General features: G+C 39.3%; 2 protein-coding genes, 1 long non-coding RNA gene and 1 pseudogene across 3 annotated transcripts; 2 read left to right on the forward strand and 2 right to left on the reverse strand.

Moving 5' to 3' along the window:
* Nucleotides 1–5834: 5834 nt before the first annotated feature.
* Nucleotides 5835–402875, reverse strand: ARL15 (ADP ribosylation factor like GTPase 15). Its single transcript, XM_041748766.1, has 5 exons — nt 402717–402875; nt 264202–264346; nt 248155–248214; nt 206227–206435; nt 5835–8629 (listed from the first exon to the last, which is right to left on the reverse strand). Exons 1-5 carry the CDS (start codon nt 402762–402764, stop codon nt 8477–8479), a joined length of 615 nt encoding a protein of 204 aa, XP_041604700.1. The 5' UTR covers nt 402765–402875; the 3' UTR covers nt 5835–8476.
* Nucleotides 402876–423882: 21007 nt separating this feature from the next.
* On the reverse strand, nt 423883–424352 carry LOC121486973 (annotated as a pseudogene).
* Nucleotides 424353–437342: 12990 nt separating this feature from the next.
* On the forward strand, nt 437343–444323 carry LOC121487251. Its single transcript, XR_005986810.1, has 3 exons — nt 437343–437432; nt 441019–441173; nt 444265–444323. It is a non-coding gene; the product is annotated as an uncharacterized LOC121487251 (long non-coding RNA).
* Nucleotides 444324–507090: 62767 nt separating this feature from the next.
* On the forward strand, nt 507091–507971 carry HSPB3 (heat shock protein family B (small) member 3). Its single transcript, XM_041747098.1, has one exon. It carries the CDS (start codon nt 507387–507389, stop codon nt 507837–507839), a length of 453 nt encoding a protein of 150 aa, XP_041603032.1. The 5' UTR covers nt 507091–507386; the 3' UTR covers nt 507840–507971.
* The last annotated feature ends 30240 nt before the right edge of the window (nt 507972–538211 follow it).

Here is a 538211-nt window from a genome sequence, read left to right on the forward strand (position 1 = left end):
CTTGGAATTAGGACACACACTTTGGTGATGAAAATGCCAAACTGATACTTCTTTTCTCTTATTTCTTCTTCTTAGCATTGTCTTTATTTTAGCTTTTCTGGTGAGTGTGTAGTGCTATCTGATGGTAGCACCTCACCAGTTCTCTGCACCTATTAATAAAGTTTCTGACCATTTGGATATAATCTTCCTTAGTGAGATGTCTGTTTAAGCCTCTTGCTAATTTTTCCATGAATTTGGTTGCTTTTCTCTTTTTACCGACTTGAGCAGCTCTGAATATATTCTGGCGAGAGACTTGGTTTTGCCTTGCAGACATCTATTGTGGCTTTTTTTGCCCCCCCTTTTCATGTTTTCTTTTCCTTTTTCTTGGGGAAAATGTCAGTTATACATTCAGAAGCAGACAAGTTATTGTGAACCTCCACGTCACCATCACCAGCTTCGACAGTTGTTGAAATACCTTTGTGTCACCAATAGATAAGGGCTCCTTTAAAAAGCACACAACCACAATTCCATTATCACACCTAGGGTAAAGTATTCTACTAATCAATGATTACTTAATTCATAAAATGTTCAGCAAGTGCTTAGATTTCTCCAGTTATCTCAAATTTTATTCTTTTCATTGGTAGTTTAAATCAGAATCCAAATAAGGTCTATACTCTGTGGTTGTTTGATAGAGCTTTTAAGATTTTTTTTTCAAGTAGGATCTAAAAATAAATAAATAAATAAATAAATAAATAAATAAATAAATTAGGATCTATGCCCATAGTGGGGCTTGTATTCACAACCCTGAGCTCAAGAGTCATATGCTCCACAGACTGAGCCAGCCAGATGCTCTGTAGAGCTCTTTAGGCTTTCTTTTTTACTCTATAGGATTCTATAGAATCCTTATAGGCTTTATTTCTTCTTTCCTTCCTGCCACTTAAGAAATCAGTTCTGGGGCTCTTGGGTAGCTCAGTCAGTTAAGCATCTGCCTCTTGGTTTCGGTTCACATCATGATCTCAGGGTTGAGATCAAGCCCTGGATGGGGCTCCGTGCTTGACATGGAGCCAGCTTGAGATTCTCCCTCCCTCTCTTTCTGTCCCTCCCACTCATGTTCTCTCTAATATAAGTAAACCTTAAAAAAGAGAGAGAGAGAGAAACCAATTCATTTGTCCAGTTGAGTTTCCAATAATTTGAATTTTAATTCCTGCATCACCACATTTCATTTATATACACCTCTATTCCTGTATTTTCTGCAAATCAGTACTTAGATCTAGAGGCTGGATCAGGTGCAGGTTCAATTTTTTTTGAAGGTGGTATTGTACACTTTTGTCAGGAAGCATATAATGCCTGGTTGTTTCTCTCTTTAGGACGTTAGTAGATGCCAATGATCATTGCCCAGATCCCTTATTTCATTAGGGGCAGAATTTGAAGTATAAACCACACAGTTAATCTCTGGTATTATGTGACTTTTCATTGGATCCCACTTTTTTACCTAAGAATTTGGGATGACTTGAAATTAAGCTGAATGGAAGTAGTGAGGTTTGTTTCAGTTTATTTTGTGATCTTACCTGGAACCCAGGCCAGTACACTGTAGGGGGCTATGTTGTAGCTCTCTGAGGGCAAATCTATCATGGGGCTTGGGGCTGGTGAAGAGGGAACATTATAGATTTGAGGTGTTCAGGAAATGAGAATGGTATTGGTATGAATTTTGTAGAAGTGTCTTAAAATCTAAAATGCATTAACTCCTGCTAAAAGAATAACTATGTGCAAGTACTATCCCGGAATATATAAGGGGCTTAAAGGGGTCTCTCCAAGTTTCTAACCTTCAATGAAGGGAAAATAAAGCAGCCTCTTGAAACCCAGTTGAAACTTACAGCTCTGACTAGGTAAAAAAACCAAACAAAACAAAACAAAACAAAAAAATCCAAGGGGTTATATGGCTTACAGCCTCTGTCTGCGCATGTGAATTGTGGCATGCTTTCTACACAGCAGCCTTCACTGTTGTTTTGGTGGAATAAAACACAAGAGACTCCTACAGAATCAGAATTTTGCTCTTAGGGATTCAAAATTCAACATCTCAAATACAGATCATTTGTCAGATCAACAGACAGCAAGATGAGACCAAGCTACTTCCAGAGAAGGAGGTAAAGCCCTTTGAATACAGAGAAGATGAAAAGAACAGTAGGTGATTGACAGAGTTTGGTTTTGCACTTTGGAAGCACTTTTGTGTGCTAGACACATGCTTCGTTTTGCTGCAGTAGAAAGAAAAAACCCCAAAAAAACCAAAAACAAAAAGACAACGGAATAAAAGGTGCTAGCTCTACAGAGTCCCATTTAGAAAGATGCTAAAGACGCATAAGCATTTTCTGCTGTGGTTGTTTAGATTTCTAATTTTATTAATGGCTCCAAAGAAACTAAATCACATTCAAAGACAATTTTAAATTAGGAGAGTTGAAAACGAAGAATTAGGACCAAGAAAAAATATTTTAAAATCTAGAGATTCACAATGCAAATTCACGTTCAGAATAACCAAATCCGCCCCCCACCGCCAGTCCTGCACCTTGCCCTGATACAAAAATTCTCGAGGGTCATAGAAATAACCCAACATAACCAATGTTCCAGGAAGTAAAGTCTTTCTACAAAGGCAGGGGCTGAGTCTGTCCTATTTACTGCTGTATCCCAAGCATCTAACAGAATGCCTGGTACAGAGTAGGTGTTCCACAAAAATATGCTGAATTCATGAATAGATGAAACCCCTTAAAATCATTGAAACCAAAAGTCCCAAATGTGACATAAAACCTATAAAAAGGACAATGATCAGGTGACTCTTGACAGCTGTCATCTGAAAATCCTGTCGAAGCCGCTTAATAAAAGTGTTGGGTTGATACACCCCATGTCTAGAAAGTTGTAAAACAACTGGAGAAGGTCCAGAGCCGAGGCTGACTTGCTCCAGATTATAGAGAATGACAGCCAGACTTACTGTTTGCATTCCTGTCTCTGCCTTGTGCTGAGCAGTTTCCGTTCCAACCAAATCTTCTCATTTTTAATTTACTCTGATATTTATATGTCTACTGATTTAACATCACATCGTACCAGTCTGGGCTTCAGGGTGCCTTTGACATGCATTTTTCTAATTGACCTTTACATATATTATGCACAGACCAGCCAGAAATCATTCTTCTCCACGTGAGCCTCTCAGGTGAGAGTTGTGGTTTCACTTCTGTCTCCAGAAACAGCTTTCTTCACAGACTCCATTTAGAAATGGCTCCCCTGCCCCCTCCCCACCACCTATGTCTTCTGTAAGCTTGTCCAGACATGGAGTACATCATCAGGCCAGGCCTTCCAGTCATTCCATTGCTTGCAAAGCAATCATTTATAGGCATTTGGTGTTCTGTCTGACATCTGTTTGATGCTGGAGCTCCAGCCTTTGTCTCAATGAATCACTTGTCAGAGAAGGTTGTGGCATTTTAGCTGCATTTCACACCTACAAGGAAGGGTTGTCTGGGATGTAAGTGATCTGAGGCTTTTTTGAAACAGCCATCTTGCTCACCTCCCACGAGGAATATTCCATGAGGAAATAGGGAAATAAGGGAGGCTGGGGACTGTGATGCTTCTTAAAGGCTTATTTTCGTTGTCAGTGTGTGCCTTGTCCCCATGCATTTGAGCCGGTCTTTCCTTTCTGGGAATGACACTGCCAGCTGACCCCCACGGTTGGAATATCACTACTAGAAAGAACTGGGCTGAAATGTCTATGTGGAATATTTTGAGAGCATCAGAATAAGAGGGAGAGATTTTTTGAACAAGAAAAGGCGAAAAAAGTATTAATCATTCTTCGTAGTTTGCAGAAGATCCTCTATGTGCAATTTGATGGCTGTTCTCACGTTGGTCCATGGATGTAGAAATGTATGCCTTGGTAGCGAGGGTGTCAGGAGTCACACAGGGTCCTAGGCCAGGCTGAACCTTAGCAAGGCACAAAATTGAGGAGTCCCTTTATTCTCCAGGCAGGTTATCAGTGACCTCACAAGGTATGGTAAGTGAGGTTGCTTTAAACCATCAAGGCTGAACTATTTCCTTGTAAAAAGTCATTATTCATATAGAGTGTCTCATGGAAACTCCCATTTCATCTGAGGACCAGAGGGGGACATGAAAGGGTGGGGGAAGAAGAGCCTGAGAACACAATAGGTGGCCTTTCTAAACCAGCATCCAGTGAAGAGAGTGTATGGATAGAGCAGAGATGGAAGGCAAGGTGGGAATACAGAGAAAATCTGATGGAAGAATCATGCACTTTTTACTTCATTTTTTCTGTAAGGAAAGAAAGATGCTAGACAAGGCATATGTTGGAGAGATGCTTCTTGCTGCCTTTTAAATTCTTCGGTTTCACAGAAAGCCACCTTAGGAGGAGTTTGTCACAAACAGATGAATCCCCAGGATGAGAGGTCAGAATTCCCAGCTTGCATGAAACAGTAGGTGGAAAGCCAGTTTCTCGGTTAGATTTTAACTTAAAGAGAATGGGGAAGGGGAGGGGAAAGTGATACCCCATCGGAGGCTTCTGGGTCTTACACAGGATCCTTTTCAAGTTCCTAAATCAGTTGCAAGGGGGGTGGGGTAGGGTGCCAAAACGCGGGCTCATCAGTCACTCTGTGCATCTGAGCTGGAAAACATTTAACCCTGAGATGCAAATCATTTAATCATGCTGAGTCAGTGGTGACCAAAAGTTGTGAACCCTTGGAAGCCAGGAATTCCCAACATGATGTGATAATGCATTTCACAGCATGGACTTCAGATCTCCAGAACCCAGACTAGGGGAAAAGCAAGGCAGGGAATCTATATTCTCCTAAAGTTTCTGCATAACAAAGACAGATCCTCCCTCCCAAACTCCATGAAAATGGGGGTTCCCAAAGGGCAACTCCCACTTCCCAGTCCCCCTCTACATACTTTTGCCTTTCTGTTTGCACCATTAGGTCATAAGGTTAATGAAAACGCATTCTAAAATTATAAAGAAGATGAAGCCAGGCATGAATAAGAGATTTCCACTCGAGTCTGAATATTCCATCTGGAAGTTAAGAAAACCCATTTGCTTCAAAAATCATACAGTTCTTACCACATTTGCCTAGATAGGCCTGAGATGCTGAGGAACTTAATAACTACTAATTGCCTAGCTGGGAAACAAAGCTAGGAATGCAGGTTGGATCCCAGCTTAGAAGTGGTGTTGTGAGCTCTCTGTGTAGTCAAATGATGTGTCAGGATAATGTTGCGTTTGGGACCAGATAAAGAGCTGGGATTTAAATTTTTCATCTTCTACCATGAACTTTTTTTCTTTTTCTTTCTCTTCTTCCATCATGCTATCTTTTTAGTGTTCTTTCTCACTCTTTTTCTCTCTTACACATTACTCTGGTTCTTAAGGATGGACCTGTAGATACACAGCATTTCCTCACGTTACTTAAAAATATCTATTTCCTTAGGGCTTTGATCGCCACTGAAGGAAATAGTGCATTGCTCCGGTCACTCCTAGAACATTGCTTTTGTAGCAAATATTATAAGATGAGGTTTTGACTGAAAGGTGACACTTTATATTAACATCTTGACTCTGCTCACTCATTCTGGAGGAACGGCTCCAATGAAAGCAAATCGCTGCTGAAGACAAACCAACTGGAAAAGACACTTGCTTTTGCCTTTTTTTTTTTTTTTTGTCTTTTAAGGTTTTCACAATAGCTTCAAAGGAAATGTGAATTAATCATTTGTTTTGACCCAAGAGCAGCAGAACTTATTTTGAAGACTTAAACAGGCAACACAAATGTAAACAGGAATCTGGGACTCCCAAATGCTAAAGCTTGAAAGGAGTCAGTCTGAAAACATCAATTCTACTCAGCGTTTATTTTCATTTGAAGATAGTGGAAATCATATATAAATCACGGACAATACAAGTTCTTCTCGTCTGGCAATTGTCCACATGAATCCGTTACCCTCTAAGTATAGATACAGATTTTTTTTTCTTTTTTAATAGAAAGACAGGGCAATATGGCAGTTAATTAGCAACTGATACTATAAACTACAGTAGATACAAAGTTTTGTCATATAAATTAATTGCCATTACAAAAAGGCAACTGCTTTAGCTAAGAAGGTACAAAAACGGGTAACTTCCATAAATATAACAAGAAGCTAAGTGAAGAAATACATAACAGACTGTTTTTCCTATATAATATTTGAATATGCAAACTAAGACACCTGTGGCACTTTACATGAAGGTAGGAATAGACACACACACACACACACACACACACACACCACCCACCCGCCACCCACCCACACTCGCCCGGCCAAGCCCCCCCACCCCCACCCCCCAAGTGGATTTCCCAAGCACGGCCAATTCTAGGGTTACAAGGACAGGATGCCGCGGAGGAAGCAGCAAGACGGCAAGCTCCGAACTGCCAGACAAAGAAGGAGCCTTATTGACAGTTGTAAAGCATTAGGCGTCAGACAGAAACTTGTCAAAAACAGCTGTTGTTGGGTACTGATTGATAATGTTTTCATTCTGACGGCTGAGACTCTGCAGACAGTCGTGGGTCTGAGGAGAAGCCCATCACTGGCGCACACATGAACACACATACAGACAACGGGAAGTCATTTAACAGATGGCTTAGGAGCACTCAGCCACAGTATCTTAAAAAGACAACAGTCTACATTTAATGAACTTGCAGAGAGAGCAATGCCTAATAATCATTTATTTTTCACAGAAGATGAGCACAACAGAACCAAAATGAAAGTGGGAATTGTGTCACTGGTCATCGGAATGAAAGTTTTGTGCTGCTCACGGATTACACAGTGTAAAAATATTCAGGGATGCTGGAGACAAGATTGAATATGAATCCTCTTGGATCCATTCCATGGGAAAAAAAAAAAAAAAGCTTAAAGAAGTGGTCGATGTTTAAAGGTAATGATTTCGTTAAAATCCACCTACAAGATTAAACCACAAAAGCTGTATTTGAGTGATGTGTATCTTCTGGAGAATTACAAGGTATTACATCACCATGTAATACAGTGTGAGCCTGTGGTATTTGAGAACCAGTCTATGCTACCTAAAAATTACAAACATGTTTTTATTGCTCAGGTGAAAGGAGCAGTTTTCTATCATTTGGCCATTTTGTGTTTGAAGTGGCCAGAAGTCTACAAAATGTGCCAAAGAGTATTACATCCATAAACTTCAATATTTGTAGGTTATTCTTGTTTTAGAAAAGGTCAAAGGTGCCAAACCTTGGTAAAACTGCATATTTATCTCTACATAATTTTATCATTTAAATTAAATGGAAACAAACAAAAACAAAAAAAGAGTTCCAAAGACTGAATCTAAGCCCTAAAATGATTTGCTGCAGCCCCAGCACATTTTTTAAGGGCATATTGAAACCCCTGAAAATAGAGGTTTATAATAGGAATACTGATAGACTTTTAATTACTCGTTGGAGACAATCAGCGACTCTGTTAAACTGCATTAGCACTTAATGAATGAATATACAGATGATTCTGCCTTTGTTTTCTTTGTCAAATCCATGCCAGCTTAAACCCTAGCCAGTATAAACTATATACTTCATTTGGCTGTTTTTAAAATTTTAATCTATTATTTTAAAAATTATTTTCTCTCTTTCAATCACTTTACGATTTTTAGAAAAAGATATGTCGCAGCTTGACTTTATGCAGGGAAATCTTTCCATGAAAAAAATACTTGAGGACTTGATGAAATAGTCATCAGTGATGCATGCATTGTGCCTACATTCCCTCTTTTCAAAAACTGAAGTTTTTGCCCTTAAGAGAGGGGAGTGAGACTTCGGATGTAATCAAGGAAATTACACATCTTGTCTTTAAGTCCTTCCACATTAATTTTATCCTGGCAGGATAGTCCTCTCTGATAAGGTGATTCATTGAAATTTTTGGTGCTCATTTTTCTCTTATAATCTATAAGGCCCGTATATATATATATAAAAACAAAAACAATAACAAACAAACAAACAAAAACCCTCAAAAATAAAATATGATAAAAAAAAATAAAAATCCCAAGAGATCTTGGAAACAATAGACATAAAATGAGGAGCTCCAGTCACATAGTGCTCCCCCACCTCCACAAACCCAGGGAAAATGAGTCAAGGTTCTGAGTCTCCCTGAGTCCTTCACAAGGGATTTGATTTCTGTGAGCCACGAATTCCATCCATTTTAGCACAGAGTATAGAAGAGCTGCTTAGAACAACAGAAGGAAGAGACATGCGGTGAAGATAATTAGTGGTAAACAGAGAATAAATTCTCTCTCAGTAGTGTGTACTTGACGTTAATGCCGATGATAATTCACCTGATTTACAGAATATTCACTTTAATAGAGAGATGAGAGTCTGAGATAACTAGGAGAAAAGAGACACTAAAGCCATTAAAGTCTTGATACCAAAATAAAATTAAAATGAGAAACTAACATGATAGGTTCAAGGTCTTTGGGAACCCGTGTTTTTGCCAGATTTCACATTCTTACAGCTTCATGGTCTTTTTCTTCTAACAAATTTATCAGCTGAGAGAAGCTCTCCTTCAGTGCATCCATGTCATCCAGCGAGCAGGGCTGCAGAATCCAGCGTTTTCCACGTGCAAGTGGTTCAAGTTCAAAATATTTTTTGACCTTAAGGGGGGATAAGATAAATATGTTATTAGTTATATCAGAATCTTCCTAATTCCAAAATTTTGAGTGTGACGAAGTAGGGGAATTTCAAGGAGAACTTTTGTGAACTGTGATGCCTAGGACTTTCTAGAACTCCGTCCACAGCTGTTGTTATAATGTGGGTTATATGTTGTGACCCAGGACTGTTTTCTTTAGGGGTGACTGACCTGCTTGCAAGCCATTTCACCCACACACTTATCAGCATGGGAGGTCTGATGAAGTCTAAGAAAGAACTACATGTACAACCACCACACAGGGCAAAGTACACTGCAGACACCAAAAAGATTCGATTCCATCAAAACAACTAGCAGAGCAGCTTTTGCTACATCTCCTTGCTAATTTCTTAAATTGGTGACATCCTAGAGTATGTACTATATCAATTACTCAAAACTGCTTTGACTACCAAACATATACACCACAAAAACTTATCATTTAAATAGTCTTTTCTCTCTCTCTCTCTCTCCCTTAAATTTCTAGTATCTAATTTTGAGATTTGAGAAAGCATTTTTTTATGAAAGAGGATAGAAACTGAGTATGTGTGTGTGTATGCATATTTAAACTTGTATGCACATACATACATACATACATACATGAAGTCTCCCGCTTTTTATTTTTCTCCTAGTCCTGAATTTTCAGGGAGGTAAAAATCACCACCTTATAACTGGCATGTGAGTAGAGAATTTAGTATCCTAAAAACCTGTTTGATTAATATCCAGTCACAAGTCATTCTTAGCATAGTGCCTTGGATACTAATAGCATCCAGGATTACCAGCTTGTGATTGTGAAGAAATATCAAATTGTTATGTCTTCCCCAGAAGTGAGGAATCTCAAAGGGTATGATAAAACACAAAGTTCATAAAGCTATCCTCCTGCCCACACTACATCCCACAAGAACAGAACACTGTACTGATAGTCTAGTGAGGTTTACATAACATAAAATATAGTGAATAGCAACATCAGAAGAACCGTTGTTGGAAGGCATTCTTGGTCAACGAATTTCAGTAAATTCCATGTGCCATAGCAAATTCCAAGGTCTTACCTTAGTCAACACCTGACCTAAAAAAAAAAAGTGTCTCAACCATATGCCATTCTCAAATCGGGTTTTATTTTGCCTCTATCACTGCAAGTACCAGACTATGGCAGAGGTACATCATCCAAAAGTGGCATTAAAATATGTGTACATTTTTTTTCATGAGAGCAAGATATATGTAAGAAATACTAAGGTTTTATGCTAATTTAGGAACCACAATTATGCTAACATTTTATAATTCAAATGTGTCTCCGAAGTCCTTCTGTAAATGTCTGCAAAGTAGTAATAAATACTATTACTTTAAAAAGCCTGTGAAAATGGAAGAACTCTTATTAATTTTGATTCTGAGAAGTAACGAAAACCTCATTTCAGATCAGAAAATGGGTATACAACTTCAGAACAGTGTTCGCCCGAGGTATTTTACAAATCATGTTATTAAGAGGATTCTCCCTTATGGAAAATGTAAACTCCATTCTTTTAGTTTCTTCTCTCTAGAGCACTGAAAACAATTCCAAGAGAAGCTGTAATTGCTTGTGCAGTAACTAGTACTATACTGGCCCTGCCCCACCAACGGAGGGCTTGCTAGTCAGCAGACCAAGGGAGGCCATCAGCCAGCAGGGGGAGAGAAGAGTTGGCGGGGGTGGGGGGGGGTGGGGGGGTGGGGGACAGGTGGGGAATGTGTCTGAGTCTACAGCTTGATGGAGGAGCTGGCTATCTCTGAAGAGTTTAAAATCAGAGATGTTAGGCTCTTTGCTTCTCCCACAAAGTGGAGCTTCAGACTGCACTACTGAGTGCTTACAATGCAAGGGGGTATCTGGTCAAATCAGTAATGCCTCCCACCAAGAGGGGAGGGCCCGTAACATCAAAAATCTGCTCCATGAGGAAAGTTGTACCCTTGCCACATTTCATAACTTCAAATCATTTAATTTTTTATTTTTTTAAAGATTTTATCCATTTATTTGACACACACACAGAACACAAGCAGGGGAAGCAGAAGAGGGAGAGGGAGAAGCAGACTCCCCAATGAGCAGGGAGCCCAACATGGGGCTGGATCCCAGGACCCCCAGATCATGACCTGAACCAGAGGCAGATACTCGACTGAGCACCCAGGTGTCCCCAAATCATTTTAAGTATTGCTAGTAACTGAGAAGAGGGCTGGTGGCAAGAAATTGAATAATATTAAAATAAAAATAAGGACTAGCACAGTAAGGGCATGTTACTAACAATACTTCCTTTAAACGGTTCACTTAAAAATTCACAGAATTGATCCTGGTGGCATATTAACATCAAATTTGAAAGGAATGTTAGACTGAAATAATCACAGAATAGAATTTGTGGTATTTTGTAATACGGACCAGACAAAAAAAACCAGTAAGGTTTTAGGTACCCATTTGATTGGTTTCTAGGCAACTGAAAATATAGACTATCGCGTAGGCACACTTGGAAGATAATAAAGATGTCTGAAGGTAGTTTCAGAAGTTGTTCCTGCTGAATATGAAACATGAGGAGGAAATGGAAGGTTCCATTACAGGGTGGTCATCAGATAAAGGAGCCTAATGGTGTTAAGCTGACAAATATGGCTACGTAACCTGAGATTTTTGGATCTGTAACCTAAGTGGGGTATCTCACTCACCCTTCCATACTCCCCCGACTGGTATCCAAATGATTCCACACCACCACAATTTATAATATCAATTGTAAAACTAGTCTGGCATTTCAGTGTGTTTCAACCACAGTGAGTGACGGTTTGCTGCCAGAACATAGCTTCTCATTACCCAGAGTTTCGTGTTTCTAAAAACAAAGCAGATAATACAAGAGAGGAGAAGATGGAGACCTCATGCTCTGACTTGAACTTTTCCAGTTAGGTTGGGATTTTCACTTAGCATATATTTGAGAGAGACAGAATGGGCACGTGCATGCAAGCACACAAAAGTGTGGGGGGAGGGGGGCGACAGAGACTCTCAAGCAGACTTTGTGACCACTGCGGAGCCCCACTCGGGGCTTGATCCGACGATCCCAAGACAAGACCTGAGCCAAAACCAAGAATCAGATGCCTAACCGGCTGTGCCACCCAGGTGTGCACCTTCATTTAGTTTTGTTATATTAACTTGAACTTCAAATTTCACCTCCTCTGTATTACGAAGATATAAATTACAGTCACATTTGACTTGTCCACCATGGCTTTTCCTGTCCTTTCATGATGCTGATGTATAATTTTAAAGAATAAGGTGTTTAAGTTTGACCAACATAAATCATGTTTCAAATACTTAATCAGAGGCTTAAATATTATGCTTCACTGGAAACGGCAGGAATGAGGAGGAGGTGACTGCTTCACATTGGCTCCTGGAGATAGCACTTGGGGCAATGACATCAGAATACAGCTGCTTGGCAACCTGTAGTCAGTTGGCTATTTTCGGTTAGCCACAGAGAGTGGGCATTTGTTAGTGGCCATGTGTCCACCCTAGAGATAGGAAAACAAAGCCACCATAAGTAGCCAACCTATTTTAGATATGTCACCAGAGCCCTCCTTCACTCATGCCACTGTGGGGTGACGTGCATCACTGCATCCCGTGATTCCCACAGCACATTTACTGTAAAGTCCTAATAGCACAGAGACATCTTGGCACCATCGCTTTGCTGCTCATGTTTGTAGCAGGTGTGAAACCTGTGAGATTTTTCATGGCACAGGAGACCCCCTAATCGGGTAGTAGATGTCCTTTATGTTTCTTTGAGTAGAAAGAATAATCCTTTCCTACTTAGGACCTCTAACAGGGTTATGTAATGACAGTGATTTCCCTATCTTGCCTTCACTTCACAAGCAAAAATTTTATTTTAATTCTTGCAAACCTGTTGTGACTAAATTTCTGGAAGTCATGTAAATAGCTTTTGAACTGCAATAATAGGTCTTCCCTTTTAAAAGCCTGCAAATCTCATTTTATTTATAAAAATAAACTGCTTGTTTTTCTTATTTTTGTTATTAAAGCATGTAAGTAGTATGTGCCCAGAGTTGGCCTCATTCTCCTTTAAACACTCTGGGGAGCGGGGGAGAGAACAGTCCAGAAGGGATGACTTAGTGTTTTTATGTGACATAGAGTTACGTTCTAAGCTCAAATACTTATAAACAGTGCTTTGACCCACATGAATGTGTTGTAAGACATTAAAAAGAGGTTAGGGTGTGTGACAATTCTTTACTGCATGGGACTGTGCTGAGCACCCTAGAATATGTCACCTCTAGTTCTAGGGACTTCAATGCCATTAGCCCCAACCAGTCATTGCTGTAACCAAAAATGCCTCACCCCCTCCCATGTCCAGAAGGCCACCTGGGGTGATACTGATGCAGGTATCTCTGGCCCTGTCTGGGGAGATTTAGTTTCTTTTCCCACACATTCACCACCAGAGATAGAAGCTGGATATCTTTTCTGCCTGCACTTCTCTAGATCCCAACCTACACTGGACACACATATTTCCCTCTGGGAAAAAACTAGCAGGTTATAACAGACCCTTCCTAACTTGGGGGTGGCTGTGGTGCACTGCGGTAGGATGAAGTTAAGTATAAGGAGCTTTGAAAATGTGGGTCCTGAAAGTTGGCTTCCCCGAACTTCATTTATTCAACCACCACTTCCTGAACAAAACTGGTGAGTGTGGGAAGGTGGCGTGTGTGTGCCTTAAGGAGCCACTTGTGCCAGTGCTCCTCTTGCCAATGTACGGGGTTCCACTGATGAGAGCAGAATACCGTAAAACAAAACCCAGAAACAACAGCCCGAAGAGGGAACTGTCCTCATCATTTACATTATAAGATTACAAGCCCTTTGGCCCTTGGCTTTTTAGTGACCATAAAAGTTTAATACTGTACAGTTTACTAAAGGCTTTTTCACTCCTTTATAGCACCCTGATTATACTTCAACTGGAAGAAAAGGAACTGATTCAAATAAAGAGAGAGAGAGGAGTATTAAGACAATATAAGTCAATCTGAAAAAGAAATATCTCGGTAGAAGACTGTTCAAAGAACCCTTAGAAATAAAGGCACATTCTTTCTTCATCTCTGGACAAGGAATCAGTCTCATGAAGGAGACAGGCTGACAACTTCAGCTCCTTCAATTCGAAGGCGATCAATCAGCAGGTAAGACAAGACAATAGGGACACTGGATGAAGAATGCAGGAAAAACACAGAGAGCCAGCAGAAAGAGCTGCTGCAGTTGGGGGTCTGGTAGGCAAGCAAGAGCATGATGCAAGAGAACGTGACTCAGTAACTATCTTCATTCAGAGGAGCCATTATGGCTTTCTTGTCATTTTAAATACACAACATGTCCATGGCACACCTGTATTTTTCAAATAGTTGTATGAGTCGTGTTTTTTGAGACAGGTTCATATTGGTTTTGAACTCTCTGGTAAAAGTAGGGTCTAGATGATAAATGTACTCCAGGGCTCCAATTAATAGGATGCTAGGAGAGTCTGAATAAATTGTGAAATTTTGTAGGATACTGTCCATGGCTGTCAAAAAGGAACAGAACTTGCCTCATCTTCACCTGGGCTCCTTAAACTTTAATCACTAGAGTGGATGCACCTGTTGTGGTACCATGTCACACTGGGGGAAACATGAAACATTTGTATTGAAATGCTGATCAGGTGCCTTCTCTTTCCACCTCCAGGCACAAGGACATCAAAATGCACGAGTCATGAAATTGGCCGGGGTCTGAACTATTTACACCATGGAAATCTGCAAGTGCAACAAACCAAGACTTTCTTCTTTCTAGAGAGTCGGTTGTCAAGCACTTACCAGCATACACAAGTATGTACATCTCACATGTGAGTTTGCTGAGGGGCCTTCCCGTTTTGTGGTCTTAATTGCAGAAGCTCATGGGGTAGGCTTAACTTGGTAACCTTCACCAAAGTCAGAGAGAACTTTGCCCACACCATGGCTCCAGGATGGGGTCTGGAGATAAAGTGGCATGGCATCATTAAGATTCTTCAGAGTGCATTCTTGGCAGCTTGTTCAAAGAAAGGTTAGTCTAGAGAGAGCAGCACCAGCTGTTCCCCTTTTCATTGTTCTGCTTGTAGGATTTTGAAATCCTTAGAAAAGTACTAAATATGTCATTAAAGGCAGAAATAAATAATACAAGTAAAACCAATTTGCCATAGTCCTGAAGATCTTACAACACAGAACAGATATTGTTTACTTTTTAATGAGTACTAAAAGGGACCAGAAAACACATTAAAATTAACCAACACCACAATATTACTTTGGGAGTGCAGATCTATAACAGATGATTGATTTCAAGAATGTTAGGTGTAATATGAAAGTGTAGTTATGGTTAAGATCACTTCTTTCTTAAGCAAAGTGCAGCCTGCCTGACCTTGGAATAATTAAAAACCAGACAAATGCCTGCAGGTTATGACCTGTGATCGAGCCTCGCCCTTATGAGAAGTCTTCTTGCCCAATCAGTAATCTCTGATGTGTGGAGAATGTTATATGCTGTGATAATAGTTACATAAAAACTGAGGCTTCCACTGCACGGGAGAGGTTATTGTGTTCCAGAAGAGCTGAATAAAATGATCCCAGTGCTGTGGCAGTGGGAGCTAGAATCTGAAAAGCATTCCTGTTTTTTGGCTTAATCTGGTACCCTAGAATTACAGAACAAATTACATCTATCTTCTCTTTTCGATATGCCTAGAAGGTTTGTCTCAGTCTCCTATTCAAAAAGCTTGCTTATTGGACAACCACTGTGAGAGGCAGGAATTAGGTATGGATGCTTTCCGTCTTCACAGGCCAATGGAAGATACCCAGCATTCCTGTAGAGCATCTCCTTTATCGCAGGGATTCTATTTGGCCCTCCCGAGCCTGAGGCAACTCCTGTATGCAGGCAATTGCTCCAACTTCTACTTCCAATGGAAGGTGCTTCCATCCACAAGTGGAAAGAATTGGCTTCTAATTACTCATAGTTTTAATCCAGCTGATGTCCTCCTATCACCTCAAGGAGAAGCCTTAACGTAGAAGAAACTAAAGTAGACGGGACCTTCGTCACAGTAGCCACTATTGGTTACCTCCCAGCACCCAGGCAAATAAAGTTTTATTGGAACATAGCCATGTTTACTCACTTGTCTATGGTTGCTTTCACCCTACAACAGCAAAGTTGAGTAACTGCCACAGAGACAGTATGTTCCACAAAGCCTAGAATATTTACTGTTTGGCCCTTTACAAAAAAATAAATAAAAAAAAAAATTGCCAATCCCTGGCTAAAGCTGTTTGTAGCTTCCCACTTTGTCCAGCAGGGGTACAAGGAGCCTGGGTGGCTGGACTCACTTGCTAGACCAGCTCTCCCCCACTTTGACTCAGACTCTGGGGGGGAGAGGGGGGCATAGAAGTTGGCTTTTCCCATCTGGCCAGGCTCCATGTATAATTTCAGATGCTTTAGATTGTAGTCATAAAGCCATATTTTTACCCCTCTGTGTTCAGCCTGGGTTTCTTTTATGTGGAGACTTCCTTGCAGCAGCAAGAACTAGCCAGGGCATAGGGTCCACGGCCTGTGTCCTTCAAGTATGGCTCTTAGTGCAGAGCAATCTAGTTATTGTGACTTTGCAGTTTTAAAAAGGAACATACAATTTACTAAATATGCAATGTCTAAAACCCAGGTTTTCCTGAAGCTATTATATGCAGTTTAAAAATCTCACCATTCTGTCTATATACCTGTTAAGTTTTAACAATACATTCAGGATATAGTTTAGGTCCTTTTATAAACTTAGTTTAATTAACCATTTTTAAACATTTCAAGACTCTATTTATACATTTAATATATTCAGTCTTCTTTTCAGCATTTAGACTATAATAATCAAAATATCCTCAAGTAGCTAAGTCTTTTCTCTTGCTCAGCAAGAATTCTTAAGCATTTCTTCATTTAAATTTATAAATTCAATGACTCTCAAGCTCTGGTATTTTCTTCTTTTGGAGGGGTAAGATTTATTTATTTGAGAGAGAGAGAGAAATAGAGAAATAGCACAAATGCACGAGTGGGAGGGGCAGGAGGAGAGGGAGAAAGAATCCCAAGCAGACTCTGTGCGACATGGGCTTGATCTCACAACTCTGAGACCATGACTTGAGCTGAAACTGAGTCCAACGCACAACTGACTGTGCCACCCAGGGGCCCCTCAAGCTCTGGTTTGTTTGTTTGTTTGCTTGCTTGCTTGCTTCCTTCCTTTTTTTAAAAAATATTTTATTTATTCATGAGAGACACAGAGAAAGAGGCAGAAACATAGGCAAAGGGAGAAGCAGACTCCCTACAGGGAGCCCGATAAGGGACTCGATCCCAGGACCCCAGGATCACAACCTGAGCCAAAGGCAGATGCTTAACCACCGAGCCCCCCAAGGTGTCCCAAGCTCTGGTACTTTCTAATACTATTTACAAGCTCAACTAAATTCTCATATATTTTTTAAAGATTTATTTTGGAAAGAGAAAGTGTGTGAGTGGGGGGAGGGGCAAAGAGAGAGAATCTTCAAGCAGACTTCGTGGTGGGCATGGAGCCCCACTCAGGGCTCGATCTTATGACCCATGAGATTAGGACCTGAGCTGAAACCAAGAGTCGGGTACTTAACTGACAACCACCTTGGAGCCCCTCATATCTTTCTACATAGGAGGCCAATTCTGAAATAATTTACACATTTTAAACAATAATTATAAAGTGAATGTACCAGGCGGACCTAAATGTAATATATACTTGAAATAAAAGTATTACTATTGTAGATTTGGTTATTTTTATACTCTTAATGTTAAATTCTCCAGGGTTAAAAATACTTTCCCTGGAAAGTACTTTCCATCCTAAGGAAACAACTTTCCATCCTAAATGAAATGGGTTATCATTCAACGTGTGGTTCCCACCTCATTGAACTTGAGTTGCTTTTCAAACAGAGTTTTTAGGCTGACATGTGACTGGAGTGGCAGATGTCCAGGGCAAAACTTTTGGGGTCACTTGTTGCCAAGTTAGGCTCTTTACAAAAATAGTTGCCACAACAAAAAGAACCTCCAGGATGTAAGTTATCATTGCCTATATCATGGGTCTCCTCTCAGGAGCAGACATGCCCTCCTAAGATTCTAAAGAATTTCCTTTACCTTGCTTGGATTTTGCATTTCTCTAGCATATACTTTAACATCTTTTCGTTCAGCTCTATAGACATTTAATATTCCTTTATTGAGCTATAATTTGCAGACTGTAAAATTCACTCTTTGAAAAATAATACAAGTTAGTGATTTCCAGTATATTAATGGACACCTGCAGCATCACAGCTATCAAACTTCAGGACATTTTCACCACTTGAAAAAGAAACTCCCCACCCATTAGCAGTCACTCCCCATTTGCCCTCTCTCTCAGCCCTCGGCACTCACTAATTTCCTTTCTGTCTCTAGGATTTGCCTGTTCTGCACATTTCATATAAATGGAATTATATAGTACATGGCCTTTAGTGTCTGGTTTCTCTCATTTAGCATAAAGTTTTCAAAGTTCATCCATGGCATCTGTGAGTACTTCCTCTTATGGCCAAAAGATATTCCATTGTATGGACATACCACATTTTGTTTTTCCATATTCATCTGTCGATGGACATTTGGGCTGTTTCCACTTTTTGGCTATTATGAATTCCATTATATGAGCCACTACTTTCTCCCTCAAACAGGCTTTATAAATAATCATCACATAAATTAATGAGTTAGGATATCAAGATTCAATGGGCAGGAAGCATCTTCACAAGTCTGGGCTGAACTCTTCTCACTCAGATCTATGAGGATAGCCTCATTTCACTTAGGAAATTCAGAGATTTGGCTAATTATTCTTAATTTTTTCATATCTAAGAGACCTCAGTTCTCTGAAGGCACAGACAATGAAAAAAATTTTGTATTTTCTGAGATACCCAAAAGAATGCCAGACACAGAGAGGATACTCATTATCTTTAAACAAATGTAAAGAGCTCAAACTATAACGATAAGGGCAACAAAGTACGTACTGTATTTCAGCTCAGATTTAAATGTTAGTAAAGGAAGGAAACTGAAGAAGTTGCCACTCCTTTTAATTAAGCAGGCCAAGATTTCATGCAGGAGGTGGGATTTCATGAATAGTTTCAAAACCGGAGGTCTAATTGGTTTAAACTCTATCATACATATGCCTACAGGCAGCTGCAATGAATTGTTTTGCAAACAGAAAAGTAAGTAACCCCTCATGGAAAATAGACCCACTCCAGAAATCTCAAGACCCAAAGGACACATATGTTTTGAGCTATTCCTTTAATCTGTGTCCAAACAAAGCATCTAATTCTTATCTTAGAGAATGGAAAGCACTGACATATGCAAAAAGAGAAGCATCAGTACACTTGTCTTCGCATGCAGGTGCAGGCATCAGACTTTTCAATAACATCTATAACACGGTCATTAATTACAGAGGCAGTCAGGTTTCGACAGCATATCATTTTCCTTTGCCCTCCTCTCTTTCCCTTCTGTAATCAATTCTATTCCACTCCTTCAAAAGAGCATTCATTTCTGGTACCAACACTTTTAGGGTGTTAGACTTGATTCTAAGTACCTTCCATGTTTGTGACAGTACTTGGTTATGATTTTACCTTTATTACAAAACAGCAAACATTGTAAATAGGCAGAAATTTATCTATGAAAATTTTTTCCCTGGCAATAGAATATGGCTGCTTAAACAATTCTATCTATACATATGAGAGCTAGTCAAGTATGTACTAGACAGGAAGGAGAGTTAATGAGTGAAAGCCCCAAACACATCAGAGACAACCAATTAGCTTGTCTGAAACACAGGCTTGTAAAGCTATCAGTAACTTATAAAATGGTCTGCTACACACGAGTAAAATGTTGTTTAAATGGCTTGCTTAACTAGATGCATTCACCATGAAATTGATTCTTTTAAGGTTATCTTTTTAAACTTAATCCTCATTAACTGTGCATATTGAAATGGCTGGCTGGGTGGGAGGGTGGGTAGATATCTTGGTATTGTAAAGTGCAGTTTGAAAATATGAATTCCATACTTTTTGAGGTGAAGAGGTATCAGGGAAAAAAACCCATCAATTACCAACAGTTGTGTCAGCCTCAGTAACTGAAAAGGATCAACACGCTTAGATTATTCCTCCTCTGCCTTGCTAAATGCTTAGCTTGGGATTGGTAGATGTGCTCCGAGGACCTTCCAGTGCTCAGAATGCAGGCTTTTGTGTTATGGAGCTGCACCAGTTTTCACTACAGACGGTGATTCTGCGAAGTGGCATGAGAGAGAGAGAAGACCTGGAGCCTGGCAGTCTTCAAATCCAACATTTGCCTCCCAGGGATCAGCTTTCATCCCCCAAAGACTTACTTTACCCAAACATTTGAGGTAACTTGATGTTAGCTGACATACAGACGACAATTGCTATACTATTTCATATTTTGAATTTTCTTGAAACACTGTTGTATATTCTGAAATTGTTTTCTGGCTGTATCTCATATTCAGCTTGTTTTCTGTTATACAAGGCTCCATGCCATGAATACACTTTCATCGGCTGTGACCTAATCAGACAGCCAGAAGAGCATGCTTTCATTTTGACAGAACTCTTCTTTCTGCTTATTCAATATTGGTACCATTCACAAAACCACTCTGAGTTGGTCAACTCAAGGGATTCTCTGACTTAACAAAATACTAGGAAAAAATAAGTTGAAACAATGGTTAAAGCTTGTTAAAAACACAAATATCTGTTAAAAAGTTTGTATATATTCTAGCTTATTTGGCTTTGGTAATGGACTATATATCCTCTATCTCAGTCTTGTAGCTGGGAGGTCGGGAAAGCAACAGTGGTAATAACAAAACAAAATATTAATATATGGAACCCAAATAAACATGTTTAATAGTGGCCTTGTGGTACTATGGCAGCACTCTGTCGTAACAACGACAACATTTAGACGTTGGGGCAGATTCAAATTCCTGGGCCTTAAACAGGAGACAAATATGGCAAGCCACGCGTTGCTGAGCCTCCAATGGAGGGTGCCAATGGCCCTGTCCAGATGCAGAGATATTCAAGGGATGTTCCTGTCAGCAGTTTGTCCTCTGGCTCCAGCAAGGAGCCACCATGGAAACACTGGGAGGAAAAGGAAAAACAGGAAGGCGTGGAGAGATGGGGAAAAGGCAGAAAAAATTGACAGCCACCTCAAAAACACATCTGAGCAAGGGGAACAGGTAACAAATGGCCTTCGAACAAACTGCCATGTTGTTAGTCACAGAGAGAGAATTTCTTTTCCTACTGGCAATACGGCCAGGAGCCTAATATCCTGGCAACTGAGAAATATGAGCTTGGAAAGAGGCTTGCAGGCAGTCTGAGGAAAGAAAAGCTGAGTGGTAATCCGTCCTGGGGAATTTTAGCCAAAAAAACCCACACAGGACTAGTTGAACTCAGAATAAAGCCCATGAAAGACAAGTCTGGAGAACATTACAATCAGACATAAAGAGAACACCAGAAATGAAGGTTCCAAAAGCCACTGACTGGATTTAGCACAGCACTGTTAGCGCGGCCTTGTGTCCTAGTGGTCAAACTGGGACTAGTCCAAAACACTAGTTCTCAACAGAGGGGAAAGGTGACCACACCCCTCAGGGGACATTTGGCAATGTCTGGAGATACTTCTGGTTGTCACAGTGGGAGTGGGGTGGGGTGTTTGCTGCAGGCATCTTGTGGGTAAGGGTCAGGGATGCTGCTGGACATCCTGCAATGCACAGGACTGCCCTCCCAACCCTCAACAAAAAACTATGTAGCCTGAAACGTCAACAATGCTGAAGTTGAGAAACAGTTCTGAACTGATCTTTTAAAGCAAAAATCAAAGAACAAAAGCCCTGTTAATGATTCAATATATGGTTTCTGACCACAAATCATCAGGCTCTCCCTCCCCAGAATCAGGAGGAGATTGAGGAACTGGATTGCAAAAGTGGACCAGGAACTGTGTTAGAGAGCACCATAGGTCGATAGTACAACTCTCTGTCCTCTCTTCTTGCTCAAAGTGGAAATCAATTGATCTTGGTGGGGACAAGTCACAGCATTTAACTGGGCTGAAACAAATGCACCAAATAAATAGCCGCCTGTCCCTCCTTCTACTGTTACTACTCACTCACTGTTTCAGGTCCTGGGGACACAAGGGTGAACATAAGTCCCAGATCTCACCGAGCTTGATTGGAAGAGACCAGCAGGTATCAAGCAGGGACGGCAGTGACTCAGTGAAGTCTGATGGAATAAGCGCCATGAAAAACGAGAAGGCACCGTGGCAATAACAACATTTGCCACATTGCTGATCTAACAGATGGACTAAGGGCATGATATGAATTAAATATCAAGCCGTTGCAGGTAAGGACAAATCTGTAGCTGGTTTCAAAACAAAATTTCATACAGTTACAATAAAGGCTCCTTCAATTAACCTCTACTTAATCACCTAGGTTTAACTGACTCTTCATTGCCCCGGTGCACGATAATGACGGACGTTGCCTGCACAGACTGCCCATGCCCTGTGGGTACAGGCCCCGGGTGGAGCTGGCCGCTCACCTGATGCTCACACCGGGGCACTGCTGTCTGGCATGTCTGCTCACTTCTGCTGCCGGCTGGTTTCCTAATTCTCATGGAGGCAACACATTTGTTACTATCATCAAGTCATTTAATTAAAAATGGCATCAACGGGTGAAATAGGAAGTTGAGAAGAGAATTTCTGTTTCTCTGAAAAGTTATGTGGAATGTGTTCAAAGAGGCCAATGAAGGTAAGTCACTAAAAACAAGCTGTTGTAGGGATCCCTGGGTGGCGCAGTGGTTTGGCGCCTGCCTTTGGCCCAGGGCGCGATCCTGGAGACCCAGGATCGAATCCCACGTCGGGCTCCCGGTGCATGGAGCCTGCTTCTCCCTCTGCCTGTGTCTCTGCCTCTCTCTCTATGTGTGACTATCATAAATAAAAAAAATTTAAAAAAAAAAGCTGTTGTCAAATCAGATTTAGGCGAGACGACTATCGAGGCAGGTGAAGGTGTGGATTGCTTCCCACGTGTCCTTAACTTACCGTTTTACTTTATCTTATAGTTCTATCTTAAAGAAACAGGAAGTGAAAATCATAGGTAGTGGCTGTATTTTGTGCATTAAATATGATACAGAACCCTGATCAGTGGCTTCGTACTCAGAGAAAAGGTACTGGCCCAATATAAAAAGATTAGTACCATTTATATGTTTTAAGTTAAATTATTTTAACTACCAGTTAGTATCTACCAGTTCAGATTGGGTCATATAAGGGGGGCTTCTAAGAATTTCAAATCCCACTTTTTATTCTGCCTGAATCGAACGCCTTCTCAGGGGGATGTCATTAACACCTACTTTAGTCGGAAGTTGAGAGTGTTACATAAAACCATGTCCACTGTCAAAATCAATACTAGTGTCTCTCACCTCAAATCCTTTTGTGAAAGAAAAGTAGAGTATAAATAAAAAAAAACCCACTGAAGTCCATATTGATACCCACACCCCTGCAGTCTCAAGTAGAGAGAGTCACTATTCATGTCTATGAATGTACATTATGGTCAAAACTGGATACGTTGTTCTTAAACACAGCATCCTTTAACAAAACAAATGTTACATTATTTTGAGTGTATTTGTAAAATATTTTCTAAATAGAACTTACTCCCATTTTCTAGACTCAGAAACAGGTACAGAATTATAGCGTACTTTTGTTAGCTGATGCCCTGGATTCCTATTTCCTGCATTTAGAGCTCTCTAAGGGATGAGCTATGTTAGCGCTCTGAAGACAAGTCTTATTTTACTTTGAAGTTCTCTGTTTCTTTACACCTTTATCACACATCTATGAGCAAGACGGCAATTCTACCATAGTACTTTAAAATAAAAATCACAGGATGCCAAGACCAGACAAACGATGGCTTGGGCTGTTTTTAACTATATGTATCAATAATAAAATAAAATTATGCCCATAAACGGCATTTACCTCTGTGTGCCACAAATTAATTTTTTTAGTGAATGAATTACCTGATACCCTGTCTTTATCATGTTTAACATAGAGGATTTAGACTTCAGAGCCCGTGAACAGCGTTTGTAAATTTTAGGTGTGAGTTCATGACATCTCCTCTTTCACACAGAAAGATGTGGTTCTGGAGAAAACAAGGATCGGGGAAAGAAATTCCTGCCTATTGGACTCCAGCTTCTCACCCAAGACATATGACACACATCACCTGGGCACTTCTTAGCAAGTTAAATGCAGCACACGGTTTTCATAAAACATTGGGGCGAGCTGAAATCTCTCACAGCTGCTAAAATATTTGAATCCTGATTCCTTTTTTGAAGTCACAGACACCAAGTACATAATAACCTGGTCACAGGTTGATCTGCTTTTCGGTGCTGTCAGAAGGGACAAGGTGATGTGATAAACTGTGGGGACGTCTGGGATGACCCACAGGCTGCAAGGCTTGGCTCAGTAACCAAGAGCATTGTGTTCCGGAGAGTGCGCCTGGTTCTGACGTGACCACTGACCCTGTGGGGCACAAAGACATAGGATACTTCCCGTACAAGCCGAGGAGAGAGAAGGAAATGGAACAAGCGTGAACCATATGACGGGCAGAAGTTCTGAACATGAGATTGAGATGGGAGTGAACTGGACTAGCTGTTGTCTCTCTTGCTCTCTTTTTAAACTAAGTTATTAAAGCCAAGGACTTATTTAAAACACTGAAAGATGTAATTTATTAACTACCACTCATGGAAGAACTGAACTGTTCCCTAAATGAGCAAATCATTCTATTCTCACAGGCAAGAATCTGGAATGGCTTGCATAAGTATCTTAATGGTTTTTAGATTCTTCTGAAATATAAATTAGACTCTTACGGCTCGGGTGTAAGGGACTCATTTGCGCTGTATCATAGATGTTTAAAAATACTCCTATATCTGCACAAAGCATAAAAAAAGCTCTCTGGAAAATCATGCACCCCTTGCACACCCAATATCCCCTCCCTGTTCCCCCCAACCCCCAGAATCCTTCCCATCTGCCAGCTGGGTTTCATTTTAAGAATTTCACACTGAATATAAAGTGCTATTTTGACCATGTGGCTCCAGAAATGTGAATTTATAGTCTATTCAGATCGTACGCCAATGATTGACAGAGAGGGGATTAACCAACTGGATGAGATGAAGCCGCTGCCTCTTCCTTCAGGTTGCTTTACGTTTCCAGGAAAGGATGGTCACCCTCACACTGCTTCATTGAGGCTGGCAAGAAGTCGTCTCCTAGCAAGGCACTTGCTTTTCACTTTTCTAATAGATGGCCTCTCTACCTTGGAGCTCCACTGGCCCCCTGCTCCCCACCCCTACCCCCCAGCCCTGTTCCCACATTCCATCCATTTCTCCACATGTAAAATGAGAACACTAAAGCTTGCTTCCTTAGACCTCTCTTGCAACAATGTTCATTTAAGGACACATAACTCATATTTATAATTACTGGTCTTCAGATCTAAGAGTCAAATTTTGGAAAGTATGTTGTGTGTATCTGGTTTTCTTGGGTAAGGGCTAGCAATGCCTAACAGCTTACACATGGGAAAGACTCCTTGCATGTAGTATTTCAGAGATTGTTGGCAAGTCTTGGCCATCTAGAAATGTTTCAAATACCATTGCTATTTAAGCTTTTCCAAAAGTAGTTCTGTTTTTTCAACAGTGATCCATCTTGTTTCACACTTATCATCCTCAAGTATTGTCTTAGGCATAAAAGTATAACTATATATTCAGATTTTCTAAATCTTTCTTTTTGCAACTTTAAGATCATGCTGTGTTCTTAGGACTCTGTTCACTAAATGCACAATAAGTAACACTATAAAACGGATTACAGAATCCCTGTTTAACAGAAAATCAAGGAAAGGGTACATAAGTGTTGAATTTCAAGAAGGGTGTGTAGAATGTATTTAGATCTGATACTGTGATCCTGAAGTCAGCCTCAAAATGAATGAACATCTCTATGCTTCTATTACACATACACGTACATTGACCTCAGAGGTTGGTCGACATCATCAGAAAAGTACAAGCTTATGGCATCCTGTCAAGTTTGGTCCTGTTCAGAACAGGAAAGACTCTGTGCAAGATGGGGGCTTTAGTTTCTAGGTTATTCAAGAGAGGTAACAATGCTTTTCTCCCTTCCCTCAAGACAAGACAAGACAAAACAAACAAGAACACTATAGAACATAGATTATAATTAAGGGAAAATTTCTCATACTTGCCAGCATAATAAGTACATCTCCATTAAAAACAAACAAACAAACCCACCAGTCTTATACATTTAACTTTTAGATACACTATCTGAACAGTTAAGGAAGTAATTTGAGAGGAAAATATGGACAGAGCCACATCAAACTGGTAACAACGAATGGTAACATGGGGTGGGAGTGGGGAGAAGGGAATAAAGATTTTAACTTTTTCTTAATATGCTTCTGAATTATTGGACTTGAAATAATAAGCTCCTATTAAAACACTAATAGAAACATATATATGAACAACTCCAAGAGCAGAAAGGGCATTTTAAGGAAGAAACTAAAAATACACCTCTAGGTAGAGACACATAAAAGGATGTAACCTGCCTCACAGCAGAGGCTCAATAAACATGTGCTAAATGAATGGGAAAAAACGGTTGCCAACAACGATTAGCCTCCTATGGTACCCTCTACTTAATTTATAAGAGTGCCCCCACCTCAGGAAGGTGGGTAGCCTTTCAAGCAGAGATTCACCACTCAGGATTCTTAACTGTCACAAATAAAAATCTGCTACTCTCTGACGAGGCTGCAAAGTTCATCTGTGCGTTTTCCAGTCAGTAGTATCAGGACTTCAGGTCCGGGGCAAGAAATAAAACCTGCTACAGTCTGCTCTCCCTCAGACCCCGTTCGGAGAGATTGCTCACAGGCCATCCACCTTCCTTTACAGGGTGTTTGATGCTATACTTGAATGAAGCTCAAGGACAGCCTGCAGAAGGCTATAACATCTCTTCACTACATTTTAATACTACATTGTTAATGTCAGCACAAGAAAAAGCCACAAAAAAATTGAGAGCTCATTTACCATAAAAATGTTGTCATGGATTACTCATTAATTCATTCTATATCTCTTGCAGAAAGTCTTTTAGAAGTGTGGAAGACAGTTCTTCCCTGTTGAAGACATAACCTCCTCTTTCCAATAACGAAAAATACATCACAGATCATGACTCCTCCCACCTTTTTATTTTTCAGAAACACAGTGCTGAATATGAAATCAAATGGCAGCAGTGATTTAACCCATAGGGTTGATGTTATTCTAGTCTCTTCTTCTTTGTCCTGATCTCCTGTTTTAATTTATTATTATTTTCATGTGAGTCACTTTAAATTCTTTGTGGACAGAAGCAGTGTGACTACACAGACAAATGAAAATAAAGGAACATCTCCATCTGGAGTGAATAATAACATTCCATCTCTTTGCTTGGCATTATTACTTAACAGAACACACCAAGCTTCATTGAAAGTCACTAGGTCTTGAGTCATTCTTACTATTTTAGGGGTTCTTAAAAGTGCTTGTCAACACTATTACCAAGGAGTATGGACTCCGATTTTTCAGAATTGTCTTGTATAAGAAACCTCAGCTGAAGTGAATTCATTTTAAGAATGGATTTTATGTACCACAGGAGGAAGAAATTCTTCAGTAGATCAAATCCCTTAAAGAGAAATCCAAGGGATTGTTCGTTTTACTGTATAAAACACAAGATACTTAAAAAAGATAATTTTCCAGATTTTTTTCTCTCTTTTTTTAAGGTGGTGCTAGTAGTGCTCACATAGAATTATTTTCCCCCTGTGGTGTTTCTGGGCGATGGGATTGTAACTGCACTGTCCAGCTCTTATTATCTTCTATGCCAGATATCAGATGTCATGTGGCATTTTATATGCCACGTGATCACCCCTAACAACACCCTCCAAAATAATCTCCCGGGGAGGTGCAGGCGGAATCTAAAATCAGCAAAGTTAAGTTATCTTTAGCCACAGGACTTTGGCCAAACTCTGTGAGAGAAATAAAATCTTGCCTTTCTTCCTCTTTTTCCACCTTCCTTTCTAGTAATTCCTTTCTGCAATCCTAGGAACCCCAGGTCTCTGTATATCTTACTGTGTCAGGTGCTCTTTAAAAATTTGTAAAAATATATTACCTCATTAACTCTTATGTCAACACACTAGGAAGGTACTATTAGGACATTGAAGCTTGGAAAGGTTAAGTAGTGTGTCTAGGCAATGGGGGCAGGATGTAATGGTGGGAGTCTGGCATAGCAGAACTGTGGTGTCTCTTAGCATGGTGCACATGAAGCCAGCACCACCAATGAGGTGGGGCTGCACGAAAGACCAGTGGACAATAAAAGGAAATGAAATCCAACAGAGTGTAGCTTCAGGCACTTCCAGTAGGGCTGGGATAAGACCTGGTTGCAGGGCCTCCTGACACTCCTTAAAAATCAGGCCATGTAGATAGTCTTCCAAACATACAGATCCTTGGGTCCCCAATTTACTAGCTAAGCTGGGTGTATAGTCACTCCTTAAATCCATCCTGCCCTTCCCATAGATAAGCCCTTTGCTCAAGGCATGCCGTTCTCCTAGAAGGTCCTCTGCTCTGTGTCCATGTAGGTGGTAGCATAGTGTAATAGTGTTTTGGGCTAGAGCCACAAATGCCTAGGTTTACATCTCTGCTTTACCACTTACTAGGTGTCTGACTTTGGGTAAGTTTCCTAAATGTTCTAGGCCCAAGTTTCCATAGTTGGGAAATGAGGGTAATAATAATTATAATAAGAATAATACCTCCCTCACAGTGATGTAAAGCATTCAAAAGTGTGCCTGGCGCTATCTCATGACCACTTACCACCACCACGCAGATTCTGAGTTACTTGTGCTTAATCCCCAACTCAAATGCCTTTCTTTCAAGATTCTCCTTCTGAGATCCTGTAGTCCCCTTGGTTTTATCATTCCAATGGTATTTACCCTGTATCCCTGCAAGTATTCACATGGTCTTGAAGTGCGATTATTTATATATATGTTTATAAACAACCTCTCCCCTGATGAAATCATAACCCCAGAAGTTTAGACTAAACATAAACTTCTTTTTCCTTATCTCCTTCTCTTCCCTTCTGCTGAGTGTTTTAATCAGTTCATTATTCATATACACCAGAGAATGGGTAGAACAAGGAAATGGGAGAGAAATGAGAACACACACACACACACACACACACACACACACACACACACACTATTTATAATTCCACTTTAGATCATTAAATTTAAATCTACCAACATTCTCCATTTCCTTCTTGGAGCAAGGCTTGCCTGGGCTGTAAAGAAGGTTGAATATGGTCCTTGTCCTCCCAAGACTCACAGTCTAGAGCAGGTGAAAAGATATGCCTCCAACTACACTGCCTGAATCCCAACACTACTTAAACCTATGTCTCAAAGTGCTTGCTCCCTCTCCAAATACACCAGGTATGAATTTTCACACCTTGGGGCTGCTACTTACTTAACTCACCCATTCTGGGACCTCCCTCCCCTTTTCTGGTCACCCCTTTTCTTTGTTTTTGAGGTCCCCTCCCTGAAGAATTGACTGCTCCCTCAGATGTATATTCATTCATTCATTCATTCATTCATTCATTCATTCATTCATTCATTCATTCATCAGTTCAGTACTTGTTAAGGTCTTCATCTTCCCTGCTACAGTACACATTCTCTAAAGCAGATCCCATCACTCATTTTGGTGAAACCCGCATCAGGAGTAGGGTTTAATATGGGGCAGATGCTCAGGGTGCCCTCTTTGCCCTTGCCTCCTGGGCAGAGATGTTGGAGCAAGGAACTGCCCAAAAGGAACTGCTGGAGAAAGGAGAACCACCAATACTTGCTAAAACAGGGCAGCCAGGATTGTCTGTAGTTTTCATTTATTCATTTGATAGAGAGGGGGCTCTATTACATGCTAGGCACTGTGCCATGGGGCAGAGAGACAAACAAGATAGGGTACAGGGAGAGAAAGGCACTAACTATGCAGTGTGCCCACATGTGTAAAAATGGCAGCATGGACAGAGAGGAGGGTGTGGGGTTTACTTGTCTTGACAGCTGCTAACTCATTTGAGGTTCATCATATTTATAAATTATGAGAAAATGATATGAAGGACCTTTACAATTACAGTCCTCATGTCTAGCATTAAACAATGTCTACATATTTTATTTTGCAGGTAATATGCTTGATGGTATTTTTGCTAGGTCCTACTTTTATGATCCAATCAATAAGAGATCTCTATTTTAGCTGCTACACTATTCATTTATTTTAGTCATTAAATTATGGTTCACTTACTGCTTCCCAATTCAGCCTCTCCTATTCCAAGGAGAAATTCTAAGACTTAATCATTAAAAAACAAAACAAACAAACAAAAAACCCCCGAAAAATATTTATCTAAGAGAACACCTTAAACGGGGCTATATATAGGTGAAGAGTCAAAATGCAACACAGAAACAAAAATAGAAAATTAGGTTCCAGAACACAGTATTGTTTTTTCTTTTTTTCCAGAAAGTTTTTACTATGACAGAAGTGGATGATATGTCTTTTAAGGTATTTGTACTAAGCCTCCCCAGCAAATACACAGCTAACCTAGAATGTTCTGACAAAAACCTAAAGGTACAGGGGATCTCATATGAAGCCAGGAAAAGGCTATATGACCCAACATAATTTCCTCCAAAGGCTGTTAACATCACAAAGAGTCAAAAAGCATTACACTGAGCAAATTAAGGTCATTTAGGAAATGCATGTAGCCCAACGTCTGATGTCTTACCATTTCGTTTTGCTCTGCACATCAAAGGGATGGTGTACCTCTAACTCAAGCTTCTGATATTCAGTAATTGCCCATTCATATTTATATGAAGGAGACTACTATAAAAGATAGCCATAAAGCTTCAGTTTGCTCTGGATTGAACATCTAAGGGAAGACAACAGTTTCATTTTCTTTTCTTTCTGGGGAACAAAAGCATCAGATAGGAAAACCTGTCCCTTTGGAAAAGGCCAGCCATTTGTTCTGTAGAAGGCCCCTGAAAGCAAGCAGATAAGGGAAAGTGGATATCTGGATTTGTCTGAGAAAAGCCTTTTCGGTCCAACTGTAGCAACTTATTTGAGAGCTGTAAGTCATTAAATGTGTCTCTGATATCACTTCACGTATGAAGATTAGTGGAACATACCAAGAGATTGAATCATCAAACAACTCTCTTAGGAATTTCAACATAGCTGATTTGATACAGAATTACTCCAAAGGCCCAAGCCTGCGTAGGATCCTGGTTGAGATAAGATACAGACACCTTTTAGACAAGGGCTTCATTCTTCAGAAATGGAAGCTCAAAGGGAGAACTTCCAATCAACAGCATCCTCTATGTTTATTGGGAGTCTACACATACCCTGTGGCCACTAACCAAACACAAAAAAATCTCAAGTCTTTGCCCTCACAGAGCATATAAATGAAGAAAACAATCCCCTCCCACTTTCCCATTCCAGAGACTACTCATCAGGAAACAGATCCCCCTTAAAAAATGCCACTAGTCTATATCCTTAAATCCTTATTGATCCAGAAAATAGTGCTCTTCCAGTTTCTGGCTTGAGAAGAGCAGCTACAATCAACCTTTTCTGAAACCAAGAGGAGTTGCTGGATTGCTTTCTTGCATTGCCTCTAGAAGGACTTAACATTGCTCTAATCCCTCATATATCAAGCTCCTTTACCAGAGGAGTGAGGGGGCCCTTTTGCTTCTTATTTTATGAGTCTGCCAGGAGTGAATTGGCAATCAAAACTGAAGCTAAATTCCTCAAAACACTTTTGGTAAATAGACATAAGACAGCATTGTGCTTACACATATTGCCTATTCTAAGCTATCAATCTTCAACTGAGACTGGGAAGAGGCTCTGAATTTCTCATTCTTAGAAATCACATGGCATATGCAATAAGAACATATGGCCACGAGATAGCTGAGGCTTCGATTTGTACCACAGCCAAGAAAACTAGACGCCCAAGTGTATCACTACTAATGAATTAGGGAATAATGCAGAGAATTTGCCGAGAGAAGGGAAAATTTAGACAGAGTTGGAAAAAAAGCAGACATTTTAAAGGTATCTGGCAATGGGGCCATATCAAAAATATTTACATAAATGTGATAATGAGAGTGATTTAGATTGGGGGGGGGGCATGTAGAAGAGAGGTTTCTCAAACTCAGCAGAATTTCAACAAGTATCCAAGATGATAGTAAGGCTTTTTAAAATGCAAACAGGGGATTGTGTATTAATAAATATGAAGCTCTTAAAATCTGGTTCTAAAGTCACAGCAAGCAACACCAGCCTCTGGCAAATGTTTAGCAAATGAAATCAAAGAATGGCTATAAGGAAGAATGTTAAGTATACAAGGCAAATGAAATTTTGAAATACAGTTTTCATTTGTGGAACAGACTGAACTCATATATTCAAAGGAGAGGGGTGTAACCTGGTGAGTCTGATAATAAAAAAAATTTTTTTGTATTTCTTTTGAAGGCCTGTTACACTTTAAAAGTCTCAACAAATCTATAATTGGACAGTTAAATTAGTACAAGTACATATGCAATCAATTTTATGACTTCTAGATCTCTATTGGGCTTTTTATTTCTTTCCTTGGTTTTGTCCTCAGGTGGAAGGGACACTTCAATGGTTTATCTTAAAAAGCACCAGGCGTGGGTGAACATTCACCGGGCAACTGTAGATGGCATAATATGCCCCTCAAAACACCTTCCTGTCAGGGCTTTTGTAATCAATCACTACCAGTCTCTGTGGAAACAGGAACCATATTGCAAAGATCAGCAGTCATGCAGTTTTCTTTAACAACTTCAAGGACTAAATTATAAGTCTACAACGTGTGTGCAAAGGTGTTACACAATGTACTGAGTAGTAAATAGCAAAAGCCCTTTCTGTCACACCCCCTCAACTTGGAAGGAATCAGGGAAGCCATTGAAATGAATGTCAAATGGTTTGCAGAACCTTTGAGTGTGTTCATGGTGCATTCTACAAATGCAAGGCAAGCCACCCCTTGTAAAAAGAAGTGCACTCCTACCCACGGATTCACTCCAGCAGAGTGTTGAACAGTATGAACATATTTATTTTTCTTAGAAGAAAGAAAAGAAAAAAGATGGAGCTAGCGTTTGTACAAATGATATGAGGGAGAAGAAAGTAGTGGTCGAGGGAAACAATAGAGGATGGGAAAGCATATCTGTGTGTGCAGTTTTCATAAACACGCTAAGATTTCCAGATGAAAGATCCGTGGCAGGTGGAATACTTCTATGGAAAGGCATCAGGGAGGGGAGCCACCTGTTTGAATCACCCCACTTGCTTCTTGTGCCAATGGGCATTTGAGCTACTACCTCTGTTCCCCGTACCAGTGCTCTGCTCTTTGAACCAGAAAGATCGCTGTCCTGGTGTCTTCGAACCATTTACTCTTGGACAAGTCATTTCACATCTTTCAATTTTAGTTTCCCAATTTTTAAAATAGTTAAATGGCACTTGTCCTTGAAAGGCTCTGATACAGACAAGGCACAAATACAGGTAAGGATCTTACCATAGTGACTGACTCCCAAGAGCAGGTGCTCGAAAAGGTATACTTTTATGAACAAAATTTGAAACCGCCTAACTAGAAAGCTGAGATTCAAATCAAGGTTTTCTCACTCTAAAGACCTCTTTTCCCCTCCACTTAGATTTTCATGTTGATTTTTTTTCTTAAGCAGAATTAAAATACACACACACACACACACATACATATATATGTATATAAATCTCATACTAAAGCTCCACACAATCTTCCATTTCCTGTAAGTACTTCCATAAAACTTTTTTTGGCTACTTTATAAACCTTCCCTCCTATATATTCAAAGTTGGAATGCAGCTGTGAACATGATGAAACGTCTCACGTCTTGTTTTTTGTTCTTAGCTTCAACTCAGTGTGTACCTCTGCCTGGTTGGTCTTCCTAATTTATGTTTTCACCATTGTATGCAAACATGGCTCTCCCACGCAAGGTACTGTCTTTCTAGGGGTTTGTGCTAATTTGCATAGTCTCTGAGCCACTGCTAAAATGGTGAACAGCATTGTGGTAATTCCCTGGGTGTTCCTGGAATTAAAAAATAATAATACCAGACTACTTACTATGCACCAGGCACTGTGTGGGGTAAGTGCCTTAGGTGTGGTGGCAACTGCTAGTACACAACAGTCTGTGCTCTCTTCCCAGACTACACAGCACTGCCTCCGCCATAGTTGGGTGTAACTGGGTGACAAGCGATATACACCCCTCCCACTCCCTAGAAGAAACAAGACCTTTGTGATGCTCCTTTTTACTGTGCACTATCCTTGCTCTCTTTTTCCATGAGAAGTTTAAGAAACTGGCCCTAAGGACCTAGATGACAGAGATGGAAAGGATCAAGATCCTGGAATAATTATAAGGAACAGAGTACCTACCTCCACTGACCCACACAGGACTGTGAGGTGACAGAGAAATAAACTATAGTGAAAGGCACTGAGACTGTAGGTGCTATAATGAAGCAGCTCATATAAGTTTCCCCAACCAACACAGAAACCATCTCACTTACTCTCATTACTTATCATCTACAATGAACTCATATGGGAACTGAGGTGCAGAGAGGTAGGTAAATTGTCCAAGGAACAGCAAACGTGATAAAACTGATGTTCAGCCCTAAGTCAGATTAATTCCAGAATCCATGTTCTTACCCATGGTAGCCTACTATCTCCCTAATAGCTATTATAACTATATTAAGTAAAAACCCACAGTATGACATTTCTAGTTTTAACCTTGATCTTATGTTCCATAACAGAAGCATCTTATTTTCCCATTAATTATAACAGAGACTAGTAAAAATTTACATGGACTAAATTTTATAGGTGATCTCACTCAGGGAGTGCCAGATTAATACATGTAAAACATTAAAGCAGGACGTCTTTAATGAATCAAGGGTAGGGTTCCCAGGAACAAGTCATTTGAAAACCACCATGTTACATTATACTGCTTCTCAATACTGTGCTACTCAGGTTTCTTTCTTCTTATTTTTTAGTGGCTAAATCAGTTCTAGAATTCAATTTTATGGGTATGCTATTGATTGAAAGTTAGTGTACACCTTTAAAGCAAGGAATACCTAAACAAAACAAAACAAAACAAAAAGCAAGGAATACCTGAGAGACAAAGTGAATCTATCAATGCCTGCTCATCAAACCACTTCCTGTTTTTAAAATTCTTTTTGCATTTTATTTATTTTTTTTTCTTTTTGCATTTTAATTTTTTTTTTTTAATTTTTTATGATAGTCACAGAGAGAGAGGCAGAGACACAGACAGAGGGAGAAGCAGGCTCCATGCACCGGGAGCCTGACATGGGATTCGATCCCGGGTCTCCAGGATCGCGCCCTGGGCCAAAGGCAGGCGCCAAACCGCTGCGCCACCCAGGGATCCCTGCATTTTAATTTTTAAAAGATTTTATTTATTAGATTTCATTTATTTATTCACGAGACACACAGAAAGAGAGGCAAAGACATAGGCAGAGGGAAAAGCAGGCTCCCTGTGGGGAGCCTAATGTGGGACTCGATCCCAGGACCCTGGGATCATGACCTGAGCCAAAGGCAGATGCTCAACCAATGAGACACTCAGGCGTCCCAGATTTGATTTTAGGCACACACACACACACACACACACACACACACACAGAATGTGTGTGCATAACCAGGGTTGGGTACAGAGGGGAAAGGAGAGGAAGAGGGAGAGAATCTCAAGTAGACTCTGGGGTGAGCATAGAGCCTGACAGGGGCTTGATCTCATGATCCAGAAATCATGACCTGAGTGGAAACCAAGAGATAGACGTTTAACCAACTGAGCCACCCAGGAGCCCAAACTACTTCCTGTTTTATGTAACCTGTACAGTAGTACCATTTAGTTCATGGGTTAATTATTGATCATCACCAACCGGCCACTTTTGTAACAAAGATTAATTCTTCTAGTACGCTGTCATAGTGTGAGTTTCTGCACTGCTCTCTCCAAATTTCAGTCCTTTTCCTTCTTTAAGTTGGAAGGCCATAGTTGCTCTGTTTAGTATATAATGTTTCCTGTTATCTTGCCTTTGTTTAGTAACGAGGATGCAACATGGTTCAGACCCAGTCCCTGCTCTAGAATCAGAAGAATCTGACACCATACTATAAAAGGATCATTGTTATGTATTAGTTCATAACATTTTTCTTTTTAAAGATTTTATTCATTTATTTTACAGAGAGAGAAAGAGAGTGAGCACGTGGGAGCATGAGCCGGGAAGGAATAGAGGGGGAAGGAGAGGAGCATAAGGAGAGGGAATCTCTCAAGCACCTCCACACTCAGTATGGAACCCAGTGTGGGCCTTAACCCCACAACCCTGAAATCATGACCTGAGCCAAAACCAAGAGTCAGATCTTTAACCAACTGAACTAGCTAGCAGGCACCCTTGTTTGTTAATTTTTTTAATGACAACAACTTTATTTATTTATTTAAAGATTTTTATTTATTTCTTCATGAGACACACACACACACACACACACACACACACAGAGGTAGATACACAGGCAGAGGGAGAAGCAGGCTCCATGCAGGGAGCCTGACGTGGGACTCGATCCAGGGTCTCCAGGATCAGGCCCTGGGCGGAAGGCAGCGCTAAACTGCTGAGCCACCTGGGCTGCCCAATTTATTTATTTTTAAAAAAGATTTCATGTATTTACTCATGAGAGACACAGGCAGAGGGAAAAGCAGGCTCCCTGCATGGAGCCTGACACGGAACTTGATCCCAGGACCCCGGGATCATGACCTGAACCGAAGGCAGATGCTCAACCACTGAGCCACCTAGGTGCCTCAATGACCACTTTAATAACTCTGAGCAATCATTCTTAAATGATTTCCGTGTAGATAATGCCTAGTGCAAGGGAAATACTTGAAATACTCAAGAAGGGGTATGTCATGGACACTAACCAATCAGAATGGATGCTGGTCATACTGCTGGAGCATGTTTCTAGAGGTTCCCAGCTAACCCAGGAATTACCCCCCCTTGATTATGGAATTGTGGGACAGCTTAGGAGGTCGTGAGGGAAGGACCAATGTAGTTAAATAGGGCAGGTATGTATACGGATGGGCCAGTACTTGAAAATTCTAACAACTGGCCCACATGTAGTGATACATACTGAGAGAACACTGCCTTGACCCAGGAAAGGTGATGGAAACTCAGCCTTATAAACACCAACTCCAGGGACAAAGACAGTCACTCTTCTACCTCTGTTGATACCTGAGCTGTGTAGATCCCAAACCAGACATACCAGAGAAAGACAACCTGAACACTGTTCCCTTGAGAATGTTCGTTTTCCTTTGTAAGAATTTGAAATAGGGCAGTGCCCAATAAATGTTGCTGATTGACTGACATTTATTGAATTCCCAGTGTATACAGAGCATATCCTGGGAAATTTATAAAAAGAAAATACGAATGACCTAAATTAAGCTTGCTGTTGTTTTAATGATTGATGAAAAGAGCAGCCTTTTGGAGATGAGTATATAATCATAACTATACCCTAATGAAGTCTTATGAAGAGATGGCTAACCCAAACTTAGGATCAAATATGTTTTACAGAGTGCTTCCCTTCCTTCATTATTTAAGTTCTGGTCTTTGTCAGCTGCCACTGTAAGAGGGAGGCAGAATGAAACCCATACAACTCAAAACAAACAAATAACAGTCGCCACACCTGAAAAACAACAACAACAACAACAACAAAACTCTCACATGTCCCCAGCTTGAAACACAAGTTTGCATTTGTGATCCGATTTTGACAATCATAGAACTTTACATCTGCATAAAATATGATACAGCTGCTTTTTAGGGTTGGGATGCCTCCCCCAAAGGGTATTTGGTAAAATGATCTCTGAGTGCTAGAGATGAATTATATACCCTGAAAGTTGTCAAATGTACAAAAGCGGTCTCCAGTGAGGATGACTGACCTAAAAGCAACTCATTTACTTGTAACTTAGGCTGTGACATTCTTTATTTCTCGTATATTCTTGGGCATGTCAAAAAAAGTCTTGTGATATCCAAAAAATTGAGTTTTATTGTCAAAACGGTATTTTAAAAACTGGATCATTTTATCAGAGACCAGGTAAACACAGAATTAAAAAGACATAAATACTTGAAACTAAAGCTTAAGATCTTACTTGGGAAAAAAAAAAAGCATGAATGAAAAATTGCAATTAGAAAGCAGGGCGTTGGAGATAAATGAGACACGACTATGAGTTCTCTTCCTGGTGTTAGATTATGACTTTCAGGAAAAGGAGGTAATAAAAGCGTCGGGAGAAAGGTATTTGTCTGACATTGTGTCAGATTTCGTAAGGCCCAGGAGCACCTTGAGAAGGAACAGCTGGGAGGAGCAGACTGAGAGCTTTAGCAGTATCTGGAAAGTTGCCATTATGCCTCTTTAGCTTTCTTAAAAAGCATTCATTTGGTATTTGTCTTTTACTTTTATTAGCTTAAAAAATTTTAGCAGATTGTCACACAAATGACATTATGGGAGATATTCACAATTTTGTTGATTACTTTTCAAGCCGTTCTTAGTGTTACTTTAATTATTCTAAACAGCATTTTGAAACTGTTTCGATGAATTGAAAATAAGATTCATTCCAAAGAAGTGATATGGAAAAGATATTCTTAGAGTCAGAATTTGAAAGCCAGAAGGGGACCTACAAATCATCTAATTCCATCCTCTCATTTTACAGATAAGGAGACCAGGGCCCAGCTGGGTGCGATGGCTAAACCCAAAGTCAGCTAAGGTGATCCTGGGCATGAACCAGGATTCTGAATGGAGTCTGACTTCCTTCCTGCTGCTGGCCAAGTTCCCACTGCTTGTCCCCTTCTCATTTCCCACCGCAGGCTGCTCGCGATGACCGCCCCACCTGTCGTCCCCGACAGAGCCGGGCAAGCAGGCAACCACACCGCTGGGCTGACGGCCACACCTGGCGGGCGGCAGGCAAGGTGCTAGCTGTTCCGGCTCTGTTCCGCACGTGTCTTTACTTGACTTTCCCTCCCCTTTGTATGTTGCTTCTCTTTCTTCCAATTCTTACCAATTCTGATGCACCTTGTGAGCACCTAAATGAGTGTTCATGAATTTGTGGAGAAGATAATCTACTCAAGTCAGGAGACTGTTAAATTAGACACGATGAAGAATTTGGATCATTCAAAAAGTGCTTCTAAGTGCTTTTTAGCATTTTCACCCAAGTCTCCTGCAGCCTTCAATCGATTTTCTCTTTCCTAGGATCGGTTTTCAGGATTATTCAGGTCTTCATCTCTCACTGACTTACCTGCCGTAAGTGACAGAAACTTCAACTTTTTTCTGGAACCTTTCGTTGGGTTCGTGTGCTCACTGACTTTGGGCCTTTTTGCAAGTCACTTAACCAGTTCCTCTGGGGCAAAGTGATGGTCCTGGATCTTCTCAGCCTCAGTAAGCACTGCTCACACATGTGCTACGTGCCTAGGACCACATGCTGCTCCTGGAAACTAAGCTTTGGGGCTTGCTGGTTGCATGTGGAAGCTCAAAATGAAAAGCATGTAAGAAAGAGAGTATGCAGGACCAAGCAGAGAAGGTGAGAACTGCGCATGGGCAAATTCCCTCCAATCTGTGATTTGAATGAGGCTGTGGCAACACAGGTGGCCTCTGGAACCTGATGGCCTGGGTTCCAATTCTGGCTTTGCCCTTTACTAACCACCTGACTGTGGGTGCATCTCTTCACCTCTCAGAGCTTCAGGGACCTCATTTGTAAGATGGTAATAAGAAAAGCACGAAGCCTTGAGGCTATCCTGTGGACCTGCTGAAAGCAATTAGCTCTGTGCCTGGCACTGCATAAATATCAGCTAGTATTATTGAGCTCCACGCTCACAAATCAGCACAGAGACAGGCTGTGGTGGCTCAAGCTCCTGGTGTCTTGATGGAGGAGGCAGGATTGGAGATGGAGTATTGATTATAGTTGAGATTTGAATCGAGGACCTTGATTACCAGAAAAGTTTTCAGGAGACAGAGAGCGAGCTATGGTTTCTTGAGTAGTTTAGACATAAATAAGAGTTGTATTTTAGGATCAGCACTGATTTTTTTTTTTTTTTTAGATTTTTATTTTTAAGGTACCTCTATATACCCAACATGAGGCTCAAACTTACAAACCTGAGATCAAGAGTTGCATGCTCCACTGACGGAGCCAGTTGGACACCTGTAATTTTTTTTTAAATTGCAAGATAAATGTAAACATTTAGGTAAAAAAAGCTATGTCACTGTTCTGGCCATGATCTCTCTTTCTGTAAAGGATCCTTTGGCTCCTTGGATCTTTATTCTTCATTTCTAATTCTCCAAGCTCATTATGAAGTGTAGATAAAGGATTAATATCCCACAGACCATTTCAGGTTAAGGGAGGGAAGAGGCTTTGCTAAATTCCTTTTTATAAATGTGAGACATAGGGGAGCCCGGGTGGCTCAGCGGTTTAGCGCCGCCTTTGGCCTGGGGCGGGATCCTGGGGTCCCGGGATCGAGTCCCACGTTGGGCTCCCTGCATGGAGCCTGCTTCTCCCTCTGCCTGTGTCTCTGCCTATTTCTCTCTCTCTCTCATGAATAAATAAATAAAATTAAAAAAATAAATGTGAGACATAAATTGATAACTCAGCTTGGAGGACTTTATAAACAAATATAGCCAGGTATCCCAATACTATAAGTTATCACTGATATTCAACCATATATTCTCTTTCTGTAAACGTATGGATGTAATTATGCACCAAATGTGAGAAAATTATCCCAAGGATCTTGTTATTCTTGTTATTCCAGGAAACAACTGCCAGCATGATGGGTTCAAGAAGAACATCATATAATGCTCAGCAGAGTTCACGCAAAGCTTCTGTACTGCCTCTTCTCTCATTCCAAGTGTCTATACCACATAAAACTCACTGCTGAACCAATGTCCCCTGCACATTCAGAATGAACCAATGTCCTACTGTAAAACTAGTGTCATCCAAACACCCACAAGAACTTAGATGTCTGCTTTAAGACTGATGAACTTGCCAGTTTGGATAGGGCCCATGTATTTATATTTTAGCAAAAGCACTATAATTTTGTTTCTGAAATTTTGTTCCTCTATAAACAGAAATACTGAATACCCATGGAAGATCATCTTTAAAGTTTTTCTTCAGTTTAATGGAAACAATTTTCTTAGTCTTACTTAGCCAGGCTATCTCATTCTTTATTTCACTAAGCATTTCAGATAGGTGAAGGAAAATTCAAAATTTTGAAGGAAATTAAAAAAAAAACAAAACAAAAACAAAACCCCCCCAAAACCTAAAAGCACGCAGATTAGTTAAATAGAAGGAAAGAGGGATAGAGGGAACAAGTAGTGGTAAATATAATTTTTTCTTCAATGGGAGTATTTTTCCCCCTGATGGGAGTATTTTAAAAACTAAATGCCTTGCCTTGAAAAGTTAAGAGTTATGTAAAGTATTGGTGGTTGTATTCATTTGAGAAAAGCATGACCTGAATATGTAGTTCTTTTTGGATCAAACAGAGGTCAAGATAATTTTGAGTGCCCTTTACATTGCTCAAAAGTTTGTTACAGAAAAGGAGCACACTGAAAACTATGAAACTATAATACTGAGGCACCTGGCTGGCTCAGTCAGGAGAGCGCGCATGACTCTTGATCTCAGGGTTGTGAGTTTGAGCCCCACACTGGGTGTAGAGATTACTTAAGATCAAAACAAAACAAAAACCCTTGTAATACTACAGTTTGCTCACTATACATGTTATCAAATAATAATTATGAGTCTTCTTACCCATCCACTGAATCAGAAATAGGTAACAATTTTAAAAATAATTTTTTTCTATCATCCTGTGAAATTAATTCCCCTTTATTAAATTTAGATCCTGAAAGAGAATTCTCTTCTTTGAGAGCACTATAAAAATAAAACATTTTATATATAGCAGTGTTGAGGAACTTGGTTATGGGAGACAGGGTGGAAGGCACACTGGGCTACCACAGGTGGGTAGATCCCGTCAGGAGCCCATGCCCCATGCTGGTCTGGCTTCCCGGTTAAAGTGTTTCTGCACAGTGTGGCAGTGGCAAATGGAAGAGAAAGGCACAGCAGAGCTCATACTCTTCCATTGCAGGAAAGGAAAAAAGCACAGGCGAGTTTAGCATGGGCGTACTTGAAGCTAACCAAAATGTTCTCTTTCTTTACACCCTATTCTTAGGAGAGGCTGATGTATGCACTATGAATTCTTCTTAAACACAAATGGGGAGCCTAATAATTTCACAGGGAATTTCAGATTAAAGCCCAAGGATATTAAATATATTGAAAACCTGGCCTAAGGAAAGATGGATTACCAGCACTGCTCAAATTAAATTTTTATTTTTTTAAAATTTTTATTTATTTACCCATGAGAGACACAGAGAGAGAGAGGCAGAGACACAGGCAGAGGGAGAAGCAGGCTCCTCGCAGGAGCCCGATGCGGGATCCTGGGGTCCAGGATCATGACCTAAGCTGAAGGCAGCTGCCCAACCACTGAGCCACTCAGGAGTCCCAAAAATAAAATATTTTCATAATAAATCTAAAAATCTCATAGCCATACAGGCTGCCTCTTGCTGTGTTGGCTGCTAGAAATAAAGAAAAAAGAAAAAACAAGACAAGGGGTGAGGGGAGGGAAAGAGAAAAAGAGATGGAAGATGGAAACAGAGAGAGACAGAGAGACACTTTATTGGTATAGCTCTTAAAACTTGAACGTTATCTACAGACCTCCATCTTAGTCAAGCAGCCTGTGGTTTCTCTTCCTGTTACTAAAAGCCAGTGGATGTTGCTTGGTCAACAGAAAAATCTTTAGGGTTCCTTGGATTTGGTATCTCCAAAGAGCCTGAGAAGGAAAGCGTCACCTAAGATGAAATTTACCATCCTTTGGCAAACCTTTCAATGAGCCTAATTAATAATATTCCATCAAAATAGATACTACTTCTTCTAAATGCATGAGGTGTGTTTAACAGAAAAGAGGTGGAAGATGCTGCTTTTGGAATTAGAGTTCATTTCAAAACTAAGGAAAGCACACATTCTAAGTTGCTCAACCTTTCAGAGGAAGTATTTTTGTAGGTCAATGAATGCACATGCTGACCACAAAAGACATTTCTGTGAATAAAGCAACTATGGAAGAAACCACGGTCTCCTTTAAATTATCCAGAATCATACAGTATCATGCAAATTTTTAACATTCAAGCGGTTTCCCCATAGGAAAGACACAAATTGGTCTGGGAAATTAGGCCGTATTTATGCCGGTTTAATTCAGTGAAATCCGTTTGAAATACAAGCAGTTCAAGTGTGTGGAAAGACTGTGTCACAGATTCCTTCAGGAATTCTAGGCACTAGAAATGCACTCCGTTTATTTCTTTATTTCCACCTAAAAAGGATTCCATGAGAATAAAGGAGGACTACCTAACAATTAAAAACCTTTTGTAAATTAATGATTTCATAAATCATGACCTGTGATTATGATTGTCTCAAAATGAAGTCCTTATTATATACAGTCCCAGGTTTATTTGGTTTACAAAGAGGAGGAAAAATTAATGTGAGTTATATGCTATTAATCTATGCCACTGATAAACAGGCATGCATTATGATGAAAAATTTAGGGGGAAAATTCTCCCAAATTCATTCTTTCCTCCAACTAGGGTTGCTGCTTCCAGCCTAGCAGGCCATGCCCTGTGTGACGCCAAGATGCCATTCCCATCAGTTAGCATGTGAACACTGCTCCCACCACTTCAACGAAGCATACACCTTATATGCTTTGTTTTGTTGAGATAAATGATTTAAGATTTAAGATTTAACGAAAAATTGAATAATTTCACCAAGGCAGATGATACGCTTGATGTAATCCCTTCGAGTCTTTAGGGAGTTTACTTTTGTTTTTGTATTATATTTTAGCTTTGAGAGTGGTTTCAGCAGTAGGCAGGCATGCTCAAACTGGCTCTTTATTTCTTCTAACTCTGGCCCACAATGCATTGTTTTTCTCAACTCCACTAGGTGGGCTTTGCTTATTTATAACTGTCTTCCAAATAAGCCTGTAGGCTGGAGGATTGGGCTTGTGTAGGACACAAGTGCAGTGTCTACTTAGCTGAAAAAAGACTATTTGATGGGTGAGGCTTACCTAAGCCACCAACTGGCATTAGGTTACCACTCAGCTTTATGATTATTTTACATAGCCCATGGTTTTTGGAGATTAGTCCACATTTTGCTGGATCTCAAAATTTAGTTTTGTAAATCACTATTTATATTCACTTGATAAACTATCCTTGGTGCCTGGATATTAGTATGTACAAAAAAAAAATTCACAGCCACAGACATTTCCAAACAAATCTAAACCTTATAAGAAAGGGAACTTCCGCTTATTAAGAGAGAATCAGGATAAAGAATGTAGAAAACATACACTTTTGGGGAGGGAGAAAGGAGGCAGCAGAAAAGTAAACTTAAAATGCTTTGGGTACAAATTCCTCCAAGGAGTATAAACCAAACGGAACTGAGGAACGCCCACCAGTCCCTGGCCCTGCCAACAGCTCCCCCGTCTTTGAAGAGCTTCGCCAATGGCTTTTACCTCTGGCACAAAGACCAGTTATAGAATGGACCTACTATTCCTAACCCCAGGCTTCCTAAATAACAAATAAGCAAGGAAGAAAAAACCTTCACAAGCAGATCACCATCTGGGTTGAGGAACAAATTTACGCCAATGAAGTGGTGCTGCAAAATTATAAACATTCTGGAAGACTCTGTGCCTTGATCAAAAGTACTGGGTGAAAGCCAAATTTGGAAGCTGAAAGCAGGATGCAGCCAATGTTTGTGGTCTTTATCATTCACTGCTATATTGGTTATAGATAATGCTGGACACAGTGTCAACGTGAAGTTAATGAAGACTTTGAAATCTGAACAAGTGGCTGGCATTAACCAAGCAGGCCACAGGGAACTAAAACTAGCAGAATCTAAATGTGAGATTTTTGAAGACAAAGAAGCTCAAGAAATGGCATGTAAAATGTTGACTAGCTGGAGCAAGGGACAGGGAAAGCCTCATCAGAAGATACGTTTCTAGCAAATAGAGCCTGTTCACAGAATCTCCCTCACTTCCCAAATGTCTCCAAATTTGGATACAGTTGGATTTCTTTGAAAGGATTTATAAAAGCACAAAACTCTAAGGTTATGGTCATCACAGAGTTGATGCTGTAGGTTATAACAAGAAAGCAAGTGAAAACCTTTTATGACATTACTTCTTGGGACAAACTTCAAAGCCCTTTACAAAAACAAGAACCCACCTTTGCTTTATGCTCCCCAAGGATCTTCTAGAGTTAAGGCAAGGAGGCATGGGTAGAATTACCCCAAGAAAAGGGATTAGTCGACTCTAGAAGGAAAAAGACATAGGGCATAGGAAGGCTATAGTTTGAATTACTCCTCACAGGTCTTGAACATCAGAAGAAAGCTTTCCTTTTGTCAGTGAAGATTAGGAAAAAGCCTTCAAATATATCAGGATAAACCCTTATAAAGCTTGTCTCAACAGACATCAAGTTTAAGGATCTCTCCCAGTGAGAGTCCATTCTTTTTTCTAAGTTGCTTAGTTCGGTTTTAGAAGGCAATAGCTCATATACCATATTTTCACAATAGCATTTGCAGGATATTTCCAAAATCTGGCTTACATAGCAATGCCCAAAGGCAGACTCTAGATTTTGAAGATTCCCCAAGTTATGAAAATGAGCACTGTGTGGCCAGAATCTCAAGTTCTAACTCAAAATCCATCAGGTTTGGTAAAATAATTTTGTTTTTCTTTTCTCTGACAATTTTCATGAAAGGGAATCATTTAAGATTTCACCTGAGGTTCTAAATAAACACTGAAATTATGAGTTATTTAATTAAAGCCTTTTTTTTAAAAAAAAATTTATTTATTTATTCATGAGAAACACACAGAGAAAGAGAGAGAGAGAGAGAGAGAGAGAGGCAGAGACACAGGCAGAGGGAGAAGCAGGTTCCATGCAGGGAGCCCGACGTGGGACTCGATCCTGGGTCTCCAGGACCATGCCCTGGGCTGAAGGTGGTGCTAAACCGCTGAGCCACCCGAGCTGCCCAATTAAAGCCTTTTTGATAGAAGTTCATAGACATGGTTTCCACGATTAGTATGCGCACTTAGTTGATCTACAAAACTATTCCCTCTGGAGTGTCACTGAACCCTCTATTACATCTTTTAGTTATTTGTAACAACAGAAGATAGTGAGGTGAGGCCCTTTTAAATGCCACCACACCTGGAGGTGGACACGTCGGCAGACTATAAAAACAAACGCAGAATTCCTGGATGCTGGAGAAGTTGCCATTTAGCTCAAGGCTTTCTTACTGTCATTCCATGAGACATCTCAAGTATGCAACTGTACATCGACTTAAAAGTATAATTATTTATTGTTTAACTGAAATTCCAGGGAGGACAGCATATAAATGGAGAAAAAAAATGGGAACCTGGCCACACAGAGCTCTTAAATAAACCTAACAGCTGCCCAAAGATAGGAGATTTAAATATATGTACATTAAACTCTTACTACTGAACACATACATCTTTTCCCTCTTGTTTGTAGGAAGACCAGTTCCAACAGAAGAAGGCCTTGAAGGATGTCATTACCCATTCTCCATCTATTAATAGACTAATGCGGTAGTCAAAAGACTTTCAAAAGATAAAAGCATCATTCTCTCTAAAGTTGCTGGACTCCTGCCGAAATCACAGTCATATTTTCATATTTGTCAGCTCAAAGAGACTCTTTTATAATAGCAAATAAAAATTAAGTGTTCGCACTGGGCTTCAAAGCAAAATTCTTTCAGTGATGATGCATAAAGCACAGTATACATCTTTCTTTAGGAAGGTTTACTGCCTCAAATTCAATATTCAAACTGGTAACATCACAGAGTTAAAACATACTGGGACAATGACTGCTATGATCTGATAGAAAAAAATTAGGCTAATTATGCAGAAAAGAGGTCTCACATGGGTGAATCCAGAGCCCTTTCCCAGAGGTGGCATTTTCCTGAAATGTCCTGAATAAAGATAAGAAATTGAGAAGCCAACAGGGATAAAGGGGGAGGGTGGCTCACAGGACTCCTTTTACCACTTGGTGCGTACAGAGCAGTGTCCGCATAAAGAAAGAAACTATTTAATACAGGAACGTGAAAAAAAAAAAAAAAGGCTATTGAATACTAGTCCCATGGGTGTTGTTTGTTTCTTGGTAAACACACTCACATTCTAACACTTTTTTCTTGGATTACTTTCCCACTTAACCAAAGGAGTTGTTTTCTTTACACCTACTCTCATCCAGGAATGGTGTCTGGTAATAAGCAGATCCACGCTTGTGGGGAAGAGAAGTGGTGATAAGTTGTCGATTTAAATAGTTTCAAGTTATTGACAGAAAAGAAGCTAAATATTGGCAGAGTCCTTCTCAGTTACTAGCCAACTTGAGAGTACAAAGCAAGCCTGCCCTGTTTAGAGGTGTCTAGCACACATCATTCTTTCGGGTTAGCACAGTTGGTGGACTTTTACATTGGAAATAGCCAAAACGTCAGCGCCTGGGAGAGTGCCCAGCACATATAAACTCTCAACGACAGTGCAGGGAATTTATTCATGTCTGATTTGCACTTTGATAGCCACATTCCTCCAAAGCAAATACCAACACCAACACAGATCCTAGATAATCAGACATTCATTTGTAATCTCAAAAAGAAAGAAAATAAAAGGGATATATAAGAAATCTTTTTTTAAAATCACTTTTTAAAAAGAGACTTTATTCTTTATTTCTTTGAGAGAGAGAGTAAGCGAGAGAGAGAGAGAGAGAGAGAGAGAGAGAGAAGGAGCAGGGGGTTGGGGAGGGAGAAGCAAGCTCCCCGCTGAGCAGGGAGCCCGATGTGGGGCTCTATCACAGGACTCTAGTATCTTGACCTGAGCCAAAGGCAGATGCTTCATCAACTGAGCCACTTAGGCACTCCTCAAGAAATCTCTTATGAAAGAATTAGCGTTTAGAAAGAGATGCATATATAGACCTAATAAAACAATATTTCTTGATTTATATAAAATATAAATTATCATACAAAAAATTTCTTTGTGTGAGTTATCTTCATGTTAGGCCCCTTAGAAATAAGGATCATAAGCTGCTGAGGGAAAAAGCTATTATTTGCTTCACACCCCTGTTTAGTTTTTTACATGGTTTTGTGTATTTGCCCTCAACAACTTTTATGATTTCGATGGGATTTTGCTCATGTTACAGTTTAACAATGCTCAGAGAAAGGGTAAAAATTTGCCCAAGGTCACACAGTGAGAAAGTTGTAAGACTGAATTTTCAGCCCAGAATTGTCTGATTGTAAAACCTATATGCATAACCACTACACCAGTGTCTAGCCTGCAAAGTTGGAGGAGTAGGGCAACCTGAGTTTCAACCTTGGCTGTACCATTTGCTACCTGTATGATACTGCACAAACTGTGCATCCTCATCTGCCTACATACCTATCTTTCAGGGTTGTTATGGGAGTTACAATGTCTATAAAATACCTGATAGCTGCAATTGCTGTTATTAGTATTATTACAAGGAATGTAGAATTCTGAAATTCATGGGAGGTTGAATATCCAATGTTCTCATTGGTTGGCACATTTTATCTGCATAGAACCTGACAATGGGACTCAGGTAAGCAGTCAGAGTCCCTCTGGTAGGGCCGGCCAGTGGAAAAGCTGGGCCCAGAGCTCTGCTTCCTTGCCCAGTGTTATGTCCACCACCCTCTGCTACCTCTTACTTGTTTTACTTTAAAAAGACTAGACGAATCCCAAACACTGCTAATCAAATCCAAACCAAATAAGGAAAGAAACTGTTCCTCCTTAGCAAGGAACCATAAAATAGGAATGCAGAAAACACAGGCTTTTGGAAAAAAATCAACAGAAAAAACTCAATACTCTTTGGGTACAAATTCCCCCAAGGGAACACAGACCTGACAGGACCGAAAAAACACCCACTGTAAACACCCTGCCAAGAGTTCTCCCTCCCTAGAGGCTCAATGTCAATGGCTTTCACCTCTGGCATGGTGACCAATTACCAAATGGGCCTTCTATTCCTAACCACAGATGTCCTAAATGACAAACGAAGTGTCCAGGAGATAAAAGGTTATCACGGAGTAAGTACAGCTCACGTGCGTGTGTGTCTACACACATGTGCGTGCACACACACACGCACACAGAACTTGACACGGTGTTAAAAAAGTCTCATTTGGTTTTTAACACATTTACACTGGTTCTCCTTCTTCAGGATAACTCTCACACCAGGAATTGAAGCAACTTTTAATACTTAAAGAGAGGAGCCCCTCATGGAAGTGCAAAGTAAGTATCAGAATATCAATGATACCAACAATGATATGCCAAGTCGGCTCAGTCCTGGCTGACTGTGGTATGGAGTGGCAAAGAAAGCACGGCGGTTTCAAGGGACTTCCAGCCCAAACACCACACAACTGGCACAAGAGCAGTGTCACCACCACTCAAGAGTGAACGGTTCCCCAGGGTCATTCACATCAAGGTCAGATCTGTGTTCATACTCATTCTCATGAGAGTAGAGATAATGGTCAGTGTTCATCATCAGAGACACACATAATAATACAATGCTGAAATAACTTTCTCTTGATCCAGAAGACTGTTAAAATAAACATCCTCAAATAATATGGCATTCAGATTTTAGGAGCCTATAAACATGCAAAATGTTTTATTTTGCTGTCATTTGAACATCTCTTCTAACCTAACTTTTTTTCTTTTAGTTACAAAAAGCAGTTTATTCATATTTCTTCTTGGTTAATGTTCTGCTAAAAAATATATTGAACTTTTAGACTGGCTTATGAGGTCTATAACACTAAGAACATGGGGTGAGCCACAGAGCTATAATACCATATACCTCCTTTAGGAGACCTCCCCACTGCAAGTGTGGGCAAATACTCTTAACTTTTCTGTACAAAGGATCAAGAATTCAAATCATATTTCCAAAATAGCCTGCATCCTTTTTCTTCCTGATAGACATTACCTTCTTTTGTATACATCGATCTTTTGTTTTGTTTTGTTTTGTTTTGCTTTCTTTTTTTTTATAATTTTTTTTAATTTTTATTTATTTATGATAGTCACAGAGAGAGAGAGAGAGGCAGAGACACAGGCAGAGGGAGAAGCAGGCTCCATGCACCAGGAGCCCGATGTGGGATTCGATCCCGGGTCTCCAGGATCGCGCCCTGGGCCAAAGGCAAGCACCAAACCACTGCGCCACCCAGGGATCCCCACATCGATCTTTTGTTGAAGATGTTCCAACCATTCTGACCATTGTCTTAACCAGCTTGTTGAAACATTCAAAAAAAGTTCTTATTGGCATTTGGAGTACTCATCACTATCTGGTCTGACCACATAAGCCTCAGTTTACCATTTCTGTATTTAACCAGAATGAAGTAGAAATGTTTTTTATGTTTATATGAATCTTATTTATCCACACAGATTCCTCAGCATCATAAAATTACACTAAAATTCTTTAAGGTATTTGAGATTTCCTCTAGGCCACTGTGAAGACTCTTAGACTCACACCCAAATGCTATCTTGGTTGAATTTCTTCTAGAATGTACTTCCTTCAACTACTTAAATCAAGTGTATGCCAAGCATCATTAATTGAATTAGGTTTAGGAAAAGCTCCAAATGCATTCATTGCCATGGTGAATAAAAAGGCAATTGTTATTTTTCTTCTAGGATTTTGACCTTTCCTTTCACGTAGAGAACTACTGTTTTCCAATAACTTCCTTATAAAGGTATTTCCTATCTTTACTATCTTCCCATAGTCTCAGATTTCAGGTTAATGCTTGTATTTCATTTTCCATCTTACTGACATTAACGGTTTGTTAGTAACGCCATTAACGTTCTTCTCTTGTGTAAGTTTGCCTTCCTTTCCTGTGCTTCCTTGTTTTAAAAGTTACATTGTTTAAATTAGTGCACATATTTACCTTAAAGAATTTATAATGCATTACTTAATCTTTGCAACTTTTTTGGTATTAGAAAATAATCTGCTTTAAAGTCATGAGAATGGATCACTCAAATATATTTACTTCCCACAAATATCCTGTCTCTCACAGTCATTTAAACAAAGACAAAATGAGTTTGGGAAATTAACATTGGCTAGCTAGATACAGATCATCCCAACCAAAGGTGTCTTAGCTCTTTAAGATTCTAGTTTTCTCAAAGGTTAAGAAAAACCAGCCAACTGCATTTTAATTATTAAAAAACTCAGATACTTCAGATGTGAACTGAGTGTTTCTTTGGAAGTCTCTTCTGTATCACTTAGTTCTCTTTCTAGATTATATATTGGCTATAGTGCAGGTAATAAAGGGTTTCCACAACATAAGTGATTGACAGTGAGCCAGCATGGCTTTTGGACTAAGAAATATTCATTCATAACATTTCAATTTTGCAAATAAAAATTAGATATTATATCACTCACGATTCCCAATGTTCCTTCCATTTGAAGTCTGTGGGTTAATAATCTTAAAAGACTAAAATTAAGCACTATAGGATTCTCATGAATATGCACAGGAATCTGTAATTTAAATGTATTACCCAGAGATTTATCCAGAAAAAAACAAGAAACATTTTGGGCTTTGCTTGAAAATAAAACAAAGGCCTTAATTTTTAAAACCAGACCAACCAGTGCTACAGTACTACTTAATTCCACAGGGACACAGCAGATTTGCATTTTCTTAACTTGTTGAAAGAAAAAAAAAAAACATAAACTTTTCTCTCTACCTTTGAGCAATTTAACAAAATCAAACTTTGAAAGAGATCAAGAGTAGAAATCAAAGTGCCAAAGATAGTTAAGAAAAAGCCAGCTACTCTGGTGGGAGTTACTTATACATATCTGAAGAATTTTTCCTCAACATGAAATGAAGTTAACAGGAATTCACTCATTATGCATGGTCTAGTATAATATCAAAGGCCCAAAGGTTATTTCTAAACTTTTACAGACACAGAAGTTAGATGTCATATGTCTACATTTAACAGGGAACAATTAAGGATTTTTTTTTTTTTAAAAAAAGGAAAGAAACATGTACACTTCACGTATGCCTATAACTTCTGCAACTTTTATGTTTAATTTGAAAAATAGAAGAAGCATTTCTAATGTGATGTCAATTCTTTTGAACTTCCAATAATTTGAATGTACATTTAACAGCAAATAGTTTAATAATCACATCAGGCAGCTGACTTAATTCTCAAAATGTCTTTGTAGTTTTATTGTTCTGTAAAAGCAAACTGTTTCATCGAAAATTGTACTAGGTCAGGTTTTTACAAGAAAAGTTTATTATATTGCTCATTAAAGCTTACTGATTAATTACCAAGTTTAGTCAATGAGGTTCCTTTGAACTGCCTGTGAGATGAATATTTTATTACTTATTTTCATAAAATGAGTAGATTTGACAGATTTTTACCTTACTAAATCTCAATGGCTCATTTCACAATGTTATTTTTTTTGTTAAACCAAAGTATTAGTCATTCTTTTCCTCTTCTCCTCCTCATTCTCCTTTTCCTTTACTTCTGTATGATTTTTTTAAAGACCTAAAATATGAAGAAATCTAACATTACACATCATTACACAATAAAATGTGTCCGCAATCCTTAAAAAAAGGATTATGTATACAGAAATACATGGAAAACTTGCTGTTCTTAGAAAAGAACGGAATGGAACAGATAAATAAATTTCCACATCTGAGAAAGAGTTTTCTTTTTTAAGGAGGTTGGGTAAGTTCATGTAGAAAAAACTTACAGAAGTGGCTTGTCATGAAAAAGAAATGAAGCAAGGATTATTTGGTTTAAATTGTTTTCTCATGAGTTGAAGTTTTTCAAGGTTTTGGCCAAGTACATGAAGGTAGGTGATGCACACTTCTGGTTTTGCCAAAGAACACCAGAAACTACAAACTTGAATGGTTCTAGAAAGATGAATCTTGAACTAGGTCAATTCTCTGTAACAAGCAACCATAGAATATTTGCTAATCCAGGTCCACTTCACGAGTGAACTATTAGGTAAGAGCAGGTCAGATGCATGTTTCTGATGAGGCACAGGTTATATACTTGGTGGTGCCTCTCACTGTTGGTGTTTTCTTCCTCTCTTCCCTCCCTCCCTTTCTTAGTTCACTGCATCTAGCAACTGCCTCTAAGTGCTTCACTACGTGTGGCTGGTGTTGAAGAGAGAGTATTACAGGTATCGTCCATAGAGAGCTTGAACTCTAAGAATGGTATCAAAGATTAACACGTTCAAAATTTCCAGACAATACATTAGAAATATGCCAGCATAAAGAGAAGTACTACTTGCGTCATGTATCAGAGACCAGGATAATCTTAGAAGTAGAAAGTAACTGATTTGAAGAGAGGAGGTTTTGCGAAGGTATGTAAAAATATGTGCAGGGAAGCTGGGATATGGTAAATGATTAAAGAAGGTAGAATGTTCTTGGTTGCCCAGAGCTCAGCTTAGGAATAAGGGCAATATACCCAGAAGTGGAAGCTGTGGTAATTTCCCAAAAAGAATCACTTATGCAGTATTTTAAAAGTGTGACCTAGGGGCACCTGGGTAGCTCAATTAAACATCCAACTCTTGGTTTCGGCTCAAGTCAGAGTTTCAGGGTGGCAGGAGTAAGCCCCGTGTTGGGCTCCTAGCTCAGTGCAGAGTCTGCATGTCCCTCTTTCACCCCTTCTCCTTCTGCTCCTCCCCCATTCATTTTCTTTCTCTCTCTAAAATAAATAAAATCTTAAAAAAAAAAAGGAAATAAGGAAAAAGAAATACATAAAAAAAAATCATTGAGGTTATATCAAGATGAGAGGCTAACGAATGTTTTTCTCCCCCTCCTTTAGCTTTCGAATGTTTCATAATATGACTGCAGTTGTCCCTTCTATTCCCTGAAATTTCTGGCTCTAGACACCTGCAGAAGTGTGCTGCCTCGTGCCTTGCAGTTGGGTGGGGCTATGTGCCAAGTAGTGAAGAAATTGTGGATGGAAGTGTAAAGTGGAGGGTTTGATTTCCAGGGTGACATCCCATCCCTTCCCCTAGCTCTCTTTCCCTCTGCCACTGCAAATGGTAATTTCAAGGTTGTGGCACCCTCTTGGCCTGAGTCTCTGTGTGATTACAAACCAACAAAGGGTTTCTCCTGTTTGCCTGTGATGGAAAGGTAGCATGCATGAATGAGAAATAAGCCTTTGTTGCTTTAAGGCTAGAATTTGGGGGTGGGGGTGGTGGTTCTGATCGCAGTATATCACTGACTATTTTTTAAGAAAAAATTTTCAAGGGACGCCTGGGTGGCTCAGCACATGATCCTGGGATCTGGGATTGAGTCCCACATCGGGCTCCCTGTATGGAGCCTGCTTCCCCCTCTGCCTGTGTCTCTGCCTCTGTGTGTATGTGTGTGTCTCTCATGAATAAATAAATAAAATCTTTAAAAAAAAAAAAAAGAAAAAAAACTTTCAAGTGGGAGAGGACAGAATTACTAATCCTTTAAATAAGGATTTCTTGAGAGCCAACTGGGTGTAGCCAGAAGAGAAGAGGAGCTGCTAGCCTGGAGGTAACATACTAATGGGCTGACTGAATGTATGCAAGTCAATTCATTTTAAAAAGGAACATATATGAAATATAATTTCAGATGATGGTAAGTGCCCTGAAGAAAATGAAAGCACAGTAAGAAAGCAGAGAATTTTTGGAGGCAGAAGTGGCTGAGACAGCTATTTTTGACTGGGTATCAAGGAAACCTTCTTTGAGAGTGAGCAGGAGATTCACAGGAAGGTTAGGTTAAGAGCATTCCTTTCAGGTTAGTTTTCCTTCTTTATTACAATGAAGTTTTACCTATAAAAACAATTAAACAAAGGTATGTTAGAGAGTCAGTGTAACTGGAACTTAGCAAATGATGTAGAAAGCAGAAGAAAAGGAAGTCAGCCAAGCAAGGGCTACACCAGAGAAGGCTGAACTGTGGGAATTACCTATTCTGCGTGTGATGAGGAACCATTGGAAAGTTCTCCAAAGGGGAGAGGCATGATCTAATTTCATACTGCAATATCACGGGCTTCTGTGTGTAGAATGTAGGCCAGCAAGATTGGGGACAGAGACCAGGTAGGAAGTAGTCACAAGGATCCAGGTGGGAATGATGGCCATACTGTGGACTAATTTAAGATATATCTTGATGATAGAACCAAGTGGTCTTGCTCATGTGGAGGAATGAGGAAAACTGGTGCCCAGGAATTGGGTAAATAGGGGCTGGGTATGAAAAAATGCTACTTTTACTGAAATAGAAAACACTGGAAGAAGAGTTATACTGGAGCAGAGATGGGATTGGGGAGGGGAAGCCAGAAATCTTTTGGCCTTAAATATAAGATGCCATCAGACATACACTGGGAAGCTGAAGAAAATGGGAATGGTGTGGAGGGTGTGGCTATAAAATATATAAATATAGACATAAATATAACTGTAGGATAAATATAGGAGTCATCACTGCATTTAAAACCACAGGGAAGAGATCACCCTAGGATATGCATATGGATGGAGAAGAGGTCTGAGACATGAGGCCTGCATTCCAACATTTAGAAGTGAAGAAAGTGATTCAGAAAAGGATGGACTTGCTACGGACTGCTCAGGAGTCAAGTCATAGGATGCCTGCCTGGTAGAGAAAATGGATGCAGCAAATCAACAGTAAGTATTCTCTTCAGGATTCTCACGATAGAGGTGTGCTTGCAGCATCGAGAAAGATGCTGGCTGGAGTTGGGGCAGAGCTGTGGAAGAGAAAGAATTAAAAAAAAATGTTTTTCATAGGCCACATAATAGCATTTTATATTCTGACTAGAACAATCCACTAGAGAGAAGCAAAAACCACTGGGATAGTGCATGAAGTAAACTACTAGGTCTGGCTGCAGGAAGATGAAGGCCCTTTTCTGATGGCATCCATTTTCTCAGGGAGATAGGCAGCATGGTATGTGGGGTATGTGGGAGGTTTGTGGCAGGAGACAAAGTATGAAGCGGCCCGACTCTGAGTACCGATCAGGGAAAAGCAGTAGGATCGCTGGAAAATTCTGGGCTACTAGGCCCTTATGATTGCTGCCCGTTTTTCCTCCTGTCATGCTCAGCTATTCAGATGCAGGTGTGCAGGGAGTTGAAAAATAGGATGTGGTTGTCAAGGTTCTAGGAATGGAAGACAAAGTGTTAGGGGTGGAACGGCTACTCTTAGTGATAGGGTCTAGTTGAGAGATGGCCTCAGAGAGAATGGCTGAGGTGGGATGCAGGAGAGAGCTCGTGGAACCAAGAGTCCAGGGAGCTGGATGAATTTTCTACCCGAGGGCTGCAGTTCCCCCAAAATGACAGACTGAGCCATGGGAAGAAGAGTGAAACCCAAGGCTCACAGGTATCCATGAATGATGGGCAGACTGAAGAGGCGGCAGCAGGTAGAATGGTAGGAGGGCATTTCCCTAGAAGAGAAATGGTCTGTATATGGCAGTAGAGCAAAACAGAGACAGCTACCCTGACTCCTGGTCCTGGGTACTTAAGCTGTGGGAGATAAAGGCTATGGAAGGAGCAGCACAACAAGTAAAGGACAGAGAAGGAACTTGTGTCCCGGCGCCTCAGATCTATGTGGGGAACACCACCGTGCCTGACACAGAGCCAAACACATCACAGCTTCAACAAATATGTGGGTTTTAACTAAAAGGAGTTTGAAAGTATTATCAATTCCACAACAGACAGCCTAGATATGAGGCTTTAGGAAAAGTCCAGAAGGGAGTGGTCTAATAGTTTGAGCAAGAGACTTGGAATATATGAAGCAGAGGAATGACCTAATCCTCTGGTGGCTGGCTTCCCCCTGTACCCTCGGTGGCAAGCTACTCCAGCCCCAGAGCCTTCCCTTGATTTTTGTGTGGGGATACAATTCTCTCATTCACCTACTAGAAATTTGTCAGCTCAGATACCATTTCTTTTGTTCATCACTGCGTACCTGAGGCCTAGCAAAGCATCTGGCAGAGAGAACGTGCTCAGAGAGTAGGGAATGAACAAAATGGAGATGAGAAAAAGCATGGTCAGAAGGAGCCCAATGATGCTACAATTTCCCAGAGGAAAACTGGGGTGCATTTGATACTTGTGGATTCCTTCTTCAGGAAGGACTCGACACTCAGAAAAGAAGGGTTGAGGAAGGAATGTTGAGTGTTGACTGCTGGACCCCAGTGAGGGAGGCTGCAGGCCTATGGCCCCAAGGCTAAGCAGCACCTTACTGGGCCAGGCCAGGGAACAGCCAGGAAGATGGTGGGCAGCCCTCTCTTTTCTACTCAGCCAACTTTCTAAGTCCTGCCTCAAGCACAGACTACTTACTCGGGACCTCCTCTCTAAGCAACTCTATTCCGACAGTTGTTGCCCCACGTTCTCTACTTCTTTACTCCAGCAGACCACTACTGTTTCCGCTGCAGTCCTTGCTTCAGTGCTGCTCTTACTCTGCAGCTGTGAACATGGACATATTCACTGTTTACTAAGTATGCACACGTAAATCCGACGTACGTTGACATCAGTCAGTTTATCTTTTAGATGATAAACTCTTAGAACCAGGGATTTGCCGTCTCCTTAGTGTAATCTTTGGTTAGTTAACTCAGTTTGTTTAGGTCAAGGTTAAGGATTTAACCTCTAAATGGATTATTTAATTTTGCTCTGCTTCTCTGCCTCAAACTACCTCCGGTTTAGGCATTCCCAGCATACTGAGAAGTGTGAAACAGAGACAAAATATAGGGAAAAAAATGAACATTTGAATGAAAATTTCCCACTTTACTATAGCAAACACTGTAAGTTAAAAAGAACAGCAGCGAAATTCCAAAGCACCTGAAAAATGAGTTGAGAAAACAAAAAGGTTTATATAATCTAAAATTCCCGACTGCAGAAATATGTAAATATATATTTAAACTTGAAATATATGGCCATTCCTATTAAATGTAAAGTCAAATAAATTTATGTTAAAGTAAAATGTAGTCTCCTCATTCCACTAACCATAAACACAGAAAAACTTTAGATCTGGGAAGGCCCTTGCAGGCCAGCCCCCTCATTTTGTAGGTGAAGTAATGAAAGCCCTGAGAAGGTCTACTGATATACTAGGCATCAGTGGAAGCAGGCATAACCACAGGCTTTGATCCTGACCTTGCACTCCTTAGCTGTGCGACATTAGGAAACCATTCTTTCAAACCTTGGTTTCTTCATGTGTGAATTAGAAGTAATATCAGCGATGAAAGACTGAAGAACAATTGTGAACATTAAATAGGAAGGTAAATGAGAAGGGCCCCTGGGACACCTGGGTGGCTCAATGGTTGAGTCTGCCTTTGGCTCAGGTCATGACCCCAGGGTCATGGGATCTAGTCCCACATCAGGCTCCCTGCACAGAGCCTGCTTCTCCCTCTGCCTATGTCTCTGCTTCTCTCTCTGTGTCTCTTATGAATAAAATAAATAAAATCTTAAAGAGAGAGAGAGAGAGAGAGAGAGAGAGAGAGAGAGAGAGAAAAGGGCCCTGTATAAAACTTTTAGGCTAAGATAGCAGAATAGAGTTAGCTTACAAATATCTTTCTCCTATAGCATGATGAAATAAATTTAAAATTACTATTTTTTTAAAAAAGTAAAAACTGTTAACAGAAACCAGTCAAGTTAAGAAGAACACCATGCCATAATATATTTTTTTTAAAAAAGGTATTTATTTATTTGAGAGGGAGAGAGAGAGAGCATTGAGCAGAGAGCCCAAAGCCTGGCTCGATCCCAGGACTCTGAGATCATGACCTGAGCCAAAGGCAGATGCTTAACCAACTGAGCCACCCAAGCACCCAATACCATAATCTTTTAAAGTAGTGTCTAGGAGTAGCAGGACTCCAAGAAGAGAAAGAACTGGGTCAATGATGGGAAAGTTAGGTGGGCAAAATCCTTAAAACTATCATTAGCAGTGCCCAATTTTGGAAAAATAGATTTTAGGTAGTATTTAGGCAACCTGGGGGAAGAGATGGAAAGATCCATCCAGAGATCCATTCAGCCCTGAGCCCCTCTCCGCCATCACAGGATCGCCTCAGACACAGAAAAGCAAATCAGGGCTCACCATTTTGGTTTTCCGTGCCTGGGAGAAAAGGAGAAGAAGGATATGAGTCATAATCAAGCAAAGCTAATTAACTACAGCCCAACTTCATTACAACACTCCATGTAGAAGTCTAACAAATTCAATCACATATGTGGGATCTCATGTGGTGAGGTTAATGAAATAAGGACAAAGGTCAGTATGAAGGAATGAGGACAGCCAGTGGTAAACCTGACTTTGGGTTAACATGTCTACACTAGTCTGCATCAGAGTTTACTGTATCTTAAGCAGTAAACAAGGGTTTAGCCAAAGAAAAGAAGAAAAAATATCTGAATATATGTGTGTGTGTGAGGGTGTGTATTGAGGATGGGGAGAGAATGGGAATGAGGTGTGAAGAGGCAGAGGTGAGGCTCCCCTTTATCTATGGATTAAGGAGACCATCGCTAAACCACATAGGTTTCCTGTTTTCTCCAGTAGCTGAGAAAGGACAAAAACACCTGAAGAGAAGCAGAGTTTGGTGAGGGAAGAAAACACCAGGGACTGATCTTCTTGTTAATAAAAACAAAAACAAAACCAAAAAAACTTGCTATCATGTCTTTAATTGGAGGGATAATCAAAAGCCAGAGAGAAGAGACTCCCAAATCTTCGCTCCCACCAAGAGATGGAATACCTAGATCAAATCTTGAGGCAGAGCATTTTGCACAATGACTGAGGGAGAGCAAAGTCTAAATCCTGCACCCAACCACATCAGTCCCAGCTCAACTCACTGCACCCCTGCCCTAGCATGTGGCCTCAGGTCCTCAAACCCTCAAGGAATGAAGCTCCACGGATAAGGCAGGAAGGTCTCATCAGAGAAGGCAAAAAGGGAACCAAGGCCAATTCGCCAGCCCTAAAGAGCAAAGAGAGGTTCTTATGAAGTTGTTCAAATTAAACTTAAGTTAAACAAAGAGAAAAGAGCATGACAACAAAGCAGGATGACCAGAGTAAAGACATACTGAAAGACAGTGGGAGGGGTGAGAAGGAAGGAAATGGGAGTCCATGTGGAAAGGAACTATAACCCCCATGCTCCAACCCCATCTCTGTGAGTACATTACACTACAGACTAAAGAAAATATGAATTAAATGAGACATCAGTTATATGTTAAAAATGAGATAAAAAGAGAGACTGCAGAAGAAAATTATGAATGAGTAGAACACCATCGCAAAATTAACAAACTAGCAAAGCAGCAGGAGAAGCACAAGTGAAAGAATTAGTGATGTACCACAAAACCCTGAAAAACTGAGAAAATGAAAGAGGATGCACAACGTTATGATGGAGAGATTAAGGTAGTTCGGGAATGGAGGACAGATCATGACAAACCAATGACAGTGTTCTACATGCAAGCAGAACTGAGTAGGAGATCCCTTAGGAAATATTACTGAACTTTTCCCCACCTAATGCCTATCACCATTTATGTAAAAATGGTATTTTATGGGTCTTTTGGCCTTATAGAAGACTTGCTACACAAGTAAACAGTAAAAAATAAACTGTAGGTTTTGTAAAATTTGTCCTGATGTATATTTTGTAGGCTTATAGGTCAGTATTTGCCTAGTTTGGCTCTCCTGGAGAGTCCTATACACTATTCCCATTCACTGAATATAAAAGAGAAATCTGGAAGCAATCCGGTAACATAAAACTATTAGTTTATGCTGTTGGAGCCTTCATCTAATAGATTTCCAAAGCAGCTGTAGTGATTAAGACAGAGTAGTTCTTACTTCCAAGTGGACATATTTTTACTAATAGAATAATTAAGATAGTTCATTTGTTTGTATATATTTTAAACTTTTTTTCATTACCTAAGGGTCACACATTTGCTAAAATGCTTTTCTAGAAGCACAGAGTAGGTAATGTTCAGATCAACTGAGCCAAAATTATGCCCATTCATTATTCTCTCACACTGATCAGAACTCAATTCATTGAGAAGTGTGGGCTAAAGGCTTGAATGAGCTGTGTTACCAGAATATAAATGCAGAGAGCTTGGAACTCATGGATTTTAACAACAACAACAACAAAACAACACATATACATGCAGTTATCTTTCACTGACATTCTGAGGATGACTGGCTCTTCAAAGTTTTCCTTTAAATTTAGAACAGTCTCTGAATGCAAATAATACTCAAATGAAAAAAAAAATTTTTTTCATCTGAAAAAAATCCAAATAAAGTAAAAGCCACAGAATGCCTGCCGTATAGAAGGTACTTGATAAACATCAGTTGGATGGATAACCTTCAATGCAGGCAAAACAATAATAATCTAATTCCCACTGGATAAAGCACTATAGAAGACTCTTTTTTTACTAGTCAGTGCCCTTAACCTCATGTTGGTTACAGACAAAACTCTATATAAAGGTTTCTACAGAACAAGGCATTTTATCCATTAAAATAATAAAGAATAAGATGTTATGTGACTAAATGTGACTAATGATGAAAATACTCATGAAGTTTGATTTTCAAGAAAGAAATAGGAAGTTTCCTATTTAAAAAGCTGTTGTGTTTGGAAATGGAACTTTTTATGGATTTACAATACAATCGGGGGCCAACTTTTGCAGTTTGTTCTCAAATAGCAGGAGGTATAGTCTCTTCTTCACTTAAAATGCTGACATGGAAGACAGCATGTATTTGATCAAACATACTTTATACTCAAACCCAGCATTAATGGGCTTGCTTGTATTCCAAGGATATGTCTTCTTGAGCGCTGGTTTGTTTCACAGTTCTCACTTTTTTGGAGGACTCAGTCCAAAAATGCTGCAGCATGCATATAAAAGTTAACCTCTTATATTTTGAAATAAAGCAACAACAACAACAACAAAAAAACCAGTCTCTGACAGGACAGTCTACCATATTAGCTCAGAACACTGAAATTTATCCACTTGATGAACGGTTTCCTCAACTCTGGAATACTACAAGTTACTCTCTTTCCCAAAGACTGCTGCATATGTGAAGAGTTAAAGACTCCAAACCCTAAGTTAGGGCTAAAGACTAAAACATGAATAATAAAGCCGATAAGTGCCTTTGCTCAACAGTAACATGCTCATGGAGTGCAGAGCTCATATGTTGACTACGATGGCAAACTCTGTGTAAGATGCAGAAAAGGTGCTACACATTGTGAAAAATTAAATAAAACCATATCACCATAAACATTGTTATAGTTGGATGATTATGTGAAAGATCAACCAAGTAATAAAATGATGTATTCAAATGTACAAAAGTATGTAGCACTCAAGATAGTGAGAAATGAATTACTTCTAATAAGCTGAATGGAGATTTCTGAGAGGAGAAATCTGATGGCCTCATGATGGCTGGTGAGCTGTGGGAACACCTAGGGGCTGGAGTTCTCTCAACAGTATGAGAAGCAAAGGGCCTCGGACAGACTGGGGAAACTCAGCAATTCCCCATTCTGGATGTTAAGCTCACAATCTACTCAGCTTTTTGTAATTTGATTATTATCCAGATTACTTCTCCATTTCAGGGTAAGGATGGTGCAGGATTTCAACTCATACTATATCATCGCCTATCCCAAGCAACAAATTAAAATAACCCATTTCTATGCTAAATGCACCCGATAAAGAGATCTTCCATCCCACTCTTGTCAGATTTATTATTATTTTTTTAAGCAAAGTTCATGTAAGCCAGTAGGTCATACAGAATCCTAAAATTTATTCCCACAGTGATACTTGGAACATTTTCCTTCTGGACTTTATTAAACATTATGTTCTAAGCATTATGAGTGCTCTAAGGTATTCTTGAATAATAACCCAAACTGCAGAGTGAAAGTAAGTGGCAATTAAAATTGCAGAGACCGAGGGGGAACGTAGAGACAAGGAAATAACAGCATCTGTTACTGAAGATTGCAGCACTGATGATCTAGCTCAGGGGTCAGCAAGCTGGAGCCGAGGTCCAAATCCAGCCCACTGCCTGTTTTAGTGAATCCTACAGGAGCTAAGAATGGTTTTTACACTTTCAAATGGTTGAGAAAAAAAGCAAAATAGTATTTTGTGGTGTGTGAAAATTTGGTAAAATTCAATTTTCAGTGTCTCTAAGTAGCATTTAACTGGCATGTAGCCACACTCATTTGTTGAATTTGGTCTATGGCACTTGTGTACAGCAGAGCTGCATAGTTGGGACTTTGAGTATGGCTCGGAAAGTCTGCAATATTTATTATCTGACTCTTTACATAAAAATTCTGTGGCTCCGAGCTATCTCAGAGCTTTTAAAACCGCAAGTGATGAAGGATCCAGTTTGTTTTGTATTTGTTTTTTTGAATCCATCATGGATCGAGCTATGCTTTTGTAGAATATGAAACCATGCTCTTGGATGTCACAGCAATGTCAAATTGCTATCGGTTTCTTAAATGCTTTCTCTCACTTTCTGCTGGTACAAACATTCTGTGGATTAGTAGCATTCTATAGTCCATGTTCTGAAAAACACTGATCTAGAAAATGAAAGGAGTTATAGTAAGGATACTATAACTTTTTGGAAAACCTCGTTCCTTACCTAAATGCTTTTGACCACTAGAAAGATCAGGAAATAAATATATAGGCACCTGGATAAAATCAGTTTTTCCATGGATCTTTTTCCTTCGAGTGTTAAGTTTTAAAAGTGTTAACAATTGTTTTTCCTCTACCCATTGCCATTGCCCCATTATATAAATTTTACTACTCTCTCAGGTTTTGGATAAGAGAAAAAAAATTCATTTGCATTTCATGCTTTTGGGAATGATAACTCAAATTTTGTAAACAAAACAATTAGTACAAATGTTTTTTGAACAATCTGTGCTGTGATTTTGGAAACTGTGAAAGAATCAGCCCTTGCACAGACAAAAACAGTTTCTTATGTTTAAATTTTTAGGAGGTTGAAGTGATTTCTTCTTATGCTTGCTTTATAATAGCAGTCCCTTGACATGTCAAAGGCCACAAAAGTAATTTTTAGTTTAGGTACAAAAAGTGCTTTGGGCTTGTTTTATATGACACTCCCTGGTTTTAGTATTGCACTTAAAAAAATGAATGCGAAAAATCATCTCCATGAAACTTTTTATTGGCCCAAAGTTAGCAGTGATTTACTTGCAAATTTCAATCTTTATCTCTTGAGGGAAATGCTTATTTAATTCTACTGTGATTTTTGTTTAAGAAAGGAAATAACTTCTAAATGTTTTTAAACATTAAGAAAGATGAAGCTCCATTATAGGGCCAATGAATTTTTTATTATTAGGTGTCAGATGATCAAGCATTCAAATAAGCAGCAGTATCTTCATGGTGATTTCATGGTGTAAGGAGAAAAGAAAGTCTACAAAAATTAACTCCAGGTGTGTTAACCACGTGAGAAGAGCATTTAGATGACAACAGGAAAATGTTTTCTTTATTATCATAGAAGAATGTTGTTGCTAGCAAAAGATGAAGATTTCAAAGCAGAGGGAATATAAAACTGCTGTAGATTGAACTTCTGCAAATGTCTACTTTGCTACAATAGCTCTAGTCATAAAACAGTCAAAATAGTAAGATGTACTAGTTCAGAACAATGACATAATGTTTATAAATATTTATGTGTATGCTGAACGAGAACCTTCCTAGGAGATGCAGCTGTGACAGAGAAAGAAAATTGGGGCTCGGCTAGAGCCCTCATTCTGTCAATGACTGGGCTCCAGGATCCCGTGCAAATAACTCAACTTCCCTGAGGCTCAGTTTTTTATCTGTACGATAAATGAGATATCACCCATCTCAGAGGAATGAAGTAAGATAATCGAGCCTTGCAAACTACGAATCATTATAAAATGCAAGGGGTTACTACCATTGAGTAGAGAGCTAAAGGAATTTCAAACATGTGTTTATACATTTATTTAAATGAGCTTTTTATATAAGAAAACGGATTCTGGGTTGTTTGTACACTTTAACGCCCTTTTCTAATGATTTCACTACTTCTTGAAGCAAAGAGTATATTGAGGGATACCCTTATTAGACAATTTACTACACAAAATTTTAACCAAGTATTAGTCATGGTCAGTGCTATTGATATCAAGGAGCTTTTAGAGTGTGAAACCCTTTTAGTATGAGAGAGGGTGATGGTATGAGAGGTGGGCATGGGTAGCAGGAATTTTTTTCACATCGACAGCCTGAAGGATGAGGAGGCATCGCCCAAGGGAAGGTGAGAGCAAAGTTAGTATCTCACACACTATTACATTTTCCTCATTTAATGAAATAACGAGCTTATATAATCACAATTAATACCGACATATCCAAAGTCTCAGTCCATCATAATATGCATATTTATGGATTCAAAAGCCATGAGCAACACTTACTATTATGTGAGAGTCTTACACTTTCCTTATTTTTTAAAAAAAGATTTTTATTTATCCATGAGAGGCAAAGAGAGAGAGGCAGAGACATAGGCAGAAGGAGAAGCAGGCTCCCTGTGGGGAGCCTGATACAGGACTCGATCCCTGGACCCCAGGATCATGACCTGAGCCAAAGGTAGATGTTCAAACACTGAGCCACCCAGGCGCCCTGAGAGTCTTATGCTTTAATGTATTATCCAAGAACTCTTGAAAACACTATGTTTTCTTTTCTAGGGTTGCAACTAAGTTATGACATGCTATTGGACTTTTTGTGCCTTATTGTATATGCACATTAAATATGTGATAGGAAAATAGCATTCTACTTTCAAAATCTAAGATAATTTTAATTTCAGATCTTTAGTACTGGTTCAGAGACTTCTCTGCTCTCCTCAAGTACTTCTCATCCTCTACTTTTTCTAAAATGCCAAAAGACAGGAGAGTTGTCTCTCACATCTCTAAGTGGTGGAATTATCCTGATGTGAGGGAAACCAGCGGTGGGATACTTTAAAGTCTCCATAACACATTTAAAAGATGGTGGTATGAAAATAGATGAGGAAGACTCAGTTGCTTCAGAAAGGTCCTTATATATATTCTTTTACTTTGAAATACATTAAATAAATTATTCTTTCTTGGGGCCCAAGCTCTTTGCCAAGTGCATAGAATTGAGACACTAATCTCTCATTATTATGAACTCTCATTATGTTGATTGCTACAATGAGAAGAAAAGAATAAGGTAATTATTTTCTAATAATATTTCCTTGGTCCATAAGCCTAACTTCTCACCAGATCACTGGCCATTACTTACATATCATGTCCTGCCTCCCCTACTTCCCAACCATTCCACTTCTCTCCTAGAATATCCTCTCTATCATACCAAACACTGGTATCCTAGAAAGCGAGTTTAAACTCGTAACCTCCTTTAAGGTTCCATTTAACAAGGTTGCGTTATTAAAAACCTACACTGTGTGAGAATGGTGAAAATTAACAAGACAGGAAACAACAAATGTTGGAGAGGATGTGGAGAAAGGGGAACCTTTTGCACTGTTAGTGGGAATGTGAACTGGTGTAGCCACTCTGAAAAACCATGTGGAGGTTCCTCAAAGAGTTAAAAATAGAACTACCCAACAACCCAGCAATTGCACTGCTGGGGATTTACCCCAGATACAGATGCAGTGAAATGCCGGAACACCTGCACCCCAATGTTTATAGCAGCAATGTCCACAATAGCCAAACTGTGGAAGGAGCCTTGGTGTCCATCGAAAGATGAATGGATAAAGGATATGTGGTCTATGTATACAATGGAATATTATTCAGCCATTAGAAACGACAAATACCCACCATTTGCTTTGACGTGGATGGAACTGGATGGTATTATGCTGAGTGAAATAAGTCAATCGGAGAAAGACAAACATATGGTCTTATTCATTTGGGGAATATAAAAACTAGTGAAAGGGAATAAAGGGGAAAGGAGAGAAAATGAGTGAAAATATCAGTGAGGATGACAGAACATGAGAGACTCCTAACGCTGGGAAATGAACAAGGGGTAGTGGAAGGGGAGGTGGGCGGGGGTTTGGGGTGACTGGGTGATAGGCACTGAAGGGGGCACTTGACGGGATGAGCACTGGGTGATATGCTATATGTTGGTAAATTGAACTCCAATAAAACAAAACAAAACAAAAAAACCAAAACAAACAAACAAACAATCAAACCCCCAAACCCTACACTGTGCTGGGCTTTCAGGTCAAGTGTTTCACATATATGGCCTTACTTAATACTCAGAAAGTCAGGAAATTTAGGCATCATTACCCAGTTTGCCTCTAACATACTGTTGATCAGGACCTCACTCTTTGTATGTTGCATAGGGAAAAATGTATTTCCTTTTAAAGGTATTGTTTATAAAGTGGTACTATTTTATAGAAAGACTGTGAATCTAATTTCTGACCTACACTCCAGCATTTCCTCATGGTACCTACGCTTAGGTAATACTCCCACTGGAACCTGCCTAAGAAATAGTTTTTTGGGTGATAGACTCTATATTCCCTTCCAGCATGGAAATGCACATCTCCTGCCTGTGTTCAACATAGTAATGTCTGAGTTAACTCTAGGTTCATCTAACAAATATGTATTGAGTATGTCTCATGTGACACAATGAGCCAGGCCATGCAGATCTCCCTGAACAGAGACCCTGAAGAACATGCCTTCAATTAAGGATTACAATACAAAGAGAGATATCAGCAAAGTGGGAGAAGAGGCCAGCTCTGATATTTGGTCCTGATATCCCAATGACTTCCTTTATTCAGCAATTAGATTACTTTTGAAAAGGATGAAATTTTGTCTAATCATTTCAGTGCCAAGCTAATATAATATGATTTACCACTTTTCCTTTAAAGAGCTTTATAAAATATGTAAATACATTGCAAAGTCTCTTTTGTGAGCCTACAGCAATATTCTATGATATTAGGATTAAAGCTGCAATTAAAATTTCTAATGCTGGAAAGTATTTTACAGTTTAAGAAATAATTTTCTAATAAATAAAACACATGTCTAAAACTTACATTTTGAAGTGGGGCAGGGAAATGACATCAGCAAAAATGTCAGAATAGGCAGCTCCAAGGTCCCTATCCCCTAAGAAAACCCTGACAAATCAAGTAAAAATCAAGCAAAATTGTCAGAATCAACTTTGTTGGCACTTGGAAAAAATAAAGGTTTATATCAACCAACCGAACAATGAATGAACAGAAAGGCAACTGGTAAGTGATAGGTAAGCATTGTGGTATTTTTAGATTTCCTGGGCCAATGCTCCTCCCCGGCTCAGAGAATGACAATCCATGTTCCCAGGCCCTGATCCCCAGTTTTGGAGGGAGCTGAGCAGATCTTATTTGTAAAGAATTATGTTTGTCTGTTCTAATCTATCTAGGGTCTAACTGAAGGCTTGATACAAGATGCCCATCTTTGTTTCACCTAATTCAGAACTAATTCTGACTGGAACTTCTGCTAAAGCAAACAAAAATCCTGCAGTCACCTGAGGCAGAAGATTAAGTTGAAGCACATGATAGAGTACCAAAAGTGTGACAGGAAAAGCTAGAGAGAGTTTATTTGAGAAGTCAGGGTATTCAAAAGCACTCGTATCTATTGGGGAATACAGAAAGTCATACATATGCTCAGGGCAGCACATATGCTCTGAAAAAACAGGAGAGGGCTCCCTCACCTCCAGCTCTCATTTTTTCTCCCTCTCATTTGGCTCCTGGCATTCAAATAAATTTGTTAAAACAGTAGCTGAACACAAACTAAAGGAACAGAAAATTCAGAGACCACATATGACTAAGAACCTAGATCTTGTAAGAGTAGTTTTAGGGCAGCCCTGGTGGCCCAGCGGTTTAGCAGCACCTTCAGCCCGGGGTGTGATCCTGGAGACCCAGGATTGAGTCCCACATCAGGCTCCCTGCAGAGAAGCAGCCTGCTTCTCCCTCTGTCTGTGTCTCTGCCTCTCTGTCAGTCTATCATGAATAAATATATTTAAAAATCTTTAAAAAAAGAGTAGGTTTAAAAAGTCTAACAAACGGCTACAGCCTACAAAAAACAAAAACAAACTCTGAGAAGGAAACTCTGGTTTCCAGAGTTATCACATATAATATCCAAAATGTCCAGTTTTCAACAAAGGATTACAAAGCATGTGAAGAAATAGGAAAGTACGACCCATTCACATAAGTTAAAAAAAAACTTATTCTGAGGAAAAGACATTGAACTTACTAGACAAAGACTTTAAATTAACTTCCCTAAACATGCTCACAGAGCTGAAGGAAACCATGAACAAAGTGCTAGGGGAAACCAAAATAATGATGTATGAACAAACAATATCAATAAACAGAAATTATAAAAAGAAATCAAACAATTTGGCAGCTGAAAAGTACAATAACAGAAATGAAAAACTTACTAGAGGGTCTTAATATCAGATCTGAACAGGCTAAACAAGGAGCCAGTGAACCTGAAGACAGGTCAATTGAAATCTAGTCTGAGGAATAGAAAGAAAAAAAGTAGTGAGAAATGAGCAGAATCTAAGAGACCTGTGGGGCACCATACTAGTGTATCAACATACACAATGGGATCTTGGAAGAAGAGGAGAAAGAAAATTTGAATAAATAATGGTTGAAAACTCCCAGAGTGTGAGAAAAGATATGAATCTATATGGTCAAAAAGTTCAACAAACTCCAGGAAAGATCAACATGCAAAAAGATCCACACTAAAGCACAATAATCAAATTATTGGAAGCCAAGAACAAAGAGAGAATCATAAAAGAGAAAAAGCAACTTGTCACATACAAGAGATCTTCAATAGGATCAATAGAAAATTTCTCATCAGAAACCAGAGCCACAAAGGAGTGAGATGCCATTTTTTAAAGTGCTGAAAGAAAACGATCAACCAAGAATTTTATACCTGACAAAACTATCCTTCAAAAATGAAGGTGAAAGTAAAATGTTCTGAGATAAACACTGAAGAGGTTTGTTGTCAGTAGACTTGCCCTACAATAAATGCTAAAAGGAAGTTCTTCAGGCTGAAATGAAAGGTTACTAGACAGTAACTCAAAGCCTTAAAAAAGAAATAAAGAATTCTGGTAAAGGTAACTACCTTGGTGATATAAAAGCAAGTATTACCATACTTCTGGTTTGTAACTCCTTCTTTTTATTTCCTGTGTGATTTAAAAGACAAATGCATAAAAGAACAATTTAAAATCTATATTAATGATCACACAATGTATAAATGTGAGAAAAACATCATAATTGGGGAGGGGACAAAGCTGCACAGAAGCAGAGTTTTTATATGTATTTAAGACTAAGATGGTATCAGGACGCCTGGGTGGCTCAATGGTTGAGCGTCTGCCTTTGGCTTAGGTCATGATCTCAGGGTCCTGGGATCGAGCCCTGCATTGGGCTCCCTGTGGGGAAACCTGCTTCTCCCTCTGCCTATGTCTCTGTCTCTCATGAATGAATGAATGAATGAATGAATGAATAAATAAATAAATAAAATCTTAGAAAAAACTAAGTTGGTATCAATTCAAAGATTACTATAAATTTAGAATGTCAACTATAATCCCTATGGTAACCACTAAGAAAATATCTAAAAAATATACATAAAAGGAAACAACATATTTCACTTCATCTTGTTTAATATCTTTCTCTGTTACTGCACTGCAAGTTCCAAAAGGTCAGGAGTTCAGCTTGTCTTAATCCCCACTGCATCCCCTATGCCTGGAGGAGTGCCTGACACAACATCACATGCTTGGTAAATATCTGCAGAAGAAAGGAAGGAAGGAAGGAAGGAAGGAAGGAAGGAAGGAAGGAAGGAAGGAAGGGAGGAAGGAAGGAAGGAAGATGCTGAGTAGACAATTAGATAGATGAATTTAGAGTTTAAGGGAAAGGACCTAAAGTGGAGATATAGGTTTGAAAGTCAAAGGAGATTAGAATGTGTATTAATTTCTCCAACTTAAAGATGTGGAAATTGGTTCAGACAGGGTAAAATGAGTATGTATAATGTATACACCATATTCTCATTATCTCATAAGCTGAAGTAAACTTAGCTGGCAGGAAAGATAAACATTTTCCTGGTGCAAATTCTAAAGGGAATTTACTATCTGTACATTTCTTAGAAAGCACACTGGAAAATGTAATGAAATGATGTACCCTTAACAGTGATTTTCTTTTTGTGGTCCTTGATGACAGCTCAAGGTCAACACAAAAGTCAATGTACATCAACAAAAGCATTTTTCAGTCAAAGACAATGAAGCTGGGACATAAAGATTTCTCAAGCTCTAACTTAATCTAAGGATAGAATTTGGAATATCTAATGAAAAAGAGATAGCTTGTCCTCTCTTCTGTTTTGACAGGAGCATTCAGCTCAAGGTTGATCTCTCTTGTAGCAATTTTGTATTGTTGAATGAAGGGAGAGCAAGACACTTTGTACACGAGGTAACCAAGATTCCAAGCTTAACCTTCTTCATAAATATTGGTAGGTCTGATTTATTTTATTGCCAAGATAAGTGACCACCCCATCTCTTCATAGGGGTGAGAATGATGTGACTTGTCCATGGTCAAAGGGCTAGTGGTAGAGCTGGGGTTTAACCACAAGTCTCAAAATCCCAGTTCAGAGAGTTTTGCACTATTTTTAATCCTCTGTGCCTTTTCTACACACAAAATAAAAGAGGTCAGGTCACATTTCTAGAATTCTGGGGGTAGGATCCTGTGGCTCTTTAACTTTTCCAACAGCACACATCATTGCAGTACTCAGAGGAGGACTGTTCTTGTTATGGTCCCTCATATCTTGTCCTGTACCATATGGCACTAACATTAAGGCTTTAAGCATCTGCCCTGTGCTCATTCTCTATCTACATTGAGTCAAGGACTGGGGATTATCAAAGACAGGCAATAAGATAATTGCCTCTATATAAAACAACGTAGTTTGGACAGGCTTGAAATTTTTTCAGTTAATGTTTTAGCTAGGGAAAAACAGTAATGAGTAGAGTCAGACTTCAGAAATCATTATATCCTCAAGGATCAAGTATGATCTTCAAAACAACAAAATATACTTTCATTGGTTTTATCATATGTTAAATAACATTTACTAAACCCATGTAAGGCACAAAAGATTAGAAGATAAAAATATTGTGCCCAAATCTATTACCTAAATGACTGAAAGAGAATAATACATACACAAATTGAGAAAACTCCAAGAGTACGGGGAAGGCATGAAACAGGAAGTAAAAGCCTCATGATCATCTACCATCCCCATCCCACTCAGCTAAATCAATTACTCTTAACTTAATTTATTTCTGTGTCTCCTTCCAGAAAAAAAAAAAAAAATTTTTTTTAGGAATCTAAATTTGTGTGTGTTAATCTAATGTGTGGGCATTTTCAGAAAACCATACACAGACCAACATATTAGGTTCAGGCTTCTCAAACTTGCTTTTCTCATTTAATTTATCTTGAAGGTCTTTCAACAGCAGCATATAGATATCCACCATATTTTTTTTCAGGGATCATATGGTGCTCTATTGAAGAGAAGAAATGGGATTCGTTTAAGCAGTTCCCTCCTAATGGATATTTAGGTTGTTCACAGTTTGTTACCATTATCTGAAATGCTTTAGTGAACATCTTTGTATAATAGCTCAGTGTGCTTTTATAAGTCTATCTATGGGGAAAATTGCTGGTAAGGGTATCAGGTCAAAGGGAATATATATAATTGTGGTAGATATTACCAAATTGCCTCCTATAATACTTGCATAATTTGTATTCTAGCAAATAACCTGGGGACTGATATCCATGATACTTTACATCAAAAGATACAGGAAAAGCCATGATGTGCACAAACTATACTTACTGTCCATGTACCTCATTTTTGGGACAACTATGTTCTACATAATTATCATTAACTATAACACAATAAATTTGGAACATCAGATTATGAAACATTAATTCACTGAGAAAGCAAGTCATACTCTTCACTATAGAACCTTCCATAAGAATGATCCAGGGGGTTGGAGGCCAGCCCAGTATCCCTAATTGGAACCATACAAGAGTGTGTTGTGTGTGTCAGTTTTTAAACAGTAAGTTTCATTTTGAAAGCTATCTGAATCAGCTTGTAGAAATCTCAAAACCAAAACAACCATTTATTGTCTCCATGCAAGGGTTGATCAGAAATGGATCTTAAATGTATATTCTGTTTTCCTCAAAAGTAATGAGAAAGAATTCACAAATTAAGAAATGTGAAGAGATTTCATCATTGACCTTTGGTTCATTTAAATTGGATCAAAGATCAAAATGATATATGAAAGTTTTAGGTCAAATTTTAAGCTATGAATTAAATAACTGTCCTAGGGTTATCATAGGAGAGGACACAATAGAAGGTGGTGAGTGGTTGAGAGAGAGTTATCAGAGTTAAAAAAAGTGGCCTGTAAGGCTTCATTTCAGTTTCTTTCTTTTTGCAAGTTGCGTGACTTTAGACAAATTACTTAACTCTGTTTTCAAGGCAGTAATATAAACAAAGTTTCAACCCAGTGTCTGGTGCTTGGAGAGTGCTCCATACAAGTGGACTGCTATTACTCTATAGTCACTATTATCCGAGTATTAAAAGTAGGTCTGAAAAATAGGAAGGAGCAACATTTCTCTTAGGGTTTAGAGGGAAAAAAGGTAATAAAATGATGGTAAGAATCTGACAATGGAAATTTGTGACCTAATTAGCACATTTACCCCTTCCCTTGAATGAAAAATGAACATGCTATCTCCAAAGAAGCAGATCACAGTGCAAGTTTGTCAGATTTTCACGTTATGGTTTTAGTTTTCCAGGACTTTTGCAGACTTTGGCATGGTAATAATACATCTTGAAACCCTTATTCTAGAACTGAAGTATTGAAGTTAACCTTTTTGCTTTGGGTGAAAAACTGTATTTTCCCATAGGAGCCAGCACAGAAATGCATAAGGTCTATGGACATGAGAGGCAAGATTCAGCTTTATTTCTTCCCCCAACTTCTGTGAATTTCACAGAAAAAAAAAAGTCATAAAAATTGAAAATTCAAGGACATAAAATTGACTCTAAAATGTAACTGGGGGATCCCTGGGTGGCGCAGCGGTTTAGCGCCTGTCTTTGGCCCAGGGCGCGATCCTGGAGACCCGGGATCGAATCCCACGTCAGGCTCCCGGTGCATGGAGCCTGCTTCTCCCTCTGCCTGTGTCTCTGCCTCTCTCTCTCTCTCTGTAACTATCATAAATAATAAATAAATAAATAAAAATAAATAAAACTTTAAAAAAAAATAAAATGTAACTGGAATTTTTCACATCTTCGATAACTGATTGCTAGGTAATTCTAGACATAGATGGTTATTTCTTCTTAGCATGAAAGTTGCCTTATTTTAAAATTTTCTAACAATTAGACTCCTCTAGATTTGATTGTGTAGTTTCTCTTATCATCTGAAGATTGCAGGTGAGGATGAGCACAGGAGCTGCAAATCATGAAAACTGAAGCAAACTGTGGTGGCCTTCTTCCCCAGCAAGCCTGGATGCACCCACCAAATCCCACCACTTGAACAGAGTTGAAACTTACTTGAGTCTTTATGGATTTCATTTCACAAGACCCTTATCAAAATCAATTAGCAAAACATTCTATTACAAGGTCATTTTGTATTTTTTCCTTAAAAAAAAAAAAAATATATATATATATACACATACACATACAGTTTTGTATTTTCTTCCTTGAGATATATGCCTTAAGGCATTTCTATACTGGTTTTAAACAGTCACTTAAAACAGAACTAGTGTGATCTTTGACCGAGGAAAGATTTCTATGGTCCTCCAATCCTACTTCTTCCTAATGTAGAAATACTTTCTACAACATCTTTGACAACTAGACTGAACAGTCTAGTAATGTATAATTTGCTGTGTTGGGGCACCTTGTTCTCGTTAAGAAAATAAACACTGGATGCAAAATTGGGAGAGGTGGACAGGCATTCCACATCTCACAGTGAGCCACTTTACCCCATATTTTGAGTTTTGGTTTTCTTATCTATAAAACATGCGAGTTGTTATTTATTGATCATGAAGATTTCTTTGAAGTCTAACAGTGTCAAACCTAAGAAAATCTTTGACAGAATTAAAAAGCCCTAATTGTTAGAAATCTGCTTTCCTTTAACTTCTGCCAATGCCATCTATTCTCTAGTCTAGAGAGATACAAATCAGTACATTTTCGCATGGTAGTTCCTTAAAATTGAAAAGCTGAGTATCACGTCTGCCAGAAGTATTCTTTTTCTCCAGGCTGGGAAGATTACTTAGAATATATTTCTTGTTTACATATTATTAGCATATCTTTCAGTGTTTCAGCAAATGATCTCATGGTTAAAAAGATAAAACTTAGCTTGCATATTTTAGTGGAAGAGGTTAAGTGGAGAGTTGCAATTTTGCAACTAATAGTTTAAGTGGTTTAAAGGCTTTGTTTTTGTAGGAGGTTAAATACAGAATATTATTTTAGCAATCTGCAACTGATTGACAACAGTTGACATTTAATTAATTACTGTTGCTATGAGCCAAGGTTTTACTGTCTTTGTAGGATTTCAAAATGTTGAGATGGGGGACATTGTGTTGAAATATGGTGAAAGCCTTAGAGACCACAGAGGGGCGTTGGGCTGTTGGGCCTCGAAGTAAATGGCCACGCACTGTGCAGTTTGGGATTCTATTTCTGTTTTTTTCAGGTTTCTTGTATCCTTCCTCTCTGTTAGTCTGTCTGCTATTACTTCACACTGCTGCCAATGCATCTGACTATAGCAACTCATCATTCTTCTTCCAATTTCCTGCTTCTGATCTATTGTGGGTTTGGCAACCAGATAACCAAATGTTGTAGATATTTGTCTAAAATTAGAGTAAATGGACTGAGGTATCCTTTTTCATTTATCCAATCAGTTAAAAATATAAAAGAGTGATTATATTGTGGGGAACATGGACAAACTCATACTCTGCTCAGGACTGTATATACACTAGTATAAACCCACTGTACAGCTATCTAGCAATCTATTTTAAAAGACCTAAACAATGCATTCTCTTGACTTCACAAATCTCACTAGTAGGAATCTATCCTCATAAAATAGATGGACAAGAATAGAAGGATGTATGAGTAAAGTTTTATTTATAATAAAGTTGGAAATTTTCTATACATCCACAAATAGAGCATTGGTTCAATAAGCTATACTGCTCTCATACAATAATGCCATGAAAAAATGGTATTAGAGATCTGTAACTGCCAACAGAAGTATGCAGTGCCATTTCAGAATAATACAAATCAATTCATATATTGTCATATCATTCAAAAAAGATTATCATGTGTATTTAAATAGAAGGGCCTGCAATATTATAGACAAAATATTAACAATCTATCTTCAATTATGTAATTTCAATATATTTGATTTAAAAATTTTTGCTTTTTTACATTTCTTTCTCAAAAGATTAATAGTTTAAAAGTTGGTTTGGACTGCTATTTAAATATGATTCACCACACAAGCTTTATGCTAAATATTACACCTAAAAAGGCTATAATGGCATGTTCCAATGTTGGCAAATCAATCAACATGATATATAACATCAGTAAGAGAAAGGATAAAACCATATGATCATTTCAATAGATGCAGAAAAAGCATTTGACAAAGCATAGCATCTATCCATGATAAAAACCCTCAAGAAAGTAGGTTTAGAGGGATATGTCCCAAATAAAGGCCTCATGTGAAAAACCTACAGCTAACATGCTCAAGGGGGAAAAAATGAGAGCTTTTCTCCTATTGGCAGAAATAAGACAGGGATGATCACCCTCACCACTTTTTTTTTTTTAAATTAATTTTTATTGGTGTTCAATTTACCAACATACAGAAAAACACCCAGTGCTCATCCCATCAAGTGTCCACCTCAGTGCCCATCACCCATTCCCCTCCAACACCCACCCTCCTCCCCTTCCACCACCCCTAGTTCGTTTCCCCGAGTTAGGAGTCTTTATGTTCTGTCTCCCTTCCTGATATTTCCCAACACTTTTATTCAACATAGTGTTGGAAGTCTTAGTCATAGTAATTAGACAACAAAAAGAAATAAGAGGCATATAAATCAGTAAGGAAGAAGTAAAACTTCCATTATTTAGCAGATGACATGACACTATATAGAGAAAACCCTAAAGACTCCACCAAAAAACTACTAGAACTGATAAATGAATTTGGTAAAGTTGTAGGATACAAAATCAACATACAGAAATCCGCTGGATTTCTATATACTAATAATGGAGCAGCAGAGTTAGTATCCAAAATATATAAAGAACTTCTACAACTCATCACCAAAAAAACCCAAATAATTCAAATAAGACATGGGCAGAAGATAGGAACAGACATTTCTCCAAAGGAGACATCCAGATGGCCAACAGACACATGAAAAGATGCTCAACATCACTCATCATCAGGGAAATGCAAATCAAAACTACAATGAGATATCACCTCACACTTGTTAAAAATGCAAGAAACAACATATGTTGGTGGAAACGTTGAGAAAAAAGACCCCTGTGCACTGCTGGTGGGAATGCAAGTTGGTGCAGCCACTGTGGAAGACAGTATGGAGGTTCCTCAAAAAATTAAAAATACAGCTATCCTATGATCCAGTAATCATATTACTGAGTATTCACCCCAAAAATACAAAACTAATTCAAAAGGATACATGCACCCCTATGTTCACTGCAGCATTATTTACCATAGTCAAATTATGGAAGGAGCCCAAGCATCCACTGATAGAAGAATTAGATGTGGTATGTGTATGTATGTATGTACGTATGTGTATGCATATGCATACACACACACACACACACACACATACATATATATGGAATATTCAGTCATAAAGAAGGAAATCTTGCCATTTGCAGCAACATAGGTGGAGCTAGATAATATAATGCTAAGCAAAATAAGTCAGAGAAAGTATCATATGCTTTCACTATATGTGGAATTTAAGAAATAAAACAAATGAACAAAGGGGGAAAAAAGAGAGAGAAACCAAGAAACAGATTCTTAACTATAGAGAATAAACTGGTGGTTAATCAGAGATAAGGGAGGTGGAGGGATGAATGAAATAGGCGATGGTGATTAAGGAGTGTACTTGTCATGAGCACTGAGTATTGTTGAGTCACTGTACTGTACACTGGAAATATAACACTATGTTATCTATATTAGAATTAAAACAATACAAAAATAAAAAAATATTCCCCTTTCTGATTGTCAGCTAACAGTATGTATACAATAAATCCTGCATACTGCCAAGAAAAGAAAGATTAAAGATATAGAATGATAATGTCAAACCAAGTAGGAAGAACCAAAAGCAGATGAGAGATTTCAGTACTGAAGATGGAGAGAAACACGGTTAGTTTGAGCCTCTTAAGGCTACAGGGGACTTGACAAGATTGAGTTGCTGGATAGAAAGGGAGACAAAGGCATCAGGGATCAAATAGAATCTGGGTTTGGTGGGTTGCTGGTGCTGTTCACAGAATCTGGGAAAGAGAATTAGGTGGAGCAATAAGAGAAAGAAGATTCAGTCTTGTATATCTACTACCTTTGAGAAACCTGTGAGATCCACAGGGCAGTAGATACACACATCCACCATCCACCACGCAGTAGACAGGTCTGGGAATACTCTGCATGTGTGAGAGCTGAGGCCAAGGAAGGTTCTGTGGTCGTGTAGCGAGATTGGCCTAGTGATATGCCGCCAGGGGATGGAATCCTGGGGAACGTGAACATGTAATAAACAGTGAAGGGAGAATCATCCTTGGAGGAGACCCAAGGCAAGTAACCAGGGAGGCAGAGGAACGTGGTGCCACAGAAGCCAGGAATGGAGAATAGAGAAGTGGGAACTGAATAATGACAAAAAAGGCACAAAAGATTAAAAAAAATTTAAAAATATAAGGACTGACTGGCAGGTGCCACTGAATTTGGTAATAGAAGTGATCCTGGAAAGAGCACCTATTGTGCCATGGTCGGGACAGGGGTGGAGAAGTGAGAACGGGGTAGAGGAGTAAAGAAGATGGGTTAGAGGCAGCCAGTGTAGACAGCGTTTTCCAGAAGTTTGGCTGTGACTAGAGAAATGAGAGATATGAGTGGCTATTTGGGAACATTGGACTGAGGTCAGGATTCTGGTTTCGTCTCTTTCATAGAGGACAGAGTTAAGCACACAGGGGTGGAATTACATGTAGGAGATGAATGTTACTCTACAAAAAGAAATCTAGTCAAGTAATAACCTCTCAACAAAACAGCAGCAAAACCTGGCATATCTGATCTTCTCTTAATTTTTGTCTAACTCAGGATGATCTAAAATCTCGCATATTAAAACAAAGAAATTTAAAATATGAAGCCTATTTTGAACTTTCTGGGTAGGAGGGGGGCAAAAAACAAACCCCCAAATACAAAAACATCTTCATTTAGACTTGTTTTATTCTATACCTTAAAATGTAACAACGTAATTTCAGAGCCAAATCAAATATACACTTACTGTCTTGACAAATTAGACAAAATTTAATTGTAATAAGAAAGTAGTCAGAAATCAGCAATTAAGGCAGGTGGCTGTGTATCACTCCACTGACAGTATCCTACTGGTCTGACGGAGTCCTCAGTTTGCAAAGGGGCTAACCTTCTGATGTGGAACATTTAAACATGCTTCATTTTTTGTTATCCGAGTACATGTTATATCTTTTAAAATACTCACATATGTCCTAGTGTCTGTAGTAACTATATGTTTACATAACAGTCATGCTTTGTCCACCGCAGCATATTTTTTGAAAACTGAAATCCTTACAAAAGCACTATTAGGTATTCAACAATCTGAATTCCCTAGCTAGGGAGATGAGGCCAAATAGTATCATACTTTTTTTTTTTTTTTTTGGTAACTATTCATGGCAGAACTTCAACTACTTTCCTCTTAATGTGGTGTTCTGTGCAGTTAGCTTTTCTTTCCACGTCTATCTTAGAAAGATGGATTTTCAAAAATTAAAACCATGTGACAACAGTGATTTCAGCACATTTTTGCCAGGAGCAAATACAGCGTGAACAAAGAGAAAGATTAATTAATTTAGGTACATGCTCTGGTGGTTCACGTAGAATTATCAAGCAGATAAGAACAGGCCCGTTCCTATTTCCGGGCATCTCTCTTCTACTTAAATATAGTTTTAAATAATGACTTCTGCTTTGGTGGTAAGAATCTTAAAACCCATAATGAAACACAAAATGGGATAAGGATCTTTGAATTTTGAGCTGACAATTTTACTCAAGTGCCTAAAATATTCTAGAATAAGAAAACAGGGGAACTGAATTTTCCTTTGTTCTGGTAATAAAAATATGAAAGTTCAAACTTTATTGTTAAAAATAATTCCTGTTTATTCACAAACTTGTGATGGTAACACAGGCTGAAACATGTAACACACCATGTGTTCAGATAAACCTTGCGTGTAGTACATGGACAGGGTGAAACAAAAATTGGTTTGTCCCAAATTAAAGGTGCATCTCTTGGTAAAATTACAGGTGGCTGCATGCTAGACACAAGGGAGAATCTTGAAAGAGGGAGGTCCGAGTGTGGTGCATGTCCAAGGATGCATCTACTATGCCATCTCACAGGCTACAGGTGAAGCTTGAAGGGAAACTCCCCTGCAATGCTCTCCAACGTGACAAAAATTTTGAAATAAATTTCCATTTTTAGGTTTAAAAGGAAAAAGACAAAAGACAATGAAAACAAAAGTAAAAGAACAGTTAAACATAATTCATTGAGAGTTTTGACTGTAACAACCACTGAATCGTTTTATTATATTTTGAGTGGTAGTCTGGCACCATGATTGCTGTGCCAATTTCAGGTGGGTACACAGGTGGGTGTAAAAATCCATACAACTCAGCTTCTAGGATACATTTAAAATGGAAATCACTTTTTCTTTGAATAATAATAGCTTGAACAAAGTTCCAGGTTTTCTATAGCTAACTTTTGTTCCCCCACTCCTTATGGATGAAATAGCATGATGTTTGGGACTGGCTTCAAAATAATCCAGTGCGGGGTAGGGAAGTATGTGGGAGTACAGATGAAAGGAGACTGTGGGTTGCTGACCGTTGAGCCTTGGGTATTGGGTACATGGGGTTCATTATACTGTTCTCTCTACTTTTGTAAATGCTTGAGATTTTCTATATGGTTTAAACTTTGCAATGGTGTGTGTGTGTGTGTGTGTGTGTGTGTGTGTGTGTACACTCCACATGTATTTGCTGAAATTTGGTCTTCGACTCTGGAATCCGTTCTTATTGACACAGTTGCTCTGTTTCACCTTCTTGCCCTGACCTACTCATCAAACGTTATTAACGGTTATAAAGACAACTCAAAGCAACAGATGATTTTGTGTAGATAGGCTGGAGGACAAGTTGACTTTTGTTAATTAGGTCCTGAAAGTTTTCCATCCCACCCTGGGCAGTTTATTGTACAGCGTGCCAAACTTTAAAGTTATTATAACTAGTTTCACACAAATGCCAGACAAAACAGACAAGGGATTAATTGGAATGGTCACAAATGCATTCCTTCTGAATAAATTGAAACACACTGGCCAGTGCCAAAAGACATTTAAAATAGAAAACCTGAAACTAATCAATCAAACCAAGTTTAGTTCTTTTTGATGTTATAGTTGGGAGACATTTTATGCTATAAATAATAGAAAAATTACCTAGGGAGAAAAAAAAAGGAGAGAAGTTTGATAGTGGTAGTAAGAAGGAATTTTGCATTGTCAAGAGAAATACCTAGGGAGACAAGATCTTCTGTGGTTGTCTTTTTTTTTTTTTTTAACATTGTTATTTTTGAAAGTGATAAGAGTTAAAAAGTCTTAAAAAAGTGAAGACTCACACTATTGGCTCAGTTTAAAAATTATAACATTGAACAAATCAAAGTGTAAAAGCCCAGAACAATGCTGGGAGATGAGGGTTTTGGTCAGATGTTAGACAGACTATCCAAACAGCTGGAAAAGATGTTGATTCTCCTTGGGAAATTTGTAATGTATTTGACTCATGTTTTCATGGAGCTGTGGACTGTCCTAGGGGGTTTGAAAGAGAGAAAACTTGCCAAGAACTTTATCTGGAAAATGATAGTATTTTACCAGTTTTCCAATTAGACAACAAAAGAATTTAAAGAACAATAACAAATATTCATAATTGATGAATGCTATCTCCATAGCAATACCATTTAGGTTATACATCCAGAAGTCACTGAGGAAACTAATTCATTTACACACATTTTTTTTTTCTTTAAAGCGCATTCACACGCAAACACAACATGAAGTGATAAAAAAAAAATGAGAGCCTTTCATTACTTGAAGTTGGATGATATGTCAGATTTCACGTTTGGTACGCACACACTTTCTAAACAACGTGTTCAATGACAAGTCTCCTTATGCACGCCTTGGCATACCTACAGCTAGTATCTGATGCAGAGAGGCCAGAAAGGGAAGATCTGGTAACTGAATTCTTGCTGATGTGATGCAAGTTTTAGTTCTAAACAACCCTTGCATAGGCTCTGCTTGATTTCTTAAAGGCTTTTAATTGTTTGCTTAATGATTATGATATTCATTTCCCCAAATCAACCCCTAATATAGATCACAAATTATCTATTATGCAATACTGAAATATTTATGCAAGAAATAGCATGATATTTGGGACTGGCTTCAAAATAATCCAGTGCGGGGTAGGAAAGCATATGGAAGTACAGATGAAAGGAGATTGTGGATTGTTGACCACTGAGCCTGGGTATTGGGTACATGGGCTTCATTATACTGTTCTCTCTACTTTTGTGAATATCCAAAGTCTTTTATATGTATTATTTTAAAGTTAAAAGAAAAAAGTGGAAACGTAAAAAAAAAAAAATTACCTCTTGTCTTGCAAGTGTAAATAATTAGACGAAGCACCATTCTCCCATACTAATTTCCCAGTGATTAATTGCCTGAGCTTGTTGACAGTCTTGTTGTTGTTGTTGTTGTTGTTGTTTTTAACCCCCTAAAGAAACATAGCTGGCTTATTTTGGATCATACTTTCAATACTATAATTGTGGTAATTTTAACTTGTTCCCCAGATGCACGGGACAGACTAGTAGAGAAAACTCAAATTCTCAAGTTCCTGTTGTACTACTTTCCAACCACATTATCCAGAACAAGTCATTTTATCTTTCTGAACCTTAGTACCAGTATCTCCTATGCTTGTTTCACAAAGCGTTATGCAAAGGTTTGGTTGAACCAGATCACATTTCCATCTTTTATGTCAAAAACAGTTGAATTGTGGCAATTTCATAGGAGTTTAATTTGATATAAGCCATGATAATTGTAATTCATTTCTTCTAGAGAAGCTGGATCCAAAGATCACTTGCCAGATAACTTACTATAAATGAGAATTGGTCATGTCCTCTAATATTGGGGTTATACTGGTATTTCAATGACAGGGGGTACATAGGAATGAAAGCTATGTGAAGGTGTGTGTCTCTTAAGCTGTGATCTACTGGAACTAATTTCAAAGACCGTTTCATGTTACCAGTTCTTATTATTTTCACTTTGCAATGGTCTGAAAAGAGTTGAAATAAAATATTTAGAAATATTAATTGCTTTTTACTTTATCACATTCAGCTTGTTTGTGCAACTGTGATGTTACTTGGAGAACAGCTGTAGAAAAAGCATGAGTGCACTTAATAAATATTATTTACTAGTGATGAAAATGACAGTGATGGCTAAGGACTGAAATTTACAAGCACAGCCGAGTGCAAAACACTAAGCGCAAAAGTCCAAGAAATAAACAGAATATGAAAATTTATAGTGAATATAAACTTGCTTTTAAAAGCGTTAGTATCAAAAAATACTCATGGACTTAAGTTAACTGATGTTAAATAATGTTTTAGTTTCTATGGAGGGATATTTTTAAAAAAGGCATTATAAATCGAAAGAACAAAGTCATTTATAATACAAATAAATAAGCAAGGTATTTCTCATGATTTTTCCCTTTCGTGTTTGTGGGCAAATGATAAACTCTTGACATTTTATGCTGATTTTGAAATTTTAAGTCAAGCTTCAAATTTTCTAAATTGACCATAATTTCTTTCCTAACGTGAATCAGCCATAGTTACTTTCCCAACTCCACAATCAAAGTACTTACTTTGAAACAAGCTATATAATTCTAAGGTTAAACAGTGAACACTTCAATTCCTCCAAAAAGTATCCCTTTAGGGGATTATTAATGGAAAAGAAGCATAGTTGAAAAGATATGGCTGGCAATAAAAGTTGAAAATGCATCTCACTGTCCAAATTTTAACAGCAAAAAACGTATTCGGATAATTCCAAAGCTACTGAGACAATTCTTAAGAACAATCACAGCCTTGACACTGATGAAGCTGTACAAAAGACTCGATTTTTAAGTATAACTCTTCTCTTTGTAAATTTCCTATACTATTCAATTTTTAAATTAAAATCATGCATTCCTCTTTATGCTACGAGTTGGGGCTAACTTTAGAGCCCCATTTTCAATACAAACATGCAAATATATAGGGGGGGGAACCCTGTGTATAAGGAATGAATTATATCTGCACTCCTTAGTAAGTACATTATTTTCCAGAATTAATAAAATTAGTTCAGAAGTCCGACTCCTCAGGTAACACAGAACTGTTTGGTTTATATATTGAAGTTAACAGTTCACAACCCAATACAAGTTACTTTAGCTGTCTTCCTGATAGATGTGACACCAATAGAAGAATTTATGTTCCAAAATAGCTGGTTACTTATTCTGCTAATGATGAGATTGTTACAAGGCATTCTTTCAGTTCAATCAGTAAAGTCATGTAATATTTTAACACTAAACTGAGTCATAATTATTTGCATATTTTAACTCAGCTTTGTCCAAATACACATTCAAATATATACAAGGTATTTGGAGTAACATAATTTGCAGCATTTCCATGTTTGTATCCCTCCCCCCCGCCTCAGTGCCTCAGGGCTGCACCACCAGCAGTCTTAGGAACAGGGCAGGCAGCCCTTAGTTCACTTGCCCACTCTGCCTTCTACATATTGCTTCTTCCAGCTTCCATACTCTCCTGGAAGAAGAGTACTCTCCTGGGCTTTCTTCAGCCACGTTGGCTGCTCCTTCTCAGTCTTCTTTGTCAGGTCCTCCTCCTTTCACCTCTTCTGCTGTGATGCCCCAGGGCTCAGTTTCTGGGCCCCTTCCATCCAGCTTTACTTGCTCCCTTGGCTTCAATTGCCCATGGTGACCCCACCCAGTGGTATCCCAGGGGTAGCTGATACTTGCATTTCCTAAGGCACTCCTACTTCAGAAAATGACAACTTCAGTTATTAGTTGCTCAGGCCCTCAAAGTATCCAAGACATCTTGATTCTTCTCTCTCTCAAAGCACACATCTAATCCCTGAGGAAGTTCTGTTGGCCCTTCTTCCAAGGACCTTGATTGCTACACCACCCTGGTCTACGCCAACACAATTACTCCAGTCTAGATTATTGCAAGAGCCTCCTGACTGGTCTTCCTGGTTCTAGTCTTGTCCTCCTATAGTTTACAGTACCCAAAAAAGCCAGATTGTTCAGAGATATATATAAATATAGTCAGCTCACATCATTCCTCTTGCTACTGCCAATCCTCAAAGCCTTCCCATATCAATAAGAATAGAAGCCAAAGCCCTCACATGTCTGTTAAGCCCTGCTCCCCCTCTTTACCCCCCAGACATGCTCTCATACCTCCTTCTCCCCTACCCCGCCCCATGCACTCTTTCCAACCATGGTGGCCCTACTGTTCTTTAAACACTCCAGGCACATTAGCACCTTACAGTTTGGCAAATGACTCTCAACTTTAAGTCTTTGTACAAGTGTCTCCTCAGCCCTCAGTCACTGAGATTCCTGTCCTTCCTGTCACCCTTCCTTGCTTGAACCATCTCCTTTTGACTTATGTGATATCCTTATGTGATATCTCATTTGATATAGGTTATTCATTTTTTATGAACTCTCTCCTCCAACTAGAATACCAGCTCTGTGGGGACACGGAGTTTTGTTGGTCTTGTGTATTGTTCACAGACTTCAAAAGTGTAGTGGCCACTCAATAAATCTATTGAATACATGAATAAATGAGCAAATGATATTTTTGGCAGAATAAGAGAAGTTGGTACAAATATTCAAGGCCTCATATTCAAATAACACTAAAGAGTTGCTGTGCCTTTGACTCTCCTTACCTACTCCCAGTCTGGAGCACATGCTTCTGTCCCAAATCTTCCCAGATCTTCCCAAAAAGCACAAGCCCAGAACTCAGAGATCCTGGAGGAATCTAGAAGTCAGGAGCCAGTTAGTTCACCTTTAGCTCTGTTGGTCACAGGACTGGCCTGTGTGGTCTGAGAAATGGACTGAATGTAAATAACACTATGTAGTGGCTAGACTCATTTCCCAAGGAAACAAATCACACATTAATTTTTCAACTTATCTGTAAATTGGGTAAAGCTTCCCCTTTAGGAAAGTGCTGTCAGGTGTCTGCCTCTTAGCAAGTCACCTCAGACACTATCATGTTGTCTAGGTTGGTCTAGTCAAGATAAGAATAAGCAAAATCAGTGGCTTGGCAGCTACGTGTTTGTTAAGTGCCTACAACTGTCAATTAAGTCGTCTTCTCTTGTGACTTAATCCAAGGGAAGAAAAATGATATTTTATGATGTTACTAGATGATTTTCTTTAAAAAAAAAAAGATTTTATTTATTTGAGAGAGAGAGAGAGAGAGAGTGCACAAGCATGGGGGCGGGGGGGGGGGGGGGTTGTGCAGAGTGAGAAGCAGGCTCCTCACTGAGTGGGGAGCCCAGTGACGCAGGGCTCAATCCCATCATGACCTGAGCTGAAAGCAGAGACTCAACCAACTGAGCCACCTAGGTGCCCTAGATAATTTTCTCTTCAATAATCAGTCTTAAGGTATAAAATATAAAACATGCCCTGATCCTTTGAGAAATTATCCCATATATTAGATATAAATTACTATTATTATTAAAGTAGTCTCCAACATGGGGCTTGAACTCACGACCCTGAGACTGACCCTGAGACCAAGACCTGAGCTGAGATGGAGTCAGACACTTAATCGATTGAGCCACCCAGGCGCCCCGAGACATAAATTATTATTTTTTTTAATTATTATTTTTTTTAAAATTTTTTTTTTTATTATTTATTTATGATAGTCACAGAGAGAGAGAGAGAGGCAGAGACACAGGCAGAGGGAGAAGCAGGCTCCATGCACCGGGAGCCCGATGTGGGACCCGATCCCGGGTCTCCAGGATCGCGCCCTGGGCCAAAGGCAGGCGCCGAACCGCTGCGCCACCCAGGGATCCCGACATAAATTATTTTTAAAGCAAACAGAAGTTCATGTTTTTTGCTTGGAAACAGGTATCTTTGAGCAGGTATCAAAGTAGAGAAACCGGCAGCATTCTGAAGGGCACTACATCAGGTACAGACATATGAAGTCCATCCTCTTGCTTAGATTTGTCCTAGCAGAATAAGTTACAATGTAACACTGTAAATTTGTGTACTTGCTTATTCACTTATAATCACCCAACAAACACTTGTTAAGTGAATAAACATGACAGATATTGTTCTGACAATTAAGCAAAATAACAAACAAAATGCTATCTCTTTATGGACCCTAAAATGTCTAGTTTAGTAATGGATTTAAAGACTTAGTCACTGCCTTTGTACACAGAGTTTGAGGCAACTGTAATTCTACAATCGGTGAAAGTATGATTGGACCTGAGAGAGTTCTTCATGACCACTGGGCGTGCATCCTAGATCTAGGAGGGAAAACAGCTCTTTGGCCTCTTTATTGAAATGAAGCCGTCCTCTATTTTACTTCCATCAATATGATGGTAAGGATCCATTAGAAGCTGAATGACAACTGTGAGGAAAGTCACCTGGTTATGCATACCTTAGAGAGCACAGATGTATAGGAGCCCTGCAGGGGGTGGGGGCATCAGGGAAGTCCTGCGGTGTTGCCTGGATTGAGAAAGGGAATTGTATGGGCCTGATGCCCAGAGAGGCAACATCCTCTACTCTGATCTGAAAACTTTTTTTTTTCCCCTTCTTACTCCTATAACGCCAGCCTTTCCTCCTTCCCATTCTAAGTATTTCCTTCTCCTTCTCTAACTTTTCTTCCATATGAATTCATCAGAGAAGAACAAGAAACAAGGTAGGCAGAAATGCTGCCCAGACAGCTTCCAATTTGCATAGTCATTAGGAACACCTCTGGCCTCAGCCAGCTAGGGTTTGATCTGGTGACTGTCCATTGCTAGAAGCTCTTAAAGAAAGTCTGTTTACAGAACACCTGCAAAGGTTCCTTGTAGAAGTTCTGAAGGATCTTGTCTTTTATGGGCACCCTAAATCTCTGGTTAGTGTTTGACATGGTTATGACGTAGGGCTTTAAGAATAAGCATGCTAAGGACTGTGAAATCCTCACTATCTAATTCTTTTCCCTCCCATGGCAGTATTTCATGGCTATAATTAATACTGAACTGAAGGACATTAGGGGCAACCAGGCTAATGAGACCTGGCAAAGATAAGGGTCCTATTAATAAAGAGTTTAAAAATGGAAGGAATTAAAGAAAAAGTGTCCATGTAACTTCTTTGGGGAAGGCCCAAACCCAGATGAGATAAAACCACCCACAAGGCTTGCAGGTGGGTGGCTGAGTAGAACATGTTGACCTGGCCTGTCTAAGGCTGCTGATAGGTCTAGGAACATCAGTACAGCTGTTTGGCCAGAATCCCTGGCTCTGCACAGGTCATCTGACTGTGAAGCTGTAACGATAGAGATGGCAAAAGGGAAATTAAGAGGTTATACCTTTCTGTCAAGGAAAGCTACTTACCATCACAGACTTATAATTCCCTTTGGCATTAAAGATTTAGACGTCCTGGACCTAGCCCATCAATGCTCTGTTTATTAAATTAATTTCCTGATTCCTTTGTTCATTCATTGATTAATAAACATTTTTGAACACCTTCCACATCTCAGGCACTGGGTCATAGATAGGCAGCAGAAACACAAATAAGACATAATGCCTGCAGTGAGGGTCTATTGGGGTCAAATGGCAGAGTGTGAGACAAAGCCAGGAGTAACAAAGAAGCTGGATGAGTGCATGTTAAAGGTACCCCTGAGTTGGATCTAGTGTATAAGGGAGAGAGTACCACTTGCGAATGCTCTAATTGCAGAGTGATGACATGACCCATTTAGGAGACTAAATGGCATTAGGGTTGTCCCACAGTATCAGACAGACTGGCCAGAAATAGGTGAGGAGAGGGCTGGGGGCCTTATGTGCGGTGAATCTGAACTTTGATACTTATGGACAGGAGGAGCCATTGAACAGTCTTAAGCAGAGGACTGATCTGATTAAATTTCTATACTGAGAAAAATGACTTGGGCAAACGCAGAAGGAGCAAGACTAGCAAGCAGTCCCAAAGAATAACTGAGATGACTGTCCCACGTGACCATTTGGTAGGCTGAAGTGTCGTTGGTGGAAATGGAACAAAAAGGAAAAGAAATGCATCCAAGAGCAGATGAGGTCAATTTTTGGCACGTTAAGCTTGAGGTAGTGATGGCGATTTAGAAATGTTGGCATCTAGAAAGTTGTACACATAGGTACAGAGCTGAAGGGAGATGCATATGGGAATTGTCAGCATGTGGGTGTTGCTCAGTTATACAGAAGACTGACAGCCTCTTCTAGATGATGGATTTCAATGACTAACGTTGCGGGTTTTTCCCCTGGGACTCTTTATACCCAGCAGTGATTTGGTTTATCTCTGGACTATAGTATTTTATTGATTGATTATTTTTAAAGTAAGTTCTATGCCCAACATGGGACTTGAACTCACGACCCCAAGATCAAGTCTCATACTCTACCAATTGAGCCTGCCAGATACCCCTCATTTGTTCTAATTACCAAGATATTCACAAACAAGTTATGGTACATTTTAATCTCCATATTACAATGTAAATATTGGGAAATTTGAGATGTAAGTAAGAGAACTATCCTACTTGTAGTAGCTGTTGCTAATTTAGCATAGGATTCTTTTTTTATAGTGTGATTTTTTTCCCCACTCGGGAAACTAAAAGGCTGTCAGTAATAACTTCACTTTTAAGGCTAATTCTTATTTAACCTGAAAGTTTCTCCATCAAATCTGTGTCATGAATACCTGGTCTGAGTTTTTATGGAATATAGATCAATATAACCTCAGACCTTCAGTCCACACAATTCTGCCAAAATAAACTAACCCCAATGATTGACCCTGCTGATAGAAGATATCATATTTTTAAAGATACCAGCACAAAATATAAGTATTTCAAACTCAAAAGTTTGTTGATGAAATTAGAGCAGAAAAGTCTTTATCAAGTCTTTGGAAACAGAGTCTGAGAACAATGAATCTAAGTCAGGAGACTCTAGTTCTCTCTACCCCAGTGCTTCCACTGGTGCCCTGTGTGACCTTGGGCAAGGCTCTCCCACACCCCTCCCACTCATTTTCTTCCTCCTATCACCATGTGGAATTTTAAAAAGTATTTTATGTTCTTTAGATGAAAGATATAAGATACCACTTAAGTGGAAAGTCTGGGGCTTTTTACTCAGAATAGGCGGAAAGACTCACTAGCACATACCCATCCCAGAGACAAAAACTTTATCTAGTGGTTTTACTCCCCACCTAACACTTAAATCAACAAAGCCTAGTCATGAATTCCCAAATGTTTCAACTTTGGGGGGCGGGGGGAGGAACCTAGTGAACAATCAAATCTTTTGAGTGATCAGCTGTTTAGTATCTATACCCTGAAAAATACAGAGTGCTCAAAAGTTACTGCCATTCCAATTCAGGAATGCTTGCAAGCTAATTTATATTTTTTTTATGCATGCTATTTTATTCACTTAGAAAAACATTAAGATGCTTCTTTTTCAGAGCAGTTTTAGGTTCACAACAAATTTGAGAGTAAGGTACAGAGATTTCCCATATACCTGCTGTCCCCACACACATAATGGTCTCTTCCATTTCAACAACCCCCATCTGAGTAGACACTGGCTACAGTTGGTGAACCTACATCGACACATCATAACCAAAGTCCAGAGTTTACACTGGACTCACTCTTGGTGTTGTATATTCTATTTAGATAGATGTATAATAATGTGTATTCCTCACGATGGTATCATATAGAGTTTTTTCACTGCCCTAAAAATCTTATTCATCCCTCCTCTCCACTCTCAACTCCTGATCTTTTTACTGTTCCCATAATATTACTTTTCCAGAATGTCATAAAGGTAGAAACATAGAGCAGTTGCCCCTTCAGATTGACCTCTTTCACTGAGTAACAGGCATTTAAGATTCCCCCATGTCTTTTCATGGTCTGATGGCTCATTTCTTTTTAGCCCTGAATAATATTCTATTATCTGACTGTACCACAGTTTATCCATTCACCTACTGAAGGACATCTTGGTTGCATCCAGGTTTTGGAAATTACAAATAAAGCGGTTATCGACATCGCTGTGCAAGTTTTTGTGTGCACATTAGTTTTCAACTTCTTTGGGTAAATACCAAAGAATTTTTGTATTCTGTACTCTGTACTCCTGCCCCATAATTGTTGGATTATATAAGTACGTTTAGTTTTGTAAGAAATCATCAAACTGTCCTTCAAAATGGCCATACCACCTTACATTCCCACCAGCAGTGAATGAGAATTTCTGTTGTACCACACCCTTGCCTTCATTAGGTGTTGTCAGTGTTCTGGATTTTGGTCATTCTAATAGGTCTCTAGTAGTATCTTATGGTTGTTTTAATTTGCCCTTCTCTGAGGACATATGACGTGGAACATCTTTTCATATACTTACATATAACTTTTTTTGGTGAGGAGTCTATTAAGATATTTGGCTCATTTTTTGGTTTGTTTTGTTTTGTTTTTACTGTTGAGTTTTAAGAGTCCTTTGTATATATTGGATAACAGTCCTGTACCAAATGTGTCTTTTGCAAATATTTTCTCCATGAAATTGTATTTACATATATTTGAAAAATAGTGGTACAACATGGGAGACCTAATTTCTCAGTGCCAGGCAACCATTTGGTTGCCAATAAGAACAAGAAACTCCTGACATTAAATCTTAACACCTACCCAGGCATTCTATAGACTAAAGATTGGAAATACCTCCTTCACTTCCCAACAACTTGGGCTTTACTATTTCCTATCTTATCCACTCATTGCAGCAATGAAAAGAAAAGTCTCAGGCAAGAGGAATGTTAAAGTCCAGGATTTGGACACGAATTTCCATGCAAGAAAATATATCCTATAGAGAGAAAGGAACAAAGTACCTCAAGATACAAATCATGTAGAAAGCGACATAAAACAGTGGAATGAGGCAAAAGCACAATGAATTGAGGTTAAGTTTCTATACTTTCCTCAAAGGGAATAAAAGTGTGCTTATCAAACATATCAAAAATTTCCTTAAAGCATTAATAGAAATAATGATGTCATTAATCTTTGTAGGGAGAGAATTTTAACTTCCAGGATCACAGAGGCATGGATGCTGTAAGACGTTTCGCCTCCCTGTTAAAGGAATCAGTAATCTCACCTTCCTGTGGGGTCATGTCACTCCTTGACACTATGTGTCATTTTGAGTTCAGCCTTTCAGAATATCAACAACATCTAGGGATTGGTGGCCTTGTCTTGTCAACAGGGGAAGAGAACATAGATGATTACAGGTAATAACAGTTACCATTTATTGATCACCTCTGAGGGGCCAGGCATTGCTCCAGATCTTAGTCTATATTATCACCAAGCCTTACAGTGCAAAACACTTTTTTTTTTCATCCCTATTTTTAGCAGGGGAGCCTCTGAGAGCACAGAGAACTAGAGAGCATTCTTGTTGGCCTGATTCCAAAGCCCCCTCCCTCACTATACCAACGCTGCCGCCTAGAGAGTGATATACACATAAAACTGGAGAAGTTTCCCAAGTGAGAAATGCTAAAATAGTCTGTTTAGTACCTACCTGACAGGTCTTCCTCTGCATCACAGTTTTATGGCTTGATTCTAGTTTAATTGCTATCTACAACCCATAAGCTACTCTTTTGGGCACTACTGATTTCATTGGCTAATAAATACATGATTCCTAAATTATTCTACTTCCTTGTTTATCTTCTCTAACACCCATTTTGAAAAAAAACAAAACAAAACAAAACAAAACAAAACCCAAACCCACATAAGCCATTCAAAAACAAGCTATGCTGTCTTCCACTTCTCCCCATTTTATAGTAGTTCCAAAGCAATCTGCAGTCACTTTTTAAACTGGCATCTCAGCACTGCCAGCCCTGTGTTAAGCGCTTAATTGATATTACCTGTTTTTATTCCTAATGACAAAGCTATTAAGTTATTGCTGGGTCTCCACTTCCTAGATGAGGAAAGAGCTCTAAGTAGAGTTCAAAGGAGGTTTGTTGCATGCTGAAACCCTGGTTTTAAGCCCCCATTTTAAGCACTATGCCGTACTACCTCAGGACACAACTTTTTCTTTTCCAAAGAGATTAATGGGGAAGTGAAAGGAGCTAGATGCAGAGGTATAAGAATTTATCAGAATTTACTGCTCTCTACTTGCTCAACTCCAGGTGTCTTCACTTTAATTCACTCTCAATTCCACAGAATGAAGAATTTAAGGATTGGGAGTTATTTATAAAGCCTTCAGACTTAAGGGAGAAGCAGTAACAATGAACTAAGGCAACAGCATTGTATCTCCTTTCCTAAAACAAAGGTATGTTTGCCTCCAAAGCTTAAGGAAAAGAGAACTCCCAGGCAAAGCACTGTATTGGCATCACAATCACTTCCCCTGCTAACACACTGAAAGGCTTCCCTAAAAGTATCTGCACTCTTGGCTGGAAGGCATGAATGAAAGGAATGAGCCTGCTTGGGGGCAGTGGTCTAGATTCAAATGGACTTCAGCTCACAGCCCAGAGGTAACCCTTGATGGGTGACTGGCAGAGGAGAATCTCATAGATCAAGAACCTAGAGATATAATGGCTGTATGCACAGGGGTGGGGGGCGGGGCAGTTACCCCAATGGCTGGTCATTGCATGAGGCTGAGAACGAGTAGAAATTGCAGTGCCTGAGTCTCTGGTGCACACAAATATCAGGACTCTGAAAACACCGTCTCCAAGCAGCAAATGCTCTGTGAGAAGTGGTCCATATTGTACTGAAAAGTACAATCCTTTTTTTTCTTAAAAAATATTTTTATTTATTTATTCATGAGAGGCACAGAGAGAGAAAGGCAGAGACACAGGCAGAGGGAGAAGCAGGCTCCATGCAGGGAGCCCAGTGTGGGACTCGATCCCGGGACTCCGGGATCACACCCTGAGCCAAAGGCAGGTGCTCAACCGCTGAGCCACCCAGGTGTCCCTTTCAGTACAATCCTGATGAAAATCACCGCTTTGTGCTCAGGACTCCTTCCTAGTTTGAAAACTCAAATAACATTAATTTGTCCTATGTATAAGAACTCTTGGAAGGAAAAATAGAGCATTTTCAAAGTTAGGCTAGGAGCTTGGACATATCATGTAGGAAAGAAGAAACTACTTGAGGGTCTTGGGTTGGATGGAGTTTTGAAGGGGAATCTTGGAAGCAGGGGAGCTGAAAGGAAGTGAGGAGGACCTGAATATGCTAGAGGCAGCAAAAATGGAGCGAGAATTAGCTCTACACTGGACTTTCCTAGGTTTTACCCACTGCTTACTGGCCCCAGGTTTTTCATCACTCCTTTTTTTTATTCATGGTACCAAATGGCCAGTGGGCAAAAAAGTTTTATTGACAATTCTATATTTCTACATAGTTTTAATGCACTGTATATTTCACATAGAGTGCACAAGAGCTATGTTTGGGGAATATCTGAGGTATATGAGTAAGTAGGAGCAAAAATAGGATCCTCTGCAAAGAGGACCTCACTTTGTAGGGTTGCTGGCAAGTATGGCCACGCTATTACAAACCAAAGACTTAATTAAATAACTTCTAATTGGTCTCTCCAGATAAAAACGCATCTCCCCGAGTTCTTTGTTTCATCTTCTATAAACTGCCAGTTAATAAAATCTGTTGTCTCTTACTTGTTTCGGGATGGTACACCACATGGTGGACAATATTTCTTAAGACAGAGACTTTTGTAAACATTTGGTAATCAGTGTTGTTTATGCAATTTTTAATGTTCTTACAAGAGAAACTTTGAAACTGGCCTTGCGTTATCAGGGTGACTTACTGTATGTAAGTATATTTCAAACATAAATTCTTTTAAAAAGATCATTATCGACTTAACATGTGCACCTTAAAGGAATACAGATAACTCACTGTTTAGATCCACACTCCAAATTTAGGTCTCAGATTTACAAAGAACTTCTGAATTTTCAGTCTGATGACTCTGGTCTCTACAGCAGACGAAGGAAAGCTGCTTAAATCAGCGTCTCAGAAATTTCACTTTCGGGGGCGTGTCCTTCTCTCAAAAGAATGTAGAGGAGTGTGCTCTGGTTCACTCTTCTTTTTCTACAATGGCCCAACTTTGACAATTTGCATTTTATTTTGGACCAGGGCAACTGTAACTGTAAATTGGTCCTTCTTTAATCTGAGACTAGCAGCAAATCGTTTTTAATAGCCTTTAATTCCCCTTTTAATGAGATATCTGCATTCAGCAATGACTCAACCATGTACCGCTGCAGGCGAGGGGGGCGATGAATCACAGAAATAGACGGAAGAGACCCATTAGGTAACCTCACACAGCTCCCTGCCAGACTTAGGATGATTCCCAACAATTAAACTTCTAGGACCAGTTCAGCACACTTTTTATTTGCCTCCAAGGGTGGAATTGCTAACACTTGCACCATTGGCTGTTCTAGAATTCAGACAGCCCGCGTTCTGACAGTCATCCCTCTGCTGTTTCACTTACACCCCCTCATCCTTAACTGGTCTCCACCTCACTAGAAAACTCTGGGTCCACCCCAACTACTGGATGTCGCTTTTGTGCACGAACTTTCCTTCCCGTCTGTTAGCAAGCACTCACATACTTGGAAATGACTGCCTTGCATATCAAGGGCAAATTGAACTATCCAGAAAAGAACTTCTGATATTTCTTAACCCTTGCCATAAAAATTTAAAAAAGGACTCCTACCAAGGACTTCATTCTCAAAGGCTGCCTTTTATATGCTTTCCAGTTCTTTGTTCCATCTAAGTCTCTTCTTGCTGCTTTCCTCTGAACTGTCTCCAGCTGTTCCACATCTGGAATCGAGCTCCTCATACTGAACAAACTATCTGGTGTGGTCTTACTTGAGGAAGATCAACTCTGGGTCTTATTTTCCTCCATCCTCCTTCCCCTGCTCTTTCCTTTTCCTTTTCTTTCTCGTTCCTTCTGTAAATTCATCTTTGGACATTATGTTCCGGAGAGCTGTCATTCAGGTTAGTGGGCTCAGGAATAATGGCAATTTGACAAAAAGCTCTTGTGAGACCCCAAAGCCTATAGTAGTTAAGAGAATGATGCCTTTTAGGATTTCTTTTTCCCATTTTTCTACCATTGCCATTATCAACAACCACCACGTCCACTTCTTTTTAAGGTCAATATATCAACTTTTTAATAATTAGTCCACATAGCTCCCATGGGTTAATTGGCCTTTTTTTCCATTTCCAGCCAAATGCATTATTTTATCTACCTTTCAGCTATGATTATTTGCCTATATTAACTTACGGTGTTTCTTCCCCTTTGCTAAAGTTGGATTATTCTGTATTTGATTTAGAAGAAAGCTTATTTAGACCTTCAGCCTAACCTCTCTAAACATTTATTTCTCCGTTGTCAAAGTGATTCTCGCAATCTTTGCAAGATTCAGAATTGAAAAGGGCTGAATTCAAAGCTAGGCCACTTCCTTTGACCTTTATTTATGGCTACTTGTCCTGCCAATTCTCCCTCACACAGGGAAATCCAGCTTCCTTTATAGCAAGAGCTAGATAAGGAAACCTCTTTTTAAATATAAGACTTTCTACTTATTTACGTAAAAAGCTCCCTAAATTACTGGCAAGATGAACAACTGCATTGCCAGGTTTTAGCCCATCTGTTTACACACGGAGTAGATGACAGGTAAATATGGCCCTCACAATACCAAGAGTGCTCCCTATACCGCATGAATGGACCCTGTCGACCCCTCCCCTCCTCCAAGAACAGGAGGTCTTCCCCACATCCTCACTCCTACATCCGCCTCCCACCCCCAATCTCTAATTAGGCTGGGCTCAGATCATCCTTTTTAATGGTATTTTCAAACATAGACAAAAGTAGAGTAATTGGTACAACTGACCCCCCAAATACTCCACAAGATCAATCTTTTACATGTCATCCCCCAGTACAGAGAACCCCAGATTTCAATTTCTCTTCTTCAGAGATTCAAAGGCAGTCTCTGGTGTCTGTCATAGGAATTTTCCAGTGTGCCTTGGGGATGACCCCCAGCGTGACTAGTCTTTGGATCTCATCACCACTAATCCCCTGTAACCGCAAAACTAAGAGAACACATGTCCTCATCCAATTTGCCTGTGTTTTCTTTTTCCTCTCCCATCATTGAAAATTCTGCCAGAAGTTCCAAATGAAAAGATTAGAATGCCTACCTTCTTTAAACCTCAACTCTAAAACATGTATTTTTTACCTTGAATGATTTTTTTTTTTTTTTTTGTGCCTAACTTTGTTCTGGAATTCTTACAAATGGTCATGACTTCAACTTTCAAATGGCTTGAGGCAAGATTTTGGAACAAACAAACAAACAAGATACTGCTAGGGAGAAAATGAAAACCAGCAAAAGAAACAAAAAAGGTTAATTGATGATTATTTGGGGAGAGAATGTTTTTCTATTTTGACAATCTTTTGCTATTTTGCTTTTTTTTTTTTTTTTGTCAGCACTTCTAACAGAGCTAAGAGCTCAATTCAGAGGGCTTCAAATTTTAACGTTCACTACAATGAGTGCTAAAACTGGATTGCCAGACCCCACTCCAGAGATTTTGGTTTCATGGGTCTGGAGCGGAGCCTAGGAATCTGTATTTTGTCAAGCATGCCAGAGGGCTCTGATGCAGGTGGTTTCTGATCGTGCTTCGAGAAACACTGAAGGCTTCTGTGAGGATCAGAAAGTTCTAGGAGTTCTGAAGAGACTGCACTGTTTGTACTCAAGAGTAAGGAGGGGACAGCTTCACAGAGCTGGAATTTGACCTTTACTTTGTAATTATCATTCAACTGTTTGATTACCATAAAAAAAAAAATGAGTAGGCATTTGCTACCTACCAAGTTCTGCTTCAGGTATAGGAACTGTAGTGGTAGAACAAATCTGACAAAGCCCTGCCTCACTGGAGCTTAGAGTCAACATGGGCAGGATTTCAAAAGTGAAAGGAGGGACCATCATCCACTGGAGGGATGATATTCAGGAATCCAGTTCAATGTCCAGTTCAATGCTGCCCACTGTGCAGAACACAAAATAAGTTAGAAGTGCCTTATCCAAAGAGCTACTTCAATGATTACCTGCAGATCTTTGGACAGACTCATGTCTCTGCCCGAACTCCCACATTAATAGGAAGACAAGACATAAAAACTGATCATGAATAATCAAGTGTATAAAATCTTAATTGGGGACTCTAGACTAAGAGACCCATGTAGGTGAATTTTGTCTTCAGGTTAGTAGAACTTAAAAGGGCTTCATGAAAAAAAAAAAAAAGACCTTGGCATTCTAGGATGCTAATAGAGAAGTTGAGAAGGGAACCATCCCTCTGGTCATTTTCAGATACATAATGCTGCCTTGCTACTCAAAGGTGCGGCCCTTGGATCAACAGCATTAGAAGCATGGGGCAACATCATTGTGTTAGAAATGCAGGATCTCAGGCTCTACTTGGAGCCCCTGAATGAGAATCTCTATTTTAATAAGATCACCAGAGGATTCCCATGGACATTAAAGCTTAGCAAGCACCATGTTATAAACTATCCAAACTGAGATGGGCTATACATAGTAAAGAACAAAGACATAATAACATTTGCCATTAAAGTGGAAGACCTTAAGGAGTAGAAAAAGAAAAAAACTATAGGAAACTGAGGCCTATAGCTTGGGTACCTCTCATAGTAAAGGCAGTGCTCACACACCAGTGAGGAGGAGGAAGAAGAATCAGATGAGACCAAAAAGAGATCAGAAGGGCTAGAGACTATAATAGAAATTAGTGAAAGGTGGAGTGGCCAAGGCTCCAGTGGCAGAGACACTAAGGATGGGAACTAAGAATGAGCACTGGAGAGAACTAGAAAGACGTCAGCAGTTATCCCAAGGGTGCTGGAAAACCTTCTGAGGTGTTGAAGCAATAATAGGACATAATTCCAAGATAGGATTCAAAATACGGATTAAAAGGGTCTTTTTCTTAGAAGGTGGGTTAAAAGCGAGCTATACTAGAGATTGTGTGTAAAACTGTAAATGTGGAAATGGACACTTGAACTGCTTCCAGAACTATGTAGCCAGGCTGACAATTTTTTAATTAAGCCAATTTGGTGTAAGCTACTTGTATCCCTATCTTCCCTTCCCTTTAGTTCTAGCCTCTTTGTGACATCCAATTTGAGGAAAAGGTGTGTACATGTGTACACACACCCACACACTCACAAACCCCATATTCTTTTCAGAGCCAGTGCTTCTAAGCTTTTAATTTGGCTCCTAAGCTCCAGACTTTTTTCACTTGTCGTTTGAGAACCCACTCCTAACCTCTGGATCTTTTCGAGCATCTTAACATCTTTAAAAAGAGTGAGAAAAAGAGATGAAAGATTTTGTGGCTAATGAGTCTTTAAAGAAAGGTTGCTCACAGCTGGTAAAAGTTTCCCTCCATTTGGAAGAGTTTTGTGTCCTTCCACAAATTATTTAACTTCTCTGAGCCTAAGTTTTTTCCAAATGTAAAACTGAAGATCTAATAGCTACCACTTAATGTTCTCAGCATATCTACATGAGTATTAAGTTGCTTTGGTGTAGCACCTGATGCATGATAGTTGCTCAATTAATGTTAGCTCCTACAGGATTAAGAATACACAGCATCAAAAACGGGGAAAAAAGAATGAGCATTTACTTGGTGGTAACTGACACTTAGCATTGAATCAAGAATTTAAATTTATTAATAGACACATTTTGCATATCTAAAATGAACAGGATGAACAGGATAATCTCCCAAAGATGGTTTTATAGCACTAATACCATGTCTCTGAGGATTTGGATCTTAACGGAAGACTGTAGCAGGGACATGAAGTAAAAGTCAATTGAGGAAGAGAAGCCAGTAAGGATAAAGAGGTTGAGAGAGAATCTCAATGCCAACCCTGAGGTATTGCTTGATAGATGGGTTTCCTAGAATTCCAGAAGCACTACCAAGTACAGTGGTTGGTGTCTCAGCCGTTGGGAGGAGTAGTGAATTTCTGAAAGGCTCCAATCAGCTGATATAAATATGGAGTGTTTACTGAGCACATTTCAAGGTTATTTAGAAGTATCAACAAGAAATGAACACAAGGTGACCTTGTACAAGTTACTTGTCCCTCTGAATTTTAGTTTGCTTGTGTGCAAAGCTGATGGGCTTGATAACTTTAAATGGCCCTTGCAGCTCTAACAAGATCTGGAAAAGGGAAGGGAAAATTGAAATAGGGACCATGCCATCCAGTCTGTCAGACCTGGGCTGGAATTCTGTTCCACCACCCACCAGGCAAAGCACTTAACATCCTTGGTCTCATTATTCTCCTCTGTAACATGGGGAAAAATAAGACACACAGCGCAGAACTATTCTTCAGATTTCAAATTAATAAATTTAATAAATTTAAAATCTTGGTTTTTTGTTTTACAAAAAAAGATTCCTCTCAGGCTCCTCTCAGAATGTGAGTCAAAGTTTATCCTAGACTTCTAGAACATTTAGACCAATCTACCAACCACTGAAAATCAAGTGGGACATCTTCATCCTCCATAAAATCTTACTGAAGATTTGTGCGTGTTTGTGTGTGTATCCCCTGTTGTTTAAAAGCTTGATGGTAAGTAATGTGGGGTTTATAAAGTTGTATGTGGCTGGATTCTCTGCTCCTGAAAAACTGATAATAACTTGTCTCTGTAGGAAGACAGGTATATACAATGCCAAAGGATCAAAGTGTTATTTTGAGAGGGAAAAATGAGATCCACTCCTTCCATAGAAGTGTACAAATTAATTAATGTTTATAAAGAACTTTCATATATTTGTGCAAAGGATACTGTAAATGTAAACGTTTTTAAAAGCACTTTGTTTTGTAAGACTACATTAGGAACAGGGCAGTAATTAGTATGTTGGGAGGTGAGAAAGGATTTTAAAGAAAGCACAGACACAGATATACTCTACTAAAAAGATAATATGGATGACCCATTGCAATCACAGTGTAAAAGGATGCTTTTAGAGTACATTTTCTGTATAGATAAGCCAGGTAAAATCTGAAAATAAATTTTTTACTCAAGGAAAGCCAAGTTCCTCAGTATAAATAAGTTTTAAATAAGCTTTTAAAAATACCAAATCAATTTAAAGTGCTAACAGCCTTACCAGGACGTAAATTCTTAAACAATTAGCCTCACTCCCAACAGGATCAAACATAAGCAAGCAGCCAAGACAGTTTAGCTCCTAAGCTTGGTGTGTTCAAAGAGATTCTTGATTTGAGCTGAGTGTGATCTCCAGATGCAGTACAAGCCTTCTACACACAGCTCCATGGGAAAGCATTTTCTGGAAACAGATGCACCTTGTTTAAAACCAATGTTTTGTTTCTGAAAAAATTGGGTACAAATAGAATTTTTAAAAATTGAATCATATTTCAAATGCCCTGGGGAGGCTCATATCACAGAGAACTCTGTCATGATGTTTTTGCAAGTGAAGAATTAGTTTATGAATTGAAAAAGCACCTCTAATTTATAGGCCACATTGATATCTTGGTTTTATTTTGTAATTATGTGCTTGCCTTTTGTAGCTTATTTGGAACAACTTTTTGAAAAACAAGACCATCTTTTCTCTTTGAATATTTAACTTTGAGATATTTCCTTTTTTTCCTAAGTGTAACTTTTAACATATTCTGGGACAAATGCCCTTCACCTCCACCCCTAAACCTACCTCCACCTCTAAACCCTACCCACATCCCATGAATGTAACTCCTTTTTTGAAATGGAAGCCAGTGGAGCAATATAATTGGGTTTACTGGAATTTATTTTAAGGTCAAATTTTAGGAACTCAATCGGTTCTACTTGGTAGAAAATACGGATCCTATTAGATTTTGTCAGAAGGAAAGGGATCTGGGGCATGGTGTCCCTACTTGTTGTTTGACATCGGCTTCAAAAGGAACTGAAGTGAAGGGATGGAAACATCCTAGCTTTGTAGATCACCCTTGATCAGCTCTAAGAAACTCAGTAATTCAGTTGAGTAGAGGTTCCCAAACTTTGATTCAGGAATCCTTTTGTCTCTTAGTAAGTTTTTTAGTGTCACTAGGCCAAAAGAAATACCTACCAGTTCATTTATTAAGCAGTTTTATTCAAATAACCTACTAAGTTTGTATGCCTTAACAACTTAGTAGCAGCTTGAAAGAAAATGATTCTCATAAATTGAAAGGAAAAAAGACCTATTTTTATTTCATTCTTTAATAATCAATCTTCTTACTAAAGGACATATACGTCTGTTGGGTACTACATACCTTCTCAAGTCCTGGAATTAGACTGTATACTGCCGCATGTATGTTATGTTCTACTTTAATTACCACACATTACTTTCTTCACCTGTCTCCAAAAACTCAGCTTTAGAAAGATATGACATCATCAAAAGGAATGTAGCGCCATCTAATGTTGAAACTGAACTACTTCAGCTAGTAGCTCATTGGGTGCCTGACGGATCAAATATTACTGTTTTCCTCAAAATTGAAGAATATTCTATGAAATATCATCTATGAGTTGACTGTTGACTGTGTGGCACTCTGGGGTGCCTTGGCACACAGTTTGGGAACCACAGATTCAGCGCCAAGATGAAAGCTATTTCCATTTTTTTTGAATTGAGCAAACCACATCACAAGATGTGGTTTTCAACACATCTACATACCCGAGATCTGAAACCTGTAGTTGCTTCCAAGTACATCTTACCCCCAGTTAAAAACACTGCCATCCCAGGTAGGTCATACTTCTTAAAGACAATAACCACCTCAATGCATTTAAAGACAATATACCACTAAATTGCCGCTTTCGGGGTGGCTTAGTGGTTGAGTATCTATCTGCCTTGGGCTCAGGTCCTGATCCTGTGATCCTGGAATTGAGTCCCACATGGGGTTTCTCACAGGGAGCCTGCTTCTCCTTCTGCCTGTGTCTCTGTCTCTCTATGTCTCTCATGAATAAATAAATAAAATCTTCAAAAAATAAATTTCAGCTTTACTTCCATGAATTTGTATCTGACCAATAATTTAATCTAGCTTATCCTGAGGGAGAAAAAAGGCAATTTTCCTCATATAACTATAAAGTTTTGTGTTGTAGTATAACCAAATATTGAGTGTCAAAAATGTTACTGAATCTACTCCTATGGGTGCCCAACCTTCTCTAAGGTGCAAGATTTTACATATTCAGGTATAATGGCTGCAAAGCATTGCCACCTTATATGAAAAGACTGCAAAAGTTGTCAACTGCTTTGTGAAGATGACATTAAAAGCACTAATTCAGGATGATGTGAAATAGGAATCTTCCATGTCAGTGGAAAGGCATTTTTCTTCAGCAAACCCAAGTACAAGTTAATGATAGAATGATCTCATTTCTAGTCTTTATTCCTGGAACCAAAATGGTGCCCCTCTTCCTTCCCTTGCATACAGCCTATTGAAGATAAATCACTGATTTAATCATGCATTGCTACTTTTGCTATTATCGCATGATGTCCTTTTCTGCCTTTGTAATCAAACTCTGGCCTTAACAGAGTTATCACCCTGCCTATTTCAACTTTCAGCGATTCCACTTCGCACTGCTGCTGCCCTGAGTTTCCCCTCTCTCCTCTGAGTTTTATCTGTCTGTGCCCTTCCTCTCCTCTCTCTGCTACTTTGGAAAAGCCTCCCACACAATCCTGGGTAATAGCAGTTTAAAAGAATGCCCTTGGGTGGAATAATCAGCCACCGTGATTAGTTAGTTAGGTCCTGGCTGAATCTGAAATTTAGTGATGGCTGTCTCAGGACGAAAGCTGTCTGCAGCCTCTGAAGAGCACAATTCTAGGGAAAGCCCCCTTTGGTATTCTTAAGTGTGGCATTTTTTTTTTTAACTGACAAGGCACAGAACCTTATTACCAACACGGATAAAAAATGAACTCGATTCTTTTTGTTTGTTTGTTTGTTTTTTTTAATGAACTCGATTCTTTTTTTTTTTTTTTCTTATGAACTCAATTCTAATGGCAGTGTGTCCATTGTGGAGATATCTGTGCTTCACTGAAGCAAGGGAATTATTCATAGGTCCTAACTCAGTGCAGAGGTGGGTAAGTGAAGTGTGCTGAAGCTGGGAATAACCACATGGTAAAGGGTACCCCAGTGTAGTCACCAAAAAGACAGCATCTTACCCTTTTCTTCATCAAGATCTGTATGTGGTTCCTTTTTAATGTTCGGTCATATAGTATTCTCTCTCAGAAATACTTTAGCTCATAAAATGACATTTAAGAAAAAAATAATAGCAAAAAACCTAGAAGCCTTTTCCAGTGCCAGGCTCATTTAGAAAGTTTAGCTTCTGACTAAGGCAATGATGCAATGTAACAATACCAAATTCTTTCATAATATTTAGGAGTAAGTGATTACTTGTGGAAACTGTAATGTTTCCTAACAAACCAAGGGTTTCAGGGACAGACCACCCAAATGTATTATTATATAAAGATGTCAGTTACATAATTACATGAGAAAACAACACATTTTACTTTTTTGTTTTTTAACAACAATTATCCTCTCTAGGGAAGATGGGCTGAATTAGCTGCTTAGCAAAGTGCCTCCTAGGGGCTCCAATTATCTTAGACACATTTAAACTGGAACCTTGATAATGTACATTTAACACGAGGAAAAAGAAAATGTCTTTTCTTCCCTGCATCCCCCACTCCTTGTGTCTGAAGTGACTTTGTGGAGACCACCAACAGTGAAGATGCATTTAAAAACTCCAACCCAAATTTAAACATAGACCATACACCAGTTGCCTTGTTGTAAGAATTTTTTTTAGAATTACCTACTTAAAAGGTATCATTCTTTAAAAATTGCCAGAAATATATTTTTTGAAACAGGAGTGTTTGGTTGCATTTATCAAATGGTTTTTATCCACACCTGTGTACATCAGGGGTGTATGGTAAATGGTTTGATGATATTAAAAAGGATGATATTCTTTATATATAAAACAAAAAATACCTTAAATATTTAATGCTTCATTACTCACATTTTTCAGTATTTTGGCAGACACATCGGTTGAGTGTCTAATGTCAGAGAAAAGAGCTCTGCTGGTTATGTCCATGTTAGCAAAATAGCTACAGATTCCCCATCTTTGAGAGTAGTCTATCATGGCTTACTAACAAAATGAAGATGGCAAAGAATAGGATGTTTTCATCAAAATGCTCAGTGTTTCTCAATGGAGGTGCTATTGATATCTCAGAACATTCTTCCCTGTAGGGAAGGATGATTGTTTTTCCTCTGGCCTTGTCTGGTATCCCTGGCCTCCCCCCACCCCCCACCCCACATACATTGCCAGCAGTGCTCTCTAGTCATAGTGATAACTAAAATGTTCCCAACATTTCCACAAGTCCCCTAGGCAGGAAAGCACAGCCTCTAGTTGGAAACCACTGATCCGGAGTCCCTACTAAAAACAGAAACAGTAACAGTGAAGTCTACTAAGCCTCCTTTATGTGGTTTAACAGGGAGAGAGGGTGGTTCTTTCATAATTGTGTGTAACTTCCTCATCTGTCAAATTATTTTTCAGGGGCTCCAACATTTTCAATGATTCTCACCAGCTTCCTCAGAACACCTTCGGGTAGATGTGCCCTTTGGAGAATATATCTACAGGAATGTGCAAGGAGCCCAGTTCCCTTATACTCTTGGTTGACCTCAGCCTTGTCTTCTAGCTGGGAAGTTGTTAGGGAAAATGAGATTAGAGAATAGCGTCTCTTGGGACTGATTTGCCATCTATAAGAGGAGGCCCTAGTGAAAATACTCAAGAACCACATCAGAGCTGATGCATGTGCCAGCAGAGCAGATCCAATATTGTAACACCCCATCAGCTGGTGATTGGCAGCTAAGATCTAGGTCTATCCTGGAAGTATTTTTTTGTTTTAGTCACCTAAAAATAGGTTTTTGAGGCTGGATAGTTGAACACCCCATAGGCAGGAACAGTACTGTCTCTAGTTGGAAACCACTGACCCTAAGAGTCCTTAGCTAAAAACAGAATAATGGTAGGTTAACAGTGAGCATCTGTAGGCAGAAAGGAATGGGGAGAAGAAAGGCACTGGAGACCTGCCAAGACTTGAAATGAGTTTGCTTAGCCTTATGAGAAAGAGCTTGGGTGAGCATGGACTCAACTTATCTAAGTTAATAATAATTTCACACTCAATTGCTTATCTTTTTGCACTACTGTTATACACATAGAGTCCTTACCCAGGACTCAGATGCCTTGTGTAGTCAAGTGGCTACCCAAAATTCCCTGTTGTGGTACTCCACCCAGGTCACCCCTCCTCTATCTCTAAAGTTACCCCTCATTTCAAATCCTGTCCCACTAACATTTCCAGAGTGGCTGCACCAGCTTGCATTCCCATCAACAGTGTAACTGTTCCCCTTTTTCCACATGTACTTTCAAGGTAGGGTGGAAGCAAAGAAGAGAGGGAAGGAAAACACTTAGAATTTTCTGTATTAGGTGTATGTAAGTGTACCTTGGGGCAAAAAAAAAAAGATAAAGAAGCATTTGTAGTACCCTGTATTCACCTTCAATAAAAGGCAGCTGAGGGTCAACTGATATATTGGACTGGGCAGAAAAATTTATTGCAGCCTTTCTGAATATTGCCATATAAGACAAGGACACCAAAACATCTATACTACCTATTTCTATGTCCTAGAGATAATGATGGTGAAGGAAAAATATTTTTAAAAATATGATGCTTTGGCTCTTACAAGAAGTTTTCTGCACACTCCTACTTCATGTCGTCCTTACCGTAGTGAGGCCGTGAGCATGACTATCCTTTGAACATAGTGGAGGAAAACAAAACTCAAAAAGCCTGGACTACTAGTAAATAGCTGGCAAACTGCAATGAAATAGAAGAGCTTACTTCATCAAGGACTTTTGGAACCAGACTTTCATTTTTCTCCACTGCCCAGGAAAGGGCAAATGGTAGGATGGGTCACTTAATGCAGAGCAGTCCCTTTCATGACTGCTGATGAAGGGGAGGCAAAGTGGCCAGCGAATGACACTTGCCCATGGAGGGTAGAGATGGCACACGGCCACATTACTGTCACTGTCCCTTATTAGAGTCTCAACTCAGCTCCCCAGTTAGTGAAGTCTCTAGGTCATTATCTTGCTTGGGAATTTGTAAATAACCTCTTCAAAAACTTACTGATCTGCTTCATTCCTCTTTCTTTATCTACTTGGCTGACTCCAGAAATGTGCAGGTTCATCATATAAGAGGGATGCTAATGAACTGCTTGCCACTGGTGCCTAAAAACCGTTTCTCAGGTGAATGCACAGCTTGCCCACCTATGAAGAGCTTTCAGCTACAGTCAATAAAACTATATTATTCCAGGCACCATTCGGGGTGCTATGGGCATATACAGGTACACAATGCAAAGTTCCTTATCAGAAGGAACTGGGGGGGGATCCCTGGGTGGCGCAGTGGTTTGGCGCTTGCCTTTGGCCCAGGGCGCGATCCTGGAGACCCGGGATCGAATCCCACATCAGGCTCCCGATGCATGGAGCCTGCTTCTCCCTCTGCCTATGTCTCTGCCTCTCTCTCTCTCTCTCTCTCTGTGACTATCATAAATAAATAAAAATTAAAAAAAAAAAAAAAAAGAAGGAACTGGGGGATAACTATAGCCCAGTGAGAGAGGCAGACAGGTTTTAATCTTCTCATTTTTGCAGGTGGAAAGAAAAGCGTTCAGAAATGTTGAATGACTTGCACACATTCTGTGCAGTTCAACAAAGAGTTATTAAGCACTTGGAATGTGTCAGACCCTGTGCTAGGTACTGGGGGAAAAGGCAAGTCAGTAGATCATTTCAAAACTGTGCTGCAAATGCTATAGACAATAGTGTGTTCAGAGGGGAGCTGAATCCCAGGGTTTGAGAAAGGCCTCCTGTGAGGGAAGGCACTTGAGAAGAATCAAGATTGTGTCTGATTACCTTTGCTATACATTTTGATTAAAATGCCAAATTTATAACAATAACAACATTTACTAAAAGGCCCTGCCCTTATTAAAATAAACTCGGAAGAAATTTCAGTTATTTGAAAAGCCCTCGAATGGATCAAAGTTTTATTTTTTTATTTTTTAAAGATTTATTTATTTATTTATTCATGACAGAGAGAGAGAGAGAGAGAGGCACAGACACAGGCAGAGGGAGAAGCAGCCTCCAGGCAGAGAGCCCGATGTGGGACTTGATCCCAGGTCTCCAGGATCACACCCCAGGCCGAAGGTGGCGCTAAACTGCTGGGCCACTGGGGCTGCCCTGGATCAAAGTTTTAAATCAACCTAGATTTTCATTTTCTTGAATGCACATCAAGCTCTCTTTCCAATATCACCACCTCAATGTGGTGAACAATAAACTCCTCTACTGTGTGGCCAATTTTTGCTGTAATACAATTATTTTTGCTGAACCCTGGAAGCCAAGGGTACAAAATTCTGCCTTTTACACTGGAAATCCCTTTCACAAACAACCTACAGATTCCTTCCTCTAAATGACCTGTCTTTTTAATTATTATTTCCTGAGGTCAGAAGATCTCCCTAATCTGGGCTCCCCAACTCTGACACCTTGTTCTTCATTTCTTGATATATAGCCATTGCTAACAGTCATCTTATCACTTTGGCCACAGTTTTCAAAGATCTCCAGACAGTGCCAAGTCTGCCTTTGCCTCTTCAAAGTCCCCTCTCCTGATGATCTCTTCAGAACCCAAAAGAACTGCCATTTCCTTCCGGACAACTAGCATGCTTTCCTACACCACTTCTGTTTCTCTCTCAACCTTCGTTGCCTGAGGATTTTCATTGAAGATCCAGATGGCACCAGACTATTAACAATCACAGTACGTCAGCCTGTGAGAAGTAGAAGGGACTGTAGATCATCGAATCTGACAGCTCTTCAGATTCCTCTGCCATCACATTTGTAGGTGGAAAGAGGCTGATGGAAAGAGGCGGGACCTATGACCCATTCTCACCTCCTATTTAACCATTACAATTCTACTTCAATCTCCTTTTCTAGTTAGGTGTAGTAGAAAAAAAAAAAAAATAGGAAAGAAAAACACAAATGGTGGCGTGGAAATAAATCTCTGCTTTAAAAAAAGAAATGTAAAACCACCAATTTCCAGACATGCTGAATCACTTTTAGAGAGAGTATGAAGTGAACCTTGCAAAAATTTGTGATTAACAAGGGTCTCTAAATGCTTGGTCCCTTAGTAATTCTAATCCTTCCCTTTAAAAACTGGCCTGGGCTACCTAGAAAAGAGAAAATATGATTTATTGATAGATGTGCTGGAAGAATAAAAAGACTCATGTTTTACTGTTGCTTTTCTTTTCTTTTCTTTTTTCTTTCTTTCTTTCTTTCTTTCTTTCTTTCTTTCTTTCTTTCTTTCTTTCTTTCTTTCTTTCTTTCCTTCCTTCCTTCCTTCCTTCCTTCCTTCCTTCCTTCCTTCCTTCCTTCCTTCCTTCCTTCCTTCCTTCCTTCCTTCTTCTATTTCTTTCTTTAAAGATTTTATTTATCTGAGAGAGAATGAGAGACAGAGAGATCACAGAAGGAGAGGCAGAGGGAGAAGCAGACTGGACACTGAGCAGAGAGCCCGATGTGGGGCTCGATCCCAGGATCCTGGATTATGACCTGAGCTGAAGGCAGATGCTCAACCGACTGAGTCACCCAGGTGCCCCCGCTGCTTTTCCTACTAGCCAGCTGCTAAGCCACTTCACTTCCCTGTGCCTCAGTTGCCTTGTCTGTAAAATGAGAACTTTGGTCTACTGAGGTATTTTCTGGCTTCAAAATTCTGTTCTATAAACAACACTTAATTAAATATTTATGAGTGGGGATAAACAAGACTTAATAAGATATTTATGAGTGGGGGGCTGAGCCACCTTCTCCCTAAGTTCCCCATGTCTTGAATAATGTATCTTTCTTTTCCAAAGGGGGAAAAAAGTGTCCCAGGACATGGGCAACAAAACACCAGCTTTCATTCAGTCTAACACCAAGACTAATGGAATGTTTACAGAGAGACTAGCTGGCCTCAGCCCTTCAGTTTCTCCCCTTTCATCTTTCTAATCCTCCTTTCAATCTGTCACCCCCTCACATCTCTTTCCTTCCTTCTTAGCTCTGCTCCAGTTCAGTTGAACATACCTTTAAGTGGCTACTGTGTACGAGGCACTGTGGGTTGGCCCTTGGCTTATGTAAAGACGTGGGACGCACAACCCTGCGTGGAAAGGCCTTCTGTCTTTGGAGGGCAGCGCTGGCACAGACAGAGAGGACAGATGAGAGATGCAAAGATCAGAATGGCACATTGACATAAGAGATGAGGCATGAAATCCTTTGACTTCAAGTCAACTAAGCTGGAGAACTGACTGGGAATGAGAGAGAAGCCGCTCAATATTAAGTAACGTGAGCCCATGAGCGCTCTCTGGGTTGCTGGTGTTCCAGGCATCACACTAGAAGCCACAACTATGAAATGAAAAGACATTGTGTCTGCACACGCTCTGCAAGGAGAGAGAGATCTGGGGAATGGGTCTGGTGCCTGAGAGGGCACGAGAAGAGGGTTTTTGTTAGAAATCATGGGCATGGGGTAGAAGCAGGGAAAACACTTCAACTCCCATCAGAATAATGAATATTTAACAGGATGATGTTAAGGGGATGTTGGAACCAAAGGGTTACTGGACCACTCCTGTGAGCATCTGGATCTGGAATCAGAAGAGAGTCAGCGATGTGGACAAACAGACGTCGTCACGGGGGGAGTCACGAAGTGGAAGCACATTCCCGGGGGGGAATCGAGAGAGTAAAGCAGACGGCAGGGCCAATGCCTGACACAGGTCTAACTTTCAGGGGTCATCGAGAGGCCAGGAAAACTCAGTGAAGACGACAGTGAATCGAATCAGGAAGAGCAGCAGGGCTAGACAAAATAAGGACCAAGAGAGCCCAGAATCAAGTATTCAAAAATGAATGGGAACAGAACAGTCAAGTAGGGGACGGAGAAAAGGAGCAGTAGGATGTGGCTGTCAGTTAATCAAGACCTTTGAGAGAACAGCATCGTTTCCTATTTACACGGAGTCAGTAAGGCTCTCCTTCAAGAAAAATCAGCACGTGAGGGGATGAGGGATGAGTAGACTGTGATATAGACTCAAACACGTCTTTCTTTTTTCTTCCCTTTTGAGTTTGGAGAGGGCTTGAGCTGGCTCAGGGGCCAAGGGAAAGAAACGAACCTCCTATAAACTCTCCTCACTGTTTATCCCCTGAACAAAAAGTGAAGACACCAAGTCTAAGGTTGGGGTTTCCAATCTTCTGAATATAACTTTCCACTGGTCACCGAGCTGCACATGACAGTGGTGGCGATAGTCATCTGGAGCAATGGAACAGATGTGGCACTGCCAACATCAACCAGTTCTGTTCCCTCCCAAGTCCACACTGAATCACAGGCAAGATGCTGTGGACACTGCTCTATCTACACCTGACTTTGGAGCCCCCCCGTTGGGGCTGACAGGTCATTTCTTGCCTCTCCTTACTGCTTCTCTAAAGCCAAAGCAGAGATAGCACATTTTCTGTAACACATTTAACATATTTTTTAAATAAATCAAGCCATTAGTTTTTGTTTTTGTTTTTTAAAAAAAGCCTCCTAAGAATGGCTGCCCATGTTTCTGTGTGCCAAGATTCTGGATGGCAAGCCCTGCAGCTGAAATTTGGCAAATGAGCCGGGCTTCTCTCCAGGATACACACTCTGATTGCTGTATTTCTGAGTACGCTACTTCCTCTGTGTCTTTTGTAGCCTATTCTCTCTCCCCTGATATAGGAAAGAAGACCTGCTCTGCCCCAGCCTAACAACGAAACCCCCAAAACACGTCCATCTTGATTTGTAAAAATGTATTCAGATTTCTCTATATAAACCCTTCCTTGAAAACAGTTTTTGTACCGACATACGAGATTTCACAGTAGTCACACCTACGCCTGGGTCTGCTTGATGGACGTGGGACCCGGCTTTTGACAGGAGCCCAGGCTAAGAAAGGCTTTGTCCTTAGCTTAATGACCCATGGCCGCTATGTTAAAATTTTTAATAGTTTTACCTTTGAACTTGATTTTTTAAGTGAAGTCTGTTGGAACAATGTAACACGTGCAGGAGCAGAGGAGATACAAGGAAGAGAGGAAAAAGCCTTGAATTTTAGAGCTTCAATGGCATCCTTTGGCTTGCTTTTTGAACAAAGAGATTTTCATTTCCACTGGGTCCTGCAAACCATGTGGGCAGCCCTACCTGTAACCTTCCCCCTGCCACTGATGGGTTTTGTGTGTTTGGGTATTCTACTCACTAATGTACCCTCTCCATTATCCATTTCTTTGTATTTGGACCTTAATAGATTGTATACACATTTGAGGGGAGAGTCACTATCTTTTTTTTTCTAGTATCTTTTTCATCTCCCTCATAAACTGTGCATATCCAAGTGCCTAATAAAGTGCTAAGGACACAGAAGATAGTTGGCAAGTATTTGCAAAGTCAATACACCATTCCAGTGAGATAATTCTTAAATTTTCCATGATGGCCACAACTGCATCTTTTCTAAATTATAGAATCTGGTTCCCAGAACATGATAAAGTAGCAACCTCCCCTTTCTATGGAGGGCTGCAAAGAGAATGGCTTCTTCCCTATTTGCTTGCAAGAAAAAAACACTTCGTGTTAATAAAACAATGATAAGTGGCAGGGTATTAGGTTTGTTTTTAAGGGCTTTATTTCCTTTTAACTTTTTGTTAAATCTGAGCATCAAAGCATTTTTGAAAGTTTACTGTTCCAGCATCTAAGATTCCAAAACATGGCAACTGACTTTTCCTAAGGGTTGAATGCTGCTTCATGCAATGCTTAATTTGAATCAACAAATGGCTGGGGGAACATCCCCCAGTGCTTATCTCTCAGGGAAAGCAAATGTAACCACCAGCCTCTGGCGATCCAGAGGCAAATAACTGAGGTCAAGTTTCCATCTCAGATTCCCAGCATCGTTACACCTTGTACTACTGCTAGATTCTCATGCTGGCCCAGTTAAGGCTCTTTATGAGAATATGATTTATATCCAACATTTCAAATTCATTACAGATAACTATGCCCAAGATAAATGCCACAAGGAGCAAACAACTCCTTGTAAACTCCACAGTGTCCATGCTTGGAGTCACTAGATGATAAAAAGTCATTTATATAAAAAATATCGATTAAATTGGTTAAATATCTCACAAGACTCCATGTTCAACAATTTTCTTTTTCCCATTTTGGCAAACATAGAGATAAAGAACTCAGAAATGTGTCCTTGGCTACTAAGAGGGGAGGGAGATCCAGGACACACATGGAATAAAGCAAAAGCCAATTTAATAATGATGTCCTTTATCCAAAGATGTAGGGGAAGATATCAGTTGTCCTCCAAATTCTAATGGAGGGACACAAAACTTAAACGTGATATTGAGGGACAAAGAAAGTGAGCCAGGAAGAGTATAGCATGGGTATTTGGTAATCAGAACAGGGGAGAATTAACAGGACGAATCTGAGTTTGGGGGGTGTTGTAAGTGTAGTAAGAGCCTTAGTTACAACGTTTTCATTAGCTAAAAGAAGTTGTTGATGTTTAACATTAGTCGTAATAATCAAAAAAGGACTAAATGTATACTGTGTTGAGATATTTTAGGCAGAGTCATCAAGACAAGGGGCGCATACTTTATTCACACTGTGACTAAACCTAGCATGCTGCCAAAAAATAGATTTGGAACAAATTTTGGAATAAAAACTACTCATCTGTTTTGCAAAAAGAAATCAGAAGCACATCAGCGTAATCAGTAATTTTAAACTTGCCTATTAAATCAGGACATTGATCGCTAACAGATGCATATATTTGCAAATTTCTTCAACAAAGTTGACAAGCAGTACATCACAGGTCTCTTCTTGCTGGCCTGGAATATAGGTTTCTAAATTTCTCACTATGCTCATTACAAATGATTCTGGGTGTCCTCATCAGTTTTCATGGACCAGATACTGGTTGTATGAATGCCCCAAGACTGGCCTTAAATCAGGCCTTGATAGTAACTTTCTGGATTCAGTGTAAATTGAGGAAAATGTATTGCCACCAAGTAGTCAATAGATAGTAGTGACCTGCATCTGAAATGCACTCAATTTCTCAATGCTCTGGGTTTGCACCCGAAGTATTGGACAGCCAGCATGGGTTTTAAGACATATTCTAAATGGGCAAATGGGCTTCCAGAGTAACTCACTTCTTTCGGAAGTTACAGAGTTACTAAGGGGCTGCAGGAAGGGTAGGTGGTATTCACAACTGAAAACTTACCTAAAGGTGACAATGGAATGGAATACTGGAATAACTATCCATAAATGTGAAAGGAGCAGTATCTCTCTGCTTCAAATTCTAGCAAGAACCATCCATGAGATGGGAACATTATACCTACCTACATGCCACAACCACCCACATCCTTAAACTGGTTATGTTTATGAGCCAGACATTTCTCAGCAGTGTGCATTTTTCTACACAAAAATTATTAAAAAGAATATGCATATGATGAAGATCCATGGTCATGGTAAAAGTCTTGCCTAAGAGTTTTGAAAATTCCCTTCAAAACCAAATTGTTTCCCCCAAACAATGCCTGCGCTGTGGAAACAGGTTTAAGCTGCCAAGGAATTCACCTGTGAGGCTTGTAGTCTATTCTAAGGAGATTGGCATGTCAGTCAGGACACATATCCTGCCTTTGGCCTGGAATGAAACTTTAAAATTCAGAGACACTTTCATTGTGTCCCCTCCCTTAAACAAAACAAAACAAAACAACCAGCAAATGAGACTTATTTTGTTAAAAGCCATAACCAATAGCAAATAAAAAAAAATGCAACTGAAGGGTATCAATCAGTAACTTTAAACATAAGAAACACAGAGATGGGATGCCTGGGTTGCTCAGTGGTTGAGCATCTGCCTTCAGCTCAGGGTGTGATCCCGGGGTTCTGGGATTGAGTCCTGCATCAGGTTCCCCTCAGGGAGCCTGCTTCTCCCTCTCCCTGTGTCTCTCATGAATAAATAAATAAAATCTTAAAAAAAAAAAAAAAAAAAGAACGCAGAGACTTGAGACTTCTGTATTTAAAAAGAAAAAAAAAAAAGACCATCAAAATGAATCTATTAGGGGCAGCCCAGGTGGCTCAGCGTTTTAGTGCTGCCTTCAGGCCAGGGTGTGATCCTGGAGACCCAGGATGGAGTCCCATGTCAGGCTCCCTGCATGGAGCCTGCTTCTCCCTCTGCCTGTGTCTCTACCTCTCTCTCTCTTTTTGTGTCTCTCATGAATAAATAAATAAAATTAAAACAAACAAACAAACAAACAAACAGGGATCCCTGGGTGGCTCAGTGGTTTAGCACTTGCGTATGGCTCAGGGCGTGATCCTGGAGACCCGGGATCCAGTCCCACATCAGGCTCCCTGCATGGAGCCTGCTTCTCCCTCTGCCTGTTTCTCTCTCTCTCTCTCTCTCTCTCTCTCTCTCTCTCTCATGAATAAATAAAATAAATAAAATCTTAAAACAACAACCACCCCAAAATGAATCTATAAACAACATAACACGAGTTTGAATAAAAATCTCTCCTCTTCTGGCCAGTGTCTCTTTATCTCTTTAGCCCCACTTCAAATCTTATCAGAAAAGCCTCACTTTTGTACTTTTGTAGAAAACCTTCCTTCAGTAACCAACTGACTACTCTTCCTTGCTATCTCTTTGGCATTCTTAAGTGCTCCAAAAGAACTCTGCATATTATATGTTTACATGTATTAATTTCATATGCATTCATTTCAAACTCATGCAGAAAAACCTGTAAAGTTAGTTCTTTCACTATCACAGTCTTACAGATGAAGAAACTGAGGACCAGTCAGGTTGAGCGACTTGCCCAGTGGCCTGGGTGGCAGGGCTCCCAGACCCACGCTGCTAACCCCTCATGGATCACGGACTCTCTTTTGCAGTCACCTGCACCTATTGACAAACTTTTAAAACTTTTTAGAAAAGATTTATTTGAGAAAGAGAGTGAGCACACACACAAGAGAGAGTAAGTGGGGTGGTGGGGGATGGAGGACTTCAAGCAGACTCCTTGCTGAGCGTGGAGCCCACCAAAGGGCTCGAGCTCACAACCCTGACTGAGATCATGACCTGAGCTGAAACCAAGAGTCGGATGCTTAACCAACTAAGCCACCCACGTACCCCAAAAACCTATTTTCTTTTTTTAGAAATTTTACTTAATCTCAACACCCAACATGGGGCTTGATGAGCCAGCCAGGTGCCCCTATTGACAAACTACCTTGAAGAGTTTAGTAGTACTTTATTTAGAGGACATTCAATCAATGTTGCTGGATGATTAAGATAATTCTGTATGTAGATGGGTATGTGTGCATCTTAAAAGCTTCTGGTATAACTGTGTAGGGCAGGTTAGACCAGAAGCTTCCTTCAATGACTTCATATATGGGCGAAAAGAAATTCCCATTTATTGAAGGCCTATACTATGCTAGTCAGACCTTCTATAACCTACCCTATACTTCATTCCTGAGATACAGGTGTTCTCTTTCCAGTTTTTATTTCTAATGTAGGATTGTTTTCAAAACAGATATGGGAACTGAGGCTCAGTGAGGCTAAGTGCCCAAGGTAGGGAGGGACTAGAAGAAGACAAGACACTGCTGCCCTGGTCATGCATTTGGTTATCCAACACTAGTTGCCCCCTTTTGTCATCTTCTTTAATTTCCAAAGACTCATAGAACTCAACTGACCTTAGGGTCCACTATGACTCCAGATGGGTTTCTGTACAGTACTTCCCATGGTAGAGCATATAATGGACTTTCTTTGTGTTTTGTTTTACCACTTTAAAGAATATTTTTAAAGAGTATTTCATCAGCTCCCAAGTACAGACAACCCCTCTAAATGCAGAGGCTAATGAAGCCAGAAGCCTGGTGCCATCAGTGTTCTTAATGCCCATGCTCTTTCATCAATGTGGCAACAACTGTTTCCAGGCTATAACTGAGGTGATATGCTATGGTCCTGGATATGGTCCTGGATAGGAATCTCTAAATAGTTACACACTTGAAAGTGACTGAAGAGCTATTTCAGAATTATTGAAATAAGAGGAAAACCATGGATTTCAAACTTTGACCATGATTTACCAAAAGTACTTTTGATTCTGAGACCCAATATGCATGTACATGTGTGAGTGGATATATATGCACAAGAATAAAATTTTACAGAACATGTTCTCTTACTACACGCATTTTGATAGCTTCTATCAATTCATTTTTTTAAAACACAAAAACCACAAAAGTCTTTACATGTCTCCCTAATCACATTGTAACCAACAGCTTGAAAAACAGAGCCTGAGAACACACTGTTCCAATTTTAATTAATATTTTGTGCATAACTGAATCAAAAAGGTTTGTTCAGGCAAAATGAATAACATTTTATTGATTTCTTAAAATGAAATCATTTATGTTGCCTAAACTTCTCTAAAAGGAGACTGTCGTTGTTGTTCGGGAGGTGGGGTGCAGACAGGTTCCCACATCTGCCCTTTCGTGCTTTCTAAATTGTGTACCAGGTGAGTGCATTGCCCATTTGAAAGTTAAATGAAATGAAATTGTACCCATTCTGAAAATCAGATTTCTAATTAGGGCTGGTTTTTGCTTTGCTTGATTTCTTTTGTTCTGAGTGTTTTAAGGCTGATTTCTTACAAACAGTTTTTTTCAGGCAGAGCAGCTCAACTTTTCAGGTCTGTGGTTTCTAGGTCACAATTCTCCATTTTAAAATATTGGTCCACTTTGGGCTCTGGTCCAATCCTACATACTTTTGTCACCCCCCTGTAGTTTTCAAACTAGATAACCAAGGTGTTTCAATAAACTTGGCCAATTTCTTTATTACCCTGGAATATAAGTAACAGGACTTCTAGATTGGAATACATTCATCTTATTCAAATAGTCTTTCAGTAGATTTTTCTCCCTACTTCACTGTAGATTTTCATACCGTCTAAAAATGACATTTCATCTTGGCCTCATAGGAAGTATTTTTCATCTTTAAATCTTAAAAGAACAAAGGGCAAAGCTCGGTTTTTGGTGTGTTATCGATTGTACTTTTTAAATACAGGGATAATGCAACTAGTTTCTCATTCACATGTGTTAAACTCAGGCTTTTTGTTTTTGTTTTGTTTTGTTTAAATGCTTAATCTTTAGAAGTATGAAAAAAGAAATCGGAAAAAATTTTTTAACAGAGAAACAGGATACTGTGCTTATAGATATCCCTTCTGAGGAACATATAGGAGCTAAAAGAACATATGTGAACCAGGGTCCTCTATTATTTCAGATTTCTGTAAACCAAAAGCAGCTCACAGTGCTGGGGTTCATATCTGCCTTCATCATTGGAAAGGGGAAATGTAGGTTACATGGAAACACATCATGATCAGGAGAGAGAGGGTTAAATTCTGTAGGAGACCTAGCATTCAGTACCCCAGTGAGTCACAGAAAAGCTGACACTGGCTCCTGTTTTCCTTCTGCTGTCTCCCAAACCAGCTATATTTGGTTGTCCTGCCGCTGATGTAGCCTTACGTGTCAGAGGAGCTAAAGCACTTCCATAACTCAGAAATGGATTTTTTTTTAATGTTGAAAAATTAGTTTAAATGCCAAATGACCTCTGGACAAGTACACAAAATTTTAAAACACTTCTTATAAGAGTTAAGAGGAATGAGTAGCCTAAAATAGAAATGGTGAGAAAAGGTATCTAAGGAAAAGAAGGTGTGTCCTAATAAACATCCAGTGAGCAGTGAAATGCGTAAATGGATTGCATTTTTAAATTCATTCAGTGAGATGCTAATGTGCTGCTGCTAGTATGTGCATTATTAAAACTGTGCTGATGGTTCAAACCTCTGTACCCCAAGCACGGGGCTCCGTCATCCAAAATTTTAAAAATACAAAACAAACACCCTTCATAACAAAAGTTCTCTCAGACTTTTGACCTCTACTTCTGGCATCGTGCGAAGCTAGAACTTGTTTTAGGGGTTGGGGAATGTGGCCTCTGATTACTAACCAGGGTTTTCTCTTTACACTGTCTTGTTTACGCCTTTCTTCAACAAAGCCAGAGATCATCCCTTCAGCTACTGCAGCATTTCTACCAGATGCGACAAATCACAGGGGTGTATTTTGACTTTTGCTCTGTCATGTGAACAAGAATAATGCTGAAACCTTTTACCAGTCCCTGTGCTCCATCTTTGTTTTCCATTCCCCCAAATGTTTCTAACCTGCTCCAGAGAACTCTTCTTTTAATATTTTAGTCTTCCTTCCTCTTCTAGACCAAAATGCGAGAGCGTATGTTAATAAAATAAGACGGCATCCATGAATTAGCAGTCATTTTGCCACTACTTATTTTGATACTGTCATTTTGGTAGCACGGCAGGTCGGAGGGCTGAGGGACTCTTCCAATGTAGGAGGATGAAATGGAAGACATGATTTTCACCGAAGTTATTTTAAGGTTCTGAGAATGACTTGATCATTTTTATTAGTATATACTGACAACAGCACTCGTGTTTTATTATAAATAAAACTTACTTCAGAATTTATGAAGTATCAATAGAAGGTACTTCATACATACACACACGCACATCTTCATTCCCACAAGTCTGACATTTGAAATCCAAGTTTTCTTTATACTTCCCTATTCACCACCATTGTTAAATTACTTGATCACGAAGCTGCTCTTCACAAACGCTTGGCAGAAGACAGCACTACCGGCATGAAGCTCAGACTGATTGACTTGCAAAAGTCAGTTGCCCTCATTCTTCTCTACGGATCAATCCACAATTACCAGTCATGGGCTTTCCAAAGAAACTTGTAAATTTCTTTTTTTTTTTTTTTAAAGGATTTTACTTTTTAAATTTATTCATGAGAAACACACAGAGAGAGGCAGAGACACAGGCAGAGGAAGAAGCAGGCTCTCTGTGGCGAGCCTCTTGTGGGACTCGATCCCAGGACCCTGGGATCATGACCTGAGCCAAAGGCAGATGCTCAACCATTGAGCCACCCAGGTGCCCAAAACGGTAAGTTTCTTAATACTCACTTCATTCACTTCAAACATAGACTTGGAGGTTTCAAAAAGAAGCATAATTTCCCCCATCTACTGATCTGTTTAGTTTTGAAATATCCTATATTCTAAAGCAAGTAATACTTAAGGCTTTGCATTCATTTGCTGGATAACGGTTTCGGGTCCAAAAAGATAGCTCTGAGCTCTCTCGTGGTGGCAGGCACTACTGCTTACAACTCAATGGGCTGTGGACCTTCTGCACAGACCGCTCTGTGTTCAGTCCAAGAGATGGGATTCAGCATGCACGAAGTTGACTTTGGCTATAAGAACAATAATTGCATTACTACTAAATCTTGCAACTTTTATATTGAGTCAAACTTGATGAAAAATGGGTCAAAATTTGAGGCTCGATATCAGCCTTGTTTGGCAGAAGAGCCAATCCTCAGTAATCCATGGAGATGGCAGGCTGGGAGAGTGGGGAAGCTATCCAAAGCTCATTTTAGCAACGTTCCAACAGTTTTAGTCATCAGAACTCCTAACAAAGGGCAGGGCTGAAGGTTCTTCCTTATTCCTCAGCCCACCCTCCAGGGTAGGAGAGAGAAAGGGAGGGCGGACTGCTCTTCTCTTTACTCTCTCTTAATAGAGGGGAAAAAACAAAAACAAAAAGACAGAGAGGGCAAGATTAGGACAAACACACAGGACCACAGAAGGAGGGAGGGTAATGGCTATTATGAAGTGATCTGCATCCTTTTAGAGGACCTGGAGTAGACGAAAGCCCTCCAGGAAAGCACAGAACACTGTCCCACCTCATTTCTTCTTGAAGGATTGACTAACTAACCATGATGAAAAACCAGCCTGAAGAGATTTGTTGCTAAACAATCCATGCAGAATAATTACCATCATCACCTCACAGTTAACAATTATTCTGAGTGTCAAAGCATATACTTCTAAAGTAGAACAATAAGACGGATTTTTCGGCAAATGAGCTACAAATTTAAGACGTCAAAAACACTGCCTTAAGAAATTCTCAAGAAAAGAAAATTCTCAAGAGAGTCAATATTCCAATTGATACTGTCATGGCTAAACATTTTTTATTTTCCATTTAAAAAAAAAATTCTTCCATTGTAAATATTTACAGAGTCAGTCGATAAGACATATAAGAAAATCAGCCTCCATACCTGATAGATTTAGCCTCATTTTTGACTCATTCTGGAAGGGATCCAATGTAATTAACTGTATTCACCAGAATTAGATCTGAATAACCTCAGGCTAATAAAACCTGATATCTGCTATGTAAGGCCCAAGACTGTCCAATACTAAGGACACCAAAAGATGACACTTGCCTCTGTAAGAGTTCTCTCAGCTACTATTTTATCAATCCCCAAAATGACTCCATAGAATCAGTAAAATAATAATAATAAAAAAAATTACCTTTAACAAAAACTGTGGTTAACATAAAAAAAATCCCAGAAAAGTGACAATAGGTCAAATCACAAGACAAATACCTATGCAGGGAGTTGAAAAAGTCCTCTGTGGGCAGAGTTAACCGAACAAGATCAGGTCTCCACTCTTAAAGAAGTGTGGTCTTGTCAGAAGTTGTTGTATAAGATATTCAATCTATAGAAATCTAGAATGTGAATTTAATACCCAGAGCACTGTTGCTTTATAGATTATAAAATGTTTCACCAAACTTCACCATTATTACTCAGGGAAGTTAGATCATAGAGAACTTCCATTTCCTATATGCTGTGACTTTGAAGGAGCAGCTATAGATGAGACCAGATACTGTCATTTTAAATACGTGATTTATATGTGTGTGCCTAAAATGACATGCATACATTACAAAATCCTTTTATACCCTTGTAATATTTCAGTGAAAATCAGAGCTCTGGAAGTTACTCAAGGGAAGATATTGTCTATTCCTTTACATAAGTAAATATCAAAGAGGCACTTGGGTGGATCAGCTGGTTAAGCATCTGCCTTTGGTTCATGTCATGATCTTAGGGTCCTGGGACTGAGCCCCGCATTGTGTGGCATTTGGGCTCACTGCTCAGAAGGGAGTCTGCTTCTCTGTCTGCCACTCCTCCTACTCATTCTCTTTCTCTCTCAAATAAATATAGTCTTAAAAAAAGTAAACATTAAAATTCTAGAAATAAAGATTCTATAACTTCTCTACATACTTTATCATAATATTTTATTGTTTTGTGGGCTCCATGATTCGAAACATCCAGTTGAAGTCTCTCCTGCTTTGATTTCAGTTCATTGACTTATTTGGTCAACTCTCTTTCATACCACTAGGATAGTAATTAAGTCTTGCCTTGAATGGTTGAGAAGAATACTCACTTGGTGGCACTGACCCCAGGCTGTAAGTAAAAAAAATAATAATAATAAAAGCTAAATTTTTTCTTTTGAATGGCTGAGGACTTGCATTAATTCTCACTGGTGGCACTGACCCCAGGCAATAAGTTATAAAAAAAAATAATAAAAGCTAACATTTTTCTTTTTCTTACTTTCTTTTATTCAATTTTAAGACATTTCTTTTTTTTTTAAGACATTTCTGTTAGTTCTGAAAACTGATTATAGAAAACCAACCCATATTATCTTCATTTTCCAAATCACAAAGATGCAAGCCATAAAATTGAAAAGTTTTATCTAATACTAAATGTTTGTTTTAAATATCTCCCTCACGTCCATATGAGTTACTTTTATTAAAACATTATTTTGTGTTTATGTTATTTTATTAAAACTAAACATTTGTTAGGATTTTATTTTATTTATTTATTTTTCAAGATTTTATTTATTTGAGAGAGAGAGAGACACAGAGCATGAGCAGGGGGAAGAGGCAGAAGGAGAAGCCAACTCCCCACCAAGCAGGGAGCCTGACTCAGGGCTCGATCCCAGGACACTGGGATCATGACCTGAGCCAAAGGCAGAGGCTTAACCGACTGAGCCACCCGGGTGCCCCAGCTAGGATTTTTAATTATGTCCCCATATAAATGATGATGTATGTTAGAATCATAGAATTTAAGAGTCAGGAGACTTTACAATAGCGTGGCATTAGTCATTTTACAATTGACATGATCACATTTTCAGATAGTCACAATGTATTTGGTTTTCTCTCAATTTAGTAAAACAAAGATTTTGGTCCAATTTAGAGAATTATATATATTGGAAAAAAGAAGCTTGCTGTGTGTAACATAGTCATCCTGCTTTCATTGAGCTTCTTCCAAGTGCATGATAAGCAGTTGGTGGATGACGGAATGGGGTGCCTGAGTCAATGGACAAGTGTGGGGCTGTCTAGCTTCATGGCAGTATGGCTGCCGGGTGGACCTGTAAGGCTGCATGTATGTAGATGGGACCTGGCAATCAGAAGGTCCTGTGTTTGGTTTACTGATTGGCTACTGCTGTCTTGAAGTTCTTAATTTCTGAGCAAGAGGGGCCACATTTTCTCTTGCCCCAGCCAGCAAATTTGGTCGCCATTCTACTACCTACACTTTACACCAGCTCCTGTTTCCACATCAATTAATCTCTAGAAGGGCTGCGAACACAATAAAAGCAGGGCCCTGCATCCTTCCTCAGGCCTCTTTCACTGCTTGCTGCTTGCTGAGAAGCTTATCACAGCACACTACAGACTTCACTCAATGGCACTCTCATTTCCTCATGTCATTATTTTTGGTGTAACCTACGCTTTTCATATAGATTATTTTCTCCCTACTTTTCTGATGAGTCAAATGCCTTTTATTAGCTCTTAAAATAGCTTCTCAAAATATAATCCACAGTGTTTTGCATTTCTTGCCACCTACCTCTGCCTCTTCTGTTTAAAACAAATTCTTTAGAAGGAAGAGCTCTGTTTTATGGTTGGAAGAACCAACCCCTTTCAAGGGCCATAGACCAAAGAAAAACAAAGATGACAGCAAAGAAAGTGAACTTGCCACCAACTCAGTGTTGGTACATCCCTCTACTACTTTTGCCCTAAATTCTGGCATTTGATTTAATCGGTCTTTGTCCATGTGGACTGTGTTGCCTCTAGCTCTCTGCTGGAACTGCCACAACATAGCAACTCTGAAGATAGTAATGTTTATGGAATTTTCATCAATGCATTGGACTTTAGAATCACACCCTTGAGTACAAGGGAGAGTTTCGGCTTGACATATTTTCCCAAAATGGTGTGTGCATGCTCACTCCTGTGCAAGGTTTTTTTTTTTCTTTTTTCTTTTTTCTTTTTCCCAATTAACTTAAAATTAATTGAAATCAAGTGAGATCTGGCTGTGCCTCAGTGTTTTCAGCTTGGTACATATCTGAAAGGCTCTCCTCCTGGTAAGAAGCACTGGGAAGGAGCATTCTCACCTCCAGACCATCAAGCACAGCTCCTCAGAATTGTCGGGGGCAGTGGCGCCAGGACTCCCTCCACTATTATTATGAGAGCTTCACTACCAGCTGCATTGTCACCAGCCCACGGTGACATTCTCACACTACCACCCAGAAGGAGCAAGCTCTCTCAGAGTTTAAGGGGGACTCAGTGCCTTTGTGAAAGAAACCCTCCCAAAAGGGAAGGCTGGAAAAATGAGCCAGAAGCAGTAACGGGGGTCTTTTGAAAACTAGTTTTTAAAAGGCCTCCTTTTCCTTCCCATTCCATCTGTTCTCTAACCCTTCCATTAACCCCCAGAGCCTCTTGTTCTCGCTCCCTTCCCCAGAATTTAAGCAAGAGACAAAAGACACTCTCTTACTTCCTTACAAGTCAAGAAAATTGGAATGGGCCTGAGTCTGGCTAGGCAAACCTGAGGAGGAAAATTAACAGACCAGCATATCACCTAGGCAGACTGACACCTGTAAATGAGGATGATGCTCAGCATAATTCCAAAACAAGAAAAAGTATGCAAATATTTATAAATTGGACAGAATTGAGAAGTGCCCAAATATCCACAGAATAACTAGGCTGTTACCTATTGAAGAAGCACTTATGGTCATCATTATGTTTTTAAAAATCTGGATTCAAACTCAACTGTAACACTAAGTTTACCTGTTGCCTGAGTGCCAAAATGCTAAACCTTTAAAATAGATATAGATCGATCACATGCACATTTTTCTCCTTTGAATTTCACTTTCGAGGTTTAGTGGACTGATTTATAATTTGTCATCTTTTGTCTTTTTCAGCAGTGTGTCATTAAGTCTTTAATTTGGCGTTTCCTGTAGTCTGCAGTAGGATATGTGCTATTTTAAATCCAAGGATTGCAGACATAGATGGTGGGTAAGATCTGTGAACCATAAGTAAATTCTTATAAGGAACATACAAAAAAGATTGTTCTTCAGTCAGACTTAAGCCATTACTTTTTTCTAAAGAAGAAAAGGCACAAGTTAAGAAAAAGGCACCGTCAAAGACCTTCTGCCCAAATGTGCATCTCCATGAAGTTTCCTGCTGAGTGCAGATGAATGCGCCGTGATCTGGGAAAAGGATCCAAATAGGATTTCAAACATCCAAAAATTTTAACTCAAACATTTAGGTATTTCACCATGCTGCTATTCATTCATTCACTGATTTTTTTTGTCTTAGTTTAAAGAGATGCTAAACAAAAGGAGGCAAGCTCTACATGTATTTACATTCCAAAACTAAGTCCCCCCTCCCCCTCCCCCAAGTCTGTCATCCCTTCACAGCTAAACAAACCGTAAAGTCTAGCCCTAAGTTGGCGAAGAGAAACAACAAACATGGTAAGAAAGTTTCTCTCTTTTCTCTAACAAAACAGAACTAAACACTCAGAGTGATTAATCCATTCTAGTTCCCCATGTTATTTTTTTCTTATGATTTACCCACTTCTAAGATAACGTACATGGGCTGAATTAAGGAATGAGATCAGATTCTTTATTATTTTAATACTGCTGCATTCTCTCTTTTTAACAGTTTTTTGGTCAATGAAATGATTCTGGCATCTTCACTACAAGAGTTAATGGTAAATATGTGTTATCAACTTAACTTACAGAATTAATAAACTATAAAACACATTCTGAAACTCCCTTAACAGGATAAACATTTTTCAAGCTATAATCCAATGGAGAAATACATAAGTTTCTCATCTAACAATGATTTTACATTTAGCAAATGATTTTATTTATGATTGCATCCATTTAAGTCAAAGGTGGGTGAAATAAGTATTGTTTAAGCAGACTTGGATTTGCTTAGAGATAAGGCTAATGTAATTCCCTGGTATTGGTTTTCAGAGGCTCTGTAGTATTATTTATGGAAGCTTTATCTTAGCAATTGATGTGAGAATCTTTAAAGCAACAAGAAGTACTGCTTAGTAAATCTGCTGAAGGCTGTACCATAATCTACTATTTTGGGGGAAGCATTTCTTAATAGGCCCCCAATTAACATCACACTGAACAACTGTTGAGTATATTGGGGCCATAAATCACCTAAAATCTATGAGATTACAATTCTTAAATTTCAAATTCAGAATTCCATATACACAGAATTCTGGAAATACAATAATCTTTATCCAAAATGTGAAAAAGATGTGAATATTAGGACATACCACAGTTCATGCCAACATAGTCTTATTTAGTCTAATATCTAAGTATTTAGATACTTAATTCTGTCATAAATCTAGAGCAAAACTAATACTTCTAATTAAATTATTATAAATTGATGAACAAAAAATTTAAGCACTACCTACTTCCTTTAAAAAATACTTATAATTTCCCTGTTTTTCATAAAATACCTAGAAAAGCATTAAACTCTCTCATCTAAAGCACACTTTGCAATTATTCTCTTCTTCTCACATCTGAAAAGCAAATTAGCAGTTCTCAAATGTGATGCTACAACACCAGTCAAAAATGTAAGCTTTAAGCTTTGTTAAAACTAGTCTGACAAAAACTAAATATATACCGGTCTTTAGATCTAAAAAAAAAAAAAAAAAAAAAAAACTAAAGTAAACATAGGAATTATTTAAGTTATTTAGAATCATCCATCTAAAATACTAAAATAGGTCTTTAAAAAAATCTGTGTGCCTCCTCTGCTACCCAGGTCAGTCAGTAGAGACTACATGGGGTATCTGGACTTCCCCCAAATGTAAAGAGGAGCCCCTCCCCCATCCCTGGAGTCAGGACTTTCACCCCCACCTAAGCAGTGACAGGGCCAACCTCCTGCAGTGTAAGTGGAGACCACATGCTGAGCAGTAAGAAGCAATCTTTACCTCTTTCAGCCAGGGTGGTATCAGCAGAGGTCTCCAGGGAAGCCTGAACTCCCACCCCTGCCAAGCAATAATGAGCCATTCCTACCCCCCAAGTGTTAATGAAAACCTAGTAGTGAATCTGGATTTCTAACCTCATCCAGGAATGAAGAGTCAGAATAGTATCAGAGGAAGTCTACTAAACAGAAGATTTAAATAAAATCCAGAGTCTTACAAGATAATAGTTGATATGTCAAAGATCCAGTGGAAAACCATTTGGCCTACCATGAACCAGGAAAATATCAGCTGGAATGAGAAAAAACAAGAGTGTCTAACACCAAGACAATACAAATGTTGGTTAGAATTACCTGACAAGTATTTTATTTATTTTTATTATTTATGTATTTGAGGGAGAGAGCATGCATGTGCTGACATGGGGCTTGCTCTTGGGACCTTGAGATCATGTGCTGAGTGGAAATCAAGAGTCAGAGGCTTAGCTGACTGAGGACCCAAGCATCCCACCTGACAAATATTTTATATCAGCTACTATGAAAATGCATTAATGAGCAATTTTAAAGATGCTTGAAACAAATGAAAAATAGAAAGTGTCATTGAACAGAAGATAGAAGAACCAATCATAAATTTTAGATATGAAAATTACAGGAACTAAAGGAAAAATTCAGTCCGTAGACTCAACAGTAGAATGAAGAGAACAAAGGAAAGAATCTGTAAACTCAAAGAATAGAAATATAGAAATTTGCCTATGTGAAAAACAGAGAATATGGCCTGAAAGCTATGAACACAAACCTCAGGAACGTGTGAGACAGTAACAAAAGATCTCATTTGTGTCACTGAAATTTCCGAGCCAAAAAAAGAGGATGGGGTGGAATGTTTTTTCCTATGAAATAATGGCTGAAAATTTCCCAATTCTGGCATAAGACATAAACTTGCAGATACAAGAAGCTGAAAGAATACCAAATAGTTGATAAACACAAAAAAGTTCATCGAAGTTCTGAAAAATAAAGACAAAGGTTGAAAGCACAGAGAGAAATGAGACCTTAAAGGAGCAAAATAAAAGGCAAAAGGGAGATTTCTCATCAGAAACCATGGAGGCCAGAAGGAAGCAGCACAACATTTTCAAGTCCTGAAAGAAAAGCTCCATTAAGCCAGAATCCTCTGTCTAGCAAAAATATCCTTTAGAAGTGAAAGGGAAATCAAGACAGTCTCAAATGAAGGGAAACTAAGAGAATCTGAAGACTGAACAATAGAAGTTATTCAATCCGAACAACAAAGAAATTATACAAAATAGTTAATGATATTGTCAATGGGGAAGGTAAAGAAATATACAGGGAGATAGTACCTACAGTTGACTCTAATAAAATGCTGACACCAAGAGACTGTAATGGATTATGGATGCAGGGTGTAACACTCAAAGCAACCATTAGAAAAGCTATACAAATACATACACTTAAAAACACTACAGATAGGGCAGCCCGGGTGGCTCAGCGGTTTAGCACCTGCCTTCGGCCCAGGGTGTGATCCTGGAGACCCAGGATCGAGTCCCATGTCAGGCTCCCTGCATGGAGCCTGCTTCTCCCTCTGCCTGTGTCTCTGCCTCTCTCTCTCTCTCTCTGTGTCTCTCATGAATAAATAAAATCTTAAAAAAAAAAAAAAACAACAACACTACAGATAAAAAAAAAATGGAATTGTGAACAATGTTCAAATAACCCACAAGAAGACGGGAAAAAAATCCCACAGATTTAAATGGAGGGACAAAACAGAAAAGAAAACTTGAAATGGCAGACTTAAACCTCACATACCAATGGTAGGAAATTGGGGGTGACCCGAAAGGGGCAGTACCAGGGTGAGCTTAGGGATGTTAAAAACAGTTCTGGATCCTGACTGAGGTGGTGGTTACATAAATCTACACAAGTTTTTTTTTTTTTTTTTTTTTTTTTTTTTTTAAAAAAGGGCAGCCCAGGTGGCTCTGGCGGTTTAGCTCCGCCTTTGGCCTGGGACATGATCCTGGAGACCTGGGATCGAGTCCCAGGTCGGGCTCCTTGCATGGAGCCTGCTTCTCCCTCTGCCTGTGTCTCTGTCTCTCTCTCTCTCTCTCTTTCTGTGTCCCTCATGAATAAATAAAATCTTAAAAAAAAAAAAAAGAAATATAAACACATATAATACTAATGTCAACTTTTTGATTTTGCTGCTCTACTATAATGATATAAAATGTAACCATCAGGGGGCACCAGGGTGGCTCAGTGGTTGAGCATGGCATGACTTTGGCTCAGATCAGGATCCCAGGATCAAGTCCCACATTAGGCTCCCCATGGGGAGCCTGCTTCTCCCTTTGCCTATGTCTCTGCCTCTCTCTCTGTGTCTCTCATGAATAAATAAATAAAAGGTTAAAAAAAAAAAAAAGTAACTATCAGGGGAAACTAAGTGAAGAGTTCACAGAACCTCCCTGTACTATCTTTGTAACTTCTCATAATCTGTAATTATTTTGGAAAAAAATAAAAAAGGGAAATATGTAATATTATGTTTTAAGATTGGTCATGGTATCCTTGTAGACATATGAAGAAAAAGTAATACAGGACTAACGTGTAAGGTTGGATGTAGGGACGCCTGGGTGGCTCAGTGGTTGAGCATCTGTCTTTGGCTTGGGTCATGATCCTGGAGTCCTGAGATCGAGCCCTGCATTCTCCCTCTCCTACTGCTGCTCCCCTTGCTCATGCTGTAAAAAAATAAATAAATAAAATCTTCAAAAAAAAAAAAAAAAAGAAAAGAAAAATATGATAAAATTGTTATGTCTCCATGAATACAGTATATAGTAGGAATTCGTAAGCCAGTCTATGGGTTACCTTGTAAATATTCAAAAAGAATGTATTTATGCTCATTGAAACATGTGACTCTATTTTCCTATATCTTAACAATTTATAGTTATTCACATTTAACTAGAACAGCCAACAATAACACTCTATTACTCAATAATTTGGATAGAGTTTGCTGTGTCAAGAAAAAAAATATATCTAAACACCATACCTAATTTATATCTATAGCAAATATGAATATAATTGATCCTTAAACAATATAGAGGTTAGGGATACTAACCCCCTGCAAAGCTGAAAATCTGTAGCTCCCCCAAAACTTAACAGCCTACTGTTGAACAGAAGCCTTACTGATAATATATAAAATATGTGTTAATGAACTGTTACATTATACTCTGTATTCTTACATAAAGTAAGCTAAGAAAATATTAAGAAAATCACAAGGAAAATACATATATACTACTATATCAAAAAAAAAATCTACACATTGGAAGACAAGTGGAGTTCAAACCCCATGTTATTCAAAGGTCACATGTACTACATAAAGTTATGACATTAACTCCAGAGCCCTTTGGAAAGTCCATGTAAGAGGGGAAAAACTATTTTTATACGTGTTTACTAAATAAGTAGACAAACGAACCAAGGTTTCATGAAGGGCTCAGAATAAAGTGAAAAAAGTAGATTATATATGCAAATTTGTTGCATCTGTTACATATACATATACATATTTTTTTAAATAAATTTTCTTTTTTCTCCCCACACTGCACTCCCCGCCCCCTTTTTAAAAAACTTAGAACCAATAAAGATCAAGGGAAAAGAAAGGTTAAATCCCAGGCTGACTTGATATCTGCAGAAAAACATAATAGCACTTTCCTGCCACTAAATGGAAATGATTCTTGGATGAAAGAATCCTTTCTTTGTGCAGCAAATGGAAATTAAGGATAGCAATGAAAACTGAAGTTCACCTTCACCTGAGTTTTCTTCTATCTGCTAGCTGAATACACACATATGATATGATTATAGAGAGACAAATGGGGCGAAACGAACAAACAGCAGTCATGTATTGAAAGCAGTCGCCCTGCCAAGAACAGCAAACCTAATACCATGGCTTATGAAGAAGGAGATTCTGTAAGGAAACAGAATTTAATTCAATTTCTTAAAATTAATTGGAACCTTGAATATAAGATGTTAAGTTGATATAGAACCTGAGGCAATTGTCTAATATATCATGATCACATTTTTATGAACAAGGATTTAAAAATTGCAAAGTGCCATGTACCATATCACATGTGGTTCTTTTTGGATAAAAGCAATGCAATGTGATTATCACTCTTTTTCCTTCCTCATGTCAGTGTGAAAAAGATCCTACACTCCAGGCAGGTTTTTTGTTTTGATAATTACAAACTCTGATCACATCTTTAAGAAAGCCATGTCCCAAGGACAAACTGACAAGGATGAGAGTTTGAATATTTTAAGCCAACTAGTGCCATTTTATAAGAGTAATTAATTTTGAGGAATATTTTACTAGTCCTACAAAGTAGGATAGTGTGACTCTTCTTGGCACTTTTTCTTAGAAATATTTTAAGAAATTTTCAAACTATAGGTCTTATTGTTTCTTAACATCCCTCTTTGGTGATAATATTAGAAATGCCATCTTCCTATGATTATCTCGGCATCTACCAATTTCCTTTATTGACAGGATAATTTCCCTCAAACATAAGAAAACCCAAAATAAACAAAGTTTCAATATCTGGGTGACAGACATTTCCTACATTTCCATCATTTCCTACATTAAATCATTTACCTACACCTTTGATTGGTCACAGGGTTACGCTGAATGTTTAGATTCACTGTTTCCAACTTTGCTTGGCATGTAGAAAGTGCTCAGTGAATAACTACAGAGTAAATAAAAGGGACATAAGCAGTAGATACTAAAAATCAGAATCTATCTAATAAATATTACCTTAGCTGTAATCTCATTCTTTTTTGGACTAGCACCTGTTTCTAAACAACTAGAAGACAGACACCAATGTATAAGCCCTCTCAGGAGTAAAAACTGGGCATTTGAGGGTTGTGACCACACATGACATGTGTTACTAGAGGACTAGCATGAAGAATCTTCTATAGTTCCTACTGACAGATTTATATTACCACTGCATGCAAAGTCCTCTTATTAGGACAATAAGCCATGTAAACCATAGCTATGGAAGGCACAGAAAGGAAACTAAAGATTGTCCTCCTGGATACATAAGATGACTTCATTTCTGATTAAAGTGCATTTTGTTATTATTCTTTGCTTCCTATTCATTTCATATGAGTTGGTTTGTGGTATTTTGAAAAATTCCCTTGAATTTTACCTTGGGCTTGTGGCACTCTAAACTATGAACAGGAGGGAGTGGAAAAAGAAATGGGTCATCCACATACACAAAGATAAACTCAAAATGGATGAGAGATCTAAATGTGAGACAAGAGTCCATCAAAATCATAGAAGAGAACACAGGCAACACCCTTTTTGAACTCGGCCACAGTAACTTCTTGCAAGATACATCCACAAAGGCAAAAGAAACAAAAGCAAAAATGAACTATTGGGACTTCATCAAGATAAGAAGCTTTTGCACAGCAAAGGATACAGTCAACAAAACTAAAAGACAACCTACAGAATGGGAGAAGATATTTGCAAATGACATATCAGATAAAGGGCTAGTTTCCAAAATCTATAAAGAACTTATTAAACTCAACACCAAAGAAACAAACAATCCAATCATGAAATGGGCAAAAGACATGAAGAGAAATCTCACAGAGGAAGACATGGACATGGCCAACACGCACATGAGAAAATGCTCTGCATCACTTGCCATCAGGGAAATACAAATCAAAACCACAATGAGATACCACCTCACACCAGTGAGAATGGGGAAAATTAACAAGGCAGGAAACAACAAATGTTGGAGAGGATGCGGAGAAAAGGGAACCCTCTTACACTGTTGGTGGGAATGTGAACTGGTGCAGCCACTCTGGAAAACTGTGTGGAGGTTCCTCAAAGAGTTAAAAATAGACCTGCCCTACGACCCAGCAATTGCACTGTTGGGGATTTACCCCAAAGATTCAGATGCAATGAAACGTCGGGACACCTGCACCCCGATGTTTCTATCAGCAATGGCCACAATAGCCAAACTGTGGAAGGAGCCTCGGTGTCCATCGAAAGATGAATGGATAAAGAAGATGTGGTGTATGTATACAATGGAATATTACTCAGCAATTAGAAACGACAAATACCCACCATTTGCTTCAACGTGGATGGAACTGGAGGGTATTATGCTGAGTGAAATAAGTCAATCGGAGAAGGACAAACAGTGTATGTTCTCATTCATTTGGGGAATATAAATAATAGTGAAAGGGAATATAAAGGAAGGGAAAAGAAATGTTGGGAAATATCAGGAAGGGAGACAGAACATAAAGACTCCTAACTCGGGGAAACGAACTAGGGGTGGTGGAAGGGGAGGAGGGCGGGTGTTGGAGGGGAATGGGTGACGGGCACTGAGGTGGACACTTGACGGGATGAGCACTGGGTGTTTTTCTGTATGTTGGTAAATTGAACACCAATAAAAATTAAGTAAAAAAAAAAAAGAAATGGGTCATCCAATATTTACAAACAGCAAGATCACTATTGAAAGTCAATATGACCAAATAATGTGCCATTAAAAAATAAGCAATAAAGCTGTGGTTCCAGAAAGCTCTGGAAAAAACTGTATCTCATCTTGTCTCAACCAGTTGAAGGTAACTGTAAATGGTGAGATTCCTTTGTATATTAATTAAACTTCCTTAATGAAATTCAGGTGTAATCCCTGAGGCTCTGCAGCCCAGTTAACTAAACTGTAGAATACAGTATTTGCCAAAGGGAAATCAATTATGTTGAGAGAGGTCTACTACGAACACCAGCAAGTCTAGCTCCACTCCTCCTGGACAGAAGAACAGGTAGATGCTAAACTAGAATTATGGAATGCTGTCAACTACCAAAGCATGGCTCATCATTGGAGAGCATGACATTTTTTAGTTTGCTTCACTTTTGCTTGTACTAGTTTCATCGAAGCTTGTGCCAGCTGCCACATCTAATTTGACTATTGGTAGCAGAGGGGTAAATTTTCTTATCCTCATCCAAACCTAATATTCTACATGACTTATTTCTTAACCAAAGTGCCAAATACTAGACTCTTAGGTTGAATAAAAACAAACAATTGTCTATCTACATTGTGGACTGAACATTTTGAGAAAAAAGGGAGTCATTTTCCATATCCATATTAAGATACACTTATTCCAATATTAACCCATTGGTAATAACCAGAGTTTCTATTTTAGGGGCATAATAGTAATATATGTAAATGAAGATGAATCATTCCAAATTTCACAAGTCTCCTCAAAAATTAAGTTATTTGCAATATATCTTTTAGACATGTGTATCATATTTCACAGTCCTTTCCTAATACTAAGCCCCATGACAAGCCCAGTGTTTCAAAGGCTGTTTCATTCAATTGGGTGCTAGTATTTGGTGCTTTGGTTAAGGAATAAGTCATGTAGAATATTAGGTTTGGATGAGGATAAGAAAATTTACCCCTCTGCTACCAATAGTCAAATTAGATGCGGCAGCTGGCACAAGCTTGAATGAAACTGGTACAAGCAAAGATGAAGCAAACTAAAAAAGTGAGAAATTTGCCTTTTCAATTCACTCTCATGAGAACAGACCAGGTTGTGGGGCTGCTTCTTTTTAGTGTTTTAAATACAGAAATAAAAATTAAATGCGTTAATGTTTTCAAAGTTCCTAAATAAATCAGCTTGTTTCTTCAGATTTTTCACCAACATGTAGAGCTGATTTTTAATATTAGATTCTAGTCAACAATTAATTGACACTCAGTACACTGGAAGCAAACAGCAGGACTGGATGACTCTCTACAGATTTACTGATATAACCAGTGAAAACTACTAAGAATTTCTAGGGCATGGAATCGGCTGTATCAAATGGTTGTTTTAGAATGTAAGCTCCCAAGCCAAACTGCATGGATTCAAATCTCAGCTCTGTCTCTTACTTGCTGTACAACCTTGGACAATTTCCTTAAGGAATTTTCTTGGATGTAAAATGGAGGTAATAAAAGTAACTAGTTCATTGTGTTGTCAGGATTAAATGAGATCACGTTTGTTAAGCAACTGGCACAATGCCTGGAAAAAGTTAATTTATAAAAATAGTTACTACCACCCCCCTACCCCCGTCCCCTCTGAGAAACACTGAAAAGGAGTCACAGTTCAGTTCCCAAGGAGCTTACAATCTCCATTTGGATGCCCTGAAAGCTTCCACCCATCAGAAACAAGAGGTGGCACAGTAGGCACATATGATATATACATACACAGGATTCTCATGTCACACAATCAGTAACATGAGCAATGGAGTACTCATATTAAAAAGATTTTGGAAAATGAAGAATATAACCAGAAAAGCACATCTATGCAGAAGCGGAAGCCAAGGAGGTAGGTGTGCATCAGAACATACAGGCTACAACAGTGTTTTTTTTTTGTTTGTTTGTTTTTTGTTTTTTTTTTGTAAGGGGCATACCATTTTCTGAAGTAAAAGAAAATAAAAAGTATGGACCGACTCAGAGACACCACGGATTATCACATATTATTACTAATTCAGAGAAACGACTTCAACAAAATCTTTGGGAGGACAGAAACTTACAATAAATGTAGTCTTTCAAATTGCCTGTTTTTGGCTTGTTTTATCCTGCAAGCATAAAAATAGGGACTGGCCAGTATATGTGAGAAGCCACCTGAGCTGAGAGATGAAGCAGACATATACATAGCAGAGAAAAGACAAGTCCAAGAAGAATCATCAGCAAATCCAAAGGTCCTGATGCAGCAATGAGCTTGACTTCTGTGAAGAACAGAAAGGGAACCAGTGCGATGGAGAACGGGGGTAGGTAGACACATGAGTGGGAATAAGTCATATAAAACCTTACAGAGGGCAGCCCGGGTGGCTCAGAGGTTTAGCGCTGCCTTCAGCCCAGGGTGCGATCCTGGAGACCAGGGATCAAGTCCCACGTTAGGCTCCCTGCGTGAAGCCTGCTTCTCCTTCTGCCTGTGTCTCTACTCTTCTCTCTCTCTCTCTCATGAATAAATAAATAAATAATTAAAAAAAACCTTATAGAACATGGTAAGAAGTTGGGGTTCGACTCCAGGGATGATATTAAGTCTTGAGATGGGCTCAAGCTGGGATGTGATATGATATCAGGACAAGAATTAGAATTACAAGGACAATCTGCTGCCTGGTGAAAGGTAAAGAACACTAACAGAAGTAAAATCAATTCTAATATTTGAACCACATTAAGTGGTTGAAAGTGCTATTCAAGGTAATGAGAAAAGTAGGAAGCATTGATAAATTAAAAAGAATGATTTGAGACATTATTTTATTTTTAAAAGATTTTTGTTTATTCACGAGAGGCAGAGACATATGCAGAGGTAGAAGCAGGCTTCCCGAGGGGAGACCAATGAGGGGCTCATTCCCAAGACTCTGAGATCACAACCTGAGCCAAAGGTAGATGCTCCACCATTGAGCCACTCAGGTGTCCCTGAGACATTTTAAATATAAGAAGAAGGTGTGACACAAAAGGGGAGCTACCTAGAAATTAGGCTGACTGCTAATGGGGGATATAGAGAAACAGCTTCAATCTATAGATATGGAAGCTACTATGTCACCTGGTGTGATGAGATGAATTCCCTGGAACAAGGGTACAAAATCAGCCCAGAGAGTCTGAGACTAGTAAAAAGAATCGACCCATCTTATAAGAAGGGTTTAAACTTTATTATCAAGGCACTCATAATTAAAAAAAAAAAGGTTTTGTGCCACACAAAGAATTTTTCAATAATCACGAGTCACTTACTGAAACAGACATTTAAGACTATCTAGCCTAAAATTAATGTCTGTGAACCACTCTTATGCACCACTTGGGAAAGATAACCTTATGCTGAGACCATTAAAGTAATGCCATCTAGTTCCTGGAACTGCCAGCTCAAATGTCCTCTTGGCCACTCATTCAAAGTAGATGAATAGACGACATTCAATTTCATGATGGGAAGATTTTGGAAGAGGTCTTAAAGAAAACATTTAATTTTTATCTTGTGCAGGAACATTGTAGATAGAATACATGGCATTTGTGAGAAAAGAGGATTGTCCTTCCATCCTAGATAACATTTGCCAAGCTCTAGAGGCCATGTTCTGGGGAGAATATACCACGTGAATTGTTGCTTTGGTGTTATTATTCATTCAAGAAAGATAGTTGTTTTATGGAAAGCTTATTCAGAGCTACAATACTTAAAAGCCTATGTGAATGCCCCATTTCTCCACAAAACATAACCCAAAATGTACCACCATTCATGGCAACAGCAATCGACAGGCTCTTGTCATGGTTGTTTAAGATACAACATTTTTTCCCTTCAGACTTTGAAAAACGCTAAAGTAAAAGGCACTTTCCACATTACATATTTATCTCCCCTACCGCTGTCTGCAACATGCACACGAGGATTTGCAACGCCAATGACAAAGCTTTTCCTGGGCTAGTCATATTGGAGGGCAAAAGAAGTTTAGAAAATTTCAAAGTTGTGAAACACCCAATTTCTAAAGAAAATCTATAAATCAAAATTGCATCATTTATCATGTGTAGTTATAGAATATATGATTGGTGTTACTGAGGCAGAGAGGTCTTTCTACTTGCTAAGAGCAAAGACACTGTCCACATCACACTGAATATATGAATAGAGAAACTCTAGAATTTACTACTCTTTTCCTCTTAAGTCTGGGGATTTTTTAAAAAAATATGTTTTATTTATTTATTCATGAGAGACACAGAGAGAGAGAGAGAGGCAGAGACACAGGCATTGGGAGAAGCAGGCTCCCTGTGGGGAGCCTGATGCGGGACTCAATCCCAGGACCCTGGGATCCTGACCTGAGCCAAAGGCAGACATTGAGCCACTGAGCCACCCAGGTGCCTAAGTCTGGGGATTGACCATGTGAGGGCTTTATCCTCAGAATGGGAGAAATTTAAAAGATAATTCTCCGGCTTTTAATTTTTCTTAGGGATTATTAAACATTGTTTATTCCTTATTTCTTTTGGCACATCTATATTGAAGGCACACTAAGTGTCAGGTACAGGAACAAGAAAAAAAAAAGGAAAAATAACAGATACACAACAGAAAATTTCTAATAGTACATATAAGACCATAGGATGACAGAAAAAATTGCTTAAATTGGGGAATAATTAATATTTCACAAAAATTCCACTTAAGGGATGTGGAAGTTTGTTATTTTTGCTTTAATCAGACATAATGAGCTATGCAAATTATTCCTAATTCTTAAATTAAAATTAGAATAAAAGTTGTGGCTCTTGGGGAGCCTGAGTGGCTCAGCAGTTTTTTTTTGTTTTTTTTTTTTTTTGGCTCAGCAGTTTAGTGCTGCCTTCAGCCCAGGGCGTGATCCTGGAGTCCTGGGATCCCACGTCAGGGCTCCCTATATGGAGCCTGCTTCTCCCTCTGCCTGTGTCTCTGCCTCTCTCTCTCTCTCTCTCTCTTTTTCTCTGTGTCTCTCATGATTAAATAAATAAAATCTTAAAAAAAAAAAGTTGTGGCTCTTCACATTTTCTGGATGGTCAATATTTTCAATTATTTTTTTTGGATGGCACTCTATTTCTGGGTTGATTGGCTAAATTGAATGAAATATTTTGGTTAACGGTTTACTTGATTGCCTTATTTGGATTCAGGTAGGTAGGTCGGTCACATGCATACATAAAGGTGTGTTTTTATGCATGTGGAAGTTGGAATCCACATCATTATCAGGTAAGAGATTGTACCAACCAATGGTGCTCAGAAAATGCTTAACAATTGAAAATAATTACCTTAAACTTGGATTGGGTTTGTTGAGTATTTTACTAAAATACCTTAGAAATAAGGATTTAGAGCAGCATCTTAATTAAGATATTATTCTATTTTTACAAATAGATTTGAAGTCTATTTTTGCTTGTTTTGCCATTATTCTCCCAGAATATTTCACAAATGTGAAGGAAGGGGTCAGTAAATTAACTTACTACTAATAATAAAGATGCCCCAATATTTTTTAAAATTGGAGGATCGATAACATTTCGCCATGGATAATTTGACTCCCAGGATGAGTATGACAAAGAATAAGTCAGTGCTATTGGAACTGCCTGTATCATGTATAACTCCTGCTAAAATAAATGGATTACAAAAATAATACCCAAACTAAAGACCTTAACACTCTCAACCTCTATACCTCAACTACATGAGTCTCCAAATTGACAATAGACCAAATATTAAACTATTTTAGAGTCACTCCCTTCTATCACCATGAATAAAATATTCAAGCAAAGGTCTTTGTTCAAGTAAAAAGTGGACTACCAAACTGCTCCATAATAATGATTTTGAAAATACTTCTATTCTGTTGGCAAATATAACAAATCTCTCTAGTAAAACATAACTTGGTGGGTGTGAAAAGATAAAACTTTATAAAAATCAACTTGTAAATAAATATACTTTTTGAATGAGTTAACCTAAATACTGAAATTCTAACAGATCAAAACATATGTATTCCTTAGAGAAAACATCTTTTAGCCTGAGAATACAGATCAGATATGTATACCAAATGAAACAGGATAAATTAAAAAATATATACATCAATTTAAAAAGATATATTTTAAGTTCTGAGATATACTGAATCATATGCTCCTTGGTTATGAGCAAGTATTTTTGATAGCTTTATAAAATCAGTTCACAGTTTTGTTAAATTCACAATGGCCAAACATTAAGAATTCAATCCCCGATGAGTAGTTACAATATCAAATAAAGGAACTGTCTGGAGGAAAAACTGTACAGACACAGTAATCAAATTCCCATACAGGATTAATGGATGACATGTAAGCCAAAAGATGATTCATTTTATTTTAAAATTAATTACAAAAGTCCTTGATTATTTTAGAATGAATTACATATCCTTATAGTAGGTCTCTTTAGGCAATAGCAAAATTAATTAAATATAACTATGATATACTTGGTCATCAGAAATATAACAGAAGGGAAAACATGACTCTTTTGCAGAGTATATACCTGATTTTCTCCTAATCAAGATGAGTCAAATGAAATTTGCATTCATTTTGTAAATAAAGGAATATCCAGAATCTAGCACATTATTAGTAAATTAGGACATCTTTAAGAGATATGTAAAGATCATGGAATAATAAAGCCCATTTAAAAATATTTGTGAGATGGTGTCTATTCCCAATAAATTTGCTTATTTCAGGGAAGTCATTCAAAGTATTTTGTGAATTTGAATATTTAAGAAAGAAAATATAAGTCCATTTATTGCTGAGTTTAGAAAAATGATTCAAAAAAATTAACGGAAGCCCCCCCCCTTACCTATAGAGAAATTAAAAAAAAATACTGATCAAGTACAAGAAAGATTCTAGGAATCACAGAAGAACATCAAATTATTCAAAATGAAATATGCCCTGTGTACATTACATGCATTAAAGTGATGACACTTTATTTGCAACATTTTCAAAATTTCAAATAAAATTCAGCCGATAAATCACTTCATAGTCTTTATATGTCTGGCATTAGGAAATATCTACTGCCACATTTTCACATATTCCAATACTGACTGAAGACAGACACCTCACTTTTCCCCATTGTTTACCCAGATATGAGAACTCAAGGTATATCCAAAAGTTGAATTCTGTTTTCAACTCTATACTTTGTGGAAGCTGAGTAAGAAGCACCTGTTAAAGTTCTCATAAGATTTATGTGGCAGATGGGTAAAAGGGACTGGGATGAGCTCTATTTTCAGGCTACTAAAAACCTAATTATTTCAGAGTCAAGATTTTCTAATTTTTAAAGTAGTCCAAAAAATGTAATGGCACTATGCCATTATAAGTTTGAGTCCCAAAATTAAAAATGAATTAAATGTTTGATTTCATGAGCAGATTACATATTAAAAATGATTTTAGGTATAGTTTTATAAATTGATCATTATAGCACATCCTAATAGATGGAAAGATACAAGGTTCAAAGTGATAATTCTACTTTAAATGGGAATTTATACAAAAGATTCATCAAATATAAGAATATATTTTCTTGTTTTGCATATTATAATTAAATCTGGAAGCAAAACTATGAGGAAAGTAAATGTCTTATAAATATCTAATTTCATTTGCCAGAAAATGGTCTTCTTTTAGGTTACTCAATTTCTAATATCTAAGATGACATTAAGTCTATGATGCAACAGAAAAGGAAATACAAACAGAATATTATCCAAGTTTTCATCCTTGATATAAAACACATTACTTCTGCAATTACAAATAAAGTACTCTCTATGTACTAGTCTTGTATTTCTCAATCACCTTAAAAAAATTAAACATAAAAGTACACATTTATTAAGTTTCAAGGAAGTATTTTATCCTAATCCTTTCTACTTTTTATTTTTCTATTTAAAGTACACTGATCTTGGAATTATCTCCCAAAATAAAGAAAAAGTTTACACAATATTTCATGAAGAATGATGAACAATAAGAGAAATTTAGTAAATACTTTTGTGAATGAAATGTAGAACCTAACAATCCATTTTTAAAATCCACACAGATTAAGTTGCTCTCTCTCTGGACACTAAAAACTAACCTCTGAACTAAAAAGGCAATACATGGAAATAACCAAGTGATGTCTAATGCCTCCACTCTAATTATCATTAGGTTTCACCTGTCTAGTAAAAATAGTATACACTCTAGGTGATATTTAAAAGCTTTGAGGATACTTGAACCAGGAATTTTGGCAGCCACTGTGAACTTGAGGACAATGGTATTTAATAATGAGAAGCTAAAGTACATTTTAAAATGGATGATAGACATATAAAATACTTCATTTATATTTACCTCCAAATCATCAGAGTTGTTATACTCTTCGCAATTCATAGGGGCATCACAGTATACTAACAAACTAAAATAAACCTATCATTTATCCTCATTGCTTTTTGGCAGCAATGCAAACATTTTTATTTGAGGCTTTTCATACATTATAAATACTATACACCTTTTATCAAGGGATTAAATTATCTACCATTATCCTTAAACTATTATGTGTCTCAGAAATACGTTTTTTAATAATCCATTGTTTTTAATCCATTTTGTTTAATCATTATCTAGAAATACAAATCAATCATACTTTGATAGCCAACTCAATATGTAATATCTATGTAATTAATACCAAACAATTTATGGCTGATTACAGCAATGGGTATTTTGATGAGACCATATGTGAGGCTTTCATGTGAAAGTAATGAAATTGCTATCATTCCTAAAGTTTTTGCTCATTTATAATTTGCTTAGAGATATCAGGAAAATTATATTTTATCCAAACACTATGTACTGCAAATAATGGCATAATGAAGACGTGAGACTCTCCTAGCCTAATGTGATTTTCAGCAGAGCAGATGTAGTTAGTAAGTACTCAGTAGTCTAGACAAAATATAAGGAGATTATTTTAAAGTGTATCTTTGCCAAAACTCCTGTGACGGTTTGGCAAAGGATTTCCAAATTGACAACTCAAATGTCCCAAGCTGAACTTTAAGTTTACTTGATTATAACAAACTGTTAAAACATACATAAAATTTCTAACAAAAGTACTACCAAGTGCATCAAGAGTTCATCAAAATGCAAGTAAAAACTGATATAAAGTCATTAAAAAACACAAACAAACCAAAATACTTACAGGCAATTGAATTATTAAACTATTGAGTAAACGAAAACTCAAATTACATAAACCAGACTTCTATTTTTTCATCTCACTCCATGAATTTACACACAAGATTAGTGCTAAGCTATTATTTATAATTATCACCTTTGTTAAACAAAATAGATTGGTCTTATTAAAAAAAAATGTAAATCATAGCCACAGGGACACTCATTGTCTCTGCAGAAATCATTACCACTGCCATAAAGTCACACCCCATTTCTAAATTATAACTTCATTTGGGAAAAATCAAAGAGTTTCTATTGATGCGAAATTAAGAGTGCTGGTCGAAGTCTTTTATTATTTCTTTTAAGATGTTAAGATATTCCAGATTCTTCCTCCATGCCTTGTAGTTTCAAAGCATACTCTAAGAGGCAATAAAGTTCTCTGAGACCTCCTTGAAGCTCCAAGATTGTCAGAGATTACAGACCAACCATTAGGTTTCCAGGATTCCAGCAATTATGGTGGTAGAGAAGAGGTGCCACTTGTATACTCTTCCATCCATATTACTTACCTACCCCCACCTACTCATTCACGGGTTCTACTACTCAGCCACTCAATCATTTGCCTACCTAACCATACATATCCAATTGTATCCTGTGGTATGTGATGGGGGATAGTAAGATAGACCTCGTCTCTAGAAGTTCATACTTTTGAGTGGGGAAGAAATACCCAGCAGATTAGATAAAAACTAGACTGAAAAAGAGGAAAGGAAAGCTACCGTAGAGAAACACAAAGGGTACAGAAGAGCTAATATATCATATAGGACAAATTGTTTATCCTGATGCTGTTATATTTACATTATTCACTCTAGTCTTATATGTGGGTTATCTACTAAACATAATATGAAATGATGTTTTTTTCAAAAAGGATGTGATCACTTTTAGGAGAACTGTAAAATTCTTTAGGAAGTAAATAAATTGGTAAATATACTTAGGAATGGATAGAAATTAATTTTGAAAGTGCATCTACTTTCTAACTTTTGCATTTCACTACTCACAAAGTTACTCTCCACTGGATAGGAAACCATAATAGGGTATAGACTATGCATACAAATTATAGGATAATATGGTTGAGATTATAATTTATTTATTTCAACTTCAAACAAGAAATACAAATTATTCGAAGTACTTAACTTACAGATAAAACATCAACTTTAGTCCTCCATTTATTCCTGTGATTCAAAGAAAAGTTTTGACAAGATTTTAATTTTTTTTCAATATTTCTTACCTATAAATTTCATCTTGCATCAAAATCTTCTTTAGGCTTATCTGGCACCAATGGCACATTTTCTTGGCTAATGGCATAAGGCAGATACTAATCATGTTTAGAAGGGTAGATTAGCAATACATTGTTCTCTTTTTTTTTCTTTAAAATTTTAAAAATTTATTTATTCATGAGACACACAGAGTGAGAGAGAGAGAAAGAGAAGCAGAGACACAGGCAGAGGGAGAAGCAGGCTCCATTTCATGCAGGGAGCCTGACGTGGGACTCGATCCCGGGTCTCCAGGATCAGGCCCTGGGCCAAAGGCGGTGCTACACCGCTGAGCCATCAGGGCTGCCCACATTCTGTTCCCTTAAAAAAAGTTCATTCTTGACCAGATGAAGTGACCTAAAGTCCCAGTGAGAAGAGAAAATCAAGTATCAGGTCCATTGGCATGGGAGAAACAATAGGATCTTGAAAATATCGCTATAATTTTCAGAAAGTACTGAAACCTTGTGTCAGAGGATCACATTTTTCTTGGTTTTATAATAAAACATTGCAGCTAACAACTTGGATTCTATGTCCGTTATCCTCATAATGTATGAGGAGGATGCAAGAAACAGAATTTTACTGAGATTACAGAAGGGCTGATAACTGCATGGGCCATGCTTTTTAAATCCCCCAAGCAACACACAAGTTTACCACTACATCCAACAGAGCTTGGATGTTATAATGAAGTTCAGGAACTGCTTTAGACTACCTGTGAAAGATGCAAAGTAGCCTTTAAAAGCTTTTGGATGTCACCCACATAATACAAAGTAGGGAGGGTCTTAACTAAAGTAGGCAGGGAAACTGTTCAGTTTTATAAAATGCGCTAGCATGTGACTGTCAGAGTGTTCAGCTCCAAGCATGTAGAAAGAGGGCTAACAGTAAGGATCTGTATTTGTTTTTACTTTGTAACTCCTATTGTCTGAGCCAGATTCTCCCAAAGATCTTATTTTATTCCGATTACTGCAACATCACTGCCAATGAATGTAGAGCAGACTTGGTCACTCCTTTGCTCAAGTCAGCCAAGAGAATATTCTGTTGCAGAAAGTAACATTTGCCTCAAAGGCTTGGAAGCCAAGGGAAAAACTGAGACACGTACAAGACAATAATATATAAACCAATTAACTTAGCCTCTCAGGAAAAGCATCTTTACTCTCATCAAATTGTGTATTATCTGGCAATATAAATTGAAAATCTATTTATAGAGTAGTCAGGCTAAATGTTTTATTGCTAAAACAGAAGTTGCAAGGGTCACAGAATGCAAAATCCTAGGAAACACATTCTTTTTTCCAGAGGCCATTTAATAAGCTCTTGACACAGATTACTTTCTTGTCAATGGTTCTTTTGTCTTTCTTAAAACTACATCTGCACAACAACTAGGTCACCTTGAATTTCAAGTACAACATTGCCTGTAAATTTAATTTAACATCATATTATCCATAATTACCATAAACAGGAGGCAGGTGTGACCCCTACTGTCAGGCTGGAGGGCCTGAGGACAGGATGGACTAAGACTCGCCGAAGGCTACAGGTTCTGAGTTGACAACAGGCTGTAAGGATGACCTGGCTATTAAAATATTATTGCAATCATATGCTTCTTTAAGAAGCAGTACTTCCAAATCAAGAGGACGAACAGCCCGTTTCCTCTGAAGAACTTACTTTACCTCTGGATTCCATATTTTCACAGCTCTCAGAATACAGAGCATGAATAGAGGGCAAACAAGAAAGCAACCAGTCTGATATTTATGTCACATGAACTCTGGAATGATTTCCTTGGAGGAGAAAAGGCAGAGAAAGACTTGCAGGCTGAGCGTAGATATTCAAAGCTCATCTAGTAAAATCCACAACAGAAGATTTACTCTGGGAGAAAATGAAAAGTTTTTTTTTGGTTTTTGTTTTTTAGGTTTTAAAATATGATCGGGGCTACCAAGAAAGGATTAAGATTCTTCCAACATAGTGTGCTTCATATCACGTAAATGTTCTAAGCCACATAATGGCCTAATCATTTATCAGTTGCATTGTTAAAGGGACATCCTAAGTAGGAAAGTAGTTGAATCTCTACACATGGAAGGTCCGTTTTAAGTCTAAGACTCTGTCATTAAAGGTCACGCAATTTGGCAGAGAAGGAGCCAGTATCAGAATTCAGATCTAGGCAAATAAGTTCTTGCACCTCCTTTAACATCTGAATTCTTGGCATACCTGATTAACAGGTCTCTACTCTGATCCACTTTACAGAAGGCCCAGGGCTCTCTTTCTGATAGAGTTGATGCTATTTGCTTGTTTAAAAATGTTTGGTAAGTTCTAAGCCCTCAGAGCACGTCCAATCTGTCTAAAGTGACATATTCTGGCTCCCAGTCTTGGTCCACACGATCTTCTAAACATTTTCTTCCTCCCCTGAAAGTGCTCTCCATGTTACCATGAGGAAATCATAGAGCCAGTGGCTGTGATACCTGGTCTTCCTCCCTGTTTCTAAAAGACATCTTTGTTTATATCTTTTTTCCATGTGGAATTCTATGTAAGGTTTCATTTTGAAAAGGTGTCGTTTAAAACAAACAACGCTGCTCCAAAGACACATGAGCCTGATGGTGTAACAGCAGTATTTCTAGTACTTCCATGCTTTCCTGCCTTCATCTTCCCCCCCTCATCTTCCCCATTCCCCTCCTGGAACATGCCAGTTCACCTTTCAGGGCACTCAAATAATTGCAGTCTTCATCCATGAAGCCTTCTTCAATTCCTAGTGCTGAATTATTTGCTCTCTCTCCATTCCCATTCTATACATTCCTCTCTTCTAGGATTTTACACCTTCTAAAATAGTTAATATTGGACAAGCCAGCCCATATACAGTTAGCTCCCCAGGGTCAGGTGTATGCCTTATTTATCTAACTCCTGCAATGAGCACATCATAACTCAAAAGCCTGAGTGAATGAACAGTAGCCATTGGTTTTCAATTCATAATCTATACATTCTAGTATTGTTTCAAGATTCAAGAGAATTCTGGAATGGTAAGCATGGTTATATTGCCCCTACATCTTTGAGCAACATTTTTCATGACCCTTCATTTAGAAACATCAGTTTGTGATCAAGAAGAGAGGTTAAGAAGGGAAAAAGGGAAATTTCCTTTCAGAAATTATCTCTACAGACGAAATGATAAAAGTCATGGAAACAAAGAGCTGCCAACTAGACCTACCTCTCCAAATGTCTGGTAGCAAAGACACTCCAATTTTTTTTTTTTTTAATTAAGACTACATATTTGGGGCACCTGGCTGTGTCAGTTGGAAGAGCATGCAACTCTTGATCTCGAGGTTGTGAGTTTGAGCCCCGTGTTGGGTGTAGAGATTACTTAAATAAATAAACTTAAAAAGAAAAAAAAGACAAAAAAAGACCAAAAAAAAAAAAAAAAAAAAGACTACACTTTCATCATAGAGTAAAGGTACCATGGGCAATGCATTGTTAGGTATATTGTGTGCATTGCTGCATTTAATATAACACTGCAAGTTAAGGTTGATCTATTATCTCCATTTTATAAACAATGACTGAAACATGGAAACATTAAAATCATTCAGTCTCTCAGTATCAGTAAATTTGATAGTTATCTCTGTTGCACCCAGACTGGTTCACTCATTTATTTATTCTTCACTTCATTTATTGATTTGTTCATGAAATTTATTAAGCATATAACATGCACCTTTAACATATAAAAGTTTCCTGCATGTTCATAACTGGACAGATTGCAAATTTGCAACTTCTAATTCCAAGTTGTTTGGATTTGTATTTAGAAACGAGTTACTTTAGATCAAGCCACATTTTGAATTCTGAAGAAGATAAAGTTGCAATTGGAAAAAAATCCTATCCCTACTGATTGTATAACATACAATGTGCCCCAAACAGGAGGCACTATACTCAAATCATTTTCTTGGGCTGTTTTAAATAACATTATTGTAATATCTTAAAATACTAGTTTATATTTTGGTTGCAAAAATCTTTAACATTAAGTTCTTAAAATCTCCACAACCATTAGCTGATATCACATAATAAAACATGTGACAGTTTCAAATTTCTATTCTTTTTAGTTTGACATAATTTTATTTTAAACTACTGCTAACACATTTAAGGCAATTTTGGATTTCAAATTTCCTTTTTGGTTTTGTTTATTTTAAAATGCACCTCTCTAGCCAAGATTTTGGTAAGCCAAATTTCAGACTAAGAACACATTTTAGAAGTTTCCTCAATAATTCAGAATGACTGCAGTAACCCCAGTAATATCACTACTTGTTAGCTCAAAGATTTGGCTAAACCACAAGTTACATCATGTTCCTGGAAACGTAATTGCTGGGAAACCGTCAAACCTGGTTCACTACAGCTTGCCTGCATCGATTATGGTATTTCTACCCCCCAACACTGAGATTATAAAGTAGTTCCTTGGACATAGAACAGGAAGCAGATCTTTATTAATTACATTTGCCTAACAAAACAAATTGCTTGAAGGGCTAGTTAGGAAGAATGCTGTGGCTAGAAACCATCCCCTTCCCTCTTCGTTAAAATTTATCTAAATTTGTCAAACCAAACTTCAAAATTCTCTTGAAGTTTCCAGTTCCGTATCCTTTTCATTTATTACAGGGGTTAAATTGCGATTTGCACATTCTATCAGATACAGATCGTTTAAGGCAATATGTGATGGCAATTTTATTACACATCAAATCCAGTTGTTTACTCAAGAATAAATATGTTAGGAGCCAAGGAGGGAAAAAAATCCATTATAACTTGGTCATTATTTCTGTTTTGGGTAGTCTTTCCGTCACAGAAGTACTATGGGATCTGAGAGGAAGCTGCCAAGGTTGTAGGTTCAAACAGAGTTCTGCATCTGCTTCTCGGTCAGGGAGAGACCGAGTCACCATTTCTCTCTAGAATTCCTCATTGGGATACAAGGGCCCATTCACCTGAAGGAAAGGTTAAAATCAGAATAAGAGTCATCTTTCTAGGTCCAAACAATTTCTACAGTTTTTTCTGTCCTATGTGATTGATATTTCCTGCATAACACAGGACTGAACCCCTCATGCAAGGTGCTGGTTAGATTAAGATTACATATGTCATTAAAGAGAACAATATCTACATTTTCATATAGTTTGTGGTTCCCACGGGGACTGAGAATCAACAGGCCTATAAAGAAGGACTAACTCCAGGCATCTTATTGTGTGACTGTTACATAGTAGGCCCCCTGAAAGACCAAATAAGGAAAAGTAGTGCTTGCCCACATGGAACATACTATTAAATTAAAAATAGGATAAACATATTTGATAATAAAAAAATATGAAATATATAACAGTGTGAATGAAAAACAGAAAAGACCGGGACATAGCACTAGTTGCCAGATTAAAGATAACGGGGATTTAGAAAAGGAAGTGGTCACTTTAGACTAGTTAGTGAAAAAAAAAAAAAAAAAAGGCATAGAAGAGATGAGATTGTTGATTTTGGTGATTTTTTAGGACTAGGCTAATTTTAGATAGATAGGTAACAGTCAGGAAGCAAGCCAAACAGGAGGAAAATGTACTGCTTACTGGAGAATGACAAGTAAGCCAGTCTGGATATAATAGCTTGGCCAGGAGAGGAGTGGACGGTGAGGGTGGCACAGCAGGCCACCTCTCTGTCGGAGGGCCTGAGCAGCCACACGCAGGAGGCTGAACACCATGCCCCAGCTCCACCACAGTGCTTCATGTTTATATTATCATGTTTTAGTGTCTTAGTAACCCAGAGAACTAGGTATTTAGTAGATCAGGACACTCAGAGGTAAAGAGACCTGTGCATTAGTGGAAGCATCACAACCTCAGACTAGCAAAGTCAGTGCTCTTGCCAGTTGGGGGGCAACAGGGATTTTTTTGAATAAGGGGGTGATGTAAACAATTTGGTATCTTGGGAGGCATAGTGTAGCCAGCTGGTGTTGAGGGAATGCATTAAGCAGTTGGTCAGTAGTTCCATTGAAAGGCTCAGCAGTAAGAGGGAAATTGATTAATTCACACAACCATGAAAGAGATCAATGGTGCTAGACTAATTCCAGTATGGCAAAATTAATCAATATCTCAGAGAGTCCTGTTTCTCTCTGTATGCTGACCTCATACTCTCCTTCTGCATGTTGAACATTTCCCTCTATCGTTAGGGACAGGGGATGGGGTGGATTGGGAAAGGAAACCAGCATCTTAGTCATCTCTAAGACAGACAAGATTCTCATCCTAATTTCTTTGAATAAAATCTTGGGAAAGGATTCTGATTGGCCATCTCTGGCCAGGAGGTAGAGTCCTCAAACTGACTGTAAAGCAGAGTTTTAAAATATTGTAGAGGGAGAAGTACCCCCAAAGGATATGGATGCTGTTCTCAGAAAATACTGAAGATGAATTACTGGAAAGCCAACATTTATTATAACCAATAAACACTTAAGGCAAACTAAATCACCAGGATAAAGTCTTCCACGACTGAAGACTATAGAAATGGCACTGATCATGCATTTGATGTTATCTTGAGTAAAGACATCACTACATACCTGAATTTGCATTTTTATATGCAGATAGGTTAAAGTCATATAAGTATTGCTTATCATTCTAATGCTAAGATGATTTCCAAATTTATCCTACATCTTTCTCTATTGGTTCACATCTTATTTTTAGTAATTGCCTTGGAAAAGATGATTTGTTTTGTTCTCATGTTTTAATGATACACTATTTTCTCTTTTTTTTCTTTAGATTTTATTTATTTATTCATGAGAGATACAGAGAGAGGCAGAGACAGAGGCAGAGGGAGAAGCAGGCAGGGGAGCCTGATGCAGGACTCAATACCAGGACCCCAGGATCATGCCTTGAGCTGAAGGCAGGTGCTCAACTGCTGAGCCACCCAGGCGTCCTTGATACACTATTTTCATACTCAATCACCTTTTTTCTTTTTTTAAGATTTTATTTATTTATTCATGAGACACACACACACACACACACACAGAGAGAGAGAGAGAGAAAGAGAGAGAGAGAGAGGCAAAGACACAGGCAGAGGGAGAAACAGGCTCCATGCAGGGAGCCCGATGCAGGACTGGATCCCGGGTCTCCAGGATCTTGCCCTGGGCTGAAGGCAGTGCTGAACCATTGGGCCACCAGGGCTGCCCCTCAACCACCTTTCAGTTAAAATCCTATATTGCATCATATTTATATTCTTTTTCTTCCCCTAATCTTCCAAAAGGGACAACTGGCCTTTTACCAGGGTGACTGTGTAATGGGGAAAAAGGAAATATGAGGCCTTTCAGAGATTACTGGACTGTGGCTCTGAACTAACACTAATTCTAAGAGATCAAAACCATCTCTGTGGCTCACTAGTCAGAGAAGAGACTGTTGGAGGTCAGGTAATCAATGGAATTTTAGCTCAGCCTGCCTTAGAGGGGGTATGGTGGGCCTCCAAACCCCATCTGAAGTTATTTTCCCAATTCTAGAACACATACCTGGAATAAACGTACCCGGGAAATTGCAGAACCCCCATTTTAGTTGGGACACGGAACCAAGTTGGTATTATCTTTTTTCACCTTCCATTTTGAGTGGTGGAATTCATACATCTAGGCTGTTCAGAAGAGTCCTTTGATTTTAAAGGTAACGGCCTACGACTACATACACATCTAAGGACACAGACGTATAGAGGTAAATGCTGTGTTGCTTCTTCAATAATACAGGATCTAAAAATACCAAGAAAGTGGATATTCCATGTTTTCCTAAGCTTATTTTATAAGCAACTGGAGGCGAATTCAAAGAAAGAAGCAATGATAACTTTTAGTCGATAATGGCAGATAAACTGCTCAATGCAATACTGTCACTTGAACGCTGTCCTTATGAACTTGCTTCCAACAAGAATGAAGAGACAAGTTGAAGTCAGTGATTACTGGAATGGACACCTCAGTGGTGTGTTCAATGGCACTGTACTACCTTTTCTTTTCCCCTATATCCCTCTAGCCATGTGCGGGCAATTTTCTCCTTTTGTCGGTTAACACTCTTCCTCATCTGGATTGCCTTCAACTATGTGACAACAAAGAACTCAAGCACCAAAATAGCAGCAGCTACATATCCTCTGCATGACAGTGTAATTTCTTCTGCCTTAGGGCTGTGTCTAGCACTGAAATCAGTCTGTTTACTTCGATCTAGTGCTACATTACACGGGGAGGGATTTAACTCTTCCTTATAAACACACAAGGGGAATTATCTCTCGGCTCTGTTTAGCTTAGAACTGGAGATGAAATTGTGCAGTTCTTTTTGCTGCTGAGCCAGTCATGCCATTGAACAAAACCTTACCTTCCAACTTTATTAGACAAGCAAGAATACTGTGCTGTCTCTTAAAATGCTCAGCAACACAATTATTAGAACCAACGCAGAACATTTTTGGTGGCAATGAGTTGAGGAAATTAATCTTGAAGGTTTCCCATTTGACTTGAGTGTTTAGTTTTCTCTTCAGATGTTTCTGCTAGGGAATCAGCACTTCTGAACTAAAGAGTTTTACCAAAGAAAATCTGGCTAGGGACAGTATGTATGTGTAAAGCTGTGTTGATTATCAAAACATTCTAAGTGACTCTGCTCCTTTATAAACCAGTATTCTATAATCTCCCATTCAGAAAAAGCCAGTCATCTTTAACACCACTTTCCGTCTTACCCATAATCAGCTAGTAATCTCTGTGTCTACTGGATTCTGCTTCTGAGACTCCTCTCTCAGCTGCTCCCTCCTCTCCATGCCTGGTTCTATTTTTTAGGTTCTTATAATCTCTTGCCCAAATCTTTAGAAGAGTCTACTAATTTAATTCTCAACTTCCGTTTTTTTTCCCTCCAAGTTCATTTTCCAAACTATGAGTAAATATTACAATCCAGTTTAAAAGACTTCTGTAAATCCTGCCACACAGAGGCTCATGGATGTATTCCACATACAGAGAACAGCTCTGAGCACAAACAGGTACTTAATGTTTGTTTAATGAATAAGTACACTCTTTATTGTTGGGGGTACAGGAAGCCACTATTTATTGAGTATCTCTAACTTAGTACATGTATAAAGTCTCTAGCACTTGCTTGATCTTATCTAACCCTGTTGTTTAAATTATCACAAAAACAGGTTAGATAGATGTTCACATCCTTGTTTTAAGTATGAAGAAATTGAGGCTCTGAGCAACTATGTAACTTTCCCAAAATCAGAAGACTAGTAAGCAGCAAGGCTAAAACTTGAAGTTAAGCCTGAATTTTTTTTAAAGACTGAATTCTTAATTTAATCCACCCTTACACCTACAGCATGAAGCTTAAAGTTTTTTTTTCCCTGCTCCCTTGCTTTAATATTTTACCATATTATTTGATATAAACAAAAGAATACACGTAACATCTATGAATTACAGAGTCAAGGAGAGAGGGAGAGAGGGAGGGAGGGAGGGGAGAGATAAGGAACACAATTTAAAAAGTGGGCAGAGGACCTGAATGGATACCTCATCAAATAGGAAAAATAAACACAGAGAGATGTTCACCATCATTTGCCATTAGGGAATTGCAAATTAAAACAAAAAGGAGATACTGCTATACATTTATTAAAATGGCTAAAGTCCATAACACTATCACCACCAATTTCTGGTAAGGATGCAAAACAACAAGAACTCTTATTCATTGCTGGTGAGAATGCAAAATGGTACAACCACTTTGGAGACATTTTGGCAGTTCCTCACAGAACTAAATATAGTCTTAACATATGACCCAGCAATCATGCTTCTAGGTAATTACTCAACTGATGGTACAACTTCTGTTCCTACTATAGCCTGCATGCAAATGTTTACAGTAACTTTATGCATAATTGTAAAAACTGGAAGCAACCAAGATGCCCTTCAATTGGCAAGCTGATAAATGGATATAGCCATACAATGGATTATTATTCAGTGATAAAGTAAGCTATCAAACCATGAAAAAAGACATGGATGAATCTTAAATGCATATTGCTAAGTAAAAAAAAGCAAGTCTTAACAAGCTACATATTCTATGATTCCAACTATGTGATGTTTTGGAGAAGGCAAAAACACAGAGGCAGTAAAGATCAGTGGTTGTCTGCTTCAGAGTGGGAGAGTTAAGCAAAACATGGGGGATGTTTTAAGGAGGTGAGATTCTGTAGGATACTGTACAGGTAGATACAAGACATTAAGCATTTGTCAAAATCCATAGAGCTTTACAGCACAGAGTAAATTCTAATGTATGCAAATTAAAAAAAATCAACCAGAAGATTGAGGGATCCTAGAATAGAACACAGAAAGTGACAAAAGAATCAGAATATATTAAAAGTGTATGAACCAACCTCACTAAAGGATAGAAAGGCCTTAGATGTGGACCTAGGTAACTTCGGAAATTAGCAGTTTGGAAGGGCAAAATCAAAGGGAGCTTTATATAAGAATTATAATCCAGTTCACAACATTTTTTCTCAAAGGTGTAGAGAGGAACAGGTGTGAAACCACTATAATACACGTATACTCAAGCTGAACAATTATATCGATGATGAGAGCTAGATCTCCCGTTGGAAAATGAAGTTACACACAAACAAGAGTAAAAGGCTAAAATGATTCATAAAGCAATGAATTAGGGCTGAATATGTATGAACTCATATTTAGCTTAATAGAGATACAGGGATTATTTGTAAAAATATTTACAGATATATGTATATACATTGGTTGGTATATACACACATTGGTATATATTTACTTACTCTGTCAACTGAGAAACAACGATGCTTCAATAGGAATGAGCACACCAAACCTAGATCCTGGTGTCTTGGCATCTACTTTCCAATAAAAGGAACCAGGGTTCCTTAGAAAAATGGCTGATTGTAGGGCTGGTGTAGGAATTGTACCAGGTGAGTCTGGAGCACCTTGGAGTGCCAGACATTTAGAAAGTAGCTCCCTCAAAAAAGTCCGTTAACAAAAAAATTCCCCAAACTCCAAAACTTGGCAATGACAAAGGTGTGTCAAAAGAACATCCTACCAACTGGAAAATTCAAGCAACAAAGTAGTGTCATATTATAATGCAAAGTGAGAAATAATATCCAAGTCCACACTCATATAATTGAATAGATTAAAAAAGAGGGGGGAGATGGAGAAACAAATGCCCATGCAGACGGATTCTAAATAATTTATGCAGATATTCTCTTCTGAAAGAGGTAGAGCATGACTCCTCACTCTTTCAGCATGGCTCTGCAGAGTAATGTCCTTCCAAAGAGGACAGTATGAAAAGGAGAAGGAGAAAGAATAAATTTAGTGAAGAAACCTGACAATACCTTGGGCAATTGATCAAAGTTAATATCAACAGTGATAAGACATGTTGATAAGATATAGCCTTGATATGATTTGATGTGGCCCTTTTGCCACTGGGATTGTTCTCCTACATCTAATCATGAGAAAAACATCAGGTCAATTCCTATTTAAGGACATTCTATAAAATACCTGGCCAGTATCGAAACTGTTAGGTCATCAAAAACAAGGGGGAAAAAAAAACAACACAAACCAAAAAAGCAAGGGAAGTCTAAGAAATGTTCACAGCTGAAAGAAGTCTAAGGAGACATGATAACTAAATGTATTGTGGGATCTTGAGTGGGCCACAAGCAGAGACATATTAGGTTAAAAAAACCCAAACAAACAAAAAAAAAAACCAAACACCAAAAATAAAACAAGGAAATCTGTCTGAAAAAACTTTAGTTAATAAAGTTTAAATTAACTTTAGTTAATAATGTATCCATATTGGTTCATTCATTGTGACAAATGTACCATACTAAGGTAGGAGGGAGAGAAAACCGAATATAGGAAACAGAACTTTCTGTAACATCTTTGCATTAATTTTGTGAACTTAAAATCATCCTAAAATGTAAAATTTAAATAAACACCTATATATTTATGAAGGTGAATGTATTGCCTGATCAAGAACTAGAACCTGATCTGTAAACTTGCATCCATCCTCTGGCTCCTTCCTTCTCCCTCCTCTCTGCTTACTTGCTTCCCCAGCGCCTTTTAAACAAATCGTGATACTAAATTTTGTGATTACTTCTTTGTTTTGTTAGGGTCTTACCACACAAGTATGCTGGTATACCTTTAAAAGTTTTGTTAATTTCTGAGCTTTATAAAAATAGCACTGTACTTTACACTGTCTTCTGAGACTTATACCAGTAGATTATGAGAAAGTTTATTACTGTACTGTTTATAAAAGCAAAATCTAGAAACAGAACAACTGTCCCAGAGCAGATGCATTAATAAGTAAATCATGATATATTTATACACTTATACAGTGAAATATTACACAAAAAGAAAATATATGAACTCTATACGACCATGTGGGTGAGCTTTACGACAATGTTGGGTGAACACAGGTAAAGGTTTCTGTCTGATGTAGGAGGCCCTTGCCAAAGGGCTGCAATCTACACCTACCCCACTTCCTTGAAACCTCTATTCCTGTCACATTGAACTTCCCATGCTCTCTGACACTCATTTGCCTTCTTCTTATAAAAGCTGTTTTGAGATAGAATTCACCCACATAAAGTATACAATTCAATGGCTTGTAGTATATTCAATGGAGATGTGCAACCATACTCAGTGTTAGAATACTTTTTATCACACCACAAGAAATCCCATAGCCATTAGCAGTCACGTCCCATTTTCTTCCTCCCCTTCCACCCTGACCCTGGCTAACCAAAAATTTACATTGTCTCAGTAGATTTTCCTGTTTTGGAACATTTCATTTAAATGGCATCATAGAACATGTGGCCCTTTGTGACAGGGCTTCCTTCACTTGGCATGTTTACAAGGTTTGTTGTAAGATGTATCAGTACTTCATCGCAAAGACTACTGTTGTATGGACATGTACACTTGCTTTTGTATATCCAGGTTCTTCTATCATTAGTGGCTTCATTTTGCTCTCTGCCTATTAAGTTCCTACTTACTTATCCTTCAAAGCCCACATACGAGACCACTTCCCCAGTCCCCATGGTCCTCTGTTTAAGTATTATTACTGTACTTTTCACATTTTATTATAATAACCCATGTGTACCTCCCCTTCCCCATGCCCTAGTGAACTCTGGGCTCCTTATGCACATGGAGAGAACTTTGTTCATCTTTGGGTTTGTAGGACCTAGCAGAGTTTGATCAACAGTACATACTCAACTGATATTTGTTGAGTTAGTGAATGAATAGATTCTCCCCATATTCATCCAGCTTACACTTATTACACAAAGGGAGTAGGTAATACCATGGAAACAGTATATACTAATACAGCATTATTACGATCCTGAACATGAGTTGACATAGGATTTCTGCATTTCAAAACTTTGTGGTCTTGGACAAGTGGCTTAACCACTCCAAATCCTATCTGAAACTTGAGGTTGATGATATCCCACTCATTCGGTTATTGACTTTAGTAAGTTATGTCTGTAAAGAATTTCCCACAGTGGCAGGAGTCATTACCAATAATAAAGCCCATGAACAGAGGGGTGGGGGAGGGAAGGGGGACCTTAAACAACATCTGGTACAAATCCCTCATTTTACAAATGAAGAAATTGACAAATGGAGAGATTAGGGGAGATTCCAGAGGCCAGTTGGCCTCTTGAGGAAGGAGTGTGATTTGACAGAATGACCTCACAGTGTGCAATACAGCACACACCCGACATTGACTCCTGACTCCGCTTCTTCCTAGTTTAAATGTCCTTAGGCAAATTTCTAAATATTCCCATCCTCAGTAACCTCTGAGCATAAGACTACAATAAATATCTAGCTTACAGAGGAATTTTGAGAATTAAATGAAAAACTGCTTCTGGAGGCTTTTGATGACGGTGGTGGTGAGGAGCACACAACTGAATGACGCAATGACAAATTAATGAATTGGTGGACAAAGTTCTAGAGAGAAGACATGTTAAGTTTCACAAAAAAGCAGCCAGAAATCATTTTAAAAGGGAGATTACATTTTAGGAAAAGTGGTTTACAGTCAGCCTGAAGTTGGAACGGTACCTTGTAAACATCAGTGGGTAAAATAATGTGGGGTCTTTAGGAATAAAAGATGTTTATGAAACTAAAAATTACTATTCATCTTGCCCTCTCTTCTAACTGGCTTGTCTTGAAACTTCCTAGTATTTTCTTTCTGATATTCCTGGAGCAGATCCTAAGGAAACAAATGTGCTCTCTGAAGCCTCTAAAAGACTATCAACAGTTTTCCTTCAAAAATGAACACCTTAAGGTTGGCAACAAACTTCAAGGTGAGGAAGCAGGTGTTAACACAGAACTATGCCATTGTTTAAAAAGAACATTCTATTCCCATCATGTTCTCCTTATGGTGTGTTTGGTTATTTACTAAACAGGGGCTCAACCCTCATGATTAATCAAATAGTAGCATACTCAAATTTTAATGGCTCCGACAGAAGTTGTAGGTCACCATCTAAAGCACAGTCTATAAATCCCTATAATTGGATAATACATGAAGATCTCAGGAAACTATAAAGATTACATGGTGGCATTTTACCTTCCTCTCCTCTTATTTACTGGTTCCCTTAGTTCTATCCAAGACTGACTTTCAAAAAGGTCCCTTATACCTATTTTATTTTATTTTATTTTATTTTATTTTATTTTATTTATTTTTATTCAGTTTTTAGCTTGGCTGGTAATATTTACTGACTTCTATACTAGCCATCAATCATTCTGGCTAAGACAAACCAAAAAACGGATGCTCTTCTCTTGAGGAGCTTATATTCTCATGAGATGGATGCGAATAAGGAAGAAACAAATGAATATGTAATGTGTGAGAAGGAGCTATTTAGAAAAAATAAAATGGTGAAGAAGTAAAGACTGACTGAGGGCAGGGGCATCAGGGAAGGCCTCTTTAATAAGGTGACAACTGAGAAAATTCATCAAGGAAGTGGGGGAACCATGGGGATATCTGAGTAGAGGAAATAGCAGGTGCAAGAGCTCTGAGCTGAGACGCCACATAGCAGGTTCAAAGAACAGGAGGACAGTGTGGCTAGAGTCGATAGAGCAAAAGGGGAAAAGCTAGAAGATGAAGCCAGGGAAGTGCGAGAGTCCAGATCATATAGCACTTCTGCTTTTACCATGAAGAGCCATGGGACAGTTTTGAGGTTATCATGTGACTTAATCTTTGAAAGCTTCATCAGGTTACTGGAGAAAACAGAGCTAGAAGAGCAAAGGAGCAGTGGAGTGGGTCATGGGCTGGGGGGGTGCAGATCAAGTAGAATCAGATCAAGATCAGATACCATTACTATTGCATGTGAGAAACGCTGGTCGTAGCAGTAGTATCGGTAAGGGGTGACTGGGTTCTAAAGACGTTTTGAAAAAATAATTTTAATAACACACTCCTTTATGTTCATCACAACACATTCCTCTTTAAACCCAGTCCAAAGGCCCATCTCAAGAAAAGGCTTTATATAACTATCATCCCCTAGTCACTCATTTAATCCCTCAATCCCTCTTCTCTCCCCTAATTTATTCTTGCAGGTTTTTTTTTTTTAATTTATACAGAATAATGGTCGCTGCTCTCTCAGCCTAATGGAAACACAGGGATCATTAAATGGCCAAATGACACCATGGTTACTTCCTAAGAAATGACAGTGGAACAGGCTTAAAGGTTGACAGATCTAGAAAACTCAGAGAAACTGGGATGTCTGGAGGACTCTTGATCTCAGGGTTGCAAGTTCCAGCCCCATGCTGGCGTAGAGATTACTTAAACATGACAGCCCCTGTGGCACAGCGGTTTAGTGCCGCCTGCAGCCTGGAGTATGATCCTGGAGACCCGGGATCGAGTCCCACGTTGGGCTCCCTGCATGGAGCCTGCTTGTGTCTCTGCCTCTCTCTCTCTCTCTGTGTCTCTATGAATAAATAAATAAATAAATAAATAAATAAATTAATTAATTAATTAATTTAAAAAATAAACAAATGAACCAAACTTAGAGGAAGTAATTCCTGTTTGTTCAGGCCCTCCGTTCTGATACTGTCTCCTGTGAGGGGAAGCAACCTTGGGTATGCTGTTTGAACAGATCTTGTGGGTTCTCTAGTGTTTTTCAAATTTTGCATTCAACATAGTGCATGGACTTTAATTCCACATTGGGTGTAGGGTTTACTTAAAAAGAGAGAGAGAGAGAGAGAAGAAAAGAAAGGAAAAAATGGGGACAATAATAGTAAGACCAGGTTCCTAACCAAGAAGCCCATGAGAAGAAATAGCAAGAATATAAAATGGTCACTGAAGGATACAAATTTTAGCAGTAAGATAGAAAAAAACAAAACAAAACAAACCAAGACTTGTATAGTCATGGTTTCTAGGAGTCCATGTTTTCTAGGAGGTTGCCTGTCATCCTCTTTTCTCTTAAATTTCCCAGTTGTGCAATCTTATTTCCTTAGCTCTTCACAGTAGTGTCATTTTATCACTTCCAAAGAAATTTATCCTACATGAGGCAGAGGATGTTAGGATGGAGAAACAACTAAACAATAATCCTGTACAAGGCAGGGCATCATGAGGATGTGGCACTTGGCATGTCCAGCTGATTTATGCCTTGAAGGACTACGGGCTGGCTACAGGTCAGCCAGCCTGCATGGTGACAGGCTGGTATTTCCTAGAAACTATGAAAACAGTGCAGTCTGTTTTCACTGTGTGGCTCAACTGTGCAGGGAAACGCATGCCAGACTTGAAGATGCCAATGAACTTCTTCACCTCATGCTTCCTTCCCTGTGCTTGTCCTGCCCACACTCATTCAGCCGTCCCGACGGGCCCACTTACAGGCAGACTTACAGCAGCACACCTGATGTTACAATTGGAGAGTGAAAGCAAAACTCTACACGATGGGCAGCTCTCTCACACCGCAGGACGATGGGAAGCAAGAAGGCCCCAGAATCTGACCTCAGTTTCTTTCACGACTCAGATGGCTGTTGAGGCGCGCTGATACATGTGACACACTCCCAGTTCCACCATGTGAACTTGTTTCATGTTCCCAGGTTTCACTCGAAACTGTCTAAGTGAGTTAACAGAACTCATTATTTTGTCACCCAAAGGGTTTGCCTGCTACTTCTTGTTTTTATCTCAATTAATTTTGTGTCTGCCGGACTAACACGAATTACCACTTCCATGTCTTGCACTTTTGATTTAAAAATAAAGCTAATTTGGGAGGTGTTTAAAGCTTTATTAATATTTATACGGCCATCAGCAGTGGCTATGAGGTTAGCAAGCTTCTTTTTAAAATTAGAAATTCTCCTTCCAATACGGTCTCTTGGCTGCAGCTCTCCCAACTCCGACCACATCATTTTTAACATTTTTCTTAGGGCACAAAGCAGAATTTCACAGAAGGTCATAGGAACGTTGGTTTTGGTTTTCCCACCATTTATCTTGCCCATTCTGCTCAGTGAGTCAGAGTCGCATAATACATCTCTTTCTCTGACTTTCTTCATAAATCCAGAGGCAGCTCTTTCTCCCACAGAAGGGTATGGGTGCCGTGTAACAACCAAGCACTATTCTTCACCATCTGTTTTGCCTCCCTCCAGCCTGAACTTGGGCTGGGCACGTGAAAAAAGTGCTACTGTATTCCAATCTGATACTGAAACACTGATGAAGGGGTTATTCCTCAACAGAAAGGATACAAAAGATATGATCCATTCCCAATGTGGCCTATCCCAGTGTACTCACTTATCTGTCAGTTCCCCACCTCCAAAACAAAAAACCAACCAAACAAACAAAACCAATCCTTTTAGCATTTCAGGGCAACAACAGAAAACTCAGCAGGAGATGTGACCATCTACTGGCAGTAACAAGTCCTGACCAAGTCTTAACAATAGGACAAAGAAAAATAATTGGATTGTGTTGAGAGAAAGAAGCTTTGAGAAAAAGCCAGCACTGCAGCAGTTTTATAAGGGTATGAAGCGATACAGCAGCAGTTCTCTTGCATTCTTATCTCAACTCTTCCACTTCCTAGATGTGTGAGCTCAGGCATGGGATTTGGGCACTCTGTCTTAATTTCCTCCTTTGGAAAGTGGGGATAAATATTGCCACTGCCCATGGAAATTTCCTGAGTACCGAAGAGTTGATGGAAGAGAACACTTAGCACAGTGCCAGCACCCATTCAGCGCACCATAAATCCTTGCTGAAAGGTAACGTTTGGACAAATGAAGTCAAACATTAAACTGAATAGCAAATAAGATACAATCCACATTAAAATGATAATACCTGTAAGCTTTTCCTACCAATAACTATAGAGCTAAACAAAATGGAGAAGTGCAGTGTGAAATCTGAGTTTTAGTAGTTTTCTCTCCTGCTTTAAAAAACAACAAACAATAAAAAGGTATGCTGGGTGGCTCAGTTGGTTAAGTGTCTGACTCTTGATTTCGCCTCAGGTTATGATCTTACACAAGTGTGTAAGTCTTGTGGCCTGCCCCATGCTTGGCAGGGAGTCTGCTGGAGAATCTCTCTCTTCCCTCTGCCCCTCCCCTGCTCTTGTGTTCTCTCTCAAATCAATCAATCTTAAAGAAAAAAAAAAGAAGAAATTTAAGAGTAACTAGAGAACTACTTGATTTCTAAGGGAGACATGGCTATTGTGTTTAGTAATACCTGATTTGCCAATAATACACATGTGTTAATCTGGTATTTTCCCAAGTATTGCTCAGAGCAGGTACGATAGCCACTATAGCTACATCCAGCCATTGAGCACTTGAAATTGGATTGGTCTAAACTGGGTTGTGGTGTAAGTACAAAAACACATTTCATATAACATGTCACATTTCAGGGGATCCCTGGGTGGCTCAGCGGTTTAGCACCTGCCTTTGGCCCAGGGCGTGATGCTGGAGTCCCGGGATCGAGTCCCACGTTGGGCTCCCTGCATAGAGCCTGCTTCTCTCTCTGCCTGTGTCTCTGCTTCTCTCTATATATATATCTCTCATGAATAAATAAATAAAATCTTTATAAAGAAAAACATATCATATTTCAAAGATTAGAGAATAAAACATCTCTAAGAATTTTTAATACTGATTAAATGCAGAATTATAATATTTGGAAATAGTGAGCTAACTAAAATGCAACATTAAAATTGTACCTATTCTTTTTCTTCATTTTGATGTGGCTACTAGAAAATTTAAACTACTTATATGACTCACATTTGTGGTCTGCATCTATTTTTGGACCAAGCTGGCTTAGATCAAGGAGGAAAAGAAGCCATGCTGTTCTTAGTATTACTACTTCTAACCAACAGTTATTGAGTACTTATGCTGCTAGATGTTTTAAAACATTATTTCTAAGTCTCACAATAGCTCTGTGTAATAAGCTGTTTCCTCTCTTTTTACAGATGAGGAGAAGGTTTCAGAGTGTGTTTCGCCTCAGATCACAAAGCTAGTAGTGTTTGGAGCAAGAATGAATCCACATCTGTCTGATTCCAAAGCCTGGGAGTTTTCTCCTGTACTGAGGGACATGTGGAACCAAGAGGCACATGAGGGGAAAGGGGGCCTTCCAGGAGCAAAGGGGAGCCCAGCCCTTCCCCAGAAGGGCACCTTGCAGGATGTATAAACACTCTAGTCTTATAAGGGCACAGCCTGCCTTGAGTTTATAGACAACTCAGATAGTGCTTTATCTCCCAGGAACAGAACCACTCTTGGTTCCATTTTACCTAAGCCAAAGCCTCCATACGTTAACAGAAAAGTCAGGAAAAGAATTCATAGGCAACACAGTGCATAGTTTAGAAGGAAATTTTAAAGTGGAAAATATGCACAAAGATGTTATTTGCCATGTTATTCATAAAAAATTCAATAGGGGGCTAATTAAAAAGTGATAATTTTGATACCTAGTTAATAGGAGAGAATGCTTAGATGTTATATGACATAAAAATCAGAGTATGGCATTATGCACACCCTTTAACTTTGTAAAAAGACCTATATGTAAATGAAAAACTGACAGGAACAATCTATTGATAATAGCTTTGTTTTAGAGCAATTCTCAAATGGGTGGAGATCCAGTTTTATCCCCAGGGGACAGGTGGCAAAATGGGAGGTATTTTCGGTTTTCAGAGCTCAAGGGGTGCTAGGTATGTCTCTAAACATCCTACAACATACAAGACGACCCCCTGCCCCCAAGAAAGACTTCTCCAACCACAAATATCAATAGTGCAAAGACTGTGAAACCCTGTATTGGGATAATAGGATTATAAATGTTTCTATTCTACTTTCCACATTCCTATAATGTTATGTTGTTTTACAGTATAAACTTTTCCAAGTACAAAAAATTACTGAAAAAGAATAACACAGAAACTAAACCATAATCACCAACATAGATGGTTCTGATAAATATGGGGAATGGGTACTGAATGTTGAAGTCAGATCTATTAAAGAGATTCCTTTTAAATATTTTAGATTTACAGAAAAGTACAACCAAAACCAATATACGTATGTTACTTATGGATTAAAATTTGGCCATGTTTGCTCACTCACTACTTGCAGTCGGAATGACTGAATCAACATTTAACAGGAAATTGGCATTCCCTCCACTGTTGGGATAGCATTTGTTAAACATCAAAATATTTTTCTCACTCCTCTGAGGAAGTAGTGTTTCATGAGTGTTATTATTACTAAGATTTGACAATATACGCTATTTACACTGCATTTTAGGAAGAGATGAGATATTTTTTCCTGACAATTTTCTCCAGTATTTGCATCACTGTGGTGAAAAACAGAAGCAGAAAACTTAACACTTGTGTAAACATCTGTTTAAAAAATACGCATTATTTGTGAACTACTTGTACTAACAGATGATCTGATTAAGATTTCACAAAAGTAGGTATGTATACGTTTGCTTTGCTCGAAGGCATGAGAGAATGCATCTGCAAGACGTTTATGTACTCCCCTTTTTTCTTAGTTCATTTACATCAAAATGGAGATTTTAAAATAAAAAGCTACAAAGTTAGTCCCTATTGAAATCCATTTATTGGTGCCAGGAAGGTCTAATCACAGTGCATCAAGTGTTTATGCCACAGCATTTGACCACTCAAGGGCTTTTACTTAATATTCAAAGCAATGGGCAATTTTTCCTAGGTCAAAAATCCAGGGGCTTTGTTATCTCCAGCAAATTGCACATTATCTGCCTTATGGTGGAAGATAATAAATACTAAGTGAATAAATGAACATTTATAAAATCACTCCCTGTGCTAGCCAGGATTGTGTCCAATCTCCTTACAAGAAGTCTTAGATATTTTAGCTCCCTTTAAGTTTCACTCATACAGTCACCAAAACTCATTACCCACCTTTAAGCTCTCAGACAAATGGCACATACTACCTCCATAATACTTCATCACCTGCTAGTAATTTGGGTATCTACCTTTCTCACTAAAGTGTCAGCATTTCAAGAGCAAGGACTGTGTCTTGACACTGTTCTCTGAAGTTAGCTTCAATGATGGCTCAGAGAACTTGCCTACCATCCCCCGAATTAAAAAGCAGTTGAGTTAGGATCTGAACCAAGGACATCAGACTCAAGACTATCTTATTTTCAGTTTTATCAAAATGCAGGGAAAATAAGAGTGGAGGTAGAGTATGGGAAGAGAAATTTATGATGTAACACAAAACGAGAAAGTTTAGATGTTTAACATCTAGAGATAAGATGGAACTAGTGGGTTCTATTGCACCAACACTGAAACAGAAAAATACAATTTGATAAATCGATACGGACAATTCCATGTCCCTCCAACACAGTCTCTCGAAAGTCAATTCTTCCCAACATTTATGGAAAACCACCCATGACTATTTGGGCCACTCTAAGTGAACTTCTTGAGGAAATAGACTATGTCTTTTGTCTGTTTCTGTATCTCTAGAAGTTGGAAGAATGATGACTAAAAACATTGGTTCCAGTTCTGCAGTGACTTCAACAGGTAGGCCAGGTGAGATAAATCCTGTAATAGGCAGTAAATTGCCAGATGGGGCATTAGTCTTAACAAAGCAAACAAGAGATCCTGAGGTATATTTTTCTTAATTGCAATTTCCCAAGGACAAAGAAATGTTTATCAGGATCATGCCATCTCACTGTTATGACACCCTGGATAGGCTCATTTTAAGGTTGACATGTTAATATTGGTATTGGTGGAGAAAGTAATTAGGGAAGTGGGGTCCTGGAGCTACACCCCCTGGTTTCTAGCTCTGCTCTGCCACTTTCTAGCCGTGTGATTTTAGGGAACTTACCATCCTCATCTGTAAAGTTAGGCCAGTAATGCTGCTCACCTCATCTTTTTGTTAGATTAAATGCACGCCAAGTAAAGCAGTTAGAACACTACCTAGCACAACACACAGGCTTAATGTAGATTTGCTATAATTACTAATGTTGTTGTATTTGTTATTTCCAAAATGCTGTGTGTGTGTATAAATATATATTTTTCCTTTAAAGAATCATGGTCCTTTGTGAGATAACATGACATTCACAAAATAACTGAAAATAAAAAAAAAATTAAGTTCTCTGAATTTGGATGAATCTAGTAATTTGGGAAATTTGTATTAATTCAAAATTAATAAGAAAAAGCCAAAAATAGATGGTGATAGCAATAATGATAGCAATGATAATTCTCTGTCTAAAAACTTAATTGTGTGATTATACATATATATGCATGTTAAACTATCTGTAGATTTACCAATAAATGTTTTAATCATGAAAAATGATTGGCAGCTTGCAGAAGACAGAGTTTGAACATTTCAAATTTGCAAAGAAGAACTGCAAATCATTCACAGAAGATTCCAAGTTGACAAGTGAGCTCAGGCAGGGTAAATAACAGTTACAGTTTAGTCTAAATCAGATTTGTTTTTTTTCAAATGCATACTCTGTTTTCAAAACCAGACCCAAGCTGTAGCACTGAAGTGAGAAACCTGGAATTCTTATGGGCCTCTGTGCTTTTTTGGAGCACTAAGCGTGCAGAACCTCCTGCTGAATAGTGCAGGAGGAAGTGGTAGCTGATTAGGAGACAAGAGCTACACATTGCCTACAATAATAATAAAGAAGAGACCTCCCTCCCAGAATGCCACTGATCTCGCCCATCTTTGTTGGGACATTTGTACCAACGAGAAGCCAGTTTGGGTCCTAATATTGTAGGTTGCAGGATACATCTTTTTATTTATTTTTATTTATTATTATATGTTATTTTTAGGATACATCTTTTTAAATCATATTGCAGACAGGATAGGTTGGCTAGGACCAGTCCAGTCACTCGCACAACAGGTCCCCATCATTAGTCTTTCCATCTGTGCTCGGAGTTCTCTCCACACCTGGGCTTAAACAGATTTTGAGCTGGCCAAGGTCACTGCGCAGCGAGCCTCCACAGATGGGGACAGTGTGAAAAACCTAATTGCAGCTGTGGACAAACACAAACAAGGACACACATGGTTGACAACACCCCTGTCTAGACATGATAGTGGCTCAGTGTGACCGAATACAAAAAAACAAGGACATGGTTTCAAGGTAACTGTCTCTCAGGGACAGTTACAATCATTAAGGAAACGCTATTGTCATGTGGCCTAAGTTTCTCCACAGTGATTTTTAAGTATCATTAGAAAGTGGTAATAGAGAAGTAATATTTCCTATCATACATACATTTTCTCCAGAAAATTTCTCTATAGCATTTCTCCAGAAAATAATGCCTTTCTTGAACAAAAAGATAGGGCTTGGCAATCAGTACAGCAACATAACTCATGTGAAAAAGTCACAAATGTCACAAGCACTTAGCATAAAAGATACTGAGTTAGTGAATGAAATAAAAATGTCCTCTTTTCTCATATTTATTTCATACTGTATCAAAATTCCTTTTCACACTTGTTTTCTAAAATGAATTACTTCATTAGAAATGTTACTCATTGTAGCTTTGATGACATTTATTGGGTACATATACCTTCCATTCCATGCTCCGAAGAAGCTCAGCAAAATGGAATCACACAATGAAGCTGGTATCCTAGATTTTCCCCTTCAAAATACATAGGGCCCCAGAGATTTTGGATTGTCAATGTCTTTTCTAGATATTCAACATGTCTGGTCACTTAGGGTTAAAGTCAAACTGGATGTGCGTTACTTTTTGAGAAGTTGTTAAATTTAAAATAAGTTATCTAGCCAGTGCTATTTCAAAAGACTGTTGATAAAAAAGAACATTTAACTGTAACCATACTGAACAGACAGTTGATTATAGAAAGACATGTCAGTGCACATATGGCAGCCGGGTAAATTATGCACATCTGGATTACTTTTGGCAAGAAACATAGCTAAGTGTCTAAAGCCAAGTTTAGCAATCTGTCACTAACAATATGTACATTTATTTTAAAATGTCAAGGGCTCAAAGTCATATTTTCTATTTCTTCATAAACTTTCCAGCTCTTTGTAAGACAGCAAACAGGTGACAAAATGCAATGCTCAAACTGCCAAAGGCTGTATAAATAAGGGGTAATTTTGAACTTCTCACCACATATACGAGAAGACTCAAACTCTGAAGCAAACTTCTGTGTTGTGTGATGCATTAAATCCAAAGCTCAAGTAAGAGTGTTAACATCTTACTTCAGAAGATGGCTAAAAAAATGCTTTCATATAAAAATATGGGCAACCCTTACATGGAGGCAACAATATAATATTCTGGGTATAGCAAATGGGAATAGTCTGATGGTGTCAGTATAAGTATATATAAGTAGATGAAAGGAAAAGACCAATGACTTTGTGATCCTCTCAGATTAAATTTCCTTTTTCCCACTGCCAATAACTGACATCATTTAAACCCTAAAGAAATGTTTTCCACCTTCTAGTCCCCCTTGATTAAGAGAAAAGCCACGAGACATGAAGGTGGCTCAAACTAGCAGTAACAAGAACCTTACAACGGGATGTCTGAGTATCAGCCAGGTGGGAATGTAGCACTACCTGTAAGCACAGAACCCATCTCAGCTACCCTGCCTCTCACTAGTTACTCTAACATTCCAGCTTCTTAAGAGCTTCAGTAGGAATGCCAAGATAGATCGCGGAGACTGGGTGGGGCCCCGTCCTTGCAGGTGTTGCCTCCCAGTCTCACATTCGTTGGCAGCAGAGAAAAACCAGAGTGGAACTATTTTGTTCATAAGGTGCTAATCTGGCTATTCACACTCTGGGTCAGCCTCCCTTCCATCTCACTAATTTGCCAATTCTATTGTTGATAGGATCTTTACTATATGCCAGATCTCAATGTTATGGGCAAAAAAAAATCCTTGTCTGTAAATTATACAGATATCAGTGTTCAAACACCAGGTCGACTGCTCACAACCTGAGCTTCATCTATAGAATGAGGATGATGGTGGCATCTACCTCACTGTGTGGTTGTGAAATATTTGATAAGATCATTCCTTTTGTCCTCCTTGATGTGATGAACTAGGAATAACACAGTTCATAAGTCACAAATTGCCAACAAAATGCTGTGAACTCAAGAGAAAGTTTAAAAACAAGTGAGAAGAAGGGAATAATAAGAAAAGTAAGGATCAAAATAGGAAATAACATTCCATTAACTTTTAATTTGTGTTTACTTTTGTAAAGTTGGATGCATAAGAGCACTGAAATCTGTATGAGCTTAAATATCCTACCCCAAAAGGATGGATAAAACAAATTGCTATGATGTTAAGGCACAAGTATTCAGAGCTGTTAGTTTTTACCATTCACCAGTTCAAAGGGATTTTAATTTAACAGTATTAGAAGTATAGATTAAAATACATCTATTTTCTTCTTAATTGTGATCTTCTTTACTTGACTATATAGTTTATTTTAAAATTATACCTGGTACAGTAACTCTCAAATAAAAGGTATGTATAAGCAGGTAAAAGGTAAAAAGAATTTTAAATTAAATGAATCCATTTGCCCATATTCACCATCCAATATCTCAATGACAAGAATCTTCACAATGTCCCCATTTTTTTTTAAGATTTATTTATTCATGAGAAACACACAGAGAGGCAGAGACACAGGCAGAGGGAGAAGCAGGCTCCCTGAGAAGAAAGTCTGATGTGGGATTCAATCCCGGGACCCTGGGGGGTCACACCCTGAGCTGAAGGCAGATTCTCAATCACTGAGCCACCCAAATGTCCCAGTCTCCATGTTTTTAGTCTCTTATTCTTTACAACCCCAGGGTTTTATGTCCTCACAGGACAACAGAACATATCTAGAAATATAAATTCAGCACATCAGATGAGTGGAACTTCAAGTACCAGAAGATTCCAAGATCTATCATGCTGAAGAGAAACATTGACAAAAACCCAGTGCAGACCCGAATGAATTCAGAAGGACAAGAAAAGCCATGGTTTGCCATACTACCTTTTTGCTTTAGATAAATTCAAGTCTTCTGGCCCAGAGAAGGTCTTAATTTAGATGACAAAAATCAATGCACACAATCTTTGCCAATTTAGGGAGAATAAACATAAGGAATTCTTCCAACCCTAGGATTCTGTTACTGTCACTAGCCAAACAAGGAACTTGAAGAAACTGATGTGTTCTTCCCCAAACGGACATGACGCTTCTTCAGATGGAATTATATGAACTTTTAACTAACACTGTTTTCTTAAAAAATATTTGGCATACAATGTTATATTAGTTAAGTATACAACAAAGTGACCCTACAAATCTACACATTATGCTTATCAGAAGTGTAGCTTCTATTTACAGAAGCCTGTATCTCCCAATTCCCTTCATCCATTTTGCCCACCCTCCCCCTCATCTTCTTCCCCATCTCCCCTTCTGGCAACCCTCAGTTTGTTCTCTGTATTTATAATCTGCTTCTGCTTTTTATTTTTGTAGATTCCATGTATAAGTGAAATCACACTATTTGTCTCTTTGACTTGTTTCAATTATAATAACCTCTAGGTCCATCCATGTTCACAAGTACAAGATCTCATTCTTTTTTATGACTAATATCCCGTGTGTGTGGGTACATATACACAGCCGCACACACCCCTCATCATCTTTATTCCTCCATCTATTGATGGACACTTGGATTGCTTCCATAAGTTGGCTATTGTAAATAATGTTACAATAAACAGAAGGGGTACAGATATCTTTATAAATTTAATACTATTTTTCTTGAGTCTTCTATAATGGTCATTTAAAATCTTATTCAAAATCTTTTTATATATATAAAAACTATATACATAGAATTTTTACTTTTAAATAAATTATAATATATTTTATGTGGGGCTTTAAAGTCATAATTATTTAGCCTTGTATTTAAATTATAAGCTTAATTTCAGGTAAAAACTTCAGTACCATATACAATGTGGTAAAATGAAGCCTAAAGTACTAGGTAAGGGTATGAGATTTGGAATCAAACAGCTTTCTTTTTTTTTTTTTTTTTTAAAGATTTTGTGTATTTATTCATAGAGACACACACACACACACACAGAGAGAGAGAGAGAGAGAGAGAGGCAGAGACACGGGCAGAGGGAGAAGCAGGCTCCATGCAGGGAACCCGATGTGGGACTCGATCCCAGGTCTCCAGGATCACACCCCAGGCTGCAGGCAGCACCAAACTGCTGTGCCATGGGGGCTGCCCTCAAACAGATTTCTAAACTGACTTTGCAGTTTGTCTTTTAATAGATTATTTATTATGGATAGATATCAGAAAGCTAATGTATCTGGATAAGTCTATGTAGCACTTCCACACAGACCATTTCATGGGTATGAAAATTAAATGAACACCTCAAATAGTCCCTGGCAGATACTCCATAGTCAAGTAAGAAATCAGGGTGGTATATAAGGTAATGGTATAAAAAGTTAGTCATGATAATCACAAAATACATTAAAATTGGGACGCCTGGGTGGTTCAGTGGTTGAGCGCCTGCCTTTGGCCCCAGCGTGATCCTGGGGTCCTACGATCAAGTCCTGCATCAGGTTCCCTGCATGGAGCCTGTTTCTCTCTCTGCCTATGTCTTCTGCCTCTCTCTCTGTCTCTTATGAATAAATAAAATCTTCAAAATAAATAAATAAAGATAAAATAAAATATATTAAAATTAAAGGTTTTGTGATAAGTTCTTTCAAAAATTGAAAAATACAATACCAAAAATACACATAAACTATCTCTAAGAAGGTGATCCTCACCACAGATTTAAACCGCAGTGAAAAAAAAGAATCTTGTAAAAATCATCGTCCTGAGGCCAAAACATTTTTAGTTAACATCTTTGTTAAAAGCTAGTAAGTTCTAATACATTCTCGAGGTATATAATTGCAACACTTAAAGAGATGAAACTGAATGGACTAATAAAATTCTTAATTGGGTCCAGGGTAGGAGTGGTCTTTGCAAATTCTCCAGACTATGAACAAAAACATGCATGGAGGCAGACATTCTTTATTACTCTGTTCAGGAAGAGGCCAACCATTGGACCACTTCGGTGTCATATAATACATTTCTCAGCAAGACTCTTCCAGTCTGCAGAGTCTCCCTCTGCTCTTAGGGATGTTTCAAAGTAACCAAAGATATCTGGTTATGCTTCATCAGGAAAATACAGACTCAACAGGGAGAAATTAAGACTACTGATAAACTTCTCTTAATTTATCGCCAATTCACTTATTTGAGTTCCTTAAAAACTGGACTTCTTTTGAGTGGAACACAAAGCTCAGTTTAAGAAACTGGGCTGTTTGAGGAGGTCTGCTACCAGAAGAAAGAATGTGGTAGGATTATCTTCAAATAACACAGAACACATGGCTGCAAAAAAGCAACTTAAAAAGTATCTTTTCAGGCCCAAGCAGAAATTCACTCTGATAGTTTATTAAGCTTTCAAAGGTCAATCACAGTTGGGAGACTAGATTGGTGCCTGTGGACCCCACAGAAGAATGCCTCAGAAAGAACATACTCAGAAACTGAGTAAATGTAAAGACTCACAGCAACACAACCCACCTTTCAAACAACAGAGCATGAAGTATTAAAATAATCTGAAGGAATTTAGTGTTCTATGTTAGACATTCTGTGGGGAAAATGCACTGTTCTAAGGGAAACAATGTTCAAGCATTTACACTAAGTGTTCCTGAGGGGTTCTTATCATTTAATTAACATGCATAAATAAAATCTCAGGTCTATATAAAACAAATGATAAAACCGTTGACTTAATAATGTGTAAGCACCTTCAGATGTATCCAGGATTCTGTTTTAAATTGTAAACCTCAATCTATGTAAACTGTCTTCTGTTACTTGGCAAAGTTGTGAGGTTCTTACCCCACGGCAAGGGATGGGGGCAAGAGTGTGTAGAGGAGGTCTATCATGACCTCAGATTTTTAACTACATTTCAAAGAATACTTTACAATGCATTTGTGAACATTTTGGTGGATTCTGGAATCTGAGAAACCATTCCTTTCAAAATATGTAATTAATAAAGCATTATGGGAAAAACACGATGACTTTCTTGAATTATGTGTCTTTCTTGAATTACGTTAATTTGATTACAATGAATCTAAATTCTAAACTAATTATTTCTTTCAAACAATAGAATTTACAATATTTAAAGGGCCTGCCCACATAATATTCTTTTGAATTTAATTTTATTTGTCCATTATTTATATGCCCTCTTAAGGTTAATATTATAAGGAGAGAGAGAGAGAGAGAGGGAGAGAAAGCAAACACAGTGAGTTATTCCTCATGCCCAAATTGTTGGTTTTTCCCCTTGATGCTGAACCCAATTTGCTTCTAAGCATCAATGTGTCACTTTCAACTCAAAATCCTCAAAACAGCTTTTGCTTAGAATATATATAGTGCTTACTCCATAGGCTGATTTGAGTAACAGTAACGTTTACAATACAGGAGAAATCAGGCAGCAGAAGTGCCTGCACTCCCTCTATGTAACTCACTGTCAACACATTAAGAAAAACATGAACACATACACAGATCCTTCGAATCACCAAATGACATATGTTAAGAGCTCAGTAACTCTCCTTCAGGAGTAAGTTTTATCTTACACTTCTATTTAGATATACAGCTGACCCTTGAACAACACATATTTGAAGTGTGTAGGTCCATTATTTATACATGGATTATTTTTTATAAAGACAGTGAAGTACTGTAAATGTATTTCCTCCTATGATTTTCTTAATAACATTCTCTTTTCTCTAGCTTAGTTTATTGTAAGAAGAGTATATAAAAACATGTGCATTAATCAGCAGTTTATGTTATTGGTAAGGCTTCTGGTCAACGGTAGGCTATTAAGTCTTTGGGGGAATCAGAAGTTATGGCAGATTCTCCACTGCATGGGAATGGGTGCTCCTAAACCCTGAGTTGTTCAAGGGTCAATTGTCTCGAAGAAGGCATTACTAGTACCCCATAAATTAGTTTTTAAGAGCACTGGCCCATTGCAAATATTCATCCCTCCTTCTATCTCTTCCTCACACAAGGAGGTAAAATAGAAGTTTCTTCCAAAATTACTGATCTTCATAAGACTATTGAAATGACTATACTCACTAAAAGACAACTGAGGGCACATTTCCTAAATAATTAGAATGAGCATAATTTTCAACAACCAAAAATTCTTTGCCAAATGTAAAATATTAAATCACAAGAAGAATCATTATATATAAGCTTACTATCAGAGTGAACTTTGACAGCATGAAAATCAGTTTAATATAATTTTAAATTGTTATTGTAATTAAGTACTACTGTAAATTGACAAAGGAAGAAGTGATTTTTAAATGAAATGCTATCAATACCTTAGTTAATACAAAAGATTCAGTAGTTTATGGATTTCATTAAATTATCAAACTTAGTGTTTTGAAAAAAGTAAATGAAAAGATGAACAGCAAGCAATATTTCAAAAATTCATAATTGTACATTATAATTTATATAAACATGTAAAATGATCAGGATAAAGATAGATGCTAGAATGTTCATGTACGAATTAATGCCTATATTATAGCATTATTTTTAGTTCCTGGAAATAAGTTGGCTTTTTGTCATCTCATCACTTCGCTATGATTTCACTGGATAATTATGCATTGAAGTTTGTTACTCAAAGAATCCATTGTTGAACGGAACCAAAACCATCCAACCCAATAACCACAGAATAAAGAACTGAAAGAAAATCGAATATAACCATGGATCTTAAAAGGAAACCAAGCAACAAGCAAATAGGTGCCAACATTAAGTGCTAATGCAAAATTCTACTGCCTGACAAGTATTTTTTTCACTTGCACAGCTACATAATAACACTTACAGAAACACATTTTGAATATCTCCTTGCTTTTATTTTTAAATGTAGGAAAATCATAAAATATTGACAAGGGAAGAAAGAAATTTTTTAAATCTCCTCTTCCAGATACTCTTTCTCAAGGAATTCGATAAACTGTCGGAAACTGGGCAAAGGGTATAGGCAGTGTTGCAAACTGTTAAAACACAAAACATTCTAAGTGAAACCAATTTTAAAATGTAGATTAATTTTTTTTTTAAGATTTTATTTATTTATTCATGAGAAACAGAGACAGAGAGAGAGAGAGAGAGGCAGAGACACAGGCAGAGGGAGAAGTAGGCTCCATGCAGGGAACCTGATGTGGGACTTGAGCCTGGGTCTCCAGGATCATGCCCTGGGCTGAAGGCAGCGCTAAACTGTTGAGCTACCCAGACTGCCCAACGTAGATTAATTTCAACTTCTGAGAAACAACCTTCCTAGGAGTATTTTATATGCAACAGGTCCCTGAATATTTGGTATGCTGGGATCACAACATACTTCCCAGAAGGTATGCTCATTTTAAATCAAATATAGGAGATAGAAATTCTACAGTTGTGACGAGTTTGTGCACTCTTAAAACAGGAATATTCCTGAAGATGAAACATTTTTAAATATTTCACAAAAGCAAGGTGGAAAGTTGAGGGTAGTAATGAAGGGAACAAAAAGGCAAGGGACACCAAACACATACTTCATTCAGGGCTGCTGGTTACGATGGGCAGACTACTAGACTATGTAAGTCAAGCTTTTCATTTTTATGCACAATTCTTCAAAGTTTCCTTTGGGAGATGGATAATTTCAGCAATGATTTTTTTAAAATAGGCATTTAGATATGGCTATGAAATTATTTTTGCTTGAATCGTATCCTTACCACCCCCAAGAAAAAAACCAGAGGCCTGAAGTTTTCTATTTTTTTCCCTTAACTTCACATGAAAACATGTTAAAACCAAGTATTTAAATATTAATCTCAAATAAATATTCATATTCAAAATAGCTCAAAATTCATAAAATATAAATATCAAACAGGGAGTAAAAAAAAAAAAATCCTGAGAAGTTTATTCACTAGAGCAAATTCTGCAGAGTGCTGGAGAAGCACAATGTCCTTTACATGTCACACTGGAGCAGCAAAGCTAGAACTCTTTTCACTTATTGGGAGAAGATAGTGATGGAAAGCTTTTAAAATTTCAAGTTTATAAGCTGCTTTAGTCTGCTTGGGCTGCCATCATAAATTACCACAGACTAGATGGCTTTAAACAACAAATTTATTTCTCACAGTTCTGGAGGATGGAAAGTCCAAAATCAGGGTGCCACCATGGTCAGTTTCTGGTGAAGGCTTTCTTCCTGGCTTGCAGATGGCTACCTTCTTGCTGTGTCACACAGGGCTGTGGGGAGGGAGGGTAGGAGGGAGATGATCGCTCTTCCTTTTCTTTAAAGGCCACCAATTCTACTGGATTAGCATCCCACCCTTAACACCTCACTTAATTGCCTCATGATCCCTGTCACCAAATACAGTCACATTAGGCGTGAGGGCTTCAACATATCAATTTTGAGGAGACACAATTCAGTCTCTGGTGTAAGTCAAAAAATAAAGACCTGATGTCATTTATGAAAAGGTATGTAACATATAAATTTTTTTTGTGTTTTGTGTTTCGGTTTTGCATGTGTGTGTGTGTGTGTGTGTGTGTGTGTGATTTCCACTTAGTCCTTTAAACAAGAAAGATAGTTTAAAATATTTAGTCTATTTGTTTGAAATAGCTACTTCTATGGGTGTCTCACTAATGAGCCAGGGGGCAGTTAGTTTGTATCACAATCAATTTGAGAAATAACATATCAAAATAGTACCTGACAATCATTCTGTGTAATGCATTCAGGTTCTGGAGAAGACAGACATGATCCCCTCAACAGGTCTCAATTTTCTAGGCCTTCTTAGTGTGAACATCTCCACTCCTGTGTGTGATTCTAACATTTAATGCTGAGTGTTTCTTACTCAACCGTACCCTTGAATGCAGATTAACTACTGCATCTGGTGCATAATGGGACCAACAAGGAGATGCTTCAGTGATGGATACAAAACAACTGTATGAAAATCTTAAAAGATTTTCAGAGCAAATTTTGACCCTTCAGGATTTTCTCCTTACATGTGGACTTCAAAATTTGCCCACCATGAGGAGATAGATGAGCAATATTCACTATATTGCTAAGCTACAGTCTTTGGAAAAGACAGGTATGTGTATTCATTTGAAAGGAAAAAAGATCCTAAAAAAGGATAAAAATTATCATTATTAAGAAGCATCTCTTCTGATTGCAATTGCTGTTCCAGGTTGAGGATACTGTCTTCCACTGATACTCAAAAGAAACACCATCTACTCCTCTCCAAGTCCTCATGGCACTCCTCCTGTAAGCCTTCTGCTTCTGTTTCTCTGTCTCTGAACGTATGGGGCTCTTGTACATTTAATGCTCTGAGCAGCTCTTCTTAGGCCAAATATGTAGAAGGGAAAAAAATACCATGCACAAATACTTTCTATTATATGCAAATCTAGTCAAGCTCTTTCATTAAATAGTATCTTAAGAAAATAGGAGTTGCTGAACAACTGGGCACATTAAAAGACCTGGATTCAAAGTAGTTTTGCCATTTCATTTCTGACTGTCAATCTTTCTTGAAAACATGGGAAAAGCAAAGAGATCCTAGGAGGCCTCTATACCTTCATAACTGCGTGTGAAAATATCTGAAGGAAACAGGATATTGTGTAAGCCAATGTGGCATGTCTAAAAGCTAGGATTTCACACAGTGAGTGCATTTCTTTTTCTCTGTAGCTATGTTTGACAATAAGACATAATTTATCGAGGAAGAAATAACCATGCTGTCTTTCTCCCATCAAGAAAACAAATAAAAGGATTGCACTTCTCGAGCAATGCCTTCCAATTAAAAAAGGAGAAGGAAAGAGAAAAGCTCGTGTTTTCTGCTGGGTGTTTGTGTAAGCAAATACACAGAGCCACTGTGGCTACTTAAACAATTGAGACTCATGGAACAAGGGAGCACTCCTAATGCAATTGGAATGGATTCAATGGTACACTTTAATCTTTAAATAATTTTCTTGAATATTCTATGCTATGGGGATTGAGTACTCATTTGACTAACTTATTGTAGGGATGGTTGTGCAAGAATTAAATGCACTCTGGATAGACACTGACAATGAGATAAATCTGGATATATTAAATGCGACACATATTGCTGCTTCAGGTCAAAAGTTTTTCCATGAGAAAATATCTCCACTTGCAGCTACAAGCGAGGGGAATATATCTTTTTTCTGTGTTTAGCAGCTTTTATAAAATCTTTTATAACTATTAGCAGGTATGTGGTAAACACTGGATCTCCAAGTTGCCTAACTTTCAGCTCAAAAAATTCCTAATCATTGATTATAGTTGTAAATAGGATTATACTCATGTAGAACTAGGAATTTTGCACAATACCTAAGGATTTTTGATACTATTTAGTAGGGGAGTTTTTTCTGTTTCAAAGGGCAACAACACTTCAGAAAAGGCTGATCACCCCAATCAGTTGTTATCAAACAAGATTAAGCACGTGCTATAGTTTAATGCAGTAGAGTGGGGGTTGTGAAAATGAATCATCATACAGACAGCAAGATGACTGAGTGATCTATGTGAGGGTAGTAATCCCCACACTGTTAGTGTTTATCCCATAGGCAAGGGACCATGGGAACCAAGGGGCTGAGTTCCCTAGTTGTTGGGAGGAGTTTCACCTCTGAAGGAATCTGGAAGTGTTCTGGGAGGACTTCTGGAAATTGACCAACCCAAGAGTGAAGGGTACTGTAGGCCCCTGGAACACTCCTGTATCATTAGCCTCAGTGAGTAGACCTGGCACTCTTAGCTTGTGTGACCAAACCCATAAGAGGTCTATGAGGCCTTTCAGGACACCGTAATACTCAAGAATGGGAGCTGAGTCTCAGCCCACAGATGGCTGCTGATAGAGTGACTGGGTGGGGTAAGACTATTCTTGGGCTCATCTAATCTTAGAGATCTGGAGAATCCCAGAGGGGTGGAGGAGTAGGATAGTTTTGGGGCCACCACAGTGGTGTTGACTTTCTTTGGAAGAGATCCTTTTTCTTCTTTTTTTCTTACTTTCTTTTCTTCCTCTTCTTTCTTTCTTTCTTTCTTTCTTTCTTTCTTTCTTTCTTTCTTTCTTTCTTTCTTTCTTTCTTTCTTTCTTTCTTTCTTTCTTTCGAGGAGAAAAGTACAACAGAAAGAACCACCACCATGTCTTCCTTCCATCTCAACACCACTCTCATCCCCATCTCCCTGGGAGAGACTGTAAGACCACCACTGTTTTTGCAGGAACCCTGCCTGCATGAAATTGGGGGGAGCCCTGACACTGCCATTTCCCCTCCAGAGGTAGATCTATCTGTGGCATTATTGCACTGTAAGCTGAGGGGGTAGGGCTCGATGCTCTCTGGAGAACAAAGTGCTAATGCTCAGTAATTTTGCAAACACATGAAGACAACATTGCCTACCTGCCAAGGGTGTGGCACCATGTTCTGGCAAAGTGGACTACAACTGATTTCACTCATCCAAGCAAATTTTTAGGGTGTAATGGGAGTTGAAAAACATCATCTGCAAAGTGCTAAAGGGACAAACATGATTCGAAAATGATTGGGTGGGAGAGGTTGTATTTATGAACCCTTATTGAGGCTGTTTTATGGTTCAGATATTATTGATTTGGCCAATGTCTCAGTGTATGTATACATAGATCTTAATAAAAACCACCATGAAATTTGAGAAACCACTTCATTGAAATTACAGAACAAATGTATCTTGGAAACTACACTTTGGGTAAGGCTGAATTCATTCACTTTGGGTGAACTGAGAGGACACTCCTACCTTGTCTAGTCACTATAAAATGTGAGTACAGCTGAAAAGAATGGGTTGTTTTAACTCCATGATCTTCAGACTACTTGGCAAACTGTCAGGGATTAACATACATCCAGAATAATCTTTGGTTTTACTTAACATTTTACCAATCTCATGATTGTTATCACCATATCTACTATTATTTTATTTTACTCCTGTTGACCTCATTTCCTTATCCTTTGCTATATAGTTGGGAACAAAACTATTCAAAGTGTGATTTGAGGACAAGACCAGTCCACAAATGAGATAAGTTCAGAAACTGAGGATACTGAGAAATATTTTAAGCAATTTAACGTGGCTATGACTTCCAAATATGTGATCAGTGGTCTTAGCTCATTTAACATATAGATGAAAAGTACGGGTCCATGTTGGATTGGGGGTGGAGGCAGTAATCAGTCCTTTACCACGAACAGTTTATTTATTGGCTTAGAACATTTGGCAATTGCACATGAAGTATTTTAAAATTCTCTTTGGCTATTCACATGCAAACTGCTGCAGAATTTATTAGATTAACACTTTGTAACTTGTATTCTTAGATATAAAGATGTCCTTGATGTTTGGAACATTCCAGAGCCTCTACTTTCTTTGGAAGGTTTTTAGGAGGAGAATAGTCAGTGCTAGTGGGATCCATGGCTTTGAAAAGAGAAGGGGCTGATGGATCTTGGGCCAGACAGGCTTCCAAATAATGGTACTCATCCCTGAGTGGCCTGAGGCTCTGGATATCACACGTATACCTTATCATCTGGATACTTCATGAGTAATCTGGGTCAGGCCTAATTGATACTTGGCCACATGATTACTTTGGAATTTACAAACTAAAAAAAAAAAAAATTTCCCCTGTGGCTCTTAAATTCTAAAATTCCATAAATGCAAATAGCCTCATCCTGTTTGAAGGAGCTTTAGGGAGAGGTTTCATGACCTGAGAGGAGTGTTAAAAACAACTGGGCAACGAAAGGAGCTATTATACAAAGGAAATTCATGCATATGCATTTTGTAGGAGCTAAACTGCATGTTCATCAAATGTAAATTTCACCAAGCTTTCAGCTGAAGAGATTTCTTGAAGCGACAATTGTTGACTCTGACTACAGTGCATTTATGACCTTTCCAGAGAGAATGGGGAAGCAAAGAATCTTACTCCCCCAAACACATTACTTACCACTAGTTAATCTTAATACTCTATGAAATATGTATGCTAATTGGCCATAAAAATATATACCAGTCCATTCAACTAGGAACAAAAGTCAGAATGGCTTAAGTAGAAATAAGGCAACTGGTCTAATGGTAATAAGTACAGTGAATTGGGTCTTTATTTTCTGGGTGCTGGGTATATTTTTTGCAGAAATTACACTCAAGTTCCTATACGTGGAAGACAATGATTTGAAAACAGTAGGGCAAAACAAAAATGTAAGAGAGGGATGAGAAATTTATATATGCAAACTCGATACATTTTATAGCCAAATATTTTTGTAGTTTGAATACTCTTATAAACTTTGTATAGTTTTAAAGCAGTTTTAATATGTTCAAGGCTGGATGAAGAGATTATTTTCACTTTAAAATTGAGTAGAAAGAGGAAAGGTGTTTGAACTCTGACTCATATAACCTTTGATAGTACTGCTGACAACCAGAGGCTCCCTCCATTTCTAAACTAAACCATGAGTGTTATGCTATTTTAGCCATCCATAGTCCCAGATCTCCTTATTAGCAAAAACCAAAAGCACATTATGGTTGGATTCTTTGAATTCTCTACTTGCAGGAAGTAGCACCTCTGGTTTGGATAGCTACAAGGAATGGCAGAGACACTGGGCCACAACTATTCCAGTCTGCTAAAACATCAACATGTGACTCGTTGCTGTTGGCATCTATCACATGTACAATGCCAACAATGGAAGAAGCCAGAAGCGCCGTTTCCACATCTACAGTCAACAGACATGGAATTAAATGTCTCCAAATACTAATAAGCATAATCATGATACCATGTGTCAGATATCAGCTGATTGACTGTATAGCCACAGAAATACGATGTATCCTGGGCACCAACCACTAAAATTTTCATGTTGATATGGCAAGATACACTGCCAACCAGTATGGCTATTTCCAGAAAGCATATGGAAAAGTGATAAGAAGCGACGCCTGGGTGGCTCAGCGGTTTGATGCCCGCCTTCAGCCCAGGGTGTGATTCTGGAGACCTGGGATTGAGTCCCACATCAGGTTCCCTACATGGAGCCTGCTTCTCTCTCTCTGCCTGTGTCTCTGCCTGTGTACCTCTCATGAATAAATGTATAAAATTTTTTTTTAAATAGGAAAAGTGATAAGGAATGAGTAGAGATAATGGAGCTATACAAAGACCAAAGGAAGAAAACAATTCACTTTTTTTAAAATATTTTTTTTAATTTTATTTATTTATGATAGGCACACAGTGAGAGAGAGAGAGAGAGGCAGAGACACAGGCAGAGGGAGAAGCAGGCTCCATGCACCGGGAGCCCGACGTGGGACTCGATCCTGGGTCTCCAGGATCGCGCCCTGGGCCAAAGGCAGGCGCCAAACCACTGCGCCACCCAGGCATCCCCAACAATTCACTTTAAAACTGAAGAGCTGTCAGGACAGGGATAGAAATAAGTTAAGGCAAAAGAATGTGAAGGAAGTGGGACTGACTGAAAAGATTCTTAGAGGACTGTCAAAAAACTGGGGTAGGTATGTACAACTAAAATGGCAGAAAATGTGGAGTAAAGAACTATAAAAAAACAAAACCAACCAACAAAAACATCTGCAGGACTGAGCTAAACAAAACAGAAGATACGTGTACATATAGAAGCTTCAAGGGGCACTTGGGTGGCTCAGTGGTTGAGCATCTGCCTTTGGCTCAGTTCGTGATCTCGGGGGTTGTGGGATCAAGTCCTGCATCGGGCTCCCTGCAGGGAGCCTGCTTCTCTCTCTGGCTATGACTCTGCTTCTCTGTTTCTCTCATGGATAAGTAAATAAAATCTTAAAAAAAAAAAAAAGAACTCCAAGACAAAAATAATGAAAAATAAGCATCCTCCAGTCCTTGCTTTTACCCTGACATAAAAATGATTTTCTTAGCCTGCTCAGAGGTAGAGCAACCCTCTTGAAACACTGACACAAATGTCATTCCTAGTGAGAAAAACAATGAGAGTTTTAGTTACTTTATGTTCACCATGCACAGGACAATCTCACTGAACTTTAAGCTTTCTGGTAGTAGCCAGGAAGGTTCCAGAGGGCAAGTGTGATTAGCTATTTACACAGGAGCCTAGCAGAGTCCTTTTCAAATTGTAGATACCTTATGAATGTTTGTTGAATGAAACTGTTCTTAATTAGTCTGGTTTCCCAAACAGCCCTGAGAATCAAATAGTTTATTAAGAAAAAAGAAGTCCAAATATTTATGACACTTACTTTGTAGCAGCAAATTTAGGATGTGACTAATGACCTAAATAGTGGGCAGCAGCAAAACATTTGCTGGGAACAGAGGAGATCCTAATGGTGGTTTTTCAAACAAAAATGCAGTAAATGCAATATGACGCCATATGAATGATTACTTGAAGTCAGTGTTAATGGGGTGCTTGGGTGGCTCAGTTGGTTAAACGTCTGCCTTTGGCTCAGGTCATGATCCCAGGGTTCTAGGATGGAGTACTGCACTGGTTCCCTGCTCAGTGGGGAGCCCGCTTCTCCCTCTCCGTCTCTTGCTCCCCCTGCTTGTGTTCTGTCAAAGAAATAACAAAATCTTTAAAAAAAAAATTAAAACCTCAAAAAGCAGGTAATTTGGTAAAACTAAGTAATGGCTATTCAAAGTGTCATAAAAGATAAACAGCCATTCTTCCAGTGTCAGCTCCAGGACCCCCTCCAGGAAGCTGGCTCAGCCCACTATAGCCTGTAACGGTTTTTGCCAACTGAACTCAAAGCCCCATTAATGTGGCAAATTACAATATACCCTTGTGGCATCTATTAACTTTTCTTTAATCATGTTTTGTCTCTTCAGTTAGAGTGTAAGTTAATTAAGAATAGAGAACGTCTGACATTTCTTCTGTAGCCATCATATCTAATATGATGCAAAGGTGATTAAATAGTTGATAATAAATTTAGGTAATTTACCACATTAATAGGTTACTATTAATAGGGAAGAAAATCACATAATCCTCCAAGTAATTATGAAAAAGCATTTGACAAATTTCCACAACCATTCATACTAAAATCCACTTCACGATAGAAAAGGACATCTTTTATAAGAATGCCCTTCATCCTTCACTGTATTTAAGGCATTTATCTAAATAATTGCATAAATAAATAAGCAGCCCAAGGCAAACATCATACCTAAATGAAAGTGCTTTAAAACCACTTCTTTATAAGCCAGAAGGAGGCAAGAAAATTCGTTGTCACCAAATCCTACTCAACTTTGTCCTAGAGACTCAAGCAGCGTAGGAAAATAGCAGAATAGAAATAAAACACAGAAAATAAGAAACAAATTTATTTGCTGATGAAATCAGTTCATGTAGAAAAACCATAGAACATACAAATAAGTCATAAGGACTAATGGTGCAGCAAGTTTGCCAGCTACAGAAATCAATATTATAAATATATATTTCTTGTATTTAAGAGCAACAGTAAGACAATACCAAATTATGCACAAAGACTGGCAAAATGTAAAAAGCTAGGGGCACCTGGGTGGCACAGTGGTTGAGCATCTGCCTTTGGCTCAGGTCCTGATCCTGGAGGTCCTGGGATCGAGTCCCGCATCGGGCTCCCCACAGGGAGCCTGCTTCTCCCTCTGCCTGTTTCTCTGCTTCTCTCCCTGTGTCTCTCATGAATAAGTATAATAAAATATTTTTTAAAAACGTAAAAAGCCAGATTACACTATATCCTGACAAGGGTATGGACAGAAGATTGTGAAAAAGTTGCATGTATCCACAAGATACATTCGGGAATGTTCATAGCGGTTTTTGTAATGTTCAAATAACAATGGAAAGTGCCCATCAACAGGAGAGAAATGGTGATCTATCCGTCGTGAAGTAGGACACAGTCCTGCAGAGGAGCGAACTACAACCTCAGAGATGAATACAGATAAACCTCAAGAAGATAATCACGAACAAACAGAAAATTGTAAAAGAATGCATTTAGGGGCACTTGTGTGGCTCAGGTGTTGTGTCTGCCTTTGGCTCAGGTCATCATTTCTGGGTCCTGGGATCGAGTCCTGCATCGGGCTCCCTGCAGGGAGACCGCTTCTTCTTCCGCCTATGTCTCTCCCTCTCTCATGAATAAAGAAATAAAATCTTTTAAAAAATGCATTTAGTATGGTTCTCAGTCTTCGATAAAGTTCAAAACAGGCACCACTATGGATTATTTAGAGAGACCCATATAGAGACAGCTGAAGTTTAAGAAGGAAACAGGCAACAGAAAATTTAAGACAGTGATTACTTGTGAGTGGAGAGATGGGGGAGATGTTCAAACAAAAAGCATAGGAGTGCAAAGGCTCTGGTGGTGGTCTGTTCTTTGATGTGGGTGGTGAGGACACTGGGATTTGCTGTACTATTCTTTAAAACAACATGTATATGTTCTATACAGTTTTTTATTTTTCATGTATTGCACAATTGGGAAGGATAAAAGAAGGATGGACAAAAATGATAAAATCCTTCAAATATTGAGATAAAAAGTCTACCATGGTACCCTCCCTGGCTCCCTGGTAGGAGGGTGTAACACTGCAGGACGCATCTGCAACACATCTGCAAGAAGCTATAACAAGATAGCATACATCGACTTCTCTTGCTAAAATTGATGAGTCATTTGTCATAATGGTTTAAGGCTGAAAGGCAGGACTGAAAACACTACTATTTTCTTATTTGAAAGACAAGAGTTTCACTTGATTAAATTTCCCCTAAATTTTTTAAGTACAAGGTTGGAAAGCCGAGGCATCCACTTTCACATTTCTTCAATTATTTGCAATAAAACAAGGAAATGTATCAAACCACAGAGGAAATTTTTCTTCCACACTTTGGAAATCTGGAAGGTACTACTTTTATGTATGACCATCCACCATAAATAGATTTAAATCCAAATTGGGCTATCGAGAAGTGAAAAAAACCAATTAAAGTGTCAACACTCCCAACACCAGCCAAAACCACCTTTTGGCAAATGCAGATAGAAATGTTTGCATAACCTATGTTTTTAAGGTCACTCTCCAGATTCCATAGTTCTATTTTCTCTCTGTGTTTAGAGACTTTATTTCTCAAGTTTGGAAGAGCTGGAGATGGTTACTCAAACACAAGGGATAGCAGAGAAATTTTAAGTTTGGAAACGTGTCACGCTACAGAGCTCTGCTCACGTCTACAAATGCAGTGACGGAGGGTGGAGCCAGAGGCGGATGAGAAAACAGAGATCCAGAGACTGTCTGCAGAGCATCTGTTCCAGCAACCCAGTTGTGAGCCTTCTCCTGGACCACTAAACCTCCATCTGCTGTGGGAAGTTAACTGTTCCCCAGGTGGTATGCCCACCTGTCAACTGACAGTTGGGTATGTGCCACCAAGAAGAAGAGCAGACACATTTTGGCACAGGCCTTTGGAGCATTTCTTTAACTTAATGGCTGAACAAGACTTGAGATGAAGAGATGAGGAAACAGAAGCGGGGGGGAAAAGCCATGGGCGCTGCTGGACCCAGGAATCAGCTAGGGAATCTAGGTCACGCCTAGAACAGGCGTCTGATGGGGTATGCCACAGAGGGCGGAGAGCGACAGGGACCGGTGCCAGCCTCTGCCTTTCTGGGCTTGCCAGCCCTTGGCAGGAATTCTGGAAAACGAGACATCCCAAGTCAGACACATTTCCGTACATTCCTCTCCCTCCCCTGCCTCCAGCTACTTACGTGTGGCTAATCGACAGACTGCCAAAGCTTTAAATAATAACAATAATAGTAACAACACTAGGATATGGAATCTATACGTATTGACCCCAGAACTTCTAGGGCTAAAATACACATACAAAAGTCATCTCATTTTGAAGTTCTATGCTTTAAGATTGATTCCAAGTGATGTCCAAAATCTACTTGGAATTCTTTTGGTATTTGGCTTTAGAATCCTTGGCATATTCTTGTCAATACCTTTGGTGATGAAGACGTTTGGTTCTAAAGAGTAAAATTCACATGCCTGAACTATGTAGGCAGGTGCTCGATAAATACATGTTAGTGAATAAATGAACAAATGGATGGATGGATGAAACAAACATGTATGATACTTGAACAGATTCATTATCGAATAGGTGGTCAAGCAAGGAATGTAAAAAAATTAAAAAACAAACAAACATTAAAAACATATATAAAGATTCTCGTGTATAGCTCACATCTATCAGAAGCCCAGTTCAGCTGGAAAAGAGGCACTGCCTGAAAGGAGACATAATAATAACAACAGAGCCTCTCATGGTAATCTTAAATGCAGGGAGTATCAACTTCTCTGTCTCTGCATTATTCCTGAAAGGGTTTTCATCTCTGTATCTCCTAGCCTTCCCCCTGTCCCCTTCGTCTTCAGGTCACTAAGGCACCAGGCCTCAGCAAGCTTTCCTGCCCCTCACTGGGATGGCTTCCAGAGGAATCTTTGACCAGGTCTCATTCATCACCCCGATCCAGTGGATCTTCAGGCTGTTCCTTACTCTGTTAAACCTTATAATAGCACAAATGTTGAAATCTCGATATATTTTAAATAGGAAAATAGATCCAAATTATACCATTTATCATTTTTTTCCTGCAACACAGTCATAAATTTTAAAAGTCTGTGCTGAGGAGACAGCATTCATACACATTGAGGCTTTTTTTTTTTAAAGTCTAACTGCTTCATAATTATATCCCATACACATACATACATTTTATAGGCACATTTAAATGCAGACATAAAGGAAGTATTCATAAAGGATGAGTGATGGACAAACACAAAGCCATGCTTTGATGTTAAAGATGCAGCCCTTTAGTGTTGAAAAGGACATGTAATTGAATTCTTGGTAATCACTGAGAATAGTGTCTATTGTTGAACGTAGAGCGCTCACAGAAGTCTCGTCTAGGGAGTTTGCGCTGTTCTAAGGTGCATGCTCCGTAGCTCAACTCAGACATGAAAGACATCCTGGCGTTGGGCCAAATGCCTGGTCCAGGGTGTTCTCTGGGTCCTGATGGACTCACTGCGAGACCAAACCAGCACCCGAAACCTGGCCTAACACTAACTGAAAAGAGTTGGGCAGCATTTGGCCCCAGGGTCAGGATGCTGCAAGGGGCCTTCTGACTCTCCACACACTTTAGCAACTCTGATTGCTATCTTTCCCTAGTAAAAAGAACTAGAATTTACTTTAGAGGATATTCAGATTCTCATAATCCAAAGGCAGAAGCTGTGTGGAAAGGTCTCCAGTGCAATTAGCTTCCTACACATATTCTATCCATTAAAAGACTGACTTAGGTTGTCAAACCTCTTCTGAAATATTAATTATGGAAGTAATTTCTGAAAAATGTGCAAAAATGATTTTAACGTACTCTTTCCTCTCTTAAGTATCAATGTTACACATTATTTAAGTGACTTCTCCAGGAGGGAAGTTTAGAATATACCCTGATAGGTATCAAGGGTCTGCTATAAAAACAGATTGTTTTAAACAACAGCTTATGTGGATACATATACACATATTTAAAAAAAAAATCTCTATCTTTAAATGCAGATGTGTTTTCAGTGTGGTCTCAATGTGAAGGTTTCTAAACAGGGTTTAGTCTGTGAAACAATTAGTGAAACAGATGAAAGGCATTTCAGATGATTACCCCAGAGACACAATGGTTCTCAAAACTTGATGCATATATGCTATACAGGGCCAGTAGATACATTTTTGACATTTACCACCTGCCTTAGCAAACGTCACACCAGTTAATCTTGATGTTCACCAAATTTCTGAGTTCTACCATAACTAGTTTTCTAAGCCTTTTATTTAGAGTTCCTTCGAAATCACATGTCTCCAAGACACTAAATGCGCTTCCATTTCTTAAAGTGCAAAGAAAAAAATAATCCTACAAAATCTTGTCAGAAATATCTGAATTATGTTTCAATAGGACATCATTAAAGATTTTTAGCTAAAGAGTAACACATGGAAACTCCCACAAATAAAAACAACAGTAACAAAAAAGGCACCAGGGTACATAATTCAGACAGGTATTTTAAATGACTTACCATTTTCTCTCATTTCCTTAAAATTTTAAATTTTTATCTTTTATCCATCTTTATAAGCTACTGTTAGCATACTAGGAAGCAAACAGTTTTGAAAACTGCCAACTTGGAACATTGCACCAAGGCAGGGAGTTGGTTCATCATGATCATTACACAGTACACTGTTTGACCCACCACAGGCATGGAGTTGTTTATCTGACAATATTTACTGAGCACCCACTATGTTTGAGGAGCTATTACTAGGCACCTATGAATATACCAGTAATCAAAACAGAGATCTCTTTCCTCAGTGAGTATTTGCTAACTTGATAAAAGGCAGATCAGTAGTGTCTTAACAAGAACATCAACTACTTTTGGAGTGGAGATGTGGTGCCATTCTGTTAGGCAAAGAAAACAACAGTGGTGTTAAATCAAGACTCAGAATTCTTTGGAGATCTATGAGATATTTTCTAATGAGTTCTATCCTTCAGTAGGCCTGTAGCGTTTTAAAGGTAGGGAGAATTTAAGAAATCCCCTGCCACATTGAGGTTGGAGGATTTGGCCTAAAATGCCAGTCTGACTTTCCTCCATCACATGTTACCTGGGTGGCAGAGGTAGTTAGTTAGTAAGAGGTACCAAAAAAAGGAAGTATTAGATAATACAAAAGTCTCTTTTTAACTGTGTTATGGGTATTTCCCATTTAAGCACATCAAGGGTTATGTTCTTTGTAGAGTGGTTAATTCCCCAAATATGACATATTGTTTTAGATCTCCACTCTTTTTCTTAACCTGTTCCATCTGCCTGTAAAGACTCTTTTCTACCTTCCCTTCTGGTCTCTTATTTACAAAATCGATGAATATATGAATGGGCCTAAAAGCTGCTGGAGGTGGGTTACAGACAGGAAACCCTAGGGAGGAGGTTGGCTGTTTACAGAAATTGCTTTTGGTGTCCTCAACTCTCTCATTCAGTCTTGTGTGATTTCTAAAAGCTAAGATAAACTGGACATAAGTTAAGCCCAAATCAGCAGACTTTCTCCCCCAAGTCCTGGAATACAATAGTCATTTTGTTTCACAAATATATAAAAACATACTTGGCTTAGTTTCTTCAGTATATTACTCTCATTTCGATGCAGCTCATTTGTAAAAAGGGTTCATCTGCAAATTGGCAGCTGGGGCCTGTCCAAGTAGCAAGAAATATTCAAGAGAAGAATTTGAGAATAAAGGAAAGAAAGAAAGAAAGGAAGAAAGAAAGAAAGAAAGAAAGAAAGAAAGAAAGAAAGAAAGAAAGAAAGAAAGAATAAAGAAAATTAAGTTATGTTTTATAATTTTTTTGTTTGTTTGTTTGTTTTTAAATTCAATGACAAGAGACTGTTGTGGTGTGGTCAAAAGAACAAATGAGCTCAAGTCCAAAGACATGGATTCAGGTCACTAGTTCAATCTTGGGTAATTTATTATTTCATAAGGAAGTAATGCCATGTTTCCCAGGAAATCGAGAATTACCATATACACTGTATATGAAACACACTGGACACCACACACATGTTAGTTCCCATTCATTTCAGTTTCTCTTGTGTTTCCAGAGGGCTCTTTACATATTTTTATTGGCTCATCCCATAATATACTGTGATCATCTGTTACACATACGGAACTTGCGGGAAGGGGGTCATATTTTATCCATCTTTCACATCTCTTTATACAGTATTTGGGCACATGGCAAGTGTGTAAAAAATACTAGTTGAAAAAATATTCATTTTTTTGTTCGATAACCAAATTTTTTTTAAAAAACAACTAAAATATGCTTAACATTTCTCACCAATGTATCTTTCTTCTTTGGGAAAATTCCTTTTGCCAATTTGCAGATAGGCAGGCATATCTATAAAGGGGCGAGGGGTTCTACAGTTAAGTCTTCATATAAAGTCACTAGGCAAGGCTTAAATTTAAATTTGGCCTAATGTATCTTTATTCTGCTGAGCAATTCTCCTTAGCACAGCAAAAGTGCCTGAACCAGGACTGAAAGAGAAGGCCAGTCGGGTCTCTGGGCACTCTTATGGCACAAAGAATACACTTAAATCTACATAAATACTATGCCCTAAGGCAAGAAGCAATTGTGGAGCTTGCAGCCTTGTCCGCCATTTGTCTGGGTTTCCATTTCTATCTCAGACACAGGTTTTAAATATTCTTTCTCTGTACATAAAGTTAAAAAGCTGGCAATATCAACTGTTCTTCAGTCCCATAGGGAGATGGCTTTTAGAAATGGTAGTCAAACAAAGGCAGTGTTGTGATCGATAATTATACTTTTTGGGGGTAATATATAGACTTTTGAATGTAAAAGGGAAAATAAATTCAAGAAAATCATTTTTAGGTTCCTGTAATAACATTTAAAAGCCAGGCAACATTTTCCAGGAAATTGGGGGATTTTGTTTTTGGTTAAGTCATCATTCACTTTCACGTAAAAGGCATAAACAACAGTGAGATGTAAAATAACACCGGTTGAAGCTCAAGGTGGAGAAGGAAGGATGCTGAAATCTAATTTAGATTTCTCAATTACTCTGACAGTATTCTACGGGGACTACCTATGAACGTGTGCACACTTATGCACGCAGACCCACACCAGAGTACACCAGAGTAGAGGCGCAGGGACAAATTCAAGAGCTTCCTCCCATTATCAGGATAGAAAATCACAAAGGCACTCTTGCAACATTTCAAAATGGAAAGCACAGGTACCTCAGTAAGGCTTGAATATCAGACAAACAAAAAGTGCAACGACTTGCTCCATGTTGGGCTTCTCTTTCACCTCCAAGCTCATGGTAGAGCGGCCCAACCACTATAGGACGTTTAAAGTGTGCAGCATTCAACAGGAATCGAGGGCTGGAGGAGTGTTTCATAAATATAAAGACTGGAGAAAAGTCTGATGCTAGGGTACCCCGTGCTCTGCAACTCAAAGGTGAGTTAAAATCAACTTTGGAATTAATAATGCTGAGATCTCAAAGCTTTCTAATACTGGGATTTTCAACTTTGCAATTTAACGACAACCCTGCTGTTGGCCTTTCCTGACCTGTTGTGAAGTAAATCAGGCAAACTAATGTGAGTTAACAAGTCTTTTTCACACTGTTCGATCACCCTGCCTCTCTTTTTCTGCGCAGACATCGCCTTCCTCCCACTCCGTCTCGCCATCCTCCTCAAAGCACACAAAATGGCCACTGTAACCCCGCATTACTGCTCATTAGATCACAGGTTAGTCAAGTGGAACTGCCTGGGGTTCCCAAAGGAGAGCTATACTTCAAAAATCTGTCCATGTCAAATGAAGAAAAAAAACCCTGAGCGTGGGGTCACCCAGATCAATGATCAAAAGAAACAGAATGAAGAGGGGAAAAAAAGCACACCCTCGTTTTTGTTAAAAACACACACAGGTCTGATTTATTATAAGGAATACAGAGATACGATGAGGTTTTCTCTTATGCCCAGTTTTCTTTTTTTTTTTTTTTTTAATTAAGTAACTTCTTGTAATCAGGGTCCTTTAGGTTAACTTAGGGGCTTTTGGAAAAGTCTATGACTAATCCTTAAGATTTCCCCCAAAAGAAAACACACTCTGGGAAATCCACTCTTTAGGACCCTTAAATATTTCCAAAAACACTTGAAAAGCAATAAAAGTAATGCAAAGTAATCCACCTTTAAGGCTTGAGGAGATCCTATTTAAATCTAAACGTAAGAATCGGTACAACGCCACTCTAAAATAATCCCAGTAACCTCTTGGGCCTTCAAAGAGAGGAAACAACAAGCCTGTCAATCACATCATGAGAACACACCAAGTGACACACTATAAAAAGCAGATTTCTGGGCTTCTGTGGGGCCTCACAGAAACCTAGAAATCTGCAGGTAGATCCACAGCTTGTTCAAGCAACTCCTTCATTTGCACAGGCAAAGTACAACATTCTACATTTGCTTTTGCATTTTTTTTTTTTAAGGTAGAGCTACTAACAGTATTGCAAAACTGACAAATTCAAAAATTAAGGCAGAATGATCTATCTGGAAAGCGGTAGAGAACAAACTTCAGTGTCAAGTTTCACAAGTAAAAATCTCCAGAAGATTTGATTTTCCTGGTTTCCTCACAACAGCAGAAGCAAGCACACTTTGTCGGCGTAAGGGTAAAAAAGAGTTTGACAAGAACACAGTCTATATGAATGGTAGTAAAATAAACTGCTTATCATTTAATCTAACCCAAGTTATAAGCATTGTGTATGGTCTTCACTGCTTTTGAAAAAATTATTTTGGTATTTGGAATTTATTCTTCAAGCACTCGCCAAAGCATATAAACATACGATACCTAAACTGCCTTTTCTGTCTCATTTCTGTGTGCTTAATAAACACTCATGACACTATGCCAGGCAGTGTCATGAGTGCCATTTAATCCTCTTCACGCCTCTGTCCAGAGAGGATAGAGACAGGCCTTGAGGAGCTGACAGCTAATCCTGAGCCTTCTATGTGCTCAATCCTCACTTCATCTTCACTATTTGCAATGAGGTAGGTTCGAGGATTATCCCCATTTTACAGATGAGGAAATGGATCTAAGTTTTTACTCCATGTTATTCAGTTGGTCAACAATAAGAGGGATTTAAATCCAGACGGTCTGACCTCGGGGCCTTACTGTCTGTCACCTCTAAACCCAGAGTGCCAAGTTAAATAGCCGTCAAGTTAAACGTGTGTATAGCCTATGATCCAGCAATTCCAATGTGACATATATACACTTGAGAAATGCTTGCATATACACACAAGGAAACATGTACAAAGATACTCGTCAACAGCTTTGTTTGTAATCACAAAAATCTAGAAACAACCTAAAAGTTTATCAATAAGAATAAATAAATAAAATTATGGCACTGTCATGCCTTGGAACATAATATATCAGTGAAAATAAATAAGTGAGATTTACATATATACTATAATCTCAAAAAATGTAATGAAAAAACCATGACAAAGTATACACTCTAAGATGCCACTTATGTAAATTTTTATCACACAAAACATTACTGTATATTACTTAGAGATACATGCATATGTATTAGAAGTATAAAAATGTATGTTGGGAAAGATACCAACTTCAAGATACACTCACTTCTGCAGAAGTGAGGGGAAGGGGCTTTCAAAATGCATTTTTACTGATTTGTTTCTTTCAAGAAAAGATCTGAACAAATATGGTAAAATGTTAAAATTTGTGGAATCTGGATAATGGGTGGATGAGTTTCACTGTTACAGCATTTTTAGTGCTTATCTGTATCTTTGAAGTTTTTCATAATTAAAATAATTAAAGTATGATTCCTTGGATGCATATCCTCCTATACTCACAAATATGTCCTCCTGAAATCAGAGCTGGAGTTCTTATAAAACCCTGCCTACTCCATAAAATGCTTAAAACTCAAGGTAACAATCTAGAAACTAAAGTATTAAAATTAACTTTCCTGAAATGATTATAGTATCCTACTGCACATGTCTCTGAAATACCACCTTTAAGATAATTACTTTCATTAATATACAGTTCATATATTTCATTATGTTGTTAAGCAAAATTCATTAAGTTGGTGTTTCTAACCTTTTGACATTCAAAGCCTGGTAATCAAGTGGCCTCACTGAAGGCTGAGAGTTTTAAGGTACAACAGACCAGGGCACATGAGGAGAACAGAGAATATTTTTACTATATTTTTACTTTTTTGTAACTGCTTAAAATTGTACCATGTAGGGGCACCTGGGTGGTAGTTAAGTGTCTGACTCTTGATTTCAGCTTAGGATCCTAGGGTCATGAAATTGAGCCTGGGCTCTGTGCTCAACAGGGAGTCTGCTTGGGATTCTCTCTCTCCTTCTCCCCCAGCCTCTCTAAAATAAATAAATAAATCTTTTTTTTTTTTTAAGGTACCATGTGGTTTTATTAGCCTTTCAGATTATTAATTTAAATGAGATGGATTTTTTAAAGTTGAAACAAATGGATTTTAAAGATTATGTAATACTCCATGGAGATCCAAATGAAAATGACAGACACACATTTTCCATAGGATGGTAGTTGTATAATCTTAAAAGACAGAGAATGGATCAAGTAATGTCAACCATAATTCATTACAAACTTGTACATATTTGTGAGCAGAGTTGGAGAAAAGACGTTATTCCAAAAATAATTTCAGTGAAAGTAACCCAGCAATTACAGCCATATCTCTTGCTTTAACATCTTAGAAATATGACATTTTTAATAGCACACATTTTTCAATTCAGCTTTACTATGGCTAAAGAACCAGATGGCAAAATCTTGACTAACTAGAATCCAAATAAGAACAAGTACTAAAGGAATTACAAATTTTGTATTCCATTTTTAACAGATAAAACTACAAAAACACAGATTCATCTCAAGTGTTTTACCAAAAAAAGCAATGTCTAGGGCCTTATATGAAGTTAGTACAAATTCAACAAAATATCCCATACTTTCTGCATCTACACTGCTAGAACTAAGGTTCTAAATAATTAAAGGGGGCATTGCGCATTAGAATCATTAAAGACTATATTTCCCTAGAGCAGAAAATTGTGCTGATAGAGTTTAAAAGACTTAATATGAGAGAAAAAGAAAAGCTTCTGGTGAAGTATAAAAGAGATAACTATATTAATAAAGAATTGCTCTTAACTATAACAGGCTCAAGCAATCTGGTGATCTTATGCTTTACCTTAAAGTCTGTTTGCCCTTTTTCAGCTTAAAAAAAAAAAAAGGAGCTTAATTTGCTTGTTAATATAAAAGTCATTAAAAAGTCATTATTAATTAAGGAAAAACAGAAAGATGTCCAAACTTGAGCTTTAATTAAAGAAAAACATCAAAGTCCATATACAACTATGGGAAATTGTCATCTCTTTTTATTGCCCCAAACATGCAGATACATGCATTTTTACACTTAATGAATCTCTACACACTGATTTAAATAATTCAGACATTTGGACTTACCTTTTCAGTAAGTTGGGGAAGTACCATTTTAAAGGAAACTTCTAGAACTGAGTAAAACGTAAATCTTCTTATATAAGAAATTTTCTTAAGTATTTATGTTTTTACGTTTTTGAAAATTAGGGTATTTGAGCACAATGATTTGCTTCTGAATAATGACAAAAAACATAATAATGATACTACTTAGTGCATATAAATTATACCTCTATCTCAAGATCTTTTGGGCCTATTTTTCAGGATCTCTCCAATGATTATTCAGTCTTCTCTTCAATGCAATATGCGAAGGCATCATGAGAAAATCTCTTTTATAGCACGTTAACAATTGTAACTCTTCAACCAGCTGTTCTCTAAGGATTCCTCTGCCAAGCTCTTATTTTCGTTTCATTATTTCTTTGTTCTCCTTGTCTAAACTATACGCAAGTTACCCAGATTTTCCACTCTGGCCCCTTTCAATAAAGACTAGTTTTGCCTTGACAAATCATTAGTCATCACCACAATCTAAAAATAAATCATATTTTACAAATTCTACATGTTAAAATTATGATGTTCTATGGAACCTCCAAATTATTTCATGGTTCATACGCAGAACCTTCTTCCCAAAAGGTTTAGTTGTTTCACTTGTCACTGAAGAAAACGATCCCAGTTATTTTATGGGACCATTTACTACCTAAGCATTCTTTATAGAGCATTCTTATTTCAGGTGTGGAGTGAAAGTAAACTCAATCTATGCACAGCATGCTTGACACAATGAAAATGTTAAGTTATAAACCTAAACTAAACAAAATGAAACCCTACTTGACTCCTTTATAGCTTAGTAGAAAACTTGTCATTTTCTTTTGTCGGAATGTTATGTGTAAAATTTCTATTTCAGAATTTCTTTGCAAAGAAGGTAATCTCCATTTCACTACTGGATACAGTGACATCAAACACAAAGATCTTTCTTAATAGGCCAGTCAGGGAGAACTACGTGGTGTCTGCAAAATAAGATGCTGCTTCTGTTCATTAGACTTCTGTTGCCACCTTCTCATTTGTACCGGAAGTCTGTATCAGACCTTCATTCAAAACTACTAAATACCTCTCTTTTCCTCCAAGTACTTGTGTAAATATTTAAATAGAGTCATGGCTGAATGTGGATGTCTACATAAAGAGATATTACTAAAGAAAGAAAAAAAGATTCTAGATTATCCACTAATAAAAGGGAAAAGAGGTTCTATAGACATAGTCCTCAGGTGTGGGTTAGTTCATTTTTACCAGAGCTCGAGTACTCTGGAAGAGTGCCCACTTCTAAGTGGCAGTCTATCCTTTGTACCACTGTGTAGGTCTAGCTCATTGTTTTCAGCAAAGCCTCATGTGATTCACAGGTAAAGGAAAAAAAGTGGCAAGGAGAAAATTTACGTTTCTAAGGAGCAGAGTATACTATTCATCTCAAAAGATGAAAGCAGGTATCTTTCATTGTACATTTTTGTTCTTAGAGGAAGAAGACCAACAAATATGTGATTTTCATATTTGTGTTAATACAGCAGAGCTTTTCAAAGCCACTGCCAAAAAATGGACTGGTTTTCCTACCTGCTTTTTCCATGCTTAAAGTTAAGGATGTCTGCCTCATTATAAACTTTGCTGGCTCCCTAGACTTTCTGTAGTCTGGCTTTGCTGTGATTACTGGTCAAAACCTTTAATTACAGTATATAGTTTGTGCAGCTGCCTGGAAATTGGTCTCAGGGTCAGTGGCTCTTCCCGTTTCCCTCTTTCCATTCTTTTGAAGCAATATTGCTGAACTGAAGGCATTGTTCCAGCTTTCTGGTGTGCTCTGTCTGCTGCACACCATGAATAGCTTGGCAATCACTCCAGCAATTGGTTCTTCAACAGCCTTTAGGTTGTCAATTGTAATTCATTGGCTCCAGGCACCTTTTCTCTTTTCATTCTCTTGAGGTCTTTTCTTATTTAATTTGCAATAATATTAGGGAATGTCTTCTTCAGACATGTCACTAATGTCTTCCTGATTATGAGGCTGGATGTATGTTTGACATACACACACACACACACACACACACACACACACACACACACACGCCTGTTAAAATGTTTCAATATTTCCTTTATCTCTGACTTGTGATGGCAGTCATTGTAGTATCTTGCAAATAATTTGGCTTAACCTTCTTCTTTCTAAAGAATAATCCTTCTTGAAATATTGGAGTTAATTCATGTAATTGGCTATATTTTTATAACTTCCCAAAGATATAATTTTTCATTTTTGTGATAATTAAGCTTTACATTTTCATCCCCATAATTATGCCCTCTTTTCTTTTAGTTTATAAATTTGAGCTCTATATGACTTCTGTAATTAGTTAACTAAGAAATAAAGGGTTCTATTTAGAAATCAATGCATATGTTTTTAGAGCCTTTCAGAGGACCTATATAGTTATTCCTCAAATACCTTTTTTAGAGATCACCTTAGAAAACATTCCAACTATTCAAAACAGGTTCAAATGCTTCTGCATTACAGGATTTTATTTTATTTTTTGGGAAAAAGGAGAAATGTCTCTAGATTTATTAAGAAAAAACAAAACCTCAGTGCATTATGTCTCAACTCCTTAGTCCTGGATAAAACCCAGCAGGGTAACCCCTCTCATTAGCCTCAGCCATCCTGGAGTAACCAAAGGTATTTTTAAGCAGACACTATGTAATAATAATAATGAAAATAATTATCATAATGATAATAACTAACGCTTATTGTGCTTTTTATCTTCAAAGCACCTTACTTTACTGACATTAACCATGTGTCTATTTTCAAATTCATTTAATTTGACAAATGTTTTATTAACTCTGTATGCTATGGAATGTGTAGTAAATGCAGTTTTCTTCTGCAAATGAAATAAATAAGGACATAAATAAGTGGAAATGGGGACAAGGAAATCGTTCTGTAAACTTTCTCCTCAGAATCATTTGTTGCCTTTGCTGAATGAGAGTTTAAATTGAATTTACTGCTTTAAAACGATTTCAATTATGTTGAAATCAACGTATACAGGTCTCCATGTGAGAAATACAAAAAGTAAGAGAGTTTGTTATGCTAGCAACTGAAATAACCTCTATATACTTAAAATACAGGCCATCAAAAACATATTAAAGGAACATTATTCTCTCAAGATGTCCTGCCACTTTCTAGGAGGGATTTTAGGAAGGAAACAGTTACCTGCTATAAGCAAGGTCCTCAAGTGGACAAACACAAATTCAAGTACATAAAAGTACATGAAAAGTATATAAAATTACATGAAAAGTGGTGTAAATCCGGTAGCTAGAGGATTAAAGCTCTGTGGAATTATTAACCTGGTCAGAGTGATGAGATTTCACGAAGATGCGATTTATGAGTAATATTCAAAGGTCAGGTTTGGTGTGAAGGAAACGAGTCAGTCAGGCTGGGTCGAGTTAAGGAATCTGGATGAAGTTGATGGCATTAAAGCCAGCAGGGAAGCACCACACGTATGGTAAGACTCAGAAGTAGTACTTATTCCAACCACATATAATCAAGCACAGAGACATAAACAAGCCAGAATTATTTCTGTCCTTCAATGAGCTTGCAATCTTGAGGGATAGGCAGAAAAGTTACAGGCAATTAATTCTTGTATTATGATTTGGATATGCCCAGGATGCTGTGCGCAGTCAGGAGGAGGACAGCCGGCTCAGCCTTCAATGTACAGGGAAACTTCTCGATGTGACCTAGAATGTTTAGGTGGTTTTCCCGGGGCAATAGAAATAGTGAGCAGTGGCTGAACATGAGTGAGAAAAGAGAAGAGAATTCAATTATCAAGCACATGAACATATGAGATCAGTGGTGTTTCACTTGCATCTACAAGGAATAGAAGATAGCACTGGTTTTTAATCTGAGTATCATGAAAGATAGGAAATCTGTTCTCAATGGTCTGTGCTGAGGAATAGAGGGAAGGGGGAGCTTTGGGGAGGTAAACAACCAGGAAACTGAAAAGTACTGCAGAAGTAGGAGAATGATGCAGTGAAACGCTGGATATGAGTAAATAAGAACAAGAAGTGGAAGAAGTTCCAAATTTGCCAGCTTTATGTAAAACAGATAGATTTACCAAAGGAAGACAGTGGAAAGGAATAGGTTGTTTGTTTTTTTAAAGAGAACATAATGAATTGTTTTATTTTTCAAATGTATTATACTTTGTTATCCCATCTAAATAATTTTCTCCATAGGATGGGCCTTTTTGATGCAGCACTCATTAATGGGAATTTTATTAGTTTTCAGGAGGCAGGGCACATTCTCATGATTATTGCTTGGTGGGTGTGAGAAATACAGGTATACAAGTTCCCTTGAATGGGAAGATCAAAGTGGTTAGATTTAGAATCGATGAAATAAAATATACAAATTATTTTTTTCAAGGAGTACATATTTTAAAAGTACATGAATGTACAATAAAATATTCTGTTTTGGTATTCAGCTAAAAGCTGCCTCTTTCAAATACAGAAGCATCATTAGTACAAATATATCTAACTATTGAAATGATGGTTATTTTCAGCTTCTCTTCCATGTTAGTAAATATTTTCAGGAGATCACGGAGTCATTCCGTGGAAAACAGACTTCCAGATCCTCTCATTGTTTCCCCAAGATTAAATTTTAACAGAGTAAAGTACATCTGTAAGGAATGGACAAAAAATAATTTGTATCTCATATCATTTTAGAATAAGTATACGTCCCATAAGGGAATTTTCAGACTGCTCACACAATAGGTATGTACACTGCTCTATGTGAAATCAAATCAGTATTCTAAAATGCTGCCAAGACACAGGTCAAGATACTTGGAAGACTCCTAAGATTTAAAGTATATGACACTTTACAATCATTATTGTACAAACACATGCACACTTTCTCTCCATATACAGAGAATAATAATAAACTAAGTATGCTACATGATTTAAACACTGTTTTGTATTTTCTAATAAAAGATTTGTCATGTAAAATCATAGATGATATTCGCTACTTCATGGAGATACCAAAACAAAACAAAACAAAAAACACCATTCCACTGTGAAGCAGTATGAATATAGAATGAAATTTTTAAATTAGAGGCTTACTATTTACAGATAGTGTCCAAACATTTCAATCCTTCAAAACTCTCTGACCTTTTGTACGGAGAAGAAAAAGTATATTACTTAGAAACAATTATCTATAAACAAGAATTGTAAGTAAATGCAGTGGTCAAATAACATGAAACACACAGTATCACTCTCTTCCAAAAGATGTCCACGGACTAAAAAGTGAGAATGAGATAAAGTATTCTGAATACCTTATACAGAATACTGAAAGGTATTTTTAAAAAAATATGTATCTATAATCAAAACACGGGCTAAAAACTAATGTTTATATCATTATAGAAATACTTGCAAATACTTTTCTCACATTTATATTTTGTTCTTTTCAAACAGAACACCACTTTCCATGGACATCACAGTAACAAACTTCATGACAATTGTAAGAAAATTGAGAAATGCTTGATGACAAATTTTAACCTTAATGCTGACATCCTAATCTAAAAGCTGGATCTTCCTGTGTCATAATTAACGAGCCATGGAACCAACAGAGTCATCTGGCCTAATAATTTTACTTCAAAAATCTTTGCTTCACAGTTCTCACATTTCTTAATATTCAAAATATTCCATAGAATTCAAAATATTTGACAGAGTTGACTCAGTATTTTTGATGTACTAAAAAAGTAACTTTTCTAAAAAAAAAGTTAAACACTTTTGAATTAAGGATATGGACAAATATCAAATCAGATTAGATTGCTCAAAGGTTAAATTGTTTCTTTCATGTTGACAAAATGTGTCATTTTATAAGACAGGGTAATGCCCAATAAAACAAAACTGAGATTTTAAAAAGCTAGGAAGCAAGAGAGTCCCAATCGGCAACTATGTAGAGGGAAAATAGGATTACATTTATTGGCTACTATATCAACTTAACTTCTCATAAAATCCTCCTGATCTATTAAATAACTTCAGAACTGAAGTATGCTCTCCTGTGGGAGTTGTAAAACAAATTAGATACAATTACAATTCAATACAAATAAAAAGCCAACCTATTTACCCTTAAGATGATTCTTGTTTTAGAGCTCTATTATTTAAATTGGACTAGAATTTTCCCTAAAGAATCTAGTGGGTCTTTTGACTTAATTATAAATTTTTGTATTATACTTTCTATAGAGAAACATAGTTGATATGAGTAAATTCTGGAAAACTGTGGTAACTACACCACCCCAAAGTGAATACAACAAACATCTGTTGCAAGAACTGCTTGGCTTTCAGACAGTACATAAAGGGTGTTCTTTCTCCCAGTGTTTTGCTATTTTTAAAAAAAGATTATTTGTTAAGAAACACGTTGCTAATATCAGATTCTCAAAATGTAAAATCTTAAAATTCTGTTAAGTTACACACAAGTCATTACCAGGTTTATTATAGAAGGCAAACTATGCAATGTACAAGACTCCACTTGCATTCTAAAAGGGTAACAAAATAATTGGGCATGTTGCCCTCTGTCTGTGGGTTACAAAGTAATTTTAACCATTGTCTTCCTTTCTTAAACTCATACTCTACAGGAGCATGGCAATGACATAGCAGAGGAGGGAAACTAAATATATAACCTCATGAGATTTTTCAACCTCTGTTGCAATCCCAGTGATAATTCAGCTTTCTCCTCTAGATCTCACCAGCTTCTAAACTCAACAATATTCCGTTACCCTCATTAAATGATAAATGAGTTCTTAAAAGTTTTACTGGAGTGACAGGATAAATAATTGCAAATTTCTTGCATAATGCATTAAGCACAAAATGTAATAATTTCAGTGGGAGGAGGGTAGGAATCAATGAGCCTTTATGACTCCTCGTCTTTTCGTAACTGCATCAAAGGCTTGTTCAGTGCTTTTGGTAAACTGAATACATTTTCCTTGATTCTGAAAGAACAAAATTTTGCCTCAGACTCAGGTATTTTGCAATTGGAAACTGCACATTTGGAAATTACACAAAGTGCACACAAATTAGCAGGTATAAATGGATAAAAATGTTTATAAGCAACAGAGCTCAGGGCAAATAATACCTTTATAATAAGGAAAAGAGGAGTAGTAAACAGATGACCACTTCTAAACATATTTCAAATAACATGTAAGTTTGCTCACTTTTTAATCTTCTACTCCTCTTCTACCCATGCCTCCTCCCAATCATTTTGAGATTACTATTCATTAAAAGTTTAAGATTCAGTTTTTACAATTCCACTTTTATGTTAACTTATTAATAAGGTATTGACTTAATCCATAAAACATTCCTGGGGCTATTTCAAGAAGGCATTATAACACTACTATACTGAGAAACTTCTTTGTCATTCAAGCAATGAGTAAAATAGGAAGCTTCCATTTCTTTTTCTGCCACATCCAAAGTATGATCACTTCATTATGTTTCAACAAACTTCAATACCTCTAATAGAATTTGCCCATGTCTTCAATTAAAGTGTAAAATGTTAACATGCACCAGTATAGTATGTAGTATGGGTTTATATAACCACATGGAAAATGCCTTAAACAGTCCTCAAAATGGTGCAAATTCCATTACACACAAAAATTGAGCGAATTTCATTTAAAATTGATATAAATAGAAAATCAAAGTCATACATGTTCTAGTATTTACACGTCTTGAATAATTCTCATATCATTCTGTTTATTCTACATTTATAGTCTCTGTCTCACTAAAGATGAATGATAAAAAAATACTTGCCCATTTCCTACAAAAGATACCTAGCCAACACACAAAGCATATTCCAGAGTAATTAACTATTAAAAGCTTCCTTTCTTTGATGTGACAGTCTTCGATTTTAAGGAGGATCACCCCGAGCTATGAATTGGGTTTCTAAAAAACATTAGTTTCTATTTTATGGTGTCTAAGGAAAAAAAGTTTCTTAAAGTTGAAGGGGGAAAAAATCAGCTATTGTACATAACTTGAGTAAAGGGATTTGAAGTTATAAGGTCATTTGTCTATGTATTTCGTATATTTTATTATGGATGTAACACATTATTTATGTACAAAATGTTATAGTCTATTTGTATTCTTAATACATACCTGTATTTCCCACAATGAATCTCAGAACAATGCACCTTCAGCAAGTACCATATAATTATAAACGAATATAACACTCATAACTACCCATCATTAGATACTATTATATCCATTTTACAGACAGAAAAACTGGTGCTGAGCAGTTATAAGATTTACCAAGAGCCTGAAGAACAGATCAGGAAGGCACCACAACTACAATGCCAAAGATGCTCACATTAACGATTCTGAATAGATTTGCATTGCTTTATTTTTATCTTAATTACTTAATATTATCTATATTTCACAAAACCTAGGAAGAAAAAAGGTGCTTGATGCCTACTTAACGCTGCATGAAGCAACAGAGGATAGATATGAGTTCTATTTAATAAGAAACCCTTGCCTTTACTATTTCCCTAAAACTTAAATGAAAATTCTCTATGTAGTACGTCTTCTACTGCTTAGTACTTTAAACTTCAAAGTGAACTATCCAAAATCATCCCACTCGCTTTAAAAAAAAAAAAAAAAAACAACTGTATTATTGCCAGCTTGCCGATGAGAACACAAGCAAAGGAACAAAGCTCCTTGCATGGATCCCGTGTTAAGTGTGAGAGAAGTCTGGAAGTTAGAACATCTCATGTCCTTACTCCTCATCTAATTTTTCAGACTAAAGGGCAGCATTGTTCCTATTAATGATCTTATTCCAAAGTCACTAAAGGAAGCACCCAATTTTCTGCAGGACAGGTAAGAAACCTATTCTGAAAGTTACAGGTGTAAAGGAATACATGAAAAGTTTTGATTCCATGGTACTTAAGGTTAAAATTCACTACAATCCAAGCTTTAACAATTATTCATCTATCTTATTCCTTCAGTATCCATGAATCAGAAGCTCTGCTGGGTGAGAAACTGATTCTTTTTTTTTTTTTGGTCCAGAACTAGACTCATGCTTTTATAGGTGAGATACAAGCTAAGAAGTGAAATTAAATGAGGAAGATAAAAAATGAGTCCATATTAAAGTGTATTTGGTACCATGGAACTTGCAAGATAAGACATCAATTTTCAGCCTGGCTGATTACAGAATAGGACTCATTGCTTCTAGTCAACAGTGAGCATTTCAGAGGGACAAGAACATGACATTTGAGGGCAAGTGATGCATGGTAATACGCACGATGCATTCCTTGAAAAGCTGGAGAAAAGAATGAACTAAGTAAGCTGGCAGGGTAAAAAATGTTCAATATGTTCAGGTCTTCAAATGAGAAAATAGATGAGAAAAATATTCAGATAAATCTTTAACTTTTACTAAACAGTTTTTAAAAAATCTGTGCTTTCCAGGTGGAGAAAGATATACAATCAATAATTTCTATATATCGATACAGTCTTTCTACTTTAAGGTTTTATGTGGGAAAACAACACAACCAGCATCTCCCTAATCATAGGCAAGTTTTCAGATTCCAATGTGGCAGCGTAAGTGCAAAAACAAGACAAAGAGTTGTCATGTTAATGAGACATACCTCTTGGACTGATCGAGCAGCTGGCTTGTCTTGATGATTGGCCAATATTAAAAAGGGTAAAGTGCATAACTGTGGGTGCTGAAGAGCTGAGTGCAGTTCATTTCTAGCAGTTTCTAAATCATCTTCTGAAGAGGCACTGTCTAATACAAATATTACCCCTTGAGATCCTTGGTAGTAGCGACTCCAATATTTCCGGATATTATCAGCCCCTGTCAAAAACAAAACAAATTTTCTTTTTTTAAAAATAGCTTTCAGAAACTGAAAACACTGAACAGTACTTTTGGGAACACCCAACAGTAATTCCTACTGGAAACCAATGTAGTGTTTAAAAACTCAGTGCAGAAAACATGGTTGATGAGAACAAAGGCATGAACAGGTGGATGTGGCCTTGGAGAAGAAGCCCAAAGTTTAGGAGTCATTCCTCACACCTTTCGTATTAAAATATGTGATAGGGCAGCCCGGGTGGCTCAGCGGTTTAGCTCTGGGCCTGATCCTGGAGACAGGGGATTGAGTCCTGCATTGGACTCCCTGCATGGAGCCTGCTTCTCCTTCTGCCTATGTCTTTGCCACATACTCTCTCTCTTTCTCTCTCATTAATAAATAAATAAAATCTTTAAAAAAAAATGTGTGATAAAAAGCAGGATAAATACTTTTTAGATTGAAACTTAAAAGTGTTTTAGATTTTGCTTGCTAGCCCCTAAATAAATTATACTCTTTATAAAGTGAGTTTGAGCCTAACTCAGAGAACAGTGTCACCTAGCTGTTCACAGTTTTTTTCCAGATAATGGAACACTATCTTGATATTTCCTAAAAGAACTACTTGCAGGTCAGGGCAGTCTTGTTTAATTTCATCAGAAAAGTGAAAACTACTAGCATAAAACTTTTATGGATCAAAGTGCTAAAATTTGGTTTTTTTGTTGTTTTTTTTTTAAAATTTTCATTTATTTATGATAGTCACAGAGAGAGAGAGAGAGAGAGAGAGAGAGAGAGAGGCAGAGACACAGGCAGAGGGAGAAGCAGGCTCCATGCACCGGGAGCCCGACGTGGGATTCGATCCTGGGTCTCCAGAATCACGCCCTGGGCCAAAGGCAGGCGCTAAACCGCTGCGCCACCCAGAGATCCCTAAAATTTGTGATGAATTAAAATCTTGATACATTTGCATAAACACATTTGGCAATGTGCATACTCATGGTCTTGGTATGACAGGTATTCACAAAATAAGACATTGAGATTCTCATCAAGCAGGGCCACGCCTTATTCTTCTTTGTATTCCCAATATCCAGCAAAACATATAACTTGAAGCTCACTATAGGAATGAGAGAAATGAGGGAAGGAGGAAGTGAAATTATACACTAATTAGGCTTTATAGATTTGAGACTAGAAAGACTTGGAGAGACTGTCCATCCAGTCCAACAGTCTAAGGAAATTGAGGCCAAGAGAGGTGAAGTGAGTAATCCCCATTCAAGTGTCTAGTCAATCACAGAATTGAGATTTGCATCTGAGTAGACAACCTGTCTAGAGAGGGCATGGGCATTCTCCACTACATCATGATGAGAGTGCTTCCTTTACTTTCATTTGCTTCATGAATAGCATGGGCAGTGTGAGTATGGGGGGTGATGGAGATGGGGGGTAGGATTCTTCATTCTACGACAAAAATTAGATAAAGGTATTTCATCAGTTTAGTGCATATGATCAAGTATTAACCAGTAGTAACTACATGTGAGCCATCCATTGAATATTTAGCTCCTATGTTGAAAATACTGTGGTAAATCCTGGGCTTACAAAGATTAGAGACTGGTCTTGGCATGCAGTGGAAACAGCCAAATGTGTGCATCTCTTCCAAACTCTGCATTCACCATACTGGGAGCTCGAAACTGGACAGGATAGGAATATTTTCACCATCGAAATCAACAAAAGCAATCATCAGGTCTTTTCTTCCCCTGAGGACCAACACACTACTGGATGACACTCAAAAGCCCACATTTTTTCTAGGAGAAATAGGAAAAAAAAGTCATAAAGCACTGTGATAGAGGTACTTAGTAGGCAGTAAGAGAGCAAGAGATGAGGCATCTCAACCAGACTGGGCAATTCTCCTAAAAATTATCAGTTACCAAACAGCTACCATTTATTAAGCCACTTTCTATATTCCAGGCACATGCTAGGTGTTTTCAAAAGAATAGCTCATATAATTCTTATAATCACCCTACAGGGAAGTGTAACTGATTCACAATTTAAAACTAATTTTCAAATTTTAAAATCCAAGGTATTCCCCATAATACTTACTGAAATAACCAGCTATAAAAGAAGATCAAGGACATTTAATGTTGAGTAACCTTCAATATGTAAAGACATGGGATGTGAATAGGGGTGATATAGATCAGGTAATATCCAACCAAGAAAGCAGAGCAAAACAAAAGAAAAAATAATTAAGCCAGAGATTATTTAACATAAGTAGTTAGTTGTATAAGTGATGGTTGAACTAAGAGAACAACAGAGGAATTGAAATTAATAACACCTTAGGCCAGGCTTCCTAGGCAGAGTCTGAGGCGGCACTTCTCAAACACCTAATGACAGACGGTGCTATTAGGACAATCCAGCAGTGAAAAAAGCAAGCTGGAATTGGGAAGGAGCTAGACAAAGATATGGTTTTGGAAATCTAGCCTCAGCTTGATCCAACGAGGAGCTCTAGAGCATGGCCTGAACCACAGAAGTTGTCCAGTCCAAAGGCAAGGGGGCTGGGCTGCTATACCCCAGTACAGTCATTGGCTATGAGCCACCCCTAGGGAACAGGAGGGGGTAGGGGTGTGATCTCATACCCTCCCAGACATATTTGGTTGAGGCAATTACGGTCAGCCAAGGGCAGGCCTCTGGAGAAGGGTACAGGTGTGAGTCATTAGCAGCCAATACTCGCAGCAGCTGGGAGATGGATGCACTGGCCCAGTAAAGGAGATCTGGGTAGGGTACCAACAGCATCTGCTACAAGCTACATCCAGACATTATCCATATGCTAGAGAACCATCCATAAGCTTGAGGAGCAAAAGTAGCAGCAATGTTACCTGATGGCAAATGTTTAAAACAAAAATACTGTGTGTATACATATCTGTACATAAATCTATTATAAATTTTACTAAAGGATATGTGGCACATGATTTTCATCTAATATATGTGACATGTTTTACTGGACATTCTATAGAGCTCATTAATGCTCACAAAATGGTTTTGTGATTTTGCCCAACTTTTGTATCCATAGTCAACCAACAGTTGCAATTGACCAAGTATAGTTCCAAAATAAATGTTGATTGTGCTAAGGTGTTTTACATGTATTGACTCATTTACCCTTGACAATCTTAAGAAGCAGATACTCTTATGGCTCTGATTTTATCAATAATAAAACTAAGACACGAAACAATTACATGATGTGGCCAAGGTTACATACTTAAGACTTAAATTTAGGTCTAATGTGATTGAAATAAAAGCATCATGGACTGAGAAGGTGATAAAACTAAATAAAGAACTCTATTGCTACATAAACCAAGGGGGAAAAAGCAACCTGTTAGAATAAAAGGTACTTAAGTACCTATATGTATTAATGCTCAGAGTAGGAACATGTCCAAGAACATTTCCAGCCAACTAATTCAATGAATAGTATTATAAAGTATTATTCTATACAAGTCACTGAGCAAGAACCTAGAAAAAATATTTTAAAATCCATTATTCCTCTTAGATCAAATCCTCAAATTCTTTTAAGTAACAGTAACTACAACAAAACCTGTACATATATTAGAGGGAATAAATACAGCCATAACAATAAGAGGGTGTGCAGAGAATCAAGTATAAAGAGAAGAATACTGATTGCATGTTTCAATGGAATTTTTCCATTCGAAATACATGGGACATATGCAAAATCCAACTCATGAGACTCATCTCCTTTAACAAGAAACTATTTCCATCTGCCACATTTAGGAACACATTAGACACCTGAAAATAGACAAATGATGGTGAGTCCAATAAGAAAAAGAAATGCCATAATTTCTTAAAATGTCCCTTCTACAACATAATATGTGAATACTACTTTATTTTTTTTTGAATAATACATTATTAATGGTGCAAAGACCCTTTACTTTAGTCGCCTATCACTTGGTTTTCTGTCCAGTTTCAGCATATGCAGTTTAGCATTTCTGCCCAGTTTTAGCAGTTCATCACAAAAAGTGGGCTTGGAGTTGAAGCCCAGCCTTTTGCCCAATGGCTTTGGTCAGCAGCAGCCTTGACTCAGATTTGGGCCCAGGAAACCAGGAGTTGGGTGAAGGGTTGTATAAAGTTGGTCAGTCTGGGTGAGTGGATCTTAGTTTAGCCATCAGATTGAAATGAGAAATGGATAAGCCATTAACCCAACTGCCAGATGCTTTGAGAAGTGAGCCTAACTGGGAAAATTCGAACACCCATTTGATGTCCACATCCATTCCCCACCCATAAACCGAGTCCAAAGAGAGTAATGTAATATGGGACATCACATCTAACAGTGGTCTGGGGCCACTCATTTTAATGACTGAATAGTGCATGCTTTGTCTCAAATTGTTATTTAAAAAAGGTTAAACACCCAACTCAAACCTGGCCTATATTTTGTACACTGATTAAAAAACAAAGCGGCATCTTAACAATAGAGAGGCTGGGTGGAAAGTGATACCCAGTGTCTAATCACCCAAGATCTGATACTGCCTTACAAGGGTTGTAAGGAGCTCTTGGTAAACTAAGAGTTCATTCTGAGAGCTGGTTAACCCGGAGTGCCTGGTTCAAGCTACTACAAGGGCAAACATAACACGTCTTCATTATGCAAGGTTCTTTTTTTATGGCACATTACAGCAACTATGGACAGCTTTTCTATGGTACACTATGAAACATTCTCTTATTATTAATTCATCTAACAGACGTTTACTGAGCACCTGGCACCATCCCAGGTGCTGGGGACATAGTAGCAAACAAAACAGACAAAAACTTCAGTCTTGATAGTCCTTACATTCTTTACCAGCAGAGCCAATCTACCATTACAGAGGCTAAAAATGCCAAGTATTTGTTTTCCAACCTCTCTCTCATGGTATGGACAGCTGATTTGTTTCTGGCAAACTGCGACTCAACACAGTTCTGCTGGGAGCTTCTGGGGGAAAAAATGTGTCCCTCAATGAAAAGAGATGCCAAAAGAGAGCCGCCTCTCCTAGTTTCGTTTTGTTTTGTTTTTAATCTTATTAGGTGAGAAGATGACACTTTGGACTGTGTTAAACTTCTAGCCATCTTGAAGGAGACATACCAACATATGGAGGATGTCAGAATGGGAAGACAGAGCCTGGGTCCTTGAGAACACCACCCAACAGCAGTACCAACCAACTACATTATAAGGACCCTTTATTCTGGAGTGCAGTAAATGCCTATTATTCAAGCCAATTTTAGAAATATTTTGTTATTTGCAGCCAAAAAATGCTTAGTTCCCTTAAGAGGCCATAAATAATTTCTTACAAGAGTTGTTCTTTGAAAGATAAATCCAATGAGCTAAAAAACAAAAACAAAAACAAAACACAGGGAAATACAGGAGTCAACAATAAAAACAGTTGTTCAAAGCTGTCCCTATGCGGGGGGTGGGGGTGGAGTGTTGTCCCTATGGAAAATCCTCCAGACCAGTGATATCTAACCAAGCTTTTTGTGATAAATTGTTGTATCTGTGCTTTCCAATATGGTAGCCACTAGCCACTGTGTCTATAGAGTATTTGAAATGTGGCCCGTGCAAGTGAAGAACTGAATTTTGTCTAAATTTACTTAAATTTGAAGCTCAGATGCCACATGTGGCTGATGGCTGCTGTACTGGATTGTGTGTTCTAGATATTCCTCTAACTTATTGCTGACTGCTAGAAACCCCTAGAACAGAACAGTTACAGATCTAATCCTATCTCTGACAGGAAAAGTATGCAGCCATGCTGGTATAGGAGTAGTTTTGGTCAGTCTGACCCAAAAAGATGGTTTGCCAAAGGGCTATGTGTAGCTAGCTACCCAGGCTAACTAGGATGACAATATTCATTTTGGTCAGCCACCCTGTCATGGTATATAGAGTGAGGATGAGGACTCAAGATTGTCTACTCTTTCCATCTTCTTACCATAGTCTTAAGAAAATGAAGGAGAATAAGAATATTTTCCCTCTGGAAAACTTAGTGAGATTGGAGAACCCATAAACGAAGCCAATTTTGGAGAATTTTAATTGTAAATTAATTCTTCAAATCTTAGTGAAGGAGGATATATCCTTGGAATAAAAGCCACCTCGGGAGTATTACTTTAAGAAGAATGGTATCCAGCATGGGGAGAAGACGCTGAACGAGCAAGGTGGGAGAGGATATAGATAAGTAATAATTTTAAATTCTTTTTTTAACCCCTCCCATCTGTGGAGTCTTGGTCTTTCTGATGGGTGGTTCCTTTAATTTTTTTTATCTTCTCTCCATCAGACTCACTCAACCTGTTTTTAAAAACTGAAATACTAAGAAGATTAAGGCCTAAACTCAAACTTTTGTTATGGACCTCCTCACATCCCCACTTCCCAAAAGCCAAAATATATTAAATTAAGCCCTCTTTAAATGGTCAATACAAAGTATAAAAATGTGAAGATTCAAAATCAAGTTCTCCTAAGAGAGGGTGTATTGTCCTATTTTGCTTTCAAAGTCAAAACCACTCTAGATAATAAAAGAATTTTAGAAAAATGAGATCTTTATGAAAAACAAAAAAAGATCTTTATGATCTTTAGCCATCACTAAACAGGATCAACTGTTAAGCTGGAGGAGACCAAAGTCCTCAGGCACACAGTGAGATGCACTGAGAACACCCACATAGAATATAAAAGACGATTAATACCTAGTCGTCATCCACCCCCACCTCACTGACATATTACGTCACTCCTAACCTTGTAAAGGTGTTTATATACATCACCTCACTTAACTTTTTAGGAGTTATTATCCTTACTTAATGGATGAAGAAACTGGGAAAGTTTAAGAAATTAGAAAGTTTAAGCACTTTTCTCCATTCCCAGCTAATAAATAGCAAATGTGCTATCCAAATTTTTAACTGATGCCAAAGACCATGTATGCTTTTCTACTACATGGGTGCTGTTTCCCAGAGTGGAAGAGGAGAAGGAACATGAGATAAGAAATCTCAGCTAGCGACAAGTAATGACCAGTATGAGGAGAGAATATAAATGGCTTTGTAAGTCAGGCAGTGTCTGGGCTGAAGATGGAAGTAAGTGGAGGAGTATTATAGAGCCCTGAGGGACACTAACTGGGTTGACCAGGCATTACCTGTTAGTACTTAGGGTAGATGTCATTACCTGCTCATAGCAGAGCTTCTTCCAGTGCTAAAAGGCCAAGCCTCTAGATTTCTTTTTTTTTTTTTAAGTTTTAAAAATTTCTTTATTCATGAGAGACAGAGAGAGAGAGAGAAAGAGAAACAGAGGCATAGGCAGAGGAAGAAGCAGCCTCCCCGTGGGGAGTTGGATGCAGGACTTGATCCCAGGATCTGGGATCACAACTACTGAGCCACCCAGGTATGCCAAGCCTCTACATTTCATAAACCAAAAAAATGAATACTCTCCACACTCCTGGACATATAGCTAATGCATAGCTTGAACAAGATTTGCTTAGTAAGGTATTCCTGTATTTATTAGAAATCTATGAAAAAATGTGGGCAAGAAAGAATAAGTTTTTCCTTCTCCCAAAGGGTGTAAGAGAGTCAGTAACGGAACTATGTTAACAAATGGTTTCTGCCTTATTTTGGATTCCTCCAGTGTAAAGAGTTTATTCAAGTGGCGAAGGCAGAAAATGCTAGTGGCAGAGTGAGGAAGTGGGAGAGGGAAAGAGACAACCCACGAAATGAGCTATCCAAACAGCAACCACTGTGGGTAGCCTGAACTAGTCATGCTAAAACTGAGAGCCAGGCACCGTGGTGAAGAATTTGGGGCCTCATCCACCTACCTCCCACTAGTGGTTGCTTGAGGAGGATGGCACATTATTTTCCTAGCATTTTTAGCTTTGCCAAGGCACTGAGGTCTCAATAATTCTTGAGAGGGAAAGGCCTAAGACCCCATAGGGATTTTAGAATTGTACATACTTGTTATCTTTAATATGCAAAAGTGACCCCTGGGATCCAAAACTCAGGCATATTTGGAGTGGTTTTCCAGCAGAAATAAACGTGTTACACTGAACTATCTTTATACTTACTCTAACTCATATCCAAAGATAGGTCAGCCAAAGTTGGGAGCGTAATTGCAAAATTAAGAGGTCTATATAGGAGTTGTACTAATCTCCTTGGTTATGTTGGAATTCTCACTCAATGTCACACACTTTAGGGTCTAAACATGTGCAGCCTTGGAATCTGAACTTCAAATAGCACATCCCAGGAAAATTCTGAAGCAGGTGGTCCCCACCTTTTACAAAACAAAATGCCCAAAATTATACAAAACCTGATAGATCGATTGCCTTCTTCCCACCTTATTCCCCCTCCCCCCCACTTCTCCCCTCCTACACACAAGTATTCCGAGGGTCCAGGTTACTCAAAGCACAACCGCACATCATTACCTTCACTGTCAAGTTCTAACTCCCGTACCTGAGGACTCTGCCTTCCATCTGATATCTTGGCCTCCTCTACATTCTCACTCTGGTCCACACCCTCAACCACTTCCCATCTGGATCACCAGAATGGCCTTCTAACTGGTCCTTGCCTCTGTCCTGGAAGTACTCTGATTTTATTAATACTGATCCAGGAGACTAGCTCAAGCTATATCACCACTCTGCTTAAACACATCAAATGCCTATAAAATTTGGAATTCCCAAATTACACAACTTAGCATTAACAGTTTTCTGTGACCTGGCTCCAACTGGCCATTCCTACCATATCTCTCTATTCCTTTCCACAAATGCAACTTGCTCTCTCCTGGACCAGATGAGACTTTCAGCCTCATGCCGTTGGTTGTATCATCATCTCCTGCCTGGAGTTCCTGCCATGTCAGGCTCCTATACAGGGAAATCACCACCTGCCCTTCACGGGCCAGATCACCGACTTCACCAAGCCTTCCAACAGTCTTCCAGCTGGAAAGAACTTGTCAGAAACTCTTAATCTATTTATTTTGTTGCTCTTTATGAACACTTTTTACCCTGTAGCATAGTTATCTGAATATACATTTCATCTTCCCAGTTAGACTGAAAGAGCCATCTGGGAGTTCTGTGTATTTGTGTACCTCATTCATTTTTACACTCTGAATGCATCTAACACAGTCTTACACAATCACTATTTTTTGAACGAATTAGTTGACCTTTTATTTTTATTTATTTTTTAAAAGATTTTTTTATTTATTAGAGACACAGAAAGAGAGGGAGAGAGAGAGAGAAAGAGGCAGAGGAAGAAGTAGGCTCCATGCAGGGAGCCCGAAGTGGGACTCAATCCTGGGTCTCCAGGATCACACCCTGGGTGGAAGGCGGCGCTAAACCGCTAAGCCACCGGGACTGCCCTTGGTGATCTTTTATAAAATGTATACTCAGATTTCTTACATGCAGAAGGTAGGATTTACCTTAAAAAACATTTCATGATACAGAAATAAGCTATCTTTTTGGTGGCTGGTGGTAGTTTGTGGCTTATAGTTATTAGCACATAGTTTTTATGTTTCTGGCACATACTCTGTTCTGCAAGGAATTGCTCACCCGACATTTTCTATTTAAAAAAATTTTAATTTCACATGCACAATAAAATTACACTCTATTCACAGCTTCTTGCCTTTCTCAGAGTTAGGCTTTAGTATTTGAAAATGTGCAGCCATAATGTTGCATGTGTGAAGCACTGTACTAAAACACAAATGAGAGTATTACCCTGTGCTCTCCGTGATCTGTCAGACTGTCCTGATGCTCAACGGAACAAGCAGCTATGAGAAAATGAAAGTGTAGAAAGAAAAAGCTGTGGGAAGGGTTGTGGGAAAATGTTCCCTTCTGTACTCCCGTAAAGGCCAAGGGCCTACTGCCTAGAAGACCCACAAAACCAAGGTGATCACTATTTGCATAGCTCCAAATGTTTACTAAGCAGCAAATTCCTGAGCTGTTGGCCTAACACAAAAAGCAAAAAGCACATTTTGTAGTATTGTGGAAAATCTGGGGGCCAGACTGGGAGAGCTAGTCTGGGAACAATTTTGTTGCAATTCCCATTGACTAAAGCAACAAATTGGGAAGAGCCAAATGAGAATTTTCTGGCTGAAATAGAAGGCAGTTTTTCTATATTCGGGGTGAAATACAATCTTTTAATACTGTGGAAAGGCAATGGCATTCTATCATAGCTTACCATTCTTCCCCACCCTAGTATATTTTATTGTAAAGTTTAACTTACACCAACCATGTGACAAAATTAGCAAACAACATGAGGTTCTAGATGAACATAAATTCACAGCCCACAAAAAAAGTTTAAAACCATCTAATGTCTCATCCTACATAGCAATAAAGAATAATTAGAACAACAGATTATAAGCTTTGACCTTCAAAGGTAGAATATTAGGTTCTTACTCTAACTGTAATGTCTATTCTGTGATTAATTTGATCTCAAAACATTACTAATAACCTACTCACATAATAAAACCTTAAGGGGTTTCTGCTTGGTCCACAACATTTATTTGATCCCATTCCTATTTACCCTCTTTTTTTTTTTTTTTAAAGATTTTATTTATTCATGAGCGACACAGAGAGAGAGAGGCAGAGGGAGAAGCAGGTTCCATGCAGGGAGCCTGATGCGGGACTCCATCCCGGGTCTCCAGGATGAGGCCCTGGGCTAAAGGTGGCGCTAAACCGCTGAGCCACCCGGGCTGCCCATCCTTTTGTCTTTTAATACTACCATTCTTTCCTTTTTCAAAGAGTTGAGAGAGAGTGTGTGTATGCGTGCATGAGGTGGGTGGAGGGGCAGGGGGAGAAGCAGGCTCCCTGGCAAGCAGAGAGCCCGATGTGAGCATGACCCAAGCCGAAGGCAGAGCCTTCACTCACCGAGCCGCCCAGGTGCCACAATACTCTGTCATTCTTGATGGAAATGTTTATCACAACACTTACAGGGAGATTTAAGTTTTCTCTTGTGGACTCTTATTTGTTGCCACCTTATGGATTATACAAGTTTGGTGAGCTTCCATGTTTAGGCTCAGGCATAAAAGAGCAAGTGGCAAAACACCAACAGTCTAAGCTTTAGGGAAATGACACCAGTGTTTAATAACGTACGTCAGCTAATATACATTATAATCTGAATTCTGTAATTAGACAAGTCAATATACTTTACAAATCATAAATAAATAGGGGCAGTTGTCAGTGTAAGGATCAATTAGGCTCTAAAACTTTTGAATGGCCCCAATTTTTTCAGAATTTAGTACACACAATTTTCCTTGAAGGTAAGGCAAGCACTGGCTTGGTAAAACCTTGGGTTTAGTAGTAAGAGGCAAGTTAGCTCAGATTGAGGGTAGGATAGTGGAATGATTTAGCATGGACCCTGAAATCAGACTCACTGGGTTCAAACTCTAGTTCCACCACATGTCATCTTAGTGACCTTAGGTAATTGGCTTAGTTGTTCCAAGCCTTGGTGTGTCCCTTTCATAAAAGGGAAGAATAATAATACTTAGGTACCAATAGAATCATTGAGATGGACCCTTTCTTCTTTATCCTATATCTCCCACAGCCTCTAATACTTTAAATTCCCCAATTTCTTCCTCTCCCATTGTTGTTGGGGGGGGGGGATGGGGAAGAAATCTAAACATCAAAAAGACTTCTCTCCTTCAGATAAGTATGCATATTCCTTTACTACAAGCAGTCTTAAGCTATATTTTAAAAGCAGCAGTGTGATTTATCAATTTAACACTAAGATGACACACTCATTTTATAGGATGAGAAAACTCCAACTGGTCACTACTACAAACTGATCTCACACGTGTCTGTGTACCTTTAGGAGTGGATGTTACCTACAAGGTGATGTATGGTGGATTTACACATGGCTATTATTATACTTTACATTTCCCTCCCTTTTGTTATAAAGTCAAAAACTGGTGCATTTATTCAGTAACTGGTATGACTGTTCTAGCTAGAGTTCAAGACATGTGGGTTAAGGAAGGGTTGTCATTTTGGGGGAAGTGTTTTTTTTTTTTTTTTAAGGGACTACTTTTAAATAAAATGTAAGTGGATTACGAATAGGGAAAAGCAGGCAAAACTAGGTCCAAAATGAGCTCTTTTTCTCAGGAATTTTTGTATCTGTTTATAACCTACTTTCTCACACTCACAGCTTTTTCATAGCTTTTATGTAAACATGCCACTTTCATCAGGTCTCTATCAATTAACTTTGTTAAGTAGACTCAAGATCTTCCTTGCTCAATGGGTTCACTACTACGTCTCCAGGTGTCTATGCAGACTCTGGCACAGAGCATATCTCCATATCTGTTGATGAAGTTATAAGTGAATGAAAGGATGAATACATGCATTATTTGCCCATGAATGAGTATAAGCAGTCTCATTTTTATATAGTCTAAAATATCTTTCATGGCTCCCTTCCTTTTCTTTAAAAAATATTTATTTTTATTATTTTAGAGAGAGAGCTTGAACACAAGTGGGGAGAGGGGGAAAGAGTATTCCAAGCAGACTCCCTGCTGAGCATGGGGCAGGACAGGGAACTCAATCTCAGGACTCTGAGATCATGACTTTGCTGAAATTATGAGTCAGCCGCTTAACTGATTGAGCCCTCCTCCCTCACTTCCTTCCATAATTCTTGTCTGAAATGCTCCTTTTTGAGCTTCTTTCTAAAGCAGAGGAGTTCCTTTTTTTGTCCTCAGAAACAAGTTTTCCCTCTGTCTTTCAAAACTGCCATTATAAAAGGAATACTAGTGATAAGATCACTCCACTTCAGACAATTCCAAATGAATAAACTCTGTAACCATGGCTGGATGAACGACTCGTTAAAATGTCCTTAAGGTAATCAGACTTCCTATTTTTACACACTCTATATTTAAATGAGATTAGCCCACCACATCACATATACCATTAAACAGATTTCTTCATGTGTAGCTACATCACCAAATCAATAATTGCCACCTTCTGTCTTTGAAGCTCTGTGATGTCTCTGATTATCTCAAGAGGCAAGTGGAACTTTCAAAATGAAATTAATTTTAATTAACTTCAAGATATAAGTATGTATGTATCATCCAGCACTTGGGGACAGAGGGTTACACAAAATAGAGTGTCACAGGATAAAAAGATTAGGAATCAGTGCACTAGCCAAAGAGAAGACAAAGGAGTTTGAAACACTGGTTGAGGTCAAGCACTTCATTTCCAAATACAGTTTCCCATGAAGAACACCCTCAAAAGAAAAGAGTACAATTTAAATGGTGCTAAGTCTAATGTCTAAGTTTTATTTAGACTGGGTTAAAGAATATATTTGCTTGGAGGATCCCTGGGTGGCTCAGTGGTTTAGCGCCTGCCTTTGGCCCAGGGCGCGATCCTGGAGTCCCGGAATGGAGTCCTGCACTGGGCTCCCGGTATGGAGCCTGCTTCTCCCTCTGCCTGTGTCTCTGCCTCTCTCTCTATCGTAAATAAATAAATAAAATCTTTTTTTAAAAAAGAATATATTTGCTTGAAGATAAAGAAGAGATTATATGAAAAGAAACATTTATTAGGTATCCAGGAGGGTTCCACAAGGCTGAGTTTTCTTGAAGATCTCATATTAGAGCTTATTTTCAGAGCTGACTAATGAGGACCTGTCACTCCATTCATGTCCTTCATATTTTAGGTAAGTGAAACAATTAAGAGTAGATGTGTATAAAAGTATGCCAATCTGACATAAGATCAGTGTCCTTAAAAAAAAAAAAAAGACTTTCAACACATTTATCATATACTTGTTGCTATTTTGAAGAGTTTCTCTTATATACAAATGGCTAAACTATCACACAGCAATTAGGAGAGAAAACACTATCCACTCCACTCCCATTCTTTGGTTTGAATCCTTCAAGATCTATCCCTTTTTTTAATTAGAAAAATGATGGCCTTGCTCTAAACCTCAAAAATCAGATCATTTCATTCAGTACACACTCTACGTGCATACACATAAGAGCACAGTCTTAGTATACAAATCAATCTAAGGTTATGTATCTTTATTTATTATTTATTTATTCATGACAGAGAGAGAGAGAGAGAGAGAGAGAGAGAGAGGCAGAGGGAGAAGCAGGCTCCATGCAGGGAGCCCGATGTGGGACTTGATCCTGGGTCTCCAGGATCATACCCCGGGCTGAAGGCGGCACTAAACCGTTGGGCCATCAGGGCTGCCCTAAGGTTATGTATCTTTGTAAATAACCATGTCTAAGAAATAATTTCTGCACAAAGTAGGAAATATTAAAAGAATGACCCAAATTTTATATTTTCACAAAGCCAGGAACCACAGTTCTCTTTGTTGATACCTGCCATAATGGAGTCACAGGTACTCAAATGACCTTTGAGTTACATGAGGAAGGTTCAGTCAAGAAAAGCATATGATCACCCTAATGGAAATAATCAAAAGCCTCACAGAGACATTAACAGTAAAGGCTCCTTATGATGGGAGGCAGCCTCCAAGACGGCCCTCAGTGATCCCCACTCTTGGTGTTGAGGTCTTTGTGCAATCTCCTCCCTGTGTGTGGGCTGGTCTAGTATCTTACTTCTAACTGACAGAATGTGGCAAAGAGGGGGGCACTTGGGTGGTTCAGTCTGTTTAGCATCTGCCTTCTGGTCAGGTCATGATCCCAGGGTCCTGGGATGGAGCTCTGTGTGTTGCTCCCTGCTCAGCAGGGAGTTTGCTCCTCCCTCTCCCTCTGCCCCTCCCCCCTGCTCATGCTCTCTAATAAATAAAATGTTAAAAAAAATTATGTGGCAAAGGTGATAGGATGTCACTTTCATGATTAGGTTACAAAAGACTGTAACTTCCATTTTAACAGATTAGCTCTGTGGCCTTTTCAGTCAGGATGCTTTTATGAAACAACTGCCATACGGCAAAGCACATGTGCCCAGGATCTAAGGACATCTTCTAGCCACTGTGGCCAGGAATGGAGCCTCTCAGTCTAAACATCCCTGAGGAACTGCAATCCACCAAAAAAAATGAGACATTACAAAGGGATCCTTTTATGGCTAAATATTTCACTGTATAGATATACCACATTCTGTCTGTCTATCTGCTGATGGATATGTTGGTTTTGTTTCTACCTTTTGGCTACTGTGAATAGAGCTGCTGTAAATATTGGTGTACAAGTTTTTGTTTGAACACCTATTTTCAATTCTTTTGAGTATATAACTAGAAGTAAAATTGCTGGGTCACATGGTAATTCTATGTTTAACTTAAAAAAAAAAACCTACTTTCCTTGATAAGTCTCTAAGTTTGCAGTAAATTGTTAACACAGGAATAGGTAACAAAGTTAAAGAGACTGCAGCTAGGTAGCAACTTCCAGAATGTGAGTTAATGAACTAAATGGGGGGGGGGGTTACTGACAAATCATTATTGCTCTAAGTAAACAGCACCTACTGACTTTTCAAAATGTTTCTTTCAAAGGCAACATTAAAATAAAAAAAGATTTTACTTATTTATTTGAGAGAGTGAGAGAGCACAAGCAGGGGAAGGGGCAGAAGAAGAGACAGAAACAGGCTTCTCACTGACAGGGAACCCAGCTACAGGGGCTCAACCCTAGGACCCTAAAAATCATGACCTGAGCCAAAGGCAGATGTTTAACTGACTGAGCCACCCAGGTGCCCGATAAAGGCAACATTTAAAAAACAAATTGTTGTGAGGGCTTACTGAGTACCACGTACTACACTCTCTATTGTACAAGTAAGAAAATAAAGAGACATGGTCTCTGCTTCTAGAGTGCACAGATCTCCAATTAAGAATTCTCTGATTTTGGGACGCCTGGGTGGCTCAGTGGTTGAGCGTCTGCCTTCGGCTCAGGGCGTGATCCTGGAGCCCCAGGATTCAGTCCCACATCAGACTCCCTGCATGGAGCCTGCTTCTCCCTCTGCCTGTGTCTCTGCCCATCTCTCTTTCTCTGTCTCTCATGAATAATTAAATAAAATCTTAAAAACAAAACCAAACAGAATTCTCTGATTTTCCCCAGAATTTCTTTTCACTTTACATGTTCTCCTTGGGAATGTCTTTCCTTATAATTGTTTCAGCTACCTCTAATATCCTGAAGACAGTTAGTTCAAATGTTCTTATCTAATTTTCTCCAAAGCCCTAATATTCTTATTTCTTACATCTATCATGTTTTTATTCCCTTCTAGAAGTTTCCCAGGTAAATTTCAACTGTCCCCATATGAACTCATTCTTGCCATGCATTCTTTTCTAAACCAGTCTTGGATTCCCTGTCTGGGGATTGACAGCTACCCAAACCATGAATCTTCAGAGTCATTCTGAACTCTTTACCCCTTTTTCCTAGTAGTCAGTCAACAATCACTCAACTTTACACTCTGCATAACTGCCAAGCTCTTGGACACTTTGAAACTCCACCATACATTTTTCCTCTGGCTGTTTTTCCCCTGCTCTGGTCATGTCTTACTGGGAAAAAAAACCCTATGCACGTTTCAAGTCTATATCCAAACATCTCCTCTAGTGAAGTCTTCCTTAATTTTTACAAAATTGCTGTCTCCATCATTTGTTATTCTAGAGCAAACTGTATATCTCTCCAATGTTAGGATACTTATAACAACAATGAAAGTGTTTTTATGTCTAGTTCCTTATGACTGCCCTGGATTGACAATCTCTACTTGTGTTTTGAGACCAATTCTTTTGTATACTTCACGGATCTAGTATCAGAACAGACAAATAGTTCTTAATTTACATGTGCTGAATTAAAAATAGCCATCTGATTTATATTACTCATTCACTTAATCAACAAACAAGGATTTACTGAGTGGCTTCTACGTACCATAGTTCTCGGCACCAGGAATACAGTGGCCAACTAGGTAGGTGTGGCCCCTGCCTGACTCATGAGCTCATGGTCTCACATGTCACTGAATTGATATCTTTATGACAATATGTCATTTAAGCTTCAATTTACACATGCTGAAAAGTATTTTCCATAACAGCATATTTATTCTTCTGATCCTTAAAGTAATAACAATTGGAAAGTTAAGTTTCTTTGGATGAGTTCTAAATAAAATTATTTTACTTCCAACGTCATCATCACTGCATTAATTTAAAATAAACAAAAACAAAAACAAAACCCTCCTTGCAGTCTCCAGGCATATGACTATACAATATACTAAACATATATGGGATACCTCAACTATCCAGAACACAGCCAAAAACTAGGAGCCATGGGGCAGCCAACAGAAAGGGCCCAAAATTAACATTCTAAAGCTCACATGCTTAACCACTCTAAAAAGTCCCTTAGGCCCACACAAAAATCTTGCCTAGAAAAAAAATGTGATCACACTTAGTTTCTTGGCTCCCTGCTCAGAGCATATTAGAAGTAGTAAATCATTATGTGGAAGACAGAGGAGAAATAGAAACCACCAGAGACAGGCATGTGGACAGTAGCAGGAAGAGACAGCCACAAAAGAAACCAAATAAAAAAATTAGAGCATTTGAAAAGAAAAAGGCAAGATCAACAATTATGAAAGAAAAAAAAAAGGCAAAGACTAGAAGTAAAAAGCCCAGCAGTTCAGATTTAATGCAGCATGGAAGACCCACCCATTGCCCTCTTGACAGTATTATAGGGTTTTTGATGTTCATTAAATACACGATGTATTATACTCCTGATATCTTCATTATCATGGAGAATTTTGAACATATATATAAATAACCAAAAAAGTATGATGAACACCATCACTCAGCCTTGACAACCATTAGCCAACCCAGCCTCACCCTAATTCCGCCATTGTATTATTTTGAAGCAAGTCTCAAACATCATATAGTTTCATCTGCAAATATGTTGGTCTATGTTTCTAAAAAGATAAGGATTCTCAAAGACATAACCAAAATATCATCACTTCTCAAAGAAATTAACAACAAATCTCCAGTTGTTCAAATAACATTTCAGTACAAGTATATCCTCAGCTATTTCCAAAATGTCCAAGTGAGATACTACTGAGGAAAGTATAACATATAGGAATTTCAAAGTCTTAAAATCAAATTATAAGGTTTTCAATCCATTCTCAGCATTAAAATGTCTTAATATTTCATCAAAATCTATTTTTATTCTCTTAATTAGTTTAATTGGTTAAACGCCAAGTGAGATACAGTAAGTGTTCTAAGAAACACCTTCTTTGCTAATGCAACAGCTAATGGAAATGTAACTGTCAAATTATGGTACTGCAGTATTTTAAACTTGTTTAAAGGAAGATCTTTTATGGAAAAACTATTTGTTAAGATAATTTTGTTTACAGTCTACAATAGCTCTTATAGGTTTGAAGTGTAACAACTTGATTCATTATTTCAAAGCCATATATTAGTTCCCTGAAATGATCAGGGACGGTCTATTTACTTATTGGGAGACCATAGGTAACTTTGAGAGAATTTTATGTCACAATCTAGTTGTACTAGTACTGAGTTGTAATTATCCTTCAAAAGTAAGCAGGATGGGGGCACCTGGGTGGCAAGGTTGGTTGAGTATTCCATGCTTTGGCTTCAGCTTAGGTCATGATTTTTGGGTCATGAGATGGAGCCCTGCCTTAGGCTCTGCAGAGCAGAGTCTGCTAAAGACTTTCTCTCCCTTCTCCCATGCCTACTGCCCCCTCATTCTCTAAAATCTTTTTTAAAAAGTGAGTAGAATGAAACAAGCATAATGATACACACATGAGAAATCTAGAATTTATCTTTGTTAACCATAATCTGGAGAGGAAGCTAAAAGAATTGGAACACAGGGAGATTGGTATTTTCTCCTTACAATTAGAAGCTATGGTTTTGAAGGAAAAGTAAACAAATAGGACTATCAGTACTTGAATTGGGAACTGGAAACATGTGAGGGGTGTGTATGTGAGAGAGAGAGAGAGAGACAGAGAGAGAGAGACAGAGAGAGAGAGAAGAGGTAATCTGCTCAGCAGAAAGTTCAAAACCTCTTTAAAGTGAAATCAGAGAGAAAGTATCCCTTGAAAAATCTCACCTTCTTAACATGTATGTACCTTGGAAGGATTGCAGATGTGCTAAAATTCCTGCAGCCATTAGAGTGTCCTGTGCGGGCCAGGGTGTAATTTCCCCATTTCTTGTCATCACCTCTCACAGTAAGCAGTTTCTGCTTATCCCAATATGTCGTAAAAATACCATTTTCCATGCATCTGATGTGAAAAATCTTGGGAAGCACTGGTCAAAATAGTGTAGCCTGTGATCTGAGGCTCCTGATGGTCTGACCCAGTGGCCTTTCTATTCTCAAATCCTTCCACACTACTGATGAAACCTTTACAGTGGCCAAAACAAATTGCTCACATCATGTCCTCCAAATGCCACCACCTCTGCTCATAACTTTTCCTTAGGTTGGCAATCTCCTGACTCCCAAATCTATCTTTGAACATAATCTATTCTTAAGTCTCACATTAAATGCCACCTGTGCCACAAACCATTCCTTTCACTGCACTTGTCCATAATCTTTTTCCTCCACTGAAGAGTAATTATCTGTAGTTTTTTAATGTCATGTGTAACTTTCTATCTTGTACTATTTTTATTTATGCACAGTTTCTAGTTTGCCAATTAGAATCACAGCTCTGACAGCTAAATTCAAGTAAAGTCACTCCAAACATTTTCTGAGTACCTTTTATATGCTGAATACCTTTTATATACTAGGTGTGGAGAAATAAAAATGAATGTGGACCTACCATCATCAGAATTATTTAGAATTGTCCTGAACGTTCTAGCCAACACAATAAGGCAAGAAATTGATGGAAGAGGAATAAGCACTGAAAGGAGGCAAAATGATCATTATTTGCAGATGATGACTGTATACCAACAAATCCAAGAGAATTAACTGGAAAACTTAAGACTAATAACATGGTTCTATAAGGTGATTAGAAACAAAATGTTTTAAAATCTTTTTACTACTACTGAATATTTAAAAACCCATGCAATAACAATAACATATGGAAAAATCCCAATATTTGTATGTATGATACCAACAATACTTGCATGAATAAAGCACTGTATCATGTTTTTAGTTGAGAAGACTAAATATAATAAGTATTTCCATTCTTTACAAATTTACTAGTGAGTTTCATGCTTTGCTGATCAAAATCTCAAGGGAATCTTTCAACTCAAAAACTCACCTGGAATAACTATTATATAAAAATCGCCTTATTTTAAAAAAAACAAAATGATAAAGATACAAAACAATAACAAAGGTGATAAACTTAATCTCAGTTATCAAAAAAATTCAAGCTGAAATTATATGGCACCATTTTTCAAGTATCAAATTGCCTAAAAAATCTAAATGATGGTCTGCAACATCAGGAAAAATGCAGTAAGATAATAGAATCAATTCCTACATAGGAATGTAAATCCATACAAGTTTTTTATAAAGTAATTTTGTATGATATATTAATTAAGAGCCTTAAAATGTTTTGATACTGAGTTGTTTTTCATATTGAAAAAATACTCAGTAACTCAAAAATATATAGCTTCATAAAATAATCAGAATAGATATAAAGTCAGATCTTTATTAAAATACATATGATAACAGGCATATAAGGCATCTGGGAAGCTCTACCAAGGACACAGAAGCAGAGTTAAATTATTTTATCATTAATCATTAGAAATTGTCAAGCCACGTTAAAGAGGCAAAATTACACACAGATCAGACTGAATTAGAAGGATTATCAGTAGTATTGAGGAAAATGAGAAAGAGAGATAGATTAGTGATTGAACTCCAAGGACACAGAGTGGTAAATGTTGGCAGCCACCCTAAGAGTACTGTTCATGGCCAAAGACATGACTTGTCTGGTCTTGGTGTCAGTTCTGCTATCATACCCAGATGCCATAAAACATGGCTACTAAAAAGTCTCAGTTCTCATAAATATCTGTCTTATTTGGTTGACAATCTCATGGCAAAGAAGCAAAAAACAGAGTTCAAATCTCTGCATGGTGACCAAAGAAGAATGGATATGTTATTCTAGAGACTATAATATCAATGATGGTCATTTATGCTAGACTTTAGAGTTTCAACATAATTAGATGAGGAGGAGGAGGAGAAAAACCAGCCCCTGAACTCAAAGGAAGATGAAACTGTAAAAAGGGCAAAGTATAGAGGCCAAAATAAATTTATAGTGGTAAAAATGTTATGAAGAACAGATAAGCAAAAAAACCAGGGTAGGCATAAAAAGAATTATTTCAATCTGGAAAGAGTTAAGAGAAGGTAAATTTAAAGTGAGGAGAAAGTGCATATCAAGCTTCTTTAAGTTAATGCAAGTCTCCAGATCCAGACAGATTACATACCAAGATAGCAGAAAAACTCAGACATCACAAAACTCCTCCAAGCCCTGTGATATAACCATGAAGAATGGGAAAGTTACCAGGAGACTGAAGATAGGCAAATATCAACCCAGATTTTAAAAATGGGATCATCATGAGCCATCATAGAGTCACTAAGACGTCTTTCAAAATAATTCTCAGTTCCTTTAGTACTGGCTCACCAGGTTGGTACATTTTGGGAATAGCATAGTATGAAATCATTTCAGCAAAATATTTAACAAGTCTCTTGCTGTATCCTTGGGCAAGAAAAAGTAAATCAGATGACAGTAGTTAGGCAGCATTATAAGCAATTTAACAGCCATATCCAAAAATTCATGGAACTGTGCCAGGGAAGGTGTTGGGTCTTCTATGATTTGTAACCAACCTTGGTCCTCCTAGCACTTTACACATAACTCTATTACAGCAATTATCACAGGGCATTATAGTTATATAATTACATGTCTATTATTCCCTACAGCTTGTGAGTTCCCCAAAGGAATGATTGCATGCTAGTCTTCTTATCCCTAGGAGAGAGCATGAGACTGGCACAAAGTAGACAATCTGATACATGTTTATACATTTTAATTAAATAAAAACTTTAAAGGTATCATTTCAAGATTTACAGATGGCACAAGGCTGAAAGAAACCACGAGTATGTTGGATGACAGAGAAAAGTCAAGAAGTTCTTGACAAGCTGGAACAATGAGCCAGTGCTTACATAATGAAATTTAATAGAGATATAAGTAATGTCTGGAACTTGGAATTAAAAAAAAAATCAACTGTGCAAGAACAGAAGAGCTCTGACTTAAAACAGCTGGGTGTTTTGACAGCATATCCAACATGAACCAATGGGCTTGTTGTGGCTCAGATTGTTGGTTTTCTTATTCACAAGAAAAGAGGAGAGTATCACTGGTCAGACCACATCTAGAACACCAAGCTTCTGAATACATGTTTTACAAGAGACCACCACAGAAGGTGGCAACAGGATGGTGATGAACCCGGACACCATGCAATATGGAAAATGGTTGAAGAAATGAAAGATATTTAGCTTGGAAAATGGTTTTCCAAAATATATGAAAGCAAGTTTCATGTTTTTTAATTACTGTCTAGAGAAGACACATCATTTGTTGAGTATTCTCCACAAAGCAGAACTGGATTCATCTTAGCAAAGAAGCAGAAAGTTCAACTCTGGCAGATTATAATGAATTGTAATAATGAAAACTCTTCAAATATGGCAGAAACATATACTTTCTGAAATGTGGACTTGCTCACAATGGCAGTACTCAATTTGACGCTGTACTGCCACACTTGGGGATCTGAAAAGAGTTAATTCCTATCTGGTACAACCAGTTTGAGTGAGTAACATCTGATTTAACATGTATGGTTTCATGTTATTTTCTATGGTGAAAGAACTGGAGGGCAGATTTCTGTAACAGGCCATGAATGACTTGTGAGACTCATTCCTGAAGGGAACTGCATATACAACTCTTGGGTCACTGCAGCAAATACACCCAAACCCAGAGTCATGGCAGAGGAGCTGTAAGACACTGCCATGGCTTGTGTGACCAGAACTCTCCACATGCTAGCAGGTAAGGGAAACTAGGAGCTCTACTCTATTATGTAGACATACTATAAAGATATATAAAGATACATAGGCAATCAAGAAGAACAAATTTTTAAACTCTATAACCATACCCTCCATTTTTTTTTATACTGACTCCTGGACTTGTTGACTGATTTGAAACAATTTTTCAGCAAAAAAAAAGCTTTGGCTAATTAATGACCTCTATATTCTATAAAGAAGTATGAGCAAACAAAAGAGTTCATTTATAAATATATAAAATACACAACTTCTCAGGCCACCATTCAAATATCTTCAATAACCAGTTATATCACCAGAAATATACATCTACTTGTTTCAGAAAAATTCAAATTACAGGAATTCAAAAGTGAATTAAAATGTGACTTACGTCCAGTGTAATATAAGCAATTTTTCAACGCATCTTGACTAAATGTAAAATATCATCTGTTTTTGCGACAAACAAGTCTGTGCCATTAATCATATGCTTCCAGCTGCAACAACTCACATTCAAATTAAAACCATGAAATAGCATCCCAGTGTCAAGATTCACACAAACTGATCTTTTAACAGATTGTGAGGGGGGTGGGAAACCCCAACATACATTGAAAGAAGAATCTGGAGACAATGTTACACAATAAAAACATCTGAAAGAGCTTAAGCGCACAAGCAGAATTCTGGTTTTTGAACTGCGCAAGAATAAATGTTCAACAAAATTCACTGCCTGCTCTTAAACCACGAATATATCATAAAAAATACTTCTTTTTATAGCCACAGGGTCGAGAGTTTTGCTGTTTCTATCTATCCCAGCATACAAATCCATAGTACTGCCAGGACTGTCCCCTCTGACTTTACTGGGAAGTCAGACAGGAGACTGTCCTGCCTGGGTTCCTTTTAGTTTATTCAGTTTGTGTCCAGAACTGGCCCCAGAATCATCTCTTCTTTGGTCGCTACACTCCTGCCTGCCAGTTACAAAGCTCCAAAAGTTTCCCTTCCAGCTACAGATATTAAAATGTTTTGTTTTAAAACTCGACTGAGAACTGCAGCAGATAACTTGTGTTGTTTCAGCTCCCCCACGTCAGCAAGCTGCCGCAGTGTACGAACAGCGCCGCGGCATCCTCTGCGCATTAAAAACAAGGACGGTGCCAGGAACCAGCAAAGTGATATATTCTAGGTTAGCCATGTCAGGCAATTTCTAGTCCCAAAGAAGGTTTCATATGGTCAGCACATGGGCCAAATGATGCACATGGCTGTCCTGTACTTGCCCCCTTGTGTCCTCCTCTGGTGACCTGCCCCACTGAACTCCCTGCACACGTTTCCCAGAAAGGGACTCTAGGCAAGGACAAGTTCCTGAGTCTTTCCCTTCTGCCTCAGGGCTCACACTATATTTCTATGGGGCTCTACACTTCAGGGTATAATCAATCTGGCAAGCCACAAATTTTTCTCAGTTCTCAGATGACTTCTCTTTAAAATGGTACCCCAGCGGCGCCTGGGAGGCTCAGTTGGTTAAGCATCTGCCTTCAGCTCAGGTCATGATCTCAAGGTCCTGGGATCAAGCCCCACATCATCGGGCTCTCTGCTCAGTGGGGAGTCAGCTTCTCCCTCTCCCTGCTCTTGCATGCATTTTCTCTCTCTTTCTCTTCCTCCATCCCTCCCTGTCAAATAAAATAAAATCTTAAAAATAAATAAAATGGTACCCTAGCCCTCACCTATCTAAGAGCCATACAAAAAATAGCCGACAAAACTTTGAAAACTGAAAGTACAAATAAAAGCTTTAATAGCCTTACTGCCCATCAAGGTTACAAATCAGCTTCTCCATCTAACAAACCAAGGTGAGACCAGGGTAGTTATTAAGATAAGAGGTATACAAATATAAGAGTAAAAAAGGGCTTCACCTTAAAAGTTTGTATGCTCTAGACTTCCTTATATTGTACTCATTATTTCTTTGCTCCTCTTTTCCTCTTTCACAGAGACACCCTGTCCTAAATGATGAATGAAAGAATATATACGATTTTAATATCATTATGACTGATGGGAGAATTCTCCCAAAGCAATTTAACTAAAGGTAAAGTTGTACATGATAGCTGCACATAGTAGATTGCAATGATTTTCAAACTCAGTAAAATGGACTACCAACCTTTTAAGAAAGGATGCTTTTTATTTTTTTTTACTGGTTTCATCCATTTATTCAGGAGACACACATAGAGAAAGGAAGAGACACAGGCAGAAGGAGAAGCAGACTCCCCTGTGGGGAGCCTGATGCGGAATTCGATCCCAGGACCCCAGGATCATGACCTGAGCTGAAGGCAGACGCTCAACCACTGAGCCACCCAGGTGCCCAAGAGTATGTTTTTTAAAGAAAAGTAGCATGAGGCAATTAATAAAACACTGTAGTGACTATGATTTATAAAAGAGAATTCCAGAGTCAATTTATGCCTTAGAAACAGTCTTGACAATATTTAATCAAAAAACCTAAAGTGTATTGATTGGGATTTCAATACTTTAAAGAAAATTTGGAGTGAAACCTTTTACAAAACCCATAACTCTTTCATAATACTATTATGTTATTTAATAAAAACTACCAACATGTATATTTATATTTTTGTACATAGGTTTTTCTTAAAGCAGAGTACAATATACACGTCTTGAAACAAAAACCTCAGTAATACTGTAAATGACAGAAGAGAAGCATTCTATTGACTTTTGTAAAATCTCAGCATCTAGGGATGATAATGATGGTGTCAAAATCACATCAACCTAAAAAAATCCCAGCACCATGTTAAAAAAAGAATTCTTTTCAACAACGTATTGCATGCAAGTAATCAAAATGAAGTAAACTATTTAGATCTTTAAATCTAGGCATCACTCAACGCTTTTTGCATAAGGCAATGTAAAATATACATAATACATAATCATATGCATATAATAATGTAAACAATGTATTACATATAATAATTACCTTTGTTTCTTTTTTTTAACTTTGTTTTCAAATTGTTTCATTTTTGTTAAATCACTTGAAGTATTAGGAAAGGAGCTTGACTATCAGTCTCAGAATAAAAACTTGGTAGATAAAACCTTTCAAGACTCATTAAATTCACACCCTCACTCTCTAATGCAAATAAATGAAATAAACACCTTTATACTCAAATTGTGATCAGTTTAAAGAAAGGAAAAATTAGATGGAACAGAAAACCCAAAAATAGTTATCTTACAACCTCTTTCAAATTACAATGGGAAAAAAAAATCAGGGAAAAGTAACATGTACAGGTCCCTGATGTTTTTTCCTTTTCCTTTTTTTTCTCTGCTGATCAGAAGGGAAACACAATTTTAAAATATGAAGGGAAGGGAGACGTGGGGTGGAAAGGTTCATCCAAGCAGAAAGCTATATGTTGGGATGCCTGGGTGGCTCAGTGGTTGAGCGTCTGCCTTCAGCTCAGGGTGTGATCCTGGGGTCCTGGGATCAAGTGCTGCATCAGACTCTCCGCAGAAGCCTCTGGGTCTTTCATGAATAAATAAAATCTTTAAAACAAAAACAAAAACAAGCTGTATGCTGTCTGACTTCCAGGAAGAAACAGAACAAAGGAATAGTTAGGGTCCCATGCAGAAGTCAAGAAGATGTCTAATACCTGAAATACAAAGGACTACTGTGAACAAGTTCCAAGGCACAGCACGCCAAAACAGCAAGCCAACCTAGGATAGGGTTAAGAGAAGGCATTTGACCTTGAAAAGAGGAGAGATGAAGTTGCTTGAAAAAAAAAAAAACAAAAACAAAAACACATGAGCCATGCCAAAGGCTGATAATTAAATATTTAGAAAAAAAAAATTTAAAAAGGTTCTTCTTCCTGGGTATCTGGACTTCATCTGTTTGTGTTCTCATTTATTTTGCCCTGGTTACTCTTTCATTTTAGGTAGAAACATGGGATTGGATTTGGGGTCCTCCCTCTCAGTTCTCTTGCAAACAGATTCTTTCAAAGATCTGAAAAAAAAAAAAAAGAAAGAAACCTCCAAGAAATTTTAAAAAGTAATCACTGGTAAAAAGATTCTTGGGTTTGGTGTTGCTCTTTTATTCACAGTACAATTCCTGATACACCTCTGTCAAAAACCCCCCAGCATAATTGATTTTTCTTTGTGTCCTCATCCAAATCCCTAGCAAGAGTTTAAAGTGCATGGTAGTAATAACCACATAACAAATTCAGAAAGGGAAAACAAATTTTTGATGGAACCCTGAGAAAATGAATTTGTATTTACCAATTTTGGAAGATGGGGAGCAATCCAACATTTCCATTCTAAAATTTCAGCTGCAACTGCCCATCCTCATTCTTACCCAGAACTAAGAAGACTAGAGTCAAATGAATTCAGCCTGAGTCTCTTGGGTTTTTTTTAATGGACACAAGTAGAATGTAGAATAACCAGGAAATTTTAAATCTGTTCAAAATACACGTAAAACATTCAGGTATTTTTCCAGATTTTAAATTTAAGGCACAATTATCTGGATCTTATCAAATTACCATTTAAGCAGATTTTTCAACTGGTCAAGGAGATCTAACGCCTACAACCTGATAGATGTTTGTAAAAATAAACAATCCTATATAAAAGATTAACAGCATCAAAAACAACCCACAATTATTAGATACAATCTAAATAGTAAGAGGAATAGAAAGAGGAAACATTCATTGACACCTAAATCTATTTAGAGGACTTCAGAAGAAAAAGAAAACAAACAAAAGTTTTATATTTACATGCCCTAAATTTAAAAATAGCATCACCTTCAGTCCAGGGCATGATCATGGAGACCTGGGATCAAGTCCCATGTAGGGCTCCCTGCATGGAGCCTGCTTCTCCCTCTGCCTGTGTCTCTCTCTCTCTCTGTGTCTCTCGTGAAAAAATAAATAAAATCTTAAAAAAAAAAAAAAAAAAAAAAGAACATGGCAGACCCAAGAAGAACTTGTTGGGATTGCCATGGCAAAGTATAGAGAAAGAAAATAGGTTGTGTTCTACTCTCTTAGCATATTATGTATAGAATATTACCAACAACCATACCCATATCCATCTTAACCAGTCATTTTTCTCAGACTTCTGAAAATGAAACAAAGAAAAATATATTACTTTTTATGACAAAATTAAGGTCTGCTTGGAAAATTTTAACCTGGGGTACAATCTGGATGGCCTAAGAGCAGCTTGAGCAGATAATTTAAAGCTGTAAAGATTCCTGAACAAAAAAGCCTATTTCACCCACACACATAAAATGTGTTCTTAAAATAAGTTATTCCAATGTGGTTTGTAATCTGAGGTTTTCTAATATATTGGTTTGCTTTAGTGTTCCTGTGGGATTTTTTCCCCTTCATCTCCAACTTTGTGTAAGACCCGTGTCTTGCCCATTGCATAATCACCAACAGGAGTATTTTTCATAAATAAAACTGCTAAGGTTGAAAAGAGAATATTGTATCACTATGGTTTTGAGTATCCCTATGGAATGAACCACAACTGGTTTATTCTAAGAAATCTCTCACTCTTTGTATAATGAATCTGTCATATGAATTTCCTTGATTAATTGATGCTGCTGTGCACAGACAGATCAATCTGTCTTCTTTTATTAGCAATGAGATTTTTAAAATCTACACATTAAATTGATAGATATTGTAACATCTTAATCTTAGTTTTTAACTGCTTACATATTTAATTTTAATAATTCAACTACATATGATCATCCAAAAATTGATATTTTTCTTTGTGAGATCTTTCCCTAGTCACATTTTTTTTAAAACCATGCATATTAACTTAGCCTATTTAAAATAATTCTTTATTGGAAAGCAATCCAAGTAAAGGACCATAAGGTCTTCACAAAACATACTTGCAATGCTTTTGACCACAGATATTTCTAAAAGTATAGAATTTTAAAAATAGTTTTACTGTGGTATAATAGATAGATAATAAACTGCACATATTAAAATATACAATGTGATAAGTTTTGATAACATGGACATCTGGGAAACCATGACCATAATCACGATAATAAGTGTATCTATCCATCACCTCCAAAATTTTCTCATGACCCTTCAAATCCCTCCACTCCATCCCTCCCAGCCTCCTGTCCCTATCCCCTCAGGCAACCTCTAAAACACTCTGTCACTAATTAATAGTTTGCATTTTCTAGTACTTTCTATAAATGGAATGGAAATTTATCCCAGTATGGGAATACTACCTTATGTGTTCCATTTTGTCTACCTTCTTTCACTTGGTGTAATTACTTTGAGATTCGTTCATATTATGGCATGTACCCATAGTTCATTCTTTTTTATTGCTGAATACTATTTCCTTGTATAGATAGGTCACATTTGCTTACCCATTCACCAACTGAAGACATTTGGGTTGTTTCCATTTTTCCTATCATAAAGTTGCTATGAACATTTATGTACAGGATTTTGTGTAAACATAGGTTTTCATTTCTCCTAAGAGTAGAATGGTCTGATTATAAGAATGGTTTGAATTTATCTTAAGAAACTATCAAAATGTTTTCAAAAAGTGGTTGTACCATTTTACATTTCTACTGGCAGTGAATGAGAATTCTAGTTCTTCCATATTCTTTGCAGAATAATTGATATATTCAGACTTTTACATTTTAGACATTTTAATGTGCATGTGAGGAGGTTTTAATTTGTATTTCCCTAATGACTAATGATGGTAAGCATCTTTTGCATAAAGGATATGTTCAAAGTTTTTCCCATTTTTTAAATGTTTCTTTTTATTCTTGAGTGTTCTTTATATATTTTGGATACAAGTTCTTTAACAGATACATGATTTTCAAATAATGTTTACCTAGCCAAAAAATGGTCTTTTCATTCCCTAATATTATAAAATCCAATTAACCAATTTTCTTTTCATGGATCATACTTTTGGTGTCTTAGAAAGCTTTGCCTAACTAAAGGTCACAAAGATAATCTACGTTTTCTTCTAGAAGTTTTATAGTTTCAGGTTTTATATTTAAGTATATGATCTATTTTTTTAATATGGTATAAGGTTAGGGTAATTTCTTTCTTTCTTCTCTTCTTTCTTTCTTTCTTTCTTTCTTTCTTTCTTTCTTTCTTTCTTTCTTTCTTTCTTTCTTCTTTTCTAAAAAATTTTATTTGAGAGAGAGCAAGTGAACACAAGTGGGGAGGGGATAGAGGGACAGAGGGAAAAGGAAAAGCAGACTCCCTGTTGAGCAGGGAGCCCAACACAGGGTTCTATCATGACCTGAGCCAAAGGGAGACACTTAACCGACTGAGCCAACTAGGTGTCCAAAGTTAATTTTAAATCTTGTTTCATGTGTTGTTATTTTTGTCTATCTCCTATTAATGTCATGTGTATTTTAAAAGAACACATAGAATTTTACACTCAAATAGAAAATATAATTATCAATTAGATCAATTTTGTTAATTGGCTATTCAAATCCTTCATATATTTTTATTTATTTGATCCAATATCTTACAAAGAAAGTAGGTGAATTAGTCTTGATTGTGGATTCTCTTGGCTTTTCCTTACATTTTTCTTAATTTCATTTTTATATAGTTCAGAATTATGTGGGTAAATATGTAAAGGTTCATGATTTCTCAGTTATCTTAATAGATTAACATAAAAAATCTCTATTCTTAATGTTCTTTGCTTGAAATTCATCTCCCAGTACTTCCTTTTCAATGGTCTTTAAGGATACCTTTTCTATCCCTTTATTTCTACCTTGCTACATTTTGTTGCAAAGTGTCTCTTATACTCAGATATAGCTAAATAGATTATAATCAATTTTTTTGCCACTCATTTAAAAGGGAAATTTAATCTACTTATATTTATTGTGATTACTGATATATAGATGTTTTCTATGTCTCATGACTATTAATTTTGCTATTTTTCCATGTTTGCTTTTTGCTGAATTTATCAAATATCCTTAGCTTTCTATCTTTAAAGTGTATTTTATTAAAGTTTATTTCTTAAAATTTATTTTTTCATGGGGAGCCTGGGTGGCTCAATTGGTTAAGCATCTGACTTCAGCTCAGGTCATGATTTCAGGGTTCTTGGGATGGAGCACCAAGTTGGGCTCCCTGCTCAGCAGGGAATCTGCTTCTCCCTCTCCCCATCCCTCCAACTTGTCTCACTCTCTCTCTCTCACTCTCAAATAACAAAATCTTTTAAAAAAATTCTCATGAATAAAGTCCATACAAGAAAAAACATTCTACTCGATTCTAGTGAACTTACTCTATTCTCTAAGATAATTATTTTTTATATTAGCTGAATATATGCAACTTTTTGGGTTTTTAAAAATATTTATGTAGATATCATTCTACTCTGTTAGAGTTTACTCTTTTTAAATTTTTTTTAAATTTTTATTTATTTATGATAGTCACACAGAGAGAGAGAGAGGCAGAGACACAGGCAGAGGGAGAAGCAGGCTCCATGCACCAGGAGCCCGACGTGGGATTCAATCCCGGGTCTCCAGGATCGCGCCCTGGGCCAAAAGCAGGCGCTAAACCACTGCGCCATCCAGGGATCCCCAAGTTTACTCTTAATTCTTAAAGATATACATTCAAATTTCAATTCTTCAATTATAATCTATAATTTAAAAAAATATATCCTTGGATTCTCTCTGACATCTCTCATGTTGAAATTAGAAATAACTTACTTGTGTGTTCCTGTGATTATAGTTAATGATTTATTTTTTGTCACAGTATGTTGAGGTAGAAGTATTTCCTTGGGTCTCAGAAGACCCACTAAATTTGAATAATCTTTTCTTCATATTTGAGGTTTTTCTACTTTCTTTGATTATTTTATTCTCTATAGCTTCTCTTTAACTCTCCATTTAGACCTCTTACAAGGATATTAGAACTACTATTAACTATTCCTTTGGTCTCTTCAATTTTCTCTCCTACTTTCAGATCCGTCCTTCTGGCAGGGCATTCTGAGGAAATTCCCTCGCTCAATCCTTCATTTTATTAATTTACATCTGAGTTCTGTCAACTGACATTTTTGCTTTAAATTTTGAAGTCAAATTTTTGTTTCCCCAGTTCTGTTAGATTCCTTTTCATGAATACAAAAGCCTTATCTCTCTGAATGTCTTCTTCTGATCACTCTATTACCTCTAGGTCCTTGATACTTTTTCTTTCAATGGGGTAATCTTTCTTTGATGGTGCTGATTTCCCTCATATTGTCATATGCTGTGATTATATGCTTACCTTTTGTTCAAGAATCTATACGTTTGCCAGCTCTTTTGTTTACCACTGCCTACTTTCAGTGATTAAAATGACAGACAAGTGGCTTCTCTCCTGTGTGTGTGTGGGCTTCCTAACCCACCTGGCAGTCAGTATACTACTAGGACACTGACTTGGCCTGAGTCTAGCACCCACTTCCAAGATTTAGTTTGTGGGTAAACACAGCTGCTATCCACTACTTAACACAAGGAGAGAAGAAAAATAAAGGCATGGCTCCAAATGTAAAGCCCCAATTAATAACCCTGATAAGCTGATTAATAATCTTGATGAATTCCCCTTCTATTTCATGTTTCCATTGCCTATACCTCAGTCTTTGTCATGCTTTCCTTTTTTCATTGTAGATTAAATCTGTGTTATATATTTAACTTATCATTTTTCTTATTTTTGTCATTTTATGAGATTTTGGCAAAGGAGGGAGAATAGACATTAAAAATACAAACCTTCAATTTTCAATCATAAGTACTATATATTAATATATGTATTAAAAACTTTATATGATAAATACTTCACATTACTTCGCACAACGATGCCATAAAATATCAATGAATTTCAAGATTAAAATGATGAAGCTATTTTCAGTAGAGTTTTCTGACAATATTTTGGGCCATAAGAAATTAAAAGCAACACATTTACAATACCTCAAAACAAATCTAACCAGCTCCATTTTGTTCAGTTCTAGGAGAGGTCAGAGAACCAACCTGATCTGGTGAGAAATGAATAGTTACAAATACATTATCTCTTGAACAACTGTCAAGTTGTCATTCTAATTATAGAAATCTAGTAAAGCTGTTTAATCTTTTCAATGAACTTCCATAATATTTATTACCAATATTACTCTCCCATCAAAATATCCAAAGAAATGGGCACGGGATTGTGTGCTTACCCATGTACGGATGACATCTTTAGGTGATGGCATATACTTAATATTTATTAAGTATTCACTGAAATGAATTCAAAAACAAAACACCATTTTGCTTCTGAAGGGTCTAGCCTTACTCTGGTATCTAGGGGCGTAACTTCACAGATTTCTCTCCACTTGTTACTATAGATATGTTTTATATCACAATATAATAAACCCTTAAGATTACAGTGTGCTTTTCAATTCTTCCTAACTTTATGTTTTATGTTCTGGTATGCTAAATATTGTAACAGGACTGAGTACAAGATGCAATTAAGATCATACAGAAAGGACAAAGAGACATTACAGAGGCAAAGAGTCTAGGAGAAAAAAGAAACAGAGGAGACAAAAGTCAAGGAGTTGACAGTGGACTTGGTTTACGGGTGAAACAAGATTAGACCAAACCCACTGTCACTTCCATGACTTTTGTCCCAGATTGTTTGTAAACTCTTTTCCTCTGTGTTGTCTCCTTTGTCTTTTCTATGTGATCCTAATGGCATCTTGCATTCAGTCCTTGTTACAGTATTTCTAACACTAGATTGTGATGCTACTTGAAGTCAACAGCACAGTGACAAGCGCTTTTAGTATTAGTTATTTTTTTAAAGATTTTATCCATTTATTCATGAGAGACACAGAGAGAGGCAGAGACACAAGCAGAGGGAGAAGCAGGCTCCCTGAGGGGAGCCCAATGTGGAACTCGATCCCAGGACCCCAGGATCATGACCTGAGCAAAAGGCAGATTTGCAACCACTGAACCACTCAGGCGTCCCTTAGTATTAGTTATTATTTCATGCACATATACTTGTCTCACACAACAAACATAAAAATAAAACAGATTTATTGAGATGTCTACTATACCCCCCCAAAAAGAGGAAGTGGTGGTTAAATGAAAATAGAAAAAAAAAACAGCATTATAATCATGCATAGTTGTTAAAGGTGGGCCCTATGGTTCCTAGAGATCAAAGTGAAATAGACACTATGGGTTTCAAGATAAAAATAAACTAGTTCTGTTTTATCAAATAGGAGAATGACTATCAGCATCCTCAGCTGCTAGAAAAGCAAGCAGCCTTGGAAAAGTTAAGAGGCTTGCCCAATGTCCCATGGCTTGTTTTGATAGAGAAAAATACTGGTCTCTTAACTTTCAGTGCTGTTGCTGCAATACCAAGCTGAAACCAAATACACAATGAAAGTTAGTTGCTATTATGGCAACCCCTGGGAGAAACAGAAATATCTATTCCCTTGTGATAGTTAAGAAGCTCAGAACCTAGAATGAATGTTCTATGAGGAAGTTCGGTAGAGTTGGTAGATATGACATGACCTGGTTACTCCCGAACAGTAATCAATGGTGAGGGAGCTACCTTACCGGCACATGAGACCTATTCTCAAGGGTGGGGGGGGGGGGGTCTTGTCAAAAGGCCAAGAAATTAGTTTCTTGAACATTCTATATGTGTATGGGTGCATGCGTGTGTATGTGTATATGCGTATTTAGTCTTAGAGGAGTTAATTGTTAAGTACTCTACAAAACTATGAGTGGGAAGGCAAATTTAAAAAAAATTTTCTGGGGCATTTCTCCAGAAGAAAACAAAAATTAAGGTCAGGTCTACATCAGCCAGTAACAGACTTCTGGGCCCCCAGATTCATTTATTTGGCTCTGCTGACTGTTTGGCTCAGTTTTCCCTTAGCAAGTGTAAAAAACGCTTGAACACCACCACCCTGGGATCCTGTTCAACCAATTCAGATAGCTGTGGCCTTTCAACTCTCATCCAAGTGACTTGGCTTTATACCAATATCATTTCCCCTAGTAGAGCCTAAGCCTAAGTGAGAAAGTACACAGCTCAGAGAGCCAGGAGTTAACTGGCTGTTCCCATTCCAGAAAGGTCTGGTTCTTTTCCTAGATAAGGAAACAATACTATATCAAGAAGTTTCGATCATTCAATATTACATATCACACTGGAACGGCAACTATAAAAACAGAATTAGTGGAAATACCACTGTCTATCTTAAAGGATCTCTTGAGGAGCTTCAGGCAATTGAACTTTTCTTTTCCAGCCCAACCCCCTGGGAAATAAGTAGTGATGATTTATTAAAACTTACATTTTGCAGATAAGAAAACAACAACAAGAAGTTCAAATGCACAGAGGGACAGAGTGTCTTGAGGCTACACTCTACTTGCTGAACCTCATTTCTTCCTTCTAATTATATAACACATATGGAATATGCATGCTTACTTGTGCGTAGCTGACTATAATTTAGCTTATAGTATGGTTGTAAGGTTTGCTGTGGACCTGGCCTTTCTTGGGCCCCCCATTCTGTTCTGTCATGCTCCTTTGCCAGGGTCATGGTTTCTTGCCACCTCTTTCAGAGAATTCCATGTTTGGAGAGGTCTAAAAAAGTTTTTGAATGGCAAGTTGTTTTCCCCTACACCAACAAGCAATCTTTTAACTTCACTTGTCACTTAAAGCAATGTGGCAATAATGTCTTCCAGACTACCTACACCGTTTCTAATATACAACCAATTTGTTTCTATGGTCTTGGTTCCTCCCTTTATCTGTTGGATAGCATGACTCTCAGAGGCAGTGACATTAAATCCATAGTTATTTACCCAGATTTCTTTTAAAAAAAAATCTATTTATTTATTTATTTGAGAGAGAGAGACTTCCAAGTGAGGGGAGGGGCAGAGGGAGAAGAGGCTCTCCGCTGAGCAGGGAGCCCGATGCAGGGCTCAATCCTGGGACTCCAGGATCATGATGTGGGCTGAAGGCAGATGCTTAACCTACTGAGCCATCCAGGTCCCCCTAGCTGGATTTCTTTTAACAGGAGGTGGTAAGTGGGGATATGGAGGCAATAATCATAATATATATAGGACTAGGAGAACACAGCAAATAAAAATTAAAGAGCCATTCTTCCTTCTAAAATAAATTTTTAATGCATGATTCTGAAGGAAGAAAGCTTTATTTTCATGAAAGACATCAAATGGTCTGGGTACAGACAGCAGAAATGAAAAAGAAGCAGGCAGCAGTGCCCCCTGGGTTGCCTGTCAAGAAATTTGCCCTGTACAGTTTCTGGAGAAATTAAGAAATGCAAATAACCTGGGCAGATTAACGGCACCCGAAGATAACTAGCAGGATACAAAGAAACAGCACCTTTCACTGTGAGGAGGCGGTGTATTCCTCAGCCAAACAAAGAAACAGGACAGAGTCAACATCTGTTTCATATAACAGCTTGGCTGCTGAAAGAAGCAACCTTTAAAAAAAATGGCTTAGCTGACAATCCTCAAAAATCATTCAATCACTATTGCATGGGCTGAAGTAAATGGGCAAATGAACCCAACTTGCACTTTTCTGCACTACCCTCACCACCTTGTGAAGAAGAAAAGTGGTCTCGTCTTTAGAGGAAAAAAATAAAGTCCAAACAAAAATCTTCATGAACTTCCTTTCTGATTGACAACTAGCAGCAAATACTAAAGCATAAAAGACCGCTCACTGCTTTTTAGCTTTTGCCTTTCCTAGTGTCAACTGGGAAGACAGGACTGCCAAAGAGTTTACTGGGTGGGGAAACAACTCAGACACAACTCATTAGAATATCCGAGGGAGAAAACAAGTCATTTGACGAAACTGATTGTGGTTTCAGAATTCAGTTAGGGAAAGAAAAAGGAATATTATAATGTCTGGATCCTTATGCATTCGTGGTAACAAACCAAACGTGCTAAGAAATGAAAATTTCCTCTCTGGGTTCTATCGATTTACACATGAAATTTCAAAATCAAGAGAAAAATATCCCTGAATGCATTCAAATCTGTAGATTTAAGAACCGGAAATTTCTAAAATGAAAAATTACCAAAGCTGTAAAGTCACTAGAGCGGGACTGGTGCTTTCAACTCAGCTAAAGATGCCAGATGCTTCATTCACCTTAGGAATGTGGTTACAATACATAAGCCAAACAGAATGAAAGCAATTAAGAGGCATTGTGATAGAAGAGATTTTCAGGTAGAAACTGAAAACAGAGGGAAAGGTGATAAGGTAGATGGGACAAAAACATTTAGTATTAACATGTGTGTACTACCAAAAACTATGCTAGGCTGCTAACAAAAAGACTCCAAGGAGGTCCCTTCCCTTTGTCTTTTCAGTTTAAACAGGTAAAACAAAATCAAAGGATCATCTTGACCACAAGGAATCAAGGCATGACCGCAAAGAAAAAAAACAATCAATACATGATTTGGGTTATTTCTAGAGACTTTGGTGGTGGGGGCAGGGAGGGGGATGGGGAGGGGCCGAGGTTTTATTGAAAGGTGTTTTTTGGAGGGGTATGGTGGGGGGGCAAAAGCATAATTATAATGTAAATCTTCCAAAAATGTTAGCTGTGGGCCAGACGGATCTCTAAGTACTTGACCTATGTTAATTTAGCCCTCACAATGGTTATATAATGCAGGAACTCTTATTACTACATTTTACAGATAAGGAAGCAGAGATACAGGAAAATGGACTTGCCTAGAATCATACAGAGTAGCTGGGCTTCCTCTACTAGGAAGAAAGAAAATTCGTTGAAAGATTTATCTTTCTGTCTGTTCAGGATCCTACTAGGTGTCTTGCACAACATCCAGAATAATAAATAGCAAAAGACAAGCAGAGTACTTAATTAAAAATAAAAAAGGATTTAGATTAGTTTCAACAAAAACCTCCCAAATGAAAGAAAAATCAATTTACTGAACAATACTACAGAATGTCCTTTGTAGAGATCCAAACAGCCATGCTGGATGGTATTAAAAAATCCTTCCCAGTACTGGAGGGATTAATCTAGAAATTCATTCTAGGACTGTAAATAGTAATATCTGGCTTTAATCAAGGAGACAAGTACACGACAAGAGTCTCCCCTTGTGTCCAATAGCTAGTCTATGCATGGACTGGGCTTCTCTTGCCAATATAACTGCTACTTTTTAGAACTCAGCCTGGACATGCAATATGTACATAATAAGTATCTCTTGAATAAATGAATTAAAAAGAATAAAAATATGCAAATGATGCGTTTGTGGAAAACTCAAGATAGACTGGAAAGCTGAGGTTAAGACGGATTCAGAAGCCACTCTTGAAGAGATCAGAAGGGTAGCAGGACTACAACAGTGGAGTCAGAACCATAAGTGAAAAAGAATTGACTTGAGAGTCAGGGATAGAAAAATCAATAATAAAAGCAGCTGCAATAGTTAGAGAGATTAAGTCCCAAAGAAGTTTTTGAGCAAAGAGTAAAGTGTTCGTGTTTTATCAATACAGTGTTAACAAAATAAATACCAACACAAAATAATACCAACATGTAAAGACTTTAAATTGTGCACATAATCATGATAAAAGCAGTAGCAGAAACATGTGGAAGCACTTCTCTTGTGCCAGGCACGAGATAAAATGTTCCACACTGGGTAAGTACTCAAATGGACATCCACCTCCTTCTCCAAATAACTCTGATCAAGTCACTCAATCTCTGTGCCTGGCCATCCTGAGTCTCATTACCCGTGAGACAGTAATAGCACCCGTTAGGCACAAAGCTGCAAAAGTTAAATGAGAACTTAACTGGAGGGAGAAAAATGGGATTAAGAAAAAAAAACAGAAAAAATATTTACAGTTCCAATTTCACATAAATATAGGCATAATCAGTGCAGCTTGGTGGGGATGACAGCTAAGGTAAGGAGAGCAAGTCATTCTCAAAATAGTGAAAACAGAACTTGCCCATAAACCACCAGGCTGGACTGATTATATCTCTATTGGTATCACCTGCTATCTTGAACTTATTCCTCTCCCCCTTAATTTCATTTTCCAAAGTTTCATGAAAACAAATATTTGAAATCAAACAATGTCTCCAGGATAAAAAAATCACAAGTTTCTTGAAGACAGGGGATATACTTTAAATATCTTTTATTCTCAGCAACTAGAATCATGCTTGATATAAATTGTGCTGGGATGATGGCATGAATGGTAAGAAAAGGCCACAAGAAAAAAATGTGCATGAATGAAAATTTTAAGAGTGAGAGATGTAGGAAACACCCTTGCAAAAGAGGAAGTTGATGAGGACACAGATCTATGTATATGTTATAGATACAAGTTATAGATATGCACAGACACAAACAACTATCAGTTGTGTAAGTAAACAAAGTTTCTTATTAAGATCTCCCCAAAGTGATTTTCCTTCAACTCCACTGGTCACTGTTAATTCATTTCACTCTGTTTCTTCTTATTAAATAAGGAACACTAGTTCGTGTCTCTTCCTATTTTGAACAAGTGAGAAATTCAAGTGAAGGTTGAGAAGGGGGATGATGGAGAGCCTTGGAGCCATCTGAACAGGGAGCTCATTGTGGCAGGGAGGATCACGGGGGATGCTCATCTCTTGAATTAACCCTCCAGTAAGCAGAACTATCCGAGCATCCCACCATGCTGGCCACATTGTGGTACTCAGTACTGCTATTTCTACCATCTATCTTCTTGAATTTCTCCCCTGATTTCAAGATTTTTCCCTGGATGAATGCAACGTGATTGGACTTCTGAGAAATCCTCTATTGGTATAAGAAGGCTTTGCATCTTCACACATCATTCCTAAAACATGCCACTCTTTCCTCCTGAAATTTTCAATCAAGCTACCTCCTTCTCAAGCACCTTGATTTCACTCGGTTACAAATCTCCCTAAACGCTACATAGGTACCTTACATTTAGATGCACTTCCTACCACCTAAGAGATACCCTGAATCCTGGAAAGCTACACTCTGTTGTGTGTTTTAGCCTACTTTTCCTGCCTTCTTAGATGAGACACAGTCTAGTGTCCAGTCCTCTTCCAGACAGAGGAGGCCCTCGAAAGATATTTGTTAAATAAAGGACTTCGTGAATGCACAACAAAGGAATAAACTCCCTCCACAGCTTGTCTCTGAGCATTCAACCCAGGATGCACAATCAGATTCTACTCAGAAAAATCACTTTCTCCTTGAAATGGTCTCTCGACTGAGAACAGAACTACTAAAATTGAGGGGAGTAGAATAGTGCATGACAAACACATTATCATTAGCCTGGAACTCACATACCTGTCCCAATCCTGACAGTTTTATCTCTTACCTGTATCTCAAACCATTACAGAATAGCCATCATATGAACTATAATGTTACCATTGAACTCTATGGTACCCTCTTCCCTGCAATGTCCATTCTTGCAATTGTCAGGGCAGAGGGTTTTCAGCAAAATGAAACCTTGCTTGGGAACAGACAGATTCCCATCTTATACCTCCTGTCCCCTAATTTTTCTTTTATTGTATTGAATTTCAGTGTTACAGTGGCACAGAGGCAAGGCTACAAAAATTCCCTGAAGGGTTCACTTCAGTTATCCAGGCACATTCACTATTTGTATCATCTAACTAACATCTCTAATAAACACCTTATCAATTAATCAATAGTTTCTTACACCTGGAGGGGGTTCAATAAAAGTTTTGGGTCTAGCCTAGTAATAAAATCCTTATGAAGTATCAACCACACTTAAAACCAATAAAATTCTCAAGCCATACGTTTTGATTCCATGGACTTTTACAATATGTTCCTGACTATAATTACATGGTCACTGAGAAGCAGAAGCACTAGAAACCACACAGATTATTAAAATATTCAACCTAAAAGAGCAGTCTTTTAAAAATTTTATGTAGAAAAATTATTCCATGACAAAACACTCACACTTTAGAATTTTTGTACCCAAATAACTAACTCAAACGCCTTAAAGGGAAATCAAAATTTATCAACCATGGCTGATTTAGATATTAATGCTGTGAAAGTCAAAAATAGCTATAAAAAAGACTGGCAGAAGTAAACTCATCCTAGATACAACTCTTTATAACACCTGAGAAGATGAACTAATACACTAAGGAGATAAAAATAAGGTGGCATTAAGCACTATTAAAATGGCATAAAGTTTGTGTTTCAATTGCATCAAGTTAAAAATAGGTCAGTTAGAATGAACTTAGAAAAAAGTGAGGGAGGAGGGGGAAGGTCAATATTACAAAGTGATTAAAGAGATGGAAGAGAACTTTCTTCTAAGTCATTAAACTCACCAATATGATCCTGAACTTCAGAGCACTTAACCATTTTCCTGTGCCATTAGAGAATTTAGTAGGTTCACTGAATTGACGGATTTCTTTGTTAACCTATTTACATGGGTTAAGACCCTGACTGACATAAAACACAACCAAAAAAATCCCAGACACAGAGTGTAATGAAAGACGGAGTGATGTATAGTTTGGGGTACAGCCTATCCAATAAATGTGCTTGACCAGCAAAGAATCCATTGGCAAAGATTTATTATCGGAACAAATACATTCTAAAAAGATCTAATACAATAAAACCTGCAGGATGAATACAAACTACTCTAAAATACAGTTCTTTGCCCTGCATAATATATGACTTATCTTTCTGTTATATTAAAATTCCCTTCATACCTTTTGATCGGGAAGACATTTTCTGAACAAGTAAAACCAAAGAATGTGTAGCATATGAAACAGAACCAACAGCATGGTTCTCTAATTAAAAAAAAAAACAAAACAAAAACACAAGCTTATTACTTAGAACGCTGACAACCTTTAAAACATATATAAAACGAAAGAAATATCTCTGTCACCAAGGGAAAAAAGTTAAAATGAATCCTCTGCTAGAATAATAATTTTTAAATTATATGTAACATTAATACCAAATTAGTACAAGCTTAAACCAGACACAGAAAGGATTTAAAATGTTATACCTCCAAGTTCCTTTACATTCAAGATGGCATTCTGGAATGGCACTGCTTTTATACTAAAACCTAAAATTAAAAAACAAAGACATAAAAAAGGAATTAGCAACTTAACTTTTAAAAATGCATAAAATGCTCACAGCCTTTTTTAGGCAGATTAAAAGCTATTTTTCATAGCTCATATTTATGCTGGAAACACAATTCAAGATACATTGATAACACATTATCCTCTTCAAATTTGCAAAACATAGCTGTGTATTATGGCAAAATATCTCTTCTTCAGAATAATACCCTATTCTTTAATATTTTTTGTCACTTGTAAATTTTATTAGTTGTAAGACAGACATTTTTAAGTACAGAGAAACTTCAAAGAAAATATTAGATTTACTAGGACCTTTGCACCTTATTCCTAAAGTTAATTGTCTCTCACATATAATTTAGCAACTCTAGAGATTAAGGTACCTAAATTATAACTACCTTATATTAAAATTATATAGGATTTATGTCAGAGTTTTAAGAATATGGTTAATACTATACATTTTTCTTAAAAGTGCGATAACTGTCTACGCACAATTTTATAATATATGCAGTAAATGATTTCTAATAAAAATATATTCAGAGTATAGTTTTTTAAATTATGTATTTAAGACTTAACTATTATCATTCAAGTCATGATTGACTTCAACATATCTGGTTCACAGGTTTTTGTATAAAAGCTTAACAATTGCAACATACATGCATATATTCCTACACACATACACACATGCCAACAAACATATGAATTATTTCTGAAAGGATCCACAAGAAACAGACTAGTGAGGGTTCTTGGGACCATTGGGGATGTGAAGGTCTTAAAGAGAAGATTCTTTTTATTTCAATGTTTTGCTATATACAAGTACTTTTTCATTTAAAAGCCCTACTAATTTTTAAAAGTTAAATTTATTCAGTAATTTCTACCACCCAATTAATCTAAAGTTTTACACGTTAGTATGTGCAATTTTAAGATCATTTCTTGAAAAGGGGATAATGACTTAAGAGTGTAAGATCTAGAAATACTTTCTGTTTGAAGCCAGTTATGAAGTTATGATAGGTGTCTGGAAAGGTGAAAAGACACACCAGATGCTGTGGATAAGAACAATTCTTTTACATGGTCTTGCTTCACTGTATAAAAATAGAAGTTAATATGTATTTTTAAATATCTTACCCTATTATTACTTTTTTGCTCTATGTTGTGCTAGCACTTTATTACTTTTTATTTTTTATTTTTTTAAGATTTATTTATTTATTTATTCATGATAGACACACAGAGAGAGAGAGAGGTGCAGAGACACACAGGCAGAGGGAGAAGCAGGCTCCACGCCAGGAGCCTGACACGGGACTTGATCCCGGGACTCCAGAATCACACCCTGGGCCAAAGGCAGGTGCCAAACCACTGAGCCACCCAGGGATCCCCTGTGCTAGCACTTTAAAGTTCCATGGGGTCTTCCACCTAAGGCAGTAAATATCACCTAATGGTTAAAAAGTGACTTTGGAGTCAGACAGAACTAGGTTTAAATCAGTTCTGTGACTGTGGGCAACCTACTAGCCTTGGCTTTTGCCATCTGTAAAATGGGAATGATAGACTCTCCTTCATATAGTTATTATAAAAATGATACAACTTATGTATTATGTTTATCACGGTGCCCAATACAAATAAGCACACAATATATGATTGTTAGCATTCTATATGAATCAGCTCTGTATTGATTTCATCATTAGCTATGGCTATCTCTTGCCTGCCTGAACGCATTATAGACTCTTAAGAGAAATCCTGGGGATGTATTTATCAATATAAATACATGGTTGGAGCCACAGATATTACCACTGAATGAAAAGGACCCTTATTAGAGTGACAGAAGTGTGAACAGTTGAAATTTGTTGTATAAAAGTTCATCAGGCTCTCTAGAATTTTCCAAAACATAGCCCTCCTGGGTAGGTTTGATGCAGATTGACACAGTGGCCACAGCATTATGGTTAATGGTTCATGCAGTCACTGAATCTTAGTGAAAAAGCAGAAGGAACAAGGAGGCAGCCCCATGTGGCTGAAGCATTGGCATGTACTTGGGGCTGCAGAAAAGCCTCTCCAGGTGTCTAGCCTCTGGGAAATTAAGGAAAGTCAGTGCCAATCACAATACTCCTGCTGGCACCAAAATTTGCCTGCAGGAGACTTGGATGTTTGAATGTGTCTACCCACCTCACAGGGGTGTCGTATGGATTAAAAGGCAATGATTGTGAAATCCTGAAAACGAAAAGCTATGCAAATGCTCAGGAGTCTATTAGTGGTTATGTTCGGGACAACTTAAGTATGGATTTTCCAGAGAAATAAGATAGGCCCCGACTTTGAAAAAGACAGAGTTATAGAGCACACCAACAATGTCTAATTTGCTTTGATTCTTAAAAGCTGACAATATGCAGGTGCCTAAGGAAAGGAATATTCTTCCAGAAATTGCTGCACCCATATGCAAAATACGGCTTTTGAAATTTATAATCCAACGGGCAGATTCTATCATTGTTACCCTCTTTAATCCTCACAGATATAATAAACTGACTGCAAAAATGTCCTCGGATGTTCACACAAGCCAAGTAACCTAGCAATGTTATTTATAGGCATATAAATGTTTCTGCAGAATACGCATGTTTTCTCTCCAAATCGAACATGTGTGGCTAGATTTATACTGCAAAGGTATATACAGTCTTCCATTTTGCTGTCTTCATATTTTTACAGTATAGCTGTGGTAATGAATGTTCAGAGGACAAAGCCTACGTAATCAGTCTAGAAAATAAGAAAAATGTACTACACATGGCAAAGAAACAATTTGTTAAAAATTTTTAGTCATTCCAAATGTTTGTGAGGATTAAAAAGAATTAAAATTTAAAGCCACACTTTCAGTTCACCAGAAGGGCAAACAAGAAGGGTAACTATCAGATCAACTTTACTTTCTTCCTTTCTATTGGGTTGGATGAGGTCAAGGGGTGGGGGGAATATTAATATTTAGAAGGGAGATAAAGGTCAAATCACCAAAACACCTTTCCCGAAAGTTGCTCTGAGGAATAAAAACCACCAGGATAATATGGGCTCCAAAGAAAAAAACGTATGGGTTCCAATTCTGGCTCTGCCATTATCAACTGAACAAGTTACTTAACCCACCCCGTGCCTCAGTTTCCTCATCTGTAAATGAGAACAAATGGCACCCAGGGCTATAAAATGTGTAGTAAATAAAACCAAAATTTCTGAATACTAATGGTTACCAACCGTTAGAGGCTTTAAATTTCTTCCAGTCAAAATCACATGTGATCTCAAGGGCTGATCTATCACGAAAGCAGTGATAAAAGTTAAACCTATAGAATCGAAAACATTTGAGGACTTCTATAAACCAAATATATGGAGTCTTCTATAGCACTTCCTTTCCCTCTTTCCTAATTCTAGTCAACAAAGTCTGTAAATTCCATCTATGAAATAGTTCTCAGTTATGTCCACTTCTTTCCATAATTCAGGTCAAGCCACCACCACCACCTGGACAACTTCCAGAGCCTCTTAAACTCAACCCTTCGCATCTAGTATTGGCCTGCTCAGTCTCCTCCACACATTAGCAGCAGTTAGAATCATCTTGAAATTCATGTCTGTTTACATCACTCCCCTGGTTAAAAATCTTCAGATAGCTTCTCACTACTCGGGATATAGTTCAAGACACCTAATGAGGCTCGATCTTGTCTGGTGGTCCTTTCCTTTTCCAGTTTTCTTTTGTATCATTTCCCACTTATTTTCCTCGAGTTCCTAACACAAGCTATGTCCCTTCCATCTCAGGGCCTCTGCACATTCTGCTCCATTTGCACCCTCTGCCCCTCTGGCAAACTCTTCATCCTTCAGGTATGGTTTTAACTCCATTTTGTCAGGCAAGTTTTCCATGACATTCTTGAAATAGGTTGATTTGGGGACACCAGGTGGCTCAGTGGTTGAGTATCTTCTGCCTTTGGCTCAGGGTATGATCCCAGGGTCCTGGAATTGAGTCCTGCATTGGGCTTCCTACAGGGAGCCTGCTTCTTCTTCTGCCTATGCATCTGCCTCTCTCCGTGTGTCTCTTATGAATAAATAAAATCTTAAAAAGAAAAAGAAATACGTTGATTTTGGAGATCTATGTTCTTCCAGTACTCAGTACTTCTATGAAATTTTCAGTTATAGTTTCATACCGCTTCTTTGTTTTATATCTGTTCCCCAGTTAGACTGCAAGAATCCCACCTGGAGAAAGAGTGCAGTATATCCTTTAGGTCAGTGATAGGCATATAATATGATCTCAGTATTTCTTTAAAGATCTATGCTAAGGGTTTATATTTATTTCCTAATTTAACTGTCACAACAATCCTAACATCAGTACTACTGTCCCAGGAGGAAAGTGAGCAAGAAAGGGCTAGGTGCCCTACGTAGAGTACTAAGCGCTATCTTCAAAACTCTTCTGCCTCTCTATAAATAATGCAATACAAAGAACCAAAGTAGGTGTTCTCATGCTCACATGATATTGCCATATTAATGGAATGAAAATAGCATGAGTTCAGAAAGTACTTTTTTATTGGTGTTATTAACAAAACCAGGACTTTAGCAGGAGAGAGAAAATGCTCAACTGACTCAGCCATGACACTAGGCTTGATCGCTATTCCTTGTCCACAAAATAGGCATCCTCTGATGTCTCCACAGGTAGTCAGTGTGCTGATGTGATGAGAGGACTGTCCCACATATCCTAGCCACAGCTCTTAGACTCACCAGCCATATTTTTTCTTGACCTTGAATCCCTCATCTGCAAAATGGGTGGATTACATAAGCTCCTTAAGGTGTCTTCTATAATGGGATTCCATTATTTAAACAAAAAAGAGGAAATGACAGTAACAACTGAGTCAATCATCAGTGGCCTCCAGTATCTGGCTTAAGACCTCATGGGCAGGACTCCCCAGATCCCACTCAAACAAGCTGATGGCTGCAGTCTAAGTGACACAGTCATTTTTTCCTGGCCTCTCAAAGCTACAATGGTAAGACTGAAACCTCCCTGAAGATTTAACCCCACAAATTTTAATAAATATATGACTTAATAACTCTTTGGGGAAATAATTGTTTGCATAGACTTTCAGTTTTTGACTTTTAGTACTAAAATTCAGCAAAACCTGTGATACAAGGGAGATGGATGTGAAATTTTTTTATGCAGGGAGAGCATTCCTGGAATTGTGACAAAATTAGTCTGGGGAGTGAGACTAGTCTATTTTTACTCATTGGGTGGAACACATGAGTATCTAACTTGGATCTACAGACCAACTCCTCCCCCCCCCCTTACCCTCCTAATACTCAAGTCTGCACACTTGCACATGGATACTTTGTGTGTACTTCTGAAATCCCTGGATCATTTTAACAACTGCTGAAGGGCAAGGCATTCCACAGAGCTGGTGGCCTTGACTTTAACCCAGGGCATGATTTACGCCATGGTAATTTTGTGACATTGGGACAATTCCTCCAGTCTAATGAGATTCTTCTAAGTATGATTTCAATACCCTAAAAGCAAATCTAATCCATAGGCATTTATAAAACAGTCCTTTAGCAGATAACAAAATTGGATTTTTTAACTTCTCTTGCTGACTTAACACATACACAGCTAATACTTAAGTTTCTAAAATACTCTAATTTTTCATGAACGTTTTGTACATTTCTTTCAAATTATCATGATCTTTTTCTATTTTAACGGAATGGCATCCCACTCGACTGTTTTCCAGGTGTAATAAGAAATATCCTTAGAAGAGATGTTCAATGTTTTTCAATTCCCAGGTGCTCTGCTTTCTCCAGGTTATGTCAATATATTATCCTAAGCCTTTAGACTCCATTCCTCTAGTTTAGAGTCTTTGTGTAATCTATAGGTTAACAACCCTTTTTAATCAACAAATTCCTCGTGCATCTCCAGTCAAGGAATTCACTAGGGACAGAGATCACTTTTGTTTCTCAACCAAGGTGCAAGCTTTCCAATCACTCTCTGGAGGGTTTCTTGGCCCTTTAAGTTTTGACAATTTAAGTATCTTCTAAAAATTATGTCAAAGGTAAAAGATTGCTGAGGTTAGCAATCCAATAAAGTTTGGATTCCTTTTGCTTCTGAAGAAAAGGCAGACATTCTTGTCTTGCTAAAATTGGATGGACATATCTTTCTTGTGATGCTTTTAAGAAACAAATTCTCAAAGGCAGATTCTCTTTTCAGTTGTTCCCAACTCTTCCAACAAATATTTTACTTTTAATTGGCTTGCTATCAAGTCATTATAAAGAAATAATTTAAAAGAACAAAATTTCACATATAATTCAGCTGTATCATAGTACATATTTAAAATATATATTTTAAAGATTTTATTTATTTATTCATGAGAGACACAGAGAGATAGAGAGGCACAGACACAGGCAGAGGGAGAAGCAGACTTCCTGCAAGGAGCCCGATGTGGGACTTGATCCCAGATCTCAGGATCACGCCCTGGGCTGAAGGTGGCGCTAAACCACTGAGCCACCCGGGCCGCCCATAGCACCGTTATTATTACATGTTCTTTTCCCATTTTTCATTCAAAGGCACAGTTTAATTTTAAAAACAAATTAAATTTTCTCCCATGGAAGACTATTTTTCTACTCTATAACTTTTTCCACAGAGTTGCCTACAATTTGATAAACTTCCTTGCTATAAGGATGTTTAAATTAAATCTTAGTTATATAAGTGTTGCAAAGAATCACTTTGTGTGAATGGTTTCTTTAAAATTATGTGCTTAAAGTAAATTCCCAATGGCATAATTACTAGATCAAAAGATGTGAATGTTTTGGCAACCTTTGATTTATATGAATAATCGTTTTCCAAGAAAAGGGACAACACCAATCACAAGGCCACCACTAATGCATGCTACCATGACCTTACAAAGTATTGAGTCTTATCATAAAGAAAAAGCAATATTAATCAATTCGAGTATAAAATTAATGTTTTTCTTGTTTATTCTCTAGTAAAGTTGAATTTATGACAAAGTGGAACCTTTCCCACTTATTTCTTCACTGTTAATTCTTTTTATGAAATATCTCTTTTAATTCACTTATCGACTGGATTCTAGATACTATTTGTAACTGCGACTGAATTCTCCAAGTGGGACAGCTGTATACTCTAATACCTGTTACAAAAACAGTATCGTTCTTCTGACATTCTGCCTTGTTGATAAACATTTAGAATTACTGGAAAATTAGAGTTAAGGTTCTTGGTCTTTCCCTGTGTAAGTCGTTCTTAGCCTCTTGCAGCTGTTCTTCATTTTCCACATTAAATATTCACATGTAATGAGTGGCTGTCTCCCTTCATTTTTTCTCCTAGTTATCTTGCTGTTAGGTTTTGCCATTTATTTTAGGACCTTCCTTCCACCTCCTTTGTTCTTCAATTACATACATACACACACATCTGATCTTAACAAAAAAAGAACCAGGAAGTAGGTTTGAACACACTAACCATGCGTATCTGGAACTCTAGTGGGGATTGGTTTCTGTGGGTCCACTGACAACTTAAAATCAGCCTGCTTGGCTCTTCCCTGCTACCTTTCTTCCTTCCCCTCTTCCTCAGTCCATCACTAATTAGTTTCTCCAATCTCTTCTCCACCTTCAATGGCTACAGTGAACACACAGACTCAGCCAACAAGCATCTGCTCCTTCCCTCCTATATCCTTACTTCAGGCCTCTCATTCCCAAGCCAGCCTCTCCTTTAACATTTGGGAACCCTTTCACTGAGTCATATGGTCACTGCTAAGAAAAGTTTTCTCTAGGCTCCAACATTCTCTTGCACTTTTCCATCCTCTTTCCACTAGTCAACAGAACTTTTCCTTTCCACCCAGTGGAAACAGTCCCACCCAGGTGGAAACAGTGCCACCCAGGACAAGCATGCAGTCCTCATGATGTTTTTAGACCACTTCACCATAGTCATCTGTTAATAATTTTCCACCTAAGTTGTGGCCTCTACTTATACATGGACCTCTGCTTTTCCACTTATCAATTTTCAGGGAGTCTGGTCATCTAACCAAATGAATTCAATACTTGGCTAACATTTGTCCACCACAATCTTCCTGTTTCTATTCTTATGGACAACATTCTTCTAAATTAATGACCAAGATATTCTCCAAACTTTCAGATCTCCAAGATTATCTGCTCTAATTCTGCTATCTCTAATTCACTGATATAAAGTTGTAGATTCTATCAAATTGTCTACATAGATGGCTGTGTCATTTGCAAATACTGTTTTACTTACTCCTTTCCAATCTGGAAGCCTTTCCATTTTCTTGCCTAATGCCCTGGTTAGAATCTCTACTACAATGCTGAATCAAAGTATTGAGAACGGACATCCTTGTCTTCTTATTCTTGATCTGAGGAGGAAAGAATTCTTTCACCATTAGGAATCTGTAGGGTTTTCACAGATGCCCTTTAACAGTTGCGAAAAATTCCCTTTTGTTCATATTCTGTGGAGTTTTATCAGAAATTGAGATTTTTTTGTTTGTATCTGAGAGAATCACATTTTTTTAGTTTGATATTATGAATTAAATTTCACTGAGTTTTCTTTCTTTTTTTTTTTTTTTGAGTGTGAAATCAACCCTGCATTCCTAGGATAAATGTCACTTTGTGATATACTAGATTTGCTAAATTTATATTTATACTTTTTGCATCTGTATTCATGAGAGATACTGATATGTAGTTTTCTTGTAATGTGTTTCTGGTTTTGGCATTAAACTTGCTGGTCTTACCTAAGTTGGGAAGTTTCCTTATCTCTTCAATTTTCTGGAAGGTATTACATAGCATTGGCATTATTTTTTTTTTATTAAAATGTTTGATAGAATTCACCAGTACAGCCAACCAGTTTTCAAGTTTTCTTTTTCTCCCTTTCTTCTTTTTTTTAAACTATCATTTCATTTCCATTAAATACAGATCTATCTGGGTTTTCTATTTCTTCTTAAATGAGCTCTGATGGTTTGTCTTTCAACAAAATTTTTCCATTTAAGTTGTCAAATTTACTGGCATAAAGCTGTTCATAACATTCTATTATCCTTTTAATATTTATAAAAATCTACATTTTATAACTACTATTCCTGATATTAGGGTCTTAATATTTTTTTTTCCTGATCTATTTGAGTATAATTACAAATTTCATTGATCTCAAAGAACCAGTCTTTGGTTTCAATTATTTTCTCTGTTCTGTTTCTACTGTTGAGTTCTACTTTGGTCTTTATAATTTCTTTTCTTCTGCTTTACTTTGTTTTTAATCCATTCTTCTCTTTTAGTTCCTCAAGGTAGTAACTGAGATCACGGACTTGAAACTCTTCTAACATTGGTGTTTAGTGCTATAAATTTCCTCTAAACTCCTGCTTCAGAGGCATCCCACAAATTCCAATGTGTTGTACGTTCATTCAGTGCAAAATGCTTTATAATTTCTTTTGCATTCTTCTTTGATCCATGGGTCATTTACAAGTAATTTGGGATCGCTTAGCCTTTTGGCTAAGATCAAGCGTAGAAGTAATTTGGTATCCAAATACTTGGGGACTTTCCCAGAAATCTTATTGATTTCTAATCCAATCCCACTGTGATTTGAGAACATATTTAGTAGGATTTGAGTCCTTTTAAATTTATTGAGACTTGTTATATGTCCTCGAATATGGTCTAATTTGATTAATTTTCCACATGCACTTGAGAAGAATGTCTTCCACCATCAGAGTGTTCTATAAATGTTAATCAAGTCAAGTTGGCTGATAGTACTTTTCAAACCTACTCTATCTTGGCTGATTTTCTTCTTACATGTTCTGTCAATAATTGAGAGAGTATTAAAATCTGACATGTTGGTTTGTCTATTTCCCTTTAGAGTTCCAGTCAGTTTTTACTTTGTGTATTTTCAAGCTGTTAATAGTTACATAAATGTTTAGTACTCTTAAAATCTCTTAAGTGATTTCATTATAAAATGAACTACTTTATTCTCAGCTTTATTCTTTGCTCTAAAATCTGTCTCTTCTGATAACATACCGCCTCCAACTTTTTTTTTGGCTCCTGTTAGCATGATACATCTTTTTCCAGCCTATTTTTGTCTTTATATTTAAGATTTGTTTCAAGTCAGCATGTAGTTGGGACCTATTTTTTGTTGTATGTTTATTTATTCAATCTAATGTCAGTCTCAGTCCCTTAATTGAGTCGAGATCATTTACATTTAATTTGTTTATTGATAGTTAGCTTCTAGGGTACCACCCTAGCACTTGTTTTCTATTTATTCCATCTATTCTTGTTCCTTTTCTTTTTGCCTTTTTCTGGATAATTTTTGATAATTCCATCTTATCTCTCTTGTTGCCTTATTGGTCATCACTCTGTAATTTCAGTGGTTACTTTAGGATTATGTAAGTACATCTTTTATCACACTCTACCTTCAAGTGTTATTATAGCCAATTCACATAGAAGAACCATACAATAGTATACTTCTTTTTCCACTATGTCGTCTATGCCATTATTCTCCTACATTTTACTTCACGTATGTTATAAACCTCACATTTTTAAACAATTATCTTATAAATAGATTTGAATAAGAACTAAATCTTAAAAAAAAAAGAACTAAATCTTATATAATTACCTCTGTAGTTACCATTTCTGTACTTTCCATTTCTTTGTGTAAATCCAGATTTCCATCTGGAATCATTTTTCTTCTGCCTGAAGGACTTTTAACAATTTTTAATGCTAGAAAAAGTATGACAAAAGTATAATAAAAAGGTATAATGAAAAAGTCTGTAACTTTCTTTTTCAAAGATATTTTTGCTGGGTATAGGTTGATAACTTTTTTCCCCTATATTAATGATGTTGCTATATTAATGATGTATTTTAATGATGTTGCTTCACAGACTTGTTTGCATGGTTTCCAGTGAGAAATCTGATGTCACTCTTATCATGGGTTCCTTTGTAACATCCATTATTTGCTTTTAAGATATTCTTTGTTTTATTCAAAGTTCTCTAGAGAAACAGACCAATAGAAGGTTTATGTATGCATAGATACATTTTAAGGAATTTACTCCATTATGGATGTTGGCAAAGTCTAAAATTTGGTAGGCTAGAGAACCAGGAAACAGCTGATGGCTGCAGGTCAACTCCAAAGGCTACCTGATGAAGATTTCCTCCTTGATGGAGGATGGTCACCTTTTGTTCTATTCAGGCCTTCAACTGATTGGAGGAGACCTACCCACATTATAGAGGGCTGTCTGCTTCACTCAAAGTCCATTGATTTAAATATTCTCTTCCCAAAACACAAACATCCAGGATAATATTAGACTACATACCTGAGCACCTTGGCCCAGCCAGGTTGAAAATATAAAATTAATCCTCACACTTTATCACTGGTTTTGAGCAACTTTATTATATGTCTTCATGTTGTTTGTTCATATCTCATTCTTGAGGTTTAATGAACTTCTTGGATTTGTTGTTGATAGTTTTAAGTTTAAATATCTTTTAGACCTTATGTCTTCAAATCTTTTTTCTGTCTCTTTCTCCATCCTTTACTTTCATAGACTCCAATGACCCATGTTTGGGGACTTGAAATTTTTCCACAGTTCATGTTGCTCTTTGCACTTCCACTTTCTTCTCACTCTTTCAATACTTTAGATACTAATGGCCTTCAAGGTTATTACTTTTCACTTCTACAATGTGTAATCTACCATGAATTGACCTGGTTTACATATTTCACCTCAGATATTATAGTATTCACCACTAGAAATTTTATATGGTTCTTTTAAAAAATCTTCCATGTCTCTACTTAACTGTATGAACAGAGAGAATTCCCTTATAGTAACAGTTTTAAGTCTTTCTTTGCTAATTCCTTTATCTATGTCAGTTCTGGGTCAGAGTCAATTGATTTTTCTTTTCATTACAAATCATGTTTATTCCATGTCCTCATTATAAATCATGTTTATACCATGGCTGGTAATATTTGATTGAATGTCTAACATGTGAATTTTACAATAAGTGCCAGGTAATTGTTTTCTGTAAATCTCCTACAACTTTGTTCTAGGATGCATTACAGTTGGTAGGAAACTGTTGGAGTCTTTGGTCTTGTTAATATGATTTCCTAGGTGAGTCTAGAGCAGTGCTCAGCTTTGGGTTGATTCCTGAGACAAGACTCTCCTGAGTACCCAGTACCTTGTGAATTATGACTTCCAATCTGGCTGGAGGAAACAGCCATAACTTTTAGCCTTGTATGAATATGGGCTAACTACTGAGTATCCTGGATGCTCAAGGGAGACCCTCTGTAGATCTCCAGGGTTCTCTTGCTGTACAACTTTTTCCTCTCTGTTACTGTATCCCATGAGTCCTAGTTGCCTTGGTCTCTCCAACTCTTGGATCTATCACAATGTAGGGAGTCCAGTGAGCAATACCTCAGTTCCCCCTGGCGGTGTGCCATAGCCAAGGAATCTCTCAAGGCAGTAAGCTGGGGCAAATGCAGGGCTCGTCTCCTTTGTTTCTGATCGCTCAGATGACTATGCTTTGTTGCCTGATAAATTCATGCTCTTGAAATCAGTTTCAGATTTTGTCTGTCCCTTAAGCCCCCCAGTTATTCTGTTTCGACAGAATTCCAATTATTCTGTTTTGACAAAATCAGAAATCCTTACTCATTCTTGCTGTCACTGCCTCTATTTAGCATCTTCATCTTTCCTTCTCTCTGACCACTGCCCTAGTACCTCTGTCTACTAATATGCCCACACAGCACCTATCCTTGTAAAAATAAATTCCCTAGACACTGCTTTCTCCATTGCTATCTACCTTCTTGAAAGAGTAGTCTATGTATAGTCTTAGCTAAGGGGCCAAGGAATAAGAAGGACAATCTATACATTGTCATTTCCTCTGCTTGTTCACCATTCCCCTTCATTGCCCAGGCTGGTTTTTAGTTAATACCCTGCACTGAAACTGTTCGCTAACAATGATAATGTCACAACAGCCCTTTCTCAGACTTAAGACTGATGATTATTTAACTCCAGTTCCTTTGGTCTCTGATTCATATTTTTCTATATGGTACCATACAGAACTGCCTGGCTTGGATTCCCTGTCTGATGCAGATGTTAGAATGGAAACTCCAGCGGTTATCTATTAATGCATACTCAGTGCCTAAATCAGTGGCAGTCAGGTGACAGGTATTCAACACATATGGGAAGAATGAATGAAACATAGTTGATGCTTAGCACTCTTCTTCCTTCTACTGCCCATTATTCCTCAACAATCTCCAAACCCACAACTCAATTGTCTCTCAAATCCAGATCCAAACTTTCTCTAGTCAGCTTGTCTTTTGGCATTTGGGTCATTGTTGAAAGTACTGCCAAAACCTCAAAATTACCATGTCCAAAGCCAAATTCATCATTTATCTTAAAATTGCTTGTCATGTTCTTCCTACTTTTCACAATGCACGCCACCACTAGGCTAGAAACTTAAGGCACATTTGATTCCTATCTCTTCCTTTCCTCCATGTTACCCAATGTGGCTGTCACTCTTATAGGATCAATCATAGTTGCCTTAAACTCTCCATCCCCGTAATTTCAATCCCTACTGGATTGGCTCTTCATGGTACAGGTCTCTCTCAGAAGCTCCTTCAGTGTCAGGTCACAACACACCCTAGACTCGCTGTTCTATGAATGGTTCCTATCTTTCTTCTCCTCACCCCATTCCTTTCTGCTCAAGGATTAGTCATCCCAAGCCCTTCTCACACTTAACATCCCCTATGAATTCTTTGACTCCTCACATTAGAAATTATCCTTTTTAGCTTTCTCGTTTTTATCATCACATACAGCACACATCATGCTGTCTTAGCACCTGGCATATGTTAAACATGCAACACATATCAACTGTTTGTCATTAGAAACTCATCTTCCTAACCTGGGTGTAAACTTCTTGCTGTCAGCAACCTTCAAAAAGACCTACAAGAAATCACTGTATGTGGCCTCAGGATAATGACAACTCATATCCAAAATGTCAGGCAACTTAACATCTTAAAGCATCAGAAAAATCAACTAGTACATGATGTTACTATTGGTTCCAGTAAAAGCAAAGCATTAAAACTTTAAGATATAAAACTTATAACAATTCACATTTTATGGAGAGCTATTTTGCTTGAAAAGAATTACTAACTTAACAAGATTTGTATAATGAGTTACATTTCTCCAAAGATACCCACAATTTTACCAACAAGCAGCAAATACTACTCTCGTCACAAATCCTAAGTCTTTGGTACCACCAAACTTCATTTGAAGACTTGAACTGGCACCCTACTTCTATCACTAGCTATGTCACCATACTTTTGAGCCTCAGATGATTTAAAGACAGAATCAAAACAGAATTCAAATTACAACTGCCTCTTATTCACTCATAGACATCTGGATCTATGCTCAAATCCTATGCTACGTTCGGGGTGTATAAAGCCAAATAAGATGTGTTTATCTGCCCTTAGGAGCTTACATCCCAAGTTGGGGACAGAAATGTAGACAGCAGTGTTGTAGGCACCAAATGATAGGAATATGGACCACATGCAGTTGAGGAGAAAGGAGTGCTCAGTTCTGTCTTGGGGAAAAGGACAATAGTCAGGAATGACTTCACATGAAAGGCCATGCTTGAGCTCTGCTCACCCCCAGTTGTTTCACCTATGATCATGAAGCCCTTATTCTTTCCTTTATCCTTTATTTTTTTATTTCTATTTTTAAAGATGTACTTACTGGAGAGAGAGAACATGCAAATGGATGGTGGGGAAGGGGCAGAGGAGACAGAGAATCCCAAACAGACTCCCTGCTGAGTGTGGAGCTTGTTCCCAGGTCCCTGAGATCACAACATGAGCCCAAATCAAGAATCAGTCACTTAACCGACTGAGCCACCCAGGAGCCCCTCTTTTCTTTGTCCTCCAATGACGCTAGGCCTCTAATGCTTTACAAGTCCATAGTTTCTCATCTAAACTAAAATTCTAAAATCTGAAAAGCTCCAAATCCCCAACTTATTTAGTGGCAAATCTTGACCCTAACTGAGGTAAGGCTCTTCTTGGTCGTCAGTATTACTCTTATTTGTTAGGAAGTCCTAGTTAATGATTGCATCATCCTCCTATCACCTGGACCAGACTTGAATCATCTTTGGCTTCTTTCTTGCTCATCTTCCAAACCCAACCAGCCACTAAGTGTGCTCTCACTCTTCTTCCTTGTGGTGAGGGCCGGTCTTGCTCATTGTGGGATGTTTGGCAGCATCCCTGGCATCTACCCAACAGAAGCCAGTAGCCCTCTCTCCTAGTTGTGACAACCCAACATCTCGCCTGATTGAGAACCACTGCCTAGACTGACTTCTTGGCCACATCTAGAAAACAACATAACTTGACCAATGGTTCCTGTACTGACTCTCCTCCAGATGGGAGCTCTGAGGAAAGAAGATTCAGACCACCAGCTGCACTATTTAGGGAATGTATGACCAACACAAATAGGCTAGAGTGACTCCTCAAGGGAGACTAGCACTCATTGAGCCTGAGATAAAGCCATTTTGTTAGAGTACTAGAATTCCAGGTTTCAGCATTAGTTTGTACCAATATTCTCCTGAGCTTGACTTGTTCAGTGGCATTGAAATATCCAACTAGAGGGGCACTTGAGTGGCTCAGTGGTTGAGTATCTGCCTTCTGCTTAGGTCGTGAACCGGGATCCTGGGATAGAATCCCCTATCAGGCTCTCCCCGGGGAGCCTTCTTCTCCCTCTGCCTATGTTTCTGCCTCTCTCTGTGTGTATCTCATGAATAAATAAATTAAAAAATCTTAAAAAAAAATCCAACTAGAAAGATATAGGGTACAGAAATTTAATGCTACTAACATCCCCCACTCTATTTTGAAAAAGAAAACACCCCAAAATAAACTAATTGAAGCATTTAATCACAAATAGAAGGAGGGGTCCCACAAATAGCATAAGAAACTGGAACATTTTTGGGGTGAGAAAGAGAAAGGGATAGAACCCTGGCACAGTACCCACCTGTGGTTGACACGACGTTCTCGGGACTTTCACTACAGAGCTTTGACAACAGACTGGTCTTGCCAGAACCTGTGAGGCCTATGCAAACCAGGTCATATTCAGGTCGTGCAGGTGGTGGTCCCTTGCAGCAGAGTGCTCTAAAACACTGCCAAGAGAGGGGAGAAATGAGGCTCTTTTAAATAAGACTGGACACAAAGTTTAGTAACATTTACAATGACTAAGTATTAAGAAGTAATTAAATAACCTATTTATTATAAGGAGGAAAGGTAATTTCACGGTGGAGAAACCCATAAGACACCACCTTAGCCAAGTGATCAAAGTTAACATCCCTAGGAATGAGACCTATGTGGACCTCACAGCTCCCCTCCTGCTGCAACAGGCAACCTGCAAGGGGCAAGACATCCTCGCTCAGCTTTTCTGCCAAAAATGCACAGTCTGAATCTAAGTACAAGACAACTTCAGACAAAAACCACTCTGAGGAGCATTCCACAAGACAGCTGGCCCATTCTCTAAAATCCCAATGTCTTAAAAGTCAAAAAAATGCTGAGGAACTGTTTTAGGTTAGAGAAGATTGGAGACAGGATAACCAAATGCAATGTCTTCTGAATTGGACCCTTGGAACAGGTGGAGGAAAAATAGCAGAAGTGACAGTGGGATGACAGGTGAGGGCTGACTAAGAGATCAATAATAGATAACAGTGTTGCATGAGGTCACTAGCTTCCTGCAGTTAATCACTGTACTGGGCTAATAAAAGGAAAACCCTTGTTCTGAGAAAACACATCATAATCAAGTATTTAGAGACGAAGGGTCTTGACATCCATAATTAATTGGTTCAAAAAATTTCTAAATCTGTGTCCATCATCAGCTCTATACGGTGAGGAGTGTGACAATGCCAACATGGTAAAATGTTAATGGCCAGTGAAGTGGAGAGTCATGGGAAATTTCTTTGTATTAGCCTTAAAACTCTGGTACTATTTGAAAATAAAAAGCTTTTATAGATCATTCAACAGAGTCCCTATATAGGTCACTGCCATCTTGATCTGTGCCAAAGTCTGTTTCAGGTCATCTGACTTCAGGGTACCATGAACCACTGAGCAGTTTGGGCATGGCAGGAACTTGTTTGCTCTGCAAGAGTTAAAGGCCAGGAGTTTTAGGAGACAGGAAATCAGGCCATTTGTGGTCTTTCTACTTACCTAACGTTCATTTATTAGGGACCAGTTATGTGTCAACTTGTAGAGCCTGAAATATTTAGGCTCTCAATAATTCAGGAGAGAAAAACAGAGAGAGGGAGGGAGGCCTACTGACTGTTAGATTATCTGGAGATCATGAGAGAAAAGACCTAGAAAAAGCCTGTGGTCTCATTCAGATAAAATCTGAGGCCTATGGGCTCTCATAAGTCAAGCTTAACTAGTTCTCTCTCACACTTCTCATCTAGTCAGTCAGCAAGTCTAGTCCATACCTCCTCTGAAATCACTCTAGAACTTGTCCATTTCTCTCTAGTCCAAGCCACTATCACCTGGACAACACCAACATTCTCCCACTGGTCCTAGCATATTTGCTCTTGCCCTCTCTGTTCTCTATTCTCCATGGCAGCCACCATGATTATTTATAAAAACAAAATCCAATCTGCTGAACCCCCTTCAGTGACTATTCCCACTGTTCTAGGGTCCAAACCCTTTTGATCTACAAGGTCTTCCATAATATGCTCCACCAACTGCCACTCCCTCCAGCCTGCTCTCCCATTCCTCTCCACTCACTGTTCCCTCTACTCCAGCCCCCGACGTACGGACCCTCTCATACCTCCAGGCACTCCTATGCTGTTCCCTCTTCCCCTAGCTCTTGACTCAGAGAGCTTCTCAACTTTTAGGTCTCAGCTTTGGCATCCCTTCTCCAGGGGCACCTGATCTGATCCCTGGAGAATGTTAGCAATTTGTTTTAAGCTCTCACAGCACGTTTGTCAAGTCATCACGCTGATCATTTCAGTTTTCTATTCACCCCTTAACTGTGGGAACCATCCCTCTCCATCTTCATCCCAGTGTCCCCAGGGCTTAGCAGGAGACATGGCATAGAATCTACCATCCAGAATAAATGTTGAATGAAGAACCCACAACATTTGCATTTCACCCAAGGAAAAAAGAAAATGTAAAAACTACTAGGAAGCTTCATCTATTCTCTCCTGGGTGCCTAACATTTCAAGAAAATTGTATCAAAATAAGAGTAACTCTTGACCCTTTCACTTCCCTTCATTGCCAGAAAGTAGTCCAGTTGCCAGAAAGTAGTCCAGTTTTCAACATTTCAAGAAAATTGCATCAAAATAAGAGCAACTCTTGACCCTTCCACTTCCCTTCATTGTCAGAAAGGAGCCCAGTTTTCAAGATTTTGCTGTACAGGGTCTACTTTCTCAGTATATAGAGGCTTTGGGTTTGCTTTGTTTTGTTTTAACCTCAGTTCACTTCTCCTTGGCTTTTAAGAGGTTCTGCCTACTTCTGGTAAACCATTCTATGATCATCTAATCCATATTCTTCACAAATTTATTAAACTCTAATCATATTTCCGCTCTGTCTCTTCAAGCCTGAGGAGCTCTAATTGTTTCAGTCTGCCTGCATACAGCAACCCCTCCTACTCCCTTCATCTTAGTTGCTGTTCTTTGGCATTACTTGAGTTCCATTATGCCTTCTCTTACAAGATTGATGACCACAACTATAAAGAGCACCCTAGACACCAACCCATCACATCCTGGATTCGCATGAAGGTTGGAGGTTGGTTGGTAGGGTCTGACTTTTGGCCAACTTTATCCCCGAGTCTCCTGGACTCACAGTGAGTTTTTCTAGGAGGCAGATGTATATGTGCCTGTATCTATGCAATACGTCAGGCAACACCACTAATCACACTGTGGTTTCTCCTATTGGACTACTTTGATCTTCATTAGGGAAAGAGGGGACAGACCCAATTCCTGCTCCCAACTGCCCCTTTCTTGCTCAGCTCCTCTCCCAGAATTCCCTCAGGCCTTCATGGAGGGAGACTGGCCCATCTATCCTGGTCAAAACAATCAAATCTTAAATACAAGATAAAACTGTAGGTGATTGATGGCTATCTTACTCTAAGTTATCCATATACCAGTATTACTCAAAATACTTTGGCCAGAAGTTCCAAAATTTCACCTTCATGCTGTTTTTAAAATCCAGAATGTAAAAACGTTTGCAGCCAAACTCACTAATATCTAGATCACCTCTTAGTTTTCTCTAGGTCACTAAGACACTACTGACATGAGAAGCAATTTAGTGGTGACACTGTAATCCGCACATCTGTCTCTCTAGATTCACCACAGTGATGGTTAAGACACCTAACATGACATCTCTCCTTGCCCCTCAGTCTCTTTCCTGAATTCCAGGCTCTGTATTTTCAACTGGTCTAGAAGAACCCAAACTAAATCTGAATAAAACAAAAGCCTTCCCCCCACTGCCCCCAAAACACAGTCTATGGAAATCAGGTACTTTGGAACATAAAAGGCATAAAGGTTAGATTGACAATCATTACAAGACAGAATCTTTGAAATAAATCACAGAACCTCTGAATATTTATTTGAAATAAATAAATCCTATGCTTGGCAGGAACAGTGTCAGATTTTGAGCCAACAAAATAAGGCTTTTAAAAATATGCTATTTCAAACGGGAAAAGAATGTTCATGTTTTTTGAGTCAGTTCCTAAAAACTGTACAGTCTTCACTTGTTTTTCATTTTAAAACTTAATGAAGCTTTGGATCTCATAGTCAATTTACTTAAAATTACTCATTTTGGCCTCTAGACTATACTGTACCAAAGTTCATTGTGTCTGTCTCCTAAAGCAGCTCTCGCATTGTTAAGAGTAAGCCCCTTTCACTGTTGTACAATGCTAAACACAATGCCGTCGGCAGTCCTGACAGCAAGCGGCAAACTCAGGCTTCATTCCCAGGCCAGACACTAAGGCATTGTGTGACTCTGTTCAGGCTCCGTAAACCTATCCATGCTTCAGTTTCCCGTGATTAACCAGTAACGTTTTAACACTATCTGCCACTTCCTTTCTTCAGGAGGATGTTATGAGGCATCAGTTCAATGCATTTTGCTACAAGAAAGGCACCATACAAATAAATAACTGTTCATCAGGATGCTTATCATCCTAACGTATCCTAGGTGACCGTCAGTTTCCTCGGGCAAGGGCCCGGCAGCCCACATACTGGTGCTTCCTTCGCCAGCCCACAGCAGCGTCCACAAGCTCCATCCCCTTCTAACTCCAACCCAAGACCAAAGACACACAACCCTTGGCCCTCACTTGTGGCAGGGAATAGAGAATAGGGTGAGTCTGCATTGTAACCATGGGGCAGGCTGCGGTGGGGGGGGGGGTGTGTGTGTGTGTGTGCGCGTGTGCGTGTGTGTGTGTGTGTGTGTGTGTGTGCGCAACCAAGGTCATGGTCTCTTGTCTAGACTGCTTCAGTTCACAGGTCTTTTCACATGGGGTCTGTTATGACTTGTTCCTTTTCAAAAGGACCCAGTGTATCTGGGAGGCAGGATATTTCCCTTTAGCATGTGTCTGTAAGCTTCTACCAATGTTTTATGTGAGGAAATGGGGTGCCAAGGTCTTGAGAGACGGCAATGACTGGAATCACCAGAGACATCTGTGTCGTAGACTTCGGACAAATCACATAATCATATAACCTTTGGCTGAAAGGTGGATTCACTAAAAAGATAAAAAAACAAAGACTTAGCAATATTTGCTCAAAGGAGAATGATCACGTGTGCTAAAGGGGGAAAAAAATGCCAAAGATTAGATAGTGAAGGTCAAATGAGGACTCGCATTTCAGATGGGTGGCCTAGCACCATGGCAGCAAGATGGCCTTAAAATGTCATTTGTGTTGGGGATAGCAGCAGATGTCTTAGTAAGTCTGGTAGAGCACCATCCACAATAGGTACACAGTGAATAACTGCTCCACAAACCGGCACTATGAAGCACTAATTTAGCACTTAACTGTAGATCTCATTTCCCTCTGCATCTCCTCCTTAATGACCCCAGCTACCCTCCAAATCACTCACTAATTCTGCCAGCAGTCTGGGTACTTCGTGCTCTGACTGTGTACCCTCAGAAGGAAAAGCTCTTCCCACTTTTCTCTACTTGGCAAATTCCTATTCAAAGTTCTGCTCAGAAGGCACCTCCTCTGGAAAGTCTTCTCCAGTCCCCAAAGAGGATTAATCCCTTCTTTCACTCCTTGGTCTGTATACACATGTCTAGCGCTGTAGCAAATACGAGGTGTTTGGGGTTATTTTTTTCTTCTAATTTTAAGAATTAAGTAGATGATAAAATTACCAGCATCAACCCAAAGACTTATTCATCCTTCATTCATAAAGTCTAATTTTACAGTTACCAAGGGCAGCCAGGCACCAAAGCGGAGGAGCAGTTGTCCTACAACTTCTCAGTTCTGGACACAGTCTTACTCAAAATCCTCCCCCTCTGGCATTGGCCCCTGCATTGCCAGGATTTCCTACCATCCCATGTCCCTGAATCCCTAGCCTTTGGGAACATGGCATTTGTTTCAATCGATGCTCTGTTTGTCATCATGAATACATGATTTTATTCTGAGCATGATTTCAATTTGATTGAAGCTCTGTATAGTTGCTGGAAAATGTTCTTCAGCCAGCTTTGGGACTTCCCCAGGGCCATGCAGTCACTGCTCGAACGCCACACCATCTCCTCTTTATTTAAATAAAGGACTTACCAAATAAAAATCAGAGGTTTCTGATAGCAAATAATCAAGTCTTTTGGTGGAGTCCTAGGGTGGGTCCTGTCACTGCATTCCATAGATATTTGTCAGATTAACACAATAACAATTAGTTGGTACCTAAAGGCAAGAGACAATTCACCCATAACCTGGAGTGATTTCTTGGATGGGTTTTAAAACCAAAAAGAGGCACCTGTACATTCTGACCCTTGCTCTCTCACAATGAAAAGCTTTTAAAAGGAAGTCAATTTTTAGAAGTGTTTTCTAATGCTAACCATGTCCAATTAATAAAATATTTAGTGTTTAAATATTAAAAATTGTGGGATTTAAAATAAAATATTTCCCATGTCTGTAATAGACAAATGTGGGTCTGTCTTTGGAAACTACAACCAAAACGTGTTATAAGGCTCATAAAAGCCACTTAAACTTCTGGAAAAGACACGAGGAAGGATGGGTGCTCCCAAAACTTAAAAACGGAGCCAAATGTCGCCAATGCTATTTAGTGCCCTATAGAAGGGACATATGTGTACTAATTCACTTACTCATTGAGAAAGTCACTAGATGGTTCCCATTTTCAGATAAGGAAACTGAGGCCTAAAAGTCATAAATAACTTGCCTCAGTGGAGCCAGGACTGGAAGCCTCCAACGTCTGAGGGTGTGCCATGTGGAGGAGACATTAGCTGCACCCACATAGAGGGAACACAGAGATAGGAAAATGCACCAGAGCTACAAAGTGACAGAGCTGGAATTCCGACCACGGCTGCCTGGCTCCAGAGCGCCTACCCATATCCTCTCAGCCATGGTACTACCGAGGCCAGAATCAAGGATCAGAGTCCCAGGGGTGGAATGTTTCTGTGGTTTCGAGGGAATGAAAGCGCTTTAAGGCAGTCCGCCTGGGTGAGAGAACAGAACCTGGCAGAGGAAGGGGACGACGCCAGTGTTGATATTGCTTCCTCCCTTGCACAGTCAAGTTTATGGCTCAAGTGCCTGCATCTTCCTCCCAGTAGAGCTAGAGGAACTGCTTCCTGCAGGGCTGAAGTAGGGAGCAGAGAAGGAGACAGGGGACTGGCTGGGAGGAAGGCGAGGGGGCCCTCAAGAGCTGCTGGCTTCTCTGCCCTGCTGTCTGCTGCTTTCACTTAACCATTTTTTGTCCTCTGGCAAGGACAAAGCTTGTCTATTAAGAGAAGCCCACGCTGGCTGCAGAGATTTCTCATTCTAAGCACGGTAGCAAAGGGGAGAAAAATCTCTCAAGAACAGTCCTCAATTTTTCCCCTTAAAATATATGGATATGCAAATTATCCCTCAATAAAGTAAATGCATAAGCAAATATGCAACCAAATAAACTGTACTAGGGGAGAATATGGAGGAAACGGAGAAGCTGGGCTGTGTGGAAATACACATGAAGGAGACAGTCCATAACAAACATGCCAACCCTTAGCTAATCCTTTCCTTCTAGCTGCAGGAAAAATGAACTTCAAAGGTGCCCCGATGTCTTGGAGTAACCAGCGGTTCTTGCAAACAAGTGAAGAGAATGGAAATTCAAATGGCACCTACAGCAACAGGCTGAAGGGGCAGGGAGTCGGTGTGGACTACGAAGAGGCCCCTGAGCACCAGGCAGATCCCAGCAGAAGACTCTTCCCCACCTCACCAGAGCTATCCACTTTTCGAGGTGAAAAATCCCGTGGCCCTTTAAGACCCCAGTGGGAAAAACAATAAATTGTTTTTACAGAAGATGGGTCAAACCTTTGGGCCGTGCGGGCTGCTCCAAGCTCACTGATGAAGGCTTTGGCCCGGAACTGTCCCAGGGCTGAGGCTTCTGGCCAATACATCACACTGCCTCGGGACACTAAGTCTGTCTTTGCCTTACCCTTTGTATTTCTCAATCCACATTCCTTTTTGGGGTGAAATACTCCATTATTTCTGCTTTGTTCTGAGCTGTCTCCTGTCTCTGTCCCTATTAACTCGTGGCAACAAAAGAAACAAACAGAAGCAGGGGATTTCATGCTCAGCAGCTACAGACACTGGCCTCCCGGCTTTGCAGAGGAGCAGACATCTGAGACCCTGAATGAAGAGAGTGCCGCTGTGCTGAGCCAGACCAGGGACCCACGTGGCTCACAGCCTGGGCATCAGTCATCCCTGATGGGCGGCATTCACCAGTACTGGTGTGAGCATCTCAAGATGAGCCAAAAGTAGGGCTTTAAAAGTTAGGGCATGTGTCTTGATAATTAGATGTAAAAAGACTCTCATTCAAGATACTCCTATATTCCTGCAGCTCCACAAATTCAGGACTTCTACTGAAACTAGATCAAGGGGGAGATGATTTTTAATTTTTTTTTGAAACTGAAATTCAAAGAGGTAGCTAAGTAGAAGATAAAGGTCTTATCTTTGCCAGGTAATTCTTCTCTTAAAATGGCTAGATGGAATATCTTATTTCAACTATTGATTCTTAAAATAACATAATTATCCAATAAAACCAGCAGAAAATTTCCCAGGCATGACTGTGTGTAATGAGACCCAAGCTTTATATGCATCTTCACAAATGTACTCAAATCAGGGCTTCACCTGGGTCAGTTTCAGACCATGTTATTTTTTTTTTCCTAAAGAGCAAAGAAATGCATAATTTAGCTAAAAATGAATGATTAATACATTTTGTATCCAACCTCATTTTAGGTCACTGTCTGAATAGAACAGTTCTAGAGGGGAAGTGGGGCATAAAAATATATGAACGGTTTTAATATTCCTTACCAAAGCCATTTTTCTATACTTTGTATACTTATGAAGAGTCAGAGAATGAAGAAGGTATTTAAAAAGAACTAGGATCCCTAAAAGTAGACGTTCAAAAATCCTGTAAAAATCCCCAGGAAAGGTCCCAACCAAGCAATTCTCTTTGTTCTTGGTGCTTCTGGAACTGGAGTGGGGGAGCCTCGTAACAGAAGAGAGCAAAAGAAATCAAACTCAAGTTGGTTTTCTGGTAGCCCATAACAGTGGAAATCCTATTCCCAGATCTTGGAAAACAACAGAACATTCCTTAACAATCTTTAGGCTCCACAAAGATGGGCCTCAGGCCCACATATCCCATCCAGCACCAATTCCCACTCGGTCTCTGTGATCTCCCTGCTGAGATTGGCCCTAAAGCCTTTGTTCAAAACATCACCACTATCTCCTAGATAACACAGTCTGTTCTCCTAACTGGTCTCCTTACCTCAGGTTTCCCAGGCTCTAATTCAATCTCCAAAATGCTAACAATGATCTTTCTTAAACACATCAAGTCAATCACAAGATTTAAAATCTTTCCATGACCTCCTAGAACTGTCATGATAAAGTCCAAGCTCCTTATCTAAGAAGATAGGCAGGCTCCTTATGATTGGACTTTGTCTTCATTTGTGGTCTCCCATGGCTGTTATAGGGATGGCAGGAGATGATGGATATAATGTTTATAAGGCACCTAAACCAGGGTTCAACACACAGAACTTAAAATAATAAGTTTATAATACATGGGAGACTTTCTCCCCCATATACACGACCCCCATGGCAGTCACATAGATCTGTGTGTGCAGGTGCTGTTCCTGTCTCTTTAGTGCTCCAAGTACAAGGAGCTGGCTCTCTCCCCACACATCATCCTCCACTATCTTCCTCTGGCTGGCTCCTAGTCATCCGTCAAAACTCATTTTCATGATCTTTTCTTCCAGAAAGACTTCTGTGGCCTCAGTCTAATTTAGATCATCTTTTTTTAACTCCCCTAGCACCTTTTCTATCCCAATGTCATGACCTTCCAATTCTGTGAAGGTGATTTCCAGTCCATCTTCCCCTGCCACTGGACTTGGAGCACCTGACTGTAGGCACCACTTCTAATTCAGCTTTGGAACCTGAGTGTCTGGCACACCATCCACCAATGTGGTAAATGAGCTCCCCAGTGATTAAGTACATGGCTTTATTAAGTGTATGGTCAGACAAGGCTGAAATGGAGCCCCACTGGAATCTGGAGAAGTTATTTCACAGATATCTGTTTCCTAATCTAGAAAGTGAGGATCATCTTACAGATTGTTGGGAGTAATCAATGAGGTACTATATTCCAAATGCTCATAATAGTGTTCAATCAGCAAGTATTACCATCATGACTCATTAGATTTCTCACCGAGTGGTTTTCCTAAAGAGAATGGATTTTTTTTTTTTTTTTGACCTATCAGGATTCCTCTCAGTGTAGATAATGATAATTCAGGTTTGGATTTATTTTTATTGCCCATTTGATCAAAGTTCTGATATAATATGTCAAATGCCAACAGTGGTTAAGGACATGTAGACAGTCCTCTGGTTTGTTATAATAACAGTTACTAAAAGAGATCATGAGGGACACCTGGGTGGCTCAGTGGTTGAGTATCTGCCTTTAGCTCATGTTGTGATCCTGGGGTCCTGGGATCGAGTCCCATATCAGGCTCTCTACTGGGAGCCTGCTTCTCCCTCTGCCTATGTCTCTGCCTCTCTCTGTGTGTCTCTCACGAATAAATAAATAAAATCTTTAAAAAGAAGAAGAAGAAGAAGAAGAAGAAGAAGAAGAAGAAGAAGAAGAAGTAGTAGTAGTAGTAGTAGTAGTAGTAGTAGTAGTAGTAGTAGAAGGGATCATGATATGATGTATAGTGGGGCCATTACTGGATTTTTTTTCTTCACCTAAGAGGAGAAAAACTCCTACAAAACAGCTTTTAAACATTACTGGTATATCTTAACAGCTAAACCAATTCTCTGAATGTGAATCTCCTTCTATGTCTATGTGGATCTAGACAAAAGCGTAATAGGGAGTAAAGGGTCCATAACCCCTGTGTATCCTCAAATCTCATTGCTGTTAACTGCTGACAAAGACGGATGTTTACTATGGTCTAGCGCCGAAGAACCAATACGGTGAACGAGATGTGATCTCGCCTCACACATCAACACACGTGTCAGACAGATTCTGATTGCAGAGTCTGCGCTGGTGAGGAGAGAGGAGGGGAGGGCACAGCTGGATATTTCAGATCCACAGCTGAGCTGGCAGCAGTGGTAGTTCAAGCCATCTTCTCACTTTAGAAGCTGGAATTAATCTGAGAGAGTTATTTAAAGGTGTGTTTCATTAAAGAAGCGCTTTCCGACTACTGTCAAACTTCACAAAGGCTGAGCGCAGATTGAGGCAGCTCTCCTGGAGGTCATTGGAGCTGTCACCAGGTTTCTTTCAGCACCCACAAATCACTGATCAAAAATGAAATACCAACAAAAATCATCTTCTCTTCCCTTAGCATATCAGAAGAAGCACGTGGACTTTATATTAAAAACATTTTTATTATTTGCTCTATTTGGGTCCCTGAAATACAGCATGAATGCCTTAAATCATGTCCCCATATAGATAATATGGGTCCTGTTTAACAGACTGGTGAAGATATCAGAGGAATTTACGGGCCTGACCTATTTATCTGGGGTCTTACTACAATAAAGTCTGATCAACTTTTTTTGGTTAAATAAGGCACAAACTCCCATCAAAGGAGTTCTCAAGCTACAAGCTACCAAGAAAATATGATAATAACATCATAAGTGTTTTTTGAAAGGAGTGTCCTTTTTCTTTTATACCAGTCAGGAGTCTGGGTGTAAATAGAATGATACTGATAATTCATAGACTGGATGAGAAGATAAAGAACAGCAAGAACCAAAGCAGCCCATGGTGACATGGCAGCAACCACTAGTTTGGAGTTGTCACTTGTACTAACTACTGGGTACCCTGTACCCAACTGCAATATAAGAATGACCTCTGACTGCTCCAGCCAGGTGCCAGTGAGCTTCAGGATGGAGTATCCAAATGGATGAACCTTGGCTTCATGCTGGGGTCCTAGCTGCCAGGGAGCAGGGAACAAAAATAGCTGTCCACTACCTTCAACAATGAAAGGAGGGAGCCCTGATGCCAAGCTCCCATGGGATTGCAAATAGAGCATTCATTTGTAAGGCAGCCAAAAACAATACAACTACACATTTTGTCCTTGGGCCCGACAGACAGCAGACTTTTTCTATTATTACAATTTAAAGAACATAAAATACAACAGCATTTGTTGATCTTCCAATTCCATGGATTTACTCTGAAAGCATTTGCCAGAGTCTGAGGAATGGCCAAGAAGAGTCCAGCTGACACAAGGTAGAGGGCAGGATGGGAGCTAGTAGAAAATCTGGCTTGGATTTTTCTGAACAAACACATTTGCCCTCTTACCATCCCACTTATGCACTCAGCTCTCCTATTCTACATGCATTCTCTGCTTTCTTTCCGTACTCCTACCACTCAATTATTAGATGTAAGAAGATGGGGCTGGCTGTGCATGTGTAGAAGGCTAATGCCTGGCACCTCTGATGTCCATACTTGCATATTCTTATTTTCTCTTTCTCTTTAATATCTTGGTGGAAAAATGGGATAGGGCAGACTTAGACATGTGTACAGCACCTAACTTTTGTTAATTAAAAACAAAAAATCAGGTAGTCATCTGTGCTATAGCTTGTCACTAGAAACATAAACCCCCTAAGGATGTGAGACTGGGTGCTTTTTGTTTTTATTTTTTAATAGACCATTCTGGTGTTCAACATATTTGTCTAATGTATAATCGTTCAAGTCTCCCTTTTCTGGCTTGCAAATCACAGCATAATCATGAAGCAAATGTTACAACAAAAAACTACTCATCTGGAACATTCACACACAAAAAGAGCAATCATTTATGGCTTGCAAAAAATTAAAATTTTTTTAAAACCATGGTCTTTGGCTGACAAATTTAGCTTTCCCAAAAAGAAAAAAATCTGAATGTTTGCAGTCAACGAGCATGTTAAAGACTAAAATAACAGTATGGAGAATGAGGTTGGAAGGAAAAGCATTAGATAAAGGCATTTTTTGTTTGTTTGTTTTTTTAGAAGGACATTTTGTCTCATTTGGTGAATCTGTGGAACTAATTTGTGGCATTCTGTACAAGGAATTATGGCTCCATCTCAATGGCCTCTGTAGTTTCCCATGGCTCTCCCTAAGCAAGAAAGGGTACACTCATGACTCTTTGAATCTAGTGTTAGAATCGATTCTATAATTACAATAATAGTGGATACAAAGGTCCTCAAGGGAATTGTTCATGGACAAATTAGAGACAGTGTTGGCAGAGATAAAATATTCATCACCGAAAGAGTACATAAAATGTATCTGAGAGGATGAGGGCTCATCTGGGAATCACAAGGGGAATAAGACATCACTGGAAAAATGCAAGTATTCTCTGCTTTGTAAAAATCTGAAACAAAGAATTTCAGTCTTAACATATTCTGTATATATTAAAGACCTCACTGTCACATAATCTGGTGGCAGTGGGGTATGGTGAAGAATAAAAAAATGTCCTGAGATTTTAACTAGCAAGACTTCCAAATCAACTATACAATAAACACCACAGCTCTCTTCAATCCTATTAATTTTCTGTAATTTACAATTTTCTACAATGTGCACATTTCTATTCACCCTTATCCTTAAACCATGAGATATTTGAAATGCTACATTACACAATGTTAAATCATGTATTTCTTACATGCTTTCTTAGGTTTTTTTTTATTGGAAGCCCCATCTAGTACTTCTTTGAAAGAAATGAGAAATAAATGAGGTAATAAAAAGAGACCCAATAAAATGTGATCAAATAGGAGCAAAAGATATACCATAAATTCCATTCAATTCAGGTTAAAGTAGGGATTTCAAACTTTCCAAGACCAAGGACGGAAAGGCAAGAACAGTTAAAAAGGGGGAGATCATGCAGATAGCACTTAATAATTTGGCTCTTCTTTGACTTCATATAAGACATGGCTTCAGTGGCAGTTGGAACTGCCACCTCAAATAATCTACTAAATCTCAGCTTGAGAATTTTCTACACTTCAATTAAAAACCTGGTATTTATTTTACTCAATTAATGAAATTTCAAAAGGATTGAAGAGTTAGAAAACAAAGCAAACAATACTAAAATGTCAACTGCTAATAACTACACTTTAAATATGTTCTTTCAGGCTTAATACAATTTCTAACAACTTAACATTCAAATTATCTGACTATAAAAAGGATATTAGTTAACAAAATTTCTGGCTAACCTTCCAAGGCCTCTGCCTGACTAGGAGAGTGTTTCAGCAGACAGTAGGACCCTAAGGTGTGATTGGAGCCACCATTACTCAAGAGGAAAAAAAAAAAAAAAAAAGAATCAACAGAAAGAGGGTCATAAACCATGAAGAAAAGTAGAGTTCAGAGATATCTTTAATAGGAAATGGACACCAAATGTCAAAAACACAAAGGGGGTTAGAAAACTATCTGAGGTTGATCCCAGAAATAACGTACTTCAGGCCACAACTATCCTTTGTGCGGGTGTCTTCCGTGTGAGCATCCCCCGCCCACCTCTGTCCATCCTGCTGCCCAGGCCCACAGGCTGAGCACTATGGACTGCAAATATGCGCACCCGAGCCTTAGCTGCTGGTCAGATTGCACAGACTGGAGGCAGGGACGGGAGAAAGAATGAAACCGCATGTTTATTCCCTCAGCTCTCCCCCTGCAAGGCCAGTGAGGGCCAGCCCTATCTTGAGAGTGAGACCCACAGTTCCTATCAGGCCAGCCCCTCCACTTAGCCCTCTTGGTCTTTGGGTTCCCATAAGGGCTCCCTCACTTTGATCCTTTGGACTGGGGATGCTTTCCTCAAACAGTGTCCACACACTTGTATATTCTCATTAGTTGATGCTATTCAAATTGAGTAATTTGAAAGATAGACCATTTTTTCGCCTGCCAGGACCCTGATGGAGTCTTCTTAGCAACTGAAATGAAATCAAGAATGACACCTAGATTTCTGGCTTTAACAACTAAGTAATTAAGGTTTGGGGCTATTGGACATTGGATGGGAAAGAAATCAATGAGTTTGGTTTTAGTTACCTTTGAGATGTCTGTTAGTCTGGGATTCTTTTTTAATAGTAAATTTATTTTTTATTGGTGTTCAATTTGCCAACATACAGAATAACACCCAGTGCTCATCCCATCAAGTGCCTCCTCAGTACCCGTCACCCATTCACGCCCACCCCCCGCCCTCCTCCCCTTCCACCACCCCTAGTTCATTTCTAGTCTGGGATTCTGAAGAGAGGTCAGTGTTGATGCAAATATGAGTTATCACTGGGTGGTTTTTAAGCTATGGATGAGGTCACCTAGGGAATCTGTACATACTGAGGGGAGTGTGAGTTTTCTTGGTATTCTTGTAAGAAATGACTCCTTTTGCAAACTAATGTTGAAATTACTAAAGCCAAAATGTAAAAAACTTCACTGTTCCTTATGCTTTTGTCTTACAAATCCCATCACTGTACTTATAAACTTAGCCTATTACAGCAATCAATTACAGTCCCCCCCCCCCATTAAATGGGGACTTCAATATTTGGTCCCATTAACAAACTTAATTCATTAACTTCCCTTTAATTTTAACTTTATTTATAAATTTTAATATATTTACTTTTCTTTTTAAAGCACTTCCATTGCTTAACACAAACATTTCCAAGTACTAAATTCTTTTTACCACCAATAAATCAAACTTAAAACTTGGTAGATCTTAAGTTCTCAAACATTTCAATTCTGATTACAAAAACATTTATACTAAGATCACATATCTAAATTACTCAATTTGATAGTTTTAATTGGAATCACAAATTATGATTACAGGAAAACTATTTTAATTGCAAAAATTAAAATGTTACCATAAAAATATCAATAGAGTTTGATTTACTTCATCTCTATACATAATTCTAAATTTCAACCAAAGATATCTGACAGCAAGTCATGATTTGGATTCTTCCATGAGAGATCAATCAATCATGTATAGAATTCTTTTTCAAGTCTGTATAATGGAAAAGACAGGCTTTTTTTTTTTTTAATTTTTTTTTTATTTATTTATGATAGTCACAGAGAGAGAGAGAGGCAGAGACACAGGCAGAGGAAGAAGCAGGCTCCATGCACCGGGAGCCCAACGTGGGATTCGATCCAGGGCCTTCCGGATCGCGCCCTGGGCCAAAGGCAGGCGCCAAACCGCTGCGCCACCCAGGGATCCCGAAAAGACAGGCTTTAAAGATGGTTTTGTTGAGGGGCATATACCCCAGAGTCAAGCTAATATCACATAATTCTTCCCTGAGATCTGGATCAGCAGCATCCCTCCTATGTTGCACCTATATTATTTAATTCACCGGATTTGCATTTCTTTGCATTTTAATGGCTCTAAGGACACATTAAGGCCAATATTGTGGATTGCTATACTGCTCTTCTCAAAAGCCAGTCTTCCTACCAGATTCTACTCCCTTCAGCCTACTCAAAGAAAGTACTATAGCTGTCCTCCTCTCTCCCATGTCCCCAAATTCCCCTTTCTACCGGGTGATTCCCACCAGTATACAGTATACATTCTTGGTTTCTTGAACCAAGAACGGGGGATTCGGGGGATTCGAGGAAAAGAGGGGGAAGGAAGTAGAGGGAAGGGGAGAAAGGCAAAACTCCCTCCAGGACCCACTTCTTCCTCCATTTCTGTTTTCTGTTAGATCAAAACCATTTAAAAGCATCATCTCTATTTCCTCTTTTTCCTTTCTCTTCCCAGCCCACTCTTAGGCTTTGACCACATGCTCTCTTCTTCTCAAGGTCATCAATGATGTTCATAGGACAAGACCCAGTGGTCAAATCTCAGCCCTGGTCTTTAATATAATTCTCACTGTTTCTTCTTTACAACTTTCTCACTTTACTCCTGGACACTACCCACCTTTCTGGATTTTCTTTTATGTTACCAAAAAGGGGGTACCTCTCTAGTTGCTTCATCTCACCAACCTCTTAGCATTGAAATATCTGAAGCTAACTTAAAGCTTCTTTTCTATCTACACTCACATGCTTCATCTCTTCCAGTCACATGCTTTCCAGGTTTCTAGAAGCTTTTAACTTTAAATTTACAGCTGCAGCATGGATCTTTAAATTCAAAGGCAAATTACTCCATCTATCTCCAACTTGGATATCTAACTGGAGTCTCAAACTGAACATTCCCTGAATAGTACTTCCTAACTTGTCTCCAACCTCTTCCTCCTCCATTAGCCAACAACTCCATTTGTGCTCAGACCAGAAACCCTGTAATAATCCTTGGTATCTCTTTTTCTCTCAAACCACACATCTAATCCATCAGGAAGTTCTGCTAGTAATAGCTTCAAAATATATACAGAATCCAACTACTGCTTACCCTTTACTCTTACCACTCTGGCCTACGCCACAGTCATCATTTGCCTGGATTATTCTCCCCTTACCCACAGCTTCGCTTTCTACTGTTTCAGTTATACACTATGAACCATGCTCCAGAAGCAAGTGATCCTCCTAAAAGTATCTTCAGCAGGTCAACAGCAGCCTAAGGCTACATCACAATGCCTATGTTGTCATTCGCCTCCTTTCATCTCATCACGTAGGCATTTTATCATCTCACAGCATCACAAGGGGGGTGGGGTGGGGAGTACAGTCCAATAAGATTCTGAGAGACCATATTCACATAACTTTTATCACAGTATATTGCTACAATTATTCTATTTTATTATTAGTTGTTAATCTCTTACTGTGCTGATTTTATAAATTAAACTTTATCACAAGTATCTATGTACACGAAAAAACATATAACACATATATACAGGGTTCAGTACTACCTGAGGTAAATATATCTAGCAACCACTGGGGGTCTTGGATTGTATCCCCAAAGCTAAGGGGGACAGGCAGACAATGTAGTCTCACAACTGGCTTTCTGCTTCTACTCCAGCCTCCCCCAGAATCTGTTTAAAATACAGTAACCAAAGCGGTCCTGTTAAAATGTAGAATAGCTCTGGGTGCCTGGGTGGCTCAGTTGTTTGAGCATCTGACTCTAGCTCAGATTATGATCTCAGCGTGGTGGGATTGAGCCCTGTGTAGGGCTCCTCACTCATCAAGGAGTCTGCTGGAAATTTTTCTCCCTCTCCCTTTGTTCCACCCACGCCATCAGCTCACATGTACACACAAGATCTCTAAAATAAATCTTAAAAAAAAAAAAAAAAAAGACATTCTTTTAAAAAAAGAAAAAAACAACATAGCATAGTTCTTTTCCACTCTAAGTCTCTTCAGGCTGCCAATCTAACTCAGGATAAAAATTAAAGCCCTTATAATGGATTATAAGGTCCTATAAAATCTGCCACCACCTCTGTCCCTCCCATCCCTACCCCCTCTTACAATTTCATCCCCCAGTTGCTCAGGCAAACTGAGGTCTTAGCAGTTCCTGGATCATGCAAGGTACAATCCTACTTCAGGGCCCTTGCATTTGCCATTCCCTCTGCCTGGAAATCTCTCACCCTAGATATACAGGTGATTCAGGTACTCCTTTATCTTGTTTGCATCTCTGCTTATCATCACTTTCCAGTGACAACTGCCCTAAATACTCTTTATTAAAAAGTATATCCTTCCCTCCTTTTAACATTCCCTATCCCCCTTTCTGCTATTTTTTTCCATAACACTTATCTTCATAAGAAGATATTCAATAATTTACTTATTCATTGGTTTGAAATCTCCCCTCACTAGAATGGAAGTCCTATCAGAGCAGGAGTTTTTACAGCCTTTTAACTGATGCATACTAGCAACTATGTGGCACAGAGTACACATCCAATAAATATTTATTATTACTATTTTTTAAAGATTTTATATGAGAGAGAGAGAGAGAGAGAGAGAGAGAGAAAGCATGCGCACAAGCATAAGCAGTGAGAGCGGCAGGCAAAGGGAGAGAGAGAACCAGGCTCCCTGCTCCAAAAGGATGTAGGGCTTGATCCCAGAACCCTGGGATCATGACCTGAGCTCAAGGCAGATGTTTAACTGATTGAGCCACTCAGGCACCCTTTTAACTTACTATTTTTAAAGATTTATTTATTTGACAGCATGTGTGGTGAGAAGGAGCAGAGCAAGAAGGGAAGAGAAACCCAAACAGACTGTACACTGAATGAGGAGCATGACATGGGGCTCAATCTCATGACCCTGAGATCATGACCTGAGCCAAAACCAAGAGTCAGAGGCTCAACTGACTAAGCTGCCTAGGCACCCCTCCCCCAATAAATATTTTTAAACTGATTTGTTGAATGGTTTCCATAGATTCTCTAAAGCATGTGGATTATTTCCTAACCTCATATTAGACTGAGGTCAATGAGTTTATATCCTATCCATATTTTCCTTGAACAGACACATATCTCCTCTTAAATCACATCTTACTGGTTTTGGCGTATCATATACCTTTACCTGACTTACGAAGTTTTGTCTTTCTCTAGAATTACAACAGTAATGTCATGCCAATGACAAAGAAGTGGGAGGCCTAAGCAGACTCCTGGAGCTGTCCAACCTTTTTATGTTGGGCACAAAAGGAGAAACCAAGCAGTCTGATGAGGAGAAAAAACAACTAGAAACAAGTGTCACAAAAGTCAAGAAAGATTAAGTGCTTCAAGGGGGGGAAGAAGGTGATCAACTAAGATAAATGCTTCTAAGTAGTAACTTAAGATCAGAACACACAAATAACCATTATATTTGGAAACATGCAGGATGTTGGCAATCATGACAATCTCAAGGGAATAGTAGAAATGTATCTTTACATCCAAATATGCTCTTTCTCACTTGAAGTGTTTTCTGTGGGCTGTTTTCCTCAATTCTCATTGGTCAACTATATTGATGACTTCCAAATTCTATCTATAGGCTTCCATATCTTTCTGGAGAATCAAGCCAGTGTTTCTAAGTTTCCTGTTAGGCATCTGTATATAGATATCCCTTAGGTACTCAAAAATTTCTTCAATATGTATATGCTCTATCTCTATTTTACAATGGAGCCTTCATTGTTTATTGACAGAACTATACTTCAACATAAGTACTACGTCTAGCATTATCACAGGTGCTGAATGAACTACTTGGTTCACTGAAGTAGCTCATTCAGCTTCATCATAAGTTGCTCAGATTTATGGTTATAATATCAGTTGGAGATACTGGTGATGAGGTATAACTGATAATGTTACCACAAATAAAGCCCCAAATAAGGTCATCAGGATTTGAGTGTTCACTGGGAGATTACGGTTGTGAACCCTGTAGAATCCTGACTGTGACAGTCACTCTTTGTAATTATTCTATTACTTTCTATAGTTGCTTCTTGTCCACTCAACCTTCCACAAAGTATTTCCCCTTCCTAACTTACTCTCCATTGTCTACAAATTGTAACTCCGATGAAAGAAACTAAGCATCACTAAGGCAGATAAAATATATAACACATTACTAGTTTCTTTGTCAAGACGTGGACCCAATGAGACGTTCGTCTTGAACAAGAAGTGACAAGTCGTGACTGGAAGAACAAAGGCAAGGTAGGAGAGGATGCAGCATAAGACTCATGACTGCTCACTTCCTGAAATGTTCTGAGACCAAACAACATAGTTTGACCTTGATAACCTTCAGAAGGCCTCAACAGGAGAGGACAGAAAAGACCTCAGAACTATTTTGGCTCTAAAACATTTTTGAAGTTAGGGAAGTTATGAAACTCACAGTTGTCATACTTGACTTGCATCCAGAAACACAACTCAAATGAAGCATGTAGTCTAAATGGTTGATGGTTTTCAGCTGGATGTACTTTCCAGCCACCTAAAATGAAAAATCTTTCTCTAGTCTTACTCTAATAAAAATCTTTGACCTGGCAAGGGGAGAGAAAAAAAGCATTATCTACCTTTATGTCAAAGTGAGGAGAGGAGTTGGGTAATAGAAGATAGAAGGACTTTACATAGTTTTAAACACTGTTATTTATAGGCCAAACACAGCCTAGAAGGCCAAAGCCTGGAAAGAATCTACTTCATCATACCTGATACATCATACACAAAAAGTGGATCCTCTGTTATCTAACTTGTGCCATAGAAGAGTTTTATTTTCAGCTGTACAAATTTGCCAAGGGCACCTCTAGTCCTGCTATTTGGATTCCCAAAGGGCTAGCCTAGAGCGGGGTATCTCACACAGTAGGATGATCCCCATCTCTATAGTGGATGGAAATGCTATACAGATCCTCCAAGACACTCAGGATATTTACTCAGAAAGAAAATTCATATTCCTTTTGTCCAAGAGGCAATACTGTTCTCATTTCTCAGGACCACTAACTCCTCTGACTCCTCCTTCCCTCCCCCCACCCCCCACCCAGCTCAAGGCTACTCTCTGTACATTCATTATTTCATGTTGCTCATGATCTACTTACTATATTGCATCAGAGCCAACATATGACTGAATGTCTATCTCCCCAATTACATCTATGGTTTAACTCAATCATTTATTCAACTTTGCATCATCATGCCCAACAGCATTTGTGAAATATGTCAATCAATGGACAAAACTAATCCTGGTTAATCTTTTCCTTGTCTCAGACTTTGAATATTATCTAGTAAGAATAACAGATGCAGGGGAATTCACTCTAAAGTACATTTTAAGAACAGTAATTTAAATGAGATATGAACACTTACATACTAACTGCTCTTTGGGTGTAAGAATGAAAACCATTCATTGTCGGAATCATTTGATTTATATAAGTATAAAAGATAAAGCTGCTTGAAAGCTTCTGGAACCAGGAGTTTTGAGTCAGAGCTGTACATTCCTTATAATAAGCCCCATTCTCATAATTGAGGTGTTCTCTCAAAATCAAGTAACCTATGGTCAATATATACCAAGGATTATTTTCAACACAAAGAGAAATTAAAATTTTGTGTTCAGACAATCAATAAAGTGTAGAATAAAATGAATCCAACCCTTACCTTGTTTTTGTTCATAAGGAATCCTGCAGAGACGATTTTAACAGGATAGAAAATAGGATGATTTAAAGAGCTACAAAAACAAATGGAGGCCATAAAATTCTCTCACAGGCTAGAGAAGGAAATAATTTGCTGTGTCCATTAACCTAAAGGTTGGCCCAACCCCTCATGTTTCAGGAAAACTTCTGTTGTGTCTAGTCCAGTTATAGGCACACACAGATGTACATTTAATTTGATTTTCTATTTTTTTTCCTGATGCTTATAGTACTTGTAAAAAATAATTTGATTAATCAAATGTGTAAGGGAGAAACGTAAGCATCCCTCCATAATCTAACCTCCTCGAGATTACTGGTATTTAGTTCTTCAACTTTTGTTATGCATATACACTAGTGTACATACACCATTTTTTCTTTTGCACAAAAACAAGATCATTTTATGCAACTAGTTATCCACTGTTTCTCTGATTTATCATAGACAATTCCCCAACAACTGGTTCTTTTTAATGTCAGCACAGAGTTTCACTGTATAATCATCCCAAAATGGATTTAACCAGTCCCTAACTGGCCAGAAACATGATTAAGTTTGAACTATATAGAATTTAGATTTTAGAGCTAGAAAAGACTGTACAGAGTACCAGGTTGTCACTTCAAAGATGAAAATACTTAACCATCAAAACATTGAAGCATATTAATCAAAAAGACCACAGGCTTGCTTGGAGGGAGATGGGGAATGGACTGCATCTTATTCTACTATTTAGATGTTGAGAGCTCAAACTATAGCATCAGTCTTCTGGGTTTGATGCTCACCCAGCTTCATCACTAGCTGAGCCACCTTTGCTAATCCTTGAACTTCTCTGGGACTGTTTTCTAACTCAATAATGGTGATAATTATACAGTTTTTGTCAAGTTAAATTTGTTATAAAGCAAAGCACTCAGAATATTATGCTGGCAAAAAAGCAGTAAGTGCTAGTTGCAACTATTGTGGGTTAAATGTTTACATTTCTCCCTTCAAATTCATAATTTGAGATGCTAACCTCTGATCTGACAGTATTAGGAAGTAGGGCCTTTGGGAGGTGATCAAGTCTTAAGGGTGGAGCTCTCATGAGTGGGATTAGTGCCCTTATATAAAAGAGATGCCAGAGAACAATCTTGTCCCTCCTACCATGTGAAAACACAGCAAAAAGAATGGGGTGTGTATGAACCAGGAAGCAAGCCCTCATCAGACACTGAATAGTTAGCACTTTCACTTTGGACTTCCCAGCCTCTAGAACCACAAAAAACAGAAATGTTTGTTATTTAAGCCACTCATTCTGTAGTCGTTTGTTATAGCAGCCCAAACTAAGACAATTTTTGTTGCTATTATTATTAGCATTATACCATGCTGCTTCAAGCTTATTTTACACAATTATTAAAATTTCTGTTGAGGGACACCTGGGTGGCTCGGCAGTTGAGCGTCTGCCTTCAGCTCAGGTCATGATCCTGGGGTCCTGGGATTGAGTCTCACATCAGGCTCCCTGTGAGGAGCCTGCTTCTGTCTCTGCCTTTCTCTCTGTTTCTCCCATGAATAAATAAATAACATCTCTAAAAAAAAAAAAGTCTGTTCTTGGTATAGATAAAATAGAAAACATCAAGATTCTGGTTATTATTCAACATTTTGGTATTTATATGTTCATGTTATCTCCATGTGAAATTACGTAACAGCTATACGGAGATATATTGAATTATAAGCCATGAGATTTAAGCATATCCAACTGAAACAGAACTCTTACAAATGTGAATAAACATTTATTTATGTTAGAGTTACTGGTTTCCTATGTTGGTTTTTACCTCTTTGTGGCTGTTAAGATTTACACTTCCTTTAATATTGGTGGTATAACTGGTTTTGCTTTATTCTTTATTTTTTACCTAAAACACATTAGACTGAAGTTTATTAACATAGTCCAAATTATTTGAAGACCTTTCAAGAGCAAGAGCAAAACACTATACATCTGTGAGGCAAAGCCTAATAACCCCACCAGGATCAGAGTATCTATTCTAATGCTCTTCCCCTTCCATATCCCTATCAGCTACATGTCATATTTTTCTTTATTGTTCAAAATCATGGAATTTTAGGTCATAGAATACTTTTTGCTTTCATATGATCTAATAGCTTTTTCTAAAATAAAATAATAAAATAAAATAAAATAATAAAACAAAATAGTTATTTCAAAACTTAACAAATTGAGTATGTAGCTTTCCAGAAAGGCCCAAGAGAGCATGTTTAACACAAATTCTTTGTTGAAGCTAAAATGTACAGAGCCTTTGGCTGGTCCAAGACTAAAATTTAGGAGGTCAAGTAGGTATTTAAAGGCAACTTATTTTAGACTGAACTCATCACTATTCCATTAAAAGTCACTATAGCCATTTAAAATTTAAATCTGAATATTTAAGAATAAGGGGGACATTTTCAAAACTTTCTCAAAAGGAATCTTTGGCAATAAAAAGTCAAGAAGGGCTCAGATCAAAGGTTAAAATTTCTCAGACCATATTTCTTTCTCAGGCCTGCACCCCCTAATCAGGTAAACGAGCCTCGACTGTTAAAATTATATAGCTTGGACCCTAAAGAAAAAGCAGTTAAACATTCTTGTGACATCATGGGAAATTCCACTTTGAATATAGGTCAACAGCAATAAGAAATAATAGAGTGGTCAATGAGCATACTTGCTGGCCCAGCCTTGCAATATTTAAGCTCTTTAAATTTTTAATTTATAGTCTTTTTTAATTATAGAAAATGGAAAGAAAACAAGCATGAAATTGGAAAAGATCAAGTCTGGGTCTCACTCCATCCCACTTTCAATGAACTGAACTTGCTCTGTGTTCCACAAAGAGGAGCACGCAGACAAGAACAAGTAGGGCAGGGTCGTTCCAGGGGGCCTGAGTGGATTCGTGCTTTTGGTGATCAAGTTCTACTCTGTAAATACATGCGGAGCAATTCAATTTGATCCCATCTTTGTCTCACATGAGAAGACCACTCTGGAACCATGCCGACGGAAGAATCACGAAAGTGTAAGAGAGAGGAAAGGGGGAAGAAATATTAATCTGGAGTTTCATCATGAAAAGGCAGCACGAACTTGCCTGTGTACCGTCCAGGTAATGAGAAACATCTCACAAATGCCAAGGAAAGAACTTTAAGCGACTGCTCTTTTAACTTGCCTTTCAGGGAATGTCTTAAGGCCGGTGTCACAGAAAAGCACCTAAACAGGAGGGGTTGCCCCTGCTTCATGATCACACTAGCTCTGAGCATAATTAAAATTAATCCTTTTACCTGCCTACATTTCTTACAAGCAATCTGTCTACTGCAGCACATAAAAAAAGGTCTGGATGCTTTGCACCGACAAGATTCCATCAGTACTTCGACATTTGGGGGAGAAAAATGCAAGTCCCAACAGCAGCAGCTCATTCGCTTATTGAAAACATTCAGCTATTTTAAAAGGCTTAGAACACGCAGAGCATAATGGTGTAACAAAATGACAAGCCCTCATCAGAGGCCCTGCATCCAAAATTTGCTTACCTCAAGCTTTGAGACACAGCCAAGACATGAAAACCCTGGAGAAGGAAAAACTTATGCTATGACTTGCATTAAGAAACAGGGTGTAGCATCAACAGATGTTTACCAACCATTTTAGGGTGCTGGAAATTACACAGTGGGGGGGGGAGGGGTGGGGAACCTCTTTCACATAATACTTGATACAATTATAAACCAATGCTCTAAAAGGGTGACCTTATGCTCGGGTTAGGGAGAGGTCAGTCTTACTGTCCTTGGGTCACTGAAGGGAAAACACAGGGACTACCTTGACTTGGATGCTGCGGGAAATTCATTTCACCCCTGCAACACAACCTCCGACCGTTGAGGACAAGTTACTATGCACTTTTCTTCCTCTCCACACTCAGAGATGGGCCCAAACAACAGCTAATAACTTGAGCTACAATTCTACTTCAACAATGATAGTTCTCATAGGGTTTTTCTTTTTTTCTTTTTTCTTTTTTTTAATATTACCTGTTAGAACATCAAAAATCCTGCCTGCCTTCCCAAATTGGATTTCCTTTCAGCATTTTTTTTTTTTTTTTGCAGCTCCATTGCCTATCACAGAATATACAACCCCAGTGCCCCTGTCTCCACTTCAATGGCTCCAAGTCAGTAGAGGAGGCAAACAAGTGTTAGTAGTTCTCAGCACCTCAACAGCTTTCCTTGGTTTCCTCTTTGATCCATATCTATAGCTTTCCAGAAACAAAAGTGTCAGGTAACCCAAAGTCCCAGACCTTCTCATCTTAGTAACTGGGGCTCCTCAGAAAGCTTCAAGCCAGGAATTTCAAGTCACGTGGATTATAACCAGGCAAGCAAGATATGTAACTGGCGAAAAATTCAAAGCAAGAAGGGATTCCCTCACAGCCCAAAACACTGGTATCAACCAGAGTATATACAAAGGAATTCTAAATGTGTTATTTTAAAAATCACATCAATGAGTTCTCCTTCCCCAGTTTAATGACTTCCAACCCCTAAAGGTTTAATGTTAACTTATTTTTTAGCCAGGTACAACAAAGGAGCATCTTCCCATGCTGTAGAACAATCAAGGCAGAAAAATGAGATCTGTGTGATCTGAGGTGTGCTGAGGAAGAGGATGGCTTGCCCCCAGTAAACCCACACCCTAATCCCTGGAACCTGTAAATGTGTTATGTTACATGGAAAGTGGATGATAGGAGGTTGCTAATCAGCTGACCTCTATGAGACTACGCTGGATTGATCCACATGAACCCAATGTAATCACAGTGATCCTTAAACAGGGAAGATGAGAGACATAGCAATGTGAGAAAGAAGGGCTAGTCATCACTGGCTGTGAGGATTAAAAGGGCCAGGAGCCAAGGCAATCAGCCTCTAGATACCTGAAAAGGCCAGAAAACAGGTTATCCCCTAGAGCCTCCAGAAAAGGATGCCATTGCAACAACACCTTGATTTTTAACCCAGTGAGACTCGTTTCAGACTTCTCACCTCTAGAACCATCAAGTAATCAATGTATGTTGTTTCAAATCACTAAGTATGTGGTAATCTGTCAAAGCGGCCATAGAAAACTCAAGGGAGATGCTAAAGAAGAATGGCCCAGCTCTTCTTTTAAATTATACAGAAGAACATTTTGTATGTAATTATCCTTGAAGTACTTGCAAGAAAGGGTGTTCACTTTCCTTAAGGTTTTCTGAGATCAGATTAATGTCTGGCATATCAACTTTTATGAATGAAATCAAGAGAAAAGAAGTCATAACATATTTCTGATTTTAAAAGCAATATACTGGAAATCCTAGAGAAGCGGTGGTTGTCCATTCTAAGAATAGGAGAAGTTAATGTGATTCTTCATTCTCTGCCACAGCTTCAGGAGGCTCCCTATCTTCCATGGGCATTCACCTCATGTGGGAACACTTTACCCAAACATCTTTTAAAAATAAATAAATTAAAAAAAAAACCCCCCCCCCAAAAAAAAAAATCCCAGAGTGTTTCCTTCCTGTCATGTGGCCTCACCTTACTGTTCTAAATCCCCAACCCTTCACAGGTAACTTAATCTTCCCTTCTTCTCTTTTTCATACACATACCTCTCACTTGGTATAAACCTCTAGGGGACACAGATTTAATATCAACCAAGAGAAAATACAATTATCCTCAATTAGATACAAAAAGTTAATGTATTTAAAAACCAAATAGGTAACACTGACTTCTAGTCACCTAACCATCAACCTCAAATATCTAAGACATAGGCAAGAAAATAAAATGGAGAAAAGAGGAATCTAGGTAGTCAAAGTATATCTGCTAACGTTTATCAACTGTACATTTATATACTTCATAGTAAAAGTCCCCAGGCTCTAGTCACAATCTAATAACATTCATTTTAGAGATAATTCTAACAGATTAGATTATCAGCAGATTCAAAACATGAGGGTGAAAAACTAAGAGATTAGGGACAGATACCTAAGGGGAAAAAAAAGGAAAAAAAAAGGGGGAAGGTAACATATTTTTACGGAGTTTTTACCAAATGCTAAGCCTGTGTCTTGCACTTTGAACACCTGGTCTGACACAGAAGCAGCAACTTTGCTCTCCCTGGGGTTAAGTTGCCCAGAATTTAAAAAAAGAGGATATATATACAGATATATATACATACATATATATGAACAGGAAAACAACTCAATCTTTTCTCCATCTGATTCATAAATTAATTCTTTTTCCACTAAACTGTATCATCTCAAAGTCAACACCAAACACTGCTTCTTGACACCAAGGGTCTGAAATATGTGTCAAAAACACAAATTCATGATTTTTAGCAAGAACACCATTCTAGAGGGTCACATAAAAGCTGAAAAATCATCATGCAATACTGAAAAATCTCTTAAAGGCATCCCTATATAAAAAGTATTTTTCAAAAAAGGTAAAATCACGACTCCTAAAGATATAAAATATGTATCAAAGGTTCTGTTTAACTCATTAGTTAATTAATGAGGGAATGGAAAGAGATGTCACAGCCAGTTCAAAAAAGCAGCCAAAGAACCACAAATTTAATGTAGCAAAGGCAGGCTGAAACAAATGTGCAAACACTGGTCAACTGCATTCCCCAGGATATAACTAATTTGCATCTCTATGGACAAGAATTATCTGTGCTGGTTTCAATTTTCTACGACTTCTAGTTCCACAGAGTTATAAAACAGTCCAGTGAAAGACAAAAAACCCAGGCCCTTATGTAGAGAAATCCCCCCAGACAGGGTTGAAAGGTTATTCTTGCATTCAACGGGTCTCTGAAAGTCTTTTTTCCCCCTATTTTAAAGTACTACATTTTTCTTATATCAACATTGCACCATAGCGCAGTAACTGATTACTATCTTTATATTCTTGCAAAGAGTAAATATGTGAGAAAAACTTGAAAAAATTTTCCATCTAATTGGTTACCCATGTAGATATGCCAATCCCAATGATGCTAGATAAATGTTTTGTGGTGGAATGTACCTGACATGTACCTTTTTTTTTTTTTTTTAAGATGTTATTTTATTTGTTCATGAGAGACAGAGAGAGAGAGGCAGAGACACAGGCAGAGAGAGAGGCAGGTTCCCTGCGGGGAGCCTGATATGGGACTCGATCCCAGGACCCCGGGATCATGACCTGAGCTGAAGGCAGACGCTCAACCACTGAGCAACCCACGCATCCCATGACATGTACTTAATAAATGACTGTAAGTTGAGCGCGGGGTGGTGTTAGAGGATGACCTTCCCAAGTATTTCCTAGTATCACAACTCCCCTTCATTAGAATAGATTTCTGGATGACAAACTATTCAACACCATATGATTTGTCTTCTTAAAGCACAAGTTAGATACCTTGTTCCTATTTGCTAATGTAAGTCTGTGACAGTATAAGCCAACATCCAATGATTTTCATATTGTCAATTCTATGGTATTTTTTTTTTTTTTTGGTGATCTACAAATTATATACATAAGCTTCTACATTTGGCTCAGTAACAATGATTTTGAGACTCTTGTAGACAATTTTAATCACAGCAATCCTTTTGTATGTGTGAAGCCATCAACAAGGACCATTCCATACACAAATGAATCATCCCCAAAACTGTTTTGTGAACTACTGCTGGTCAGGAAAGAGGTTTAGTGATTTACAGAGAACTGAGAAAGTTAAGAATATAGGGCTTTTCTTTCTATAAAGTTGCTTTTATAAACTTGCTACTGGGATGGTGGGGTAGGACAGGTGAAAGTTTTCTTTGTCATGAAATGAATTTAAGTGACAGTACATAAGTATTGCTTTTCTAATGTCTTTATTGTAAGCAAAGTAAAGCCCTACACCCAGGCTTTTGTCTTTAATATTATGTTCCATAAAATCCCTAAATCTGAAAGCTACTACCTAAAAATCTTTGGAAAGTTGAATAGTAAAGGATATATTAAGTTACATACAGTTTTCATTTTGAGAAGGAAATCAATATATTTGTCAAATGTTAACCAAACCACAAAATGCCCTTTGTGATAATTAAAGACTGAACTTTTCCATCCACAGTTATGAGCACGGATAAAAAAACAAATCACATGCGACCATCATCTATGCCAGACTCCATTGTATTCGCTGTAATTCCCACAGGAGACTTGCATAAATTCCACACTGCCCATAATTTCAAGAACTAAGACTTTCACTTTTTTCTTTCTCTCCCAACCCTTCTGCAAAGAATGTAGTCTTAAATAACCAATGAGTTAACATTTTGGCAGATGAACATTGCTTTGAATTGTTCATCAGAACCTATGGTACCTAACATGAATTTCTGTTGTTCCTTTTTAAGCTGATTCCAGACTGTGACCTCCTTCTTAAAGTCCCTGACAAATTATCCAATACCCAGTCTTCCTTCTAAACTAATGATAATGCACACACCCTAAAGTTTTTGATAATGGTAAAGAAGTTTCAAGTCAAGTTTTGTACTTTTTTTCCTACCTCTTCAAATGGCAGTCCAGACATGATAAGATTTATAAAGTTAAGATTTAACACTTAAAATTTCTTTCGGTATCGTGGCTCAAAAGTCAAAATTAAAGCAGTTATTCTGAACATTTCCGCCTAATTTTAGAGCCAGCAAAATTCATTTACTAGTTAGCACCCAGAATCCATGCACTTATATGTAGCTTGTGAAATATTTTTCATGAAATATGCAGAGAAATGTTGAGTCATTTACTAATAATTATCTTTGCTATCAATTCTCTTGTACTTTTCTAACTTCCATGATTGCACAGCCCTGAAAAATCTAGTAACTGCTACATTGTGGAGAGCCCTCACTCTGGGTGAAGTACTTCCCAAGCACTTTAGGAGGATTATCGCATTTAATCCTCACAACTCCCCTGGGAGGTATGCACTTTAATCAGCCCCTGTGACCTGAAGGAAACTGTACTTTAGAGAAAACACTTGCCCAAGATTACACAACTAACACAATCTGGAATTTGAACACAGGTCTAATCTGCTTTCAAAAAAGTTAACCATTGCACTATACTGCCTCTTAGGGAAGACAGCAGGTAACAAAGTTATCTACATTGTTTTGTCTCAACAGAAGATTAGTGACTGGCCACTGGATCCCCAAATACCAGTCACCCCAGAAATTATTGTTTATCTTTACTGGCTGGCCCATCTAACATACTGAGGAGCTGTTCTTTGACTATAAGATGGAATCTTCTAGGAGCTGAGGGACATGCTACTTAAACTATTTTTAGACCCAGGATCCAGTGAGGAACTGAAACCTGGTATCTTACATATGATTAATCATTCAACACACCTTACATGAGCACTGCCATATTTAGGTAACTGTTAAAGCAACTGAAATTTTGCAATGCAGAAACAAATATGTGAAAGGCAGCTCCTTATCCTCTAAGAACATCCTGACAAAGGCATGAAGTAGACAGTCTCCAGAAACAGCCACTAAAGATACCTGATGGTCACTATTAAATTCCTTGTTTCTTCCCTCAAATTCATAATTGCCTAGAGAATAGAGAAGAACATGAGCATTGGTGAACACTCAAAAAAAAAAAAAATACCGAGTGGAGCAGAATGAATTGCTCCTCCATTTGCAATTGTTCTTTGGAGACTCTAGATGAATAGCCCCAAATTAAGAAACTTAATAGGAAAAAGAAAAGAAAGCAAATGGTGGGAGTAATAGACATTGAGTTTTACAATGAATTGGCCTGTCTAATAAGCCCATTTAACCCTAGTAGTTTTATCATTTATGTACAGTTGTAAGACTTACAGTGGCAAAAGCAAACTCCGGCATCTCAAACACAATAGTTAGGACTCCGAAAAGTATGCAGCTTATAGAAGCTCACCAGTGCCAAAGGTGAACAAGTAGTCATACTCTCTGCCTTCATGAAAGTTATAGTCCAGAGAGGAAGTTAAATACTAAACAAAGAGAAACACAAGCATTTTAATAGAGACAGTGAGAAATTATACGAAGGAAAAGAACAGCGTGCTTTTTAAAGATTTTTATTTATTGATTTGAGAGAGAGAAAGAGAGCACACATGCAAATGGGATGGGGGAGGAAGAACAGAGCAGGTAGGGAGAAGGAAGAGAAAAGAATCTCAAGGCAACTGTGTGCTGAGCATAGAGCCCAATGTGGGCCTCAGTCTCAGGAGCCTGATATCATAACCTGAGCCAAAACTAACTTAACCAACTGAGCCACCCAGGAGCCCCAATAGAGTGCTTTTTAAAAGTTTAAAAGAGGTAGCCCAATTTAAATGGAGTTAGGAAGACATACCTGGGGTGTGTGTGTGTGGGGTGGGGGGGAGGCAACTTAGCTGAAAGACATAAGTTAGCCAGACTAAGAACAAGGAGAAGAATGGAGAGGAAGCTGTAGTTGTGTAAGCCTTGAGGAAGAAAATAGTTTGACTTGTTATAGAAATTGAAAACAAAACAAAAAAAAAAACAACAAAAAAAAAAGAAAGAAAGAAAGAAAGAAAGAAAGAAAGAAGAAAGAAAGAAATTGAAAAGGCCCATGTGGTAGTGAAGTAGCCACCGGGGGAAAAGAGAAAAAAAGAGTCCCAAGAGAAGGTAAAGGGCAGGCAAACTATTACACCTTAACCAAAAACCTTCCAATGACCCCGGAAATAGGCTCCAAATGTCTATATTCAACATCTCAGATAAAGACAAATGATGCATATCTAAATTCCCAAATCTGAGAAAATTAGCAATATTAAATAATTGACCTTCAAAATGCTTAAGTGATGGAAAGGCTCATCTAATCCAACAAACCCCAAACCCTCCAAATGAGTTAAAAGAGGAGGTCCACGCGTGAGATGCTGTTATGTTTCCTCGACCTTTTTCAGAGAAACCATGCCCCTCTCCCAGGGCCCACATGATCAGAACATACAGGGACTCAAAGCCACTGTTGAGTAAGTGCACAGGACGTGGCACACTCCTACACCCAGGGTTCGTTTCAATATGCCAGAGTGGGGGTATCGTATGCCCAGGGAGAGTAAGAAAATAGCCCACATCACCGAAAACCCTCCTGAAAGAGACATTTCACTGTACCTCAATGTTACCTCTTTTTTCAAAAAGTGAGAGGCACAGGGGAACCTGGGTGGTACAGTTGGTTAAGTGTCCTACTTTTGGTTTCAGCTCAGGTCAAGATCTCAGGGTCATGGGATCCAGCCCCACACTGGGCTCTGTGCTTGGGCCAAGTCTACTTGGGATTCTCTCTCTCTCTCTCCCTCTCCCTCTCCCTCTGCTCCTTCCCCAACTTGTGCTAAAATAAATCTTTAAAAAAAAAAAAGAAAAAAAGAAAGTGAAAGGCACAGGCATCTAAACACAGGCAGAGATCACCTCCATCTGGTCTTTCTTCTGTTCTGTGTAATGGCTCCTACTGTACATAGACTTTCTGACCAAACTGTTGAGAAGGCAATCTATATGTTATGAAAAATGAGGAAAGACTTCTGATTCCAACAGTAGATTGAACATAATCATTTAGTTCTACCTTCACCTGCAACTGTACTGAAATGACTAAAAGATCTTTTGCAAACAACAAGCACACTTCGGCAAAGAAAATAACTAGTGGGAAAGTACATGGCAGAAGGAGGAGTGGTAACAGTAATCCAGGGGACCAGAAGAAGCCAATCTACACAGGCGTTGGGGGAAGGGTCAAACAACACAAACTCACAGGATTCCCAGGGCAGCTTAGGGACTGGTGGAATCCAAGATCCCTTATAAGGGAGAGTGAAAGTAAGGCTGCAAAGAGGCAGACTAGTTTCCATTACTTTAAAAAAGGACTTGCAGGTTCTAGATCTGTTTCCCTATTTCATGACCTGGGCAACTGCCCCTGCCTATTGCAGTAGAAGACTATAGGCTTCTTCCCTGGAGGGGAAGTGAAGAGCACCAGGAGCAGCTTACAGCAGGAGTATGCGCAGAAAAGGAGAATCAAGAGAAACATTTTTTTAAAAAGTAGATTCCAGGGATCCCTGGGTGGCGCAGCGGTTTAGCGCCTGCCTTTGGCCCAGGGCACGATCCTGGAGACCTGGGATCGAATCCCACGTCGGGCTCCCGGTGCATGGAGCCTGATTCTCCCTCTGCCTATGTCTCTGCCTCTCTCTCTCTCTCTCTGTGACTATCATAAATAAATAAAAATTAAAAAATAAAAAGAAAAAAAATAAAAAGTAGATTCCACACCCAGTGTGAAACCCAACATAGGGCTTGAACTCACAATCCTGAGATTAAGACCTGAGCTGAGATCAAGAGTAGGACACTTAACTGACTGAGCCACCCAGGTGCCCAAGAGAACCAAGTGAAGCTTTTATATAGTGAATCTTCAGATCCCTGGGCCCTTTGGCCTACATGCTTCTGTGAGCACTGAGAACTCAGCTTCTATTCTCCAGCTGGGAGTTTGAGAGTTTTTTGTTGGGAGTATCTGATCAGCCCAAGAGAGAGAGAAAACCTAAAGGTGTGATTACTGGAGCCTCCCCGATAAAATCACCAAATATTCCTGGGGTGAAACTGAGAGCAGACAAGTCTCACCTAAGCACAGAGAACTGAATTAGCTTTATATGCCCCACTTTTAAAGATACAAGCAGACAAGAATCACTGAGCATCTAAGAAAAGGCATTAATATGAAAGATAGAAATCTAACAGAAACAAAAGGCAACTGAAGATAAACTGAGCTGTACAGGGAGATGAAAACAGATCTATATTATTGTCCAAAAAGCCTAAAGTTAAAAGATAATGTGTTCATGAAAGACCAGCAACAGGATGCTACAAAACAAAAAAAGAGTTGAAGTAGGGGGAAAAAATGGGTGAGCAGAAATTTAGAACTCAATAAAAGACTTAAGATAAATTTGAGAAAAATCTCCCAGGAAACAGAGCAAAAGAACAAAGAGATGAAAAGTACAAGTCACAGAGATTAGAGGATCACTCCAGGAGACCCAATAAGAAAAAAAAAAAGTCAAGAAAGTTTCACAGAACTGAAGAATTTCAGTTAAGTAGGAAGAGCCTAATACATCTGGCTATGAAAACAGTCATACTGTTTGCAGACACCATGAAATTTCTGAAGCCCGAAGTTTCCAAACTTCGGGATTCTGAAACAAACAACAATGACAAAAATCACCATCATCACCACCACCACAAAAAAAAACAGATCAGATACAAAGAGTTCAGGATCAAAATGACATTGGTCCTCTAGAGAGCAAAACTGGAAGCTTAGAAGCAAATGGAGCAATACTTTCAAAATCATGAGGGAACATTATTCTCAACTTAGAATCCTACACCAACCAGACCATCAGTCATTAATTCGATAAGCAAAATGTCAAAAAACTGACCTCCAATGCACCCTGGTGTAAGCCAAGGAAGGCGAAGACCAGCAGGCCAGCAGGGATCCTACGCCAAGATGACAGGGGACTCCCCAGCCTGAAAATCCAGGGGCCCTGGGGGAGGCCAGCCACACAGCAGCATGGACAGCAGCTGGTCAGGTGGAAGCAGATGCGGAGCTCTGGGAGAGGATGACCAGACACAATTGCACAGCATACCTGTTTGCAATTATTAAAAGGAGGAATGGGGAATGAATTGATGCAAATGTAGATTAAGTGACAAGACAGGACAACCAGTAACTCCAGGAAGAAGACCTGAACGAGAAGAAAGAGTAATCCGGGGCGCCCGGGTGGCTCAGTTGGTTAGGTGTCTGCCTTCAGCTCAGGTCATGATCCCAGGGTCCTGGGATCAAGCCCACATCAGGCAACCTGCTCTTCCAGGAACCTGCTTCTCCCTCTGCCTCTGCCTGCCGTTCCCCTTGCTTGTGCGCTCTCTCTCTCTCTCTCTCTCTCTCTCTCTCTGTCAAATAAATGGATAAAATCTTAAAAAGAAGACGAAAGAGTAATCCTAATATATTTCACAACAGCCATGAATAGCATTTACAAAGCCATTCTGTGAACCTGTGCATCTACTCAAAAGGACATCACATTGGCAGGATAAGGATGGGTGGGGCTGCAAGGGGGTGTTGGGGTACATAAGATGGGAAGGAAAAGAATTCTCACCTTCCAAAGTGAGAAGCCAAGAGAGGATACCAGAAACTGAAAAATCAAGAAGTAGCCATACAAGCACAGTATTTAGAATGATAGATGTAAATGTACTACGATACAAAGCAAAATAGTTGAAAGTGAAGAAAACTAGAGAAAAGTCAGAGGGAACTGGAAGGGGAGAAAAAAGTCACCGCTTGTTTTCATAATTTGCTTTAAAAAATTACTTGGCGCTTTTAAGATTTTTTTTTTTTTAATCAGGGCTATATAGGAACAAAAACTAAACAAAAAAGCAAGAGATACAGAACAGAATCCAATATTCACTTCTGTATTCTTTATCATACTAGAAAAATACACGTGCCTCTATTTTATAGCACAGGTGATACTATTCTTTTTAAGTGACAATTCTTTTTTTTTTTTAATTTTTAAAAAAGATTTTATTTATTTATTCATGAGAGACACAGAGAGAGAGGCAGACTCCTCACAGGGAGCCTGATGTGGACTCAATCCCGGGATCGGGATCATGCCCTGAGCCAAAGGCAGATGCTCAGCCACTGAGCCACCCGGGCATCCCATTAAGTGACAATTCTGAGGACTTTTTTCAAAAGTGCATTTCATGAAAAAAATTCACCTCCGAGGGATCATCTGTTAGTACCTAGACACTGACCAGACATGCCGCATAAATAATGGCTAATTTGTGAAGTTATTTGCAATGTCAACATTCTTTCAGTCTTTCAAACTAGCAGCCTTATTTTTTTTTTAACTTTTATGTATTCATAACCCACCTTTCCCTCAAAGGAGTCAGTTAACTTTTTCTAACATCACAAATTTCTCTTAAAAGTATAAAGATACACAGTGAGTTAGGGCATTGTGGAGTGTTAATTAGAACATGCTTTCCAGAACAGCTAAAGAGATAGTTCTGTGAAAAAGGAACAAAGGTAATAGAAATATTTTTTTTCTTTCTTAATGTTAGCTTCAATCCTACACCAAAGTGCTTATCCCTTTATGTCTTCCATGAAAACCGAAAAGCCAAAGAAAAACACGCATTAATTCACAATAAAGGTTTCTTCTTTGTACCAAGTAATTCTTACTAAAAAGACAAGAAATTTCTGAACATACCTACTTCAAAATGTTATTAAGATTCTGTGACACAGGTTTTATAATCATAAAATTCCTAAATTAAAATTTTGTCTTTCATGAACTGTCATTTCTTAAGCAAGGCAAGAAAATTTTGACTGAAGTAATCATATATTGGTATTACCCATTTTTATTGGACTCCACAGACTTCCTGACTAATTTGCTTCCATTATTTCCTTGATAGTGTATACTTTCAATACAGTGGTTTGGAGGAACTCAATGGGTTATTTTTTTTCCCCCAATGGGTTATTTAAAAAAATAAATTGTGAAATATATTGTATTTGATTGTCAAAATACAGCATTGCAAATTGCCATTAATGAACCCAATTCACCCAGAAGTTTCCATTTCTACAAAATTCCTGATGCAGAAGGATACCCAAACAATGGTAAAATCTGAGGCATCTGAGACTCAAAATTAAAGGGTCATTCTGAAGAAAGTACTTTGATTTTCCCCAAGAGTTTTGTTACCATTGTTCTGTTGTTTGAACTGACTAATCCTTAAGTGGCTTCCAACCACTCTGAAGAATGTAACCACCTTAGAGTTAACCATCAGAAGTGTAACTATCTTAGAATTAGAAGCAATCTTAAATACCCTATAAATCCAATTTCTCCCTTGTCCACATAAAACTGTGGCACAGGGCAGCCCGGGGTGGCTCAGCAGTTTAGCGCCGCATTCAGCCCAGGGCCTGATCCTGGGGACCCGGGATCAAGTCCCACGTTGGGTTCCCTGCGTGGGGTCTGCTTCTCCCTCTGCCTATATCTTTGTGCCTCTCTCTCTCTGTGTGTCTCTCATTAATAAATAAATAAATAAATAAAATCTTAAAAAAAAAAAAAACAAAACTGTGGCACAGAGAAGTTAACTCAGTTGACAAGACTCCTGGTAAATCCAGGGTCTCCTGGAACCCAATCTAGTGTTCTTCCTGCAATATGATATGAGACAATGTGCAAAACCAATACAATTACTACTAGATACTTCTAAGCAACCAGCAGGAAAGTATTTTTTATTAAGTAACTTTTATCTTTGTATTCACGCATAAATCAAACCAGCATTCTGCTTACTGCTTAAAAGACAGACTGTCCAATTATGGCTGTTATTGAAACCAGACCCGTATTTCCAGGTTATCTTCCCATATCAGGTTAGTGACTTGTTTGATGTGCATTAAGTAGGACACATGGTCACAGCCTGGGTGTCACTGCCAGTTTTCTCTGGTCCTACTAGATCACAGGGGGCAACAAGTTGCGGGAGGTAGGGGGAGGTTTGGCAGGGAGCTGTCATATCAGTTAAGACTTTCAGATCCATCAATAGGCCCTATTCACTGAGTGAAAACTGGGGAAATCTTCCTTATCTATGCTCCAGAAAGCAATTCCTTAGACAGTTATAATATTGAAACATTAAAGGGCTGATGTGAGTTTTAGGTTGCACTTCAGTGAAATGTGTTCATGTTTTCTTTTTAAAAATAAGATGAGAATGTAGAGACAACCAAAGTTAAAGGAAGGAAGGAGAGATTACTAGACAAAACCCAAGATGAGAAACATGTTCATCTGGAGCAGACTTGCTTAACCAGACAAGATTAATCTCAATAGGTGGAAATGGTGAGTCACAAATGTGTGGCTCTCATTTGGTTACTGGTTGATTCCACCAGGAATGAGCTTGGCTGCAAGTAACTAAAAACTCACTTCATGGTGCTTTAAGTCAAGGGCTTATTTATTTATTTATTTATTTACTTATTTATCAAGGGCAAATTTATTTTTTTTTTAATTTTTTTTTTAATTTTTATTTATTTATGATAGTCACAGAGAGATAGAGAGAGGCAGAGACACAGGCAGAGGGAGAAGCAGGCTCCATGCACCGAGAGCCCGACGTGGGATTCGATCCCGGGTCTCCAGGATCGCGCCCCGGGCCAAAGGCAGGCGCCAAACCGCTGAGCCACCCAGGGATCCCTCAAGGGCAAATTTAAAAGGGCCAGAGAGTAAACATTTTAGGCTTGTGGGCCAAATAGTCTCTGTGGTAACTACTCAACTCTGTCCTTGTAGCATGCAAGCAGCCACTGACAATACCTAATCAATGGGTGTGGCTGTGTTCCAATAATTCCTCAGTTACCCAAAAAGACAGGCAACCCACAAGTCATAATTTGGCAACCATCAGTTTAATCAAAATATCAACCTCTGGTTTAAAAAGAGAATTAGAGATGCCCGGGTGGCTCAGCAGTTGAGTGTTTGCCTTTGGCTCAGGGCATGATTCTGGAATCCCGGGATTAAGTCCCACATTGGGCTTCCTGTGTGGAGCCTGCTTCTCCCTCTGCCTATGTCTCTGCCTCTCTCTCTCTCTCTCTCTGTCTGTCTCTCATGAGTAAATAAATAAAATCTTTAATAAAAAAATAATAAAGAGAGAGAAATAAAACCAAAAATACCACTCCAGGACAGCAAGAAGGCTACAGTAGCTCTAGATGTCACATCCACTTTCAAAGTAAGAGGAAAAGCAATTGGGATGGGGGGTGGGGGTGGGGGCTGAGATAACCACATCTGTCCTTTTTCACAAAAAGGCAAAAGTTTTCCCAAAAGTACTTCAAGCAGACATCACCATCCCCAACCCTATCATTGGTCAGAACAAAGCAACACAGATGGGCACAGCCCGAGTCATAAGCATCTTAGACAAATCATGATTCACTGCCTAGGTCTAGACACACCGCTACCTCAAATAAAACTAGGGTTCTTATACCAGAAATGGATGAACGGTTATTGGGTATACAATTAATGGTATTCGTCACATTGGACTTTATTTTTTCTACTTTCTCTAGTGGTATAATCTGCTCAAAGAAAATGAAGTGTGCTTTCTTAGCTTTGAAGTAATTAGTCAAATGGAGATTAAGATTAAGCATGTCTGATGGGAGGGAAAAATCAAATCAAAGTGAAGCTATTTCTGGCTCCCTAAAAGTAGTGACTTAATAGGGAAGCAGGGACCAAGACACTTGAATGACAGTCCTGCAGCCTGGTCTTGCAACCTGAGCAAAGGTTTCTAGTCTTCAACTAGAATAATGAGATAGTTCAATGAGATGCTCTCTAAGGTCTAACATCCTATGAGTACTTTAAATATGTTATTTGATCAAAATTTCATTTGAAAATAGAAAAACCCAAATCACAAATGTAGAGGATTCCCAGAGAGAGTAAAATCTTACTAAAGAAAAAGGATTTTATTCAAATAACATTTCACATGTTGCTAAAAGACTGGCATTATGTTCAACCCTTCCAAATTCCAAGAAAACTACACGTGTAAGAAGGGTAGTTAACTTTTTAAAAACACTATAAATGTGTCTTGTAAAAATTATACTGTTTCTTAAAACAAACTTAAAATAGTTCAAGTCCAAGACAGTAACTGTTCTAGATAGACTACTAATGTAGGATGCTCCCACCCCCCAGTAACAGCCTCCCCCTTTTGGCATAACTCTCATTAAGCATTGCAAAAGATAAGGCAGGAATCAGATTTTTGGCACACTGCTCAAATGATCACCCTTTTACCAATAAATTGGAAATTAATCAAAACAAAGCAAAAACCATTGCGAGTCCTTAAGAAATATGCTTTGCAAGAGGAATCCAAACGAATAACTCTCAGCAATTTGAGCACAACAGGAAAGAAAGGAAGAAGAGATATGAAGGAAGAGATATGAAGGAAGGGAGAGGAAGTTTTGGAGGAAAATTCTGTGTAGCAAACATATTCCCCGTGTTATTCTGAGAAATCTAGTTTCACATCTATGTAATAGAGATCATTCTTTTCAATAAGTTGGTCATAACTCCATTAAAAAAAGAATACACTCCAAACTAAGTGAATGCTTTAACAACACTTAAATATAGAAAACCATTCTAATTTAGTGTACTTCATCCAATATTTGAAGACCTGAGAAATGGGCAGAACTGAAAACCCATCACATTATATTGGAGAGAATGTGGCCTGTAACTGGTGCTCAAACAAAACACCAACATCTTTTTGTTGTTGTTGTTGTTACGGTGGTTAAAATACACTTACCACTAAATTTGAACACGTATGTGAGTGAGAAGCCTTAATAAGCAGCCTAACAGAGTCTATCAAATGATTACTGTATGGCACAAGAGCCAAAGGAAGGAAGGAAGGACGGAAGGGAAGTAAAACCACCCCGGAGGCTCAGGGACTCCTGGAGGTGAGCAGGAAGCCTTCGGTCTGGGGCACGCTTGACAGGGAGCGCCTTCCCCAGTACTGGAGCTCACGTTGTGCCAGCCACCAGCTGGATGAGGGATAGCCAGCGAGTGAGAATTCTGGGAGGACTCCGTCCTGTACCAGAACAGGCAGCAGTTCTCAATCCTGACATACCAAAGGGGTTAGCAGGGGTTTCCCCAAATGCCCGTTCTCAGACAGATGAAAGAGCTTCCTTTGAAAAATGCTGGAGCTTTTCACCTCTGCAAAGCCTGTTTCCCTATATATTGTCTGCCATAGCCGTCTGGGAGTTTTAATCAACCCCCAGCCTCTTCACCATTTGTCATGTACACCAACATACAATAGGAAAACACATTTTCAGACATGCCTCAGCATGCCAGGGATGGGATGGACCCTCACACCCCTCAAACCGATTTGGACAAAATGTGCAAAATACATGACTTACTCCATTTATGCAGAAAGACACATACACACACACACACACACACACACACACACACACACTGAAGTTTAACCTGAAATGTCCTGAATGCTCCGCGTGGGCCGTTTTTCCATGCTTCCAGCCTTATCACATCAATGATTGAGAATTTAAGAGGGTTTGGGTCATATTTATTTATTTATTCTAAACCCTCACGTCTCTCACTTTCCACGCAGGAACTGGGGACTCTTGCATAGCATAGTAGCTGTGACCCCACGTTGGAAGGAGGTATGATCAAAGGCAGCCTGGCCAGACTTGGGAAAACATTTCCACTGAGAATGGACATACTGCCTGTCAAAAGGTTATTCCCACCGCGTTGGGGCAGCAGATCACGTTACCCCAGAGTAACAACATGAAAGGGTAGAATCTGGCCAGAGTCACCCACATACATGTTTTTCTTTCCAACAAGGGCAAATGGGAGACACTGACCTGAACAGAACATCATTCTTATCACTTGAGGGTGGCGGGGGGTGGGAAGGGTGCCTTTCCCTAATCAATACAGCCCCTGAGCCCCAGCCACTGTTTAATTCCTTTTATATTTTTCTTTTCATTCAGAAACAGCTCACATTCAGTAAGACTTTTCTGTCTTAAACTTTTTTTTTTTTTTTAAATCCAAGCAATCACAAGCTATATTCTGTGGAAGACAAAATAACTTTGGAGGCGTAAATCTTAATGTCAATGACAGGAAGGCTTTGGTGAACCATTACCATAAATCTGACAAACGCTAATTTGATGGGTGGCTGTATCTGTCTGCTGCGCGGCCAGTCTAGACAGCCTATTGAGAAATCCTAAAACACAACTGTTTGTTCCCTGTAACACCATCTGGATATGGCAATAAGCGCCGACCCAGCGCCATTCACACATGGATCAAAGCACATGCTAATGCTATCATGAAGTCATACACATAAAAAATTCAATCTGAGAACTCGAAGCAATTTTCCTAAGTCTTCAGTGAAGAAACCCCAGACTTAGTGTGACTCAAGCTAAGTGCATGAAGGGGGGAGAGGGGGGAAAAAAGGAACCGAATATTTAATGAGCTTGGGCTTCCCGAGGAATGTGAGGCCACCCATTGTATTGGAAAAGGCTCATGTCACACTTCAGTCATGGTACCCGTCAGGGTGCCCCTTTACAAAAATTGATCTGAGGACCTTTGTAATTACCTGTTTCAGCCGGGGAGGGGCGGGGGGGGGGCACGACGGATTCATGACAAGAAATAAAAGAAGGGATCCAAGGTGTAAATCTAACATTATATTACATTGGTCTGAACTGGCAGAAATGTTCAATATTGCACACAATATTAAAAACCTTTCTCATTAAACAGTACTGTGGCATTAGATCAAAGAATCAAGGGCCTCCTATTGAACTCCTTTAAATATTACAAACATAAGAGCAAGTCTGGCTGTGCATAAAATAGAAACAAAGCCAATTTTTTTTTTTTTTTTGTCCACCCTCATCCTATATAGCTGGCTGGAGAGAAACACCGCTTGAGAAATCTCCTTGCTAGTCAAATGGGAAGAATCCTGAGTTGGCCCAAGGTACTCCACAAGGCAGAAATGAATACGGGTCTTTAGGAATTCTTCACTCTGACAGGAAATTTTTGGTCAATATCTTACTCCTTCGAAACTTTAAGCTACCCTTTCAAAATGCATCACTCAACAGCACCAAATCAATTGCAAAGCTACAAGCACTGTTTAATCCTCACCACCCTGTGAACCAAACTTCCCAGGGAGGTAGGAAGTTCTCCCTACACCCAGCACTTGGCTCCACTGTGAACCACTATAAGAAACTGGTTTATTTGCTTCTTGGCTGGCTCATATCTGATGGAAGAAGACAACTAACACGATTTTATGAATGTGCTACTAGTACACTCATTTGTTTGCTGGGAGACACTAAATAGATCACATCCCTAGTTTTCATACCTACTAAGTGTAAGCTACACAAATGCCCACCAATATATTTTATGACCGTAATAATAGCTATTTCTCCATCACATATATAGGTATATGGGCATGTACACACACACATACACCACAAATAATTTTTTTAAATGTATTAATCAGGCCATGGGGTTAAAATGATAATGACAAAACTGGTAGGGAATTATATGCCCTATCTAATCATGGCTTATGTTACAAATTTCAAGGTTATATGGTGGTTAAGACTCCTGGAATATCCATACAAGTTAAGCAAAAGATGGTAACTGAAACAGGGCTTTTAAAACACTTAGCAGCACACAGATGTTTGTGCTCTTTCTCTCTACCTGCTAAAGCCTTTAAAGGTAATAAAGAATAAAACATTACATTCCAGTTTTTAAAATGTCAAACTAAGGAAAAAAAAAAAAAGCTCAAGTATATAATTAGTTATTTTACCATTCTAGATACAAATTCAGTAAAGAGAAAATGAAAGGTAAACAGTTAAGCGACAGTTCTCCTAAAATTCAGTTCAATTTGAAAGACTTCTCACCAAGTATTTCACAGAATATATTTATCTTCTTCTCAAATGGAATATTAGTAGCAATGCTTTTGTTTCTTAAAAAGGAAAAACCACCAATTTCACACTCCCATCGTATGAAATTGTCCCTAGAAAGATCTTAAAATCTTAAAAATTCAGGAAATATACTCTGCCAACCAACCATCCAAGTTTCCGTGTAAATGATTTTTATATATTGTTATTTTATGTTCAACCTAAAATACAGAGTTAATTATTATTACATATTACGAAATAATCTGGATCACAAAGAAAAACAGAACAGCCTTTTTTTTTTTTTTTTTTCTGTACTACAGGTTTCCATAAAGGGACTGCAAAGAAACTTCAAGAAGGTTAATTTACCCATCCCCAAAGATAGCCTTATTCCCTGAACTTCCAAATAAATAAACTGTAAAGATATTTGCTATTTTGGTATACAAGTTAGTTAATACACACCAAGACATCTTAACAGGATTAAAAATATTTCATTTGCAAAGCATATGTGCAGACCCATAGGCATAAAAAGAAGTAACATTTACACACAAATGCACATCTCAGATGATCCACCATAATGATCAGATGTTACCCTAGATAGAATTAAGGGAAAACAGTTGAGACAAAATAAGTGAGAAATCATAATCATGCTTGTTAACCATTTTATACAGTTATATAGACTTTTTACAAATATAGTTTAAAACTTTTATGCCGTTCCCCATGTTGGACTGACTACAACTGATAATCATGTTGTCTAGCAGTAATGGCTTTCTTTCAGGCTGTGGCTATAATTCTGTAAGTTTAAAAAGGGGAAAAAATCACCCAAACATTGCTTAATGTAGCTAATCAGGCTTTTTCAAAATTAGGATGGGGATTTAATGTCAGGCAGCATTTGGAGGAATTTAGAAATGTTGTAGTGGAACAGTACTGCCATCCACTGGCAACTGCTGAACAGTGCCTGCCAAGTATCTCCAAAGACAGCCTCCCATCACAGCTGACCAAAGCCTTCCGTTCACTTTGCAAAGGGAACCAAAAAAGAATACGCAAGTGTCAGATGGCTCAGAGTTTTGCCTGACTTTCTAAGAAGGTAGCCTCTTTTTCTTAACACGTACACACCAGTATTTTTTATTATTTTTGATAATCTTAAATGTAGTGACCCACAGACTAAACTATAACCTAGTAATGAATATCCATCCAGCCAAGAAAACAGTCATGAGTGGAATGCTCATGGCTCCTACAGATAATTCTTTTTACCGCCACAAAAATATTATAGTCTCATTCCGCATAAGGGATACATCTTCTGAAGAATGTAGATCACAAACCAGCATAGGCAGGCCTAGATGTCACCATTCATATATCAATCATAAAAGCGTTCCGTATTACTATCCCTGTATTTGGTATTTGGGGTCACTGTGGATCCCAGTCTGGCTCTGGATTCCTGTGGTACCATTAAAAGCCCCTCTGGGAGGCAGCAATGATGCACATGGAAATCCTGGATTTGGCTGACCTAAATAAAAATCCATGCATATCAGACAAGCCTATAATGACATCACCATCGCGGAAGAACATTTGCACACTTTTTTAATGCTCGAAGATACATAGTGGAGGCTTTATACAGGTTCTACCAATTTTTTTTTTTGTAGTTCACAAGTATATGTCAAGTGAGAAAATACACAATATGAGGGTTCTTTAAAGTAACTCAGACCTGCATAATGTAACAACTCAAGAGAGGCTAGTTCTATTCGTGTACAAGGATGCTGCATTCCATTAGCTACATTAGGCTGCTAAAATATCTACAAGTATGGGCTATGGATTTTAACATTTAAGAGAGAAACTGCTACTCCTTTTTTTTTTTTCTTTTTTAAAGACAGTAATCCGAAAACACAGATTACAGACACAAAACATGTAAGTGACAGATTTTTAAAAGGATTTAAGTCTCCACTAACATAGCCGTTTTAGGCCACATAATTGCAGAACTCCAAAGAACCACAAAATAAACCGAAAACCCCAGACATAAAGAGATCCACTTATTAATTAAAAGCAGCTCTCTTGCGCTATTAAAATAAGGTTGGCCATGCATACTTTATTGCTGTCACAGTCTCAGATGAGGCAGTATTCAAAACACATAAAAGTAAAGTTGAATAGTTCTCTATGTAGGGAATGGAGTTAAGTCATGTCTGCTTGCACAAAACTGTTTTGCAAAGAAGCCACATATAGAGGATCAGAGTGGAAGGAAAACAAAAAGGAGTAAAAGCATCAAATCTCAAATTCAATGCTCCTCTTTGGTAGAAACAGTGAGGTGTGCAGCAGACAACAGAAGTTGGACCAAGAAGGTCTAAAACTTTCCCTGTTTAAAAACAGGAACCAGGAACCAAGACAATCTGCAAAAGAAAGAGGCGGGGAGCTCATTTTTAAATTACATATTAATCGAATACAAGTTATTTGGGGGGACCTTTTATAAGCCTAGGTTTTGTTTTTAACCAACATGACATAGACTGCATTGGTTTCTCTGTGAAAAACGGCAATAGTCACAAAAAGAAAAAGAGTGGGAGGAGGGAGAGGAGTAAAGGAAGATGGGGAAAAAAACCAGAATGATAACGGTATCTACTAATATTTCATAACATGATTTTAGGGATTTCAAAAAAAAATGACTAAACTCAATTTCTAAAGAACTGACTATTCTTCCAAAGCTATGGGTGACCAGCTAGCAAAAATAAAAAACTTCACACAAAATTAGTCCTTCCATGTTTCATATTAATTTCTGCAGGAAGAGGATAGGTCTCTCCTAGAGGAACAGCCACCTTTCTTTGTAGTGCCCTCATTGAATAGTCAAAGCATCCCAAAATTATTTATGATCTTTAACAGTATGGGAAGAAATTCCTGTAATAGATTATAAAAACAAAACACAACCGCGTTATTTTATGGAGTACTAATAACCATGTAACTACTCCAACTGTATGGTAACTGCCATATAATTACAATGCCTAGTTATTTATGTCTCTCAGATTATATGGTACTAAAGCAAGTTACCTGTTACCATACGTAGACATTTGTGGTCAGCAGGTGTGGAAAACAGTTTGCTACAAAGGTCAAAATTGGCTTCAAAATTGATCTAGCATATGAACATGATTATCTTCCCCTCTCCTCCATTTTGTTTGCTTTTGCTATAGATGAAAGGAGGAAACAGAGAAGCTTCCACAGGAGATATATAGCTTTTCAGAGTTGATGGTTTATCTAAGTGGAATCTGCTACTGAACTTTATTCAGCTGCCTTCCACCCACCCACCCAAGCGTGTTCTCACTTAAGTTTCTGTTTGACATGTTTCATTACTTTGAAATATTCTGGCATGGAACTCAGATTACCAGTGGCCTTAGGTCAGAAACTTTCTTCTTTCTTAATTTTTAAATACAGTAATCAGTACCTTAACCCCCATCCCATATTGCGAGGCACTCTAGGTAGTAGGAGACCTTAAAAAGCAAAGATTTGGGAACTCTGCTGCTTCTATTTTGCCACATGTTTACTAGTGGGATTAAATGGGGCTTATTCTGTAATCACACAAAAGAGTAAACCCCATTTACTTTCCCTCTGAAATTAGCAACAGACTCTAACAAGATATAAGAAACAATGCACATCATGTCATTTATTACTCTTTGTTTAGTTTGGGGGAACTCATGTTGGCCAATAAGCTGTGCTGTCTGCCTGAATCAACTGCGCTGCTTTGGTGAGACCCACAGAACCGACTCCAGCCTCAGCTCCAAGATTGATAAGTCCTAGGAGTAAAATCATAGTACTTGTCTTTTTTTTTTTTTTTCTTTAATTCTGAGTAAGACTCCAGAATTGATGGTAAAAAAAAGTGTTCTCCCTCAGCACTGCCCCCCAAAATTTGACATTGTCTTGCTGCTCAAACTCTAATTTCTCTCCCCAAATTGCTTCACCATATGGAAGGAAAGAATCACTACCTTTTATCTGCATATCGTATCAGTCTGGGCATCTATGAGAATTGTGTGTTCCCTTTTCATTTTCTTGTTTAGTGAGGTTAAGACCCAAAATATGCACCTCAAGAGCTGTGGTACATTTCACGTGGGTCAGAAGACAAGCATTACAAAAATGAAATGATTTTATAATGACTTTGCTTTAATAGGGGTTTTACACAGGGGGTTTCCTGGGAAGATGTCCAGGCAAACAGTGTCCAAAGCCCAGAATGAAGGGAAAATTCACCTTGATGCAACATAGTTGAAGAGGGATTTGCTGATTTGTCATTTTAAATGAAACACAAACTTCAATTCCAGCTCAGTTAGAAGAGCATTCCTTTGTCCTATTTCAGCAATCTTTCTTTTCTTTCTTTCGAATCTTACGACTGAAGAATTACTCAAAAAGCGGGCATGTGTATACACCCTCCGCATCCCCCTCCACATATAAATACACACACACACACACACACACACACACACACACACACACATTCGTCTTCAAACAAGGGTTAATATGAGCCTAGCTGGCTTAAGAGAAAATATATCTAAAACAATCCCACTCTTCTTAAGCATGAATTTCACACAAAGAACTAGATATAAACAAACCACATTTAATAAGAAGTCTCTGACAAGCTTACAACAGGACGCCCCCAAAAGTCATGGAGGCCCAAATAAGTAATTTTTATGTTATTTGGCCAGAAACACACGTGTGTGTGTACACATGCCTCCTCAGTAATGGTTTTTGTTTAGAAGTTTGGAACAGTTCTGAACAATGAAAAGGCAGGAGAAATTCAAGGGACTTGGAAAATACTCCTCCTGCGCCAAATAAGTATAAACAAAATAAAATCTAAAAGCAAATTTTACATACTAACGGATGGGAAGTAAACACAAACCCAGTGGAACTGAAAGCTCAATCCTGAAAGGATAAGTAAGCAAGTTTCTCTTGAACCCAAATGATTCTCACATTTCTAAGAAGCGCCATTCAGTTACTTGGGGTGTCCTGTGGACAAAAACTTAAAGAGACAGCACAATTAGGTCAGTTCCTTGGTATTTTATTGGGGAAAAAAAAGGGGGGGATACTGATTATTTTCACCTATAAAATTTAGGAAGAGAGAGTATGGCAATGGAGGGGCACCATGCTTAAAAAAAAAAAAAACCCAAACCCTGAAATCTGATGTCCAGCTTATAAATGATTTGGTGGGCTCACCTCATAAAAAACTAGACAAAACCCAAAAGTATTAAAGCCACCAATTTGGATACTATAGTGCTTTTTCTACCAAAGTCATCATGGTGTTCTAGGAGCTTCTCATCTAAGTTAACACTGACACTACCGGTTGGCAATAAATCAAAGCTCTGCTTCTCTTATAAGCACATAAAATCATCACCTTAAAAGGTATTAAAGTATTGGTACTGTTCAAAGGTAAGGAATGGGAGTTGGAAGGAGCAGGGATAGATATTCCTTCTATCTACCTTCCACCAAATGCTTTCTTATTTTCCCAAAGAAGGGGATCAGTAAGAACCTTTTCATCTACCTATTGGGATAAAATTGGAAGGTATTAGTGAAAAATGAGAAAATCCTTCCCATTCTTTTACTTCAAGGACTGGCCTATAATTCACGAAAGGAGACATGTCATTTGGGAGTGAGGCTGGGCCTTGAAATTATCATGCACCATATTATCTAAAGACAGTTTGATATGACAATAAAGAGGCTTCATTATTTTCAATTAGAACCGTAAACCATCCTCCCATCATTGCTTGAAACTACCACATTTTTTAATTAGTACTTAAAAAAATTTTTTTTAATGATTTAAGATTTGTGTATGTGACAGAGAGAGATAGAGAGAGAGCATGTGCACACAAGTGAGAAAGGGAAAGAGAATCTCAAGCAGATTCCTTGCTGAGTGTGGAGCTTGACTCAGGGCTCAACCCCAGGACCCTGAGATCATGACCTGAGCTGAAATCAAGAGCCAGACAGATGCTTAACCAACTATACCACCCAAGCACCCCCATTTAAAAATTTTATATTCAAATAGCTTGGTTAAAAAGGCCCTGTTGGATATGTTTATGTTAGGATTAAAAATCAAAATTCTTAGTATTTTCAATACTTTAATGGTACCTTGCTTGAGGCATTTGAGAGTTCAGTCACACAAGGTAGGCATGGGAGGCTGAATCTTATTCCCATTCTAAAACTCTTACATAAGAAACTCCAGTTACTAGTAATTGATAGGAACTTATTTAGACCAGTTGGCACAGACTTCCATTTTTTAGATTATTGGGGCTTTCAGAAATAAACTTGCTGAACTGCATTACCTAAATGTGGAAAATACAGACTTGATCCATTTTAAGGTCTCATCATTGACCTGAGAAATTACATACAAACAAAACACCCATTTAATTGCAACACAGTCTTTTAAAAAAAATTTATTATCTAAGGAGGCAATAGATCTAGATTACAAACTTGACACCAGGCAAAATGGATCAAGTGCTAAGACTGAGAATAAATAGCAACTCTGACAGCACAGGGGACAACGAGAGCTTCCCTGGCCTGGAGAATTGGAGGCATTTCAGGAGGAGGTTAGCAGAATGCTGTTGCATTTGCACAGTGCCTTGAATGTTTGGGTGCATTCTGAACAAAGAGCAAAGCTTAAGTAGAAGTAATGAATAAAAATTCAGGGCAGAGTCCAGAAACAGATGTGGCCAGAGTTTAAGTTATACCAGGATAAAGTATGCTTGTGGCAAAATGAGGAGACACAATGACCATTACGTTTTGGGACGGCCATTATGTTTTAGGAAGCTTCATCTCAGCAGAGTGGAGTTAGAAGGTGATCGCAAGGGGGCCAGGGCCAAGTGTCCAAGCCCGAGGAGATGTGGCTGAACTCCAACAGCAGCAGGAGGAATGCACTGTGGCAATCCCCACAATGGAAGGACCTGCCATTGCATTGGATGACCATATGAAGAGGGATAAGACAAGAATGACAGCAAAGTGGCATTGCAATTGACTAAGGCAAAGGACATAGAGTTGAAAGATTAAAGAATGAAAAGGAGTTTAATTGTGAAGAATATGAATTCAAGGGGCCAGTGGCTCATACACATACACAGAGCCAAGGGGCAGAACAAGAGATTAACTGCTTGATGGACTGATTTCACATCTGCCACTATCCAAAACAATTTCAAATGGTTTGAACATGGGAATGCAGACAATTAAATGGAAACAATATAAATGGCTATAATTTGGCATCTGGGCTCAGCAGTTAGAGATTAGATTGTGAAACTCAAGAGGAATCTAGAGACTGAAATTGAAAACTTGGACATCAGTGTAAAAAGGATAGTTGTCACCGCCCCTTGAGAGTAGGAGGGGTGAGGAGAGGAGGGAAGGAATTTTTTTTTCTTTTTTCCTTTTTTAACTTTATAATATGCTTTCATTTGTATTTTTTATCAAACACATAGTACTTCTTCAAGTCAGTATTTTTTTAAAGATAAAAATGCAAGGAGACTGAAGCCACAGTAATAGATGGTATCAGACATTTGCTCCTCAAATATTTAATGGATATTTAATATTTATGAGGACTAGGCTAGGTAGGGTGTAAAACAGAAAGGTAAGCCCTACCTGAGCCCTGTGAGAGTCCCACAGGAAAAGCAAAGGCATTGGAATCAAACAGGATTCAAACCTCTGCTCTTTCACAGACTAATATAGACAAGGGTCTCTTAAATTTTCTCAAGTTTAACTGCTCTCTTCTAGAAATGTGACTGAAAAAAAAAAAAAAAACTTCACATGATGGTTGTAAAGGTCAGGAAAGTTGGTACAGTTAGAAAGTACCCGAGGGACAGCATTTTGCACACATTAGTTGCTCAGTTAAGATTCCCTAAAAGTCAATTATTCTGCCAAGCTGGGGAAACTCAAAATTTAAGAGTCAAGCAGACCAAAAAAAAAAAAAAAAAGACTGGAAAGGATGTGGTTAGAGACTGCAGGTGAAAGAAGAAGGTATCAAGGGAAGAAAGAAACCAAGGGAGAAAAAGTTTTCTTTCATCCACTCAGGAGAAATTAACCATCTGAGATGTGCTGGACTGGACAACTGTTGAAGGTGGGAGAGAGGCTGACAAGTATTCTCTGGCAACCAGGAAAATGATCCTTGAAGACTTGAGAAAACAGATCCAGTGAAACAGGAAAGGATGCCACTTGGCCAGAGGGCTGAGGTGGAGAAGGGAGAAGAGGAGGTCTCCTGAGAAATTTGTAACCCAGGGGGTCAGAGGCTCTTGTAAAAGTAAGGCATCAGCATAGTTAAGTGTTTCGTGAATTAAGGAAGGAGAGTTTCTGGAAAGAGTGAAGACCAGGAAGAGAGGGCAGGGTTAACTGTGAGGTCCTGTAGGAGATGCATGGGTACCCAAGGAGAGAGGGTGACCTGAAAGGAGTAAGGATACACAGTCAGGAAAAGGTGAGAAATGTGTGGAAAATGTGGATAAAGTGACTTATAAACAAGGGCTGAGGAAATTCCATTGGACCAACATCCATTCTAGAAGCTTTTGGCCCAGGAATGGGATTTCCCCCGCCCAAGGGCCTGGTAGGTAGAAATAGAGGTGGGAAAGCCACTGGGAGGACAGAACAGAGGTAGAGAAAAAGTTAGAAGGGGGACACCTGGGTGGCTCAGCAGTTGAGCGTCTGCCTTTGGCTCAGGACATGATCCCAGAGTCTGGGATCAAGTCCCACATTGGGCTCCTTGCAGGGAGCCTGTTTCTCCCTCTTGCTGTGTTTCTGTCTCTGTGTGTCTCTCAAGAATAAATAAACAAAATCTTTAAAAAATAAATAAATAAAAAGTTAGAAGGGCAAGCGTATATGTCAATTACACCTTGGGGGTGGGGGCGGCTACAGATATAAAAGGGGGGGCGGATCAAGGGATTCCAGGCACGGCAGTGAGCAAACAGCTGAGATGGTACACTCTAGAGTTCAGGCCTAAAGGAGCAGGCAAGAGAAGAGTGGGACAGATAGAAGAAAGGGACAGACAAATGACCATTCACTAGATTGACTATGAAGAACAGGTGGGTTTAGAGGCAGTAAAGGACTGGAGAAGTAAAATAATAGGATGTTGTGAACAAGGGGCAAGCTCAGAATTCAGACCCTTGGGAATGAGACGAGTCCAGGGCACACAAGGGCAGAAGCTGGCAGATTAAGAGGAATGGAGATGTTCTGAGGATGCAGAGGCCAGGCATCATCCAGTCATGAAAGTAGGAGGAGAGGTTACCTACAATGCTAGAAGACCAACTAGGGCCCAGAAAAAGAACCTTGAAACAGTCAGAGGAGGAGACAACAGAAGAAACAGATGTAAAATTTTCTGAATAGAATTTAAAAAACTATTTAAAATTGTTCTTCTAGATAACACTTTTGTCTGTTTGAAGGTTTGTTTTTTTTTTGTTTGTTTTGTTTTTTGTTGTTGTTTTTTTTTTTTAAGTTAATGTGAATGAACTCTAATTCAAATCAAAGCCACGTCAGGGAAAGTCATTCATATGCCTTCAACTGAAAGGAGACATTTAAGGAATCCAAACTTTTTTCCTTCTACACCACAACCCATCTCAATGACATGGCAAGAGTGCTCACAGCAACAGAGTGAAAGAACACGGACTCTGTCAGCACTTGAGATCAAGTCACCTGAGCTCATCCTCTCCTTCACACACTGGAGAAGAGGGAAGAGAATAATAGGATCCTCGTGGCCTCCTAAAGTCAAGATGTCTTCACACATCATCCCATCTCCAACAAGATGGCGTGACTAACACAGACCTCATCTCCATTGTGTTGACACAATTCTTCCACATCTACTATGTCTCTTAGTCCTCATAGGTGCTCTGGGAGGCCAGTATGGCTATGAGCATATTTGTAAGGGAGGCTTTTGGGGCTCGAAGACTTGCTCGAAGTTACTGAGTCTTCCAGAATCCAGCACTTTCCACTCAATCAGGCTGCCTCAAGTCACTCAAGGGCCCAGATGGATGAGGGAGAGTTCAGGGGAACAAACAGAAGAGCAATCCCCTCAGCATGATGGCCTCCACCTTTCATGCCCATGTAAATAGGGGAGGTGGACAGAGGTCTGCTGTGCCCTATAAATCTTGGGTGCCAGGTGTCACCCTCTCCTCCTGAAGCACGACAACAGAGGCCTGAATGCTCTAAGGTCACTCTCAAGGACACATGAGGCAGCTATAGGCAACAGAAGCTTCATCAAGTACTCCTCAGGGATACATCACTTCAGACACCTTCTACGGAGAGTGCACAACCGTCAACATGCTCACGTCAGCGAGAAGACAGGAAAACCCAGCATCAACACAGAAATCTAGAATAACAGCATTACCACTTCAAAGCTGTAGGTACAAAACACAGCAAAGTGGTCCCCGGGTGTGCTAGAAGGAGAAGGAGATAAACTTTTCCTCAGAGTAATACTTTTCTGAGAAGCGACCCAGCCAGAAGCAGGAGATGGGGGGGGCGGGGGCGGGAGGGGGTGCTATGAAAAGCAAATCACAACATCTTCTCAAATCAAGAGACAGACAAGACAGAGGTAGAGAGGTGAACTTGGGACCCACAGATCTCTAGAGCCAGAGACCCATGTAACTTTCTCTTACATAAGAACCAGCACAAAAGAAATTATCAGAGAGCTCATTCCTAAAGGGCATCTGGTTCCAAACACATCTGCTTCTAGTCTCTGCTTCATACCATCTTTGAACCCTATTTAAAAAAAAAATTTTTTTTTAAAAGAGAAAGAAAAAATATCCACAGAAAGCCAGCCCTGTGTTGGCAAACCATATTGTGACCGGACAAATTCTATCACAGAACACACAATCTGGCAAGGTTACACTATTGATCTACAGAAGTGTTGATCTTGAACCATAACTGAATTCTGCACAAAGCAGAGGATTGAGTGTGTTCAGTATTCAGTGTTAGTTTAAATAGGTTCATTTACTATTAACACGTGCACAGGCAAATCTCATCTTTTATGAATAGTAAAAAAGATGGTGGGCAGCCAGGCTAAGGCACTGTGTATGCGGAAGTGTCTTAGCAGATGAGGCTCACACAACTCTGAGTACCCTAAAAACCAGTGAATTGCACACTTTTATGAGTAAATTGGATGATAGATGAATAATCTTAAAAAATTATATCCCCAGAGATGCCAGTTTATCTCTCAAACACAATCTTTTTCAGCAGTATTTTTTGGTTTCATTTTAATTTCCTAGAAAATGCCACTTTCCCATTCCTCTCTCTGTCCTAACTTCAGAATTCATCTTTCCCTTTGGGTTGACTGGGACACGTGGTTTCCTCTGTAGGCTAACATCCGGGTGTTGTCTCTCAGCTCTGCTTGCTCTCATATAGATCTGGAAAACCTCTCACCCGCTGTTATGAGTATTATTTTACGTATTTATAAACACAGTTTGAAAAAAAAAAAATAAATAAACACAGTTTGAGGAAAGTGATCCATTTAAATTTCCTTTTCCAATATTCACACTGTGATTTATTAGAAATTGAACATCCAGCTTCTGTCCAGTGAATTCTTATTAAACTGTAATTTGTCCTCCTAACCGGTAGATATTTCCACTTTCTGGTGATAATTCCAGCTTTGCTTCCATCAATGAAGGGGACTAGAGCAAGAATATGTGTAATTAGGGGCTGCCCGGGTGGCCCAGTGGTTTAGCGCCACCTTCAGCCCAGCCTGATCCTGGAGACCTGGGTTCCAGTCCCATATCGGGCTCCCTGCATGGAGCCTGCTTCTCTCCCTCTGCCTGTGTCTCTGCCTCTCTCTCTATGTCTCTCATGAATAAATAAATAAAATCTTAAAAAAAAAAAAAAGAATATGTGTAATTAGAAAGTTATCACATGGGTGTTTGGAGAAGAACTTGAAACTAAAACACAGAATCAGGACTAGTTAAAACTTTAACCTTGTTGAGAGAGAGGGGAGAAAAACAGAAACCATACTCATCCTGACAGAGAATGTCAATGAAGAGGGAGTTAGGCAGGGACCAGAGAACTGAAAAGGCAAGGACACTTGGGCGACAGATGACTTAGGTGTAGGGACCTGGGGAGCACTGTGAGGAAGGGCTCTGCTGAGCTGCTGCTGGTCCCTCAGCAGCCTGGAGGAGCAGCTCTGGGGAGCTGGGGAGCATCTGAGGAAGGGCTCTGCTGAGCTGCTGCTGGTCCCTCAGCAGCTTGGAGGAGTAGCCCTGGGGAGCTGGGAGCACTCTGAGGAAGGGCTCTGCTGAGCTACTGCTGGTCCTCAGCAGCCTGGAGGAGCAGCTCCGGGGAGCTGGGAGTACTCTGAGGAAGGGCTCTACTGAGCTGCTGCCGGTCCCTCAGCAGCCTGGAGCAACTCCGGGGAGCTGGGGAGCACTCTGAGGAAGGGCTCTGCTGAGCTGCTGCTGGTCCCTCAGCAGCCTGGAGGAGCCCCGGGGAGCTGGGGTGCAGACATCTGAAAAGGGGGCCCTGCCCTGCTAGCTGGGGACAAGACCTCTGATAGGGTATATGACAGTTAGTTCTAGAGAAGCATGTTAAACCAACTACTGCTGCTAAGGGAAAGGGCCACTGCTGGGGTGATGGAGTTAACAGGAAGAAAACAGGAAGGAGGAACAAATCCCTCCTGCTACAGGAAGGAGGAAAAAATCCCTCCTGCTACCGTGGAGCACCTGGCAGGGAGAAGTGCCGCTCCATCTAGAAGGGTAGATGTGGGGCTAAGAGACAAGAGCCTGATTAACTGAACAGCTCAGAACTAGAAGAATGATGCATTCCTGATACTCAGGGCAAGCTCCCATGTTCAGGGTCCCTTAACACCGCAGGGACTCTACCCCAAGACAACGACATAAGAGAAAGTCAGTGAAGGAGATATCAGATGTCATTCTCACCTCTTTCATTACCGTATCTAAATTTTTTTTTTTTAAATCACGTTTTACAATAAAAACTTACAGGTATCAGAAATAGTTTTAACCTCTTCTAGAAGTTGTTCATTTGTTCATTCTCTTCCCCCAGCCCATGTAAATACCAATGATGCAACTTTCACTTTAGTGGTAAGAAAACTATCCCCATTTAATGAATTTTTAGAATTAGATAACTAATGTTCACAGATCCCATTTTAAGGATTCTAAGACCTCTTCAATTAGAGGTCTGTTTTCCTGATTCCCTCATCTCCTTGAAACAAACTGCATCTTAGAAAAAGGATGCCGCGGTATTAATTTAAAATCACCAAATACACCACCACCTAAAAATAACTTTACTCTGGGGAAAAGCATTTCAAGATATTTGTGAAGGGCTTTTTCTATTTTGTGGGGGAGGAGGTGAGGTTGAGACAGGGAGGGCATGTGTCACACTCTTGACAAGCCCCTCTTGTCACCTTGGTTGTCAGTGAGCACACAGATATTTTCTTACTTTTCATTGCTCTAATGAGTTGTCTCAATTCATTAAACATTCCTTGAGCTGTTGGGCAAGACTTCAACCACGGTGACACATCTTTTAGACTCAACCACCCAACTATGGCCTTTCTAGAAAAAAATCCTTGGGCAGCAACAAAAATCCATCATCAGCTAAGGAACTCAAGCCATAATAGGATCTCTTTAAATAGGTTTGCCTTTCCATTCTTTAGTATATTTTTCCCTGCCAGCTACAACATGCAGGACAGTAACATCCCAAGTATTTGACTGAGTGTGCCTGCCCCCTGGTGGGTGGCAGGGTGAAGGACTCTCTGTAGGAGATCCTCGGATACATCCAACAGACTCTGAGACAGTGAATTAAGAAGTGATGGAAGAAAGTTCATAAATCAAAAATCCTAATGGTGAAACCTGAAGACCTACAAAATAGAAGGAAACATAATAAAAAATTAAAAAGATACAAGACAATTTTAGGCACAAAGCACCAAGATCTTGTCTTGAGATATACTGACCTGGGTCCTTCATGCTGAATTATTAACTACTACTGTGTCAGGTGTCTATGTGGACCTACTCTTATCTTTGATAATTAAATCACAATCTTCAGGATAGAATCCAGGCACTGGTATTTTTTTTAAAGCTTCCAGGTGATTCCCATGTGCAGCCTGGGTTCAGAACCACCAGTCTAAGACAAGGTTTCTAAGGATGTATTCAAAAGCCATATGGATCAGAATCTGACTCTGAACTTGGCCCACAAAATCAAAATCCCTATGTGTGAGCCCTATAACCTGCATTTTCTCAACCTTCCCAAGGAATTATTCAGCAACTTACACTGTGGAACCTGTTACACAGAATGGGTTAGGGCTAGGTAACTCCTAGTGGCAAAGATACAAGTTGCTCAAGACAAAGAAACTTTGGAAACTCATGCCTCTCCTGAGTATGGTCCAGGGCCACATTAACAAAGATCTAATAGAAGGAGTAGACTTCAGGACAAGCCAGACAGACTCAACAGAACAGGTAGGAAAGCATCCACCTATGCCTAGGAGGAGCTATTTAGAAGAGATTTTCTCTTAGTGGGAAGCCCTCTCTAATCCAACCCCTTTTAATCTTCCATATCCTACTCCTTCAGTGAAACAGGAGATGTAAAGTGGTACTAGCAGTTTCATTTTTCAGTAATTTATCCTTGGGAAATAATTATTTGAAAAATATACTCCCTTGGGGCACTTTTGGAAAATACCAAAATGGTCTGATCCCCTCCTGCCCCGCCCCCCCCCCCCCCCAACACACACATACACAAAGTAAAACAGGCATCCAGGCCCTCCCTCTTAGAATAGCCTTGGGGGAAGAAAAAAAAAACAGCCTTGGGGGAAAAAATCCATGGAGTAGAGTGGGGGTTAGACTGGAGTATAGAACTTCTAAAGCCAAATGGGTTGAGAGGCTTAACAAAAGACTAAGGGCGCTGGATGGTGTCCATCAATCCCTTGCACTGAAAGAGCTCTAGGATGTTGTCCTAGATTTGCCCCTTGGAAATATCCTAGTGATATTTGGTCAAGATTTATAAAAGCCAAGGGTTGGATAAGCACTATGTAGTAAGTACAGGCCACACATTTTGTAAATGGAACCTCCACTAGGAGGGCTGAATAAATATGAACAGTTTACATTAGAGAAAAAAACAAAAACCAAGGAGCCTTCCTAACTCCTGACAATCCCGCCTGAATTACTAGATGATTTCAAAATCTCAACCTCACATTCCAATCCAAATCACCCAGCGATGTGTTCTCATTTGCTGGCGGCATACCTGCCAGACATGGTGCTATGTGTTTCCCAGTTCCACAGCAACCCTGAAGGAGGTGCACTTTACTGGGGAGGAACCAAATCTCAGGTAGGTTAGGCAATTTGCCCCACATCCTGCAGCTCTCAAGGGGAGAGAGAAAGCTTAAATCCATTCTCATCTGACCCCAATGATCATTCCTCCACCCCACAGGGGCTCCCTCTGGCACTCCGTTAACTGGCTCTGATTCTGACTCCATCCTCCCTTTTCCCCACCTCACCATCTGTGCTCTTAGGCCAAGCAGTTGGGCACAAGTGTACACATGTGTCCAGAAATGCACCTACCTGCAGGGCAGGCCTGAAAAGCTCCATCTGCAAAGCAGCAACTGGGAGAAAGGGGTAAGGGGGAACCAAGAGGCCTGTGGCGAAGAGAAGTGCACATGACCCTCCTAAAGGCATTCCAACTCCATTTTCTAAAGTTAATGCTGTGCTGCTGGCCAGTCAACATTTCTGAGGCAGCTATTTGTACAGCTTTGTTTTCTGTGCTACAGAAAACAAAAAGTGAACTGAAAGAGGACAAAGACACATGCCCTGAAGGGCATTTCCCGTCTATGCCATGGACACAGGCACCCAAGATGTCTCAAAACCACCACAAACACAAGGTAACTAAATTTTTTTTTTAAGATTTTATTTATTCATTCATAGGAGAGACACAAAGACATAGGCAGAGAGAGAAGCAGGCTCCTTGCAGGGAGCCTGATGCAGGACTCGATCCCAGTACCCTGGATTACGACCTAAGCCAAAGGTAGACTCTCAACCACTGAGCCACCTAGGTGCCCCAAGTTTTTTTCTTAAGATGTTGCCTTCCCAACAAAGCAGCTCCTTCTCTTGACGTTCCTACTTCTCCTGAGGAAATGATCACCTCCCTGCCAGCTGAACTGGGAAATAATGTCAGGACCCCTCCCTTCCCTGTGTGGTATCACCAAGTCTTCCCTGGGCCCCTGCTCTCTGCCTCTCTGCTACCCTCGTCCAGGCCCTCACTCCCTCGCTAGCACCTTTGCCTCTTCCGTGCTCTCAAGTGGCCAGCATTGTCCCTATTAATTCCTGGGCAATAATTACTCAAGTGCGCCCTGTCCTTTGCAGTTAAGTGCTTTTGCTATATTTTCTTAATTTAGCTTTGAGTGACATTACCGCTTGGTGAGGTAGGCAAGGAAAATACCGTTTCTACTTGACAAGAGATGAAAGAGACATTCAGAAGGTTTAAGTAATTTGGCCACCAGAATAACCCAGCCAACACTATCACTTACCATCAGCATCCTGTCCCTCTCTCGCCTTTCCCCTCACCCTCCCCACCTCCCCACAGCTCCAGAGCTGTGTAAAGCAGCTGCCTAGGGAACATTTCTACCTGGGTACCCCACAGACACATTAAAGGCAACATCTCCCAAACCAAACTTATCTTCCGCTCTTCTGAACTTGTCACTCCTGTGGGTTCTTCAGTTCAGTGAAAAAAATGTCAGCAACCTGAGGTCCTTGACTCTGCATCTTCCTTCACCCACTCATCCAGTCAGTAATTTCTGTCTTCCTAACTATTAAACTACTTCCAGAAACCAGTTTCTCTCAATCCCAGTACCCAGTGCTGCTACCCTGTCTAGCCCACTAAGGTCCCACTCTCTTATCCTCTCACACTCCTCTGCGCACCCCTAGTCCTTTCCATTCTGCTTCCTACAACATTTCCAGGTCGTTTATATCACCTCAGTCAACACCAAGCTCTTGTACAAAGCTGACAGGGCCCCTTCCAGTTCTCTGTCACAGCACAGGCTGCTGTCACAGAATACTCCAGACCCTTAGGACTCTGCACTCCAGCCCCACCAAATACCCACTGTGCTGCATCTTACACCGTGCCTTTGCATGGTTTCCTTACACTCTGGAAATCCACTCCTCTTCCTCCTTCTGTTCCATTATTAACCCCCTTCCTTTGCTTGACTAACTCCTTCTCATTCTTGAAGCTTCAGCCTACACAGCCTTAGTTACCCCCAGAAAGTCTGCCCTCACCTATGACCCTGTTCCTTCTCTGGGATTAGAGGTTCCCATTGTGGGCTCCCAGAACCCTGACATTTGATTCTATCCCTTACTAGACCTATGGCTCCATGAAGGCAAGTACTGGCACCATCTTGTTCAATGTTGTAACCTTAACATTTACCACCCAGGACACCTTCAGTAAGTATCACTGTCCAGTGCCATCCTCAGGAAGGGAGGACGAGAGTAAGCAAGGGATCCTCACTGTCTACAGTAGAAGGTCCAATCCTTAGCTTGGTATTGGAAGCCAAGACCCTGAGGTTTATATTTGAAGGCCTACAAAGAAGAAAGCAGGGTCTGTGTTGCCTTGGGAGTCCTAAAATAGATGAAAAGATAGGCAGAATAGAAACAGGGTGGTGTGGGAAGGGGGGGGGGGTGTTCGATTAAAGATGTATGCCCTTCCACCAGGAAAATTGCTTCAAGAGTCTCAGTACCTCTATGTCTGCCCTGCCTTTAAGACACATTCTCTTGTACTCTGATTTCCTTCTCTTCCCCACAAGACCCCACAACTGTAGTTCACTCTCTGGGTCCCTGCTCAGCTCATGCCTGCTCTCCCACTTTCATCAGGCACAGTCCTTATTTGCAGTGGCAAACACCCAGTTCTACTCTTTCACCAGCTCAGCCATTTTCAGTGTGCAGGCTCTGGACTCCTGGGGGCTCCCACAGGACCCTTCTAAAGGACATGCAAGGTCAAAACTATTTTTACATCAGTACCAGGACCATACTTAACTTCTTACACTGTGTTGACATTTGCACGGATGATGCAGAAGCACAAGTGAATAAAACTCCCTGCCCCTTGGCACAAATCAAGGCAAGAACATCAAACTCTAACAGCCATTGTGTTTCTCACTGCCATGTACTGGTAAGAGGTCAGTTTCACTTAAGAATGGCCTTGAAGAAACAGTAAACATTATTGATTTTGTTAAATTCATTAGTCTGTCTTAGACTTTGAAAGGATCTTTTACCCACTCATGATTATTTCTTTTTATTAGTGTCATGCATGTTTTTATTACGTATTTATTACTTATTTTATTACTTTATTATTCTGTATGATAAAATGAGAAATACACATGCAGCATTTTTGCTGTACACCAAAGCATGAGGAATGTCTCAAGGAAAGTATGTATCAAGTGACCTAGCACCTTTTTTCACAGAACACTACTGTGACCTGAAAGAATGACTAACAGGCAAACTACTATTATACAAACTTGGGTATTTTATAAATATTTTCTCAAAAATAAATGACATGAGCCAGTCAACTCAAGAAAAACTAAGCATTTGTTACAAGTGACAAAATCTAAATTTTCATATGAAAATAAATTTTTGGAAAACCTGTACTTGCCATCATGAACCTTATGAAAAGACCTTTCTGAAAAGACTAATAGTGATATCAACAAATACAATTTTTCTTATATTGTGTCAACATTTGGAAGATTAACATAACTAAATGAGCCAATATTTTCCAAGATCAATAGTTGTTACAAAACCATGCATGAGTAAAGATCCTTTCAAAGCCCAAGACAGACCTATGGATTTTTAACAAAACAGACTAAGTTTCCAGATATGGTTTCAGATTCCACACTGTAACTAACCTTTAGGAAAGGGCCACTTGAAAGTTAGTGTAGAGCCATGGAATAATCCTCAGTTATTAGAAAAGGCTATGAAAATAATCCTACCTTTTCCAACTTCATTTCTGCAAGGGGTTGAATTTTCTTTACATACTTTACCCAAAGCAAAACACAGCAGAACATAAATGCAGAAGCAGATATGAGAATCTACCTGTCTTCTATTAAGCTAGACATCAAAGAGATATTTTTACAAATATAAAACAATGCCAGTCTTCACACTAACTTTTGTTTGTTTTAGAAAGTATATATATATATTTTAAATAATTTTATTTTAAGGATTTATTTATTTATGATAGACATAGAGAGAGAGAGAGAGAGAGAGAGAGAGAGAGGCAGAGACACAGGAGGAGGGAGAAGCAGGCTCCATGCCGGGAGCCTGACGTGGGACTCCATCCCAGGACTCCAGGATAGCGCCCTGGGCCAAAGGCAGGCGCCAAACCGCTGAACCACCCAGGGATCCCTAGAAAGTATATTTTTCATTGAAAAAATGTTATTCATATAAATAGGCAATAGCTTATTTTCAAGTGAATTAGTAAATATTTTCAAGGTGTCTGTTTTGTTTGCTAATCTATTAAATATTGATAGCTATAACCCACATCAACAAAAGCTCCTTGGGGCCTTCATTTTTAGTAAAGAGACCCTGACACCAAAATGTTTGAGAACCACTATACTACCCTATTCAGCCTCAGCTGGTCTTTCAATGCCACATCAATTCTTAGCTTGCTCATGAAGCTTCCCGAACCATCCCTCACTGACCCCTGCCCGTGTTCCCCTAAAGCATTCAGTGCCAAGCCATTACTTTAAAAACTATATGCTTTTATATTAATGAGTTGTATTTTATATGATAGACTCTTAGTCTCTGTGTTTAAGAATTTTAGGAATTCACTTTCTAATGGTTAACACAGGCAGCTCCATGGGGAAAAAAAAAATTATAGATTTAAACATCTAATCTTGTGTCAAAAAAAGAGTAAAATGCACCCTCTAGTGGACACGTAAGCTCAGAACACGAAAGAAATTTGGATTGCCAGAATTCTGGCTGGCCTTATCCCAGATGATTCAGATAATAAAACAGTAATCTATGAACACAGGAAAATTCTAAACTTTAAATTTTTGATGGCATATTTTAAAAAGATAGTGTGAAACCAAATCTCATTTGAACTTGATCAATAACTAAATGCAAACATAGACCATAAGCCACATTTAAAAAAAAAAAATTCATTTATCTGAGAGGGAGAGAGCATAAGCAGGTTGGGGAAGAGCAGAGGGAGAGGAAGAAGCAGGCTCCCCCCTGCTGAGCAAGGAGCCTGATGTCAGGCTGGATCCCAGAACCCTAAGACCATGACCTGAGCCAAAGGCAGATGCTTAATCAACTGAGCCACCAGGTGTCCATGAAGTCACAATTCTACGCACTTACTGCAAAGTTGATTATATAACAGATATCCAAAATACTATGTTTAAATATTTTTTTAATTAATTATAACTTAACATATTTAGAAACATTAACACTGATGGATAAAACTAGGATTATTAAAATTAGTTCAACTTCCAGATAATTAAATATCCCTTCAATTCACAAACCCAGCATTCCAATTACCTGTCAAAAAATATGAAAAGGGCCTGGTAAAGGATAAGAACCAACATTTGGGGTGTATCTTCATATATATGTATACTCTTATCTTCATTCTCCTCTAGAAGGACTTAAGAGGACAGAAGTGAAAATACATGCAACTTTATTCTTCAGTTAATAATCAGTTAATCAGGAAAGATGCCTAAAATAGTTAAGTTTTAAAAATGAAGTTACAGAATAATGGGTGGTATAGACTAATTTATGTTCTTTAAAATGTACACCTATGTTTATGAGCACAGATATATGTTAATAGGTGATAAACTGACATTTTTATAAGAATATGAATTAATGGAAAAAGTAACAGGAGAGCTTTTTACTATATATACTTCTATACCGTTAAAATGTTATGAACATTTTTAATTCAGAATAATAAGATGGGCATTTTTGTGAATTTATAGGGATAAGTGATTCAAAGCACCTCATGAAACAAAAGAGTTATTTCATCAACTAGGGTAATCAGAAGGTTTAAGTAATAACACACTTGATCTGTTTAGATTTTAAATCACAAGACTATTACTTGGAAAAGGAATTTTTAAAATTCATTCATCAACAGAACACATAGGGTCTGATTCCCTCAATGACGACATAAGCTGTAAGGGTATATACAATCCTCTTGGCTATTTTCCCAAACTCTGGCAGATACAGTAACTCCCTTCCAATTGATATCTGACTTGTTGGTCATGATGTTCCTTTAATAACTCTTTAATTCTATGACCTATGAAGTGCTGAAATGCCAGCCTGGGCATGGCATCATTTCCCAGCTTTGAGTTTTTATAGAGCTAGCCTCAGCTACAGCAGCCTGGTAGACAGTCCTCAGGTGAATAACTGGCATCATTAATCTCAACTCAAAGTGGCAGGGTTGTCTGAAAACAGGAAATTCAGTGGTGTTACCAAACTACAGTCATGAAGGAGCACACAACTCCAATTATAATTTGAGCATCAGGTACAAAATAAAGGATAGGTTTGCTCTAGCAGTAGTTCTTCTCTGAACACACAGTACTTCCAAGGCAGTAACTTACACAGATGGGGCAGACTGGCCAAGAAGAAATCTGCTGTCAATACTCCTGTGAAATTCTGATCCCTCGTTATGTGCCAGTATTTCACTCTCTCATATATTGACCACTGGATATATCCATCTCAACAAAATTTCTTCTTTTTCTGGGATCTTTCTTTCATTGTGGTAAGTGTACTCTTTAATCCCTATCCCCAGTTTCCACCACCCACCACCCAGCCCTCGTCTCTGGCGACCATCAGTTTGTTTTCTACATTTAAGAGCCCATTTCTTGGGGTTTTCTCCCTGCCTTTGCTTGCTTGCTTTGTTTCTTAAATTCCACACGTGAGTGAGATCATATGGTATCTTTGACTTATTTCGCATTATAATCTCTAGCTCTATCCATGTCACTGGACGTAGCACGATTTCATGCTTTTTTATAGCTGAGTAACATTCCATTGTACATATATGCCTTATCTTTATCCATTCTTTTATCCACAGATATTTGGGTTGTTTTCATACCTTGGCTATTATAAATGATGCTGTAACAAACATAGGGGCACACAAATTAGTAAATACCCAATAGTGTGATTCCTGGACCAGAGGGTAGTTCTATTCGTATTCTTTTGAGGAACCTCCATACTGTTTTCCACAGTGGCTGCACCAGATTACATTCCCACCAATAGTGCAAGAGGGTTCTTTTTTCTCCATATCTTTGCTGACACTTGTTGCTTCTTGTGTTGTTGGTTTTAGCCATCCTGACAGGTGTGAAGTGATCTCTCATTGTAGTTTCAATTTGGACTTCCCTAATGATCAGTGATGTTGAACATCTTTTCATGTGTCTGTTGACCATCTGTAGGTCTTCACTGGAGAAATGTTTGTTCATATCTTCTGCCCATATTTTAGTTGGATTATTTGTTTTTTGGGTACTAAGTTGTGTCAGTTCTTTATGTATTTTAAATACTAATCCTCTGTCAGAGAGGTCCTTTGCAAATATCCTCTCATTCAGTAGGCTGCCTTTTAGTTTTGTTGACTGTTTGTTGTGCAGAAATTTTATTTTGATATAGTCACAACTCTTAATTTTTACTATTATTTTCCCTGCCTCCAGAGACTGATTGGGAAAAACGTCTCTATGGCCAATGTCAGAGACACTACTGTCTTCAAGGAGTTTTATGGTTTCAGGTCTTACTTAGGTCTTTGGTCCATTTTGAGTTTATTTTTGTATATGGTGTAAGAAAATTATGTTGCACGTCTGAAATCAGTATGTTATATATCAATTGTATCTTTTTTTATTTTATCAATTGTATCTTAATAAAAAGGATTCGAGTGGTTAATATACAAACCATGATTCAATTTTCAATCCTTCCCCAACTGTGTGCAAGTTACATGGGAAACTGCTAGTTTGTAACACTTCCTTACCACTGGTCTGGGGTTCACTATGATGTAAACATTGGTACCCCCAGGTATCAGGCCCAGAGATAAAGGAAAATTAACTTTGTTACAGATTTTTCAGCTGTCCTCCTAAGGCACATTCTTAGTACTTTTGAAATTACCTTTCAACTTCTCAACCTGAAATATAAGAATGTCTCTGTAAGTTTTGACATGCCAGCATGCCTTCTTAAAAACATGTTCTGGGGCACTTGGGTGGCTCAGTCAATGAAGCGTCAGACTCTTAGTTTGGGCTCAGGTCATGTTCAGGGGTCATGGGATTGGGCCCTATATCAGGCGCCATGCTTGGTGCGGAGCGTGCTTGAGATTCTGTCCTTTTCCCTCTGTCCCACCCCCTCTTGGGTGTTTTATGTTTTAAAATAAATCTAAAAAAAAAAACAAAAAAGGTCTAACAATGCTGTATTATACATTGAAAAGTGTTAGATGTTCTCACCATGAAAAAATTGTAATTCTGTGAGGGCACGGATAGGTTACCTGTGGTAATCATTTCCCATATCCATGAATATCAAGTCACGTTGCAGAACTTATTATAACCAATGTCACATGTTAATTACATCTCAAAGATGGAAAAAATAAAAACATGGAAATTACATGAAATTATGCCAAAATAAGAATAAAGACTGCAAAGTAAGGTGGCCAAGTAAGAACAGGCTTACAAATATGCTCTACATGAAAATAACCAAAGAAATCCAAAAAGCAGCAAAAAATGACAAGGGGGTGTGGGTGAGGAAACTAAAGCTAAGGTTGGGGAGATCAGTGAAAAGACCCTGGTGATTGACACAAATTACCTTGGCCAGGAGTGGCATTTATGAAAAGTACAGGAAATTTTGGCACTCCCAATACAAAGGCAGCAAGATTGTACAAGCTCTCCTACACTTGAAGCCTTTTCTTAAGCATTCAGAGATCGAAATACTAAGACTGGGGTCAAAAAAGCAGAGCCACTGCTAACCAGTCTTCCCTGAAGGCTTAACACATAGATACACACAGGGCACACCCCCAACCCTGGAGAAGTGAGATCCCACGTCATGTGGGAGGCAGCTAGCATGTTTTGAGAGCAATGGCAGGCAAGTTACACTTGACTTCACCAGATTTTCAAGGATTCCTCAAACTGCAAAATGCCCACAAGAGCATGCTGAACCCTTGTGTTTTCCTTAAAATTCTTTCCTTAAATTCTCCTTAAGAGAATTTGGCTGGTCATGGCTCCTCAACTAGAGAACAGTTTCCAGGCTTTTTCTCTGTCAAATGCAACCATACCACGCTAGTTTTGTGAATAGTGGTGATGTTTGCAACTTCCCTGTCACTTGCTTGTAATGAAATTTGTACTTTGCCTCCCTTTCTACTCTCTTTACTTCTCTAGCAGTAGAGAAGTATCCTACAATATTTAAACATACAATTATCAAAATTAAAGCAGTATGCTGATGGCACATGAGACAGATCAATAAAAACAGAAAAAAGAGAATTGGAGGTGGTCTTCTGCAAAACATGTTGAATATGCGAAGTCTTCAAAACATATTTTTAATCAGCAACAGCCCGTTTCACCTGTGGTTAATATAGCATCTGAAAGAGTGGGAACATGTGGAATATTCAGCAAACGGGACTGAGTGGTGACTAACCAAATGGAGAAAACAAATCAAGTTGTAGTCCAGCTTCCAACTTACTTCCAAATGAAGTCCAATTTGGTCTAAATGTTCAATGTAAAAAACAAAGCAAAAAACAAAGCAAAACAAAAACACAGTAAACACAGGAGCCCCAGAGGACATAATAATTAAAATAATTACAATAATAATAACAGTATCTTTATATTCTTAGAGGTGTAGAAGAACTTTCTAAGAATGAAAAGAAAGCAACTAGCCCGACATCTCTGTCGTCGATGTTTACCTACCCTTAACCAAAATAGGAATTTAAGAAGAGAGAACAATGTGGTCGCTAGTTCTTTCAGCCAAGAGTAAAGCCCAGACTCGGGGATGGGTGACCCTCTGTGCCCGGAAAGCACTGCATGTGTCCACTTTCCCAGGACCCAGCACAGCCAGCTCCAAATTCTGAGCCTGAGATATCACCCAAACCTGGTCTTAAAACAAACAACAAAAACAATAACAAGGAATCCAGAAACATTAAGGAAGCCGACAGTGAGTATCCCCTTCCTGACTTCTAAAAGCAGCCGGCAACACAAGACACAAGACTATGAGACACAAAGGATGCCCCATTCCTCCCATGTTATTCCACCAAAGAATATGTTTCAGGAACTCGGGGCACTAGAATAAGTGGTTATCTCTACAGTACTCTTAAGGTTACACTCTTTGGCAGTTCTGACTCAAGAATTTGACCTTGACATTAAGCCAACCTCATAAACCAAGGGTCACTTCAAAAAAACAAGAAAAACCTTGAGTAAAGGTGAAATGTCAAGTGTTTTCCAAATCACCCTCAAATGAAATAGATCATGTTACTATAATAAGGAATACTGTAATCAACACATTTCATGAGCCAAAAAGGTATTCTTATGAGATAAGAACACTGGAGCCAAGATCCACTGAACAGAAGGACTGTCAAAGGTCCTGGGCCTGATGTTTATCTCTGGCAAATGACAAAATTTAAAGATGCAAAACAAACGTTAGTCTAACTCATAACAATAATCCTGAAATAAAATATTGCGGTGCTTTTATCAATGGGGAAGTAGGCCATCAATGATTCTTCTAAGATTAGGTGACTAAGTAGCTGAATCAGAACTCAAATGTTGGTCTTTCAGCTCCAAGACCAGAAGCTTTTTGCTCCTTGAGACAGTACCCTCAGTGGTCATTTTGTAACAACATACGAAGACTAGATACACAACTGTTACTGGTAAGAAACAATTATCTTGGGACAGCAGCAAGGGAAAAAGACTTTTATTAATGCCATTTTTTCTGAGAATTTTTTTCACATCCTATAATCTAGAAGCAACTTGCCTTATCAAAGACATAAAGCTTTGATTTACAAAAATGTTGCATATACAGTTCAAATATCCCTTCTACAGTAAAATATTAGTAGGATCAGCTGAAAAATTCCCTTTTCTAATCCAAATGTGAGTGCAGCTAAGCTGATATACATGGTAAGAGGACTTATATGGTCAACAATCACCTAAGGAATAAAGTTCCCAAAGTCCTTGGTTTCTCTGGGATATAGGGAATCTGACCCTCTGGCAGAGACTGTCAGGGGTTCTGCTATATAAAGTCCTCTCTCCTTCCTTAGTAAGAGAACTGGGTGCATGGCCCTCTGGGTGAAATGCTGCATTTTCCTGTCTCCCTTGTAGTTAAGTATGACCATGTGATAAACTTCTGAAACATGAGAAGCAAAACTGGGATGAAACTCTAGTTTGTTTCCTTGAAGGAAGAGGACATTCTTCGCCTTCTTTCTTCCCACCATCTGAAACAAGGGCAAAATGGATTGTGCTCAAGTAGCCATTTTGGTAAAATGAGGTATAAGCCATGTTTTCGCAGATGAAGCAACAAGATAGAAGGCTGGATGATGGAATATGATGGCCACCAGATTAGCACCCCCTAGACTATTTACTTCCACTTCTGTTGACAGAAATAACCTGACTTGGTTAAGCTGCTATCCATGGGAGAGAACATAATTCTAACCGATATTGCACCCATGATTCTTACTTCGCAACATACAAACATCTCTATTATCTCAAAAGATGGCATCAAATTACCAAAATTTTAATTTCCCTTAAATCCAAAAATAAATGTTTTCTAAAAGCACATGCATCAGGAATGCAGGAGTCTGTTGCAAGATTACACGGCATCAAAATCCCTACTCTGGAGAATAGTGGGTATACCTCAAGGCTCTAACAACCTTATCTGTATCCTTTCTACAATATGTGGAACATTGAACTCTGTTTGTTTAGGAGTTTATCCAGACCACCTCACCTCTCTCTGCTAAATGGACTAGAAACTCTCGGTTCAGTCAAAGCCCTAATGCCTGGCATAGTGCCAAACACAGTGCAAACACTCAGAAAATGTATTGGAATGACAGAACATGTCAAAGACTGGCCTTAATAACTGATTTGAAATCCTCTCCAAGTACTAGTTAGATATGATACTGAGTTGTGAGCTCACTCTAGTGGTTCCTGACCATAGGCAATGTTTAAAAATGAAAGGAAAATCTCTGGATCCTGCCTGCCCCCAAAATTATTAAATCAGATCCACCTGGGATAGATTCCAGGCACATGTTGTGTACACAAATAAAACCTCCACAGTTTATGTAACAACTGACATTTTCAAAGAAGGAAGGGAAGGAGAACAGAAGAGTAACTTATACATCCAATGGGTTTTGATGTTACCACAGAGGATTGAGGGAAATGCTGCCCTTTGGAATCAGAGTGGAAAAACTGCCTTTTTGCCTTTTATCAATTTAAATTCTTTCTTTGGGGTTGGCTTTCCTGCTCCTATAAAATACTGTGGCCTTTCTGTGTATTCCTCTAAATACAATCCAACTTCCACCTTTCCTAGTTTCTCCCTTTGATTTTTTTTTTCTTACATTACTGAACCACTCTGTTTTGTCAAAGTGTTTTTAAATCCCTCGTTATAGTCTTCTCTTATATATATTTCTAATATAAAAATGCTAACAAGAACCCTTGGTTCCCTAAGAATTGTTAAAATTTTAAGATTTTTCACTGAAGACTTCACCTTATAGTTCAAAGCAAGGTTATAAAAATTCTTTAATATTAAAAATTTCATCAATTATTAGTTATCACTCTCAAAACCCTACACTTAGAATAAATGCCAACTTTTAAATATTTTTTAAAATACGTTCCATATTTTATTTTACCCACATAACTAAAATCTGTTTCTTCAATGTTGTCTATAGTCATCTAATATTTTATTGACTTCTTACAGGTCAGAAAGCTTTTATGGTCTTCTTTCTCTACTGCAGGTTATCTGAGGTAGTGGTTTCTTTTTTGTTTTCTTTTAAGATTTTATTTATTTATTCACGAGAGACACAGGGAGAGAGATAAAGGCAGAGACACAGGCAGAGACACAGGCAGAGGGAGAAGCAGGCTCCATGCAGGGAGCCCGAAGCAGGACTCCATCCCAGGTCCCCAGGATCACACCCTGGGCTGAAGGAAGCGCTAAACTGCTGAGCCACCCGGGCTGCCCTGAGGTAGTGTTTTAAATATCTGTTAGGAAGTTAGAGTGTTTTAAAGTATTCTTCTCTGGTGGAAAACATAACTGATTATAACAACACAATAAAGAATTACCAAGCTCAACAGCTAAATGCTGGTCTTTTGGGACAAGCCTTCCTTTCAAGTCAGCAATACTAGTTGGAAACCACCCAGTCCCACCAGTAATCTGATAATATACAGCCACATTAACAGAGTCTTCAAACTTCAGAATTACTGGTGATACTTAAATACTATCAATGATACCCAAAAGTCTCCCAATCCTTAATTATTCTATTCAGACTAAGCCTGTAAGAAATGCAAATCAAAACCACAATGAAATCACCTCACACTAATCAGGATGGCTAGTATAAAAAAGACAGGAAATAATAGATGTTAGTGAGAATATGGAGAACAGGGAACCCTCATGCACTGTTGGGGGGAATATAAATTGGCACAACCATTGAAAAACAGTATGGAGGTTCCTCAAAAAACTAAACATAGAAATATCATATTACCCAGGAATTCCACTACTGGGTATTTACTCAAAGAACACAAACACACTAACCTGAAAAGATACATGCTCCCCTATGGTTATCACAGCATTTACAATAGCCAAGATATGGAAGGAACTCAAGTGTCTATCCACAGATGGATAAAGAAAATGTGGTGAATATATAGACTATTACTCAGCCATAAAAAAAAAAAAAAAAGAAATGTGATCTTGCCATTTGCAACAATATGGATGAACCTAGAGGATATTATGCTAACTGAAGTAAGTCAGGGAAAGGCAAATACCACGATCTCACTTATATGTTAAGTCTAAAAAAATTAAATGAACAAACCAAAACAATCTCTTAAATTCAGAGGACAAACTGGTAGCTGTCAGAGGAGAGGTGGGGGGGGGGGATGGGAGAAATAAATAAAGAGGATTAAGAGGTACAAAATTCCAGTCATAAAATAAGTCATGGAGATAAAGACTATATAACATAGGGAGTACAAGTCAGTAATATTGTAATAACATTGTATGGTGACTACACTTATCATGGTGAACATTGAGTAATGTACAGAATTATTGAATCACTATGTTGTACACGTGAAACTAATATAACATTGCATGTCAATTATACTTCAATAAAATTTTTTTTCAAAAATAAGCCTGCAAAACTGCAACCATGTCTGGTAATCTAAATATAATTCATTCAATGGTTATATTAATAAAAAGACCTTACATTATTCAGAATCAAAGAAATGAACTACTCTAGATATTTAGATAGTCTCTCTAAATGTATTTTGCTTGGCTTTATTTCTTCTCATGTAGAATAAAGATAATTATTCTTAAATCACAGGTTGGTTTTTTTCCAAGATCTTTTTTTTTTTTTTTTTAAATTTCTGACTCTCCCACCAGCCCTCTCCGGACTCATTTTTTAATTTAGATATAATTAGCACAGTGTTATGTTAGTTTAAGGTGTATAATGATTCAACAATTCTACACACTACTTGGTGCTCATCAGGTGTACTCTTGATTTCCTTTATCAACCTCGCCCTTCCCTCCACTTACGCTCCCCACCAACAACTAGTTTCTCCTCTATTCTAGTCTTTGTCTTTGTTTTGTTTCTTAAATTCTGCATATAAGTGAAATTATATGGCATTTGTCTTTCTCTTATTTTACTTGGCATTATGTTTTCTAGAGTCCACTCATGTTACAAACAGCAAGACTACCTTTTTTTTTTTATTGTTGAGTAATGTTCCATTTTATATATACACACACACCATGTCTTTATCTATTGATGATTATTTGGGTTACTTCCAGATCTTGGCTATTCTAAATAATGTTGTGATAAACACGAGGTACATATATCTTTTGAAATTAAGTTCATTTTCTTTGGGTAAATACCCAGTAGTGGAATTACCAGATCATACCATAATTCTTTTAATTTTTTGAGGAACCTCTATACTACTTTCCCACAGTGGCTGCATCAATTTACATTTCTACCAACAGTGGAAGGGTTCCTTTCTCTCCATATCCTTGACCAACTTGACTTCATCCCACTGTACAAGTACACACACAGGTATACGACTTTCGCAACCCAGGACTTAAGAACAGAACCACTGTTAGTTTCCTCCCTGCCTGCCTGTGTCTCTGAGCCTTGCACACCCTCCTAACACTGGAAAGGCTATTCCATTAGTCTGGACCTTATATTCTCTCCTGTAATCTTTTTATATAGTAAATGTATTCTGAAAATTGAAACTGAATTACCTCAACTATTATCTTGAACTGTTTTCTGTTATTGAATGTACACCATTTTCTAAAATACAACAGGTCCACAGCCAAAGATACATTCCTCAAAGATGAATTTCCATTCCCACACCTCTCACATTTCTCATTCTATCAGTCCTCTACCAATCTCTAAAGGGGGGAAAAATAAATCTGTAAAGAAAAAATTCAGGCTCATGGTCACAATTATACACACAAACACACACACACATGTATATATGCAATAGCTGGGCCTCCTTCCCTCTAACTGTTCTGCCAACGTTGGTATATGCTCCATTCTCAAGGACATTGCCAAACCCTGATCTGTATGATGTGTTCAGAACACCTAGTCAGGCTGCAGTCCCTTCAGATGTGTTGGGGGGCGTGCCATGTCACCATATCCCCACTTCAAGCCCCTCAAGGTTTTACAGTACAGTGGTAGGGCCGGCGAAAGGTGTGTACCTTTCTTGTGACTCCACTACCACAAGAGGACAGAGTCCTACACCATCAGCCATGTAGCAGAGAGCACAAAGATCCTCTAAACCTTCCTGAGAACACAGCTTCCCATTCTTATCCCTTTCTCCCTTTGGGCATTTCTCAGATCCTCCCTTGCTTCTCCATCTGCAAAGATCCTCTTTGGGTCATGCTTAGACAACTGTACTCAACTCATCTGTCATTTGGGTCGTAGACTTCCCATCTATAATTGACCAACTGATTTGCTGAGTTTCAGTCCATGATAAAAATAGGTCTCTAGTAATCCAAACTTAGAAAACAGAGGAGTTTTTATTATTATTGGTTTGTTACCAAAAGCATCTTGGGCCTTAGAAAATAATGCATTATTTGGTTCTTTACTCAATTCAAGAACCAGGCTTTAGTCCTATTGTCACAAAAACTAGAAAAATGGGTTTGAGTTCCAACATTTGCATTAATGAGACCTAGTCCTTGAGCAAGTTGAGTGTCCTTCAAAGACCTGGCTTCCTCATCTGTAAAATAAGGCTATTAGGCTTAAAATAATATTTACCAGGGAAATAACGGATTCCTTCCAATTCTAAAATTCTTTGAGCCTAAATATTTATTGAACCCCTACTGTATATCAGAATGGCAGATGGAGGAGGACGTAAAAGGGTTGCTCTAAAGGAACACACAATCTAACTGGGGAAAATGGAGTTCTAAATCAAATCTAAATTGAGTTCTAAATCTAACCATAGAAAATTGAGTTCTAAATGACATGTTAAATCCAGATATATTAAAGGGCTAAATAGTGAAACAATTTCAGTAACAGTAGTATTCGGGGAAAATATAGGGAATAATTTTTGCAATCCTACATTGAGAAAAACCTTCTATATTCTTCTTCCAGCAATTATACCTTGATTTATCATGCAAATCACTTCCCCCATTTAATCCATATGATTTGAGTGAAGACGAGCCTATCTTTAGCTCTGGAGATGGACAAAGAAGCAAGCCTGGCCAATCATAGCCTCATACCTTGTGGTCACAGCGGCTGGTTCATAGATGAACAAACTTAGCCAGAACAATCAGAGGAAATAAGATTCCAGCACAGGACTTTTGTTGGAACTATAAGGAACAAGTGTTTTCTTGGAAGGGCTTGTGTAGAGGCCAGAATACAAATGTAGAGCTTCTGGTAACCATCTTGCCACCCGAAGGGTAGGTCCTGGCTGAAGATGGAGCCAACACGAAGCAAAGCAGGGCTGAAAAGGGAGGTAAGCAAGTCACCTCTAATGACTCTGTTTGTGCTTCTGAACCCAGAAATGCCTGAAGCTAAAACTACCTGTTTCTTAGATAACTTTGTAAGCAAGAATTCTAATACATTCTCCTCAGGACTTTCCAATAAAGTTAAGATTATCATCTTTCCCAAGGAGGGGGAAAGCTGCCCATACCTTTTCAATATAATGATTACATAAATGAAGCTCTGGATGCACATATCTAGATGTACACAATGTTATGAACTTAGGAATCTCAGTACCCCTCACAGTACAAAAAATACCATCTTGCAAACATAGCTACAAAGATATTTTTAGTCATTTAATGCTTTTAAGAACAGGTCAAATAATAACAATGATAGAATATTACCTGCTCAGGGTTAGGGTCAGAAAGATTTTTAAAAAACAAGTGGCAAACCAGTGGAGACAACAGGACAACTCACTTCTTTAAAACCATTAGTATCACTAAATTGTCCTGGTAGTGTCTTGAGAAAGTAGGTATCAGAGAATTTCTGAAAATATGCTGTTTATTAATGGGAATTTAATAGTCTAAAGTAACTTAGAGCTAATACAAAAGCTTGTTATTTATGTGAGTACTAATATGTATTTAAGCTGAGCTGAAATTATCCATCCTTCCTTATTCCTCTCACTAGCGGAAAGACTGTTGTCCATAAATTCTTGCTAGTATAGACAGCAACTGAGATTCATAAAAATGGGGGATATTATAAAGGCTTGACAATAGATATGCAGTATAAGGAGAAAAATACATGGTAAATTAAAGTGTTAAAAGTTTACTAAAATTACATGGCAAAAAATAAAAAAATAAAAAAATAAAAAAGAAAAAAAAAAGAAAAAAAATAAAATTACATGGCAGATGTCATTCAACTATAGCCCATAGGCAAGATCTGGACTACTGTTTATGTAAATAAAGTTTTATTGGACTGCAAGTCATATCCACTTTTTTGGTTTTGTCTTTGGCAGCTTTCACACCCCAACAGCAGGGTTGGATGATTTCAACAGAGACCAGGTAGCCTGCAAAACCTAAAATATTTAGTACCTGGTGCATTACAGAAAAATCTAAGGATCCTTTATTCTATGGTTCTAGGTATTTGTTGATCATTGACTCTGCTCTAGGCTCTGGAAGTAAAGTTCGTGGGCCTTTCTGGCAACAGAGAGATACATGAAAAAGAATGCTTCTATGTACAGACAAAATTTCGAAGGGGACATAATACACATTAGAACCCGTGGAAGGCAGGAAATCACCAGGAATTAGATCTCATTAGGACTAGGGCAGGTTTCAAATGTAAATGCCTGCAGCATGGAGGCAGAGAAGACAAGGAGGGGCACAAGTGGTGACCGGTAACCAAGTGAGGAGCCTGAAGGTACAAGTCCCATCCAAAGGGGGCAGCAGTCACTCATGAATGCGGACCCGACCTTACCCAACCTCCCAATACTCTGATTTTTCAAAAGCCAGAAAGCTGAAGTTTTATATGAAATCCCCTCAAATGTTGGTAACAAATTTTAAGAAATTGTAAACAGTATGTGGGTCTAGCAAAATATGTTGGAGGCCTTTGGGCCACATGTTTTTGATATAAAGGCCAAGAACTAAAAAGACAGGAAGCAAGGACCGACAAGTGCAGGCCGGCATTTACGTAATGGTTAAAGAGCAGATATCTGAGGAGTTAGGTACAAGGCTCTCACTCTCAGATCATGGACAAGTCATCTTCTTTCTCCAGGCCTTAGTCTCCACCCAATGACAACAGTAATAAATGGTATGAAAGTTCCCTTCTGTAATACAGATTCATCCTTCCATAACAACTCCCTAAAATACTATCCTTAAAAGGGAAAAACTCTAGATGTCCCTCATATCTAATTTACAAAAAACTTCAAAGGGAAAACACCCACCTACCTGTATTGTTCACACTGGGAAACAAGACTAGTCTGCATGAAAAGACACGAATGTGCTTCACGGACCTGTGTCATGAGTAGTTTTATGAATTTTTATGAAGTTTTTTATGTCAAATGTCATCAGAGCAAGGCATACCCAAACTCAACACTGTCACAAACACACAGAAAGGATCTTTATCCGTAAGGAAGTGTGAAACAGAACTACTGAACAAAATCAGTGTGTTTTAATACCACTCCCTACAGCATGGGAAGGGATTTTCTCCGGTCTACACCCAAAAGTTAAAAAAAAAAAAAAAAAGTTGAGATCACAAAAATCAAACACAATAAAGGTCAAGCTAAGAAATAATCTACACTGGCAGCAATACCATCACTTCCTGTTCTATAGAGTAAAGAAAGGCTTTTAAATCAGAAATGCAACGTGATCCAAAAACCCTGGAAACTGAGTTCAGGGTGGGCACTATCTGCCTCTGTCCAGCATGGTCCTTCCCCATCGTTTCCCCCCATTAATGATTTCCTTAATTCCACACAATCAGACAAAGAAAAAGGCAACCATAAAAATATCAGAAGGTTAACCACGGTATTTAAAAAATCATAGCACTAAGGCATTTTCAGTATTTTATAAATTTTTTATTTTTGAAACAAAACATGAAATTTCAGTAAATGCTATTAATCCTAATATTAATTTTCAAACACTATATTTCTAAAATCAACAAAGATGGGATCATCTAATAATGATCCCAAATAAATCTTCTGTAGGAAGGCAGACTGAAATCAGGAGTTGAGGGATTGCCTTCTGCCTAGCTGTAATTATGTCTGAGGCTGCCTTTCATGAACTTCTATCTTCCCTCCTGCTATCTTTCTATAAATATCACTCGAAGATAGTGTTCCATCCCTTTACTCAGTCTCTCTCAAATAAGGTTTCAAAGCAATCTTTAAGCATGTTTGATGATATTCAAAGGAAAGTAGTCATTCAGGACATGTAACTAGCAGCCAATGAATCTTACAAGAAATTATTAAAAGTCTCCAGAGCAGATAGTGGTCAAGCAAACTGACATACCTTTCTTGTCTTTTTGAATTGGGCAGAAGTCAAACTAAATGAAAAAAAGCTTTAAACTTTTTGAGATTAAACGAGCAAAGAAACTTCAAATACAAAAAATCCTAGATTTTAAAATTAGTTCAAAGACACAAGGTGTCCTTTGACACTTTTATCTCTTGATAACAGGACAAAGCGTGGTGAACTGGACTTTAGGTACTGATGCTGTGATATGACATCCTGCAGCCTCAGGAAACTTCTAAAAAGTCTCCTGGGTCCTAACCAGGGAAGAAAAGAGGGTCTGATTTCTAAAGTCCGTCCATGGCTATTCTATAAACTCTATGATGAGGCCCATTTTGATAACACTGTATCTAATTCATGTGGTATTTAAAATAGATCTAATGGATTATCAACACCGCACACCTTTGTCAGTTCTTCATTTCTACATCCACCCAGGGGAAGCAGAATTGATAGACTGCAGAGTCTTAATCCCTTAAATCACAACGTCACAGAAACATTAGGCATGTCCTAGAAAATTGATGGATTCTTTGAAGAAACATTTCCTGAGCCAAGTGTTATTTTACACTGAAATTTAGCAGGTGTACAAAATCTACAGAGATATTCACTCACTGTTTTGAAACAAGACTGCCTCCGCTCAATATTGTTCTTTTTCAATGCCAAATTAAAACCGTTTTCTCCAGATAAACTTCACATACCCTTCTTCCCCTTATTCTGAGTTCTGTCCTTTAATCTGAAATTGACCTCCTTGAAGGTCATTAATGACCTATAAATACTCAAATTCCAAACTCCTCTTCCTCAGTCTTCATTTTCTTGGATTTTTCTGATACATAGGACCTTGATCATTCATCCATCCACACATTTATACATCTAAAAAATCTTTCTCAAGTACCACCAAGGCAGATATCATGCCAGATAGACACCACTTATACCTGTTGAGTAAGACGTTAAGAAATCAGTCTCTGGATCTGACAACCCAGAGACAGATATAAACAGGCAACTTTTCAAAAATCTCTGGAGAGATGAGAGGATACCTGCTCTTCGAAATTCTAGAAATCACTGGGCTGGCCAATACGATATCCATCCCAGGTGTGGAAGAGATGTTAAACCAAGTAACCCAGCCCATTTCTGATTTAAGAGTTGTAAGTAGGGACATCTGGGTGGCTCAGTGGTTGAGCATTTGCCTTTGGCTCAGGGCGTGATCCCAGAGTCCCAGGATCGAGTCCCACGTCAGACTCCCTGCATGGAGCCTGCTTCTCTGTCTGCCTATGTCTCTGCTCTCTCTGTCTGTGTCTCTCATGAATAAATAAATAAAATATCTTTAAAAAAAAAAAGTTGTAAGTAATAGTTAATAACCATATCATTCACCTGATTATCTATTTCTAGAACTGCGTCTCATGTCTGATTAGAACTAGGACCCAGCCTGTCCTTTCAAACCTGCCTCCCCTCTGCTAGATTACTGGTCCCAGAATTTCCTCTGTAGAGAATGTTCTTCTCACAAGCACACACTCTCCAGAGAGCTCATCCACTTCTTACATTTAGCCATGGCCTTGATGTCACTCCCTAATCTCTTACTCTAGCCTCGACTTCTCCCCACAATCTTCAGACTCTCATTGTGCACTGTCCGCTGCACACATCTGCACATAACTCAGTAGGTGCAAAACTAGCTTCCCTCAACCATGTTCCTCCTCCTGTACTCTACAGCTCCATTCGTAGCACCAAACTACCATGAGCATCACCAAGCCACAATGAGGGAATTCTCCTTTACCACTCCATCTCCCTTACGTACACAAAATAAACAAGGCTGGCCATTTTAACCTCTTAATTGACCCCCTTGTCTCCATTCTTGCCCCCATTGCCAAACTCTGATAAGTTTTCTTCCATCCACAGAGTTATCATCCTCTTTAGGTGCTTGCCATCTCTCACTTGGAACAGTTTTCTCATTGGACTCCTGACTCCCATTCCCATCCCACTCCAGTTGTTTTATACAATATGGCCTTAAGAATCTTAAAATATCAGGCTCCCCATGGAATAGAGCCTAATGTTCAAATTCCTTTGCCTGAATCCTTGAATTCATGTGGCTACCAAGTCCTTTGTGTACTACAACCAGCTGAGGACCTAGAAAGAGATAATAGGCACTACTTGAATAACTTGCAGCCATCTTCATGGAAAATATTTAGAGGACATGGAAAAAATCAAGTTTTGCATATAATGGAAATAACTCATCCAAACAACTTTGTGGGCATATTTTGGCAACCCTGTTTTTCTGGCTCATCCTGTGCCACCTCTGAATCACAATTCCACAGGACAGCCCCTTCAACCCAGTTCTCTTCTTGTCTAAGAGCTTCATGGACCACTCTGGCTGGAACATCTTACAGAGATGAGAGGCCATCTGTAAATAACCATACCACTTACCATACCACAACTGATCTAATTCTCATTTGGTAACCACCTATTCCCTGAGGTCCTCCATTACTATTTAAACTCTGGTAATTTCCCTTGATTGTGTTCATTCTGTCCAACAAGGTCATAAGGTTTCTGGAATCAGGAAGGTCTTAAGTACCTTTGGCATTTTTACTGTCAAGCCTAGCATAGTGCCTTGTATATAGACTATATCTGATGCAAGCCAGTCAATGGCTGAAAACCAACAGATAAAAGTTAAAAGAATCACCCTGAAAAGACTACCTGGGTGAAAACAGAGGTCCTCCTATCATCTATCAGTCAAACCCTGGTCCTTCTGGAAGTGAGGGAAAAATCTGTGTTTGAGAAAGGAGAGGACAGTCATGAAAGAAAACCTTTCAGTAATATTAGTCTTATAAATGTATTCAAGCAACTTACATGTGGTTTAGATATAACCAAAAGACCTCAGCATTGAAACAAGTTTTCTCTGTGGTTTAAACCACAAGTCGTCAACAGAGTAATACTACCCGCATAGGGGTAAAGTAGATTCTTGGGAAGAAAAAAAACCTTATGTATAGAACAGCTATCCATACAATACATAAACACATATACAGTATCTGTGTGATATTCAGATGCCATTGGGAAGGGAGGGGATGAAAAAAGTCTCATGAGGTTCTTGGGGAGGGGCTGCATAATGAAGGTTGACTAATGCAGTTTTAAACCAAATGGACTGTCTACTCTATGTAATTTATTAAAGCTCAGATTAAATTTATCTATAGCTCCTTATCAACAAAGATCATATAAATGCACATCAACAAAACCTAGAAGATAATTCAAATGAAAATTATTTTTGTGTTTTCATGTTCTCAAAAATTTTTATATTTTGGTCATTAAATGATTAAATGTTTATTTTTCCCCTACTAAAGGGAGGATACCATTGGACAAACATTAAAGGGTTTCCCATCAAAAGTGGCCTAGAAATTAAAAAATTCAAAGGTTTTGTTTTAAAAGAGGAAATGGCTTTTTAAAATATATTATAAAAGATGTGTGAGAAAGTAGCTAGGACTGAATTAAGATTGAATAGTTATTTATATCTGTTTCCTGTTTAGCCTTTTGACAAAGTTCTGTCCTGTATTTTATAGTCAGCTTTGGATAAGATTTCCCAGAATAACCCTGAAGTGGGGTCTGCTGGTAGGGAGGACCCCAGAACTACATCCTGCAATTCACACCCGGTGAACACACAGTCTGCTAAACTCAACTTCAAACCAGAAAACAAAACGTCACTGTCCCATTTCCTCTGCCAAACCCTGTTTTGAAACTCCCAAACACAAAGGAGGAGAGGAAAGAAAGAAAGAAAAGAAAAGAAAAGAAAAGAAAAGAAAAGAAAAGAAAAGAAAAGAAAAGAAAAGAAAGACCAACACTGAATGTGTTTTGAAACAGAGGCAGGTTAGGAGTAACATTAGTCCTTTCCTATTTTTTAATTAAGCAAGATATTCCTCCAATCAGAAAAAATGGACTATGTGAAATTATGAGAGAAATATCACATCTGTAACATTTTTGGTGTGTAGAAAACACCTTTACCCAGTATCAATAGATTACCCAATGGGCTCATGTTTGTCAGCTTGCACAACTATAAAAATGAAGAGCTCAGATCAGAGGCAAACATAAATCAAGTAAAATGAAATAAAAGGAAAAACAAACAGCAGCAGCACTGCTGTGAATAGAGCAATAAGGGTTGATAATGTGACCAAGAAAAGATCAAGATGATGGGGCTTATGGGGTGGAGGCAAGATCCCCGGCTTTGGAAGTGGACCCCTGAAGCCCTGGGGCACACTTGTTAGAAAGGATGGGGCTGGAGAGCTGCTGGTGAGAAACAGGATTTTTTACCCCATGGCTATGTAATCAATAATGGAGAGTCTCCGGTAATCCTACAGGAAAAAGATCATTTCTGATCCACCTCTATAATGCCAACCCCAACAGTCAGAAAATTTTTACCCCTTATCTTCCTGGGTGGCTCTTCTGCATTTCCACACTGAAGCTAACCCCGGTTTCTTAAAAGCAATCTCCATTTCTTCCAAGTCATTATAACGTGTAATTTCTTACTTCCCTGGCCAGTGCTTTCCCATCTTCTTCATGAACCTCGATTATTATGCATCTCTAAGTCTCCTCTTAGTCTCCGCTCATCTACACACCCCCTCCAGCAAATTCACCCACTTCCCACACTTACGCAGGACCTGAGAAGCTGGCACTGCATACTCTCTCACTCTAGCCCTGATCTCTCCTCTAAACTTCAGGATCTCATTGCAAACTGCTCACTGTGTACATCTATGCTGACAACCGCTAGATACTTCAAACCTGATGTATCCAGGACCGACCTTCCCCAAACACATCCTCCTTATGTATTCTACATTTAAGTTCACAGCACCTCACAACCACCAACTGTCACCAAGCCAGAATCAGGGAATCCTGCCTAACATTCTCATCTCAACACAATTTACATCATTTCTATCTTTTACATATTTCATGACTCCATCCACCGAATCCCTCCTACCAATGTCCCAGTATAAGATCCTCCCTGCCTCAGACTCAGACTGCCAAAGTCCCTCTTAGAGTTCTCTCTACTACCAAACTAGCAGTACCAAAAATCCATCCCCCACACCGTAGCCTACTGATGTGACTAAATGCAAAGTGACAGACTGGTTTCATGTCCCTCTCCCAAAGCCTCTAAGAACTCCCAGGTATTAACATTTGCTACACCTACATAGTGCTTCTTGTCAGGGACTGTTCACAATAGTTGATATATATTAGGACTAACTCTGTGAGGTAGAAGTCATGTCCCCATTGCATGAAGGAAAGAACCATGGCATAGAGACGCTACTTAGTAACTTGGGAAAGAAACCAAGAATGGACCCTTGGAAAGTTTTATTCCAGAGTGGGCGCTCTTGGCCACACTGCACTGTACTCCTCAGCACGTTAGATGCAGTGTTCCAGGCCTGGCCTCTCCCTGCAGCTGTCTCAGGCTACTTCCTGTCTTGCACTTCATCCAGAGTCATACCAAGTGGCCTGTAGTTCCCTCTGCACAGCAGACTGCGTGTGCCTTGGTTTGGATGCTCCTGTCAGAAGTGAACTTTCCTGTGGTTTTCACTGAGCTGACTGTGAACACATTTCCATACCTCTGTTCCATCAGCAGCCTCTCCAGGAAGCCTGTCTTGAACCTCTGGCCTCTTTCCTGGCACCTAACCCTGGGCCCATACCTGTACCTCAACATTTATTATCTTGCAATTATGTATCTTTGCTCCCAGAAACCATCTCATGCAACCCAGAATCTAGCATAGTTACAATATGCAGGTGTACTGAAAAACTGTTAGAACTCCAACAACCACAGTGTGATGAAGCTAGAGTTTACAGGATGAAGATTTGTCTTGAAAGAGAATCCCTGGTACCTCTGCTCTTTAGAACTTCAGTTTGCCAGTCTACTCATTACAACATTTCCTAATAAACATGCATACCTCATTTTTCAGAAGTTTTACCAGCTCATTTGAAAATCCTACAGAGGACATCCTACACCTGGTAATCAACAGCTTCCCATTACCAGTATTTAAGCAATGCCCATCGGTAACGAGAAATGTCAGAAGACATGCCCAGCCACCTTGAGACAATCAGCATCACTGACATGCTTGCCAGGAATGCACAAGAATGAAAACAAATATGCTCTGATTATAAACATCACAGATTCTTAGCACTGATGGAGCCCAGATATCGTCCAGACCTTTATTCATCTCTGCTGCACATGTAATAAACCACAGTCTGAAGAAATAGTCCTGAATCCACATAGTTTGCTAGTCCCAAATTCCAGGTAAATATCTTCCCTCCTTGATATTCATTCTAGATCCTAGTTGTGTAATTATTTCTCATGACATTCTAAATTATTAAAACTGTAAGAATGTCCTAATTAGGGCTTTTTCAGGTCAAGAAAATCCAGCCAAGCTGCAACTAGTTTTTCTTAGAACTCATAGGCAATGTGAGAAACAATACAGATTTTTAAAATAATTTAAGATTTTTCATTTTGAAGTGCTTTCACTCTGAGACAAAATATGAACCTTAATTCCAGGAAAGAGATAGTGGGAACACAAAGTAGGAGGAAGTAGAAGCTACTCAAGAAACCTTAAGCATAGTGTTTAATTGCCAGAACACTTCCAATCTCCAATTTTAAGGAAAAAAAAAAACATGAATATTTATAACCTATACAATCTCACACTCATGTTTTGGAAGTAGAAGATATGAAGATTATTGACCCTGCTTCAAGAAAGATAGTTAAATGTTTCATTTCAAAAATGCTGAAACCTTTAGAAAACACCAAAAGCTACAAATTCTGCCTCTAAATCAACTCCTATAATTACCCTCATGCCTCATACCTGCTTAAAGTCAAATTCCTAGTATATCTTTTCTATTAATTTTTGCCAAGTGCTCATTGGCCATGCTGAGTTTGAGAAGTGAAAGATAAAAGAGAGTAGGAGTGAGGTAGAGGGGAGATAGAACTTTCCCTAAGGCAGACAATGTATTGAAGTATTTCGCATAGACAGTACTACCTCTTCTAATCTACAAGACACCTCATGGAAGTGGTGTACTATTTTCTCTATTTCATAGATGAGGAAACAGGTAGAGATTGAATAATTTGCCTCATTGACTGCTACATGGATTATTCCTGCATCTTTAGGTTTCTTATTAGTAGAGAATTTCTTTCATGACTTCCACACCCTATGGCACTCCTTTTCTCATTGCCTTATAATTATCATAGTTCTTATCACCAATTGGTATTCTTGCAATTACTTATGTGCTAATTCTGGGCTCTCCCCCCCCCCCTTAGAATGTAAGATCCACGAAGCCAGGGACTTTGTGGGACTCATTAGAATAGCGTCTGGTGGGGCGCCTGGGTGTCTCAGTGGGTTAAGAGGCCAACTCTTGATTTTGGCTCAGGTCATGATCTCAGGGTTGTGGGTTTAAGCCTTGCCAACAGGCTTCACACTCAGTGGGGACCCTGCTTGATTCTCTCTCTCTCTGCCCCTACCCCCTACTCATGTTTGCACACTCTCTCTCTCTCCCTAAAAAAAAAAAAAAAAAAAAAAAAAAAAAAACCCCAGTTCTGGCACATACTAGGTGCTCTATAAATGTTGAACTCCTCCTCAAAGGCAATGATTTTGCCTTGCTCATCTCTGAATCCTTAGTGCCTAACATATATCAGGCCTGATATTCCTGATATCAGGAATATATATATTAGGCACTAAGGATTAGTAGGCACTAAGGATATCAGGCACTCCTGATATATGTTAGGCACCAGGGATTGCCTTCATGGGAGTGGATGAATTCATATCCCAAGCTAGAAATAAGGAAAAAACGCCAAGCACTTGGAGCCCAACACTGGGGAACTGGTTATACTTAAAGAATGAGAAATAGAAAAGAAGCTATCCTCCCAAAAAACAGGCCAAGAATTAAGAAAATAGAGTCCTATTATGGAAGCCAAAGTAAAAGACATCTACAGCATCAAAAGTTGGAGAAGAGTTGGGGACTGAAAATAAATAAATGTATGTTAGATTAGTTGATTTGGGGTGGTAAAGCCATGATCCAGTTGCACTTGGCTGAAGGAGAAACAGAATGGAACTCCCAATGGACTGCTCATTTAGGATGTCCTGTCAGTGAAAGGAAGAGTGAGTTAGGTAATGGTAGAGACCAAGTGGGGTAGGTATTTGTTGGACTAGGAGACTAGAGTCAAATGGAAAAGGAAAGACTCAGGAACATGTACAAGGAAGTAAAGATAACAGAGAAAAAAGTTCAAGAGAGAACTAGAAGAGCACAGTTAGCCAATCAGCCTTGGAAAGGAACAGATAAGCAACAGACAGACACTTCTGAGGAGAGGAAACATAGAGTTCCTAGCTCTAGGTTCTCAGGGAAGGAGTTAGTAAGCCCACTTCCTGAGCATCAAGGAGGAAGCCATGTGGCTGAAGTTCACAGATAAGAAAAGACCTTTAACAGTTGTTGGGGTAAAGTAGAAGAGCTCTTGTTGTCTAAGGGGTAAAGAGGATTGCTAAGGAGAAACAGAGGGCTCTGGAGAGCTTGTAAATCAAAGTGTACCAAAGCTAGCCCAAGGGGCTGTAGTAGTATCTAGCATTGTCAGGAGAAACTAGGACTGGGGACTGGATCTGTGGGGAATACAATCCATGATGACCATAGGGGTCCAAGCTGATCAGGGTAGAAAAAGATGTGTGGATGTGGCTGATAAAATTGGACAATAGGGAAGAGACAAGATATTCTAAATCAAGAATTTAGAGACAACATCTCTAAATCAAGGTGAGGAGGAGCAAGTTGGATTAAATTAAGAGAAGTGAATCCCAATTTTGCCAGTTCTGAAGGGGAAGGATCAAAGTCCAATGACTTCTGGGGACAAGACATGAAGGTCACTAAATAGAAGGCCTGCAACCCTGGAGGTATTGAGGAGAAAAATACAGTGTCAAGGGGGCAAATGTAGGGACATGGGTAGTATGGAAGGATCCCAAGAGATCTCAGATGAATTGTTGGCTAGGGTGACAGGACCACTGGAGATAAAGTAGAGTCTAGGGTTCCAGGGAGAGCACCATTGGCTGTGGAGTGGACTGGAAGTTCCTCTCTACTTGGCATCTGCTTTCAGAACAAACTGGCTGTGGAGAGCTCTAGAATTACAAATGGGTACACAAAAGGTCACTGGGGCCACTATTTTAGTCCAGCTAAAACCGTTCACTCTGAAATTATACAACATAAGGTCTACCTCCCGAACAGTGACAAAGTTAGTTTTTACTATATTTCATAATCTAACTTCAAACATCTTTTCAATCAAATATTATATTAATCTACTTTTCCCATACTAAACATGGCTTATAAAAGTGAAAGAAAACCTAACACTGCCAATTTGCAGAGGCCTAGGAAGTGATTCACTAAAAAAAAAAAAAAAAAACACAAAACTCCCAATTCAGGCAAGAAGAGAAAAGCAAACAATGATGTAGGATTTAATTAGTGTCTCGTACTTCTTATGATAAAACACATACTTCAAAAGTTCTAAGGTGGCCAAAAACACTCAAGCATGTTCTGAACTGAAGCAAAGAAGATAAATATCTATAGGTTTCTGACAAACATTTAAGTATTTTGATTTAATTATCTCATTCTTCTGTAAGGATGCTTTCCCACATACATGAAGTCAGATTTTTAAAAAAACAAATGAATATTAATGCTAGTCAATATGGAAAAGTCTAAGGTCTTGTTTTCTCTGTAGCTCTCAGGGGTGGCAAAACAAAACCAAGACCTCTGGATCAAGACTCCAACAAGCAGATCCTTATCTTAAGTTCCTCAGAATCTACCATGCTTTCCTACTTAAGAATACCCGTAGCATAAGGTAAACCCAGAGTTTCCCTAGTTAAGAATACAATCAACTTTAAAGCAATGGTTCTCTATCTTGTCTGCACATTGGAATCACAGGGGAGAACACGTAAAAACTCCAATGTCTAGCCCACATGGCAGTTGTATGACATCAGAAACTCTGAGGATAAAACTAGCCACCAGCCTTTTTAAAAACTACTCATGAAATACCAACAGCCTCAATGCTGACAACCTCCAAAGCAGAGGGTTAAATTTCTACATAAATTTTATTTAAGTGCATGCTATGCTAATGTTTCATAATTTTATGTATGCAAAGAGCTGGCCCATGTAACTTCTAATTCTCTAAATTTCTCCATACTCAAACTAAGCAAATGCTATTCTATACTACCATCAAAATGCAGGATAGAACTGAGAAGTTACGGTTCTTGGAACAACCAGTGCCACCGTGTGAGTCATCAGGCAGGGCTCTGAAACCAAACCAAGCAGGTGACAACGTGTTAGGAAATTCCAGGATGCTCTAAAGAGTCATTGAAAGGGCTTCAACACACTAACCAAAAGATGCACTGATCTAGTAGTTAAAAGAAATCTTTACAGAAGAGAACGCCTCTGTAGGCCGGTTTGGGCAAAACCCAAAAACAACTCTCCCCCCACAGCTGCCCAGGAAAAAAAAAAAAAAAAAGTTCCTTTCTTTAAACTCTTTCAGTTGCAAAAGAGTATAAGGAAAAGTTCTAAAGTCCAGATTTTTAGATTCTTATGTTGTTCCTTAGAAGGAATATATTTGCTGCCTAGAAGCCCCACCTATGTTTTTGCTACCTGAACATACTTCAGTTTCAGTATAGCCACTAAGAGGCTCTGTGTCATGTGAGAAGGGCCAATTGAGATTGGTCAGAATGACATGATAGATCATGAAGCTGGACCACGCCACTCCTACAGGGCACCCAAGAGCTGTGCCCAAGTAATCAACATGTCATCAACACCAGCTGTGGGTGAGGGAGGGGGGCTGGAAGGTTAAAGACCTGATTAAAGTATCACAGAATTAAAATCTAAGCTCATTCAACAAAACACAAGCAGATCTTTGCCAAGCCACAGAGAAAACTGAAGTAGGTTAATTTTAAATTCAAATTTAAACTTTAAACTTATGGTTAGTTGTATAATTGTGGCAGACGTTCAGTTCATTTAAAATGACATATTATAAGTAATTGCATAAGGTTAAACCACCACAGAAATTATCAGTATTTTTCCAAGATAAAAGAACTTCTCAAGTTTCGGCAATCTTTCAAGATCAACAAGTTGGGAAATGGAGACTGGGGTGATGGAATAGAGTCAGAAAAACTGGGATTATCATACACAGTTTCTATTTTAAAAAAAGAAAAAGAAAAAAAAAGGTCTCCTGTGGATTAAACTAAGGATTGTCAAGCTCTGTTCTTTTCTTTTTTTTTTTTTTTTTAAGATTTTATTTATTTATTCATGAGAGACACAGAAAGAGAGGCAGAGACACAGGCACAGGGAGAAGCAGGCAGGGAGCCTGATGTGCCCCTCGATTCCCCGACCCCCAGGATCATGCCCTGGGCTGAAGGCAGACGCTAAACCATTGAACCACCCAGGCTGCTCGTTAAGCTCTGTTCTCATGGAGCACTGACGTTCTGTGTCTTCAACAGAGGTTGCCCCACTATCCAAAATCAGATCATGAAAATCCTTTGCCAACAAACAGGGTGGGAGGAGTTAACAAGATTGTGCTCAATTTCCAAATGTGCTCACATTTCAAGATTGTGCTCAATTTCCAAATGTGCTCACATTTGAAACTTGGGTACTTGCTGTATGCTTGCCTACACAAGGAACCGATTTAACTATCTGAAGCTTGGTTTTTTCAAGATTTTTGGGTGTCCCAGAAAAAAATGTCCTAACTTCTGGACCCATCACCACTAGAGTTTGAAGACCAATTAGAACAATAAGCTGGGAGTCTATATTTTCTTTTATAGGTAATCCGAACATATAAATCATAAAGGACTTGACAGGAATAAAGAAATAGCCTCTTTTGGTTCAATGGTTCCATATCATAAAGATCCTCATGATGGTTTTGCATAAAGGATCCTTATAAAATATTTCTGATCCCCATTTCCTAACCTGGTACTTGACACATAGTTTAAGGGCCCAGGGCAGGCCACCCCAAGATATACCACAATGGCATATTTATTTTGAATTGAAGTTACTTGGGATACCAATACAAGGACACTCAGACCCTCCTCTGTCCCTATGAAAGCAGGAAATAAATCTCCCATATGAAAAATACTTTCCTGTACTGTCTTTTTAAAAAAGACATCCTCATCACCAGAGATAGGGACTTTAGTCAAGAAAACTATAGAAACAAACCTTGTGGGGGTGTTTCCCCCTAACCTATTACCTCAGCCTAAATCCTGCTCAGAATTCTTTTTTTTTTTCTGCTCAGAATTCTTAATTATAGCTCCCAGATACTTGTTTTCTTTATCTTGTCAACTCCTCACAAATTTGTCTCTAAAATTTATAAAACTGGTTGCCTTGGTCCTCCTATCTTTGGGTTCAGTTTCATTACTGGGCCTCTATGTGCAAATAAAACTTTGGGTTTTTCTTCTCCTGTTGACCTATCTCATATCAATTTAATTTCTAAACCAGACACTAAAAGGGGTTGGGGGGGGGGCATGGAAGAGGAAATCTCTCCCTCCCTTCCAATAGGTCCTTAGGAAAGTGGTTTTGTCCTGAAGATGGAGACATGTGAATATGTGTGTCCTTCAGTTACCCGCCTGCCTAGCCTTGTTTTCTTTATCTGGAAAAGATCAACATGGCAGGTGGCAAGGGGAAGGAGGTGACACAGCTTAACAAAACTGTTGATACAAAATGTAATACGAAGTTACCATTTGCCAATCAACATTAGTACAGGTTGCTCTGCATTAGAGCAAACTGCCCTTCCATTTTAGACACTAGCAATGCTCAGTTGCTTTCCAGTCTTCCCAGCTCTTTGCTGGCCTTTCAAAATACACACACACACACACACACACACACACACACACACACACACACTATGATCTGCATGTATTTCTATCCTGTCTGTTTAGAGTCAAAATCTGGAGAGAAAAACTAACCATGACCTTGTGCCAGTTAAGGCCATGACTTTGTAGCCTTGTTTTCGCTACCTGAATCTTCAATTCTAGGAATTTATGTTCCCAGGAAAGGCTGGTTATGGATATAAATACATATATAATTACTTTAGATAATTCCCCAAACAAATCCAAATCATTTCTTATTCTTGCGCTTATTCTCTTACAATGTCTGGAAGGGGAAGTGTTAAATTAATTTTAAAATGTCATTACACAGAGGTGGCCCTAATGCCTTAGCAGCCTGCAGAAAGCAAACCAAAGCCTGAACATGAAATGCTTCAAGGTTAAGAAATCAAAGCCTAACTATGGTCAACCAATCATAAACCGCCAACTAGGCTTTCACAAATAATGCAACTACTGTAGCCAATCCAGTTATTTCTTGTTTTGCTTCCGCCTCTTCTAAAAATCTTTGGTGCTTCCTGATTCAAATTGATTTTTGCTCAAATAAACTCAAATTTTACTATGCCTCAGTTTATCTTTCAGTAGACATTTAAAAAGAATGTAACAGAAACAGAGGGGAAAGGATTTAAAGCACACAATTCACCCTATAAACATGAAAAACAATTCACTAGTAAAAAAGGCAAAATAAAAATCACTACTAACTCAAAAGCTATATAAAACCAACATGTTACTATTTTAAGTGGTAAAGGTTTTGTTTCATTTCATATCCAGAGTTGACATGAGGTATATAAGAGGGTAGTCACTCTCACACCTAGTTAGTGTAAGTGCAAAGTAGTTTTCTGGAAGGATTCTAGTAATACACATTGAGGAGAAGAAAGACTTGAAATGATCTACTTGAGATTCAATTTCACATCTGGAAGCGTAATTTAAGGAAATAGTAATAAATGTTTACTATTAGAACTGAATTACTGCCTATCCTGCCCAAACCCCCCACTAGGGCAATCCCACCCCAAACCCAGTCCCAGCAGACTGGTCTAGAAACAACACTTCACCTAAGAGGGAGCCTGGCATAGGCAAATGGATCCCTGACTTGTGACCTGTGCTGGAAAGATCAACTGGCCCAAATCCCTCTCTGTTAGGAATTCCTTTTTGGAAAATAAATCATGCTTGCAAGGCTTTGGGTCTAAGTTGTGAGGAGTCAGAGCCGGTGACCATATGTAACCAAGTTCAACATAAAGAAACACAGAAGTTGGCAGATTCATTTTTATCATCATGTATTATTTCCAAAATTAAAAAAATATTTTTGGTAAGAAATAACCCAAGTATCTGGTTGCTTGTCAGAGAAGAGGCTACTGGTTTCCTGTTGGGAAAAACCTGACTCTTTGGAAGCCCACACAAAGAAAGCACCTCCAGCAAAACCGGGATAGGTACTTGTTTTCTAACCACAATTGTTGGTTTCTTCTCTCTTGTTGGTTTCTTTTCAGAGCCATATATAAACACAGGAGTATTGACTTACATTATTTGCTGCCATAACAATAACACCTTGTATTTGCAAAACATACTTAAGTGGAGGTAGGGGAACTATTTGTAGACACCAGCTAAGTCAGCGAGACCATCAGAACCACAGGCTGCTGGTGCTTAAAGCACTTCAGAAATCAACCTGTCTTCCTACTACAGATGGATGTGCACAGAAGGACATCAGGTTTTTATTTAATTCATGTATTATTTTCAGCTAGCCCCGTTTTAAAAAAAAAGAAAGGATCTGAAGCAGCTTACAATTAAAGAGAAAATTGCAGTGTTGGGAAAAGAAACAATTACCAATCTTTGAAGAACTACACTCTAAGGGCATCTACCGTCTCTCCTTGCAAGTTCTGGATCAAGAACTCACCCTAAATCCAAATCTAATTCCCACACTGTCCCTAGAATAGCTACAGAACATACAAATTTCCCAGGGCATCTGAACTCTGTCTTGAGCCAAAGTCCCCAAGGCAGCTTAAGATGATTTGGAACAATGGAAGCCACCCAGATCAGAAGCAGGATGCAGGGAGAGGGAGTTTGGGATGGAAAACCCAGGTTTTGCCTAAGTGTCTGTGTGAAGTCAGAGCTGCTGAGAAACATCAGGACTGCAGGCCACAGTAACCCCTAAAGCCCGTAGAGCCAAGAGGAGGTGGGAGAGGAGGCACTGCAAAATGGGAAAGCCAAGATCCCAGAGGTTATCCAAAGATTTTGTTGGGCAAACACACTTTTCGAAACACTGATCTGCTATCTGCTACTTGTGAGTCTGGTCTCTCACCTTTGGTACCCCAGAAACTAATTAAAACTCAACAAGTCCCAGAGGTCCCATTCATATTAACCCAACCCAAAGACCACAATGCTTGCTCAAAGCAGACATGAACACCAAGGGAACACGGAGCTCTCGTTAAGCTGATTTACTACTTAAGAAATAAAAATCCTCCTGATTTCAAACCCTTATTTGAGAACATTCTTTATAAAATGCACAGCTTATTTTTTCCTGTCTTAAGGGTGCAGGATTATCTCAACAGGATGAAACTCCAGTGGTTGTCAAACTGAGGTCCTGACAATAACTTGGGGTCATCCTTCTGGACACAGAATCAGAGTTAGAAGAAACTTTCAGCTGTCATAGTCCAAACCCCTGTTTTACAGATGATGATATCAAGACCAGGAGAGAAAAGGAAATGTGCCCTAAATCATACAATCATGACTTTTCACTGTAGTCCCAATCTGAGTCATCAATTAATGACACCACCAATCCCAAGCCACTCAAGCTCAGAATTTAGAATGCAGCCTAGTTAAAGAGTAAACCCCGTGTTTCTCTGGATAGGCCTTAGCCCTATAAGCCCAAGAAATAAGCTTCCCCGGCTTCTGACCTCATCTCCTGGAGGGAGACAGCCCACAAGAAGCAATCCCTATTCTCATCTGCAAGGAATGAGGGTCTGCAGGTGAGGAACAGTGTTTGCCAGGTCAGAAGGTAACTCCAACATGACTTTCCTTAGAGACCTGACAGGAGCAAGCCACCCAGCCCTACCCGGGTCATCTGCAGCACGGCATTGCCAGCCATATCCATCTTGTGGGAGATTGCCTGGATGGACCATGATATCCTACAGGAGAGAACACTTTCTTTCTTGTCAACTACAACCATTAATAAACTTCATTTTGTTTTTAATGTTTGGTATTTATGGCTCATAATTCAGTTGGACCATATGACTTAATGAGGTAGATTTCTGATAAAATGCCTCACCATACTCAAATTTATCAAGCCAACTCAGAAAGGTCTTCTAGAATCATCCATAGATCCCTTAATGGTCAGGATGTTCTCTTACCTCTAGAGCTTAGCACTTTGACATAGATATTCAATACATAGTTTTCAAACTGAAATGGACGTTTCCTGACTATAGAAATGTTGGGAGTGAAATAGGCAATAAAGCCAGAAAACTTCAGAAGCCTGAATTTTATTATCTTTTTAATCATCCAGCACAGGCACTGATAACATTCTCAGAGGCTATCTAGTCTAGTTCTCTTTTATAGAGCAGAAAGCTGAGGTTCAGGACAGGTAGGTTATACAGGTTATAGAGCTGAATCTCTCTCTCACACACATAAACACACACACACACACACACACACACACACCCTCTTTTGGATGGAGCTGGGGCTGGAGGGTGTCATTTGCTCTTACCATTAGGAATGAGCAAGCAAAACTTCCAGTAAGACTCCAGTAAATTGGGTTCTCATCAAACTGGAGTTTCCCATACATGTGTCTCAGAGGATAATCTACATTTAAATTGATACATTTAATAAATTCTTACTGTTTTGTGTTAATCTGGGATAATACAAGTTTTCAATACTAGGCCTTCCCCCAAAATCATTAAGCCAATAGAATAAATACTCTGAGATGAACATACAACATACCGAAATCATCATCTCCCACATGAAATCCCAAATTCAAATGGGTATTCCTGCTTCTTTTCAACAACCTTCTTTCCTAAGATTCAAGCCACCACCTAAGCTTCGGGCTTCAATGCTGCTTTACAACCAAAGCTAGGTTCACAAGAAGCAGAACGGGGGCGGGGGGGGGGGTGGTAATTCCAGTAAGAACTTCATTCAAATTCCTTTTCAGAAGTGGGGCACCTGGGTGGCTCAGCGGTTGAACGTCTGTCTTTGTTTTGGCTCAGGGCATGATCCCAGGGTCCTGAGATCGAGTCCCGCATTGGGTTCTCCACAGGGAGCCTGCTTCTCCCTCTGCCTATGTCTGCCTCTCTGTGTGTCTCTCATGAAGAAATAAAATCTTAAAAAACAAAAAACTCATTTTCAGAAGAAAACAAGACCCGGATTACAAAATACCTTGACCAGTATCATTCATCTAAACGGCAGGGCTTGAAATCAGAACCTGCCTTGGCAATTCATAAGTCTGTCTGCCTTTATGGGACTTTTAAACAATCTAAGGACCTCATACTGAGAAATTCCTCTCCCCTTAAAAACAAACAAACAAACAAGACCAAACTCCAGTTATCTATTTTCTCTCCTTGTAACTATATTCCTATTTCATATCTCATATCTAGAGTTTGTGGTCACGGGAAGAACAAACAAAACCCAGAACCCAGCAGACAATTTTTTTTCTTATTTCTAACAAATAAAATAAAGTATACGGCTCTTTCTTTCCCACCAGAGCTGAGAGCCCCTTCTTGTGTTCTTCATGCAATCACAAAAATGAACATTTTTCCCCTTCTAAATCTGATAAAAGTCTAGTTCCTACATTAGCTTTCTCTGCCCACCTCCATGCACAACAATTCAGTTTGTGTTCTCTTCAAATCAGAAGTTTAGACAGAAAATTAGATGACGAAATTCAGTGAAATGAACAAGCACTGGCAACAAGTTAACATTCGGGAACATAATGGGCATTAGGGGGCCAATGGGCAATAAATCTTCTGGCTTATCTTCTCATCCAGGTTGAAATCATGTGAATGGAATGGGAAAGCAGGATAACAATATATCAAGTTTTCCAGTTGCTGCTTATGATAGTTGGGAAAATGTTAAGGCAGAGATTACAGGGTCAATGGTATAGCACTTTTTTTTTTCTTTTTTAACATTAATCACAGGCTGAAGTGAATTTTGCATTTAAAAAAATAGAAGTACAAAAGAATGAATCCTTTTAGCAGTTTTGTGATAACCCAACTATAATCATTTGCATTTTGAACCTGTACCAGATAAAGCTGAAGAATGGCAGGTCAAATGTCCCCATTAACCTATCACTGTCACTGAAAAACAAAATTAAATAATACTGAAATACAAGGAAGCAAATTCTGTTTGAAGATTTTTCTACCCCCACAGCACAGATAGCCAAAAGGAATCACAATGGTAAAAGATAAGCACTAAAAGGGAAAAGGCAGGATTTTAGTCATGGAGTATAATAAAGAAAAATGCATGTACATATGCTTCCTAGCGCATTGTCCATAATCCTACGGCCCCACGGAGAAAGGAAACAGGAAATCAAAGAAAGGCACCTAATGAACCAATGGAACCACAGAGTAAAACAGCATATCTCTCTATTTGGAAAACTAACAAAATTATATCCACCCATCCAACAAATTACTGAACGCTTACTGTGGATCAGGCAGTGTTCTGAGCAACAGGGGTAGTGCAGTGAACCAAATAAACAGAGCCTCTTACCTCACAAATTTCCAATTCTAACATTGCCTTTAGACTCCAGGAATGTATTTCCAACATGGTACCTCCAGCTTACACCTAAAGCCATGATCATCTGTGTTCCCCAACTATTCCTTCTGGGGGTTTCCTGTCACAGATGAAGGTACACCACCCACTCATTTCTCCTGGCACACAAACTTTCAAGTGCTATTCAAACTCCAACTTGTAAATATCCACATTTATGGATAAACGGTTGATGTTTTACATGAATAAAAGTTTTAACTAGAGATCTGAAACTTAAAAAAAGAAAAAAGCTCTTCAGCTTTGTCATTTTTATTCTTTTCTAGAATTCATCTCTTCTCCATGTCTCCAAAAGAATTTTAATTTTTAAAGATTTTATTTATGTATTCATGAGAGACACAGAGAGAGAGGCAGAGACACAGGCAGAGGGAGAAGCAGGCTCCTCACAGGGAGCCCGATGTGGGACTCGATCCTAGGGCCCCAGGATTACACACCCTGAGTGGAAGGCAGGCACTCAACCGCTGAGCCATCCAGGTGTCCCAAGAATTTTAATCTTAATATATTTTTATGCTTGAAAACCTCTTACTACTCTACCATGCTTACCTGAGAATGATTCGTGTAATTACCTAGGTTTTAAATATTTAAAAATATTTTCTTATGAACTGAGTCATAAAATTATTCCTGGTCTACAACTGGTCAAAACAAATATGTAATAAAGGCTGGTTAAGTCTATTGTAAAAAAAAAAAAAAAAAAAAAACCAACTTTTTGGAAATCTTTCTCTTAATGAGATGGATGGGCTATCTTTTATTTATTTATTACAGAGCATAGATGATTATTACTTATCACTAGAATAAGATATGGTTCAGAATTGATATTGAACCATATCATATTTTATGTAGACATAAGCTCTGAGAAATTTGCATCTTATAAAAAGATGGGAATAGAAATTTTTGCTACAGTGGTATCACTCAATTCTTTCAACTTCCTTCTGATTATATGACAAATCACATCGTGACTTATCAATATTACTTTTAATGATCAGCTGACAATTTGAGTACATTTCCCTCCAATTTTGTTGAAAGCAAAGAACTGAAAATAATTGATCCTGGACACAGTTGAGCCATTTGTTTTGTCAACACCAACACTGAAAATGCCTCAGAGTTTTTCCTTTGTTTTGTGCCCTGGAGGTTTCTGTACCCAAGGCCAAGCACCATGATAAACTAGAAGAGTGAGAGCAGTGACTTTCCCTCCTAACTGGAAGAGCCAGGTAATTGTGAAAGCGCAAGTGAAATAAGAATCTACACAGATGGACACAGATCTCCTTAATCCTATCAGGGCCCACAGGACTCTTAGAAAGTCTTCTGTATCCCAGGGGCAGATATTATATGCCAATTTGAATAGTCTGATTGGAGCTGTAGTCATTCATTCCACAAATATTAACTGAGCACCTGCAACATTCCAGACAGTATCCAGGTCCTAGAGACACAATAGTGACCAAAACAGCAAAACTCCCTGCCTTCGTGGACCTTCCAAATGGAAGTGCACAATCTGTGAGACCTGTGCTTGGTCCCTCTGCTGGAGCTGCCTGAGCCTTCCAGAGTCCAGGCAAAGCACTCAGTTTTCCCCCTTACCTCAAACCACTGCATACCCACCCTAAAGAATAGTGACTGAGCACCTACTGCATGTCAGAGCCCTAGCCAAAACCCCCAGCGAACCACAGAGGACACAGGCTGACTCTCCAAAATGCTATATGCATAAAAAAGCCTTTTGTTCAGATTCACTTTCTATGTTATTTTAAGTCAGTATTTAAAGAAATCTGAGTTCTACAAAGCAAAGACCAATCACCAGGGTCAACTATATTCTCCTTTATATACACAATATTCATCTACCGGCACTGCTTAAAGTCTAAAGCACAATTTTGTTACCAAGCTATGAATGTGGGTAAACCATATCCTGGATAGCGACTGCATTCTCAAGTAATATTTAATCATTGACAAAAACAAGTTACTCCCCCTATCAGGAGAAAAGTACTAGTCCTGAGGACTAACCACTAAACCTTTCTCAAGAAAACAAAGTCAACCACCCGTGAAAAGAGACAACATAAAAATGCACCTCTCCTAGTGTGGAAATTTCCATCAATTAGATATACTTTTGTTAAGGGCTACCATGTCATTTAATTTGGAAAATTAAAAACATTTTCAGTTCCCAAGTTCATTGACTCTAAATGTTTCTTATCAAGAAGGGAGCCTCTCCACCCAACCACACAGCTATAGTTGATAATTACCAAAAGAATTTTCACAAAGGCCCTTTGTAAAGCATGATCCTCATGCAACTAGTCCACTTTTTATTGCCTTTTTGTTTTGTTTTTAAAAGTCAAGGTATCTACAGGAGATGAGAAAGGTTATATTTCATATGTAAATTTATTAATAAAGAACATATAATTAGAATTTCTTCTCTACTATTGATAATACATTTGCAGTTATAGCTATTACTTCACACCACCAAGACTTGAAAGGCAGCCAGCTGAGGAGGACCATCTACAGTGAAACAGAATAAACATATGAGAGCTGAACTCTTAACTCTGCTTTCAACTGGAAAGAACCACCAGGGATACAATGCATTGTATATTAACACGGTAATAATGAGGTTTTGTCAAACCTAAGTAAGGGAAAATACTAAAATTCCATCTAGATTAAAACATTCTAAAAAAATATTTAAAAAAAAACACATTCTAAAAACTTTCCAAAACTTGAGCAAGCCATAATGAATTTAGATAGTCCCTTACCTGACCTCAAAATATGCTATAACGCTATCATCCAAAGATACAGATTATGCATTATGTGTGTAAAGGATACTACAGGCTAGGCTCTAAATAGGATCCAGTCTGAGTTTTGGATAAAGCTGGAAAATATCAACCTCAGATTTAGGTTAATTATGAATTTAATATCAGTCATCAAAGAGGAGAAAATGGCATCAGGCACCTTGATGAGCTTCGCGGAGGACCCGATGTCACTTATGTAGTACTTCTGCCAGAAATGCCAGAAATGCATCTAGTTACAAAGAAACAATTACAGATCTGAACTAAAAAACATTATGCAAAATAACTAGCCTTGTCTTTCCAAAAAGGTCATTGAACTAAAAAAAAAAAAAAAAAAAAAAAGTGTTGATAAGCTTTCCTAATTGAATTCAGAGAATATCTACTATCTGGAAGGCAGTAAAGTAGGAAGGCTAAGGGTTTAGAATTCAGCATAAATCAGCTCAATTTCTAGCTCCAAATCCTGTCTCCATCACGTGGAAAAAGATTTAATCACACCATGTCCCAATTTCTGCTACTATAAAGGATAACCGTACCTTCTTCGCAAGATTGTGGAGTTAAAGGAGTTAAGCTATCAAGGCCTTGGCACACTTTGTACGTGTTCAGTAAATGTCAGTGGCGATATGGAAGGTAAAGAGCCATCGGACGGGGTGAAGGGTGGCGATGGTGATGGTGGTGGTGGTGGTGTCAGGGAACAAAGAAACAGTAACAGTCACTGCCCTCACAGAGCTTAGAGCTAGAGAAAACATAAGAGTAACTCAAAGCAGAGAGACACAAGCACCTTGGCTGGGAAAAGGTTCCAGGGTACAAAGACAGGGAACATCTAGGAAGAGCACTTAACCCAGGTGTTGAGGTCATGTAGGGCTTCCTGGAAGAGGTGACATATAGCCCCTCATTCCGGGAGGCTAGCATGCACAGAGTGCTGGAAGTTAAAAAACAGACCAGGGGCTGAGAGTAGAGGACTGTGCCCACGATATAGAATGCTGAGGTGGAAGAGGAGGTAGAGAGAAGGCTACATGGATAGTAGGGCCAGCTACCACAGGGCCCCTTCTAAACAAAAGATCCTGGACTTTCCCTTTAGAACCAAAGGAAGCCAACCAGAGAAGTTTCTCCACATAAGCACATCTGCATTTCATAGACCATGAAAATGCATACATACTGCACCACTCTGCTGAGGTACAAAGTGGAGAAACAGACGAAGACGGGGCAAGACTGGAAAGGGAAGCCCAGCTAGGGGCTGCTGTTAGGGTTTTCCAGGCAAGAAGCGCTGGTGCTAGAAGCCAGGGAATAGCAGCAGAGAGGAAAGGTTAGAATCTGGGGCCTGAGATGACAGGAAGGAAGCATAGAACTACAGATGGTATAGGTACAGCCCCTGGAAAGGCAACTGGATGGGCTGTTGTGCCAGTCACTGAAGAAGGAAGGAAGCTCAGGCCTTGGGGGGTTTCAGAGGTGGAGTGGGTTCAGTCTGGGTCAGACTCAATGGGAAGGACCACTTCAATGGAGTTATGCTTGAGTCTTTCAGGTCTGCAGCAAACTAGTCCCTATCTTGAGAGGAGGGAAAAAATGCATTCTTCATTCCCCAAAATAAAACGCCTAACCCAAACAGATTTTATCTTGCTCTAATCTGGGCTCTAATTGCAAAAGATGTTTAAAAAGAATTTAAGGTCTGTCCTGTCCATCTCAAACATTCCATGGTGTAACTCTTTCTCTATAAACAGACTTTAGGATGGATATTTGTGGCTCTCCACAGGTTCATTAAATGTAAAACTTTAAATTCCCCATCTGGAAAGGCAGCAACATTAGCCAGAGACTCCTACTTTACTTGAAAATATTACTTTATTGAAGAAAACAATCCTAGCCCTCATTTCCTAGGTTTTAAAGCATATAACCCCCCACTTACACCCTTCAAAATAAAATTGCCCAGAGCAATGCTCATGAAACGTGCATAGGTGTCTGGACAAAAACACCTATGTTGATTTTTATAAATAAAACATTAGATTAAGTCTTGGCCCAAAAAGTCTCAATTATTGATCCAACCAGAAACTAGACTCATCACAAACACACAAAATCATTCTCAATGCCACACTGTGTGCTCAATGTGTATGTGGACAATGGTTACAGGCAACTTTCCTGAAGGTACACTGCACTGGTCTATGCTCCAGCCATTAGACAGTCTGTCTTAGCTCATTTCCTCCTGAAAAAAGACTGCAAGTTGTCCCCCATATCCATTTTCTTTTCCTTTAGGAACAGAATCCCTAGAGTCTTCCATCCTTACTAGAAGCCCCATTTCCAAGCCTCCTCTGTAGTGATGTAGGCATGTGACTCAAGTTCCCATACTTGGGAGGTGAGGGTAAGTGATGCAAGGAACTCCCAAGGTCATGCCCATAAAGGGAACTGCTTGTCCTCTACTTCTTTTTTCCCAGAGACTAAGAAAAATGCAGGAGTGGTGAGCCGTCTTCAGCTGGTGCTTGAGCAGAAGAACCTGGGCAGTGGCAGCATAAAGAGGAGTCTGAGTCTCTAATGGATTCATGCAGCAAAGGGCTAGCCTCCAAACTGACTACCAGCTTAGATTTTTACATGAAATAAAAACTTACTGTTCGAGTCACAGTTACTTTGATCTTTATTAAAGTAGCCAAACCAGTATCTTCATTAGCCACTGTTCCATTATCATCTGCAATTATGCTGAGTTTCTTCACTTAAGGGATGCCTCATTTTATCTTGGAGCTTTTCATTTATCATAATTGCACCCATCACTGCATCCCACACAGTTCACAACAAATGTTTAGGCTGGAGTTTTCTGCACAACAGGTCAACACCAGTTCTCTCCACATGGTCACATATTCAACATGCTCCTGAATTTGTTGCTAGAGTCAATATTTGAAGAGCCCACATATATGACTTTCAGTCCATCTGACAAATATTTAACTTTGGTGTTGTACATGATGGTGACATCCTAAAGCCAGCACCAGGACTTGCCTACCTTGATTTTTTTTCCCCTCTAGAAACAATGAGCAGTTGTACCGAGCGCTCTAGACTTTTCTCTTTGGTGTCCGTCGGAGGGAGAAGGCTTTCCTTCCCCTCCACAGGATGGCCATGTGCCAGTGTCCAAAACCCGTTCACATGTTACCTTTCATGGCAACAGAGCCCTTCGCAAATGTGACTCAAGCAAGGATCTTGAGATGGGAAGTTTAGACATGAACCCAATTTAATCACTAAGGATCCTTACATAGAGGGATACTGGAGAGTTAGAGGTGTCCAAGAAGGATTTGTGATGGCAAAAATAGATGTGACCACTGAAGTAGCAGTTGGCATGCTGTCAGTGCTAGAAGGGAACCATGAGCCAAGGGATACAGGCAACCACCAGCAGCCCAAAGAGCCGATGATCAGATGCTCTTCTAGAGCCTGGGGAAAGAACACAGCCCTGCCAACATCTTGATTTCAGCCCAGTGAAACCTACACTTCAGACTTCTGACTTCCAAAACAATAATAGAATTTATGTTCTTTCAAGCCACCAGATTCATAGTAATTGGTTTCAGCAGCAAAAGGAACAAATGCAGGATCCTTATATGTGGTACTGTACATTATAAGAACTCAATCAAAGTTTAGGGTAGGATTTGTTCAGACCTTTAAAAAGCCAGATGGGAATAAGCAGTTTTAGAAAATGAGAATTGGTGGGAGTGGGGTATAAATAGGTGACGGGCATTAGGCAGGGCACTTGATGTAATAAGCACTGGGTGTTTTATTTAACTAATGAATCACTAAATTCTACCCCTGAAACTAATAATACACTGTACGTTAACTTGAATTTAAATAAAATATTCAGTGTTAGTAGTATTAATATGCAATTATTCTCTCATTCTACTGTACTAGCAAAAGTAGCTCTCCCTATCCCCTCCTGGGGGGAAAATGTCACAGAAGTTGAATATTAGCCATGTGGCAGGTGCAAGCAAGTGTCCTAGCTAAATAAGATGGTAACCCCTACCCCACTACTGAATGAATCCATCTCAGGATGAATCTGGATCCCATTTTTACAAACTGTTATTGTTCTAAAGAATGTTTGTTAGTGAAATAACAGTATTTGGCACTTTCCGCAAAGTCAGACAAATTTAGAGTTTTTAGAGCTCTGTTACTAAGCAAAAGTGCTAACCATGCAGGTTATGTTACTGGTATTCTTTAGGTCAGATTAATGTAGGTCATCACTACATTGATTGTTAGTTCCTGCGGGTGTTGGATACAGAGAAGCAACAATAGGCCAGTGGGGTCGTGTGCTATAGCTGGTACCATCCTAGGGGCTGAATAACTGACCTGGCGTCATTCATTCCCTTCAGGCCCCTTCACTTAGTTTTAATCAAAGGGGTTCACACTCCAACAGAAAGGTGGCTGCATGCTGAGATTACCACTCTATCCTGCTTCTGGCCACCACCAGCTGCTATGCTGCTATGATAGTCATAGTTCCCAGCTCAGAAGTCCCTAGAGCTGTAGTTTCCCGGGAGGGCACTCACCCTGACATTCCAAAAGGAAGTCCTAAACTAAGCCCTACTATGCCCTTTAGCCCACAGTTAATCTACAAGTGACTGCAGAAGGTTCGTTTCAAAAATCATTCTCAAATATGGCCTGTTTCCACTGCCAGGATTTCACAAAATCATAGACTCACAATTGTAATGTCAACTCCGGGCCTGCACTTACTTCCCCTCCTTCCTCCTGACCAGAACCCAGTGAATGTTGTCTAATACCCAAAATAGTCTAGATCCATGTAACAGGACTCCTTTTGTTTCAAAAACTAAATTACTTCTTTGTAATACATCAGGATATCACATTCAAGAGAATACACATTATCTCCTGTGCTGCCCTACATGGGAAAGAAAAGCTAGCCCCTCCAAGCAGAGGCTTGGTTTGAAAGACTTTTCTGCTTCACTGTTTCAATTTGTTCTGGGGTTGGGTAGCCATTATAACTGAGAAAGTTTAAGTTCTTCCATCTGTGGCTTATGTTTCCTGCCTAGACGACCAACATAAGATTTATTTTCTTCAGTCTCCTGATTTAGGGCACTCTAAATAAGCATTTCCCTTTGATTCCTAAAGAAAGCTCTATCTATTCCAAATGTTGCAGAAGACTGGATGGCATGCATAGAACACCTTTTGTCATCTCAGTAATGATTTTTATTACACTTTTTAATGCCTAAGATTCAGTATGCATTCACATGAATATGATATATTTTTACCTTGGGAGTTTGCAGCATATCTGTCCTGTATATAGTCCATTTCTGTCTTGTTCACATTATGGATTCCTAATATGTAAAAACTATGACTTTTCTTTCCCTATTTTTTAAGGACTTAATCAGCTGCTTTTTGGCAATGTTAGAAATATGCAGAAATAAGTCCCCTAACACCATTTCTCATCCCATAAACTCAGCCATGATCTTTAATTTCTTTAAAAATTTATAATTTATTTCCAACAGGTACCAAGAAGATTTCAGGTTTATATTATTTACAATTCACAAGTTTTTCCTCCTCCTTGTTTTAGTCTGCTTAGGCTGCCATTATGAAATACTGTAGAATGGGTGACTTAAAATTTAGGTCTTCCTTCAGCTAGAAGTCAGAATAGTGTACCAGCATGGTCGAGTTCTGGCAAGAGTTCTTTTCCTGGCTTCTAGAAGGCCAGCTTCTTGATGTGTGCTTATAGCCCAGAAAAAGTGCAAACTCTGATCTCTGCTAAGGGCTAATCCCATCATGAGGGCCACACCCTCAATACTAGATCTAAACCTGATGATCTCCCAAAGGCCCCATCTCCCAGTACTATCAAGCTGAGTGTTAGAGCTTCAACATATGAAATGGAGGAGGGGACCATTTCAGTCTGTAGCACTCTCCTTTGAGGGACAATTTTTATCAACCTTAGAATTCGTCTACAGCCACAGCTTCTTTATTAAATAAGTAGAGACTGAACACCTGCTTGGTCCCTGGCCCAGGCTAAGCGCTGGGCATGCAAGAAAAACTGAAGAATGTTTTCTTCAGTTGCAAGAATAACAGGGCCAGGATTCATAGGTTCTAGTTGTAAATACCATATTGTGTTGACTCCCTGGGGTGGCCATGCTCAGACCTCCCATCTAGAGAAGCACAGATGACTTTCAGCCTCTAGCTGCCACAACTTTGGGTCCTCCATGGGAGGCTGTACCTCTGTAGGCCGATACCAGCTAGTGCCTAGCTATGCAGAAGATCCTGGAGTCTGGCCCCTCCAACAGGCAGCTTTGCTCAGGGAAGCCCCCACCAGCCCCCAAGACTTTCTCAGGACCTCCTTGCCACCTAAAGGTCCACCACCACCAATCTTCCTTCCTTCTTCCCACTCTCGGTTCAAGGAAGTCAGACTCGAAGCAGTCTTTTTTTTTTTTTCTTTAATTGAAGACGAAACACAGTCTTAAAGGCTCTCTACCTTCTTGCATTCCCTGCCCTCACCCCTGTCATCCAGACATTTCCCTAACTCTCTCTTGCATGCTAATCCCAATTTGGCATCTGCTTCTTAAAGGACTCAAAAACAAAATTCATGCTCAAGAAGTAACTTTATATAAAGTAAACACATCTAGCTCCCAAGTTACCTATGCACCTAACTGCAGACAAACACCACCCAATTTTGTTTTGAGGCTGGAAAGGTTATATATGGAAATCTGGCAATTTGCACGAACATATAAAATACATAAAGATATTTAGCCGAGATAAGCAGCTAAAACAAATGACAGAATAAAAATCTGATTCTGCTTAAATTCAAACTAAGGCAAAACTGCAAACTGCTCACTTTAATGGGCTGTAATGGAACCTACAGCTACTGAGAACTTCTCCTGTCCCAGTCTTGTACAAATTACCGTGGAAGATACCGGGACAAGCAAGCACAAATTAGGCTCCCTGCCTTCAATCCTACAACCTGTGGTGATACCGTTTACTCAGGATTCTTGATTTACCTGTTTAACAATTTCCTTAAACTTTTTGTGCACACTTATGAAGAATTCTTCTGTGCAAGGTGGGATACAAAAATCACTACATTTTTTAAGTCCTTCCTTGGGAAATAATTTGGTCTTCAGAAGTAAACATTATTGTATTCCCTGTCCAGTCTCAGAAGCCCCTCTCCCTAAAAGCTTTCAAAGGGAAAAGTCAAACTTTTGTCACTGAGTCTTATGATTAGAAAAGTCTTTTCATGGTCTTGTACACAGATGCCATCCCATACTTCTGAATTAAGAAACTGGCTCAGGGCATTTGAGTCAACTGATACAGATGGATGTGAAAAAAAAATATGCTAACATGGGTTAGGATTTTGTTTTTGTACTGCAAAATATATCCTATGTACAAAAAAGCATATAAAGGAAATATGTAGTTTAAAGAATAAATATAAAGCAAACACTATGTGTATGCCATTCAAGTTAAGTAGACTATTACTGAAGCTTTTAAAGCCTTTTCCTCCTTCCTTCCAATCTCCCAGTGTAGAGTTTCTCAATCTCAACAGTATCAGCATGTTGGGCCAGATTCTTATGTGCTTAACCAGTATATAGTTGGATGGTTAGCAATACCCCTAGCCTCAACCTACTAGATGCCAGTGGCATACCACTGCCACCACCCCCCAACTCCCAACTCCACCCACCCCCAGCTCAGTAGTGACAAACAAAAGGTCTCCAGCCAATACCATGTATCCCCTGGAGGGCAAAAATCACTCACTGCTGAGTACTACTACCCTAAAAGGTAAATTTTGCTTATCTTTATGGTGTATCTATCAATATACGTAGTCCTACAACATGTTGCTTAGTTTTGCATTTCTGAACTTTGTCAAACTGCATGTATTTTCCTGTGGCTTGTTTTTTTGTTTTTTTTTTTTTCATTCAAAATCACGCTTGTAAAATGTCTTCACCGTCAATTATATAGCTGCAGTTCATGTACAATTTTTAGATTATCTCTTTCTGTGGCTGTATAACATACTAGGAAATTAGAACTCCACAATTAATCCAGTCTATTACTAATGGACATTTGTAATACTGTGTTGTTATGAATATATTTCCCAGGGACAGTCCCTGCATAGGTCATCTTATAATTATGGAATAATTTCTCTGAGATATATACTTGGGAGATTTGCCTGTGTCACAGAATATACTGGCATTCAACTTTATTATTTTTCAAAATGGTTATAGAAATCTACACTCCCACCAGCAATGGAGGACAAGTCCCGTTGCTCCACATGCTCTCCAACACTCAGTTCTTCATTTATATTTTCATGACATTTGGTACTGCAAAAATACACGTTGCTTACCGTGTGAATGCCAATTCTACAAACAGCAAATGAGGTCTGGATACATTCAGACATTCTCTACGAGATTAAGAATAAGAAATTACAACTAAATGTTTGTCCCACAGAACTGACTTCTCCCCCCTTGACTTGCTTCCCTCTTTAAAGAAAATCTGCTATACTCTGACATCTGCTTTATGAGCAAATAGCTGATTTTTTTCCCCTCCTGTCTGCTTTTTTTTAGGCCAGCTCAAGTCAGACCTGAATAGTAGACTGTGTGGCATAGTGTTTTATCATGAGACTCTAAAGCAGATCCTTCAATAGGCAGTAACAATTCAATACCATTAAGAAATGGGATTTGTTATAATGGCTTAATTTCAATTCTGCTCAAATATCCAATTTTTAATTCTTTGCTAGAAGTTTTATAAGCATTTATTTAATTTAATTCTTACTAGATCATATAGGTCTAGAGTCCTTACAGAAAAGTAACTTTGTAGGGGATTGGATGGCTCAGTTAAGAGTCCGACTCTTAATTTTGGCTCAGGTCGTGATCTCAGGGTTGTGAGATCGAGCCTCACATCGGGTTCTATGCTGGGTGTGGAGCCTGCTAGAGAATTTCTCACCCTCTCCCTCTGCTGGAACCTCCTCTTTAAAAAAAAAAAAAAAAAAAAAAAATCCTGTACAGAAAGGAAACCCTCCTTGTTAAATATTGAACATTTTGAATGGGCTGCATTTAGAGGAGATGGAGGTTTCCTCCGAATATCCACGCAGCATTCCTTTTTTTCACTTCTCCCCAATCAACCTCAGATTCCTAAAACTCATGCCCACTTGCAAAACCATGCTGACCAAACATGTGTATGGATTTATTTTAACTGGAAAAGTATTTTTTTGTATATTAAATTGGTATAGAGGCAAAATAACCCTGACTTTATACAGTTTGACATTGTTTTTATGGTTTATTATCAAGTAAGAGCTTCTGCATGAGCTTAGAATGCCACAAGTCACAATCATGATTGTAATCTGTTGTGCCAAGGAAGCAGAGATACAGGATCCCGGATTCCCATGGTAGCCAAAATGCTCTTAAAGATGTATTCCTTCTGAAGGTCAAGAAGCCCTCGCAGACTGATTTTGCAAAAGTCTGACTCTTCAGATATCCGTAAGAAACTAAACTCTGTATGATTAAAGAACTTTGGTACATACGAGGCTGAAAGCCAAAGGCTGTATGCATGAACCTCCAAATAATAATAAAAATGGAAAAAAAAAATCAAGCTCAGAAGATAATTTGTTGGGTAAAGTTCTTAAACGTAATCTAAACTTTCAGAAAGTTCCATTCACTGATGCCATTGTTCAAAAAAGTGGCTGATGATTTCATCTTGGGGAATGTTTCATTAAGGAATCAACACTACTAGGTTTCTTTATTTTGAATGAAATGCATTACTGAAAAGACCCCAGGGCAATGCTACAGGCCCCCTCAGAGCTGAGAGAGAATTGCTCATTACCCCTTGTCCCACATTCATTCCTCCCTTCCACCTTGGAAAGTCACACCAATTTGTACTTTGTACAAATTGATTTAACAACTCTCAGCTGAAAAGGTTTTTTCCCCAAATGACAAAAAAAAAAAAAAAGTATATATCCCAGCCATACCTTGAGCTAGGGATGGTCGTGTAACTAAGTTCTCCGTAACAAGATGTAAGGAAAGGATGCACAAAGGGAACAGACTCTAAGAGGGACCCTTTTGGCTCTCCTGCCTTTCTCAGCTCTTTTTCCACTCTGTAGAATCACACTTTGTTACATAAGTCTGTGAGACTTACTGTAGCTCCAGCAACTACCTCAGAGCATGAGGGCCCCCAGAGGTAACAGGCACATGAAGTGGAACCCAAGCATGAGTGAGCCTGGGGACAAAATGACAGTGGAGCTGCCACACGATCCACCTCCACACCCTGTGCATGAAATAGAGATCAACCTTGAATTTGTTTATAGACTGGTGTATATCTCAACTTCCTAACTGCCTACAGAGCAATATTTAAGAAGTAGAGGTCCCCAATGACATAAAGGAGTCCTAGCATTTGTCATTAGAGAGTGACTCTTCAAGAGCTTTACTTTTCAAAAGGGGAGACATTTGTCGTTACTTAAAAAACCTACTTTCCACTCCCTCCTTTTCACATTCCCAAAACATAAAAGTACTGTTATTGGGATTGCCCAAATCATTACCCTGAAAATCCTAAACGTACTGTGTTTTCCTCTGAGTAGCCTTATTACCTCATTCCCTCTAACCATTACCAATACTTCCTCATCGCTGAGCATCCCACCTCAGACCAAGTAGCAGGACCACCATCCAGCTCTGGCTGCTTTCAACACCATGAATGGCATCTCTCCTCTCATTAGAGGGAATCAGATAAAAAGGGTTTAAAAGCCTAACCAAACTTCCTTTGGCCATGGTGTAAGAACCAGTAGTATACTTAAAATGACTAGATCATATTCTTTGCCTGTACAGATGCTCTATTTGCAAGAACTCATTTTAATGGTAAACCCATGGGATAATACATAGCGTGGAATGAAAAAGGAGTAATTATTTCCAATTAAAGAATGAAGCTCTACCCCAGATAAACTCTGACCCAGTAGCCTCTAAATCAGCATTCATAAATCTACATGTAGACTTGCCTAAGAACTCAAGAATGTTATTCACAAACAACCTTCAGAACAATCTCTCTTTGCTATCTCAACAGAAGTGTAAAAAAGATATTCTGTCAAAAGCAAGTCATAGATTGGTTAAGATCTGTTAAGATATTAGGTCGATAGAATAACATGTGTAATCAAGAAAAAGAATACTCAATTTGAAATAAGTTTACTTACAGTTTACTGTTGTTTTCCCTAAGAAATTTCAAAGGTGAGCATGAAAATAAAGGAGAAAAAAAAAATCTTCAACAAGATGACAGAAAATGTTATTTACCATAACAGTCCATAAAGGATTTCAAGGTATAACAAATTTCATCTCCAGAGGGTGTAAAAACACGATTTCTCTTCTTCTAAAAGCTATTTTAATAGTTTGGTGTGTTATATGACTCATCCTAATGTAAAGATGGTCACGTTTCCTTATTTTCTCCTCTTATTCTGCATGTGAGGAGAGTAAGAGGTTAATCTAGCCAAGCCAACTCTGTAGAGTACTAGGAGTAACATTCAGAACTGGAACAACAAGAAAGGAGGTGTGACAGCAGCTAAAACCCCTTCGAAAGAGGCCCACACCTGGCTCATCTCTTGCCAAAGAAAGCTAACATCTAGCAGGTTCTCTTGACAGCATCCCAAAACAAATGTGCTGGAGGCAAAGATGCAAGATTTGGGGAACTGTGGACAGAGAAGACCCGTTCTAGTGCATTCCATGGCGCATGGGAGCGTCAAACTGCCAAGTGGCTAGAATCCTCCCCCAGTAAAGGTCATGTCAATCCCGATGCTTTGAGTCACTGCTCCAGACTGACAGAAACAAACCCTGGGAATGCCACTTGCTTCAGAACTCAGCATTTCCTTCTGGGAGTGTTGTCACTGAAAACATCCACAGTGAATTATTTCACATCTCCCTCCGTATGCTCTAAAAGTTACTTTCCCCAAATAGGAAATAACTTTTTTAAAAAAAAGTCATGAATATTTATAAAATAAAATGAAATTCTGTTTACAAAATGTACAGGATTTTATTCCTCACCATTTCTTACAGTTTCTTCCATCTAGAGGGGGGGGAAAAAAAAAAGAAGAGGGTGATCATGAACCCAGAAAGAAGCATTTGCATCTAAAGCAAAGCTAACAAAATTGGCCTCTCAACATTTTCTTCAAGGTTTTTAGTTGCAAAAGTGCCACCACCATGCCAAGAGCACCTACATGTTCCAAGCAATCACCACACCTGTCTGACCATGGAATACAGCAGTTCAACTAGTAAAAAAAAAAAAGGAAATACTGCCTTCACCAGCTAGAAAAAGAAAAAAAGAAAAAGAAAAAGAAAAATCATGCATGATCTTTCTGTGAAATTCAGGCATAAAAATTTGAAAAGCTACCTAGAAGAAATAACCTCAGATTTGCAAAGTCATGTACCAGAAATAACCCAACACAAGCATAAATTGTCCTATCAAAATTTATGGATTTCATCACAGCAATGGTTTGGCTAATCTTTCGCAAACAGCACTGAAGGTCACAGGTAATAGTCTCACAAAAGCAGATTTTGGCTTAATGTTGAAAAACAGTTCTCTTTCTGAAAATTCTAAATAAGAAGTATAAGAAGGAACAAAATGCCCTTCTGATTTATCAGATTAAAAATTAATACCACTTACCTTGGGGAGTTTATTCCTTCAGTTTTTACAAGACAATGGGGTTAAATTCAACCCAAAACAAAAACAAAAAACAAAACCCATGCTGAGCATCATTAATGTGACAGGCTTTGTTAGGCAAGTATACAAAGATAAATGAGCCCAAGCCCAGAAATCAATGGTCTCCTAATGCAGGAGGGAGTAATTTAACATACTTGCAACAGACAGTGGCAATATAAAGGTGTTCAGCATAATAACGGTTTTGTACAAAGGGTTTTAGGGAAACACAGTGGGAGACTGAACCCAATGAAGACTTTCTAGTAGATTTATAAAAGATCAGGAATTAGCTAGGTGAAAGGAAGTACAGAAGGTCATCGCAGGTGGAAGGGACATGAGTAAAAATCATGCACCAGCACAGGACGTGCAAGGATCCGTGGGCTATTGGTATAGGCCTAAACATCCTATTTTCATATAATCACTTCTCAATCTATTATTGGTACTTACTGTCTACATTCTGTCTACAATTCATATTAATATACAAAGCCTCCTTTTAAGCTTTTATCTCTAACTCCCTGTGTCAAAGGAAGTTTCATTTGTTGAGGATCGCACAGACTGTCACATTATGAAGTCTGCTCTTCTACAGACTCTACACCCTGCAGCTGAAAATGCTCACAACCAAGATTGCCACAGCTTATTAAACTACAAGGCTGGCCATCATTAAGGTGGCCAACCACCACGGTGTGGCCCAGCAGGGAGAGCTAGGCGAGGCCAATCATTCTTGCTCTCCAAAATTTAAGTGGAAAAATACCAAGAAGATGAAGCAGTTAGCAGAGGGAAGTGAAGCTGACAGAATATGAAAAGCAAAGCTATTAAGTAGCTTCATGAAGAAACACAGTGACCTACATTCATGAGGAAGCCAAAAGTATGCATAAAAAACTACATAGAAAAAAAAAAACTACATAGAAAAGAGATCTACAGAGCAGAAGAGATTAACTCTGTCAGTAATCTCAAGAAGTAGAGATACAAATATGTGAAGAGTAACTGAAGAGAGCTACAGAGAAGACTGTTTCTGAGTGAAAAAGTCATGTATTTTTCAGTTTCTTTTGCAACTATACATAACAATGTGACCAGGTTCTGGTCAATGAGATCTTCAGAAAGTCTGAAGTCTTCCAAAGGGAGGCTCACTCTTCCACACTTTCTATATCCTGAAGCCTGGAATGCAGAAGTGATGGCAGGAGCTCTGGCAGTTTCAAGTCCACACGCTGAGCAGCAGCATTGTAAGGCCCTAACACCTCCCAGACTTACCTGAGGGAAAAAAATACACATCTCCCCTGTCAAAGTCACTACTTTCCAAGCAATTCCAATCCCAACAGATAAGTTGTTGAGACTGCTGAGACCGTGTCATCTTAACAAGGAGAGTCCCTTCAGATGATCAGATGGAAGTGTGATGCATACCACTTTACACTAGTGTTTTCAACAAGGCAGAGAGGGAAACCACAGCTGTTAGTTATATAACAGACCTAGGATTTGGAAACCCAAATCATGTGGACTTGGGAGCCCACACTCAATTATTAAGAACAAATGAATGCAAATAAAGTCAAAGGGAATAGCATGTTCATAAGTATTCTATGGCTCAAATACTCTACCAAAGCCAATTTTTAAAAGCTGATGCAGTATCACTTACCAACCACAAAACGCTCTGGACAAATCTCCACAACTCTCTAGCCTATCTAGACAGAAAGGCTCCTACTCCCAGAACCTAGGGAAAAGGTGCATGACCACCAGAAACTGAATAAAGGCACCAGCCCCTTGCCCATGGTAGAGTCCTGCCAAATTCTGATTTGTAGGGAGTGGAATGGATTTCTAAGAGGATTCTGGGGAGACCCGCAGTGTATTTTTGTAAGGTGGTAAAAAGTCATTACCTTTAAGCAAAAGAACTGTCCACATGCAGTGACAACTGGAAGAGCTCAGCCTTAATATTTCACCTCTCCAGGCTACTGCTATCCCTGGGATGTTTCACTGCTGCAGTGTGCTAATACAGTCATCCTTTTGAAAGGCGCAAGGATTTTAGATGGCCAAGTTGAAGGCAGTGTACGTGGCATTAATAATCTTCATTAAATAGATACATATTTGTAATGAGCACCTGTTCTGTGCCCCGCAGTGTCCTCTTGGGCTGGAGACTAAAGCAATGCACAGAGCCTCTGCTTCTCACAGGGTCTACACCCCAGTGCCCATGCAGGCAAAACCAAGCAAGTTAGGGGGCGCCTGAGTGGTGCAGTCAGTTGAGCATCCAACTCTCAATTTGCCTCAGGTCATGATCCTGGTGTCATGGGATCAAGCCATGTGTTGGGCTCCGTGCTCAGCATGGAGTCTGTTTGAGACTCTCTCCCCCTCTCCCTCTGCCCCGCCCCCTGCTTGCTGTTCTCCTCAAATCTTTAAGAAAAAAAAATTAAGTTAGAGGGTAAGTGCTATGAAGAAAGGTAAGAGCAGAATGTGCAAGGGAGAGTGGACTTGGGGTACTACCCTTTCTGAGAGCAGATATAGTAATTCTAACAATATTACAGACAAAGTAAGGGAAGGCAGAAAAGTTTTCAACAACTTTGCTTCAAAAATCCCTGCTGTAGGCAGACATGGTACTCTACCATGAAAAGTCACAGCATCAGACACTCTATTCAATAGTTCACAGATAACTTATTAAGAAGCAGTTCAGGGAGCCATTAAGAGCATAGATTTTGGGGTCAGGCTTCTTGGAATCAAATTCCAGCCATACAACTTACTGTTTGTGGGACTCTGGGCAAGTTACTTAACCACTCTGCATCTTAATTTGCCATTCATGAAGAGAGGATAATAGTACTAAGTACTTCAAAGGGTAGGAGGATTAAAGGAGTTCTAGAAGGAAACCTAGTAAGCTCCAAATTTGTGTTTGCTTATTTTTAAATTGAGTGTCTACTGTGCTCCAGGCACACAAATTCCTCTATGCATCTGCACTCAGGGGCCCCAGACCTGGGAGGCCTCAGGAGATGTGCTTCTGCCATCAGCTTCTAAGGATCCCTGGATCCTGCTTCACATTCCAGGACTATGACTTCTCATTGCAAACACAGTCGCCCAGGGTACTAACTCAAGATTCTCCAAAGGAAGAAATGTTCTGAAGCCAGAGGGCTTAGGTCCCAGCATGCCCCACCCCCCAGACCCAGTACCAGAGGCAAAAAAACAAAAACAAAAACCAAAAATCATTCATTTCAGCCAGATCCCATACTGCTGTTCGGCTAGGCAATTTCCAACTATATAAAAACAGGCTCTAGTCTACATTATGTTAAATTCTACTAGTCGATTGCCACAACATTTTAATGTTCAGTATTAACATTTTATAATGACAGGCATCCAGGTGACAATGCAATCCCCAACTAGACACTTAGGAATATTTTTAGAGTCATAAGAAAAATTCTACTTTAAACACGTACATTTATCCTCCATTCCCTCTCTCCCATTCTTTCTTGGATGTAATTGAATACGACCTTTTAGCACTGCCCTTCTGTTGTCAGGGATTCTGTCTTTGAACTATTTTAAGCCTCTACCTGGACATAACATGATGCTTATATTGTCAACGTATTTCAAGTCCTGAAAAGATGCAAGTGGGCAAGCCCTTTTACACTAAATCAAGACCTCCATATGAAAATAACTGTACTGCCCAGAAACACTAGTTACAGGAGAATGTGGTCCAACCATTTAAAGAGTCAAAAAGCTTACTGGTTTATGAATTAGACCATATGGATTTTTCGTTTTTTTGACTGTGGTAAGAAAAATAAGCTAAGTATGAGCTTTAGAGTTTAGACAAATCTGTGTTCAAATAATTCAGAGCACAATCTTAGAAAACTTCTGTGCTCCAAGCTTTAGTAACTGGTCCTCAGTTACCAGTGAGAAAAGACTACTACTAACCTTATTGGATCAAGTAAACAAGCATCAGGTGCTTGGCAAAGAAAAGACATTCCCTCAAACTCACTGAGGCCCAGGCCAAGCCATCAACATCTGCTGCTGGACAGTCTCCCCGACACATCCCCCACCTCACCCTCTCATCCCTCACCTCCGATTAATCCAGTTTCCAGGCTGCAGAAAAGGGCAAGATTTCAACGTGCAAATCAGGTCCTATTACTTCCTGCCTAAAACCACTTACTAGTGTAAGAGTAATCTTAAGTGAAACTCAACTCCCTAGGATAACCTCCTGGCCCCACAGGATCCGGTCCAGCTTTTCTCTGGGATCTGCTTTCAAAGCCAGTTTCTTTGGGCCACTCTTCAGCAGCTGGTACCCCCAACTTCATGACTTCTATGAACAAACATACCACTTTCTTACATTTGCTGAAGAAAAGTAACCAATCAAGATGCTGGGGAAGTACTTGGGGATTTACTTTGAAGTCCCAGGCTACCTGTGCCCAACTCAGGTGGCTAGAATCTACCTACTTTTGGTTCCCCAGGGACTCTGCCCTAGTTCCCTTCCCCCTCAAGGGACACTATCTTTTTTTGTTAAGTTTTTTTTTTTTTGTAAGTTTTATCCCTGTCCCTAAAGTCTAGCTGCAGGTGGCACAAATCCTCTATGCTTGCTGTTCACGTCCTTGCTGCCCACCTACTCCAAAGATGTACATGCTGGCCCTTCTTACTGCATGGCTTTTACTGCTAATTAATTAGAGACAGGCAAATACAGGGCAGTTGGGAAAACAAAAACAAAACAAAAAAACAAAACCCAACTCCATCAGTAAAGTCTGCAAACTCCTTGCCCTGGTTTCTGATTGTATGGATAAGCAAGCCTCTTAAACTCCTATCCCTCTGCCTCTAGGATGGTGGATTTCCCCCAAACCCTGCTCTTTACTCTCAGTCCAGATGACAGAATCACAACCCACAAATCAGGGGGGCTACATACAGCCCCTTGCAAGCCACTCCCTTTAGGCGAGTAATGGTTATTTCTGAGGACAGAGTTCCTAGTCAAGTTTCCTTTAAGATGGTGAAAAAAAGACAAATGAACCCATCGTATTGAATTCATATGGAGCCACACACAATTTAAAACTGTGACTGTGGGTGGCGGGCACTGAGGTGGGCACTTGACGGGATGAGCACTGAGTGTTATTCTATATGTTGGCAAATTGAATGCCAATAAAAAACAAATTTATTAAAAAAATAAATAAATAAAACTGTGACTGTGATTATCTTAAAATGACATTTATTAAGAAATGCCTACGTGCTGGCTGTTTTGCACAGTCATCTCTGTCCTCACAACTAGAGCAAGGAGGGAATTTCTAGGTCCTTCAGATGAAACACTGAGAATGAGTTACCAGCACATGGCTGCTCAGTGACACAACTTCCATTTCCACCTAGGTCTGATTCCAAACTGGTGGTTTTCAAACTACAACCGCAACAGGGTTCGAAAGAGGCAGCTAGATATTTAAGAAATTACTTTTATGAAGAGAACTGATTTTTTATTAGAGGCTGAAATGAAGAAAAACATACTCAAATGTGCTATACGTGAACTTTCCACACACCGGAGACCACCCACGCACACTCCTATGCTGCCAGAGTAACGTTTTTTTGTTGGAGGGTTAAGCCTCAGAATAAAACCTGTATCCTGCTTTCTGATCAGCATGGGAGTTTTGGCTTGCTCCGTTTCCCACCTGGGCCAGTTCACCCCTCCTTTGGCAACCTGGTGGTCCCCCACTCCCGGGAGGTCACCAGATTGATGCTAATACCCAATCAGCACACACATTACAGCTCAGAACTCCTGGGCTCAAGCAATCCTCCTGCCTCAGTTTCCTGAGTAGCGAGGACTACAGGCAGGCACCACTGCACCCAGCTGTATTATGCTTTCTTCTTTCTTTCTTTCTTTCTTTCTTTCTTTCTTTCTTTCTTTCTTTCTTTCTTTCTTTCTTTCTTTCTTTCTTTCCTTTCTTTCTTTTTTTCTCTTTCTTTCTTTCTTTTTTGTAATCTGCTTTCTGATTGAAGAGATTGAAGATGAAGCTACTTTAAAATCTGTAAGTGGGATCCCTGGGTGGCACAGCAGTTTGGCGCCTGCCTTTGGCCCAGGGCGCAATCCTGGAGACCCGGGATCGAATCCCACATCAGGTTCCCAGTGCATGGAGCCTGCTTCTCCCTCTGCCTGTGTCTCTGCCTCTCTCTCTCTCTCTGTATGACTATCATAAATAAAAAAAATTTAAAAAATAAAATAAAATAAAATCTGTAAGTGTTGCAACTGTGATTCCATTACAATCCTATTCTCCCTTAATGTCCCAAAAAAGAAATGTTGAGCCAAATGAACCCAGCAGATATCCCTTCAGTTCTCATCCATCTAAATAGATCGAAGTTAAAAACCATCGAAATCTTTTTTTAAATTTTTATTTATTTATGATAGTCACACACAGAGAGAGAGAGAGGCAGAGACACAGGCAGAGGGAGAAGCAGGCTCCATGCACCGGGAGCCCGACGTGGGATTCGATCCCGGGTATCCAGGATCGCGCCCTGGGCCAAAGGCAGGCGCCAAACCGCTGTGCCACCCAGGGATCCCAAAACCATTGAAATCTAAATTCAGTTTTGTGTTTATCAAAACAGCTTCATTGCCCTCACTGATCTTGAACACACTATAAGGAGACAGGAATCATAAGTTTGTATAAATCACGTATAAGAAAATATCGTTTGTTTTAGATATCTGAGTTCTGCATAAAATTGGCTGGAAAGAATTCCATTGTTTAAATGAAAAGAAACATTTTAAATCCTCCCCTATTCAATCCTCCCCAGAATGAATTTTAAGTAACTCATGGTAAATAAAGCACAGAGATGGCCTCATATTAAGACCAACTGATAAGCAGGGGGAAAGACGAAAAAAATCTTGCATCGACTTTGCCTTCTCACTCAATGCATGAAGCCCTTCTATTATGTTCTTTACAGGTAGGAAGCACCTTCTGCTTTGTCATTTCCTATTCACACCAAGTGGCTAAACTTACTAAGAAAGTTCCTTACCTTGAATCAATACCTGCCTTCCTACAAATTCTGACCCTTCCATTATAGTCTGCCTCTGAGGATTCACCAGATATTGTTTATGTCCTTCAAAGCACTGAAGCCATTGATCTTAAGGTCTCCTTTTAAAGGTATCCTGCAAGTACAAAAACCAAAATTCTGATGCCAACAATAACAACAAAAATATATCATGAAATACTACCTCTCCTCAAGGAAGTAAATTGATTCTACTAGCCTAGAGGTAGGCAAGCTATAATTTATGGGCCAAATTTGGCCCACTGCCTGTTTTTGTAAATAAAGCTTTATTGGATCACGGCTACATCCATCTATTTATGAATTATGTCTGGCTGCTTTAGTGTGACAATAGCAGAGCTGTGTAGTTAAGACACAGACTGTATAGCCCACAAAGCCTAAAATATTTACTAGCTGGCCCTTTACAGGAAAAGTCTGTCCACCCTGTTCTAGCCCACCAACAGGAGCCCACAAGCAAAGAATTGTATTATAGTCGATGTTTTGGGATATAGTTCAGTAGATCTAGAGTTATCCCTGGGTTACCCATGGTGCCCAAGTACTACCAAACGTTAAGCTCGCTATAAGCATTTGAGTAAGAAACATTAGATAGGAAGGGAGACGTTGGGAGGAAAGAAGTATAGGGTTTTCCTTCTCCCAAAACTCATTTGACATTTATCCTTCAAGGAGTATTTTAAAACTTAACAGATCCCTTTTCTTTTTGTAGCTCAGTATTCGAACACAGGGCTGTACATCTGAATTAAAATCCAGGATGTGAAGTTACTGTTACATTTCAAGTAAATAAACATGGATTAAAATATTGTTTTATGGAACTCCTTGTTAATTTTGAATACCAAGGAAAAAGCTTCCCACATCTGCTCTCAGAATATTCATTTGTTGCTGTTGTTTTAATATCACTCACTGCAATAATGTAAAGCAATTGGGATAAATAATCTTCGCCTCCAACATGAACTCAGGACTCTGGATTTGGGAAATGGAAGAGAATTGCTTTAAAACAGAGGAGAGAATCAAATCATTAAGGAGCTTATTAGATCTTGATTCATCATCTCCATCATTTCTTCCTAATCATGCATTTTTATGTTGTTTTTCAAGACTTCTGTATGAAGAATTAAAATATGCATCACTTCCTACACAGTTCTCTATAATTTTGACTTTTTTAGCAACTTGTTTCATTATACTCATGTTCTCCTATGTAACAAAGAATCTGATTTCAAGAGTTTTAAAATTAGCAACTGAAGGTCTATTCTTGTCATGGAATCAAAAGAGAAAAATTTCACTCCGTCTGTTTTATGCAACCATTTAAAAGAATACTAAGCTCATATAATTATGGTAAAACTATGAGCACTGAGAAGACAGGGACTGGAAAAATATTTGTCTATGGGTATTTCCAAAGATAACCAATACAGTAAGGCATTCTCCTCAAATCAAGATGTATCTGGGAAAACTGAAACACCACTAGCACAGGACACTACTGCCTCCACACTCAGGCCACAGAAAAATGGAGGTCTGAGCCCAAAGAAAGAACGTTCCACTTCAGGCTCAAGAAGTAAACCTGGCCACAGCCCAAGGTCAGGAGCCCTGAAAAGGTCAGGAAATGCAAAGGAAACCCAGGAACAAATAATCCTATCTAAATGACCCAGTCTTTATTTTTTTTAAAGATTTATTTATTTATTTATGATAGACACAGAGAGAGAGAAAGAGGCAGAGACAAAGGAGGAGGGAGAAGCAGGCTCCATGCGGGGAGCCCGACGTGGGACTCGATCCCAGGACTCTAGGATCGCGCCCTGAGCCAAAGGCAGACGCCAAACTGCTGAGCCACCCAGGGATCCCCTGACCCAGTCTTTAAAACATACATCTTGAAAACCCAGCAAGTCATGGGGAAATATATATTACGCTAGGAAATTTTATTGGTAAACTACAGGATGTACAATTTCTATGCAAAATCAAACAGAAATTCAATAATTCCAAGAGGCTTTTTACCCCCAGCACAGGGATTTGAACAAAGGACCAGCTGCAGTCGAGAAAAATTCAAAATGACAAAGAACCGCAACAGTATCCAATAAATCCACCCAGTACTCTGTCCTCTACACAACATGCTGCCTCTCCGGAAATATTTCTAAGGGAAGGAGGGATAAAAGAGCTGGCCAAGCAAGCACATGCTGGGGGGAGACAAGTTCTCAAAAGCAGAAATATGACTTTCAAACGGTTTGGAATTCTCAACTTCTATTGGAAAAATAGTCTAAAGAAGGACTCAGAAAATGTGCCTGCTAAGCTTAAAATGAGTCATCTCATTTAGCCCAACTCAGGTCGCAGCTCCAAGCAGAGCTGGCCTACTGACAGGTGTGGGCCACCATGAGCCACACTAGGACCTTTCACCCCTGGAAATCAGAAATAGCTGCCACTTCAAGCAGTAAGCGAGCAGCTACAATATCTTTAGCCCAGTTACTCTGTACTGTGTTTGTTAGGTGGAGACAGGAAGATATTTGAAAAGCTGGCATTGGAAAAATGAATGGAATAGAACTAGAATTTTTCCGGTGACAGGAGTGCTCTAAGTCCTTGTTTCATATACAAAGTCCCAGTCCAATATTTGCAGAAGAGCAGTTCAATAATAGCACTTTAACAGTGCTTGGGATACTAGACTCTCCTTTAAATGCTTTCTATAATTTAACTCTGATGGAGGCACTATTAATATGTCCATTTTGTGTATGGGGAATGTGGGGCACAGATACTGCACAGCAGGTGACAACTAGAGAATGCAAATTCAGGCAGTGTGGCCCCCAAAGTCTATGTCCTTTACCATTCTCTGTACAGCTTCTCAGCCCAACCACTGGCTTTGCAGCCATCTCGTGTATGTGTGCCAAGCTCTGGAAACAATGAGGCCCACAACCCAGCCGGCACTGTGATACACCATGCTTTGTCCTGTAACAGATCCAGGAACCAAGGCCTGAGGCAGGGCCGGCTGGCCCATTAGCACATCTGGGCCAATGCACAATGGTTACCTTAGCCAGCCCAGCAGGAGCTGGATTTCAGCCACACTTGCCCCCTAGGCCAGGCACCTCTGCAGCATCCAATGGGTCTAATTGTCTAAGACAGCCCCAAGAGCAGCCCTGGAAGGAGCTTCAATTCGGTTTTGGTAGTGAAAGGCTGGAGAAGAAAAGACTTAATGAGACGAGGAGGGAAAGGGGAAACTCACCAACCAAAAACTATTTCTGCAATCCTAGCTCTGATGATTATAAAAAGGTAGAAGTTGGCGGGGGGGGGCGGGCAGTATCATACAGGCCATTCAGCTTTATGAACACATCCAGATTACTATGCAGCAGTTCCAGACACTGCACGAGCAGACTAACCTCCCAGGCTGCCCTGGCAAAACAGTGCTAAGCAGGCCGCCGTAAGAAAAACTGACTCCACGAGCTGAGACCAGACTTCAGTCCAGTTGGCAGGCGTTAGCCTGGGCCATCTTCAACAGCTTCTGGACTCAGCACTTCAGACCACCAGTTTTCTGCCCTGGGAGTCTGGTGCCAGCAGGGACCCTGACCCTGGGAGCCCCCCAAAGAGATGCGGCTTGTGTGACAGATACAGCAACCAAGTGCCCCGAGAGTCCAGTCTCCTCTCTTTCCAGGGACCAGGACATCCTTGGAAGCTCAACTCCTCTTAGCAGAAAAGTATAGGCAGAGGGTCTTAAGAACAGAGCTGTGGTTTTCTTTACCTGAACTGGGACCCCCTCCATAGCACAACCAGCTTAGACTTAACCTTCTCCCAACTACCTAACCAGAGAACTGCTACATCAAAGGCTTTTTGGGAAGGCACCTACCTGATTCCATCATCTTTCACATTACAGTTACCCTTACCTCCACGTCTCTGTGCCTCCTCTCCAATCCGTCCTCGCACAAGCCCCCCTCCCTAGCCTTTCCAGAGAGCCCTCTGCTGAGGTATATTTCCTTAAGCAAGCTGATTAACCTTTCTAGGTCTGTTTTTAACATCTGAAAAATGAAGCTGATACTAGCATCTACCTCATAGGGCCCTTAGAAAGTACCTGACAACCTTGAGAGCATTATGCTAAGTGAAGTCAGAACCACAACAATGATAGGACCTCACTTCTATGGACTCAGAAAAGGCAAAAACAAGCTCACGTATATAAAGAACAGAATAGTAGTTGCCAGAAGCAGGGTTTGGAGGGTGGCAAAATGGGTAAAAGGGGTCAAAAGCTACAAACTTTTTAGTTTTATAACTGAAAGTCCTACGGACGAATATATAGCATGGTTTAGTTCATGATACTGTATTGGATTTTTGAAAGACAGCAGATCCAAAAAATTATCACAGGAAAAAAAAATTGTAACTATGTAAAGATATTAACTCTATTTAGTGTGTTCATTTTGCAATCTATACAAATATCCATTCATTGTGTTGTATACCTCAATTATACCTCAACTTTAAAAAATACCTTCATTGTTGATATTGGCAAGCACTTTCTGCTGTGACGATGAGCAAGAGGAAGCGTCAGAGGAGAGGTTGTCAGCACTGTTGTAGAGTACATGTATTATTTCAGTGAATCGTCATCAAACCCAAGGGCGAATGACCCTTACTATCCCCCACTTGACAGAGGAATAAAGTGAAGCACTCAGAAATAACTTGCCACAGATAGAGTGAAGACGGTGAAGCCAGGCCGCTTAACCCGGCAGTGTGGTAGGTGAACCATGAAATTCTTCTACACCTGCAAGAGCTTTGTGAAACATCCCCTCCACGGTGTGGCCTACCTCAATTCTCTGGAGATCATCATGGCTCTCCACACCACTCCTATTCCTCTCCAGGCTCAGGACAAGGAGGGGCACCTGGATGGCTCAGTTGGTTGTGTATGACTCTTGGTTTCAGCTCAGGTCATGATCTCAGAGTCTGGAGATGGAGCCCCGCATCAGGCCCCATGCTAAGTGGGGAGACTGCTTCTCTCCTCGCCCTTTGCCCCTCCCCCAACTTGTATTCCTTCTTTCTAAAATAAATCTTTTTAAAAAAAAGAAAAAGACTAAGGACAATGAGTTCTAGTATCTGACACGCTTTACTTCCCCTTGTCAATAACACTGACTGACCTTCACCTCATTCGCTGAGGATATCTGCATCTGACTCAGCCTCTCAGTCCGAGTCCTGCCATGGTCCTGGCAACTCTGTCATCCATGAGCATGCTCCATTCAACACCTCGGTCATATTTTTTCTTCCCCTAACCTCCCATCCTTTCCACTTCCAACCAAAGCCCCACTAAAGCTTCCCCTCAGAGAACAGCTCTACCTCTCCGATCTTAAGTTCATACAACCTTTTGTCTGACCGCACTGAACTCTCTACCTCCAGTTTTCTGAGCATTTACTCCCAATGACACCCGTCATTCAGCCTCATCAAGACCACCAGTCCCTTGTGCATCCTGTACCCTCTATGTGCCCTTCCTTCCAATAACTCAATTCATGGTCCATTGCTACAACCATTGTCTTTGCCATTGTCCTGAATTCCTCTATTCTATTATCCACTCATTGACTCACGTTGGAAAAAATCTGACCCTTATTAACCTAACTGCCTACCTCTTGAAACCTATGCCCAAATAGCTACATCTGGAAGAAAAAAAATTCACAACCCTGCCAAATTTGGGTCATTGTTCAGTCATGGCTTCTGATGTCAACAGTGCACAGAGACCAACGCTTCAGGATCCCTGGTCATCCACTCACCCTTGTTCAATCCTACTCAGCTCAAACCCCTCCCCCACCACACTGCAGTCCCCATCAGCCAAGTGACTTCCTATTCTACTTCATCAGCATTTATCCACCTCAAATTTGGCCCCAGAGTAAGAGGAAAGCTGCCCGCTCACCCTCCCCACCCCTCCAGCTCTGGTTCTGTCCCCATCCCCCTTATGGTGCAATTCCTTGACAGACCTCCACTGCAAGCAGCCTCAACGCCTTGCCTCCTACTAGGCCTGAGCACACTGTGGCCCATGTCACCACAGACACGAATCCAGTGGCCACTTTTCCATCCTTGTTTTTAGGATCTCTGGGCAAACTGAACACAACTGGCCACTTCCTCCTTCTTGAAAGGGTCTTCCTTTTCAGCCTGCTTGACTCCACACTTCCCAGGTTTTCTTCCAACCTTTCACTTCTCTCTCAACCTCCTTTTCTGGCTCCTTTCCTTTTCTCTGATCCCACTAAAACTGTGTGCCTACTGTGCCAGCATTAACCAAGGCACTGGGCTTCCTGGGGATTCTTCTCTTCCTGCTCTGCATGATCCTCCCCTGGGATGAGTTATGTTCACGGCTTCAGGGACCATCTAAGTGGTGAAGACCAGAAGGTCAGACATTAGCCTGACCGGAGTTCCAGTTCTAGCTCCACTGCACCAGGGAGGGGCAGGACCCTCCATTTTTCTGGACCACAGTTTTCTAATCTCTAAAATGATGACAGTAATGAATAATTCATGAAAACCACTTAACACTGTGGCTCCCACATAATATAGTACAGTATATGGCAAGTAACAACAAAGTGACCTATTGTTTTTTAACTTCAAGAGTCGTCTCTGAGCTCCCATCTACCTACGTAAAACCTCAACTCGGATTTTGCACAAGTAGCAAAAACTCAGTAACACCAAGATCAAATTCCTCATTTTCCCCTATCACGCCATTCCTTCAAGTGTTATCTACCCCAGTATGTGACCCCATTAGTCACCCCTATACCTGTGGTAGTTTTAAAAGATGCCCACAAATTCTTGGACTTCCTCCCACCAAGAGGTGGCTTCCATATCCTGCCCTTGACCCTGAGCTTGCCTGTGTGACTGCCTTGATGAACAAGATGAAGTCCAAGTGGCGCTGTGTGGCTGCTGAGGCTAGGTTAGAAAAGATTGGCAGCTTCTGCCTTGGTACATTCACAGTGAGCCTTCAGCCTGGATGTAAGAAGTACAACCACCCTGATGCAGCATGTAGAGACACCACATGGGGAGAGATGCCCCAGGAGTCTACACTCTTCCAGTGCCCAGCTATTGGGCTGTTCCAAGCCCAAAAGCCAGACAAGCATATGAAGAAGACTTGAGATGATCCCAGTCATCATTTGATTGCAGCTTCATAAGGGATCCTGAGCAAGAACAGCCTAGCTGAACCCAATTTACCTCCAGATGCATGAGTCAAAATAGTTACTGTGTTAAGCCCCTCTTTGAAGGTGGTTTGTAAATGCAATAATAGATAACCAGAATAATGCTCAAACCAAAACCCTAAAGATTATCCCTAAAATCTTTGTTCTCACCTTCTATATCCGACACGATATACAGAATTCCAGTAATTTTTTTTTAAAGATTTTCTTTGAGAGCATGCATACAAGCAGGGAGAGCTACAGGCAGAGGGAGAGGGAGAAGCAGACTCCCCGCTGAGCAGGGAGCCCAACACTGGGCTCGATCCCAGGACCCCAGGATCATGATCTGAACAGAAGGCAGATGCTTAACTGACTGAGGTACCCAGGTGCCCCCAATTCCAGCAATTCTTAAAAGCATCTTCTTTTGCACATCTGTCCTGCTCCTACCTGGTTGTGAGTACCATAGCTTCCTTCCTAAATCAGGACATCATCTTCCTAACTGGTCGTCTTGCTCCAGTCTGGCCTCCCTTTCCAACCTTTCACAAGACAGTCAGATCTGACCAGGTCAGTCTCGGCGAACTTTGAAGGTTCCATGATGTGACCATAGCTGGGCTCTACAGCTCCATGTGTATCCACTGCTCCCAACTCTGCTTCAGCCACACTGAGCCCTGGGAGCTCCTTGGAGTGATAGAGTTACTTACCCCAGGTCTCTGCACAAACTGTTCTTTCTGCCTGGCCTTCCCTATCACTGGGCCAACTTAACTTCAACATTGCAGATTAAAAATGACTCCTCTGGGAAGCTCTCCCAGGCCCTCAAGTCTAGGTTAAGTTTCCTTTCAGACACTCCCTCAATAACCTTTATTTCCCTCTAAATGGAATATGCTACTCCAAAATGTAATTGCTTCTTTTTCATCTCCAAGAGTGTAAGTTCCCTGACAATAGGCCAATGGCTCACTCACTTGTACATCCCTAGTGCCAGGACCACATCAGAACATAAAAGGCTCATAAAAATTAGAGTTGTTTCAGTAAATGACTGATAAATTACATCAAGGCAACTCTATCACTTAAGAAATAAAATAAGAATGGAAGAAAGATAGCTATTCCAGGAAGGATGTAAAAAGACTAAAAAATTCTGAAATGAAATAAACATCTGAGATTACCTAATTAATCCCATCTTTTTATAGATGAAGAAACAAGTTAATGAGACTGACTGGCTTGCCCAAACCTCCACACCTGGCTGGTAGCAAAGCCAGGAACAACAACAACAACAAAAAAATCAAACCAATTAAGTCCCATGGTACCACTTTAGCATGTCAGAATTTAAGTGAATCACATGACTGAATAGTGCAGAATTTCAGAATATGGCCAGTAACTTCTCGAAATTAGAGATCCACCTTAAAATCTTATATTATTCTTAGGCCTGAACATATGGAAGTAGCTTTGGGCAACTTTAAATTTATTTGGAGTACACACCCATCAGAATGGGTAGATAGAAGGATTGACAATACTTGGTGAGGATACAAAATAACTGGAACTCTTATACTGGTAGAAATCCAACTGGTATACCCACTTCAGAAAAGTGTTTGCCAGTAGTTAGTAGACCTGAACATACATATACCCGATGAACCTGAAATTACATTCTACCAATAAAGATTAATATTTCCACCAAAAATATGTGCTAGAAAGTTTATAGCAGATTCCCAATATCCTCAAAGTGAAAACAGTCGAAAATGTCCAACAACAGAATGGGTGGACTAGTAATGATAGATTCATAATTACATTGCAACAAAAAGAACAAATTACTGATTCATACGATGTGGATGAATTACACAGGCATGCTGAGTGAAAAGAAATCCTATGTGTAGCTGTTATTCCATGTATATGAAATTCAAAATCATGCAAAACTAACCTATATCAGCACTGCCCCGGAAGGGACACAAGAGTGTCTTCTGGAGCACTGGAAAGGTTTTACATCTCCATTTTGGGGGTGGTAAGATACAGGTACATACAAATTTATCTAGCTCTACCTATAAGACTTGAAGTGTTACTACAAGCACACGATTAAAATTGAATAAAAAATTAGAAAAAAGATAAGGTGTTCTGTACAGATAATGTGCACATTATGTTCAATGTAATATAATGTATTCTCATTCAACTCTCAAAAAAGCCATTAGTTTTGTAAATAAGATTCTTTAGAAGTCATAATTGATATCCTAAAAAAATCTGAATCAAAATAGGAAGAAAGAGGGAATAAAAAGTGACAGTTAAAAAAAAAACTAACATTCTTTTTGGGACTTTTTATAGAGCAGACCAAAAAAAATATGTTTTATCCAAGGTCAAGGACAACTTTTTAATGTTCAGCTCTTCAAATGTACATAAAAAGGATAATGGTTAACTCCACAGAAATTGTACACTGCCAGTTTGGAAGAGGGAAAAAAAAATCCCCAAAGTATCACTGATGCAGGGCAGGAGATGGGGGAAAAAAAAAATCAAGGATGTATACACTTTGTCTACACCTCCATTGATACCATTACATTGAGTCATATGGACTCCTACCAATCAGTATAGAAAAATCTAATGCGATTTTTTTAAAGTACAGTTTATTATGTTTTTTTTTGTTTGTTTGTTTGTTTTAGTTTATTATGTTTTTATCAGTGCTAATCATCACAGAGGCAAACTCTGAAGCTGTCTGGATTTTGCACACAAGAAGATTGTGGGTTCAGAGTGATTTGTCTTAAGCCAGGTTCCCAGGATTTGGTGTTTTAAGAAATTTGTACAATCTAAATACATACACACACACACACACACACACACACTCATACAAATAAACTTGAGGACTAATACAGGAATGTCATCTTTTTATTCTGCTAGGTAATGACATTTTGAGAGGGACACTATCATTCACTATCATTTCAGAACGGACCATATATTCTAACATCTACAAGAAGTTGAAACAATGTTTCAAGTTTAAGTCTGTAGATTTATAATTACTTTGCAATACTTTCCCAATTTTTCCATTTTGCTGTGGGCGGGTATTTGGAAAACACCTTAGATCACGCAGGAAATAGATGGGATATCTAGGAATCAAATACAGAACTTCAAAGTTCTTTTTCTTCTCTGTTGCAACAGAAGGTAGATTAAGATCATGGACATGTCAGCAACCCTTATAACAACCAAGGCAGTTGTGATGACTCTTCCTCCTGACCCTCAGTTTCCTCAATCACAAGACAGAAATAAAAACTACTACACCTCTCAGGGTTGACAAAAGGGCTAAAGGAAAAGTAGAATCCCACATTAAACACTTCCTGCAGAATCAGAGAGTAAATTCTTTTTTTTTTTTTTAAGATTTTATTTATTTATTCATAAGAGACACAGGCAGAGGGAAAAGTAGGCTCCATGCAGAGAGCCCAACATGGGATTTGATCCCGGGTCCCCAGAATCAGGCCCTGGGCTGAAGGTGGTGCTAAACCGCTGAGCCACCCCGGCTGCCCGAGAGTAAATTCTCAATAAACATTAATCATCATCATCACAAACTTTATTTCATAACTAACACTGGCTGATTCTATGTACTGTACTAAGTATATTACTAATATTAATTTATTTAATCAATATCAAAAGCTTTAAAATGCAGGTACCTTTTGACCTTACAACTCTACTTCCAGAATATGATCATAAAGCAGAAACACCCCAGAGGATTAGAAACACTGCATGTAATAATCCCACTTTTAGAGATTTGCCATGCAATCTGCATATTAAAGGCTGTACAAGAAACTTGTTCTACTTTGATGCAGTTTTTAAACTTAGTTGGCACTGGAACTGTTTTTTGTAGTAAGACTCATTTAAGTATCACAGAACCAGCACTCCTTACAATACATTAGCAGAAAATATCCAGAATTTATGCATAATATTAATCTCAAAAATGCAACAAACATAAAATATTTAATGAAAAGTGATTAGTCAAGAAAATTGTCAGTATATAATGCAGAAAACTAAATAAGAGAGACTTAAATTGTATATATTCATAGAAGTAAAAAGTAGGTTACAAGAGATCTTCATTATGATGCAGGGCTGAAAATATCAAATGGTTTTCTGAATTACTGGATTACAATTTTCCCCTCACTAGGCATTCCAAACTTCCTTTTACTTTAATATGCTACCAAAATAATCTCAGTCCTTACCTAGGCCAGAATAGGTGTATATATGTGTTAATAGGATTACACTGATTGTCATCAACTGTAAAACCAAAATCCTAATACTGAAGTGCAAATAAAATTTCATTTCTAGGATTGTGTAGTACTAACAACATATTCAAACCATGCATCAAAACCAACACTTATTTCCCTCTGAGCTGCTCACAAAATCCAAATGAGATCCCTACATATAAAAGCATAAATGATATCCAAACCAGAAACAAGAAACACATATCTGATATACATATGAGCAACATTTAGTGATCTCACAAACAGAAGTTTCAAAAAGGCCGGGATGTTACAATTTCTATAAAATTATATTTAACATATTGTTAGTATATTCCTTATACATACATGCAAATGTAAAAAATACAAAAACAATGCATGATAATGATACCCACTAACTTCAGTATAGAGAAGGGGAGCAGCAGGCTTTAGCTCTAGCCTTAAAGTTTTTTTGTTTTTAAAAAGCAGTTTTTGAGGTTAAAATGGTAAGAGGTTAACAACTGTTAATCAGGGAGGGAGGTACACAGAAGTAGGTTTTATTTTCTGTACTTTTCTGAATATTTGTATTCCAAATACTTGTATTAAAAATAAAACTTTGAAGGAGCTATATTTTGTTTTAGCTCCTGACTCCATGATTAGGAGAATGCTTAGGAACTGGTAGAGTCCTTCTGTGCTTCAATCAATGTTTCTGGCAGGACTCTATAGACTGTCATCTATGAGAGTGAGGCCACAGAAGCAGCTACCCTGTTGAAAAAAAATGCAGGAATCCCTCTTGGGGAGACATGGACACAATTACTCAAGAGAAGTCAGTCCAGAGGTCAGAATAGTGCCCAGCAAATCTGGGTACAAAGGAACTTGATAAATGAGACTGGCCTGCAAATCCAACTTTTCAAATGGTTCCTCTCAAAAGCATGTAGGTGTGTTTGGCATGTAGGTGAGCCAAAAAGCAGAACACCAACGTTTATGCAAAAAGAGTGGAGGAAAGTAGTTAAAGAAATGAAAGCAAAATCCCTGAGTAAGCTGGCTCACCTGAAGGCACAAACCCACACACCTGGCCCAGCAGAACTGGGCTGTCGCTATACTCCTGGGAGGGCCTCTCCCCAGAAACCAGGGGACAGCAATCAAGTGATCCCTTGATTGCCAGCATGGTGTCTGATTCATGCTGCTCCACTAGTCCTCTCAACAATTATTAGCAGGTAGGCAATACTGATTGCTTCCAGGCATCAGTTGAGGCTCACTGAGCCTCAACTTCCCTGTTTTCTAAGGCATTGTGTTCTAAGTCAATAGCATCTGGTCAATAGGACTGATGGGAGGATTAAGTTTGGTGACAGGAATAAACCACTTTGCACCATACTCGGTACACAGTCCCCTCTGTTTCTGGTGGTGGTGATCAAGATAGTCCAAGACTCTGCCGGACGCAGGTGCCAAACTCCGATGGTATCACCCTGGGGCCATTCAAGGGCTATCCACATGTCTTTAGCACTAGAAGTCAGAACTGGCTACATGATTTTTGAGGCCCAGCGTAAAATGAAAATGTTTGTAAAACATCAAAGATTACGGCATTGGTAACCACGGAGCATTAAACCAGGTGTGGGGCCCTTCGAAACTTCATCCCCCGTGGCCACACGCACTTGAAGGCAGCCCTGCTACAAGTAGAAGTGCTCAAACACTTTGTAGACACTTGAAATGAAGGTCAACAAGAACTGAGCTTCCTAGACTCATCCAAACACTGGAAGCATTTGGGCAGATGCCAGGGGGAGAGCCACAGCAGAACTAAAAGGGACTGTAGACTTGAAAATAAAAGCCCACCATTAATTCAATTTGTGAGAAGTTATCAAAGGAAATTGCTGTTTCCTTGTTCTCTGTGATACCCTTACCAGAACTTCCTTAAAAATCTTTCCTTCTTTCCAGTATACCTCAGAAATAAAGTACTTATAGTGAATTTTGGGGGACTTTGCCCAACTGAAATCTGTAAGCAAGAGGCTACTTGGGGCCTAGTGTCTGCTGGGATGGCCTCCCTTCCCCAGGCAGCACGTGGTAAAGGAGCCCAGCAGAAGTCAGATGATCTGACAACTAGGCCCTTGGTCTCAGTGACCTCTTCACAAAAGAACTTGTGACAGGCAAGAAGGTGCCCCTGCAGTGACAGTAGGGGGTTGAAAGAGGTGCCCTAGCAATCCATTTGTGGTCACTTGATGAAACAGGAGATGCTGAAAGTCCATCAACTCCGTGACCAGAGTCAGGACATTGTAGGACAGGAAGCTCAGGACACATTTCTTTATATCCAGTCATTTAGCAAAGCCAAGTCCTTGAGAAGGAGGGGACATCAGTCAGCCTCCTCAACGCCCCTGGTTTTTTAGCCTCACTTAAGCAGCAGCATAGTATCTATGTGCAATGTAAAAATGTCAATAGTCTCCCAATACCTTCAACACTAGGCTGGAAGGGAAACCACAACCCCAGCTCTATTATTTGTCAGTATGAACTTGGGTAAAGGACACCATCTCTCTGAGCCTAATTTCAATGCTGTTACGCAGGGAAGCATTTACAAAGTTGTCTGGCACACCATAAGTGCTCAATAAATGTTAACTGACTTACCCTCACAACTCATGCTTAACTCCCTCCACCATACCTAACCCAGCATGCCAACAAGCACTTGCCTTAGGCTCCCAGAGGGCATGTATCATTTCTCCTGTGGGTCTTTTCATAGACTCCCACATCAAGACTTAAGACTGCAGCAAAAGCAGCTGGAGAAAGAGAACTAATGCCTCTACATCAGAGTTCCTGCTTAATGGTACAGACGTTCTTCAAACTTTTTTGCCATGACAAGTGCAGATGGTAGATCTGTGCTTGCATTATTTTAATCTTATCATTAAAAGAATATTTACAGAACTCTCCAATTGTAGTTAAGACTAAAAAATGTTTGGCCTGGTGTTGTAGTCAATTTGACCAGAGTCAGAACATACAACTTATAAATGTTCAGAGTCATTAAGGGTTAAAAATAGCACACTTTAAATTTCACTGAGCACCAGATAAAATCCAAACATGCCTTCACTCCTCTTCTCAAATAGGCACATTTACAGTTGACTGGTTCTTTGAAGTAGATCATGAGTTTCTGTTCTTGGTCAGTTGGTTTTATTCTGTAGATGAGTTGGTACTTGTGCTGACCTATCCTACCCACTGACACACAATTTTTTTTTAAAGATTTTATTTATTTATTTGAGAGAGAGAAAGAGCATAAGCTGGGTGAAGGGCAGAGGGAGAAGCAGGCTCCCCGATGAGCAAGGAGCTTGATGTGGGGTTCAATCCCGGGCCCCTGAGATTATGATCTGAGCCAAATGCAGATGCTCAACCAACTGAGCCAGCCAGGTGCCTTGACACACAAATATGTATAATTTTACAGCCTAGGACCAAGAAACTAGGTCAGGTTCACCAATCTATATGGGAAATCAAGAACCCTGGCCTTAAATTCCAAACACAATATACAAATGCAGTGATCATTAGTTAACTATTAGCATCCAAGACTAATCAACCATTTTCAGTTGTCACGTTTGTCACACTAAAACCCATAATCTGGGTTTTAGTTCATAATGAAACAAGAACATGTAAAATGAGAAACCTACCAGAAAGCCAGAGGCACACCAGAAGCTGCCCCCTCTCCGATGTACCATAGGATACCTATCCTGCCACTGACTGACTCCTAGCGCCACCTGCCTGGCAGTCCTACAGCAGGGAGACCTCAGCTGGGAGCTCATCCCTCCAAGACTTTCAGGGCCATGCACAAAGCATGGGTTCCATGAATATCTGTGGAATCAATTACAGATTGTTTTTGATACTTACAAAAATCACATTTTGATATTTTCAAGGATCTTATGACATCTTGCCTGCTGATTACCACTTTAAGTCTATTCCATATACTGGCACTAGTTTAGAGGCTAGCCCAGCATTTACCAGAGAGAAGTCATTAAGGTCTTAAGGTAGAAGAATAAGCAATGTAATCATAATACATTAACATTTTATATCTGGAAAACATGTTTATAAATCCCTTTCCCTCCATTATCTCATTTAATCATCCTAAGCATTACACAAAGCAGACCAAATTTTACTGTTTTGATGGCAGAAGGGGGAAAAGGGTAAAATTCTAACCAATCAACATGAGCTAGGGCAAAAAGAAAAATTTGAAACCGAAAGGAACCTAGAAGTTGATCTAGTCCAACCTTCAAGGAAAACCTGGTAGATGGGTTTCATTACAACTTGATTTTCTCCTACCTTATTCAAAAAGTTCTGCACATGGTCTCACTAGTTCTACCTGTCAAAAGAGAGTGAGGCCAATTCTGCCTGTTGGAACAGTAGCAAAATTTTTACCCATGGACTGGACAGATAAGAACATGGCCTTTAAAACCCATCATGAAGAAAAGGCGTATGGCCTTCTAAGCCAATTTCCTTAACTGGAAAACATGAGATTTTTATATTTAAATTGCCACCCAGGCTAAAAAGAGTATCTTGATAATCTTGAAGTGTAAAGGATACATTCTGCATTCCCCAGAACAAAACACCTAATCCAAACAGATTTTATCTCATCTCAGTTTAGAAGCTGGTGAGAAAAGTAGTACTGGCCCTCAGTCTCATTCATTCAGTTCAACAAATACTGGACACTGGGTGATATTTATTTAGAATTAGCAAACTACCACTATATCCCTGAACTGATTTAAAACCCCTATCTTAAAAAAAAAATAAAAAAATAAAAAAAAAAAATAAAACCCCTATCTTGAATATTAAGGAGTTACTCTTCTCCCTCACCTTATTGGTCACCTGTAATTGAGGACATTTCTCTTATGAAAAATCAACAGCAACCTTAAAGATCAGCTTCGTCATTTGTTTCAATACCCACAGTCCTATTAAAAGCTGTTAAAAATAGCACTCTACCTTTCTCTCATTTCTTTTCCTTTCTAATTTCTTCCAAATAAAAAAGGTTAAGTGATGACATCCTATCCAAAGAACAATGGATAGACAATACATACACACAGCTCCTTCTTCCAGCTTCCCACAGCAGCAATAAGAAAAGTCAAGCACCGATTTAAAAAAAGAAAAGATAGCATACACCAGTATTCCTGTCGAGTACATAGACAAGGAACTCTAGCCCACCAGCTCAGCAAAATCTGAAGAGCCAATTTCATTGTAATGAAAGGAGCATTTTTTTTTTTTTTGCAAGTCAAAGAACTTGAAAATTGACTTATTTTAGAAACAAGATCCCAGATGCAGTCAACAGAATTTATTAAAAACCAATTTCTGGGGGAAATAAAATCAACACCATATAAAGATTATATATAAGCAAATGAGTCAATTTGAAAGGCAAGAAGAGAGGAATGATGTATGGCATTCATTTTCTCAGAGTTAAGAAATACAAAATATTGCCTCTGAAGGGTTGTTTCTTTTAACTGAAATTGGATAGAAAAACAGGCCTTCATGTTTAAGGCTTTTCTTAAATGTTTTCACAGGAGATACTTGGCACACTCATAAAAACTGACTTATTGAAGACCTTTTTTTCTCATCTTCAATGATTAGCCAATGATTTTTACATAACAGTTTCACTACAGTTGAGTTTTTCTTAAAGCTGAACGTAACAAGATATTTTTTAGTACCAATGCAATAGAGTGTGGGGGCGTGGCAGGTGAAACCCAAAGGCTGTGTCAAATTTGGGGCCCACTGATTTTACCACAAACCTGTTAGTAAACTGAAAAAGAAATTAATCTGCCTTTAAGGTACCCTAAAAGTCTCACTAATATTCACCAACTTTAGATAATCCAACTAGAAATTAACCAGTTTTCAATCCCCAAACCCCAAATGGTTTGCTGGTTTTGGCACCTCAGCTTTGTGATACTATTTGTAAATTTAAAACTCATCCACTAAAGAAATACATACGGGTATCAGAACCACCAGATTTTAGGAACTACTTAAGTATCCAAAATTAGCTTTCGGTAGTACAGGCAGGTAAGGTCACCCTTTCCTATTTGGAATTAGCCTCAACAAACTTTGGCTTTGAGTGGACTGCAAAACAAAATCGTAGTATTGTTTCTTCTAAGACAGGCTACAAAATAATCAGTTCCTTGATTTAGAAAATCTAAGAAACACTTGGCAACTCTTAACCTTCATGGCACTTTGAATTTTAAAGACCACACATAATCAGATAACCTCCTTAACTGGCTCCAGGTGTGGGTGGATAATGTCCCTTTATCACAAAGATAACTGACATCAACAAATGAACAAAACAGAATTTGAACTCAATTTTTTTTTTTTTATCTCTGCTCAATTCACAAGGTCATGCATTAACTTCAATCACCATCCTTTCCCCACAAAAAAAAAAAAAAAAAAAAAAAAAAAAAGGACAAAAACAAGCTTTAGGGGGAAACGTTTCCTTCATAGAAACTAGTGAGTCCAAATACAAGAAAACATTAAAAAACCGTCCTTGCCCAGCGTTTCTTGATCATGAAAGCTTTCACAGTCTTTCTTAGAACAGCATTAAGTTTAAATTCCTAGAAGGCACTGGCAAATCTCTGCCAGACCGATCTACAGTAAAACCGACTGCATGTGTCCAACAAGATCACAGAAGGGCCAATGTTCTCAACCAGCTACTGCAACTCCACATAACAGCAGTTTGAGCTGTTACAAGGTAAACCTGGTAATTGTGCACGATCGAACACAGCCAATGTCAGTGAGGTGCCCCTGGAACACAAACACGCAGCTCTGGGGAAACAGAATTTCTGGAACAATACAGGATGCTTGCATAATTCCAGAAAAACACGAGTGCATTATTAAAACCACGTTCAGCCCCCAGCATCGCGCTGACACTTCGCACCCAAACTTCTCAGCACAAGCCCGGCCTAAAAACACGGCTTGGGATCCTGGGTTAAAAGCCACATGCGCCCAGGACAGGAACAGTGGGACAATGCCCGCCCCTAGCCAGTCCCAACCAGGCGGCGATGTAGTTTAGCCCCGTCTACTTTACGGTAATGTGCTTTTAAACCCTGGCCGCGACCGAGGTCACAGCGTTAGAGACCTAATAACAACCAAATGACCGGGGCTGCCGGGCACTTAGTGAGCCATTCTGGTTATGGCTCTTTAATAGTACCTGGAGTTCTGCTAGAGGGAGAGCAGAAAACTCCAGCCTCCCCGGAAAGAAAAGTCCTTCGCGGGGAGCGCAGGGGGAAGCCAGGAGCCGGGTCGCGGGCAGAGGACGCCCCGCCGCCCCGCCGCCGCCGCCCCGTCTCGCCCGCGCCCCCAGCGCGCCCCTCTCCCGGCCGCGAGGTGGCCGGGGCCGCACCTCTACCTGTCAGCTCCACCACCCCCGCCGCCCGCCGGGTCCCCGCACAGCCCCACAGCAGGCTGCGGGAGAAAAGAACCCCAAAGGCATCCCATCCCAAAGAAAGAAAGCAAAAAAGGCTGCTCCTCCAGGCGGAGGGACATCGGGCACGTCGGGTTCCGAGCAGCGACACGCCACCCCTGCCCCGCACCTACCAGATAATCCATGTACAGAAACGCCTCAGTTATCCGGAGATCAGACATCCGGCAGCCTAAAGCATCCGGAACGGCTCCGAACCCGGAAAAAAAAAAAAAAAAAAAAAAAAGGCAGCTTCTTCGGCTGCGAGCGAGCAGCCCCTGGAAAAGCCAGCAACGACGAAAATAGCCGAGAGCGGCCGAGCAGCCGAAGATGACACCAGGGGCGCGGCGATTGGCCGGGCGGGCGGGCGGAAGGAAAGGAGAGCGCTCATTGGCTGCGGTGCCTATAAAAGGCAGGCCGCGGCGGGCGGCGGCGGAGAAGCGCGGGAGCGGCAGGGGCGCTGGTTCCTGTGAGGCGGCCGGAGGGCGGGGGCGGGCGGGGGCGGGGGCGGCGCAGGCGGAAGAGCGAGCCGGGAAGAGCGGAAAATCGGCCGGTGCTGCAAGAGCCCGGGTCCTGCGCGCTTCCGCAGCCGCCCGCCCGGTCGGGCGGAGCGGCGCAGGACTGTGCTCCCCGGCGGGAAAGCCCTGGCGTCCCCTCCTGTCCCCCGGTAGGAAGCCAGCCCTGAGGCGGGAGGCGTGGTGGCGGCCGCCGTGCCCGTTAACGCCGCTCTCCGGGGTGATTTCCTGCGGGCTCCGCGGCCTCGAGAAAGCACCTGAGGGGGCGCCTCGGGAACGTGCTGTGCGCGGGCGGCCCGGTGACGGGGCGGCCCCGCCCCTCAGCCCCTCAGCCCCTCAGCCCCTCAGCCTGAGGGCGTGAACCTTCGACCCGGACAGCTCCAGCCCGGCGTCCCTCGGGGTACACAGAGGCTTAGGACACAGCCCGAGGGACCCCGGGAGGCCCCCCTAGAACGCCAGGCTGCCCTCAGGTCTCACGGCCCACCACGTGAAGGGAAGGGGGAGGGACGCGGTAGCAGACCTCCAACCCCGGAAAGCGGAGTCCAAGGACTCTGAGCACAAACCCGTCACCCCGAAAGGAAATGAGCCACCGAGCAAGCAGCTCCCCGACACGACCCAAGTGACCTAGTCCTGTGGCCCGCCGTCCCGGCTAAGAGGTAAGAGCTCAAGCAGGGGCACTGGAGACTTAAGTTATTTACCAGGAAACGCACAAGACATTGGCATTTCGTTGTTATCCGTGAAGGGGCCAAGAATCCGTCAAGAACCCAGATTTAAAAACAAAACCCACCCTGGGTGTTCCTGTATTTTAAGATTCGGGCCGGACCACCACCCCCTCCCCCAATGCCAGACCTACCAGCTGAGGCTCCCATGACTGAGGTACCAGCGCCGCGCCACCCCCCACGTAGTTGGAGAAGGAAGCGATCGCTCTCGCCCGCAGTATTAGGTCTTCCACAGAATAACGTTGAAGAGTGAAACTTCAACTGAAATCTTCCTGAAGAGAACTGCCTGACTGTATAAATGTTTTAGGGGTTGCATTTTTAATTTTCCCCCTAACTTAGCACCCCCCCCACATACACACACCCTTTTTTCTTTTTTTTTTTTTTTTTAATCTTCAAGAATGGATTTCCAGGGACCCCTGGGTGGCTCAGAAGTTGGGCGTCTGACTTCGGCTCAGGGCGCGATCCTAACTAAGGTCCTGGGATCGAGTCCCTGCGAGGAGCCTGATTCTCCCTCTGCCTGTGTCTCATGACTAAATCTTTCAAAAAAAAAAAAAAAAAAGTGGATTTCCGTACTTTGAGTTTACCTGCAGCTGCCAAGCAATGGAATTCACCCTAGGGATGGCTCAGTGGTTTAGCACCTGCCTTTGGCCCAGGGCATGATCCTGGAGTCCCGGGATCAAATCCCACAGCAGGCTCCCTGTATGGAGCCTGCTTCTCCCTCTGCCTGTGTCTCTGCCTCTTTCTCTCTCTCTCTCTCTCATGAATAAATAAAATCTTAAAAAAAAAAAAAAAAAGGAATTCACCCTAAATATGCAGGCGTGCAGCCCCTCACAGGGAGCTTCATTCAGGTTAGTGAGCCCTGTGATTTGAGGTAATGAAACTGTTACATCAACTAAACTTTGAAGATTCCTGTGGCCGGAGGATTTTTTTGAACTAACTAAAGGACAAATATACACTTAGTACAGAACTTGACTTTGTTGATCAAAGATTTATACACAAAGTTGTGTAATTAAACCTCTGTGGAAATTTCAATGACTTGCCTGTACAGGGGCTAACTTGACTCCATTGCATTAACCCATTGGATTCAACTTTGATAGACTTACCAGAATGAATGCCAAGAACACACAGATTTAGAAGAGATTTTGACCTGGATTGTAAAGTGATGAGCTTCCCTAAACATACAGCACAATTGGTTGAAACGGACTACAGAAGTTGCAATCATCTCAAATCTGCCAGCAAAATAATTCAAATAGACCAGAAATCTTTTGGGTTTGGGTTTTTTTTTTTTTTTCCTTTCCATTAATAAGCATGTTGCAAATAAGATACAGGGCTTGAGTCAGTGAAGAGACACTTTTGGTCCATTGTCTTACTGATAATTGAGGTCTTAACTACTGCCAGTCAGACTCGTGAACAGCCTGTTTCTGACAGTGGGGAAAATAACCACTCAGGTGCAGCTGGCTTCTGCCTTCCTTTAAAGCTAACCATAAAGAATCCTCAACAGAAGTTCATTTAGTTAAATATGATCCATCCTACTTCTATGAATGAGTAAATGGGCTCAAAGCAGGGAGATGAAAAAATTCAAGTTACAAAGTTTGCACCAATGGATTCACCGTATTCCACACTATTTGTATATTAATTCTGACACCAAGGAAAACCTGTGTTAGAATTTTTTAATACATCAAAGCAGCAATATACAGAATACTATGGAAAGAGGCCAGATGTCCATCGACGGATGGGTGGATGAAGAAGATGTGGTATATATACACAATGGAATATTACTCAGCCATCAAAAAATTAATCTTATTATCTGCATCAACGTGGATGGAACTAGAGGGTATTATATGCTAAGCAAAATAAGTCAGAGAAGGAATTTATCATATAATTTCACCCACAAGTGAAATTTGGGAACAAAACAGAGGATCACAGGAGAAGGGAGGGAAAAATTAAATCAGAGAGGGAGACAAACCATAAGACTCTTAACTATAGGAAACAAACTGAGGGTTGCTGGAAGGGAATGGAGGAATGAGGTAATTAAGTGATGGGCATTAAGGAGGACATGTGACATAATGAGCACTGGGTTATTACATGCAATTGATGAACCACTGAACTCTTCCTCTGAAACTAACATGTTAATTGAATTTAAATAAAATTTTTAAATCCTGTGTTACCTTTTGGAAAAGAATCTTCAAAAACCTTAAACTTCAGAACTCCATATGGAGCACATTTTTCCAGTTAGATGTTAGCTTCTTTCAAAGGTGTATACACATCCCAGGAGACAAACTTGATTAATTGGTATGAACAGATACCATACTACCCACATGTGAAGTTGCATTCTTAGCTGATGGTTGTTGCTACTGGGTAGTCACCCCAATATGTGCTTTATAAAGCATGGAGAGGTTAGAATGCATTCACTTCACCATACGCCAGTTAACAGACTACGGTCTTGAATAAGGCATGATCTATTAATATAGCTCTGCCTTTGCTCTCAGTAAAAGGAATGACCCACTTTCAGACACCTAACATGTATAAACCCATAAGGCAATTGCATTACCACACAGACTTTGAGAAAAGAGGCTGTCACTGTTGCCTGTCAAAAGCAAGGAGAAATTCTTTTGACAGTCTATAGTCTACAATTCTATGAAGATTGCTGACTAGCTGGATTTAGAGGAAACTTTGTTGAAGTGTCACTTGTAGGAAACAAATGCATTTTGCAACTTGGTCTTCCAAATTCTATCCGGAAAAACCAACATATCAATGACTATTTCCATCTACTGTTTTTTGCTGTTTGTTGTTGATGTTAAGAATATAGTCTTTACTAGTTTTGTATCATGCACTCACTTTACATAAACATCATATCCTGAAATTTCATAAATGTTTCATGACTATGTAAAGCTCTACTATATAAACATACTATGATAAATTCCTTATTAGATACTATTGTAAATATTGCAGTGAATATTTGCTTGTAGGATTATTCACATCTCATACGAATGATTAATATTCTAGAAATGATTATTGGTACAAAGGGTATGAGCTTTTTTAATACTCGTTTTTATACTAGCTTAGAGCCTTTCCCCTGCCACCAAATCCAAAGTAGGAAATGTTCTTCCTCATTCTTGCTTTGAGTATATGCATTAATAGCAGAGAGATAGTGTCTTTCATTAGAAAGACTCAAACTATGGACATTTTTTCAGAAATGGCAGTATCCGCTGAATTCTGCAGAAGTCATTGAGCACTTTGCACTCCAATAACTTCTAGGACCTGAAAATGTTTTCAGTCCTGCTCTTCTTGTTCCAGGTGGCCATCCTGACACCCACCCCCAACCACCTCTGATTTACCCTAGTCTCTTCCTCTGCTTCCTACATTTGAACAAAGTACTATTATGTCCAAGAAAATGAACCTCCTAAGAAGCTGCTAACAGAACTTGATTCATAAATGAAAGAGGTTAGAAGTCTGAATTAAGAGGATTTTTTTGTTCCTGCTAGGTGGCCTACAAAACTAGAGGGGAACCCTAGCTGTAATGATAGGATTCTTGCAACTAGAAACTTTTAAGTCTTAAATATCTCCATGTCAGCTTAAATTTGTTTTCTCTCCAGCAAGTTGATATTAAATCCCACATATTAATTTTTAAAGATTAGTAGCCATCCATCAATCATGAACATTTGCCACTACTTTAACTACATGAGGTTGGGTGGACCATTTGTTTCTTCCAGGGTTCTTTTTATTCAACTATAGAGTTGAACTAATTAAGGACCCTTTGAGACCTAGGAATCTATATTCCTGGTTGGGGAGCAAGGACTTTTCTTTTTTTCTTTTATTTATTTATTTATTTATGATAGTCATCACAGAGAGAGAGAGAGAGAGAGGCAGAGACATAGGCAGAGGGAGAAGCAGCCTCCATGCCTGGAGCCTGATGTGGGATTCGATCCCGGGTCTCCAGGATCACGCCCCGGGCCAAAGGCAGGCGCTAAACCGCTGCGCCACCCAGGGATCCCAGCAAGGACTTTTCTAAACAGAACTCCCTTCTTCCAGAAAGAATTTATTGGGCCTTGGAGTATGAAAGCAAGACAAGACATTTAAAATCAAGACCCACCTCTTAAAGTAGTAAATATATGAGAAAGAGATAACTAGACCTCATGAACAAAACTACCCAAGCACCAAATATTAAGAAGCTAGGTCAATCCATCTCAATATCTACCCAGATCATTTAGTCTTAGACAGTACTGTGTTGCTGATTAGTTTCCTATTGGCACTGTGATAAATTACCACACACTTAAAGACATAAGACACAAATTTATTCTCTTCTAGTTCTGCAAGCTAGAAGTCCTGAGCCTTATGGGGCTAAAAAAGTAAGGCACTGGCAGGGCTGGTGCCTCCTAGAGATCCCAGAGGGAGAGCTCTTTAGCTCTTCCAGCTTCTGGCTGTTTGCATTTCCTGGCTTTTGACCATATCACTCCAGTCTCTGCATCTGTGGTCACGTTGCCTTCTCTTCTATAGTCCAACCTCTTCCTGCTTCCGTCTTATATGGGGACTTGTGATTGTATTTAGGGCCAACCCAGATAATCCAGGATGATCTCCCTGCCTCAAAATTCTTAATTTATCACATCTACAAAGTCACTTTTGCCATACAAGGTAACGTTCACAAGTTCTACGAATTAAGACGTGATATCTTTGGAGCCATTATCTAACCTAACACCTTGATCTTATGATATACAGGAAAAGCAAATATTTCCATGGAAATCCAAAGTGACAAGCTCAATTTACTAATGCCTAAGGAATGAGATAAACTCCCAGTTTCAGAAAGAATTAAAACTTGGTGATGCAGCCCCAGGGTACTCTAATTATATTCAGACAGTTTATAATTCTATTTAGTTCTCAACTAGCATTTGAGTTTTTCTTCCCCTATTCATACTGAAAACAAAAAAACACCTTGAGGATTCACAGGATTTAAATGAGGATTTCACTCATTTAAAGTATACAGTTCAGTGCTTTGTGTATTTACAGACTTGTGCAACTATCATTTTTAGAACTTTTTTTAAAGATATGAGAGAGAGAATAAGCATAAGCAGCAGAAGGAGAGACACTCTGGAGCAGATTCATGCTCAGCAAAAAGCCTGATACAAGCTGGATCTCAGGACCCCGACTGAGATCATGACCTTGAACCAAAACCAAGAGTCAGATACTTAACCTACTGTGCCACCCAGGCACCCCTAGAATATTTTAATCACCTTGAAAAGAAACCCTGAGGGCAGCCCGGGTGGCTCAGCGGTTTAGCGCGGCCTTCAACCCAGGGCCTGATCCTGGAGACCCAGGATTGAGTCCCATGTCGGGCTCCCCGTTTCTCCCTCTGCCTGTGTCTCTGCCTCTCTCTCTCTCTCTTTGTGTGTGTGTGTGTCTCACATGAATAAATAAATAAAATCTTTTTAAAAAGAAAAAAAAAAAAGAAACCCTGAATCTTTGAGCTATCACTCTACACCCCCTACCTTCACCCTCAGCCCTAGAAAACCACTAGCCCACTTTTTCAAGAGACTTCTGTTCTAGACTATTATATGAAGGAAATCCTATGGTATGTGGTCTTTGGAGTTTGAGCTCTTCCACTTTGCATAGTGTTTAAGTTTCATCCATGTCATAGCGTATACATTCCTTTCTATGGCCAGATAATATTCCATTGTATGGACATAATGCATTTTGTTCATCCATCATCTATTGATGGACATTTGGATGGTTTCTATCTCTAAGCATTTTTTAAATCATGTCCCTCTACTTTTTCTCTTTTGCTCAGAACAGTATTAGCTTTTTCTTCAAATCTCTTCCTCTTCCTTTGTTGTCCATATGTAAACTTTCTTCATAGTAGTATTGTTCTAGAGCAGTTGGTCTAAATATGAATGGTATTTCTTTCAACTTTAACTTAGTTCTTTTAAAATTTTGTTTCCCATGGTCTGATTAGTCCTTCACTCCGCAAATTCTTGAACATTAGCTTTTTTCTATTATGTTCTTATTCCTATAAAAGGATAGATTTCTGAACATATTTTAACTGTGTTGTGTTCACAGTGTTTTTGAACCTTCTGCAAGATGAAAAGTCTGAATCGCTTTATCCTACATGACAGGAAATAGTACATTAAGTTCCTTGGAAGTCTGAATAACCAAGAATCTAAGCCCTACTTGATATTTAAAAGATCATGATGGTAAACCAGAAGAATCAGCTACATACCTTTGTGAAGTGCTTATTGCTCCTTGACAGGGATTTATTTCAAGAAGGGGGGCGGGGGGGAATGGCCTTTGGAAAATAAAGGTGCTTTGGAGGCTGAGAACTATATATGGTCAGTTGCTTACTCATATTGAAAGATCAATTTTGACTTTAATAACCAAACCTTAAAAACCAATTCACATTGTATTATAAATCTGTTCTAACAAAAAATGCTTATAAAAGGTCCTTCGTGCACCCAAAAATCAATGAAACATACCTTAAAGCATGGAGCCCTAGGCAATGAAAGGTAAGTATTAATTCCGCAGGACCCTAATAATTTACAAAGATCTAGCCATTTCTTTTATTTTAAAAGCTAGAACTTATCAACTCTCTGTAAGAGAAACTGACAGGACTTCCCTAGTACCTGTGACCTGAAGAGCTCAGTGATTGCTTTTACAGTCTCACAGTTGATAACCCACATCATTCTTTTTATAGGGAATATATGATTTTCACACATCCCCCCCTCCCCTGAATTCCTTCTTTTCTCAGCTGACTTTGTAGGAACTACAGATTTCATCTTGTTGTACGTTAGGGTCTTCAGAAAGCAAATGCTCAGAGTTAGGAGAGCAAAAGGTTTATTAAGAATTCACCACTGTGAGGGCTGCAGGACTTGTGGTGGGGATGCAGCAGAGATTATACACAGCTGACAAAGTCCCTACCAGTCTTAGGGGGAACTACAGAGTGAACGTTGCCCATTAGGGGAGTTTGTGTTGGGCAGAAATGGCTAGGCTATTATAGTACTAACATCTCACTCCATCACTGGTTGATGGCAACCCCATGAAAATTTCAGGACAAGCAAGACCTGGGCTTGGAGCCTGAAGTAGAACCTGAAGGAGCTGATAGCTGAAGATCTTCAGCTAATCATACTGCAAGTGAGTAGAGTCCTCTTGAATGCTGCATCTCCATGTCAGCCTGGCAGAACTCTGTCATGTGTCAGAACTTCAACAGCCTGGCTCACATATAGCTCTTGAACCATTTATTTATTTTTAAAGATTTGAGAGAGAGTGCGTGAGCCAAGAGAGCACAAGCAGGGGGGAGATGCACCTGGTCCTCAGAGTTGGGAGAGATGGAAGACGCAAAATAGCTATAAGTCCTTAAAATGCACACTTGAGCCAATGGATATGCCTCACTCCATAAAGCCAGGTGACTACCTAAAAGGCCAGAGTGAAACTTAACCCCTGAGATTAAAGAGGGCTTGACATCAGGGATACCGGATGAAACAAAGGCAAAGAGAAAATTCAGTAGAGCTGGAATAAAGCAGAGGAAACCACCCAAAAAGATAAAGTTGAGCAAAGACCATTAGAATGTCAGCTTCGAACTCTAATACCCAACTTGTTTCTCCCAAACAAGGAGAAACGATAGCAACAGTGGAAAGACAAAAGAGAAGCGACAGCAATGGTGAAAAGAAATTATCAAGTAATTTTAGCAAACGTTCCACAACCCAAAACTATGTACTTCCAGACCAAAAAGACCACAAGTGTCCAGAACAGCGACACATTACCAAAAGAAACAACCACTTAAAAGCCTTCCTATAGAAGCACCACTCCAGACAGATTCACTATCAAATTTTATCAAATACTATAGGAACAAAAAATTCTAACCTTAAAACTATTCCAGAGTCGGTCTCTTCTAAGGCCTCAGTCATTACCTTGCAGATGGCTACCTCTTGCTATGCCCTCAGGTGGCCTCTCCTCTACATACCCTAGCTATCTCCCTGGCCTCACCTCTCCTTATAAAGGCTCCAGTCAGGTTGGCTTAGGGCCCACCCCAACAGCCTCTTTTTACTTAATTACCTCTTTAAAGGCCCCGCCTCCATATATACAGTCAGAAGTACTGGGAGTTAGGGCTTGAACCCATCCATAACTTTGGGAATGGGAAGATGAAACTCATCCCATAACAACATTCACTGGTGGCAATCTGAGGATAAAAAGGAATTTATTCAGAGTGATGAAGGATATCAACAAAAACATACAGTAAACCTATTCCGTGAGGAAACATTTAAAAGCCTTTGGTCAGAGAATAAACTGGTGGTTGCCAGAGGGGAGGGTGGGGGTGAAGGGATGGGAGGAATAGAAGGAGAGTAAGAGGTACAAACCTCCAGTTATAAGTCACAAGGATGTAATGTATAGCATAGGGAATACAATCAATAATATTGTAATAATTTTCTCTGGTGATCGATGGTAACTAGACCTATCATAGTGATCATGTCACAATGTATAAGAAAACTGAATCACCATTTTGTACCTCTGAAACTAATATAATATTACATGTCACTTATGATTCCATTTTTTTAAAGGCCTTTACTTTAAAGTCAAAGGGTCCAAAAAAGCAATGACTAACTTATATCACCACAATCACATGCCATGAGACAGCTAGTTTATAGAAGTCTGATCCAGTTAGCTAAACACTTAAGATCAAGCTTTGGCAACAGAAAGACCTAAGTTTCAAGGTACTTTATTAGCTACGTGACCTTGAGAAGGATATTTAACCTCTGAGACTCAGTTTCCCCACTTTTGAAATGGAAATAAAATATAGGTAACTGCCTACAAGTTGTTGTGAAGATTAAATACAATTTGGGGAACTCTAGGGTACTGGCTGTTATTCTTCTACGTCCTGAAAGCTTTGTCAGGGGCATCGTGTATTTCAACTATCATGCCTTTGACTTAGTTTGGAGAAGGGGAAGAATTCTGCTTCCACCACCGCCACCATTACCTAGGATCTCAGGAAAATAACTCAACTTTGGAGTTACAGTGTCATTTTTTAAAAGTTGATGAAATGAAATAAACAAAGCAAAAGGCTAAGCCAAAGAGCAGTGAAAAGACGAGATGGCTTTTGTCGATTGTTCTTTAGCTTTTACCAGTGTGGCTCAAAATAGAATCAAAAGAATTTGTAAGCTGGGCAGTCCAGTAAAAGCAGGCTGGCTTTGTGAGCCACTAAGCTCTACATTTTGTGCCGTCTACGTGAAAGCAGTCAAGTGTATCAGGAAACCCTCTGCTGCAGCTAAAGTGAGTGATTAACCATTAAATTTCTCAAACACATTTCATTTGGATGTGTGACTCACTGGCCCTCTTCCACTAGTGAAAACCACATCTGCACTCCCATCAGGTGAACAAAAGCCTGTGTGCTGCAGAGTGGACACAAGACTATGTCTCTATGTGACAGGATGCCCATGTATAGAAGTATAGGGTCACTGCACTTTGTAGCAGAAACAGCTGCTATGAGCACACATGTTGAGGTAGAGCACTCATTCTGTCAAAGTGAAATAACCAATAAGTTACTACAAGAAAGATCTGTGTTAGAAGAACTGCTTTTCATTCTAAACTCATAGCCACTTGTTTTGATAAAGGTTCTCCATCTAACATATATTTTTAATAATGTCTAGACCTCTAGATTAAATGTTCCAGAACACATGCAAGGTATCAAGATGATTGACTTATCAGAGAAAAATATTTACTTTGTCTCATTTCAATAATCTCATTGGTCCCAAATTTTTAGGACAAATTTAGAAAGAAAGGAAGAAAAGTAGTAAATGTTACCTGGTCCATAATAGTATAGAATCTTATTCATCAATTTTAAATGAGAACTCTGTTTATAGCTTTTTGAATAGTATTAGATTCCACATGTAATAACTCTTTGACAAGCAGGCTAGAGGCTCAGATAACTCAGTCATGTCGTAGCATGATTAACAAGTTTATTTTTCCATAGAGGTAGACTTCAATAGGTCAACCATTTACTTATGATATTGAAATGATATGCAAACTCTTATTCAAAATTAAGAAATTGAATATTGCATTGTTTCTCTCAGCCTCAATATTCCTCTGAAAAATAATTAACAGTTATTAAATATTTGCTTATTATGACTAGAGGGAGAAGAAGTGGGCCTTTGTTTCTTTCCTCAAATCTCTCAAGAAAAGACTATAATTACTGAGTGTATGGAGGAATAGGTATAAGGTATAAGTGATATTGTTTGTAGGGTATTTTATGGCACAAAGCAATAACAAAATATTCAGTTTTCAGGATATGAAAGGTCATTTTGTGAAAATTATTTGACATAACACCATCCTAAATTGGATAAATTACTCTCAAAATGTTTAAGAAGTGAGGCAAATGAAACACATGTGACAACGCAAGCCTATTTTTATATAGGAAAGCTTCTATTGAGGAATATTCTTATTACAGACAAAGGCTTTTATCTTAAGTCTAGGATGAGATAGTTGGTCATTTTAAGGTATGTTTTTTATATTTTATAGAGATGGAAGAGTGATAGTCTCCTCAAGTCTTACTTTTCCTTTGGTATTTCAATTTGAGTTACTAAAATTTCCTGTTATTTTTAGTAGAATGCACTATAGGCTGCCAGTAAACAAAACTTTGTATCATTGTCTGAAATTCTAAAACAGAAATGGACACTGCTGGGTCAGGGGACCCAGAGGGCGGAAATGCTGTTTTGTATCACATCAAAAGCGATAAGCTAAATTTTACAAAGGACTACAACATCCCTTGCATTGAGAAAACAAAGAAGGACAAGAATGACTTGTTTAAACATGCAAGTTGATACTGAATGATGTCCCAGCCTTCACAGATCACGGATATAACCCTTGAGAAAGAAACTGAAATCTGTTCATAGATGAAGTAGATCCTGCTTTTGTAAGGGACAATTCGGGCCATAGTGCATTTTTAGTAAATTAACAGATGTTTCTGATAAATCTGTAACTCAGAAGGGTTCATCATGCTCATTGTGTTTGACAAGCACAAAATTAAGCAAGTTAAATCAGTCCCAGGGAAAGAAAAATGCTGTGTAGACAATCCATCAAATGACCAAAATCTAGAGGGGGCATTTGCCTCCCTTTAGGGGGCAAATGCTTATACTACTTGAATGTACTTTTTGCTCAGAAAAGATTTCACTTGGAAGAACCACAGGTTTACGATTTTCTATAAAATTTTGACAGTTTCAATCCCATACTTCATAAAATTGGGTGGCTTAATAATTGATGACTAAATTTGCATCAGATTCATAACATAGACTAATTAGGAGAAAACTATAATTAAATATTAAGATGTGCTATATGATTCAAGCTCTGGCTTGCTGTGGGCTCACAAGAATTTACTCCTCTGCTCCCAAGGGGATGCAGAATATCTTGGATTCTGGAGACAAATTTCATGTAAGTTCAAACTCACATTCCACCCTTAATTGGCTGAGTGACTTTGGACAAGTTATTTAATTTCTCCATGTCTTAATTTCCTCATCCGCAAAATGCCGATAATAGAACCTACTCCCATAGAATTTCTTGGATTAAATTAGTTAATACATGCAAAACTGTATAACATTAAGAATGACATCTGGCATATAGCCCTCCAAGCAATTTTTATACCTACTACTGTTAAGGATCCTAGCAGAAGGGCAATTAAGGTCTAGACTGTACAACAAAATTAAACACTACTGAGTCCTAAAATCCAAACTAGCAGAAGGTCCTAGCAGAAGGGCAGTTAAGGTCTAGACTGTACAACAAAATTAAACACTACTGAGTCCTAGAATCCAAACTTTGGGAAAGAGGGGGACATAGAAGGCATTGAGATAGAGGACTTGGTTTAAAGGAGGGGATGGGACATTCTAAGTGACTAGAAATGGCAGGACTGAGCATGGCCTTTAAGGAAGAACCAGCCTTACTGGAGTGGGAGAATAAGGTTGTGAGAACACCTTGACCAGATAAGATATGGCAAGTTGATAAGGCTTAAATTCCATTGCTGAGGATATCAAACTCTAAGAGGAACCTATTCTAGTTTCCTCGGGAATTTTTTTAGAAATACTGTTGGTTTCTAGAAAAATAGGACAGAATGTAGGGGGAGAATCTAGAATCAGATACTCAGTTTAAAGGTATTGAGGCCCACCTAGGAATAGGTAGGTGAGGTTCTGGATGAGGTTCTGGACCAGGGTAATAGGCATGAGTAGAGGAGGAAGGAAATTACTAAGGCAAAATCAGGAAGTGGTTAAGCGATTAGATATGTGGGCAATGGACAGGGGAGGGTAAGAACGCTCCAGAATTTTGAGGATGCTTAGGCTACTATTGTAAATAGAGGAGATAAAGCAGTATTAAGTAGATGGTAGGACATACTCTGTTAAAGAATACAAAGGGAGTTTAGGATCTGGCCTTGTCCTGTGTATCTGAAGGTTTCTAAATGCCACTCGGAGTGAGAGAAGAGGGTCAAGACTTCTGAGTACTGCAAGAGCATCTCCTGTGCACCAGAGTGCTACTCAATGTAGCTGTTGGTCTTTAGAACTACCTGAAGGACTCACAGCTCCTGAGTGCTGACACAAGGCAGGACAAGAGCTACAAATGGTGAATGCTTTGAAGATACTCCCATAGCTTTCAAGTACGCAAGACAGTATTGTTAACTACTACAAGCATTATAAAAGCTCACATTGACTTTGATAGGATCACTGTTCAAGGATCCCCAAGTCTGGAGCAGATGAAGATAAGGGAGGGCTGGGGTTTTCTAAGAGTGTCCTAGTTGAATCATCTGTCTGGTAAAGGATGCCAAAATACAGGGTCCTGATTTTGCAAGGGGTAGGATTGGAGTGTGAGGCAATGAGGCAGAGCAGCATGTTGGATGGCTCTACTGTTAGATCACTGTCAGGGCCTGCCCCAAAGAGTCCATGGACTGTAGGAGAGCCACTATACACACTTCCTGGATCCAGAGTCTTATCCTAATGTCCATTCTCTTTGGATCTGCTAAATTAATCTCCATCTGCACTGCATAGTTTTCTGGGAAAAATTTTTAAAAAGGACTAGTAATCCGAATGGAGGGCATAGAAATGATGGCTGTCTCTGGGTGTGATTTCTAATTAAAATACATCTTTTAAAATAGCTTCCTGCCATCTTCCAAATGTCTGCAATGAATACATATTACTTCTGTAATTTCTCCAGGGAGATCTAATTTCAGCCAGGGCTACAGTTCAGGCCAGAATCAGCTGCTTTAGCATCACACTGGTGGCTTATTTCTCTTTAAAAATAAATAAATAAAGCAAAAAGTACTCCATATTCATGGCTCCTACACCCTCTAAGTTCTGATTTCTCCCCAGGATCCTTGGTTGGTATATTATTTTTAGTTTATTCCACCATTGAACAGATGCTTCCATATTAAGTCCTTGTGCCTGTCATCCTGTATGTTTTAGCACCAAAGGTGACTTTTTAAAAGCAAACCAAACTAAGCCTAAATAATACAACCCAGGAAACAGGGATGAGTGACTCTTTCATTCTGTTCACTGTGATTAAATATCTTGACCACAATCTCCCCAGCATTTTTAGCACAAAGAATGAAAATACTTGAGACATAATGAGGAGCTAGAAGAAAATCCCATACATTGAAGTTACCTCAACAATTTTACAGAAGAGATTAGCCTAAGGGTATATTACATCTGTCTTTAAAGTTTATGGAAAAATTCTTGTTGCCTATGTGTTATGGTAAAACAAAATGCAGGCATGGAAAAACAACTGGCTTTAAAAATAACAACATACTTAAGAGTCCAGCTTGCAGTCATTAGAGGTAGTACAGCTGGGGTCAGTTTATAGACTTCTGTTTTTAATTTGCATAAATAGTCTAGTGCTTGGCTGGAGCAGGCATGCAGCTGCCTCACCAGGCTGACTGACTTTTTTAGCACCCAGAAGGTGCTGAGACATGGGTCATGGCAGTACAAAGAATCAGCATGAGGCTGCAAAGTGAGAGTCCTTCTCCATTCCCACAAGGAAAACCTAGAACTTCTGACAGTGTTTTCTCAACTTTGAGCCAGCATTCTTTCGAGTTTTCGAGTAATGAAAAAGAAACTCCCAGTTGCACCTCAAGAGCATCATGTAATGATACTTCCATTGCCCAGACTGACAGATGAATGTCTACATTGCTAAGCCCTGACATGGAAAAAACCAAAGCAGGCCCTTATCATAACTCGTATAGAGTGGTGGCAGTGCTTGCTAAAGATTGAATGTTTGTGTCCCTCCCAAATTTATATTTCAAAATCCTAGCCCCAATGTGATGGTGTTAGAAGGTGAGGCCTTTGAGAGGTGATAAGGTCATGAGGATGGAACCCTCATGAATGGGATTAGTGCCCTTATAAAAGAGGTCCCTTGCCCCTTCTGCCATATGAAGACCCAGCCTCAAGAACTGAGAAATAAATGTTTTTTGTTTAGCACTCCCACCCCCCACTCTTGGAATCAATAAATAAATAAAATTCTCAATAGAGAATTTCAGGAAAAAATAGAACAGATCAGAGCAGTTGGGGATGGCATCACAGAAGTGGAACTTAATTCATCAAACATTCATTTAACAGATTCCATAAATTATATCTTCCAAGGATTCAAATGTATAAAGGACTTAACTCAGGTCCTGATTCTGACATCCTGATGCTTGGTTTTGGCTGGTGCCTAACTGAACATGGCAGGAATGTAGAGAGTGATGAGTGTCATAATAACAGACAACGATAAGTGAGACCCTTTCAGTCACAGAACTTTAGATCTGGAAGGATCCTTAGAAACATCCTAACCCAGTCTCCTTCTTTTATTGATAAGAAAACTGAGTATGTCACTTGTCCATCTTATGCTGTTAAGTTTGAAACTGAGCTGGGATTCAGATCCTAATATAGACCCTGAAGGATAGGCAAATTCCAGTAGAGGGAACAGTAAGGACCCAGGTAGGGTGGATGTTCAGTCAGTAGACACTAGTCAGTTATATTAGCACCTTGCCTCATCCTTTTGTCTGTTCTGATTGATGGGTGCCCCTGCTGATTCATTAACTATTCTGCATGTCACGCCTGGGCAAAGGTGCATCTCATTTCCCACTCAGCTGAATCAGTGTTAACAGAAGGGGAGAGAGTTTTTAATAATGAAGTACTAGGACGCAATTAATCTCTTAGCACTGCAATAATGCTTGATATAGCACAGCTCTCTCTACAGGTATCACAAATGGAGAATGAATGTACAAAAGAGTTCTATATGTTAAGAATGGGGAAAGGGCATGGCTAAAGAACAAGCTGAGTCCAACACCATAATTCCATTTATAAATTTCAAGAATTATGTTAGGTGAAGTACTCACAGGTGGTAAAATTAAAAAGGACAAAGCAGGTTTGCTTTTGGTGTTTTTTTGTTTGTTTGTTTTTTGTTTTTATGGTAATAAGTTTTTACTCTAGGGAGAGGAAATTGGGAAGATATAGAGACTCACAGGGGGCTTCTGGGGCATGGCAATTTTCTATTTCTTCAATACTGGTGTTCATTTTATAATTAGTCATTACACTACACATCTGTTTTATGCACTTTTCCATATGGTATATTTAACAACAAAAAATAAGAACTAAAGCAGACTGAAGTTTAGTTTCTTTTTTGGAGGCTGGGAAAGTAATACAGATCATCAGGTTCAATGAGCAGTTGCTTAAAGACAGAACAAAGGAGCCTGGAAACAAAGATGCTAAAATGGCACAATTAGAACATGGAGCTTAGCCATCAACATCCCTGTGTGGAGAATTGCCCTTTGCGTCCCCTCACTCCCACACAGAGGGTTGGTTATCACAGGCATTCTTGCTTGACAACATTGCATTTCTAACGCTCCTGGGAGATACAGCCAACCAGATTTCTAGGAAAAACATACAATAGGATTTTGATAGTAAATGGGCTGAGAAAGTTTAAAAAAACAAGAATGAATCATTGATTTTGGGGGAAAGGTATTGTCTCATTTTTCCAGTGTACTATTCAGTGGCATTACGTACATTCACAATGTTGGGCAACCATCACCACTATCCATTTGCAGAAGAATCATCGATTTTTTTTTTTTTGAATCATCGATTTTTTAAACAGTAAAATATGGGCACAGGATCTCAAGTCTGATACCCTTTATGGACAAATGGAGGAAGCAGAGAAGTTTTGTCTGTGTGCATGGGGAGTGAGATAGCAGTGAGTGGGTGGCGTGTTTTCCTAAGAGGAGAGCTACAGCAAGTGTCCCCTGCTACACAGTGGTTTGCACACTGACTAGCCCGGCAAGGATACCACGCGATCAGCATGTGCAGCCCTTCTGCAGCAGTACTAGTGGCACCGTGCACTTGTCATGCTGGTTCTAAAGACAGGCTGCCCGCAGCAGGACCATGTGAAGGAACTGCTGTGCCTCATGATGATTCTAGCCTTCCCCAGAGCTGCAATTCTTTGGGTTTTGGTTTGATTCTCCAAAACTACTCTCTTGCTGCATGATCTGCAAAATTAGTATGATTTTGGCACTGTATTCAGACCCTCTCACTGTCTAATAGCAGAATCAAGAATGGTTCAGAAGCCTGAGCAGGATGATGCTCTGAGGGAACTGGGCACTGCAAAATCCTACAGCTGCTGTACTTGTTTTAAAATTAAAGTGACTAAATTCTTAAACTATTTTTCTTTTGCTTTATTTTGAATAACCAGACCCTCCCAGGAGTAATAAAAGCACAGCTAGAAATCTCTAATCTGGTGGACTTCCCTTCCCTCTAATTTTACCACATGTGGACCCTAAAATTATCATAAGGAAAAGGACAGAACACAGTAACTCACAATATAACGTGATCTAACCCAGATGTTGACAACAGGCTGACTTCTAAGCACAGGCTGTGAACTTGTTTCAGAAGTGGGGAAATGTTGGGATCCTAGAACAGCAGTCATGGCCCTCAGCAAGAAGTCCCTGTAGAGCTTGTAAGCAAGGCCATTGCCGATACACGAAGTATTTATATTTATGCTCTTTGTTCATGCTCTGCGTCTTCCCTCCTCTTCCTTTCCTTCCGTAGCTCATGTTCCCACATTTGTATTATTTCCTCCTCTCTAAGTTCCCAGAAGTATCTCGCTTTGCCCTTGGATTTTCAGGACCTCCCATTAGAACATCCTGGCGAGGGCTGGGTTCCTAAAAAAGCCTATGACTCATAGGACTATTTTCCTGAATTTCTTTCCATTTTCAAAATCTCTTACTATCTCTCTCAATCTCAAAGTGTCCCATACTGACTTCCCAAGGTAATTTTATCATCTAATCAGGGTTTATGAAAGAAGGACCAAATTATGACTTTAGAGGGCTCCCAGGTACTTTTACTTTTGTAGCCCCTTCCTCCACAAAGAAATATAAAAAATTACATTGTACAACTGCGTTGGAAGAAAAATAAATATAATCCAGACTGGGCTCATTATTATTTTTCCCCTATAATTTTAAGAAAAGCAAAAATGAAACACTGTAGGCCCTAGGCATTGCACCTGTTGTGCCTTGTGCATAACTGGCCCTGCCTGGTAGTACAGCCCAAAGACTCGCTGGGTTACATTAGTATATCAGACTGTGTTATCACTAGAATGCTTTTGGTTGTAAATAATGGTATAAAACTCAAACAGGCTTAAACAATAAAGGGAACTTACAGGGTCACAGAGCTGGTTAAGTTCAGAGATTGACATGGCTTGGAGTCAGGTATCTGCCCTCTTGAAACTTCCATTCTTCGGGTAAAGACTGAAGAGACAGACCATGTTATAGACCTTGCTTTTTACCTGCCCATCGGCCACTGCCCTCCTTGCCTACCTTCCTATCAGAGCTCACCTTCATTATGAAGGAAACTGAAAAAGCCAACTAAGCTTTTTCAGTTTCCCTGGAGGCTATGGTTTAGATATATAACCAAATTCTGGCCATTGCAACTTCAGTGAAAGTATGTGTCCAGGTTCCCTCCCCCTTAGATGTGCAAGAAGTTCCAACTCTTCTGTCCTACTTTGGGATATGCATAAGCTTCTGCAGTTGTCTTGATTTCACGAAAGACCACATGGACCACACATTGAAGGTGGCAGAAGACTGGATTTCATGGGTTTTTGATGACATTGTTGCACTACCTAACCAGCCCTGAAACTGTCTCTGATCACTTTCATTAAGTGACATAACAAACTTTTAGCTGGGTATTCTATTACTTGCAGCTTCCTATAGATAATGAGAAAAAAATAAATGAATCCCAAATTTTCAGATATTGATAAATGCTGTTAGGACAATAAATATGATGGAGGGACTACTTCAAATTGGATAATTATAGAAGGACTCTCTAAAGTGACATTTGAGCTTGATGGAGCCAGCTATACAGAAGGATCTGGGAGGCAGGGTGCTTTAGATAGAGCAAACAGTAACTCTAAAAGTCCCAAGTGTCAATTATTAGAATGAATTTGAATAGTAGAAAGAAGTGCCTTGACTGTAGTACAGTGAGTAAGGGGAAGGAGTGGAATGTGAAAGCAGACAAGATACAAGTCATTTTGTATTTTATTTTATTTTATTTTATTTTATTTTTCTGAGTGAACCAACGACTTTATTTTTTAAAAGCAGGTAACACTAAAGGACTATGTCGTATCCATATTCATTGCAAAAATAATTACTGGGACTTTCAAAATATCAAAAGAATAAGCTGGATCACTGATTACAACTATAATATTTGGCTAATATACACATTTTGTGTGTGTGTGTGTGTGTGTGTGTGTGTTCCAGGTCTAGACTTCCTTTCTATGTATTATTATTCATATGCATTCCCTGTGTCTATTTATCATCAAAATGGGGACACTCGAAACTCGAGTCCAGTTTTATCTTGATTTCAAAGCTGATGCAGCAGCTAACCGAAGACTCTGGTTTGCTGATTGAGTCCTAGAAATCATATCTTCTGATGGCATACAATGAATTGTATCTCTGAAAAATAAAATCAGAATTCAAACTCCTTTGAAACAGGTAAGTCCCCAAGCTCTCCAGCACCATGGTACCTGGATTGCTCACACTGTGCTTTCCTCTGTTTCTCTAAACACACCACTGGGAACCCCAAAGGGGTCCCACTTGGAAGAGTTCCATTAGTTCCATTAAAGGTTTTTGTAGAACTGCACTAAACCCATGTAGAGGCCATGGATAAAAACCATCCATTGTTTTTTCTGTTAAGAACCAAAAAAAAAAAAAAAAAAAAAAAGAGTGCCTTCCTTGGGAAGTAGGAAAGTAGTAACAATCCTACAGTTAAGAAAAATGGTTCTATAAATCCCTCCTTCCAAAATTATGTTCAGAGATTTTTAAGACCCAAAGAAAGGAGGTCATAAAAACAGTGAATATAAATGACTCCCCTACTAGAGAAAAAGCCCTTCATGCAAAGTGGCTGAGGGTCTGCTGCGGAGAACTGAGGAAAGGCAGATCCACGGTCAAGACCCGGCTCTACCTGTTTCTAGCACGAATTTATGATCTCAAGGGTGTAAATGTGGTGGGTGTGAATTGTTCCTCCTTGTGCTGAAAAAAGGAATGAAGAAATCAAAGTGAATTTGTGTGCTAACGAAAAGGCTCTGAGAGGCAAGCCCTTCGTTTCTAAGGCAAGAGTTTTGTCATCGGAAGTCGGAACAGATGCACATGGTGGCAGGCACTGAAGGTGGAGCCAGCTGTCTGTAGGCCAGGACAGTCTCAAAACTAAGGCAAGCACAGCTTCTCGGTTTGAGACCACCCCCAGGAAAGCCCACGGAGGCCAGTAAATGAAGCTGGTCCATGGCAAACCACCCGAAGATACGGACAGGGGTGACAGTCACAGTTAAGGTGGGGTGCCTTGGGGTCATGGCAGGTGGGAACCAGCACTCAAGGTGAATGTCTTTGCATGTCCTGTGCACGACTCCAAGCAGCAATCTCTGGGGTTTTTGGAGGTGTGTTACTTTTTGCAATATATTTTCCCCCCAAAAGTAGACACGAGGGTGGAGCCCCTGGAGAGATAAGGCCACCAAGGTGGAACCCCACCAGGGCGGGTTGGGTGAGGATCACAGAGCACTCTGGGCAGCACGCGGCTCCCTCCAGGTCTGGCCAAGTCCTACAAACACTTGTAGGTGCCCCGGAGAGCTTTGCAGTTGGGACAGTAGTGGTCCACGTACTGCAGAGCATCCACACAGAAGGGGATGAAGCAGCAGCCCGCGATGCACCCCAGCAGGCACAGGCTCCCGCAAGAGAGGGCGCCGGCATCATAGGACAGCTGGGTCTCTATCATCTTGTTGCAGGAAGGACAGCACATCTGGATCGGACGGTCGAAAATGAAGATGGGCTGCTGGACGTAGACAGTCTGCATGGCAATAGCATTGGCACTGGGGACGGGCACTGGCTGGGTGTAGTAGGCTGGCGGATTCATGCCCTTGCCATCCAGGCCCGTCACGAGCCCCGGGGTCGACCCTGGCGCGGGGGCAGGAGGCATAGGGAAATAACTATTGACCGCCACCATCTCTTCATAGGATGGGGTGCAGTTGGCACCGAGGAAGCTCCAACGGCCGCCTGGTAGGATCCTGGAACATTTTACTGCCGCCAGCGCCGCCAGTCGAGCCGGGCTCATTTTGCTTTTTAAGGAATGCCTTGGCACAATGGTATAAATTTGGTTCTGGGAAATTGGGAGAAGGGGATATTTTAAGGATACCAAATGGCAAAATCTCATTTTGTAAGCAGCTGCTTAGTGTGCATATTAAATATGGTGGCGATATCTGCCCACCTCCTTCATAAGTATCATCCTCCAGTTCCTAAGCTCCTCCTTTTCAGAGAACTGTACTCCTCTCCCATATGGCGACCACAGAAGCAGCTGTATTTTATGGGGATTCGTCTCCCTGACTATATAGTTTTTGAACCAGGGATGTGTATCTATTCTAAAAAGGCTTTTTCCCTGGGGACTTTGAAATTGGGGCCAGGAGATCAAGTTAATGCCTTGCACGTGGTTAAAGATATAAGATTTAAAGATTGAATGATGTAGTCGTATCTTGATCATATGGGGGAAAAAAAAAAGTTGTCCGTCCTGAGAGGAAGACTAAAGGAAAGACAATCCTAATGGAATCCAAGTCCCTGGTTCTTGTAGGTTCCTAAAGCCTAGCCCCATCTATCCCTTTTTCAGTTTGGTGATTGCACTTCTGTATCATTGTTTATTTCAGGTACCCTTTTAGGGGAAAGGGAAGATATCAATATTGAAAACAAGGATGAGATGTTAAAATAACAAATCTTAAAATACAGAATTAGCTGAGTAAAGCCAAGGTGGGGACTGGTAATGATTCAGAGATCCCGAGCAGAATGCCAATGTTTCTGGTATGTAGTAGCAAAGCAGTTGATTATCTATTGTCTCTTGAGGATGATGAGCCTAGAAAGATTTCAGTAGTGGGGTGCCTGGCTGGCTCAGTGAGTGGAGCATGCAGCTCTCAATCTTGGGGTTGTGAGTTTTAGCCCCATTTTGGGTGTAGAGATTACTTAAAAATATAATCTTAAAAAAGAATTTCAGTAGAACTCAGTATATCCACCATTTACTTTATTTTTAAAAAGATTTTACTTATTTGTCGGAGAGAGGGAGCACACAAGCAGGGGGAGCAGCAGGCAGAGGGAGAAGTAGGCTCCTTGCTGAGCAAGAAGCCTGGTGCGGGACTCAATCCCAGGACCCGAGGATCATGATCTGAGCTGAAGGAAGGATCATGCTTAACCGACTGAGCCACCCAGATGTTTCAATACTTTTTTCTTGTTATGATTCATAAGGTAACCCAGAACCTGAGAACAGTATGGCATACTGCATATTGCACTACAGTGGGAACAGCTATGCAGGTGAAACTAGGAATCATGTGAAAATTTAACAATTTGGCCAACCATCATAGCAGATGCCCAATTAGAACAGAAGAGCCTGGGTCTTCTACCTAGGAGAGATGATTGGTTTTGCCCCCGCAAAAGAGCATAAATTCACTTATTAATAAACTAAACATATGGTGTCTATATCTATGAAGAATTAAAATTAAATTAAATATGCCAAGATGGAAAAAATATTTACCAGTGATATTTTTAACTACAGTCCAGGCAGTTACATTGACACTATTTGTACTGATAAGATCTTACTTACAAAGTATTAGCAAAGGCATATTAGCAATAATCATTAAAAAACAATATTTCCAAGCATAAAAACCATAATAATAACTAAGAATAAATTTAAGATATATGAAGCATAACTTAAAACTATGCAAATTTACTGAGCATCATAAAAATACTTGAATAAATGGAGAAATAGCATGTGCTTTTAGATTCTTCAATATTAAAAGATGCTAATTCTTTCCAACTAGTTTTATAAACACTGAAATTTCAAACAAAACACCAAAGATTTTTTTTGATAAAATTTTTGTTGAAAAATTACCTACATACATACATACAAAAAGTACATGGAACTATACATCTCAACAAATTTGTAATTATTTTTAAATGGGTTTAAGTTCAAAGTTTATCTGAAGTAAAAATGGAGCAAAATATCCTATAAAATTTCAATTTAAAAAATAAAAATAAAATCTGAAAAAATCTAGAATAATATATAGCTTAAAATTTAGGATTTGTAAGCATGCCATTAAAAATTGAAATCACAGGGGATCCCTGGGTGACTCAGCAGTTTGGTGCCTGCCTTCAGCCAGGGTGTGATCCTGGAGTTCTGGGATTGAGTCCCTCATTGGGCTCCCTGCATGGAGCCTGCTTCTCTCTCTGCCTGTGTCTCTACCTCTCTCTCTTTCTCTGTGTCTCTCATGAATAAATAAATAAAATCTTAAAAAAAATTGACAATAAAAAAGATTAATAGATTTGTCTACATATGTTTAATACTTCTCTGTGGTGAGTACCATAAAGTTAAAAGGCAAATGACAAATTAGGAAACAGTGTTTGCTATTTTCATTATGTCCCAGGCAGTGTCTTTGATAAGAACGAGGTGTGCTGTATTCTAATGAGTGCATGTGCAGATCCTGAAGTCAGATTGCTTGGATTTGAATATGAAACGGCCCACTTACCAGCTGTCTTAGGTTGGGTTCCCCAGAAGCCGTGGCTGAGAGGAAGATTTTTTTATACAAGTGACTTATTGATGATATTCTCTTCAGTGAAATCTGGAGGAATCCGGGAAGCAAGCTAAGTCAGGGGGATAATCTAAGCAAAAACAAGAGTTCAAATGAAGCTTCACTTAGCCTGACCTCACTGGAAGATCTGGAGCCAACATGGTACCATGAAGTCCTTGAAGCAAGCAGGCTGGGCCTTTGTATCTCCTAAAGCCTAGCCCCATCTATCCCTTTTTCAGTTTGGTGATTGCACTTCTGTATCATAGTTTATTTTAGGTACCCTTTTAAGGGAAAGGGAAGATATCAATAATTGGAAATTGCATCAGTCAGTCATTGTGTGCAGGCCATCCAAGCATTTGGGTCAGGCTGAGGACAGTTTTCCAGAGAAGGGTGCAACTCTGAGTTGTTAGCCACCAACCATCATGGCAGCTAGATGATGGATGGATGCACTAGGTGGACAACAGGATTGGGGGATAGCACTAGCACCATCTTCTAAAACAACTAAGTCATCCTGATTAAGCTACTTAACTCTTTGAAGCTTCCATTTCCTCATTTATAATGGAAACATATCGATGCCATTGGGTGGTAGGAGATATGGTAAGGAATAGTATATGTCAGGAAATAGTCTAACAAAAACACTCAAATATTAGCATTTAGAGAGTTTTACAAGTCCAAACATTCACTGATAGCAAGATGGGAAAATTACAAAGACTGGTAATGCATATGTGAAGAAATAGAATTATCCAAAATATGGGAATATTTTCTATTTAACTATAATTATAGAAATGCAAACTTAAAGTGAATTACTGTTTATTTCTTATCAAAGATAATACTCAGTGTTGGCAAGGTATCTATGTGCGTATAGAGCAATCTCTTAAATTCCTATTAAGAGTATAAAATGATCGATTGTTTTCTGGAGGGCATATTGGAAATCTATTTGAAGCTTTTAAATCATGTATACCTTCTAAAATGTGCATTCCCATTTCCAAGAATTTATTTGCAGAAAATCTGGCATGGAAATTGGCAAATACTTAAAAATACAAAGAAGTTCATACGTAGTGTTATTTGAGTATTGGAAAATTGGCATAAGCTGATAAATCAGAAAGGAATAATAATGACAAAGCAGTTACTATAAAGAATAATGGTATAAAAATATATTTTTAAGAACAATTGGAGGTAATATACACCAGTGGTGATTATCTTTGTGAGACAAGTTATTTTTACCTTATTTGTGCTTATTTGTAGCTTTCTGATCTTTCTACGTGAACAAGTGACACAACAATAACCCATAAGCTTCAGGCTTCTCAGTAGGAGCTCAAGCCTGTAGGTATAAAATTTGAGGATGGCCTTTAGCCACAATTTAGTTATTTTTTATTTCATACTATTTCTGCCAAACATACATTTGTAAGCAAATGCTTAGAACATATTTAAAGAAAGAATGAAGACCAAACAGTTTCAAGAAAACATATTTCTTAAATACACAGACACACATCACTATGAATAATGAGTGTGCATCTCTACCCAGGGAAGAGAAAGAGAACCTTTTGTATAAGAAGTGATTGGTGAGGGAACAATCTTAGGCTGTTGGTTTGAAACTTGATTTACACTCATTCGAGGAACTGTTTCTTCAGTGTACTCATTTTATTCTCTCTTTAGGCTCATTGCACATTGGGGCAAGATAGCAAACTGTATTGATCAGAATCACAATAGGAAACAGATGGCACAAACGGGGTAAGTGAAGAGAGGAGAGCAAAGGGACAGTTTACAAAGATGTGGGCAAGGCTCAGGAAAGGTACAACATCAGGGCCAGCTAGCAATACCAGAGAGAGGCTGAAAGAATGAGAAGGAGGAGTTGTTATTTGAACCTCAGAGAAGCTCAGGTGAGAGATGCAGGGACTCAACAAAAGTCACCACACCAATCATGTCGGGCAGCTGTCCCCCAAATGTTGGCTCAGCATTTCAGGCAGCTTCAATGTCAGGGCACCTCCATACCAACACAAGTGTCCACAATCCTCATAGCAGGGGACGAGAGGACACAGAGAAGCCCACGCAGCTCTTCAATGCAGCTAACTAGAGGTGATGGGTCACTTCAATTCACATCTCATTGGCCAAAGCAAGTCATGTGGGCCTGCCTAACTATAGGGGGCTGGGGAAGAATCCTTATATGCACCCAGAAGGAAAGGAGAACTGGAAACACTGGTGAAAAACACAGCTGGCGAGGGACCCATATTCTTTTATATTATGCAGGATTCCTTTGTCTGAGAAACAAACTCTTACCCAACCTTGGGACATACTCTATGCTGTGCCGTGTCACAGTAGCCTCCAGCTACATTGAGCACCTGAATGTGATTTGAGATATGCTGTCCCTGTAAAATATACCTCAGAGTTCAAAGACTTAGCACAAAAAGAATACAAGATAGCCTATTAATGATTTTTATTATTGATTATATGTGGAACACTAATATTCTTTTAAATATTGGGTTAAATAAAAATACATTATGATTTATTCATTTTATCTATTTTTCTTTCTTAAATGTGGTTTCTAGAAAATTTTGTATGCGGCTTGTGTTTGTGGCTTGCATTATAGTGCTATTGAACAGTGCTGCTCTAGAGAGTTCTCTTGGTTCCCAAGAGGGTTTCTAATAGAAAGAGATAAAGAATTACCAATCTCTGCTAGGATCCTCTATAGGATGAATCATTATTTTAATTGCTCCTGTAGCTAATTAGCTACACAAGTGTGAAGGTCTTCTTCTTTATTTTAGCATCTAATTTAAATTCCTTTATAAAGATTCAGAATCCGTTTTTTTTTTTTTTTTCTTTCTCTCCTCCATAAAAGCAAAGCACAGGTGGTTCATAGAGACCATTATCCCATGGAGAGACTTTTTTATAAAACGTGTTTAAATGTCACTCAGTTCCATTAAAACAAAGGAGCCATTCAGCAAATGTGTTGCTTCTTAGTTTTTTACTTTCTTGTGGAAACTAATTTTGAGACTTTGACTATATTTTTATGAGGAAAGAGGGTACAGAGAAAGCTGTTAAGTTTACCTTTTCCTACATATGAAGAGTTAAAGTTGTAAGAAGTCCTCGAATTCACCTGGAAATATGGTCTAACAGTAACTATCCTATGGCCTGTGCAGAGAAATGCCTCCTTTGCTCCTTCAGCTCCCTCCTTCTCCTAGTCCCAGCTCTTTGCCCTGGAGGCTGACCTGCTGGTCTGCACGGAGAGGTCTGGAATGGAGAGTTCTCATAGAGACCAGGAGGGAGGGGATCAGGGTCACAGTATCTATTCACCTGCTAGGTTTCGATAAAGGATCAATATACCTGAAGGCTGTATATTTAGAGTTGAGTCAGGAAAAGGGCATCACTCTAAAAGGAAGAATTTAATACAGAAATTAGAGTATTGACTGAGTACCACTGCTTTTCTTCATGACTTCTGATGCTAGTGTTTGCTCACTTTGCTCCTCCTTGTGGGTCTAGGAGTGGTGACAACTTTGCTGCTCTTACCCTCAGGCGACTGTCCTATCCCTTGTGATTCTCTAGTACTCCCTTGAGTACTGTGCCATCCGCACTTGATTGTAACCCTCGTAGTGGGCCTGCTGGCATCTTGTAGGAGGGCTGCGTCAAGACAAGAGGTTGTTGAGTGTCCTGGTCAATAATGAAGGACAGAGGAGCAACATTTTGAAGGTATTTCCTCAAGTCTAGGAACATAAAACAGCTTTTCCTATATTTCTGCCTGGTATTTACAATGTCTTAGAACAACGAACTCTGTAATATGCCTGAGGTAAGAAAGAAAGTTATCAAGATGCATTTTGTATGTTGCAGTTTTCTCTCTGGCAAAGAAATGTCAATATTTGAATTGCACATTAAGCTCTACACTCATCAATTCTTGGTCTTCTAAGAATATACTTGTACTTCTTTTAGATGGGAGGTTGAAATACTTCCTATGTTTCCCCACCTGTACAATGAGGGGTTTGTTTAGACTAGAGTATCTTAAATATCTCTGTGCACTAACATTCTGTAAGTTTATGATATTTTAGTCAAATTTGTAAAATATAGTTTTTTGGCCTTTTGCTCAGGAGAGGTGAAAATGCGATTGTCTTTGGTTGTCGTGAATTCAGGTTCATCCACCAAAGCCACCTCCACCATGCCGCCTAAGTTTGACCCCAAGATCAAAGTCATATATCTATGGTGCATCGGTGGTGGGGAGGTCTGTAACATGTCTGTCCTGGTACGGAAGATCAGGCCTCTGGATCTGTCTCCAAAAAAGGCTGGTGATGACATTACCAAGGCAACTGGTGGTTTGAAGTTTCTGGGGATTACAGTGAAACTGACCATTCAGAACACACAGGCCCAGCTGGAAGTGGTACCTTCTGCCTCTGCTCTGATTATCAGAGCCCCCACAAGGAACCACCTAGAGATAGAAGCAAAACACATTAAACACAGTGCAAATGTCACTTTTGATGAGCTTGTCATTGCCTGACAGATGTGGCACCGATCTTTAGCCAGAGAACTCTCTAAAACCATTAAAGAGATTCTGGGGACTGCCCCATATATGGGCTGCAATGTTGATGGCTGCCACCCTTATGAAATCATAGATGACATCAATAGGCATGTGTGTAGTACAAAGCCCAGCTAGTTAAGAGCTATGAAGGAACATGTTTCGATAAAGGATCATTTGACAACCAAAAAAAAAAAATATATATATATATGGAATAACATGATGACGTTAATGTGTAGGCTTCTCTGAAGTGCTAGGCTGAATATTTTGTGAAACAAAGTTCACCTTCCCACTTAAGAAAATCAGAGAAAAAAATTTTTAAGGATTTTATTTATTCATGAGACACACACACACACACACACACACACACACAGAGGCAGAGACACAGGCAGAGGGAGAAGCAGGCTCCAAGCAGGGAGCCCAATGTGGGACTTGATCTCCACCCACTGAGAGCCACCCAGGGATCCCAAGAGAAAATTATTTTTATTAATGCCCTTGAAAGCACCATATAAAAGAGTGCATGGTCCTAATAGCACCAAGCCAAAGTCAGAGGTCAGTGAACCATGGCCCAAGGGTCAAATGCAAACTGCCATCTGTTTTTGTAAAGTTTTATTAAAACACAAGCCATGCTGATTTGTTTATGTATTGTCTATATCTGCTTTCTCACTACCATGGTGTAGTTGAGTTGTTACAACAGAAATTGTGTTAGTCCACAAAACCTAAAATGTTTACTACCTGGCCCTTTACAGAAGTTTGCCAGTTCTTGGCTTAAGATGAGTAAGCAGCTCTCTTTAAGTAAAATTCCTATTCAGGTTTTTCAGGTGTGACATATCCCAGACTCTGATAGCGGGTAAAGGTACAAATAATTGCCCATTTTGAAAGCGCCAAAATTAAGTGCTCACTTCGACAGCACATTTACTGAAAGCACCAAAATTATAAAACTTGGTTTGTATGACACTTGAAGGGCGGCCTGGTAATCTGAGGATTTGAGCTCAATTCTATTCTTTACCAGTTTAACAATCTTGCGAGAGTTACCTAATTTTTCTTAGTTGTAACATCACATGAGATAATATGTGGAACACCTTAAATTTCTATCTGAAAGTAAAAAGTTATTAAATATTAATTTTGACGCTGCAGAAAAGGAAATTGTAAATCTCTGAAGTCAGAAGGTCGGAAAATGCATCATATGTACCTAGAGCATAACATGTAATGTTCAGTAAACAATTGCATAGCCATCTTCCCCCCATTGCCCTTAAAAAGCCACTCCTTCAGCAAAACAAACAAAAAACCCTTGAATCTCTCAGCCAGGTGACATACTAGGAATGATGCATGGAAGTGAGAAGCTCAACAGCAGAATTTGGAATGACTGCTGCCTGGCAACTGTGTACACTAGGACCCTGGCCAGGAAGATATTGGGGTTTCATAGCTCTCAAGCTACAAAAGCATCTGCAGCTGGCTCCAGGAAGAGGCTCTGAAATAGAAGCTTCCAACTATGTATTCATAGGGGACTTGATTTCTAAATGAGGAACAGACAACCTGCTGAGAAATACCTGTGTTTCTCAAATTGCAAAGCTGGAACAAAAGGGATTTAGTGATGCAGAGCAAGGAAATCCTCAGGAACAGACTAAGGTTTAAAAGGATCATCCTTATGTATTTATTTTCAGAACAATAGGGGATTTTTTAAAAAAGATTATTACAAAGAAGAGCTAATTCTTCCTTTTTGGTTGTGCAGGGTTTAAAGTCCAACAATTCACTCCTGTTTCTCTGCCTGAGCTGAATTCAACAGATAAGAAGAAAGTCTTAATGATTAATAAGCCCTCTGGAGCAAGAAAGGGAGTTTATTTTCATTTTACAGATGAAGAAACTGAGGCCCTGAGGGATCAAAACACCTATTTAAGGTCATACAGTTCTTTCATGCAGAGTGAAAATGAATTCCTGGGTGTCTGATTTCTTTCTTTTTTTTTTTTTTTTTAAGATTTTATTTATTTATTTATGAGACACACACACACACACATACACACACAGATAGAGACACAGGCAGAGGGAGAAGCAGGCTCCATGCAGGGAGCCTAATGTGGGACTTGACCCCAGGACTCCAGGATCACTCCCCAGGCCAAAGGCAGGCACCAAACCGCTGAGCCACCCAGGGATCCTGGGTCTCTGATTTCTGCTGTACTTTTTTTTCTCTAAAGCACCCTGCTTCTCCAGAACCTTCAGCTTAGGTAGACCACACTGGTCCTGCCTCTGACTTAGTGCATGATGCAGGCATGCTGGAGGATCTTTCTGTGGCTTTCTTTTGTCCTCTGTAAAATGGTTCGAATACCCATCTATCCTTCCTCATAAGGATGGTAAAACTCAACTGGCATCACAGACATGAAATTATGATTCAGTAGATATGGCAGACACTTATTCCTTTTTTTTAAATTTTTATTTATTTATGATAGTCACAGAGAGAGAGAGAGAGAGAGGCGGAGACACAGGCAGAGGGAGAAGCAGGCTCCATGCATCGGTAGCCCAACGTGGGACTCGATCCTAGGTCTCCAGGATCGCACCCTGGGCCAAAGGCAGGCGCTAAACCGCTGCGCCACCCAGGGATCCCCACTTATTCCTTTCTAATAAAATCTATTCCCTTCTTCCTTCTTAACCTGATTTTATTCCAGCAGCCATAGACCCAGTCACAGAGAATAAATCATGCTTAAACCATAGGAGCCAATGGTGGTCCCATCCCCTTTGCGAGTGATTACCCTAGAGATTGTCACGTGACCCAGAACTGGTCAGGAAGATAGAGAGGAAAGCCTGAAGAGGGGTGTGGAAGATTTTAAGAAAGTTCTGCTCTACCTGTTAAAAGGCACAAGTGGTAATGTGAAGGAAAGTTTAAGTGTCTGCAAAGGATGCTCTCAGGTGAGATGGAGGACATCATGAGTGGAACAAAGCAGATATCAGTTAAAAGCTCATTCACTTTTTCAGGAAATATTTACAGTGTGTTCACCACGTGTTAGGTACTGGGAAATACAGCAGAGAACAAGCAGACCCAATTCCCTGGTCCCGTAGAGATGACACTCTAGTGAGGGGAGACAAGATAAATAAGCACAAAATGTAGTATATTGGGGAGAAGTGTTGAAGAAACAGGGGAAGGCAGGGCTGGGAACATGAGTGATTGGGGGTTGAAGTTTTAGACAGGGCTGTGAAGGATGCTTTCACGGAGAGGGTAGTTTTGTATAAAAGCCTGAAGGAAATGAGGAAGGGAGCCCCGATGGAATTCGCAATTTAGAATCATCTTGTCAGAGGGGACAGCCAGGTGGTTGATGTGACTGGAGTAGAGTAAGCAACATGGGGAAGGATAGAAAGTGTGAGCAGTGGTATCAACTGCAGGTCATCTGGAACCTTGAAGCCACTATGGGTCTTTGTTTCTTACTCTGAGTCACAGTGGAATCCATTGGAAGATTTTGAACAGGGAGATGACAGGATCTGACCTTCATTTTAGCAGGATCATTCTGGTAGCTTTGTGCAAATAGACTGAAGAGGTACAAGGGCAGAAATAAACCACTTGGGAAGATATTTATAATACAAGTGAGAGCCACTGGTGGTTTTGGCCAGAGTGGTAGTGGAAATGTAAGAGGTGGTCCAGATTCTGGATGTATTTTGAAGATGGAGTTGAAGGGACTTGTTAAAGATCAGAGTAGGGTTTGAGGGAATTGAGGACAACTGAGGTTTGGGGTTTTAGCACCTGGGATGGTGGAGTTGTCATTTACTCATTGGGAAGACTGGGAAATGTATGCTTTGGGAGCAATGTCAAAAACTTGCTTTTTGGGCAGCCTGGGTGGCTCAGCAGTTTAGCATCACCTTCAGCCCAGGGTGTGATCCTGAGACCCAGGATCAAGTCCCACGTCAGGCTCCCTGCATGGAGACTGCTTCTCCCTCTGCCTGTGTCTCTGCCTCTCTTTCTCTCTGTGTCTCTCATGAATAAATCTTTAAAAAAAAAAACTTCCCTTTCATCTTGTCTGAGATGCTGAAAATTAGTCATCAAAAAGGATATTTCATGTAGGCAGTTAGATAACAAGTTCAACAAATTAGGCATTAATCAAATGGAAGAAACACCAAAAATGTGTCTTAGGGAAGCATCTGGCTCATTGTGTAAAAAGCAGGGTGATTTCTTCAAGCCTGTTTCCTCATCATTGAAATGGAAGTAACAGCCAGTGTTGTGTAGGTTTAAGAAGAAGATAAAAGTACCTAGTACTGTGCTTTAAGCAACAAAAAACAAGTAATATTCTTTCATTCATTCTCCTACCTGACTGTAATCTTCAAGAAATTAAGCCTCTTGACCTACTAGCTAATTTTCCTTGGTCTAAGAATCAAAGAATACCTGAGTATTTGTGATGGGCTCAGTGACTTAAAATTTCTGAAAGCCATTGTATGGGCCTGGGGTAAAGATCTAATTTCTATTTATTTATTTATTTATTTTTAAGATTTTATGTATTCATGAGGGATAAGAGAGAGAGAGAAGCAGAGACACAGGCAGAGGGAGAAGCAGGCTCCATGCAGGGAGCCTGACGAGGAACTCGATCCCGAGACCCCAGGATCACGCCCTGGGCCGAAAGCAGGCACTAAACCACTGAGCCACCCAGGGATCCCTAATTTCTATTTTATAGAAGAGGAAACAGATTTAGGAATAAGTTAACTTTCCCAAAGTCACACAGCTAGTGACACCTTTGAAGATTGGTTTTTCCATTATTTTGAACCTAATAATTGCATATTTAAGGACATCCTCAACTATCTTTATTATTTACGAACACCAATTCCAAAATGTGACCATTTTCTCTCCATGTTAACAAATCATTTTTGGGAAGAATTTCTCAAAATGTTTTTAGAGGACACAGATCTAGAAGGGGAATTCTTACCTATGCTAGCAACCAATTGAGCAAATAGGGATGTTTCGTAATGAATGATGGTAACCCCCTGGGTTTACACCTTTGGAAAATATCCACATGACACATTCCCTACTGATTAATTGACATCTCCAGTCTTTAGTTTATCTAAAGTGAGAGTAATACAGTTTTTAGCAAATTGCATATTGATCAGAGAGATATTACTGAACTATGATTTGATCTTTTGGTGTTAGGAGCCCAGTTCTAGGACAAATTTAATATAAGAACAATGTTATCGCAATGCTTGGATTTCAGTTTAATCCTGAGTCAGTTCTGAGGTCCAGAGGGCTTGTGGCGCTGATGGTTTGCTAGATTAGGAAGTAGTTTTTGAACCATGAGAGCTAAATTGTGATTATGAAGGTGACAGTTGTGATCAAGTCCATATATGGACCTATTCATGTAGGCTAAATTATAAAGCAGGTGAAGAATGCGGTGTCTTCCCTTTCCTTCCACCCCTGCCCCTCTCTCTCTGAATCTTCCACAAATCTACTTTACAAAGTGACCTTTACTTTATGAGTGTTTAAAACTCCAACCCATTATTAGTAAAATTAAAAGAACTTAGCAATCTGGAAGAAAAGTACAACAAAGGATAGTTATAGTTCTCAATGGATTATTCTTTTTTTTTTTAATTTTTATTTATTTATGATAGTCACAGAGAGAGAGAGAGAGAGAGAGAGAGAGAGGCAGAGAGAGAAGCAGGCTCCATGCACCGGGAGCCCGATGTGGGATTCGATCCCGGGTCTCCAGGATCGCGCCCTGGGCCAAAGGCAGGCGCCAAACCGCTGCGCCACCCAGGGATCCCTCAATGGACTATTCATACAAGTCCATCATAAACAGCAAAATCCCAAAAGATGAATAGGTACAAAGGACATAAGCCAACAATTCATAGAAATAATACATTCCTAATAAGCACACAAAACATCCACAGACTCACTAGTAACCAACCACAGAGACTTCAGCTGAAAAAAACAATATCACTTTTCACCAAATTAGACAAGGTTTTAAAATAGTATTCAATGTCTCTATAGGATGAAGTTGGGATTCCATTCAGTGTTTGTGGCGGTATAAGTGGCAATAAGACTTTCCGGGAAGTGATCTGGCAACGTGCAACAGCAGCACAAACCATGTGTGTATGCTCAGATCCTATAATTTTATTTGTGTGTGTGTTTTTAAGTTTTATATGAATTCCAGTTAGTTAACACACAGTGTAATATTAGTTTCAGGAGTGCAGTATAGTGATTCAGCACTTCTATCCATCACCTGGTGCTCATCACAGTAAGTGCCCTCCTTAATTCCCATCACCTATTTTCCCCATCCCCCCCCCTTCTCTGGTAACCATCAGTTTGTTCTATATAGTTAGGAGTCTGTTTCTCGATTTCTCTCTCTCTCTCTCTCTCTCTCTCTCTCATTTTCCCTTTGCTCATTTGTTTTTTTTCTTAAATTCCTCATGTAAGTAAAACCACACAGTATTTGTCTCCCTCTTATTCTTAATTATTCTACTTATTTCCCTTTAGCTCCATCCATGTCATTGCAAGTGGCAAGATTTCACTCTTCTTTGTGGCAGGGTAATATTTCATTATATATATATATATATATATATATATAACATTATATATATAATGCAATCTCTATCAAAATATCAACAGCATTATATATGTACTATATATATATAGTAGTATATATTTATATATATATATAGTATCTTTACCCATTCATCAGTCAATGGACACTTGGGCTATTTCTATGGTTTGATTACTATAGATAATGCAACTATAAACATCGGGGTGCATGTATCCCTTTGAATTAGTATTATTGTATTCTCTGAGTAAATACTTAGTGGGGCAGTTGCTGGATCATACAGTAGTTCTATTTTTAACTTTTTGAGGAAACTCTATACTGTTTTCTGCAGTGGCTGCACTAGTTTGCATTACCACCAAGAGTGCAAGAGGGTTCCCCCTTCTCCACATCCTGACCAACACTTGTTTCTTGTGTTGATTTTAGCCATTCTGACAGTGTGAGGTGAACTCTAATTGTAGTTTTGATTTGCATTTGCCTGATGATGAATGATGTTGAGTAGCTTTTCATGTGTCTGTTAGCCATCTGTTGTCTTCTTTGAAAAAATGTCTATTCATGTCTTCTGCCCATTTTTTAATTGGAATATTCTTTTTTAGGGGGGTATTGAGATTTATAAGTTCTTTATATATTTTGGATATTAACCCTTTATCAGATATGTCATTTGCAAAAATCTTCTCCCATTCTGTAGGTTGCCTTTTAGTTTTGTGGATTGTTTCCTTTGCTGTGCAGGAGCTTTTTCTTTTGATGTAGTCTCAATAGTTTATTTTTGCTTTTGTTTTCCTTATCTCAGGAGACATTGTCTAGAAAGTAGTTACTATGGCTAATGTCAAAGAGATTACTGCCTATGTTCTCCTCTAGATTCTGATGGTATCCTGTCTCACATTTAGGTCTTTCATCCATTTTGAATTTATTTTTGTGTATGGTGTAAGGAAATGGCCAGTTTCATTCTTCTGCATGTGGCTGTCCAGTTTCCCCAACACCATTTGTTGAAGAGACTCACTTTTTCTCATTGTATATTCTTTCCTGCTTTGTTGTAGATTAAACTGATCATATAGTTGTGGGTTCATTTCCAGCTTTTCTATTCTGTTCCAATGATCTATGTGTCTGTTTTGTGCCAGTACTATACTATTTTGATCACTACAGCTTTGTAATTTAATCTGAAGTCCAGAATTGTTATGCCTCCAGCTTTGTTCTTTTTTTTTTTTCCAAGGTTGCTTTGGCTATTGGGGGTCTTTTGTGGTTCCATATGAATTTTAGGATTGTTTGTTCTAGATCTGTGAAAAATGCTGTTGATATTTTGATAGAGATTGCATTACAAGTGTAGGTTGCTTTGGATAATATAGACATTTTAACATTATTTGTTCTTTCAACCCATGAGCATGGAATGTCTTTACATTTCTTTGTGTCATCTTCAATTTCATCAGTGTTTTATAGTTCTCAAGGTACAGGTATTTCATCGCTTTGGTTAGGTTATTTCCCAGGTATCTTACTTTTGGTGCAATTGTAAATGAGAGTGATTTCTTAATTTCACTTTCTGCTACTTCATTATTGGTGTTTAGAAATGAAATAGAAATGAAATAGATTTCTCTATATTGACTTTGTATCCTGCAACTTTACTGAATTTTTTGATTGTCTCTACAAATACATTAAGACTTAAGGAAAAAGATATTCATTAAGGTTATTTATAAAGCAAAGTTTAAAAAACTAATATCCATGAGTAAATGTTTAAATTATGTTTAGGCATATGGTATACTCCATGTCATCATGGGATGCCTTAGAGACTTATAATAATGCAGAAAAGATGATAGAGTAAAGGCAAGAAATAGGACTTCTACAAGATTGTCTTACTTATATGAAAAATATATGCATAGAGGGCATCCTGGGTGGCTCAGGGGTTTAGCGCTGCCTTCAGCCCAGGGCCTGATCCTAGAGATCTGGGATCAAGTCCCACGTCGGGCTCCCTGTGTGGAGCCTGCTTCTCCCTCTGCCTGTGTCTCTACCTCTCTCTCTCTCTCTCTCTCTCTCTCTGTGTGTGTGTGTGTCTCTCATGAATAAATAAATAAAATCTTTAAAAAAAAGAAAGAAAAAGAAAAATATATGCATAAAAATACATTTCATCATATTTCCTTTTACTGTTTATAGTTGCTGATATTTAGCTGTTATACCAGGCAATTGCTCAAGTGTCCCCCTGTGCCAGACCCTGCACTGAGCATTTTCAGATATTCTCTTTTAAACAGTAACCAGAAGTTGAGATTTTTATCTTTTTTTCCTAACCCTTACCACTAATGCTTTTATTTTTTTAGCACAGACTGTTACAAGTGGGAAGACTGGTTCCCATACTTAAAAAGGTTTATTGAAGCATATTTTATATATCATAGAATTTATCCATTTCAAGTGTGCAATTCAGTGATTTCTAGTGACTTTACTGAGTGATGCAATCATCACCATAATTCAGTTTTAGAACATTTTTATTCCCACAATATGATTCTTCATGACCATTTATTGTTAATCCTCAGTCCCCCTTCCAGCCTCAGGCAACTGCAAATCTACTTCCTGTCTCTATAAACTTGCCTTTCCTGGACATTTAATATGAATGGAATCACATAACATCTAGTCCTTTGGCCTTTTGTATCTGACTTCTTTCACTTAGCAAAACATTCTGGAGTTTTGTGCATGCCATAGCACATGTTGATAGTTTATTGATGAATAAATCTTCAATTGTTTGAATACAGCCCTGTTAACCCTGGTTATCCATTCACCAGATAATGGGCATTTCTTTTGTTTCCCAGTTTGGGGATATTATGAATATACCCATTTTTCAGGCTCAGTAACACCCTGGATTGCACAGCTACTCAATGTCAGAGCCAGAGTTTGGATCCAAGCTTATCCAACTCCAAAGACCAACCACTCTATTTATTGCTAGACATTAGAATAAGGTGATTAATTCTTTCCCTTCATATTTTTTGTCTCTATACAGTCTACAATGCATATTTTGTAACTTAAAACTTTGAAAGAAGTTTTTAAATATCTTTAAACCGCAAGCAAAATAATGGTGATATGTTATCTGTTCCAGAAGCAGATATATTTTATAGACAAAACGTTAGCTTTATTCCTTCAGTAAAACTGTCCAATTTCAGTCCTCAACAAAGGATCAACCAAAGATGGGACCATGGCAGCAGGCTATCCAGAAGTACTTTGAAAGTTTATCTCCAGCCCTAATGGAAGGCTCCTGGATTCTGTGTGCTCACCCCTGCTGTGGACTTGCTGCAGGACCTCCAGCCAGGATCATCAGGTACCCTGTGCTTCTGTTTCAGGTGATCACTGAAGATGGGGCCAAACCCAACTGAGTGACAGTAGTAAAAATGTCTCTCAATGAAAATATTTTGTAGCCAATTGGTTCTTTCTGACGTTAGACAGTAGCTGAATAAATCCTGATATTTTAACTGTCCTTTTGTCTTTCAATGATTTGGCATGTTTTACAAACTATTGGCATTTTCCTGTATCTCTTTTCTATCACAAAGATACACAGTTTAATTACATTTGAAAATACACGAAAGGGTTCTTGACATCACTAATCAGCTGGGGAATGCAAATCAAAACCACAAGGAGATGTCACCTCACACCTGTCACAGCAGCTATCATCCAAAAAAGACAAGAAATGAGTGTTGGAAGGATGTGGAAAAAAGGGAGCCCTGGCACACTGGTGGCAGGAGAGTAAATTGGTGCAGCCACTATGGAAAACAGTATGGAAGCTCCTCAAAATATTAAAAATAGAACTACCATATGATCCAGCGATCCCATTTCTGGGTGATAAAGATCACTATCTTGAAGAGATATCAGCACTCCCATGTTCAATGCAGCATTATTCACAACAGCTAAGATAATGGGAATAATCTGTGTCCATAACAGATAAATGGATAAAGATGTCTTAGTTGCATATAAGCACACAGTGGGTTATTATCTAACCATGAGAAAGAAGGAAATTCTGCCATTTGTGACAGCGTGGATGAACCTTGCATTAGTTTAAGTGAAGTAAGAGAAAGAGAAATACTGTATGATATCACTTATATGTTTAAGCTAAAAAGGCCAAACTCAGAAAAACAGAGAGTGAAGTTGTGGTTACCAAGGGCTAGGCAGGTGATGGACACAGGGAGATATTGGTCAAAGGGTACAAACTTACAGTTATACAATTAATAAATTCTGGTGATCTAATGTCCAACATGGTGATTTTAGCTAATAATACTGTATCATATACTTGAATGTTGCTAAGAAAGGATCTTAAGTGTTCTATCCACAATAAAAGGTAATTGTGAGACAAGATGAAAGTGTTAGCTAATGCTATGGTGGTAATCATTTTGTGGTATATTAACATATCAAATAAACATGTTGGATACCTTAAACTCCCACAACCCTACATGTCAATTGTAATCTCAATAACATTGGGGCAGAGGAGGAAAATACAGGTCGTTGGGTATGGTAGCCAGCCCCTAGGATGGGGCCCCCATCTCCAGACATTCACACTCTTGAATAGTCTCCCACCACTTTATAGCAGAATGGGTCTTGTGTGAACAACAGAATGTGCAAAACTGGTGTATAACTGCAGAGACTAGGTTGTAAGACTGTGCGTGCAGACTGTGCCTTAGCCTCTTCCTTCTTCTCTCATCACTGGTTCTGAGGAAAGTCATGTCACAATCAGTTTTATGGAGAAGCTTTGTAGTGAAAAACTGAAGCCTCCTGCCAAAAGCCATAGGGGTGAGACTTGGAAGAGATCTCCCCCCAGTCCCAATCCAGTCTTCAGAGACTGCAGACCTAGCTGCCACCTTCACCATAACCTCCCTGGATGGAGATTTTGAGTTAGAGCCAACCAACCAGCTCAGCTCTTCCAGATTCCTGGCCCTCAGAAATTGCAAAAAAAAATTATCAATGTTTGTAGTTTCTGGAGCTAAGTTTTGGGGAAATTTGTTTTTTATCAACACATAAATAAAACTTAGGGGAAATCAACCTATTATTTCACAACCTATAAATTACTGCTAACATTTTGGTATGTAATCTTTGTCTCTGTTTTTCTGTACTTAAATAGGTATCAAATGTGAATATAGAAGCTGCTGTGGAAAACAGTATGGCATTTACTCAAAAAATCAAATAGAAGTACCATATTATTCAACAATTCCTCTTCTAAGTATATACCCAAAGGAATTTTTTTAAAAAGATCTTATTTATTTATTCATGAGAGAGAGAGAGAGAGAGAAACAGAGGGAGAAGGAGGCTCCCTGCAAGGAGCCCCATGTGGGACGCAATCCCGGATCCTGGGATCAGGCCCTGAGCTGAAGGCAGACGCTCAACCGCTGAGCCACCCAGGTGTCCCTACCCAAAATAATTAAAAGCAGGGATTCAAACGGATATCTGTAGACCCATGTTCATAAGCAGCATCATTCACAATAGCGAAGAAGTAGAAATAACCCAAGTGTTTATTGACGGAAGGGTGGATCAACAAAATGTGGAGTATACGTACAATGGAAAATTACTCAGACTTAAAAAGTAATGAAATTCTGATCTATATCTGTGCTATAACACAAATGAAACTTGTTGACATTATGCTAAATTAAATAATTCAAATGCAAAAAAACCTAAATATTGTATGATTCCACTTATACAAAGTGTCTAGAATAGTCAAACTCATAGGGACAGAAAGTGGAATAATGAGGAAGGAGGTAAAGGGGAGTTCTTGTTTAAGTGGGTATAGAGTTTGGGATGAGGAAAAATTTCTGAGGATGGATAATTATGATGGTTGCACAAAAATGTGAATTTATTCAATGTCACTGAATTATAGACTTAAAATGGCTAAAATGATACATTTTATGCTATATATATTTTACCACAATAAAAGTGTATTAATACAAATTAATATCAATTTGTAACCTATCTTAATGAAGGCTCTTAAAAAATTTAAAAATAGAACCGTCCTATGATCCAGCAATCATACTTCTAGGTATTTACTCAAAGAATGCAAAAATACTAATTCAAAAGGATATATGCACCCTGATGTTTACTGCAGCATTATCTACTATAGCTACAATAGCCAAACTACGGAAACAGCCCAAGCAACCATCAACTGATGAATGAATAAAGATGTGATATATGTGTATATATTACAGTGGAATATCAGCCATAAAAAAGAATGAAATCTTGCCATTTGCAATGACATGGATGGACCTAGAGGCTATTATGCTAAGTGAAATAAGTCAGTCAGAAGAAGACAAATATCAAACGATTTCAACTCATGTGGAATTTAAGAAATAAAACAAATGAGCAAAGGGAAAGAGAGAGAGAGAGAGAAAAAGGCAAAACGAGAAACTGACTCTTTTTTTTTTTTTTTTTGTTAGATTTCATTTATCCATGAGAGACACAGAGAAGCAGAATCCCCGCAGGGAGCTGGATGTTGGCCTCAATCCTGGAACCCAGGGATCACACCCTGAGCCAAAGGCAGATGCTCAACTGCCGAGCCACCCAGGTGTCCCAAGAAACAGATTCTTAACTATAGAGAACAAATAGGTGGTTACCAGAGGGGAGGTAGGTGGGGGTGGGTGAAATAGGTGATGGGGATTAAGGAGGGCACTTGTTGTGATGAGCATCAGACGATGAATGAAAATGTTAAATCACTATATTGTACACCTGAAACTAATACAGCCCTGTATGTTAACTAGCTGAAATTAAAATAAAAACTTAAAAAATCATAACTAACCTTTGTATTCAGTATCATGAACATCCTTCTATGTCAAGTAGAATACATTATTCTTAATGCCTGAATAGTAGTGCATTTGATGGACAGTTTCTGACCTGGGTTTGAGGAAGTCAAAGAACTTTGAGTTACGACCCACTGACTTCTCCAGCTAGGTCTCTTATTTGCTTATCCCTGTCTCCTTTTCTAGATTTGTCTCTCAGGTTTTTTACTGCAGAATTCAAGAGACTTCCTCTGTAAAAGGTCAGAGATTCCTCAATAAACAAACAAACAAACAAGTAGAGGATGGGAGGACTCATTTAACATCCTCTTTCTCACAGATTTATTCTTTCTTGCCTTACTTCCTGCATGCCTAGTCTATCAAGTATTGTGAGACAGAAGCCCATAAATAATGAAAAGGCATTAAATAAATCTATTTGTTGTCTGGTTGTTTCTTTAGTCTTCCTTTATTACAGGTCTGTTGCTCAACTTTATCCATGTTAGCAACTTTCGCTTATTGATTATTTTATCCCCTTCTCTGGCTAAATGAAAAGCTTTCATTTATTTCTCCCTAATTAGCTTGGGCTTTTCTTGCCAATAAAGTGCCACTTGCTGCTGTTTAGAATCTTACCACACTTGTAAGGCTCATTCTGAGCACATTCCTTCTGTGCTGATGTGCAATTATGGGTCAGAAGGAAGAAATGCTAATGCAGTCCTGAGAGATCTGATCTTGGTTCTAGTTGTTACCTTGATGACAGAGGCACCTTGGCAGGATGACCGTCTGGGATCTCTGCTGAGAGGCTGGATAGGAATAGATTTGAGGGACTGTACTTTGAAAGCTGCTTGTATGAGCAAAGAGACTTCAAAGAGATTTTTCTGAAATTTCACTTTTGGGTTTGTGAATGTAGTGTACAGGTGAAGTTGACCATTTGTTTGAGGCTGCGCCTCACAGGAGGGATATATCCTCATAGGGTCATCACAGGGCAAGGGAATATTTCTTTCCATCATATCTCATTTTGCAGGTTCAGAAATCTGATTTTATCAGAGGTTTGTAACGTGATTTATTCATCTTCCAAACTTGTAAGAGCCTGATTTGTGGAAAAAGGGGAAAAGAGAGGAAGAAGAAAGAAAGAAAAAGAAAGAAAGAAAGAAAGAAAGAAAGAAAGAAAGAAAGAAAGAAAGAAAGAAAGAAAGAGAAAGAGAAAAAGAAAAGGAAAGGAAAAGGAAAAGTTAACATGAGAATTTCCACTCAATAGCACTTATCAGGTAGGCCAGGTCAATACTTTTCCTTCTCAATAGGGAATTCTCTTTTTCCCTTCTTGAGTTCAGATTTTGGGTTCTGAAGTCAGACCACCAAACGTACAATAGTTTGTGATGTTGGGGAAGCTACCTGAACCTCAATTTCCTCCCTCATAATATGGAAGAAGTGACTATATCGTAAGATCGTGAGGCATAGATATAAAACAGTACATAAAACACCTAGCTCAGTTATTAGTAATGTTCATAGTAAGTTCCTCATCCCTTTTTCCTCCTCCAAGATGGCATTAAGGAATTTATAATCAAGTCATAAATACCCAGGGCACCCACTCAACAAGCTGCACGCTGTTGCCTGCACAGTTCAGCAGATGTGTGGGACTTGTACCATGGCAGGCACAGAGGAGGATACACGGTGATTCAGTATACTTCCTGCCCTCCAAAGACACGTGTGCATACACACAAGCCCACAAAATCTGTGTTCAAAATCTGTGAGGCTTAAAGTCTCACCAAAGTGTGAGTCCTGGGCCTCTGACAGCCTCATGGGAAATGACTGCACTTTCCCCGACCCGTGGCAGGCACTGTAGGTAGGTGGAAAAAAGTCTCTTGCATATATGTGCAAGGCCTTATTTATTCATACATGAATGCAAAGTTTTAAGGAAAACTTTATAGTGTATAATTTAAGGAAAAAAGAATAACTCTCAAATAGAAGCTTCTTCATTGTACTTTTGATCTTTGTAAAGAAAACAGATAAGAAAAAATAAAGAAGACAGATGATGAGTAAAGCTATCATGTGGGGATAGGAAGTTTATTGATAAAAACAAATAGCCACTTCAGTGGCTTAGTGGTTAAGCATCTGCCTTCGGCTCAGGGCATGATCCTGGAGACCCGGGATCGAGTCCCACGTCTGGCTCCCTGCATGGAGACTGCTAATCCCTCTGCCTGTGTCTCTGCCCTTTCTCTCTGTGTCTCTCATGAATAAATAAATAAAATATTAAAAAAAATGATGGGGTGGTCTCTTCCTTTTTGAGGTATGTTTGGTGGGAACCCCGGCCCTCAGCATAGGAATCGTAAGGGGTGTATCATGATTATAAACAAGGGGTTTTGCTTTATGGAATCTTTTTTTTAATGTTTTTATTTACTTGTTTTAGTAATCTCTACACCAATGTGGGGCTCGAACTCACGACCCCAACCCCAAGATCAAGAGTTTCATGCTCCCCCAACTGAGCCAGCCAGGCGCCCCACTTTATGGAATGTTAAAGTAGCTGAGCTCTCAATCAGCCAACTGCCTCCCAGTCTCAGCATCAGCTATGCTGCTGCCTGAATGACTTTACGATTCTGTGTTCTTGTTAGCTTAGTTATGGTATCTCTTGCTGACTGATCTGTGTTCTGGGGATGGGGTTTCCATTTGTCCTGGGGCCTATACCCTTATATGAGTGGCCAAGGAGGCAAACTGTACTGTCTGCCAAGGTATTTTGATTGAGTGATTTGATGTCCTTAGATGTAAATTCATTGCTCTTAAGCAGTACTAATGCTCACTAAGTGCTACACCGTATCACCACTTTACTTTCTGCCCTATCTCCTGAAGGTGTTTGAGTTTTTCATCCTAGCCTTAGAGTAATCAAAGCCTTTACAATCTTGCTGAATCCTACCTCTCTAGCCCCATCACTGAAGAAATTCCTACCCTAGTAACAGCTTGATAGCCTACCTCTCTAGCCCCATCACTGAAGAAATTCCTACCTCTCTAGCCCCATCACTGAAGAAATTCCTACCCTAGTAACAGCTTGATAGCTGATATTACCTAAGGGATAGCCCAAGGTCTCTGTGACTTTGCCAGGTCTTTCCCTCTCGGGTAGAATGCCCCTCCTGCCCTTATTTTCAACCTAGCCAATCTCGACTGCTCCTTCAGATCTCCATTTGGACATTGCCTCTGTGAGGCTTTGGTCCCTGAGTCTACCCTGCCCCCTCGCTAAAATTTGTCAAACCTCCCCCCGAAGCACTTGTTGTCTGTACTCCAAGCATAGTGTGGTTATTGGAAAGCAAATATGCCACAACCATTTCAGAATTTCCTTAGAGGCAAAAACCAGGTGTTCTCTGTTTTTTCCTCAATGTAGGATCCTTTGTGGCATTGAATCCTTTCTGGGGTATCTATTATGTATGGAGTCTCAAAAGATAACAGATGATGGGTTTCCCTATCTCAGACCAGGACAGGGGTGTGAGGCCAGTGAGCAGAATCTCTCTTGGTTCTCAGCCTGTTCCAACACAGTCCTTTGCCACTGCCAGGTGGAGCACTTATGAGATTCCCCACTCCTCCAGGGCGCCTGACATCCTCTGCTCAGGGAAGGGAGAGAAAGCATAAAATATTCTCCTTAGTCTTTATGCTTTGTTTCCTTGATAACAAAGGATTGCCAGGAACAGGTCTGATCTCCCAATGTTAGACTTAGGGGAGCCTCCTGGATCTACTTAGTACCAAACACTCTCTTTTGTCTGGCTGTTGCCCAAACTGTTCTTGCCCAGGTGCACATAACCACTTGGGTGGGTGGCCACCCCTAGTGATTTTAAGTTACAGGAGAGTAGAAATACGTGAATCTCGTTGCTCCAGGAAATCCAGTTATCCTTCCAGTTCTAAAATAAAATCTGGCGGATGTTTGTTAGAGACTTCATTATTCGTTCTTCAAAGGAAGGAAGAAAGATTAAATGCTATTTACATACCTACAACTGGGATAGGCAGACATTTGGGCTTTGGAATAAGCAATGGTCTGGGGAATTTTGAAGGAGAGACAATCAAGGAAATTGCAACTCTTTCAGCTTCAAAATTGAAGCATCAATTAGAGAAGAAAGTAGAAGTGGAGAGAATGTCTATTGTCTAATTCAAGGCTGATGGACTTCCTAAGTGTTTTAGACTAGAGCAAGCCCACATTTGAAGAGTACTCTGAGCTCTTTAAATAATAGTTCACATATATTAGACATAATCAAATATGTAGTCACTTAAGGAGGTTAAACTCTTTTTTTTCTCTTTCAAAATTCTCTGTGTTGGGGTTTAAAAATACCAAGTGACGGCAGAGTCCCTGCAAAAGGATTGCCATTGCTTTCTTTCTGTAATGGTCTATAAAAGTTGCAACTAAAATAAAATTGTGTGCAAGCTAAGACTTTGCCCAGCTTAGATTCTGGCTATGTTGGAATATTTGAACCCAAGACCCAGTATGCAATGCGGGCAGTCCTCCTGTTCATTTCCTCCTGTGGATATTTTCCCCTCTGTTTTGAAATCAGAAAAGGAAATCCAATCCTGAGGGTTCCATTCCTGGCATATTTATGCCCCAGGCAGATTGAAGGTGTAAAATAGACTTTGCATAAATGAAGAGACAACACGCTTTTCAGCCCAGGACAAGAAACTTCAGCTGTTGCCAAGACAACTGTAGGATTCTGGCTTCTAGACTGGCTGCCTGAGGAGCCTCTCAGAGTCCCAGCCTCCTTGGCTGTCACTCACTTTCAGACCTAATGCACAGGTCTTGGTCATGAATTCACAGTGACAAGATAGAATTATTCTACAAGCTTCCCCAAACAATGGGACCATCTCTGAATTAAAAAAAAAAAAAAAGCAGTAGGGCCTTGCAGGAACAAAATATATACAGGATATACTTCAAACATAAATAATTGAATGATACTATAGTGGCAGATAAGTGCCATTACACATTTGTCAAAATTCATAGATTAATGTCTGACATCCAAGAGTAAGCCCTAATGTAACCTATGGGCTTTGGGTCATTATGACTTGTCAGTGCAAGTTCATTAGTTGTAACAAAGGCACCTCTTTTGTAGGGACACTGATGATGTCTATGTGGGTTGTAAGGGAAAGAGCAAGGCGTATACGGGAACTCTGTACTTTCTGCTCAATTTTGCTATGGACCCCAAACTGCTCTAAATCATAACATTATACATAAATAAATAAATAAGTGGAATCACTGTGGGGTAGTGGAACAAATCTGAAGGGCTCAAAGCAAGGCTGTGCAGGAAGGCTGCACTAGTTGGAGTACCCTACAAGCAGAAACCCAGTGGGTATGAAAGACCCAAAGAATACTCTGTTGCCTATAAGAACATCGTGCTGCTCTCTGGGTGAGAAAATAATTTGGTTCAAGTAGCCTGGGAAACTAGTATCCCTGGGATAAACCATGTTTCTTATTTATATTCGTGGCTGCAATGTAGAAACATGCTGAGATTTGTAAAGGTTACAAAGGAGAGAATATGGCCTTAAGAAAGGTGATGTTTTATATAATGGTCTAATTAATGCTGATATCTATCCATCTCGGCCCCCTGCCTTGAGCCAGGAAACCTTACTCCCCCGTGTCTATCCAGGGCCCAGACACTAGGGACTATTGAGTAACCTCTTCAGGTGCGTCTGTACGTCTGCTGTTTGTTGCAGGACGCTTCCTGCTCTTTCCCAGTCCCTGGTAATAGTTTTTGTTGCAGCCACTATGATTGCCCTTGCAAAGAAGGTGCTGTGTGTAGTGGCAGGGAGTAGAGGAGATAGGTGTCAAAGTGAGGTTGAAGGGTCTCCCCACCCCAAGAAAGCAATCTTGGAAATCTTGGGGTTAAGGTGGCACATGCTCACACCTTTTCTCCCACCCAAGTGGACCTTTTTCTCACCCAAGTGGACCAGTCCAATCCAGTGTCTGTGATCTTGATCTTGACAGCCAAAAATATGACATTAGTATGAAGTATGTACATGTTGAAAATAGAAGAGTAATTAAGAGGCTGGGCTCTGGAGTCAGACTAGCCGGGGTAGAAGTTCAGTTCTATCACTTAGAGCTAGGTGGCCCTGGGCAAATTCCTTAACTTCTCGTCCCTCAGGTTCTTCATCTGTAAAATGAGGATAATAATAGCACCTCATTGTGAGTTGTGAGAATTAAATGATGTCATCTGTGTAAAACACTCAGAATAGTACCTCGCACACTGCAATCATCCCAGTTGGCTTATGGTCATGCTACTGACTTTCTGGCTTCCTCCTATTTAGACCCAGGCATGGCTATCTCACTGCTTGATATAATGCATCTGGGAATGCGAAACTGAAGCCCCAAGACAAGGAACAATATATTCTGGTACAGTGGTATTTAGTTTTAATTTCATAAACAACTGAAAAAAACAAAAAATAAAATGTTGATACTTTTATAGATGCTTGCAGTGACAAAAGAACAACCAACATAAATTGATTCAAATCCCTTTAGCACCAAACCCACTTTATGAAATCTGTTTCATGGCGTGTTTACTATAAGAGGCGAAGAAATTTTAGGTGACAAAAATCTGTCTTATAATTTAAAAAAAGACTGTGATAGTGAGAAATCCTACTATAAAGGTTGGGAAAACCTACTTTAGTTCTTGTACTATGTCTTGTATAAGAACTTGTTTTTAATCCATGAAGAGGAGATTGCCCTCTATCAACTTCCTTTATGCTCTTTGTGGGCCAAGGTTGTGCCTAGACACACTTATGAGTTGGCTCCAAGCCTGATGAACCAGTCACTGGAAAAATATAGTTCCCCCTTCCCTCTTCCTTCATGTGCTCACTTTACTAAACAAGGGGGGAAAACCCCAAAAAACTGTCCTCCTGGATCATTATTCATTGATTTTAATAGAAGTAGAGTGGGAGGTTATCTCTTGGATTTGAGTCACAACTCTACTTGCCCAAGAGGCTGTTGTTTTTATTGTAGTATTAGGTGCTTTACAGATATACATGCTAATGTTGAGTTGTACTTGTTTAATTTTTTTATTATATTGATCATTCTGTGATAATAATTTAAAATGTTTCTGAAGTTACCAAATGATTAGAAAGACATCAAAATCATAGGAATGACCAAAAGAACTTCCTGTGATGGCAGAAATTTGTTTTTATACTGCCCAACACGGTGGCTACTAGCCACATGTGAGATTTGAGCCCCTGAAAAGTGGCTTATGTAAGTGAGGAACTCAATTTTTAATTTTATTTAATTCTAATAAGTTTATCTTTAAAAAGTCACAAGTGGCCAAGCCTACCAATTGGACAGTTTAAGTTCAGAATATGATTAAAAGTGAGTTAACCTCTTAAAATCTCATTTTATTAATATACTTTTAAAGGCTTGAACTAAGCCATTGGTTCTCAACACTGGCTGTACCATGATATCACTTCAGCAGCTTTGAAAAATACGAATGTTTGGTCTCCCTACCCAGTGCTATTTAGGGTGCAGCCTGGGCATTGAGGTTTTTGAAGCCACTCAGAAAATTCTGAAGTGTAGTCAAGATTGGGAACCAGCACTGAAGTACATTACCTTTAATTTCTCTTCCAGTTCTAGATTTAGCTGCAAAATATGCTGAATTTAGAATTCTATAAGGCAAATACAGCACTTGTTACTCTAGTGTTTTAGTAGAAAATTATCTATGGATACAAGCCTTTTGCAAAAGCTGTTCATCCTAAAACTTATCTAAAACTTAATTATTTGCAAACATTAACCCAGGCTGACCTGATTTACTCTCCTTTGGAGTTTTTCCTAATTGATACAGACCATGGGTTCAATCTATAGGGAAGAGGCTATGTGTATGTACTTGTTTGTGGATCTGACTGCAGCTTTGTGTCAGGGTTTGGCCATCTGCCTGTGAATCTGCAGGGGATGACCTCACTGAGTTATCCAAGCTGCAAGTTCATGGAGATCTCAGTGGGAGGTCCTTGGGCAAATCACTTGGAGCACCATACAGCAACTGCTGAGTTTGTATCTTCCCTGGGATTAGAAAAACAAAGTTTTTGGCCAAGCCATTCTCTCCAAAGCTACCATGGACATGGCTCCAGAAAGTGTCAGGACAGTTGTTCCCAGGACTTTTAGGGCCTTAAACAAAGGTACAATTCTTCTAGCTACTAAATGCCTCAAACAGTTAGTGAAATAGGTGTGAGTATTCAGATTTTTAAAAACTCCTCATTGATTTTTTAAAAGATTTTATTTATTTATTCATGAAAGACAGGGAGAGAGAGAGGCAGAGACATGGGCAGAGGCAGAAACAGGCTCCCTGCAGGGAGCCAGATGCGGGACTCAATCCCAAGACCCCGGGATCACGACCTGAGCCAAAGGCAGATGCTCAACCACTGAGCCACCCAGGTGCCCTCTTTAGTTTTAAAAGGCAGTTTGACTCATAACTGGGATTTTTTTGAGGACCTTAACTAATTGATACTATATTTACATTGAAGAGTAAAGGACTACATGTAGTCAGAATGTTAGAGATCACTGAGAAAGGAAGGAGGGAGGATCACTTTACAGATTGCTTTATTTGCCATCATTTTAAAAGAAAAGAATAGACAATGGACTAATGGAACAAAACAGAGCCTGACACCAGACTCCACGTATCTCTACCTATTTGATATGATGGACATGGAATTGCAGATCACTGAGGACAAGACCGTTTAATAAATCTCACTGGGAAAATATTATGTACACATAAATTTAAAATAAAACAAGATCCTCACCTTACATTAATAAACTCATCAATTCCAGGAAGATTAAAGATCTAAACGTGAAAAGTAAAACTTTTAGAAAAATTGTAGGATATATACATTATTCTCCACTCCTTAAATCATGAAAATAAGACAAAAATGCCAATGGAAAACACTGAAATTTGCCTGCACAAAATTCAAAACATCTACATATTAAGATAGCAAAAAACAAAAGTAAAAGAAGAAAATGCAGACTGGGAAAATGGATTTGCCATACATAGTTGATAATATTGAAGGTTCTTTTAGAGCAAGGAGACCAAAAGAAAGATGAGCAAACAATCCAAACAAACTATTCAAAGAAAAGGCATCATATTTTCCAATAAACATGCCTCTCCACTAATCAGGTAAATCCAATTTTTTTCAAGAATTTTTAAATTTTAAGTAGTTAAAAGCCCCAATGTGGGGCTTGAACTCATGACCGTGAGATCAAGAATCACATGATCTACTGACTGCACCAGGCAGGCACTCCAAGGTAAATAAATTTTTTAAAAAAGATTTTATTTATTTATTTGAGAGAGAGAGAGAAAGAGAGAGAGAGAGACAGGGAGAGAGAGACAGGGAGAGAGCAGAAAGCATGAGGTGGGAGGAGAGAGGAGAAGGAGACTCCCTGCTGAGCAAGGAGCCCAACTTGGGGCTGGACCCTGGCTGGGATCATGACCTGAGCCAAAGGCAGAGTCAACTGACTGACCCACCCAGGTGCCCTGGTAAATCGAATTTTAAAGTACTCTATCATTTCATACCCATAAAATTGGCAAAATATATTAAGACTGACAATATCAAGAGTTGATGAAGAAGTGGAACAACTGGAACCGTCAAATACTGCTACGAAATCAAATGGGCACACCCACTTTGGAAAGCAACTTGGCAACACCTAGTAAAGTCAGGTGTGCATATCCTATAGTCCAGCAATATGACTTGGAGCATGTACCCTACAGATATTTTTGCACATGAGTGGAAGGAAATATTAAAGAAATAGACATTCAGTATTCTTTATAAAAGCAAGTAATTAAACAAAATTGCTATCAATCAGAGAAGTAATAAGTTGTGGTACAGCTCTGCAAATTAGTGAGTTAGCACTAATGGAGATGTCTCAAATAAGATTGAGTGAAAACTAGTTGTAGAAGGATACTCCCTATGCTATTTATATAAAGCTTAAAAAAATAAAATAATTTATTATTTTTACATGAAACTACATATATGTAATTAATTGTCCCACATACACAAATAGCTATATAAAACATTAATGGTTTCATTTATTTTATGGAACTAGGATGAGATTTGGGAGAAAAACACAAAGGATTTTAAAAATATCTAAAATGTTTTATTTATCCAGCACAACAGCGGATTTGTAGATGTTCATTATACATAGTTTGGAAACCCAGAATGCTTCATTAAGAAATAAAAGGCAGGGACGACTGGGTGGCTCAGCGGTTTAGTGCCTGCCTTGAGCCCAGGGCGTGATCCTGGGGTCCCGGGATCAAGTCCCACGTCAGGCTCCCTGCATGGAGCCTGCTTCTCCCCCTGCCTGTGTCTCTGCCTCTCTCTCACCGTGTTTCTCATGAATAAATAAATAAATAAATAAATAAATTTTAAAAAAAGAAATAAAAGGCACTAAGTTGATGATCTTCCAAAGAATATTTATTTATTTATTTATTTAGTTATTTTACAGAGAAAGAGTATGTGTGAGAAGAGGAAGAGAGAGAGAGAGACTCTCAATCAGACTCCTTGCTGAGCATAAAGCCAGACATGGGGCTTGATCACAAGAGCCTGAGATCATGACCCTGAGCCAGAACTAAGAGTCAGACGCTTAACTGACCAACCTACCCAGGCACCCTCAAAGAATATTTAATGATAAGATTTTGGTGATAAGGAACAATAGCAACCAAGTTACAACTTGGGAACTCTCAGACTATGACTTATGGAACTCTCAGATATTCAACAAAATAACTGGTAGTTATTAAGCTTGCATGTGTAGTAGGTGTGTATCTGGGTCTGAAACATAGGTGTGCAGGAGATAACTCTTAATTTTAATAAAAATCACCATCTTTTCTATTTCAGGCTGCCATTTGGGTCTTGTCATTGGTGACAAAGAGGAAGCTGTTTAGTTTGGGGTGTAACCTATCCTGGAGATCCTTATCTGGTTTCACTGTACTGACTGGCCTTCTGTCACTGACTGTTGCAAAATGTATCCCTCCACTTGGGTAGTTCTTTATGCTCTTCCCCTGTCATACTTTGGGAACAGAAATCCTTCTGTGAGAATGCCTGGCCTGGTCTTGACTGTGTGGGCGTGGTGGAGTGGAAACATTAATTGATATTTCAAAATAGTACCCTATTTTATACTTATATTTTGTAAGTGAGCTTACAGTCTAGAAAGTGAAGGGGATTAGAATATGTCACTCCAAACTATGCCACTCTGCCATAAGGATTATTTTGAGCTGTAAGTAACTAAGAAACAACAGACATAAGAAAAGCTCTCTACCTTCTCATTTCTGTCTGAAAGCAGGGCATAAATTTTCCTTTGTGAAGCAGTCCTGTACCAGGAAGAGAAGATGATTCTTGTCATTGGAGACAGCAGCAACTTGAATCTGCATAAATAAACCTTACTGAAATAATCCTGGTCTCCTCTGTTAGTTTCTCCCATATATTTACCTTCCCCAAATTTACTACTCCTAGAAGTCCAAACCCCTTTTCCTTTGTCTTGTTACATCTCCACAGTTTATTGTTCTTTGTTATAATGGTATATAAGCTCTCAGATCTAATTGCTTCTTGCAATTTTCACTTCTTTTCTATGTAGCTCCCCATGCCACATAAAAGTATTAACAGCAAATAAAATTTATATGTTTTTTTTTTCCTGTAGAGGTCTTTTTCCAATTTTATTAGCAGGGCCTCATGGATTGAACCTAAGAGGATAGAGGAAAAAAGTTTTTCCTCCTCTACAAAAGGAAAATGACATATGGGGGTGGGGGAAAGGTAACTGCTTAGGTAAACATGGAAAAAGCTGAAGACTTACCTGATCAGTAATTTTTAAGAGCTCACTTATTTAAGAAAAAGTACACATATTGTGAGATAGCTAAAAGAAATTACATTTCAATTCCACATCTTGTCAGAAACATTGCTCTTACTAGGTGATAAGTGATAAGTCTAATAATCAGCTATTACATGTTGATTGTTAATTAATAACAAATATTTTTGAAATAGATTTCTATAGACTGAATGCTGTGTGTCCCACCCTATCAATTTCACGTATTAAATCCTATAACCATGTGTGATGGTATTAGGAGGTGGGATCCTTAGGAGGGTTCTACCTTCATGAATGGGATTAATACCTTTATGAAAGAAGTTCCAGAAAGCATCCTTACCCTTTCTGTCATACAAGGTTACAGAGAGAAGATGGCCATCTATGAACCAGAAAACTGGCTCAGCAGATACTGAATCTGCCAGCCCCTTGATCTTGGACTTCCCAGACTCTAGAACTGTGAGAAATAAATTTGTTGTTGATAAGCCACTCAGTCTTTGGTACTTTGCTATAACAGCCCAAACACATTAAGACATGGATGCACTGGGTTATCTTCAGATTTGGGTAAGGCTATTAAAATTGTGAAGTCCTCATTTAATTCAAGCAGGGTTAAGAGGTGGGTGTGGTTGTGTGGGCAGACTTCCAGGGAGATGATGGAGGCCTCAGGTCTAGAAAGTTTTCCTGGACTGTCATCCTCTGCCTTGCCAGGTCTCAGCTTGGCTGCTCCATGGGAAGTGGCCTTCTGGTTCTCTTTTTCCCTCTTCCCAGGCTTATCCTAAAGGTCAGAGCCAGGTCTATGTTAAGGAGTTTAGGATATTTTCAGGAGCCTGTTGGTACCCTATATTCTCTACCTACTTCCCAATGTCTATAACTTTTACAATTAAAGACATATTTTTTTAATTCAAAATTGGAGATGTCTTTAAGATCTGTTGATGGGATAAAGTTGGCCAAAACTTCTTGCTCAGCCAGTGATCCTCAAAGGATGGTCTTCATATCTGCAGCACCAGCAGGACCTGCAGATGTGTTAGCAATGCAAATTCTTAACCCCCATGTAGGCCTCCTCCCAAATTAGAAACTCTGAAGGCAGGCCTAGCCTGCTGAAATCTGAGAACCACTGTGCTAAACTGAACAAACAAATGACTAAGAATGGAGCTTTCCACACCTCTGAGTTACAACTTAATTAGAAATGAAGTTGAGAGAACAGCCCTAGGCCCTGGAGGAGCAGGTGTAGAAAGCACAGACGCTGCATCAGTCGGTGGTCAATGGGAACCAGACCTGAAGGTTCGTCCTGTTCTTGGCTGCCCAGTGGACCAGTATAGAAGCCAACACTAACATTTGGCAGTTTAAGTGCTTAATTGCCTTGTTGACTGACTGGCTAAGCACTGATGACCTACTATGTGTGAGGCATGAGGGACAGCAATGGATAAGTTTTGATCCCTGCCCATACACAGCTTGGAGTCTAGTGGGAAAAGCAAATAAGTAATCCAATAGTTGCCGTCATTGTGACTCCTGTGACAGCGTGGTAGATGCTATGGAAGCTGTTGAAGGATGTCTATGCCAGACTTGGGGTGTTGGGAAAGGTCTTGAGACTTAGAGCATGAATAGAAGTATGTCAGGTGAAAGGAGTGGGGCCTAGGGTACAACATTCACTGAGTTTTCTTTTTTAATAAAGGAGCTCTGTCTCCAGATGATTTATCGATCTCTACCATCCCACACAGGACATGAAAGAATGCCCAAGATGTTTCCTACCTTGTTGAGAAGTGAAATATGTATAATAAATAAGACAACTTCTGATTTATTTGGGCCCTTGAGGCCCTCGGTTTGGCCAGATAACACTTCGCTAGGTTACTCACACTACAAATTTAGGTTTGAAGTTATATAGGAAATTATACCCATCAAAATTGGAAAATGTAATACAAAATATTATAGGATCTTTTTGCATGGAACTTACAAATCATTATTGCTTATTTAATCAGTGTTTCAAGAAATAAATGGTAATATCCTTAATTTATCAAAGGAGATTTTTGTTGAGTGCCTCTTTTTGATGTTCACTGAGCATCTACTAGATGGCAATAAAGGGAAATGAAAGAAGCCGGTAGTTAAATAGTATTATCAATAAGGAATAAGGCCCAGTGTATTCTTCTAGTTCACTCCACATATCTTCTTTCAAGATAATTTACCCCTAAGAGTGGTTCCTTCAGTGTACATCCTTCAAGGCAGTACCCTCAGCATCAGAACATTCTCATTTAGATCTGTGGGTATCAAATCTATCAGAACCAATACCCATTTCTATTATAAATACTTTGATTATCCCCAAATTCATTTATAATGTAACTTTCTTTGTATCTATCTTTTACATTTCCATTAGTATGTTATATCATGTTGATTTTTATAATTGCATGTAGGGATATTTTCTTGATAAATGTCAGTATGTGCAGTAGGGCTCAACTGTACTAGAAGACATAACGAAATTGTCTGTAAGAATATTTTTGTAGAATCACCTTGAATAGTAGATACAAATGCAGATTGATAGTTATGTTACTTTTTCAAATTATGACCAACTTAGTAAAATTCAAACAAGATTTATGTGGTAGTTGCATTCCTGGAAATTTTATAAATATTAAGACCATATACAAATTTTCTCTCTCTCTCCCTCCCTCCATCTCTCTTCCTTTCCTTATTTCTTGTAAAAGAAAACATAAGTCCTTTGCCTAGATAATTATAAACAGGTTTTTAAGCAACGTGAATGTTCTTGGCACATTAAAGTTCCTGTGGATTTATTTTCTGTTGTGTGAGACCATCTCTTTCACTACAGGCAAGCTAGCATCCCTGGACCATGGCCCATAATCCTCATAATCAAAGACTCCCCTCAATTTCCAAAATGCCTTCCAGGAGACAATATAAACTTTGTTCTCCACATGCCTTGAGAACCATTATTCTAGAATCTACGACCTAGTTGAATTTTTTTACTCCTTTCTCAAACTAGGTTTACAGCTAGCTGCCAAAATAGAAAACATCTGAAACTCAACACAAATGTCTTTGCTAACCTTGCCTCTATCTTTCTTCTAGGGATAATTTACCTTTTGTTGGAATAAATGACTCATCTAAGGCACAAAACTAGGATTCTGAAATGTAGCAGCAATTTTGGTGATAGGAATTTTGCCAGCAGATCCTTCCAAGTTGCCTCTTGCCATTTGGTATACCTACAGAGCAGGACATATGAGGGCCAGAAGGTGGTGTTTTGCACCTTTAAACAAAAGTAGTGGTGTAAGCCTGACCATCTGGACAGCAGCAAGAATTCCAAAAGGTTACTGGCTTTTAGGATGACATGAGCCTCAAGCAAAGTCACCTGGGCTAGCTCTGGAAAAGCAAACCTGTAAACTGTGGTTTACTCATGTTAGGATAATTCAAGGTGATAGTTCTAAGGGATTGTTTACAGATGTGTGGACAGGGTGAAGAAAACCAAATGGATAGTGTAGGACTCTGAGAGCTATTATTGCCCCTAGGCCTTGAAGAGACAAAGGAGGGAAGAATTCCTAAAAGCTGGAAGACAAAGTTTCCTTAGAGCAGCGGCTGCTTGGGAGGACCCATGCTTTTTGAGAAACAATGCCGTCAGTTGAGGTGACCCTACAGGAAGGGAGTTGGGAAAATTGTCGTCCTCCTCTGCTTTGCTGCTGGGAAGGCTGAACCCAATGGGAAACCTGAGGGCCGGGTGCCTGCTGTAGTTCATAAAATCCCATTTCCCAGACAGTGAGAGGGTGAAGGGTGGGCCTGGAGGGAAAACAGCTAGAAAGTTGTTGAGCTGAGTGTTTTCTAACTTCTTTGATGGAACATTTAGAATGCTAGTACATTATAAATTGATAGTCTTATTCTTTCTTAAGTATAAACATATTAATCTGCCTCCAAGTCACATGTACATGGATAGGAGACCAAGATGAATATATAATACCTAATGTACAATTAAGGTTGACAAGTGAAATTAGAGAAAATTGTGCTTGTGACCACAGGTCAAGAAGATGAAGGTGGAGTTAGTGGAAAGCAACTGCAGGAAATTACTGTTTAGTTTCAGGCTACACCCTGGGTCCTACCAATATTCAGTCCTTAGTATTTGATGGCAATCTTGTGTAGAGGAAAGACCACAGGCTTTGGACTCAGATCTGGGTTTAAAAGACTAGGTTGGCTTTGAAAGACTAGGATGATGTAAACTTAGCCAAACAACTTCACTTCTGAGCCTTAGTCTCTTTGTCTAATGTAGGGAAAGGGTTAATGAAATCTATCTTACCCTGTTATAAAGACTAATAAAACTTCTGAGCCTGGCTGGCTCAGTCAGAAGAACAAGTGATTCTTGATCTCAGAGTCATGAGATTGAGCCATGTTGGGGGTAGAGTTTACTTAAATTTTTTTTTTAATAAGATACACGTACCTGTGCATCATAGGTACTTGGCCAGTGTTAGGGTAGTGGTTCTCAAAGTGTGCTCTCAGGTTAGCTGCATCAGCTCTATGTAAGAAACTTGTAAAGAGAAAAGCCAGTTTTCCAGGGATGGAGCTCAGCAATCTACATGCTCAAGTTTGAGAACGATTGTGTTAGAACTTCCTGAGCAGATGAAGAAGAGGCAGCACAGATTTGATAGGTGTGTTGCATAAGTGACACCTATGACTGCTCTCTGAGCTACCCAGAGAAACCAATGGTGGGTGCCCCCACTTCTTGTCCTCTTGTCTGTGTGGAAGAACTACAGTTAGACAAACCTTGCTGTCCCACTCCTGTCTTTGAGAGCACTTCTCCCTACACTTTTGTTTGGCTGTTTATGTGGGAAGCTGATCTGGGAAAGGCAAGATGTTGTCCTGTTCTTTCCATGATTGGGTGGGTTGGTCTAATTCTGAGGTTAAATATTAAACCTCATTATGGCCATATAGTTAAGCCACCTCCTTCATTTAGCTTCTATCAATAATAAAGTTAATATTTTGATCTCTGTTTAATTCTTGCATAGCAGCTACTTTTCAATTGGTTCTGGGAAGGGTAAATAAAGGAGTGTTTTTTCAAAACATACCCCATGATAGTTAGCCTCCAAAATACTCCCCCAGTGATATAAACTTCAAGAATTCACACCCTCCCACATAGTTCCAGAGTTGGTGTATCCAATACAATATGTCAGATGTGATGGTATGTTGCTTCCAAGATTAGATTGTAAGAGACTCTGTGACTTCCATCTCCTTTTTTCTCTTTCTCTCATAGATCATTCACTCTGGGATTGCTGATTACACATGCCAGCTGCCATGTAATCAGCAGTCCAGTTGAGAAGCCTGCATGAAAAACACCCAGGTGAGTGAGACTGTAAGTGGGTCCATCAGCCCCACTCGAGTCTCCAGGAGACAGCCATCCTGGCTGACACTTTGACCACAACCTCATAAAAGACCCTGAACCAAAATAACTCAATGAAGCTGCTTCTGGGTTATGAGACGGTCATATTTGTTGCTTTAAGCTGCTAAATTTGGGGAGTAATTTGTTACATGGCAATAGATAACTAGTATACATTGTAGTACCTGGAAGTGGGGTACGACTTACAATTGAAAAGGGGTTTTGGAACTGGGCAGGGGATGGTAGCTGGGAGGATTTTAAAGAGTGCCTTAATGATACTAGTCTGCAACAGACTGTTAGTTGAATTTTGACTTTGAGCAGGTTGCCGGTTGGTGTTTAAACGAAAGTGAGGAAAATCTTATTGAAAAAGGAGGACAGAGCACCTGGGTGGTGCAGTTGGTTGACTGTCCAACTCTTGGTTTCAGCTCCTGTCACGAGCTCAGGGTCCTGGGATCTAGTCCTGCTCTGGGCTCTGCTCTCATCTTTAGAATTCTCTCTCTCTCTCTCTCTCTCTCTCTCTCCCTTTACCCCTCCCTTTGCTTGCATGTGATCTCTCTCTCTCAAATAAATAAATACATCTTTAAAAAAAAATAAAGCTGGGGATCCCTGGGTAGCTTAGCGGTTTAGCGCCTGCCTTTGGCCCAAGGCAAAATCCTGGAGTCCAGGGATCGAGTCCCGCGTCAGGCTCCCTGCATGGAGCCTGCTTCTCCCTCCTCCTGTGTCTCTGCCTCTCTCTCTCTATGTCTATCATAAATAAATAAATAAATAAATAAATAAATCTTTCAAAAAAATTTTAAAAAAAGAAAGTAAAAGGACAGAGAACCCCCTTTTTTTTTTGTAGGGGCTGTGAGTTTAGCAACATTGTTATCTTTAGTAATCTGGAGGATAGAAAATATACCTAAAGAACTGAGTGATAAGAAGATTTCTGGCCAGAGTGTTAAAAGTGCCACTGGTTTCTTCTCGCTCTTTATAACAACATGCAAAAAGAGAGCTATACACTTAAGGAAGAAATGGTAAGCCAAAGGAGCCACCTTTACTTATTAGCTGTAAGGATGTCAAACTCTACCTATCACAAACAATGCTAAAATTAAGAAATGTCTTTAGAGCAAAAGTTAAATCTAGGACACCATCAGGGAAATATGGTCTAAAGATGAAGCTGAGAAAATGAGTGAAAATATCAGTGAGGGTGACAAAACATGAGAGACACCTAACTCTGGGAAATGAACAGGGGGTAGTGGAAAGGGAGGTGGGTGGGGGGTTGGAGTGACTGGGTGATGGGCACTGAGGGGGGCACTTGGCAGGATGAGCACTGGGTGTTATGCTAAATGTTGGCAAATTGAACTCCAATAAAAAAAAATAGTTGGACATTAAACTTACTGAGCAACCCAAGCACCCTGCTATTGAGTGTTAAAGGAATTTTTTTTTAAAAGTACAGTCATAACTCTAATACAAATATAAAACATGTATCAAAAAAAAAAAAAAAAAAAAGGGCGGCCTCGGTGGCGCAGCGGTTTAGCGCCGCCTGCAGCCTGGGGTGTGATCCTAGAGACCTGGGATGGAGTCCCACGTTGGGCTTCCTGCATGGAGCCTGCTTCTCCCTCTGCCTGTGTCTCTGCCCCTCTCTCTGTGTCTCTATGAATAAATAAAATCTTTAAAAAAAATAAAGTAAAGATGAAGCTGAGGGTGTGACTTTAAAATCCCTTGCTGTGATTCCAGAAAGATCAAAAGTGGTGCTCTGGTGTACCAATTTAGTCACCTGAAAGGTCCTCTAAAGTTGTAAAAGGTATAGCTCACAGATCCTCTCAAGCAAACAACTGGGCATCTGGGAAGCTTAATAGCATTGCTCCTCAGCAGAGTCCCTAGGTGGAGAAGGGGTTATCTTAAGGAGATTTGTGGGTGTGACTTTTGCCTAATAGAATGGATCTGATAAAATTTGTAATAGATTCACAAAATTTTTAAAAAGAATTCTATCAGTAGAAGCATTGCCAATTAGAACTCAAAGGGACAGAAAAAGTACAAAATGAAAAGAAGGCTTTGTACCTCTCCCCTCAACCCCCATCACACACATTTTACTATACTATAGGTTTGGAAAATTATTCACCTGTTCACAGGTACTAATTTTTAGGAAAAAGGAAGGATGACTCAGGAGATGTAGCCTTGGAGAATAACTCCTGGGTAGGAATAGCGCTGAGTCCTGAGGAACTTTCAACATTTGCCTGGCTGGATTTCAGAACAGCAGTGAGGACTCCTGTGTGCCTCCCATTTCCTCCCTTTTGGAAGAGTACATAGTATCTGTGCTGTTTGCCCTACATCTTTTCTACCATCGTACATTGGCTGTGTGGGCGGCAGCTCACTTATCTCTTTAGTTTGCTGGTTTTTAGATTAAGAGGGACCATCCTAAAAGGAACTGTATCCAAGGAGCCTCCTGTGAACCTGGACCTGACTTAAATGATCTGAGTCTGGATTTTGAGCTGATGCTGTAATGGAAAGAGGACTTTAGAAGTCTTGGGATGGGGTGAGTATACTTTATAAGTGGTGAGGGAAAATGAATCAGTGGGGCCCGGAGGGCAAACTGTGGCAGCAGTCTCCAAGGCCTTCTCCTGCTGGTATCCTGGTATAGCTCTATAGAATCTCCTTCCATACCGCCAGGATTCACCTGCAACATACTACTACTTCCAAGATTAGGTTATAAAAGACACTGCGGCTTCTCTCTTTCCCTCTCTCTTTTATAACTCATCCTAAAGGAAGCCAGCCAGTGTGTAGTGAACATTACCCCCTATAATTAACACCCCAAGTGATGAGGAACTGAAGCCTGTCAACAACCACATGAATAGGCTTGGAAGCAGAATCTCCAGCTCCAGTCAAGCCTTCAGAAGTCTTTAGCCCAGGCTGACAGCTTGACTGTGATCTCATGAGTCAGAACCGTCCTAACTAAGCCACTCCTGGATTCCTAACCCTAGAAACTGTGTACGATAATAAATGTTAAGTTCTTAAATTTGAGAGTAATTTAAAATGCAACAATAGATTTTAATATGCACCTCTAATGCTCATTGTACTTATACTACGGACCATAAGATCTCACAGAAGAGCAACTTCTAAATTTGTGTGGATAGTTTATATTTTTAGAACAAGTCTTTCATGCATGAAGGAGCAAAGAAGGCTCTTCCTTTTCCTTTAGTATAATCCTTTTGATAGGAGTGAAAACTTGTGAATCTGGCAGAAGTCCTGATAGATATTATTCGCACTTCTCTTTTATTTTAGACAATTCTAAATGGATGAGATCAACCTAAGAATTTTCTTGGATCTAATTTAGAATCAATACCAGTTGAGTTTTCATGCAACTTTTAAATTGGGCTGGCCTTAATTTTAGCAATATGAATAGACTTGGAATTCATCCAGAACTCTAAGCAATAAGCTTACTCAATTTCCTTCAGTTTCTTGGAAGAAGACCTTAGTAAGTTGGTGGAAATTCTATTCTTTTAAGGTTTAGTTTTTGTGGAGGTATCTTTAAAACACACAAATGGACTCCAGAGACAGTCAAGATAGGAGAATATCACTCATAACTTCTATTTATCTATGTTTTATCTATTTTTCTAGGTTCTTAAGTGAATTTTGATACTGCATTTGGCTTCTTACTCTTATAGAGAGTGGTGAGGAATGCAGTGAATTTTTAAATGGCCTAGGTCTAACATTTGCATTCTCCTTCCACAAAGCTTAAACACAGCAATCAAAATCCACCTTCACCTCATGAGTGATGTTCACTCTCAAGTTCCTATACATTTCACCTTCTTCTACTCAGAACTAGTTTGACCAATTAATTGGACATTTGCTTTTCTTCTCCCTTTTTGGAAAATAGGCTGCTCCTGTGTTTTCAAGCCCTCCTTTCTGGAACATGTGAAAGCTTGTTCACAGACTCCTTACAAGCAAGACGCTCTCTCTGAGGATCCAAGTCTGGAAGCACTTTATGAGCAACAATTGGAGATCTGTCTGTTCTGTTAGTGCATTCCATGGGAGTGTTATACTGTCTGGAAAGAAAAGCTCTGTGCAGGCCACTTTTACATGGACGACATGAATGGTACTAAATGTCATTTCACTTATTAACATTAAATGCCGAACAGAGTGAGGAAAAAAACCTCACTTAGGTTTGATTAGAAATGTAAATGACTTTAAAGATCTCTTAGTTGGTCAAAAATTTTTCTCCTTCATAGTTCATACATTTTCATGGATGGAAATGGCCAAAGGCCAAACTTCTACAAGAAAACTGTGAATCTTTTCAGGATATAATCCTGCAAATTCTTTCCTCTTAGCAATTTCCAAATATAGAATACAGCTTTGCTAACTATAGTCACCCTGCTGGACCTCACATCTCCAGGACTTACTGATCTCATAACAGGACGTTTGTACCTTTGACCTCCTTCACTCATTCCTCCTACTCCCTACCATCTCCTTGCAATTCTTTCCTGAGTATTTTTGGATTTTTTAAAAATATTAAAATATAGGGCAGCCCGGGTGGCTCAGCGGTTTAGCGCCACCTTCAGCCCAGGGCCTGATCCTAGAGACCTGGGATCGAGTCCCACGTCAGGCTCCCTGCATGGAGACTGCTTCTCTCTCTGCCTGTGTCTCTGCCTCTTTCTCTCTGTGTGTATCTCTCATGAATAAATAAATAAAATCTTTTAAAAAATATTAAAATATCGGCAATATAGGACAATAAAGTCAGTATGTGACACCCCCAGGCATGAGTAAGTCCTTTGCCATTTCTTAATATTTTAGCCTCATTACTGCCTTTATTTTCTTTTTCCTACTTTCTTCATCCTATATTCTTTTTCTCCTTTCTTTTCCAGTCTAGGCCACCCCTCTGAAAAGGACCCTCAGTGAGATCAGGCACTGGGTGTGGTCTGGGGGATGCCCTGGGTCAGAAGGGGCTGAACAGGAAGACAGCTTAGTTCTTAGGCACCCAGTGGGGACAGATAAGGTGACAGAACAAGCCCTGGGTCTTGTTCCCAGCAACTTGCTCTTGAATCTTAGACAGATGCCATGAGGGGAGATCCAGGCCTCTACTATCAGTTTGGCACTCTGTTTTAATTTTTTAATTTATTCAAATATTTTATTTATTTATTCATGAGAGACACATAGAGGCAGAGACATAGGCAGAAGGAGAAGCAGGCTTCCTGTGGGGAGCCCGATGTGGGACTCGATCCCAGGACTCCAGGACCATGACCTGAGCCAAAGGCAGACGCTTAACCACTGAACTACCCAGGTCCCCCCAGCACTGTGTTTTTAAACTCCCTTCAAGTCTGACAAAATGTATAGGAAAAAGCCATACTGGAGGATGCCTCGGTGGCTCAGCTATTGAGTGTCTGCCTTCAGCTCAGGGCATGACCCCCCCAGGGTCTGGGGATAGAGTCCCGTATCGGGCTCCCTATAGGGAGCCTGCTTCTTCCTCTGCCTATGCCTCTGCCTCTCTCTCTGTGTCTCTCATGCATAAATAAATAAAATCTTTAAAGAAAAGAAAAAAGAAAAAGCCATATTGGGTAGAGATGAAAGGGCTCTTAAAGTTTCTGGCTGGGTTCCCTTTATACCTGTTTCCTCCGACAGAAGAATTTGCTGTGCAAGCCCCCTTGGGGTTGCTCTTGACCAAGCTTTTGCAACCAGAAGCAATGAGGGCACAGGGGTGATGGGACAGATACCAAGGCCCTGGCCACTGGACTCTGAAGTTTGAGTTCCTCTGGGGAGAAATATCAGGCCCTGGCTTATCACAGACTGCCAATAGGATGCCTGGGAAAGACACTGGTGGGCCCCCAGCATGGCTTCTCAACATACCAGATACTAACCCAAGTTAACCATCGTCAAAAGCTTGAACTTAGCTCAGTTTGTCCTTAACAGTCAAGACAATGGGTCAGGGTGTGGCTCCATCTGGGGTTTGAGCTGCAGACCAGAGGAAGGAACAATGAAAGACTGCCTGTGATTCTGTGGTTTGGCTTAGCTGGAGAAGAGACTGTGGGATAATAGCTGCGTGCCCATGTCAGAATCTCTGCAGTTAGCCTGGTTACTTCTGAAGCTGCCTGGCTGAGTGGTGGTAGGTAGACAATCAAAGCTGGTCTTTGGACAATAATAGCCACTATTTATTCTCTGACTCTCATGTGCTAGACAACATTAGGTGCTTTATACACATAATCTTAACAGTCTATAGAGTCAGGTGGTATTCCCATTTGTGGAATAAAAAGTCGGGCAGTTCAGGGAAATTTTGTGGTTTGTTCAACATCAGGTTTCTACTAAGTGGTCAACATTTCAACTCTGGTATACAGTTATTTTTGCAACAATTTTATAAGAATCCCTAAAAAATCCTTGCAGTTGGCAAAATAGTGAACCAAAAATAATAGGGCTTTTGGGAGAAATGGGGTCAGTGCTAGAAAACTTTATTATTAGAAACTAAAACCTCTTACAGCCTTACATCCTGGGGCTCAGACTTCTTCCCAGCCATGCTTGACCTCAGGGCATTCACTGCCAGTAGACAATGTTTGCATCAGCACTGGGAATCTGATCCAGGGTTTGAAGACAGAGGGGTGCATCCCCTCCATCTTCATCTGCACCTGCTGCTCTACTGAGAAAACTTAGTGGCTGGTTTAGTGGCTTCAAGGACCACCATGTCATTGAAGGTCCTTATGTGTAGGCATATCGCTTATTTTCCTAAAGTCTTCATATATTTCTAAGACCTTCTCCCTAAATGTAAGAAAGCTTACCCTGACCTCAAAAATCATGTATTTAGCAACATAATTTCTGAATCACAGTTTTCACTTCCCCAAATTCCTACGCTCATGAGGGACATCCTATCAAGGAAACAAGTGCTGTTTTGGATCAGAAAATCCCACTTCAAAGTCCATGCAAAATTTTCCCCTGTTCTAGAGAGGCTTTGTTGGACTTGAGGGAAGTTTATACTGGCTGGGGCATTTCTAACTGATAGGGACTGTTTTTTCTCCTCATATAATCATGACATCATAATAAAATCATTCCTTTTTTTTTTTTTTTTAAGATTTTATGTATTTGAGAGAGAGAAAGATTTTATGTATTTGAGAGATTTTATGTATTTGAGCATGCAAGAAAGCACTATTGGGGGTGGGTGGGTTGCAGAGGAAGAAGCAGACTCCCTGCAGTGCAAGGAACCTGACCTGGGTCTCAATCCCAGGACCCTGAGATCATGACCTGAGCTGAAGGCAGATACTTAACTGACTGAGCCACCCAGGCACCTAACAGTGGCTTATTAATTTCACCTAATATCCAGCCCATATTAAAATGTTTTGATAGTCTCAAATGCTATTTATAGTTGGTTTGTTCATATTGATCTAGACAAGGCCTAGTTACTGCATTTGTTTGTTATATCTACTACATCTTTTGTTCTATACCCTCTTGCTCCCTTTAAATAAAATTCATTTGTTGGAGAAACCAGTCCTTTCTATTATGGAGAATTCTACATTTTGAATTTGGTGGATCGCTTTTTCACAGTATTTGGGTAGTTCTCTATTCTCCATTTTTATTAGCTGTAAACTGGTTGTTAGATCTGGAAGCATAATTAAGTCTTGGGTTCCATTTTATTGGTAAAATTATTTGGAAAATGTGTCTTTATAGTTCCTGTTGCCTTGTATCTTGAAGTGCAATGCTGAGGCCTAATCTCAGTGATGCTAAGCTAAATTAGTATATTAGGAGATGGCAACTGGATCCCTCCATTTTAAAGTCCCCAGAAACTTAGCACTTAATGATTGATCAGCCATTGATCATTTCTTATATCCACTGTTTCCCTGAGATTAACAAATGGTGATTTTCTAGGTCTATTATTCCTTTTGTATTAATTAGCTGAAACTCTTTTTGTGAAGAACTTGACCAGATCAACTTTTGGATAAGCTGAAATATAGCTGGTTCACGAAAGATGGAGTCTTGATTCTTTTTTTTTTTTTTTGTATTGAGTGTAAAGTGTTGGTACCCTAGCAGACTCAGATGGTTACCAGTCTTTCCTTGCGAGTCATCATAAATTACTGAATTTTTATATATTGATGTTTTAAGCACTGATGTCATTCCTTTTTGCTCAAATTGTCCCAACTTTGCCAGCAGACGTCTTTTTGGCTTAGTTACTGTGTACTGTTGACGTGACCTCTTTAGAGTCTGATTGTTTCCTTGCTTTCTGGCACAAAAACATGTCTGACTCATTTTGTAAATGTCCTGATGTGGACCTGAAATCAACCATTTCTCAAAAGGAATGGCTTTTAGTAGAAAATAGTACTTAAAGATCACAATTTGGTCATTGAAGAGAATTTTGCTCTTGAACAAGAGCTGGGTAGAATCATAGTTTTTTTTTTTTTTAAGATTTTCTGTATTAATTCACAAGAGACAGAGAGAGAGAGAGAGAGAGAGGCAGAGACACAGGCAGAGGGAGAAGTAGGCTCCATGCAGGGATCCTGACTCGATTCCGGGTCCCTGGGATCACGCCCTGAGCTGAAGGTGGCGCTAAACCACTGAGCCACCCGGGCTGCCCAGGTTTTCTAATTATGCACTAACATTTATAAAACTTCATATTGCAATTTCTTCAAGAGAAAATATCATTATTGCAATTTTAAACATAGTTGTTTGACTCTATTTGCCTTATGAAAAAATATTCTGCTCTTTGATAACATGAGTCATACGAGTACAATTTGGTGTAGCCAAATTGATAGAGAAGTGGACTGCTAGTAAGTACTAGGGAACTACCTATGAAGGTAGTTTGAAATACTACCCTAAGTATTTCAAAATGTCCAATTATGATGTTATGGACTAAGAAGTTATGCTTCAAAATTCAGGTTTGTTTTTGAATATTAACACATTTAAAAGAGTAAGGCTTTTAAAAAATATTTATTTATTTGAGAGAGAGAGAGAGCATGCATGAGCACACAGGCAGGAGAAGCAGCAGATAGAGGGAGAAGGAGAAGCAGGCTCCCCACAGGGGAGAAAGCCCAGTTCAAGGGGGGCTCTCAATCCCAGGATGCTGGGATCATGACCTGAGCTGAAGGCAGATGTCTAAGCACTTAATCAGGTGCCCCTAAAACACACATTTGCTCAGTTTTTGGTGGGAACATTGATATAGTTTCCATTTTATAGATTATTGTAGCTTAAGAATATTTTGTTTTTGTCCTCGGTTGAGAAATCTGTTCATTTTATTTGTGGCAGTCATTTGCAATTCTTCAAATTAGCACATGAAAAAAAATCCAGCTCCAACTTTATTAGTAACCAAATGTCATGCAAATTAAAACAAGAGCATTTTTGTTACAACAAATTAACAAAGACTTTAAAATTTGTATTCTGTTTCAGGGAGGTTTAATTGACTATCTCACTTTTTAGGCCTACTCTGCCATCATGACTCCAAGATTTGGTTCTTTTCTCCTTGGGATGTCTTCTATCTCCTTCCCCAAGTATCAGAGTTCCTGCTCCCTGACACACCCCCAAGCCCGCTCTTCTCACTTGCCAGACTTGAAGAAACAGCAAATACATTCTGCACAGAATTCAGGGTTCCACTAATTCTTTCTGTAAAGGGATAGATAGTATTTTTGCCTTTGTATGCTAGGAAATAAAATAATCAAGATATTATGAAGTTACTTACATCATCATTTGAAATGTAATCATTAAACTATAAAAAAGAATTTCTAGTTTGTAGGACTCTACAAAAACAGGTAACAGTCCAGACTTGGCCCAAAGGCCACACTTTGCCAACTCCTGGCTAGATCCTCCTGTAAGGAAGAACATACTGCCCAGCTGTGGGGAGTATTCTCTAATAGCCTTGGGCAGTTAGTTTCATTACCATCCACCTCACACCTGAGTCCAGCTTGTGCTATTCTTGGGCAGCTCCCAGCCAATGACTGAGCAAGGTCTAGCCTCCCACTGGCAGCTAGCAAGGGAAAAGGACCTAGCTGCAAAGAACTGAGGTCTGCCAACAACCTGAATGAGTTAGGAAGTGGATCCTTCTTGAGGGCCTGCAGATTAAGAGCCCAGCTGCCACCTTGAAGGGGACCTTATGAGATCCTAAGCAAGAAGAACCAGCTGAACTCACCCAGACTTCTGAATTACAGAACTATGCGATAATAATTGGGTGCTATTTTAAGCCATAAAGTTTGTGGTAATTTTGTTATCCAACAATAGAAAATGAATACACTGGGAATTTTTGTTTGCAGGGGACAGCCCATGAGACACAGAGCAGATGGGGAAGAGAGAATGGATCTGAAAGCAAATAAGCCAGTGACCAAACCATATCACAATTTTTTGAATACCTCCTTTAGTTTAAGGCTTTGGCACATATGGATTATTGTTTTCTCAATAACTATAAAGATTTCACTAACTATTGAATGAGGCTTTATTTATGATGACAATAGGAATGTTAGAAATTTCAGTTTCTTATTGTTAGTCTTATTGAAGAAGGACTTTATTAATTGATGATGGCCACATAAGCCGTTTTTTCCCCCCAGACTGGTTCTCTCCATTTGCTTTGATGTTTGTAATTGAGGAATGGCTACGAAGAGGTGGGGCTGCACAGAAGAGTCCAAGGCCATGCAGATGGGTAGCACTGAGTATTCCCTACAGGAAGCTTAGTAATCAGCTGGTGTTGCCCACAGCAAATACCTATAACAACACAGGAGTGACTGAGACCACCAGAAATGCATTTAAGTATAACAAAAGGCCAGCCCTCAAATGATCGCTTACAAAAAACCAAAAAGAACCTAGAAATCTCACTGCTTAGCTTTTAAAAATCCATTATTTCTTCCAGACAGAAGCACTTAGTGGAGCAAAATGGCTTATTTCAGTATACATGTAGAGAAAGCAATGTAACAATAGAGCAAAGCTTCAAGATCTTCTGATCAAAGACTTGTGAAACTAATAGCTAACACAGAAAGGAGATAATAGTCCTCTTGAATGCGTTTTGAGTGCTCCTATGAGATGTGCAATCTAATTGGGGTGTAATTGCCAACTACTGATAATGGATTTTTTTCCTATGGTTTGTGCTACCTGAGGTCTGCATCTGCTAGGGCTAGAACTATATGGAAAAACAGGGCTAGCCAGGATACCTCTGCAACAGTGACTGAAGGTTAGAAGGTAAATGGAGTTGAATATAGTGTGTAGCATCCAGTTTCCCTGATAACCAGCTCAAGCTTAATTTTATAGAATTCTGAGGCCTTATTAATGAAACATGATATAGGGAATTTATACTAGTAATGGTATTGCATTGATCGCCTGATTTCAGAGTAAAGAACTGAAGGGAGGAGAAAACTTAGAGTGTATTCTGCTTTTATTGTAACAGCTATTGTCAGGAAAAAGAAATAGCCCTTGTCATCAAAGTAAAGCTCTTATTTACAGAAGAACATTAGCATTAAAGGTAGAAATAATGATAGAAATAGAAAATAATAAGTTTATAAGACATAATGAAATAATTATTCCAGACAAGGATCAATAATGAATGTTAAAACTGCTAGCAGAATGGTTGATAGAGCCCTAGACATTGACTTGGTACCAAAATATCACCCCCACAGATTACTTGACAATAGCAAATGGGGGGGGGAATCTTTTGAAATAGGGAAATATGGCTATCATCACTTAGTAATCAAACTTACTTCCCAATTTTCCCACTATGAATGATGATAATGCCTTACATACAATATTTATGATGGAAGTTGGATCTGAAGGTTTGATTGGATTCAAGTTGAAGGATATACAATGCAGAGAAGAACAAATGGAGTAATGCTATGAGGAAACAATTGGACACTTTCAGAAAGTGGGACTTCTATGAAAACTGGACTCATACAAAATGTCAATGACAAGAAAAAAAAAAGGAGGAGTTACTAATGAGGAGACTAATGAGGGCAGATTAGGAAATTAGGAGACTAACGAAATAGAACCAAGTCCAACATGGTATCCTTGATTGTATTTTGGTTTTAGGAAAAAAGGCTTTAAAATTACTTTGGACCAATGGTGAACATTTGAAAATGGGTCATTCAAATATTACGCAGGATCTTCAAAGGAAACAGATGACAAACTAAAAAGAACTTAATCATTTATTATTTCATGGCGATACTATGAGAGGTGTGGTCAGGGCCAGACAAACCACCAAGGGATGCTGATGTGCCTGGGATTAACATGATGTGATGCAGCCAGTGCCAGACCAGCAACCTGGCAGGGAGGAGCAGGGTAAAAATGTCCCATCCACCCCCACCTTTCATCTCTTCCTGGTGCTTCCCATTAGCCTCCAACGCCTGGGGGTGCCTGCTGTTGGCTGGACCCAACTGAGACCCAACTGAGAGCCTAGCCCAACTGACAATCTCTTTCTGGGCTCAGAGGCCAGCAGAGAAAGTAGATAACACCTCAGCAGGTGGGGAGCAAAGGGACAATAAAGCAAAAGGGACAGTTGACTGGTAGATTAGAGAATTTTTGTTAATTGTTAGGTATGGTGTTGATAATGGTGTTGTGGTTATATAAAAGAACATCCTTAGGTTTTTGCTTTGTTTTGTTTTTTGAAATTCATGTTAATGTATTAAGGGATGAGATGTCACGATGTCTTATTTATTTTGAAATGATTCAGCCAAATAGGTAGGTAGGTAGATGAATAGATGGATGGATGGATGGATAGAAATGAAGGAAGGAAGGAAGGAAGGAAGGAAGGAAGGAAGGAAGGAAGGAAGGAAGGAAGGAAGGAAGATAAGATAAGATACTTGAAGCAAATATGGAAACAAGCTTGTAGGATTTTGTTTATTGCTACCTGCTTTGTGCACTCAGGCACCAATTGTGTCACTTCTGAAGAAATAGTCTTTTTTTTCCCCCTCTTCCTAAACCCAGGGTCTGGCACATGAAGGATGCCAAAAATTGAATTCTGACCTATATATTCCTTTCTTAGTGATAATTATAATTGCTGGCTACCCTATACATACTATTACAAATTAGTTTATGATGTTGTTATAGTTTGTCTGCCTTGCAAGCTGTGAGTCCCCTGACAGTAAGGGCTTCATCTTAGCTATCCCTGAGCACTACTGTGTGCCTCCTAATATCCATAAAATATGTCATGATTCAGTTCTGTTGCTCACAAAAGAAATGCTATAAGAGGTGACCAAAAAAAGTAGGAACAAAAGTTATATCATGTGGTAGAGGCTTGCTATGGACCCAATGTTGTGTCCTCCTCAAATTCACATGTTGAAGCCCCAGGCCTCAACATGATGCTATATGAAGGTTGGGCCTTTGGGAGATGATTAAGTCATGAGAGTGGAGCCTAATGATGGGACTAGTGCCTTTCTGGGAGGAAACACAAGAGATGACCTCTCTCTTATCTATACAAAGAGACAGCAAGAAGATATCCATCTGAAAACCATGAAGAGGGTCCTCACCAGACACATCATCAGCCAGGACCTTGGTCTGGGACTTCCCAGACTCCAGAACAGTGAGAAATATGTGTTTGTTGTTTAAGTCTATGGTATTTTATTATAGCAGCCTGAACTAGGACAAGCATCATTTAAGGGCCACACGTGATGTCAGAAGGGACAAGGGAAAGTAAATGACAAGGCTTTAGAGGAGGATGAAATGGCAGACCTCAGTCCAGGGTGAATGGAAGATCCTAGAGTATATGGTCACACAAATTAAAGTAGAGGGTCTGGGAGGAACTAAGGTCTTTGGGAGGTCTGGGATGTCCACAAGTAAGCAGCCAGGTGGTACTTAGCCATTCAGACCAGCTAGCTCATAGGCAGAAGTGAGGTCCAGATGTGGATAGGCCTTGGGGTCCCGGGATCAAAACAAGCAGATAGAAAAACAGAGTGTAAAATCCAGATAGGGATGCTGACAATATGATCTGAGATTCTTCATAGGCAGATTTGAGAGGAGGCACATGTGCTCTAGTTATATGCACACATAACTAGAACTAATACTTCTTGAGCACTTAGTTTGCACAAGTTACTTGTTTATGCATACTATATGTAACCCTGTTGAACTCACACCAATGCCATGAGGGTAGATATTATGCCTACATTACAGTTGAGAAGAGTGAGAATCCTCTATAGGCTGATCCTCTATAGGCCGACATTATAGAAAAATGGAATTTCCATGGAAACTGACCAAAACTAATTGCCTTAAATTCTAGGCTATAGCCAAACACAAGGCTTGCTGTCTATACTAGTGCTTTCCCAACCACCAATGTGAAGGTGATGGATCCTGCCCCTGGCATGTACCCCAGTTTTCTGATCTTGCAAACAGAAGGGCTGGTTCTATCTTCAATTACCAATGCTGAGCTAGAAGAACAGGGCTAGAGGCAAGACCTACCCCACCATATTGCTATTGCTTTCCAGCCTCTGATGACAGCAGAGAGGGGCCTGAGCTTTTCTAATTATCAAGCTTAAAAGCTCCAGAATCTGGAAGGGGAGGTGAGTGGGAGGTTGGGGGTGACTGGGTGATGGGCACTGAGGGGGCACTTGATGGGATGAGCACTGGGTGATATGCTATATGTTGGCAAATTGAACTCCAAAAACAAACAAACAAACAAACAAAAAGCTCCACAATCCAAGGGTAGAAAGCCCCTCTCCTGAAATCCAGTGTCCAGGTCTGCCAGATTGCTGTGTGCTGTCCTAGAATGGGTAGCTGGAGACCCATACACCTAGCTGTTTTCTGATCTACAGTAGTGTTTCCAAGTGATGCTGCTTCAGAGGCTTGGCCATTGACCTTATTTGCATGATAACCTAAAGCATGAAGAGGAATTTCAAAGGCCACATAGTAAGTGGTAAAACTGAGATTTTAACTCATGCAGTCCAGACTCTATCAACTCTTGTGCCTGATTTCTAGTGGGTAAGTATATCTCTGCATTTCCCCAGGATGTACAGCATACAGATTTACAATACATTCTCAGTAAATATTTGAATGACTATAACAGTGATCTGAAATAACAAGGAAGGGAGATAGCACTGATTTAACAAAAAATCTTTATAAAACTAGCCCAGCAAATTGTCTTACACACAGTATACAAATGTTTTGTATTTAATTGCTAAAGAATTTTGAAGTTAAAAAAAAATAAAGAATTTTGAAGTTGAATTCAAATTAATAAATACTATTGCATCTGTCAGTTAAATTAAAGGCAATAAACCACCAATTGCCACCTATCTTCCAATCAAGAGGGAATGGTCCTTTAAAGAATATAGAGTGTTTAAGAGATATACGATTAATATTAAATTTGTGTGATAAATTTTAAGAGTCTAAGAGATGAAGCAAGAGATAAATATGGAAATGGAGTAGTTGGCATAAGATTTCTCACAAATAGATCTCACAAAAAGATCTGGATTTAGGAGGAGGGACAGGATTTGAATAGGAAAAGAAGAGGAAAATTACCTATAGGTATAATAAAAAGCACAGATTGAGAAATGCACACAGAAGACGTTGCTGATCAGTGGAGAAGGATAATGATCTAAATTAGGGGAGCATGTGATGTCTGGTAACAGGGAAAGAAGGCAGAAAAAATATGATGTGACATATTACATATTTTCAAACCTTATCAGTGGACATTTGAGCTAGAAAGTAATAACGTGTTCACAGGTGGTAGCAAGGTGTAACGAAAGTAAGCTGTGCTTTGCAAAAATTAATCTGATAGTGATGTTTAGATGGACTTGAAGGAAGACCCATTAGAAGGTTATTTGCAGACTCCCAGCAGCATAATAAACTGAGCTGATGTAGATGGATGCTCCTCCCACTACTCAGAAATGTGAGATCAAATATTAATGGGTGATAGACAATGACGGTAAAAAGGAATAATAGGATAAATGACATGAAGAATGGGAATTGGAAGCATCAGATTTAAGATTCTAAGGTCTTTAAATGTGATGTGTACACTGGCTTGGAAATGTAGTACTAAAAGAATGAGAAGAAACATATTTTCCAATCCGGTAGCAGGAATAAAGAAAACAATCCAAGGGAAAGGAAAGAATAGTGCCCATGGGAACACAACAATAGATTATAATATGAATGGTACTTCCTTTTATGTGATATAAGCATTACAAATACAATGGGACAGCCCCATCTGTGATAGAACAGTGGTTTACTCTGGAATTATTAAACACAGGGAGGGAAGCAAATGAAGCTGGACAGAGTTCAAAAAGGCTTCAACGTTATCTGTACTGTTTTTTGGTTTCTTGAAAATATCTGAAGCAAGTACCTTTATCTCCTTACTAAAACCTTGGGATGAGTATATAGATGTGTACGTTCTCTAATTTGATGTTGTATAATAAAATGTTTGAAAAGCTACTGAAGTAAATAAAGCCTGAGGTGAAAGGTCAAACTAGATGTTGGACAAGAGGAACCTTCTGACATTACTCTAGGCATCTCTAACCCTGGCAGGAATCCCCTAAATAATATCCATGAGGCTGGTATGGCAGTGAGATATGAAGGTACACCTTCACCAAGCCTCAGAGAGACGCACCTTCTCACTTCTGTTACTAAGGCTTTACCTTCTGTAGGACAAAAGCTGCCCTCAGCTCTGTGTGGGACAACAGGCACGCCGAGTTTGTTCTGTAATCTGTTTATAGTGCCCTCTTGCGGTGGCCAACACAATTCTCTAACCCTTTTTTCACGTGTAGGTTAACTTTGTATGTATTTTCCAAAGTATTAATCAAAGCATTCACCAGCGGTTCTCTGTCCCATGTTGTAAGTCAATGGCACGATAGGGTTATCAGTCACAATTTCATTTATTATTTAAAATTTGGCGACTACCTGACTTTTTAAAATTTGAATCTAACATCTTGGCCAATGAGTGGTTTTTAGTTGGAGATATATGTTAGACTTACCTCTGAAGTTTTATTACAATGTAGTGTTTAGGACTTCTCCAGACTTACTGAATTGCTTTACTTGGTATTCTTGGCATATTCTTGGTATACACCACCACAAATTCTGATAAATATAGGAAATCTCCGGACGCTTGTGTGGCTCAGTGGTTGAGCGTCTGCCTTCAGCTCAGGGAGTGATCCCAGGGTCCTGGGATTGAGTCCCACATCGGGCTCCCTGCAGGAGTGCATATGTCTATGCCTCTTTCTCTGTGTCTCTCATGGATAAATAAATAAAATCTTTAAAAAATATAGGAAATCTCATCAGAACTATTTCATATTATTTCTGTGCTTCCCACATATTATTTCAAATTATTATTTCATATTATTTCTGTGCTTCCCACATATTATTCATTCCCATGAAGTACAAAACTTCTAAAGTATTGTACTGATAACATTTTACCTGTACAAATTTAACAGATTTAACTTATGGTTAAAAAGAAAAGCACGGGGATCCCTGGGTGGCGCAGCGGTTTGGCGCCTGCCTTTGGCCCAGGGCGCGATCCTGGAGACCCGGGATCGAATCCCACATCGGGCTCCCGGTGCATGGAGCCTGCTTCTCCCTCTGCCTGTGTCTCTGCCCCTCTCTCTCTCTCTCTGTGACTATCATAAATAAATAAAAAATTAAAAAAAAAAGAAAAGCACAATTCTTTCACTATAGGAGATGAATAATAAAATTAAATAGCTCGGAGAAGGACAAACAGTGTATGTTCTCATTCATTTGGGGAATATGAATAATAGTGAAAGGAAATATAAAGGAAGGGAAAAGAAATGTTGGGAAATATCAGGAAGGGAGACAGAACATAAAGACTCCTAACTCGGGGAAACGAACTAGGGGTGGTGGAAGGGGAGGAGGGCGGGTGTTGGAGGGGAATGGGTGACGGGCACTGAGGTGGACACTTGACGGGATGAGCACTGGGTGTTTTTCTGTATGTTGGTAAATTAAACACCAATAAAAGTTAATTAAAAAAAAATTAAATAGCTGAATATTCTGGAATTTCTTATATTTGCTCAATAATAAAAACAATGACTGCCTCAGAACCCCATAGAAGGACTATTCCCAGGACTTTGAACTAATGGCACTTCAAAGAATTGGCTCTTGGGTTTAGGCTTCTGTTGGCATTGCTTAGACAGATTTTAGTCTATCCCTGAAGTTGAGTAAGGATTTCCAGAATGTTGTAGTTGGAAGCAGATGGTTCCATAAAGCTGTTAACCCAAGATATGACAGAGCAAAAACTGATCATAGGGAACTGAAAGAACTGATGCAGCATGATTGTAATTGCATATTTGGAATATTGTTGTTTTAATGCTATATTTTCTGGATATAAAAGGAAGCCTTTTCCTCTGAAGCTTATCTGTACCCCCCAAACTATTAAGTTGCCTTTATTTTGTAAACTGAAATAAAACCTTTTTTAAAAATTTTTTATTTTTTTGAAATAAAACATTTTTAAATGATATATTTTTCCCAGTGACCCCCCCCCACCTCCTGTTTCTTGAATTCAGAAACTATTATTGAGTATCCTTGCTTTTCACAACAATGTAGTTATTTGCAAAGTTTCAACAAGAATCTGTTGTTGTTTTTTTGTTTTGTTTTGTGTTTAACCAGGCCGTAACTGGGAAAATTGAGTAAGTATAGCCTTGCCTAGAATGTCATATTTGGGAAAGATGCCTATTTAAACAGATGTAACCGTGTATTTTTGAGGAGCTAAGGTTGACCTCCCAGAAAAACTGGTACCTGACTTATATTTCACCTACAGGTGAGCAAGGAAAATCACTTCTGGGCAGGCCAGGAAGCTTGGGGTATTTGGGAGACATCCACAACAGGGAAACAGAATTTGTTTACATTTATAGATATTGCCAGTAAAATCTGGAGGAGAGAAATTTTTCAGCATGGCTAAGAGGCTAACCTCAGGATAGCAAATAATAAAGTCCATCTTAGAGTCCTTAGGGTAACTTCCAGGAAACCAAACTCAAGAAGGTCCATATCACAAATTAATATCCTTGTTGCTCTTATGTGGATAATCAGGCAAACCTAGGCAGCTTTTCTTACTGGTCTAGATGTCTTCTATATTTGCTGGGTGTTAATATTCTAATTAAGATTTATGGTTAAATATGCTACTAATATGATCTCTTGTTCTTTCTTTTTTTTCTTAGATCACAAAATGATGCTTTATTAAATCAGATCTGGTTCTTTCTTTATAAATCAATTTCTTGGTTCACTATTTACTATAAATGAGATGGAAAGAAGAACACAATCTTTCAATTTTCACCAATTCACAGCTCCCTTGTGGTAGGGAAGGGTACAGAAAGTAGAAGGAAAGAGAGAGGACGGTGAAGGAGATGGAGTCTTGGAGAATGAAGAATGAAAACAGGGTAGGATTAGGTGTTTTAGGTTTTTTTTTTTTTTTAAGATTTTATTTATTTGTTCATGAGAGACAGAGAGAGAGAGAGACAGAGAGAGGCAGAGACACAGGCAGAGGAAGAAGCAGGCTCCATGCAGAGAGCCCGATATGGGGCTTAATCCCAGGACCCTGGGATCACGCTCTGAACCGAAGGCAGTCCTCAACCACTGAGCCACCCAGATGCCCTAGGGTTAGGTTTTCAGAAATAGGATGCAAGACTTGATAGAAAGCCACCCTCCTTTTTCTCTTCTCCCACAATGGAGAGAAAAGGACATTTCCAATTTTGCACCTAATTCTGGGAAAACGCTATTGTTTTCCTGAAGTTATGTTTGACTCCTAATAATAACGATTTGAGGTACATTTAGATTTTTATTTACACAAAATATCTAGTTATTACTTTCTCACTCATTTTGCTATTTTCTTTCAAATTCCAAAAAAAAAAAAAAAGGAGAATTGGAGAAAACCTGGCTTCAACAGCTTTGATTTTGCTCACTACACCTCACAGCACATTTCTGGTCATAGAACAGATGGCAGTATTTTCTTGTGCTTTTTTGTGTTCTCTTCCTTCCCCATACTTCATTGATCACCGTTGATTTCAATCACTTATTTAGTAGTTCATATTGTGTGCTGGCCTAAATGGTATAAATACATTGTGTTCGAGACAAAAACTAATGAAATGACTTTTAGAACAGAGGTGACACATTCCAGATGGCATCTGCTCTAGTGGGCTTTTCTTTCCCTCGGTCACCTGTGCTATTCTGGAATTGCAAATGTAGAAGTCACAATGAGGGTTCTTCTAGAAGATTTCAAACCAGCCCTTACTAGATTAAAATGGTTTTGTGTATGCCTTTTAAGCATACATTCTTCCTTATTTTATTTCTGAAAGTTTTCATGAAATGCATGTGCCAGTTGCCAGGCATCTCTTGCCCCCTTTCCCCACTATCAAAGCTCTTTTGGGTCTTGTAGGAGGTGGGTAGGGTGTGGAAAGCAAACAGCCAATGGTTAAGAGCTTGGGCTCTAAGGCTCTTCTCCTCATATCCCAGCTCCCTACCTAAAGCCAGCTATTTATGGTCCCTGTGCCTCAATTTTCAAATCTGGAAAATGGGCTTGGTCATAGTACTTAGGTCATAGGGTTGTTGTGCAGATGAAAGAAGAGAGATGCATAGAAAGAGTTTCAGGTATGGCTAACACGTGCAAAGTTGCTATAGTGTTATTTTTAGCCACTCAGAAGACCTCATTCTCTCACAGGGCTCATGTACAGAAGTGTCACCGCAATAGGAAACCACAACGCAAGACAATAAAAAGTTGCAGGTAAACTTCTGATTTGGAGGTCAGTTATACTTTCTTTGTATTGATAGAAGCTGTCAGTGAAGTTTTAGAAGAATGAACTTTTGTTTACAGCAATTACCAGATAGCAAGTAACTGAGTTACTTACTTTCTACTCTTCAGTGTTAGTGGAGGCCTGGTGTCTGGAAGTTGGAGCCAGGATCTCTGAAGCTCTTGAGGAGTTTCTAATAATGAGAATCTGAGGAAGTCTGATGGCTTCTGAGCAGCCCATGAAAGGGGCTTTCCCCTAGGCCTCCACTCACACCAGACACCATTAGGAAAGACTGGAGTTATTACTGTGTATTTCTTTTCTTATTTATGATAGTCACACAGAGAGAGAGAGAGAGAGGCAGAGACACAGGCAGAGGGAGAAGCAGGCTCCATGCACCAGGAGCCCGATGTGGGATTTGATCCCGGGTCTCCAGGTTCGCGCCCTGGGCCAAAGGCAGGCGCCAAACCGCTGCGCCACCCAGGGATCCCTGTGTATTTCTTTTCCATCATGCCTTTCTCTCTGGTTCTTTTCTCTCCATGCCAACATATTGGAAGGGAGAGCACCTTTCTTATATGGCACTTCTGTGTAGCATCAGCCCATGGCAACAGGTTTTGTTAGCATCAAAACCCAGTATTTGTTGGCTCATTGCTCTTACTGCGGGAAGAACATGTTAATCCCCCTACAGAAGGTCTTCTCTACCATATTTTTCCAAGGAAACCCAGGCAGTGTCTCATTTGTGCTCAAATCAGCCCCTCCCTGCTGAGCCCCTGTGGGTAGGTCATGTTTTTCCTGTTTGTCATGTGTCACCTCTTGGAACCTGCTGCCTGCCCTGGTGTGCTGTCTTGGACTGCAAGGGCTTCCAGATGCCAAATGGAAAACCATGCCAATTAATCCTTTTTGGACCAGAAGTGAACCAACTGCTGCTCTTTCATGGAGTTCAGAGCTGGTCTATGAACCTGAGTTGGGTACCCGCTGTCAGACTGAGCCACCATTGTACTACCTCTCCCCCATGGTTCCTTTCTCGACATCTCCCTCCCCTCTGCCTCTCATGCAAAATATCCACCTGGGGAGATCATCCACAGCCTCTTAGCCAGTCTTAGTGAAGTCTTCCCTCCCCTGCTGTGTGGTCTCACCAGTCAGTCCTCATTTTCCCTATGATATTTTCTGCCCTCTTCATGGGTCTCTTGTCAGAGGACAAATAGATGAATAGTCTATAACCAGAAGTATGGTGCTTCTCCTGGGCGAGATGTGGTCAGCAGCTGGTAGGGTCTCAAAGACTCTAAGAACAACAAAATGAGTTTGGCTTCTGAGGAGAGTTCAAAGCTTCCCCAGTGAGAAGCTGATCTCTACCTATTGCCTCTTCCATTCCTGCACTGAGCCCTTGATGGGTGCCCCTGACCCTGGGGAAGCCCCTGGTGTGTGTGTGTGTGTGTGTGTGTAAGAGGTAAGTGTGGCAAGACAGGGATGAGTTTCCTCTCTCAAGTGAACAGCATATTTGAAACTGACTGCTGGTCACATGGCTAGATTCATTCTTCATTTTCATCTCCAGACCCATTTTGTTTATCCTCAGATTTGGTGTTACTCTTGGCTCTCCCAAAAGTAGCTATGTAGACATGGGAGAGCTTCTGCTTTGGGCCTTGTTTTAGGTTCTTGCTTTGGGCCTGACATGGAATTGTCTGTCTGCTGTTTCTAAGGGCTATGAAGAGCCTCGGTGTTGACAAGGTGACACTTCTCTCTACCCTGCTCCTGCCACTGTTGATCCCTTCCTCACCATCAAGCCATGTAGGAGCCAGATGGTATATTTAAACTGAGATGATTCAAACAGGGTTTATTTACAAAAGGACCAAATATAAAGGAATGGGTGGGATATAGAGGAACCACAGTGCTAGCACTGAAACCCAGAGCTAGTGGCAATAGATTTGTTGCCTGATAAGGTAAGAAGTGACAAGAAAGGAAGGGAGGAAGTAAATTGAACTTGGAAGGAGGGAAGCCCTGTAGAGGAGGTGCCCTTGAGAGAAGTAGTAATCCCCAGTGAGGTACACAGCCAGCCTGGGGGAACTTGCAGAAAGGAAGGCAGAGAAATAAGCACCCCAGCCTTCCTTCCTGCTCTCTCTCTGATACCCTGCCAGGGACTCCCACTGGCTGAGCCCATAGGGGAGCCAGAGAGCCTGGAAGCCTGTTGATGTAATCCCTATTGTTCCGCCTCCTGGCCAGGAGCAGCATGGAGGGGTTGGCCCAAGATATTTGGCAAACTCAAGGCCCTCACAGCTCATGAGAAAGAAAAAAACAAGAGAAACATATTTAACATTTAGCAGGTGGCTCCACTTGGTATTTGTCACTCCTGAGAAGATCGGGGAGGGGAGGCAAGATCATTAATAGTCTTCTTGTCCATGAGTGACAGTTAGCATATAACTATGGCCAGGTTGATTGCACTAGATCTTGGAGCTTACCCTTTCTGAACTGGATGATGTTCCTTATAGACTTTCAGGCCCCCAGGCCCAGAGAAGGGCCTCTACTGTGGCTTCCATTTCCCTTGCAAGTGTAGTTGGCACACTGTCCCCTGGAGCTCTGGGCTCTTTTCCAGTTGTGCCCCATCTCAGCCCTCATGCCTTCAAAACCTGAAAGCGGTTCACCTAGCAGCTAGAGCTGATGTTCTCAGGCCGATCTTTAGAGTTCTGGTCAAAATACTGACCTCTAGGTCCTCTTTCCAGTGGCCTCTGCTTCCAGAGGGGCTTTTCTCTCTCTGTTCCTCTGCCCAGTGAGAATTTGGGGTCTGCTTTCTCAGGCAGAGTGAGATCCCACAGTGTCTGTGAGGAGCACCTCCAACTTTGCTCCCTCGTGGGGTGGTCAGACCTGTGCTGACCACCTTTCCTGTTGCTCCCACCTGTGCTGCCTGCAAAAGCTTGCTCCCTTCTCCTTTTAATGCACACTTCATGTTTTTCTGTATCTTTCAGTGATGTGAAGCAATTGTCCATGACTCTAACACATTAGCTCAGTTGGAGCCGTCCATATGGACTAGCAGAAGGCCCAGACTCCAGCCCCGGCCAGCCCCCTCTGGGGTTCTAAGGTGCCTAATAAAAGTGCATTCACCCTCCTCCCTCTCTTGGAGGTGCTTTCTAAGCCTCACTGTCTTGTTCCACTGCTATCAATGGTAGGCCATTTGTAGCTGGCTAATCCGCCTCTTTCCTCATGATCTACGAAGGCTCTAAGGCAGACACAGGGATTTTTCCAGGTGTCCATAAAATCTAATGCTGATTCTATAAATACCTTCCAGAAGCCAACACCACAGGAGGTCTGTGGGACTGCATACAAAATTCCTGAAATCCCAGATTTTTATATGTGGTTTCTGTCTTTGGAATCCCACAGACCCTAAAACAAGGATTTGGATGGAGGTTATTAATTTGAGAGGTGGCTCTAGGAAGTATGGTGAGGAAGGGGGCAAGTGAGACAGAGAAGGACAAAGTTAGCATTAATGAGATTCCTGCCATGGGCAGCTGGAATATAAAGCTTCTGAGCAACTTTGGAGAACACCCCTCAGAACTGTCACAGGGAGACAAGGAAGGTGGGGTGTTTACAAACTCTAGCCTCTCTGTGCTTCTACATATTTGACTTTTTTAGATTCCACATGCAAATATGAGGTCATGAAGTTTTTGTCTTTTCGTATCTGGCTTATGTAACTAAGCATACATCCTCCAGGTTGATCCATGTTCCAAATGGCATAATCTCCTTTTCTAAGGCTGAATAATACTTAATATGCAAATATATACCACAACTTTTTAATCCATTCATCCACTGACACTTAGATACGTTTCCACATCTTGATTAATGTGAATAATGCTTCAATGAATATAGGAATGAAGATGAGATGCTGACTATATTTCCTTTGGGTACAGGCCCAGAAGAGGGAAAAACTCTTTTTTGAACCACTTGAGCAGGGGTACAATCTCCCCACTATGTTTGTTTGGGCTACTGCTGATACCATAGTCTCAAATTATGAGCGACTTGCATGGAGAAAGAAAAAAGAGAAGGGGCACCTTGGGTGGTTTAGTGGTTGAGCCTCTGCCTTTGGTTTGGGTCGTGGTTCCGGGGTCCTGGGATTGAGTCCCGCATCAGGCTCCCTGAAGGGACTGTTTCAGCCTGTTTCTCCCTCTACCTATGTCTCTGCCTCTCTTTCTGTGTCTCTCATGAATAAATAAATAAAATCTTAAAAAAAAAAAAAAGAAGAAGAAGAAGAAGAAAAAAAGAGAAGATGTTTCTCTGTGGGATAAAGGGTAATGGGGGGGATTAGTACTTTTTTTGTTTCTCAGCCCACTGTCAGTGACTAGGTCTGGTTCCTGTTTTGGGGTATTAAGTGGCAGTTGAAGGAGCTTCTGATACAGAGATTTTGAGATTTGGGGTATAAAGCAGAGACATCTCGAGATCTAGAGGGCCGAGTGTGACTCAACTGGAGAAATATTTTCTCTATTTCTGAGCTGTGCTTTTTACAGTGTTTGGGAGAAATAAGGACCAGAAGCCACATATTCCCTTTTGCCTGTGGAGTGATATGCAGCTTTGGGAACCCAGGAATGATTTGGCAGTGGGGGCAGCCTCCCTGAAATAGCCAGAAGCAACAAATACCAACTCGAAGAGTGGAAGATAACTAGGAGGAGACCTGCCCACCACCATGCCATATCTCCAAGATTATACCTGGGAGAGCCCAAAGGGTATTGCATTTGCTCAAGACTGAAGTCCTGTAGGGGTGGGTGGGGGAAAAGAGCCAGCAAAGCAGGGATAAAGCTAAGTTTGACAGCATAGGGATGAGGCTTGAATATAGGAGGCCTGGGACATTTGGGTGACAATCAGAAAACTAACATGTCTTTAGCAACTTCACTAAATGAAAGTCATAAAATCTGTTTCCCTTTCTGTTGACTCCTGTTCTTTGCTGCTTTTAGTTACTCTCCAAATATAGATCAGATGCAAAAAAGAAATCAACTTCCAGCATGCTGAATAAACAGTCTCCTAGTGATTAACTTCCCTCTAATCCTTAAGCTAAAATCGGTGGTTATCATGAGTGAATATGAATATCCTGTGTGAAATTGGCTTATTTGTGTAGGTTTAGGCAGCTCTACTGAGTGTCTGGCTTATTTTTACAGAGCCTTTCTTCTTGGGCTCTAGGTTTTAGGCCGTAGCTATAATTATGATGATTAGTTATAGAAAGTGGTTGTTAACCAACTTGTTTTATTTTACTACCACTTTACTTAAAAGCAATTGAGAAAGGAAAAAATATAAGCCATACTTATCTTTAGACGTTCAGAAAATATATAAACAGAATTTTGATGGTCTTCCCAACCAGAGACATATTCCTATTATCAAAAAGAATTGAGGTTTCTATCCAACAGCCAAGGTACTTGCTGAGCCCATGGTGCTTGACAGGATTTTTCTTTTGGTATTTCAAGAATCATCATTAGTTTCCCCAAGAGTGTTCTATGGTTAAATGAGTGAATCAATGAGTTAATGTCAAATAGGTTTGATTACTGCAAGATTACCTCAATCAAAAGAAATTGAGATGGAATTCAAATAGAGTCGAGGAGGGTACACCAGGGTGGCTAGACTGTGGGCTCCATCTGAAATGGTGGAGAAAACTGATATGGAATTGTCCACGGAGGACTTAGTTTCTAGGGGACTTCTCACCAGTGGTGCAGCCCATGTAAACTTCTCAGGAGGAATGTAGGCAGGCAGATTTGAAACTGGTACCTGTAGGAGGCACAGCTCAGGGTTATTTCCTGTCAACATTGGTGTGGGATCTTTTCATTCTTTTCTTTTCTACAACTTGGTAGTTAAATTTGTTATTCTTACTCATTTCAAAATGTGCCTAATTTTCAAACAATTTCCATTCTTCTTTTAAAAATGATATATTTTATTATTGCCTCAATGCTTCAATAACTCTTTGGAAAACTTCTCTTGTCCTTGCCTTTCTTTACTAAAAATTAATACAACATAAGTAAAGGAAATTTCATTCTGAGTGTTAATCTCCAGGCTTCTTTTTCATTATTTGCTCCTGCATGTTTCTGAGATTTTAAGGGATCAGTCTTTCATCTTTGTGTAACCAATGCTTTTTTCAGACCTGGTACATAGTAGGTATTGAATTAATGTATGCTGCTCAAATATATTTGAATATTCGAGGTCACTGAACATAGAAATACATTCCGTATCTTATCTCCTCTGCTGCCTACAGAGCCAGTAAAGCCGTTTCTTAAAATAGCTTATTTTTAATTGCTTCACAGTTATACCTTTATATATATATATATATTTTCTTTTTTGGTTAACTTAGCTGACGATGCTCCTTTCTTCCATAGTATAAGATGATTATCACAATTAGTGTTAATGATCTCTTTCTCCATGTCTCTTCTTCCACTTTGTCTTAGAAGAATTTTCTTGGTGATTTTCCATCCCTTTCAGACTTAATGGTGTGGATGGTGGGTGGGCTGGGGGTGGAATACTGATAGAGTTATGTAAGGGGTATAATTAGGGTGGTAGTTTTGTGACCCTAACTCTCCCCTCTTTTTTGAAGAGGCAGTCAAAACCATATCAATTACTTATCCTTATGCCAAAAGAGTAAAAAACATAACTTAAGAAAAGATAAGAAATGTATTAATAGTGTCCCATGGAAATCAGATGAAAAATCAGTCAGATCCCTGGAAGGAAGTGGAAACAGGTACTGGGAAGCTACAGTATTCACCTTCCTCATCTCCTCTCTTTTTATCTATATACAGATTGGTTTCTTCTTTTCTTCAATCCCATGGCCAAGTATGGCCACTGAGTTAGCTGGGATCTCTGTGATGGAGACCTTGAGATGGAGTTAGGGGCATAAGAAGTTTGTTGGGATGTAATGCCAGTGAAAGAGAAAAGGAAGAGGAAGCTAGATTGGGCAGGGGAAGTTTTCACACTATGATGCAGACCTGACACCTGTTACAGGAGAGTGGGGAGGAAGCAGGATCAGACAGGAAGAGCCTCAGATTGTGATGCAGACATGTGAGGAGCTCCAGAATGAAGATTATCTGTTAGAGGTGCTCCATGTTGGCAGAAATGTCCAGGCTTCAGTTCCCTGTAGTGGTTAAGTCATTAGTTAGGGGTTGCCTGGAACCAGGTTGGCCTGGGCTCAAAAGCTGAGGCAGATTCTGCAGGTGTTAGCCAGTAGAGGCTGTCAGCTGACTCTACTCTTGTACTTCCTGACTCCATGCCATTCTTGAACTGAGAAGTGAATAGTATATTTCCATGGCTGCCATGGTCACCAAGAAATCAACGTCCCCTTATTGTGAGCATCTACATAGAGAGTTTACCCATAGGAGGGCCTGTGTATATTTGTCCCTGAAATTACCAAGAGAGGGTTTGGGCCTAGGAGGGTGGGTTTACCTTTTACACAATGTCCTCTGGGGCCTACTGCTGTGGTTAAGAAGATGAGGGGCTGGGAATCTTTTCCACAAGATATTGTCCTTGTAAAGCTGGTTAAAATTTGAAAGTTGGAGGTCACCAAATAAAGGAACATGTTCACTAATTTATCCAGTTGCTGCCAAAAGGCATGATGAAGCATATTTTTGAAAAATAATCTATTTTTCCTTTTTGTAACCTCGTTGGAAGAAAGCATAATTCTGTTCAGATGTGCTGCTTTAAGATAATAACCTTATGGAAAATTATCTTTGACTTTATTTTTCATTGCTTCAATCATAAATAGTTCTACTCCTGGCCCCATTCTCCCTCTTAGAATTTTTCCATAATTCTTTTTACCCATTCTATTTAGAATTGTATCATTCAGCATGCAAGGGAGAGCAGAGGTAAATTAAATGTAAGTATTGGTAGAAATATATAAAGGGAAAGCAGTACCACATTCCTGGAGGAATTGCAGAGATTAGCGTCACCATCGAGAATTTGAAAGATGCAGGAGTAGTGCTTCCTACCACATCCCTATTCAGCTCTTCTATTTGGCCTGTGCAGAAGATGGAGGGATCTTGGAGAATGAGAGTGGATTATCATAATCTTAACCAGGTGGTACTTGAAGTATTTTTAGATAGAGATACTCTTTGGAGCATTTGGCAGGCCTCTATAGGTGAATTATAGTGCAGACTTCTAGGGTTTTGGGAGCAAAGCCTGGCCATCATCTGCAGATAACTACTCTCCTTTTGAGAAGCAACTCTTGGCCTGCTACTGGGCCTCAGTAGAGACTGAGCATGTAACCATGGTCCACTAAGCTACCATGTGACCTGAGCTGCCCATAATGAACTGGGTGCTTTCTGACCCATGACATCATAAAGTTGGGCCTGCACAGCAATACTCCATCAGCAAATGGAAATGCAATGTATATGACTGGGTGTGAGCATGTCCAGCAGGCACATGAAGAAGTGGCCCAAATGCCCATGTCCCCACTCCTGCTATTTCCTTCTCTCCCCTGGCCTGCCTCAGGGGGAAGTTCCCTTTGAAAGCTGATAAAGGAAAATAATGAATTACAGATAGTTCTGCATGATGTGCAACACTACCCAAAAGTGAATAGTGGAAGCACTACATCCTCTCCCTGGAATATCCCTGAAGGATAGTGGTGAAGAGAGATTCTCCCAGTGAGCAGAACTTCAGGCAATACGTCTAGTTTTTCTCCTTGCTTAGAAGAAGAAATAGCCAGATGTGCAATTATAGACTGATTCATGGAGTATGGCTAATGGTTCGGCTGGATGGTCAGGGACTTGAAAGGGACATGATTGGAAAATTAGTGACAAAGAGTTCTTGGGTAGGGGTATGAGGATAGACATATGAATGGGCAAAAAATAAAAAAAATATTGTGTCCCATGTGAATGCTCACAAAGGGCGACCTTAGCAGAAAAGGATTTTAGTATTAAGTGGATGGGATGACCCACTGTATAGATACCAATCAGTTTCTCTCCTCTGTCTCCACCCAACAGGCTTATGACAAGGGGACCATAGTGGTGGACATGAAGGTTATGCATGGGCTCAGCAACAAGGACTTCCACTCACCAAGCCTGACTTGGCTATCGCTACCACTGAATGCTCGATCTGTCAGCAGCAGAGACCAACACTGAAACCCTGATATAGCACCATTTCCCATAGATAGCTGTGTGGTGGCAGGTTGATTATGTTAGACCACTTCCATCATGGAAAGGACAGCATTTTGTTCTCACTGGAATACAGACCTACTCTGAACACAGATTTGCCTTCCCTTGCATGCAATGCTTTTGCCAAAACTACCATCCATGGATTCATACAAAGCCTTATCCACCATTATGGTATTTCACACAGCATTATTTCTCATCAAAGAACTCACTTCACAGCAAAAGAAGTGCAACATTGGGTCCTTTCTCAGGGAATTCACTGGTCTTACTTGTGTTTCCCACTGTCCTGAAGCACATGGCTTAACAGAATGGCAGAATGGCCTTTGGAAGACTTAGTTATAGTGTCAGCTAGGTAACAATACCTTGAGGGCTGGGGCAAGGTTTTCTAGAAGGCCACATAGGCTCTGAATCAGTATCCCATATATGATGTTGTTTCACCAATAGCCAAGATTCACAAGTCCAAGGATCAAGGGGTGGAAATAGGAGAGGCACAATTCACTATTCCCACTATTCAACCTCTAGCAGAATTTTGCTTCTTTTCTCACAACTTTATTATCTGCTGACCTAGAGGTCTTAGTTCCAGAAGGAAGAATCCAGTGGCTTTCACCAGGACAAAGCAATGATCCCATTAAACTGGAAGTTAAGACTGCCACCTGGCAACTTTGGGCTCCTCGCATCTCTAAATCAACAAGCAAAGAAGGACGTATGTGAGTGGAAAGCCTGATCCTGATTACCAAGGGGGAACTGGACTACCACTCCATAATGGAGGTAGAAGAGTATGTCTGGAATACAGAAGACGCCCTACGGCATCTCTGAGTATTACCATGACCTGTGATTAAGATCAATGGAAAACTACAACCCCATCCAGGTAGAACTACTGATGGTCCAGAACCTTTAGTTATGAAGGTCTGGGTCACCCTCCCAGGTCAAGAACCAGCTGAAATACTTGCTGAAGGCAAAGGTAATATAGAATGGATAGTGGAAGAAGGTAGTTATAAATACCAGCTATAGGAACGAGGCCCATAATTGTTGTATTTCCTCCTTATTTTGCTATAATTACGTTCATGTGTGTGTATAGGTATGTATGTACATGTATGTCTTTGTTTTCTTTTTTATCCCCTTTTTGTGTAACAAAAGATGTATTGATTTTATATATCAAATACTTGGTATTTAGGTATAGCTAATTTTACATCACAGTAATTAAGTTCTGAGAGATCAAGGAGAAGAATAAACATCACTCAAGGATTTTACCTCCTCTTCTGGGAAAGGGGTTAGTGCATTTTTGGTTATACACAGGCTAGTTGTATCATGTTAATTATGGAATTATGGAATTAATGGAATTATGACTTTATTATTGTCTTCATTAAATCATACTTCATAAGTATGGTTTAAGGAGACACATATGAAGGCGAAGTTGACAGAGGGTGAATTTGCGAATGTTAATTTTATGTGTCAGCTTGGCTGGTCATGGGGTGCCCAGACTAAACATTATTTCTGGATGTGTCTGTGAGAGTGTTTCTGAATGAGATTAGCATTTGAATTGGTGGACTCCACTCCGTAAGGTAGCTCACCCTCCTCATTGTGGGTGAACATCATCCAATCTGTTGAAGACCTGAACAAAACCAAAGGCAGAGGAAGAAGGAATTCACTCCCCTTTTTCCTGCCTCATTGTGAGCTGGGACATCTTATCTTTCTGCCCTCTGAAAGGGATTTACATCATCAGCTTCCCTGGTTCTTAGGCCTTTTGACTTGGACTAAATTATATCACTTGCTTTCTTGGGTCTCCAGTTTACAGAAAGTAGATGAGGGGACTTCATAATCATGTCATAATCAATTTCTCATAATAAATTTCCTTTTGCACATACACACATATATGTATTTATACAAATGTGTGTGCATATGTATTTATATATTACACAAACATTATATATGTTACATAAATAGATTATCTGCTATTGGTTCTGTTTCTCTGTAGAACCCTAAGTAAGGAACTAGAGGTATATTAAGACTCTCTGGTTGAAAGAAAATAAACCATAATTAACTAGCTCAAGTAGACAGGATTTATGAAAGTGTGCTAAGTTGTGGGGTTTTTTTTTTGACCCAATAAAACACTCATGGTGTATTAGTTATATATTGTTGTATAACAAACTGCCACAAAATTAATGGCTTGAACTATACAAGTTTATATTCTCACAGTTTCTGTGGATCAGGAATCTGGGGCTCTCACTTAAAGCTCAGGGCCCTCCTCCAATTTCACGTGGTTGTTTATTGGCAGAATTCAGCTCTTTAAAGTTGTAGGGCTGAGGTCTCAGCCCCTAGAGGCCACCGCTCTCTATGGGAAGTTCACAGCATGATGTTTGTTTTCTTCCTTGAGCAGGCAGGGGAATCTCTCTGCTGTTTTCAAGGACTTTTTACTTAATTAAGCCAGGCTCACCAAAGGTAATGTCCCTTTTAATTCAAAATAAACTAATTTAGGGCCCTAAATACATCTGTACAATGCCCTTTGCCATATAGCATCATAAATTGTGGGAGAGATACCTCATATTCATAGGTCCTTCTCTAGGAAGAGGTATTAGACAGGTGGATACCAGGAGCAGCAGTCTTAGGGATCATTTTAGAATTCTGTCCACCACAAATGGACTCTGAGTGCTGGAAAACTGACAAAATCCCCTTCCCTTCTTTATTACCTCCTCTCTGCTACAATTACTCTCCTCAAATTCTCCAAATTATCAAGGAAGAACTCTGGCCTAGCAGGTTGGATGTCCAATTTGTTCCATCAACTGCAGCTAGGGGCATGGTTTCATGTATAAAATGGTTCCTGAGGGCCCACTGGTGTGGTTGGGAAGCCAGGGGTGGTGGGCCAGGGAAATGCCCCTAAGAGATTTACCTCCTGCTGTCTTTTATTCCAAAAGAGGACTTTCTTCTGGAGAGTCACAGGTAAAGTAGAGAGTGAAAATGACCCTGGGCAGGAATGAGAGTGTTTGTGATCTCTTTTATGGCACTCTAAAACTTTCCCAGAAAGAAACTCATCCTAAAACTAGGCTGTGTTCAAGCATGCAACATTCAACAAATCTAAACAAGGCAAAACTGAAATAAAAACTTATCTAGAGTCATAGTGGAGAAATAGGGAGTGACTGTTAATGGGTATACAGTTTTCTTTTGAGGATGATGAAAATGTTCTAAAATTAGTTCATGTGTATTCCAGAATGAGCCACAGAAGTGGCTTAGAAATGATGAGCACCCTTAGCTCCCAGACTGAGATCTCTTAATACTGTTACTCCATTAAAGATGAGCTCTTTGGGGTAATGGCTTATTTCACATTAGGGTCATATCAGATGAGACGGGTATGTCTTATGTCATGAATTAATGGGATCATGTGAAAAGTTTGGCCAGTGTTAGCCCCTTCACATTGGCTACAGAGTTGTGGGTTCTGGCTTGGCCATATATGTTCCTATTCAAGGGGGTAAAACAAGAAAGCTCTATTACTTAGGCTCTAGGAAGTCCTGCAGATGATGCTCTAGGCTAGGGTTAGAAATGTTGCTTGTGCCTGCTGGGTCACTCTGGAGGGCTCTGCAGTGATATACTGTATCTTTCCAGTGGTGATGTGTGCCTTTTCTGATATATCCTCCCTTAACTCTGTTCCTCCCATTCCCCACTTCATGGAGTTTTACTATCTGAGATACACTGTACATCTCTTTGTGTGCTATGGCCCTTTGAAGGGCCACAGACCATAGTTATATCTAAGATTTTTTTTTCACCTTCCCCCACCCCCCAAGGATTAATTTTTGCTTTCTGGGGTTGATATCACACATGCTCTGCACGCTCTAATCCATTTATGCTAGAAAGTATGGATAATGTGGACATTCCTAAACTGATAAGACATGGAAGCCTAAGTGGCTTATTAGACATGGAAGCCCAGAAGGGGCCAAAGTAAATATACTCTATTATTGGGAATCAAAGCTGAATCTTCTCTGGCTGAGACCTTGGGCCACTGTGACAAAGGAATGGCAAGATAGATTTCGGGAGTTTCTCTGGTGCCCAAAGGTCTTGAACCACAGGTGTTGACCCTGAATAGATCTTCTGCATGCTAATGCCCACATAAGGATCGGCTTCCTGGGAACACATGTGTCCCAACCTGAGTGTGTTGTTGACTTTTACTGCTAAAGCATTGTGGTAGTGGGCAAAACCTTATCACCATGAATACTTGCTTGCTGGATCTCTTTCATTACCCTCCAGAGCCACTCTCACCTCTGTACTCGGGAAGACTGACCATATGGATTATATCAATGGGCCCCTTGCCTCTGGCTTCCTGACAGGCTTGGTCAATGGGAGGCAATGCGTTGGGGGGGCGGGGGAGAGGGGTGAAGTTAGAGTATGTATGCTCCCAGATCCTCCCCTCTCAGGTCACAGTAGTCTGCTTATGTGTCTCTAGTAAGGGCCTCTCTCCTGCCAGCTGGATTATCTAAAGTTCTCACTCTCGGTTCTAGTAGCTACCTCTTCTCCTTGGCCTCTCCAGGCCTAACACCTGTAGTAACTTCCTCCTCTTGCTAGCCTGAGGGGCATCACATTATCCCTATGCTTCTCCCAGTTCTGCCCACCTCTGTATGGTCCATTTTTTGAACTCCCCTTAAATTACTCAGTGTGCAGATGACACATTTCCTTCTGGGAACCTGGCTGACACACCTAATGCAGTAACCTGAATTAGGAACAGTGTTTTGAAATCTGGGGAAATGTTTCAGTGGGTAAAGGTCAAGTGGGATGTGTGTGTTTGCAGAAAGGATAGGAAGGAGAAGGAGATTCAGGTGATGAATGTGTAAAGGCAGGTTTTAGGGGTATGGTCTTGAAGGCGGTAGAGTATAAAAGTCTACAGTTTTCAGGAGTTGGGAGAAATATTGCACAGTGTTGTGAGGAATGAATGTAATGCATTTCATAAAAGCATGTGCTGTAACTACCAAGATGTTATCACAAGGAGGTGCTTAAGAGATGGCTAGATTGTTGCAGTGCTACATGGTGACATGGTTAAAGTTAATGTTTTGTAGAAGAAATGAACACTTGAGTGTTTACTCGGTGCTAGTGTGCTGACATAACACTGCACTCAAGGAGACTTTGCATCCTTCAGTTTACGAAGCCCATGAATTTGCCATGAGATGGTGCATTTTACTTTGGGACTTAGAAAAAGACATCATCAGAATAGTCAGTGCACTGTGAGGACCCCTGTCTGACACTTACAGGAGGAAAGAAACCATTGGGGTTTGTTCTGCCTTTTGATTATTATTGACAAATTGTTGCAGATGGTAAATTTATAATACAATTTTTCATTAATCCCCACTGGATATAACAATTCAAGGACTAAGCATGGGTTCCACACATCGACACAACCACACTCCCAATTTCTTAGAGCTCTCTCTAGTTCCTCCTGTGACCAATAAGCTAATGTATACCACCTTGAGTTTTAATTATTTTTTCCATCTGTGAGATCTAAGATCTCGGTTACACTCTGCTTTGCAAACGACATAGACAGCTTTAGTCAAGCATGTTCCTCTAGAATTCCCACCAAGGCCAGGAAGATGGCTCAGGAAATTGTTTGCGAATTTGAGGACCCCAAGAAGATCTGTCTGCCCTAAAATATGTCTCTAATAGCTTGTATTGTGTCTGAAGTACTCTCTCTTAGAGTTAACTCTTCAAGTCATGGACTCATCAGGGTCTTGAGCCCCAGAATAAATTCCTCAAAGCTCTTTTGCCAGTAGATATTTGCTTTTTAAAGGCTAACAGAAACCTACTCAAACTAGCTCTAGACTAAGGACAATTTTACACAGATAATTCAAATGTTTCCCAGAGCACAAGGGTACAAAGTAGCTTGGGAATTGGTTCTTAGCAATTTTTTGCACTCTAGTAGGCTGTATGTATTCAGCATAATACCTAAGTCTTTTTCTTTTCTTCTTCAATTTTTTAACTTGAAAGAGACCTTATAAATTTAGTCCAGTTCCTTGTTCTCTTTTCAAGCTGAAAATGAGGTTCATGGAGGTTACAATGATCTGCCCGGGGTTACAAAGCTCGTTAGGATCCTGGCTTCTATCTCTGCCCCTGACTGCTGGTTTTTCATGCTACCCTCTGCCCTACTATCTCGAATCCTGCGTTTTCCTTAACTTCACATCTTATCTGACCTCTCAGTTAAACTACGTTGTAGAAGAAATCACTCGCAAGCCCCCAAAAATCATTTGTGAGCAAGCTATAGTAAATATTCCCTGGGAATTGCCTTCAGGTTAAAAAAGCAGCCTCGAGTTTCTCAAGCTTAGTCGCTCAGCAACTAAAAAGTAATGTTAATACCACCAAAGGGCTTAAAAGCAAATTGTGGAAAAGGGGAAAAAATAATTTGATCATAGCTGATAAAGACAGTCCTGGTACGACAGGGAAGCTTTTAGTACATTCCTCCTGGGGTCTGAGTTGGTCTGAACCCTGTCTGCACAAAATTAGTGACTTGTATAGTTACCCAGTAACATCTTATATTTGCCAAGACCTTGATTAATGTTTAAAAAATATGGGAAATGGTACATGCTATTCTTTGCAAAATAGCTGCTACCAAGTGAAATGGGTCAGCTTTCCCCTCAAAGAGTTTCATTCCTCCTGTGTGTTACCAATAATATCTAACATTTAGTGAATACTTCCTATGTGTCGGGTTCTAGTCTAAGTGTTTGATATCTCTTCTAATCTTCAAAGCAACCTTAAAAAGTATATGTATTTTTCCCATTTTCCTGGCTAAGAAGAATATAAGCCTTAGAAATGTTGTGACTTGCTCCAGAATAAGCAGAGAGTAAAGGGCAGAGTGAGGATTCAATATAATTCTTTATGTCCCTAAAAACTGTTCCCTCCCTCACACTATGATGATCCCTCTTTCAGTATATCTATGTAGAACCGGCATAGTTTGTGCTTGGAAGTTTTCAATTGGAAAGCAAGGGTTAAACCCTTATTCTTCAAAAATTTTCCAATCCTCATCCTGCACCCCTTCCCAATAAGAATGACCTAAAAGCTGCAAGGGTTAGACTAAATTATGAAATGGGCTTAGTGTATGAGGACTTTTATTTGGAATATGAAGTCAAAGACAAGAGGAATAAGAATTGGTCCTTTAAAATTTCGGATACTATTGCCTCTTACCAGTGTAATTCTAGTCTCTTCCACCAGAGGGCAGTTATCACATAAAAATCTGAAACCCCCTCCTGGCTTCACTTTCAGACCACCAAGTCACACCACATCTGGATTTGGTTTTATAGCTCAGTACAGATCCTGAGAAGATCTCTGCTTCTTTCAGGTCTGAAGCTAATATGCCATGCCTTGGGTTTTTGTTTTTGTTTTTGTTTTTGGTTTTGTTTTTGTTTTTTGCCTAGCAACTGAAAGGAGCTTCTGATATCTTAGACATCATCTCTTCGAATGGGAATGTTAATATAGGCCAAAGACAGATGCTTGTATATGTCCTATTTGGGGGGTAAAAATCTTGCAACAAACACTCAGTGACAGTCCAAAGCATTCTTCTGTGTCCAAGAGTTTATGGTTTTATTTAAATATCACCTGGGTTTCAGTAACCTGTAATGCTCTAGAAAATTGGATTTATATGCTTTTTTCATGAGGATTTTAAAGATTAGCAAAGAAAAAAGATTGAAGTTTTTGATAGACAACAAATAACTTTTCAAGTGTCCAGCCTTTTGATCTAGAGAGGCAACTAGAAACACTTCTATTTATTGATCGGTTAGCACAATACCTTATAGAGAAAATGCTTTATGGCCAGAATCAAATCCAATCTTCCCAATATCCCTGGGAGGTATGTTTTGTTATTGTATCCATTGTAGAGATGAAGAGATTGCAATGTACTCAGGTAAAGTCACATGCCAAAGGATACACCTTTATCCTTTATCCATGTTCTTAACCATCATGAAATAGTAGATCTGTAAGAGATGAGATGGGCCCAAATACAGACACTTGGTTCAAGATCAAGGTCCACTGGTTCTCAGAAAATCAATGTCAGGAAAAGGAGGATGAAGTGGGGTGGGTAGGCTACCTGTCTGCTCTCACTGGCTGCACTGCAGCTTTCACTAAGCCCAAGGGCAAAGCTGCTTGAGTGATGGTCATAGATTATCATTCCATGGCAGGCTGTGATCCCAGGTGCTGTTTTAACTCAGAAGGCAGACAGTCTGGCAGGATCTTGGCTAGCAGGTGGAGAGCACAGAAACTAGGATCCATGCCTACAGAAAGAACAGGTGGGCTCTAGAGGGGTACCCTGGCCACAGCCACAGGTTAAGATTAGAACAGGATCCAGGCCTTAAGAAGGACTGTGGAAATTGGCAGGGAAGAAAGCAAAGAGAGGAGAAAATCTTGGCCAATGTTCAGCTTTACAAATTGGACAAACTCCAAAAATAGGAAAGGCTCTGATTTGGAATCTGGCTGGAGGCTCAAGAGGGCAAGCAGATACCCAGTTGTGTGGCCATGCCACAGGGTCTGGGGAGCTTGGCTTCACTGCAACAGTGAGGTAAGGCTGTTGATGAGTCATTTGTTTTGGTTACAGTGGATTAAGGAGCAGGAGCAAGGATGAGCCTGAGAGTGGGTGCCTTGGTGAATGCAACAAGGTGGACTTGGGGCAGGCAGAGTAAACTTAGTAGGAGCTCATTCTGAACCTGAACTCCTGCCTCTAACACGACCATTCCTGAGCAGTGCCAGATGAACCTGATTCTAGGATGAGAACACTCTCAACAGGAAACATAAGTGGACTCTTCAGACTTGCGGACCTGAAGGGTCATGAGCACATTAGAACCAATTGAGTGAGTAGAATCTTTCAAAGCTTTTCTCCTTCACTAGTTCTGGAATGCTTGCTCTATGTCCCATGATTCCTAGCATAGTACCTAGCTTAATAATGTGTAAAATGAGATCAAGGAGTTCAGAACTAAGGCTCCAGGTGAACCTCATACCCAGCAAGTACAGGAGAATTATTTTTAGTTGAAGAAACATGGGCTCTCTCCAGGGAGAATGAGTATGAAGCCTTAAAGGAAGGACATCAGAGCATCAGCAGTAAGATGAAGTTGAGGGCATCCATATAGTTTCCTGTGACTGTTGTAACAAATTACCACAAACTGCCTCATTTTCCAAGAGGTATTTATCCTCCCCCAGTCCTGGAGGCCAGCAGTTCAGTAGCAGGGCTGCCTCCCTCTGGAGGCTCTGGGAGAGAATTGTTCCTTGCCTCCTGCAGCGTCTAGTGGCTGCTGGGATTCCTTGGCTTGTGACCTCATAGTGTGTGTGTGTGTGTGAAATCTCCCTCTGCCTCTCTCTTACAAAGACACCTGTGGTGGCATCTGGGGCCCAGGATAATCTCCTCATCTCAACACCCTTAATTTAATCACATTTGTAACATCTTTACCAAGTAAGGGAGGGAATATTTACAGATTCTAGGGATTAGGACATGGACATCTTTGGAGGGCCATTATTCAGCATCCATTATTATAGTATTACAGCATCTCAGCTGAAAGAAATAGCATGGGGGTGGGGATGGAGGGGGGGAAGGTGTGTTTGGAGGACAGCAGAGCAGTTAGTCTAGAGGATGGGGATTATCCAGACCAACACTCTCTACCTATTTTTTTGGTCCTATTGGTGGAGGCCTTGAATTCCAGACCAAAGAGTTTGGAACATATGATGGAGAAAATCCTATAAATATTGGTTTAGACAGAATTGTCAAGAACAGATTGTATAACTGCAACAGTTTTCATATGAGATAGCCTAGGATCACCGCAGTTACTTGGCTGGAGGAAGGACCAAGTGATCCAATCAGTGTCTTAGGAAGACTGTGTTCTCCAGTCTCTCAAACCCTGTTAAAATGTATTTGTGTTTATTGTGGCTCCTATCTAAAATATAATCCTTAATAGCCATAAGGCTAACATTATAGAGTTGACTCCAGCCTGTAAGATTGCAGTGACGTCCAATCAAATCTCCCTTCAAATATCTTGGGGTCCTGGTAGGCATAGGTGCATGTTGCAACTTGGCTGTCACTTTATCTCCTCCCAGACTGCTGCTATGGTCTGTTGTGATTTCATAACTGCTTCTCTGGGAAGCGGAGGCCCTTGACTCTGGTTTACCCAAACCATGCGTACAGTCCTTTTCTTAATTCCCCCAAAGCCTAGTTGATACCAGACTGTAATGTGTAACAAAACCTTATTCAGGATGACATAAGGAAAATTCTTTAAAAGAAATGTTTAAAATAGGGTATTAGTCATCCAGTTCTCGGCTCTATCAGTCATGCGCCCCTCAGAAACCCATGCTAATAGTTCTCTCCTTTCCATCAGACTAATGGTCAATTTTCTTAAAAGCATCTAATTAAAACAAAACAAGCCTTTCAGACCTCATGTCAGCCTCTCGGGAATTCTTTCCATCTCCTCCCACCTGGCTTCTTGAAATCGTAGTCTTATACAATATTCATTGCAGTTTAACTTCTGCCCCTGTCTTGCCTCTGACTCTCCCTAGTTAAGTCGAAGATACCCTTGCTGCTAAATCTACACCCCTATTCTCTTCCTTGACCTCATCAACGTTTGACAGAAGCCATGCCATTTGGCCTTGCTGCACCTCTGGCTTCCCTACCTACTGAATGTCTTACCTCAGCCACAGAAGAAAAACCAGTTCAGACCATCACAGTCTTTCTGGAGAGAAGTAATTCACCCCACAAAGATGGTAAAAACTACTTTGCTTAATAACGTAAAAAGTTAACTATCTTCCAAACTGTGGGTTGTGGCTAGTTTGAGGGTTGTGAAATCAACTTAGTGAGTTGCAAGGCTCAGTGCTAAGCTCAAAGGAACTGAATAGACCATGCAAGTGGATCACATGTATCTAAGCTAAGTGTTTTGTGCCCAGGAGGTGCACATGTGTGCTCCTTGGGTGGGGATGCAAACTATAGTTCTTGTTGTGGGTCTAGTCAGATAAAAAAAATGTTTACTTTATTTTTTTATTCTTTTTTAAAAGATTTTATTTATTTATTCATGATAGTCACAGAGAGAGAGAGAGAGAGGCAGAGACACAGGCAGAGGGAGAAGCAGGCTCCATGCAGGGAGCTCGATGTGGGATTCGATCCCGGGTCTCCAGGATCCTGCCCTGGGCCAAAGGCAGGCGCTAAACCGCTGCACCACCCAGGGATCCCTAGTGTTTACTTTAAAACAGGATTCCAGTTCACTCCTAGAGTGACTGGTAAAAATTCAGACAGCTTTGATAATGTTATTTTGTCCCAACAAAAGTGGGAGTCCAGGTGAGAAGTTCATGAAGCCAACTAGAGCAGTCTTGCCCACCTGTTTATTATTGAACCATGCCCCTCACCCCCAGGAGTCTTTTAAGAACTTTTTTACCTAATGCTCCTCCCTCTCTCCCCCATGAAATTTTAATACCACAAGTATACTATGTGTTTGTTTAGGTCCTGTAGCCCTTTGGAGAGCCTCAAACAATTATCAAATAGCTAAGATTTTACATAATCTTAAATTATATGCATTTTTTTCTCTATAAGGTCCAATTTTTGTCCCCTTGTGTGTGATGTCGTCCCCACTGAGAATGCATAGAATAGAATAAAACTCTGCTAGTCCTCTTGAGAGGGCTAAGAAAAAACCAGTTCACATTTTTTCCTGATGAGAAGTTCACGTCAAAGTCTCAATAGGTGCAGGGAGATAAAGTTAAAGTATAGATTTAGCAATGAGGCTGACTTTGACTTTAACCAAAGGTGGAGTTGGTGGTAGGGAAGAAGTTATTCTGCAGTAGTGTGGAGAGTGACCACTGAGCATAGGCTACGAATCCAAAGAGCTAGTCTGTAAGGGGATGAGAATAACTAGCTCAAAGGTGACAGAAGGTCTAGGAGGTCTTGTTTTAAAAAGATGAGGCACACTTGACTTTAGGCTGATGGAGAGTGGGATACTGAGAGACTGGAGAACACCCAGGAAGGGGTAGTGGCTAGATGAAAGCCCCAGAAGAGAAGAGAGGGGACAAGGGAATCATAGCAGGGGTCAAGAGGTAGAGGAAGCTTCTTTCCCTCTGAGATGTTTGGGTGTGAATGTACCAGGCCTCAGGGGAAGTCACTTCATCCGAAGAGTGAGACCAGGATGCAAGGGAAGGCCTGAGGAGTAGAAGACATCTACAGTATCCACTTTGGAAAAATGGGAGAAGCTGAGCTAAGAGCACAGAAGGATGGCCAAATGGTATTAAGGACCAACTGAAATAAGAAGTACAAAATCAAGACACCTGGGTGGCTCAGTGGTTGACCATCTGCCTTATGCTCAGGTTGTGATCCTGGGGTCCTGGGATCGAGTCCCGCATCAGGCTCCCTGCATGGAGCCTGCTTCTCCCTCTGCCTGTGTCTCTGCCTCTCTCTCAGTGTCTCTCACAAATAAATAAATAAAATCTTTAAAAAAAGGAAGTACAAAACCTATAGCAGTTTGACATCTTTCTTCCTATCCCTTTCCAGGTGGTGTTTTAGGTGTTAGGGGATTTAGCAGTAAACTGTCAATTTCTGACCCCAGACTGCCATTGTCTGCCTTCCCCAACTGGAATATAAAGTCATGAGTAAGATGACTTTCCATACTGGTCATGGTGATGAAGAGAAAATACAATACTATAATGGTATGACAGGTGGAGGACCTTGCTGGAAAGGTCCTGGCCAGAAAGACCTGCCTGAAGAGATGACATTTGACCTGAAGCCTGAAAGGGCAGCCTTGGGACACTCTGGGGGTAGAGTTTTCAAAGCAAAGGGGACTTGGGCACAGCAGCCTGAAGAAGAAACCAGCTTGTGGTATTCAAGGCTAGACAGCAAGGCTGACTCATAGGATCAAGGGGGAGAGGTGGTGAGGAGGTCAGCAGGGACTGAGTACTGCTGACCCTTGAACAGAGGGGGGTTAGGGGTACGAATACCCTGCGCAGTCAAAAGTCCAAGTACAACTTTCAACTCTCCCCAAACTTAACTACTAATAGCCCTCTGTTGACTGGAAGCCTTACCCATAATATGAACAGTTGATGAACACGTATTTTGCATGTTACATGCTTATTCTGTATTCTTAAAGTAAACTAGAGAAAAGAAAATGTTACTAGGAAAATCACAAGGAAGAGAAAATACATTGATGGCATTATACTGGGTTTATTAAAAAAAAAATCCATGAAGGATGGACAGTAGGGCAAGAGATGGGGCAGAAAGAACAGTTTGGAAGCCTGGTAGATTCTCCAAAGGGAGAAAGGGTCAAGGTAGTTGATGAGGACGAGGGGAGGGCAGTTCAGGGGCAGGCAGGGCCGAAGGGAAGTTTTGGGGAAATGTTGGGAGAAGTCTCGGGTGTTGCTTCAGAGACGTGGATGCTCATTTCTAACCCCAGCAACTCACACACACAATCCCACACGGAAACACCTGTCACATCTGGCCCGCCTTGCCTATGTTAGAGGTCCCTCCCTGGAGGCAAGAAAATCTTAAGATTACTAGATACGTTTCTCTCTGCCCATCCTGACAGTATCTTTGCAGTATGTTTTTAAAAGTGTTTATTTTTTAGAGCAATTTTAGTTTTCAGGTTTTCAGTTTTAATTTTTTTTTATTTTCTATTTATCTTATTCATGAGAGACACAGGCAGAGGGAGAAGCAGGCTCCATGCAGGGAGCCCGACATGGGACTCAATCCTGGTTCTCCAGGATCACACCCTGGGCTGAAGGTGGCACTAAACCGCTGAGCCACCCGGGCTGTCCAGTTTTAGTTTTTTAAATAGGCTTTATTTTTTACAGCGGTTTTAGAGCATGGTTGGAGGAGGGAGGGGTAAACAGGTAGAGCACGCAAGGTCATTATGGCAGTGAAGCTACTGTGTACGGTGCCGTAGTAGTGGATGGTTGCCGTTATACCTGTTTCCAAATCCATGGGAGGCCCATGAGCAAGCCCTAATGTACACTGCGCGCTGTCGGGGACCGTGAAATGTCAATGTAGAGTCATTGCATTGCAACAAATGCAGAGTCAACGCCGGGCGACAAATGTAGCCCTCCGGTGGGGGATGCTGACACAGGGGATGTTATGCATGTGTGGGGGCAGGGGTTCTATGAAAAACCTCTGTACCTTCTCAGCTTTGCCTTGACTGTTTCTAGTATTTTAAAGCCAAATCTTTAGTATCTTATCTATTTCCTGCCACTGGCAGTGAGTTCTATTCTTGACTTCCCCCTCAGACCAGCACTGATGAAAACGCCTCTCAATATTTTATAAGTCAGAGGACGTTAAACTATCTAAAAGAGTATATTTTTCCTTCCAGGGTTACCGACTTATAAAGCGCAGGTCAAAAAAGCTGAGTGTGGGGGTGCCTGGGTGGCTCAGTCGGTTAAGTGCTTTCAGTTCAGGTCATGATCCCGGAGCCTCCCCTCTCAGTGGAGAGTCTGCTTCTCCCTCTGCCTCTGCCCCTCTCCCTGCTTCTTCTCTCATTCACTCTCTTTCAAATAAATAAAGTCTTAAAAAAAAAAAAAAGAAAAAGAAAAAGCTGAGCTTAAACAGCAGTATTAAGGCATGTTCTTAAGGATGCACCAAAATGTCGGCAGAGGTTTTTAGAGTCATAAAAAGGAGCTAAGGGAGAGCATTCCCTTCTGTTCTCCGATGTTTAATTTTTTAGACATTTTTCTTTCATTCTAAGAAAATGGATGTAGTTTTTAAGGAAAGGTATTCCTGAGTCTACCCGTCTGGAAGATACTAACTCCCGTAGAGTAGAAGTTTTTTATGTTTTAAAACTTCTTGTGTACTTGAACATTACACACTGTAGGAATAAAAAGCACAAATGTGTTTATAGTGAAGAGCCAGTGTCCCCCCAGCCCCTGCCTCCCTATCACTGTCGCCAGCACAGGAGGCAGCCACTGTTCCCAGCCACATATCTTGCAGAGAGGTTCTATTTATATAAACAAATACCTACTGACAAGAAAGCATAAATAGTAGCATATTATATGCTGTTCTGGACTTTTCTTTTTACTAAGCATGTCTCAGAGATCCTTCTCCAGCAGTGGATAGAATTGCCTCATTTTTTTCAATGTAAGTTGAATATAAAGGGTGTGACACTTAAGAAACTGTGTGTCATTTATTTTTGCCGATTTAATAACAAAGCTACAACTAGATTAATCCTTAGTTTTCTGGGCTTTACTATCAAACAGTTCAATGCTATAACATTTCTCTCTCCCCTGTGGCTTTATTTTCATTGCTAAGTTCCCCATTCGATGGCCCCCTCAGCTCCTACCTGAGGTCTGACATCATTATCTAATTTAGTCATCTGATCTCATTTTTGATGAGTCAAAATGTAATAAACTCAGATGGCTTGGCTCAGATGTCCCTTAAGGACAAATGATGAAAAGATGAAAGAAAAGAAAATGTATAGGACAGAGGGCTGAGAGTTGGTTGAAGGTCTGAGATTTGAGAGAGAAAGAGTGTGTGTGTGTGTGTGTGTGTGTGTGTGTCTTAATTCCTAGTCAATTATAGCTACATTCATCCCTCCTAGCTTTGTACTTGGAGACAAGGACCAATGCAGTCTTAGCTCATATAATAAGATGAGTGTACATCTCTGGACTGTTCTAAGAAGCCACAGTCCCTTAGATCACCGCAGTTCCCAATGACAGACACTCACTCAGAGATTTCTTTTAAATGCTGTTACTGATTCTAATTCTCTTTTTCTCTTGAGGTAAGCAGAGCAGACACATTTGCCAAGGATAACTGAGAATGTAAGGATGATCCTTGCCTGGGCAGCCTGAGCGGGCTGTGTGCTAAATGCAACTTTGAACCATGCCCTATAAATAGCTGTTCATTGTCAGCGTGTGTGAAAAGACAAGAGTGGGTGTGTGGTGGTATGATTCAGGCCTAATTAAGTAGTTGCGTCTGCGCAGGGTTACAAGGAATAGCTGTTCCAACTGATAATCTAGTCAGTAGGCAAGGGGACAGTGTGCCTCTGACTGAACATAGACTGAACGAAAGCTCTACCATACTGGTTCTGCCTCCAACCATGGCAAAAATCATCTTGAGGCACCTCATAGAGACCCCAGTGCGCTACGAGGAGGAGTTTGAAGCTCGAGGTTTGGAAGACTGCAGGTTGGATCATGCTTTATATGCCCTGCCGGGGCCAACCACTGTGGACCTGAGAAGAGCCAGGGCAGCCCAGGTTCCTCCGGTGGACTCGGTGGCAGAGATGCCAACCCAAGAAGGCAAATCCCGCTTCCAGATCCTGCTGGATGTGGTCCAGTTCCTGCCAGAAGATATCATCATTCAGACCTTCGAAGGCTGGCTGCTGATCAAGGCTCAGCACGGAACCAGAATGGATGAGCACGGTTTTATCTCAAGAAGCTTCACCCGACAGTATAAACTGCCAGATGGCATTGAAACCAAAGATTTGTCTGCCATCCTCTGTCACGATGGAATTCTGGTGGTGGAAGTAAAGGATCCATCTGGGACTAAATGAAATCTTAGCAATCCCTGTTCAGACGGCAGGAGGAAGATTATAGCTCAGCCAATGGTACCACAGGAATATTTGTATTAATCATATTTGAGACGATTTTTATGAAGATTAAAAGTAGAGACATAGTTCCTGGTATGTTGAGGTTGTGTTTGTTATTCTTATTCAAAGAGGAAAATTGTTAAATGTTCTTATAGTTCAAAGCAATATTATTCTTACACCTGAAACATTGACAGTTTAATAGATGACTTAGATACTAGTAAAGACTCAGAACTGTTTCTTCATTACTCCAAAAATGCCACAGAAACTGCATTTGTAATAATTGATGGCAAAAGAGCCATACACATTTCTCATCCATTTTATGAAAACTTTTTATATTGCTAAAAAATGTTGATTCCCTTCACTTGACAAGCTTTTGTTTTCAATGAATTTTAATTAAAGTGGAATTTGTAAATTCCAAAGGTCAAAATATAGTACTTAGAAATTGGGCCTGAAATATATTTATGATTCATCACAGCTGTTACTGCCTTAAACATAATATTGGAATTTTCAGATATAAATTTTATTTTTAAAAGGTTCTAAATATGTACCTCATTTTTTAAAAGCTGAACTGAGTCTTATTTGAATCTATTTTTGACAACAGCATATGTTCTGTGGCTATTTCTGCAATATTACAAAGATATATGTTGACTCAGATTCTTATAAGTTTGTATTAAGTTTAGGAGACCACTTTTAAAAGTGTAATTACTGAACTGGAAGAATTTTAATCTATGTTCTTTGATGCTAGATTTTAGATTTTAGATTTTAGGAGACAGCAAAATGTACTGCATCTGCTCTCTCTGCATAATCCTTAGCTTTAAATAGCCTGGCAGGTAGTAGAGGTTTCCAGGCCAGAGCTTGCACGGGGGCTGAGATGGGCTGAGACATTGGTGGAGGTTAAGAAGTTGCTTTAGGAATACTGCCATCAGCAGCTGGTCTGTGACATTCCACAGATTTGCTATCTCATTCTGTACATGCTAAATATTTCTTGGGAGGAAGTAGCCGCTTTAACCCACACCCCACGTGTGCTGCTGTGCACAGTGCTAGGAATAGAAGGGGCTGGAAAGAACCAGGGTGGACGCAGGCCACTGATGACACCCCTGTGCTCCTTCACAGTGCTTGTCGTTTGAGTGAAAATGCAAGAGACATGAAGCAATAGAAAAAGAAATCAAACAGTCTGAAAATAGTTTTGAAAGCAAATGTGATCGGAGAGATTTGTTTACAGTATAATTACAATTGAAAGGATTTTGAAGCTCTGTGTTAATGCTTATACACTGAAGTTTGTGTATCTGAGAAATTTTGTTTGAAAAAGTGAATATAAAAGACCAGCTTTGCTACATTATCATAATTAATTATCATAATTATCACAATTAATGGGATTACATTTAGAGCGGGGATATCATTTGTCCCACATTAGATTATTCTCTTTCCCAGTGATTGTCAGGATGGTGTGAAAACAAAGTAGTACTTTGAGAAACCAATCAATAAGCAAAAAAATCCCTCTCACTTGGCCTGAATCCTACTTTAGATGAGATCCTACTTCTGGGAAAATTCAATGAGTAAAATTGTTTTTTAAAGATTTTATTTATTGGGGTGCCTGGGGGGTTCAGTCGGTGAAGCATCTGCCTTCAGCTCAGGTAATGATTTCAGGGTCCTGGGATCCAGCCCCCTCCTTGGGTTCCCTGCTCAGCGGGGAGTCTGCTTCTCCCTCTGCCTCTCCCCCTGTTCGTGCTCTCTCTCATAAATTAAAAAATATTTTATTTATTTATTTGAGAGAGAGAGAGAGTGAGTGTGCACGCCCGGGGTGGGGTCGGGGGTGGGGCAGAGGGACAGACTCCCCACGGAGCAGGGAGACCAATGCAGGGAGAGCCCAGGACCCCGAGATCAGGATCTGAGCCTCATGACCAGAGCAGAAGGTGGACTGAGCCACCCAGGCTCCCCAGGAAGTAAAATTGTTACCATGAGGAGCCACTGATAGAAACTTTTCCTTTAAAAATAAACACTAAAGTAGCCACATCATCCAATTAGCATTTTTTTCTGAGATAAAATTTAAAGTATTACACAACCATTTTTTTGGTTTGGAAAATATACAAAACACTATAAAAAATAAAAAAAAACATTTCTTATTCTTTTATTACTATGAGGTTGCTACTTTAAACTTCTAGTCCAGTCTTCCCTTACATATAAAAACATGTATCACTTTTCATGAAATTAGGATAATATTTGCATCAGAGTTTGATAAGCCAATAGTACTGGTTACTGTCCATTGTCTGCCTCACTTCGTGCCAACCCAAACCCATGCTTTGCCCTTGTCAGCCCAACTCTGAGCCCAAGCAGGCTGACCCGCCCTGGGCTGACATTATTCTAGTTTCCCACTGGGTTCCGACTATGGGAATGCCGAGGGGAGACCAGAGATTGGAGAGAGAACACTCGTGGGCAGGAGGGGAGAAAGGTCAGGGCATTTCCTTCTGTCAACCTGCTGTAGACGAGGCGCTGGCAGGCCTGTGTCCCTCCAGGACTACACCTCTGGAGAGGTGGCCCCTCCTCTAGAGCTCCTACTTGTACTGGGCTTGGGTGTTCTGATGCCGTTTCTTCCTTTTGTCCTGTCAGCAGTTGGGGTGGTGATGTTTTCTATCCTTTTTTGTCCCTGGTGCTTCACCATCCTTTATCGATTCCTTTGACTTGGCTTTGCCATAAATAGTCCCTTCATTAAAGTTCTTTTCAGGTGATGGGATTCTGTTTCTCTCCAGAACTCTGACTGCTTGACTTCTTAAGTGATTAAAAAAAAAGGGGGGGGGGGGACATCACTTGCTTTTATTACCAAACATTAAGATTTGTAATGGCTATGCACTCTTCCAACACAGATAACCGTGGTATAATTTAACCATTCCTTTTCACTACTGGTCCCAGCAGGAAACAGATAGCAATGTCAAAATTAGAATAATTCAAATTGGAATAGTTTATTTATAAAGAGAGACATTCCAAAGGAGTGGGCAGGGTGAAGAACTGCTGCAAGAGATAGTCTATAACCTGAAGGTAGCAGTGTGGAGCTGTTCTGGTTCCCTAGGTCCAAAGAGATGAGAGGATGAAGCAAGTCTCAGAAATCAAGCAAGTCAGATGGAGGAGTCCACCAGCTGTGACTTTCTTGTGACAGTCCCAGGTGACATCTTAGTGGTGCCAGGAGAATAAATACTTTATCCCTCTAATCTCCTCCCAGGGCAACCCCCTTGCCAGACTTAAGTGGTAGCCTGAGGGCATGGACACCTTGTTGATACCGATCCACAGCCTCTCAGAGTGGGGGACAGGGTGGAAAAAACCGTGAAGAGTGACTCCTGGGGACAAGAGGAAAATACCCAACATTCCTGTAAAGTGAGTACTGTTGTTACAGCTCTTTTAAAAAAAAAAAACAAAACAAAAAAAACTTTCCTACAAAATACAGCCTGAAACAAGTGCTGAGACTTTATTTGGGAAGTGCAAGCACAGAATGGTAAAAGTGAGAAAATAGGGGGAAAGAGGTGAGAAAAAATGGGAAGCAAAGTGAAGTGATGTGTTACCATGCTGGCCAACACTTCACAGTGAGCTATGAAGAGACTTAGCCAGCTCTTGGCGAGGATGTTGGCTTAGCACCTGGAACTTCTCCAGAAGAGTTTTGGGAAGACATAAAATCCTAAAGCAATCCACAGGGAAGAAAAAAGAGGGAAGTTGCTTGCCTGGTCCCTACTATTTCCTGTTTCCCTTTAGTTAAGGTTTAGCTCACATGGAATAGACTGTCCTGCACTTCTGGGGTGTATCATCCAAACTCTTAGTGGCTGCTGGGAACACCAGACTCCAGACCCCACAGTGTGACATTTCATCCATGCTGGGAGCAGAAGGAGACTCAGCATGGTTAGGGCTCACTCAGGGTGAGAAACACGAGCTCAGGGTTTCACCTTGGCCTCCAGCCACCTTAGGAAAATTGACAGCAGCTCTGATGGCAGGAGCAGGGTCTGTGAGGCAGGTGATACCCTCAGAAAAAAGAAGGCAGATGGAAGGCACACACTGTTATGTATCCACCACAACCCCAAATCCAAAACTGTGTGAAGGGGGGGGAACCAAGCAAATCACTCAGCTTTATGGCATCTATTGTGTATGTACCCCCAGACTGCTTTCAAATTTTATGGACTCTAACATCACCTTATATTTTAATCTTATTTTTTTATTGGCTTAAGTGCAAAGTCAGTTCTCTTAAACTTCTCCGGGATTTTTCTTTTCCTGTAGATTGTGGATCAAAGGTTTAGTTTTGTTTTAAATTGCCTAACTCTTATCCTGGAAGCCCAGAAGTCACTGTGATGTGGGAAACAAAGGTAGAAGAAAAATTATTAAATTTCCTCACTACTTACAGCCCACTGCCAAGTCCTTGAAACAGGCAGAGTGACCTTCCTCTAGAACTCAGCTGCCTCAATGTTAATACTTCGCTAAGGGCAAAAGGCGATCTTAGCTTGACCTTCTGGGAACCTGTAAGTCTACTTTTACATGTAAAAATTCCTTTGGGAACTTCCTTTATCTCTGTTCCCCAAGATACGCACTGGTGATCATCCCCTAAGCATATGACCCACCGATATACATCTGAAGGGTCTCATCACTAAAGTTTTATTAGACAGTAATAAATGACCTTTTCCCGACAATAGCTAGCCTCCTCAAGGTCCTGGAAACCTTGCTTCCAAAATTCCTTAGAGACTTATGCTCTCCTTAACCCCCTCCCAACTTGAAAGTGTATAATGGGCCACTCCTCATGCTCCCAGGGCAGCTCTGTCTGCCCATGGCTCCTGTCCTTGTGTTTAATAAAAGCACCTTTGTGCACCACAGATTTCTCAAGAATCTTCCTTGGCCGTTGGGCTTCAAACCCTAACAGTCTTCCCTACATCAGTTGAAGACTTTGGTTCCTATGGGCCTCCCTGAGTCCAAGCTGCCCTGGGATCCTGAACATGCTCTTGCCTTCTTGTCACCTACTTGGGATTGTCTGAAAATTGCTGTTAGTGGTCCTTAGCACTACAAAAAGTGATTTAAAGAAACACGAATGGCATACAACGTCAGGGGGAAATGATCAGAACACCTCATATCATTTCCTCAAGCTTAACAAAAATCTCTTTTTCACTAGTCACCACGGTTCTCTTCAGAGATTCTCAAACAATGAGTAAGAAAGAAGAATAAAAATGTTCATTTGGTATGCAGATTTACAGCTCACATACTACATTTTGAAAATAACTCTTTGTCTTAGAAATTGAGTTGGCCAGATGTCCCCCATCAAAACGTGAGACAGTATTTTAAATTTGAAAAACAAATGATTTTAAGTAAATGTTTTTTTCTACCTTTCCTCAGCGTTGTTTCATACACAAGAGCATGCATGTACATATAGTAATATAAAATCCTGTTTATTAATGTCTTCTAACTTTAAGGACAAATACAGTGAATATCTATTGTAGTAAAATAAAATGGCCTATATGACCCACATTCTTTGTAATTTGAGATTTTCTTCATGACCTGGTGCATAGTTATTTTTAAAAATGTACCACGTATGGGAAAGTTTATATTTTCTATTTGGAGTATAGTATATATATGTATATGTATATATGTAAGTAATTTTGTTATTTTATTGGTTCAAATATTCTTCCTTGTTGTTTTATTTACGGCAACTAGAAACACACAGATTGGCATTTTAAAATCTTTCAGTATGAAAGGACAGTTGAAAACTAAAAAAAAAATAATCTTGTCCATTTTTTCCATCGTATATTTCCAGGTTGTGTTGTCATGTGATTTTACATTTACAATTTGTCTCAGTTGGATTATGTCTTACATTATTCTGTGGGCCTACTCTATCTCCATGTAATGTTTCTTGCATTGTTTTGTCTGATAACATCATTTTTTGTTTTATACTTTGCCATGACACCTTTTTTCCTTATATATTCAATGTAGCTCTGTCTTAAGCTTGTTTCTTAGGAGCATTTGTGTGTTCCTCTTTGTTTCTTATTTTCCACAGTTTTCCTTCTGGGTTTCTGTCTCTTCTTAAGGTACCTTGTTATTTTTGCAAAGGTCTGCTGGTGGAAAACTCTCGGTCTTTACACGGCTTCATTCTTGGATAATATTTAGGAGGGTATAAAGTTGTGGATGAGCAGTCATTTCACCTCCACCCTGCTCTGTGTCCCCAGGGGAGGGGACCACTGTCTGGTTTCGGGTTGGAGTCACCCAATGGAAGGCGCCAGCAAGGGAGCAGCATGTAGAAGGAAAAAGATATTAGGGTAGTTTTTTTCCTCTGGCGCCTGCTGCTTTGGTTGCAGGTGCTGGCAGGGGCTGCCTCCCTCTGATATACAGCTGTGATGAGGGAGCTCCCTCTCCCGTGGCTCTAGCCCACACTGGGAAAGTAGTTCTATTTCTTCCCTCATCCCATCAGGCTCAGCAGGGTGATGGCTTCCTTCCCACTGGTCCTGGTCTCTGGGTGCCTACAATTGTGCACCAATTTTAATGTGTGGGTTTCTTTTTCTGATACCACCAAGCAATTCTGTGACACCAGCTGGGTGACCTACAGTTCAACTCAATTTTAAACACTCTACCCAGAGAGAACATCAGACCCCAAAGGTCAAGCGTTCAGGCCTACAAGACAGCCCTCCTCCTCCCATTTCAGACACCAGTCACAAACGCAAGTTGTCACCCGTACTTCTGATGGACTAGCTATAGATTGGAGGTTCCAAAGACCCCTTCCCTGGGTTCAGTTAATTAGCTAGAGTGTCTCACAGGACTCACAGAGAGACATTCTACTTAGTAGATCACCAGTTTATTATGAAAGGATATAACTCAGGAAGAGCCAGATGGAGGAGATGCATAGGGGCAAGATATGGGGAAAGGGTGTGGAGCTTCCATGACCTCTCCAGGTGCACCACTCTCCCCAAATCTCCAGGTGTTCACCAACCCAGGCACTCTCTGAACCACATCCTTTTGGGGTTTTATGAGGCTTCATCACATAGGCATGCTTGATTAAATCATCGGCCAAGGGTGACTGAACTCACTCTCCAGCCTTTCCTCTTAGACGTTCCTGAGTGGAACTGAAAGGTCCAACCTTCTAATCATCTGGTTGGGGGATCCCTGGGTGGCTCAGCTCAGCAGTTTCGCACCTGCCTTTGGCCCAGGGCGCAATCCTGGAGTCCCAGGATTGAGTCCCGCATCGGGCTCCCGGCATGGAGCCTGCTTCTCCCTCTGCCTGTGTCTCTGCCCACCCCCCACCCCGCACCTCTATGTCTATCATGAATAAATTAAAAAAAAAAAAATCACCTGTTTGGCTCTCCTGGCAACAAGCCCCAGTCCTTAGGTTACTTTAGAGACTTTCCAAACGTCATATTAACATAACAAAAGATACCTCCCCAATTAGAAAACTCCAAGGGCTTAGGAGCTCTGTGCCAGAATCTGGGATGAAGACCAAATATGTATTTCTTATTAGAAATCATAATAATCATAATACCGTAGTGCCTCAGCATTTTTGTTTTCCTCAGCTCTGCCTACATCTCTGTAATTCATCACTTTATTATACATTTTAAAAAAATCCACACTGAGCATGCCTTTTGTTTCCCTCTGGGACTCTGAATGATGAATCCACCAATATATTCTTCTTTTGGTATGAGAAAGGCCCCTTTTAAACCAAACAAGAAGACAACAACAATAACAACAAAAAGTGGACAACATAAAAGGAGACTTATGAATTAAAAAATATTTGCAATTTTTTTGGATTTTGTCTAGTTTGTGTTTGAGACAAAAAAGCATGATTTTCTGTGCTGCTGAGTATGGTATAAAGAAAACTACTGGCTGCTGGTTTGTCCCATAAGTTTAGCACAATCTTTCTGTTGGTTAGTAGTAAGGCTCTTGATATAATTTTTGAAGTGAAATGCAAGAACTAAAGAATTTCCTCTAATGATACAATAACCCCGCACAAAAATTTGTGAGGCATTCTTCAATTTGAAGTATTGAAAATATAAGACATTTGTTAAGCAAACTAAAGTTTATCCATATTATAAAAAAAATCCAATACTGCTATTAAAAATCACGAAAAATATTGAATGGAGTGGAAAAATGCTCACTAAAATTAAGGAGGGAAAGCAAGCTACAAAAGGTGTACAAAATTCCCACATTTAATTTCAGCGGGCATATTTCCATGTCAGTGTGTTTTTGTTTAGGACATGATTTTAGTGGCAGTGTTGCTCTCCATAATCTGAATATGCCATAATTTATTATATGCAGGGAAGGAAGAATCAAAGTATAATCTAAAAATGTCAGAAGTGATTATATAATTGAGATTTTAGAGTCTTTATATTTCACTGTAGAAATACAGAAAACAAATTATTTTATAATTAGGAAAGGAGTAGAAATCATAGTTTAAAATATTCTATAAACATAACACTTAGAAAAGGCCAGCACAGTGTCTTGGAACAAAGTCCTAGCTGCACCTACATAGAATGTTAACAATATTGGTGGAAGGCAAGTGTTTTACTCATTTGATGAACATACCCCATTTCTAGTCTATTTAGTTATTCAAAAGAAATCAGAACTTTCAGGACCAACAATCTCAAGAGGTTATGATCCTATACAATGCAATAAGCACAAATGACTTTCTAAAAATCTAAATTTCAGTGCATTGCAAATTATTCTCCAATTTGAACTGTAGATGCAGCCCAGAACTTCCTTTACGCTCAGAGAGTTTATTAGTGAGGAAAATAAAATGAGCTGTCTTGGCTGCATGGCAGGCCAGGAAAGTGTATCGCCTTTCTTCCCCTCCCCTGGTGGACTTGACTGGATGAGATGCCACCATCACTTCCCTCTTGAAATGCTACACTGGGGTTTGCTCTGCTCCTCAAAGCAGCTGTCAGGCACATACCATTCTCCTGAAACACCACCCTTCCAGAGGGTGGAATTTCCCTGTACCCTTGTTTTGTCTCCCCAAACCCAGTTTTCCAAGCAACATTCAAAGTCTTAGAGAACTCAATGTGGATATAATTCTCTGTTGCTTTTGAATGGGATACAGTTAATTTCTTGTGAAACTGATACTTAATTTGCCAGGAAATTCTAAGTAGGCTATTTTGGTGCTAAGACCATAAATAAACTTTATCCTTGGGACAAAGAAGAAATAACTGAACCTCTAAGGATTGTAGCTTCCTGGCAAAAAAAAAAAAAAAAAAAAATCAGAGTAATTAGTAAAGTAGACCTTGAGAACAAATAAATGTAGCAAAACAGGGGTTTGCGTACCAACTCTGCGACTTTCTAGTCTGGTGATATGGGTCAGTTTGCAAAATACCCTTATGCCTCAGTTTCCCCATCTGTAAAATGGTGATGATTATAGTCTCTATCATGTACAGTTGTTTTGAAGACTAAGCGAGATGAAAATGTAGGGTGACCAACAGGCCTGGCTTGCTTAGGCTTGAGGAGTTTCTTGGGACACAGGATTTTGAATGATACAATTGAGAGATTCGGAGAAGACTGGGATGTTTGGTCACCCTATAAAATGTCAGGTACTTACACAATACCTGGTATCAATAATTAAGGGCCATTATTTTATGTATTACAAGTATCTTTGAGAACATTCCCATGGACATGTTTTCTACATAGTTAGACATATCCTGACTTTACCTTTTATAAAGAAACTAAAACATACAATTAAAAAAATAAAAAGCTTCATCAGTGAATCAATATCACTGTCCAATTCTAAGGTCTACTTGGTTATTTCTAAAATTCTACAAGTCTATTTTTTTGCTCACTGAAGCCAAGTCTTAAAAAAACTTCTCATTGCTCTGTGAATTGGTATGCAAGAGCATTTTTTCCCCCCCAAAAAAACACCTATGGCAAGATAAAAAGCTTTGTCATGATAAGAAATGAATTGTAGAATAAGCTTTTTAGTACAATGAATAAAAAGTCATTTAAGGCACATAAGCTTTTAGAGACAATATTCCCATCTGGAACATTTCTAGTTAAGATAGCAGACTGAGCATATTTCTTTGTCTCTTACTTGTCAATCCCATTTAAAAGAAATCCAATTTCTTTTGTCCTTATTCATTGGATTGCAGAGAATTTGGGGGGGGGGGAGATTATCAGCTGACCTCAGACTCTAACCAAATTCTGGCTGACCAAAAGCAATTGGGGTCACATTGACAATGAAGGAAAAGGGATCCGGAGCCTAGTCATTGTTTTCTAAATTTATCGGGTTTTAAGAATTACCTGGGGCTCTTATTTAAATATATAGATTTCCAGGTCCCTCCAATAGAGATTCTGAATTAGGTGGAGGGTGGGGAGCCCTTGACTCTGTAATTGGTTGCTATCCCCTAAGATGTTTATGATGGGGCAAATTTGGAAATGGTTCTCAACCTACGCCCGAGTGCCTCCCAGCATTTAGTGCCCTGGAACCAAGGGTGCTGAATACCCCACTGTGCTTGAGCCAACACAACACATAAAAATAAAACACTGAAAACAGGACCGCACTGGGTAGCATTTTAAATGGAACTCTATCATTCAGACACTTCATAAATGTTTGTTAACTTAACAAAACTATAGATATCCCAAGGAACTAGACTAAATATAGGCTGACCTGGTAATTTTCCAGCAGATGATGACACTCTCTTTGAGGGATAAGGGAGCACTACCTTTATACAAGTAATTATTTTTAACCGATCTATTTCTGCTATTATTTTCTTCAAACGTTATTCAATCCTATGTTTTAAATATAACACCAGGGAAAGAGGTACACTGCTCCTTCCAGAATGGACATTCTTTTTTTCTTTTTTTTTTTTTTTAAGATTTTATTTACTTGAGAGAGAGAGAGAGAGAGAGAGAGAGACCACAAACAGGGGGAGGGGTAGAGGGAGAGAGAAGTAGGCTCTCCACTGAGCAGGGACCCTGATATAGGACTCCATCCCAGGACCCTGACATAATGACTTGAGCCAAAGGCAGATGCTTAACCCACTGAGCCACCTAGGTGCCCCCAGAATGGACATTCTAGAAGAAAAGAAAATAGCTACGTATAGAAAGATGTTTTTAACAAGTCTTATTCTTTGTTTCCTCCCTCCTCACTGCTCATCAGCATGGCATGCACCATGCTTATCCTCCTATTACTATCTCTATTCTTTCTGTGGTGGTTCCCAGATATTTTTAACTAGGTGCTCAGTAAGTAGTTTTTATTTTTTTTTCTAAATATTTTATTTATTTATTCATGAGAGACACAGAGAGAGAGAGGCAGAGACAGGCAGAGGGAGCAGTAAGTAGTTTTTAAATGAGCAATGGATGGTGTTGCCATAGAGCATGGTGGATGTGAAGCAGTGCAAGTAGTTTAACTCAAGGGTTCGAGGTCCTGCATGATTGGGCCTCTGCCTCCCTCCCCAGCTGTGTCTCCCATGGACTGCTCCCCTTCTATCATGCTGAGGAGTTTGAACTTTACCCAGAAGGCAGTGAGGACCCACTCGCCCCAGGGGAATTTTAATCATGGCCATGACATGATCAGCTTTGTGTTTTAGAAAGATAACTCTGGCTGCAGTGTGAAGGATGGATGAGAGAAGGACAACTCTGGAGTTGAGAAGATCATTTAGGTCAGTAGTAGTAGTTCAGATGGGACAATGCACATGATAATCATCTGGTAGTTTCCCAGGGCCAAACCCAGACCATTTAAATCAGAATCTCTGAAGATGGGATCCAGATATCAGAAGCTTCTTAATTGTCCTGGTGATTCCAGTGAGAAGTGAAGGTTTAGACATTTAGATAGTTGTAGACTGAGAAAAGGGGGCACAGATACAAAGGCCATTAGATGTAGAGGAACAACATCACTAGTTAACAGAGCAGGAACAATGAAGATAGGAAAGGAATTAAACTACTTACAGGTTCTGGCTGGAGCCATGGAAATTGGGAGATAATGTGACCAAACTTTCTGATTTGCCAGGGAGTATCATGGTTTTATACTGAATCAGGTTCATCATCCTAGGGGACTTGATCACCATCCCAGGAGGCATCACCATCCAAGACAGGCAGTGAAGGATTATGGTGCGGTTGGGGAAAGATGATTAATGTTAAACACACATGACAGCTGCTGAGTATTGGTGATTAACACCAACCTAAAGCTCAGAGCTGAGGATCAAATGGGCTAAAGACCCCACATTCTAAATTCCTAGGATGATAGCTGTTGGGGCCATCCATCCTTCAACAGGGCCTGCTAAGACAAACCGGGAAGCAGAACCAGCACCACCACCTCACCCTCTAATACAAGATGAGGTTGAAAAGGAGAAGGCCATTGCCTTTTGTAGAAGTACCCACTCATCTAGAATGCTGTAGGCGTTGGTACAGGAGGCTGGAGAGAAGAGAGCCATTAACTGGATATGAAAATAGAGGTTTGAAACAAATCACCGAATCTTGATGACAGCATGTCATTGTTTGAACAGCTGTCAGTAACTATTCTAATAACTGAGAGTGACTGAAAAAGTATAGCATTGGGCTAAAACATTACAGAAGTCCACTTACTATGGAAAAGGGGATTTTGACATAGCGCTTATTGCCAGGTCATGAGCAACTTTATGGAGCAGCCAGGAAGTGAGACACCGAAGCCTGCTACCAACAGCAAAGTGGACCCCCACCCCCACCCCCCGGCTCCCTCTGATGACCGCGGTTGACAGCTTGCCTGCAGTGTCATGGGAAATCATGTTACAGATCCTGGAGCTTTGGGTTACCTGATCTGCTAGACTTAGATCTTGGTTTTGTCAAACACAACTGCTGTTGCCTTCAATAAGGACGAATACATCTCAGGTCCAAGAGAGAGCCCCAAGGCCTTAAAAGCCAGGAAACAAAACAGACTGTAGTCGGGTCTGTCTCCTGCCTGGATCTGCTTCCTCCACCTATCCTGTGATAGAGTTGCCCTGCACGGCAGGTTGTGCTACTACTGGAGACAGATGTAAAGATCCTCAGATGCTGTTGCTCTCTTTCAGAGGCTTTTTGTGAATGCAATTAGCTAGCTTATTTATCATTGAAATAAGGAATAGTTTTTAAAACAAATCTACAGGACGCCTGGGTGGCTCAGTTGGTTAAGTGTCCAACTTGATTTCTGCTCAGGTCATGATTTCAGGGTCATGAGACCAAGCCCTGTGTGGGGCTCTGCATGGAGCATGGCGTATGCTGGAGCTTCTCTCCCTTTGCCCCTCTTGCTTGTGCTCTCTCTCTTTCTCTCTCAAATAAATACATCTTTTTAAAAAATAAAAAACAAACCTACATTATGGGCTCATTTGGGGAAAACAGCTAGCTACTCCAAGATTCCAGAGGATAAGGGGAATTAAAAATCTGATCCCAGTCCATGACATTTCTAGATTGAAAGTTGCCCTATGTCTAACTCAATTGAGATAAGTCTTTGGAATATGTGTGAAAGTTTCCAAGTTTCCTTGTACTTGGCTTAAGGCTTAAGTGGTTTCATCTTGGGGATGTGTTTCATACAAGATGAATCTAGATGCCCTTTTTCTCTATATAATTTGTACACTTGGGACTGAAATTTTATTTTCCACTTTCTCATATGAAAATAGTATAGGTTGCTTATTAAATAGCCCTGAGGCCAGAAAATGCATGGGCATTATAATGAATCATCCTAAACTCCCTGTGATCTTAGTGAACAGGTTCAGATTCAGGGCAATACTGGAACTAGTGTTTAATAACCCTGATGGCATAAAGTGCAGGCCTCATCAGTTTCATTATTTAGTGTATGGGATAAATTTAATGCACATCACTGCCAAATATAGTCATGCTTGTGGAAAAATGAATTACAGCACAATTTTATACCAGAAGTAACACTATCAAGGCCCATTGATGTTACACGTAAAAATGCCCCTTTTTGAGGCATATACACTTATATCATGATCACCCAAGAAAGAGTAGTGGTGACAGTCACCCACAGGCCTAAGGCAGAAACACAGTTCCTTTATGAAATAAACCGGCTCCCCTAAATTATCTGGCCTCTTAAATTAAATTAAGCCAACAGGGTGGAGACAAATTAGATTAAGTGGAATTTAAGGCAAAGCTATCTAGCTCAATGTTTTTTTGGACTGTATTTAGCTGTACATGACATTTAGAGTTGTTGCTGGTATTTATCTTGCACTCTTTATAACCTCCCATCATCAAACTGAACTGCCACATGCTCTATTAATGGAATAAGCTCCCCTGGGCCTTTTCTTGGGTCAGGAAATCAGTGGCATTGTGGAAACTTTTTTTTTTTTTTAAGATTTTATTTATTTATTTATTTATTTATTTATTTATTTATTTATTTATTACTCATGAGAGAGACACACACACACACACACACACATACACACACACACAGAGATTGAGGCAGAGACACAGGCAGAGGGAGAAGCAGGCTCCACACAGAGAGCCTGATGCGGGACTCCATCCAGGGTCTCCAGGATCACGCCCTGGGCTGCAGGTGGTGCTAAACTGCTGAGCCACCAGGGCTGCCCTATTTATTTATTTTGAAGGAGATATATAGAGAGAAACAGACAGAGATAGCGACAGAGAGCTTGAGCAGGGAGGAAAAGAAGAAGCAGGCTCTTCACTGAGCAGGGAGCCCAGTGTGGGGCTCCATCCCAGAACCCTGAGATCATGACCTGACCCCAAGGCGGAGGCTTAACCAACTGAGCTACCCAGGTGCCCTGGAAACTTTCTTTTTAAAATTCAATCCTGGTATGGGTTAACAGCTTAAATTAAGTCCTTGTTGTGTAATTATGTGCCCGTAGGGAAAGTCTGACTTTCCCGAGCTTTAATTTCCTCACCTGTGAAATGAGGGGATAATGCTGTGAAATTCACAGGGTGTGTACCTAAAGCACCCAGCACAGAATGTGCTGGTAGTAGGCACTGAATCAACAGTGGTCACCATCAAAGTATCAGCAGGTTTGATTCGAAATCCATTTATACTTTACATGACTTTGTGATGATAAACCTGCAACAGATCATTGATTCTTTTCCTTTCATTCCTCCTCTCTCTCATAAATACACAGGAAACAAAGCAGAACTCTGAGGGATATGACTAGATAGTGTCCTCTAGTGGTAAACAAGTAAAACACATGAAGACCATTTACTTATTTATTTATTTATTTATTTTTACTTTTTAGGATTCAGACTGAAATTGATCACAGAAATACAATGTAAAGCTATAAGGTGAAATATAATTAATATTTGGACAGGGCTTTAACTTTAACATCTTCCTGTACAACAATAAAGAACAACTTCCTTGTCTAGTACAAGTTGTAATTTAATCGTATGAGCAACAAAATTATTGAGCCAGAAGTTATTTTCTTTCTGAATCAAGTGTGAGCTGCTTTGATTCATTTTCAAGTTCATTATTAGATATTACATAAAGAAGTTATTTCAGCAGTTCAGTGGGATGCATTAACACAGTTCTTTCCGAGTTCAATAGTAGTACATAATTTATTTCATAGGATTTCTGATCATTTAGAAAAAAAAGTAAATGTGCTCTAGAACCTTCTCCAGTGATTCTAAGTATTAGATGTTAGTCATAGAACTTCTCTTAATCAACATGATCAGAGCTGTTCACATTCAGCTCTGATCTCTCACAATCTCCATTTCTACCAAGACTATTGCTCTTGAAATTCAATCAGGGCAGTATCAGATAGTAATTAAAAGCAAGAATTCTGAAGCCAAATTGGTCTAAATCCCAGCTTCACCATTTATTGAGCATGTGAACTCTACACTTCAGTTTTCTTATCTATGAAACATCAGTGTTAATACCAGCTGCTTCATAGGGATGTTATAAGGATACACTCATCTCACACATGGAAGGTGATTAGAATACAGCCTGGACTTATTATTAGTGAATAGCTTTTACGTGCCCATCCTTTTCAGTATTATAGAGAATGCACGAGAGGCTTAAGATACAGGTCCTGCCCTCAAAGAATTTATAGTCTTTATGAGAAGATCTTGTGGGATTAGTGATAGGGGGTGCTTTATCTCACTTCTTGGTTTGTAGGTGGGGGACTTTTCCTTAAACATACCCCTGACACTCACATTCTTGTTCTCCGTGGGGGGAGTGGAGTGATTTCCTTGGAGTGGACTGACTTTAAGACAGTCGGTCTTAATCACAATCCCCCCCTTAATCACATGGGGAAGAGATGCATTTTCCCATGCAGTTAGCCCATTTGACTCTCAGTAATATATCCTACAATTCAGCTCAGTCAACAGTAAAGGTGATAATTAGGGCTCCACCTGCCAACCACTTAGTATATAGTTCTTTATTTCTTGAGAACTCAGTTTAAGAGTGGCCTATTTATCAATGAGACCCCCTGAAAACTCCAACAGAACATACCAACTCACAAAACAATTCAATGATTATTTGTATGGTGTGAACCTACCATGCAAACGTTCCCAGAAATGAGAATTTGGAGTAGACTGAAGGTATACGAAAGAGTTTCACAGAAGTGGGACTTATACTGGCTCTTAAAGAATGGGATCAAAATTGGCTGAGAAGGAGGGAAGAAAAGGAATCCTAAGCATAGCAGTTTTTTCTAAGACATATAACAGTTTGTACTTCTGTGCAATTGGAATAAAACAGAAAATACTGCTCAAGATTAGAAAGTCGTATCTCTGCTTGATGACTCCATGGTGACACAGCCAAGCTATGGCAAAGAAATAGATGACACAGATCCTCACCACCTGGTTTTCCAATCACATGTGACCTAACTGCTGGGGATGGTTTAGCTACTTTATACATATTAAAACACTTACTCCTTACAAAAACCCTATGAATGAGATATCATTATTACCCCCAGCTGACGATACCAAAGCATAGACAGTGGCAATTTGTCCAAGGTCTTTAAGAGATACAACTGGGATTGAACCCAGACAGTCTGACCCTGGACTTCATTCTCTTTTTTTTTTTTTTTCCTGGACTTCATTCTCTTACATCATTCTGCTTTGTGATTTCTCAGTCTAAGACAAAGGGCTGTAGTGGTCCTTCCTTGTAAAGGGGCTCAGTGAGGAGAGTGGCTTGACTGGAGTGAAGGTTTGGGCTCTGGAGTGAAGGCTGGACTCAAGATTTTAACTTGAGCTGAAAGGTAGGTAGGGCTGGTTGATAGGGCAGGGGGTAGAAGTGGGGGTATGAAAAACCAAGCACAGGAGTTTGGAGGTGGAGATATAAAAGAATGGCAAGATTAATCCTATCACCCTCCTGTTCAAGGACAAGGACAATTTTATATTGCTCAAGATATGAAGTCCAAAGATTTCAAGGGTTTCAGTTTGGGGGAATGGACACTGTGTAAATATGAGGAGACAGGAGAACAAAAACAGAGCTTGATCCCATATGCCTTGGCTAGGCCATGGATGGGCAGGACATGGTGACACGTGTTCTCATTCTTTCTTTCCAAGGGCCTGCCTAGAGGACAAGTATGGCTGGAGATATGAATCTGAGATTTTTCATACACTCAAAAGCTGACACTGTGAGAAGTGAAGCTCCCCAACAAAAGGATGCCAAAGTAGGTAGAAGAGAAATATAGAAGAGGGAATGTGGGCAACCCAGTGCTGCAGATGGTAAGTGATCCTCTGCACAATGAAAGAATTTCTGGTCAGCTAGTTCAAAGAGGTGGTTAAAGATGAGAATTGGGACAGAGCCAGGAATTTTAACAATGAGCTTGAAAACAAGAAAGAGAGGAAATGAAACTTGGCTTTTTCCCTTACAACACTGTCGCATCAGGTAAAGAGAGGAATGTCTGGTTAATGTCAGTCCACGTTATCATATGCGCATACTCTTTCCTGTATAAAGGGCATGGTTATGCTATCAGGAAGATGTTTGTATCAGTCCAGTCCCCTGCAGGGAAGCAGAAACCATGATGACTACTTGAAATAAGGGATCTAATGCATGCAAATTGTAATGCAGGTAATGGAAAAGAGGAGGACAACAGTGAAGCAACCCAGAGATTAGGAAACCACTTCTATTCCAAGTCTAGAGGGTCACAAGGAAGAGGCGGTGTTGCTAGAAGTCAGAGGCTAGTTTTACCCATAGAACTTGGTAATGGTGGGCCTATTGGGAGAAAGCTGGATGTTGAAGAGCAGCAACTGAATAGGGATGCGGGGATACTCTGGCTTTTCTCTTCTTCCCACTCAACAGTCTCCCTCCAGCACCTTCAGTGGCCAAACCCAGCTGGATATTAGCTGACAGGCAAGCCAGGGAAATGCAGCCAGCAGAGGTCAGGCCCCAGGATACAGAGCAAAGCAGGCAGCCTGGCAAGAGGGCACGTGAGGACAAACACGTCCCAGACCTGCATGGTACTCTTGTAACATTTGGTCTGATGTGGGGATGATCTTCTCATACAGAGGAACTAAGGCCCAACTGAGGTCAAGTCACCATTCCTCTAGACAGTCTCCACAGTCCTGTGACCCACCTTCTCCTACCAGAATCCAATCAGACTCATTCTTTAGCCTCAGTCACAGAAGAATCAAGGTGTCCGATGGTAGCTCTCATAGTAGGCCACGCAGTTTCTTCTGCATGCTGAGAGGCTGCTAGAGCTAGAGTGAAGGGTGAGAAACAAAAGCCCATGAACACCTCCCTCCCCTACCTTTAGAAGCTGTGAGGGGACTTCTCTGCCCTGATACAGGCAGCAGAATCGCACTCAGGCTGGGTGCTGGAGGCTTGAGTTGTGGGAACAGAGACCGTACTCATAAGCCAAAGGGTTTATGTTTCATATGCTTCCTCTTTTGCTCTGTTTCAGTATTTTGTTAATTAAAAAAGACATTCTGGACCCTACATGTGGCGCTGGTGTTAAAGAGTTGGATGATGAGTGTGGTAGAGTGGTGGATTTTTGTTCAAGTTTGTGCCATAGCTCTAGAGTGGCAGTAGGTCCCTGTGGCCAGGGTTGGCAGGGAGACTGTCATGACAGAAGCTCAAGAATAAAGTGAAACCCAGATCAAAAGCTCCAGGAAGAGGGAATCAGCTGGTTATGTGCCCTGACTATATAACCCTAATACTAAAGCTTAGTGGTTTGGGGGTTTCATAGTGAGTAGTCATTGAGTACTGTCTAATACCATGCCCTGTTATAAGTACTTTGCCTGTATTAATTAATATAACCCTAATAACAACCCTCTGAGGGTTGTGGATGATAGATGAGTAAATGGAGGCTTAGAGGCTCAGCAACTTGTCCTGGGGAAACTGTAGGGCCAGGACTTGTATTTAGGCAGGGTGTCTCCAGAGCTTGCATAGTTAACCATTACAGGGAAATCTGAGCAACTTGGGAAACAGAAGAGAAGATGGCTGAGGGAAAAGAGACAAGAGAAGGTTCTAGAAAAGGTAAAATGAAAAGGAGAAATTTTAGGAGAAGATGGGAATGACCAGAGGGGAGAGGATAAGTGACTGATTAGGTGAGAGTTTATGTACCATTCAAGATCACATCAGCCAAGCATGGAAATCTCTGTGAGGAAATGGAAACCATTGCTGTATAGTCTGTATCTGATGGTTCCAATGCATAGATTCCTTATAGATTCGTTTTTTTTTTTTATCATTTCTGTTGGATCTTATTCGTGGTCTTGTCTCCTTATAGTGCTGTCTATCATTGAATGTTGGGGTTGTACTTGAACATAGTTTACAGGAGTATTTTGAAGCAGAGACTTCCGTAATCATCCTCAAAAATGTTTGCTTCTGAGGGGTTGCTGAAATCTGGGATTAGCTTAACTCAAGTTCAAGCCTTGAGGTTTTGTGAACCATCAGATGATGATAAGCCAAGCCTTGTATGAGCTGGTTTATTTCTGTTTTACACTTTCTCCTGTGGCTGTGGGGGGCCTTTTGGGTCTCAGGCCAAAGTAAAGATTACTTACCATGGGGAAAGTGTTATAAAAATAATGAGAAAGCAATTAATGGATTGCTACACATTCCTGAGTTGGTTCAGCATTTTCTCTCTCAGATCTCTGCTCTCTCTGATCCTCTCAGAGATGGTGATTCTGAGCTATTGATTGATGCTGATGGTGTAGCAAAAGGTCAGGGTAGGGAGCATAATCAGTAAACTGGAGAGACAGAAGTATAGAAGTGGTTGAATGGAAATTCTTTGCTGGGTTTTTAGAAAGATCTTGAACAATGCCTCACTCACTCTGTTCATGAGAAACAATATTCATAGTGACAGTGCCACAAGCTATGATGTCCTCTCATATCGTGAAGAAACAATGAGGATGAAGGGAGGAGGTTTGGTGGGAGGCCTGCTCAAACACAAAAGGGCCTGGGCCAAGTGGGCTCCCTCACCTTCTTTTTCCTAACATAGCTATCTCTTGGCTGCTAAGGGGGCTCCCAGGAGCTGATAAGGACAAATCAAGTACCATGACCCAATATTGTCAGGGGCAGGGATGGTCAAGATCAAGGATATGACTTTATTTTATTTCTAAGCTAATATATTAGCCTGTTACTGTTTCTAGAATGCTGGCAGAAGATATCTACTCATACTTCAGAGAGAAAGGACTTAAATACTCACGGCACAGCAAGCAGCATCACTACCACCAGCACATTTGCACTGGTTCCTCTTGCCCCTTCCCCCACCAGGTCTCACAGGAGCAACCCAGAGGGGTCCAGATGGCTGCCTGTACATGCAGTGAGTTGCATGACAGCAGAGGACACTGAGCTTGGGGAACCCACTATTTTATAGCCAGCAGAAAACAGCCTCTGCTTTGCTCTAGAGGGAGACATTATCTCATTCTTCAAGTTTGTTCTTTGCAAACACAATCTGAGAAATGGCTTAAGTAAAGTGTGGCCAGGGCCATGGTTTCCTGATACACCAAGCAAGCTTGTGCAGGAATGTTCAAAGCTCATGGTAGATTACCTTCCCAACAGAGATAGTATAAAGGGATTACTTAAAATGTGCATAATCTAAAAAAAACATTATTTTCTGTTGTATTCTCTACATTTCGGTTACCTAAACTGGGTCAGAGCCCCAACCATTGGGGATTCTGCTATGTGGTCCCAGTCTGTGTGTCTACTAGCACACTCTGTCTACTATTTTCTCCTGAAGTTTTTCTCTTCATTTTAATCAGCTGTGCTTGTTTTCATTATGTTCTTTCACATGCTCTGCTTATTTCAAAAACAGCATGCCCAGTGGAATGATTGCTGATTTTGGCATTCAGAAAGCTGCATTTAGGTCCAAGCTCTAAGACTTATCAAATAAGAGCCTAAGACTCCTATCCAGCCACTCAGGTGGCCACAGTCCCTTTTGTTTAGTGGAGTATATCTTAAGATTATCATTTTGAAAGTCAAATTTCTCCTCTTCCTCCTAAAACTTGTTCCTTTACCTATACATTTTATCTCACTTACAGATCTGTCCATCCAGATTCTCCATCTTCATGCCTCTGCATCATCAAGGCTTTTACCTGATAAGTATTATTTTTATTACCCTTTTCTCTACCTGCCAACATTGTTTACCTTGATCATGTTTCACTTGGAATCATTCAAGAGTTCCCTAAGCCTTGCCACCTTCAATGGTTCGGTCTTCCTATTGCCTGATCTTGTCATGTCCCTCATTCAAATGCCTCCCTCCTCATTCAGCCCAATTTCCTTACAGCATGTGTTCCTATTCACTCCTTCTACACCTCACCTTATGTTATCATACACCGTAATATTCCTGATTTCCTGTATTTCTCAGTACCCACCATGCTTTTTATACCCTTGTGTTTTTGATATTTTCCCTGCCTCAAATACTAATCCTCTTTTTGACTAAGCCATTTTCCTTTAAAATCTCAGGTCTTATAATTGCCAATGACATGATGATATGAGGAAAGGAAATTGAAACACAATATTTGGAAAGAATATTGTGACCCAGGAAAATGCAAAAGAAACAACAGAAAAATTACTACCAGCGGTAAGAGAATTTCTATAAGGTAGCATGGTCTAGTGAGTACCCTGAAAGGTCCATCAAATGGGGAATGGAACATTTAAATAAATTATGGCACATCCATATAATATGATGGTATGGTGCTATAAGAAAGAATGAGGACACTATATTCTGACATGGAAGTATTTCTAAGATACATCATTAAATTTAAAAAGCAAGTTGCAGAACAATGTGTATAGTGTACCTCTTTGTGTAACGGAGGGGGAGGGAAAAACATGTTGTGTAAGGGAACTCTTGAATAACAACAAGGAACTACAAAAGTTTTTGCTTTTGGACAAGGATGAGGAAGAGGGTTGGAAGTAGACAGTGGTCAGTATGGGAGCAAAACTGCCCACTGTGTACTCTAATGTTGTTGAGTTTTGAGTTCTGTGAATTTAACACCCGTGCAAAAGACAGATACCTAAAAGAAAATAAAAAACAAAACCTCAGGCATTACCTCTATTCTTCTAGGTCTCCTTAATACGAGAGGATGTCTAGTAAGGTGGCTGAGAACAGAGGCTTGGCACCAGGCCCACCTGGATTTAATCCTGCAACTGCACTCACCAGGTTTTTGGCCTTAGGAAAGTCCTGTATCCTGAGTCTCCATTCTCCTCCTTTATAATTTGGGAATGGCAATCCTCAAAACAACCCTTTTAGATGAATATCAAGTGTGATAATATTTGTAATATAATTAACACAGTAATTTACATACAACTAGCCCCTGGTGTTTCATACATACACATGAGAAATATATATCTATAGGTATATATACACATATATACGTACAACTCACATATAAATACATACATATATGTCCATATTAACATATGCACTTGTATATATATCTATATATGTGTGCGCCTGACTAACACACTGCATTGAAATGATCCGTTTCATCTACGGCCATACCACCCTGAACGCACCCGATCTCGTCTGAAATGATCCGTTTCTATTTCTCTCTGCCAAAACTCTCCCTGTTCCCATCCCCATAGATTTCTATGATTTATTAACATTTTTATCTCCACTACTGGCTTATTTAGGTGCTCAAGAAATATTTGTTAAATTGTTGATGAACTAAGCATGGTCAGCTCTTAAGACTCTCAACAGAGGGGGAAGAAAACCAACAGAAATACTCTGAAAAATTTCAGTCGAGTCATCTAACTCCTAAGGTTGGTATTATTGCAAATTGCTTCTCTCCCTATACCCTACCCCTCCATGAAGACCAGAAAAGTATTTATGGACCAACTGGTACCAAAGATGGAGATTCTTTTCCTTTCTTATCATAGGTTCTCATTAGATACAGTTGAAGGTTGAATGGGGAACAAATGCTATCCCCAAGCTGCCCTTCTCACTGCTCTCCCCAGCAAGCAGCTTCTCCAAGTACTTGCACTTATAAAATTTCAGATCCAGACTATACTTCAATTTGTTAACCAAGTTGGCTTAAAATTTTATGGAAGCCCAGATTTCAATAAGCAGCATAAATAGGCAATGCTAATAGCTTTCTTTGGATTCCTCTGAAAGGAAAAGTCATGCTTTAGTTAGGCAGAAATGTGTGTCCCATTTTCTTCTAGTAGTAGTTTGACTTACTGTTGAAGCCGGGTCCCCCTGACAGCTGGGTTTGAGAAAAGGCTGATTATCTCACTGAGGCAAAATCTCTTCCTCCTGAGAGCTCAGCTTTGATAGTCCACCCAGTGGTGCAAACACTCTTCCTTCTAGACACAGAAATGGCACAGTGTTAGGTCTTCTGCGAGCTCCCAACACACCCTGCCTCTTTGCATCAAGGCTCAAAGCTTCAGCCTCTTATGTGCTTACAAGGTTAACAATGCTGTTTAAAAAAATATTTCAGGTTTATAATTTTTCTGCATGCCTAATTTAGCCATCAGACTCATCTCCAGATATTTAATATAAAAACATGAATTTATAGAACTTGTATGAATTTATATAGGAATGTAAATTTATAAAGACACTCTACATGTCTGTTTTATATGTTAAAAGAATTCTTTCCTAAGGAATTCATTCACAAGATTTCCTAAAAACTGTCCATATTCAATTAAAATGTTTTATTTACCTGAATCTTATTTTTTTATTTACCCAATATAAAAGCAGTTATCTCTGATATATGTGTACTTATGTGTGTAATATCCTAGATTAAAGGGATCCAATATATGCTTTTTCCTTTTCAAATTCTTCTCTAGGTATATTTCTGAGTCAGTTTAGAAAACTGTGATGATGGCATTTAGTGGCTCTGTAGATCTTGAAGCAAATTTGTTGATGTCAGTGCTTTCTCTGCCATTAAAAAGTCATCTGATCCATTCCACTACTCCTCCTTCCTCCTCTTGATTTTTATAAACATGTTCTCTCAGCTAGGACAATATGCATAGATGGGGTGGGGAAAATGTTTAATCCCAAGCAGCCTGCCTTTTCCTGTTATGACAGGAGACATTTGAGTGACATTTGTCATTTTAGAGCAGAAATTTTCTCTAAAGGAGGAGCTGGTCCACAGCTGCTCTGAGGAAAATCAATTTTACTCCCTTGATTGGAAATGGGCGATTCTCCTCCAGATGTCTGTTGTGCTTGTGGCCTGACCAACCTCCTTGAAGATCTTAAAGCATTTCCAGGAGAAACACAGTTTATGCTACCCAGCATCCCCTTGCAGGGCTCAGACATTTTCTCCAGCAAAGATTAAGGCAGGTAAGAAGTAACTTGGACTTTCAAAATGAGTGTTGCAAACTAGAAGCCAATAGAGTAAATGTCTTCAGAGACATGTCATTGAAATCACATAATGTTTTAAAAATCAGGACGTATTTATATACAAATGAAGATTATTGGCTTCTTAGAATAATCAAGCCATATGGCAATGTAGGGCCCATTTCTGGCATGTCACCAAGGGGCAGGGGTTGAGTCTCTTTGTTAAATGAGGTGCACTCTGCTTAGTTCACTACAGGCCCCTGAGTCCTTACCCCTTGGGACCTTTCCACCAGGCCTGTTAACATGACTTGCCTGTCCCATGCAGGAATTTGAATTAATGACTTCTTACTTAAAATATTATTTCTATCTGATTTTGAAGCATTTATTTCTCATGCTTAAATAATAGATCTGCTCTGTACCCAGTCCATGTAGGTTAGATTGCAAGATCAGCACATAGTGTTAACCCCGCAAAATGTAATCTGTAAATAGCAATACTCTCTTACAATGCTATGTTAAGTTCTTAGTGTGATAAATGTTCTATTATGTACATATTATTTCTCTTCTAAGTCATTTACTTGTCTTAGACATTAGGATGTTTTGATAGGTGTCTTAGAGGAGCCGTCAATATATTGTGAAAACCAATCTTTAGTAAAATTTCACTTAGGTTTTGTTTGGTTGTTTATTCTTTGTTTGTTGATTTACTTCTTTGAATTTTAGATTCTCCTGTAATTTCTGATCTCCAGGCAAGGTAAATGAATGGACTTCTGATATGTTAGTGAGATAAAGGCCCTGTTAGAATTAATCAGAGAATGAGGGACACAGCTGCTCCAGGGAGAGCCAACATTATCAGCAATAAGGGAAGTAAGGGTTCTCTCAGAGTACTAGGTTCCTTTCCTGGAGTACCATGATACCTCCCCCCCCTTCCTAATCTCTTATATTTTAACTTTAAAAATGATATTTTTCTTTTTTGAGCTATAGGACAAAAACAGAAGATTATTTCCACTTTTACATCTAGAACTAAAACTCACTGTTTATTCTAAAACGTCTCCTTCAATTCTCCCAAAGTTGGCTAATGTCCACATTTATAACATGCTTACATTTCTTATAGCTATTACACATCTGGTTACTTCCAACGTGAAAGAACTGAGTATCTCCTGTATTTCTGCCATTATACGATAGCCACAGAGAATACAGATATAAACCCAGGATAATGCCAGCCTGTGAAAACTATCACCTCAAACTCTTAGAGTGTTCATCCTGAAATCCATGTAAAGGGGGCAGATGGGTAGGTTGGTAATGCATCTGCAACACACTGGTCTAGATGCCACCAAACAGGTATGAACAGGATGCTGCGAGAACTCAAGGGAAGGAATAAGTTATTCTGCTAGAAGCTTCTTGGGGGAAAAGGAACAGGATTTTGAAGGATGACTAACAGTTTTGCTAAGTACATGAAAAAAGATGGGTACATCAGGTGGAGGAAAGAGCCTATGGGTAAGTCCCAAATCTCGACACACATAAAGCCTGTCGAGGAAATGACAAATAAGCTAGTATGGCCGAAGAGAAAAGTAATACTCTCATTTCAGAGGGGCATTTGCTACAACCCATGACAGTTAGAAATGCAGCCTAAATGTGTGGGGTAGTGGAACAGGTAAAGAGGGGCTACTTTCAGGGTATAAGCAGGAGATGAAGCAGCAGTAGGCGTCAGCAGTAACCGAAGTTTCCTCTGTGGGAGCACCTCTGCATGCTAACATCATCAGAGGAAAAAACCCAAGAGGCAGCAGGTCTGGGGTCAGCCAGCAGAGTTGGGACACATGAATCTGTTGAATGACCTCTTTGGCTAAATCCCAACGGATGTTCTTCATTTTCCTCTGATATGATCTCTCCCCCTCTTCCCTGAATTTTTTCCCCCTTATTTTCTAAGATACCACTTCACACATTTCTTCTTTCCTATGCAATCCCTTCTTTTCATGCTTACTGAAGAAAATGAGTGACTGAAGGAGGCCGTGTGTCATCGGTCTGCTGTTCCTATTTCTTGTGTAAGTTCTTTCACTCCGGTAATTTCCTATTTCACAACTCCTCAATTGCCACCAATGGACTAACTTCTAACTCCATGCCTCCATCTCTTTTGATGTTCAGACTTTTGTGTAACTGCCTACCGGGCATTTCCACCAGGGTGTGGGCACCTCAAAGTCAACATCCAAAACTGCACTCACCTCCCTGGACTCTCATAGATGCCTCATCTCAGCATATAACCCTTTATCTACTTGGTTTCCTGGGCTCCTCTCAATTCTAAGTTCTACAGGACCATTTCAGTCTTGGTTAGCACTAGCACAGTGAGTGACCCACACATAGCAGACCCTCAAATATTGGTACAATAAATGAAGGAAGCAGAATGGGCCCTTAACATTTCTGGCTTCTGTCAACCCTCCTGGAAAAAAATGTCATCCTCTACCCTTCTCCCATCCCACTTTTGCCTGAGTTAATCAAATGAGCTTCCATTAGTTTCAAAAAGCCTTCCCTGACTACTACCCCACCTCCCTCCCTGGTCTGTTAAGTTCCATAATTTCCTGCATACAACCTAACCATATCAGATAGCATGGTTTCCATGCATGCCGATTTGCCTACTAGCTCCACGAGGGGTAAAGCAGGTATTTTCTTTATATCCTTGATGAAAGGAAGCAAGCAAAAAAAAAAAAAAAAAAAAAAAAGGAAGGACAGACTGGTAGATATTCCATGGAAAATGTCCAGAACATATATGGAAATGAGTGTGGAACTCAGAAGAGAGCTGTGGCAGAGAGAGATTTGAATTATTCACAATGATACCAATGGAGTGATTGTTCTCACCCTGGAAGCTGTGTGAAGGACAAACTCTCCTAGATCTATAGGGGCTGAGATGGAAGGTAGGTCCCAGTGCAGGGCCCGCACTTTTGATCTTCTGATTTTTTTTCCAAAAGAAGTAAAAAAAAAATCCCTATTCTTTAATGAATGAGAAGTCTTCTACATTTAAAATGCAAGTCAAACTAAACATTAGGCCAGATGCAGGCTGTGGCTTGGCAATTTGTGCCTTCTGGTATAAAACATTAAGGAATGCTGACTTACAAACTATGAAATTGTGTATATACTGATGATAGGAAGAAAAGAAGGTCACAATTTCAAAGGGGGACAGAAAAGTATCTACAAGAACATACTCATCAGCCCCTAGCTGAGTTAATTTAGGAGACACATATTTGAGGAAAGAGGAAAATTTATAAAAGGGACTATCAGGTAATGAATATTGGATAGGGTCCTCAGTTTGATTTTTGAGTAGGAATGAGCTGTGTTTGAAAGAGGTCCAGTATTGAAAAATGAGGGATTTCTTTAATAGTAGTGGAAAATTTTTTAGACTTGTGGTACATTCTCAGCTATACATAGCACTGCAGAAATGAACATCACAAAATTCAAATATGAAAATATATCCAAGCCAGTGAGCTCTCTACTTACCTCAAGAACTAATTACACAATTTGAGAAACTAATTTTAATTAATAATTGGACTATATTTTAAATTATATTAAAATTAATTTTACACTCTCAGCACTATGTGAACTTATGAACACTGTATGAACTTATTATGTCATTAAGCCCAGCTATGACCCTATGAAGTGAGTTTTTATTCCCATTTTTCAGACTAAGAAACTAAGGTTCAGAACAGTTCATTTGTTCATTCATTCATTCATTCATTCATTTGACAAATATTTGATTTAATATGGGGGCATACAGTAGTGAACAAAGCAGATAAAATCCTTGCCCTCATGGAGCTTATACTCCTGGTGAAACCAAGTAGAGGTACAGTAAGTAGCCTTCCTTCCAGACCTAGTGCTTTCTTTGAATCCAGGCCTTCTATTAATTCTCAGGTATGAAGGTTCCATCAAGTTTTAAGGAGCCAGCAGGGGGCAGATCTATGATTCAGACTATGAAAGTTCTCAGGACAGCTGAGTAGCCCCTGGCCTACTCTCCAACCACAGAATGTCAGCAGAGACCCCTCTGTAGTTGGGCTTCCTGCTCTGTGACAGTAGAGATAATATCTGCTCTGTCCATGGAAGGGCTGTGGTGAAAATACAGCAGGAAATAAGATTTTAAGTAGTGACAGTTATTATGAAATCCTATGTATATATTTGTGTAAGTTTGATATATTTTACAAAGAGCTTTCAAGTAAATATAAATATAGTGTAATTTATAATATTATACAAACAGCCAAATATAAATCAACCAATGGTGAATGTGCCAATCTCAGAAAATCTGGAGTACTATTCTGGGTTGTTAACTTTAAGGTTGTTGATTTGAAGAGAAGCGTCATTTGGTTGCCCTTAGAAGCATTTAGTTATAGCTGGCAACAGAGAGGCAGAGGCAAAAAGACCCAGACACATGAAGAACTACTGAGAAGAGCTGACTCCAGGGAGGAAATTCATTGAACAAATATTTGTTAGTTGCCTACCATGTCTGTTTTGTTCATTGCTGTATCCTCAGTGCCTGGGACAAACTTCCTGTTCTGAAAAGGTTTGGATTCTAATAAAGGAGCCAATTAATATATACGTGTGTTTATGGTAGGTAATCAGTGTTACAAAAGGAAGCACTGGTTGGGGGGATGCAAGGGAGGGAGGGAGAGAGTATTACTTAGGATAATTAAAGTCAGCTGCATCAATAAACAAATCATGCAATCTTAATGGCTTGACCAACAAAGGTTTCTCTTAAAGTCTGATTGGGGTTGGTGACTTAGGATCCTGGGCCCTCTCCATCTTACTTCCGTATTCTCCAATGCAGAAGAAGAAAGGAAGAATAGAGAAACCACAGTGATTGCGAATGAAGTGGAGATGCAGCATGGTGGATCTCAGGGGGAAGAGGATTCCAGACAGAAAACAAAACAAAACAAACAAATAAACAAACAAAATAACATCAAAGACAAAAAACTGAGGTAAGTTCTGATTTCTGGTCTGACATGTAAGAAGCTTGGAAGTTGCTACTCCATTCTAGGGAGAAGTAAAAAGATGAATAAACTGAAAAAATAAAGTCTTAGATCCGTAAGAGAAGTGAAGTCACAGGGCAAACTACCATATCCATTATAGAGAGATAGATGGTGAATATAGAGAATCCAACTTATCAGAGCAGAAACCTCTGTAGGAAATAGTGCTAGAGTAGAAAAACCTGAACTGTAATTGGTGAGTTCCTGGGGGATAGCATGCCCTGAGAAATTAAGACCTTCTTAGACAAACAAAAATTGAAAGAATTTATTACGAGTAGACCTGCTTTGCAAGAAATGTTAGAAGTTCTTCATGGAGAAGGAATATGGTATAGCTTAGAAACTCAGATCTACATAAAGAAACGAATAATGTTGGAGAAGAAAAAGGTAAAGGAAAATTAAAATCTCTTATTTTTCTTAATCTAACAGATAACTGTTCAAAATAATAATAGCAACATGTATATTTATGCACATACATACATTTATGTATGCTTATATACACATGAAATAGATGATATCAATGATACAAGGGATGGGAGGGATTTAGTGTTATTTTGTTGTTATATGGTGCTCATACTACCCATGAAGCAGTATAGTATTATTTGAAAGCAGACTTAGATTAGTTGTAAATGCATACTCCAAGCTCTAGGGCAACTTCTAAAAAATAAGGATAACTGATATGTAAGAGAGGAGAAAAATAGAATCATTAAATGCTCAAAACCAGAAATGGCAGAAAAAGAGTAGAAGACAAAAATGGAAACAAAGAACAAGGGCAATAA

Source organism: Vulpes lagopus, chromosome 3, assembly GCF_018345385.1.
Source record: "Vulpes lagopus strain Blue_001 chromosome 3, ASM1834538v1, whole genome shotgun sequence".
NCBI lineage: Eukaryota > Metazoa > Chordata > Mammalia > Carnivora > Canidae > Vulpes > Vulpes lagopus.

What these genes read in the sequence shown, in the direction of transcription:
- HSPB3 (XM_041747098.1), top strand. Translation starts at nt 507,387, where the DNA reads ATGGCAAAAATCATCTTGAGGCACCTCATAGAGACCCCAGTGCGCTAC.
- ARL15 (XM_041748766.1), bottom strand. Translation starts at nt 402,764, where the DNA reads ATGTCTGATCTCCGGATAACTGAGGCGTTTCTGTACATGGATTATCTG. An exon ending in GAACGTCGTGTCAACCACAG is followed by an intron (nt 248,215 to 264,201) that starts GTGGGTACTGTG and finishes TTTTAATTTTAG; the next exon opens with GTTTTAGTATAAAAGCAGTG. An exon ending in GAATGTAAAGGAACTTGGAG is followed by an intron (nt 206,436 to 248,154) that starts GTATAACATTTT and finishes TGTTTTTGACAG; the next exon opens with GGGCTGATAATATCCGGAAA.